General features: G+C 37.1%; 1 protein-coding gene across 1 annotated transcript; it reads left to right on the top strand.

Annotated features, from left to right (window-relative positions):
• Window positions 1-245,648: 245,648 nt before the first annotated feature.
• SEMA3E (semaphorin 3E) lies at window positions 245,649-495,243 on the top strand. Its single transcript, XM_056118137.1, has 17 exons — window positions 245,649-246,075; window positions 374,740-374,900; window positions 388,684-388,743; window positions 392,447-392,566; window positions 436,269-436,362; window positions 445,972-446,091; window positions 447,903-448,045; window positions 452,946-453,060; window positions 453,729-453,798; window positions 458,101-458,245; window positions 460,182-460,404; window positions 465,100-465,191; window positions 467,896-467,937; window positions 470,033-470,199; window positions 477,381-477,448; window positions 479,080-479,219; window positions 494,078-495,243. Exons 1-17 carry the CDS (start codon window positions 245,961-245,963, stop codon window positions 494,528-494,530), a joined length of 2,328 nt encoding a protein of 775 aa, XP_055974112.1. The 5' UTR covers window positions 245,649-245,960; the 3' UTR covers window positions 494,531-495,243.
• Window positions 495,244-576,716: the final 81,473 nt, after the last annotated feature.

Below are 576,716 nucleotides of genomic sequence, written 5' to 3'. Positions count from 1 at the left end.
CTCTGTGCTCAGATGATCTGATTTTAGCGGGGATCAGGAGATTATATGGTGTTAGAGGGATGAAATCTGGTTTGGCCATTTACAAGAAAAACACCCCACTCACTGTACTCTTGCTCTAGCCCCTATTTGTTAGTTTTTATTTTCTTTTGAATCATGGCAACAGTACTGTGGGGCTTCAGAAGCAGCTAGTGACTCCAGGTTGACATTCGTGGAGATTGCTGGGTGACTTTAAATAATTTAGTACCTTTCTAATAATCATTAATGTGGCATTATCAAGTTATATTTCTATAGGCTTCTTTAGTTTCTTGTTTGGAACTCAAAATTGAAAACTGGGCTTTCTTCACATTTGAGAGATACTATTGCCAAAACACAACTTTTATTAACAAAAAATTATGAATAGAAAGCAAATGAATTTAACTAACAGCGCTGGGCATCCCAATTGCAGCAAGAAGTCTGGTAAGAGTTTGAAGGTTTTCCATGGATGTGAGAGACATTTTTCAGCAAAGCAGTCACCTTAAAAGTCTTTTCTCCAGTTATAATAACAAAGATCAGAACATTTGCAAAAGACAATTTAAGAGTAGATTACAGTGGGTACTGTAACTCTTGGCCAATTATACAGATTCTTAGGAGACCAGAGTATCTGCAACAGTCACATTCAACAAATACTAAGTGACTAATATGTATAGACAGCTGGAGAGGTCATCCCTTGGTGCAGGGATGACCAAGGCAGAGTTGTTATCACTTCTTCACCTACATCATTTTTTGCTATTTTTCACCCATCCTCCTTTCTTTTCTCACTCAAACTATAAGGTCTAGAGGAGACTAATATTGAAGAAGAAATACAAATATTGAGAAACAATGAACGAAGGCTGTCTGGTATGTTTGGTTAATGAAAGGGAAATCTAAACATTTTTTTTTTTCAGTTCGAGGGCTGCTAATTTGTGAGACTTCTTTGAGTAATGGGAGAAAGTTCTGAGCAGCACTCAGGGTTTCTGGGAATCACATAAAGGGATCAAACCAGAGTTGAGTACACGCTTTTCTCTTTCCTTGGCCCTTTAAGTCAATTTTTAACTAATTTGGGAGACTTCAAAAAAATAATAATTTAAAATCTATGACCACAGATGTAGCTAAATTGACTGGAGCACATGCTTTGTACAGAGGTGAACTAAGTTTGACACCTATAACTTCATGGTCCATTGAGCCACCATAGAGCACTGAACCAAGAGTATCCTTAAGCACTACCAGCTATGAACGTAAAACAAAAGACTAAACTGTATCCCAAACAATCAAAATCAACATCTCTGAGATATTGGCATGACTCATGCCTGGGCCCCAATGATTTTTACTTTTGAAGGAGTGAAGTTTGGGGATTTACCCAGTGGTACTTATATGTGGGGTTGATGATTAAACCAGGGATAGCAGGGTGCGAGGCAAAAGGCTTAACACCTGTACTGTCTGCAGGCTTGCAGTTTTCCATTATTTTAAAAACTGCCAGATGGTTGGTGTGTATTCAACATTAAAAACTGCTGTAGTAGTTTAGTTTTGTCCTTTGGTCTCCTAGAAATGTTCCTGAATTGGTATATGATTCAGAATATTCATACACTTGTGTATTTGTATGTCTGTATAGATGCATTTGTATATGTAAATGGTGCTGTTATTTTTAAAAGTAGGATTATCTAATGTACATATACATTTGGGGGTGGGGATTGTTTTCATAAACATATCCAGACTCTTCTGCAGAACATAGCAGTTTAGTGTAATTAAAAAATCATGTTTGATGTCACTGCAGAGAGAAATCTACTTAAAGCTATATAAATATAAAAACAAATAAACCCAGACACACAACATTACAGGGACTGGAAAGAAAGCTTAAATGCTAAAGCATTTGCATCGTATGTGCAAAATCTTGAATTTGATTCCAGCACTAGGGCGCCATTGGAGTGACCTTATTGACCCCAAGTACTACTGACTCTCAGCACCAAACTGCCAAGCATCAGTGGAGTACCTGAGCCCTTCTGCACCACCGAGTATGGCCCCTATAAAAATTTTAATTCCAACAAAATATATAATTTGAGGGCTTGAGGCCACACTCAGCTGTGTCAGGGTTTGTTCTTGTCTCTGTCCTCAGTAATCAATCCTGTTGGTGCTCCAGGAACTATAAGAGTTGTCTTGATTGAACACAGGACAGTTCAGTGAAAGGAATGCAACTTACCTACTGCACTGTCTCTCTGCCCATAATTTTATTTATTTATTTATTTATTAATGGGCTGGAGAGATAGCACAGTGGTAGGGCATTTGCCTTGCACGCAGCCAACATGGCCGACCCAAGTTCGATTCCTCCGCCCCTCTTGGAGAGCCCGGCAAGCTACTGAGAGTATCTTGCCCGCACGGCAGAGCCTGGCAAGCTACCCATGACGTATTCAATATGCCAAACACAGTAACAACAAGTCTCATGAAGGAGACGTTACTGGGCCCACTCGAGGAAATTGATGAACAATGGGAGGACCGTGACTGGCATTTATTTATAATTATTTTGTTGAAAGTGTAGTATGGAAGTTTCCTAGAAGTATTGTTGCATTACTGTACATTCTTGTCTCCAGATCTGTAAATTATTGTTTAATATATTTGTTTCAGTATTGGGTATGTGTATATCTAGAATTGTCATGCCATCTTGAATTGGTTTCTCACTCTTCCCGTAATTACCTTCTTAAGTTTCTTGTAGTCTGGAGCGATAGCACAGCAGGTGGGGCATTTGCCTTGCACGTGGCCGACACTGGCTGACCCCGGTCTGATTTCTCTGCCCCTATTGGAGAGCCTGGCAAGCTACCAAAAGTATCATGTCTGCATGGCAAAACCTGGCAAGCTACCCATGACAAGTTTGTTGTGCCAAAAACAGTAACAAGTCTCACAATAGAGACGTTACTGGTGCCTGCTCAAGAAAATTGATGAACAATGAGAGGACAGTACTACAGTGCTATTTGTAATTATTTATATAATTTTCATAAAAGTAGTTCATCATAGTTAATTACAGATAATATTCAAACACCAGTTCCACCTCAGAGCACCTTCCCACCACAATAAAAGGGAAGTGTATGAAGGTTGTTATATTTCATTCTGGAGCCAGTCAAGCCCGTAGATAAGAGAATACAAGCAAATATGTTCAAACCAAACAAATGTGTGCTATTTTTGATAAGTAAGTGAGATAGAGTGTAATAGGTCCACGGCCACAAATGCGGCTGTGCTCCAGGACGTTTTCTCTCTTATAGGAGCTTTATAGTCTTGGCTGTTGATGAGGTTATATGGTGCCTGGGGCAGTTTGTGGGTGTGACTGCCAAGCTACTGGAAAATTGGAGATCTGGGGGGGAGGAGGCCCAATCGTGATCAAGCAGGCTTGGAGATATCAGTCACGGGTTACCACAAATCTGGGTTTTTCTGCCAGTCCCCTTTTGGGTGTGGTTCGTCCCCTCTTGGGTGAGCTCATCTGAGCGTGATCTGGCCATAATTTTAAAAGATTTTAATTACCACATTAGTTTATGATTCACAATATAATTATTATCCTTTCATCAAATCCATAATTATATTTACTACCCTCACTTATTTACCTAGTTTTTTTTAAATATAACCTTCCAAAATTTAAACTTAATCTTTATGGATCTATTTTGTTAATGTAGTTGTCAGTTGCCCATTCAACAATTAGTTGCTAAAGTTACTTTTTCTCATCAAGCAAACTTGTTCACTAGCACTCTTATTAATTAATATTTTATATCTGTGGTTTAATAGATGGGAATAGGGAATTACTATCACCAACCTTTGACAACCACAACTATGTGAATATTTACGTCGTCTACAGGGTGGAGCAATTTATTAACAACAGTAACAACAAAACCAGTCCTCAAATTTCTCTATTTCTCATGTTCTGCCAGCTTCCAGCATAATTTTTCATCATTTTCTCTCAAATTTCAGAGGTGACTACAAACCAACCAGTGGAGAAAAACAATCTTCAGTAGTTTAAAGTAAATTTAGACTCAAAACATTAATTTAGTGGACCACACAATTCACTTATATCCTCTGCCCTTAGGAAAATGTATGTTACTCAGTGTGAAATTGAGAACCCAAATCAAAAATAAATATCTCTGTATAAATAAATTATGTGACACCAGTAATTAAGAATCTTGAATATAAGAACATGGTCTAGTATATGAACAGATCTGCAGATAGACAATTTTAAACCCTTTCATGGTGCAAAGAAAACCTTTAAGGTTTGTTTGTTTCTTAACCACTCTTCTTGTGATTCCTTAGGATTCCAGTTGGGGTTTGTGAGACTGTATGAGATTATCAGATCTGGATTTATTGCACTAATTATTCTCCTGAAAGTAGCCAGTAATAATTTGTTCTTTTTAAAATTATTTTCAAAACTGATTCCACCATAGTTTCTATTGCTTTTTTTGTTTGTATTTATTTTTGTAAGAGCAAAATGGGACTATTGTATTGGTAACATGTTGGATGCATGACAAATATTCATTTTAATAGTGTATAAACTTGAGTAAGCCATACTGGGGTTTGTTGCTAAAACTCAAAGTCTGTTGCTCTTGGCTTCTTGGTCTTTTTACATCTGTGTGGTATAAAGAGCCTTCCACTAGGCTGATTTTGTTGCTGCTATTAGTGCCAGATATAGCAAAGCTAAGACATGTTGCTTTGAATTATGTCCTAGCTGTTTTTGTTAGTCTTGTCATTTCCCTTCTCCATTTAGGTTCATTTAACTATAGAATTTCTGGGGCTATCTTAAAAATGTATTCTGTATTATATGTAATCATAAATTCCCTACAGAAAACTGTGTACAATTGTTATTGCTTCTTTGGTTGTGACAGAGGTTTTTTTCTGGGAATAAGAATATTGTGTTTTGTGAGTTTGTTTGGTAAACAATTTCTGAAATTTAATTATGCATGGATTAGCTGATAAAACCTAGAGAGCGCTACAATGTTTGAGTCACATACCGCCGAATCATAACAAAAACATGATGTCTTACTCATGGGTCTTCTCTGATCTTCCATCATTAGTTGAGCATTGTGGGTTATTTGTAGACTCCATGGACCAGCACTTCTCAATTCTACCATGTGTACACATATAGAGAATCCTGACATTTTGACTTTGACGGCACAGAGAAGCACTTGAGATTCTCATTTTTCAATGCTCCCCAGTGTTGCCAGTGCTGCCTCTTCAAAGACAAGGCTATGAACAGAAAAGTACCAGATACTGGGGCTCACACTTGGAGGTGCTCAGGGTTTACACCTGGTGTAACTGGGGACTGTATGTGGCTCAGGTGATTGAAACCCAGTTGGCCAGATACAAAACAAGTGTCTTAACTGTTTTACTCTCTCTCCAACCCTGAAATAAAATTGGGTTTTAGTTCCTCTATTAATTCTAACTAGTAATAAAGCTATAAGCCACAAACTACCAGGTAGTATGGAACAATCTCAACAGGGTAAGTAAGAGACTAATTACTAATTAAATTCTTTAATATCTACTTTCCATCTAAACCTTAGAGGAAGCTCATCAAATCAAGTACTCCTGATAATTGGGCTCTTAAAATAGAAACAACCTGGGAATACAGTGTTCTGCCAGGAAACACCTTTTTTTTTCCCTCAGCTGTCTCCTCAATTCAAAGTAGAATACTCTCAGAGACTCCAGAAGCATTCTGGTGCCATGAGACCACCCACAGAAAACTGCAGAAAAATGCCCTTCCCTCTTCTAACCCTCATGCTTCAGGGGAGCAGGTCAGCCCCTGTTGAGGCAGAATTCCCAGCACAGCTACTCCTACCATGCCTAAAAGATATTGTTTTGTCTTGATTTGTTTTCTGGGGCCATACCTGATGGTGCTCAGGTGTTTATCCTGCCTCTGTGCTCAGGTATCATTCTTGGCAGTGCTCAGGGGACCATATGTAGTGTTGAAGACTAAAAGCAAGTACCTTACTCACTATCATCTGTCTCCCTACAACAGACTTTTAATCTGGCCAGAGTTAGAAGAGTGGTTAAGACATATGTCCTGCATGCTGTTCATCTCCAGTACTACATCACCAGGAGTGACCCCTGAGCACTGTCACATATGGACACCCACACCAAAATGAACTAAAATAAAAATTTAACCATCTTATAGAAGGCCTTCAGTTTTCTTCACCTTATACCTAATGTAGAGAATTTAACATGTGTACTATTTATTCTCTAGATATCCTGTGATATTCTTATGCTAATTTGGTAGTGAACGCCTTTACATATAAATCTTGATTTTCTTATTTTTCTTATTTTCTTATTTTTTTAAACTTATTTATTGAATCACTGTGAAAACAGTTACAAAGATTTCGTGTTTGAGGCTTGGTCATACAATGATCAAACACCCATCCCTTCACCAAGAGCAATCCCTGAGGAATTAACACAGCCAGGTGTGTGGCCCAAAAGAAACATAACAACAACAAAAGCACAAACCAGTAAATATTGCCTTCATTTCATTCTTATAACATTAAGTGCTATTGATCTTTTAACTTTGTTAATTTAGGAATAATTGAGTTTTAAGACTTTTTTTGTCACTATAAATCAATATTTTATGTTTATTATCCAGGTGCATTTTCTCACTTAAAATTACCTTAAATATAGGTTCCATATATTTAAAAGTGTTTCTTTTTTTTTTTTTTTGCTTTTTGGGTCACACCTGGCGGTGCACTGGGGTTACTCCTGGCTCACGGGCTCAGGAGTTACTCCTGGCGGTGCTCAGGGGACCATATGGGATGCTGGGAATTGAACCTGGGTCGGCCGCATGCAAGGCAAATGCCCTACCCTATTTAAAGGAGCTATCGCTCCAGTCCCTATTTAAAAGTATTTCTATATTTTAACAATTAGCAATAATAATTAAAAACACAAGTCATACATTTAATTTCATTTTATTCTCACTAAGAATAAGCCACAGGGAAGATTTTCTATATTTTCCTTATTTCACAGTTGATGGCACAGAGGCTTGGAGAAGTGAAGATACTTGCTCAAAGCCCAAAGCCACACTAATATCGGACACAATCCTGAATGCAGGGCAGGACCTCACTCGCTACATAGACTTCCAGAAACACAAAACTCTTCCAGCTTTCCCCAGCCCTTGCACTATAATTTGATTTTTAAAAATTGATCTACATTTTCCTCCACCATTTTTGATTTTTGTTTTGGTATTGTCTTGTTTGGCTTTTTCTCCCTCAGTTATCACTTTTTAAAACATATGCTTTCAATTCCCTCCAAGAAAAGTCATAGTTCAGGGTGATGAAAAAGATAAGAGTAAATCTAACTTTAATTCTGTCTAGATGTTTCTAGTTTCAAGCCAGTTCTCACTTTAAATTCACGCGTTTTCTCTGGTGACATTGCTTATGACTTACTGATTACATTGGGTTGACACAGACGGCATAAGAGATGGATTGTATAACACAAAACCACCTTAAATTATTTTTTGCTTTATTCTTTTCTTTTAACCATGTTTTTAAACTCTCAGCAATACTTCCATGGATAGTAGCTCCCTGAACAAGTGGACTCACAGTACTTCCTCCTACTGTCTCTGTGTTAGAAAAGTGTCCACATTTGCTTATGTCTCCATCAGTGTAATCAAGGAAAGGTTGTCTTCTGGGGTCTCTGTACCTAAATAAAAAATGTACATTTGCATCATTTCTTAAAATTGTGTGACACATCTTAGACAATGATCTCATGTGCTGGGGGAAAAGGCAGGTGGGATGGAGGAGAGACCACTAAGCAAATGATGGTTGGAGGGATTACTCAGGATGGTAGATGCATGCTGAAAGTAGGCTATAGACCAATATAGTTTGATTGAAATTTTATCACAAAAATTTGTCAGTGTGTAACTGTATCACACAAAAAATAAATAAAACATGCTTCTTCATAACTATAAATAAATACATAAAATTCAGCAGAAAATAAAATAAAAATTGTGTGACAACACAGTACTGATTGGGTCAAGATCATACTGATAATTAGCATTAATTGTAACCTGTGTTTATCAGCAACTCCTAATTGGACCTCTCCATTTTCCCATTGAGCTCAGGCTTTTGATCATTTCCTTAAAATTCCTGTTACAAGACTGATCTCTAATAATCAACCTATTTATATGCAAAGCGCTAACTGAATTTGAGAGGTTTATTCATTTTATTTTAGTTTTATTCTGTCTTTTTATACATATCGATAGGGCATTTACCTTGCACACAGCCAGCCTGACCGAGCCAGGTTCGATTCCTTCACCCCTCTCTGACAGCCCGGCAAGCTACCGGAAGTATCTCGAACGCAAGGCAAAGCCTGGCAAGCTACCTGAGACATATTCAATATGCCAAACACAAGTAACAATTCTCACAATGGAGACATTACTACTCCCCCCTCCCAATTGCCCCTCCCCCCCCCCCCCCCCCCCCCCCCCCCGCCAAGCAAATCGATGATCAGGAGGACAGTGCTACAGTGTTACAGAGAGTAACAACAAGGAAATAAAAGACATAATGCTACTGATTCAGTAGTTTTTAAAATATTCTTTCAGGGAGAGATAGACAACATATAAAGTGCTTTCCTTGCACAAAGCAGACCTTGTTTGATCAGCAGTACCACATATGGTCCCTAAACAACTCTGGGAATGATCTGTAAGCACAGAGCCAGAAATAAGTCCTGAGCACTGCTGGATGTGCACCCCCAAAACAAACAAAAAATACATTCTTTCATCACCTTATATGTATATGTTTCAAAAATAAAATTCTCGTAATCTCCCAAATAACTACTGTTAAATTTTAAATATGAAGACATCACTTTGATTATTTTCAGTGGACTTGTTTTATTTTAGATGTACATACTAAAATCATGTTAAATGAATTATATATTCAAGTCACCTAAACATTAAATGGGAGTTTGAGTGGTTGTTATAGAGCGGCTAGGCATTGCTAAGTAGTAAAACTAGGACAAGGATCTATAAGGTTTTATTATACTGTTCTATATACTTCTGTACATTTTAAATCAGTCTGGATAAAAGAGTAAATATGTTTTATTTGATAAAATTTTAGCTAATGTGCCTATAGAGCTGGACACATTTTTCTAAAAAAAATCATTTGATTACGTTTGTCTTTTCATGAACTTTGGTAGCATCACTTTTTCTCCAGCTATAAATAAGCTAATTGAGTTCATCTGGCTCTGAGATCAAGCCCTTGTGTAATTCTTCCACTATGTCTTTCACCACGACTCCCACCAGTCTCTGAGTTGATTTATTTGCACATCCTGTGACATGCTTTTGATCTTTGGGGCTTTTTTTTTTTTGCTCATTTGAATCTGCTATTCCAACATCTAATGTCCATCATAAATTTTTTTTTAATCTATAGTTTCTTTTTGTGATTATTCCTTGTGTGTGGCTTGGTGTACATTTTGTGTCCATGAATCTTTAACTATCTCTCATATAACTTTTTCTCTTCTTTTACTTTCTCTTTCTTCTTTAAGAGCTTTTTCCCTCTTCCCTTAAGTAGTTAGAATTTTGCTTTTAATATTGTGAAAGGTGTTGCTTATTCTTCAATTGTTATTTTGTTTCCTTGTAGTCTTTTCTTATTGCAATACTTTGTTCAGATTTTTTACTCATTTTCTATTCAGTTTAGGTCTTTTATTATATTGAAAACAAAAATGATTTAAGGCTCTTTCAATTTTATCTAGTTAATCATCTTGTGATGATTATAAAATATTTTCCTCAATGTAACTTGAAGAATTTTAATTCTGGTCTACATTAAGATTTTGAAAAAGGTAGCCAAGATAGAATTTTTCATGAAGAAGTAAATTAAAGGGTGCTTTTGAAGACATCACTTTTAGGCACTGATGAGCTAGCATAGTGATCAGGACACATGCATGTATGGAACTTTGATGCTATCCCCTGCACTGCATGTTGCCTGTTAATACCACTGAGTATGGAATTGACAGTACCCATAATTATAGGGTCCATGCAGTTCTGCCTCTTCAGGGATCTAACATGGAGCAGTCAAGAATCTGTAGGAGTGGTCCCTCTCCCATTTAGGGCTGTTTTGGAGGCCAAACAAACAAAATAAATAAAAAAACTAAAAATCTCTCAAAGAGCACCACTTTTAAGATGTGTGGGGCAAATAGGATGAGAATGAATTGCAATGCACTTGCAAACACTTTGGTTGCAAAGCATCAGTGCACCATGGTTTAAGAGTAGTCTGTAGTTCTCAGAACAAATACTCTGCATGAGTTTTCACTCAGATAAACTAACTACTTGTATTTTCAAGCTATCTGTGAACAACTTTATCAGGATTGTGATTTTTACTAATTTTATGGAAAATCCTAAATGTTGAAGGTAAGTGATAATCTCAATTTCTACAGCCAATCTAAAATTCAATCAACTTCCTTTATATCAGTGTTTCTCAGTCATTTTCCAACCATGGCCCCTTCTGACTTTGCTTTCTTCCTGTGGTTTCCCCGATCCTACCAATAAAGCCCTTAATCTTGTGCTTGTGCCATGCAGCCCCCAACCCCTTACATGATTTTCAACTGTGGACTCCTTGCAATATTCTGGGGACCTAGAGGAATCCATGGGACCTACGGGTGAGAAATGTTGCTTTTGAGCCCCCAGATCCATATCTCTGGAGCTCTGTGACATACATATTAAGATGACTTAGACCTATGCTGCTCCTGAACAACTTGTCCTTAGCAGACCATGGCTACTGCATTTTTTTCATTTGTCACCAAAGTTGGTGGAAGAGTAACCAGAAAAATTTGCCTGGATCACTTCAGTGCTAAAATAAATGTCCTAGTCCACAGATAAGAGAGCTATGATGACGATCAGTTCCATTGGCCAGACTGCAGTTTCCTTTATTTGTGTGCTTTACTTTTGGCCCACAATGTGTGAAGTGATTTGGCAGCTACTATAACTTTAGGTTCAGTGGAACCATATCATGATGTCACTTTTGTATCTGGGTTATCATATCTTTATTCCCTTCCCCCATCATACATAGTTTCCAAGTTGATGGTCATTATTTAGAAAAGTAGGGGGTATATCATAGCCACATATATTCATGATCAAGTTGTAGGGTCTTTTCGAATATAAATTTGAGGCCCTTATTACAGTCAAATAGGTCAAATTCAGTGAACTGATTTATGTCTAAGAATACTGATTCTGAGACTATAGATTCTCTTGAGATGTCCCTAAAGTATCTCAGTACTAATTTTACTTAATTTTTGTCTAGTTACTAATATCCATCTTGATTTCCTTCTGTCTCATTCCTTAGCATGCTGGATTCTAGTCTTTTTTTTCTTTTCCTTTCATTTTCTTAGTAAAGAAAAATAATCCTATTGAAAGAAATTTTCTTAGAGAAGTATGAGGGTAGAGAAAAAAAAGAGATTTGTTCAGGAGAGAACATAAGCTCCTCCAGAGTGGAAAAAAATGTAGGGAATGACTTGCGGGAGAACCTTATACAATTTTTTCAAATACACTTGACCTTGAGTTTTCTGCAAACATAAAAGTAAATCTGAGAATCTGGTACAGAACTAGATCAATAGTACATGGGGTGAGGGCTAGAGGATATTACAGTGGGTAGAGCCATTGCCTTGCATTCTAATCCAAATTTTAGCCAAGGCACCCCATATAACCTCCTAAACCATACCAGAATACCAGGAATGATCACTGAGCCACCACAGCCCAGGAGTAAGCCCTGAATTCAGGCAGGTGTGACCCTCAAATCAAAACAAACAAATAAAAACGTTAATCTGGGTTAATCACAAGGAAAGGTTAGGGTTATTGATGATCCTTTCATATTTGTATGGCACCCTTAGATTCTCAGGTATCTTAGCCTTTTCTGGGAGGAAACGATGGGGCAACTGCATGCTTCTCTGCATGATGTTTTAGCATCTGCATCTTCAGGTTCTGCTTGTTTCATTACAAATTTCTGAGTCAGGATCTCAGGCTTCCACACCTTACTACTCATTCTGGAAATTTCTCTCACCCTTACTTCTAAATGACTGTTTGAAGCTTTCTTCACCTACTCTTTGGGTTCTGTCCATCCTAGCAGGGTAAATAGTGAAGATTGCACTTTCAGGTTTAATATTTTACCCTCTCATATCTGCACAGGTTAATTATAGCACTCACAGTTACCCCACCAGGAAAATAAAATTGATAATTCTTGAAAATGACCAATAGTTTCCATCGTTCAGAGAATGAAACTAGCATTTTATTTTCTATTCACCAAAGAACACTAATTTTAAAGCTAGATTCAGCCAGAAGACTTCAAAAATTATACTTTTAAAAGATGTTGCAAAATGGGAGACTGACACCCAGGAGTGGCTGAGATTAGTACCAGGAATTTTGCTCCATGACTTGGAGGCCAGCCACACATGCTAGGGAAAAAGGAAGCTCAGATAGAGAAGAGACCACCAAATAAAGGGTGTTGTAAGGATCCTCCCAGTGTGGAAGAAGCATGCTTCAAGTAGTCTATAGACCAAATATGATTGCCACTCAGTGCCTCTCTTGCAAAACACAGTACCCAAAAGAAGAGAGAGAGAACAAGAGGGAATGCCCTGCCACAGAGGTTGGGTGGGACAGGGGGGATGGGGGGTGGGAGGGATGCTGGGACCTGTGGAGGTGGAGGATGGGCACTGGTGGAGGGATGGGTACTTGATCATTGTATAACTGAAACCCAAGCACAAAAATTTATAAGTCTATAACTGTACCTCATGGTGTTTCACTAATAAAAAAAAGAGATGTTGCATTTCCCACAGCAGTCTGGTATTTGAAATAAAAATTTGTCAAAAATTAATGCTATCTAAGCAAAATTTATCTTAGTCTTTATGGAAAAATTTTTCATATCCACTGTATTATAGATGATATATATATTTCAATTAAGTAAGGGATAATGCAACAAATTGCACATAAACTAGATTTTAAGCTGTGACTGCAAATGAGAATGATACTTTATCTTCTATTTTAAAAGGCTGATCATTATCTCACATACTAAAGAAAAGCCATGAACAAAGACACCACAAGAAAAGAAAACTACAGGCAGATACCCCTGATGAACACGGATGTGAGGATTCTCAACAAAATACTAGCAAATAGAATTCAGTAACTCATCAAAAAGATAATACACGATGGCCAAGTGGGATTCATCCGAGGGATGCAAGGATGGTTTAACATTCAGAAATCAATCAACATAATCCATCATATCAACAAAAGAAAAGATAAAAACCATATGATCATATCAATAGATGCAGAGAAAGCATTTGACAAGATCCAGCTCCCATTTATGATGAAAACCCTAGCCAAAATGGGTATAGAGGGGACTTTCCTCAATATAGTTAAAGCCATCTACCACAAGCCTACAGCAAACACCATCCTCAATGTGGAAAAACTGAGAGCCTTCCCTTTAAGATCAGGGATGAGACAAGAATGCCCACTCTCTCCAATGCTGTTCAATGCTGTACTGGAAGTACTTGCAGTAGCAGTTAGGCAAGAAAAAGATGTTAAGGGCATTCAGGTAGGAAAGGAAGAAATCAAGCTCTCACTATTTGCAGATGATATACTATACTTATAAAATCCTAAAGCCTCTACCAAGAAACTCCTAGAAACAATAGACTTGTATAGTAAAGTTGCAGGCTATAAAATCAATATACAAAAGTTCATGACGTTCCTATATGCAAATAGTGAGAGAAAAGAAAGTGAACATAAAAAAAAAACAATCCCGTTAACAATTGTTCCCCAGAAAAACAAGTACCTAGGAATCACCTTACTAAGTACATAAAAGACCTGTACAAAGAAAACTACAAAACACTACTTCAGGAAATAAAAGAGGACACGAGAAAGTGGAAAGATATCCCTTACTCATGGATCAGGAGAATTAACATTGTCAAAATGGCAATACTTCCCAAATCACTTAATCACTTAATCCCTGTTATTCATCGATTTACTCGAGCGGGTGCCAGTAATGTCTCCATTCATCCCAGTTGTATGCTAGCGTAGCCCAATGGTATCTGTTCGTTCTAGGAACATGCAGAGCCTCAAACCGATCATTCAGGGTCTTGACGAAGAAGTCTGACCATCTTGTAGGTGGGCGTCCACGTGATCTTTTGATGTCCCATGGAATCCAATCAGTAATGGCTCTAGTCCAGCGGTTGTCTGTAAACCTCATTACGTGTCCAGCCCATCTGATTTTTGATGTCTTGGCAAATGAGACAGCGTCCCTGATTCTTGAGCGTTGACGAAGATCAGAACAACGGATTCTATCTCTCATTTGAGTGAATCGTGATATTCCAAGCATAGCTCTTTCGATTCCTCTTTGAGAGACCCAAATAGCGTTTTCATCCTGTTTTCGTAGGGTCCAGGTCTCTGAGGCATATGTTAATGCAGGAAGAACAGTGGAATCAAAGAGATGTGCTCGTAGCTGGAGGTTCTTTGTCCTTTTAGTTATTTCTTCAACGTTCTTGAAGGCATTCCAAGCCACCACTCTCTTCCTCCTGCACAACTCAGGTGCCAGGTCATTCATCATGTTGATTTCTTGACCTAGGTATATATAACTGTTGCATTCGGAGATGGTGGTTCCATTGAGAGCAAATGGAGCGTCAGGAACAAGGCTGTTTCTCATAAACATTGTCTTCGTAAGATTCAGCTGTAGTCCGACCTTTCCACATTCACGGTCAAAGTCGTTCAGCATTTGTGCAGCTTGGCTGATGTTTGGTGTTATTAGAACGATGTCATCAGAAAAGCAGAGGTGGTGTAGTTGCCGACCATCTATCTTCACTCCCATGCTTTCCCATTCCAGTCATCGCATGATGTTCTCGAGGGTGGCACTGAAGAGTTTTGGTGAAATGGTATCACCCTGCTGAACCCCTCTCTTGATATGGATGATTACTTCTTTGTAGAATGGTGAGATCTTGGTAGTGAATCCGCAATAGAGCTCATGAAGGATCCTGATGTATTGAGTTTGTACGCCCTGATTGGCTAGGGCTTCCATGACCGCTTCCATCTCAACAGAATCAAAGGCCTTCTTTAAATCAATGAACGTTAGACAGAGCGGCATCTTGAACTCCCGAGAAACCTCAATGAGCTTAGTAATCGTGTGGATATGGTCGATGGTACTGAATCCTTTTCGGAATCTGGCTTGTTCACATGGTTGTCCATCATCTAGTGTTCTGCTAATCCTATTCAGGATGACTCGAGTGAACAGTTTGTAGACGACAGACAATAGGCAGATTGGGCGATAGTTGCCAATGTCGTGGATGTCTCCCTTCTTGTATAGTAGTACAGTCCTGCTGGTTTTCCATTGGGATGGAACCTTGCATTCAGACAGGTAGCGTGTGAAGAGCCGAGCCAATGTATTGATGAGTACTGATGGTAAGTTTTTCAGGTGTTCAGGTCTGATCTTGTCTGGGCCAGGTGCTCTTTGTTTCTTTACTGACGAGATGGCATGTTGGATTTCGGAAGGGAGAACATTGGAAACGACATATCCATCATGTGGTATGTGGTATGTGGGCAAGTGGACGTGGATATTAAAGAGATCTGAGTAGAAGTCATGAATAATCTTCTCCATTGCCCTTCTGGAAGATGTGATAGATCTATCATGATGTCGGAGGGCAGTCATCTTGGTTTTGTAGGTGGTGAAGGACAAGCGGGCATTACGAATGCTTTTCCCAGCTTCTGCCTCATCTACCAGTACTGCTGCTCTCCTGTTTTTGAGGTCATCCTTGATGGCTTCTCTGCACTGTTTTGCCAGTTCGGATGTTCGCTTGTGGTTACCTGAGGCATATGCCAAGCCACGTTGGCGAATAAGTTCAAGAGTGTTCGAAGAAAGGTGGTTTTTTGTGATTATCTCTCTCTTGGCATTCCTCGCACAATCATGGAGGTGCTGAATCATTCGATCGTATTCCTCATCAATGTTGTCAATGACGGCATCTTCCCATGTTGCCGCAACAGAGCCAAAGAGCTCTCAGTTGGTGGTTGTTCTGGGAGTTCTCTTCTAAAACCTTGCATTCTTTTCTCCTCGTTCTGTGAGGTAAAATTTTGCATGAAGAAGACGGTGGTCTGATCCCATTTGGAATTTTGGGACAACAGCAACATTGGTTAGGCAAAACCACTGATTGAATATGATGTGGTCTATTTCATTGTGGAACTGTCCATCGGGAGACTACCATGTCCAACGTTTAGATTCAGCCTTTTGGAACTGTGAGTTGCCATGGAAGGTTTTGGTTGACATGATGAACTCAGACAGTCTGTCACTCTGTTTGTTCTATTCTAGGCCATGGGTCCCGATGTGGAGTTCATCGACTGATCTTCTTGGTCCTATCTTGGCATTAAAATCACCGACAATGATCTTGTAGAAGGTGTGATCTTCTTTATAGAACTTCTCCAGCTCCATGTAGAACTTCTCAGTTTCTCTTTCACCATAACTGGATGTTGGTGCATAGACAACAAAGATAGAAACTGCCGGTAGTGAGCCACATCTATTCAAGTGTAATTGTCCGATTCGGGTTGTTAGGAATTCGAATGAATCAATGCTCGTGGCTAAGTTTGTGTTGACAAGGATACCGACACTACCGACGCCTCTTTTATCACATGTTCCAAGGAACAGTTCTTCTCCAGTGTCGAAAACAGCATGATGTGATTGATGTCTTCTCGTTTCGGTCAGACCAATGATGTCGTACTTGATCTTTCGCGCTTGTACCATAAGGCCTTCAATGGATGCAGCAGATGCCAGCATACGAGCATTAAAAATACAGACAATCATTTTTGTTTTTCTTCGTTTTGGCAGCCTATTTCTGCCTTGGTATTTTATCAGCCTTTCTTTCCATATCCTTCTCGACTCTGCCATATTCAATGTTAGGGGAATGAGATCCATTTATTACTGGATTTGGCATATCAATTTGGTCTATTTGGCATAGACCACGGATAGCTTGCCAGGCTCTGCCGTGCGGGTGGGATATTTAAAGGTACCCTGAAAACTTAGAGAAAAGTAAATAAATAGTTGCGCGGCTGCAAATGCGGCCGCGCGCTCCCAGGAGCTTGTTGTGATAATCTCTGGATCCTGGCCATTGTTGGGGTTACACAGCAGTTGGAGGGTGTAACTGTCTAGCTACTGACAGGTCCAGTCCCAAACCGTGCAGGCTTGGAGATCTCAGCCCCGGGTCCCACACACCTGGGTTCCTCTGCCAGTTCTGTTATGCCTGAGGCTTATCCAAGTGTGTGGAGAGTGGCCTCAGTATGGTCTTGGCTGGGGCCTGGAGGTTTTCAGCTGTTGGACCCTGGCGAGGATAGTCAGGCACAGGGTAGGAGACTCTGCCTTGTGCTCTCCCGGGAGCTTGTTGTGATAATCTCTGGATCCTGGCCATTGTTGGGGTTACACGGCAGTTGGAGGGTGTAACTGTCTAGCTTTTTTTTTACTTTTTTTTTACTTCCCAAAACATTGTACAAATTCAATGTGATCCCTATAATGATACCCATGACATTCTTCAAAGAAATGGAGCAAACACTCCTGAAATTCATATGGAAAAATTAGCCCCCACAAATAGCTAAAGCAATTCTTGGGAAAAAGAAAATGGGAGGAATCAACCTCCCTAACTTCAAACTCTACTACAATGCAGTAATAATTAAAACAGCATGGCACTGGAACAAAGGCAGAACTGCAGACCAATGGAACAGGGTTGAATATACTGACATCTCCCCCTGAACATATGATCATCTAATCTTTGACAAGGTAGCAAAAAATGTGAAGTGGACCAAAGAAAGCCTCTTTAATAAATTGTGCTGGCAAAACTGGATGGTTACATGCAAAAAATGGGCTCAGATCTCTGCGTAATGCCATGTACAAAAGTAAGATCAAAATGCATTAAAGACCTCAACATCAGACCGTAATCCATAAGGTACACTGAAGACGAAGTTGGCAAAACCCTTCATGACATTGAAGCTAATGGTATCTTCAGAGATGTCATGCCACTGGCCAAGCAATTGAAAACAGAGATAGACAAATGGGACTATCTTAAACTTAAAAGCTTCTGAACCTCAAAAGAAACAGTGACAAAAATACAAAGTCTGCAGAATGGGAAAGGTTATTCACCCAATACATATCCAACAAGGGGTTGATATCAAGGATATACAAAGTACTGGTTGAACTCCACAAGAAGAAAACATCCATCCCCATCAAAAAATGGGGTGAGAAAATGAACAGTGACTTTCTCAAAGAAGAAATCCGAATGGCAAAAAGGCACATGAGAAAACGCTCTACATCATTAATCATCAGGGAGATGCAGATCAAAACAACAATGAGACATCATCTCACACCACAGAGACTGCCCACATCCAAAAGAACAAAAGCAACCGCTGTTGGCACGGTTGTGATGAGAAAGGGACCTTCCTTCATTGCTGGTGGGAATGCCAACTTATTCAGCCCTTTTGGAACACAGTATGGACGATTCTCAAAAATTAGAAACTGAGATCCCAATTGACCCAGCAATACCACTCCTGGGAATATATCCCAGAGAGGCAAAAAAAGTATAGTCGAAGTGATATCTGCACTTGTTTGTTCATTGCATCACTGTTTACAATAGCCAGAATCTGGATAAAACCTGAGTGCTCGAGAACAAATAACTGGTTAAAGAAACTTTGGTACATCTACACAATAGAGTACTATGTAGCTTTAGAAAAGATGAAGTCATGAAATTTACATACAAGTACTACATAGAAAGTATCATGCTAAGTGAAATGAGTTAGAAAGAGAGGGACAAACATAGAAATATTGCATTCATCTGGGGAACATAAAGTAACAAAATAGAAGACTAACACCCAAGAATAGCCTAGATAAGTACCAGGAGGTTTACTCCATGGCTTGGAGGTCAGTCGCACATGCTAGGGGTAAAGCCAGCTCAGATAAAGATGGGGCCACCAAATAAAGGGTGTTGGGAGGATCCTCCCAGGATGGGAGATCCATGCTGAAAGTAGACTACAGACCAAACACGTTTGCCACTCAATGCCTCTTTTGCAAACCACAGCACCCAAAGGGAGAGAGAGAACAAAAGGGAATGCCCTGCCACAGAGGCAGAGAGGGATGGGGGAGATGGGTGGTGGGAGGGATACTGGGATCCGTGATGGTGGAAAATGGGCACTGGTGGATAGATGGGTACTTGATCATTGTATAATTGAAACCCAAGCACAACAATTTGTAAGTCTACAACTGTACCTCATGGTGTTTCATTAATAAAATTTTTTTTAAAAGCCATAAGAAATATTTGTTAACTTATAGGTGATCTCAGGTAGAGTATCATTTATGCCAGGAGAGAAAACAAGAAATTGTTTAGTATAAATTCCTTATGTTAGCTGGAATCAATATATCAGAAACTAATATCAGAAAATAAGTCAGGTAGATAAATCTCTCTAGCATGAAACTAGACTGCTTGTCAAGGGTCTTCAATGGATGTTTTAAGGCTGTTTTATGCCTATACGCTCAGGACTCTTGGTAGTAAACTTCTTTATACTTTATTGGACTCAGTCATGGTTTCATTCCTAGTTTATTTTCAAATTTAAAGTCCTCTGTTCTGTAAGTGAAATGTATTAAGGAAAACAAAAATCTATAATAAGACAATTATTTCAAATAACTTTAAAAGAAGCAAGCAATTTTTGCCTTAATAAACTTAACCATCATTATACACAAAACAAATATTGCTTCATTATTGTTCTACTGCATTTCTACTTATTTTGGCAAAGATTCTAAAAATACCTGACTCAAACATAATGAAAGCATTTACTATGACTATGACATTGGTTATTTAGATATCAACTCTGAAAACCTCTGAGATTATAGTGCTTATTGGGTTTAATCAAAGTCTATAGATAAATATTCTGGAACAAAAATTCTACTCAAATTCTATCAGGCCATTCATGTATATTGTTATTTCTCCAAACATACTATAACTGAGATAAACTCAGTAACTTTAAAAAAATGAAAATTACTTGATTGTCTATTTTTAACACAGCAATCTATGACTCTATGCAGTTACAATTTAAGGAGAAAACATTTTTACATATTTATAATAAACTCTTAAAATTCATTCTAGCAAAAATAAGTAGCTCAGCTACGAAAAAGACTCACAGATATTAATTAGATGATTATTAAAATTACAAAATCAATTATTTCTCTACAATATTTCCATGCAATATTACAGAACTGAGTTTACCAAGGGATCGGGAATTGGGTAGAGTAGATGGGAGAGGACCTTGACACATTGCTGGAGGGTAGCTGATACTTCAGTGGAGGTTGTCTTATTGTAAAACTGCAAACAGGAAACTCTGTCATTGACAGTATTGTATTGTAAGTTACAGTGCCTCAATAAAAGCTGGGGGGAAATATCATGAACAAAATTCATCACTGAAGCCATCTGTGTCTGAACACTTTTTTGTGTGTGAGAAAATTTAATTAAAGTTTTCCATCAGTTTAAAAAGTAACAATAAAAGACATAATGATCTGTCCCTATTTCTAAAGGAAAGTCGATTTTAAAAAGAGAAAACAAAACTGTTTGATATTCCCGTTCATATATATATATATATATATACATATATATATTTAATGAATCACCATGAGATAGTTACAAAGCTTTCATGTTTCAGTCATACAATGATCAAACACCCATCCCTCCTCCAGTGTGCATTTTACACCAACAATGTCCCCAGTAGCCCTCCCACCACCCCCACCCCATCCTATCCTCTGCCCTTATGGCAGACAATTTTCTTCTTAACCTTTGTCTACTTTTGGGCATTATGGTTTCCAATACAGATACTGAGAAGCCATCATGTTTGATCCTTTATCTACTTTCTGTACACATCTCCCATCAAGAGTGATCCCTCCAACCATCATTGACTTGGTTAATCCCTTCTCCATCCCAGCTGCATTCTCCCCCAGCTCGTGAGGCCGGCTTCCACCATGAATGCTACCTTTTCTTTATAAGTATACTCCTCTCCCAAGTACATATTAATGAAGCCTATAAAGAATTTTATATTTTTCTAAATTAATATAGCTGAACTCCTTTTCAGTTTTCAACCAATTCTTAAAATTAGTCATATTTCAAAATCTAAATGTGAATTATGCTATATCACATAGAGTATATATAGTGTTCCTCTCACATCAGAGAAGACACATCCTAACATGCTGCTAATCATCCTTTCCTTCTGCTGAGTGCCCTAATGAATTACTGATTTTAGCCAAGATCCAATTGAAAAGTATGTTTAAAACACTTTCAGTCAGTAGTTCTAATCATCCTTCATTGTATTTTATAACTATATACCTATTTTTGCCACTATGCAGGGAGTATAATTGCTGCAAGGTCCTTCACACCAAGAACAATTCCTGCTATGTAAAGTTCTAAATAAACATTTGTCATATGTACAAAATATTGGACAGTTAATGATTCCACAGGACAATTTGAAAAAAGTAGCTATGTCAGAAATACAAAAGGGAGAAAAATCTTACTATTTACACTGGAAAATTGGTTGGCATTCAACTTCTGAAAACAAATTTGGGGAAAAAATAATATAAAGCAGATTCTCAGTTAATGGGAGCAAGATGGAAAATGCTATTGCCAAACCATATTTAGGAGTAATCAAGTTCTCTAAATTGAGCATAAGTCTGAAGCATGATCAGGTTAACAAAAAAGAATAGACCAGTGTTATTTTGACTGAATTGAAAACAGAGCGTTGGGAAAATTTCTATTTTTTTCTGCAAAGAATAGGGTAAATTTATTTCTTCCATTAAGTCAAATTTGTGCCAAACGTTAGCCAGTGCTTCAGATCTGTATCATAACCTCTGTCGTCATTGAGTTGATTTGTCCTTTGTTTTAATTTGGGACACTTGCTGTGTACAAGGGAAGTCACAATTAACAGAGGAAAAGAATAAATATAGTAAAATAGATGTTATAAAATTATCATTTTATAATGGTGAGTATTGGCACCTTTTGCAGACTACATAGGCATAAGAAAGGTACCACTAAAAAGGTGTGACCAAAGTCTAGCTTGGGTTTTTTTTTTTTTTGGTCACACCCAACTTGCAGGCTGACTCCTGACTCTGTGCTTAAGGATCACAACTAGGAAAGGAGTGCTGGGAACCTAGCCCTGGCCAACCACAAGCAAGGCAAGTACATTGCCTGCTATACTATGTCTCTGGAATTTCAAAGTCTGATTAAGAAAAAGCAATTTTTTTAATTGTGACTATGTTTTTTTGTTTGTTTCTTATGTTGTTGTTGCTGTTGTTGTTGTTGTTGTTGTTGTTGTTTGCTTTTTGGGTCACAACCAACATCCTCAGGATTTACTCCTGGCTCTGCACTAAGATGTTACTTCTGGTGCTGCTCAGGGGTCCATATGGGAAGCCAGAGAACAAACCAAGGTCAGTCTCATGCAAAGCATTACTCCTACTAGCTGCACTATCACTCCAATCCCTAAGTGACCAGGATTCAAATCTATTCATAGTTGAATCATTTTCCTATACCAATCACTGGTGTCAATTTTCTTCTACCAATGTTTCCAGTTGCACCCCCCAAACCCCAACCTCTTTCAAATTCTAGTTAAAAAAGAAACAAACTAATAACTGACTTGAAAGGGAAATAAAAGTAGGTGGAGTGGTCCAAGTACTGAAAAACATGCTGTAAACTCTGAGACAAAATAATAATGAAGTCTATAGAAGAAAAAAAATGGTGAAAAATTTTTGCAGAGGAACAATAAAATTAAAGTATGGTACATAAGGTTTGAAAATAGTGGCAAACTAAACCACAATATTCTAGGTGACTTTGGGATTTTAGAATTGTTCATACCTTCTCATCTACAAACTTCAGATTCTCCTAGTAGCTATCAAAAGCCATTCACTCTCCTTATGTACTATGGTTCAACTTCTCTCATACAGGGGGAAAATTTATCCTAACATCAAATATTCTCTCTCCTGATCGAACATAGCCTTTAAAGAATAGATATACTATTAAAATCTTATTTATAAAAAACTAAATATATTCTGCACCAGTCTTTCTACACTATAATCTTTACAGAAAATTAAACTTTGTCAGAACTCAGTTTAGAGTTGAAGGTACAGTTAAGGACACTGGTCTTGCATGCAATCAACCCCCTTTGGTTCCTGACACCACATGTGGTCACCAGTGTACCCTCAGCAATGATCCCTCAGCACAGAGCTGGTAGTAAGCCTGATCAATGATGACTGTGGTCCCAAACCAAACCAAAACAAAAACTTTATTTACATATGCTCACCAAATCATCTCCCAGCTGTGCTCACAATTTTGCTTCCTACTACACTAAAACTACTTTAACAAATTAAAAAGCGGTCATGATCATATATGCTGCACTTGATAGAATAAGCTTTCAGAAGCCTGTACTTCAGTTTTTAAATTCCTCAATTAGATCAGACATGAATCCAGCATCATAATCCTAGTTATACTGAATATATTTCCAACTTTTCAAGTTTTTGCATCAAAACCATTGCCATTTATTTAGTTTAATACAAAGGAAAGTGTTGGGATCTATAGCAGACAAATATCACATTTTAAAATAATTTCTAATACACCTTATCTGAATACTCCTCAATCTTTAAAACCATAGAGGTGAGTAAAAGTCTAAATATTTTCTAGCAAGTTTTCAACCTCCTAAAATTGACTTTTTTATAGTTTTCTTGTTATGTAATATACAACTTATTGTCTTAATGTCTCAAATAAACTGAGATACAAATTTATTTTTCTTTACCATAAAGCACAACGGGTAGGGCATTTGCCTTGCATGCGGCCAACCCAGATTCAATTCCTTCATCCCTCTCAGAGAGCCTGGAAAGCTACCACACAGCAGAGCCTGGCACGCTCCTCGTGACATATTCTATATGCCAAAAACAATAACAATAAGTCTCACAATGGAGATGTTACTGGGTCCACTCAAGCAAATTAATGAACAACAGGAGGACAGTGCTAAAGTGCTACAGTGCTACCATAATATTCCTTATGACTCTTCAGATGGCCCTTCTCATTTTATATCAGAATAGAGAATAAAAACAGTTTATAGCTCTCCCCTTCTAAGTGTGTTAGAGGACTCCTTTCTCTGTAATTATTAGATTATTAGGTAGACAGTAGATGGGGAACTGTCACTTTTTCTTTCCAATTAGTAGATTTCCAAACACAGGATCACAGAAAGCAACATACTTGCTCTGCTCCAAAGCTCTTCACCCAACTAGAGTAGAAACATATGGATGAGAAAATAAGAAAATGGATAGTTGTTCTGACAATCACATGAGAACCAATTCAGTCACATGCATAACTCCACAGAACTTAACTTGGGACTGACCTTTCTAACTAAGCACGAACCTGCTTTTTGTAGGAAAGCAAGACACCGGGATGTGTTCTAGGGGGAAAAGACTCTGCAAAGTAAGTTATAAAAGGCTAAAATAATTTAGAGTAGAATTGAGTTAAAGTGGTAAGCAAAAATGAGAATACTATGTTTTATACTGAAGAAAAAATGTGATTTAGTTCAATTATTTTCAGGAGTATTTCTCTTACTCACAAACTCCAATGTACTTTGCAATATGATTTATCCTTTCTCTGATACTAGAAATAAGTATATGTGAAAATACATAATAGATTTTACATATTACATACATCTTGCAAGAGCTCAACAATCCTAAATATTTTATGTGTTAGAAAATAGACCTTATTTTTAAAATATACCACTCTATACAGTCGAAATGACACCTGCACTTGTTTGTTCATTGCTGCACTGTTGACAATAGCCAAAATCTGGAAAAAAAACCGAGTGCCCGAGAACAGATGACTGGTTAAAGGAACTGTGGTACATTTAACACAATGGAGTACTATGTAGCTTTAGAAAAGATGAAGTCATGAAATTTACATACAAGTGGTACTGCATGGAAAGTATCATGCTAAGTGAAATGAGTCAGAAAGAAATGACAGACATAGAAAGATTAGACATAGAAAGATTGCATTCATCTGGGGACCATAAAGTAACAAAATAGGAGACTAATACCCAAGAATAGCCGAGATAAGTACCAGGAGGTTTACTCCATGGCTGGAGTTCAGCCGCACAGCTTGGAGGCAGCTCAGAAAGAGAAGGGAACACCAAACAAAGGGTGTTGGGAGGATCCTCCCAGGATGGGAAATGCATGCTTAAAGTAGACTATAGACTGAACATGGTTGTCATTCAGTGCTTCTTTTGCAAACCACAGCACCCTAAATGAGAGAGAGAGAACAAAAGGGAATGCCCTGCCACAGAGGCAGGGTGGGATAGGGGGAGGTGTGGGTGGGAGGGATACTGCGATGATTGGTGGTGGAACATGGGCACTGGTGGAGGGATGGGTACTCAATCATTGTATAACTGAAACCCAAGCACAAAAATTTGTAAGTCTACAGCTGTACCTCATGATGTTTCACTAAAAAAGATTTAAAAAAATATATATATATATACCACTTTAAATAAAATATATATACCACTCTTGGCACTCATATAAGGGAGATGATTAGAAAGCCTGCTATTATTACTAACATTTAAAAAACAGCAGAATTTTAACTATGTACAATGTTAACATCTCAAAATTATTAAAGAAATTGTTACATAAGAGTTCCTTAATATCCATTTATGACATTTCTTACCAATATGTATAGTTAAATAATACCATATTTTATTCTAAGCCTCTAGAATATTGTTTTTAAGGATAAGAACATGTTTCTGAATGAAGTTTAGATATGATGCACCAAATTTAGTTTAGATAGTTTTGATTAAGAATCTCCATTCCTTACAGAATTGTGTGGCTATCATTTTAATGTTTAAATTACTATTATTTTCAAAGTCCCAGTTTATAGGGCAGAGAGAGAGAGAGAGGAAGGGAGGAATGAGGGAGGGAGGGAGGGAGGGAGGAAGAGCCTGGGGGTCTGGAGTGCATGATTTGCATGCTCAGAACCGTGATTCTACATCTGACACTATATCGTATTCCAAGAACCAACAGGTGTAACACTAAAGACCTCTACTCGCTGCCAGGTGTGGTCTGTTGCAGTGCCTGAGCACCTCCAGAGTAGCCCTCAGGATTCTCAATACTGCAGGTCCCAAGAAGCACTATCTTATCAGGCCTGAACATTGACTTTCTCGACTGGTTGGCTGAGTTTCCCTGCGAGTGACACCCCCCAACTCTTGAGCACTGATTAAGAGGTCATTACATGTATATGCATCTGCAAACAGTTATTTTTCACTTTTTAATTTACTAATAGACTTAACTTACATATGTATATCTTAATTGCTTATTGTAACATCTTTAAGACAATAAAACATACATAGGTGGTTTTTATTTATATACTAATCATGTCCATATAATTGACTATCATTAATTTTATTGCTGTTTTTTGTTTGGGTCGCACCAGGTAGTAATCAGCGTCCAGTTGAAGGTCTACTCCAGAGTCCTGCTGTGGTCACTCCAGGCAGTGCTCAGGGGACTGAGTGGTGTTGGGTATGGAATTCAGGACTCCTGCAAATAAAGCACAAGCTCCAATCCTTGAGCTATCTCTCCAACCCCACCATTAACATTTGACATGCTGATGATTCCCTCTACTCATCATTGCATCTAACATATGGAATATATTTCTACTGCTGAACACTAGCTCTTTTACTGCAGTTCATCTTCTTTAAGTTAATTTAGAAAAGAAGTGAATGAAAAATTTGATGAAGCATGAGTCTGAGACTGTAAGAGATAAAAATGTTAATAAAGCAAAATAAAGGTCAGTGACTATTCTACAATGTATTGTGCTAATCTTTTGCAATTAATTTACGTCTTTATGAATTGAGCATGCCCTACTTTGATGACTGTCTTTTCTGGATTTTCTTCAATAACCTTAGCATTTATAAACACTGTAAAAAAACAGTGTAAACACTGTCCTCCCATTGTTCATCGATTTGCTCCAGCGGGCCCAGTAACGTCTCCATTTTGTGACTTTTTGTTACTGTGTTTGGCGTATTGCTAAGTCACAGGTAGCTTGCCAGGCTTTGCCTTGCAGGCGAGATACTCTCAGTAGCTTGCAGAGCTCTCTTAGAGGGGCGGAGGAATCCAACCCTGCTCGACCAGGCTGACTGAACACAAGGCAAATGCCCTGCCTGCTGTGCTATCACTCCAGTATTTGTAGACATGAAAATAAAATATGGTTTAAAAACAATGCATAACTGCTTACTAAGTATAAATAAAATTAAATCCTCTCTTCAGTTAAGTCAGTATCCAAAGTAAAATACTTTTCTTAGTTTTCAGATAATAAATTATAGCACTGTAGCACTGTAGCACTGCAGCACTGTCCTCCCTGTTCATTAATTTGCTCCAGTGGGCCCAGTAACTTCTCCATTGTGAGACTTGTTACTGTGTTGGCTTTGCTGTGCAGACAAGATACTCTCTGTAGCTTGCCGGGCTCTCCAAGAGGGGCAGAGGAATCGAATCCGGCTCTGCCGGGCCGGTCACACACTGGGCAAATGCCCTACCACTGTGCTATCGCTCCAAAATACTGATAAATAAACATATCACATATTCAGATATGATGAATGTATTTAAGGAAAGGAGGACACGAACTATATTACAATTGTATATTATCTGGTTGATACTAAGTAAAGGTAAAGGTAAAGGCCCTCCCGTTGTTCATCGATTTGCTCTACGGGGAGCTTGCCAGGCTCTGCCCTGCGGGCGAGATACTCTCTGTAGCTTGCCGGGCTCTCCGAGAGGGGCGGAGGAATCGAACTCGGGTCGGCCATGTTGGTTGATACTAGAGGAAATAAAATTAGCTTGAACTTTTTATGTCTTGAAATTTTTAGGGAACACTAGAGAGAAATTTTAAGTTTGGAGTTTCTTGCTGATACTTACCTTTAAATTTGTGTCTTTGTTTACTCTAAGCAAAATACAATCCAATTATAAAGAAAAAGGTTTAAATGGGCTATTAAATCTTTCCTTGAACTTCAAAGAACTCTTGATGTGAATATTTTCACAATTTAAATATGAATGAATAAAACCACGTGGGTTACATTTCCTTTAGGTTACATGTACATTTAGAAATTAAGGAAAAATACAAGCAGAACATGAATACTATGTTTCAGAATTCTCCACACCCAGCAGCTAATAATGCTATTATATGTCCACAATTTAAATTTTAGATAGATATGAAGAAGAAAAATACTTAATCATTAGGTTTTTAGAAACACTTTTAGAGAAGGTAACAAATATTTCAGTGTCACTGAAAATCAATAATTTTCTGATTATGCCCAGTAGTGGGCCATAAAATACCACTAAGCTTGATCCAATCAGTTTTCTTAGAGTTTACACAAATTCAAAGGCTTTGTGAGATAAGTTTATTCACTCAGGTTAAATGAAAAAATTTAGAGATAACCAAGCATTTACAGAATGCACAATGCACCACAAAGATGAATACCTGACTAAAAAAGGATGAGAGAAATGCCAGATCAAAATCTGCTATGGATAGGGCATGTAGAGATCTTTCTGTCACATCTGGAAGAGAAGTTAAATCTAATTGAAATTTACTGGGGAAAAAAAGTAGCTTATCAAGTTAGAGTTTGGAGAGGCATTTTAAGTACCTGATTCAGTCAATCAAATCAATTCTGTACACTTTTATTGAATCCAGACTATTGTATTATGCTACTAGCAAACATTTCCTAAAATGGTAATTACTGGAACTATGTTTTTAAACGACATTCACTGAAGCACTGAAATTTGGAAAGAAACCAATAATCAATTGGTTGGATTTTTTTTTGACTCAACTTATTTTAAGCTCTCCAAATTGAGATTAGAGACAGAAAATATGAAAGGTTTTTTAAATTGTCAGGAACCATATCCCCGGCAAACTCCATAAAGTGCAGCTAAAGTAAAATTGTGGTTAGCTATACTTACTTTATTTATGTTTGGCCACACTTGCCAGCCAGTGTTTTCTATTGGGTTTTTGATGAAGGTTTCCAGAATTGTTCCCAGTGAGTCTTCTCTTTCTCTCATCATAAACCACATTTAAAAGTATATTCTAAATAGTGATGACAGAATGCTTTGGGGGAAATCATTTCTTTATGGCCACTGTATTAATTCTTCTTTATAACTCTTTATTTAACTTTCCTTTTTATTTTTTATTGTTGTTATTCTTATTCAACTTTTGATTCAAAGTGCAATACCTTAGTTGTTATAGAGCCAGGAGTAAGCCCTGTGCATAGCCGGGTATGACCCTCCAAAAAAAATGAGATACCCTACCCAGAAGAGTTACAATTTTGTTTTTTTTTTGGTTTAGTTTGGGTCCACAACAGGTGATGCTCAGGTGTTACTCCTGTTCAGCACTCAGAAATTACTCCTGGCAGAGTTCAGGGACCAAATGGGATTCCAGGGATCAAACGTAGTTTGGCTATGTGCAAGATAAACACTGTACTACAGCCCCACACAGTTACAAATTTGAAGGTACTGAGGCCCCAGTCACAACCTGAAGTTACTGGGTTCCCCCATATCTGTCTTTTAGGAAGCCAGAGTAAACTAGCATTTATCAAATTAATCTTCCCCCCTTTTCTTTCAGTAAAGTGTAGATAAATAATTAGAAGTCTTTCTTTAAGCACATCAAACATACTTGTTACTAGAGCTAAAATATATTAAAATAATGCTCTTCACCATGATGTTTCTCAAAAATAGCATTCATATAAAAAACATTAATTGATGAAGTATGCTGTATGAAAATGCTTCATAAAGTTTATGTTTCTGTTACTTTAGTATGTATCAACTCAGAAATATTTCTTTGTTCTTTTGGAAGTACTGAAGTTGTTACATTAAACAGAACCTATTCATATGCACGTAATAACATTTAATAATGAAAGGAGAAAAATTAGGAAATTAACATAGAAAATCCATTAATTTTATTACTTATTTTGCATATATGTAAATGTTTTAATTTATATATACCATATTATATAACTACACAATTATACTAGATAAATAATCAATAGTAATTGACGCATAAGCAAAAAAAAATCTGTTACCAGATTAGTTTAGCAGGTAAAAAATATGTTATAATGTTTAAATACTCAAAATAACTTACAAATAAAAAATGTTAATAGAATGTAACCATGAAATTGTTATCAAACCTGAAGTAGAATTAAACACAAATTTTTATTTAAATGTACTGAGAAAGTAAATAAACTGTTACTGGAAATAGAGTAGCCATATGAGAACAGTAACTTTTTACTTTAATATTCATAATACAGAAAATGTTGGTGCGTAGACAACGAAGATAGAAACTGCAGGCAGTGAGCCACATCTATTCAAATGCAAACGTCCGATTCAGGTTGTTAGGCATTCGAATGAATCAATGCTCTTGGCCAAGTTTGTGTTGACAAGGACACTGACGCCTCCAACACCTCTTTTATCGCATGTTCCAAGGAACAATTCTTCTCCAGTGTCGAAAACGGCATGGTGAGATTCGTGCCTTCTTGTCTCGGTCAGACCAATGATGTCGTACTTGATCATTCGCGCTTGTACCATCAGGTCCTCGATGGATGCATCTGATGCTAGCGTACGTGCATTGAAAGTACAGACGATCATTTTTGTCTTCCTTCGTTGTGGCAGCCTAGGTCGGCCTTGAGATTTTATTGGCCTCTCCTTTCTCATCCTTCTCAATGCTGCCATGTCAGTGAAGCCTCAGGGTCAGGTGAATGAGACCAGTTGTAGTTACTGGTTTTGGCATATCGAATACACAACGGATAGCTTGCCAGGCTCTTCCGTGCGGGTGGAATATTCTCGGTAGCTTGCCAGTCTTTCCGAGAGGGATAGAGGCTTTTGGGGAGACCTCTAATCACCCTAGTAGGTGTTACCATATTTGAACCCTATCAAATACGGTACGACAATTCCGGAAGATGGGTATTAGTGTCTTACGATGTGTCACGCGGGTCCGGAAAGCGTCCTGAAGTGTGGCGACGGCTGGGTAGTGGAAGTAGTGTCTACACACCAACATCTCATTATGATGAAAGAGAAATCGAGAAGTTCTACATGGAGCTAGAGAAGTTCTATAAAGAAGACCACACCTTCTACAAGATCATTGTGGGTGATCTTAATGCCAAGATAGGACCGAGAAGATCAGCTGAAGAACTGCACATCGGGACCCATGGCCTAGAATGGAATGAACAGGGTGAGAGACTGTCTGAGTTCATCATGTCGACCAAGACCATTCATGGTAACTCACAGGTCCAGAAGGCAGAATCTAAGCAATGGACATGGGAGTCTCCGGTGGACGACTCCACAGCGAAACAGACCACATCATATTCAATCGACGGTTTTGCCTGACCGATGTCACTGTTGTCCCAAAATTTTGAATGGGATCGGACCACCGTCTCCTTCGTGCAAAATTCTACTTCACAGAGCGGGGAGAAAGGGCTGCAAAGTTCAAAAAGAGAACTCCCAGAATGACCACCAACTGGGAACTCATTGGTACTATTGCGGCAACATGGGAAGATGCCATTGTTGACAACATTGACGAGGAATACGATCGACTGGTTCAGCACCTCCATAAATGTGCGAGGAACGCCAAGAGAGAGATAGCCACAAAAAATTGCCTATCTTGGAAAACTCTTGAGCTAATTCGCCAGTGTGGTTTGGCGCATGCCTCAGGCAACCGCAAGCTAACGTCCGAGCTCCTCGCAAAGCAGTGCAGAGATGCGATCAAGGAAGACCTCAAAGAGAGAAGAGCAGAAGTACTGGTAGATGCGGCAGAAGCTGGGAAAAGTATTCGTAACGCCCGCCTGTCCTCCGCCAACTACAAGACCAAGATGACTGCCCTCCGACGTCCTGATGGATCCATCACATCCTCCAGAACGGCAATGGAGAAGATTATCCATGACTTCTACTCAAATCTCTTCGATAGCCATGTCCACTTGCCGACATACCAAATTCCACAGGATGGATATGTCGTTCCCAAAGTTCTCCCTTCCGAAATCCGACACGCCATTTCGTCGGTAAAGAAACAAACAGCACCCGGCCCAGACAAGGTTATACCTGAACACCTGAAGAACCCGCCGTCAGTACTCATCAATACACTGGCTCGGCTCTTCACACGCGACCTGTCTGAATGCAAGGTTCCGTCCCACTGGAAAACCAGCAGGACCGTACTACTGTTCAAGAAGGGAGACATCCATGACATTGGCAACTATCGCCCGATCTGCCTATTGTCTGTCATCTACAAGTTGTTCACTCGAGTCATCCTAAATAGGATTGGCAGAACACTAGATGAAGGACAACCATGCGAGCAAGCCGGGTTCCGCAAAGGATTCAGCACCATCGACCATATCCACACGGTAACCAAGCTCATTGAGGTTTCTCGGGAGTTCAAGATGCCGCTCTGCTTAACGTTCATTGATTTAAAGAAGGCCTTTGATTCTGTTGAGACGGAAGCGGTCATTGAAGCCCTAGTCAATCAGGGCATTCAAGCCCAATACATCAGGATCCTCCGTAAGCTGTATTGCGGATTCACTACCAGGATCTCACCATTCTACAAAGAAGTGATCGTTGATGTCAAGAGAGGGGTGCGGCAGGGTGATACCATTTCACCGAAACTCTTCAGTGCCACCCTCGAGAACATCATGCGAGGACTGGAATGGGAAGGAATGGGAGTGAAGATAGATGGTCAGCAACTACACCACCTCCGCTTTGCTGATGACATTGTTTTAATAACACCAAACATCAGCCAAGCGGCACAAATGCTGGCCGACTTTGACCGTGAGTGTGGAAAGGTAGGACTACAGCTAAATCTTACGAAGACAATGTTTATGAGAAACAGCCTCGTTCCTGACGCCCCATTTGCTCTCAACGGAACAACCATCTCTGAATGCAACAACTATGTGTACCTAGGTCGAGAGGTCAACATGACAAATGACCTGGCACCCGAGCTGCGCAGGAGGAAGAGAGAAGCTTGGAACGCCTTCAAGAACGTCAAAGAAATAGCTAAGAGGACGAAGAACCTCCGGCTCCGGGCACATCTCTTTGATTCCACTGTGCTTCCTGCATTAACTTATGCCTCAGAGACCTGGGCCCTATGCAAACAAGATGAGAACGCTATTCAGGTCTCCCAAAGAAGAATAGAAAAAGCTATGCTTGGAATATCACGTTTCACTCAAATGAGAGAAAGAATCCGGAGTTCTGACATCCGTCGACGATCAAGAATCAGGGACGCTGTCTCATTTGCCAAGGTGTCGAAAATCAGATGGGCTGGTCATGTAATGAGATTTAAAGACGACCGCTGGACTAGAGCTGTTATGGACTGGATTTCACAGGATGTCAAAAGACCGCGTGCCCGCCCACCTACCAGATGGTCAGACTTCTTCGTCAAGATCATGAACGATCAGTTTGAGGCCCTTCATGTTCCCGGAGCAAACAGATGCCATTGGGCTACACTAGCACGCGACAGGGACAAATGGAGACGTTACTGGCACCCGCTCGAGCAAATCGACGACTAATGGGAAGTTAAGTGATTAAGTGATTAAGTGAATACAGAAAATACAATAAATAATAGTTAAAGTACATATATGTAAAAAAATTTAAAAAGACCTAGAAGAAAAATTTATAATTATTTACATGGTAAGATCACAAACTCAAAATCTAAAATTCATTAAACAAAAGAATATATATGTATGTATTCCCATGTCAATAAAAAGTCTAGAGATAGGGTTGGGTGGTAACACACAAGCCTGCGTATCAATTGCCTAAATCCCATAGCTAGCACTATCCCTAGAACTCCCTAGCACTGTTTGAAAGTGAATGTGTCGGTTGTGTCTGTGTATGTGTGTATATGTGTAAAGTGTCACAGAAGTAACAAAGAGAAATAAGCAGATACAGAATTATTAAAACATTCTTGGAGAAGAAATGCTATAATCAATAGTTACTTAATAACACACTTTGGTGAAAAGTCCATAGCAAATTATATGTGTATATTTATATATATAGCAAATTATATCTATATATGTGCGTATACATACACACCCATATATACTCTCATCCATTATGGTAGAAATACAAGCCCTAAGAACAATACGATAATTGCTATACAAATTGCAAGCACATATAAAGTTGGCCAATATTTCATTCTACAAATTTATTCACAGATCCTTGAAGTCAATATGTTTAAATTTAAATTAGATGATTATCATTGTTATTATAATATGTTTAAATTTAAATTAGATGATTATTATTGCAAATTTTTAAAATCATTTTAATATTGTTTGGCAGGTAATCAAATGAGTTACAGTAAGTTTAAAAAGTATAAAACTATTTTGGTTATTGCCTTTATAAAGCTATAAAAATTGATTTACAAATATATGAAATATTTATATGTATAATAACTATATATCTTTTCATACACTTTAAATTTTTATCATGTTAATGTACTATCAATTTAAACAATTAATTTTTTCAAATTAAATGAGTTTTATCATAACAGTACCCACATAGAACCAATGATTAGAGTTGTTCTTTCTATTCATTCCAGAAGTAGTGAGTTATTAAATTTATTCAACTATTTACTATGATAAAAGATCAAATTTAAATTATATTCTAATACTATATTTTATTATTTAGAAAGAAAAATTTAAATTCTGCCACTTAACAGTACTGGGCTGGAGCAATAGCACAGCAGTAGGGCGTTTGCCTTGCATGCAGCCAACATGGCCGACCCGAGTTCGAATCCTCCGCCCCTCTCGGAGAGCCCGGCAAGCTACCGAGAGTATCTTGCCCGCACGGCAGAGCCCAGCAAGCTCCCCGTGACGTATTCGATATGCCAGACACAGTAACAACAAAGTCTCCAATGGAGACGTTACTGGACCTGCTCAAGCAAATCGACGAACAAAGGGAGGGCCTTTACCTTTACCTTTTAACAGTACTGAAGAAGATCTAGTCACTATTCTACATAGCTAATCAAACTGAGTTATCTCTCATCGCTATATTATACCCACCAGCTTGTGTTTTTTTCCCTAATAGATCCTATCTTCTAGGATTTGAGCTAGAAATATAAGATACTTGCTTTACCAACTATGTGTACCTAAAGAAAGGGCATGAGAACTGGCACAGACAACCAGAATTCAAGATTTTGATTTGATATTTAATTTTCCCTTTCAAATATAGTAGAAATTCACAGAAATAATTCATTGCATAATTTGCAATAGTCAGTTGAATGATAAGGAAATTCATTAAAGATGTTTTGTTTCAGATTTTATTTTATATAAAAGAGGGAATCTCAATTACTTCTAGTTGAAGGCCAAAAGTGGATATACGTGAGAGTAGCAGAATGAGAAAGGATTGAAAAAGGGAGCATTACCCTTTACTATAGGTGGCATTGTTTTGCTTCCAGCAACCATTCCTTACTTGAGTGGTTTGAGAACAGCTGGTTTTAATTTTACCATCAAATATAATTTATGGGCACAAAATGGTAATATAATTTAGAGATGCATGCGGAATTCAGGAAAATAGCTTCTCAGTGAACAATGATAACACAGAGTTTTAGTCCCTTTCTTATCTTTGTTGATTTTATCTGTTTAGATGTCAGCACCTCTTTGTTACTTGTATGGAATGGTGATCATTCAGAACAGAATCAAATTATCAGTCATTCCTAAGATATCTAGTATCCAGAAGTTTACTTCTAAAAATCCAATTCATGTATAAATCTATGAAAACCCTACAAAATTACCACTATATTGCTAATTCAATAATTTTATCTTCCAAGCAAAGTTCTTTTTAGCCTTTTGGTCATATATTTTATAAAATAATCCCAAAAATGCCTTTTTCCTAAATTAAATTATATTGCCACAACTGACAGATTTTGTTTATTTTATGTGAACATAAATTACTTGTAGATTTTACAAAGAGGAATGTAAGCAAAAATTTCTATTAATAATGACACTGAACCATTTCTGTTCGATCAAAAAGCCAACAAAAACTATTAATTAGACAATAAATAGAAATTTTGTAGGAATTCATCTTTGACCAAATCATACTTTTTAATACATTCATTCCCAGGCTTACAACACTATGGAATTGGAAAAAGATTTTTACAAATTTGCTAAGTTAGAATAAAATTACATTTATTTCTAGTAGAAATAACACTTAAGAAGTTACAAGATCCCACAAATATCCTAATATTTTAGTTTAGAATTTAAAAGAATAAAAGTCAAAAACTTTAGTCATGAAAATTTAGCCTGGAAATTTTATCTACGAAAGTAAAACACGAAAGTGTTTTACTCTGCTTTTAGTAATCATACATATCTTTCTCTTTTTATTACATAGTTTCATTATTATGAGATCTGTAGTGTGTCTTCTTGAGAACTCATAATGAACAGAAAATTTTGTAGATTCTCTACATCTTAAGAGAGTTCAGTTGCTTATTTTCTCCTGATGAAAGGCATGCTATTACAGAAGAGGAGGAGAGCTTATAAACAAACCAATGTTCTTTTAGAGAAGAAATTTTATATAAGAGGAGAAATTTTTTAAAACTCTCAAGTGAGGCCAGAGACATAGTACATGGTTAAGGCTCTTGCTTTACTTGTTGCTGACCCCACTTTGATGCCCCGCACTGCATATGGTTCCTCCCTGCAATGCCAGGGGTGATTACTAAATCCAGAGTCAGGAGTAATTCCTAAGATCTGCCAAGTATGGTTTAAATCATGTTTCTGCCCCTTGTACCAACTCCAACATCACAACAACCACAAAGATAAATTACAAGCTCAACATCCAAAGCATTAAAGAAAAATAAAAATGAATGATTTTTTTGAATATGAGTGGAACCATCAATAATCCTAAATGAAGCTTTTCCCAAATCCTCCCTAAGCATATCTTACTTACTAGTTGTCTATAGCAATGATACCTTACTTGTTCTTATGCTCTTTCACCTCAACTTTTTTTTGCAGAGACTTCTACCAAATTTTCCTTCCTTTCCTCTCACACCTCCTTTTAGTTGCTTTTATTTCCTAGCAAGAAACAGTGGCTTAGCTAAATGTTTTGTTTTTGACACTATTAATTAGTCATTGCTCTGGAATCATGTATATTTTTGTGTACTATTAAGATTTGTACTCAAACACTCATTCCATAATTTTCTGTTTAATATCACTTCCCTCTTCCCAATGCCTTAATAAATTTAAAAGTGATTCGAGAGGATGGAATGATAGTACATTGGGTATGGTGCTTGCCTTGTACTCAACTGACCCAGGTTCCACCCCTAATACTCCAACTGGTCCCCAAAGTGGACCAGGAGTGATTCCTTATTGTGTAGTCAGGAGTAAGCTTTGAGAATCACTGGGTGTGCCCCCCCAAAAAAAAACAAACAAAAAATAAAATATTTCTCTTAACTGACACATTCATCATTGCTGTTTGCGTTCTCCAATATCAACTCAATTTTGCTTGTTGCAATACATAATGATGCCCCTATGATGGTGAGCCTCACAAAACCAATGTGTAAAGATGCATTATTACTGAATTTTTTATTCCTGACTATTGTCATTTGTTTAATCCCTTTGTTGATAATTTATGATTAACATGGTGTCTTAGCTCCATACTGTACTTCTGCACATCCTTTTTTTTTCTTTTTTGCTTTTGGGTGACAACTGGCAATGCACAGGGATTATTCCTGGTTTATGCACTCAGTAATTACTCCTGACGGTGCTCTGGGGACCAAATGGGATGCTGGGAATTGAAATCGGGTAGGCTGCGTGCAAAGTAAATACCCTACTCACTGTGCTATATCACTCCAGCCCCATACTGCGCATCTTTTACCATCATTTTATTCCAATTGTCTAGCAAATTAAAATTTCTACTCCTGCAAACATGTACTGGTTTTATAATCTTAATGAATGATACATTTACTTTTTTTTTACAAAATTTCTTCATGTTATTATATTTCCTCTTACCTGGAACTTAACATTTCTTCTTGTCCCATTCTTAAACACAATTATAAGAATAAAGAATATCTCATCAGAGGCTGGAGAGAAAGTAGAGCAAGTAGGGCACTTGCCTGGCATATGGCCTACCTGTGTTCAATTTCCAGCACCCAAATGGCTTCTTGAGGTCTGCTAGGATTAATTCCTGAGTACAGAGTCAAGAACAACCCCAAGCATCTCCAGGTGTCACCTTAAAACAAACAAACAAACCAAATAGCTCATCATATTTCAACCATTTCCTATTTACTAATGCCACTATACAGTCTTTTAAAAATTCCTACTTGAACTTACTTACCCAAACTCTCTATAATTTTAAGAGATTAACATAGGTAAAGAATATTTGTTTCCACAGTCAGGGTATTTGAGGTTACCCTTGACTGTGCCTGGGAATCTCTCTCTCAGCTCTCCTCAGGGAATCAAGCAGAGCTGGAAATGAAACCTGGGGCTCCCGTATAAAGCACGTGATGCAGCCTATTGAGTTATCTCCCAGTAATATTATTATTTTTCAGCATATTATTATATATGCTCGAGCGGGCCCAGTAACGTCTCCATATTTATGTTTTAAAATGTAAATATTCCATAATATACCTAATTTATGCCAATATCAGTCTTCAAAAGCATTTAAGTATTTTCACTCATTTTGTAATACTCCAAGATATCTCTAAAAGTCATCTCTTTGTGGAATGTTTTTCACCTTCATATACAAAGCAGTAGTGTGTGTATGACTTCAGAGAACCTTAAGAGAATAAAGCTTTGTTTCAATTAACCACAGGAACAATTGGCTCCCTCAATTTCAACTGGTGTTTTTCTTTTTAAAATCACTCATCTACTCCTATTAGAAACATTAGGAAAGTATGCTATTCACTCTCCTTGGGGTCTACATTTCCAAGTAAATCTTTAAGCTTTCATTGGTGCATAGAATCACCAGAAAGAAATGTCCTGTATTTATACAACAGTAAAAATATTTGATTAGATAATTTTAAGTGAACTGGTACAGAGCCACATTTAATTATGGTATTTGTGTCACATGGATTGGGTAATACTGCTAATGACTACAATTATTTTTAGTTCTTTTACATCATTAGCGCTAATGCACTTGAATGGTGCATGTGTCAGCATAGAGAGTAGTTTAAATGAGTATCGTTTTATGATAAAATTACTTAGTGTAAGTGAGTTTCCTTTTCCAAATAACTTTCAGTACTAAGGGGTAAGGAACTCATTAGTGGTCATGGAACATTCATTGTCAGACAGTTTCCATTTCCATGAGGTAGAAAAAGGCATCATGGGTAATGGTAGGTAGGAAGCTGGAGAATGATGTCTTAAAACCCATGGGACCATAGCAGGGAAGGTGCACAAAAATAATCAGAACTTCGTTAAAAATTGATTTTTGTACCAAAAATGCAGCCTTCTGAAATGCTCTCTAAGCTCTCTAGTGTTTAGATTCCCTTCTACACACTCACCATTAAATCTATAGATCAGATACATCCTGAGAGATTGCAATTAATGCTTCTCATGTGATTCTTTTATCTTCTTTTCTATAAAATGTTGTCTTTCTGAAATACTTAATAATATTAACACAGAACTTAGAAAATAAATATCACAACTTCCCTTTTGTCTTTCTATCTTTCCACACTTCTTCCCATTTACCATGTCCCTTTCTTTACCATTGTGTTTCTTAAACCTAAGGTGCATATTTGTTAATAGGTTTAGATAACCGCTAATTGATTTCATTAAGATACACATTTGTTACACACAAGGTATATTTAAAGGTACTTTTTTGCAAATGACAAAAGACAAAATTTAGCACTCTGAATGATCACTCAGACCCCAATATTCTTATTTTGATTGTCCGATTCTAGTTATTGATCCTACTCCTGACATTGATCCTTTTCCCACGCTTCTTCAACTCCTTTTTATGTGCATTAAGCAATCAGATTCATCTTATACCTGTACTTAAGCTTACTTGCTTTGCATAAGCTTGTGGTTTGTCACAAGTTATTTGCTTTGACATTATAGATCCTCATTTGGCAGTTGTTAGGAATTAATGACTATTTTTATTCCTCCTATGCCACAATATTAGTTTACTATGATAAATGCTTTTATTTAGTTTCTAATGATAAAATTACTGATAAACTGCAGTTTCCATGTTGAAGTATAAAATCATCACATTTTTAAACCAAGCACATTAAGTTTGTAATTTTCTACCTGATATTAATGAAGACAATGTAACTTCAAGAAACCCAGAAAAAAAGAACAAAATGTTGATGCTCTACCCCAATTTATTCTCCCTGTAATTCAATCTAATGTTGAAAACACCACTCATATAACACCTAACATATTCTCATCAAATCCAACAAGAGTGGAATTGTTTTCATCACTGTTGGTTGAAATGCCTTTGTTCAGCCTTACTACATGTCTATATTAAGACTTTGTTTTGTTCTTTTCATTTATTCATCAATCAGCTTGTTGTGAAAATATCAGACTTTCCAAAACTGAAGTTATTCACACTTATTACAGCTACACAAATACAAAGAAATTTATAGTTCTTCCAAGTAACTAACTTACTCATGAAATCTTTACTTTTGTGAATATAAATCATACCTTATATTAAAAATAAAGAGACTAGAGAGAGAATCCCAGCCCCGGCAGCCGATATCCACTACCCAACCACCGCAGTTCTCCAGGCCCCTTTCTGGACACTCAGGTCGAGCCTCACGCATGAATGAAGTCCCATGGAAACCAGATAATGCAGAACTTTATGACCTTGGACTCTGAACTCAGCAGGTCCCTGAAACAGAGATCCTCTGCCTGCTTCCCCCAGGCTCTGGTGACTCAGGGATCACACCCATAAGCCACACCCTGCTGTCACCATATAATCTCCTCATTGGCCACCCTCCAGAACTCAGGATGCTCCTCCCATACGGGAGTATAAAAAGAAGCTCCCAGAACCATGCCACCAGACTCCATACCAGGCTGTGAGGCAGATGAGAGCCCTCCCCGCCTCAAGGGACCCAGCCCCAGGCAGTCGACCTCCACTACCCAACCACCGCCAAGCTTCAGGCCGATTTCCAGAATGTGTGGCCACTTTGTGGCTGTGTGACACATTGTAAGACGCTTCCTACCCATTTTCCACTACTACTACACTATATCTGATGGGGTTCAGACAGTAGGCAACAAATCATAGAGAAAAATATATAAATATATGCTTCTCAGAGAGCCTGGCAAGCTACCAAGAGTATCCCACCTGCGCGAGCAGAGCCTGGCATGCTCCCTGTGGCATATTCAATATGCTAAATACAGTAACAACAACAGGTCTCATTCCCCTGACCCTGAAAGAGCCTCCAATCGTTGGGAAAGACAAGTAAGGAGAGGCCACTAAAATCTCAGGACTGGGAGGAATAGAGACGTTACTGGTGCCCACTCAGGTAATTCGACGACCAACAGGATGACAGTAACAGTGACAGTGACAGAGAGATAGTATAGTGTTTGGTGCTAGTTCTGCATGCAACTGACTCTAGTTTGATCCCTGGCAACACATATGTCCCCCTGATCACTGCTGGGAATGATCCCTGAGCATAGAGTCAGGAGTAACCCCTTGAACACTGCCAGGTGCGGGCACCAAACAAAAAAAAGTAAAAAATTAAGAAAAATTGTCATACCAAAGTTTTTTTTACCACAAATGAGGCATAAATTAAAATTACTTACAGCAGATGTCATGATTCAACATAACACAAAAATGAGTAATACATTTAAAATTGTTTTAAATGTATTGAGAGGTAATATATTAGACATGAAATTTGTACATTTTCTGGAAGACAAAGACAATGAGGTAAGATTTATATATATTATATTATTTTAATATATAATTATAATATATAATATAATATGTATTATTATATTATATATTATTATATTATTTATATATATAAATCTATATAACATCTATGGAAAACAATCCCTAGCACAGCTATAATATGAACAAACTCAAATGGTCATATCAATATTGATTTAAAATAAGAATGATCAGAGTAAAAGTTTATCAAGGCACTGCTGTGTCAGTGGTTAGATATAAGACGGTCTTTAAAATTGGACTGTGGGACAAAAGCAATAGTACAGCAGGTAAGGTGTTGCCTTGCATGCGGCTGACACAGGTTTGATCCCAGCATCCCATATGGTACCCTGAGCCCTACCAGTAGTAATTCCTAAGCGCAGAGCCAGGAGTAACCCCTGAGCATCACTGGGTGTGGCCAAAAACAGAAAGGAAGAAAGGAAGAAAGAAAGAAAGGAAGGAAGGAAGGAAGGAAGGAAGGAAGGAAGGAAAGAAGGAAGGAAGGAAGGAAGAAAGATCCTAAACTTGGACTGTGTTTTGTGATCAACTAAATTGAATAGTAAGTTATTATATTATTAAATATAGTAATGCCACTCCAGATAGATTAAAATCTCATATATGAAAGAAAAAATAGAAAAACATTTGTAAGAACAGACAGAAATAATTTTATATGGCCTTAAGTAGAATTGGATTATGCAAACAAAACAAAAAATATTTAATCCTAAAAGTTAGGATTAATAAATTGTGTATTTGAATTAAGAACCCTTCCTGAAAAGATACGGGAGGTCAAAGATAGTACAGCTAGTAAGGCATTGGACTTGTGTGTGTGATATATGGGTTCAATAACCAGCAATGCATGTGATCCTCAGAGCACAACTAGGACTGATCCCTTAGTGAAGAGCCAGAAGTGGGGGCTGGAGGGATAGAACAACGGGTAGCCGCAGCCGACCTAGGTTCAATTCCCAGCATCCCATATGGTCCCTTGAGCACCGCCAGGAGTAATTCCTGAGTTCAGAGCCAGGAGTAGCCCCTGTGCATCACGCGGTATGACCCAAAAATCAAGAAAAGGTAATTAAAAAATAAATTTAAAAAAAGAGCCAGAAGTGATCCCTGAGTAGAGAATTGGGATTAAGTCCTGAGCACCACCTGATATGGTCCAAATAAAAATCCAAAACAAAAATAAACCACATAATAATAACTTTAAAAACCCAAAGCTAGGAAACTTATGACTGTCCTGAAAGAACCCATACCAATCACTAGACAAGTATGCAAAATTTATGAAGAGGCAGGATGTTGATAATAGGGAAGACTACTTATATGTGGGTGGGAATATAAGGGGTTTTACTCTTTGCACCATCTGCCCAGTTTTTGTAAGCCTAAAAGTTTTCTAAATGCTGTATAACAAAACAGAAAGAGGAAATAAATGAACAGACACTTCTCTGAGGAAGACTGATGAATGGCCAATAGGCACATGACAAAGTGCTCATTATCACTTACCATCAGGGAATTCCACATAGAGATAAAAGGTAAAGGTAAAGGTAAAGGCCCTCCCGTTGATCGTCGATTTGCTCAAGCCGGCCCAGTAACGTCTCCATTGGAGACTTTGTTGTTACTGTGTTTGGCATATCGAATACTCTCGGTAGCTTGCCGGGCTCTCCGAGAGGGGCGGAGGAATCGAACTCGGGTCGGCCATGTTGGCCGCTTGTAAGGCGAACGCCCTACCCGCTGTGCTATCGCTCCATAGCAATGAGATATTATTAGACAGCAGTGAGAATGCACATGTCAAAAAAAACTGAGAACATCTTGGCAGGAATGTGGTAAAAAAAGTATCTCTCATTCACCACTGATGGTATTATTATCAGGTTCAACCTTTGTGAAAAACAGTATGGAGATTCTCACAAAAGTAAGCATAGAGGTTTCATATGATCTAGCAACTACACTTCTTGGTATTTACCCTCAGGACACAAAAACATTTATTCTAAAGGACATATGCACACCATTATTCATTGCAGATCTTTGCTGGGATATGGAACCAACTTAGGTGTTCAACAACAGATGAATGGATAAGGAAGGTGTGGTATATACTTAAACATAATGAAATACTATGTAGTTGCAGGGAAGGATGAAATCATTCAATTCCCTGCAATTTGATTGAAACTGGACAATATCATGTTTAAATGAAATGAAGTGAGAAAAAAAGAGAGAGACCAATACCAGATGGTCTCACTTATCTGTGGTGTATAGAATAATAAGATGGGGGTATGCAAAGTATCAAAGGGGGAACTATTTAGATCAGCCTGGCCCATAGACTATGAACTGGAAAAGAATAAAGAAAAAAAGAAATTGATAGAGTAAAATAAAAAGAAGCAGATGGGAAGTAATGGGAACATAGGGCAAAGGCCTAAGATACATTGAATGTATAAATGTGCTAAATTAGACACTGTGATTCTAGTTTATCTTTCATAGATTTGTGTATAAGACCTGTGCAGTTTTACTCTTCATCATTTCATATACTGAAAACTAGAGAATTTGACCAACTTTTGAGAAACATAAACTTTGAAAGTAGTGATCACTCTCATGCTAGCACTGCCATGGCCAGTTCTTCTAGGAAAAAATGAGTTATGTACCTTATCTGCCTCATTTCAGTCATATACCATGTTTTCCCTCAATAAGCCTAGATGTGTTGTAGGCTCTATTCAATACATTTTATAATAATCACTCAAATTTACTAAAGATTAATTTCTTGGCATTTCCATGTCAATCATTAAACAATGCCTGTGTGCACTGAAAATTAAAAACTTTTGAGCTAACTGAAGTTTTTCTTACCTTGAGCTAAGCCAACTGAGGTATGACTTTCTACAATTCCACTCTATGTGTATCACCATGCTAAGAAATGTTATCAAGAACCTGAAATACTTATTATAATCTATTAAAGGTAATTGAACATGATGTAAAGCTGAACTGAACAGGTTTCCTCCAGAGCATTTACAATTTATTTATTTATACCTTTTTTGTAATTGCTATTGTTTTGGGCCATACCCGGTGACAAGTAGGGCTTACTCCTGGCTCTGGCCTCAGGGATAACTGCTAGAGTGGATTGGAGGATCAAATGTAGTGCCAGGGATCCAACCTGGGCCTGCTTCATGCAAGGTCAGTGCTTTACCTGCTGTACCATTGCTCTGACCAGCTGTTTTACCACTTGTAACTGATACTCTGCAACTTACAATAGTGTTAATTTTACTTATCATGCTTATATCATTCTAACAGCACAGGTTTTTTTTTAAGTTAAGTCAGCAAGGGAAAAATCTATTTTTATAACCAGCCATAAACTATGAATAAACATTTCCTTTGAACAATAACAAGCATACTGTTCACACATAAAAGCAAAGGTGACTCCCCTATTCTTAACCTTGAATTACTCCTTTCAGAACTTTTAATTGCCATGCAAATCCCTGCTGCTGAGTATGCAGAAATTGTATTAATAATATGCAAGTATTTTTCTACAGAAGTTCTATCTGACACAGAGTATAGAGAATCTTGCTTCAATAGGATGATCCAGCCTCTCTTCTCATTCCTGGTCATATGGGCATATATTGTTTAAACTGTAAATAAGGAACTATTTGGCCTGTATTTCAAATTTGGCCTGTAGCCTAATATGAAACTATTATACTTGCATATTTACATAATTCTCCCCTGTCAACCAAATCAGAAATAGGTGTTCAAACAAATGTCAAGACTACAGCAAATATAACAATTTTATTTAATATAAACTTATTAAGACCAATTAATTTATAACTTGGCATATGATAGGCATAGAAAACACAAACATGAACAGAAATTTATTATTGTGAATATTTTAGAAATGGTTAACATTGTGAACAAGACAAAATTAATTAAAAAGAAAGAATTAGCAACCTTGTACCCATATTATAAAATTTTTGAAAAGTAATACTCTTAAATGGCTTATAATTCCCATATACTTTTATTGTGAAAAGAGAGACTTGCTTTCTATATTTGTCCCAATTTTTGTAATAGCTCTTAGATTCATGTCCAAAAGATGATTTTTTATTTTTCTCCCTACAGAGTTAGGTACAATTGTCAGATCCATGTAAATTTTAACATTACAACCAAACACATATACTTCTATAAATTGCTTTAACGCCAGATTGTGGTCACCTCCATTTTATCCTTTTTTCTTTCTTCTCCAAATTCTCCTCTCCAAAAACACACTACAGCCTTCAGATATTAGGAACATTAAAGTGAATTTCTAAAAGGTGCCCTGGGGGCATTTTTGAACTGGAAACTAAAAAGCAAAAAAAACAAAAACACAAAAATTGGCAACCAGTAGACCTTGGAAAAGATACTTAGGTGAGAGCTAAAACAAGGAAGACATTGACTGACCTGTTCTGTCTTTACCAGAAGCCAGAAAGCACAGAGTGGTTCAATTATTTGCTCAAGTCACATAGTCATTTAATTGGCATAGTAGGAATAAACCCAAATTGCCAGCTCTAGGCTTCTTCAGCTTAGCATTGAGCTGTAAGACTCATATAACTGCCATGCAATGACCAGAGTTTCCACTGATTTGGTCTCAAGTCATCCATGCTTTAATAATTACATTTTATCTCTCAATCAAGTTAAAGTAAATTTTGCGATAGCACAGCGGGTAGGGTGCTTGCCTTGCACGTGTCAGACATGGCCGACCAGAGTTCGATTCCTCCGCTCCTCTTGGAGAGCCTGGCAAGCTACTGAGAGTATCTCCTCTGCATGGCAAAGCATGGCAAGCTACCCATGACTTATCCAATATGCCAAACACAGTGACAATTCTCACAATGTTACTGGACCCACTCAAGCAAATTGATGAACAATGGGAGGACAATGACAGTGACAGTGAGAGACAAGTCACATAGCTCTTCATGGGTTACTCTTCTCACAGTGTTTTACGGGACATCATAAGTGACATATGGAACAAGTTATTTATTGGAGAGATGTTGTTGAGTATTTTTTTCTCTATTTCTCTGTTCCTAACATAAAGAGCCATATGAGTCATTTCTCTCAGGCTTAATGCCAGGAAGAGTGTGAATAATTTGCACAGTTTTTTTTTCCTTTAGGACAATGTGAGTCAGATGAGTAAACCATGTTTTCTAAGTGGATGCCAGGAAAATCTACAACTCTAAAAACAATGTAACCACAACACCCTAAGCAGCCACTAAAGTAAAATAATCACCAAGCTTTCTTTCTCTCTTTTATTCCCTTGTTCTTGAAATTTCATTTTGCCTAAAATTTCACACACACACACACACACACACACACACACACACACACACACACACAGTACCTCAAAAACAATTATGAGATGTAATAGGATATCGTATATATTTTTTAAATAATACAAAAATTATCATGATTTGCAGCCACCTCATTATCCCTTTCACTGTCATCTAACACAGTATGACAGTAAAAGAAACAGAAGTGACTGGAGAGAAAGTACAATGTGGATAAGGTGTTTGCCTAGCATGTGCCCACACAGCCAGAGACCACATAGGCTTTTCTGACCTCCTCTAGGAATGATCCTTGGGCAGAAGACAAGAGTAAGCCCTGAGCACTGCCAGATGTGACTCCAAAAACAAACAAACAAAAAAAACCAGAAAGGAAGCTTAAAAATAAATGATAAATTATAAATATGCCCTAAACAGTTCTTCAAGCTTTATTATTTGCTTTGATCTACTTTTGGCTAAAAGATAACAAACTCTGTGTCTGTATTTTTCTAATCTATTTTATTCCATAATTTTAATACTTTATAAAATTATAAGAACATTTTTAGTAAATTTATATTTAGATATTTAACCACAATTTTACATTTTATTGAGGAAAATTGGTTTGTAAGACTGCATCCCTTGTATAATATTTTTGAGCATCATAATTATTTCTATAAGACACAGTTAAGATCTGAAATTTGTTTTTTATTTATTAATTAATCAGATAAATCTAAACAGGGACAAAGTGACTACATTTCCAAAGAGTGAGTAAATGAAAATTTGTGGGTGGGTATGGAATTACACTTGTATGTATTATGCTCCAAGGCACAGAAGTTTCTGAGCTTTGTAAATGTTATGTCAGCCTAGCAACACCTCTAATCTACTTAAATTCAAGAATTAATATCTATTTTGACTAAAAAATGTGGTAGATATATTTCTATATCTACCACATTTTTTAGAAATAGAAAACAAAGGAATAGACAGCATCAAATGATGACAAAGACTTGTCCTTCAACTACAAAACTCAGATTACCTAGTAGTGGGAGAGGGGTAACGGGAATGAAGAGATGGACTAGAGGTAATATGGAGACAGTGGTAGAAGGTCTTGCGCACTTTGGTACTGATGGGGTGTAATAGCTTTGTACATTAATATGCTATTCATGTATTAATTAACACTGTTTTCCAATAATCACATGATAAAGGCCCTCCCGTTGATCGTCGATTTGCTCGAGCGGGCCCAGTAACGTCTCCATTGGAGACTTTGTTGTTACTGTGTTTGGCATATCGAATACTCTCGGTAGCTTGCCAGGCTCTCCAAGAGGGGCAGAGGAATCGAACTCGGGTCGGCCATGTTGGCCAGTTGTAAGGCGAACGCCCTACCCGCTGATAAAGTTCTCATCATCACTATAAGAAAAAATAAAATCATCTTATAACCAGTGAGAATGGTACATATTTAAAAAATAATAATTGGGAACGATCTTGGCTAGGGGAAATGAAATGAAACAGGGACTCTTATCCACAGCTGATGGGAGTGTGGTCTGGTTCAACCTCTGTGTTAAATAGAACGGAGATTTCTTAGAAAAGTAAGAGTAAGAGCTTGAATATAGAACAGCATAAAGTCTTACACGTGGCTGACTTAGGTTTGATCCCTGGTGCCAAATAGGGACCCCATGCACTGCCAGCTCTGATCTCTGAGTACGAAGCCACAAGTAAGCTCTGAGCATCACCAGGTGTGATCTAAAAACCAAATAAAAGGAGGAAGGAACAGATGAATGGAGAGAGTGAGGGAGGAACAAAGAAGGAAGGAAAGAGGAAGGAAGGAAGAATGGGATGGAAGAAGGGAGGAAGGGAGGAAGGAAGGAAGAAATGGAGGGAGGGAGGGAGGGAGGGAGGGAGGCAAGCATATGACCCAGCAATTCTACTTCTTGATATCTACCCTCAAGACACAAAAATATTGATTCAAAAGAATATTGCACACCATTAGTCATTGTAGCTCTTTGCTAGGATATGGAATCAACCTAGGTGTCCAACAACAGATGAGTGGATAAGAAAGGTGTGATATATATGTATATAATATATATACATATATATATATACAATGGAATACTATGTAATTGCAGGGAAGAATGAAATCATACAATTCCCTGAAATTTGGATGGAACTGGACGATATCATATAAGCTAAGTAAAGTCAGAAGAAGAAAGACAAATACCAACGATCTCACTTATCTGTGATATATAGAACAACAGTATGAGGATATACTAAGTATCAAAGGGGGCATACCCAGATTACTCTTGTCTCTCGAATATAAAACTGAGAAAGATAGGGAAGGAAAGAAATTGAGAGAGGAAATAAAAGGCAAATGTAAGGTAACTGGGGTAGGGGACGGGGCTTCAGATATAATGGTAAAGTAGATGTATGGTATATTGTTTTGTCTGTACCATAGAACCAACAAAACTGAAATCATAAGAACTAAACTGCAACAATCAAACTTAAAATGTTCCTGTCAGGGAAGCAGGCTGGGAGTGGAAGGGAACCTGATGACAATTGTTGAGGGAAGTTCACGCTGATAGTGGGAAGTTCACATGGGAAGTTCACACTAGTTTTTGAATATTTTATGCCTGAAATCAACAAGGAATTACTTTGTAAATCATGATGCCTTAGTTAAAATTTAATTAACTAAAATCAAACAGGTTAACATTATTATAGCCATGTTACTAAAATAAAGTAAAGTAATTTACATGCCTCATGCATCAAAGAACCCGCAGAGGAACCCAGGCATGCAGGTCCTGGAGCTGAGATCTCCAAGCCTGCTCAGATCGAAACTGATCCTCCACCTAGATCCTCCATCTTCCAGTAGGTAGGCGTCACACCCACCAACTGCCCCCAGCACTGTGTAATCGCATGAACAGCCAAGACCCAGAGATTATAAAACCCAGCTCCCAGAAGCATCTTATCATCTAGTTCTTACTCTGGAGAACACAGCAGGCTACCAAAAGTATCCTGCCTGCACAGCAGAGTCTGGCAAACTCCCCATGGTGTACTTAATATGCCAAAACCTAGTAACAATAATGGATCTCATTCTCCTGACCCTGAAAGAGCCTTGAATATGGCACTTTCTAACATCTCAGGGCTAGGACAAAGGAGATGTTACTGGTGCCTGCTTGAGGAAATCGATGAACAACAGGATGACTGTGATACCATGACACTGTGAATTTTTAAATTTTTTTTCTAATAAAGTGTTGAAGACATTTATTAGAGTAGCATATTTTTAACTAGAACTGATAGGACTAGATGATATATTTCCTTTGAGCCTGTACATATTAGGACTTTTAATGTAATCCTTAAAAAACCAGAAAGAAACCAAGGATTAAAAACTACCTACCTTATAGGAAGAATGAATTTAGCTAGTTGTTAACAAAAGAATTTTAGTCATAGGATATAAGATAATTTCAGTTTTTTAAGAATAATTTATCACGGTCCTCCTGTTGTTCATCGATTTGCAAGAGTGGGCCCAGTAACGTCTCCATCGTGAGACTTGTTACTATGTTTGGCATATTGAATACGTCATGGGGAGCTTGCCAGGCTCTGCTGTGCAGCGTCACAGAAGACATATCCATCTAGAGAAGTTCAAGAGATTTTAAGTTTTGTTATATTAAGAAAAGTGGTTTGGGGGTAAGGAGATAGTAAAGAGGTTAGGACACATGCCAAGCATGCTGTGGACCCAAGCTTAATTCCTGGCACCACTTTGTTTCACAAGCATCACCAGGCACAGCCCTGGAGACCTTCAAGCACCTCGTAGGTATCAGGTAATCCCTGAATCTTGGAGTTCACTAGCAATATTTCCTCTTTTTTGCATTAACCATTGTCTGATAGATTGACAAATGCAGGTGGGAACGTTGGGTCTCCTGACCATTGTTTGTGAGTACTCCCAAATAAATAATAAAAAAAAGTAAAGTAATGTCTGTTTACTTACCAAGATAAAATAATTTTCTTTTGTTTTTATGTTTATAAATTTGATTTTGAATGTAGTTAAAGGACTACTTGTGTATGTGTGTTTAACTTTAGAAAGAAAATTTTTCAGAAGACAAATATAAATGGGTTTTTATGACTAATAAATCATTAAAGGCAGAATCCTTAAGTTTTTAGACAACCAACATGGTAGAGAGCTTTTAATATGAAATAAAATAATACATTTTATTCTTTTCCTCAGAATTTTATATTTCCACGTATTAATTTAAGACTTTTCTAAGACTGCTGCATTTTTAGTATTCACATTTAAGCATAAAATGGTGATAGGAAACTAAACTTGATTGAAAGTAGAAAGAACTACTTTATAATAAATTACAGTTCTTCTGTAGAATGGATTGTTACAGATGAATTTTTGAGGTATTTTTCTATTGGTAAAATATACACATTTTTCTATTCAACAGCTGACATTTGTAAATGCACCATTTTGAATCAATTCTTAATGCCTGCACACAGAGAAAATAATTCTCCTCGATTAAATATATAATTTGATAAAATGACAATGATCTGATTTAGGTATTTTTTTGTTGTTGTTGCTTTTTAAGGATTAACAGTTTTGAGGTCAATACAGGTACTTTTTGATACATTGCTTTTATAAAATGACACCTTAAAAGAAAATTGATCATACTCAACCCATAAAAAGTTGTCCAAAACAGTTTCTTCCTAAGTCTAAATATATAGGAAAGTCATACAAAATATAAATTTTAATGACAAGTTTTTGAAGAAAATAAGTCTATAGACTATCAATAGTCTAAAGTAACCTCAATAATATGTTTATCTATCTTCAGCTGTTGAAAGGTAGATTGTACAAAAATGCAATCCCAAAAGTCAGCATTAAAATGATAGTTTTCACATAAAGTTATCATGTAATCATCATCTTAATTTTTCGACTTCCTGTTAAGAAAACATGAAACATGGATTTCCCATCATCTAAAACTAACATTTTTTGTAAATAACATCTAATCATGATAGCAGCTTTCTAAGTTGTAATGTAAAATAATGTTTGGAAAATTGAAAATAAAAGTTGCCAAAATATGTTTAATATTCATCTTTACTGATTTAGTTTTTGTAGGCCTAGGACTTAACACATTCATGGGGAAAAGGGTAAAACATTAATGATAGTAGTTATTCAATATTTATTTAGAACTATGTGCTAGGCACTATTAAGGGACTTAAAATATTCAAGTTAACATAGCATTCAAGGAGCTTGCCTACTTTAAGAAAATTTCCTAATTTACCTTGTTTTGTGTTTATTTACTATTTTTATAAATTTTTCCCCAATAGTTACATAGTTTATTTTTAAGTATTTAGTCTAGATTCCCAGCATCCCATACGGTCCCCTGACCACCGTCAGGAGTGTTTCCTGAAGGCAGAGCCAAGAGTAACCCCTGAGCATCGCTGGATGTGACAAAAAAAAAGGCAAAAAGGGGAGAAAAAAGAAATACAAAGATAAAGGAGCCTGTTATTGAGAACTCTAACACTTTAGATTTGGATGGATTTGCTAACAATTAGGATTGAAACTCCTTCAATAGACATGACAAATTGCATTTAGAACATACTAAATGCAAGATATCTTTTTGATCCATAAATGATTTGTCATAGTGGAATTTATATAAATCTATTATTCAGTGATGATTTGGGTTATGACTTTATTTTGGAGTTTAACATTATACAGATAATATTAAAACCTGGATAAGATCATTGAAACATCAAATATAGCTAGAAATATTAAGATGAACTGAGACTTGAGATGTTAAAATTAAAAGTTAAAGTAGAAATTCAGTAAAGACTGTAAAGAAAGTGTTGCCTTGGAAGTAAAAGAAGAGTGTGTGTAAAAGACAGAAAATAGCAAATTATTTCAAAATACATTTTCAGCTATGCTGAGAAGAAGGGAATAACTGGGTCAGAGAGATTGTACAGTGGGTAGGATATTTGCCTTGCACTTGACTGCCCTAGGTTCAGTCCCTGACATCCCATATGGTATCCTGAACACTATTATGAGTGATTCATGAGCATCACCAGGTGTGTCCAAAAACCAATAAATAAATAAATTAATAGTAAGAAAGAAAATGACCATTGAGCTTATCAAATTAGATGTAATAGAAAAAATTTTCAAGGCAAGTAGAAGTGAAGGTTTTATTAATGTATGTTTAGAATGAATTGGAAAGAATGTAATATAGTTTAAGTGGTAGAGTACTTGTTATGTGTATGAATTCATGGGTTCTATTCTAGGTATTGTATGAATTCTAAACACGGACAAGTTAGGTCTCTCCCATCTCCTCTCCTACAATAACAGCAATAATGAAAGTACTGATTTATAAAAGATTGGACAGTCATTGTGTTACCAATTGTAGAGAGCGCACACCAGTAACAGGGTAAATAGGGTTAAAAGAAGGGGCTTCTAAATCAAGTAACAGTAGCTTGTGTATGTGGTGTTGAAAACAATCCAATAGAAAGAGGTTACTGGTAATGTAAAAAATAAGGAAGAGAATAATTGGAAAGAAGTCATTGCTCAGAGGACAGGAGATAGGATCTGTGTTCTTAAGGAGCAATTGACTTTGGAGAGCTGGTGCAATACTCTTCCATAATAATGGATTGTTACAGAGATCTTACAAAATAAGCATGATGGTGAAGGTAATTAAGGTAGTGTAAATATGGAAGTTCTATTTTGAGTGCTTCATTTTCTTCAGTGAGGAAATTAATTGTGAGTTTTGGTTAAGAGCAAGAAGGGAAGATAATTTGGTGGTTAACGATTTCAGAAGAAGGGAGAAGTTAATGATGCGATATATGTGTTGTGCAGAGGGCTGAAACACAGGCTTTGCATGTGGAAGCCAGAGACTCCGTTCTAGTACCACATGACTCCCCAACCACTTCTGGAAGCCACCTTAAGGACAGAAATGGGAGTAGATCCCCAGGCACCACTGAATATGACTCCAAATACAAAATAAAATTTAAAAAGAGTTTGTGATGTATATTAACATTTCCAGGCTGAAGCGATAGCACAGTGGGTAGGGCATTTGCCTTGCACGTGGTCAATTCCTCCTTTCCTCTGGGGAGCACCAAGCTACCAAGAGTATCCTGCCTGCATGGCAGAGCCTGGCAAGCTCCCCGTGGCGTATTCAATATGCCAAAAACAGTAACAACAAGTCTCACTTCATGTTTCTGGAGCTAACAGATGCCATTGGGCTACACTAGCACGTGACAGTGACAAATGGAGACTTACTGGTGCCCACTTGAGCAAATCGATGAACAACGAGAAGACAGTGCTACAGTGCATTAACATTTCTAGACCATACTGAGAGCTATAGGATATAAGGACATTTATTGAAAAATTCCACAGGACTTTGAGTTTTCTCTAGTCATTATCTGCAACAGTGCAGTTATAAAATGAGGCAGGGTAATATTCCCCATAACTCTAATTTTACTATGAAGAATTCTGTTTAAGGAAGTTTATGGACAAAGGATTGCTTAAACTGTGTAAAAACAATCTCATAGAGTAAAAGACAAACAGAAGACATTGGGATCTAGTATAATATCTCTTAATATGTGGTCTCAGGAGCTGGAAGGATAGTTCAGTAGTGGTGGGGTACTTGCCTTATAAGTGGTCAAGCCAGGTTTGATCACTGGTTCCTCGTAATCCCTTAGCACAGAGTTAGGCATAAACCCTGAGCATCACCATATGTGGTCCAAAAACAAAAACAAACAAAAAATTTAATGAGGGTTAAATATCTCTGAAGCTTCTCAAAGACTCTTCCAGTTAATCCAAAATATTTTCACAGTAAGACTCAAATGTTACTTACCTTTTCCAGTCTCATTCTCTCTTTAATCTACAATAGGATTATTGAGACTAATGATCTATGAAAGCAAAGAAGGTTTAATTCAGAAACATGAGATTCATGTCCCTTAAACTAGATAATAAAAATTTTATTTCTAAATTTACTTTTTTGGAAAAATATAATGTTTCAATGTGAAAATGGTTAATATACTATTTTATATTTACATAATGACTCCATTATTGCCTTTTTTCACTTTGCACTTTATCGATTATTTTGTACTTATTTTATTTCATCTACTTGATAGCACAGCGGGTAGGGCGTTCGCCTTACAAGCGGCCAACATGGCCGACCCGAGTTCGATTCCTCCACCCCTCTCGGAGAGCCCGGCAAGCTACCGAGAGTATTCGATATGCCAGACACAGTAACAACAAAGTCTCCAATGGAGACGTTACTGGGCCCGCTCGAGCAAATCGACGATCAACGGGAGGGCCTTTACCTTACCTTTACCTATCATGAAAATGTGCTTTATTTTTATAATTGATATTTAAAATCATATTGGATTCAAGTATACAAATGATGATTAATAATTTTATATATTTTTGTGTATTTTATGGAAATATTTTTAAATGATCAACACAATAATTCTAGTTAGAATTCATATTATTCATAGTCAAAAAGTTAATATTCTATGAGCTTTGCTTCTTTAGAAGATTTTAAATATTTAAAACAATGAAGACACAGTGTAAGGGTTTAAGCACTTCACTTGTCTTGAATGCAGTGAACTCTGATTCAATACCTGGAACAGTAAATTGTCCCTTGAGCACTGCCATGAGTGATTCTAGAGAATGGAGCCTGGAGTAAGTCTTGAGTATTGTGAGATGTGGCCCCCAAACAAACTAATGAATAAATAAATATTCAAATAGTATTCTCGACTATAGTACCATGATATCCATGTCTTAGTTATTTTATAACTGTTTGGGAGATTCTTTTGTTTTGTTGAGCCACTCAAACAGTGAACAGTTAGCTTGGTAGTCACTTTAACTGAAACTTGGCCTCATTGGATCAGACAGACTGACAGTGCAGCTAGGGCTGGTGGTTCTTAGATCCACAAGAGTCACCCCAGGGGTGCATAGAAGCTACTAGGTTTTCTGTTATTGAATTGTATGTGATAATATGTATTTAAACCGTTAACCCATTATCACATGGATGATTTGAAAGTGTTTACTTACATTGAATATTCTGGTGTTTGTTTTGACGAGAATTTCCTGAACTGTGAATACTTTCAGTTTAACATAATGATGCTTGCTTATGCTTGCTTTTGTTGACTTTGCTTTTGGAAGACAGATGTGAAAAATCATTATAACTTATGCCACGGAGTTTACTATCAATATTTTCTTCTATGAGTTAGACAGATGCAGGTTTTTTTATGAATGTATTTGATCCACAAGTTGATTTTTGATCCAATTTAAGTCTTTTGTAAGTGGCTGGACAGTATTTCTAATATCATTTGCTCAAGAGACTATTCTTTTGTCACTATATATTCCTGACCCCCAGGTTGCAAATTAATAAAAAATATTATATTTGGACTCTGTTATGTTCCATTGATCTATGAATCTGTTTTAATGCAAAAGTTGTAGCTTGATTACAAAAGTTTTATAGTTTAGTTTAAATCAGAAAACAAATGCCTCCTACTTTTTCAATATAGTAATTTGAGAAAGTAAAATTGATATTAAAATTCGTATTTATTTGGATAATGTGTCTACTTAATAAATACTTTAATTGTTTCAGAGTAGCAATACTGAAAAAAATGGATATAGCCTAAATACATAAAACATTTTATACCCTCAGTAGTTTGTAGAGTGTACAATGTTTTACTGACACTAGAAAATTTGAGAACTGATGTATTAGAGCAATGGATAAGGTAAAAAAATATTGAAGTTCTAGTATAATAAAAGGAATAAAGAAAAAAAGTAGGAAATAAAAAAGTAGAATGCATGAAATTGACATTATGGAGTCATTTAAGCTATTGAATGCAAGTTTATAGCAATGCTACTTAAGCAAAACTAAACAAAACAATATTTTGTGACGATAGAAATATTCTGTATCCAGATTGTTCAATATAATGGTCATAGTCACACATAGCTATTGAATACCTGAAGCATGTCACAAATAAGGGATAGAATTTTAATTTTATTTAATTAATTAAATTTAAATATAAATAACCACATTCCTATTACACAGTATTCAGTAGTATCACTATAGTATTGTACAGCTGAGATTAGCTTGAGTAGAAGCTTATTAGTGAATTAAGCAAAGTGAGATGCCAGAATGTACACTTGTGGCTGTTCTTTGAACATTAAATCACTTAAAATGTATTATCAAAATAACAAATATCAATGGGGCCAGAGCAATAGTACAGTGGTTAGCATGTTTGCCTTGTCTTGCACACTACCAACCCAGATTGGATAGCTAGCATCCTATATAGTCCTTCGAGGCACTGCCAGGAGTAATTTCTAAGTGCAGAGTCTGGAGTAAGTCCTGTGCATTGGCAGGTGTGGCCAAAAACCCAAACAAAAATAAATGACTAATATTAATAGAACTCTATTATGTACCAGACTGATATTATCCACAAATTCATTCATTTACTCAGCACAAGATTTAATTACTATTATTTTCCACACATTATAGACAAGATTGTAGGGGCAAATGACTATCAGGTAGTATATTATGCAATATAACAAATGATTAATGAATGACTAATTCTAAATTCAAAACTTATCTGTCTACTCTCTTAAAATATTATGCTGTTTTTATTTGAGGGTGCAGATCTTTTAAATTTGTGCTTTAAATATCCCAACGGACCAGGGAGATAGTGTAGCTGTAAGGTTCTTGCCTTGCATAAACCTGACCCAGCTGGATTCTATATCCAACACCACATATAGTTTCCTGAGCACTGCCAAGAGTGATCCCTGAGGACAGAGACAGGAGTAATCCCTGAGTATTGCCAGGTGTGGCCCAGAAACCAAAAAATAAAATGAAGATTAAAGAGTAGATATTCCAGAATGCTGACACTAGATACACTATGCTAAATGTTAAAACAGGAATCCTGTTAAAAGGGCTCATGATACAATTCAAGCAAGACTTTACCAGTAGAAAACACATCATTTAAATAATTTATAGGTATTGTCTGGAAAATGTTTAGAAGTTTTTGAACCTATTCCCTGAAGGATATTCATATCTAAAATTTAGTTTCAATGTAATGTATCACCTTACTGAGTTTCCATTTTTTAATTCAGTTAATTAGTCTGTTGGCAATTTCAAGAGTGCTGATAACTATGAACCAGGTGTTTTGATGATAACATGGAAACACTAAATAGAATTTTTATAGGGTACACTTAAATATCTGTAGGGGCCAGAGCAGGGTAACATTTCTTTGTCAGAACAGGAGTGAATGCCACATTAGCATTACCAAATTCTTTATCAATACTGATAATGATAGTTTTAGATTCAGTAAGTATTTAGTTTGCAAACACATTTAAGTTACCAATAAGGTGCAGACAAGATTTAAACAATGCTGGCAACAGAATAAAAGAATAGCATAGTTAGACCAATATTTATACTTCTTCTAGAATATATATATATATTTCCATTTATATATATGGGGGTGGTAGAGGGGCAGAATATAGTCAATATGTTTGTTCCTAGGCAATTGATGTTTTGATTTACTATTTTAAGTTGAATAGACTTTTTGATCTTTATCTCTTTTAGTTCAGTGTTTTCATATGAAAATGCAACATATTTCTGAATATTGATTTTGTAACTTGCTATTTTGCTATACCCGTTTATTGTTTCTTATTATTGTGATTGTTTGATATTGTTTATTGTATTGTTTTAGTGAAGTTTCTAGGGTCTTCTATGTATAGTAGCACTGCCATCCCATTGTTCATCCTGTTCTTTACTCAAGCGGGCACCAGTAACATCTTCATTGTGAGACTTGTTGTTATTGTTTTTATCATATCAAATATGCCACAGGGAGCTTGCCAGGCTCTGCCCTGGGGGCGGGATACTCTTGGTAGCTTGCCTTGCTCTCTGAGAGAGATAGAGGAACCAAACCTGGGTCGGCCTTGTGCAAAGCAAACGCCCTACCGATGTGCTATCACTCCACCTTGTATCATGTCACAATAGTTCTTTTACAGTTTAGATCCTTTTTATAATTTGTTTTTTTATTGATGTGGTGAAGATCTTAAAGACAATTGTGGAAATTTCTATGGAAATTGTGTTGTATTTATAAATTACTTTGAGAAGACGTTCATTTTAACAATGTTGTTTCTTTTGATCCTTGGGCAAAAAATGCATTTTCACTTTATCACCTCTTTTTCTCCCCCTTCAAAAATGACACTTGTGTCTGGATGGTGGGGTGGTGAAAGGACTTATTAGCCCACTCCTTCCCTATGAGATCTCAGCATGATGTTCAACATGAAGTCATAGCAGGCAAGGGTGTTGTTGGGGTCTGAACCAGCTGGCTAGTGGACAGACTTAATGGCCCACCTCTCTGTTTAAGACAAATTTAAATCATCCCATGTATCCTGTTTATGGTTACAGCAATTTCAATTCCAGATAATCAAATCTAAGCTCTGACTATTAATTTGCCAGCCTTTCTAAATCTGGAATTGGCAACTTGATGGATGATCTCAGTTCTCTGCTACAGATATCAGATTTCAGTTGTACATAGTTATAGTGCACCCCCACCTGTACCTCTGACAAATCTGACCCATAGAATGGTGTGAGAGGCAGTCAGCACTGAACAGAAGGAGGGAGGGATAACTATTTCTTAACACACACGGTTAATTCATATCCAACTAAATTTGTTACTTCTTTTGAAAAACTCTTTTTGAAAATTATATTGCGTTGCTTAAAATCATAATGGTTTCCATTGATCATGCAGCTTTCTAAGTTGTGACATTCTGGGTGGAATTCCCTTAACTGTATTTTTATGTTTAAGTATGTGTACAGTTACAATACAAATAGTGGCACTCATGTTAATCAATCATGAAGAGGTTTATTAAGATTATTTTTAAATTTATTAATTCACATTTCAGTCTGCTAAAGTTTCTGTCTCATAAAATTAGTTGGGTTCTCCACAGAAAGCTAAGCTGTGATTGTAACACTATCTTGTCATAGTAGTTCAAAATCAAAGAGTTGTAGATATGCTATTGTTAATATATCCACTATCCACTCACCTCAATTTAAGGACACATCTTTCTATTTACTAGAATTTGTGTGTGTTGGTGATCTTCAAGATCATATTGCAATCCAGTAAAAGAAGAAGATGTTCTGACTTAAAACACTTCTCCATGACCTAAAGTCTGTAGACTCTACTTTAAAAATTAATAAACATGACAACTTTTAGAATTACAGCATATTTTATCTTAGTTTTATCTTATAAGTGCTTCCTATTATTGAACGAGTCACCAGTTTAGATGTTTGCAAAATGATAAGTGGTGCAAATTATTTTCAAAGAGTTAAATAGAAAAGTCTATATTTTGTGTATTATAATTTTTGTATATTTTCTATGTTTTTTATAATTACTTTTTAAAATTTTTTTATTAGTGAAATACCACAAGGTACAGTTATAGACTTACAAATTTTTGTGCTTGGGTTTCAGTTATACAATGATCAAGTATCTATCCCTCCACCAGTGCCCATGCTCCACCACCACGGGTCCCAACATCCCTCCCACCCCCATCCCCCCTATCCCACCCTGTCTCTGTGGCAAGACACTTCATTTTGTTCTCTCTCTCTCCTTTTGGGTTCTGTGGTTTGCAAGAGAGGCATTGAGTGGCAATCATGTTTGGTCTATAGTCTACTTTCAGCATGCTTCTCCCATTCTGGGAGGATCCTCCCAACACCCTTTATTTGGTGCTCCCTTCTCTATCTGAGCTTCCTTTTCCCCTAGCACCTGTGGCTGGCCTCCAAGTCATGGAGCAAAATTCCTGGTACTAATCTTGGCCATTCTTGGGTGTTAGTCTCCTATTTTGTTGCTTTATGTTCCCCAGATGAATGCAATCTTTCTATGTCTATCCCTTTCTTTCCGAGTCATTTCGCTTAACATGATACTTTCCCTGTAGTACCACTTGTATGTAAATTTGTACTCTTCTTTATTTCCTAGTAGTAAAAAAAAGAAAAAGGTCATCTTCATGTTGAAATATTCCCGATACTAGTTAAATAACTTATTTTCTAGGTACTTAGGTGTTTTCTACATATACCACACATGTAGTCTAAATTCCTGCATGAAGTTTTATTAACTTGATATTTGTTTTGACATTATATTACTTTTATAGCAAACTGTATACATTTAACGTCTTTAAAATGTCACTTTTAATACTTTATTTTCCTGTCAAGAAGCTGTATTTACTTAATAAAATGTGCTTAAGGTATCAAACATCTGTGTAGAGCATTGTTAAGCCAACATGACAGAACATAAGGTACATACTATGTCACTCTTTTAATTTTAAGAACATGTGGTTTTGGGGGTCCAGAAGTTTGTTTAAAGTCCTATCCAACAAATACATCACACCTCGAATTCATCACAAGCATTCATGTGTACTGAGGTGATCTTGACAGCTTTGTTGTTTAAGATGAGTGGCAAGAAAGTATCTGAATTTGCCCCCTTGGCTTTAAAAAGTGCTCAGTGTGTTACCACAGAAATAGTACAGAAGGTAAGTCGCTTGGCTTGCTTGCAGCTGGTCCTCATTCAATGCACAGCTCCTCACATGGTCTCCTGAGCACAATCAGGAATGTCCCCTGAGCTCAAAGTAAAACTTAAATCCCCCAAGCATGGACATATGGGTCCCAAAACAAAAACAAAAAGCAAACAAAATGTGTCCAGAGCAAGTATGAGATTTGACCTCCTCTGCAGCAGCTGCCACGGAGATCCTGATTCTGCCCTAAAAGTGAGGATTTAATTTCTGAGAATTTTGTTTTATAATAATAAACATAAAGAAATTACATATTGTACTAAAAGAAAATTCCTAATAAAATATTCTATGTTCTTCTTTGTCTAATATTTGTTGTCAACTTCGCCAAACAATAGTATCAAACTGCCAAGTTGTGTGATGATGTTGCCTCATGAATACCACAATCTGAAAACAACATTAACTCAGATCAATGCAAACATCAGTGTATAAATGGCCAATGCTTTATATTAGTGAAGCAACCGATTGCAATTTGAGCGATAGCACAGCGGGTAGGGCGTTCGCCTTACACGCGGCCAACATGGCCGACCCGAGTTCGATTCCTCCGCCCCTCTCGGAGAGCCCGGCAAGCTACCGAGAGTATTCGATATGCCAGACACAGTAACAACAAAGTCTCCAATGGAGACGTTACTGGGCCCGCTCGAGCAAATCGACGATCAACGGGAGGGCCTTTACCTTTACCTTTACCTTCAACAAGAAGAAAGGAAAACAAAAATAGAAACAATATATTACAAACTATGTCAGAAGAAAAGTTCAGATAAATTGAGAGAACACTGAAGAAAATTCTAGGCTTCACAGAATAGACAGAATAGAAGTAACATCAGGAACATCTGCTCTTATTGTAATTGTATTTTTATGCCCCAGTTCTCCTGAGTAGCTTAATTTACAATTATTGCTGAATCCCCAGAGCATGCTTCTCCTCACCATCCAACTCTGGCTTTATGGGGATCAGGTAGACTAATTCTCATCTGAGATTTAAGTGGATTTCAGAACCAAGGAAGAATGAGTTATTCCTCCGAACTCCTCATTTTGTTTCTCTACATTTAGATATGATATTTCCCAATATTGATTTAAAGTCAGAGATCAATAATTATGAACATTCCTTTTTACTTCCATCATTGTGTTACTTTGTATGTAATAAGCATACTTTATTGGAAAAAGCAGTTCAAATAAAACAACATTGTATTTCATTCTCCACTTAATCACAATTTCTCGAATGGTTTATTTATTATTAGCTGTATTATTAATTCACTACTCCAACGTAATATAACTTGAAATACATTTCATATTTTATATCATGTGAATATTTATGTTAGTGTATTAACAGTGTACTACTAATATTGTTATATTGTATTAGGAAATATTTATTTAATATGTTTTAAGAAATGTTAAAACGGCTAGAGAGAGAGAGTACAAGTAAAGTTCTTGTCTGGTATGCAGCTGACCCAAGTTCAATCTCCTGCACCCCAAATAGTCTCCCAAACTCAGCCAGGAGATCAATGAGGACAGAGACAGAAAAAAGGTGTGGTTCAAAGCAAAAAACAAACAAAAAAGCAGTAACAAAAGAAATGTTACTCAATAAATGCCCAGTAGAGTGCTCAGTAACTTAAAGCCCTTGCCTGGCAAATATGAGACCACCCCCTGTCTGCTGATGCCTGGCATGTGAATAAGGAAAAAAACAAAAGAGAAACATTGAAACATAGCATTTATTATTCAATAAAAATATCAACTAATAAAACATGCTATGTATTTGTTATATAATTGTATTAATTACAATTAGTATTAAATATATCCTTTATTTAAACTACATTTAATTTTAACACAGCAATAGTGTTGCATTAAAAGTCTCATTGTGTAATTTGCTATGTGCTAACCCTGGGTTAAGCACAACACAGCACCTAATTCAATTCTTAAAACAATCTCTGATTTTTTATTCCCATATTACAGAGAAGAAAATTGAGGCTATTTTTCTTGTCTGGTGAGCAAAGTGACCAGAATTCAAACCAAAGTGTACCTAATTCTAAAATGACAACTGAACCCATCTCTGCTGTACCTACTTACTTTTCATCCTTTGAGGAAATATCAATTATTGTACAAATTTGCATTTAAAGTGATTCTTTTTTAGATTTCCAAATGAAACCATACAATGTGTTGACTTACATATAAAGTTCCCATCTATGGCATCACCAAAATAATCACAATTATTTTAGAGGACACATGCATATTTTTTTGTGCACAAGTTATGACATGTTAGCAATAATGAAAATGCTTCCAACATCTCAATTCACCAAGGAGAAAAACAGACAGATGATAACATGACTTGTCATAATTTTCTTCTTAAATTCCAAATTTTAGTAGATATTATGTAGGAAAATCAAGCTAATTAAAATGAAAAAAATCAGTTGATTATTTCAATGCCCAACTGACAGCACTGACGATCTGTTACCAAATGTCACTCTCCTGCTTAGAATTTCTGAAATTATTATATTTAATGGAAGAAGATGTGGAAAATATGTAACAGGTGCTGCCAACTCTGTCCAATATTAATGCTCAGTTTTACATTCAGGTAAACATTGAAGAATCAAAGTCTACAGAGGTTCAGTCCAGTTCTTCTGTTGAAAAAATGAAGTTCATGGGTAAAACCTGGAGGTGGATTAACTAGCACAGAGGGAGTACATTGCATTGAACACCTTGTAACTGCTCCTTCTGCCAATCAGTATGTCACCAGCAATGTTAACCGGCTATAATTAGTGAGTAAATGATGTCCCAAATTATTTAAATGCTTTTCAAAGAAACTAGAATTTTTTTACAATGTTCTGCAAACACTGAAAATATTTTTCTTCTTTATTCTTTTCTATTCATATAATTAGATAAAGAGCCACATTTTTTTAAAGAACAAGGAAAAAAACATTCCCAAAGAATTACTTTCTAAATTTGTATTTATTTTTCCTAGATAGGTCTCTAATTTCTTATATCCTTTTGTTCCGTTGCAAATATAGAGGCCTGCCGTATTCTGCCTTGTCTGAATGGAGGCATTATATTTTTAATTTATTTCCTAGGTCTTTAAAAAAAATACCTCAAAATAATTCCAGCCAAATATCCCCTTGAGTGCCAAGAAACCATGAGTATAAATATCTAATTCATGTAATTAGCTCTTAGGCAGAATTCTTTCAAGAAATGACATGCAAGTTTTTTATAAAAGGGATTAAGTAATTTAAATGCTAAATCCATAATATAGTAGTTAAGGTTTCCCAACTTTTAAAAGTGTTATGTATTTAAATTTAATTTAAACTGAAAATGAAATTTCCCTTTATGTAACTATATAAAAAAATAATATCCACAAGGACACTAGAGAAAGATTTCTTTATTTTACTATTGAAAGACACTGTTCACTTAACTTGTAACAATGAAACATCTGTTTTTTAGCCACAATTGATAATCTGCTGGCAGAAGAGAAAATAATAAGAAAGGGGAAGAAAGGCAAGAAATTCGACACATTCTTTCCACTCTGCAAAATTTGTTGTTGTCGATCTTTCTATTTAAGTTGCCAAACAAAAAAAATACTTTATAACTGTAGCACTGTCCTCCCATCGTTCATCGATTTGTTCCATCGGGCACCAGTAACAAATCCGTTGTAAGATTTGTTGTTACTGTTTTGGGGCATATTGAATACCCCACAGGGAGCTTGCCAAGCTCTGCTGTGCTGGTGAGATACTCTTGGTAGCTTGCCAGGCTCTCCAAGAGTGGCGGAGGAATCAAACCTAGGTTGGCTGCGTGCAAGGCAAACGCCCTACCCGCTGTGCTATCGCTCCAGCCCACTTTATAACTAAATTTTTCTAAGAATAAAAAAATTCCTCCATGTTCTTATAGTATGTGAATCAAATATATAATTAGTATAATATCTAGTAAAAAGGAAAAGAGAATTTATCAGCTTACCTGACAACTGTTAAATTTCTATATCAAATTAAGATGCTGGATTTTTTTTTTAAGTCTTATACTAGCCCGCCCCCCAGCGCCATTTTACAGCATACAGTAACAAAGAAGAAAACCGGCTGGGGGGACCCACAGTTCCCGGAGAATGCTCCAGGTCCCAAACAGAGCCGATATCACCGGGAGGTCCCAGATGGGGTAGGTGGTGCATCCCGCCTTCTCCAGGTGGAACACTGATGACCATGAGCCTGCAAGCGGGCACCAGGACATTCTTTCCAAACCACGCAGCCGCTTACACGGCTGCGTGACATCTCCTTATATACAAAGTGATCAATGGAAAGTAAATCATCCAACATTTCTCCCTGAAAATCAGACTTAACTCTTTTGCAAACCACAACACCCAAAAGGAGAGAGAGAACAGAGGGGAATGCCCTGTTACAGAGGCAGAGTGGGATGGGGGGGATGGGGAGTGGGAGGAATACTGGGATCCGTGGTGGTGGGAAATGGGCACTGGTGGAGGAATGGGTCACGGTCACGGTCCTCCTGTTGTTCATCGATTTGCTCCAGCAGGCCCAGTAACGTCTCCATTGGAGACTTTTTCGTTACTGTATTTGGCATACGAATACATCACGGGTAGCTTGCCAGGCTCTGCCATGCGGGCAAGATACTCTCGGTAGCTTGCCAGGCTCTCCGAGAGGGTCGGAGGAATCGAACTCGGGTCGGCCATGTTGGCTGCGTGCAAGGCAAACGCCCTACCGCTGTGGAATGGGTATTCGTTATAAATAAATAAATAAATAAATATTCTCAAAAAATCTTATAGTAATATTGTCATTCTGAGATGAATCAAATGTCTCTGCATAGAGGTAATAGTGTGTGAAATTATCAATGAGATAGGCTATAATTTCATATGTAGCAACTGGTAGGACAAAATACAGGAATTATAAGATACTTCTTATCTACAATCCAAATTTTTGCAATAATCTTAGTCTGTATTTCTTTTTAGGATAAAGGTTAGCAATAGTCACTGCACTATGATGATGAGTAGGACCCAGAGGTCTCCAATGCATGAAAAAACTGTTTTCAATCCCTACACTGGATACTTCCAGAGTCCTTAAGAATATTGGACAAAGATATACTACAGAAGTTAAAACACTTACCTTATATCCAACTAACCCTGGTTTGCTCCCCAGTACCACTTATGGTCCCCATGAGTTATTCTTCTGAGTCAGGAGTACACTTTGACCAACTGCTGGGTATGGACCCCCGAAATAAATAAATTAGAATAACCTTTATAGGTAATGGCTAAAAAATAAATTAAAGCATAAAAATTAGCACTTTTTTAGTTGTAGTTGCACAGCTAGTTAGTAATGCATAGAATTGAGATGTTCTTTCTGTTGGCTTGTCAACAAAAAAATATTCTGCCAGATTTTCACTCTCTTTAAATTTAAGGATAAATTAAGAGTTTTAACTGATGTGAAATCTTATATCCAGACATGCATGGTTTACTGTTTTAAAAGGTTTTTTCAGTTAGGTTCATAGAGGTATTCTGCAAAATTAGAAAATGAAAAACTTGATGGAAAGTTGATTGCACATAGCTAGTTCTTTTCCATCTCTGAATACCTAAACATGCAAGTTATAAAAAAAGCATATATACATAGTAATATGAAGTCTATCAAACCACAAAATAAGGGAGAAACAAGATTAAACAGACCTAGAAAAGCCAAGAATTTGGCCTTGAAAGTAGGTCTTTGAAATGGAAAACATTCTTTATAGTTGATATTTTCATGTAGACTTGGCTGGTATATTAGTAAAATATATGAAAATAAATGATGCATAGGATACTCTACACAAAGCCATCTGGTAATAAAGTAATAGAAAAAAATTCTAAATATGCTACATTTCATTTTCTTTCACAAATACAGTTCTTAGGGTCTCCTTTTATGTACAAAAATTCTTTAGCAGAAAGGCAAACTTGTTAGTAAAATAGGAAGGACCACAATTTTGCCTGCCTCCTGAGTGGATTTCAGTAGAGAGAAATTAAATTCAATAGCAAGTAAATCAATAGCAAGTAAGTCAAGTCTTGAAATTGCTAGCTCAAATTTCACTTTTTGTTAACTATAATTTAAGAGAAAGTTAATAGAGTTCATAAGAACTGAACACAGGATTTATTCAATTAAACTAAACCTCTAAATGATTCTGAATGATGATGCTTAATTTTAAGGTATATGGTTCAAATAATATCTGATGAGGATAGATGGAGAGCAGAGAAATTTCTAATTTCACAATGAAATTTATTTTTTGAACCACTAGATGGCTAACAAGCATAGACATGTAGATCTGTGTTTGTTTTTCTTATATTGTATTTTAATGAACCTTTCAGTTTATCTCTGGAATAAAATTTGTATAAACAAAAGTAAAAAAGAAGGTGAAAAATGAACATTCTCTTTTAAAAATTTAATTTGTGTACTTTCAGTTGAAAAGAAAAGAAAATATGAACTGTTACTTTTTGTTGTCAATAAGTGTTTTATTTATCTATTTTTACAAAAACTAATCATTTCCAAAGTACTTGAACTAAAACCAGAAAATAAATAATCACGTTTCTGGTGACACAAGAAGGAAATGAATGATTCCTAATTCCAAACATGACTTTAATGTAAATTTTATTAAATTACATATATTTCTATACCAATTTTTTCCGGTTTTGCAAAGAACATATTAATTTTACCAATTACCACTTAAAAAGATAATTTTGTCACTTCAAGTAAAAAGTGTTTTAATATGAATCTTGAGAATTCTGCATAAACTTAACGAACAGTCTTTATGACATATAGCAGTTTCTCTTCATAAGAGTATTATTACTTTATAATAATATAATAATATATGCATTAATATTACAATGACTTATCAGAAAAGGGGTGTAACTGAAATGGAGTGATTTAGTAATTTAAAATGAAATTGACCATTTGTTTAAGAGGATTTCAAATAATAGAAACTTGTGAGACATAGAACGATTAAAGCTTAATTGTGCCAACTCCCCCAAATTAACAGATGACTTTGATAGCATACTCCTGGAGTTACATCAATATCAAAATGGAATTAAATCAGCCTACATAGAAGCTGAATTAAATTAGTTTGAGATTCTTCCGTTTCCTGCAGTGCCCCATGTGTTCCCTGAAGTCTTCTCCAGATTTTGACAGCTGCACCTGAGATCCAGAGAAGCAATACTCCCTTCCCAAGGAGGCACTGCCACAAGGAATTTATAGTCTCCAAGACTCATCTTAGTTCTTATCATCCCCCGTAAGCACTGCCAATTGAATTGGATATTCTTATATTCTTATAAGTGTTTATCTCAATAAATCATACAGTGCTTGTATTTAATTGACTTTTTCATAAGTGAAACTTCTTCACTCAGGTGGAATTCAGCATGTTAAGATCTGAACCGCCTATTGCATATGCCCTTATACTTTCCCCAAAACTTTTGGGACAAATTATTTATTTTGGAATGCAAGATCTGGATGTGTGAATAATTTAAATGGTACATATGTCATATCTTATGTCACATTTTTCTGGAGTCTGAGGCTATAATTCAGAATTAAACTCATTAAAATGTCTGCGGTAAAAATATAATATTCATCATTTAAGATCATATGCCTAGAAAGGCTCCTCAGTAGCTGAGTTCTCATTAAATATTGCATCATTTCTCCAAAGAAAGTATTTACTGTAAACAAATGTCAGATATTGGAGTAGCATTTTAAGACATTATGTCAGAATATGCATTGTTTCCAAATAAGAAGAAATGTTTTCTAGTTGAATATTCTATATAAATGTTTGAACATGAATTGTCATATCTAGCCTCCAAGAAAATTCCCAATTGTCTCTGTTCTGAAATCCATATCCTTTCAGTGCTATTTTGTATTTCAAAGCATTGGTTTGATGAGCAATAAGTTATCTGAAGGCATGATCCATGTGGTGAGGGAGTAAGGAAGACTCCTAGGCCAGTAGTTTTCTTTTCTAATTTTTTTTTAATATTTGGTCAGCTTTTATTCTATTGGTATCATATGGTATCAATTTTTTGAAGCGAATAATTTTCTTTTTTTAATTTATTTATTTTATAAAGCAGTTCACAATATTTAATTACATTTAATATTCAAACACCAATCCTACCACCATTATACCTTCCCACCACCATATTTAGGGTGGGAATCCCGAATCCCAATCCCTGCCCCAAAGCAGAACTGAAATAATATATATTTCCCTCTAAGGTTGACTGCCTCCTACTTTGAATCCCATCAAATATGGTGCGGTACTCTTGGAGTATGGGTAGGGTGTGTCCTGTGAAGTGTCACAATTGTGGCCGTGTGGTCCAGGAAAAGGTTCACTTGTGGGTAAGTCTGGGCCAGAGCATGTGGAGAACAGCTGTGAACAAGATGTTAGTAGTGTTCTAGAAATTTTCAGCTGCTGGGGCTGGTCCTTTGGGGCAGGGAGAGGTCTCACCCACCTTACTCTGGGGCACCCTGAGTAAAATAGCCTTAGGCCATTAGTTTTCAATGGCTGGTCCAAAGAAACTTTCTTCTAGTCTAGAAAAAGATATTGCTGCTTAACTCATAGTGCTTTCCAACAATAGGTCCACAAATTAGTTCACAAAATATAAAAATGTTTGGAAACGTATGCTCTAGGCAACAGCTGGAGAGCCCATGAGAGTCTAATTTCAAATGTCTGTAAAAAATGAGGCCTACCCATAAACCATATTGAGTTTCAAAATTGATCCTTCAGCTTTAAGGAGTGTCATAGGATGACTACCACTCAGGAGGCATCTTGACCACAATTTCTTGAGAGATTCTGAAGTATGTCCTAGTACAATTTATTCAGTTTATTTTATTTTTAACATAGTAAGGGCCTAAGATGAGTTTGAGTTGTAGCTCCAGCAATCTAGCACCACTGGGCCCAGCCATACTATGCTGCTGCCATAGCACTAAATTGTCAGCATGGTGGGGAGAGTGCCCTGGTCCAGGAACACTGCTTGAAAGTCCTTCCCCCCACCAAAAAAATTATATATATATATTATAATTATATATATAATATAATAATATATATATATATTGATTCTGTTGAAACTGAAGGATCATGTATTCTGTTGAGACTCAAGCAGTCATTGAAACCCTAGCCAAACAGGGCGTTCAAACTCAGTACAACCAGATCCTATGTTAACTGGATTCACCACCAGGATCTTACCACTCTACAAGGAAGTGATCATTGATGGAAAGAGAGGGGTTCAGCAAGGCAATACCATTTCACTGAAACTCTTTGGTGCCACCCTCGAGAACATCATGACTGCAATAGGAAGAAATAGGAGTGAAGATAGATGGCTGGCAACTACATCACCTCCGCTTTGCTGTTGACATCATTCTAATAACACCAAACATCAGTCAAGTGGCATGAATGCTGGCCGACTTCGACCATGAGTGTGGAAAGGTCAGACTACAGCTGAGTGTCACTAAGACAATGTTCATGAGAAACTACCTAGTCCCTGAATGTTCCATTTGCTCTCAACAGAATGAACATCTTCAAATGCAGAAGTTATGTGCACCTAGGTCGAGAACTCAACATGACAAATGACCTGGCACCTGAGCTGCTCAGGAAGAAGAGAGCAGTATGGAATACATTTAAGAGTGTCAAAGAAGTTGTTAAGAGGATGAAGAACCTCTGACTCCAGGCACATATTTTCGACTCCACTGTTCTTCCTGCACTAACATACGCCTCAGAGACCTGAGTCCTACGAAAACAGAATGAGAACCGTATTCAGGTTTCCCAAAGAGGAATCAAAAGAGCTATGCTTGGAGTATCAGATTTTACTTGAGTGAGAGAAAGAATCCAGAGTTCCGATGACCTCCGTTGCCGGTCAAGAATAGGGATGCAGCCTCGTTTCCCAAGGCATCAGAAATCAGATGGGCTGGACACGTAATGGGATTTGAAGACTGGACTAGAGCCATTACCGACTGGATTCCACAGAATGTCAAAAGAACGCCTAGCCGTCCACCTATGAGATGGTCAGATTTCTTCATCAAAACCCTAAATGAATGGTTTGAGGCTCTTTGTGTACCTGGATCAAGCAGACACCTCTGGGCTACACTAGCATGCGACAGGGATGAATGGAGACATTGCTCAAGCAAATCGATGAGCAACAGGATGACAAGTGATACAAGTGATAGATATAATGTAAGTGATGTAATTCTGATTCTTAAGGAACTTCTTTTTCTCTCACTTTGTTTCCTTTCTTCTGGTCAGTTGAATTGGAGGCCAGCTGTTCAGGAAAACCACCTAACTAAACATTTATTTCTTCTTATTTGTTTATAAAATGGTATTTTCATGATCATTATTTAGTGAGAACCCACTATCTACTAGGCTTTTTCCAGACATTTTCTCCTTTGTTCCACAAGAACCCTTTGTATAGCTATTATCATCCAGACTTGCTGAGGTTTAAGGGGTTGTTCACAATAGCTAATAAAATTTAAACTCAACTGAGTCTAGATTCAAGTTTCTTGTACACATCTCTTTATTTTACCTTATTTTTATATTTATTACTGATATATTGAGTTTTCTTAACAAAACTGAGACTGTGAATCAGATCTTGAATTTTCCAATAATAGTATGTCCATACTTTAGAGCTGGAGAGTAGCTGCCTCATGGAAAGATGAATCTCCACGTATCTCAGTGACAGATCAAAAGGTGACCAAGATCAAGAAACATCCTGTGATTTTACCAAAGTTTAAAAAAATATAAGAGTTTGTAGAAATATAGCACATATTTTTCCCTAATGGTTTCTAAAGACAGGCTTGGAAATTTTCTTCCTTTCTACTTGAAAAGGTGCAGAGGTGTCTCTCATATTCAGTATCCCTTCAATTTACCTTCAATTTAGGAAAAATGATAATATGGTTGAGGTCAGCAAATGAGTCTATGAACTGATTAGTTATGAGCTCTGAATTTTGATTAGCCCATCTACAAAATGGAGCAAGTAATACTTGCATTCAAAGTTATTTTGAGAATTTAATGGGAATTAAAATAAGAGTGTACACAAATATTAAAACAACAGGAAACATAATGAAATTCAAAATTCTTTAAAATAAGAAACTTAAAAAATTATTTGATGATAATTAAAAATTATTTGATAAACAATTGAAACTAAATTAGTTAATGACAGAACAGTTGTATGCATTTTTTTAAAAAAGACCCAGGCAGTAGCTTGAAGACAATGATAGCAAGAACTTTTGTTCATATGTCAGGATAGAGACAGTAGTTGCTAATAGGCTAGAGAAGAAAAGGGTGTTCTTAGATCTAATATAGCATGCCAATTTATTATTTAGAGCAAGTAGACTGATTTCCACTTTCTGCTCACTACAGAGTGGGATTGCCAGCACCCTACTTGCCTTTGTGTTAATAAAATTGTACACAGATAAATTTTCTGAGCAGAGTCTACAGCTGGATCTTTGAAATAGCTTGTTTTAGCTTAAGCATGCTGTCTTTAAATTGTTCCATGACAAAAATAAGAGTAGTATAAACAAATACATTTTTATATAATAAAGCTTTTATCCTTGAAGCGTCAAAAGATTAATATTTACTGATAATGATAGATGTGATCTCTTCTCTGATACCTCGTATGATAAATATTATAGAAATTGACAAGAATTGACTATACAATATTAATTCATGGTTGAATAGGAATCCTACATCCAAATTTGGGGTGTGTGGTTTGTAGAAGGGGAGAGCAAAGACAAACTCCATAAGACATTGCAGATACACCCTTGGGTGGAAAAGCTCATTGCAAAGTAATGAGCTCAAGTACTTACTTAAGTTTATTTTGAACAGTGCATTGTTCAGTGACTATAGTCTACTTGTTCCAAGAAGGGGGTACAATTAAAATCTGTTAAAATTTGGGTGAATAGATAAAAATGACCCAAATCGGAGAATAGTTAAATAATAAAATACTTAAACTTTCTTCTATCCTCTCCCTCAAAATAAAAAATAATATAAAACTGCAAATAATTAGAAATGTGTTTCTTCTACTCCTCAATTGGCTCTTTTTTTCAAATCTAATAATAGGGGAAATAAATGCAAATTAATATGTAAGACTGTGCACAGAACTGATACTATATTTGAGAAAAAATGATGAGGTATGCTTTTTAAGACTTATTTTTAAACAAGGAATACTAAATTCTGTTATATTAAGAAACCTAACCAAGGTTACACAGTAACAAAAAAACTCAGGTTGATTTGACTCGAACTCCATTTTTTAGTCTATTTACACTTCCAAATATCTGGATGCTTGAAAATTTTTGATGGATATCAAAATATAATTTTCAAAAAACCAATGAAAAATCAGCTTATTCATCATTAAGATAAAAAAAATTGAAATATATTTTCTTAGTATATAGCACAGCGGTAGGGCGTTCGCCTTACAAGCGGCCAACATGGCCGACCCGAGTTCGATTCCTCCGCCCCTCTCGGAGAGCCCGGCAATCTACCGAGAGTATTCGATATGCCAGACACAGTAACAACAAAGTCTCCAATGGAGACGTTACTGGGCCCGCTCGAGCAAATCGACGATCAACGAGAGGGCCTTTATTATTATTTATTTTTATTAGTATATCACCAAAATGTCACAATGGAATTAAATACTTAAAAATTACAATTTACTTATCTTAATTTTTATACAATGGAAAGGTATAGAGCTAATGATTTAAGGTACTTTTTCATGTTCACGTATTTTAAAACATAGACATTCTCAACTCACAGGAGTGGCAATTTTTATTAAAGATTTATATGCAAAGTTGGACTAATCTTATCCTTTAAGGTACTAAAAATGATTAATCAACTAAATGATCTGACTTCTAGTAAAACATCTGGCATAATATAAATAAAACTAAAATTGGAAGTACTTTCACTGTTGCCAGCTTTGATAAATCATTCTGAGATATGAAGATAAACTCTTCTCTATTCTAAATACAGAATTTAGCAAAAATATCTTCTTGCCATATATTTCTAGATTAACATTACTATATTACTGTTTATGGATATTTTCTGCAAATGAAATATATGCTTCAACAAATTGTAGACCTACTCTCCTGCATACATATGCTTATTAATCACCTAAACAAAATAACCATAAATCTGTCATTGTCACTGTCCTGTCACTGTCCTCCTGTTGTTCACTGATTTGCTCAAGCGGGCCCAGTAACATTGTGAGACGTGTGTGTTTGGCATATTGAATAAGTCACGGGTAGATTGCCAGGCTTTGTCATGTAGGTGAGATACTCTCGGTAGCTTGCCAGGCTCTCCAAGAGGGATGGAGGAATTGAACTCAAGTCGGCTCAGTTGGCCACATGCAAGGCAAACGCCCTACCTGCTTTGCTATTGCTCTAGCCCAATCATAAATAACAAAAATAAATATACACATGACCACATTATTGTGTAATAAGCATATTGTCTTTCTTTATTTATTTTGGGGCTTCTGAAACAATGCTCAAGAGGCTCAGGGTCTTTTCTGGCAATACTTACCACCCAGACCAGACGGTTCAGAGTTTTAATGCTCTTGTTTGGTGATGTGATGACATTCAGACCTAACATTGCTGAGTTCCACAAGGGTCATATCAATTAGTCCTCAGTACCTTAGAAGCCACACAATGCAAGAAACGAGCTTGAGTCTTCATATATAAAGTATGTGTTCTACACCCAGCTCAATGTGTTCTACACCCAGCTCAACTACCTTATTTACTTCTATTTGGTGGGAAGACTTGCAAGTAGTACCGAGAGGATTCAGGAACCACTTCCTGTGATCCTGAGAAAACTGTGCCAGTGGTTCAATATGAGGATATTAGGATGTGATGCTGCTAGAACTTTATTAAGGATCACCAGGGCTACCCTCATTTTGTTCTGGAGCCTCCAGAACTAAACCTGATTATGCTTGGGAGCCATATGGTACTAGGGACCAGATTTAGGTTGTACACATACTTTATGTGCCACCTAACCTCTGCTCTATCTCCCAACCTCCTTACTTTCTATTTTAATAGATGTTATGTGATACTTTAAAAGAAGATTTTGCCAAAAACTATTGTTATGAGCATTATGTTTTTAACAAATTAAAAACTGAAGTGGTGAAACTTGTTTTATTTGTACATTTTATAGGAACAATTAAGTTTTACTTTCAGACAATAAATATCTGACACAAGTACATTTTTATCAAAGTCAAAAAATATTTTCAGAAAAAACTATATTTAAAATGGCAACTAAGAATTATTCAAATCGTATGCCATTCAATCTGTTAAAAATAATAGCATTGTTATAATAAAAGCATATTACAGTCTCACCAGGTTGGGCAAGATCAGAACAATATTTATTCACACCTACTTCAAAATAAGAAATAAGTTTCTTTTTATAGAATAGAGCATCTTTATGTTTTCATTTTATTTATTTGTTTATTTTGCTTTGGGGGGTCACACACGATGATGCACAGGGATTACTCCTGGCTCACGCACTCAGGAATTACACCTGGAGGTGCTCAGGGTACCATATGGGATTCTGGGAATCGAACCCATCGTTATGTTTTTAAAAATAACATATTCGAGGGGCTTGAGTGATAGCACAGTGGGTAGGGCATTTGCCTTGCACACAGTTGACCCGGGTTCGATGCCCAGCATCCCAAGCACCGCCAGGAGTGATTCTTTTTTTTTTTTTCCCTTTATTTTATTTTATTTTTTTTAAAGTTGTAGATTTACAATTTTTTGTGCTTTGGTTTCAATTATACAATGATCAGATACCCATCCCTCCACCAGTGCCCATTTTCCACCACCATGGATAATATCCCTCCCACCCCCATCCCCCCATCCCCCCGTCTCTGTGGCAGGGCAATCCCCTGTGTTCTCTCTCTCCTTTTGGGTGTTGTGGTCTGCAAAAGAGGCATTGAGTGGCAAACATGTTCAGTCCATAGTCTACTTTCGACATGCATCTCCCCTCCTGGGAGGATCCTCCAAACATCCTTTATTTGGTGCTCCCTTCTCTATCTGAATAGCCCTTTCCTCTAGGATACCCGGCTGGCCTCTAAGTTATGGAGTAATCCTCCTGGTGCTGATCTCAGCTATTCTTGGGTATTAATCTCATACTTTGTTACTTTATATCCCCCAGATGAATGCAATCTTTCTATGTCTATCCCTCTCTTTCTGACTCATTTCGCTTAGCATGATACTTTCCATATTGTACCACTTGTATGTAAATTTCATGACTTCATCTTTTCTAAGAGCTACATAGTACTCCATTGTGTAGATGTACCAAAGTTTCTTTAACCAGTCATCTGTTCTTGGGCATTCAGGTTTCTTCCAGTTTCTGGCTATTGTAAAGAGGGCTGCAATGAACAAACAAGTGCAGATGTCACTTCGACTATACATTTTTGCCTCTCTGGGATATATTCCCAGATGTGGTATTGCTGGGTCAAATGGGAGCTCAATTTCTAATTTTTTGAGAATCGTCCATACTGTTTTCCAGAAGGGCTGAACCAGTCGGCATTCCCACCAACAGTGAAGGAGTGTCCCTTTCTCGCCACAACCACGCCAGCATCGGTTGCTTTTGTTCTTTTGAATGTGGGCCAGTCTCTGAGGTGTGAGATGGTATCTCATTGTGGGACTATCTTAAACTAAGAAGCTTCTGCACCTCCAAAGAAACAGTGACCAAAATACAAAGACAGTCTACAGAATGGGAAAGGATATTCACCGAATACACATCTGACAAGGGGTTGATATCCAGGATATACAAAATACTGGTTAAACTCCACAAGAAGAAAACATCCAACCCCATCCAAAAATGGGGCAATGAAATGAACAGAAACTTTCTCAAAGAAGAAATCCGAATGGCAAAAAAGCACATGAGAAAATGCTCTACATCATTAATCATCAGGGAGATGCAGGAGTGATTCTTGAGTGCAGAGCCAGAAGTAACTCCTGAGCATTTCCTGGTGTGTCCAAGAAAGGAAAAAAAACAAATTTGAGACAGTTATTTTAAGTTTTATGTCAATTTATAAGGGCAAAATAATCCAATAATTTATTGAATTATTACAGGATGTAATTATTATGGGTTGTAATCACAGAGCTGAAAACCTGTTAATCAGAAAATATAATGTAGCATATTGCATGTATATATATATATATGCATGCATATCACTTCTCACTGAATACTACTAATAATTTCAGGATTACACAATACTTATATAATAAAGAAAAAAGATACACTGTTTCTTAAGATGTTAATAATAGTGACATATTAAAATATTGACTACATGAGAATAAAGCACTAGCACTATGCTCCCGTTGTCCATTGATTTGCTCGAGTGGGCCCAGTGACGTCTCCATTGTGAAACTAGTTGTTACTGTGTTTGGCATATCGAATATGTCATGGGTAGCTTGCCAGGCTTTGTAGTGAGGGCAAGATACTCTCAGTAACTTGCTGGGCTCTCAGAGAAGGGTGGAGGAATCAAACTTGGATCCGTCTGGTGAGCTGTGCAAGGCAAACGCCTTACACACTGTGCTATTGCTCCAGCCCATGAGAATAAAGACACCCAAAATACATTGATTAAAAAAGAGAGAGATAATTCTATTTATAAGTTTAAAACATTGTCTGTCACTTTACCTAGATTTGCACTGTAGCACTGTCCTCCCGTTGCTCATCGATTTGCTAGAGCGGGTCCAGTAATGCCTCCATTGGGAATATGTCATGGGTACCTTGCCAGGCTTGCTGTGCGGACGAAATACTCTCCGTAGCTGGCCAAGCTCTCTGAGAGGGGCAGAGGAATCAAACCTGGCTCGGCCGGGTGACCGTGCACAAGGCAAACACCCTACTGCTGTGTTATCGCTCCAACCTAGATTTGACCAGTGAAATATGCAGGCTACATCTACAATCTGTTAGATACCATTGCTAGATAAAGTAAAGTAAAGGCCTTCCCGTTGATCATCGATTTGCTCGAGCGGGCCCAGTAACGTCTCCATTGGAGACTTTTGTTGTTACTGTGTCTGGCATATCGAATACTCTTGGTAGCTTGCTGGGCTCTCCGAGAGGGGCGGAGGAATCGAACTCGGGTCGGCCATGTTGGCTGCATGCAAGGCAGATGCCCTACCCGCTGTGCTATTGCTCCAGCCCACCATTGCTAGATATACCCTTTAAATACATTAAGGTGCCTTCCCATCTAACTTCCAGTTCTACTAACTCCGTTGATAACCTAAATTCGGTCTTTAGAGTCTAAATATTTTATTACATTGGATATTATCTATTTCCTTTCTTCCTTATGTAACATATTTGAATTAGTTCATCTGAAAAAATATAGCAAAGAAAAACCACAGACATTACTTTTGAAAAAATCAATCAATGCAAGAAAATTTAGTTATCATAGTAGTGAACAGTGATTTTGAAATCAAAATAAGAGTCCCTTAAGGAATTTATTCCTTATTCATTACTTCTAAACTATGTAACTGAAGTGGTAACATTGGAACTATACAACAATAATGAAACATCCAAAAAGAATTGCATTTTTTTCATAAAATAAACATAGATTTTATGTATTTTTTATGTCTTCAATAACATATATCACAAACCATTTGGAAATAACAATATAAAAATTTAGATTGTGCTTTTATAAATCAGGTATAATATAAATCTTTGATGTCTTACTATAATTTATATTAATTTTGTGCTTTTAAAAATGTAAGTTTGCTACTGAATTTGCCATTTTGAAATATAATGAGCTTATAAAGAAATATAGAAAAAAATCTGGAAACTGGGGAAAGAGAAAATGGTAATGAGTAGTTACTGCTAGAATGTAAAAAAAAGTATTATTTAAAGAGAAATGAAAGTGGAAATTAAACTATTAAAAATAAAAATATATCTCAAATGTTTTCAAATCTAATATTTCTTTTGAATATTTCAATTTACAGCGGTAGGACGTTTGCCTTGCACGCAGCCAACATGGCCAACCGAAGTTCGATTCCTCCGCCCCTCTCAGAGAGCCCCACAAGCTACCGAGAGTATCTTGCCCGCACAGCAGAGCCTGGCAATCTACCCATGATGTATTCGATATGCCAAACACAGTAACAACAAAGTCTCCAATGGAGACGTTACTGGGCCCGCTCGAGCAAATCGATGAACAACAGGAGGACAGTGACTGACTGAATATAAAATTATTTGAACAAAAGATACAGTATAAAACAAACCTGATATAGTTTGTTTATCTAACTTTGTTTCATATTTTGCACAATAAATGTTTAATACTAAATATGAATATTTTATTAGTTAAATTCCCAGTGACAATACTGCAAGAGTAATAGACTTGAATTGCAGAAACAATGTTTTAATTATTTGAATGTGTCATAAATATTTTAATGTATAAAGTAATTTGGGTATACTGCATGATCCAAATGATACATGATAACTAAATATAATGTTTATAACAGTCAAAGAAATATGTTCAAGAAATGTCAAACAATGTAATTAATTTTGATGGAAAAATATAGAAATATCACCTTTAATCGCAAACACACATTTTATCTTATTAGAATTTTCTTTAGCTCATTGTTTGTTACTTGTACTTAAATAATTTATGTCTTCAAGCTATCAAAATATGCATTGATTAAATTATGTTATCAACTTGGTTTGAATGCATTTGGACAATTTATTTATTCCCCTTTTAGCTACATTACTGATCTGGTACTTTTAAACATATTCTCCGATAATAATGCATCTCAATACAGCTTTACTGAGAATAACTTTATGGATATTTGAGTAAATGTGACTTTTTATTCAGTTTTTTTCCTCAGAGCTCCCAAATCAAATAATAGTTCTTTTTCAACAGAACATGGGCCAGAGAGAAAGTATAGGGATTAAGGTCTTTATTTTTCATGCTTGTTAACCAAGTTCAACTCACAGCACAGCATACAGTCATCTGAGAACTGCCAGTTATGAGGCCTAAGCACAAATCCAGGAGTAAATCCTGAGCAATGCCAGGTGTGACCACCCCCACAAAAAAGACTAAAAATAATTAAAGTTCTCAATTCGGTCTATATCTTTCTTCTTTAATCCTTTTAGAGTCCCCAAAATGAAAAGCAAAGAATCTACTTTGTGAGGCCCGCACCCTCAAATGTGTTCAGTCCTCAGTACCATATAGCTTTCTAAGCAGGATTTAATTCAGAGGCCAAAGAGTATCACAGATGTGACCCCTGAGCCTCTCTAACACTGCTCGGTGGCCCTGGTGTTCCCAGGCACAGTAGGGCCTGAACAGTGCCACAGCATCTTCAGACTCCTGCACTATATGGCCTGTTAGTCAAAGATCACTGGGAATTGCCTCCAGGGGCCCTGAGGACCACTAAGACTCTCCCCCCTACATTACTGAAAAAATGAATATGCATAATATATAAGCTTCACTTATCACTTAATATATAAGCAAATGAAGAAAAATATTACTTAATGAGCACCTATGCAGCCTGTTAGCCATTTAAGTAAAGTGACATTTTCCTAAAGGAAGAAGTTGCTCTGAGGAACCAAAACAACATGATTAAGACAACGTGCTCTTAACCAGATCCTGCCTTCATGCAGAACCATCACTTCTTATTGCCTTTCACTAGACATCAGTTCCTTTTTTGTCTCTGCGAAATAAGTTTAAATTCAGTTTATAACCCTTCATTTATTCCTTTAACGTTTAACTTTAGCTGGATAGGCAGTTTTAATTAATTATGAATAAAATTGTTCATTTTAGATATTCTCATTATAAGAGAAATGCAAGGTATCTGTTGTTTTTATATTTTACCTTTTAGTAACTATAGATCAAGGAGAATTTTTTTTTCTCTGGAGCATTCTCTCTCTCTTCTACCATCACTCAGGTTTTCTTCCAGTTCTTTTATCTCTCAGTCCACCAAAAAGATTATCTTCAATTCAGTTTTCTGTAATTGTAGAAATGTCAACAAAGATCATTTTAAATTGAAGACAACTGAATCTTTGCCATCCTCCTACTTACTTTGTTAATATTTTCTACATTTTCTCTTTCATATCTCAACTTACTTTCCATATTGTCCCCTTTTTCTTCTAACTATATTTCAGATCCTACAATAGCTACACTTTTCAGTTACTGAAATATTGATCTGTTCTCCATTATTCATTTGGAATCGTTCACACTTTATCTTATAATTCTATTTCCCAAATTACAAAAATATTTTGTCTTGAAATGTATGATGCAATTGATATACTTTTTAGTCTTTTACTGACCATAAAAGCAAATGACAATGAGAGTGTTGTCACAACTAAACTCACATTAAATGATATAATTCGAACTCCTTTGGGAATCGTATTTTTCCAAAATTACATAAAAATCATACCACAGCTTTATTATTTTAAAATGTCTCTTTCTAGGTTGCCAGAATTAGAGTTTAATAATAGAGTCCTAAATAGCACTGATTTGCATTGGTAACCCCCTCCAGAGATCAGCTTTTGCCACTACAAATCAATCAAAAATCAAGTTAAGCCTCTTGACATAATTGGAAGTTTCAAAGTGATCTTGAAGAGCACAATTTTCTGTTACATGTGTCAAAACTAGATGGGGGAAAAATACCACAGGAACAGAAAGGTCAAGGGCTAATCCACTCCAAAGTCATTAAGGATCATATTTAAATTGCTTTGGAAACTTCAAGGTTTTTAAAGCTATCATCAAATTTCCCACCAGAGCAAGTTACTACTGACATGACAGCTGCTCTGTAATGGAAAGAAAAGTGTGTTGTTGGATTTTTATCCTGTCACACTAAAAATGATCTTTGGTTTTCAATTTTTTTTTGTAATGTGCGTATCTGTATTACATAAATTGAACTAAATTTCAAAGCACAAATGTATTGTCATTTGTGCTAAATGAACCAATTTCAAATGGTATCTTTTAAGGCTGTATTTGCAAACTAATTGCAGCACTCCGCACGGTTATCACATTAAATGTTGAAGACAAGACGTTCCTCATTTATCTTGAGTGTGTCATCACTATTGAAGACCTGGAGCATAAAGCTATTATCTAGCAAATTAAGTCTGCAACATGAGTATATTTTTAATAAATCAAACTGATAGATCTCTTTTTTAAATTTCAGTTTGGCACTGTACATCTATTTTATTATAATGCATTAAATAATAAAACTTGCTAAAGACAATAATCAAGAGAGTGACACACACACACATGCATGCATATACATAACTGTAAATAAGTTGAAGCACATAAAGTGTTTAAACACATACAAATTGACTTATCCTTAATATATAATAAGGATTGCATTCAAATTTAATGCAAAATTTCATTATAGCAAATGGGCTGGTGTGATAGCATAGCAGGTAGGGCGTTTGCCTTGCATGCGGCCGATCCGGGTTCGATTCCTCCGCCCCTCTGAAAGAGTCCTGCAAGCACTGAGAGTTTTCCGCCTACATGGCAAAGCCTGGCAAACTATCTGTGACGTATTCAATATGCCCAAAACAGTAACAACAAGTGTTACAATTTGTTGTGAGATGTTACTGGCACCCGCTTGAGCAAATTGATGAACAACGGGAGGACAGTGCTACAATGCTACAGATATTAAAATTAACAATATCTGGAGGCTGGAGATATAGTACAATGGCAGGAAACTTACCTTGCACCCTGCAGACCCAAGTTTGATGTCAAGCACTCCAATCACCACCAGGAGTGATCTTTATGTACAGAGCCAAGGGAGCCTTGAGTATCACAGGGTGTGATACCAAAACAAAATTAAATAAAAATAAAATTAATAATATCTGAAAATAAATATGCAGCTTTGAAAAATAGATCCAATAATTGAAGACTACATTTTATCCATAAGATAAACACTTTAAAGCAACTGATAATAGTAATATTATTCACAATAGCCAAAATACAGAAATAATCTAAAGGACCCTCAACACATGAATGGCTAAAGGGATGGAGCATGTGCATCACTACATAATAGAGATAAATTCTAAAAAATATATTATTAGGAAAGTAATAATGATAAATTCATTAGCAGTTATGTGGATCTTTTCTTAAGAAAAGCAAATAAAGTTCTCAGCATCCATATTATGTAGCTACTACATTTTTTTAAGACTTTGCTTAGATCTACTGACAGTAGATCTTTTTTTAAAAAAAAAAGTTACATGATGTCATTTAGAAGAGAATAAAAGCAAATTGAAGAGCAGTGTTATTAGCTATTTTTTAATCACATGGTCACTTTTTCTTTATCTATTTTATGCTTTATTTTATTCAGTTATTGAATAATATTGACTTAAAAGTCTTAGTGGCACCTGACTACACCATGCCCACCACCAAAGCAATAGTTCTCACAAACATCATTCATTGCATCTTTAACCCACTCCCTTTTCAAACTCTTTGATTACCTCAATTCTTCAGCCTGTGGTTAGTTTTTAACTGGACTTCATGTGTGAACTTGTTTTATTATTTTCTTTTTATACCACATGTGAATGATATCCAGTTCTTGTCTTTCTTCTTCTATTTTATTTGGCATGAGATACTCCAGTTCCATTTATGTTATAGCAAAAAATATGGTTTTATCTATACCTGGGTAATTTCTGAGCAATATACAATGTAATATGTCATATAAAAGCTACATCTTCTTTATCCACTCATTTGTCAGTAGAAACTTCGGATGATTTCTATATCCTGGCAATTATAAATAGTGCTGCAATGAAACTATGTGTACATATTATTTCTCAGAATATTTTATTGGTGTTCTTTTGTATACATTTATGAATGGAATTGCTGGATTTCAGGGGAGATCTAAGTTTTTTGGTATGCCATTTCCATAGTTTTCTACTGGAGCTATCCTACTTAAATATCTGACAACAGCGTATGAGTATATCTATTTTTTTCTCCAAACATTTTCAACCTTTGTTTTCTCTGATTTTATGGTATAGATCATCCTCACAGGTGTGAGGTGATATCATCAATGAGATGAGATATCATCTCATTCCACTATTTATTTATTTTTTCATTCCCCTGACAATGTGATGATAAGCATATTTTCCATGTGGTTGTCTGTCATCAGTATCTTTACATTGGTAATATACTGTTCTGATCTTCTCCTCATTTGGTGATGATGGGGTGGGATATATGGGGCCACACCCAGTGGTGCCTGGGGCTTACTCGTTGCTCTGTGTTCAGGGGAAACTCCTGGTGGTGCTCAGTGGCCTATATGTGGTGCCAGGGATTAAACTTGGGTCAGTTTCATTCAAAGAAAATGTCTTAACCACCATACTATCTCTTATTCCCCTCTCCCCACATTTTAATTGAAGTATTTAATGTTTTTAAATTATTTTGTTTTAAAATTTATCTTAGTTTTTTTTTATTAAATGCACCCTTTGAATGCTTTTTCCCACTTAGTAGGGAGGGGTTTTTTGATAATTATTTCTTTCATTGCAGATATTTTATATACTCCCATTTATTTTTTTTTACTTTTGTTTTCCTTAATAATGGTTTTGAACTCCCCCACATATGCTTAAAATGAATGTTATGAAATGGTTTGCCTATATTTTCTTCACTGTGTTTTATAATTTCAGATACAATAATGCAGTATCATCCATGTGGAGTTGAATTTGGTGCATAGTGTTGACTAGTGGTATAATTTAATTCTTTTGCATGTTGTTTTCTAGTTTTCCCATACCATTTGTTTAAGAGACTTTCCTTTCTCCACTTTATACTCTTGTCAATTTTATCATAAATTAACTGCCCATTTATGTGAGGATTTCTTATGGATTCTCAGTTCCAATCTTTTGTTCTTTGCTTTTATTCCAATACACCTTTGTTTTGATTATTATAGCTTTGGAGTATAGCTTAAAGTAAGAAACTATGATGCCTCTCATATTTTTTCCTTAGAACTGCTTTGGATAACTATATTATTTTGTAGTTCTATATAAATTTTCACTGTCACTGTCACTGTCCTCCCATTGTTCATCGATTTGCTCGAGTGGGCCCAGTAACATCTCCATTGGAGACTTTGTTGTTACTGTGTTTGGCATATTGAATACATCATGAGTAGCTTGCCAGGCTCAGCCGTGCGGGCGAGATACTCTCGGTAGCTTGCCAGGCTCTCCAAGAGGGGCGGAGGAATCGAACTTGGGTCTGCCATGTTGGCTGCGTGCAAGGCAAATGCCCTACCGCTGTGCTATTGCTCCAGCCCATATAAACTTTAGGGAACTTTTTTTTTTTCTATTTCCTACTGGATGTCTTTGAAAAACATTGGTATGTGTGGGGGCCAGAAAGGGTCATACAAGGTGTTGCTCAGAAACTAACTCTGGTTCTGTAATCAGGATGAACCCTGGCTATGCTTGAGATTGATCTTGGGTTGGCCTAATGCAAGGTAAGTACCTTATGTCTTGTATTGGAATGTTATTAAAATTTTGATAGGGATTACAATTAGTGCTCCTAATGCTTTGGATGAGCTGGTCATTTTTTTGTGTGTGTTTTTTTTTTAGATTTTTTTTTTTGAGTCAAACCAGTGGTTCTCAGGGCTTAGTCCTAGCTTTGAGCTCAGGGATCACTCCTGGAAGGGACCATATATAGTGCCAAGGATTGAACCTTGGTCAGTAGCATCCACGGCACATATCCTCCTATTGTACTATAGTTTGGGTGGTCATTTTTAACATACTTATCATCCTTGTGTCATTTTAATTTCAATAATTATAGAGCTTCTGATATACAAATTTTTCATTAGTTTTGCTGTTTCCTAGATATGTACTTTTGTACAATTAGTAGATAGTATTTTTTCTTGAGTTCTTTCTCTCGTATTATGTTGTTTGCATATAAAAGTAGAATGTATTTTTGTAAGCTGATATTAAGCCTGGACTGTAGCGATAGCACAGTGGTAGGGCATTTGCCTTGCACGCAGGTGGCCCATCCAAGCCAGGTTTGATTCCTCTGCCCCTCTCGGAGAGCCCGGCAAGCTACCGAGAGTATCTCACCCGCACGGCAGAGTCTGGCAAGCTACTCGTGATGTATTCAATATGCCAAACACAGTAACAACAAGTCTCACGATGGAGATATCATTGGGCCCGCTAGAGCAAATCAATGAATAATGGGAGGACCCTGACCGTGATATTTAGCCTGCTACTTTACAGTATTTGCCTTTTGTTTAGGAGATCTTTGTGTTAGTGTGATCTTTTGGGTTTTGCATATATTTTACTCTAGCATCTGTAAATAGTAAATTTTTTAGTTTTTAGGCCCAAAATTGTACTGACATTTTTTCCTTCAAATTATATTTTAGTTTGTGTAGTGTGATGCTGTTTTATAAGAACAAGCTTGGGAACAGTTTATTATGGTATGTAGAGTTATAATTTAAAGCCAAATTTATACTACCTAAGTTTTATTTTAATTCAAATCAAATTTTAAAATATCTAAACATATGGTTTGGTTTAATACTGTATTGCTGTCATGTATTTTGTATTTAATGCTTTAAACTGTATAAACAGAAATTATTCAATTTGAGCATACTGAATAGAAAAAGAAAAGCTGAAATACTGATGTTTGTATTGGCAACAGTGACTGAGTGCTATATATGTAATTATAGCTACTCTACTAACACACAGAAAAATACATATACTTCTCTTTACAAATATGTTTGATCAAAGGTAAACAGTACAGTAGAGACAAGATACAGCCAATTTGTCAACAAACTAATTTTTTTCCTCTTAAGTTCTTAGATCCTTACTTACCTTAAAAGAAATCATCTTGAATTAGGTAGAATATAAATCATGAATCATACATTTATATGACAAATAGTACAAATCATTATATCATCTTTCCAGTAATCTTATTAATATGACATATTCTAATGTGCATATTATGAATATTTTACATATAAACTGATATTATGATTCTTAAATACAAGATTATAATTTAATAATCATTAAATAGGATACATCTGTAGCCAGTCATAGTAACTGAATTTACCAAGGATTTTCATTATTAAATTTTTGGTATGGAGACTGGAAAAAGAGGACAGGAGTTAAGGCATGTGCTTTACATGCTGCCAATCATAGTTCAATTCCAAGCACCACAGAGTCCTCCAAGCATCACTGAGGGCAGTCTTGGATGTCCCCAGAACTACAGGGTGTGACTCTGGAAGTTCCCAAGTATGTCCAGAGTGACTCTGGTAATCCCCTGGTACTACAGGGCTTGAGCAGCATGCATCCTGGGGCTCTTGCATCAAATTGCAGATGTTGTTAGACAAGAATTGCCTCAGAGCACCTCTGTGCCACACTCAATTTTTACATATTGACACATTAATCCTTAATGTGACTTTGCATATGAATGTTTGAAATGGTAATTAAAGTTAATAGAGCTCATAAGAGTATATTGTTAACCAATGTGACTTGTATCTTTACTGGGGGGGGGGGGTCAAGGATCTGTGTACTCACCAAGAAAATATCCTTTCAAGTAATGTGTTAAGATGGGTTTTTTGTAAGACAAGGAGGAAGGTCTTCAGAGAAGCCAAAATTGCCACTATCTTGATCTTAGAGTTCTAATATCCAGTAACATCAGCAATTTTACTTGTATTATTTAAATTATCTAATTTGGGTATTGGTTATAAAAGCCTTAGGGTTCATATAATTTGCTAAGCCTTCCTTATGTGTATATATATGATATATACATAAACATGTATGCCATGTATACATATATAATTAAGTTCTATCTAAAGCAAGTATACATTTTATATTATGTACGTTATGTCTATATATATAAAAGTACATACTCTATGATAATCAGGTGTAAATCTATCCTCTTAACCCTTGCCACTGAAAGAATGAAAAGAGTATTTGAAACCAGAACTCAAAGTTTAATCTGTGAATGAATCAAACATAATGAAATTTTTTTACTTACCTCTTACTTTCTTCATTTTCCTCCAATTCTTTCATCCACATCTGGTGTGAATGGAAAGAATATCTGTTACAAATGATTGAAGATTTATGTTCCTAGAAAAGTTAAAATGTGTTCCAGGAAGCCAACTCGTTTAACCAGCTGTTCCTGGGTTATATTTTATTACTAGGATTAGACTGTGATGATACAAAACCATTAAATATGTCCCTAGACCTCCAAGGAAAGTAGGAACTTGCTTAAACCTACATGAATCAACCACACTAATTAGGAATTAAATTGCTTTGAAAATCTGCTTGGATAATCTCATTGGAGATATTAAGGAAGAAAAAATTGTGCGGCAGGATATAATTTGTGAAGGGGACAAATGACTGGTCATTTTTAATAGGGAAATATTTCTAGAAAGCAGTAAGCTTTTCTTAAGTAAGAGAACCAGCTAAAATGAATCTTAGTTTGAAAAATTAAGGGCATAGAAATACATGTCTTTGACTCAGGTAAGTTCAGTAGGAGTGAGATCACTTCTAAGCAGGGAAAAATGGAACTTGGAAGATAAAATAAAAAGATATTATGTTCTTTGTGATCCTTGGTAGGATAGCAGTACATGCACAGATATACAAAATATTTATGTCATTACACTTTTATGAGTTAAAATTTGGTGGCAACTACAGTAACATTTTCCATTGCCAACAAATGTTCCTTAAGGGAGTGATTTATTTTAGATTTAAAATACATATAATTTTTTATTGAAACACTTGATTTTTAAAAGCTATTTATAGTTAAATCTTAGACATAAAATATTTCAGCACCAATCTTACCATCAGTGTCAACTTCTCTCTACTGATGTCCTCATGTTGTCTCTCAAACCCCTCCCACCTCTACCTCTCCAGCTGTCCTCTTAGCAGGCACCTTTCTAAATTTGCTGTCAAAGTTTGGATCTCTTGAGTACAGTGTTGTTGATCCCATGGTTTAGATATTTTGCTTTATCATTCCTTAACACTACCTTTGTACCTTAACCCATTGATCTTCTCCCGTCATTTCTCACTTCTCTATTCTCTCCTTTCCCTTCTCTCTTTCTTTCCTTCTCCTCCCTATACTCTGGAGCCAAGTTGATCTTAGCATCCCCCCCGCTGAAAATATCACATTTCCCCATCCAGCATTTCTAAATACCACATATAGGTGATGTCATCCTATGATTTTCCTTCATATTACAGTTTTCTTCATGTTACTGTATTTAACATGATGTCTTACAGTTCCAACCATGTTGTAGTGAACTGCATGATTCCATTATTCCTTATAGCTGTGTACTATTGCATTATGTATATATACCACGTTACATGTACACTTATCTGTCACTGACCATGAAGGCCGATTAAAAGTCTTAGCTATTGTACTAAGTGCTGCAATAAACAATGTTGTGTTTATGTTCTTTTGAATGAATGTTTTTCTGATATACATAAAGCTAAGAAACACTGCAGCAGTAGGTAAATATAGTTTGCATATGAAGAGATCAAAAGATATCTGGACCTATCTGCACCTGGGTTCACAATAAGGAAACATGACTAATATACCATGTGTTTATAATTCATCAACATCTTATTATGAGGGTCACAAAAGTACTCCAAAAATGAGAGAAAGGGATGTAGAGGGGGAGAGAGAGAGAGAAAGACAGAGAAAGACAGAGACAGAGAGACAGAGACAGAAAGACAAACAGAGAGAACATGGAAAATATGTTGTTCTATTTAAACAGTTGAACATGATTGGAGAATAGTTCACAATTCTTAAAGAGATTCTGCTCTTTAAGTTACAATGTCACAAGACACACTTAAAATTCTACATTCCTATCTTTAAAGAATCTCATTTTAAAGTTACAGCCATCGACCTAGACAGGTTCTACAGATTAAATTAAACTTGTTTTCTATACTCATTTTGTTAAAATATCCACCCTATTTTATTTTTGGGCCACATCAAGTTATACTCAGGGATTATTCCTAACACTGTGCTCAGAAATCACTTCTATCAAGGCTCATGGGACAATAGTTGGTGTGAGGATAAGACTCTAGTTGACAATGATCAGAGGAAGCACCTGACTTGCTATAGTATCTCTCTGGCCTCATGTTACAACCTGTTATGCTTTCTCTCTATTCACACTCTCAGGTCATGATCTTCCATCACTAAAATTGTAGATCACGGTCACAGTCCTCCCGACCATCAATTTGCTCAAGCGGGCCCAGTAACATCTCCATCATGAGACTTGTTGTTACTGTTTGGCATATCGAATACGTCACGGGTAGCTTGCTAGGCTCTGCCGTGCGGGCGAGATACTCTCGGTAGCTTGCCAGGCTCTTCGAGAGGGGTGGAGGAATCGAACTCGGGTTGGCCATATTGGCTGCTTATAAGGCAAACGCCCTACCGCTGTGCTATCACTCCAGCCCAAAATTGTAGATCAGATGGGACATTTCAAAGAACTTCATTTCAAATTCAATCTTCTTTACTTTGTATCCTTATATCATTTTTTCTGCCATTATTATAAAAATTATATCTATGTTCAGACATAAAGTCAAATCCCTTTTCTCTACATCAACATTATTCCCTTCTATCTATGAAGACGGGTTTAAATTTCTCTTCTCTATCTCCAATGTCCCAATATTTCTTCTTTGGCTGGTTCTACCATGTCAACACTATTACCATAATAGCACAAGCATATCAAAATAATATTATCTCTAACTTCTTGTTTTTTAACATGTTACATATTAATAAAATTCAAATTTTATCTATATATTTAGATTATTCCCTTGATATACAAGCCCTTATGATTTCAATTTTTCATTTTAGTATTAAATTGGATGCTTAAACCTATGCAAAAAATACTCAATTATTTTCTTAAAAATATTATTTCTCAAGCATGACAAGGGAATACAAAGTCCGAAAGGTAGGTGCAAGCTACCCTAGATTACAGAAACAAAAAGGTAGGGAAGGAATGAAGAGATAGTAAATTGGTTAGGGTACTTGTCTTGTATGCATCCAACCTGATTTCTGTTCTCATCACCACATATGATCCTCTGAGCCTCACCAAGAGAGTCAGTTTGGGTGTGGCTCTCAAGCAATAAATAAATACTTAAAATATTCCTATTTAGGAGGCAGATTGGGGGGATAGTAATGGAGTTGGAAGGAACCTAGGGACACTGGATTGAAGTTATTACTGGTGGAGGGACTGGTGTTGGGAAATTGTATGCCTTGCCTAAAATTCTATTTGGAACATATTTGTAAACCACAGTGCTTAAATTTTTTTGATTATAAGTTTATTGTGGACAAGAGTGGCCTATTTTATAGGGGAAGAGAGTAGTTTTACATATTGTGTACCTAATAAAATTCTTCAAGACTTAGAAAAAAATATTATTTCTCCTATAGACCTTTAAATTTCATAAATAGCATATCTATACTTCTATTTATTCAAGGATACACAGAATTTATAAATATTCTCTGATTCTGCTCTTTAAGTTACAATGTCACAAGACACACTTAAAATTCTACATTCCTATTTTTAAAATACATATTAAAACATAACCATTTTTCACTAACTCAGGTGCCACTTAATCAAAAGCAAAATCATCTACCCTTTGGATTGCTTCAATGGTCTCTAAAATATTATTTCTTTTACAATCCCTCCATTCTACCCCATGACCATCAACTATAATCTCAACATTGCCAAAAATAGCATGTTAAAATATAATTCCAGTTATATGAGTCTTCTCCAAAATGTTTCAGTCTTTAATTAGAGTATAAGACTAAATTTTACCAATGTTACATTCCCTGTCTATTTTTCCTCTGATTTCATTTGTTCTTGCCTTGGTCACTTGCCTATTCCATATCAGCTCAGTTCACTCTTCTTTAGCAGTCACATCTTTGTGCTTATAATAAGACTCCTCCACCTAGAGATATAAGAAATTGTTTAAAGAATTTAAAGTTTGCCTTTTTGGTGATAATTACCTAATTGCTCCAAGACATGACTCAACTATTTCTGATGATTCTGTTAGCTCACTCTCTGAGCACATCCTTCCTAAATAACATGGGTTAATGAGCTTCTGAGTTGGTGGACATTTTAGATACAAGGATGATGTGCTGAATATAGATACAAGGATGATGTGCTGAATATAGATACAAGGATGATGTGCTGAAAGAGGGATGGAAAGCTCAACATCCCTTATCCCATCCCTTCTTCTATACATCTCTTCTATTTAACTATTCCAGAATTCTAGCCTTTATACCAAACTTGCCGTTTGGGGGAAAGTGCCTTGCTAAGCTCTATTAGCTACTGCAAAAATTCCTGCACATCTAGGAAAGCATCATGGCCATCCCAGTTTTCAGTCAGTAGATCAGAAGTAGAGAGAGCTCTGGACTTGGAACTCTTTTCTGAAATGGCAATAATTAATTAAATGGAATTTTTAAGAGGTCTGCAATAAATTTGAATAATTAACATCAGAAGTAAACTGAATGGTTAGACAGCCACTATTATTTAGAAAACTGGGTAACTGTTTTTGACACTTGAAAATATTGCCAATTGTGAAAGCATTATCAAAGAAAGTGTCATTGGAAATACACTTTAGGACTAATCTTTCTATACTCTTTTTCTATTTTATCAATTATAGAGTAATACTTTTGGAACTTTATTTTGAAATTCCCCAGTTATATGAAAATATTTTTGAGTGAGTAGATGTTGACTAGATTTAGAAACTACCCAGATGACAGCTATCACATCCTCTTTAAGCAATTTATTTTAACAAGATTAACATTTCCATTTCTTTAATCTATGTCTCTGTATTATGGTTATCCACCTCCACTATCCCCTCTGGAACTATGCCAGTTGGACCTAGATTTAATCTATAACTTAACATAATGGTTCAGACATGTCTAACAAGAACCTGCCTTATAACAGATCCTCAACAAATTACATTGAATGAATGAATGTTATCTGATTTAATCCTAACAGCAATTTTCTGAAGTACACAATACTACCCCATTTTATAGATGAGAAACAAGGCATATTCAATCTTGCTAAATTCTTTAGTTAGTGATTAGAAAAAAAAATTAGCCCCCATATCCAACTTCTTCTGAAACTTAGATGACTTCTGAGGCTAAATCATACTCTTTTTATGGTTAAGTCACTCCTAATCTTTGAACCAGTATAGCTGCCCTCTTGAACTAGTAGTATGGTAATATATGTATATATGTAATTTTATATAATATAATATATAATTTTAATATATTATATATAATTTTTTAAGAGAAAGGTCTCCTGGAAAGTAGAAGAGAAAGGAAAAGAAATTCTTCAGCCAAAGAGGAACTTAAGTACAGGATTAAATTATAACTTCTATTCCCCTTGCATTTTCCCAATGACATAGAGCTCGCATAATACCACAATTATTGCAAAACTTCTAGGCTGTGCATAGGAATAATCTGAAAGAAGTATGGTATGATGTGAAATCACCACCATGTTTAGGAGTAGAAAATCATTATTAGAAGGAAATAGACCTCAAAAATGTTATGTTAAAAAATGAAAATCAATGGTTCAGGGAGATAGTTTAATGTTGGAAATGTTGGAGATCATGTTCTACAAAGCAAAACTAGGAACTACAAAGCACCAAACCAGGAGTAGCCCAAAATTAAGGTGTTATCCAAAACTAAGAAGAGGTGGGGGAGAGTATCAAGTAACACATGTTAAGAAAAAACAAAACAAAACAAACATAAACTGCCTCATAATTTTTAAAAGCATTCATTACCCAACCTGAATTTCTTAAAATTGAGCTTACCCAACAAAACTAAAGTTGAATGTAAACAACAAACCATTATCTACGTTATATAGTAAAAAGGATAGATATGTGTTGCTTTCCCTGCATGATCATAACAATGTTTCAACAAAATAAATAAAAAGGTAAGATAGTAAAAGGAAAATTATTCTCAGCTCTTTAATAATCATATGTAAAGGATTTTGGGAAGTTAAAATAAAATCCAATGCCAAAAATTTATAGAAAAGAAATTAACATAACAAAATAATTCAGAAAGACTATTTTTAATCATAGAGTTTAAAATCCCCAATTACTCACGTGATAGGAAAATTTTCAAGAGAAACACAACACTAAACAGAAGCATAGTTAATATTAAGTGTATTTGATACAAAAAATCATTCTTTTGCTCTAGGGTCAATAATTTAAAATCCTTATTGGGCCATGGAGGCTAATCCTACTAGAAATAGTCTAGAGACTCTGTGCAGAGTAGTAAAGAGGAGATGAAGAAGTAGCAGCAGCAACTTCTAGCAAGGAAATTCTGAAACTTAATATTTAGGCAGTCTCTTAGGAAATAAATCCCAACCATCAGAGGCATTTTTTATTGGGATATTTTATATCTTCTTATATGAATAATAGCACAGGTGTGCCTCAGAATATAAAAACTGAAGAAAATAAATTAATGCTCAAAAGAAGATGAAAGAATTCCATTTGGGTTATTTTTCTGTTAAATAGTGGGGTAAGAAACACTTAAGAACTGGAAGCCTAAGGGATATTGAATAAGGAAATATTAATAAAAAGGAATGTGATTTTAATTGTAAAGTAGAACTTGTATTTCATGAACATACATTTCTTTAATATAATATGTATTTAGTCTGAACAGCAAACAAAAAGAATATATTTGACTTTTTAAAAATTTAGTTCTGTTGGTCTTAAATATTCTTTAAGTTTAAAAACTAATATTTAACAACTTTTTATGGACATAAAATCTTTTCCTTTAATGTTTTGATAAAGGCAAACTTTATTTATTTCCAAGTTAAGAAATAAAGTAGTCCCTTCAAACTACTAATCATATTAGGATTGATCCTAATGTTGTTTATCTAAGAAAAGATGAAAGCCTGGTCACCCCAGGCATTTGACATTGTCGACAGACTTTTCACCACTCTAACTAATTTATGGCTGTACAGTGGAAGCTGAAAAATACTCAGGTGGCTGTTGGTAGACATCCCAATGATTTACTAGCAACATCTGCCATCTGACTACATAGGTTCCTTTCAGTAGTCAGCCTCTCATAAAATGGCATTCCTCCTGAGTTCCTTCTCTTGTGCAAGTCAAAATTAATTGACACTACCCCTCAGATTGATATTGAAAGAGTCTCTCAAGTGAGTTGTTATAAAGTGATTCAATTTTCTGAATCAATCAGGAGAGTGATTTTCTTAAAGGTGGATGTATTTTTTTAAATGATAAAAGAAGAAATTACAAAGATAATTTCAGGACTCTTAGGATTTCTTATCTTATTTTAAAATCCTTTTGTGTGGGTTTTTTTTTTTTTTTGCTTTCTGGTTCACACTTGGTGATGCTTAGGGGTTACTCCTAGCTCTGCACTCAGGAATCACTCCTGGCAGAGCTCGGGGGACCATATGGGATGCTGGGAATTGAACCCAGGTCGGCTGCGTGCAAGGCAAACGCCTACCTGCTGTGCTATCTCTCCAACCCCGTGTGTGTGTGTGTGTGTGTGTGTTTAAAGTAAACTTCTTAAATGAGTTTTGTGAGTATAACCTTGAAGCTCTGATATATTTGTGTGTGTCTGAGAAAGAGATGATTTTAGGGACTGAATATAGTTACTCTTTTAATTCCTATAGGGAAAGTAAGAAAGGCAAATGTGAATACCTGTTCATGGATGAAACTTAGAAAGGCAATAGTAGCCTAATAAATGAAAAAGAACTAAACTTCTTTTATTATCAAAAGATTAAAATAATAATTACAAAATTAAAAATAAATATTGTAACAAATAATTTATACTAAATACAATTAGTTCCCAAAACATTTAAGACCAACAGTGTAGTTTATAAGATAAAATCAGGTTCCAACTTTACATTAAAATGAAGTGTGTATCCCCTTCCAATTAACTACTGACTAAATGGAATGGACCTTACCAAGTTATCTTAAGTATGCCCAACTGCTGTAAAATTTAATGAGCTTTATAGTTGAGTTCATTTTTTGAGTATAAAACCAACTCCGTGTACATCCTCCAATGACCTGACTCTTACAGAGAGAGAATCAAATTATTGCTTTGAACCAAAGCAATAATTTGAACCAAACTTGAAACTTCTCTTTAAGAAAACCTATCTGTAGCACTGTAGCACTGTCCTCCCGTTGTTCATCGATTTGCTCCAGCGGGCCCAGTAACGTCTTCATTGTGAGACTTTGTTGTTACTGTGTTTGGCATATTGAATACATCACAGGTAGCTTGCCAGCCTTTGCCTTGTAGGTGATATACTCTCTGTAGTTTGCCGGGCTCTATGAGAGGGGAGGAGGAATCGAACTTGGGTCAGCCAGGTCTGATGCATGCAAAGCAAATGCCCTACCCACTGTGCTATCGCTTCAGCCTATCACTGAAAGGCAAATTCTATGTCTGCTAACTTAAAGCATATCTACACAGGTGACCAGAAAAAAGCAAAAACTAATCACTTATTTTACAGCCGACTCATTAGCATGCAAAAAAATGGAAGACATGTTTATACTATGACTATTTTTATCTTGTTCTCTTAAAATCTCTGCCTTCCCTAAGCCAGGAAAAGCTCTTCTTCTGTAAGCTGATTTTATTTTTTTAGATTTTTGTCTAACATATTTGATTTGTCTTTCAGATTGACAACTCTGAAAACCTGTAAACCACTGTGTGGGCCCCACTTAATAGGAAGTTAGCATGAAAAGTCATAGTAAGTTAGCATGAAAAGTCACTCCCTTACATTGTCAAGATCTGTATGCCCTTTCCTTACCAGAAGTAACAGAAGACAAACCTTAACCCACGTACTCCTTACAAAAGGAAAAAAAAATCTTAAAATAAATCTTTAATAAAAATATCTTTAAAAAAAGATTTAAGGGATGAATTTTCTAGGGGGAATGTTACAGGCAGATAGATGGGGTGGGTGGGGAGAGGGGAGATGTTGTTAATGGGTTTGGGGAAATAATTAAACTGAGAAATTGCCCAGCCCTGAAGCAGTTCAAAGGCATGAGGAACAAACTATTTTGATAGGCAAATCCTGAGTTCTTTGGAGATGAAATAGAGACTCTACTCAGAGAAGGGGAAGGGTGAGTCAGAAAAGGAGGAGCTATAGCAGATTCTAAAGAGCAAGATAAGAGATTGTACAGGGGGTGGGACCCTTGCCTTGCATGTGGGTAACCCGAGTTCAATCCCCCACATTCCATATAGTTCCCTGAGCCCCGCTGAAGAAATTCCTGAGTGCAGTAGGGAGTGACCTTGAGCACTACAAAGTGTGACCCAAAAACAAAGAATATGAAAAGGCCCTTAAGAATACAAGCTTTTCTCTATGATAACACCCAGGTTAAATTTTATGTGTGCAAAGAATTCTAGACCATTTGGAGAAATTACATCTAACCTCCCAGAAGTTGTTCTCTATATTCCCTCTCCTCTGGTAAATTCTATGTTCTCAATGAACATGTATATCTCTCTCTTTTCTCACATCTCTGTATATTTCTTTCCATAGAACTGTTTAGTTCACTAAAAATAAATTTAAAAAAAATTAGAAAGGGTGTGCTTCTAAAAGTTGTGTCTGCTAAAATACATGCTTCTGGTATTCAATAATTTTTCAAGGACAAATTTCAGCCTCAGGGACAGCACAATAAAATGAAAAGACATTTAAGCTTCCTAGAAGAAATAGCGTTTTATTATTTTGAAGTTACAGCAAACTGCATGGCTCAAGGTAAAAGTACAGAAGGGAAATACATACAGCTCAACTATAAACTTTCCCATTGTACTTAATTTTCATCACAAGATATGCTCTAGGCTTTAGAATGTCCCCTGATTCTGATGCAGGCAGGTAGGTTAGGGAATGAAATTTCTGGAAGTAATAAGGCCTCTAAAGTCCTAAGTCTGACCCATTTTGAGAATACAGAAAGCAGTACCTGATAAGACCTTCTCCTGAGTAGACTGGACCTCTCACTACAGAAAAGGCCTGAAGGAAATTACTGGAGAATCCTCAACTCCTTTCTTTAATCTGATTAACCCTCATCTTGCCCAGACCAGAGAAGGCTGGACCCATCCTCCAAGAGAAGATCCAGTAGGACCAAAGGGCAAGAAAAGGAGTTTCAAAGACCACACACAATTCTACCCATTTAGCAAATACTCTATCTAGCTAGAAAACCCCAGGAAAAACTCTATAGAAGCCCCCTTGAACAAAAGGAGTGAACACAAATGCTGCCTGAGTCTATGTGCTGCTTGTACCCTTGTGGCTGAGCACATGTGGCATCCAAGCACATGCGTCACCTGCAATTTCCCTCTTGAGATGTGTACTTTCAGGCTTTCATGTCTAATGCTGTGATGTGTGTAGAGTCTCTCTCCGTCTTTGGAGAAGCACATGTTCTCTCTTGAGCACGTTACTTCTCCACTCTCTCTCACTTTCTCTTTCTCTTCCTACTTCCCTTCAAAACCTCTAAGTTAAGACAGTTTTACTTCACAGCTTGTCTACTCTTGAAATTCTTTTGGTGGAAGCAAGACAAGAACCCAGTAACCCTGGGTCCTGGATGGCAGAGGTGGATGGGAGAGAAAATGGTCACTTTTCTCATCTCCCCTGCACATAGGCCATCTATGGTGTCCACCCACATCAATTCAATGTCCCCTGTTTCTCTTCCACCAGCCTCCAACACCCCACTCCCCACCCACAGCCTCCCTCTATGGAAGGCACTTTCCTTCTTCCTCTCTCCTTTTCCCTTTGTGCATTATCTACAGAGAAATTTAAACCAATAATAAAATTCTTGTATCCCATTGCCCCTACACACACACACAAACACACACACACACACACACACACACACACACACACACACACACACACACCAGAATTAATGAGTTTATTAGCACTGTAGCACTATCCTCCCATTGTTCATCGATTTGCTCGAACGGGCCCAGTAACATCTCTATTGTGAGACTTGTTGTTACTGTGATTGGCATACGAATACCTCACGGGTAGCTTGCCAGGCTCTGAAGTGCCGGCGAGATACTCTCGGTAGCTTGTCGGGCTCTCCGAGAGGGGCGGAGGAATTGATTCCCAGTTGGCCGGGGCCGGCCGCATACAAAGCAAACTCCCTTATCTCTGTGCTATTGCTCCAGTCCAATGTTTTATTATTTTTTTTATTTGCTATTTATTATTTTCAGTCTTTGGGCCACATGGGGTGATGCTCAGGGGATACTCCCAGTAGGGCTAAGGGGACCAAACAGGGGGTGCTAGGGATAGAGCCCTGGCAAATGTGTCCCCGCCATGCTACGGCTCTGGGCTTCCTGCCCCCATTCTGGATCGAGGTTTTGTGATCAGTCTCTCAATCCTTGGCTTCTCATGCACACGTCCACATTTGCACACAAACCTTTTTGAAGTCTGAGGGGCAACAGCACACAGAAGTGACCTCTTGAGAGTGACCTTGGAGCACAGTGGGCAGAAGCGAGGGAGCAGAGACCTTCCAGATGTAGGCAGATGAGTTTATTAACTTACTAAATTTTATACTTGTTAATACCAATCTGATATTTTCTACTTCCAAAATAATCTAAAACATTTCTTTGTGAGTTAACAATTTCTAGGACAAATGTATCTCTGTGGAGCTTTTTGAAGATAGTTTGAATTTTCTTTTTGTATTACTTTTTTAATTTGCTGAATTATGCAGGTTAGAGGCAGGGAAAGGATATTATCCCAAAAGGAGAGAACAGTTAGCAAATTTAGTCAAAAATGAGAAAGCTTTTCTCATTAAAATCATGCTAATCTGCATTGCATTAAAAACTACACTCCTTCAGCTATATGAATTTATGTTCTAGAGGTTCAGTATGGAGCCAAGGTCGAGACTTTGCACACAAAACTAGCTATCAGGTGTCAAAGTCCTGGAAAGAAGATTGAATTCAATTTACAGGAAGGAGTAATGAAGCACCTATTAAGATCTCCATATCTCATATGATGATTCTACTCCAAAGAGAGTCATGAGCATAATTTGATGTGTATAGGAGAAATCTATCTTGGCTCATAATTTCCTCTGTTTACTATTAGCTATTTACGAATAGGTAAGCATGTGTGAGATAAGAAAGAATAAAACAAAACACCTAAGCATTTTGTTTGTTTTTCATATAATTAACTGTATAAAATGGATCAGAGAGCAGTGATACACATCCCTGGTGCTTGGAGAAGTGATGGAATATTGCAATGATGACACTGAGGTGATGGTTTGCAGGGTAAGCACGGTTGGTGAGGACAGCTGCTGCCTCTGATGCCAATATCACCACAGGCAGCTAGACAGGTGGAATGACAATTGGTGCATGTGCTAGTGCTTATAAACAAAAAGGAGAGACAAAATCAAAAGGAAAAAAGACTCTACACAATGAACAGAAAATGCTATGTAAAAAAAATCAAGCAATATTACCACTTAACACAATGATTTTATTGCCTTTTAAGGATTTTAGTTATTTCTTGCTACTACTTTCCCATCTTTGCAAGATTTTATTCAAAAGTTAAATCTATCCCCAAATAAGGAAAACAGAATATAAATTTTAAAACTTTCAGATTGCAATTCAAAATAATTCAGTATGAAATGCCCTTGTTCTTCTGAAATTACGTTGTTTACTTAAATTTATTCAGTATTTTATAGGTTTCTCTTTAAAAGAGGATAAAATAATGGAAGAATGGACAAATGTTTTTTTCATTTTCTCTGACAAAAGTTACTATTTTCAGGATCATTTTCCTATGAGAGCCTTTAATTATTCTGGCCTGCTCAGAAGGAGTCTCTGAAAACATTCTTTAAGCACTAGCTGTGATATTATATATATTTATTGTCACAGTAAATATGCAACTAATTTAGAATCCTAAAATCTTTCCAGTTTTATTTATACATAGCTTTATACACTACATGGATTTATTTCAATATAATTTGAATATATTATATTTGGTAAAAATTTTAAATTAAAGAAGTAGCAAAATGAGTATATATGTATATGCATATATATATTTTAATGTTTAAGACATAGAATTAAAAAATCAAGTGTCACTTTCCCCAAATGATAACATTTTGACTTGAAAATAAATCTAACTTTTATTACACATGTTAAAAATGTTTATAGCCTGTTACAAATATTTATAAAATTAAGTTCAGTACTTAGCAAATAATAAAAACTCTCTAAATGAAATGTCTTTAACTCTTTTTTGTATTAGTGTCAAAATAAACCACTTAAATGTAACCTCACTCAGCTGTCAGTTCAATTTATAAAATGGTAGTTTATAAAACTATGCTTATAAAATGAAATGATTTTAAATGACATTTAAAGTTGATCACACAATGAAAACAATATAGTTCTATGTGTGTGTGGATATGTGTGTATGTCTATGTATCTGGAGAATACACTGAGGCTTTTAACATGTGTCTTCTGTCAAACATAATGTAAAAATCCCCCAAATATTTGGTTCCCAAGTTAGAGCTAATCCAAGTTACTACATTGCTGTGCAGGTTTTCTTCTTTGTTAAATACTTCCTGACTAAAGGGGTGAATAGAAGGGGCTTATTCTAATTCTCTTACAGAATGAAAGACCTAAAATAGGGAACATCTCAACTGTAAACTTGCAAGATCCAAAAAGTAAGTTAAATAAAGACAAATACTCATTAAGACACCTCTGTCCCCCAAGGAAAGTATTATATGATACAGGGACATAATTATTAATTTAGTATGTTATTCTAAAAAAGGGGAATTAGGTATTAAAATAAGTATTATACAAAGAATAACAAATGATAACACTTTGAATTTAGGCTATTTACAGGATTACCAATAAGGAGCTCTGATATCTGTTGCATTTACATTAATTTTAAATTTGACCCCCAGCTTCTTCTTTTTCCTTTTTGTCCATTTTTTTTCATTTTATTTTCAGTCAAATGGATTCAAATATCATTTTATTTTATAAAATAGTGAAAAAGACATTAAAAGATTGATGAAGAACTGAAAACATGTATATTATTGTGATAAGTATAGCCATGTTTTTTATAGTCTTATTAGTGTGATTTGTTGAACTAAAATTTTGATGCTTGGAGATGGAGTGGTAGTACAGCGGGTAGGGCATTTGCCTTGCATGCAGCAGACCCAGTTACGATTCCTAGCATCCCATATGGTCCCCTGAGCACCGCCAGGAGTAATTCCTGAGTGCAGAACTAGGGTAGCCCCGGTGTATCATCACTTGTGACCACAAAAGCAAAATAAAACAAAAAGATTTTGATGCTGATTGTTTCACATGTTCAACTTATAGATGGAAACAACTTTACATATAATAATAACTTTAAACTCCGTTTTTTTCAGATCTAATGTTTTAAAACACACATTTTGTGTTAAAAGATTTTTCAATATGGTCTGCAGTTACATACTCTATGAATTTTAAAAAATCTCTTTCTTTTCAGAGTGCACATATACACTTTATTAGAACATAAATTTTAAGTGATAAATGCTACGTAAATATGAAGTTATATATAAATGACATAATAGTTCATGTAAACTTGCTTTTAAATACTCAAGAAAAAAAGCTGACAGTTCTTAACAAAAAATACATATTTGTTGAGTTTGTCTTATGACATATACAAAAACATAAAGGTCACTTCAAATTTCCATTAAACAAAAATTATTTAGTTTAATTATTAATTATTTAGTTTAATTAGGGCATTTGCCTTGCATGTGGTCGACCCAACCCAGCCAACCCGAGTTCGATTCCTCTGCCCCTCTTGGAGAGCCCGGCAAGCTACTGAGAATATATCGCCCGCACGGCAAAGCCTGGCATGCTCCCCGTGACGTACTCGATATGCCAAACACAGTAACAACAAGTCTCACAATGTTACTGGGCCCACTCGAGCAAATCGATGAACAACGGGAGGACAGTATTACAGTGCTACAGCTAAATAATATTGGTTTTAATTGGAGAATTTGAGATTCTGATGCGTTTGTATTGTACATACAGAATATTTTTTTCTCAACTACATATGAATACATTCTTTTCTCCATTTCCATATATAATCAGGAAAGTTAAATAGCCTAGATTATGAGAATATTGTTGTTACTGTGTTTGGCATATTGAATACGTCACGGGAGCTTGCCAGGCTCTGCTGTGCAGGCGAGATACTCTCGGTAGCTTGCCAGGCTCTCTGAGAGGGGCGGAGGAATCGAACTTGAGTCGGCCATGTTGGCTGAGTGCAAGGCAAACGCCCTACCATTGTGCTATTGCTCCAGCCCGAGAATATTGTTATTTTTACAAATTACGCAATTTAGTATACTTGATTTTTGTGATAATCTAATTGAAATAGATGAAAATAAAATATATACCTGAAGTACAGCACTGCACTGTAGCACTGTCCTCCCATTGTTCATCGATTTGCTCAATCGGGTCCATTAATGTCTCCATTTTGAGACTTGCTGTTACTGTGTTTGGCACATTGAATACGTCACAGGTAGCTTGCCAGGCTTTGCCAGGTGGGCGAGATACTCTCGGTAGCTTGCTGGACTCTCAGAGAGGGGTGGAGGAATAGAACCTGGCTCGGCTGAGCTGGCTGCGTGCAAGGCAAATGCCCTACCTACTGTGCTATCGCTCCAGCCCACCTGAAGTATAATATTCCTATTTTTGTTGAGTTACAATTAAAATATCTTTACTGTTAAGTATTATGTGTAGCAATATATATTTAGAATCAATGAAATATTATATTAAGAGCAAAGGAGAAGATACTTTCTTTAAGGAGATAGTTTTAGTTAATACTTTGATGAAAAAAAAGTATAAATATTAGGCAGTGTGTTATCTTACAAATCTTAACAAACTTAAATGTTTAATAGTGCTATTTTAAGGATAACATCTTATATAACTATTGGATGATATTGTCTGTATACTTACATTCCTTAGATCCCATAAGTTTATTTACTACATAATGTATGTTTGGGCTGGAGCGATAGCACAGCAGGTAGGGTGTTTGCCTTACATGCAACCTATTGGCCGACCCGAGTTTGATTCCTCTGCCCCTCTCGGAGAGCCTGGCAAGCTACCGAGAGTATCCTACCCACACGGGAAAGCCTAGCTGTAAAGTCTTATCACGCCGAAGGTTGTGTGTTCATGGGCTCACTGAATGGCTCTTTCTCACGGCCTATGTTGGGTGCTCTTGAGTCCTGTGTGTGGCCTGGATCAGGACGGCTGTTCTTTCTCTCAAGCTTGAGTCCCTCTCACTCTGACTCTCTTCCTCCCGAGTTTACAGTCTTAGTTTATATAGCAGTCACATAAGGCGGTGACATAAAGGTGGGTTGAATATTGACAAATCAACAAAGAGAGGTAAGACCACTCCTCCAGAAGATTAACTCAAGGATAAAATCTCATCTACAGAGATTACTCCAGATTACTAGGAGATCCGCTCAAGGTTAGGATCCCAACAAGGGTGTGTTCTTCCTTCAGTTAGTAATCTACTTAAATAGTTGTAATAAATCTACTTCTAATATTTCTAGCAATGTCATTCTGTATAAGCACAGTAAGAGATATAAATTTAGTTTGGTTCTTCCTGAAAACATCTCACTATACATTCCGCAGTCCTCAGGCCAGGTTAATCTTCCTAGTTCCAGCAGGGTCCTAGTCTCGTCGTTACTTACTTTTAGATCATGACAGATTGCAAAAACACTTGCAATAATTTTATGTTTCCTTTTAATTTTTTCATTGCTTCTTTTGCTGTGAAGTTTTAGTTTGATGTCTCATTTGTTAATTTTTTTTTTTTTTTAGTTTTTACTTTGGGCCTCATTTTCTAAAGTTTCATTGCCAAGATTAATATAGATAAATTTTTCCCCAGTGTTTTCTTCTACGAGTTTTATAGTACCAAAACTTGTTTTAGTATTTGATTCATTCTGAGTTATTTTATTAAACTAATATAAAATAGGTGGTTCAGTTTCATTGTTTTGCTTGTGTTTTCCCCAGTTTTTCCAGAGCTATTTCTGTTGATTGGACTGTCCTTTCAGAAACTAGAATCATGATCAAAATCATCCTGTTGTTCATGAATTGCCTCGAGCAGACACCAGTAACATTTTCTTCTTCCTTACCCTGAGATTTTAAAAGAGCAATATTCAATGCTTTTTCAGGGCTAGGAGAATGAGACCTATCATTGTTACTGGTATTTGACATATTGAGTATGACACGGGAAGTTTGCCAGACTCTGCTGTGTGGGCAGGATACTTTTGATAGCCTGCCGGGTTCTCCAAAGTAAAGACGAGATAATAAGATGTCGCGTGGCCGCAAATGTGGCTTCAAGCTTCCGGGAGCTGGGTTTTATAGTCTCTGGGTCTTGGCCATTGATGGGACCACCTGGCGCCGGCTGCAGCTGGTGGGTGTCACACCTATCTACTGGAAGATGGGGGATCTTGGTGGAGAAGGCCCAGTCCCGATCTAAGCAGGCTTGGAGATCTCAGCCCCGGGACCCGCGTGCCTCTGTCAGTTCCTTCATGCATGAGGCTTGTCCGCACATGTGGAGAGTGGTCTCAGAATGGCTGTGGCTGGTTCTGGAGGTCTTCGGGCTCTGCTCAGGGCAGGGAGGGAAACTCAACCCGCCCCCCTCCAAGGGACCCTGGTGAGGACAGCCAGGCGTGGGTGCAGGAGACTCTGAGAAACTACATTTTTTTAAATTTGCTTTAGGGTTTGAATATTTTTTTTTCAATTTCACTGAAAGTGGATAAGCCATAATCACACAATATTCCTGCTCTTCACAACTTAAATTATCACTAAATGTTATCAAAATAATATGTAAATAGTCTTAGAAATGTAGCATAAAATTTCAGTAGTCCTTAAATGAACAACCTGTCTTAAGATACATCAAAGTAAGATTTTCCTAAGGACTGGTAATCAGAGTCCTGAAGAAGCACATTTTATCAGAGTTATCCCTGATTGTTAAAAGAAATGCAATCTAAATGCCTACAAAAGGAGAAAAATTATATGTTACTGATTTTTTTTTTTTTTAGTAATTAGAAGGTGTGGCAGCTCACTATTGTATTTGGAGGCCCCGGGCCATTCCCAGTGGTGCTCAGCCTGGAAGTGCTGGAGCCAACAGGCAGTACTGGGGAAGGGGGTGACAATCAGAGATAGGGGTCAAATCCAGGACCTCATATACACAAAGCATGTGCTGTTCCATTTGAGCCACACTCCAGACCCCTTGGTGATATTTTTTTAATTCACAATATCTAGAACAAAGAGCAAGCACAGTTTTATTATGAAATAATTAAGAAAAGATATTGTGGCAGTTAACGAGGCCATTGTAATTCCACTTAAAGGTATTCATAAGTCACTGTTTCAATGTTTTATAAGCCAGAGAATTATTTGATATAATGTACATGGGCTGGAGCAATAGCAGAGTGGGTAGGGCATTCGATTTTTCCGTCCCTCTCGGAGATCCCGGCAAGCTACGGAGAGTATCCCACCCGCACGGCAGAGCCTGGCAAGCTACCTGTGATGTATTTGATATATCACAAAACAGTCTCACAACAACAGCAAGTCTCACAATGGAGACGTTACTGGTGCCCACTTGAGCAAATCGATGAATAATAATCGATGAGATGACAATGCTACAGTGTAATATATATATATATGTATGTGTGTGTTTATATATATATATCAAGTAATTTTAGTGTGAGAACAAAATGAACTTATTAGAGATAGAGTAAGGGAACCATTTAGGCACAACTATAATAAATTAGGACAGGTTACCACATTGAGAGAAAATTATTTTGGTGTTTACCTCAAGTCTAAGGAAATAGAATTAGATAAATAATTGATAGGTTGGTAGATGTTTTCTAAGAATATGTTAAAAATAGTTATAATATATATAGACACTGAAGAAATGAGATCAGAAGAGAAAATTTTAAAATGCTCAGATAAAATAATGCTGTATTAGATACGAATGTAATATTTGAATATCTTCAGTTGGCAGTAGAATGCATAATCTGAAACTCAGGAGAGAAAACTATACCAGAGAGATGGTCATTTGAGAGGAACATTCCAGAGACATGTGTTAAAGCCCCCAAAGTATGTAAGATTGAACAGGAAGAATATCAAAGGAAGAGAAAAGAGTAAGACAAAAACTGTGAGGTTATATGCTATGGAAGGGCTGACTACAAGAAGAAACACCAAGGAAAAAAACAAAGTAAAACAAAATAAGGTGGCAAGGAAGCTGTTCAGCTCTTGGGGGTGCATGCCTTTCATGCACTGGGAGTCATGTTTGAATCTTTCCATCACATGTTCACCCGCCCTCTGCTTGGGCATAACATTGTGAACAATCAAGCCTTGTTGAGTAAGTACCACAGGGAGTGCCCCTAATGTCCAAAGTATTGCTTGGAATCTCCCTTTCACAAATAAAAGAAAAGCAACGGAAATCGAAAAGCCACAGGGTGTGGTAGAAATTCAAGAAAGTGTCAGTTTGATGAAGAAAATAATGGCAAATATCATAATGTTGACAAGGTAACTTTTTTTCATGAAAGAATTATTTTTTTACTCTTTGAACTGTAATTTTTATTTTCTAAGGTTAGAAAATATTACACCAATAGTTTTTTATTAAAAATTAAGTTTTATTGGTTTATTGTTGACAATATGAAAAAACATTCACATAGTACAGTTTCAAGTCTAGAAAGTGCAAGTACCACCACTGAAATTTTAGTGCCATCACACTATCAGAATGACCCATGAGGCCCTGCGCAAAGAGTTTCTACCTTGCAATCAGCAAAGATAAGTCATCAGCTAGATCTCCACTGCAGCCCACACATGATAACAGGGGCCTGGCAGTTACTCTCTTGAGACCCTTCCTGTGCCCAGCAGAATGTGTGATTTCTGGTACCCAATCAGATAGCATCAGTGGACCCCACTGAGCACAACAGCTAAGCATATGTGAGACCCCAATCATATCAATGACCACAAATAAAAGAAAGGAGAAAAAATATCTCATCAATCACTTCCTCCCATAACTCACATTTACCACAGAGAATAATCTTTGTTAAGTTATACTTCATACTCAATTTGGTGTTACGACAAATTTCATGTCATGGCACACATTACAATGATAATATTGATCTATCTCTTTTGATGAAAGAAGTAGGGTATAGAAAAACTGGACAGAAAAGAAATTGTTTTGTGCAGGTTTTGTATGCAAGAGACCTGGAACTCTCAAGCATGGATCTGTCAGCACTACTCAAATGATTCGAAATACTGAGGCAGGAGTAGCCCCTGAGCATCATAGGAAGTGTTTTAAGAACCAAGCACACACATATACACACAATTTTGCTTCCTTGCTTGTCACCAAGAATTCAAATTAAAGACACATCCTATCCTTCACTGTAGTGCCAAGTCTATTCACATGCTTTTCCTTGGGTGAGAGACATTTCCATAGGTCTAATAGAAAAAGGGCAGATATGCCTGTGGAATCCCAGGCATACCTAAAATGCACCCCTGTTTTTTCTCTCTTTGTTCTGTTAGTGGGGGAGGAACTCTCTACTATGGGGCCACACACATGAAGTCAGCACTAGACAGATAAGATTGATAAGATAATCTATTCATCATGTGTGGGCAGACAGAATCACCAGCTTGCAGAGCCTCATGAAAGTTGCACCAAGGACTGTGGGAAGCATGCTCTGCAGTATTAAGAAAGTAGGGAGCCTTGATTGATGGCTTTGTAAACTTCCTTGAATTGAAAGGGATTATCTGAAAGCAGATAATCTGAGATAAGTAGAAACTGCACCTGATCTCTGTAATAAGAGAATCTTTATCATTAAGTTTCAGCAGGTTTTCTTGAATTTTTTTCCACTTGCGACCCATTTTCACCTGAGAAATATAACACAGATGAACACTGACAGAATACCTTAGGCTCATTACATTATTGATTTTAAAATAACTTTTAGTTCTTGCGCATTCAAAAACATTTTTTTAAAATTTTTATTAGTGAAACACCCTGAGGTACAGTTGTAGACTTACAAATTTTTGTGCTTGGGTTTCAATTATACAATGATCAAATACCCATCCCTCCACCAGTGCCCATTTTCCACCACCACAGGTCCCAGTATCCCTCCCATTCACCATCCCCCCATCCCACCCTTCCTCTGCAGCAGGGCATTCCCCCCTGTTCTCTCTCTCCTTTTGGGTGTTGTGGTTTGAAAAAGAGGCATTGAGTGTTCAGAAACTTTTAACTGTTGAAAAGTGTCCGTGACTCTCACGTTCAATTAATCACCCTGTGTGGGGTCAAGATCCACATTTTAAGAAGTGAAACCCACATTTAGGGGCTAGGCCATACCCACAGAAACAAAAAATGGACAGAAAACTGTGGCTAGTCTATTTACAAACCTCTCAGTTTTCACCAGATCACTAGTTCACGTAATATTGGATCTTTGCCTTACAAATTATGCTGTATACCTAGAGAAACCCAGAGAAGAAATTTAAGCTATATGGATGTTGCTATGGCTACTGATATTATAATGTTACTATATGATCAAGACATTATGTGCATTATTAATGTAAAAAAACTGACAGATGGAGAGATGGAACAATGGAGAGATTAAACTACAATAACTTCAACCACTCCTTTAGAAAGACATTGATAAACAAACATAAAAAAATGAAAGCTTAGTTGCATCAAGAGATCCTGCCTAAATTAAATTTAACAAGCAGTTTGGTAATATGTTTCTGAATAATGGTATAAATCTAGGCACTATATTGTACCATTCTGGACTTCTCATCCATGGTCCCAGAAACTTTTCCAAATTTTGGTGAAAATGACCTTGGGCTTTTTCTCGGAGAAGTCCTCCCCTCCCTATACATGGAAGCAAATTGGCTACTCTCTGGACCTTACCACTAGTCCACTAGTAAACCAATCTCATGTTCTCCCAAACTCATCTTGACAGTTTCTCTGTTTCTTTCATTGACTGGCAGTATATATATACACATATACGTGTATATGTGTACATATATGTATTTATATACATGTATACATACATATAGTATATGTAGTATATACAGTGTGCATACACATACATAAAGGTTAGCAATTTTGAAACTATCATAAATAGTAGAGTATGAGTACTCAGTTGCTGAATATTTGAATTTTGAACTTATAAAAGTTTTTCTTACTACTGCTTTTTAACCTCATGTAAAAAAATCCCAATGATAAAACATACAAACCCCACAGAACACACACACACACACACACACACACACACACACACACACACACACACACAAGAAGCCTTGATCACTTGATCACTTGACATCCCATTGCTTAATCGAATTGATTGAGCAGGCACCAGTAACATCTCCTTTCGTCCCTGTTGCGTGCTAGTGTACTCCAATGGCATCTGCTCGTTCTAGGAACAAGAAGAGCCTCACACCGATTTTTCCAAGTCTTGACAAAGAAGTCTGGCCATCTCGTAGGTGGGCGGCCACAGGATCTTTTGACATCCCGTGAAATCTAGTCAGTAATGGCTCTAGTCCAGCGGTCATCTCTAAATCTCATTACATGTCCAGCCCATCTGATTTTCGATGCCCTGCCAAATGAGACAGTGTTCCTGATTCTCAATCATCTATGGAGGTCGGAACTCCAGATTCTTTCTCTCACTTAAGTGAAGCGTGATACTCCAAGCATAGCTCTTTCAATTCCTCTTTGGGAGACCCAAATGGCATTCTCATCATGTTTTTGTGGGCCCAGGTCTCTAGGCGTATGTTAATGCAGGAAGAACAGTGAAATAGAGGAGATGTGCCCAAAGCCAGAGGTTCTTCGTCCTCTTAGCTATTTCTTCAATGCTCTTGAAGGCTTTCCAAGCCACTCTCTTCCTCCTGTGCAACTAAGGTGCCAGGTCATTTGTCATGTTGACTTTTCGGCCTAGGTACACATAACTGTTGCATTCGGAGATGTTCGTTGCATTGAGAGCGAATGGAAATACAAGTAAATACAGGAAGCCTGAAACTCACTTATTTTTTTCCATGTTTTTGGTTGTGCTCTCTGGGTTTAGTTATGGTTCTAGAAATGCTAAATGGTGAGACTGAAAAAATTATTGTCTAAAGACAGAAGGATAGTTTAAAGGCTTCTTATGCAAAAATAAATAAATAAATAAATAAATAAATAAAGACAATTGTCATTCAGTCCTCACTCTCAAAAGATTAAGCTTGCGTTTAGGTGAGTACTTAAGAGATCTATTTTTGAATTAAGTTGCTTTCATTTAATATGTGTCAAACTAAGCATAATCTTTGAGTCTTTGTCCTAGATATAAATTTTGACACCCTGTATATTAACAACATCTTTTAAAATTCTAAAATATTTGACCTTGTTTACTACTGAATCATTTCCAAGATTTTTACTCAAGTGACTCTGTAGATGGCTGTGCTGTTCTCAGAGCTGGTGTTCATAAAAGGGCCAGAAAGCTGAATGCTGAGGATTATTTGGTGGAAAGTTAAGATGATGATAAGGAATTCAGTTCTGGACATATTGACGTGAATTTCTGTGAGACACCAAGAAAAGATCAAGTCCACAGTTCAGCAAAAGAAAAGTCAAACTTGGTGCAAATGTTTGAAACCACCTGAAAGAATGAGATACTTCAGGAGAATCTGGGAAGAGAAGAGAGCCTAAGCTCCAAGAATATGAAAAGTTAAATTTTCCTGAGTCTGTACTATGAAGACAGAATATTCTGTTGGGGCCCCGAGAAATAATTCTGTGACTTAGAATATGTACCTTAAATTTTTAAAGTCACGAATATAGGGACAGAAGAGATAATACAGTGGCAGTAAAGATACGTTTTGCAAATTGCTGGACCTGTTCTGTACCAAGCATTGTGCATGGTTCCCCTGAGCACCACCTTGATTGATCCCTTTGCACAGAGCCAATAGTAAGCATAGCTAAGTGTGGCCAACAAAAGAGACATGGACAGACAGACAGAAATAGAGAGAGACAGAGAGAAACAGAGAGAGTCAGAGGGAGAGATTGTGTGTATTTGATTTCCACTGCCATGGATTGCTCTGAGTTCAAGTATTATACATCAACTGTATAAAGTTGTAGCACTGCTATCTTTAATTCCCAGACCACAAGCAATTTCTGACTATATTAGAGCAAAGGAGAATAATTTTTAGTGAGCAATGCAAAAAAAAAAAGATATGTGAACACCATCACTAGGAAGTACAGCTCCTGATACTCAGGTGTGTGAATACCACAACAACCCCCAGCAAGTGCTTCAACCAGAATACATGCAAAAAATATAATTAAAAGAATATATAGACTTAGTGCTTACTCTTGGTGAACCCTATCGCTGAGAACATGAACACTAAAACAGATTGTCACTTGCCAAGAAAACACCACAATTAAAGGACTAAGTATCATATCCAGGTGTGTGTGAGATCTTGGCCCTCACAACAACATCAACAATAACAAAGGTATTGGAGCACAGCGGTAGGGTGTTTGCCTTGCACGCAGCCAACATGGCCGACCTGAGTTCGATTCCTCCGCCCCTCCCGGAGAGCCCGGCAAGCTACCGAGAGTATCTCGCCCGCATGGCAGAGCCTGGCAAGCTCCCCGTGATGTATTCGATATGCCAAACACAGTAACAACAAAATCTCCAATGGAGACGTTACTCGGCCCGCTCGAGCATATCAATGAACAACGGGAGGGCCTTTACCTTTACCTTGTTTTTGCATTGGGGCCACACCAGTGGTACTCAGGGTTTACTTCTGACTCTGAGCTTAAGGGTCACTTCTGGTGTGGCTCGGGGAACCATATGTAGTATTGGGAACTTTATGTGGCATCAGGAGTCAAACCCAAGTTCTCAGCATGCAAGGCAAGTGCCCTACCCACTAAACTATGAAGCTAGCACTAAAAATAAATGATTTTTTTTAGGCGGAGGAATGGTACTAATTTTTTTCCCAAGCAATACACTGTCACTTTTGTATTTTAATGCTTTGTCTCTGTCACCACATGCCTGGATTTTTATCAAAGGAAATATTTTATTTTATTTTATGTTCCAGTAAGTGCCAAAATAAGTTTTCAACCTCTCCTCGGGGTTTGTTTCTAGCTACATGAAACAAAAATCCTCAGTCATATCTCTACATTTATATTAGATATTAGTGACAGTGATAATTTATTTCCAAAGAATTCATTTTAAAAAATAGCATTCAGCACTGACACGGAGACTGTGTCTGTCTCTCGGATACATATGACTATCTTAAATGGTCTTATCCTAAACTAATTCATTAATATTACATGGGAAGCATAGCTTTTAATTATATATGTAAAATATCTTTGGGGAAATATGTTCTATCTTAGAGACCTGAAATCTTTCTCTGCGAATTAGAATATTAAAGTAACATTTTTAACATTTTTCCCTGCTTCACATGTGGGAGATTGCACAGAATTTCTAACATAATGAGTTTCTCAAATTCAGTTTATAATGTACGGTGGGAATTTATTGATAGTCCCAAATGACTCATTGAAAAAGGAAACAAGCAATAGTGCCACTATGTGCTTTGTTTTGCCCATGTTAACAAAACATTACAAGAGTAGATTAAAAAAAGCAATCCTTTATATAGGTGAGTAATTACCCACTTGAATCCCTAAAGTTCAGTCATTGTAACATGAACTATAAAACTATAAGATTTCTACCAACAGCCTTAAATGAGTCAATAAAAGGTCATGTTTATATACGTTAACAACGCTTGGAAGAAAAATATTAACACTGACTTTCAGGCCATGCCTATACTAGCCCAGTGAAAGCATTTTCACTCCAAAATTCACTGTTTCCGACATTAGTATTCTAAATGTGCAGCAGACGTGAACACTGAAAACACTTTCAATACATTTTGATTTAATAGTAACAGAAGCTAGTGTTAAAAAGATCACTGGTATGGAAGGGCTTGTTTAATAACATGCTGTGTACTGAAATTCTATCCATAGATGCAGAAAACCTTAAAGTATCTAACTATTTTGTTATTCCAGCACTGCTATGTCATATCTGGCAAAGGATATTATGCAAAAGTGGACGTTTCTTACTATTTTTATCCATTCTTAGCAGACATATAGTACATTTTGTAGTTGAATTTACAAAATCACAACATATTTGCTGGTGTAAATTATGGGTGTTTATGTGCAGACCAGTTTATCAGCCAGTCAGAATTCTTGTTTCTTACAGAAGAATCTAGAACATTGAATATATTACGAGATCTATTAAAACTGATTTAAAAGCTTTTATAGCCTCAGAATATACTTAACAGTCATTTGCCCTATAAAATGATGTAATGGAGAAGGTCACATTTCATTAAGACCTAAGAGTTATAGAAGTCAGAAGCTAAAACATAAAAGAAAAACAAAGCTCTCTACTTTAAAACATAAAAATAAAAGTTCTGTAATTTTATTTTGAAAACAGTGTAATATAAATCAGCACAAAATGTATTTTCTTATACCTAAGTAAGTAGGTCTTTTCCTTTATTTTTTTAAATGGTAGTAAATAACATATATAAAGTTATATGTTAATGTCATAATTTAAAATGACCTCAGAACTCTATAGTTTATAATGGTTATATTTTAGCATAACATTCCCCTCTGAGATTTGAGTCAAAAATTAAAATCACAGTTTTAAATTTAAGCAGAGAGTACACTTGTGCTACATTTTCCAGAATAGGGGGATGAAAATCATCAATAAATAGTAGTTAACACATCTTGATTCTTGACATAAGGACAAGAAAACTGGAGAGACTGTTGTGATGATATCTTAATTAAAATTGCTAGTTTGGTGAAAATGAAATGTTTTAGGACAGATTGTACCAAAGTATTTCATAATTATAAATATAACACAATTTTTAGAAGTTCCTAAACTTATTATTTGATCTTCTACATTCTTTCCTGGCAAAAGATTAAGCTCGGGAAATGATACAGAGGAAGGTGTTTGCCTCCTTTGCATACATAAAACTTTAATTCAGTTCAGTCTCCTGCTCCACCTTTGGTCCCCCAACTGACCTACCCCAGGAGTGATCCCTGAGGAAAACTGGGTACCCTCCCCTCTCCAAAAAAGTAAGATTAAATGGCACCTAATAATCAAAATGGTATATTGTTTTAGTGAATGGCTAAATATTCATTAAACCCACTCCCTCTTGACTGGAGTGAAGAAAAAATTGTATTTTCAAGTTTTCTTGAAATTAATTTAAGATTGCACGAACAGTCATTTCTAAGGTTAAGTGGGAGAAAATAATACCAGTTCTAGACCTGACTGTTAATATCTCTTCTGAAAGTGTTCTGTAGCTCTCTCGACATTCAACAACGATCTGCTTCATATGTTTAAGACAGTGGTAACATAAAAAGAAAATATCCTTTACCTCAAATCAACAGGAATAGAAAAGTTACTAGAGGAACCCAGGGAAACTAAAACACCTTTGAAAATACATCACTAGCAAACTATGAACCGTATTACTAGAACCATTTCCTCAATTATCACTTTTCCAATCAATCTACATAACTTCTCCATTTTAAAACATTTTCATGCAATAACTATAGCAAGTTCACGAATATGATTGCATTGTTGCTTTGTCTATGAAGTTTTCATAAATTTTACCTCAATATGGCATCATCTTTAAATTATTAACACAGTCTATAAGGCATCCAACTGTTTTGTTGCAAACTGTTCCACTATTTTATATTGTCTAAATTACCATTTAGTTTTATCTCTTGGTTAGAAAAAAAATGATTTTTCTCTTAAGATTTCATGTTCTAATTTTTTTTATCTATGACTTGGAGATAGAGCCAGAAGGCTTGAAAGTGTTTTGTTTTCCTCTATTTTCTCATAGCACATGTTATAATCTCTCATGAAAAGTACTTTATGTATAGAGAATATACATTTTGCTATATTTGGTTGTGAATATCACCTCCGAAAGTCTGATTTACCTTTTTATTGTTATTTTTGGCATAATTTAGTGAACATATGAGTCACATCTATATAACTAATAAATAAAACAAATTAAAGGTACCAATAGAAAAGTTAAGCATGTATGCGAGTCTATACAATTATTTGACAAAATTCAGTTTTAGTTGAACATACATGAGAAATTTTCTCTATGATGTACTTTTTTCTTTATATTTTATTTCCTCTTCCTTATTGTCAAACTTTTCACCTACAATTCTGTGTTGTATAAAGTGTCTACTTGTATTTTGTTATGTTCTTATACTTTAAGACAATATTAGCCATATTTATCAAAATTTGAGAAGTTTCCCCTCTGAATGATAAAAAGGAAGTTATATAATCCTGCTACAAACATAACTGGAACCTATATTTTAGCACAGACTATTTGTAGAACAAAAGTGAATTGTTAACCTAAACTGCATGCAAAAATCAGTTTTCATTAATTTCATAGAAGATATTGGTTTAATATTTTGAAGCTAACATGATTCTATTTTTATCTTACTAAAAATTGGTTCCCAATTAAAATTTTAACGGTTTTATTAAACTGTAAAAATTAATTTCTAATTCTGCCATTAATGCAATGAGATTAAATCAAATCATTTATAAATTTGTGCTTTGCAGTCAAATGATATCTGTCAGACATCATTGAGAAACAAATTTTAAACAAGCTCATTTTCTAACTTAGAATTGAATTTCAGAATGAATTGTCATTCTTCAGAAATCAAATATTATTTTATGCTAACATCTGACAGTATCAAAGGGACTTTCCTTGACATTTTATAATGCCACTCAGTATTTATAGCTGTGACAGTTGAAATCAAGTTTTCTTCACATTCCTTTTAATTTATATAAACCTTAAGATATTTTTCTTCCAAAGAATATTTAAAAGCTTTCTATGAGGAAGCAACAAAGACAAACTGTGAATTCAATTTGATATGAAATGCTCACAGAAAATAAAGAACTATAATGTAGCATCATTTACAAACAAAATAATTTACAAAAATATCATTTACAAAACAAAACAAAAAATATGCCTGGATATTCCAAATTAGTGATAAAGTAGCAAAACAAATCAATGCATTAGACTTTCCAAATGAGTAATAATTATTTTTAAATTCTGCATACTTTGAGTAAGTATATAATCATAAAGAATTGTGTGTATATACATATATACATATATGTTTATATATGGACATAGATAAGTTAGATGCTAATTTCAAATTTTGCTTTGTTTTATTTGCTTTACAGGCCACACCCATGTGCTCAGGGCTTAATCCTGGCTCTGTGCACAGGGTTCATTCCTGGGAGGGCTTGGGGAACAAGTGAGGAGCAGAAGTTGAACATGGGTATGTGTCAGGCAAATGCCCTCCCATTGTACTATTTCTCCAGGGCTCCAATTTTAACAACTTAAACAAAAACATTTAAAAATTTTATGAGTCAGTTTTAAGTAAGAGAAATTGTGTACAGGAGGGCAAACCTAGTGAGAACTGAGTAGTCTCAGGAAATATAGCAGGAATCTCTTAAATGCTGAATAGTCATCAGGTAATATTCTGGCTAACAGAGAGACAAAACCCTCCCATAATATATATGGGAAAAGGAAAGACTTTTTCTAGCATGAGGAATGTATAGTGCTGATCTTTTGTTTTGGTCTTTACATTTCTCACAAGACTCAGTACCAGCCATGGCAAACTCTTCTTTTCCTATCTTCCCCTTCCTTAGTATAATCAGACTTCACTAGTTCCTCTGGATGTTATATATTCCCTGTCCTTATACCTCTGATTCATTTTTGTTTTTCATTTTCCCAATTCCACTTCCTTAATGCTAGATTCTCTATCTACAGCATGGTGTAGATTGTCCTACAAATCCTCCTCCAAAAAAGGATCTCTGCCCAATTGCTTCCACTTCAGGAACCACAATACCATTCTTTCTAAGACACAAATCTCATGCTGTTATGTACTCAAACATTATGCTTTTCAGCATAGGATTGTTCCTATGTGATTTTCTTTATATCTAACCACCACAATATTTCCCCAAAATATCTAAATACACAAAAAGAGTTAAGGCTTCTCTCCATCCAAAATGCTACGTGAAATCTTTGTGTCTTTGATAGTATTGCCACGCCTAGAAAGCCTTCCCCCTCATTTCTTCACTAAAAACTTCAAATATTACCATACCTACCAAACCTCATGTTGTGGAGTTTTTGCCTCTTTTCTCAGTGATCTAACATGCATTCTAAGCAATATTACTCTAACATTAGCAAATTGCATTAAAATTTTATGAGAATACATCTGCCATGGGTTGCTGATGGTTTTTAAGAGCGAACCTCTATGTCTTTTTTATTAAAAGATGTAATTACACATCTAGGGTAGTAAGGGGGGAGGGTACTGGGAAGATTGGTGGAGGAGAATGGGCATTGGTGGTGGGATGGATACTTGAACATTGTTTGACTGAAAAGCAATCATGAAAGTCTGTAAGTCTGTAAATATATCTCATGGTAATTCATAAAAATTTTTAAAAAATAAAATTAAAAAAAGAGGAAAAAAGATGCAATTATACAAAATGCTTAACAAAATATGAGAGAATTTTAAGGGTTTAATAAATTTCCAGCCTCTTTCAAGTGTTCCAACTATTTCAAGTGATTGGGGTGAAAGCTGTTGTGCAGTATTTTAGTCCTCTAATAGTCCCAGCAATTCTAGGCAGGTGGTGTAGCTCCACAGCAGAACACTCACTTTGCATGTGTGAAGACCTCTGTGGGATCCCCAGGGCTGGACCTCAGTCCTGCAAATAAGTAAATAAACAAGTAAACTACCAATTCTGTGATGCCATTCCTGAGACAGCGTGGTTCTTCATCTGGAAGGAGGATCAAAATAGTAACATTGGTTGAGAACCACTGTTCTGAATTTAAAGCATCTTAAAGTCAAAGACATACACTTACTATTTTACACCTTTATAAATAAGGATAGTTTTGCTTGCATTAAAAAAAAGCTATCTTAAATTTTTCTCTGGACCTGACTTGGAAATTTGAATTGAAATGTGATTTAATTTTTTTATTTGAAACTGTATTGTATACAACTGAATAAGTTCACAGTTTTGTTTGTTTTTAAAGATATCAGTTAGTTAATAGGAAAGAGCTTCAATTGGTGTTCTGTAACAATGGCATAACATGTAAGAGTATAATGAACAATGAATTGAAGATACGGTTTTAATCATGGAGAGAACTAACTTGGATCTAGTTTGCTCTGTATGGGTGGTAGTTTAGGGAAACACTTGTGGTAAAGGCTGAGTCATTTGTAGCAACCTGCTACTTAGAGATAACATCTAAAAAAATAACTCAACTTCACCTGGTTGTTCAAAATATGTATATATACCATGCCCTATAATTACACCTAAACATGATGATTATTGCTTAAATCAATGTTCAGAGGAAAAAGAAAATTCTCAAAACTACTTTTGTTTCAGGTTAATATAACCTAGTCCCCTAAATTGGTTTGCATAATTTTAGCAATTTTTACTAATTCATTGCATTTTAAAATTGGTATAGAGATGACTTGACATTCTAGGAACAAAGAAAATTTCTTTTCTGTTTCAAGAAACCACTATACCACAGTAATCTTAGGCTCGTTATTTTCTTTATGGGGAAGTAATGCTATCAGGCCACACAGAAAGTGCTCTGAGGCTAACCCTGGTTCTGTGTCTAGGGGCCACTACTGGGAATGCTTGGGGGACAACATGCCTGCCACAGTTCAAATCAGGATCAGTTAAATGTAAGGCAAAAAGCCTTATCCCTATACTAGGAGGCTGGAGCGATAGCAAAGAGGGTAGGGCATCAAGTCCCTGACCCAGACTTACACATTTTAGTGAAAAATTAAATGAAAAGAAACTTGACTTTCTAGAAGGTAAAGTTCACATCATTTCATTTCAAAAACAATTTTCTCATGAAATTTATAATTTTTCATTTTAAATATATGCAAAAACAATGCATCATTTACATTTTTTAATTTGATTTTGATCTTATGTTTTTCAGTTTCTCTATGGTCAAAATGTCAATCTGAATTTAATTGCCTTTTTCAACATGAAATAACTGTTGTGGTAATATTTACATAATATTATAGGCTTGATCTAGTGCTTTGATAATAGTTATTAATGCACTTTGAATGTCTTTTAATACATTGAAAAAATGACTGATGGTTTGAACTTAATATATAAATAACAATAAAATAAATGGAAATTACATAATACAAGTAGCACTGTAGCACTGTCCTCCCATTGTTCATTGATTTGCTCGAGCAGGCCCAGTGATGTCTCCAGTGTGAGACTTGTTGTTACTGTTTTTGGCATACCGAATATGTCACGGGTAGCTTGCAGTCTTTGCCGTGCAGATGAGATACTCTTGGTAGCTTGCTGGGCTCTCCGAGATGGGTGGAGGAATTGAACCCGGGTCAGCTGCGTGCAAGGCAAATGCCCTACCCTCTTTGCTATCGCTCCAGCCCAGAATACAAGTATTTCATTAAATTTTAATTTCAGTGTTTTGGGGCAAGACCATTGATTATATTTTAATATAACCTCATAAATTTGTAAAAGAGTGAATTATACTATTCATATGCTCTCCTCAGAATAAAGAAATCTACTAATAATATACTTCCTTTACAATGTATTTTCTAAATTTTCAAGGTTAACTTTTGTCAAAGTTTATTTTGAGCTCTAGACTAATAATATTAGCATTTTTAGCATAATAAAATGAAGATTATTTTAGAAAACATATTAAGAAACATTAATATAGTTGGCAATATTCAACCAAGTGTTAATTATATTCAAATGTCTTTATATAACCTTTTCAAAAGTAAATAATAGGTATTATAGTAACTTAATTTTTATACCTTTTTAATATTCTTTCAATGTTATATATTTATTTATTTTGGTTTAGGGGGACACAGTCTCTTGCGTTCAGGAATAAGATTTTGGGCCCATATGAAGTGCTGGGGATCAATTTGGGTGGACCTTGTACAAGTTAAGTAACTAAACCTGCTGTACTACTACTCTTATCCCTGCAATTCCCCTTTCAAAGTTTGATTATTTCATGGAAGATTGCTGGAATTTGTAGTCTTGATTTTCGGGGTTGGGGAGGGTGGGAATTATAGTTGTTTTTGGATCACATCTAGCATTTTCAGGGCCTGCTCCCAGACCAGTGTTTGGGGGGGGGTCCCTTCTGGTGGTGCTCTGAGGACAATGATATTCTACTATGAACCTGAGCCTCCTTCTTGCAAAACCTCCTCAGCCAACTGAGCCAACTCTCTAATACTAATGCAATTAATTTCTAGAGAAATTGTCATTTTAATATAAGTTGACCAGTGTATGAGAGTGCCCATTTCTTCAGATCTTCTTCCAATAAGGATAGAACAACATTTTAAAACATTGCTTATCTAGACAAAAATAAATAATTAAAAATAATAAAAAATAAAACACTGCTAGTTTAATACATTAAAGTAACAATGTTTCATTAATTTACAATAATTTTAAGAGTGAATGCCATCTTCCACTTATCTTTTTATTTTTTCTCACAGATTTTTGTTTTTTTCTTATAGTTTTTCTCCTTAGGTATATATTAAATGGTACACTTGTTTTTGCTATGTTTTGTTTTTTATTAGTGAGACATCATGAGGTACAGTTATAGACTTACAAATTTTTGTGCTTGGGTTTCAATTATACAATGATCAAATACCCATCCCTCTACCAGTACCCATTTTGCACCACCACGGATCCCAGGATCCCTCCAACCCCCCATTCCCCCATCACAGCCTGCCTCTGTGGCAGGGCATTCCCTTTTGTTCTCTCTCTCTTATTGGGTGTTGTGGTTTGCAAAAGAGGCAATGGATGACAATCATGTTTGGTCTATAGTCTACTTTCAGCATGCTTCTCCTATCCTGGGATGATCCTCCCCACACCTTTATTTGGTGTTCCCTTCTCTATCTGAGCTCCCTTTTCGTCTAGCATGTGTGGTTGGCCTCCAAGCCACGGAGTAAAATTCCTGGTACTAATCTCGGCCATTCTTGGGTGTTAGTCTCCTATTTTGTTACTTTATGTTCCCCAGATGAATGCAATCTTTCTATGTCTATCCCCTTCTTTCTGAGTCATTTCGCTTAGCATGATACTTTCCATGTAGTACCACTTGTATGTAAATTTCATGACTTCATCATTTCTAACAGCTACATAGTACTCCATTGTGTAAATGTACCAAAGTTTCTTTAACGAGTCATCTGTTCTCGGGCACTCAGGTTTTTTCCAGATTCTGGCTGTAAAGAGTGCTGCAATGAACAAACAATTGCAGATGTCACTTCGACTATACTTTTTTGCCTCTCTGGGATATATTCCCAGGAGTGGTATTGCTGGGTCAAATGGGAGCTCAATTTCTAATTTTTTGAGAATTGTCCATACTGTTTTCCAAAAGGGCTGAACCAATCAGCATTCCCATTAAATGGTACACATTTAATGACTATCTCCTGTCTTCTAATTCAACATTAAGGTATCACTTAATCACTTCACTTAATCACTTAATCCCCGTTATTCATCGATTTATTCGAGCGGGTGCCAGTAACGTCTCCATTCATCCCGGTTGCGTGCTAGCGTAGCCCAATGGTATCTGTTCATTTTAGGAACATGTAGAGCCTCAAACCGATCATTTAGGGTCTTGACGAAGAAGTCTGACCATCTTATAGGTGGGCGTCCACGTGATCTTTTGATGTCTCGTGGAATCCAATCAGTAATGGCTCTAGTCCAGCGGTTGTCTGTAAACCTCATTACATGTCCAGCCCATCTGATTTTTGATGTCTTGGCAAATGAGACAGCGTCCCTGATTCTTGAGCGTTGATGAAGATCAGAACTCCGGATTCTATCTCTCATTTGAGTGAATCGTGATATTCCAAGCATAGTTCTTTCGATTCCTCTTTGAGAGACCCGAATAGTGTTCTCATCCTGTTTTCGTAGGGTCCCGGTCTCTGAGGCATATGTTAATGCAGGAAGAATAGTGGAATCAAAGAGATGTGCTCGTAGCTGGAGGTTCTTTGTCCTTTTAGTTATTTCTTCAATGCTCTTGAAGGCATTCCAAGCCGCTCTCTTCCTCCTGCGTAACTCAGGTGCCAGGTCATTCATCATGTTGATTTCTCGACCTAAGTATATATAACTGTTGTATTCGGAGATGGTGGTTCCGTTGAGAGCGAATGGAGCGTCAGGAACAAGGCTGTTTCTCATAAACATTGTCTTCGTAAGATTCAGCTGTAGTCCGACCTTTCCACACTCACGGTCAAAGTCCGCAAGCATTTGTGCCCCTTGGCTGATGTTTGGTGTTATTAGAACGATGTCATCAGCAAAGCGGAGGTGGTATAGTTGCCGACCATCTATCTTCACTCCCATGTTTTCCCATTCTAGTCGTCGCATGATGTTCTCGAGGGTGGCACTGAAGAGTTTTGGTGAAATGGTATCACCCTGCCGAACCCCTCTCTTGATATGGATGATTACTTCTTTGTAGAATGGTGAGATCTTGGTAGTGAATCCGCAATAGAGCTCACGAAGGATCCTGATGTATTGAGTTTGTACGCCCTGATTGGCTAGGGCTTCCATGACCGCTTCCGTCTCAACAGAATCAAAGGCCTTCTTTAAATCAATGAACGTTAGACAGAGCGGCATCTTGAACTCCCGAGATACCTCAATGAGCTTGGTTATTGTGTGGATATGGTCGATGGTACTGAATCCTTTTCGGAATCCAGCTTGTTCACATGGTTGTCCTTCATCTAGTGTTCTGCTAATCCTATTCAGGATGACTCGAGTGAATAGTTTGTAGATGACAGACAATAGGCAGATTGGGCGATAGTTGCCAATGTCGTGGATGTCTCCTTTCTTGTATAGTAGTACAGTCTTGCTGGTTTTCCATTGGGATGGAACCTTGCATTCAGACAGGTAGCGTGTGAAGAGTCGAGCTAATGTATTGATGAGTACTGATGGTAAGTTCTTCAGGTGTTCAGGTCTGATCTTGTCTGGGCCAGGTGCTTTTTGTTTCTTTACCGACGAGATGGCATGTTGGATTTCGGAAGGGAGAACATTGGGAACGACATATCCATCATGTGGTATGTGGTATGTGGGCAAGTGGATGTGGCTATTAAAGAGATCTGAGTAGAATTCATGAATAATCTTCTCCATTGCCCTTCTGGAAGATGTGATAGATCCATCATGATGTCGGAGGGCAGTCATCTTGGTTTTGTAGTTGGTGAAGGACAGGCGGGCATTACGAATGTTTTTTCCAGCTTCTGCTGCATCTACCAGTACTGCTGCTCTCCTGTTTTTGAGGTCATCCTTGATGGCTTTTCTGCACTGTTTTGCCAGTTCGGACGTTTGCTTGTGGTTGCCTGAGGCACGTGCCACGCCACGTTGGCGAATAAGTTCAAGAGTGTTCGAAGAAAGACAGTTTTTTGTGGTTATCTCTCTCTTGGCATTCCTTGCACAATCATGGAGGTGCTGAATCATTCGATCGTATTCCTCATCAATGTTGTCAATGACGGCATCTTCCCATGTTGCTGCAACAGAGCCAAAGAGTTCCCAGTTGGTGGTTGTTCTGGGAGTCTTCTTCTTAAACCTTGCATTGTTTTCTCCTCGTTCTGTGAGGTAGAATTTTGCACGAAGAAGACGGTGGTCTGATCCCGTTTGGAATTTTGGGACAACAGCAACATCGGTTAGGCAAAACCGCCGATTGAATATGATGTGGTCTATTTCATTGTGGAACCGTCCATCGGGAGACTCCCATGTCCAATGTTTAGATTCAGCCTTTTGGAATTGTGAGTTACCATGGAAGGTTTTGGTTGACATGATGAACTCAGACAGTCTGTCACCTTGTTGGTTCCATTCCAGGCCATGGGTTCCGATGTGGAGTTCATCGACTGATCTTCTTGGTCCTATCTTGGCATTAAAATCACCGACAATGATCTTGTAGAAGGTGTGATCTTCTTTAAGGTATACACAATAAAAAATGCAACAGAGTTCACAAGCATCCCTTTACATAGAAGTAGGTAGATTCCAAGGTGCTGATATGTTTCTTTTATCAGAGTAATTGTATAATTTACAAAGGACCTAAACCCAAGTCCTCTTATTGCCAAGTTCCCATACATATAGCATTATCTATGAAACCTCAGGCATGCCTCTGCAAAGAAATTAAGAGGCTTAAGGGAGCTACTTTGATCCGCTGATACTTTTAAAATCCTAGTTCTGTTACAAATTAAAGTGAAGAAAATTCCAGCTAAATTGTCCATGTCCATAAGCATAATTGAGCTAGTCCTACAAAGAACTCTCTCTCACTTTCTAGCAACAGAACTCCTGATACATTCAGTGGCTCAGAAGAATAATACAACATAAATGCTAGGTATGATGAATCAGAAAACTTGTTTCTGAGTTGGTAGTTATTGCAGGAAGCCCACATTGCTCTATCGGAGCAAATTTGCACCAAGTTTATAGTTAACTCTTAGGAAGTCTTTCTTTGGAGAGAGTCAAAAAATAGATGTATCCTTTACATTTCCAACCATCCTATTCCTACCTTGCTTGTCTGAAAACAAAGCCTAACTATAGGAAAACAGAGCTGAGAAATAGTAAGGGGTAAATTATTTAAAATCAGTATGTATTCCTTAATCTTCACAAATCACACAATCACAAATCATCCTGTTAATCGTCGATTGCCTCGAGCAGGCCCCAGTAACGTCTCCTTCATCCTAGCCCTGAGATTATATTCAAGGCTCTTTAGGAGAATGAGACCCATCATTGTTACTGGTATTTGGCACATTGGATACGCCACGGGGAGTTTGCCAGACTCTGCCATGAGGACAGCCTACACTCAGTAGCCTGCCAGTTTGTCCAAAGTAGGAATGAGATAAGATGTCATAATAGGATTCCTTAATCTTGATATATTTTAATACCATCATTTTAAAATTATATTGTACTATCTCATATTTTGAATATATTAGAAATTTAAGTGATTGAATTATTTAGAAAAGACCAGTTAATGGTTCATGATTGTTTTTTCCACCTTGAGGTATTTACAGGAACGATTCCAACTTCAGGGAATGTCAGTGAACTGTATGCAGCTATCATCATCAGGGCTGTTTCAACTATAGGGAATTATTTTGACATAATTATTCTTCTTCCATGTTGTTAATATCCAGTGACTTATCAATACCTGCCTGAATATGAACATAGCACACAAATTTATAACATTATCCCAATTGGTACAACTCTAATGTATTAGTGTCTCCTGAGCTCCTACATTTTAGCAATGGCACATTGGTGGATGACCAATCTCTTCCACTGTCCACAGAACAGTCATATCATCAATCTTTCCCTTCCAACGTGATTCAGATAAAGTCCTAGTAAGCATTTAATTAGCTAAACTCTATTTCTTAGTCTTCCATTGAAAGAACTAACTCAAGATAGTCTTTGAATATCCTGTACTACTTTTCTGCAACAATGCATACAATAGAAGGGAAAAACTAGAGAGTAAAAACATCTAGAATTTAATGTTTTCAGAATAGAAATCCTGATCAAAGTTTAAAACTACAATTTTTAAGAGAGTGAGAAAAAGTCTAAATACTATGGTAAAATTACTTTAAAAGGTTTAACTTTATCTATTGTTGCATTTTATTTAATTATTCAATAGTAATTAGCCTCATATTTGACTATATTTTGGGAACAAGTCTGGCATTAATGAGTGATTTCTACATTGTCTTGTGAGCAAGCACGTCAGTATAATACTTGCAAAATCTTTATAAACATGCCACTAATCATATCAGAGTACTGACACTGTTTTGCCTTGGGGTTGTTCTTATAAATTTTTGGAGTAATAATGACTTATAATATTATATGAATGACATAAATACCTTTATAATCAGCAAGTGAACATACCACATTTCATTTGCCATCAGTATTCTGGTTTCCATCTATATTGTACCTTATTTACTTAACTTCCTGTACTCTTCCATCCTGTTAAGCACCATTTTGTTCCTATATCCTAAAATTTTATTTTTGTTGGCCTCTGCTCATATATTTATTTTATTTATCTAACATGCATGATTGAAATCATATGGAGTTTGTCTGATCCCATATGACTATTTTATTAAGCATAATACTCTCTAGGCTTACCCATAAGCTGTAAATGACAATATTCCATTTTATCCCCAGAGTTTAATAGTATTCCATTGTGTATATACACCACATCTTCTTTACTCATGCATTTGTCAATTAGAACTTTGGTTGTTTCCAATTATGGTAAATTTGAAGAATATTCATGACTACAATGAACATGGGATATATATGTTCCTATATATAAAAAACTTTAAATTAGCATTTTGATGATCTTTAGATAAATGACTGAAACATATTGATTAAAAAATAAGAATGACTGTGTGTTGTTCCTTCTATTATGAATGAAAGATTGCATTCATCTGGGGGATATAAAGTAACAAAGTATGAGATTAATACCCAAGAATAGCTGAGATCAGCACCAGGAGGATTACTCCATAACTTAGAGGCCAGCCGGGTATCCTAGAGGAAAGGGCTGTTCAGATAGAGAAGGGAGCACCAAATAAAGGATGTTTGGAGGATCCTCCCAGGAGGGGAGATGCATGTTGAAAGTAGACTATGGACTGAACATGTTTGCCACTCAATGCCTCTTTTGCAGACCACAACACCCAAAAGGAGAGAGAGAACACAGGGGATTGCCCTGCCACAGAGACAGGGGGGATGGGGGGATGGGGGTGGGAGGGATATTATCCATGGTGGTGGAAAATGGGCACTGGTGGAGGGATGGGTATCTGATCATTGTATAATTGAAACCAAAGCACAAAAAATTGTAAATCTACAACTTTAAAAAAAATAAAATAAAATAAAGGGAAAAAAAAAAGAAAAAAAAAACTATTTGATTAAGTGCAAAGCCTCTCCTAAACTATCCTTTCTTCTTTCATGCAAACAGAAACAGAATTGGTTGGAAAAGGAAACACTCAAATCTAAGTTTCTATTGGCAATAGCAATGGGGATTGTTACCTAAAAGTACTGGTTTCCCTATCACTCATGTCCTGAAATCCTCTCAAATATATAAGCAGTTATTATTATATGGTCCCAAATTACCATCCCAGCATAGTCCCAACAGATGAAAGTTAATCATATACAGTATACTAAAAAGAAGTTAAATTTTAGTCCAATTCTAATAAGCATATTGAAAGAAGGCTGAAAGAAAGAAGAAGGAAGAGTACAGGGTCTGTGATTGGACAGAATAAATATACCAATCACAGGACAATGTTAAGATAATGCATAGTTTATTGGATGAATGAGTAAGTAAATGAATGAGTGAACCAACAAAGGAACCAACAAACAAAGAAGAGTAAAAAAAAAAAAAAATAAGAATGAGTTGTTTTATTCTAAAAGGAAAAAAGGCAACAGTAGACATGGGGATATTGGTGTTGAATGATTTTTTTTGATCTTCTAGACATTGAGTTGTATATTTATGTCACATACTCCTACCCCAGTAAATAAAAAGTTAAACTTAATTGCATAAGGTTGAACATTTAGCAAAATAGAACTCAGCTTTTAACCCCTGAAATATGAGTTCAGATAATCCTATTTTGCAGATAAAATGATTTTGTGCTTAAGAATCATCTTAACCCAATTGACTGATACATAAAACAGTGACTTTGGAGAATTTAGGAGAGTTAACTTAAATCCGTAAGTTAGCATTATGGATTAAGGATTGTATCTGTGTCTTAAGTTATTGATATTAATTTGAAACAAGGAGGACAGTTGGGGGAATATTTAAACTTATTGTGTGTGTGTGTGTGTGTGTGTGTGTGTGTGTGTGTGAGAATGTCTGTGAGTATGTGAGTGTGTGTATGTGTGTGTTTCTGGTTTTTTGCAGAAAATAGAAGGGTGATCAAGATCATTGAAATAAAATAATGCAATTCAAACATTCTCCTCTAAATTATTTATTCATTTTAACATTCATAATTAATTAAAAGCAAATGGTTCTGCATGAACAGAAACAGTACCAACATTAGCATATCATAATCTTGGTATGTTACCAAGTTAATATAAAAAGCAAAATTGAGTAGCTTTTTAGAGTTTAAAGCTATACAATTAAAACCATAGTTTCCACTGGGGGGTAACGTACATTTATTCATGCTACCTCTGACTTTTTATTTTAAGTTAATAAATGTATTTGGGATAAATTCTGGCATAAGGACATATATATACACATATATATTTAGATATTAACTGAGAGGACATCTGCTTTCTTCTATTATCATTGCTAATTTTGTTCATTAACATGGAAGAGAGGCAATTGCCTCTACTTATCCTTTAATGCTTTTATGAGAGAAAATAAAATGAAAGCCCTTCTCACAGAACAACCCTGTATAGAATGTCAAGTAATGGCGTATTTATAATTTATTGCTCTAATTATTCTTGTATATACTATCAACAACAATTGTTCAAAACTTTTGCCATATTTTCAAACTGTGTGGGCAAGTACTAATGGGGAGTTGAATTTTTTTTCACCATAATAATGAGTTTATGTATCTAGCAAAATACACAAAGCAAGTAGATAATGAACCTATCACAAGTCTGTGTTTAAATTTATAAAATACATAATTAAATGGTAATTATTAGGTATTCTAATGAATTAATTTTCAATAACCTTGGTTATCTCTCCCCTATTTCTCATTACATATTTTCTTTATTTTTGGAGGGGTTTGGTTGGTCTACAGCCCGCATTGCTCAGAGGCAAGTTCTGGTTCTGAGTTAAGGAGTGAGTCCTGGAGATGCTTAGGGAACCATATGATTTAAAGGACTAAACCAGTAGTGGCTGCATGCAAGCAAGCAAGCACCTTATCATTCAGTACTATCTCTCCAGCACCCCCATTGCAAATAGTTCGATAGACTCTTTTTTTTTTTTATTATTAGTGAAACACCATGAGTTACAGTTGTAGACACAAATTTTTGTGCTTGGGTTTCTGTTGTACAATGATCGAGTACCCATCCCTCCACCAGTGCCCATTTTCCACCACCACTGATTCCAGTACCCCTCCCACCCCCCTCATAGCCCCATCCCACCCTGCCTCTATGGCATGGCACTCCCTTCTGTTTTCTTTCTCGTTTTGGGTGCTGTGGCCTGCAAAAGAGGCATCGAGTGGCAACATGTTTGGTCTAGAGTCTAGTCTCAGCATGCTTCTCCCATCCTGAGGGGATCCTCCCAATATCCCCCATTTGGTGCTCCCTTCTACATCTGGACTGCCTTTACCCCTAGAGTGTGAAGCTAGCCTCCAAACCATGGAGTAAACCTCCTGGTATTTATCTCGGCTATTCTTGGGTGTTAGTCTCCTATTTTGTTACTTTATGTTCCCCAGATGAATGCAATCTTTCTATGTCAATCCCTCTCTTTCTGACTCATTTCGCTTAGCATGATACTTTCCATGTAGTACCACTTGTATGTAAATTTCATGACTTCATCCTTTCTGACAGATACATAGTATTCCATTGTGTAGATGTACCAAAGTTTCTTTAACCAGTCATCTGTTCTCAGGCACTCAGGTTTTTCCAGATTCTAGCTATTGTAAACAGTGCTGCAATGAACAGACAACTGCAGATGTCACTTCGACTATACTTTTTTGCCTCTCCTGGATATATTCCCAGGAGTGGTATTGCTGGGTCAAATGGGAGCTCAATTTCTAGTTTTTTGAGAGTCGTCCATACTGTTTTCTAGAAGGGCTGAACTAGTCGACATTCCCACCAGCAGTGAAGGAGGGTCCTTTTCTCCCCACAACCGCGCCAGCACTGGTTGCTTTTGTTCTTTTGGATGTGGGCCAGTCTCTGTGGAGTGAAATGATATCTCATTGTAGTTTTGATCTGCATCTCCCTGATGATTAATGATGTAGAGCATTTTCTCATGTGTCTTTTAGTCATTTGGATTTCATCTTTGAGGAAGTTTCTGTTCATTTCGTCGCCCCATTTTCTGATAGGGTTGGATGTTTTCTTCTACAGGTATTTCCAAAATAGCATTGCAAGTATTCTGATAGACATTTCTGGGTAATGTTGCTCATTTACTGCTTCAAAGATAAAAAGTGATTAATTGGAATGTAACAAGTAAAAACTGTAATTATAAACATCAGAATCTAATTACTGAGCCAACTATGGAGAATATAGAAACTTCTTTGGATGCCTCTAGATGGTTTTATTATTGCTATAAATGACCACAGTATTAAATGCTTCATTAGTGTTTCATTGAAATGCCAGGCTGGATATATGGCAAATATGTTTCTAATTTAAAAAAATTGCATAATCTTCCACTCTTACAAATGTTCAAGTTAGAAACCATAAATGATTTTATTTTGTTTTCTTTAAACTAAAAAAATCCTTTTCTTTTTTTTCTTTTTATGATTATTGTATAATTTTGGAAACTTCAATCAAAATAATAACCACTTCACTTATGAAACCAATTGTATGATTTCTATTAATACACTATTTCCAAAATACATATAAAAGGTTTTTAATACAAAGACTGAAAAGATAGAATAATACAATGTTTGGTAAAAAGCTGTTTGGTAATACAATGTTTGGTAATACAATTTTTGGATGACAGCTGTACATAAAAATTATGTAAATAATACTTAGCAGACTTATTTTGTAGAGGTCTTTGTTTAAATAACTATGAGGTTAATATTAAAATGTTGCTGAATATTTTATTTCCCCTTGTTTCCTAATGAAGACTCATTATAAAAGGTCAGATTTTCTCTTCCATGATTTCCATAGTTTCTAAAATAGTCATCTGGAAATATCTTCAAACACTTACTTCCAATTTTAAGTTCTTGGGAATGAAAATATAAATTGGTTCAAAAGCATATTCATTTTTATCTACTATAAATTAAATCATTACTCACTTTTATAATTTAAAGTCTGCATAACTTCACACCTCAGGAATCTTTTATATGCATGCTATATAATAATATGATATTCAAACACCCTGTATATTTTTTCATTTTCACTCAGTGCTTTAATTTTCTATTTACCCATTAACTATAAAAATCACTAAATGCTATTTTCCACTTGTTATAACTGGAATTTAATCCACACTTATGTTTTCTAAACATGTTTTAAAAACAAGACACATATTAAAAATGTAACTAATTATGTATAAGTTAAGAAAAATCTATTATTTTTAAAAGTGTGCAACTCATTTACTTTCAAAAATGGGGGAACTAATTTTTCTAGAATTACACATACTATACATACTGATTCTGAAAATTTGGTTGAAATTTATTTTACGTGTATTTCAGTAAAAAGTATGGAAAACAATGAACTTTAAAAACACAATAACATCTATAAGAATTTAACAATCATGTTCCAATCTCTTAACTGCCATTTTTTTAATCACAAAAAGGAGGGATAATGATAAAACTTCAATGTACCATGTTTTTAACTTTTTTATTGAATCACTGTGAGATATACCCTTACAAAGCTGTTCATAATTGTATTTCAGTCATAAATATTCCAACACCCATCCTGCTACCAGTATACATTTCCCAACACCAGTGACCTGGTTCCCTCTCATTGTCCCCCCAACCCCCACCCTCTGCCTGCCTCTATGGCAAGCACTTTTCTTCTCTCTCTCTCTCTCTCTCTCTCTCTCTCTCTCTCTCTCTCTCTCTCTCTCTCCCTCTCTCTCTCTCTCTCCCTCTCCCTCTCCCTCTCCCCCTTTCCTTTTGGGCATTGTGATTTGCAATATTGATACTTAAAGGTCATCAAGAATATTATTTATTTTTGACTCTCAGATCTTGTCCGGTGTGATCATTCCTAGCTATTATTGTCATTCTCTCTTACCTACATTCAGCTCCACACACACTTGTGGTTAGTAGTAGGCCATTTTTTTAAAATAAACTTTTTATTCTAGTTTAGGTAACGTGCTTACAATACCATTAACATTTATGATTATAATGTACCTTCACCACCACAAAATACCCAAGACTCTCCACAATTTGGTCAATTCTAGCTTATTTTATCTAGTTTATTATCAATTCTAGTTTATTCCTATCAAAGTGGCAGGAAGTTACTACACTACTAGGTAACCTCAATATCATGGTTATTCAATAGCTATATGATTGTTTTGCTTCTCTATATGCTGGTTTCTTTTATGTTATACTCTTCAGCTCCATGCAATTTGCAGGAATCTCTAAGAACTATTGAGTATTCCATTGTGTATGTGTACCACAAATTCTTTATCCATTCATCAGTCATTGGACATTTGGATTGTTTCCAACTCAATAATAAAAAATAACCCATGCTAAAAATATGCATTCATATACATATATACATATACATATATGTATGTTTATATTGGTATATATATGTTACAGCTGGAGCAATAGCACAGTGGTAGTGCGTTTGCCTTGCATGCAGCCAACATGGCCGAACCGAGTTTGATTCCCCTCTCAGAGAGCCCGGAAAGCTACTGAGAGTATCTCGCCCGCACGGCAGAGCCTGGCAAGCTACCCGTGATGTATTCGATATGCCAAACACAGTAACAACAAAGTCTCCAATGGAGACATTACTGGACCCGCTCGAGCAAATCGATGAACAAAGGGAGGACAGTAATACAGTGATATATGTAACAGAGAGAGAGAACTAACAGATACCACATCAAAGACATAGGTGGCCAACAGCCATATGAATGGGGGAAAGGTACTCATTTTCACTTACTATTAGAGGAAGTAACATCAAAACAAAAGTGAGAATAACCTATAAAAAAATTCAGAAATGAATGCTGGCAAGAAGGTAGATAAAAGAAAAAGAAATCTTCATTCACTATTATAAAAAATTTAAACTATTCCAGTCTCTATGAAAAACAGCATAGAGATTTGTCAAAAATAGTACTGTCATGTGATCCAGAAACTTCATTCTTAGTTATCTATCCAAAACATATAAAAACAATAATTTTAAAATATATTTATAGGTCAAACAGATAGTACATGGGTCAGGCACTTGTCAGCCTGCAGGGAATGCTATTTTAATCTCTAGCACCACATATGATTCCCAGCATCATCAGAAGATATCCTTGTGCACAAAGCTAGAAATTAGCCAGGGCAGCCCCAATAAATAAATAAAATTCATTTAAACAAGTACAGTGCAAATCATTGCAAAACAATTTTTAATAAACTAATATCTGGAAACAAGCCAAGTGCCCAATAAACATGACTGATACGAAAATGTGTTATATTCACAAAATGGAACACAACTGAGACATAAGTAAAAATGAAATAGAGTCCAAGAAGGCACCTAGTGGGTCATGGAAAGATATTAATACTTTAGTTGTAGTTACAATGTAATAACATGTGTTGTGTTTTGTTTTTGCTGAGAGTGAAGAGCACATCTGTGGTGATTGGGGTTACTTCTAGTGCATACTCAACTGTTGCTCCCAGCAATGTTCAGGAGTCATATGGCGCCAGAATCAAACTTGGACTTCCTACATGCAAAGCATGCATTCATCCCATTGAGTTATCTCTGTGAACCATAGTATGTGACTTGAAGAGGCATATAATTATAGCCCCAAAGTATATACAGCTGTGTAAACCAATTTTTCTTTAATACAAATAATATATAAATGTAAATAAGTAAATAATTTTAACAAAAATAGTGGGTAGGGTGCTTACCTTGCATGTAGCTGACCCAGGTCCCATCCTAAGCATCAAATGTGGTCCCCCAGAAACACCAGGAGTGATCCCTGAGCACAGGAGTAAGACCTGACCACTCCAGTGGCCTAAAAAAAACTACAAACCACAATAAAAAACCATAAGCAACAGCGTAGTATAAAATAGGAGATATAATTCGCATACAACAAAGAGTATATTATTTTTTAAAAGATGTACTTAACTGCATATATCAATTGTTTGCAAAAATACTAAGATGCAATATCATGTTCCTTACAGAGCTTTAGATCTTTGTGGAGTTCTATTGTAAGAACACAGACATTTAAAAAAAAAGAATACAGACATTTTGTAAATAGTCTTCAATCTACTTTTATGTTCCATAGTAGATAATGGTGTTCAAGATTTTCTGTCCTAGGCCATCATTCTCCAGAGGCCACTGGACAGTCAGGTTTGGGCCCACAGTGATCAGACAGGTGGGGCCTCACTGAACGGGTGTGGAGCCAGCCCTCCCTCCCCCACCCCGTCCCAATGAAACCCCGAGTTGCCGCCCACAAACGTCCTCTCTGGCTCCTGATCAGCTGCTTAACGGCCATGATCCCAGAGACTCAGAAACAAATCTTGGAACCCAGTGGCTTTTGGCAGAAATGCATCCGAACCGCAGAGTAGGTTACTGTTTCCAGGCCACCCGAGGGGGGATAGGGAGCTGTCCATCCACCTGCTCCTCCTATGCGGCTCGGTGGCCACCATCTGCAAGAGGCCACTGGACAGTCAGGATTGAGGCCTCAGTGACAAGATACATGGGGCCTCACAGGATGGAAGTGGATCTGACCCTTTCCTCCCCATTCCAACGAAACCCCAAATTGTCACCAACCAACAGCCTCTCTGGCTCCTGATCAAGCTGCTTAACGGCCATGATACCAGAGTTTCAGAAACAAATCTCAGAACCCAATGACTTTTGGCATAAATGTTTCCCGACTCTGCACAAGGTTACTGTCGCCAGGCCACCCCAGGAGAAAAAGGGTGTTGTCCCTCTGCCTGCTCCCCCTAGGCAGGTCAGTGGCCACCATCCTCCAGAGGCCATTGGACAGTCAGGTTTGAGCCCTCAGTGACGAGACATGTGGGGCCTCATGGGATGGGGATGGGGTTGGAGCTGGCCCTTTCCTCCCCTTCCTAACGAGACCCCAAGTTGCCGCCCACAAATGGCCTTTCTGGCTCCTGATAAAGCTGCTTAACGGCCATGATCCCAGAGACTCAGGAACAAATTTCGGAACCCAGAGGTTTTGGCTGAAATCCCTCCAGATTTGATTTTAAAATTTCGGAATTTCAACATCACACAGCCACTACTGCAGCCATGCGACATCATATGTTATTCAAAACCAGCAATAGAAAACAACTTGTCTACTATTGTCAGCAGGTCTGAGTGTTGGGGTAAAATCCCAAATAATAAGGGTGGGTCTGGTGTCAAAATATTGAATATAATCAATGTAGAGAGAGAATAATGTGGAAATAATCTGCCCCACACGTAGGGAGAGGGTGTGGGATGTGGGTATACTGGGGTTTTTGGTGGTGGAGAATGGGCACTAGTGAAGGTATGGGTATTTCATTGTATGACCGAGACTTAAACCCGAAAGTTTTGTAACTGCTCTCATGGTGATTCAATAAATAAAATTATAAAAAATGGGGAAAAAAAGTAAGGTGGAGTTCATGCCCAATTTAATCAGCCTAATCAGTGGCTGAATAAATAGCAATACTCCTACATTTCCTGCCCTAAAAATAAGCCACTAAATTGCTCAGAAATATAGCTTATATGGGATTGTTCTGTTTGGTTTTATTTTGTTCTCAAAAAAAAAAAAAAGAAGAAGAAGAAGAAAGGAGGCCTGTATGACTTGGTGAGACTCAGAGATGATGATTTTGGAAACTAGACTTACTTCTGAAACAAAAGCCTGACATCATTCACCAGGTCAAATTCCACAACACAAGAAGCATTTAAAGAAGAGAGAACTCTAATTATATGCATGCGATCTTGGTTTCAAAACTATGGTTAGGCTGTCTGCTGGAAAATCTGACTCCAAAATATGAGAGTGGAAAAAAGGTGGGGAGCCAGTGCATTTGATCATTTATATTGAGAACTCCAGTCATTCTCCCTCCTTCTTCTCCTCCATCTCCTATGCATTTGCATTAAGCAACAATGCCTATATTAGTCATTATTTATGTATCACAAGCATTTCATTTTTTTAAATTTTTGGGACACACCTGGCAATGCACAGGGGTTACTTCTGGCTCTGCACTCAGGATTTACTCCTGGCGGTGCTCGGGGACCATATGGGCTGCTGGGAATCAAACCTGGGTCAGCCACATGCAAGGCAAACACGCTATGCACTGTGCTATCGCTCCAACTCCGCACTTCACTTTTAAATAAAAATTCATCTTTTAAAATTTTACAAACCCACTTTGAGCAATAATTTTTGGTAGTTTTTTTTTTTTGTTCTTGTTTTGTGCTTTTTGGGCCCACACCCAGAGATGCACAGGAGTTACTCCTGGTTTATGCACTCTGGAATTACTCCTGGCTATGCTCGGGGGACCATATGAGATGCTGGGAATCGAACCCGGGTCAGACCGCGTGCAAGGTAAACGCCCTACCCGCTGCACTATCACTCCAGCCCTGAGCAATAATCTTTGGAATAAAATTTTGTAGTTAATAATAACTACTAGAAATTCAAATGTAAATTAATAAAGCATTTTATTTTTAAAATAATAACTGTATTTATTATTTTCTGGAAACATCTGCTATTTTAATACAATTTTATAATCTATTTTTTAAATTAAATTAATACTACAATGCATTCTAATCTCATATAAATATGAAGTAGATATATTTAAAGCCATGCATAGTGTATAGATTAGTACACTGTGTCAACTTTGTACCATACAAAAAATCATGTCATTATGTTATAAGGAACTAGCTAAGTAAATTATGTTATGAAAAAAGGAAGAATGTTGCTATATGTATAAAACTTGTTTCATGAAAGCAAAAGGCCTAATTCATCAAACTTTTTTACCTACATTAGACCTTTATAGGAATAAACTCTTTGTACAACTAATTGGACATACAGTGCTGAATCAGACATCCAATATTGTTGAAGACTAAGAGAAATTATTTCTATCCCTTTAACTATCATAACAGACTCTTCTGAAGAAAATTGACTTTATATATGAGACTTTTTACTTTAGTTACAAAACCCAGGCATTTTCTAAAGATCAGGAAAAGGAAATTGAATTCTTTGCAAGTAATTTGGAAGCAAGATCTGATATCTTTTTAGATCTTCAAATCACAGAAAAGTCCAATTAGAGATTTATGATAAAGTCCTGTCCATTATAGGAGGCTTCAGTATCATATTTAATTGAAAATCAGGTAAAATCTACAACTAGATTATCCACCATTTTTACACCCCATATACAAGAAAAAAGTTTTTACAGTTATCGCACCATGACTTAAAAATTGCTTATTTCTGATACATCTAATATTTAATTTTTATATATCAATATTTACAGATAATTTTTACTTCACAAGATAAAATGGAAAACATCATTTTACATTGCCAGATTTTATATTTAAATGTGAAATTGCCATATTACATTATATTTATATACAAGAACACACACACACATACACACCAATAAGTAATTGTCATTTTATGCATTCCTCCGATAAATTCTGCTTCCTTGAATTCCAATTATATTTATTTGTAAGCTTATATATTATTAATTCAAATAAGGTTTTGAATCAAGTCTATTCTAAACTCTCCTTTTAAGTATCTAAGAATATCTAAGTAATATAAAGCAAAAAAATGCATTCAAGACATTTATCACACAAATAAATAATACCAATTTTTTTACTAATAGTATCGAATGAGAAAGTACCTATGTTGATATAAAAAACATTTTATACAAATGGATTAAAATATTAATGCAATTTATGAGTGTTGTTCTATTTTGAAAAACTAAAAAATGTTAATAAAATTTGCCAACAAAAAAATCCCAGGAAAAATATAAAATTATATGCTTATTAGACAAGAAATTATTTTATAGCAGTAGTTTGTTTCAGACAAATAAATAAAAATGTTTTCAATTTATTAAAACAAAAGCCAAATAACATAAAATAACATAAAATAAAATTTTAAAGTATTATTTTTGAAAGAGATACTTTTTACCAGATGAAGAGCTGTAAAAAAAATCATTCAAAAATAAAATATAATTTTATATAAAAATTGGAAATCTTGCGGATATGGTGCTGCCAGCAGGTCAATCTGTACCTGTGAGGAGGGTGCATCAGCAGCCTAATGGTGCCTTCAAACTTTCAGATACCCCAAAATTGCTGCTGTAATTTTGGCCAGACCCCAAAAACTTGGGGCAAAGTTTACCAAGAAAGTAAACGGCCAAAAGTTAGGTATGTGGGAGACACACCCACAAACCACCTCTGGCTCAACTATATACTTGAAGGCAAGGCCTCTCTGGTTCCTGATCCAACTGCTTAACAGCTATGATCCTAGAGACTCAGAAACAAAAATCTTGGAACCCAGTGGCTTTCAGAAGAGATGTGTCCGGTCCCCACAATAGGTTACTGACACTGAACCAACCCAGGGGGGGAAGGGTGCTATCCTTCCAATTGCTCCCCCTAGGCAGCTCGGTGGCCACCATCCTCCAGAGGTCATTGGACTGTCAGGATTGGGCCCGCAGTGATGAGACACGTGGGGCTTCATGGGATGGGGGTGGAGCCGGCCCTTTCCTCCCCACCCCAATGAGACCCAGAGTCATCGCCCACGAAGAGCCTCTCTGGCTCCTGATCAAGCTGCTTAACGGCCATGATCCCAGAGACTCAGGAACAAATCTGGAACCCAGTAGATTTTGGCAGAAATCCCTCCAGATTTGTTAAAATTTCGGAATTCCAAAATTGTGCAGCAACTACTGCAGCCACGTGAAATCATATTTTATTCATAACCAGCAACTTAAAAACTTAAAACTTAAAACTTAACTTCCCATTAGTCGTCGATTTGCTCAAGCAGGTGCCAGTAGCGTCTCCATTTGTCCCTGCCGCGTGCTAGTGTAGCCCAATGGCATCTGTTCGCTCTGGGAACATGAAGAGCCTCAAACCGATCATTCATGATCTTGATGAAGAAGTCTGACCATCTGGTAGGTGGGCAGCCACGTGGTCTTTTGACATCCCGTGGAATCCAGTCGGTAATAGCTCTAGTCCAGCGGTCGTCTTTAAATCTCATTACGTGACCAGTCCATCTGATTTTTGACACCTTGACAAATGAGACAGCGTCCCTGATTCTTGATTGTCGACGGATGTCGGAACTCCGGATTTTTTCTCTCATTTGAGTGAAACGTGAAATTCCAAGCATAGCTCTTTCTATTCTTCTTTGGGAGACCTGAATAGCGCTCTCATCCTGTTTGCATAGGGCCCAGGTCTCTGAGGCATATGTTAATGCAGGAAGAACAGTGGAACCAAAGAGATGTGCCCGGAGCCTACTGTTGCCTTTTTAGCAGATCTGAGTGTTGGGGTAGAATCCCAAATAATAATGGTGGTGCTGGTGTTGAAATATTGAATGTAATTAAAGCAGAGAGAGAATGATGTGGAAATCATCTAGGTAGGGGGAGGGTGTGGGATTGGGGTCATACTGGGGTTTTTGTTGATGAAAAATGGGCACTGGTGAAGGGACGAGTGTTTCATTGTATGACCAAGACTTAAACCCGAAAGTTTTGCAACTGGTCTCATGGTGATTCAAAAGTAAAATTATAAAAAAGGGAAAAAAAAGTAAGGTGGAGTTCATGCCCAAGTCAATCAGTCTAATCAATGACTGAATAAATAACAACATTCCTATGTCAAAAAAATTTCGGAATCTTTTATTTTGATCTATTTCTCCTCTCCCAAATTCCCCAGCAAGAAATTTATTTTATGATTTCACCATTAGTGTATGCCCTTTCTATAAATTGAATTTTCCATTGATTTTAAAACTTTTGGTTGAAACGGAAAGCCAAAACACAAATATGAATTATAAACTCCACTTGCTTACTTGCTTTCTAAGCATAAAACACAGGAAGCACCATTTTTCAAAAACAGAAAGTCGGGGTTTATTTTAAATAAAATGACTCATTCTTCCCTGCTGTCTTTCTCCACTTAAACACATTGGATTGCTCACTAAGCTAGATCAAAGTTGGATTTTAAAAGCTTACCACATAGTATTGTCAATGTATTGTACTGATACTATGAATGCCAAAAAATAAATGGGAAACTTCCTTCTTGCCACACACATGCAAAAATACACACCCTGTGCAATAATGTCACCTGTCTATACACATTAATTTTATTTGCAAATGGCACCAATGTTATTTTTCTTGGAACTAAATAAAACATATGCACTTATTACTATGTTGAAACTCAAACATCAAGTCACTTTTACATGGAGATTCCACTATAATGAACTTAGATTGCCTTTTTTTTAAAAAAAACATTGAATTGTGACTTTGAAACAAACAAAAGAAAAAAATGAGTTTAGACATTCCACATGTCAGACATGAAACGCAGAAAAGTAAATCATAAATATTTTTCTTGTCTAGTTTTAGGTAACTATACCTATAAATATAAATTATGTTGAATATTTGGTTTTGGGGGGGTTGTCCATACACCACATTACTCGATATGTACACTTGGTTCTGTGTTCAGGAATCACTTTTGGGAGATGAAGGACCATACGCAGTGCTGGGTTGGCTCCTTGCAAGACAAACATCATACCAGGGATACTATCACTTCAGCCCCCAATGTTGAATTTTTGAAGGCTACCATAATCCAGCTGTAGAAATGTAAAATTTATGTGACAAAGAATCAAATTTTGAAGATACTTATCCCTAAATATACTTAGACTCTAAAATAAGAGAATATTTAATAGTAACTCAAATATTTACCTCTAACTCTTCAAACTTGAAAACTGTTATAGCATAAAATCTGTGTTTTAGTTCTCGAATAAAAATTTTAATGGAGACTCCCTTTACATAATCTTAATATTGACAGGCAGAAAGATAGTATCTGTGGGAAGATCATGAGGAGTGGCGGCCATAGTTAGGTTGACTTGCTACCATAAATAAAAGTTTCTTATCTGGTTTCTAGCATGCACTGAAGCAACTTTAAGGAATTTCATGCTAAAACTTTGCTTCTATTCTTAGACTTTAAAAAAATTATCCCATCAAATGAGTGTGATCATTCTTCTCTCTTTCTCTCTACCTCTGACTTATTCATTCAACATGATACAGTACTCTCCATTTCCATCCAAAAGTCGATAGAACTGAGGATCAGAAAGACTGTTCCATGGTAGAAAGCTTGCCACAAGTATGGAGGTAGGAGGAGGGGAATTGGGGAGAAGTGCAATTAGGACAGAGACGAGACCACTATGACAATGACTGTTGGAAATGATTGTTTTGAACAAAAACTGGATGCTGAAAGGAGATAAAGTAATTTGCACGGCACCTAAGGATAGTAAATTAATGGGACAGGAAGATTCCTCCATAGGTGGAAGTCTGCCTCCTGAGCAAAGGGGAGAAGGCAGCTGGAATAGAGAAAAGATCACTAAGAAAAAGATGACTGGAGGAATTGGTCAGGATGGGAAGATGTGTGCAAAGAGTAGATAAAGGACCAAACATGATAACCTCTCAGGGTCTGTATTGAAAACCATAATGCCCAAAATTAGAGAGAGATTCTGGGGAATATTGTCTGCCATGGAGGCAGGAGGAGGGTGGGAAAAGGGGAAAACCAGGGATATAGGTGGTGGGGAATGTGCACTGGTGGAGGGATGGGTGTTTGATCATTGTGTGATTGTAACCCAAACATGAAAGCTTGTAACTATCTCACAGTGATTCAATAAAATTTTTTTAAAAAAAGTGATGTTCATGATACCCTTTTGGCAATGGCATACCCTTTCTGTTACAGTGTTTTAAAGGATAAAGTGGGGGGGGGGGAGAGAAAGAGAGGGAGAGAGAGGGGGAGGTAGAAAGAGTGTGTGTGTGTGTGTGTGTGAGAGAGAGAGAGAGAGAGAAAGAGTAAAAGTGCCATAGTAGCTGTCTGGGGGAAGGATGGGGAGTGTTGAACTAGGAATGTCGGCAACAGAAAATATACACTGGTGAAGTATGAATGTTGGAACATTATATGACTGAAACTTTGAATAACTTTGTAACTATCTCATGGTGATTCAGTAAATAAAAATATTAAAATTTTGAAATTGCTTCTAAATAGATATGTAGATGAATTATAAAAATACCTCTAGGGACCTATGATGTGACTCAATAGTACAGCATGTGCCTTGCATGTGTGAAGTGCATCCTTGGCAACCCATGTGACCTCTGAGCACCAGCAGGTGTGCTCATACCCTAAAAATATAATTTTACTACAAAATTTTAAAATATATAAAGTAAATAAAATAACTCTATCTATATATATGCATACTGTATCATTATTAACACATGTAAAATCCATCTTTTTTAACTAAATTGCTAAAATTTATTAACGATAAAACAAGTAAGGAGTTTACTAAAACTTTAATTACAAAGGCAAAGGTTGAACTATGTTAAGTATACTCAAAAATAGAATAATCTTCAGACAACTTACCATTAACTGATGTTGTGCTAACAATTTATTTGTTTTCAAGAGGCTATTATTTTTACCAAGGCTAACATTTATTTCACTCAAAACCACACAGAACACACATTTCTAAGTCTCTTCTATGTAGAGTATTAAACACCTGGTAGTCATCCTTTCTTGAAAAAAATCCACTTTCTTACCAAGAAAAACCAATACACAAAACTATCTCCAATTTTGTGGGTAGCTGATAGTTATTCAATCGTGTTGAAAATAATAATACAATTAATTTTCTTCACTTACTTTTCATTTCTTGATCCTTTCCTTTCAATTCAGACTACTGCTCTTAAAATAACTGATAAACAAATCTTTTTCTTTTTAGCTTCTTTCTTTCCTTTCCTTTTGTTGACGTAATAAAAGCTAGCTTTTTTTGGCAGCAGTGGGCTCAGGTAAACTGAGAAAGCCTGAGCACTGAATGTGGACCAAAAAACAAAAAACTACTTATGGAACTTATAAGAAAAGCTCCATATACATTTTTATAAAAAGATTAAAAGACATTAAGGCTTGTGGGTTTTTTGTTTATTCTTTTATATTTTTAAATATCTAATAGTTGTTTTTAATGGATATTAATATGAAAGAGACTTGAGTTAGAAAGAAATAGAGGTCAACACATTAGCCCCATATTGCCTAGCTAGATATTTTTTTGTAAGATCTGTGTTTTATTTTATACAGTATTGTCTTGCTTTCTATAAATCCTGGCAAAATCTTATTTCTGTGACATACCTGTTTCTGTGCCATTCGTATTGCCTGTACAATTATTTTATATTTTTTTCAGAATTATGTTTGCCAACTCATTCCACATAAACCATATTATTAATTTTATGAAGCACTATTTTTATTTAATAAACCAGGCAATAAAAATTTTTGAGACAAAATCTATTTATAGAATCATTTCACAAATGAAGTTAAAGGTATTTTTAACACAACATAGTAATACTGACAACGTTTTATCAAACACTTGCAATATTATCTTACCAGACTGATTACAGCTTTTTGAAAAGTATCATTTATGTACTTATCATTTTGAGGAATCATTGGACTAATTGATAGGTTTCCTAGGAAGGCCCAGCATATATTCTTTTTTTTTCTTCTTGAGTCACAACCAGCGATGCACAGGGGTCACTCCTGGATCATGCACTCAGGAATAACTCCTGGCAGTGCTTGGGGGACTATATAGGATGCTGGGAATTGAACCCTGGTCAGCCGCATGAAAGGCAAAAGCCCTACCCTCTGTACTATCTTTCCAGCTCCATATATCTATTTTTTTTATTATTGAATCACCGTGAGAACAGTTACAGTTCAGGTTTAAGTCTCGGTTATACAATGACCAAACGCCTATTCCTTCACCAGTGCACATGTTCCACCACCAAGAAGCCCAGTAAACCCCCATCCCATCCCTCCCCCTTGCCTGTGTGGCAGATGACTTCCACTTTACTCTCTCTCTACTTTGTTACAATGAATTTTTCGACAGAAGACCCACCATTATTATTTGGAATTTTTCCCAAACAATCAGGCATGCTAAAAAATGCATCATTTGCCACGCCACTGGCCGAACAAGTAAAAACAGAGATAGATAAATGGGACTATCTTAAACTAAGAAACTTCTGCACCTCCAAAGAAACAGTGACCAAAACACAAAGACAGTCTACAGAATGGGAAAGGATATTCACCAAATACACATCTGACAAGGGGTTGATATCAAGGATATACAAAGTACTGGTTGAACTCCACAAGAAGAAAACATCCAACCCCATCCAAAAATGGGGCAATGAAATGAACAGAAACTTTCTCAAAGAAGAAATCCGAATGGCAAAAAAGCACATGAGAAAATGCTCTATATCATTAATCATCAGGGAGATGCAGATCAAAACCACAATGAGATACCATTTCACACCTCAGAGACTGGCCTACATTCAAAAGAACAAAAGCAACCAATGCTGGCGCTGATGTGGCGAGAAAGGAAACTCCTTCACTGTTGGTGGGAATGCCAACTAGTTCAGCCGTTTTGGAAAACAGTATGGACGTTTCTCAAAAAATTAGAAATTGAGCTCCCATTTGACCCAGCGATACCACTCCTGGGAATATATCCCAGAGAAGCAAAAATGTGTAGTCAAAGTGACATCTGCACTTGTTTTTTCATTGCAGCACTCTTTACAATAGCCAGAAACTCGAAGAAACCTGAGTGCCCAAGAACAGATGACTGGTTAAAGAAACTTTGGTACATCTACACAATGGAGTACTATGTAGCTCTTAGAAAAGATGAAGTCATGAAATTTACATACAAGTGGTACAATATGGAAAGTATCATGCTAAGTGAAATGAGTCAGAAAGAGAGGGATAGATATAGAAAGATTGCATTCATCTGGGGGATATAAAGCAACAAAATATGAGATTAATACCCAAGAATAGCTGAGATCAACACCAGGAGGATTACTCCATAGCTTAGAGGCCAGCCGGGTATTCTAGGGGAAAGGGTAGTTCAGATAGAGAAGGGAACACCAAATAAAGGGTGTTTGGAGGATCCTCCCAGGAGGGGAAATGCGTGTTGAAAGTAGACTATGGACTGAACATGTTTGCCACTCAATGCCTCTTTTGCAGACCACAACACCCAAAAGGAGAGAGAGAACAGAAGGGAATGCCCTGCCACAGAGATAGGGTGGGAGGGGGGGTTGGGGGGGATATTATCCATGGTGGTGGAAAATGGGCACTGGTGGAGGGATGGGTATTTGATCATTGTATGACCGAAACCCAAGCACAAAGATTTGTAAATCTACAACTGTACCTCATGGTGCTTCACTAATAAAAAAAATGCATCATTAGATAATTTATTTTCTATTGCTGATAATGAAGAGCACATGATGTTGGGAGGCGACTGTTGCACAATTTTGGAATTTGGATTTCTGGTATTTTAGTAATTAAGTCCGAAGGGATTTATGCCAAAAGCCACTGGGTTTCGAGATTGGTTTGTGTGCCTCTGGGATCATGACCATTCAGGAGCCAGAGGAACTGGTCATGGGCAGCAACTCGGGATCTTGTCAGGGCAGGGAGAGGGACCAGTCCCACCCCCCATCCCGAGAGGCCCCATGCATCTCGTCACTGCAAGCTTGTATCTCTCTGTCCAATAGGCTCTGAAAGATGAAGGTCACCATGCTGCTGCCGAGGGGGAAAGGCAGAAGGGACAACACACTTTCCCACCTGGGGTAGTGCAAGAGCCCCATATTATCTATCTTAACACAATATCTGAAACTTGTACTCATGATATTTTGACTGAAAAACTGAATTATCAAAAAAATATTTACCCCCCAAAAGAAAAAAAATCATCTCTTTTCCATGGTTGAGAGTATTTGAAAATGCTTTTGAATGTTGAGGGCTGGTTAGTGAAAAAAAACAGAAATGATCATTTTGTCTTTTGTACTGTTTGCAAAGTTTTTCACTTTACTTAAGTAAAGCCAGTCATCTTGCTTGATAACCCCAATCCCTGCTGTCTTTAATTAGAAGTCGACTTCTTGATGCAAAGTAGCAGAAACTAGTCAGCCACCTACAGCATAACCTGCCTACACACTGAGCCTCCCCTTGTGAGCTTCCATTTCCTACTCTCTGAAAAAGACTTTGCACTGAATGATTTTAATGCTTTTCCACTCTGGACTGCTGGGTTATAGTGATCCAACATAATCCTCTAAGACTGTGGTTTTAGAATCATCTTTCCCATTTTAGCCTCAAGGGATCACACTTTTTGTGTGCTTGAAAATTGTTACTAAATTAATCTTTCAATGTATATGAGCAGCCTGAATAATCTCATGTCTCTTTTTTTTAATCCCTCACTTTATCTTAACTACAGAGCATAAATTAATTTAAGAAATTATGAATAATACAGTGGAAGATGAGTATTGATAATTCCTATATTTCATACATTCTAGAGCTCATTGTACAATTTGGATAAAAGAGAGTAAAAAATAACTATTAAAATCAGTATTATACATTGAAAAGACAAAGACATGGCTATGAAAATAAGTTTTAAGGTCAATTTTAAGGTCAATTTTTAAATATTGCTTTAGAGATCAGAGTGATGGCTCAAAAGTAAGCCTGGGGTTTGGTCCTCAGGAATGCATGCTCCCCATCCTATCACCAGAACTGGAGGTGTTACCCTCCAACAAATAAATAAATAACTAAACCCGACATTACTGTGCAAGTACATAGTTCCATCATTTATTTTGAAAATGCCCAATTAGCGCAACTGTAATGTTTTGTCATTTTTCTTGAGAAAAATAGCAAATCCTAAATACAAATTCTAAAATAAATTCTGAAATAATCTTATGGACATTTTCAACAACATAAAGAGAAAGAGAACAATTTAGGAACAAAATTTATCTTTGTGTACTCTTATGATATCTCCCATATGATCTATAATAATTGAAGAAATATGATTTATGTATTCCTTGATTGCTATATATTGTCCCTGGAACTCAACAGCATGCTTTTAAAGCATGGAGATAATTAATCCAACTAAAACTCATTTAGAAATACCAGCAACCTCAGAGAACAATAGCAATTTAATTGGGATAAAGAGATGGTTTGCAGATGAACAGCTCTGGGCTTTGTCATATCTCAAATCTGTGGAGGCAGAACATTCATATTAATGAGTCCAAAATAGATCAAAAATTCCTTAGAATACATATTTCTCTGGGGCTGTTTCCTTGACTGATAGTGAGTCTCCTGTTTGTTTATGCAAACAGAATCACTTGAAGGTGCTGAATTCCTCTCTACTGTCTATTCCCTCAGGCTCCCTACCTAGATCAAAGGACAACACCCAGGTTAAAATGAACCAAACTATTTCAAAACAGAGAAAAGGGTAGCACTGTAACATTATTGCCAATCAACAAGTACCTTCACTCCTAACACTGAATATTCTCCCAAGGAACATTCTCACACATTGCGGTATCTAACACAATACATGGGACCAATATGTTTTGTTAGTCATTTCTTTTGTGAGATGTTCTCTTCCATATATACAGGTAGAAGGAAATCTAAAACTATCCACATTAGCTTCCATTGCAAAATGTGTAAAACACAAACAATATTAATTTGTTTTCTGCTGCAAAAATGCACAGGGCACTCCTAGTTTGGGGTTGTTCTGGATTTATCAGTAGAAAGAGGAGTCAGCAAAAAGCCCATTTATTGCACTATCCTTCTTTGTATCTATTTGTCCTGAAAAGTCAAAACTGGAAAAGCTGCCAGAGTTTATGATGGGACATTACTGCCCATGTACTAATAAAAAGTGAAAAGGCAATGGTAGTTGTGAAAATGTCAAGAAATGATGAGCATGGCTTTGTTAACAAAAATTCACGCAGGTGTGTTGCTTTGGGCAAAGGAAGGAGGAGTCTTTGCCATTTTCCTAAAAAGAGAAACATGGCTTGAATATAGAGAAGACAGATTTTTATGAAAACAGGTGTTATCTCTGATGTCACTTCTCGGAAATTTTTCTTGCTCTGGGATTACCAAAAATTTCTTGGACCCAGATCATCAAAAGTGAGAGTTTTACATGCCTCAGCAATCAGAAAATAATAGCATGAGCATTTGGCACAGCTAAAGTATCCAAACATTTGGCATGTTTCTTAAAGACTTGATATTCCTTAACATTTCTCTGTATAAGCAAGAGAGATCACTGAGTTTATTCTTTGCGTGAAAGAAGACTGGGTTTGTCCTCTGCACTACATGGTTCCCCAGAGCATGACCAGGGAAACATGTTCCCAGTCCATTAAACTCTCCTAAGTTCTTATAAATATCAGTGCTCCCAATTGCCATTTTGTGACTTTCTATTAGTCCATAAACTCAGTAACAACTGGTAGTCAAAAAATATATAATGAATGCAAACTCAAATAGTATCTTATATTACAAATATTTTTTATATTTTAAACTAATGATTTGAACAGGGAGAAAAAAGCAAAAATCTAAGTGTAAATAAATTTTCTTAAAGAGAACACTAACATATCTACCATCAAGTCCAAAAAATCAAAAATTATAATAATTAGAACAAGATTTTATATGCCTATTGCATTATGGTTTGTATATTTGAAACGTATTTAAAACTTCTTTCCCAATTATACTAAAAATATTTCAATATTTTTCTAAATGTTGTAAGGTTTTATTTCACATATGTGATTTTTATTTTCATGGATTACCATCTCAGTTTATGTAGAATTTGAAGTAATGATTTAATTTTTTTCCAGTTATTTGAAGTAATGATTTAACTTTTTTGACTATGAGTAGCAATTAAATTATTTGGGGGGTGGGGGAGAGTTTGGGGGCCACACCCAGTTATGCTCAAGGTTTATTCCTGGCTCTGGGCTCAGGGGTCACTCCTGGCAGGAATTTTGGGACCGTATGGGATACTAGAGATAGACCTAGGCCAGCTTTGTGCAAGGCAAGTAGCTTAACCGTGCACTATCTCTCCGGTCCCTAGATCACTACTTTCTGTTATGGAATAAGAAAGCTTTAACTCAGAGCTAGAAAAAAACTTCAGGACTAAGAAGCAAAGGAATCCCCATCATCACCTCTAGTCTCAGGAACTAACACTTGCATGGGTAATAAAACAGAAGTCCTTTGCCAAAACAGTTAGGGTGGGAGATGGCTGCACAAAGACTGGTTTCATTTTAGTTTTCTGTTCTCACCCAGCAGTGCCTGGCAGGGAGCCTAGATCAATAATACTCTCTCAGGAAGCTTGAGGTAGAGTAAAGTCAAATTCTTGGGGTTTAACTGTTCAAAGGGCTTCACTTCTAGGTTAGGTGTGAATGCTTCTCTTGGCTTCTTCAGAAAAGGTGGAGCTAAGAGAAATAAGCAAGCCCTTCTGGCAGCTTTTAGCTACTGTTTTCACAGTGAGAGCTGCAGAAACTCAGGGCCCTCAATTGCCAAACTTTACAAACACAAAAATCCAGAGTTTGCTGGAGAGCTACTCTTCCAGGCCTTTGAGGAGACCTTATGACAAAGAATGTGAGCCAAGAACTAATGCTCCCAGAAAACAAATTAGGAAGTTTCGGTCCCCAAGGAGAGAGCTGTGGGGTTCAGAGTTACAGTTAAACACCTTTTCTTGGAGGGGTTTGTGAGGTGAGCTAAACTGAGTTACCTGAGCAATGAAACAGAGATCCAACAGCAGCAGGAGAAATGTTCTGAGCATGTTACTCTAGGGCCTTTTCCCTCAGGATTAAAATAAGCCCATGCCACTTTAGACTACTCTGAGCCTCCAAGGGCTCAAAAATCAAGATGATAATAGATTTGATTGGGGTAGAAAATTGAACCCTAAGGGAGGAAATGAAACTCTGTGACTGACAGTGCAGGCTTGGCTAATGGAAAAGATGCAACAGCTCTGTTACCAGACCAGATCATTTCCCTTCACTTCCTTCGCATAATCATAAACTGACATTCTGTAGAATGGGTTTAAACCCAGAGAAACTCTTCTTAGGTCTAAGACATGTCAAAAAAGTATGACAGCAACCTCAAAGTTCTCATCACTTTCAATAAACTTTCTACAGGCTTTTTCCAGGATCTATTCCACTTTCTTGGAGCACTGCATTTAGAAAACTTGCTATTGTAAATCATTTGTCCTTTGAAACTTCAGCTATTTTGGTGATAAGACTAGAGCAAAACTTCCAGGCATAAACCACTGTGCATCTCTCCCCACCCCCACCCCATCAAAAGGTAAAACATTTTATCAACCTGTTTGCAGCTTTACACTGCAAGAACGTCTTTCTTAAGAATCTGGTTTCTTTCTTGAGAAACCATCTCCTTGATGTATAATCAACCATGGACTTGAATCTTCCTCAGACCCAGTTTGACTCTTATGCACCACTTTGGTCATATCTTCAACAATCTAAGATGAACTGAAACAGGGAAGGAACTCTTAAGATAAAATCGTGGACAAAACCATGGTATAGAGTCCTAGCCACTAAACCCTGGACAGAAAGACTAATTAAACAGGGTACTTAAGGCAAAAAACCTGAACTGGAACCAAAAGAAATTTACCCGTAACCTCTAGAAACAAGTAAAGACTCAGCCAGGTCCTGGGCACCAGACTAGTATTTTTTCATGCTCCGAATGCCTTTGGAAGTTTGCTTTGGAAAGCTTGTCGTTATTATTTTTTTTCAAATCAGAGCTTTTCAAAATATTTCAAAAATTTTGAGAACGATTTTGTTTTTTAAATGAACTCTGAATTGAGCACACAACACCCTGCCTCTCAGAGCTTAGACAAATGCTACAAGGTATAATACTAAATGGCAGGTAAATTTAGAAAGAAAGATGGTAGAATGAGATCATTAACAAAAGAAAAAGATTATGCCTATTAAAGCAGGATGTCTCCTTTCTTGGAAAGAAGGATGTCTTAATCTACAGATTACCTTCAAAATTCTGTCAGGGAATTCCAGATTAAGGAATTTAAGATTACACTTGGGAAGAGGATCAAATTGCAATCAGAAGGAAGACACTATTTGGGGACTTTATTAAACATTTAATTTAATTTTATCAACTTCTCACTAGATCAACTATAAAGCATTTGATTTTGTCACTGTCACTGTCCCTGTCCTCCTGTTGTTCATCAATTTGCTCTAGCGGGCCCAGTAATGTCTCCATTGAGAGACTTGTTGTTACTGTGTTTGTCATATTGAATACATTACGGGTAGCTTGCCAGGCTTTGCCATGCAGCGAGGTACTCTCAGTAGCTTGCCAGGCTCTCTGAGAGGGGCAGAGGAATCGAACCCGGGTTGCCCGAGTCGGCCACATGCAAGGCAAATGCCCTATCGTGCTGTGTTATTGCTTGAGTCCAAAGTATTTGATTTTAAATAATAAAAATACCAACATAATATGTTAAAATTATAATATTTAAAAATGATACCTGAAAAATTTTGAAATCACTGACCTAATTTGTCATATACTTACAGAAATAAATGCATTTTCGGGTGTATGGTGCCACCAGCAGGTCAATCTGTACCTGTGAGTGGAGTGCATCAGCAGCCTGATGGCGCCTTCAGACTTCCAGATACCCCAAAATTGCTGCTGTGATTTTGGCCAGACCCCAAAACCTTGGGGCAAAGTTTACCAAGAAAGTAAGCGGCCAAAAGTTAGGTATGTGGGAGACACACCCACAAACCACCTCTGGCTCAGCTATATAATTGGAGGCAAGGCCTCTCTGGTTCCTGATCGGACTGCTTAATGGCCATGATCCCAGAGACTCAGAAACAAATCTCTGAATCCAGTGACTTTTGGCAGAAATGCTTCCAGACCACGAGTATGTTACTGTCGCTGGGCCACCCCAGGGGGGAAAGGGTGTTGTCCGTCTGCCTGCTCCCCCTAGGCAGCTTGGTGGCCGCCATCCTCCAGAGGCCATTGGACAGTCAAGATTGGGCGCGCAGTGACAAGATATGTGGAACCTCATGGGATGGGGGTGGAGCCAGCCCTTTCCTCCTCATTCTAATGAGACCCAGAGTTGCCACCCACAAATGGCCTCTCTGGCTATTGGTCAAGCTGCTTAACGGCCATGATCTGAGAGACTCAGGAACAAATCTCGGAATCCCACAGCTTTTGGCAGAAATGCATCCAGTCCCTGCAGTACGTTACCAGCACTGGGCCACCCCAGGTGGGAATAGGTTTCGTGCCTTGGCCTATTTCCCCTGGTGGCCTGGTGGTCGCCATCCTTCAGAGGCCACAGGACAGTCAGGTTTGGGCCCACAGTGACAAGACACGCGGGGCCTCATGGATGGAGGTGTAGCCAGCCCTTTCCTTTCTGTCCAACAAGACCCGAAGTCGCTGCCCACGAACGTCCTCTCTGGCTCCTGATCAAGCTGCTTAACAACCATGATTCCAGAGACTCAGGAACAAATCTAGGAACACAGCAGGTTTTGGCAGAAATCCTTCTAGATCTGATTGTTAAAATTTCTGAATTCCAATATCTCTTGGCCACTACTGCGGCAGCATGACATCATATGTTATTTATAACCAGCAATAGAAAACAAATTGTCTACTGTTGCCTTTTCGGCAGAACTGAGTGTTGGGGTAAAACTGAGTGTTGGGGTAAAAGTAATGTGGAGTTCATGCCCAATTCAATCAGCCTAATCAGTGGCTGAATAAATAGCAGTACTCCTTCATTAATAAATAAATAAATAATAAATACATTTTCATTTATTATTCATTGCAAAGATAAAAATTTTCTTATGTGAATGAAACATTATTTTCCTTTCATTCACTAGGACAAAGTATGTAAATTTTCTATTGTCTCACATTTTAGTCACTTTAATAAGAAAAAAAGCTCCTATTTAATATTTTGCAAAGTAACCATCCTTAGATTTTATAAACATTTGAAAAGTTAAAGCAAAAATTTATTTTTATAGATGTTACTAAATGTAGTACACATAACCAAGAGATCACTCCACAAAGAACTTTCAAAAATTCTTTTCTATAACCCAGAAGAATAAAATCATAGTGTCCTGAACACAAATGAGCAATAAATTTAATTTTAACTGTGACTTTGATATATACACTCAGAGAAATGATTTCTAGAATGTCTCTCTGTGTTGTACCTGTTGGAGGTAAAGAAGACAGAAGTGAAAGAAAAAGAACACCTCATTAGTTAAGAATTACCTTTAGACTTTTACACTTTAGATTTACACTTTGGAGTTTTCTTTCATACCTGAATTGTGTATACCTTTGAGTCATGGAGACTCACTGGAAAAGAGATATATTTAAGTATTTCCATAAGAATAAAAATTCTTGTTAAGACCTTTTAGTACTTTGAAGAGAAAAAATGTCTTTCTTACATGTAAGCACAATTAAAAGTAGAAAACTATTTTTAAAAAGTCACAGATGCATAGAACTGATTGACTTTATTAATGCAATTCATAAACCAGACCATATACCATCTAGCAAGATAAAATGACTATAAAGAGTAGTATGAATTGGCAGATTTAAGGCCCATGATGTAACTGAGAAGTGTGCTCTAGCTTTGCACATGTGAGGCATGGGTTCCATGAAGACAACAGAGGAAAGGAAGGAATAGGAAGAGGAAGAGAAAGAGAAGGAAGAGGTGGAGGAAAAGAAGGAGAAAAATGGAGAAGCAGCATTATTTTAAAATGATGTTCAATCCCCAGCATCACTTTTGGTCTCCCAAACCCCTCCAGGAATGATCTCTAAGCACAGAACCAGTTTTGAGAGCAAAAAAAAAAAAAAAAAAAGAAAAACAAAAAAAACAAAAAAAAACCCAGTATTATGCACTAAATTCTATGTGAATTTTATATTAATCTGCATATCCTAAAATGAACAATCTATCTTTAAAAAGAAAAAACAAAAATAAACCACTATAGATTTATAAGAAATTAACTATGATTTAATACTTGCTATTCTACTTTATTCTTTCTGTTTGTTTTGTTTTGTTTGAGAGTAATGCTTAGATGCTCAGGGGTTACTTCTGGCTCTACATTCAGAATTTACTATTGGCAGTGCTTGCGAGAACTTTCGGGTGCTTAAGATCAAGCCCGGGTTTTCAGCATTCTAGGCAAGCACCCTGCCCACTGTACTATCACTCCAGTCCCACTTTATCTCAGTTTTATAAAGTGTTATTTAACTTTTATCAAAGTTAGAAAATTTTGGCAAATCAAGCAATCTAGTTAGCATTGATACTGCAATGTAGCACTGTCCACCTCTTGTTCATCGATTTGCTAGAGCAGGCACCAGTAAGTCTCAACAATTTGTGAGACTTGTTATTGTTTTAGACATATAGAATATGTCACAGGTAGCTTGCCAGGCTTTGCCGTGCAGGCAAAATACTTTTGGTAGCTTGCTGAGCTCTCCGAGAGGGGCGGAGGAATCGAGCTTTTTTTTTTTTTTTTTTGCTTTTTGGGTCACACCGGGCAATTCACAGGGGTTATTCCTGGCTCTGCACTCAGGAATTACTCATGGCGGTGCTCAGGGGACCATATGGGATGCTGGTAATAGAACTCAGATGGACCGCGTGCAAGCCAAATGCCCTACCCACTGTGCTATTGTTCCAGCCCCAGAATTGAGCATTTAATCTATAAAAAAAAATTACAACTAATAGTTGTTTTGAAATATGCCAGGTAATTCATGAAAAAGTTTTCAAGCAGTTAGCCCAAACTATGATTTAAGTATTTTTTTTCTAAATTACAAATTAATTAAATATAAAACATTAGTTTTGATAGAACATGTCTCAAAAATATTTTTACAATATTTTAATGTCAGAAAAAGATGATGGTTATACAACTCTAAACTAAAAACACTGAACCTTATACACTAAAGTGGATTTCAGAGTATGTGAATCTCAGTCATTTAAATTTTTCTTATATCTGATTTATAATAGCTATTTTCCTCTATGCTATTTTCCATGTTTTAAAGTATTCAGTTTCTCACTTTGTGAATATCTTTATTGAGAGATAATATAAAATTTCATGATCGTTATATTCATATTCATTTCCCATACTAAAGATATCTTATTGTAGAACTTAATTTTTTCATTTTTAGTGTATACCATAATAATGTTTGCTGTACAAATTAACTTTATATTAGGTAGATAAGAATAGAAAACATACATTTTCATTTAATAACTCTAAAATGGAAGTGCACAGTTACCGTATATATTACCAAAAAACTAATGCAAATATTGAACATTTGGATAGATGTCAAGTCATATGACTATAATCTTACATATCCCACACGAACTAACTCAAAAGTTTTAACATGCTCCTTGCTTCAATCTTATTCCAAAATACGAGGATCGGAGTGATGGTACAGTGAGGAGGGCAGTTGCCTTGCACTTGTCCTATCCGGGTTCAATCTCCAGCATCTCACCTGGTCACTCCATGCACAATCAGAAGTAATTCTTGATTACAGAGCCATGAGAAACCCCTGAGCATTGCCAGGTGTGATCCAAAAAGGCAAAAACAAAACAAAATATGAGATCAATTTTCTATACAATGCCTACAAAGAAAATCTAGGGCAGGGATAGGGGTCAAGAGTCATTACCTCAATCAAATTTACCAACTTTGTTTTTGTTTCTTTAGGAGAAAGCATACACAATCATGTAGCACTGTATGTAACATTGTATTCCCATTGTTCATCGATTTGCTTGAGCGGGCACCAGTAACATCCCCATTGTGAGATTTGTTGTTACTAATTTTGGTATATCAAATACACCACGGGGAGCTTGCCAGGCTCTGCCATGCAGGCAAGAAACTCTCAGTAGCTTGCCAAGCTCTCCGAGAGGGACAGAGGAATCAAACCTGTGTCTGCCATGAGCAAGGCAAACGACCTACCCACTGTGCTATCGCTCTAGCCCCCATCCATAATCATAGTAATAATTTTTTCATATTAAGGTAAGGTAAAGGTAAAGGCCCTCCCGTTGATCATCGATTTGCTCGAGCAGGCCCAGTAACGTCTCCATTGGAGACTTTGTTGTTACCGTGTCTGGCATATCGAATACGTCACGGGGAGCTTGCCAGGCTCTGCCGTGCGGGCGAGATACTCTCGGTAGCTTGCTGGGCTCTCCGAGAGGGGCGAAGGAATCGAACTCGGGTCGGCCATCTTGGCCGCTTGTAAGGCAAACGCCCTACCGCTGTGCTATCGCTCCAGCCCCTTATTCAGAATAGATAGCAACATAAACCTGAAATTTGAAATCAGAGGGGAAAACATAAGAATCTAGAGAATAAAAGACATAGGGTTATATTCCACTATTAGGCTATTTAATTTGAAGAATAATTTTATTTTATTTTACCACCTTGTTAAATGTTAATTTAAAAGTATATTTGATATGAGGATTGTCTCTGTCACTGTCCTCCTATTGTTCATCAATTTGCTCGAGCAGGCCCAGTAACGTCTCCATTTTGAGACTTGTCGTTACTGTGTTTGGCACATTGAATACGTCGCAGGTAGCTTGCCAGGCTTTGCCACGCGAGCAAGATACTCTAAGTAGATTGCCAGGCTCTGTGAGAGGGGCGGAGGAATCGAACCCGGCTTGGCCAGGCTGGCTGTGTGCACGGCAAACACTTTGTTATCGCTCCAGTGATATTCATGATAGCATATTTTCCTGAATTATACCAATAAAATAAGATGTGTCACTCTTTTGAAAGAAAATTAATTTAATTTTAAATTCAGTTATTTTAAGAAATAATTTAAGGAGTCTCCTGCCCCTGTGCCTGGCTATCCACACCGGGTCCCTTTGGAGGAGAACAGGTTGAGTTTCCCTCTCTGCCCTGAGCAGAGCCCCGGCAGCTGAAGACCTCCGGGACCCAGATAAAGCCATGCTAAGACCACACTCCACACACTTGGACGAGCCTCACGCATGAAGGAACCAGCAGAGGAACCCAGGTGTTTGGGACCCAGGACTGAGATCTCCAAGCCTGCTCAGATTGGGCCTGGGCCTCCTCCACCCAGATCCCCCAACTTTCAATAGCTAGACAGTTACACCCACCAACTGCCACGTAAACCCTTCAACGGCCAGAATCCAGAGACTATACAACCAAGCTCCCAGGAGCTCCTATTCTCTAATTCTCGCTCTCAGATAACCCAGCAGACTACTGAGAGTATCGTGTCCGCATATATGCCTGACTGGGAACACCTATAAAAGGTGAATAGAGGCTGCCTCAAAAGCCTCCATCCCTCTTGGAGAGCCTGACAAGCTACCGAGAGTATCCCGCCCACATGGCAGAGCCTGGCAATTTCCCCATGGCGAACTCGATATGCCAAAAACAGTAACAATGATGGTCCTCATTCCCCTGATCCTGAAAGAGCCCCCAATATGTCATTGGGCTACACTAGCACGTGACAGGGACAAATGGAGACTTACTGGGCCCACTCGAGCAAATTGATAAACAATGAGGTGATAGTGATAGTGATAAGAAATCATTATTTATAAAGACTACAATTTCAAAAATTCCCAAAAGTTGTTAATTCCAGTTGGCAGATTTCTTTTATTTTTTTATTTTTATTAGTGAAACACCATGAGGTACACTTGTAGACTTACAAATTTTTGTGCTTGGGTTTCGATTATACAATGATAAAATACCCATCCCTCCACCAGTGCCATTTTTCCACCACCACGGATCCCAGTATCCCTCCCAACCCCATCCCCCCAATCCCACCCTGCCTCTGTGGCAGGGCATTCACTTTTGTTCTCTCTCCTTTTATTTGGTGCTCCCTTCTCTATCTGAGCTGCCCTTTCCCCTAGAATGCCCGGCTGGCCTCTAAGCCATGGAGTAATTCCACTGGTACTGATCTCAGCTATTCTAAGGTATTAATTTCCTTTTTTTGTTACTTTATGTCCCCCAGATGAATGCAATCCTTTTATATCTATTCCTCTCTTTCTGACTCATTTCGCTTAGTATGATACTTTCCATGTAGTACCACTTGTATGTAAATTTCATGACTTCGTCATTTCTAACAGCTACATAGTACTCCATTGTGTAGATGTACCAAAGATTCTTTAACCAGTGATCTGTTTGGGGGCACTCAGGTTTTTTCCAGATTCTGGCTATTGTAAAGAGTGCTGCAATGAACAAACAAGTGCAGATGTCACGTCAACTATACTTTTTTGCCTCTCTGGGATATATTCCCAGGAGTGGTATTGCTGGGTCAAATGGGAGCTCAATTTCTAATTTTTTGAGAATCGTCCATACTGTTTTCCAGAAGGGCTGAACCAGTCGGCATTCTCACCAGCAGTGAAGGAGTGTCCCTTTCTCACCACATCCACACCAGCATCAGTTGCTTTTGTTCTTTTGGATGTGGGCCAGTCTCTGAGGTGTGAGATGGTATCTCATTGTGGTTTTGATCTGCATCTCCCTGATAATTAATGATGTAGAGCATTTTCTCATGTGCCTTTTTGCCATTCGGGTTTCTTCTTTGAGAAAGTTTCTGTTCATTTCATTGCCCCATTTTTTTATGGGGTTGGATGTTTTCTTCTTGTGGAGTTCAACCAGTACTTTATATATCCTTGATATCAACCCCTTTTCAGATGTATATTCAGCGAATATCCTTTCCCATTCTGTAGACTGTCTTTGTGTTTTGGTCACTGTTTCTTTTGAGGTGCAGAAGCTTCTTAGTTTAAGATAGTCCCATTTATCTATCTCTGTTTTCACTTGCTCATCCAGTGGCGTGACATCTTTGAAGATACCATTAGCTTCAATGTCATGGAAGGTTTTGCCAACTTTGTCTTCAATGTACTTATGGATTCCGGTCTGATGTTGAGGTCTTTGATCCATTTTGATCTTACTTTTGTACATGGTGTTAAGCAGAGCTCTGAGCACATTTTTTTTGCATGTAGCCATCCAAGTTTGCCAGCACAATTTGCAAAATAGGCTTTCCTTACTCCACTTCACATTTCTTGCTCCCTTATCAAAGATTAGATGATCATATAATTGAGGGGAGATGTCAGTATATTCAACCCTGTTCCATTTGGTCTGCAGCTCTGCCTTTGTTCCAGTACCATGCTGTTTTAATTATTACTGATTTGTAGTAGAGTTTGAAATTAGGGAGGTTGATTCCTCCCATTTTCTTTTTCCCAAGAATTGCTTTAGCTCTTCGTGGGGGCTTATTGTTCTATATGAATTTCAGGAGTGTTTGCTCCATTTCTTTGAAGAATGTCATTAGCATCCTTATAGGGATTGCATTAAATTTGTACAATGCTTTGGGGAGTATAGCCATTTTGACAATGTTAATTCTCCCCACCCATGAGCAGGGGATATCTTTCCATTTTCTCATGTCCTCTTTCATTTCTTGAAGTAGCGCTTTATAGATTTTTTGTACAGGTCCTTTACTTCCTTAGTTAAGCTGATTCCTATGTACTTAATTTTCTGGGGCACAATTGTGAATGGGATTGCTTTTTTCATGTTGCTTTCTTCTCTCTCACTATTTGCATATAAGAAAACCATGGACTTTTGGGTATTGATTTTATAGCCTTCCACTTTACTATACAAGTCTATTGTTTCTAGGAGTTTCTTGGTGGAGGTTATAGGGTTCTCTAAGTATAGTATCATATTATCTGTGAATAGTGACAGCTTGATTTCTTCCTTTCCTACCTGAATGCCCTTAATATCTTTTTTCTTGCCTAATCGCTATTGCAAGTACTTCCAGTACTATATTGAACAGCAGTGGAGAGAGTGGGCATCCTTGTCTTGATCTTAGAGGAAAGGTTCTCAGTTTTTCCCCATTGAGGATGATGCTTGCTGTAGGCTTGTGGTAGATGGCTTTAACTATGTTGAGGAAAGTCCCCTCTATACCCATTTTGGCTAGGGTTTTCATCAGAAAGGGGTGCTAGATCTTGACAAATGCTTTCTCTGCACCTATTGATATGATCATATGCTTTTTATCTTTTCTTTTGTTGATATGATGGATTATGCTGATTGATTTCAGAATGTTAAACCATCCTTGCATCTCTGGGATGAATCCTACCTAGTCATGGTATATGATCTTTTTGATGAGTTGTTGGATTCTATTTGCTTGTAGTTTGTTGAGGATCTTTGCATCTGTGTTAATCAGGGATATCGGCCTGTCATTCTCTTTCTTTGTGGTATCTCTGTCTGCTTTTGGTATCAGGGTGATATTTGCTTTGTAAAAACTGTTCAGAAATGTTTCTGATATTTCAATTTCGTGGAAAAGCTTAAAGAGGTTTGGGAGTAAGTCCTCTTTAAAGATTTGGAAGAATTCACTTGTGAATCCATCTGGGCCGAGACTTTTGTGCTTGGGGAGACTTTTTAATACCATTTCAATTTCCTTGATGGTGATAGGTCTGTTCAGGTATTCCAGGTCTTCTTGGTTCAGCCTTGGAAGTCTGTAGGAGTCTAGGAACTTATCCATTTCCTCGAGGTTTTCATGTTCCGTGGCATAAAGCTTCTCTAAGTACTCCCTGAGGATCCTTTGAATTTCTGTAGTTTCTGTTGTAATGACCCCCTTTTCATTTCTGATTCGGTTTATTAGGGTTTTCTCTTTCCCTTTCTTTGTGAGTTTTGCTAAAGGCTTATCGATCTTGTTAATTTTCTCGAAGAACCAGCTCTTGGTTTCATTGATCTTTCAGATTATTTTATGGGTTTTCATCTCGTTAATCTCTGCTCTGAGTTTTATTATTTCCTTTCTCCTGTTCGGGTTGTGCTCCTTTTGTTGGTCCTTCTCCAAGCTCTTAAGCTGTGAGGTTAGTTCATTTATGTGGGCTCACTCCTCCTTCCTGAGGAATGCTTGTAGAGCTATAAACCTTCCTCTTAACACAGCTTTTGCTGTGTCCCATAAGTTTTGGTAACCTGTGTTCTCATTTTCATTTGTTTCTAGGAATCTTTAGCTTTCCTCTTTGATTTCCTTTCTAAGCCACTCATTTTTCCATAGTGCACTGTTTAATTTCCAGATGTTTGATTTAGTTTTCTGGTTTTGTGTGTGATTTACTTCTAATTTCAGTGAATTATGGTCTGAGAAGATTGTTGATACAATCTCTATCTTCTTAATTTTATGGAGGTATGTTTTGTGACTCAGCATGTGGTCTATCTTGGAGAATATTCCATGTACACTTGAGAAGAATGTGCTTTCAGCTTTTTGAGGATGAAGTGTCATGTATATATCTACTAAGTCCCTTTCTTACATTGTTTCTCTCAGATGAAGTATGTCCTTGCTAAGCTTGAGACTGGTTGATCTATCAAAAGTGATAAAGTGGTGTTGAATCTCCCTCTAGTATTGTGTTGCTATTCATGTCTTTCTCCAAATCTATGAGTAGTTTGAAGTACTTTGCTGGTTCCTCATTCGGTACATATACATTTAGTATTGTAAGTTCTTCTTGTTGTACAGATCCTTTGATCAATAAGAAATGGCCTTCACTGTCTTTTGTGACCTTCTTCACTTTGAAATCAATGTGGTCTGATATTAGGATGGTTATCCCAGCTTTTTTATGGGAGCTGCTTGCCTATAGGATTGTTTTCCAGCCTTTGACTCTGAGTCTGTGTTTACTTTGACCATGTGTTTCTTGCAGGCAGCAGAATGTTGGGTTCAATTTTCTAATCCATCCTGCCACTCTGTGTCTTTTAATTGGTGCGTTCAGCCCATTTACATTGAGAGAGATTATTGTTATGGGGTTTTGTCCCATTTTTCTGTTGAAATTTGGTGCATTTTAGGGGCCTGTCTTGTCTCAAATAGCCCATTTAGTTATTCTTGTAACCCTGGTTTTGAGTCTATGAAGTTCCTGAGCTGTTGTTTGTCTGTGAAACTGTGTGTTGTTCCTTCTGTTATGAGTGAGAGTCTCGCTGGGTAAAATATTTTTGGTGAGACATTTATTTCATTGAGTTTTTTTACTATATTCCACCACTGTTTTTGGGCCCTCAGGGTTTCATCAGACAAATCAGCTGTGAATTTTGAGGATGCTCCTTTGTAGGAAATTTCTTTCTTTGATCTTGCTGCTTTCAGAATTTTGTCTTTATCTTAGGTTTTGGTCATATTGATCAGGATGTGTCTTGGGGTATTTTTATTCAGATTTGTTCTAGCTGGTATCCTTCGGGCCTCCTGAATGTGGTCACAAGTTTCCTTCAGCTCTGGAAATGTTGTGGCAATGATGTCTTTGACAGTTTCTTCTTCATCAAGGTTTTCTTCCTGCCCCTCTGGGACTCCAATAATTCTTATGTTACCCCTCTTGGCTTCATCGCGATCTTCTCTTGCCATCTGTTCCCAAATTGTGAGTTTCTTTTCCATTTTCTGCTCCTCTCTGGAGAGTCTCTGAACTTCATCTTCGAGCTCACTGATTCTCTTCTCAGCAATTGTTACTCTGCTGCTGAGGCCTTCGACTGAGTTTTTAAATTTGCCTACCAGGTTTTTCAGGTCTGACATTTCTGCTTGCATTTTCCTCATTTCTGCCTTCAAATCCTCTTGTCTTTTATTGGCATTGCTTTCCATTGGTTTTGTTTTGTTTTGTTTTGTTTTTAGCTCCCTAAGCATCCTAAGTAGCTCCCTCCTGAATTCCTTGTCAGAGAGGTTGTCAAACACTACAGTACTGTTGGTGTCTTCTGGGCTAGCCTTTTCAATATGAACATTTGGTGGGCTTCTGTGTTGCTTTGCCATTGTGACCAGTGTGGTTTAGACCTTCACGTTCACTGTTACTATTCTGCTTGATATGCAGAATGAATTGAGATAGGCTTAACGAATTATTGCCTAATGTGTTTCTAGTGGTTGAGCTAACCTAGAGAAGGTTCCGTCTAAGAGGGTAACTTATGGTTCCTATGGGATACGTAGTGGGAGAATAATTTCTAGGGGATGAAGCTAGCTGCGCATGCCCAGAAAGAGTCCCTGGCGCTGGGTGCTGGGTGGTACCTGTTTGAATGAGGAGAGAATGCCTGGAGCCATTCAGCTTTGTTTCTGCGAGATGTGTCTCAGTTCCCGTCCCGCACAGATCAAAGGTGAAAACCAGTTGTTCTAGGGGATTAAACTAGCTGCGCATGCCCAGAAAGAGTCCCTGGCGCTGGGTGCCAGGCAGAACCTGTTTGAATGAGGCAGATTTCTATATCTTTTTTTTTTATTTGCCTAAATACCAGCCTCTTTTCCAGTTGAAATCCAGTAATTTGTTAAATTAAAAAAATACAAATTGAAGCCCAGTGTAATGTAGCTAAAAAACAGAAGAAACAGTTATGCAAATCTTTATTACACAAATTATATTATCTCACAGCTCAACAGCAGTAGGGTGTTTGCCCTGCACGCAGCCAGCCTGGCCAAGTCAGGTTCGATTCCTCCACCCCTCTTGGAGAGCCTGGCAAGCTACTGACAGTATTCAATATGCCAAACACAGTTACAAGAAGTCTCACAATGGAGATGTTACTGGGATCGCTGAAGCAAATTGATAAACAATGGGAGGTCAGTGACAGTGACACAGCTCAAAATATCATATGAAACTTAATTATATGCACTAAAATATTTCCTTCATATATGACTGTGATTTATAGTCTATCTTTATATATATATATAGAACTATTCTATAACCATAGTGTTTTTATAGTATCACTGTCACTGTCACTGTTACTGTCCTCCCGTTGTTCATCGATTTGCTCAAGCGGGAACCAATAACGTCTCACAACAAATTGTGAGACTTACTGTTACTGTTTTTGGCATATTGAATACGTCATGGGTAGCTTGCCATGCTTTCCCATGGGGGCAAGATACTCTCCAGTAGCTTCCCTGGCTCTCCAAGAGGTGCAGAGGAATCGAACCTGGATCGGTCGTGTGCAAGGCAGACTCCCTACCCACTGTGCTATTTCTCCAGCCCTTATAGATTATAGTGTATAATATGTAGCATATGTTATGACCATGGTGAAAAACTCAGACTTATCCCAAAATTCCCAGCTCAAATGAAAAAAATGTATTTTGCTAGAACTAAAGATAAAAATCAAAAAAAAAAAATCTCAGCCAAAAAAAAAAGTCCACGTATCAGCTACTTGACATTGACATCATTATATATCTTTCAATATGGTTACAACATTTAAACTGAAGCAACATAGAAAATCAAAAGTTTCTCCGTCACACTCCATTTTCACTCCCAGCTCTGTGCTCAGGGATCATTCTTATTATGCTCCAGAGACCATATTTGATACCTAAGATCCAACTGGAGATGGCAGCATGCAAAGCAAATGCCTCAACACTTGCACTATCAGTTCAGGTCTTGCATTAATAATCGTGTAAAAAAAATCACTGTTTTTCTAAAATGTCTACAACCATTTTATTCATCAGTATTAAAACAATAAAGAAAATACTGAAACTCTTCTATATAATCAATGTATATACCATATTCAGTGTCATCATTTAAAATGCCACCTTCAATTGTTTTCAATAAAAAATGCAATACATATTTATATCACCTTTTTTCATTTTACCAATAAAAAGAAATTCTCAACAACACTGCTTGACAGGGCGTCTTATGACGGAATCATTGGCAAGTGCTAACTGGCTAAAGAAAAGATGGTTTGCAATAAACACTTTTCTCCATAGAGAAAGTGTTGGGCTGCAAAAATCCAAATACTTTGAACTTTATTGGTTGTTCAACAAATAAGCTTTTCATGCTAACAAATGCTTATCTCCATGTCTGCCTTAAACCAAATTATTAGTGACTGAGTCTGTGGTTTCACTGGCTTACTTTCATGACAGTTTTATTATTTATACCAGAAATAAAAAGATAGCCTGAACAATTCAATACTTTAAGCAGTTAAAGTTTTTGTTTGGACAATTATTATTTCTCTCACTGAACTGCAAAAGACCCCAGGTACAATTTTATATTTATTACACAATAAAAAAATGCACCTTGTGTTGAATTACAAGGCTCTAAATTCATTGCAAGTTTCTGTCATGTTATAAACCAAAAGGCTGAAACTCAGAATCTTGAAAATCCTGATATGAAAGGTAAAACTTATATTACTTCAATATGCTCTATAATCTTTATTATTTGTTTCTTAAAGGACACACATCCCACAACTATGTCAAAATTTGTGAATTACAATTTTTCAGGAAAATTTTAACATATCACTTAACAATCACAAATAGCCAACTCAAAACCTCATTCCAGTAGAGATTAGCTATTCCTTTGCCCTGGAAATAAGGAAAATCATATTAAAATTTATAGTATCAGTAAAAACAACTATTAAAATGCACATATAATTTAGAGCAATTTAATCAGGATCTACCATTTGTAAAATGGTAGACAATCATAATGGCAATAAACCTAAAGTTACTCCTGGCAATAAGAATGTCTCTGTTCAAAGCTATAAATTCCCCTGTATATTAGGGGGTATTTTACAGGCAATAGCTTTTTATTTAAATATATATATATATATGTATATTGCTATCATTTCCTATTAAATGGAGCTCAGTTTAAACTTAGCTATGTAAGTTGATTCTGTGAATATAATTTTTTACCAGTGACAGAGAATCTTTGGGTATGAGAGCTCTTATTGATGAAAAATAAAATCCAAGGAAGCAATGGAAATATAACACATTAATATTCAGAGTTAGACTGGAGTGATAGCACAGCGGTAGGGCATTTGCCTTACAAGCGGCCAACATGGCCGACCCAAGTTCGATTCCTCCGCCCCTCTCAGAGAGCCCGGCAAGCTACCGAGAGTACTTGATATGCCAAACACAGTAACAACAAAGTCTCCAATGGAGACGTTACTGGGCCTGCTCGAGCAAATCGACGATCAACGGGAGGGCCTTTACCTTTACCTTTTAATATTCACATTAGTTTGAATCCTTCCCCAAAGCTTCCATGACTTTGCATACTATTTTAAGAACAGAGAAACTATAAATAGAAGGTTCAAGAAATATTTTCAAACAAATTTCAGTATAAGATCTCTAGAAGCTTAACACAAAAGTAGTTAGAGTTGTAGCCTCCTGACTGATGAATAATGCAGTGTGGCTCTGGCATATGGATAGCACAGCACAGGAATATTACAGCACATATTACAGCATGGGTGACCTCAGTCTCTCCATTAGCACCCAGTATGAAGAGGTAGCACAATGTTGGAACAAGGGCAACAATGGGAGGCTGGCACTACAATGAAAACCACACCCATGAGTACTTGCCCCTGTGGCTCATAAATAGATATCAATGGCACAGTTGATAAAGACCGAGTATTAGGTATGCCTGTATAATATGACCTGACAGAAGAGATCCTAGGTGACAAAAGTTTTCCTTGACTCAGACAAGAAAGAACATTAGAGGAAAATGTGTCTATTTCTTATCATAAAGGACACATAATAAAAACTACAATATTTGAGTAATTATGATGTGTCAGTGTAGCTTTAGCAATTGTAACAAAAGTGCCACTCTGTCAGAGGATATTGTTAATGAGAGAATCTGTGGAAGGGGGCACCCAGGGGGCATGTCAAATTATGTACAGGAGTGCTCTATACATATATATATATGTATATATATGAACTCATCTTCTGTTTGCTCTTATTTTATTTTTTGTTGTATGTTTGGTTGGTGGTGGGTACATTCCCCAGGGGTGATCAGGATACTGTGTGGTACTGGGATCTAACCTTGGAGGCTATACAAGCATGAGTTCCACGAGTTCCATAGTTCATGACTTGTTCTTTATTTTGGCAAGTAGAGCACCCCAAGAGTATTTGAGGACTGCTACTGGCTTTATACTCAGGTTACTGGGGGAACATGTAGTTCTGAAGATCAAGCCCAGGGATCCTGCATGCAAAACATGCTCTAGCCCATTAAGTTTTCTTCTTGGTCTTTATTTGGTCTCCAACAGAATCATTTTGGTGTAATGACTAATAAAATAGCCATGGTTAAAGTTGCTGTCTTTTCTCATTTAATACCACAGAACAAACTTCTTATCCTAAATGAAACAGTAAATACCTTAACTATATGAGCCTTGGAATCCTTTCATTTGTGTTATTGTGTACCAGTAAATACTCAAAGTACACATAAGATGATTATCACTGTATTTGGTTTCAATTTGTTAAAATCAGTTTCAGTAAAGACACATAATCTGTATAGTGCACATTACAAAGTTGTTATGAATTTTATAATATTTTCTGAAGTACTAACAAACACAATATAAACATGTAATATTTTCCACATAAATAGGATTCTAACATGTCTTTTATGTTATGATCATCTTTCATGTTTCTTTAATTTATGCTTCCTTCCCTATTCATCTAAAGCTTTCTATAATCTATATAATACCTCACATAAATATCTTTGTGCTTGTATCTTTATTTTTTATTTATTTTTTTGGGGGGGGTCACACGTGGCAATGCACAGTGTTTACTCCTGGCTCCAGCACTCAGGAATTACTCCTGGCAGTGCTCGGGGGACAATATGGAGTCCTGGGAATCGAACATGGGTCTGTCACGTGCAAGGCAAATGCCCTACCAGCTATGCTATTGCTTCAGCCCCATGCCTGTATCTTTAAATACCATTGCTGAAGTTCAGGGATATAGCCCAGAGGATGAGCTCTTGCATTGCTTGTATGAATGAGGGCCAAGCTCAATCTCTAGTACCACAAACATAAATAAATACAGAAATAAATACCATTGCTGATATATTATGAAGTGATACCCAAAATTTACCTAATGCTTTTAATTTATTTAGTTAAATTTTAAAATAAATGATAGTAGATTAATAATATACAGCTAGATACATTTATCTATAAATACAATAATCTTTTCTGATGGGATTTGGGGAGCCATATGAATGTTACACATTAAATTAGTGCTCCCTCACCCCAGGATCTCCCTCAAGTACCACCTCTGTGACCCACTTGATCATTTTTTGAATAATAATTTACTCTTATTTTTTATATTTCTGCACCTTCCTCTGTGACAAGTATACAGTCTGAATATCTTCTTCCCAATTATCAGTGAATTTGAGGGTGTTTTTTATGTTTATCAATTCTTCTGGTTGACCTTTATTTTTTTATAGTTCCTGCTTGTAATCTTCACCCATTTTCCTCATCAGTTGTAAGGATCTTTATATAATATCAATGATATTCAGATGAGAGTGGACGAATGTCCATAATGTATTGTTTACTGAAAATAAACAAGCTTACAGAAAGATATGTAGTATGATCACATATTAGTGTTTAAATCCAGAAAACAACATTATGCACATACATGCCTTATACTGAACAAGGAAAAAGGGCTGAAAGTATATCACAGCAGGTTTTTCACATTGGTTGCATCTGGGGTGTGAACGTGAAGGGTATGTAGGAGAGATCATTATCTTGCATATATACATTTTTATTTTATATTGTACCACTTATATCAAAAAGCAGATTGCTATTTCTGCCATTTAAACAACTACGAAAATTTCACAATAAATAAAAATTAATGAAAGTGATTTTTTTGTTGTTTATTTGGGATGAATTGTATTTTACAGAGATATAATTCTAAAGAAGAAAACTTTTAGGGCATGAAAAAAATTACCAGAAATTTTAAATATTTTCAGAGACTCTAAAAATATAATGAAATTTAGAGAAGGACCTTGCATGTAACTGATAATCTTAATAGTTAATGCTTTTAAAAAATATTTTCAAGCAAGATCTATCATTTAATATGAAATGTAAGAGCTACAATATACAGACCATTTAACTTTATTTTGCTTTAAGTAATTTTTTAAAATCTAGGAAGCATACCCTTGATTAAAGAACACAATCATATATTTTTAAGTTTTAAAGTTATAGGTTAAAAGAATAAATAACTTTCTCACAGAGTTGTTATAAGAAAAGGGATTTTCAACTATGAATTGTGGCACTAAAATACTAAACATAAGAAAACCAGACTTCAAACTATAAATGTAAAGCTGGAACATCTTGGTATAAGGAGAGATCTTACCTTTACATAAATTAAGTTAAAATATCCTGCTTGTAAACTGGAAATTATGTGAAATGTGAACTGAACATGGTGCAGGCACATTGCTTATTGGTTCAATTTGAAAGGTCAAACTATGCCCTCCTGCCAGCCTCCCTGCTGGGGAAGCCAAATTCTGACACTGACCTCCTTTGACGCTCCTTTGAGAGCACACAGTTGTTACAAAAAAAATTATTATCTGGCATATCATTAACTTCGTAGTTCAAATTTTTTGAGAACATTAACTATCCAGTCACCCAGCAGCACGCATAAAGGCTATGGAACTGGGATGAGTTGATTTCTCATTACTTGAGGACTGGAAAGAATGTAGAGGAACTTGTACTGACCTGAAGGGTTGAGTACGCGGGAAGCTGCAAGACATGAACTTTAGAGAAAAAGGCAGTGGTCACCCGTGACTTGACCCGGAATTACCTGAATCTCCCCTCTTTGTCTGTCCTGTGCTTGATCAGTCTTCATGTCGTTTCTCAGAAACAAATCATTCCATGTCTATGTTCCCTGGAATTCTCCTTACCATCTTCTCCTATTTAACTCGTCAAGCAATAATCTCTTTGATGAATATAGTGTTCTGTTGGTGGTAGATGAACAGCAGTTCTTGTGTATTAAATTCATGCAAGGATATAAATACAAGCAAAACGTAGTTTTTGTTTAACCTTTTAATTACAAGTCTACTATTTATATCAAATTATATTTTTAAGAATGTTTCAAGTATTTTATTTAGATAAATATCTAGATATAAAATATAAATACTATAAAAGTATAAATGTGTATTATATTTACTGAAATATATGCAATTTTCTAATCTATTGTGAAGTAAAAATCCCATTAAACTCAAAGTAGAAAATCTGACAATAAATAGATAATACAGAAAAAGAGAAGATAATAATACAAAAGAAGTATGTCCCAGAGCTGATACAGCAATTAGGGCACATGTCTGGCATAAAAACTGATGTAGTTTGATTTCTGGCACAACATGGGTCCCAAGAATCACTGGGTGCAGCCCTGGTGGCTCACAATACTCTTGAGTGTGAGGTCCCCTGAAGGGACCCACCACTGTAGGAGGGGAACATGTACCCACAGCCCTACCGTGTCTGAGCATTAGACTCTTGCATTAATCACTGGTCCCACAGGCCAAGAAATATTGGAAGGCTCCTGAGTCTGCTAAATACCACTTGGGAGGCTCCTTGAAAAAATGAAATCAACAAATCTGACTCAAAGATGAATAATGAAAAATAATTAAAATATTTGTAGGTCTTTTAGACCAACTAAATGAATAAAAATAAAGACAAAAACAATAGAATGCAAGTTGGGCTCTTGCCTTACACGTGGCTGATTTGGGTCAGATCCCTGGTACCACACCCCCAATCCTGCCAGGAATGATCCCTGAACACAAAATTAGGAGTAATCCCTGAACACTAAAACCAACAAAATTAAAAGTAAATGAGTTCAAATATAATATCAAAATTGTAATGAATTCTTCTGGCATATCCTTAAAAAAGAATATTATGCTATGATTATATAAAATAAAGTAGAAAAATAAACACCAATTCTCAATTGTCAGATGAAAAACTAAAACATAGTTATTATAAATATTTTGTTGATTTTAAAATGTTTGCATTTATCCCCTATAGAATTTTTAATATAGATAAATCTATTATCACATTTGCAATCATTTTTACAATTTCTAAGAATAGCAATACTTGGGTTTTCATGTTATATTTTGTTTATTTGTTTGCCGCATGGGCTGGAGCGATAGCACAGCGGGTAAGGCATTTGCCTTGCACGCAGCCAACCTGGCCGACCCGAGTTCAATTCCTCTGCCCTTCTCGGAGAGCCTGGCAAGTACCGAGTGTATCTCACCCGCACGGCAAAGCCTGGCAAGCTACCCATGACTTATTCGATATGCCAAACACAGTAACAACAAAGTCTCACAGTGGAGACGTTACTAGGCCCACTCAAGAAAATCGATGAACAATGGGAGGACAGTGACAGTGACAGTTTGCCATACTTTGGAGTTGCTTGGGGACTATCTCTGGCTCAGTAATCCGGAGTGACCCCTGACCATACTTAGGGGATCATTTGTGAAAACAAATGTTTCTTTATGTCTGTAAAAGTCAAAAAAAGCATCATTAAGTATACCATAATTAGTATACTTCCATTAGTAATAGAATAAATACATACTGCTTTTGAAAAGCAAGAATTAGAAAAGAATTTCTCTAAGGAGGGAAATTGAAGGCTTAGTGACCAAGAATGGAAGATTTATATAGATGTTGTATAACATGTATTTTTAAAAACTAGTTACAGGTGTTTATTCATTAAAATTAATTTCAGATTTTAAATTTTTAAAAATTTTGATGTTATTTTTTAAAATCTTGTACTCCATTTCCAAATTGTTTTTAATGCCATGGATACTTATTTAAAAAGCAAATAATTGTGCTCAAGTTATATGTTCTATATACCTATCATAGAATAATGAATCAAAACTGGATTAGAGAACTAAGTTGACAGACAACATGAGAGTAGGTGAGATACGGTTAGTGCTTGATCCTTGGTTTGAAATTCTATGAATATATCCATCCCCAGATGCTGGATTTTGGTCAGGGATTTAACTAGAAAAAATGGCCCCAACATTGGACATTGATGGTTTTATAGGAAGTTTGCCAAGTGAAAGACCATATATTTTTGAGAATCACCTTTCCTGTCCCTGAGGATTTGTCCTTGACAGGCATATTGTTATTATTAGATCCTCTTGCTGGCCACCATTGCCTACACCATAAATAAACCTCTGATCCAAACTGTACCAGATGTTCTCCCCAAGGGATTAGAAATTTGGACTTCATCAGTCTAGATGGGTGTAACTTGAACCGAGAGAAATAAATTTAGGAATTGTGGTCTGTCGTGTTTGTTATCTAGAGATCAAGTAAGTCAGTCTGTGAAGATAGAAAAAAAATGATATTCAGAGAGAAGCAGAGATAATAAATTGAAAGTAAGTACTTCTGGGCTATTGATTAATTTTCACTTCGGCTTCCAGGCCTAGAAGTCCTCCATTTTTGTGAGAAAATGTAGATTTTTTTTTTCAATAGATTGACCTTTGGGCTCAGCAGTAAAGAATTTAAGTTAAAAAGAGAGAGAGATTATTAAGAAAAGATAGTAGTCTGAGGATGTAGTACAGCGGCAGGTCACATACTTCTTTTGAATGAGGCCCTGGGTTTGATGCCCAGGATGAAAAGAAAGGAATTAATCACCAAAACTCCAGGGAACCCTGAGCAGAGCCAAGACTTACCTTTGAGATGAAGCCAGGAATGGCCTTGAGTACAGTAAGTATAGAACCAACCCTTTCAAACAAAAAGGATAGGGGAAAAAAGCACAGAAAACATTTGAGTGATGCAGGAATATATATCTAATGACACTCAATGGCTCAAAAATGTGTTTGGCACCTTATTTATTTGTATAAAATTTTTGCTTTTTATTTATTTACTTTTATTATTTTTGTAGGAGTACTGCTATTTATTCAGCCACTGAATTTTTGCTTTTTATATTATTAACTGCAAATTTGGAGTCTCCTATATAAGCACATAATATAAAATAATAAAACATATATTTGCATTTAGAGAAACAAAAATGAGTTATTTAATGTGCAACTGTTTAATATATCTTAACCTCAAACATCAATGGGTGGGAAAAATAATCGATGGAAAGAAATGCCAAGTTCAAGTGACAAATTCTTATTCCTGTTTCTTACATAAAACTGTAAATTATCTTTTGGATGAGTGCAAACTATAAACTTTATAGTTGTTTTTGTTCTTGTCGTTATTTTCTAAAGTATTTTTTCACAGAAGATATATTTGTAATTAGAAAAGTTAAAAAAATGAAGAGTAGTAAAACTTAATACTCTGGATTTTAAATGTAAATGAAAAACACATTTAAATTTGAGATTAGTATATATATATATATATGTATATATATATATACATATATATATACACTAAATTCCAAAGAAAAAACTTGGTTCTTAACTGATATGCATGTATTAGAATTTTAAATTTAAAATGATTCAGAAGCAAAACCAAATTAAAAATATTAAAGTAAAGCAAAGATTAAATACTTCTACATGAAAATATTAAAATAAAAATTTTCAGGTCCAAATTATATAAGGTTAATTAAATATTTTGAGAATACTATTAACTCTCATATAATTTACATTATCATTTTTTGTAGACTTTTGCCAAAGAATGAAAATCTTCTAGCTTATTATATTCATCTGACACTTTCTCTAATATTTATACCTGGGTTGAACTTTATGCATGTCAATATTCAGCATCTCTTCCTGTTTTCAGGCAGAAGACTTTACTAATATATATAATTTTTTTCCAGATGTAATCACTCAAACCCTTGCTATAAGGCAATCAGACTTCAGTATATAGAGTTTCATTCTAGATAGTACAGTTTCACATTAGCACATTGCATTGGAAAAAAATGAAGATGACATTTCGAATTCTTCAGCCAAGTTATTTATGTTTTACATATATAATTCCACACATAATTTTTAGTGATGTTTAAGAAGTATTAAATGTATCAACTAAACAGCAGTTCTAAATAGGAACATTTTATTGATTTGAGCAAAGCAAGTGGACACTTTCACTTTTTAATTTTCTGTCTCAAAAGGTATATAATATTATTCTAATAAAAAATAATGCTATTATATTACTATTGAATGATACTAATGGAAGTTCACTTTTCTGTAGTAAATTTATTGAAAGTTTTATATTTTATATGTTGGCATGATTCTATGTATCATACATACTTATAAATATTTTTGGGAATATAGTTACAGGATTCTTTATCCTAAAAATGTTGTATAGGGCTATATATCATTTAGGAAACACCATTTCAAGTGTAATGGGAAACACTAAATAAAAAAATAACATTACATAATATGTTCAGAAAACACTTCAGTGTGCCCTCCCACCCAGGAAGGAAAGAGTGTCTGTCTCTTCCGCCACTTTCCCGCTCCCCCTGGCAGCATGGTGGCCGCCAATTCAGAGCTTACTGGGAAGCCAGGTATGAGCCAGCAGTGACATGGCAACTGCGGCCTCATGGGATGGGGGGCAGAACTGGCACGTCCTTCTTGTTCTGCCAAGACCACAAGTTGCCCCCCATGAGCGACATCATATGGTCTTCATAACCAGCAATAGAAAACAACTTATTTCATAATGCCTTTTCAGCAGGTTTGAATGTTGGGGGAGAAATTCCAAATAATAATGGTGCATCTTTTGTCTAAATAATGAATGTAATCAAAGGAGAGAGAGAGTTAAGTGGGAATCATCTGCCTCACAAGCACAATGGATGGGTGGCATGGGGGGTATATTGGGGTTCTTGGTGGTGGAAAATATGCACTGGTGAAGGGATGGGTGTTTGATCATTGTATGACTGAAACATAAACCTGAAAGCTTTGTAATTATTTTCACAGTGATTCAATAAATAAATTAAAAAAAAAAACACTTCAGCTACACAATTGAGTTGCTTGTTTCAATTTTTTAAAATCATAATACTAAATTGCTTTTTTTTAGGAAAAACCATTTTGCTTGAATAAATAAATCTAAATTTGAAAAAAAAAAGTGATTTTTTTTTTTGGCTAGTGACCCTTTAAAATAAGTAAGTAAATAAATAAATAAAGTCACATAGAGTAAGTGAACTTTTGCCTATTTCTTTCCTTTCTACAAATCCTTTGTATCAATTCCTTTCTCTTACAGCTGACCTTCTTAGTTAGATTCTCTGCTTTATTGATGATCTGACCTTCTGAATGGGTAGAGTGCTAATGTGCAATAAATATTCATGGAAGTTAATTCAGTGTACCCAAAATAGATTTTCCAGACCTACTTTATTTGATAAAGTTACAGCAATATACAAAATAATTTTTAATAGCATTAGGTCAAAGCAATAGTACAGTGAGTAGGCATTTTCCTTGTATATGGGGTTCAATTCCAGGAAGCCCATATAACCTTTGGAGTCTGACAGCAGTGTTGCTTGAGTTCAGAGTAGGAGCAATCTCTTAGCAAAGTCAGTTGTGTCCCAAAGTAAAAATAAATAAATAAATAAACAATAAAGTACCAATTTTTACATCCGACCATATTGCTACTACCACTACTTATGTCTAACCCCTTGCCAAAAGTCAACAACTATCTTCACTCTCTTTGGTAAAAACAAAGATTTTAATTAAATATTTCACTTCTCAATTGAAATAAATGTGTATACATTTAGAAAAATATTCCAAGTTAAGAATATAATTTTGAGAAATTTTCATTAGCTTTTAGTTGTCCAATATAAAGCAATTTACCATAAATTTAGCTTCCACTTTCTACATTACTACTCAAAAAATAACTTACTTTAAGTATTAGGAAAGACAAGGTGGCAAACACATATTGCTCATAATAATCATTTTCCGTCCCGCACGCCCCACCGAGGTCGCCAGCCGCCCCCCACGAGCGGCTCTCCAGCACGGCCATGGCCCCGGAGGCACAAGGACTTAGCACAGAGAACCAGCCGCTTGGAGCAGAAAAGCAAATGGACTTGTGTTGATCCGCGCCACCAAGCCTGCCCAGAGGGGGAAGGGCGTTGACCGGCCCGCCCGCTCCTCTCTGGAAAGAAAGATGGCGGCCGCACGGGAGCCTTGTGGAAAGCGGGTTTGAGCCGGGCTCGGGGAAGCGGCGGGGACCTCATGGGAAGGGGGGCTTTGTGGGCCGTCCCCCACGCCCCACCGAGGTCGCCAGCTGCCCCCCACGAGCGGCTCTCCGGCACGGCCACGGCCCCGGAGGCACAAGGACTTAGCACAGAGAACCAGCCGCTTGGAGCAGAAAAGCAAATGGACTTGTGTTGATCCGCGCCACCAAGCCTGCCCAGAGGGGGAAGGGCGTTGACCGGCCCGCCTGCTCCTCTCTGGAAAGAAAGATGGCGGCCGCACGGGAGCCTTGTGGAAAGCGGGTTTGAGCCGGGCTCGGGAAGCGGCGGGGACCTCATGGGAAGGGGGGCTTTGTGGGCCGTCCCCCACGCCCCACCGAGGTCGCCAGCTGCCCCCCACGAGCGGCTCTCCGGCACGGCCATGGCCCCGGAGGCACAAGGACTTAGCACAGAGAACCAGCCGCTTGGAGCAGAAAAGCAAATGGACTTGTGTTGATCCGCGCCACCAAGCCTGCCCAGAGGGGGAAGGGCGTTGACCGGCCCGCCCGCTCCTCTCTGGAAAGAAAGATGGCGGCCGCACGGGAGCCTTGTGGAAAGCGGGTTTGAGCCGGGCTCGGGGAAGCGGCGGGGACCTCATGGGAAGGGGGGCTTTGTGGGCCGTCCCCCACGCCCCACCGAGGTCGCCAGCTGCCCCCCACGAGCGGCTCTCCGGCACGGCCATGGCCCCGGAGGCACAAGGACTTAGCACAGAGAACCAGCCGCTTGGAGCAGAAAAGCAAATGGACTTGTGTTGATCCGCGCCACCAAGCCTGCCCAGAGGGGGAAGGGCGTTGACCGGCCCGCCCGCTCCTCTCTGGAAAGAAAGATGGCGGCCGCACGGGAGCCTTGTGGAAAGCGGGTTTGAGCCGGGCTCGGGGAAGCGGCGGGGACCTCATGGGAAGGGGGGCTTTGTGGGCCGTCCCCCACGCCCCACCGAGGTCGCCAGCCGCCCCCCACGAGCGGCTCTCCGGCACGGCCACGGCCCCGGAGGCACAAGGACTCAGTACAGAGAACCAGCCGCTTGGAGCAGAAAAGCAAATGGACTTGTGTTGATCCGCGCCACCAAGCCTGCCCAGAGGGGGAAGGGCGTTGACCGGCCCGCCCGCTCCTCTCTGGAAAGAAAGATGGCGGCCGCACGGGAGCCTTGTGGAAAGCGGGTTTGAGCCGGGCTCGGGGAAGCAGCGGGGACCTCATGGGAAGGGGGGCTTTGTGGGCCGTCCCCCACGCCCCACCGAGGTCGCCAGCTGCCCCCCACGAGCGGCTCTCCGGCACGGCCATGGCCCCGGAGGCACAAGGACTTAGCACAGAGAACCAGCCGCTTGGAGCAGAAAAGCAAATGGACTTGTGTTGATCCGCGCCACCAAGCCTGCCCAGAGGGGGAAGGGCGTTGACCGGCCCGCCCGCTCCTCTCTGGAAAGAAAGATGGCGGCCGCACGGGAGCCTTGTGGAAAGCGGGTTTGAGCCGGGCTCGGGGAAGCGGCGGGGACCTCATGGGAAGGGGGGCTTTGTGGGCCGTCCCCCACGCCCCACCGAGGTCGCCAGCTGCCCCCCACGAGCGGCTCTCCGGCACGGCCATGGCCCCGGAGGCACAAGGACTTAGCACAGAGAACCAGCCGCTTGGAGCAGAAAAGCAAATGGACTTGTGTTGATCCGCGCCACCAAGCCTGCCCAGAGGGGGAAGGGCGTTGACCGGCCCGCCCGCTCCTCTCTGGAAAGAAAGATGGCGGCCGCACGGGAGCCTTGTGGAAAGCGGGTTTGAGCCGGGCTCGGGGAAGCGGCGGGGACCTCATGGGAAGGGGGGCTTTGTGGGCCGTCCCCCACGCCCCACCGAGGTCGCCAGCCGCCCCCCACGAGCGGCTCTCCGGCACGGCCACGGCCCCGGAGGCACAAGGACTCAGTACAGAGAACCAGCCGCTTGGAGCAGAAAAGCAAATGGACTTGTGTTGATCCGCGCCACCAAGCCTGCCCAGAGGGGGAAGGGCGTTGACCGGCCCGCCCGCTCCTCTCTGGAAAGAAAGATGGCGGCCGCACGGGAGCCTTGTGGAAAGCGGGTTTGAGCCGGGCTCGGGGAAGCGGCGGGGACCTCATGGGAAGGGGGGCTTTGTGGGCCGTCCCCCACGCCCCACTGAGGTCGCCAGCTGCCCCCCACGAGCGGCTCTCCGGCACGGCCATGGCCCCGGAGGCACAAGGACTTAGCACAGAGAACCAGCCACTTGGAGCAGAAAAGCAAATGGACTTGTGTTGATCCGCGCCACCAAGCCTGCCCAGAGGGGGAAGGGCGTTGACCGGCCCGCCCGCTCCTCTCTGGAAAGAAAGATGGCGGCCGCACGGGAGCCTTGTGGAAAGCGGGTTTGAGCCGGGCTCGGGGAAGCGGCGGGGACCTCATGGGAAGGGGGGCTTTGTGGGCCGTCCCCCACGCCCCACCGAGGTCGCCAGCCGCCCCCCACGAGCGGCTCTCCGGCACGGCCACGGCCCCGGAGGCACAAGGACTCAGCACAGAGAACCAGCCGCTTGGAGCAGAAAAGCAAATGGACTTGTGTTGATCCGCGCCACCAAGCCTGCCCAGAGGGGGAAGGGCGTTGACCGGCCCGCCCGCTCCTCTCTGGAAAGAAAGATGGCGGCCGCACGGGAGCCTTGTGGAAAGCGGGTTTGAGCCGGGCTCGGGGAAGCGGCGGGGACCTCATGGGAAGGGGGGCTTTGTGGGCCGTCCCCCACGCCCCACCGAGGTCGCCAGCTGCCCCCCACGAGCGGCTCTCCGGCACGGCCACGGCCCCGGAGGCACAAGGACTCAGCACAGAGAACCAGCCGCTTGGAGCAGAAAAGCAAATGGACTTGTGTTGATCCGCGCCACCAAGCCTGCCCAGAGGGGGAAGGGCGTTGACCGGCCCGCCCGCTCCTCTCAGGAAAGAAAGATGGCGGCCGCACGGGAGCCTTGTGGAAAGCGGGTTTGAGCCGGGCTCGGGGAAGGGGCGGGGACCTCATGGGAAGGGGGGCTTTGTGGGCCGTCCCCCACGCCCCACCGAGGTCGCCAGCTGCCCCCCACGAGCGGCTCTCCGGCACGGCCATGGCCCCGGAGGCACAAGGACTTAGCACAGAGAACCAGCCGCTTGGAGCAGAAAAGCAAATGGACTTGTGTTGATCCGCGCCACCAAGCCTGCCCAGAGGGGGAAGGGCGTTGACCGGCCCGCCCGCTCCTCTCTGGAAAGAAAGATGGCGGCCGCACGGGAGCCTTGTGGAAAGCGGGTTTGAGCCGGGCTCGGGGAAGCGGCGGGGACCTCATGGGAAGGGGGGCTTTGTGGGCCGTCCCCCACGCCCCACCGAGGTCGCCAGCCGCCCCCCACGAGCGGCTCTCCGGCACGGCCACGGCCCCGGAGGCACAAGGACTCAGCACAGAGAACCAGCCGCTTGGAGCAGAAAAGCAAATGGACTTGTGTTGATCCGCGCCACCAAGCCTGCCCAGAGGGGGAAGGGCGTTGACCGGCCCGCCCGCTCCTCTCTGGAAAGAAAGATGGCGGCCGCACGGGAGCCTTGTGGAAAGCGGGTTTGAGCCGGGCTCGGGGAAGCGGCGGGGACCTCATGGGAAGGGGGGCTTTGTGGGCCGTCCCCCACGCCCCACCGAGGTCGCCAGCCGCCCCCCACGAGCGGCTCTCCGGCACGGCCACGGCCCCGGAGGCACAAGGACTCAGCACAGAGAACCAGCCGCTTGGAGCAGAAAAGCAAATGGACTTGTGTTGATCCGCGCCACCAAGCCTGCCCAGAGGGGGAAGGGCGTTGACCGGCCCGCCCGCTCCTCTCTGGAAAGAAAGATGGCGGCCGCACGGGAGCCTTGTGGAAAGCGGGTTTGAGCCGGGCTCGGGGAAGCGGCGGGGACCTCATGGGAAGGGGGGCTTTGTGGGCCGTCCCCCACGCCCCACCGAGGTCGCCAGCCGCCCCCCACGAGCGGCTCTCCGGCACGGCCACGGCCCCGGAGGCACAAGGACTCAGCACAGAGAACCAGCCGCTTGGAGCAGAAAAGCAAATGGACTTGTGTTGATCCGCGCCACCAAGCCTGCCCAGAGGGGGAAGGGCGTTGACCGGCCCGCCCGCTCCTCTCTGGAAAGAAAGATGGCGGCCGCACGGGAGCCTTGTGGAAAGCGGGTTTGAGCCGGGCTCGGGGAAGCGGCGGGGACCTCATGGGAAGGGGGGCTTTGTGGGCCGTCCCCCACGCCCCACCGAGGTCGCCAGCCGCCCCCCACGAGCGGCTCTCCGGCACGGCCACGGCCCCGGAGGCACAAGGACTCAGCACAGAGAACCAGCCGCTTGGAGCAGAAAAGCAAATGGACTTGTGTTGATCCGCGCCACCAAGCCTGCCCAGAGGGGGAAGGGCGTTGACCGGCCCGCCCGCTCCTCTCTGGAAAGAAAGATGGCGGCCGCACGGGAGCCTTGTGGAAAGCGGGTTTGAGCCGGGCTCGGGGAAGCGGCGGGGACCTCATGGGAAGGGGGGCTTTGTGGGCCGTCCCCCACGCCCCACCGAGGTCGCCAGCCGCCCCCCACGAGCGGCTCTCCGGCACGGCCACGGCCCCGGAGGCACAAGGACTCAGCACAGAGAACCAGCCGCTTGGAGCAGAAAAGCAAATGGACTTGTGTTGATCCGCGCCACCAAGCCTGCCCAGAGGGGGAAGGGCGTTGACCGGCCCGCCCGCTCCTCTCTGGAAAGAAAGATGGCGGCCGCACGGGAGCCTTGTGGAAAGCGGGTTTGAGCCGGGCTCGGGGAAGCGGCGGGGACCTCATGGGAAGGGGGGCTTTGTGGGCCGTCCCCCACGCCCCACCGAGGTCGCCAGCCGCCCCCCACGAGCGGCTCTCCGGCACGGCCACGGCCCCGGAGGCACAAGGACTCAGCACAGAGAACCAGCCGCTTGGAGCAGAAAAGCAAATGGACTTGTGTTGATCCGCGCCACCAAGCCTGCCCAGAGGGGGAAGGGCGTTGACCGGCCCGCCCGCTCCTCTCTGGAAAGAAAGATGGCGGCCGCACGGGAGCCTTGTGGAAAGCGGGTTTGAGCCGGGCTCGGGGAAGCGGCGGGGACCTCATGGGAAGGGGGGCTTTGTGGGCCGTCCCCCACGCCCCACCGAGGTCGCCAGCCGCCCCCCACGAGCGGCTCTCCGGCACGGCCACGGCCCCGGAGGCACAAGGACTCAGCACAGAGAACCAGCCGCTTGGAGCAGAAAAGCAAATGGACTTGTGTTGATCCGCGCCACCAAGCCTGCCCAGAGGGGGAAGGGCGTTGACCGGCCCGCCCGCTCCTCTCTGGAAAGAAAGATGGCGGCCGCACGGGAGCCTTGTGGAAAGCGGGTTTGAGCCGGGCTCGGGGAAGCGGCGGGGACCTCATGGGAAGGGGGGCTTTGTGGGCCGTCCCCCACGCCCCACCGAGGTCGCCAGCCGCCCCCCACGAGCGGCTCTCCGGCACGGCCACGGCCCCGGAGGCACAAGGACTCAGCACAGAGAACCAGCCGCTTGGAGCAGAAAAGCAAATGGACTTGTGTTGATCCGCGCCACCAAGCCTGCCCAGAGGGGGAAGGGCGTTGACCGGCCCGCCCGCTCCTCTCTGGAAAGAAAGATGGCGGCCGCACGGGAGCCTTGTGGAAAGCGGGTTTGAGCCGGGCTCGGGGAAGCGGCGGGGACCTCATGGGAAGGGGGGCTTTGTGGGCCGTCCCCCACGCCCCACCGAGGTCGCCAGCTGCCCCCCACGAGCGGCTCTCCGGCACGGCCACGGCCCCGGAGGCACAAGGACTCAGCACAGAGAACCAGCCGCTTGGAGCAGAAAAGCAAATGGACTTGTGTTGATCCGCGCCACCAAGCCTGCCCAGAGGGGGAAGGGCGTTGACCGGCCCGCCCGCTCCTCTCAGGAAAGAAAGATGGCGGCCGCACGGGAGCCTTGTGGAAAGCGGGTTTGAGCCGGGCTCGGGGAAGGGGCGGGGACCTCATGGGAAGGGGGGCTTTGTGGGCCGTCCCCCACGCCCCACCGAGGTCGCCAGCTGCCCCCCACGAGCGGCTCTCCGGCACGGCCATGGCCCCGGAGGCACAAGGACTTAGCACAGAGAACCAGCCGCTTGGAGCAGAAAAGCAAATGGACTTGTGTTGATCCGCGCCACCAAGCCTGCCCAGAGGGGGAAGGGCGTTGACCGGCCCGCCCGCTCCTCTCTGGAAAGAAAGATGGCGGCCGCACGGGAGCCTTGTGGAAAGCGGGTTTGAGCCGGGCTCGGGGAAGCGGCGGGGACCTCATGGGAAGGGGGGCTTTGTGGGCCGTCCCCCACGCCCCACCGAGGTCGCCAGCCGCCCCCCACGAGCGGCTCTCCGGCACGGCCACGGCCCCGGAGGCACAAGGACTCAGCACAGAGAACCAGCCGCTTGGAGCAGAAAAGCAAATGGACTTGTGTTGATCCGCGCCACCAAGCCTGCCCAGAGGGGGAAGGGCGTTGACCGGCCCGCCCGCTCCTCTCTGGAAAGAAAGATGGCGGCCGCACGGGAGCCTTGTGGAAAGCGGGTTTGAGCCGGGCTCGGGGAAGCGGCGGGGACCTCATGGGAAGGGGGGCTTTGTGGGCCGTCCCCCACGCCCCACCGAGGTCGCCAGCCGCCCCCCACGAGCGGCTCTCCGGCACGGCCACGGCCCCGGAGGCACAAGGACTCAGCACAGAGAACCAGCCGCTTGGAGCAGAAAAGCAAATGGACTTGTGTTGATCCGCGCCACCAAGCCTGCCCAGAGGGGGAAGGGCGTTGACCGGCCCGCCCGCTCCTCTCTGGAAAGAAAGATGGCGGCCGCACGGGAGCCTTGTGGAAAGCGGGTTTGAGCCGGGCTCGGGGAAGCGGCGGGGACCTCATGGGAAGGGGGGCTTTGTGGGCCGTCCCCCACGCCCCACCGAGGTCGCCAGCCGCCCCCCACGAGCGGCTCTCCGGCACGGCCACGGCCCCGGAGGCACAAGGACTCAGCACAGAGAACCAGCCGCTTGGAGCAGAAAAGCAAATGGACTTGTGTTGATCCGCGCCACCAAGCCTGCCCAGAGGGGGAAGGGCGTTGACCGGCCCGCCCGCTCCTCTCTGGAAAGAAAGATGGCGGCCGCACGGGAGCCTTGTGGAAAGCGGGTTTGAGCCGGGCTCGGGGAAGCGGCGGGGACCTCATGGGAAGGGGGGCTTTGTGGGCCGTCCCCCACGCCCCACCGAGGTCGCCAGCCGCCCCCCACGAGCGGCTCTCCGGCACGGCCACGGCCCCGGAGGCACAAGGACTCAGCACAGAGAACCAGCCGCTTGGAGCAGAAAAGCAAATGGACTTGTGTTGATCCGCGCCACCAAGCCTGCCCAGAGGGGGAAGGGCGTTGACCGGCCCGCCCGCTCCTCTCTGGAAAGAAAGATGGCGGCCGCACGGGAGCCTTGTGGAAAGCGGGTTTGAGCCGGGCTCGGGGAAGCGGCGGGGACCTCATGGGAAGGGGGGCTTTGTGGGCCGTCCCCCACGCCCCACCGAGGTCGCCAGCCGCCCCCCACGAGCGGCTCTCCGGCACGGCCACGGCCCCGGAGGCACAAGGACTCAGCACAGAGAACCAGCCGCTTGGAGCAGAAAAGCAAATGGACTTGTGTTGATCCGCGCCACCAAGCCTGCCCAGAGGGGGAAGGGCGTTGACCGGCCCGCCCGCTCCTCTCTGGAAAGAAAGATGGCGGCCGCACGGGAGCCTTGTGGAAAGCGGGTTTGAGCCGGGCTCGGGGAAGCGGCGGGGACCTCATGGGAAGGGGGGCTTTGTGGGCCGTCCCCCACGCCCCACCGAGGTCGCCAGCCGCCCCCCACGAGCGGCTCTCCGGCACGGCCACGGCCCCGGAGGCACAAGGACTCAGCACAGAGAACCAGCCGCTTGGAGCAGAAAAGCAAATGGACTTGTGTTGATCCGCGCCACCAAGCCTGCCCAGAGGGGGAAGGGCGTTGACCGGCCCGCCCGCTCCTCTCTGGAAAGAAAGATGGCGGCCGCACGGGAGCCTTGTGGAAAGCGGGTTTGAGCCGGGCTCGGGGAAGCGGCGGGGACCTCATGGGAAGGGGGGCTTTGTGGGCCGTCCCCCACGCCCCACCGAGGTCGCCAGCCGCCCCCCACGAGCGGCTCTCCGGCACGGCCACGGCCCCGGAGGCACAAGGACTCAGCACAGAGAACCAGCCGCTTGGAGCAGAAAAGCAAATGGACTTGTGTTGATCCGCGCCACCAAGCCTGCCCAGAGGGGGAAGGGCGTTGACCGGCCCGCCCGCTCCTCTCTGGAAAGAAAGATGGCGGCCGCACGGGAGCCTTGTGGAAAGCGGGTTTGAGCCGGGCTCGGGGAAGCGGCGGGGACCTCATGGGAAGGGGGGCTTTGTGGGCCGTCCCCCACGCCCCACCGAGGTCGCCAGCCGCCCCCCACGAGCGGCTCTCCGGCACGGCCACGGCCCCGGAGGCACAAGGACTCAGCACAGAGAACCAGCCGCTTGGAGCAGAAAAGCAAATGGACTTGTGTTGATCCGCGCCACCAAGCCTGCCCAGAGGGGGAAGGGCGTTGACCGGCCCGCCCGCTCCTCTCTGGAAAGAAAGATGGCGGCCGCACGGGAGCCTTGTGGAAAGCGGGTTTGAGCCGGGCTCGGGGAAGCGGCGGGGACCTCATGGGAAGGGGGGCTTTGTGGGCCGTCCCCCACGCCCCACCGAGGTCGCCAGCTGCCCCCCACGAGCGGCTCTCCGGCACGGCCACGACTCCAGGGCACAGAAATCAATCTCTTAACTAGCTAACTTTTAATAGAAATTCTTCCAGGGTCAATAAGTAAAACAGCAGAAATTCAAAACCGCGCGGCCGCTATCGCGGCCGCGCGACATCATTTTATTCTTAAACCAAGTTGTAGAAAGCAAATCATTTCACAACGCTGTTTCAGCATGTCTGATTGGGGGGGGGGGGTGGGTCGTAAACTCTAAACAATAATTGTGCATCTTCTATCGAAATAATCTATCTAGTCAAAGTAGATAGAGTATTAACTAGAACTCATCTGCCTCATAAGAATTGGGAGGGGTGGGAGGTGGGGGTCTATTGGGGTTCGGGGTTAAAAATGAGTATTGGTAAAGGGAAATGTGTTCAGTATCTACATGACTGAGACCTAAACCCGAAAGCTCTGTAACTTTTCCGACAGTGATTCAATAAATAAAGAAATTATTAAAAAAAAAAATCATTTTCATTTGAAAGCTCAAAATTTTTCCTTGGCAACAAAATGTGTCAGTTGTTTTTCTTGAGATGAGAGACTCAGTTTTTTCATTTGTGAGAAAATGTCTGCCAAATACCCAGTGTATGAATACCAGTAATTTGTCAGTCCTTTTTAAAAAATGGTATTCCATTAAAATAAAAAACACAAATGCCTTTCCTAAAGACAACTATTTTATCTCAATCTGCAGCAGATATGCCTTATGTATCATACGGAGCATAAAGGAGAACATACACTAGAGGGCTAAGATTTAAAACTCAATAGTTTTGTTGTTTTTTTTCTGAACTATCTTTAATGAGACAGACTTACTTTTTTTAACCAAATGTGCTAGTTGGTGATTTTTCTATTGTTTGGTCCCAATATCCTAATTGTTCTAAGACATCAACAATTTTACTCTGTGTTGATTTTGTACCTTTCGAAGTCATGTCAACACAGCAAATAAGGGAAACAAGATGTAATAACAAAAATAGTCAATATTTGGGCCAGAGAGATAGTACAGCGGGTGTTTGCCTTCCATGCAGTTAACCCAAGTATGACTCCTGATATCACATATTGTCACCAGAGAACTGCCATAAATAAATTCCTGAGTACAAAGCCAGGAATAACCCCTGAGCATCCATTGGTGTGGTCCCCAAACAAAAGCAAACACAAACATCAAGCAAACAAACAAACAAACAAAAAAACAGTTAATATTTTTACAACACACCTGAAATGTTCCTGGAGACTTCCTAAAGCATAGAACATTAAGAACTGTATAGGTAATGCACTTGCCCTGCACGTGGCTGATTTGGGTTCAATCCCCAGCACTCTGTATGGTCCCTTAAACATGACCAGAATTGATCTCTGAGCTCAAAGCCAATAGTAAGCCATGAGTACTGCTGGGTGTGTGACCCAAACATAGCCCTCCCCACGCCCCTTGCAAAAGAAGAACTAGAAAGGCCCAGAAGACAGAAAGTAGTAATATACTAGGAAGATGGAATAGGAACAATAGGTGGTATTCAGGTGCTTGGCATGCATTTAAAGTGAAAACTGAAAGTCTGATTGTTTAATTTTTCTTTATCCTTATTCAAACATGAATATCACATATTGCCTTGGATTAGACTAAAGTTTAATTAAACCAAGAATGAAGCTTGATTGAATAAATACATAGAAGGGAGAAGAAAGAAAATTAATTGTGCCCTATTTCCAGATTTTGGTTTTTGTAAATAGTGCTACAAAAAATACAGGAGTACAAATGTATTTACTAAAGAAAGTTTGGGGAACTTTGGGTAAATACCAAGAAATGGAGTTGCTGGATCATACAGGAGATAAATTCTTAGTGTTTTAGAAGTGTCCATATTGTTTTCCCAAAATGCTCAAGTCAATCAAGTCAACATTCCTAACAGTAAATGTGGGTCCTTTTCCCTATCTATTCCAACACTGGTTGTTTTTAAGATTTTGAGATGTATGCCAGTCTTGCTTGTATGAGATAATATTACATTATTGTTTTGATTTGTATTTCCCTGATAATGATTAATGACAAACATTTTTTCATAATTTTTTTAACTCCCTGTTCTATTCCTTGAGGAAGTTCTTGACTATCTTTTTCCTTCATCTTTTGAGTGGCTGAGGACAGATAACTGGATAAAGACTGAGATATATTACTATTCAGATGTAACAAAAGACAAAATTATGCCCTTTGTGCCTCTGTAGATGGGTCTGGAAAGTATCATGGTGAGCCAGAAGGAGAGGGACAGACACAGACTGGTCTCTCTCATATGTGATATATAAAGTAACATAATAAAGAAACAACAGATACTCAAATATAACAGAAACTAAGAACTGGTTTTTAACAGGAAGCATATATCTGTAGTGGCGGTGAGGGTATAAGATGGGGGAATGACACTGGGACATGGAGGGAAGCTCACATTGTGGAAGAGAGTATAGTATTGGAATTGTTTGCATGAAACTCTGCCATCCTCAATATTGCAAATTATGGTGCCTAGAATAATAATTTTTAATAAATAAAAAAGTTTCAGAAAAACAAATAAGAAAATGAAGCATGTATGCCAAGGAATGATAAGGGTAACTGAACTTTAAGAAAAAAATAGTAAAGACATTATGGAGTATGAAATAATAAAGATATTAAGTTAATGAAAGCCATGTCTGCATAGGGTCAAAGAATCATTATATTTCATTCTATTTTAGAACTAGAAAGTTTTAGGTGATACTTGGAACATGAACTCTTTGAAAATGAGATTATAAATAATTTCAGTGAAAGTCTAAGGTGTAGCCAAAGCAATGAGTAGGTGTGCAGCAGAAGGGTCCAACAAATAAAATTGTGGATGTTAGAAACTCAAAGAGTATCTACCCATCAATGGATGAAAACTATACAAACATGAACTTTGGAGCTTCAGAGTTTGTGCTCAGATCAAGGAGATTTTGAATTATACAATTTGCTTAATTATTCTTTCTTTCAATCCCTCATATGTAAAATGAAAACTATGATCACAATTATTTAATTCACCATATTTGTGGAAGAGAGAACTTCAGTAAACTAAGAGCTAATATCTTTGTAAATAAAAAGAGTATGACCCAGGGGCTGCAACAAGGATGAAAGATAGCTTACACTGGGGTTGGAGCAATAGTCCAGCGGGTAGGGCATTTGCCTTGCTTGCAGCCGATTCGGGTTGGACTCCCAGCATCCCATATGATCTCCCAAGCACCACCAGGAATGAATCCTGAATGCAAAGCCAGGAGTAACCCCTGAGCATCGCCTAGTTGACTCCCCCCACAAAAAAAAAAATGCCAAAAAAAGAAAATAAAGATAGCTTACACATATGGGGTTGAAAAAAAGAGGGTGGTTATATGATTTGGAAATGACAATAAAGAACAGTTAGAATTAACAAGGGCCAACCAGTACGAGAAATACTTTTGAGCACAGTTAAATGAAGTGATTGTCCTCAAGAAAGAGGCACATTTAATCTTTCAAATTCTTCTTTATATAGTGGCATTGGTGGTATAGTGGTGAGCATAGCTGCCTTCCAAAATCTTCTTTATATATTAGTAGTGCTTTATGTGTTATCCAATCGCAATAAAACTCTGAAACTAAAAGTAACTCCTTCCAAGTTTCTATGCAAATCACTGTATAGCCTGAGGTTCATCGCTAAACAGTCTTCCATTCTTTTAAATTTTCTCTTCTTATTTTAATCCTCACCATTAGCATTTGATTCAGGTCTGTGTTTGGCTATGGATAATCAAGCAGATGCATTCCATTTCAGCCTATACATTTCAAAGGGAAACACATTTCAATCTGATTTGTAGATTTCCCCTCCCCCAAAAAAGATAATAATGTTATATCATTTGCAGAAGAAATCTCTGGTCTGATATTTAGGGTCTTCCTTCTAATTTCTAGTTTGAATGTCCTTTGAGTTTAACTCTCTATTTTAAGTTACAGAATGTCTTCACTGTCTTATTTTAAAAGAGGTTGAACATCAGCAAAATGCGGCAGGGGATACAGCATTTATTTTACTTTCTGCCAACCCTAGACCGATCCCTGGCACCTGACACCACAAGTGAAGCACATGAACAGTTGGCCTTCATTCAATTAGCCTTGAGGCTCTTAATCACTGAGGGGTAGACACCCTCCAGCCCTAACACCACCCAATATAAAAAGAAAAATAATTTGTCTTCTATGCTTCTCAACTTCCCATTGTCTTCTAGAGCTATGCCTTGTTCAGTTAGGTTTTTAGATCTTCGGTTTAAATTTTGTATAACTATCAAAAAAGGAGTAGGAGCATTGAGCCTCTGGTGGACCACATGTTTGCTTTAAGTGTGAGAAGACAGTGAGAGAGAACTTCAAAGCAGACTGAGAGCTAATACACTATTTTGATTTTCACAGCATTCTTCTTTTCCTGAAAACTGTTTCACCCTAATTAAAGCATATGGTAATCGGTCAGAAAATGAAGCTATTGCTTTTAAATCATAACAATGTAAAGAGTATATTTCTGGTAAAGTTCAACCTGCGACATGAAGCTTCCCTTCCCTTCAAATATTATAGCAGTATTCCCTCCCAAGCAAAGAAGTATGGGTTGGCTAATGAAGATAATTGGATCAGATTTGTTCAGAAGTGACTTAATGTCTGAATTGACGGTCTATATAACCTCAATGAACTCTAAGTCTTTTCTTATTGTTGTTGGTGGTAGTGTTTTTGAGACACACTTAGCTGTGTCCAGGCCTTACTACTGGCTCTATGCTCAGAGATCACTCCTGGCAGTACTCAGAGATAGACTTATTCCAGTTGGATGCAAGGCAAGTGCCTACTCTGTATACTTTCTCCCTGACCCCTGAATCTCTGTTATTGTTAAAGTTAATAATATTGAGGAAGAGAGAAGGGCTACTATGCTGTTGATCCACGTACAAAGTTAAATACTAGAGTGCTCTATCATCTCCAAGAATACTCCAATAAGTAAGGGTCAGGTAACTTGGGTTCAATGTATGTCATTACTGGTCCAGAGATTTTTTTTTCTCCTTGATTTCTCCTACTACCACCTGAAAGCAAGGGAAGTACTAAAGAAGGAGGCTGTATCTGCCCATTTAGTTCCGGTGATATGAAGAAGTACCTCTTAACAACTGTGCTCTCTCCTCTCCTGGCGTGTACAAATAACAGTGTGGGCCAAATCCAACATTCATCCTCCTTTAGCTGAAATTTTGAGGGCTTTAACATTTCTCTACTTGTTAAGAAATATTTCATGAAAATCTGCCTTTCTGAGAAAAATAACTCAAAATGCATGCCATTTCTTATTCAACTAAGAAAACCAATATTTGAAAAAATGATATTTTAGTTTTATAATCAATAGAGTTATCATTCCATAAGTCTGATATTCATTCCTCTACAATTAGAAGGAATTTCTAAGAAGGAAATTCTTCACGTCAAGTACCTTCAAAGGCATTCCATTAAGCATGAGAAAGGGGTACAGAAACAGTCCATAATACAGTATTCAGATGGCATACGTTTAAATGTATTATAATCTAAGATTTAAAAATCTAAGATTTAAAAATCTTAGATTTTTAAATCTAAGTTCAAAAACTCTTAGAAGAGGTTCATAATCACAGGAACTATGTGACTGAAGCCAAATTTATTAACCAGTACACAACCTCCAAAATTTACTCACATCTGTCACTGTCACTGTCCTCCCTTTGTTCATCGATTTGCTTGAGTGGGTCCAGTAATGTCTCTATTTTTTTTTTGAGACTTATTACTGGGTTTGTCATATTGAATACCTCACGGGTAGCTTGCCAGGCTTTGCTGTGTGGGTGAGATACTCTCGGTAACCAGCCGAGCTCTCCGAGAGGGGAGGAGGAATCGAACCAGGCTCCACCTGGATGGCTGCACCCAAGGCAAATGCCCTACAGCTGTGCTATTGCTCGTTTATTCACAACTACACTAACTATATTATAATCTTTGTTTATAACAATGTTATTAGGTGTCCTCTCTTCTAGGACTTTGCCAACCAATTCTAAGATGTTTTATAACTCATAAATTGAAAAGTTGTGGAGACAGACTAAGGAGTATGAAAATATTTAGCAAAGAAAATTAAGAGAAAGGGGAGGGGAGGATAATAAACCTTATTGTGTATAATGAACTAAATCCCCTCACTTTTCTTCAGAAGACTGAATATATAGTGGACTTTTTTTGCATTGTTTCCTTAGGTTTCTGAATTTATTTTTACACTAGCCTATAGGAAAACTAGAATATATTTTTCCTGTTTTGATCAGATTTTCTGTTCAACACATTGCATTGACTATAAGAAAAATCATTTGTAGTCTCCTGACTATACTATGACAGAATGTACTGCAACCATGGTGCCAAATATTTAATAAACGTGAACAGGGTACCACAATAATTTCTCAAAGTCAACTGCTGACCATTTGAGTATTCAAGGGAAATACAGTGTTTTTTGTTGCATAGCACGTGAACTTCTACTATAATTTATTTTGACTTAAGCCACATAATAGGCCAATTTTTTGGACCAATTACTCCTTTTGGTCTAAGGTTGATGTTAAAAAATGAGACACTAAGTGCCAAGGACATGGTGTCCAGAAAGTGAGAAACTAATGTTTCTAGATCCCATAGTGAATAGCAATAGAATGAGTCATCAAAGTTGAGGTTTATAACAGATTTCTCTAGAGCAAGATAGTGTTTATTTAAGACTTCTATATCAACTCTTCATAGTAGCATATATAAAGAAGCACACATATACCTACAGATATATATGTATATATATATGTGCATATATATTTAAAAGCTTTATTTAGATTAGTTTTGTTCTTCATCTCAAACATTTTAATATATGACATATTTCTTTTGTTCACTCAAAAATTTTTAATATTTACAATTGTAGTGCTGGAAGGGTAATGTAGTACCAGGAATTGAATTCAGAATTTCATACATGCTCGGCATGAGTTCTGACACTTGAGCTATCTTCCTGTCTCCTCAGGATCAGTTTTTATAGAAGGATCAGTTACATGAGTTAGGAATTTAGGGTAAGATTGATTTCTGAACTAATGAGTTTTATAAAAATTTCAGTAATAATCTGTTGATATTATATTAGCTTATAAATATTTTATTTTATATTACCTTTAAGCATTGCATTGGATAGCATTTCATAACTCACCTACCAACTTGCACTCTAGTATGAAAGGTGTAGGAATTCAAATAACAAATGTTTCACATAACTTATTTCTGTTTGGATGATATGAATATTGGATTTCTGACCTTGGAATTCTGTTTGGATGATATGAATATCTAAGAATTTCAGGCAACCAAATTATTTGTTTTAATGAAAAGGAATTGGAGTTATTTTCCATCATAACTAAAAATTTTACCCTCTGAGCCACATTTATACTTAACACAAAATACCCCACTTCTCATCTCTCTTAGTTTTTAATGGTTCTTCAAAACGTTTATTTTAGGTAGAGAGCTTTCTTAAATATTTCTGGAACTAACCATTTAAGCAAAGAGTATACATAACACACTTTGGAATGAATATTACAGACATAGAATCTTAGTTACAAGTGGACAAGCACAAAGTAAGAGGTGACCTTTTCTTTTCTTTCCCTTTTAATGCAAACTAAAGCTGAGAAGTAAACTAAAAGGAGATAAAGAATAATCAAGATAAAAAGATCAAAATGGCTTACTTAGGTCAATTGTAAAAGCCTTTTTCTAATATACTTGCTCCATAACTTTGAGCAGGCCTGATTAGATTTAATCCCTGTGTGAATCCTATCTAAGGTTATTGTATAATTGAAAACTCAGAATCTTCAGGATGAACTACATCTTTTTAGAGTATCTTCTTTTGGTTAAAAAAATAAAGGGGTTTTGTTTTGTTTCTATTTAGCATAGATTAAAAAGTTGAGAAAATTGTGTTGATTATTTGAAAGCTTTTCAAACTTTAAAGTTTATGGCATTTATTTTAATTTTAGTTGACTTGAACTAAATTTTGCTTTTTAGCAGCTGCTTTGCCAAATAACATCAGGAAATGTATGTATTACACAATTGTGATTCCATTTTTCTCAACTACTCAAAGGGGAAAAATAACCCATGTATTTGACAGAAGTGATATAGGATCACTAAAATATTATCCATAGTAGATAATGAAAGCATTTAACTGAATGTGCATATTCTGTAAAATAAAAGCACACTTTTATTTAGTAGCATGCTAAAAGTACATTAAAGATGTATTGATTATTAATAATGCTGAGATAAGTTTGAGGCCTCCTAGAAAAAAAGGTTTTGTATGTGACCAGATAGTGAGCAAAAAACTCTATATCAATGGATGAATAAGAGTGGCTAGATAATTTACACTGTTTGGAAAATTCAGAAATTGTCATTCAGAAAAAGTAGTAAATTATTCTAACTCACACATGCTAGATTTGGTGGGAAATAGGGTAAGGAAAATATGAAACTAAACCTTCTGGTTTTATAATGCGCAAGTATGAGACCAAACAAGCATGATAAAAGTGCAAGAATTAAACCATCTTTATTCATTTGATATAAATGATCAGTTCAGATTGAGATGAATTTATGTTGCTCAGCAAACTCAGTTAAATAAAATATAATGATTTAAGAGAAGTAATGAGCTACTGAATAAAAAGCTAGAGATTTTATTTCAGTCCTTCACTGACTCACTTTCAACTTTGGACTCACTATCAAATAATCCCTAAGCTTCATGCTCTTCATCATTGCCTATCTTTTTTTTTTTTCTGAAGCCATGAAATTGCACTTAGACACAAAGCGTGATATTTGGTAAAAAGATCATCTTAATATAGTAGTTTCATTAATTTATAACCAAGCAACTCTCTAGGTTAGAGCTTGTCAAAATTAAAAAATATTGAGTTGTGCTCTGTATATAACTTTAGACTACTGAAATTCTTTAGGATCATATACACACACCAAAAGGGAGACTCCAACTCACATGGACTTAGACCAAACACCAGGGCTCTTTACTGTCACTCAGTCAAAGTAGAAGACCTGTGTATGCATGTCAGCTAATCACCTGAGAGTTGTCCAGGACCTGGTAATTATAGCTTAGACTATTCTTCACTAAAATCATTTTTTAAGTGAGAAATCTACTGTTACTTTCAGAATACATATTTTTTTCAAATATACATTTAATGTTAAAAGATAGATTCATAGAAAAAACACTGCATGAAAATGTAACAAAATATGACTAGCTTAAACTGTAACTAATCATGATTTTTTATGTATGTTACAAAATGTTCTGTGATTTTACTTAAATAAAGCATTAGAGAACACACATTAGCTTTGATATAAAAATTCTCTATCTTAGAAAAATATTCAGAGATCATACATGTATAATGCAAGTATGTGATAAACAATAGCAGAAAAAAGCAATTAAAATATTTATTGGTAAATTATGTTGCCAAATATTATTAATACAAAACACGCATTAACATTAGGTGATTTCTTAAGTGAATCATGATGTACACACAAAATGCACATACAATAAAATATGCAGCCATTAAAATTAGAGAAACAAATATAATCACTGAGAATACACATAATATAGTATAAGACTACAAAAGGTAATCAAAATAGCTTGATTAATGCCAGTTTTATTTATGTGGTCTGGAGCGATAGCACAGCGGGTAGGGCATTTGCCTTGCACATGGCAGACCCAGGTTCGGTTCCTCCAGTCCTCCCAAAGAGCCAGGCAAGCTACCGAGAGTATCCCGCCCACACAATAGAACCTGGCAAGCTCCCAGTAGCTTATTCAATATGCCAAAAACAGTAACAACAAGTCTCACAATAACTGGTGCCCACTCGAGGAAATTGATGAACAACAGGAGGACAGTGCTACGGTGCTATTATAATTACATATAATTACATAAAAACATGAGAACTTTGTACTTTTCCATAAGAACAACTTATTGTTTTTTCTTGGGACGATAAGTATATAGATTTTCTTTATTTTTAAATAATTATTTTTTTAATTAAGCATAAATCATTTTATACTCAGATAAAAACTAAAATAAATAAAAACTAAATAACAATTCATTTAAAATAATAAAATAAATAAAAACTAAAATAACAATTTGTGAACCATGTATTGCTTATAATATTTAAAACTGACTTCTATTCATAATTTTTATAATAAAGAACTTAAAATAATTGGATCGTAAATATTTCATCCAACTTTAATATTTAAAGAAAGTAAAGTTCAGCAGTTAAAATTATCTTTCCGTTTTCTCGTGTCCTCTTTTATTTCCTGAAGTAATGTTTTGTAGTTTTCTTTGTACAGGTCCTTTACTTCCTTAGGTAAGCTGATTCCTAGGTACCTGATTTTCTGGGGAGTAATTGTGAACAGAATTATTTTTTCATGTCACTTTCTTCTCTCTCACTATTTGGCTATAGGAAAGCCATGGATTTTGGGGTATTGATTTTATAGCCTGCAACTTTACTATACAAGTCTATTGTTTCTAGGAGTTTCTTGGTAGAGGTCTTAGGGTTCTCTCGGCTCTTTTGGAAAACAGTATGGACGATTCTCCAAAAATTAGAAATTGAGCTCCCATTTGACCCAGCAATACCACTCCTGGGAATACATCCCAGAGAGGCAAAAAAGTGTAGTCAAAGTGACATCTGCATTTGTTTGTTCATTGCAGCACTCTTTACAATAGCCAGAATCTGGAAAAACCTGAGTGCCAGAGAACAGATGACTGGTTAAAAAAACTTTGGTACATTTACACAATGGAGTACTATGTAGCTGTTAGAAAAGACAAAGTCATGAAATTTACATACAAGTGGTACTACATGGAAAGTATCATGTTAAGTGAAATGAGTCAGAAAGAGAGGGACAGGCATAGAAAGATTGCATTAATCTGGGGAACATAAAGTAACAAAATAGGAGACTAACACCCAAGAATAGACAGATAAGTACCAGGAGGTTTACTCCATGCCTTGGAAGCCTGCTGCACACGCTAGGGGAAAAGGCAGCTCAGATAGAGAAGGGAGCACCAAATAAAGGGTGTTGGGAGGATCCTCCCAGGACGGGAGATGCATGCTGAAAGTAGACTATAGACCAAACATGATAGCCATTCAATGCTTCTTTTGCAAACCACAGCACCCAAAAGAGAAAACATAAGAGAACAAAAGGGAATGCCCTGCCACAGAGGCAGGGTGGGATAGGGGGGATGTAGTGTGGGAGGGATACTGGGATCAGTGGTGGTGGAGAATGGGCACTGATGGAGGGATGGGTACTTGATCATTGTAAAACTGAAACCCAAGCACAAAAATTTGTAAGTCTATAACTGTACCTCATGGTGTTTCACTAATAAAAAATTAAAAAATAAATAAGTAAATAAAAAATATCTTTCAAGTTATATAGATTTTTATTTAGTATCCCATGCATGCCAAACCTATGATTTTATGATGCTTTAAACTTTGCTTTCCTCATTCCAAACAATTAGGTAAATGTTATGCATGCTTAAATTATTTAAGATTTTAAGATTGCATCATGAATTTCTGTAGCACCATAATGAGTCAAGGTTCCTGCCAGATCCATAGATGGGATTTTAGATAGCACCTTTCAACCTACTCCCTATTCGTCAATTTGTTATTCATTTGGTTTCAATTTTCAAATATGTGTTGAAATAATGCCAGGATAATGTGATCTCTGAGGTTACAATAGTGCAGTCATCACTTTGATTTATGATAGACCCTGGCCCCTCTCTGTGTGAGTTCTGAATGCCTTCCCCTTGCTGAGGTCTTCAAACTGGTAAAGAGCTCCCTGTGGTTTCACAGCCTAAGGTAAAGTGCAGCATCCACATTCCAGCCATTCCTCCCCAGGAAAGGGGCTTGTCAGGCCTTCCGTATTGAGCACAGCTGCTGAAACCACCACGGAGATTCCCACAGCCCTAGACCTTATCAGTCCAGAAGCTCTCCCCAGGATCCCACCCAGATCTCACCTCTGCACCTGCTCTCCCTCCACACTCCCTCACCCCTCACACCCCACGCCCACATTCCCTTCAGTGAATGAATCAGATAAAAAATTTTTTTAAAAAAGGACCAAATTTGTGATCAAATATTTACTCAAACAAGAATCCAGGCTAACTTTTCTTATTTTTTCAGTTATTTATATCAAACTTCCACAAATCTGAAGTTGAAAAAATACTAAATCACAGTTAGAGCAAAACCTGTTATTTACTATTATCTTAAAGAAGGCCTTGAAATTCTACAGAGATATCTACTAACTCGGAGAGACCCGGCAAGCTAACGAGAGTATCCTGCCCACACCGCAGAGCCTGGCAAGCTCCCTGTGACGTATTTGATATGCCAAAAACAGTAACAAGTCTCACAATGGAGACATTACTGGTGCCTGCTCGAGCAAATCGATGAACAACGGGAGGACAGAGCAGTGCTATATCTACTAACTCACACAAAGATGAAAGCACAGAAAGTTTTAAGTAACTTGGTAGCTAAACTCAATCTAATTTTCTCTAAGAGAAATATATATATGTAAAAAAAAAAGCTATTATTAGTCCCACCAAATCTATTTAAAGAGTGACAACATAACACAGCTTAAAAATCTATTGGTTCTGAAAAAATATATAAAACTTTTTAAGGAAATATGATTCTTAATTTTTTTCATTGACAAAATAATAAATGCAAGAATATCCAAGTGTAACTAGTCCATTATTCTTGATGACCCCAACATGTCTATAAAGTAATGTGTGAAATAATTTTTTAAAGCCCCTAAATCTTCAAAAATTTTCACGAAATATGAAGTAACTTGCTAAAATCACCATCTTGGCTTTATGTTTCCTTTACTTTGGGCCGGAGCGATAGCACAGCGGTAGGGCGTTCGTCTTACACGCGGCCAACATGGCCGACCCGAGTTCGAGTCCTCCGCCCCTCTCGGAGAGCCCGGCAAGCTACCGAGAGTATTTGATATGCCAGACACAGTAACAATAAAGTCTCCAATGGAGACGTTACTGGGCCCGCTCGAGCAAATCAACGATCAACGGGAGGGCCTTTACCTTTACCTTTACCTTACTTTTGGTTTACTACTTACTAAAAATGATAGCTAGGAAATGAATATTCTTGATGACCTTCCTTAAAAATAAAATGATTTGCAAAATAATCTCTTACTCAGGAACAAGTTCTACCTCTTCATAGACAGCATTTCCTATCAGTCTCTACTGCTAATTTAAGATCCCAAGAAAGGGACTGAAGTGATAGTACAGCAAGGAGAGCATTTGTCTTGCATGCAGTTGACCCAGCTTTGATCCCTAACATCCCATATGGTCCCTGAGCACTTGCAGGAGTTACCCTAAGTGCAGAGTCAAGAATAAATCCACAGTTAGGTATAGACACTCCCCACCTACACACCACCCAAAAAGAACCATAGAAGACTGCATTTTAAGCTGATGGTTTTTCTAATGGGAACCATGAAAACAACTCATAATTGAAATATTTCTTTCCTTGTTTTAGGACCACACATGGTGATGCTCAGAGTTTACACCTGGCTCTGTGCTCATGAATTAATCCTGTTGGGGCTCTGAAACTATATGGGGTGCCAGTGATTGAATCTAGGTAGGCCACATGAAAAGCAATTAAACTGCCACTATACTATCTCTCTGACCCCATAATTGATAGATTTTATTTCTGTCTTTTAACTGCATACAATGTTTGTCGGTGTTTGCAAATAATCAAACCCCCAGGTTACAAGATACTCATAAAATTGTTGAGCGATATAATAACAATTACAAAAAATATAGAGAGCCATTATCTGATTTAATTTTACAAGAGCAAACATTAAATTGCAAGTCTGCTTTTTTATACAAATAGTATAACTCATTTTGTAATATCTTTACACATTTGTTATTGAACCCATGTTCCTCAACTAAATGTTCATTGCTTGAAGTTCAATGTTCAAGAGACTAAAATTGATGCTAGAAAAATATGTTTATTCAGGGGTTAACCAGCTGAGAAGATGATGAAGCTGTGTTCCTAGAAAACCATCTTCTCTGCATAGTCAGTGATGCGGGAAGGACCTGGTCAGGACCATGACCCTTAGGTGCCAACCTGAAATTCTGAATCATTTGACCAGCACAGGAATTAATACTCGCATGAGTCAGAGAAACAAAGAATAGACAAATAATTTAAGTAGGAATATTTAAAGTCAGAGAACACAATGTAAGGTTTGCTCTGACCCAAATGCCTAGGGGCTGATGAAATAGTGACATTCCCAGAACCAAAGATCACAATCCCCCCACCTTCAGTGCTAAAGACCAGACTTATGGTCTCTCTGGTACCAGGAAGCCGCCTGATTGCATTCCAAGTTTCTTTATATCCAGCCCCTACAGATAACAGAAGGGCAGACCAAGTGCACTGGTCCCACCAGTCTCTGTACCCTTTTACCTCCCAAGACAACTTACAATCCCACTTAGCGTCTCCCAGGGTGTAGCTCTACCCCAGCCTCACCAGAGGTAGGATAGTTCCGCCCAGAAGTTTACCCCGGTAAACTCTCCTGTTTCTTCACTGACCTTGTCTCTGTCCCTCTGTCTGTGCCAGATGAGGTCAGCAACCTATCACAAACTGTTGTCAAAATGCTGAGACTGGAACAATCAGACAACTGAGTTACCTTGCATATGAACAACCCTAGGGTTCCTGAGCCCTCCAAGAGGGGTATGTGGCCCCCCAAAAAAATTTTTAAAAAAAGAATATAAAACAAAAATGAAGCATTCTATAAAGAGTAGTCCCAATTCTATACCAATTTCTAGTTAATATAGGGAAAGAAATAAAAATTAGTTAGAGATGGAATATTCAGGTTTCTCATGGAAGGAGAAAAACTCTGGGATGGAGATTCCAGGAGTGAATTTACCAGCCAGATTCTGACCATACCTGGTCATTTTCATGTATTGTCATGACAATTATAAACTGCCATGATGCTAATAGGTGGTGGCTGTGGTTTTACTATGCAAATGCATTATAGTAAGATGGAAGTTTTCATTGGTAACCTGGTCCTTTCATTGATAACCTGGTTCTTTATCCCTTGGCATCAACCAATATACACATCTTGTATTTCATCATTTTCATCTTTTGTCATATAATATCTACAATATATTAACTCATGGCAAAGCATGTGATTCATACATATAACAGCTATAATTTTAGACAAGTGGTGACCTCTGTGTAAGAGAATGTTCTTTTACCAAGATGCAACTAACTTTATAACGTGGGTGATTTTTACATCATACATTACACTGGCTATATTCCTGAGTTAACAATAAACAGTTTTTATAGGATGACTAAGCAGGAAAGTGAACTTTTAGAAACAAGAGTGGAAGTTTACAGCCAGAGCAATCAATACATTCTCTTACAAACTGATCCTGAGAGTTACACTTCCTTTGTATTTGCAAACAAATATTTCTGATTAAAGTTTCTCCTCTCTTATCCTTTAGGATTAGATGAGAGACACATTCTCATCTATTTTCAAATTTCTAAGCCTGAACACATTTTCTATTTCTAATGTTAAATACAATGCTTAATTTATCTTGTCCTGTTTCATATTGTATGTTAATAAGCAAACCAAAGATTAAATATACTTTTTTCTTTTCAGTGGCAGAAATGACAGAGCACAATTTTATACATAATTTTCTATTAAGTAGTAAATGTTTTTAAGGGAACAGGCCAAGGCACAAAACCTATTCCTACCTGGGGTAGCCCAGCACCGGTAGCCTACTGCAGGGACTAGGCTCATTTCTGCCAAAAGCCATTGTGTTTTGAGGTTTGTGCCTTGGCCTGTTGCCCCTGGTGACCCGGTGGCCATCATCCTCCAGAGGCCACTGGACATTCAGGTTTGGGCCCGCAGGGATGAGACACGTGGGGCCTCATAGGATGGGGTTGGAGCCGGCCCTTTCCTCCCCGTCCCAATGAGACCCTGAGCTGCCACCCACGAATGGCCTCTCTGGCTCCTGATCAAGCTGCTCAATGGCCATGATCCCAGAGACTGAGAAACAAATCTTGAAACCCAGTGGCATTTGGCAGAAATGCATGTGGGCCATGCAGTAAGTTACTGTCACTGGGCCACCCCAGGGAGGAAAGGGCGGTGTCCCTCTGCCTGCTCCCCCTTCACGGCCTGATGATCGCCATTGGACAAGCTGCTTAATGGCCATGATCCCAGAGACTCAGGAACAGATCTCTGAACCTAGCAGGTTTTGGCAGGAAATCTCTCCAGATTTAATTGTTAAAATTTCAGAAATTGCGCAGCCACTACTGCAACTGTGCGACATCATATATTAGTACAGCGGGTAGGGCGTCTGCCTTGCATGCAACCAACATGGCCCACCCGAGTTCGATTCCTCCGCCCCTCTCAGAGAGCCCGGCAAACTACCGAGAGTATTCGATATGCCAGACACAGTAACAACAAAGTCTCCAATGGAGACGTTACTGGGCCCGCTCGAGCAAATCGATGATCAACGGGAGGGCCTTTACTTTACATGACCAGCAATAGAAAACAAATTGACTACTGTTGCCTTTTCGACAGATCTGAGTGTTGGGGTAAAATCCCAAATAATAATGGTGGGTGTGGTGTCAAAATGTTGAATGTGATCAAAGTATAGAGAGAGTGATTTGGAAATCATCTGCCCCACAGGTAGGGGGAGGGTGTAGGATGGGGGTATACTGGGGGTTTTTTTGGTAGAAAATGGGCACTGGTGAAGGCACGGGTGTTTCATTGTATGACCTAGACTTAAAACCGAAAGCTTTGTAACTGCTTTCATGGTGATTCAATAAATAAAATCATAAAAAACGGGGGGGGGGGGGAAGTAAGGTGGAGTTCATGCAAAATTCAATCAGCCTAATCAGTGGCTGAATAAATAGCAGTACTCATACATTAAAAAAAAAAGACTATGATAAAAGTACAGAATGTCTTTTCTATAGTGATAACTTTATGGTTGAAGTTGAAGGGAAAAGGTACCAAATATAGTCATGATTTTATATCTGACTTACACTTGGAGTAACCAGTTAGATAGATAATGGAAATTAAGTGGCAGATATAATGTTCACAGGCAGAGAGCTAAAGGGCCTGGATAATGTATTTTGAGAAAGAAATTGTCTAGAACTTAAACCAGCCCAAAAGCATGAAATTCATTCTGGCACAGGCCCTAACCTGAAAAACCACTGAGATGCAGAATTCTGAGACAAGATTAGATCCCTCTAAGAAGAGATTCCAGGAAAGTGTGGACAAAAGTTGCAATAAAAACTCTAGAATGAACCATAAAAAGATAAAACATCTCCCAGGAAAAAGCCCCATTAACTCCTACTTGTGTAAAGAATTTGAAACAAAGGCAGTTACAGAAAATAATCAGATATTAACCTTTCCCAAAAAGCTACTCTGGAACCCCCCACTCCTTGCACCCTGCTTTGGGGAAGCAGTGATCTGTCTCTTTTGAGCAAGTGTCCTGCTCTCTTTATCTCCCCCAATTTCTCAAGTAAAACTGGTCTCCTGAAATTCTCTCCTGTGAGGGCAAGGGAGTTTCCTGGAAAACCCACGTAGAATTTAGGACTGATGCTCCTTTCCCACAAACACCAGTTCCTTGCTTCAGCCTGAATTCCATGGCTCCTGGGAAATCCAGTGGCAGAAATCATCTCTCACCCTGGCTGTGAGAAAAAGTGTGATTCACATGCAGACTGAGGACACACTTTTGAGTCTGGGAGTAAGACCCAGATTGTAAGATCTGTAAGACCTGTACCCTGATCCCATAATGTCTGCGCTGTGCAGGGGCTTGCAACATATTTTTACCACATCAAGTCCTAGATTTCCCCAAACTGGGGAAAGTATAAGCAATATTTTGTAAGTGGCAAAGTTCTCCTTTTTTTTTTCCAAATACCCACCGTACTCTTTTGGAGAAAAGTTTAAAAGCTTAAGAGTTTTCATGAAAATCCATGTCTATTCATCCGTAGTCTGAATGTCATTTTCTGAAATGGTTATGTTTGCAAATAAAGATGAATTGCTTGAATAAAAATTAAAACCGGGTTTTGACTTCCTTCTTGAAATCTTTTCTCTTCTCTGGGATCTTGTATGCATTACCTTTTTGCTTTATAGTTTCCTTATCCCTCTTGAACCCTTCCTCCTCTGCCTGAAAGCTAAATGCTCTTCTAAATTATTTCTTCAGCCAACTTCTCTTCTTATAGAATCTCAACTGAGTCATCCATCCTCATGGCTTGGCTCCAATCTCAAGTTCTAAGGAGAATCCAGAGACTGATCATTGCCCAACAATACCTTCTAGTCTGTAACTTCTTGATTTACTGTTATACATCCCATGATACTCCTTATATCTGTGCTACACAATTTATGCTTACCTTAGATTCAACCAATTCCAAATTTTAGGCATCATTTGCACTTTAATTTGTGTTTTCTCATATTTTGACACTGACAAGCATGCTACAATCAGGCAAGAAAATGACCTGTATGTGACTCAATTCAAAATACTGACCAAAAAGGGACTGATTTTAATTTTATGTATAAGCAGCAGTACGGCATTTGCCTTGTGCACAGCCAACCCGGCCAAGCCGGGTTTGATTCCTCCACCCATCTCGGAGAGCCTGGCAAGCTACCGAGAGTATTCAGTATGCCAAACACAGTAACAAGAAGTCTCACAATGGAGACGTTACTGGGCCCGCTCAAGCAAATTGATGAACAATGGGAGGACAGTGTTTGTTTGTTGGACAGCGTATAAGCATTTTTAGATATTTATGATTACTCTCCTTTCCTCAGTCACTATTGCCACTTTCCTCAAAACCTTGCTATTGCGTTTTCATTTTATTCAAGAATAACAGTAACCTTTTAATAGCAAATTTCCTTTTTTCAAAGGTATCCTTTTCAAATTGTGATTCATATAGAATTCCAGCTAAAACATATGGCACCTCTGTTTTAAATCATCATAATCCTTCCATTACATAAAAGATAGCACTATAGCACTGTCCTCCCATAGTGCATCGATTTGCTCTAGCGGGCCCAGTAATGTCTCCATTGTGAGACTTGTTGTTACTGTATTTGGCATATTGAATACGTCATGCGTAGGTTGCCAGGCTTTGTGTGCGGGCAAGATACTCTTGGTAGCTTGCTGGGCTCTCTGAGAGGGGTGGAGGAATTGAACTCGGTTGGCCGGGTTAGCTGCGTGCAAGGCAAACACCTACCTGCTGTGGTATCGCTCCAGCCCACATAAAGGACAATACTAAAAATTTTTGGACCACCATCCAAGGCCTCTCTAATCTTTCCTATATCTGCACCTTGGCCTCCCCCATTCTCCTTCCACTGTTAGCCATACCTGGCTTCTTTGTTCTTCCTGTTCTACAACCCAGATTTGCATCTGCCTTTCATCTTCTATAAAATGCTTACTTGTCTTTCAAGTTCAAAAAAGGTCTTGTTTTCCTTTAGAGAATTTCTCTAATCCATCCCCCACTTTCATTCCTAGCAGGGATTAATACTTTAATCAATAAAATTTAATGTTTTCTGTCATTTTATTAAAATAAACATCAACACTTTCTGACTTTGAAAGCATGTTTTAACACCACAAATCCTGAATTTTTGTCTTTTACCTTGCTTTAGCTAGTACACAAAGTGTATTAATAATAATGTTGAGTGAGACATTTTAAAATGGCCTGTCTCAGGCATCTGATCAGCCTGGCACATCATATTTAAGACACATGTGAGTAACAACTAATTTCTTATTATTCACTCACTCTTTTCCAAGGTATTTAATATTCTTGCCTTGGATTCTTCATCCATAAATTGAATAAGATAATATAATATATTTAGTTTTGGGGGATAGTAATATGAGTTAGGGTTGAAGTGTCTGTCTTGCATATGTAAGATTCTGAGTTTGAGTCTCTGCATGACAAATATATCACTTGATCACTTGACTTCCCGTTAATTGTCTATTTGCTTGAGCGGGCACCAGTAACATCTCCATTTGTCCCTGTCGCGTGCTAGTGTAGCCCAATGGCGTCTGTTTGCTCTAGGAACACAAAAAGCCCCAAACCAATCGCTCATGATCTTGATGAAAAAGTCTGACCAACTGGTAGGTGGGCGACCGCGCAGTCTTTTGACATTCCATGGAATCCAGTCGGTAACAGCTCAAGTCCAGCGGTCATCTTTAAATCTCATTACGTGACCAGCCCATCTAATTTTTGACACCTTGGCAAACGAGACAGTGTCCCTGATTCTTGATCGTCAACGGAGGTCAGAACTCTGGATTCTTTCTCTCATTTGAGTGAAAGTGATACTCCAAGCATAGCTCTTTCAATTGCTCTTTGGGAGACCCGAATAGTGTTCTCATCCTGTTTGTGTAGGGCCCAGGTCTCTGAGGCTTATGTTAATGCAGGAAGAACAGTGGAGTCAAAGAGATGTGCCCGGAGCCGGAGGTTCTTTGTCCTCTTAGTTATTTCTTCAACGCTCTTGAAGGCATTCCAAGCCGCTCTCTTCCTCCCGCGCAGCTCAGGTGCCAGGTCATTTGTCATGTTGACTTTTCGACCTAGGTACACATAGCTGTTGCATTCGGAGATGGTCGTTCCATTGAGAGCGAATGGGGCATCAGAAATGAGGCTGTTTCTCATAAACATTGTCTTCGTAAGATTCAGCTGTAGTCTGACCTTTCCACACTCACTGTCAAAGTCGGCCAGCATTTGTGCCGCTTCGCTAATGTTTGGTGTTATTAAAACAATGTCATCAGCAAAGCAAAGGTGGTGTAGTTGCCGACCATCTATCTTCACTCCCATTCCTTCCCATTCCAGTCGTCGCATGATGTTCTCGAGGGTGGCACTAAAGAGTTTCGGTGAAATGGTATCACCCTGCCAAACCCCTCTCTTGGCATCAATGATTACTTCTTTGTAGAATGGTGAGATCCTAGTAGTGAATCCACAATACAGCTCATGGAGGATCTTGATGTATTGGGCTTGAATGCCCTGATTGACTAGGGCTTCAATGACCTCTTCCGTCTCAACAGAATCAAAGGCCTTCTTTAAATCAATGAACGTTAAACAGAGCGGCATCTTGAACTCCCGAGAAACCTCAATGAGCTTGGTTATTGTGTGGATATGGTCGATGGTGCTGAATCCTTTGCGAAACCCTGCTTGCTCGCATGGTTGTCCTTCATCTAGTGTTCTTCCAATCCTATTCAGGATGACTCGAGTGAACAACTTGTAGATGACAGACAATAGGCAGATCGGGCGATAGTTGCCAATGTCATGGATGTCTCCCTTCTTGTACAGTAGTACAGTTCTGTTGGTTTTCCACTGGGATGGAACCTTGCATTCAGACAGGTAGCGTGTGAAGAGCCAAGCCAGCGTATTGATGAGTACTGACTGCAGGTTCTTCAGGTATTCAGGTCTGACCTTGTCTGGGCCGGGTGCTGTTCGTTTTTTTACCAATGAAATGGCGTGTTGGATATCAGAAGGGAGAACATTGGGAATGACATATCCATCCTGTGGAATTTGGTATGTCGGCAAGAGGACATGGCTATCGAAGAGATTTGAGTACAAGTCATGGATAATCTTCTCCATTGCCATTCTGGAAGATGTGATAGATCCATCAGGACATTGGAGGGCAGTCATCTTGGTCTTCTAGTTGGCGAAGGACAGGCGGGCATTACGAATACTTTTCCTGGCTTCTGCCACATCTACCAGCACTTCTGCTCTTCTCTCTTTGAGATCTTCCTTGATCACAGCCCTGCTTTGTGAGCTCGGACGGTCACTTGCGGTTGTCTGAGGCATGCCCCAAACCACGTTGGCGAATAAGCTCAAGAGTTTTCGAAGACAGGCATTTTTTTGTGGCTATCTCTCTCTTGGCGTTCCTCGCACAATCATGGAGGTGCTGAACCAGTCGATTGTATTCCTCGTCAATGTTGTCAACAATGGCATCTTCCCATGTTGCCGCAATAGTGCCAAAGAGCTCCCAGTTGGTAGTTGTTCTAGGAGTTCTCTTTTTAAACTTTGCAGCCCTTTCTCCCCGCTCTGTGAAGTAGAATTTTGCACGAAGGAGACGGTGATCTGATCTCGTTTGGAATTTTGGGACAACAGCGACATCAGCCAGGCAAAACTGTCGATTGAATATAATGTGGTCTATTTCGTTGTGGAATCGTCCACTGGGAGACTCCCATGTCCAAAGTTTAGATTCGGCCTTCTGGAATTGTGAGTTACCATGGATGATCTTGATCGACAGGATGAACTCAGACAGACTCTCACCCTGTTCGTTCACATCGGGACCCTAGGCCATGGGGTCCAATGTGAAGTTCTCAGGCTGATCTCCTTTCTGTCTTGGCATTAAAATCACCCACAATGAACTTGTAGAACGTGTGATCTTCTTTATAGAACTTCTCCAGCTCCATGTAGAACTTCTCAATTTCTCCTTCATCATAATTAGATGTTGGTGCGTAGGCAATGAAGATAGAAACTGCAGGCAGTGAGCCACGTCTATTCAAATGTAAACATCCGATTCCGGTTGTTAGGCATTCGAATGAATCTATGCTCTTGGCCAAGTTTGTGTTGACAAGGACACCGATGCCTCCGACACCTCTTTTATCGCATGTTCTGAGGACATATATATAAATAAATAAAAGATAGTATGGTTTGTTAATACATAGATACTGTTTATAACACCCTGGCCTATAAATATTGTTTTTAATAATATTAGAAGTGTATGTGCAGGGCCTGACTGAGAGTTTGAACCTTGGCACTGCTCTAGTTCTGGTGCCATCTTGATGTCAATGACATTGTGATTCCCAGTGTCACAAAGAATAGTGAGATGGCTGGTTACACTATAAAAAAGTGCATGTAAACAAGTGCATACAATTAAAGCATGCAGGCTACAGTGAACCTCGTAATCAAGTGTATAAGCACCAAAACTGTGTGTGTGTGTGTGTGTGCGTGTGTGTGTGTGTGTGTCTGCTCATGGCAACAACAACCAATGATACAGTTGATTTACAGAGTAAATGCATGGACATATGTATATATGTAGGCTAGTTTATCTATAAGGAACAAATAAGCCTTATTTTTAGGAATTGTCCCACACAATTTTAAGAATTGTACTTTGAACTTGCACACCCTCTGCAGGAAGATGCACAGCATCTCACTTGCACAAGGAGATGAATGGTAGCTCTCTCCCTTGCTGGAACGGGGGAGCTCATGAGCCCTGGAGCCGAGAGCCTAGCAGGCAGGGGGAGCCAGGGCCTCTCAGATCCCATGGACTCAGCCCACCTTGGCCTCAGGAAGTGAGTAAACTGTTATTTCACCAAAGCTTGACATTCTGATTAAGACCTTTATGTTCATTAGAAAAACAGACTTCCTTTATTTTTAAAATTGATTAAGTGAAGCTTGAGAGATAGTGCCATGTTAGGGTGCATTGTATCTGGCCAACCCGTGTTCAATCCCCAATATCCCATTTGGTCTCCTGAGCCCCACAGTGGGGATCCCTGATGCAGAGTCAGGAGTAAGGCCTGAGCACTGCCAAGTGTGGCTCCAAAACAGAGCAAACAATGAAAAGATATCTTCATTGAATACTACCCTTTGATATCTCTGAGTAGCAATTCTTCTGTAAGTGGAGGAGTTGGACTATTACTGTCAACCACTGACACTTTATGGCAGGATACTTTTTAGGTCTTCTACGATAGCACAGCGGTAGGGCGTTAGTCTTGTGCGCAGCCGGCCCAGGTGAGCCGGATTCAATTCCTCTGCCCCTCTCGGAGAGCCTGGCAAGCTACTGAGAGTGTCTCGCCTACATGGCAAAGCCTGGAAGCTACCCGTGACATATTCGATATGCCAAACACAGTAACAACAATTCTCACAATGGAGATGGTACTGGGCCTGCTTGAGCAAATTGATGAACAATGGGAGGACAGTCCCACATGAAGATATATAGACTTGTTTAAAAACCGTATATAAATGTTTCCTTCACTAAACTAAGATTTGTTTTTATTAAATCACTTAGTTTTATTATTATTTTTGTAATTCTTGGGTCACACCCAGCAATTCTCAGGGTTTATTCTCTGTTCATTGCTCAGGGGTGCGTAGGACCTGGCAACGCTTATGATAGGAGCTACCCAAAGATCAAACAGGGTCCCCTACATGCAAAGCATGCACTCCAGTCCATTGAGCTCTCTTTCCAGCCCTTGGAATGTCTTTTAAATGACAATAGGGGCCTAGGAGATAGTATAAGAATTTAGATGTGTGCCTCACATATGCGACACCTAGGTTCAATCCCAGGGACCACATTGTACTAAAACATTGATGTAACCCAGATCTCAGGGCCCAAGCAGTGCTGTATGTCTGGCCAAGCACTGAACTATTTGTCTGCTGACTGAAAATCACCATGAGTGAATCATAGGTCCTATAAGCACAACTTAGAATCCCTCAAAAACAGTAAAAGAGAAATAAAGATAATATAATGAAATAAAAATTTTGAATATAATGAAATCATAGAAATAATATTATATGTTAGTGTTTTAAGCACCATTTAACTCTCCATTTATAATTAATTTAAAATCATACATAGTAAAACCAATATAAAACAGAACAGATAATGTATTAATACATACTAGTTAATAATATAAATATAAAATGAAATAATGAAGTTTAATGTTAAAAATAAATTGTATTAACGAGAATATGAAAACTTTGGATATGGCTGAATGATGTAAATATGCCTTGCATACATATGTGTCTTGCTTTGATCCCTAGTGCTACACAAAAATCAAGTAAATAAATGTGTAAATAAAATTACAGGAGCCAGAGCGATAGTATAACAGGCAGTGTGCTTCCCTTGCATGCAGTCAACCTGGGTTTGATCCCCAGAACCCCATATGGTCTCCAAGCTTCTCCAGGAGTAATCCTGAATGAAGAGTCAGTAGTAATCTCTGAGAACTGATATGTGTGGTCCCATCCCCTCATTTCCCATACCCAAAATTACATATAACCTTTCTTTGAATGAATAGAATAATTGTTATTATTTTGGGGAGTAGAGATTTATAAGAGAAATACTGTTCAGATATCTGTGGATTCCTTGAGAGCAGGAAATAATTTTTGTTTTGTTTTGTTTTTGTGGGGCACATCTGGTGATGCTCTGGGTTTACTTTTGACTGTCCTCAGGAATTATTTCTGGTAGTGCTTCGTAGATTACATGTGATCTCAGGGATCAAACTCAGCTCAGCTGCATTCACAGCAAACACGCTACCAACTGTGTTATCACTCCAGCCCTCAGATAACAGTTTTTGTATCCCCACAGTTCTTGCAGTAACTGCCAAATAAGTTAATTCAATAAATAAATATTTTTCCCATCTTTGTTTTTTAGGTTATATAAATACACTAAAACCCATTTTTTAAATATTTGATAGCAAGATTTTTGTGGACTTACATTGCATTCCCGAGTCATAAAATTAAACTTGCATTTTGTTTTCTTCCTTAAAATCCATGGTGCTTGGGGGCTATGACCAGTGGTACTCAGGGAACCATGCCATGTCAAAGACTAATTGATATTGGCAGCATCCAAGGCAAACACCTGAAACCCTGTGCTGTATCTCCAGCCTTAAGATTGATGATGTATTTCAATCAAAAACATTTTGACCAGTGTCAGTGTGCAGTTAATCGTTGAAGTGGAAAAGTTGTCTTTCTTTCCTTCTTTTAACTATTACTGCTGATAGATGCAAAGTGCAACACATTGTGTCCAGGTCACTGAACCTGGGCCTGCCTCCTTAGACTGACTTCCTTAAGATCTTATTATTTCCATGTTATCCAGCAAAGCACGCCTGATCAGTACATAGCCTTTCCATGTCTTTCTTTTCTGCTTCATGATTAAATAATGAAATGTTAAATGCTTCTGAGTCAATAGAATCAGTATTTGAAATCTCAAAAGTAACATACACAAATTATAACCGTGGTCTCTGCACACAATAAAAATAGGCAGAATGATATGTATTTCAAAACATTGGGAAGGTTATGTTTCAGAAAGATGAACTACCTGGTATCTGAAAAATGAGCATAAACAGCAACCAGACTCAATATATAATGACTTATGTTAGAAATGAGTAAAAGACTGAAAAGTTTCCACATTCTACTGAAAAATTTAAAATGTCAAAATTAATTTATAAGATTAAACTTCACTTTTATTTATTTTATTAGGGTGGCACACCTGGAAGTTTTTAAAGTTTACTCCTGGCTCTGTGCTCAGAAACTCAGAAATGACTCCTGGCAATGCTTAGAGGACCCTTTGTGGTGTCAGGTTTCAAAACCATGCTGGCTGCACGAAAGGCAAAAGCCTTAACCCCTGTACTATCCCTGCAGCCCCATAAATCTTACTTTTATAGGAAAAAATCTCCTAGAAAGAATGTGGTGGCTATAGTATAAGGAATATCAATTGCTCTTCAAACATGCTTTTATTGATTAAGGTTTTGAGGCAGTAGCACTGCACTGTCACTGTAGCACTGTCTTCCCATTGTTCATCAACTTGCTCAAGCGAGCCCAGTAACGTCTCCATTATGAGACTTATTGTTACTGTGTTTGGCATATGGAATACGTCAAGGGTAGCTTGTCAGGCTTTTCGCCGTGTGGGCAAGATACTCTTGGTAGCTTGCCAGGCTCTCTGAGAGGAGTGGAAGAACCAAACCCAGCCCAGCAGGGCCTGCCAAGGCAGAGGCCCTGCCGCTGTGTTATTGCTATTGTGCTATTGCACCAATATAGATTGTTCTTCAAACTTGTTTTTATTGATTAAGGTTCTGAGGCGGTAATAAATAAAATCACTTTGAAGGAGGAATTGAAAGAGAGTCCCCTGACCCATGGCCTGTTACCACATTGGTGCTGTAGTGGGGTTGTTTAGTATATACCTAAACCACAGAGCCAACACACTGTAAGCAGAAGACCCAAATTACAATGATTAAACTTGAAAATGTGCCTGTCAAAAAAGCAGGCTGGGAGGTAGGAAGGAGGCTGGGAACATAGGTGGATAGACTGGAGGGAGGTTCATATTAGTGGGGTCATTGGTATTGGAACATTGTTTGCCCAAACCTCTATTGAGGACAACTTAGTAAATCACAGTGATTTAATAAAAAAAAAAATTCTTCTCAAATAAAAATAAATAAAGAGGTTGAGTATTAGTTAATAATCTGAATGTGTGTTCCATCCATTTTTTAAAAGTAATGAATGAAAAAATGAATAAAGAAACTTAATTCCATAATCAGTAAATTTTGTTTCATTTTTATCTTTTTTAATGCAATAACTTATGGAACAGAAGATGTATTTTGACAACTAATGTGGAACAATCTATTTTAATCTAAGAATTTCCAAATATCTCCCAAAGAGATTCACTTTTTTATTTTTATTTGGGGGCCCACATCAACCTTTACTCAGGTATGACTCCTGACTCTGCACTCAGGTATCATACCTGGGAGTTTTCAGGGGACCATACGAAGTGCCAGGTAACAAGCACAGGTGAGCTATAAGCAAAGAAATCACCTTGCCTGCTATACTATCTCTCTGCACACCCCTCCCCTGTCACTGTCAATGTTCTCCTGTTGTTCATCGATTTGCTTGAGTGGGCCCAGTAACGTCTCCATTTTGAGACGTTGTTATTGTGTTTGGCATATTGAATACATCATGGGTAGCTTGCCAGGCTTTGTGCGGGCGAGATACTCTCGGTAGCTTGCTGGGCTCTCTGAGAGGGGCAGAGGAATCAAACCCGGCTTGGCCGGGCTGGCTGCTCGCAAGGGAAACACCCTACCACTGTGCTATCGCTCCAGCAAGATATAAAATTTTTCTTAATTATTCTCACATTAAATGTTAAGACTTTAATATTTAGATTATAAAAAAAAGTTGGTCTGTAGTCATTTTAAAGTATATCAGTTATCTAATGCTAATATGGAAATAGCGTATATGAGGGTATGAGGACATGACCTTGACTAGGGCACCGACTAAAGCAAGTTCTACTAAGCCTGTGACTTAAGAAGCTGTAGTTTACATTGATTAAATTAATCACTATCTGGTACTGATTGTATCAATCCTCCAGCTTTCCTAAATCCTAGAGTAGGCACTTGATCTTACCATTCAATAAGTTCCCACACAGCCCACCTTTATTGTACAAGTACTTGCTAATATCCGTTAACTTAATTATATTATTTGGTCAGTTGTAATAGGGACCATAGTCATAGTAGAGGGCTTAAGGCACTTGCTTTCTATGCAAGTGACCCATCAAGGGTCACTCTGAGCACAGAGCCAGGAATATCCAATGAGTTTCCCTAGATGTGGCCCCCCCAAATCATTGTAATCATTTTCTGCATTCTTCAACCTCTTCTTTTTCTATTATTATATATTTAACTTGGGCCAGAGCGATAGCATAGCGATTAGGGCGTTTGCCTTGCATGCAGCTGACCCAGGTTCAATTTCTCCGCTCTTCTTGGAGAGCTCAACAAGCTACTGAGAGTATTCTGCCCACAGGGCAAAGCCTGGAAAGCTACCCATGGTATATTTGATATGCCAAAAACAGTAACAAGTCTCACAGTGGTGATGTTACTGCTGCTGTGCACTCGAGCAAATTGATGAACAATGGAAGGACAGTGCTAAGTGCTATATATTTAACTTCCTTGACAAAATGAGAAAATCTGCTGCATGGATCACTTTCCATATCTTGGCTGACATTCAGATGTTCAGGTCAGACTCAGATATATATCTACCTAACTGATAAACAAACTTTGTTCATTTCACCTACAAAATCAAGGTACAGAATGTATAAAATTCATACTATTTCTGCCACGTATAATACTATGTCTCTGATTCAAACAAACATTACCTTGTTCCTGAATTCTAGTTAGCTGTTTCCTAATACATCTTTCAAGTTGATCTTCCGCCAACTAGCTCCTTATTGGCTAGTCTATTTACAATACAAAAATCAGAGTTCTCCTTTAAAAAGAAAATCAGATACTGTTCTACCTTTGCCCAAAACAACAACAAAAACAATGGTTTTATTCTCCTCAGAGAAGTAGTATCCATTTTCTGCTTCATTCTGTCAGATCTCATCTCTCATTCTTACTCTGCTACAGTGCACTGTCTGCTTGCAAGTGGTAGGTCATGCTTTCGGTAACCCATGGTGCCTCAGGTCCTTTGAATTTGTTTCTTTGGCCTGAAATGTTATTTCTCCTGGAGGTTAGGTTAAACAGAATGTGTAGACAATACATACTAAAACTTATACTAATACTAATTGTGGTCTGGTCTAACTCCCAGGTCTTATCAGGTCTTAGTTGCTGTAGCCACAGGTAGGTCCTGACAGGCTTAGGTCGGGGGTGGTTTAACTACTCCCCTGGAATTTCATTGCCGTCGAGTGCCCTTCCTTAATCTACCTGACTACATTAGTTAACTTTTCTTAAATTTTAAAATTATTTCCTCACCCTCTTCAATTTCTTATTTTTAACCTTCTAGAAGATCATTAATCACCATAGCATTTACATCTTCATAATCTATTATCCTTTCCTGATTCTCCCTCCCCCCATGACGGTGGTTACTCTCATGGAAATAAAATATTCCTTTATATTATTTATAGCTTTTCCCTCTTTAAAAAAGAGTGAAAGCTCCAGTAGTTTCTCTTTTTTTAATGTTTTATTTGCTATTTAATTAATAGCCTGAAATGGTGTTTGAATACAGTGTCTTTTTAATTTTTATTTATTTACTTTTTTGCCTTTGGGGTTATACCCAGTGATGCTCAGGGTTTACTCCTGGGTCTGCACTCAGAAATTACTCCTAGAGATGTGTTGGGAACCGTATGGGATGCTAGAAATCAAACCCCAGTCAACCGCGTGCAAGGCAAATGCCCTACTCACTGTACTATCACTCTGGCCCTTAAATACAGTTTCTATTCTAGTGCTTGCTGTGTGGATTGGGGCTCTTCTACAATAAAAAGGCGTGTTTTTTTTTCTGTCTAAGAGACCACAAATTTTCAAAGAAGTAAACCTGAAACCATCTAATCGGACATATGTACAAATCAGAATTCAAGAACACAGCTGATCTGGGTCTATGAAAGGCTCCACTAGAATATTGCAAATGCTCTGTAAGAAACTTGAAGATATAAATTATCCAAGATCATGTCAACATAAACTATTAAGGATGCACAAATAAGCAAGTCCATGATGCCAACTCCCAGTTCCCCAAGAAATTAACAGAGTTAAGACAGCAGATAAGAGAAAAAGAATGAATGCCCTGTTTGTTCTCTTGAACATATAGGAAATGCCTGAATAAAAGATGCATTGTCTAATTCCCTCTGCTTTATAGAATCCCTAAAGATATTCAGTTATACACAGTATTTAAATCTCAATATTAAGACTCAAACTTTGGAAAATGCAGTGCAATCTGAACGCTGAATCCAAAACTCTTCCTAGACTCAAGCACTCAGTTTGACTCTTTAATTTACTAAAATTTAAGTTTTTCTTAAGTTAATGAAGTAGGTGGGCTCCCAAAGGTGGCTTAGGTGAGGCAGAGAGGAGAGAAATTGCCACTTTATTCTGCCAATTCTGCCACCTGCGGACCATTTAGGAAGGCTCTTTGCAGAAAAGGAAAGTCAATTCTAGGCCTTACTCAGCCCTTTCAGGTCTTTGTCTTTCCCATTAAAAAAAAAATTTCAGGAGTAGAGAAGCAGTGACAAACAGATTTTATTCTGAGGTTTTGAGGAAGGGAAGGAAGGAGAGACAGAGAATGCTCAAAATGCCTTTGGCTTCTCCAAAGGCAGAAAGAGCCCAGTACACATCTCAAGAGGGATGATGCTGGTGACACATGTGCTCAGGCACCACATGTACTTGGTCATGTGGGCACAAACAGCACCGCTCAAGTTGTTTTTATAGGATTTTTCCCCAGCTGCCCCATGTGGGGCTTTCTGGCTAGGTAAGAGTCTGTTGCTAGGGTGGTTGCTTAAGGGGGGGACAGAGTTGGGAAGGTCCTCTTTGAATACTCCTTTTCTTGTCCTTTGTTCCTGCTGGAGCTTTTCTCCAAGGGTGAGTCCAGGATTTTCTGGTGTGTTTTAGCTCCAAGTAAAGGTCTATCAGGAGTTAGTTGCTGTAGCCAAGGTGGGTCCTGACAGGTTTAGGACTAGGTGTTTTAACTATTACCCAGTAATCCTATTGCCATAGGGAAAGGGGTGTCCTTCCCTAATCTACCTAACTATATCAGTTAACATTTCTTAAAGTTTAAATATTTTACAGAAAAGAAAGTACAATTGATTTTGTGTGTGTGTGTGTGTGTGTGTGTGTGTGTGTGTGTGTGTGTGCTGGGGATTGAACTCAGGACTCTGTGTGTGTGTGTGTGTGTGTGTGTGTGTGTGTGTGTGTGTACTGTGGATTGAACTCAGGACTCTATATGTGTGTGTGTGTGTGTGTGTGTATATATATTATATATATATATGAAACATGCTTACTGTTTCTTTGCCACAACCCAGACCAACAACTGATTTTAACTATCAGAACCTCTAAGAGCTTGAACTCTGAAATCAAGGATCTTGTGTTTATTTTTTTATCTACCAATTATCAACTACACTATCATCAGAATAAGCACTGTAATTGTTAGCTATTGCTTTTCATGAAGATGGATTATATGAGTAAGTAAGTGGTGCATGATGCTGTATCCACCATATATTGAATCTTTTTAGATTTACTTATGGGTATGTTAGATGCTTAGTTCTGTTGCTTTAGAAGACTCCCAAAACAATGGCTTCCTCCAGACTTTCAGACTAAAAGAAGGTATGGGCAGGTTAAGGGTCTCTCTCTTGAGTTGTGACATGACAAATATGACTTAGATATAATATAATTTTGGTGGAGCGATAGCACAGCAGGTAAGGCATTTGCCTTGCATGCGGTTGACATGGCTGACCCAGGTTTGATTCCTCTGCCCCTCTCAGAGAGCCCGGCAAGCTACTAAGAGTATCTCACCCACACGGCAAAGCCTGGCAAGCTCTCTGTGATATATTCAATATGCCAAAACAGTAACAAGTTTCACAATTTGTTGTGAGACGTTACTGGTGCCCGCTCGAGCAAATCGATGAACAATGGGAAGACAGTGCTATAATATAATTTACTATGCAGTTATTTACTCAATATATTTATTGAAAATATAAAGCAGAATCCATAAATGATAATGAAAAAGATGAAGACCCATAAGAGAAACAGAGGAGCTAGAAATATTCTCTGAAACCCAAACCAGACAAACATAGAACACAAGGATAGGTCCTGGCAGGGAATCCCAGGCTTTAGGATTCCCTAAAACCCCATGATTTGCATTTCCCAACTGAGTATGAATCTCTGACTCAGACTGAATCACTGTTGCTTACCAAATCCAGCTGTTTCTATTTCCAAAGCTTTATGAATTTCCTTGGTCTCCAGGTTGTCAAAGGTAGTCATTTACAGTGCTTTTAAAATTATTGAAGTGACTTATGCCTTAGAAAGACAAAAAATAATTCTGTCCTGTTTTAGATTTATGAATCAAGTTAGAAGCCTGATCCTAAATTACAAAATGGGAAAAAAAATTGTTCCAACTCACCATTTATAAACCACTCTTACAGTGGGATTATTTTTGATGTATGGGTATATTCTAGCATGGAGGAAAAGTAGCTAACTACCAAGAGAATGGTAATTTAAAAAAAAAGTCCTTGGTCACAATTTAGGACTGGAAAGGGGGAATTTAAATCCTCCCAATTCTAACAGATATATGTTATTGCTACTTAGTGTGTTTATGTGGAAATCAATTTATTCAGGGAGAATATATATTATTAATGTTCCAGAGAAGATTTTTTAAGGCAATATGTAGTATTCAAAGTTAAAAGTGTTAGAGATGAGTGAGATCAGACTCTGGCTTGTTTCCCAGAAAATAAAATCTTCTATAAAGGAAGGCATTATAATTAGTTTCGTATGCTACCCCTTTAGGTATCTAATATTTAGTAGAAATTTAAACAAATCTTCAAAGAAGAATCTACATTAAAATAGAATGGAGTAAGTCCGAAAACCAATAGTAGGTAAATGATTTTTCTCTGTCTAAGAATTTTGGGGGCCAGAGAAATAGTACAGTGGATAGGGCACATGACTTGCAGTGACTAGTCAGAGTGTGGTCCCTGGTACCCCATGGTGTGAGCAACACCAGGAGTGATCATTGAGCTCAGAGTCAAGAACAAGCCCTGAGCCCAGTTGGGTGTGGCTCAAAAACAAAAACAAAAACAAAAACAATGACTTTAAAATACCCAGAATTTTAGGTGCATGTAACTTAAAATTTTCATAGAATTCATGGAAATAAATCGTAAAATAACAGATAAATGTATAGAGTTAGAATAAAGAAAAATGGGCGTATTATACATCCTTACAGATAACAAAAAAAAAATCCTCTTATGATTTAAAGGCTAGACCAGATTAAGAAAATGCTATACATTGTACTGGGCACCAACATGTGCTTGGCAGTTTTTAAGTGAATAAATTCATACTGTCTGTAGCACTGTAGCACTGTCCTCCTGTTGTTCATCGATTTGCTTGCATGGGCCCAGTAGCGTCTCCATTGTGAGACTTGTTATTACTGTGTTTGGCATATAAACCCGGCTGACCCATTCAATTCCTCTGCCCCCTCCTGAAGAGCCAGCAAGATACCAAGAGTATCTCCACCATCACGGCAAACCTGGCAAGCTACCCGTGATATATTCGTTATGCCAAACACAGTAAATTCATATAAATGAAAGAAAAAGAAGAAAGTTATTCCTTAACCAATCTTTGGAATGAGTTATGCAACAAAGATAAAGGTTTTTTTAAAAAAAAGATCAAATTAATTGCATTGGCAAATTAATATTTATGTTCTCCAAGTAATATGAAATAACTTATTTGTTTTAAGGAAACATGTTCAATTTCTTCTTTTTTCCCTTTCTTTCCTCGCTCCACATTCCAATGGAAAAAATATCAAAACATGAAAAGGTATCTGAAAGAGAAAAAAATTTCTTCCATCTTTATCATAAAAAAGTGATGTCCAAGCACTAGACTGGTCTGTATTAAGTGGACATTCTTATGCTTTTACAATTATTTGAAAAGGACACATAATTTAACTGAGAGAAGCTTCTGGCTATATTTTGAAAATCTACTTTTAAATTTATTATCATTTTAGTAATCATTAGCATTGTTTATTCTGGCCATTTACTCTGTAGCAGAGATTCTTAATACTATATTTTGTTGTTATATAACTTTCTGGGGACATTTGAAATTTGTGGATATTATTTTGGTTTTCAACAGGATTGACGGGCATTTCCAGCTTTCACTTGGTGACAGCTAGGGACAGCAGCCACACTGCAATTCAAGAGAAGTTTGTTACAAAGAAAATTTTTTCTCATACATTTTAAATACCTACCTTAATATATATTAATATTTTAAGCTATAGTCATATAACTGAAATCAACCAGCTGACCCTGGAATCATATTAATTTAACATAAATACATACAAGTACACCAAACCAAAAGTTTTGGGCAACATTTAAATATACCAGATTTCAAAAAGAATGGATTTAGCCTGTAAGTGTAAGTTTATTTGTATTTGTTTGCTTTTTGTTATCAGGGTTTAATAACCAGAGCACTATGGGGATTCCATTACATGCCAAACTGGAGGTTTAGATAGAATGGGACTTATTTCCTGATCTTGTGCTTTTGAGCACCCTTCCTTTTAAGAATAAAACAAGACATCTTGACACAAGTGAAAAGAGTGTTTTCTCCCCGAAGTTTAGAGAAGAGCTGTGGTAAATGGGCACCATAGGCCTCCTTTGCTAGGTTTTGCTGTGTTATAAGGACAAAAGGACCTCCCAAGAAGAGGTAATCACAATGCATCCTTACCATACCAGCCTAAGGGGAAAGGAAGCAATTTAGAAAAGGGAGATAGAATCCAAACAGAGAGCACTCCACATAGCAAAGCTTGTAACTCCTTATATCCTCCCTGGGAAAGCTCTTCCAACACAAAGACCTACTTTGTCCTTCCATCTGGAGAGAGAAAGAGGCTTACAGCTAGGACTATGATGTATAGATAATATATAAGAACTATTTTCTTTGTGATTAAAAGAATAGGTCATGATAATTTCCTCAAAAAGGGGAAAGAATGGAGTAATTATGGTCTAATAATTATTATAGACTTTGTTTTCACATTTCTTGGTAGCATGTTAGTCTTGAAAATGTTCATTTTTGCACCCAGCAACATTTAATCATTTTATTGCTACATAAATTACTATATTTGTAAACACATTCTCTTGGCATATCTGAACATTGCACATTTTATATATGCTAGAACATTTAAAAGTTTAGTTTTTATAAAAGTCAACTTCGTTTTAGTGTTTCATATTTTTTTATTAAACTTTTTTCTCTATCCCTATTACACAGAACAGGTGATACAGTGGAAGTAGAGCACCAGATAAACTAGATAATCTAGTGTTAATCTAATACATCATTTTAATCTCACTCAGAAAGGTATCTAATCAAGAATAAACAAGGAGGGCTGGGACTGGGGGAAAAAAGGCAGGTAAAAGGAATTCCCCCTCCCCCCCCCCCCACACACACACGCACACACACCCAGACAATTAAGAAGAGGATAAGAAAAAACTACCCAGGAAGAAGAAAGCTCTCTCTCCAGCTCTCGCCTTTATTCTTGCTTTCTGCTCTTCTCACCTATGCGAAGACAAAGAACAGAACTAAGTTAAACTCCTACACCCAGATATACTACAGGACCAAACAAGGCTCTTAATGCCCAGACAGTAACATGATACAGAGAATACAAGGATCACTTTTGAGCACATGGCCATGGTCAGAAACCAAGAAAAAAATGGGACGACAGGGAACAGGTTGGGTACAGTCCTTAGAGAGGTCTTGTGACAGGTTACAAAGCAGCAAGCTCCAGCATTAAACCTCAGTGATAAGGTTCTGTTCAGGTAGACAGAACCTAGCCAGAACAAGAACATATAATCTGAAGGTGAGAATATTGTAGGGCAGGATCAGGTCATCATCATACACTGGAGGCAACTAGAACATGGCAATCCAAGCCAAATAGAGAGATTCTAGAGGAGTGAAGTTATCCACAAAGAACCTGGACACATCTATTTGAACTGTATAATAAGCTTTAATTTCTTAAACATATGAGTTTTATATGCACATCTTTCATACAACTCTCATGTACTCCACTTGAGTGTTTAATGCATGGATTAAAACATTTGCCTTGCAAGTGATCCACCCTTGCTCAATCCCCAGAAATGCATACAGTTCCCTGAGTAAAAGTAGGAGTGAACCCTGAGTACAGACAGAGCCAGGAGTATACTCAATGCTAAGTTTGGCAACAAAAGCTAAAGATAAAATTTTAAATAAAATAAAATAAAAAATGTATCGGTATTGAGAATTACTGATTTTCTGCAAAAGGGTAATCTAAGAGATAGCACACACATCCCATCCCTGAAAAATGCCCCCAAAATAAAGTAACTTTTTTGTAATCTTATTTTTGATACTTATAACTAGTAAGGAGAGCCCAGCAAGCTACCCAGAGTATCCTGCCTGCACCACAAATCCTGGCAAGCTCCCCGTGGCATATTCGATATGCCAAAAACAGTAACAACGAGTCCCACAATGGAGACCTTACTGGTGCCCGCTCAAGCAAATTGATGAACAATGGGACAACAGTGCTACAGTGCTACTTATAACTAGTGCCAATATATTATTACACATAAGTGATAATCCAGGGCTTACTTTTTGGAGTGTAGTTCAGAGAGCAAAGAACATTGACATCAACTGGAACTTATTTGAAGTGTAAAGTTCAGATCCTAACATCAAAATCCACATTTTATGTTCCTCTTTGTAATTCGTACACAAAGTCTGAGAAGCCAAGATCTTGACCCAGGGTGAGAAAACTTCTGGTCAACAATCAAGATTTTAGTTTTTGAGAGCTATGGAAGCTGTGATGTAACTACCCAACTCCAGTTGTAGAACAGAAACAGGATCAATAATATATGAACAAATATGTTATGGCTCTGTTCCAATATGTTCCAATAATATTTTATTTATGAACAAAAGCATTTGCATTTAATTTAGGTTTCACATCTTATAGATATTGTTTTTTGAGGGTTTTTTCAGAGCCAGGATCCAACCCAGGGGTTCACACATGCCAGACATGTGCTTCACCATTGAGCCACAACCCTACCCCAAAGTCTTAACTCTCTGGGAACATTTAGATTTAGCCTAAGGGCTATAATTTGATGACTCTCAAAAGCGGCATAATAATAATAACCTGGAAGGTAACTTTTTATGCAGAAGAAATGGAATATTTTAGGAGGCAAAATAAAATTGCAAAAAGAATAAATTTCATTTCAAATAGTTGTGAATTGCTTTAGATATTACTTTTATAATAGAAGGCAAAATCATGAAAGGAAAATAACCCTTATTACCTATAATATATACTTATAGAATGCATTAAAATTCTAAAGGAGGAATATTAAATTGCATAAATAATTGAACTCAGAGAATAAACTCTATTTTCACTCAGAATAAATTATTTCCCTTAGGGTTTTGTCAAAATTTCAGTTTAGCAAAATAGTTTTATATACATGCAAACATTACCATATAGCACGAACATTTGCATTTCTAAATGTTTCCTTCTAAAACTATTCCTTAAGATTGTTAAATGTTATTTGATGGGCTTTCTCTAGCTTGCTGTGTTTGTGGTTCCGCCTCTGGCCATGCCAAAAATAAAATTAAAATTGTAAAAAGTTCTATAAAAAAAAACACTGCTACCTGCTCTTCTAACATCAAAGGTGTGCCACACCCTTGGGCCATGTTGAGAGAGAGGAGTAGAAAACACTGCATATCTGACTGAAAGCTAAGAGAGTGAGTAATAGTTGCTAAGTTTAGTTTGTTAAACCTTTAAAAAGGATTGGTTGTTGCACACATAATTGTAGAGTTCAGACATGGTTAAAGGCATCAGTTGAAGAATTCTTCCTGAGTTTTGGTATTTGGCTATACGAAAAGAAGTTACCAGAAGAACCACGCTATGGCATACTTGAATTTTAGTCCACTAGATAGTGAAAGTGCCAAAAATATACTTTTTTTTATAGAATTAATAAATTTTAAACATTTATTTTAATCTAGCAAGCCATAAGTATTTCTTCAACTCTTCAAGTTCACTAAATATCTTAAGAAACAAAGTGTGTTGGGGCTAGAGCAATAGCACAGCGGGTAGGGCATTTGCCTTGCACGCGGCTGACCTGGGTTTGATTCCCAACATCACATAAGTTCCCCCCCCGAGCACCGCCAGAAGTGATTCCTGAGTGCAAAGCCAGGAGTAACCCCTGAGCATCGCCTGGTGTGACTGAAAAAGAAAAAGAAAAGTATAAAAAAAATTTTTAAAAAAGGTGCATATGCTGCCCGAGCCCATATGCTGCTTGTGCCCACGTGGCCAAGCACATGTGGGCTGAGCACATGTATCGCCCGCATCTCCCCTTTTGAGATGTGTACTTTCATGGTTTTGTGTCCAATGTTAGGATGTATGTAGGGGCTCTCTCCGCCCTCGGAGAAGACCGTGTTCTCTCTTGATTATGTTACTCTCTCACTCTCTTCCTCTCTAAAACCTCCAAATAAAATCTGTTTATTTCAAAAAAAAAATTTAAAAAAAAAGAAAGAGGGGCTGCAATGATAGCACAGCAGGTAGGGCGCTAAAGAAAAAAACAAAAACAAAATAAAACAAAAAAGAAACAAAGTGTGTATGTGTATGCATAAAAGTGTGTAATTTCCTTCCTTCCTTCCTTCCTTCCTTCCTTCCTTCCTTCCTTCCTTCCTTCCTTCTTTCTTTCTTTCTTTTTTTAATTGAATTTTAGTGAGGCCAGAAAGATAGTACAGTAAGGTGTTTACCTTGGAGGAGGCTGAGGAGGGTTTTATCTCCAGTCACCAGTTGTGGTGTCCCTGAGCCCTCTAGGAGGGATCACTGAGGTATCAGAAACAGCCTACTGTGGCCAACACACACACACACACACACACACACACACACACACACACACACACACACTTGAATTTTTAAGGTCCAGAAAGATAAACAAAGTGGGTAAAGCTCTTGACTCACATGTGGCCGACAGGGTTTGAATCCTGGCACCAGGTATAGTCCACTGAATACCACAAAAACTGAACTTTGAAACAGAAACAGAATCCCGGGCACACCCAGCCAGTTTTGTCCCCAAACAAGAACAGTCTCAGTATCAGCAGTACAGAAAAGGGAAGTAAATGTAGGAGAGATCTTAGGAAAGGAAGAAAGTCTAAAGGTGAACAATCTCAAGTTCCTGAAGAGATACAGCAGGGATTTCAAAAGGTAAAGTAAAAGTAAAGGCCCTCCCGTTGATCGTAGATTTGCTTGAGCGGGTCCAGTAACGTCTCCATTAGAGACTTTGTTGTTACAAAAGGTAGTTTATGGCAAATTAGGTCCCTGCTTTGGAATACCTTGAAGCACAAGAAATTTGTTGTTGTTGTTGATTTTAGTAGTTTTGCAGAAAGTAGGGACATCAAGATAATGAGCTTTTGGGAAATAAAGAAACAGGGAAAATAGCTACCCTGAAGTAGCCCAAAGGCATGAGTGCTTTTGAGATGCAAATCCTGAGCTGCCTGGAGATAAAGAAACTGGGGATGCAGAGAAGTCCAGACCAAGACTATTTGGAGAAACTGTATATAACCTTCTCCCAAATACCATTCTCTCCTTTTTTTTCCACTCTAGATGAGTCTTTGTTCTTGAACTCCTCTCTCTCTTTTTCTCTGCTCACATCTCTTTAAATTCCTTTTTATAAAAATACTATTTTGCTTCACTATTCTGCCTCCTCCTGAAATTCATTTCTGGATGGGAAGATGATGAACCTGAAATACCTCTCCCAAAGGTTAGGACTGACTTTTCCTTTCCTGAAAAGAGCAATCCCTCATTGAGTTCATGGCTCCCTGAGAACTCTAGTGGCAGGGATCAGTTCCTAGCTGAACAGAGCAAATGGGTTCCAAGGAGAATACTGACAGCTATCTTGTAGGGTAGCACTCCTGAAAGATTTTACCACTCATGCATGGGACCTACTCCAGGCCTTTGCCTCTGGGGTGGATAGGAATGTAGGGTGGGTAGGTGGGTCAAGCATAGAGATAGAAACTGTTTTCTCAAAGGTATCTCTCTTGCTTTGCACTTAACCAAGTCACCAGCAAGAGTAGGAGATTAGCAAAACGGTGAAGATTTATTATATTCAAGACATAATAAAATTATAAGAGGTCCAGAGAAATTGTATAACCAGTATAGCACATGCCTTGCCTGGCACATGCACACATTTAACAAGGATCTGATTGTTGGTGTTGCAGAAATGATCCTAGGGCAGAAACAGAAGTAAGCCCTGAGCACTATTGGAGAAGGAAGGAAAAAGGAAGGAGGGAGGGAGGGAGGGAGGAAGATTCCAGTGTCCATAAAAGCTAGTTTTCTAACAAAGTCATATCTGCTTGTTTTTATATTACCTGCAATGTTTTTGCACTTCTAGGACCGAGTTGAGTAGATGCTGGGGATGCAAAACCTTAAATATTTGTTACCTGGGTCCAGAGGTTTAAGAATGGAAGAAAATTAAGTCTAGATAGATTTTGCCCAGATGTTATAGAATTAATAACTGAGGAAATATAGAAATTTTGTAGTATAATTTTGCAGGCTGTAAACATCAAATTAAAATTTAGGAAGAAGCTAGTAATTGGTGATTAGAAGTTTAAGGAAATGGATAAGCCAAATATTTGAATACTGAAATAATTTGGAATGACATGAGATAAGTACCATAGTCTTTGATGAAAGATTCAAAGGCAAAAGAAATTGTGGGCATCATCAAACAGAATTTTTAAAAAGAAAAATAGATGATTACCTTTGAGGATGGATATTGAATATGATCTTTCCGATGACTTCTATCTCAGCCTCTATAAACCAGAGTGGTTATAAATCTACATTGTCCTGTGGGATGGAAGAAGAGACCTTTGAAGCTTGTTCTAAAGAAAAATGAGGGACTTGGATACTAGTCAAACAAATTTTTGAAGTTCATTTTTAGACAATTTTCTTTTATATATCAGGAGGACATGTTATTGCCAAATATTATTTTAAAAATTATATTATTATTGTTTACCTTGTACCAATATTATTATTTTAGACTTGCAGTTCTTATCTTATGTATATTTAGAAAAAAGTCTGATGATATTTCACTGTATCACTGTCCTCCCATTGTTCATCTATTTGCTCGAGCAGGCACCAGTAACGTCTCCATTGTGGGACTTGTTACCATTTTGGGCATATTGAATATGCCACGGGGAGCTTGCCAGGCCCTGCTGTGTGGGCAAGATACTCTTGGTAGCTTTCCGGGCTCTCGGAGAGGGATGCAGGAACTGAACCCGGGTAAGCCATGTGCAAGTCAAACACCCTACCAGCTGTGCTATCGCTTCACCCTACGGAGTAGAATTTAATCTATAACTATACTCATCTTGAATTATTATATTCTAAAAATAATAAGTTTCAAATTTTGTGTAATATTTATTATTTAAGCTACTTGATATATAATTCACACATATAATTTCAGATATGCATTTAGATCAAGTATGATACATGTATAAGTACACTTTATCTGATATACTGAAAACCTTTGTATGCAAAATGACATAAAACAAAAGGAGTAATTACTGTGAGAGCAAAACTAATGCCAAGACAAGCTGCAGCTAACATTAAGTCTCAACTAGGCTTCAGTTTCTGTTTCCTCGGAGCAGGACATGCAGTTTCTGGTAAACTCCCAGTTGAGTAATTTGACAAGATAAGGAATTGGGCAGTTGGGTCTAGCCAGTCATGAAGGGTGACTGTACCCTCCTTAGAAACTGTTACTAACCATTGCCTAATTGCTGACCACCACTGTAACAGGGCCAATGCTAAAAATAGACCAGTATATAAATTGCCTCTTAATTCTGAATCCTATATAAACTGCTTGTGATTTGGAGTTGGGGTCCTTGTCAAGACCCCACTCTGTTGAATAAGACTTGGACCCTAGCTCGGGCTAGTGCTGAATTAGACTAGTAATAAAGTTCCTTTGCTTTTGCATTATCTTGTGTGGACTGGGTTTCTCTGCAATTGAGAATTGGAAACTAGGAACAACATTCCCACTAATTGATATGAAAAACATTTTGAAAATACCCAGACACAGGACTGAGGCTTAGCATTAGAGCATGTACCATGCATGTGTGAGGTTCAGGGTACAACCCCTGATACCAATACACAGAAAAAGAAAAATGTATAAAATTAAGAAATAGTGCCAAATAATGTAAAATTTTAAAAAAATAAATATATTAAAAGTAAGAGTAATAAAATAAATAGCATGGGCTGGAGCGATAGCACAACGGGTAGGGCATTTGCCTTGCACGTGGCCGACCCGGGTTTGATTCCTCCACCCATCTTAGAGAGCCCAGCAAGTTACAGAGAGTATCCCTCCTACACAGCAGAACCTGGCAAGCTCCCCGTGGTGTATTCAATATGCCAATAACAGTAATAACAAGTCTCACAATAGAAACGTTACTGGTGCCTGCTTGAGCAAATCAATGAACAACAGGAGGACAGTGCTACAGTGCTACTAAGTGGTTCAGGGTGAGGAAATTTGGTGATGCTACTCTTGCTGCTCTGAGTACACATCACATGTTCTCTACTAAGAATTGCTGCTAAAACAAACAAATGAACAAAAATCACTGATTGTTAAATTTACTTTTTTTCCTTTTGCTATGAAAGAACCGGGATGTGGGTCAAGTGGTAGATCAGATTCGAGGCCCTGGGTTTGGTATCTGACATTGTAACTCTCCCATGCAACCACCCATGCCCAGCACTATGCGACATGGCCCTGAGGTTCCTGAGAACCAGCAGGAGTATAGTCAGGCAAGACCCTCCCCAAGCTTATCACTTTTCCTAGGAGATGTTCATATCCACAACAATGCCTGAATGGAAGAACACGAAGACACAGGAACCAAGTTTTAAGTATTGAACAATCAATAACCCTTTTAGAAATGTTCTTTCCAGGAAGTACCTGAAAATTTCCCTCCAAATTCCTGAAAGCACTTAAAAAATACTCTCCAAGTCTCTCCCACCCAAAGTGAAAATCCTCTTTAATTTCTTTCTCTTAGTGATAATAGGTACTAATGTAGACCTTTTATAAAAGTTAGTGGCATAACACAACTTTCAAACACTATGTTATGAACCCTCAATCTTCTGGAGTGATAGCACAGAGGTAGGGCGTTTGCCTTGCACGCAGCCAACATGGCCGACCGGAGTTCGATTCCTCCGCCCCTCTCGGAGAGCCCGGCAAACTACCGAGAGTATCTCGCCCGCACGGCAGAGCCTGGCAAACTCCCCGTGACGTATTCGATATGCCAGACACAGTAACAACAAAGTCTCCAATGGAGACGTTACTGGACCCGCTCGAGCAAATAGATGAACAACAGGAGGGCCTTTACCTTTACCTTTACCTTTATGTTATGAACAGTGGGAGAACAAGAACAGTGGGTGATGCCTGTTTTTGCAATTTATTTTTGAAGGGGGCAGGGTGTTGGGACACATCCTAAGGTTCTCAGAGACTTAAGAGTCCTTGGTTTGTGTTCAAGGTTCACTCCTGTGTAGAACTCAAGTACCATGTGTAGTTCTGGGGATAGAAGTGGGTGAGGGTGGATTGCATGTAAGGCAAGTTCCTTAATCTCAGTATTATCTCTACAGCACTCAGTACTGTACTGTAGTTAGAAAACTGGATATATCCATTACTCCCCAGCTGTTTCTTTATATTCAGTCTGAATTTTTTTATGAATAGAGCAATCTAATTTTAATGGTGTATTTGATATATTTTACTTTATTAATTTTTTTTATTCTTCAGTAAAGAGTAGATGAGTTCATTGAGATGAATATATTGATAAACGTATATACCCAGTCAATAAAAATCATTATTCCTAAATGTAAGTAATTAATATTTCTTTTTAAAAAGTCCCATTAAGGGGCCCTAAAGAGACTTCAACAGGCTCAGTAATTGTTTTGTTTGCAGAAGCCAGAGCACTATCAGGAGCAATTCCTGAACATGAATTCCTAATATGTCAAAATTTACAAGGAAACAAATCCCTAAAAGAAAAAGTTTAATAGAAGGTAGAGCTTTTATTAAATGCTTTACTGTGCAGATTCAGTAGTTCAACATAATGTTTTTTAAAAGATTCCTATCCTCTTTTAAACCTGACCTTGTCAAAAATGTGCTAAAAGACTAACCTGATATTGATTGTGCTATTAACTATCTTTCATTCTGGGAGACTAGATTGTCTTTCTGCAAAGGTCATTCACTCATTCCATTAGTGGCATAAGAGAGGTATTGGGTTGCCTAGTACCTACACCTTTACCACTTTTCCCAGGAGATGCTCCATATCCACAGCAATGCCTGAATAGGAAGAACATGAAGAAAGACACAGGAACCAAGTTATTTAAGTATTGAAAAATCAATAATTCTTTTAAAATTGCTATTTCCAGAAATGCCTGAAAAATGACTGCTCTTAGGCAGAAATAATATTTAGCCCATTGTTCAAATGGCAAACATTTTTAGCAACATATTTATAGACTATGCAAAGTTTTTGTGAATCCCCAAACTGAAATATAATTCATTTACATGCTTAATATGCTAATGTTAATATAAACATCATCTCAAACATTTTAGACCTGTATATTAAAATATTGACTATAATTACATGATCTTCAAAATACTAATTGTATTTAAGCTTAATAGAACTCTCTATTATAGATGCTAGAAAATAATGCTTAGAAAAAAATCAGTATTTTGATGAGGGGCACCTAGCCACATAAACTTGAAATAGGATTTAGAACTTGCCTTTTATTCTAAATATTGTTTTGAAAAAATTTTACATAAAACCATCATGATAAATATGTATAAATGGTTGAAATATAAGAAACTCGTATATATCATCATCAATTTTAATTTATATTCTTGGTAATATTTATAGTTATTAAAATATCTATCTTTTAATATTTTTGTAATATGTCTTCCCAACTTTTTGATATATATAAAAATTAGAAATTATTATGATGTATAACGGATTTCTGTGGAATGAACTTTATAGGCAAAGGAGAAAGCAAGTGCAAAGTCATTCGAAAAGAAATGTGAGGAGAAGAACATACAGAATGATCTCTGATATGTGGATACAAAGAAACAAAATCATGGAAAAATAAATGATCCAAGTACAGCAGAATCTTAGCATTGGTCTGCAGAACCAAGTTTACCAGTGTCAAGAGCATAATGTTGATAGGGGGAGTGTGAAACAATGGTGGAGGGAGGTGGGCAATCTGGGAAGGGTGTGGTGTCAGAATAGTATAGCAAAGAACTCTGTTATAAGCAGTATCAGAAGTATCTATAGACTAGAGAAATAGTATAAGGGTAAGGTACTTGCATTGAATGTAACCAACCCCCATTTAAGCCCTGGCACCTTGCATATGGTCCACAAAGTCATGCCAGGAGTGGTCACGGAGCAGCTCCTGTGGGCCCCTCCACCAAAAATAAGTTAATGTGGGTCTCCAAAAAATAAGATCAGGGGTGCGAAAATGGTACAACATGTAAAGTGTTTTCCTTGCAATTGGTTGACCTGGGTTTGATCCCTGGCTCCCCCTGTGGTCCTCCAAGGCCCCAGAGGAGTGACGCCTTAGTGCAGAGCTATGTAGCACTATCTTATATGACTAAAAACAACGACAACAAGGAGTAGAAGAAAGAAAACAAGTTCCTTAAAACACCCGCAAGTATAAGGTGATGAGTTCGATCCCTGCAGAGTTCATTCTTAGCAGAAATGTTGTTTGAGACTAGCACCTCTACTTCCTGTGATCACTGGTGCTGCAAGCTATTTCCAGCCATGCAGCAACCACAGTTATAGTTATTTATGTGAGTCCCACAACAAAGCTTTGCTACACCCAGCGAGTACCACTTAAAGGTGTGAACACTTTGAACAAGAAGTGTAATCCATTGAGGCACCTATGTTAGCACAACAACTCCATGTCTGTGGATGTGTTGACACACCTTAGAATGTATGTGAGTGCAGAATGTAAATAGTTCAAGCACCTGAGCAAGCACAATTAAAGTAGCACAACACTAAGGGATACAAAAGCTGAATAAGTTCCTCATAAGCCAAACAGCTAAAAGGATGTGATCCCTGTTCACCTCAATAATAATAGCAACAAAAAAGCAATACAGAGAAGTGGAGAAGCATTCAATTGCTTTGGAGCATAAGAACCCTGGTGAAAAGGAACATAGATATTTCCATTTATTAAATTTATAGATGAATTTATTGAAAAAATAGATTTATAGATTATGGCGACAATGGACAGGTAAGAAACTAAAAAATATTTTTTTAACATACTAAAATAGTGATGTTTATTTGTAAAAAAAACTCCAAGGGCAGCCAGGGAGTGGCTCTGACGGCTCTTTCCCTGGCCACCCAGGTTCTGGGGGTCCAGGCCGCTCCCCCAGTGGGGGTGGCTTGAGCCCTGGGGCAGACGGCGGAGGAGATGAGGGCCAAGCGGGTTGATTGATCAGATGCTGTTTATTCCAGTCTCATCCCTGTTCACTCTTGTCTCTCTCTCTACTTCTCTCCTGGACACCAATCTAGAACCCCTTTTTCCTGGCTCTGGCTCTGGATCTTGATCTCGATCCCCTAGCCCACTCTTATAGTCTAGTTAAATCCCAAAACCATGAGGAACTGGGCTTACACATAGGTGTGGTTATAATCTATAGGGTTAAAGTTCTTTCTAGGACAGATTCTCTTTCAGCAGGATGACCCACCCAAGGGTGGAATCCCGTGGGTGTGTTTCTCTTCTCCTTGTCCAACAAACATATAAGCATTCATAATATTAATCATTTTGTATGGACACAGTAAGAGATGCATTAAGCTCGTAGAATTGCTCTCCTGGGGTATCCCCATCTCAGACTACAGTGCTCAGACCAGATTAGTCTTTCCTATCCCTAGCACGGTCCTAGTCTTGTTGTTACTTTTGGATCATGACAGCATTTATCCAAGATCAAACTCTTAACTTATAGTTAAGAATTGTGGCACTTTGGCCAGGCCCATTTTGATGCCATGGTAGCACATAGCTTACCACTTGCCCTGGTTCCATCTAGTCCCTCGTTGGGACCCTACTTTTGGAGGTGCTAGGAAGTGAGGACAACTGAGGCTTAAGTTGAGAAAGCAGATGCCTGGGAGTGAATCATATTTGAAGCCAAGTATATCCCAAGTTACAAAAGCATAATATTGTCTTCTTTTGTCTATACAAAAGGACAGTGCTTTAAAATAAACTATTCAAAAGACATAAGGAGAGGAGAAAGGCAATACTAACTTACAATACAAGTTCAGTGTCCTAGAAAGATCTGACCTTACAAATTAACAGAAACTGGTTAGGGGAATAAGCTGATTAACTGTTTGGGGAAGAGAGCACAGAGAAGTGGTTACAGATAAACAAAAGAATGGGAGTGACTCAGGAGCACATTGATGGGCGTGACCTGATAAACCTAAGCTCCTTGTGGCAAGGAAGAAAGGACAAAGCAATGTTATCCTACATTTATTAAATGTCAAAGTGGAAATATTTAGTGAACAACTGGAATAAAAATATGTGTTTAAGGTAGGGTTGCTTGGTTTATTTATGTAAATTTGGTATCTAAAGCGAAACTCTTATGAAAAGCTATGATTTTAGATGAGATTTCCGGAGGATGTAATACATGAGAGTTTTATAGAATTAGGACCTTTAGGAAATAATTATGGATTAGTTACAGGGAGCTAGTTAGTGTCTATAAACCTTTTGTCTGCGTGTTAGATGATGGAATTTGAAATAGCAAACTGGGCAAGCAGTCAGAAAAGAAGGATGTAAAGTGGGAGACAAATAACAAGCTGGAATCCACACGTATGAACTTGAACCCAATCAGAACAGACTGAAACCTGTGTCAACAGTTGTTGCATCTGACCTTGATGATGTGGGTGTCCAGCAGAAGCCAGGGCTCTGAGTCATGGAATTAAACACACATATCTGGCACAGGAAACAGAAAAGCTAAGGAGGTTCCAAGGAACTTAGGATAGTTATAGTAGTAATTAAAAAAAAGAAAAGTGTATGGTATTTTAAATGACTATTGTTTCTCTTCCAGTTTCCAAATTTCTTAAATTTCCCTTTGGCTCAATCTAACTGGAAATAAACCAGAAGGGGAAGTTTGGGAAACGTAACTCGGATGCATCAAAAATGGACACATTGCAAGTGCAGCATAAGTCAGATTTATCACAGGGGAATTAACGTATAAATCTAAATCCTGTGCCACCCTAAATATCTAGATGTCAGAAGTATGGGGACACTTTCTGGAAATCCTCAAATGTACAAGGCAGCATCTTCTCTGTTAGTATATTGTAGGTAACAAAGAGGATGTGAGGGTTGGAACATGGACACTGAGTTTGGGGCCACCTATTGAAGATGGATAATCACTGAGAAAGTGCTCATGTTAGTCATTTACTAATTTTGTTAGGTGACTAACCTCCCATAGAAGCCCTTGAGCTACTCCTACACTGTGTGAAGTCAAATTTGTCACATTTAAATCATTGTAGATGAGTTAGATACACTGTTGTGGTACAGGAACCACCTGTAGCCAAACCAAATTAAAACTGATGTATAGGAAAATATTAGGGAAAAAACAAAGAAAGTTTTAGACATTTTACTTTTTTTTTTTATAATTTATTTATTTATTGAATCACTGTGGGAAAAGTTACAGAGCTTTTGGGTTTAGGTCTCAGTCATGTAGACACCAAACACATTTCCCTTTACCAATACTCATTTTTAACCCCGAACCCCAATAGACCCCCACCTCCCACCCCTCCCAATTCTTGTGAGGCAGATGAGTTCTAGTTAATACTCTATCTACTTTGACTAGATAATTTCGATAGAAGATGCACAATTATTGTTTAGAGTTTACGACCCACCCCCCACAATCAGACATGCTGAAACAGCGTTCTGAAATGATTTGCTTTCTACAACTTGGTTTAAGAATAAAATGATGTCGCGCGGCCGCTATTGCGGTTTTGAATTTCTGCTATTTTACTTATTGACCCTGGAAGAATTTCTATTAAAAGTTAGCTAGTTAAGAGATTGGTTTCTGTGCCCTGGAGTCGTGGCCGTGCCGGAGAGCCGCTCGTGGGGGGCAGCTGGCGACCTCGGTGGGGCGTGGGGGACGGCCCACAAAGCCCCGCTTCCCATGAGGTCCCTGCCGCTCCCGCCAGCCCCGGCTCAAACCTGCTTTCCACAAGGCTCCCGTGCGGCCGCCATCTTTCTTTCCAGAGAGGAGCGGGCGAAAGTTTTAGACATTTTAAAGGGATATTACTATAAGTTCAAGTTCAGAAATAGGTCTCAGGCTAGAGGAAATGCTTAGGGGAAAGTGTTCTATCTTTTTTTTTTTTTAATTTTTTGCTTATTCTGGGCTCAAAATTAGGAACTCAGACACTGCAGAACTACATTCTTATCTTTGGAATTTTTGTGTGTGTGAGAAGCAAGATAGTTTTATTGAATCTTATTTAGAATGATTTAAGGGAAGAGAAAGAGAAAAGTACATGTTTGAGAGAGAACACAGGTTTTTCCAAAGTGGAAATAATCAAGCACCGAAACAGAGAGACAAGCAAGTGAGATACCCTTTCAAGGGAGAACATGGACTTAAAGAGTAAGCCAATGGGCTGGAGCAATAGCACAGTGGGTAGGGCATTTGCCTTCCACGCAGCCAACCTGGGTTCAATTCCCAGCATTCCATATGGTCCCCTGAGCACCAGCAGGAGTAATTCCTGAGTAGAGAGCCAAGACTGATCCCTGCTGGGTGTGACCCAAAAAAGAAAAAAAAAAAAGAGTGGGAAACATCACTGAATTTTTTCATAAAGTTGGGATTATCTTATAGAAACAGATAAATTTAAAGCAAGAAATTATAAACTGAATGAGAATAATAGAAATTCTAGAAGAAATAGTTTGTGTACTTTATTCAAATTGGGAAAATATATTTTAATTATTTATGTTCCATTTGGGTATTAATGCTGCAGTAGTTTAAATAGATAGTAAACACGGGACAGAAAGAGCTGAAAAGACTGAAGTGCATGTTTGCGAATAGGACACCCAGATTGAATTCTCAGCACCCAGTGGTACCCTGAGTATCAATGGGAACAACCTACATTCCTGAGTATATATTTGACAATATTCCTGAGTATTTTTGGGTGTAGTCTGAAAACTAAAAACTAAACAAAAAACTGTAGGAAATAGTATATTGGAGGAATTAAATCAAACTGGCATAATTGTTAATCAGTTAATCAGAAATAGATAAAATTTCAAGGTTTTAATGTTATAAATTTTATTAAAAATTATTGATAGACTATTTACATTGTTTAATATATATGACTCAGAATAATCTTTAATTTTACCTTCATTTGCTACACATATGTTTTTTCTAATATTTAAATCCCAGATAAAGTTAATATTTTTTACTATAGGTACATAGAGAACCAATTCATTTTTCACAGTAAGTAAGCTATTAAAATTTACTTAAAGTGTACAGTTTTATCAAAATTTCACTTTTGTAACTTCCTTTACAATAGCAAGTCCTCAGCCTTCACTAAATAATTCATTAATATTCTCCTACAATTAATTTTAGTTATAGCTTTGGGAACATGGAGTAATTTATTCTTGGGAACTTGCTAATCTTATAGATATGCCTGACACAAATTGAAACCCTGGCCAAGATATTTTTTTCTTTAGGTATCTAGGTGGAATATTTTGTTCTATTTTGTGTTGTTTTAAAAAGCAACTGGACTGAGGTTGGAGTTTGGAGTAGTTGATATTTTCGCTTAATCTTCTAGATTATTCAATATTTTTATGAACATAACTAAACAAAGGGCACAAAAAGCATTTACATCACTGTCCCTTGTAGCAGTGACACTAGAGATGCTATAAGATACACAATAGTTGAAATCAATAATTGTAATAATTGTATTTAGATTTCTCTAAAGTAATACATTTGAAGTTTGTCAGTTTTAAATCAAAACATTTCACAAGAGATATATTTGTACTTATAACAAATTTATGGTCATATCTTTAAATTTAAAGTCTTTTGTTAAGAAACATTTCATAAGCAGAAGCCTTAATTTTTTAAAAATGTTTAATACTTCATAAAAAACACAGAAGTTCTTTTCCCTTAATTTAGAAAAATCTACTCTATCAGGGTCTATGCTCCAAATTTAAAGGGTCTTATTATCATTGGAAATAGCATCTTCATTTTATAACAAACAAATCATGAGCATAAATAGGTTTGTGATGTGGTTTCATTTACAACTGGAACATGTAGTTCCATTTTTCACCTCCACATGGTGCTAGTGTAATGTACTGGACTGATAACATGCCACAACCAGCTAGTAATGCAAAATAATACTCATATTGTCCATCCAAATGATCCCAGTAAATAAAAAGGCACTATACCTGAAATTCTGTCTTTTGTAAAATCTGGTTTATACCCAATAGTAGTTGTGCCAAATCACTTGTGAGAGTTATAGATAGGCCAAAACAGGCAACATGAAAGCTTGAATTAATTTTCATGTTTCATCTTTGGGATCTGACCCAAAATAGGCTAGTGTCACATTCCTTTTTCTTTTTTTATGTGTTATTTTCTCCTTTATGGATGCTTATTTGGAATGGTGTTAAGGAAAGGAAATCCTTGGGGAAAAGTAGCTTCGTAAGAAAGTTGCCAGGATTTTTCTTTAGTCATTGTGATTTCTTTGAACTCTAAAATAACTTTCATAGCCAAAATATGATTTACTTTGAATATTCTGATTTTATGTAAGATTCTTCAGAAATTTAAAGGTAGTGTTTGTTTCCATTTATTTTAATGCAAAACAGGTATACTCATTGAGTTTATGGCATCCTTATGTGATATATAGAATTTTATGTTCATCTGCCAACAGTATAACTGTTGAAGATAATATAAAATATTAAGATATTTGTCTTTTTTGCTTAGTCTCTTGCCATCTAGTAGCTAATTGCATTGACTCTATGTAAATTCTTACATATATTTTTAAATGAGACACACTTGTTTTCTCAACTTCACCATTAACACGTTCACCATTCATCATCTGTAAATCAAGAGTGGTAAATCAAGAGCAAACAGCTAAAGAAACGAGCCAAATAACAGAAAGAAATTAACTTTTTCTCTAAATATTTTAAGTCAAATAGAGTGCCTTGTAACTATCACACACTCAATAAATATTTATCAAATAACTCAGTTCTTACCACCTGGTTTGGCTTACAAAGTAGTAGTCAAACAATGGGGATTAGAGAGAAAATGAAAAAGTACAAAAGAGTTGGAATAAGGAAGTGAAAAACTGGGGAAAATATATTGAATTATTGCTTGTTTTCCTTCCTCCGTTTTAAATTCTCTCTTTTTATAAAAAAAAATAAACCAGAAGTGGGCTTTGGGAGAATTGGATCACTTCTTGCCTAGGAAGACAAAAGAAAAATAATGGTTTTATATTTTAGAACAAGATTAAGGAAGTATGTGTATGATAGCTTCTTTTCTGCAGTTTATAGCATTTATTATTGGCTTCATACTGAGTCTATTTTTTACGTATACTGAATATAATATAATATGTTTAGATATATTAGTGGTAATATTGTTTGAATGCATTGAAATCTTTTGGAAAAAATAATATAAACATCAGAAACTATTTGTAAGTGATTTATTGTCTTTAAATCCTTTCTTGGAAAATTCTTTTTCTTTAACCATAATTAAAAATGTGTGTTTTGTCTGAGTGTATACACACATACATAAACACATTTTCACAAATAAGAACAGCAATGCTTATCAGGCAATTTTTCTTAAAATGTCTATATTTTTGCACAACCCCTCTACATTTACATATGAAAAGAATTATGAATACAAAAATATTTAATTTGGTTACCTTAAAAATTGTTCTTTAATAATTTTATCCACAGTATTTTGCTTGTGTTGTACCTATTACTAAGCTGACAAGGTTCTATTCAGGCCTAATAGCCCGCAATGATCAATATCTCGTTAACTAAACACATTACTAAATTTTGTGCAGCTGAACTCTCGATGATCTAAAATGGAATTGACCAGTTACTTTACCATATGATGCAACCCAGGATTGAAGGCTTTATTTGGTGAATTAAATCATGGAGGCTGATTGCTAATTGACAAAACAATTCTTAGAAGGTTTTATTTAAAGCTATAATAGTTTATTATTAAAATTTATTCATGATCATTTCTGGTAGTGTTATAATTTAGAAGTGACATTTAAAAGTTTTATCTAAATAGTATTGTTGGAACAAAGGCCCTGGAGTCTTCGGTTTAAAATGGTTGTGTAGATTAATGGTGCTTCATCTGGGGCAAGTTATCTATGTTCCTGATTCTTCCTCTATGAAATAGCAATAAAAATAGTATTAGTTGCAGGTTTGAGCAATAGTACACTGGGTAGATTGTTTGCCTTCCATGTTGCCAACCAAGGGGTCCATCCTTGGCATCCCATACGATCCTCAAAGCACTTCCAAGAGTAATTTCAGAGTGCAAAGCCGGGAGTAACTCCTGAGCATAGCCAGGTGTTCCACCGCTACTAACACACAAAAATCATATATGTTGCAAAGGACTATTAAATTGGATTATGTAAGAATGTGCCTTGCATATCATATAGGATGCAGGAAAGAATAAATTAGTAGTAATCATTATTTTTGTTCTCCTAAACCACAATTTAAAGCACAATGATAGGTGTTAAGGGTTCTATCTATGTTTATAAACAATTCACCAGTGATGGCACAAATTAACAGACGAATATATTAAAGGAAACTCTGAAACCAATAAATTACACATCTCTTGAAAGCTTCTGTTCCTTTTTTGTTGTTTTTGCTTTGCCTTGCTCAGGAGTTTCCCTGGGTGGTGATGCTCAGGTGATCATATGATCGTGTGATAAACATAGGACTCCCACATAGAAAGCTTGCACTCCAACCCTTTGGATCACAAACTGGTCCTCTGTTATATTTTCCAAAGCAGCTGATTGGAACTCTTGTCTGTTCTTAGGAATTCTCCATTACTCATCAAGACGAAGAAAGGAAAAGTTTAACTTTAATACCATAAAAGGATATCTGACATTAATAACACACATAATAATTTTATTTTGCTATAGAAAGGGTGTAAGAAACATCAGAGCTCTGTGAGTAGTACATTCAAGATGACAACTGACTCAAAATACTTGTTTCTCTTTCTTGCCAAAGACCTAAAAAAAAAAGGGAATATGGGAGTCGAAGAGATGGTATAGAAGGTAGGCACTTGCCTGGCACACAACCCAACTGGGTTCCATCCTAAGTCCCCCAAGCATGGCAGGAGTCATTCCTGAGTATAGAGAACATTGCTGGTTGTGGCCCGAAACCAAAAATAAAAGTAAAAGTAAAAAATGGGGATAAACCTAGTATAAGTCAGAAATAAAGGGCTGAAGAGATAGTACAGTGACATAAGGCACTTGGCCTTCAACTCAGTTGATCTTGGTTCAGTCCTCGAGACTATCATGTGTGGTACCTGAGCACAGAACTAGGAGTAAGTCAGAAATAAAGGGGCTGGAGTGGTAGTACAGTGAGTTAAGACACTGGCTTTGAGTTCAGCTGACCCTGACTCAATCTCAAGCACTATCATGAGTGATCACTGAGCACAGAGCTACATGTTCAGATCCCTGAGCACTGGCTGTGTGTTTCTCACCCCAAATAAAACAAGTCAGAAACAATTTCAGAATCTGAAATTCCATAAAGCTTAGATTTGCTCATATTCTAAGTTTTTCCCGCTTTTAGAATAGCTGGCCAAATTGGAAAGACAAAAATGCCAATTCATTGAATTGTTGACTATCTAAATGATGATAACAATAGGCTTCAACCAAACCTTTCTTGGCAGAAAATTAGATTGGATCCTGGCTGGTACTAATTGAGTGTCCTTGGACCACTCTCGGTAACACACAGATCAGAAATAATTCGGTCCTGTGTTTTCTGTCACCTTCTTGAATCATGGAATGTGGGAAATAGTTAATCCAAACTTCTGGAACCTTTATGGATCCAGTAAGTTAAGGCATCTGAATTGACTGACCAATAAAAGTGTCAACAATCTTGACCTGTAAAACCCAGTATTAGCTAGGGTGGTGCTGGTGGCAATCGCAGGCCATTACTGGCGGAATATTTGAGATGTTGCAGATAGCAGGACTAGCAGGAGTAGAAAGAGGATTAGTGAACCTGAAATACCTTGGCTGCACTGTAAAAGTTTATCTCTAATTCTGAAAAGAATCTTCATTTTGCTATTGGATACTTTGTTTTTATGTGTATATGTTTTAAAATAATTTTAATCATAATGTTCTTGATTAAAATCATGTTCTTAATTTTAATCATGTGTTCTTTACCTATAAATAGTCCTTATGACATAATTTTTGTGTACAGTGTTCAATTGGAAAAACTTACAGCATATCCTATCACCCTTTCTAAATTGAGGTAGGGAATCACTTTTTTGCTTACATCATTTCCAATTATCTACACTTCTCACAATGACTAATAAAGTGTTAGTCATTATTGCCAAAACAAGATTTAATGTCAGCTAGGTAAGGTGGATTATAATATTAAAAACTTTCCTGGAGCAATAGCATGGAGGGTAGGGCTTTTGCCTTGCATGCAGCCAAACTGGGTTCGATTCCCAGCATCCCATATGGTCCCCTGAGCACCGCCAGGGGTAATTCCTGAGTGCAGAGCCTGGAGTAACTCCTGTGCATCGCTGGGTGTGACCCAAAAAGAAAAGAAAAAACAAAAAAAAACAAAAAAACCCCCCAAAACAACTTTCCATGCAGGATGTTTGTTCAAGAGCATGTTTCCCAAAGCACCATAGCTAAAGTGTGTAAGGCAGTCAGAAGAGGCAGCCATGCTATGATTAATAAATAAATAAATAAATAAATAAATAAGTTAAGTAACCTCTAGCCTATGGCCTAGGGTGGCCTATGTAATTCCTGGCATGCAGAGCCAGAATAATATTCAACATCACAGCCTTGAGTCTTTTTACAGTGCTACTGCCAGGTTGGCTAAAAATTAACAGTGGGGCCCCTCTATCTCCTGAGCACCATTTCAGAATCCCCCTCATCTGCAATGAAACTATCAATCAATTAAGCGATTAACATGATTAGTTCTTGCTCTGGATTTGGGAATAAGTACAGCTGTCTCCAGTTTGGAGATTCATTATTCTGAGATAATCCCATATATGGCTCTACATATGCCACTTCAATGTAAGGTTTTCTTTCTTTTTCAGAAAGACCTTGAGAAAAATGGAATAACTGCCTCAGCCCAGGTATGGCATTTTGTTCCTATTTGTTTGCCAAGAATTAGTGAAATGATGTGAATAGTTCCAAAGGCCTGGGAAGTACGTCTCCCACTTTTCTGGGTAGGAAGGAAACTAACAGATAATCTTGAGGTCACCACTAATTTGTCTCCAAATGAGATAATTTTAAGTGACACAGAGATAAACTTGAACATCTTCTGCTTCTTTTCATATATATGTGAATTATGTAAGCAGTATTTCAAGGATTTGTGATAGGAGTTTTATGTTATGTAAATTTGTTAAGTTTTAATCACAGAAATTATACTATTATCATAACAATGGTGAGAGTTGCAAACCAATGTTGAATGCTGGAGTAAATATAACCCTAAAATGACCACTCTACACTCATATTGTTTGTATAACCTCAGAAAATTAGGAATATGGGGTGGGGCTAAAGAATTTGCCTTTTATCAAGTACTCCATGAGGTTCAGCAACAGATAATATAAATTTACATTCTGGGAGAGACTGTTTTAGAGGATTATTACTCTTCCACTCTTAAAACTGGAGAACCTGGGACGGAGTTTGGAACTAATGGTGAATATTCAATTCCTACCCCCCTCCCCATACCTCATCCAGATATACACCTCTCCCTTTTTTTCTTCTGTTCTTTTTTTTTTCCTACTCTTACTACTACATTGGGATACCACTAGCAACAAAAAGATAAGATTTGGTAATGAAACATAAGATCTATCAGTCTTTTTGCATAGTTTTCCATGTTTCTTATTTGGACTGGCTATTGAGCTCCTCTTAAATAAAAAATAAATTGATATCGACAGAGATTGTGCTATTTTTATAGCCCTTCAGTTGGCTAAAGTTCTTTATTTTTCTTCATTCACTCTTTTCAAAAAATTATTTTATTTGGGGATTTTGTTTGGGAGCCTTACTTGGTAGTGCTCAGGACTTTCTTTTGGGTCTGTTTACAGGGGATACTACTGGCAAGTACTACAGGCCCACATGTAGGGCTCAGGATTGACATACAGTGGGCTGTGTGCAAGGCAAGTGCCTTAACTAATCCAGTCTTGTCTAGTCTTCATTCACACAGAGCTCAGTTTAATTTTTTCCCCCTTTCTCAAACTTGCCAAGAAATCTCTCCCAAGTAGAGTGACTTTGGTGTTCTGATTATCCAAATTATTATTATTTTGTGTATGATTATTAATAGAAGACTTATTGTCAAAATATGCCCAGTTTGGATGAAAATTATTCTAATTCTATTCAAAAGAGCGTACATGTTTTATTTTATGACCTAAGTGACTGATTTGGTCCTAGAGATTCTTCATTACGCTGCTAGGGGCTAAAGTTTCCTGGTGTAGCTAAAACATTCTGTATTAGTATTTTATAGACATTTGAGTGGGGTTGATATTAGGTTTTCTATTGGATAGAGAGAAATGTAGGAGAACAAATAGAAGAGTAAGAGGGAATAAACAAAGCAACTGCATAGGAGAATGAAGGATAAACCAATATATATTTTGAAGAACCCAAAGGAATTCATTATATAGCCATGAACTGTAAAATACCCTATCCTAACATGAAGCTAGCATGTAAAAATGAAGATGAATCATGTTATGTAGCTTGTATTATTAACTGCATTCATGGCATTTATTCCCCACCCAGAGTGATTGTTATGATTTTTTAAAAACAATCTTAACAAGATAGTTATAATGTTTTACATTTCAGATCTATGATGGAATTCAAACTGGTACTACATAACTATTTAGAATTAAAGTTGTAGGAGAGAAACTATATATTTGTAATAAAATTTGTAGGTAGCACATTTACTTTTTCCAGAATCCTAGCATCTGATAGCACATATAATACCTTACCACTTAGTTACTTCAGTTCTGAAAGAAAGTAAAAGAGGATTCCAAAGGTATATCACGTTTAGAGCAAGCATTAGGTCTGTAGCTCATCAGGCTGACTTTTAAAATATGCAAGTGCTAGAAAGACCACCCCAGGTTAAAAGTCTCTAAATACTTCAATGTTGCTTACTGTTAAATAATGTTTAGAGTGTGTTATCTCTTGTAGGCTTTGGAAATCTAATTATTTATAATGTCTAGTGACATTTACATTTTGTTAAATATGCCTTGCTCGTAATATCTTGCTTAGGAAAATGTCTGGCTCTACATTTGCTTACATATAAAATGCAAAATATCAGGGCAGCCTGTGTTATCTTTTTGTTGTCATTACACGACTTTAGAAACGTAATTCTTTAGAAGAGTACTTAATTATTATTCTTTAAAATGAGAGTTATCATAGTTGAAATCATTTGTTTAGCTTTAACTTGCACCTATCAAGTTAGATATCTATTGAAGTGGATTGGCACTCTAAAATAATACCATTCATTTCCATGCCAACAGCTACAGTGTTTGCTTTAGTTTTTGAGATTGATTGAAAGGAGACTGTAAAGTTGATCTATTGTGTTAGCTTATTTACACAAACACAGGGACTTGGAAAATAAACTTTGTAAGTGCATAGCAGTCGGATTCTAAAATATTTCACATCCTGAGTTTTTCAATACCTGTTTTACTGGAATCTGTTGTGTCGAGAATCTCAACTTTGCCACAGTTATCTTAGCTAGGAGAAAATGACTTCATGCTTTAAGTCTTCTTAAAATTTAGGTAAGATGTATGCTTTGCTTTTACTAAAAAATGAAAAAAAAACTTGCTTTAATCAAAGAATTTGCCTTAGCAAAATAATTTTTTAGTTCCAAAGAGTCTACCAAACCCCCACAGAGGATATTAGTTAAAAGGACATTTCTAAATCGCATCCAGCACGAAAAGGTGACACGTCCCAAACAAAACCCCTCAGAGGCATGCAAACGTGATCACAAATGGATGTCGTAAAGGGATGAGGATGAACAAGTCATTGAAAATAAACTGGTACTTGGTTAAGGGCTTAATCTGAAGTATTAAAAAAAAAAAAAAAAGACCTTCCCAGCGTGAGAGACATCCTCTGGGGCTGCAGATTCTGAAGTGATCAGCCTCTGAGCGCCCCTGCTCCGGCTGACCGCCCCCTCTTTCTCAGGGCTGCGGGGCTGGGCGCTGAGTGACGCGGGGGCCGGGTCCAGGGGGAGGGCGGTGCGCGCGGGCACGTGGACCACAAACACTTCCTAGAAACAGCGAGTCGGCGCTCAACCCTGCCTGAACTTTCCCTGTAAACACGGCGCGCTGACAGAGCGGCATCCCCGCTGGGTGGATCCCGCCACTCGGAGCGGGAATGGCACTTCTTGTTTTTAATTAGCGAGGTGAAAGGTGAGTGAAAAGGAGCAGCTCGGCAAGTCGGCGCAGGAGGCTTGACTTTTCGGAGGCTTCAGGGAGCCCGAAGAGCAGAGCAGAGCGCCAACGGGGTGGAAGGCAGTTGCATGGTGCTCCGGCTGGGGTTTGGGATTGTGATTTTTTTTTTCCCTCCCCCTTTGAATGAACCTCTTCCAAGAGTGACTTTAAAAAGAGAGACAGAGAGAAAGAAAAAGAAAAAAAAATCAGTTTTTTCCCGAACCTAGAGGTGGACTTGGAGAAACAAGCCTCAGGCGGGGCATGACTGTGAAGACGCACGCCTTGGAATGTCCCCTGGCTCCCGGATTCTAGACAACTGTCCGCAGGCAAAAGAGGTCTTCCGTAGCCCGCGACAGCCTGACACATGGCACTTTGGGACTGTGCTCTCTGATGACAGCGCGTTCGGTTTCTGACAAAGCCTCTCTCGAGCACGCTGTCTCCGGAGGGGAGTCCTGAGGCCAAGTCAAAGCCGCCTGAAAGTGAGGCTCTGCCGCGGGCTGGCACCGGGGGCTCCGCTCGGCAGCATGGCATCGGCTGGGCACCTCGTGCCCTTGCTCCTGTGCGTCGCGCTCCTGCAGCTCTGGACCGCGGGACACACGGCGGATACCACTCACCCTCGCTTAAGACTGTCACACAAAGGTAGGTCGCCCAGGAGATCCTTTTGCGTGTACGTTAACAGGATAAAAAGAAAAGATGAAAGTCACGGAACATGGATCTGTGATCTTCACAGACCCTTCAAACACATCTGGAGAAAAATGTCTTGCAGAACGGACCTGAGATTCTGAGTACCTGTGATGAACAGGTTATATTTACCACACCTGAAAATAGTGCACGACTGTATGCCAACTTGGAGCTGTTGTTTTTGTACACAGCAGCTGTGCGCTTGCAAATGCTAGGTTTTTATCAATGAGAAGTTCACTCAGGGCACACACAGAAGAGGGTGGGAAGCAGGTTGTAAAAAGCCCTGAGGGAATGAATTCATCAAGTTAGCAAGGGCTATTGACACATCAATCTATGCGTTGTGATGGGAGATGAGCAGGTTGAGGAAGGGCTTTAGAAATTGAGGTGCAATTGGTCTTGTGCTTTGTTGTGTTCATTGATGGGAGTGAGAGGAGAAAATTTCTAAGGAAGAAAATGAAAAAATAAATCACGTGATTGAAATGACTAATGACATATAAATTCACTTCTAATTGAGTTAATTAAAATTCTTTAGTGCAATGCAGAACACATTCATTTTTATCAGCAGTTCTAATAAATTGTATTGATTGAAGGAATTAGATACCATTCACTAATATCTATTTACAGGGACAACCCTGTAAATTCATGTGCTTTACTGAAGACCTATCTCTTGGAGAGTGGTTAAATATTTTATTCTGCAAGTATGTCTTTTAAAGCACCATTTAGTCATAAATAAATGATTAAAATATAGCTTTTGCAGCAGGATCAGTAGAGTCGGTCATAAATAAGCTAGTTATTCCTGTAAACAACAAACAAAACATTTGGGAAAAAAGGTGATTTTGCTGACTTCAAAGAAATTTGGAATAAACCTTCAGGAAAGATAAAAACCTCATGAGACATATGAGAAAACATGAAAATTGCATAAGAATTATTGCAATAGTGCAAGTTTTTAAATTGGGCCCCACTATGTAAAGAAAAAGCTTGTATATTTAAAGTATAGGTGTATTATTTCACAAGGGGAAACAAAAGGGAAGCCTCACTTTTATATGGCACAGTTAGTCTTATTGTCTTTTTTATTGGATAGTCATCATTTGATTTTGACTGTAGAAACGTCTCATTTTCTACAGAACAGGCAAAATCTATGAATGTTTTCTTAGTTTAAATAAATTGACTCTAGCATTAGCCAGTAATGTAACGTGAATGTAAGAAACAATTTGACAATGTAAAGCATCTAATATACACTACCTAGCGTTTGCATAAGACATTTAAGAAGATATCTCTCTGTTGTATCTAAGTGTGCATTGCATAGTGTTATAACAAAATATATCAAAATGTAAAAAATGTGATATAATAGAGCATGAAAAAATAATGAAATCATAAAAGTACTATAGTAAATGAATTGTTTCTATGATCTAGCTAGAGGGTTAACTGCCAGATTTGGCAAACTGACATTCTGCTGTGCCTGGTATTAACCTTTTAATCCCTCATTATTAGGTTACTTTCTTTTCAGTTTTGGTATATGTTCAAAGATGTTTCATTGTACTATTTCACCGGGGAGCATCTAATTTGGTTAGATTTTATCAAACCTCGAATGCAACTAACTGTGTTATCAGGTTCATCTTAACTGTCTCCTAATCAGAGGAACTGCAACTGATTTATGGTTATGATAAATTATGGAGTAGAATACTGGTATCTATGGGTACACCAGAATGAAAAATATCTTATTTTCTAGATTTTCTTAACTTTCAGTTTCAATGGGACTATCTAAAAACTTGTAACATATACTTTCATACAAAGACAATGAAGAATTATCTTAAACCTGAAGAGTTCTCATGTGAACGTGGGCGGGGGAGAGAGTACAGTGAGTTGATTGCTTGCCTTCTATGTGGTGACACCAGTTTGATTCTCAGCACTGCATATGGTATTCCAAGCACCATGAGGAGTGACTCCTGAGCAGAGATTAAGCCCCTTAGCAACATCAGCTCGATTCTCAGCACTGCATATGGCAACCCAGACACCATTAGGAGTGACCTCTAAGCAGCGATTAAGCCCCTGAGCCACACCAGTTTGATTTTCAGCACTGCATATGGTAACCCAAGCACCATTAGGAGTGACTCCTGAGCAGAGACTAAGCCTGGTATGATCCAAAAGCAAAGTTTTAAAAAAGTGTGCAATTTCGTTAGTAAAGTCAGACAAGACATGAACATCTGAGAGGTGTCCTGAAATGGAAAATGCCTAATACTCCACAGTTATATCATTAAAGTAATATTCTGTGCTATCAATAAAGCTTAGACTGCCATTGACCTCTCTATACTCTGTAGTTCAGTGGTACTTCAGCTTTTACAGGTACTAAAAATCTAGGGGTAGGACATATTTCAGAGTTTGTTATCTTTGAAATTTTAAGATGAAATGGTCTTAACATATTTTGTTATCTGATATCAGTAATGGTATTAGTAATTTTCAGTAGTGAGTGAATTTGATTACTCATATTACAAATGAGTACATGACTGTTCAAAACAAAAGGTACTAGATTAAAGTAATGCAGCGGATCTGTACTGCAGCTTGATCCCCAGCAGAGGAATTCAGTTGGATCTGTGAAGATGAGTTCATTCAGGAATTTATTTTGTGGGAGGGGTGTGGTACATGGGATAAAAATAAACATTAAAATCAATAGCGATGACAAGACCCCTTTAACTTTCAAGATGGCATTTGACACCACAAGACTTGTCTTCTCTTATTTATTTATTTATTTATTTATTTATTGGGGGGGGTCACACCTGGCAATGCACAGAGGTTACTCCTGGCTCTGCACTCAGGAATTACCCCTGGTGGTGCTCAGGGGACCATATGGGATGCCAGGAATCAAACCCCAATAGCCACTTGCAAATGCAAACGCCCTACCCACTGTGCTATAGCCCCAAGACTTGTCTTCTCTTAAAGAAAGGAAGAACGTTTCAGAGTAATCTACAAAGCTTTAGTTAAATTTTATAAAAACATGTAAAAAATTTTTCAGAAAAAGATGTCTTAAGACTGTGCTTTGTTTTCTCCTTGTTTCTTCATTCAGGCATGTTCTGAAACAATTTGAAGTGAAGAAGCCATTAGGACTATAAGGGAGAAAAGGAAGAGGGGAGTAAAAAAGGTAGAAAGTTGGTATCATCACAGAGCTTCTTCTACATTGTTTCACACTGCCTTCCAGTATTATTCAATAGAATAGTATTCAGTTCTCTTCTCTTCTTTTTGAGTATTAATGCCATTCAAATATTAAGCAGTTACATTAACCTCGAGGTAAAAAAGGTAAAGGCCCTCCCGTTGATCGTCGATTTGCTCGAGCGGGCCCAGTAACGTCTCCATTGGAGACTTTGTTGTTACTGTGTCTGGCATATCAAATACTCTCGGTAGCTTGCCGGGCTCTCCGAGAGGGGCGGAGGAATCGAACTCGGGTCGGCCATGTTGGCTACGTGCAAGGCAAACACCCTACCCACTGTGCTATCGCTCCAGCCATATATGCCCAAAGTCTCCAATGGAGACGTTACTGGGCCCGCTCGAGCAAATCGATGATCAATGGGAGGGCCTTTACTTTACATTAACCTAGGATGAGCCTAATGGATCAAAAGATAATTATGCTTTTTAAGGCAATGCATATATTTTAAGTGTTTTTTATAGATACACAGTATATTTTATTAAAACATAACAAAGATCAAAGTGTCATGATATTTGTCCACTCTGAAATGTATTGATATTGGATTTTGGGCCTACCCAGCTTGCTTGGGGGCTATTCCCAAGTTACTGCCTAAGAACTGTGTGGTGGTGGAATCAATCCTAGGGTTCCCACATCCAAAATATGTACTCCAGCCTTTTGACCTATCTTCCAAGACCCAATATTTTTTTATTCAAGATTGAATATGAGGGGTGGAGAGATAGTACAGGAAGCAAGGCACTTGTCTTGCTTGTGTCTGAACCTGGTTCTATCCCTAGCATTACATATGTTCCCCCAGCAGCTTTAAGCACATAGCTAGAAGGGGTCTCTGAGCAATACTGGACGTGTCCCAAGCCCTATTTTTTTCTCCAAATAAAAAAATATACTTAGGTTGTGAGTGACTCCATAGGAAAAATATATAGCACTGTATGAATTATGGCCAATATTGTAGCTACTGTCCTGAAGAGAGTAATATTGGTCTGATTAGTAAAAAACATGATATTTTACACCAACGTTTTTCTTGAAAATAGTTGTGATATGCATAACAAATATGAAGTAAAGAGAGAATGGAGGGCATGGAGTTCTGGTGGATCAGTGACATACTTCTATTAATGTCTATTCTTTGCTTATCTTTTACCATCCTACATTAAAGAGGTTACAGGGAAGGCAAATATGACTTTCTTGATAATGGAACTACAAGAAGAAAACCACAAGTGGACAAGGCCTCTCGTCAGAAGAAATCCCACTGCATGTGGAAGCCCCACAAATTTAATAAATGGATCTTGGCAGTTGAATAGGTATTCAAAGTTTTAATAAGTAAAGGCATGAGTGCAGAAACCAATAAATATGGCTGCTTAAGTAGAAATGTTCTCCCAGGACAGTTTGTGAGGAGACAGCTAAATAAAGCCATAGATATGACAGAAGATCAGTCCTAAAATATGTTGACAGTATATATGTAGATTTGAGTTGAATATATACCCATACATAGAGAAAATAGGATAGTGTTAATTACTCAAACTGTTTTTGAATACTATAACCAGTTACAGATTCAGAGAGCTCGGAATTTGAAGGCAAAGGTCTCTGTTCTAATTTGCTGTCTTCTATATAATAATGGGAGTTGTCCCTGACTCACTTTTCTTTATTTGAAAATATAGTATTAACTCTTTTCCTGTATATTTTACTGTGTTGTGAGAGAATTATATAAAACATCAATGAAAGCATTTTATAATCTAAAAAAGGTTATTAATGTTTCTTAAAGATTGATGCATTTGAGCAGATTCAACAAAAAAAACTATCTAAAAGCACTTTATAATCTAAAAATTATGATGAACATTTCTTAAAGACTAATACTAATTGAGCAGCTTATTAGAAAGCGTGTCCTTGGAAATGACATAACTTTCAATATCAGTAAGTATACTGCAGGATTATCAAAAAATGTTCGGAAGACTAATATCCATGGCCAGGGAAAAAAGGGGCTAGGAAGACTGGTCACATAGTGTGTGTGTGAGGCTGAGTGTAGATAAGATATAGAAGAGACCAGTATGACAATAATAACAGGGAATGATCACACTGGACAAGATCCGAGTGTTAAAAGTAGGTGAAGAGATACTCTTGATAACATTTCAGTGTCAATATTGCAAACCATGAATGGGCAAAAGGACCGGGGCGAGGGGGAAAGGAGGGGGGAGAGAGAGAGGGATATATATATATATATATATATATATATATATATAGAGAGAGAGAGAGAGAGAGAGAGAGAGAGAGAGAATGCCTACCACAGAGACAGACAGGGAGTGAGGAGTGGGAGGGGCGGTAATGGGAAGGAACTGGGGACACTGGTGCTGGTAAATGTGCACTGCTGGAAGGATGGGTAGTGGAATATTGTATGACTGAAATCTAACCAGAAACAGCTTTGTAAGGGTCTGTCTCGCAGTGATTCAATAAAAAAGTAAAAATTTATGTTGGAATTTGGTGGAATATAAGGTTTATCCTGATATATAATTCCTCCAAATTTTACCTTCCATACCTTTGACTTATAATTGTAATAAACTGAGAGATGATTGCATCGTTTGCCCATTTTCTAAAATCTGTGGATAATATTATGCCTACATAATCAAGAATATGGTTGTTTATACATGTTCTCCTTATACCACATGGTTTATATATTCCCCCTTGCATGAAAATAATTGAAATGAGATTCAAGAAGGACACAATGATCAGCAAAAGTTCTAAATAATTAGAACTTACTTTTATGTCTTAAAAGGAGGCTGTAGTATTTCTTTTATACCCATAGCAAATAAAAAAAAAGATGCAGGAACTGAGCCAGTTTTTCCTAACCCAGATCATAGTTTTACTTCCTCAATGTAACTAGGCATTATCAATAGTGACATTAGTCACACATCCCATGTGGTTAATAAATAAAAACTGGTCATAAGGCATGATTCATAAGGAAAGTAGTTAAATAGAACTCAGGAGTAAACACTGACCTTCATGCCCAGATCTCCTACAGGGAGAGTCAGTGAAAACTAAGTGGTGGTTTTAAAACGAAGCGTGTATTTAAAAAAAAAACAGTGGGTCAAATAAAGGAAATTACAATAGGTTTTATTGAATTTATGCAGAATATGCTTTCTGTGTATGAAGTCTGTGTAAAGATATTAGAAAGCATTGTTGTTTGTATTTTTATATTTGTTAAGACAACTATCACTTGTGTATCCCAGAGGTACATCTGGATATACAAAAGCCCCTGAGTAGGTCTATGAATTATTTAGTTCTTAGTTGGATACTGGGAATTGCAGTGGGAACATAATTATAGTTTAATACAGAAATATGGTGTAAGGCCTGGAGAGAGAGCTCAACAGGTTGAGAGTGTGCATTGCAGGCAAGAGACCTATATTTGATTCTCAGTACTGCATGGTCTTTAGCAACCCCCAAGAATAGCCCCAGGTATAGCTCTCTTGCACTGGCAAGTATGTCTAGACTATGAGGAGGTCAGATTAGAAAAAACCTTACATAGAATTGTAAGTGAACTAGGCCAAATATGGAGTGAAAAAAAAAGTTTGATGACATCAAACCACTTCTTAAAATTTTTAAGGCCAGTATTCTATGTGCAGTGTAGAAAGAACCAATACTTATTATTGGTTCTTCACTTGTTAATATAATGCAGAGGTCATGTAACAATGAAATATTCTTTCAAATATTTGTGACTGAACTATTATTTTGCTGTCTGTGTCAGGTTTTTCATTTGGCTTAGGATATTGCATAGGTAGAACCTTTCTTTCTGTCTGTGATGAAAGCACTTGGTGGCCTCAGTTCTGTGACCACATAATAAAGCACCAGGTCATCAAATTGGCCATTGCTGGTGATATTATTAACAGTCTACTGAGTAGGTTTTATTTTATCAAAGATATCTACTGAAATCATTGTTGAGCATTCTTAGTGGGAGAGCAGGCAAAGATTTACTCCTTTATCTTTTTATGTAAAACCCTTCTGTGGTTTAGTAGAGGAATTTAGTCTACGGGAATTCAGAAATGGCACTTATCATGCATGCATGCCCCTTCATACATAGTCACCACAATGTTAAAATGGCCTTGTAAATTCAATCTTGGAGAGTTTAAACAATACCTAACTGAAAATTTTCCATTTAAAACGCTTCCTGAAAGATATAGAATGAAGATTTAAATTATTCATTTTAGTACACAGGTTAGAATGTCATTAGTGCAACATCTGACACTTTGGAATATTACATAAATTATACAAGGGATTATGATTTTTTAATGGTAATTTCTTTTCTGCAATTTTGGCTTTAGGAAGTTTTGGAAACATAAGGGAAACTAATTCTTGAGCTTAGGGACAATACTCATGCTTTGAATGATAAGGACAAAACTGAATATAATATATACTGGATTTTCTTGAACTGTGAATGAAAAAGCATGTATTGTTGCCACAATCAAACCAAGATTTGAGTCTATAATTTTGAGAGAACATTTTTTTGTCAAAGAATAGTAATTTTAAAAACAGAAATTAATGTGGAATTGACAAGTTGACTTTATGTGCAGCTGGTGGTGGTGAAAGCAGTTGACTATTCAGGTTTTCAGCCTAACTTAAGTTCAAATGCCTAAATTCAGGATATTTCCACATATAGTTTATAGTCTTGATAATTTGACTCTATAACTGATATAGAGAAGGAACAGAGAAATTCAAAACTTGCTCTTTCTTGGGACTTAAAAATATATTTCCGTTTCTGTCACTGCTAGCTAAACAGTTAGCCATGCACTCTGTTAAATGACTTACCTTGTAATTTTGGCATGTGCAAACACACATACACACAAAATACAGACTGTGGTGATACTAAACTCTGTTGTGTTCTGATTTCAATGGTCTAAAATTGATTGTACTTTGGATGAGGCATACCTAAGTCTCACCTTGCTTCTTGGTTGTATCACCTGAGCAAGGAAATTATCTTTTCTGACTTTCAAATTTCTCATCTTAAAAATGAGATAATAAGTAACTTGCAGAAATCTAAGAGAATTGCATGGTATAATGCAAGTCAGTGGAAACAGGTATTATGCCTTTATGACACTTTCCACAGGACACTCAATGAATGAGTACAGGTTAAGAGAGAATCAGTCTACATTAGGTTCCTTTCTTTCTAAAAGCAATTATGAGTTATTCATTAACTTACCACTTAAAATAAGAGAAGATCTTTAATCACAAGTTTTTTACTTGGAAGCAAAGACTGTATTTTCTGCTCTTATTTGAATAGATGGCTACTTGGTGTTTGTTAGTTACTATGGAATTATGTTGTTAATTTAAGGAAAGCAGGAACTTTATCTGATGGCACCTTGGAGACAACAGACCAAAGCCATTAAATAAACAAAAGGTTCTAAACAAAGTAATGGTAAGACACAGCTTTGTAAAACACAATAGAATTAACATTACTGAGGCCAGACTACACTGTCAAAAGTTAAACTAAACAGAGTTCTATCAGCTGCTATCAATCTAGCTATTTGTTTTGAAAGTGAAGGAAAGCCCTCATTCTTCCTTCAGCATGAATAGGTAAGATATCAGATTGAGGTGCTTAGTAGGTGTTCAATAAACGCTGATTGAATGGCTATTTAGTGAAACAGAATATTTCCAAACAAACTTTTTAAGGGCTAGGGAATAAAGATGAGGAGAACCAAGGAATCCTGAACATATATGGCTGCTTTGGTAAAACACAATTAAAGAGAAATGCCTGGACTCTTTCAGTCCATTCCCACTTATTCCTTTCAGTGCCACACTTATTGTGAAGCAGTTGCCCCTCCCCCCTCCCCCCATCATGCTCTGGACATACCAGCCATTTACTCTTACTCTATAACGAATGTGCTTCTTTTGTCAAACTCTCTTTTTGATGTACCTGTTATTCCTGAGGGAATCATCACAGCCCTTCTTCCCCCTGCTCCCCTACTGTCACTTCATTTTTTGTCTTTCTGTGATGTTCACCATTCTTTCACTGCTCTTTCACCCTGTTTGTTTTTCAGTTAGATATTTTGTTTTTTCCCCACTGAAACTGGAGTGAAACATTTCATTTCTTTTTTTTCCCCTGATTATTTTGGAGGATAGGTTTAAATCAATGAATTTAAAAAAAAAAGAGTTGAGCTTTAAATTTAAAAAAAGTGATTCAGTTATACAAATTTGGCCTTATAGTTTATTGAAGTTCAAAACTTTGGAAATAACAGAATATTAAGCAGACTGCTAGCCACTTGATCAACTTGACCTTTTTGTGTATTAGGAATCTGATGCAGCATGAATATTGGGTCAGAAATTTGGAGGGGAAGGAATTAAGATACCGAACAGAAGGGAACAGCACCCTCAGCCAATCCACTCTAGCTAAACCAGTATATCTTATGGTGTTTTTAACATAAAGACATAGATTTCTATGCAGCTCTTAGGTGCTGTCTCTGAGTTTCAAGTTTTAACTTATCAAAACAAGACGATGAGGGGACTATGATATGATAGGAGGGATATTGAGGATAAGGCACAGTGCTGATTTTAGTACTGGACTCGAGTGCACTAAATAAACAGCAGCTAAGAAGACAGGAATTTAAAAAGGAGAACATAAAGGTCATCGGGAGGCACAGACCCTTTTCCTCCTGAAATAGTCTCCTCAGAAAATGGTGAGGATTGACTTTAATTTCAAAGCTCCAGTGCTCCGTGAAACCAGAGCCCAAGCGACTATGTACGAACTGTTTTGCACGAAGCTGTTCTTGCTTCTGTTCTGCCCTTGAATCAGAAAGTTTGTTATGAACCATGTGATTTCTTAATATTCATTCCAATTCTGGAAAAATGGACACTTTTCTTCTCACTAGATCTCCCAGTGTGTAAATTTCTCCAAAATACTTAAGAAATTTTATTTGAGGACACCGTGTCCTAGCGGAAGGAATATGAACTCATACTTTTAAAGTCCAAGGTATGATTTTTAACTGTATAATATTGAGATGCACAATATTGAGGATGAATAATATCTTCTCATTTGTGTAATTGTCTTTATAATTTATGATATTTGACAAAGAATTTTATTTGGTTTATTTAGTTTTAATAATACACGCTGGTGAACAAAACCTTTAAGGTTTACTTAATTTTTTTAGAGGCAGTGTTGACTCACTTCAGAGAAAATTTGGTTTAGTTTTATTGCAGGTAAAATGTTCTTTCTGTGTACGCACTGCTCCTTTTCTGAATCATTGGGAAAGAAAAGATAGACACTGGGGTTTAACCAATATTTTCAAAGTGAATTACGCTGGCAGCATCAGCATCCCCTGGAAGGAACTGTAGTCAATGATCCTGAGACTCAGGAATCTGTTTTAACAAGCCCTGAAAGTAATCTTTTTGCACACTCCAACATCAGAGGAACTCTATGGTTTGACTAGGATGCTGATATAAAGAAGTCTTACTTCTTTCTATTTTACCATTTTTCACCTCTTAAGATTTATCACCCACTGTTCAAATAATATGTCTTTAAAAAAAAATTGTGGTTGCTTTGGGACCACACCTGGCAATCCTCTGAGATTATTTCTAATTCTACACTCAGAGATCACTACTGGGTAGGATCAGAGGATCATATGAGGTGCCCAGGATTGAACCAGGCCGGCCAAGTACAAGAAAAAAAACCCTTACCTGTTGTTTTGTCTCTCTGGTCCCTGAAAAATTTGTTTTGATTCAGAAAAACAATTCCGTAAGTTCATAAGTATTGACCTATTAAGACATATCTATCTTTCATTTTTTCTATTAGATTATTTTTGTAAGATATGTATCACAATTACATATGAAAATTTATATCATCATTGCTAATAATCTAACATTTAGGTTAATTTTTAAATTATTTTTTAAGTCACTTTTAGCTGTTCTCAGAGCTCTGTGGTCAAGGATCACTCCTGGCTGTGCTCAGGGGATGTTATGCAGTCCTGGGAATTGAACCGTGATCAGCTGGGTACAAGGAAAGAAACTTGACATATATCTAGAGCACTATAATTGTTTTTGATGATATAAATTCAGTGGTATTCAGATAAGGAAACATCTAATCTTGGTCACTTATGAAAAGCATTTTTGTGAAATTATGGAATTCCATCATCTCTCAATAGATTTTCCTGGACTAATGAAATTAGTTTCACTTTATCCTGTTATTATATGACCTATTTTTCTCTCCAGGGACTCAAAGGTGTCTATATCCTTAAAGGAATGTTTGCTAATTCAGTCATTTTTATGACTGTTTGTTGAGCTGCTTTAAAACTTTGCATACAGAAAGAAAACTTTGTACACAGGTGTTTGGGATTTGAGAATAAAAAGAATTTCCTGAATGTGAATGTGGTATCTAAGGTGGGATTTCCAACAGTAATGTTCTTTCCTAATATATTATCACTGTTTTGTTCTTTCATAATATACTAAGAAAATCTGAATCAAATAAAAATTTTTTACTTTATATATTAATATTGATTTGATAACTATGGCAAATATACTATCCTAATGTTAGTTGTTAATAATAATAACCTAGGTGTATTGGAATTGTACCATCTTCACAATTTATATGAATTAAAAATAAAATGGTTCTAAAGAAGTTTATTAAAATATATATGCACCCACAAGAAGCATAGGTTAAAGCATAGGTTATACTAAAGGTTAAAACAAGCACTTTTGCAACATGGTGCCGGAGTTTAGAAAAAAAAAAAAGGAGTTCAATCTTTTAGGTAACTAGGAGTGTAGGCAAGAAATAATAAGCAAATTATCTTATCCTATATCCTGCCACGATTTCTGCCATCTTCCTAAAGTAATCCCAGGGTAGGTAATATCCTGTATCCTCCTTGAAACACAGTTCTCCTTGGGTTATGAGTTAACTTTAACTGAATTCTCTTGTGTTCATAGCTTGACTACTCATGATAGTGACCAAATGCTGTTTTTATTCATGTAGATTTAATTGTACACATTTCTATATGACTTTAGGAAATTCTCATTTTCTTTGCATGAGTAATATATACTTAATGAAAATTCATAACTAGATATTGAAAGTTTTGAAGGTAAGTTTATGCATTTTATTGTTTGATTCCTTAGAATCAAATGAACTTTAAATACTTAATATATTTATTATTAAAAATAATATTTATATTTATTGGTGTTAAAGTAGCACTGTCCTCCCCATTTTTTATCGATTTGCTTGAGCGGGCACCAGTAACGTCTCCATTGTGAGACCTGTTAAATTTAATTATGGTTAGGCATATTAGTATTGATAATGTTCTTCTACTTTTGTTTGTTGCTACATGTACATATAAGATCATAGGAAATGAGTTGTTGGGGCTTTGGGGTTCATCCAGGAATCTTTCTGCTCTTGCTTCAAAACATTAAGCCCTTGTTTTTTTTCAGGTTTTTTATTATGAAACCTATAAAGAAAAATCCAGAAGTACTTGGGAATTATTCAGAAAAAGGTGTACATCATGGAAAGATAGAACTTGGCAGTTAGTGGTTTGAATTCATGTGGGCTGCTGTGATTGGTGTCATGTTTCAGAGATCTTTTCTTCTCATTTACTCCACTAGTGGTCTCCCAATGTCCACTGTAGCATCCATTGTATTTCTAGAGTGAAGAAATACAGAAAAGTGGAGATTAAAAAAAACTAGTGTGGAAAACAGTGACAAACAGAACAAAGGCAGGATTCTGCAAGTGTACCAACTTACTCATGTAAATGAGGAGTGTCCTGCCCAAAAGCAATATTTCCTTTCCCCTTTTATTAATTTACCCTTATCTGAAGGTTGTTTTAAGAATAATTTGAATATGTTCGTTTTAATTTATCATTTTAAAACCATAATTGAAGATGAAATATAGGGAGATCATAAAATAATGGTTATACAGTGTCTAATCATGTTGATGTACACACGGTTTTCTATTTTTTTCTAACCAACATTCATTGAAAAAAATGCAAGGATAAATTTATCTTTTAAAACCTTATTATGTCTATCGGTGCTATAGAAATATTATTTTCATGTACGACTTAATTTATCATAAATTAATATATTTTGAAATGTTGTACCCTTGTATTTTTCTTTTTTTTTTTTTTAGCACCATGCCAACTAATCTAATAGATTTAAGATAAAAAGTAATTACAGGCTGGAGAGATAGTACAGGGTTAAGAAGAATGCATCATGTGTGCTCAACCAGAGTTTCATTCCGCCTTGCTGAATTCTGGGCCCCTAGCACAGAACCCCTTGACCTGGTCAGATAAGAATTACTGACTGTGGATCCTGGGTTTTCTGAGCACTGCTTCAGAGGACCCTGCCAGCTACACCTCATCAAAAATATACAAAGGGAATTAATGGACATATATAGAAATCCCCAAAGCAAAGATAAACAGAAAAGCAAACAATTTGAATTGTCCTTTACTACTATAGGAATAAATGAAGATGGAAAGTATTTGATTATTTTACTTTTAGGGAATAAAATTAGGTTGTCATAACATATAGAAAATAGTATTTAAGTCATACTGACCAAAGCAAAATAATATATTTTTAAATAATATTAGGGTAGATACTGGAAAATAGAAATGATTTCTTTAAAAAATGACACTGGCTGGAAATACAGTACAGCTTGTAGAGTGTGTGTATTGGATGTGGCTGGCCGGGGTTTGATCCCAACACCACATATGGTTCCCCAAGCTAGTCAGGAATCATCCTTAAACACAGAGCCAGGAGGAAGCCCTAAACAGTCAGATGTGACCCCCAAAACAGAAATAAATAAATAAAATTAAATAAAAATAACATTATAATTTTCAGTAGAACTGATACAGCTTAAGTTTCTTCATCCAAAACTTCCCAAAAAGAAAAAGAAATTTCAAACTGGTTATCACAATGCATAAATGTTACACATATTTCAGGATCAGATGAATGGTATCTGACAGATAGCTTATAATTGCTTAGATTGGGTACTAGGATATTGAGCTTGCTGGCAACTTTAATGGTCTGCATAAACTTGAGTTAACATATGGTGCATTCTTAGAATAGTCACACCACCCTTTTTTAAAATTTAAATTAGAAGGAAAAAATTCTTTTTCATAGTCAAATGTTTTAATTTTAGTTGCTGGTTTACTCAATTATCTGTAGACTTGCACCTTTCTTTTAATAAGGGAGTACAATATATATATTTTTCATCTGTGAGGAAATGAGAAAAGTGAGGAAGGAAGACAGGGCTATGTAGTACTGGAATGGATACGAGGAACCATCTCAAGTATCAGTTTTATTATGGTATTGTTACTATTAAAAAAGTTAAAATATTTTGACCAGTATATTCATACTTTTTTCCATATTCATGCATTTTGAGTTCTTACCAGTTCTGCCAAGTAAAATTCCCTTATAATAATATTTGGATAATTATAGGAAAAATAGTAAATCAATCATGTTTACAATTAAAATAATGTAAGTGTACCTTTGTCATGTTTCTTAGAAATAAAACAAAAGTTATAGACTTGGCACTGCTTTTATTATATATATATATTTTTTTGGCACTGCTTATAGATATATATATATATATTTTTTGGCCAAGTGTTTTTTACTTCAGAATGTATATACCCAAACTGATGTCTGATGCCCAAACATTTTAGAATAGTGCAGGAAATTTAGGGATCATGAGGGATGAATGTAAAATAAAAGACTTTTAGAATTTTCTACAGGTAGATATGTTCTGGAAAATATGATTATAAGGCATCTATATTTTTATAGTAGTGCATATATATGTATACAGCAATACACTGAATTAGATTGGAAAGCTGTTGGTTTGCTAATATATCTACTGATAGAACAGATACTGGTATTATTTTATTTTTGAAAGTCCAGAATACTGGTAGGATGAGGCCACTATATAAAACTGTCTTTGGTAAGTTTACCTACAGGTGGAATAAAAGCCCAGCACTGGGGCCTTCTCTGCAGGAGCACTTTGTGTATGATGAGATGTAGGATGCTTTGTTGCTGATTGCAGCATTTCACTTCCGTGGCTCTTCCAGTCAGGTTCCAAGTTTCTAGTCATTGTGCTAGCCACTGAAATTTCTTTGTCTTCACTGACTATTTTTTTCCGCTTAACAAATAGGCCCAGCTGCTACTGCAGCCGGTTGCCCATACTCCCCCATACTGTTCTTGCTGAGGATGGCAGCCAGAGTAAAGAATAACAGCTGGGATTGGCTTACTTTGGCATCTAAATAATTTTGGGTGGGTCCATTCCTAACCTTTTTATTTTATTTTATTTTAAAATCTTTCCTTCTGCTGAACTTAAAACAAAAGTAGGCAAATGATGCTTTCCTGAAATATTCTCCTCATCTGACTGTAGCTCAGTTCTACCTGACTGCTCAAAATAAACAATTTGTTCATTTTGCCCGTTGTTATTTTTTCCAGTTTTAAGCCCCATGTGGGAAACAAATGTAGCACTAACAAATTAGTGTCCCTCTGGACACTTTACTTACTCATGGAGTGAAATAAATAGTAAATAGCACCTAACTTGTTTATTGTAATGAAGATTACATGAAAGAATGTTGGAATGCATTTCAAATAGGCCTGGCACGTCGTAAATGCTAAGTGTTTGATAAAAAGTCAAACAGGTAGAGAGAAACTGAGCATGGAATAGAGGAAGGAGGAAGAGTGAGAAAAGGAAAAGAAGAAGGGGAATTAATTAAAGGGATAAAGGAGGGAGAAGGAATAATTGATGAAATGGGGGAAAACCAGTAATTGCATTTATACAACCAAGACCAACATTGTGACTTAGAAATTAAAAAAGTTTATTCCAACATCCTCATAAGCAGTAATTAGAAGACTGGAAACTAGGAAAGCTTGGGGAATTTTGCCAAATCCAAAAATTTTATTTAAGATAGGAATTTTACTGATTTAAGCATTTCTGATGAACCATCCAGATGGGTGTTCTGAAGTGTTAAAATGTTCGTTTTGAATTTGTACAAGCTAAATTATGGAGAACTAACTACCTGATAAGGAAATCCTTGTTAATGTTCCAGTGAGAACGTATTCGTATATCTAAGCCCAAATCTGATTTACAGATCTTCTACCATTTACTGTTAATCTTCTAAAGTCATAAGGTCACAAGTCACAGGAGATCCAAATGTTTAGAGATAGTTATCATGCCCTTTTGTCAGGGTGAGCATTCCTCATACTCTGGTTCTCCTACTGTTCTGTCAGAGTTTTGCTTATGCTCAGCCTTGTTCATGTGTTTCTGAAAATGAAGCACTATTATCTGCCCACAGAGAGAGGTGTTGGCTTTGTTGAGAATGATGCTATTAATCAGAGAATTTTACTTATTAAAACCACCTGAGTTGACAGTGGCTTATTTGGCAAATAGACCAACCTATTGGTTTCTGTTGAAATTGCTGTCAACTTGTCTAAAGGTTTTTCACAGAGCTAAGCCAGCTCTGTTCTTTATTCCAATGTGAGGTTTATTTGTTGAAGCTAAGGAAAATCTTCTTCTATTTTCCAATCTGAAATGTGGATTATAAGTATAACAACCTGTGAGTGCTCTGGAAAAGGGTATGAGTTCTACAGTGAGACTTTCTTAATTTTAAGGACAATTCCTATTCTGGTATGTTCTTAACATTGGTTTCCACATTTGTTGTCTTTAGGACACTAGTTAGTTAGAAGTGATAAGACTTGTATTCTAAGTAGAAATTCCTTCAAAGCATTTTTATAATTTAAAATACGTACCTCACAGACTCTTTTTAAAATATCAATATTTAGAAGAAGTTTGACACATATTTAAAACAAATTTAAAGTTAGAGTTCATAAAATATATATTTTTGGTTTACAGGGAACATGTAGAGAAATGCTTTTGCTGATTTAAAAAATATTAGAAGATAACTTAGATAATTATAGTAAATAAAAGATTACTTGAAATTATTATGAAGAAATAAAACAAAATCTTTTCAGTTGAAATAAGCAGTTTTTACCTAATATTACAATTTTTACTTTGAAAGAATCTGAACTGGTCACCACATCCAAATGGAAGAATTAAGATATCATTATGGTTATGATTTCTTAATTTTTAACTTTAATTTGCTATAATTTTGTCAATCTTCCAGTTTTTTAGGTATTTGTAGAAGTCCATGCATATAGGTTTTTCGAATAATTTTTATTAATTCATTGCAAATCACACAGCAAACTTTAGAAAAGTCTAGAACAATTTTTCATAGGACTTTATGTTTAATATAATGCGTCATTAAAATTATATTGTCACAAATGTATTTCTATTTTTGTTATCTCTTTATAATAAGATTAATTAAATGCATAGTTCATTTTATCATCGAATGAACTGCATATACTTTTGGAAATTTTGAATGTAGAAAACAGAATGACTAACAATAGCAAAATATGACCTAAGATATAACTATTTCACATATGTGTGCATGCAGCAGGGTCTTTTTCTTTCTTTCTATCCTTCTTTCCTTCCTTCCTTCCTTCCTTCCTTCCTTCCTTCCTTCCTTCCTTCCTTCCTTTCTTTCTTTCTTTCTTTCTTTCTTTCTTTCTCACAGTTTAGGTCCTCAGAGTGTACTCGCAGATCTGTACTCAGGGATCAGGTGGACTCGAGACCATTTGGGTTGCTGGGGATTGAACCTGTGTTCAGTTCATGTGCTATGAAGTAATGTATTCACTGCACTTTCTCTCTGGCCTTGTAGCAGGTCTTTGTGATATCATTAATTTTTTATTTCACTTTTTGGGCCACACCTGGTAGTATCTGGGGCCTAGTTCTGGATCCATGCTCAAAGGTCATGCTCAGTTGTTCTCAAGAAAACTTGCGATGCAAGAAATCTAAGACAGACCTCCTGCATGCAAAGTATTACTATTGATCTATTTCTCCAGCCTCCTATAACATTTCTTAGAACATTAACTAAAATGTTTAACATTTTTTGCTCTGGGGACTGGAGAGATAGTATAGTGGATTGGCACATGCCTTGCCACTGGCCTGGGTTCAATATCTGGCATCCTATCTGGTCCCCAGAGCTTTACCACTAATGATCCCTGAGCACAGACCATAACATAAACCCTGAACACTGCTAGCTATGGCTCCAAACCATTTTTTCCTCTGTAATAAACAGTATGTCTTTATTATCTCATAAGATACCACACTATAGACTCACTACCATAATAAAATTTAATTTGTAAGATTTTTGTAGTTGTTATCAGTAAGTTAAACTCTTTGATACTTTAAAAATATTTGTTTGACTGCATTTACTGTGTATGTACTGAATACCAAAATGCCATTTGTAGGGGAGTAAATAAAATAACAAATGTATTTATGACTTTTCTATCCATCTATATGTGTATAATTGTAATCTTCCAAAATAATAATATCATATCCTAATTTTCAATACATGCAACTCTTTTCTGTTTCATTCAGCAGACAATTGTAGATAAACAAATAGTTGCTTAGTTCATGCATATTCCATACATTGAATGGGACATACTTATACTCAAAATATTTATATGTGTTGATATGAAAATCTAAATTTAATTTGGGGACTAAGTTTTTTTTTTTTGCACAGTTTAGGTCCTCAGGGTGTACACCCAGATCTGTACTCAGGGATCACTCATGGTGGACTCAGGGAAGTATGAGTATGAGTCATCTGTATTTTAGAATATTCACATGTATGTGAAATTATATTGTCTATAGAAAGTTTCATTATAAATTTAACACATAGTGTTGAATGTGTTAAACACATATAAGAACAAACATAAGAAAAACTAATTTAAATTAAAAAAATAGGCAAAATTAATAAAAATAAAACAGAGAAACTAAACTCTAAGACATGCAAGTCTTGTTACATACTGTATTACTATAGAAAAAGAAAAGAAGTGTCAAGTTGAGAAAGTCATGTTTGTTTTGTTTGGTTTTGGGGCCACACACAGTGATTTTCAGAATTTACTCCTGGGTCTGTGATCAAAGATCACTCCTGGTGATGCTGAGGTGGGGCTGGGGGAACATTTGACATATCCAGGATCAAACCTGGCTTACTCCTGTACTATCTCTGTGACCCGAGAAGGTCATCTATTTTTATGAAAAAAAAATTATGAAAAAAATAAGGTTTTGAAGGGGACCTGAATAATAAGTACAGCAGGTAGGGTGCTTTATTGAACCCAGGTAGGCTGACCTGTTTTCATTCCTGGTGTGACATATGGTTTCCAGATCACTGCCAGGAGTGATACTGGAATACAAAGCCAGAAGTTAGTCCTGAGCACTGCTGGATGTGGTCCTAAAAAACAAAAGACAAAAAGTTTTGAAGCACTTGATAGGAATATATGTATATATATACTTATAGATACATGTGTGTATGTATTATTTACCCTCCAACAGCAGCTGTTTTCCCAACTTCAGTTGAAATAGTTCATATTTAACAGTTAAAATCATGATTCACACTAAGCACTCAGAAATGTTATTTCATCACTTCCCTATTTTCTTTGACTTTTTTCTTTCCTTTTATTTTATTATTTTATTTTAAATTTTTTAAAATTTATTTATTGAATCACCATGAGAACAGTCACAAAGCCTTTCAGTTCAAGTTTCGGTCGGTCATACAATGATTGAACACCCGTCCCTTCACCAGTGCACATTTTCCACCACCAAGAACCCCAGTATACCCCCCCACCCATCTCCCTCCTGTGTGGCAGATTGCTACTCTCTCTCTCTCTCTCTCTCTCTCTCTCTCTCTCTGTTGATCACATTCAATATTATGACAGAAGACCCAACATTGTTATTTGGAATTTTCCCCAACATTGAGACCTGCCACAAGGATATCATTCGATAATTTGTCTTCTATTGCTGATATGAAGAGCATATGATGTCATGTGGCCTCAGTAGTAGCCACGTGAATTTGGATTTCTGATATTTTAGTAATAAACCTAGAAGGATTACTGCCAGATTATTACCTGGGTTCTGAGATGGGTATGTGTGCCTCTGGGTTCATGGTCGGTCAGAAGAAGGAGGAGGATTTTGAGCTTGTACTAGCTCTTCTTAAAATAGCTTCCTCAAACTCTATATATTCAGTACTTAATTGGCTAATACACGTTATTTCTATGACACTCAAAATGGTTTTATTATTGTAGTCTTCTCTCTGTTTTCTATCTACATACATTAACCTACATGACCCCGTCACAAGCATGCAGACAATCCATGATGTTGCTTTTCTTACCAATCTCTTCCATCATCCAAACTACATGCATTGAGTGAGGTGCTCATTAAGTCCAGTGAGATTCACCTTCTTATTTCTTAAAATCGATTTCTATCTCTCTAGACTGTTAATGTTGTCTGTTCATATACTTTATTGCAATGGTCTCCTGACCAATATCTAACTTGTAATCCAATCTACTCTTCATGCTGTAAACAAAGTGGTCATTGAAAATGCAAATATTGGACCTAAGAGAAAGACAGTGAGGCTGATTCTGGTTTGATTCCCATCATGTGTCCTGACACCACCAGGAGTAATCCCTTGAGCACAGAACTGGGAGTATACTCTGAACTTTGTTGGGTGTGTCTCAACACCCTCCACCTCTCAAAAAGAAATGTTACTTACTTCATTCCCATAAATGAATAGGATATTTCAGGCAGAATTTATCCTTCTTAGTATGGTACAATAGATTTTTATAATCTGAATCTTCTTTCATTTTCCTTTTCTGATTTATATGTAACTCTTTTGCATTCCAGCTTCCAGTGATAATGAACTCCATGACAGTATTTTCTGATGTGGGAGTCTATAGAGCTGTGCATAGTCTTCCTGCCTTGAATGTCTCTTCCTGTTATGTACATCCTCCCTACTCATGTTGCTTATTGTTTGTTCATTTTTTTAGAACTCATATATATATGTGCATATATATGTCTTTGCCTATCTTCTTTAATGTCTTTGAAACTCCATATATAATTTCTAACAATTATCATGCTATGCTGCATTAGTTTAAGTTCACGTATGGTTTTTTGTGTGTATAAGGAAGGCACACCCAGTGATGATCAGGGGTTACTCCTGGTTCTGCACTCAGGAATCAATCCTGGCAGTACTTGGAGGATCATCTGGGACTCTAGGGATTGAACCCAGTTGGTTGCATGCAAAAAAATGTCTCCATCCCCTATTAAGTTCACTAGGATAGATTTACTGGGACTATGGAAAATACTTTCATTCATTAATATATCACAAGCGTTTATTATAATACCAAGCAAAGAGTAATAACTCAACGAATACAGGATAAATGCTAATACATGGATCAACTGTTCTTTTCTGTCTTCATTCTATACAAGAAACATATTGCAAAAGCTATAATTCAATGGCAAAAAAGAATTTTTCATTATCCTAGAAAAGCCCTAAATAGCCTGTTAACAGATAACTCAATAATTATTCACAAACATGTTATCTATTTTTAGGATAATATAATATTTTATTGCTGTGACAGAATACATTTTAAAATCTGCTCTTCTTTGAATGAATTCCAGATCAGCATCTTTTTTTAAGGTCTCGAATATGAAGCAGTCTTTTAAAAAGCCCATCAAACAGTGACTCCATCTGATTTACAATTTCCTCCTTCATAAAATCACTTAGAAAAGAGTGTACTCACATTTTAAATTCTAATAAAGGAAGCAGAAGCTTTCTATTCTCTATGAGATGGCTATGGAAAAATATTTGATGAGGTTAGTTTCATCCCTTTCAGTTAATTTCCTTGGGCATTTATTATTAGCTTTATATAGGAAACAGAAATTGGTTATTCTCAAAGGTGGAGTATATGTAATACTGTTGCAAATATTATATAAAACATAGCGTGTTAAAACATATAATCATGAATAAAAATTGTTAGCTATAGAGTTATTTAAAATTATTCTTTAGTTTGCATTTTGTAATTTATTTTCAAAATAAATTTTAACATTAGAATCTAACAAATATTTTTAACACAAAGAAAAATAGTCAAATATTTGAAGAACGTTTTTTAGCTGAAGTGAGATCTCATTTGGGTCTTGAAGAATAAGTTCAGTTTTATTAAAGGAAGGGAAAGGATGAGAGTGTCATAGGTTGAGGCAAAACAATAAATGATGATATGGAAGTTGTAGTGGAAATGTAAAGTAAGTAAAGTAAAGGCCCTCCCTTTGATCATCGATTTGCTCGAGCGGGCCCAGTAACGTCTCCATTGGAGACTTTGTTGTTACTGTGTTTGGCATATCGAATACGTCACGGGAAGCTTGCCAGGCTCTGCCGTGCAGGCGAGATACTCTCGGTAGCTTGCCAGGCTCTCCAAGAGGGGCAGAGGAATCGAACTCGGGTCGGCCATGTTGGCTGCATGCAAGGCAAATGCCCTACCGCTGTGCTATCGCTCCAGCCCAGTGGAAATGTAGGACAATTTTTTTTTTTGGCTTTTTGGGTCAGACCCGGCTGTGCATAGGGGTTACTCCTGGCTCTGCACTCAGGAATTACTCCTGATGGTACTCAGGTGACCATAAGGGATGATGGCATTTGAACCTGGGTTGGTCACATACAAGGCAAATGCCCTACCCACTGTGCTATCGCTCCAGCCTCAATCTAGGACAAGTTTGAAAACAATCAGGGATCTCCCATTGGAAAATGCAATGAATCCACTTTCTAGCCTCTTTTCTAAAATTGATATTATCAAAGTCAAGCAAATTATAATTTTTATAAAAATAAAATCAATTATTTTCTATTTTGGTAAAGTAATCTATCTTACAACTACTATCTCTAATGTGAGATATGCAGGTAACTAGATCTAGGATTACTTATGTAAAAGTAGAATGTGCAAGGAGGTAAATTTTTTATATGTAAAAGAGGCCATAAGATGAATAGAATTGCTCTAACTAGATCAAGTTTTGTAATAAACCATTTATTTATGTATTATACACTATGACTACTATCGCTATTAGAAATATTTTACAATATATTTATATATTTGCTTGAGTGGGCCCAGTAACGTCTCCATTGGAGACTTTGTTGTTACTGTGTTTGGCATATCGAATACTCTCGGTAGCTTGCCGGGCTCCCCGAGAGGGGCGGAGGAATAGAATGTGCATGTATTAAGAGAGTTGACTCACAAATAATTTACAGAGTTATTACTCCAAACTAAATGTGATGATTGAAATCACAAAAAACATAACCCTAATAGGTGATTTAGCTCATGTCTAATCTCTTTAAACGCATACATTTAGCCTCCCATAATGCAGGTACTTATTGAAGACTTTTTTTCTTAATCATGCTAATCCATTTTACTAAATTTAGGCAGGATTGTATAAAATCTCTCCTGATGAAAAATTCCATTTAATATGTAAAGCTTTGCTATTTAGCAAGAGAAAGGTTCCACAACAGCTCTTAGTATTTAGTGAAGTTAATATTTAGAAAGCTTACTGAAAACAAATTCCTTGTTGTATGGTAGGTAACTTACTCCTTGACTGTATTCATTTGAAACCATTTTCTTTAGTATTGTATGGTTCACCAAGTAATAGAGTTACTTTTTAGTTGCTGTAACATCACAACTTTCTGCCTTCAGATGAGAAAGTGTGGTTGTTCAGCTTCTTATTAAATTGTGAAAAAAGTGATCACTGTCACTGTCTCTGTCCTCCCGTTGTTCATCTATTTGCTCGAGCGGGCCCAGTAACATTATGAGACTTGTTACTGTGTTTGGCATATCGAATACATCACGGGTAGCTTGCCAGGCTTTGCCCTGCGGGCGAGATAACTCTTGGTAGCTAGCCTGGCTCTCCAAGAGGGGCGGAGGAACCAAACTCCAGTCCGCTGTGTTGGCTGCGTGCACGGCAAACACCCTACCCACTGTACTATTGCTCCAGCAGGATGGAAATGTATAATGTGTAGTTTATTAATGTTATTTCATTTATCTTAAATATATATATTATGTATTTATTAACTTCTACATCACCTTTTATAAAAATTAGAGCTCAAAGAGCCAGAGAGATACATAGTATAGTAGGTATGGTACTTGCCTTGCATGCATCTGACCTTTGTTTATATTGGCTGTTAAGCAGGAAATTTTGATGCAGTCTTATGAGAACTGAATGCTATCTGTAATACAAACTAAAAATATTAAACTCATATTTTAAAATGTTTGGAGGAATCTAATCATAAGGATATCAGTTATGGTAATTTGACTTTACATAAAGAGACATAAGTTATATAAGCTGCTTAAGAACCTCTTGGAACAGTGCTAGACCCAGAGAAAATGTACACTTGTTATTAGCTTTTGATTGATTATGATGAAGATAGAATAGTATGATATTGTCCAAATATATCAAATGTCTTACTCATTTTTATCTTCTGCATAGAATATAGTGCTTATTTTACTCATAAATATTTAATACATGTGTGTATAATATGTGTTTACTGATTCAACCAATTTAAACCATCTATTTAAGAACAATGACTAGAAAGTTAAAGATTTCTGTTGTGAAGACTCACAGGCACTCTTTGATCTTTAATTTTTAACTTGGGTGCATTATAGGATTTCACATACTTCTCTTGGAACTTAGCTGACTGTAAGGTTTTTTTGGCCTTATTTTTTGAAATAAGGTCAGAACTGACAAATACCAGTTCTGTGTGGGAACTGTGATATTTGAGGCCCTGAGTGTGATTTGTAACACTTATTTTTCCTGCCTCAACAGTTATAGCTACACTTGCCAAGATGGAGCCTCTGTTACCCTGAGTTCCAGATTTCCTTGCTAAGGAGGGTCCTATTTGAAGACCTGCCCTAGATATGTAAACTGGGCTACAAATAAACATCTGTTGTTTAAAGGCACAACATTTCCAGAGGTTTTTGATTGATTGTTTTGTCGTATAACCTGCTTTCATTTGACTGACAATTGGCAATACATTTATTTGCAAAGAAAACATTTTCCCTACTAGACATGATTAGGCAAAGTTTTTCTTTGCATACAAATAGATTACCTTCAGGTGTCACTTGGCATAACTGATTGTACCATGCCAACTTTCACTACACCAAATGTGGCAAATTTCTTTCCTTACAAGGAAGAAACACAGCATCTGTTGTATTTGAACAGGAAAAGTGTTCCTGGCTGGCTGTCCATAGTGCTGAATTGGGAATAAAATCTGGCTGGCTGTTTACTGAATTTTAGCACTTTAGAGGAATGTGAGGAGCTAGAATTACCTATATTATTGTACCTTATACTGCATTTTCTTTCACTTAATTCTACAGAAAGCATAAATGAAATGACATAACGTCTAACAGGTATAATTGTTCATTGACTCAGGTCTTTCATAGACAAATTAAAACAACTGTCTCAGTAACAGCACAGAAGACTAAAGGGTGGAGAAAATAACCCTCACTTCCTTTTTTCTTACTCTGATTAAATTCAGAGTATTTATTGAATTCTTATTTCCCTAAATATAAAACTATATATATAAATTTTATATTTTACTACTATAAAAGATGCAATTAGAAGAAATTTTTAATTTTTTAATTCACAATCACAATCACAACCATCCTGTTATTCGTCGACTGCCTCGAGCAGGCCCCAGTAACGTCTCTTCGTCCTAGCCCTGAGATTTTTTTTTTTAAAGTGCCATATTCAAGGCTCTTTCAGAGTTAGGAGAATGAGACCCTTTATTGTTACTGGTATTTGGCATATTGGGTACACCACGGGGAGTTTGCCAGACTCTGCCATGTGGGCAGGCTACATTCGGTAGCCTGCCAGTTTGTTTAAAGTAGAAATGAGATGATAAGATGTCGTGCGGCTGCGAATGCATGCGCGCTACACTGACTGGCTCAGCGTGTGCCTACCCTACAACGGCAGGCGCGGGTAACCCTCAACCCCACTGAAAATAATCTTTTATACCCCTCTGAGCACTCTTCTTTGTAGGGTTGGAGTGACAGTATAGTGGGTAGGGTGCTTGCTTTGCACATGGCTGACCTGAGTTTAATCCCCAGCACCCTATATTGTTCCCCGAGTCTCTCAGAAGTGATCCCTGAGCACAGAGGAAGGAGTAAGCCTTGAGCACTGCCGGTGTGGTTCCCCCACAACAAAATGAACAGTGTGGCACTGGAGAGAGTACAGCAGGTAGAGTGCTGCCTTGCAGTCAACCCAGATTCCATCTCCTGCACCATGTATGGTCCCCAAGCCTTGACAGGAGAGAACCAGAAGTAAGACTTGAGCACCAGCAGGTATGGCTCCCCCAAAAAATATCTGAGAGGGACTGGAGAGATAGTATAGGGGAAAAAGGTGCTTAGCCCGCACACAGTCACACTCAGCCTGACCCGTGGCATGGCATATGGTTTCCCAAATACAGAGCAAGGAGAAGTCCTTAAGTGCTGCATAGAATGCAAAGAGGCATACATAGGCATACCAATAGACCCCTCCATTATATAGTAAGGCTGGGGTGGAGAGACGGCTTTGAGGACCGAGCACATGCTGGGCCCTCGGACTACCTGGGTTTGATCACTGGCACTGCCGGCACAATCCCTGCAGCCTCCTCAAGCACCATCGGGTGTGAACTCAAAGGAAAACAAAACCAAACAACTCAGAAGTACATATAATACAATGTTTCTTATTTGTAAATCGAAATGTGATAGTTTCCAATAGTACTGAAGTCATTTTATAAAATTATTAGGATTCCTCTACCATGAGCTGTCCTTTGCACCCAGTTTCTTTCTTTCTTTTTTAGGGGGGGTGGGGCACATCCAGTGGTGCTTAGGATTTACTCCTGATAGTGCTTGGGGGGGCCATACGGGGCACTGGGGATCAAACCCGGATCCCCCACATGCAAGACAAGTGCCTTATCCACTATACTCTCAGGCTTCTCTCTCTCTCTCTCTATCTCTGTTTGTCTCTCTAAAATATGTTTCCACCTCTTAACTACTGTAAATAGCTCTGGGATAAACACGAATGCACATATAACTATTTTTTTTTCCTGAGTGGTGGAATTGTGAGTGAAAAAAAAATCATGTATACGCTTTTAATTTCTGTAATTTTTAGAAAAGAAATGGGTTATTTTTCACAAGTCTTGATTAGTAGCAAATATTGGGAAAATACAATAAAACTGAAATTTTTCGGAACAAGTGATAAATGATAATCTTATTCTCTAAAGGAACAGATATTTAAGAAATTGGGAGGCTAGAGTGAGCCAGGAGTAGGCCTCAAGCACAGCTGGGTGTGGCTCCAAAACAAAATAGCAACAACAACAACAACAACAACAACAACAAAAGTACCAGGAATCCAACCAGTACCAACGCACAGGACAAGTGCTTTGAACCCTCTCTCAGGCTTGTCCATCTGGTACAGGGTTGAGGAGCTTGCTTTATGTGTGGCTGGCCCCAGCTTGGCCCTGTATTACACAGTCCACTGATCAGTGCCACAGTCATGATTTTATTTTGGAATCTCATCTGTGTTTTATTCCTTCTCATTTACCCCAATGTTCAAAAGTCTATCTTCATGGGAGTAAAAGTGAGGACAAGCAGGCATGTATATTATACAGCTTAATAGCAGTTCAGTTAGTATTCATTTAAGTATTTTCTCTGCTGTATCAATCTACTTCCAACTTTAATTTTTAATATAGAATTAATATTAAGTTTTACCAGCTTTGAAATTTTTTGATTTCTTGTGGTGAGACATTTTTTTTACATGGCATTTTCCAGGCCTTGAGGCTACAATTTGTCTAAGAATGGGTGATACACAATCTTCCCTCCCCCACTCTCAGGCTGCTGGAGTGACCCATGGCAGGGCTGTAGCAATCTCAGGTGCAGTTGGGGTGCTTTCTGTTTGCTTAAGGAGAATGCTTTATGGCAAAACTCATGTCTTGCATGCATGAAACCTGGATTTGATCCCTGGCACTGCAGAACAAAACAAAGCAACCAGGCAAAGGTAGATTTGGGTGTGTGGGACTGAGACATTGAAAATCTTTTCAGAGAAGGGCATGGTAGACCAAAAAGTTTGGAAACCTTGACTCATAGTCATTGTCAAGGTCATGATTGCTGCATCTGGACTGTTTGCTACTTGTTACATGCTTATTAACCACATTGAGTAAGGTATGTGAATATATTTACACGTAGATTTTCGTGTATATGTGGAACACATAAACATTTATATGTATGTATATATACATATATATGTATGTGCGTATGTATAATTTTTTAATAAACTTCTCAAAAGTGATGCTTTTTAAATCTCTAATGGTAATAAAACTAAGATGAGAGATACAGTTTTAATGACTAATAAGAGAAATATGTGAAAAGGTATTTTGCTATTTAAGCTTTACAATGCCTGTCCTCAAGCCTTTTGAGCTCTCTTTCTCTGACCCAACGTAACCCTCTTTCCATCCTTTTGAGAACTCTCTGGCACAACATCACTTTATTTTTGGAAGGTGGGAGATTGGGCCACAACTGGCAGTGCACAGGAGTTATTCCTGACTCTGCTCAGGAGTGAACACTAGCCATGCTCAGGAGACCATACATGGTGTTAGTATTTGAACCAGTGTAGTGGCCACTGCAGCCCCATGCAAAGTAAGTGCCTTACCTCCTAGTACCTCCTATTACATTTCTTTGGCCCTTTCAACATGACCATCTGGGGAGTATTATTTAAAAATTTTCCTAAATACTTTTTAGAACAGTTCAATGTGTGTATATTATATACACTGTAAAGTTTAAACTTTCACAACAGCTAGTAATCTGTCAGACATTTTTGCTCTACTCTTTCAAAATTCAGAAACATCTCAGATAGCTCTGATTTCACTTGCTGATAGTAACCCATTGACACTTTTTTTAAAAAAATTGAATCACCGTGTGATATAGTTACAAAACTTTCATGTTTGAGTTTCGGTCATATAATGATTGAACACCCATCCCTCCACCAGTGCACACCCTCCACCACCAATGTGCCTAGCATCCTCTCCTCTACTTTTGGGCATCATGGCCTACAACACAGATAGAAAGAGGCCATCACATTTGCTCCTTCATCTACTCTCAGCACACATCTCCCATTCTGAACGATTCCTCCATCATTGACTTAGGATCCCTTCTCTATTCCAGCTGCCTTCTCCCCCAGTTCATGAGACAGACTTCCAAAGAGAATGCTGCACATTGTACTTTGATCAATTTTTTTTTCACTTAACTTTCTCAAATAATAAACTTCAGGATTTTCCCAGTTTAAGTGTGCTCATTATCATTTACAGGCCATCTGAAAACTTGATGAATATTATAATTTCTCTAGAGAAGTGAAAAAATTTGCATTATTTTTAAATTGTTGCACCCAAACTCAAGAAATTATTCATGCATTTTCTATAACAAATATCACGAATATTCATGGACTTCAAATACAGTGCTTTTAGACTCCCAGTAAAAAAAAGTAGTTATAACAGAATGTGACTTGCCATCTTAATATGTACTAGAAAGGAGATGAGAAATGTTTATGAGAAAATAAAGTAGGAAAAAGCAAAACACATAATGTTCTGTGTACAGTGATTGTAGTGATATAAAAAGTCATATGCTTTGGAGACAGTTTTGCTTGTTTGTTTGCTTTGGGGCCACATCCAACTGTGTTCAAGGTCTGCACCCAGTTCTGTGTTTGAGGTTTGCTTTTGTTGGGGCTTGGGTTACTATGCAATACCAAGGATTGTACTTGGAATTTCTGCATGCAAAGGATTTTTTCAGCCCTTTGGTTTCCCTAAGGTTTCATGGAGACAATTTAAAAAGTCATTAAAACAGAATAGTTTTATAAAGATAGTTAATTGTCATATTTTCTAATAAATTGTTTTAATGCTATGTAGTTGTATATTAAAAAGCAATATAGTAATATGAGGAATCCATAAAAATGAGAACTTATAACCTGAACAAATGCAATCATCCTTTACATGTTTATTGAACACTCTTCTTTCATTTTCATTCTCTTGAATTAAATGAAAATAATCTTTTAAAGTTCTAATCTGTTTGTTGCACCTCTCTGATACTCCTCAGTCATAGTTGCTCTTAAAATAGAAATCATGAATATATCCTTCAAAGCACTTATTAATAAGCTGGTATGTGCCAATGTCCCTACCTCTCCTCCTCCCACCCCCATCCCCCTCCAGTTTACCAATCTTCCCATTAAAGCCTACCCCTCCTTGCCTCTCTTCCTTGAAAATTGACTACATATTGGTTCCCTTGTTCTGCCTTTTCTTCAACTCTTACTGATTCTTTTAATTTTAAGGTAAACATAACAACTTCATTCCTTCAGAAAGTATTCTATTGATCTTCCAGTTAAGAGCTACAACCTCCACACTTCATAGACTTTTTATAGAATGAACGATTAAAAACCTACAATCTAGTTCAGGTTTTATAATGTATTGAAAATAATAAAAACATGTGTCTTATACTGCACCTATAGAATTTGAACAAATCATAGCAGTTGCTTAATTTAATCAGCATTTAACTCAAGATTAACACATAGAAAGGTCTCTTCAGGACTACAGTAATGAAATTACAGGGTTAATATATGCTGCATTATTTATTTTATTGCATTGAAGTTATAGTTGATATACATTATGTATATATATATATGTGATTTAAATTTTTTGTTTCTTATAGTCTGTTTCTTGGGATTTTAATCTCATAACACTCAGAGAGTCCTTTTCTAATATTCATAGAAAGCCACTTAAATGTTTAAAATCAGTGTGTGGATCTTTACTTTTTAAAGTATTGCCTAAGTACTTACTGTCTGAGGTCATTTTTCTTTGGGGGGGGGGTTCAAAAGAAAACATAAATCAACTCAGTGGGAGTTAATCTCAGACTCATTTTAGTGGTTGGAATAGCACTTCCGAGTACTTTTTTAGAAGTTCAACCTTCCTGAACTATTTCCAGTTTCACCAACTAGAAAGCCTTAGTAAAATCTGACATAGCATCCTTCCTGTGGACTTAACATTTAAAGAATGGGAGTACTTATCACATCCTGTATTATGCTTCACATGGTTTAAATACAACACAGAGATCATGAAATATGCTATATTTAGTTTTAACTTCAAATATTTCTTGGAAACATCATTTTAGCAGATCCTATTCTTTTATCTATTATTGGTCACAATATAATATGAAAGTAACAGAGACATACAATATTTTTAAGATGATTTTATAAAAAATATGATGAAATTTCTTAAGAAAGGATGTGCTATTAAAATAGTAAGTTAGGAATATATTAAATGTCTTTTGTAGATCAGGCTAACCATTTAGAACAATTTTGTTTTCTTCTGTATATCAACATTTTCGATCTTTGTATTACATATGCAAGCTTTCATTTTTCTCATCGGTATTGCTCTATGAAGCTACTGAATTGCTGAGTATATATGCAGTATTCACTGTTTACCAAAATTCAATTGAATTGTGCATTTTGATATAATATTTAAGGATGTAAAATTTTTATTGATTATTTCTAATTTTAAATTTGAATTTCCTTATGCAATTAAGATTTTTATATACAAATAGGGTCACACACATGAACAATAATAAGAAAAATACCTATTTAAAATATAATATCTCCCAAATCACATCATTTCTATGTAAGTTAAGTCTTAGAATCCGATCAGGTAGTTTTCACAATTTCACTTTTCACAAATAGTAGACTACTTGATCTTATGGTCTTGGCTCCTTTGTCATGATTAGATGTCTATAATGTATGATTATATTATTACACTTCTAAATATCATTTTCAAGTAAAACTTGTACTAATTAGAAAAATGGATTTTGTTATAAATTATATTATAAAATTTATTTTAAAATAATTTAAGGAATGTCTCATTAACTACAGCCCTATAATGTAACCAAGCCTCAAGGAAAGAGATTTAGGTTTGAAAACATATAATAAACTAAGATAGAAGATTCTCTCTGCTTTATCTTTGCTTTTACTTGAGTATCTATAACTTGCCACATAATATTTTTCTTCTCTCTCTGTATGTAAAGTGGTTATTTTGAAGATTCAGGAGAGCAGTCAACATTAATGGCTGTTTATCAGTCCAAATTCTCAGGAAGGAAAATTTGACAAGAACTTTTATTCGATATATAGATCTAAAGAATTCTACCTAGAGATTTTAAGTTCTTTTTGAACATATTTCAGGGAAGAGTACTCAGAGAAAAGGATTTTGTAGTGTTCATTCTTTCTAAGAATGAGATAGCGTAATTTATGCAAATGCACACAGCAAATAAATGGCAAAATGGAATTCCAAACTAGATTTTTTTTCTGAGTTAAAAACCCAAAATGACATGGCATTAGAGATAGTACAGAGGGTAAGGCACTTATGTTTGTTGTATGTGGTGCCTGCCTGGGTTCAATCCCCAGCATCCCATATGGTCCCCCAAGCATGGCAAGGAGTGATTTCTGAGTCCAGAGTCAGGACTAACCCCTGATATGGTTGTGGCCAACAAAAGAAAACAAACAAAAAAAGCAAAAGCTTTCCTTTAATTATGTTTACAATTAAATTTCCTACTCGTTATGGATAACGAATTATTATAAACTTGTATCTTTAAACAACACAAATGCCCTGTTTTGCGACTCTGGAAGTCAGAAAAACTAATTCAGTTGGAAGGGCTATGTTCTTTATAGGGACTCTAGAGGATAATCCATTTACTTGAGTTTTCCAGCTTGTATGAGCCACCTATCTTTCTTGGCCTGTACATTTCTTTTTATTATTTAGTCCTTTGCTATTTTCTTCATTTCTAACATGAAATTCATGACTTAAATCTGAATTTCAGTTGTCATATAAGGTGAAATACAACAGTCTGATAAAAGAATATTTCACAGTTAAAAATTTCTAAGTCCTTACTTTTTCATATAATTCATTCTTTGTGATGTGTTTTGAACCAAAGTTTTAATTTTGATAGTTTGTAGAAATATCAGGATATTTAATTTTGAATGATTTTTATGAAGTAAGGCCTAGCAAAATCCATACATTTTATTGACATAGGAAATAGTGTGTTATTTAGCTGGTAGGAAATAATGGATCGAAGACTGAGAGAGGAAAAGTAGATGGGGAACCATATTTCAGAAGTTTTCAAATGAGTCAGTTATGTGTATTATGTTATTGTTAGACAATTATTATTTCTCAAAATAGTCTTTTGCAAGTACATTATGTTTTAGTAGAAGCTTATGTGGAAAATATCCATTAAGCTTGCTATTCTTTAAGAGTACAAGAAATAGTTCACAGACTAATAAGATATACAATTCTTCTTGTAAAACAGGATGGAAACACTAGAGTATTTTTGAATAAGGTTATATTTATTATATTTCATTTAATAATTCTACACATCAGTTTAGCAGTAGTGCATGATCTTCTGACTGTGACTATTTGTCTTTAAGTAACTTTTATGTAGTAAATAGTGAGTTGGTCCCATATATCCAAGTTCTATTGTATTCATATTATAACTTTTCATATTTATGTTAAGAAACATCAATTTCAGAGTTTCCTAGGACCAACTATAAAAGTAGTTAATAACTACAAATAACCTTGGAGCAAAGGTAGGTTACTTGAATTTAAACTCAGTATAAGTGAGCCATTTGACATCCATTAGATTAAAATGATTAAATTTCTTTTCTCCCCTGTCTCATATTCACATTGAAAGTTTTGTACTTTTCCTTAACCACAAGCACTTTACTCTCTAAAAGGGAAAAACAGTAATCCCATAACTTTTTAATGAAAGGAGCATTGTGTTATGTGTAACTTAATGTTTCCTCTAGTTTTACTATTTTAGAAAGGACTAGAAGTGGAAAATATTAGACACTAGTAACTTACAATGACATCATTCTGTATTCAATTGAAATGTGTCTTTAATACTTCACTAAGGCTTTTAAACGAAAAGTGTTTTATTTTATTTTTTTGTCTTAATATTGGAAATTTATAGTTTTACTAATTGACATTAGTTTTGTAAGTATGCTAAAGATAAGTCTAATATCTAATCAAATATAATTCACAAATTTTTGACTTCAGACTTTTTCCTACTTACTGTATTTACTAGAATTCCCGTAGAATTTAATGATATTCATTTATTTAGTGTTTATTAAATATAACATTTTTAGAATTACAGTTTAAGGGAAATAACTGTCTTAGGCATATAATGCTCACACTTTATTTTCCCCTAAGGAGAAAACTCATATACAGTTAAATATGTAGATTATTGGTAGTAATAATGGTGATAATGACTCTTAAAAATGCTGCAGAAGCATTGAAGGTTATCTTACATGTTTCCTGGAAGTAAATTACTCTGTAGTTAAGCTTTAGTTATTTGTGACTACTGAGTATTTGGTCCCTTTAAGAGAACATTGGAATTCACCCAGTCACATTAAGCTGTACAAATGCTCAGTGCAACAAACTGCAATCTTTATTATTGCAGCACATTTCCAAAGAGAGGACTGTAGCCTGTATAATAGCTTCTACTCACCATTGATTTTTATATATAAACACTGATTTCGTTATCTATATGGTCTAACAAAGAATAGATAAGTAAAACCCAAGATCACTTTATTAAAGCCAGAGAATTCAATACTTTGTATCATTTCAGTGCTTTACCTTACTCACTCATTTAGTAAATTGACCAATAGAATAGAATAGAATAGAATAGAATAGAATAGAATGCATCATTCATCCTGGTGGAATTCTTTCTATCTTTTAAAAGATGTCCCTAACAATTGCATGATGATATTGTGAAAAAATTGAAGTATTCAGAAGAGACTGGAGAAATTCTTGATCACTGCATTTTTAAAAAAATTTTATTGAATCACCGTGAAAAAGTTACAAGCGTTCATGTTTGGGTTACAATCACATAATGATCAAACACCCTTCCCTTCACCAGTTCACATTCCCCACCACCAATCTCCCCAGTTTACCCCTCCTCCCCACCTCCCCTCCACGTCCATGGCAGACAATATTTCTGATAGTCTCTATTTTGGGGCATTATGGTTTGCAATACAGACACTGAGAGGTAATCATGTTTGGTCCATTATCTACTTTCGGCACACATCTCCCATCCTGACTGATTCCTCCAGCCATCATTTTCTTAGTGATCCCGTCTCTATTCCATCTGCCTTCTCCCCTTTGCTTATGAGGCAGGCTTCCAGCTATGGGACAATCCTCCTGGCCCTTGTATCTACTGTACGTGGGTGTCAGCCTCATGTTATGTTATTCTGTGGCACTGTAGCATTGTCCTCCTGTTGTTCATCAATTTGCTCGTACGGACCCAGTAACGTCTCCATTGTGAGATTTGTTGTTACTGTGTTTGGCATTGAATACATCACGGGTAGCTTGCCAGGCTTTGCCGTGTGGGCGAGATACTCTCAGTAGCTTGCTGGGCTCTCTGAGAGGGGTGGATGAATTGAACCCGGCTCTCTTGGGCCAGCTGCGTGCAAGGCAAATGCCCTACCTCTGTGCTATCGCTCCACCCTTCTATACTCCACAAATGAGTGCAGTTCTTCTATGTCTGTCCCTCTCTTTCTGACTCATTTCACTTAGCATGATACTATCCATGTCTGTCCACTTATAGGCAAATTTCACAACTTTATCTTTCCTAACAGCTGCACAGTATTCCATTGTGTAGATGTACCAAAGTTTCTTTAGCCAGTCATCTGTTCTAGGGCACTTGGGTTGTTTCCAGATTTTGGCTATTGTGAACAGTGCTGCAATGAACTTATAAGTACAGATGTCATTTCTACTGTGCTTTTTTGCATCCTCGGGATATATTACCAGAAGTGGTGATGTGGGGTCATATGGAAGCTCAATTTCTAGTTTTTGAAGGAATGTCCATATTGTTTTCCAGAAAAGCTGGTCCAGTTCAGCATTCCCACCAACAGTGAAAGAGCGTTCCTTTTCCCTCATATCCACGCCAGTACTGGTTGCTTTTGTTCTTTTGAATGTGTGCCAGTCTCTGTGGTGTGAGATGATATCTCATTGTTTTGATTTGCATCTCCCTGATCACTAGCAATGTGGAGCAGTTTTTTATGTGCCTTTTGGCCATTTGTATTTCTTTTTTGAGGAAACTGCTGTTCATTTATTCTCCCCATATTTTGATGGGATTGGAGGTTTTTTTCTTGTACAATTCTACTTGTATATCCTGGATATTAATCCCTTATTAGATGGGTATTGGGTAAATATTCTTTCCCATTCTGTGGGCTCTTTCTGTATTTTGGTCACTGTTTCTTTTGAAGTGCAGAAGCTTCTTAGTTTGATGTAGTCCCATTGGTTTATGTTTGCTTCCACTTGCATGGTCAGTGCTGTTTTATCCTTAAAGATGCTTTTAGCATCAATGTCATGGAGGGTTCTGCCTACATTTTCCTCTATGTACCTTATGGATTCATGTCTGATATTGAGGTCTTTAATCCACTTTGATCTGATTTTTGTGCCTGGCATTAGACAGAGGTCAGAGTTCTTTTTTTTGCAGGTAGCTTAGATCACTGCATTTAATTTTGGCATAATCTGCTATCTGGATGTTATACCCTAACACATGCCACTGCAGGTGGATCAGTTTCAGCAATCTTCCAGTTTTCTCAGCTTTGGTGGAGCCAAGTATCATAAAAATATTTGAGAAATTATGTAGATCCTTTTAAAAACCAAAATTTTATGTTAATATGAAACTTTATAACAGTGAAAAGTGAGTTGTGATTTTTCCATATGTCTTTTACCTCTAACTTTCCAGAACTGCACCACCAAATATACCTGCCCATTCTTTTAACCTAAAATATTTTATCACTTGTCTCATGTACGTATATTTTAATTTTTATGATTTGTACATCAGATCCCTTTGTATTACTTTGTACATAGCATATTTTAATAGTCAATTTTAATGTTGGTGACAATACTGTTCTGAGAAACAGTGCATATTCCTTTTATTTTTCATATTTTACTGATAGAAATCTCTTTTTTTTTTTTGGATTACACCAAACAGTGCTCAGAGGCTACTCCTGTTTTTTTGCTTGGAGGTTATTTCCTACAGTGCTTCAGGACTATAGAGTGCTTGGTTTGGGCTCATCAGTGCTGAAGGTTACCAAAGCCATCTTGGGGGTCTCAGCATGAAAAGCATGTGTTTAAGCCCTTTAAGTTATTTCCCCAGCTTTAGTTAAACTCTTTGTTGTTAATTTTGGCCACACCCAACAGTGCTCAAGTCTTACTTATTGGTTACAACAGTACCAGTGTAGCACCATAAAAACTTACTATGGGATAGATTGGCTGACTACAATGACTAGTGATCTGGGTGTCACCAGATTTGTCAAATCATAAACTTTGTAATGATGCACTGAGATGTGATGATTTTTTGTGATATCCTCTTAATAATACATCACTTCAGTTTGAGAAAATAACAGAAAAATCCACATTGAGCCACCTTGTGCAAAGTAACTCTTTATAGATGTCAAGGTCATGAAAAACAAGAAATGAGTGAAAAAATAGCACATGTGAACAAAATCAACAAAGATTATAAGCTGAAAAGAAATGAGTAGTTAAATACAATTTGTGATTCTGAATTACATCTTAAAACCAACCAACCCCAAAGCAGTGGAAAAATTGATAAAATTTGAATAATAAATTTGAATATATATTGTGCTGGTGGTACTTTATCAAAATTTTTTATTAAAGTATGGTTGACATACAAATTTATACTGGTTTTGGGTGTAATCTTTACTTAATATTGATATATATTGTTGACTGAACATAATAAGTCTTGTTATCATAAATAAACATATAAAGTTAACTTTTAAAAATTAGTCTTATCAATTTTTAAATAATGTTACATGATTGATGGTTGTCACCATGTTTTATATATCATGAAATCAATTTTTTATCTAGATGTTTATAAGTTTGTTCTTCTTGATGCACACCATATGTATTTGCATGTATGTACTGTGTCATTTTCCAGTCTTCTATTAATGGATGCTCTTAGACTGTTTCTACATCTGGCAGTTTGTTAGTTTTGATAATTGTCCCACAGTCATATTTATTTATCTGTTTATTTTATTTACTTATTTTTTGAGAATTAAAATAATATATATTTTTTTCATTTTTTTAAAAAGATTTTTTGTTGAATCACCGTGAGAAAGACCCTTACAAAGTTGTTCATGGTTAGGTTTCAGTCATACAGTGTTCCAACACCCATCCCTCTACCAGTGTACATTTCTCAGGACCAATGTCCCCAGTTTCCCTCCCATCATCCCAGCCCCCAACCCCCAGCCTGCCTTGACAGGCACTTCCTCCTCTCCCTTTTGGGCATCCACATTCATATTTATATATTAGCAAAAAATCAGGTAAAAGGTTTATGTGATCTCTCTGTATTGCGTATTCTACTCTTCTTTAAATTCAAAATTATCCCAAAAAGAAATTTAAAAAGTTTTTTTTAAGGAAAATAGAAATCATTTTATAGAATAGTGAAGAATTTCTTTGATGCACATTCATGTTTAGTTGCTTCGGATTACAAGTTTCAGATAAGTGAAGTTATTGTCCTAAATTGCTTATTTAACCAGAGAAGTATTGCAAGTAAGAGGGTACTCAAACTAGATGCTGTACAGTCATGACTTGTTTCATGTAATTTAGATTCCCCCTAGCTTTCCTTCTTCAATTATTATATTTTCCTTGGACTGAGAGATAGTTAACACAAGTTTTGAGCTAGTCACTAGTTTACAGAATGAGAGTCCTGCTATTACAGCCATGGTTTTTATAAGTGCAAAGGATTCTGTTTCCTAGATGTTCCCAGGAAATCCTTTCTGATCTAAATGGAATAAATCAGACAGAAGAAAGACTACTTGATATTCATTTCCTTCTAGAGAAAATTGGAAAGTTTGCACTCATAACCTCTTCAGCCCTATTATTACTTCAGCAATCTGCTGAGACCCAGTAGGTTAACTTATTAGTCTTTTAAATTCCGTCACTGATTAGTCTGATCCGTTTCCACTTGTATCAATCAGCATCCTTGGAAATGGTTCCTTTGTTTATATATATTTGGCACACTTCCCATTCCTAATTTGATCACCTGCACCTGGAAAAACTGGTAATTTCATTTGAAGATTCAGGTGCCCTCATTAGAGAACAAAGAATTACATAAGCTTCCTGCTGGCTAACAAATTTAAATTGTTCTCACATAAGCTCTTCACCTTCTTAGATGCAAAACACTGTATGAAAAGCAAAACAAAAGAATGTCTTTTGACACAGAGGGAAAAATATTCCATGTTCTCTAGAGAGAGAGAAAACCTTTAATGTGAGTAAACAGGCAGAGTTTTCTATTTTGGCACCTTCCAGTAAATGGAAAAACTGCAGCCACTGATGACACAAGTGAGTATTAATAAGAAAGGCCATGTCTGGTTTGTGCACCTCCAGACACAGATATAGCAAATGTGAGGTAACTTGTTTTCCACTTACATTTTTGCATTCAAAAATAATTTAAGAAATAATTGTCTAACTCATGAAACTATTCTCTAATTTTGTTATATATTTCTGTAGTATATGTTTCTATTCATAGTGTCACAATATTTTAAAACATGGATAGTTGCTTCTATACTGAGAATCATTCATATATGTAGCACTGTAGCACTGTCCTCCCATTTTTCATAGATTTACTCGAGCGGACACCAGTAACGTCTCCATTGTGAGACATTGTTACTGCTTTTGGCATATCAAATACACCATGGGGAGCTTGCTAGGCTCTGCCATGAGGGTGGGATACTCTCAGTTACTTGCCGGGCTTTCTGAGAGGGATGGTGGAATCGAACCCTGGTCGGCCGCATGCAAGGCAAACGCCCTACCCGCTGTGCTATATCTACATATATATTTCTAAACTTTTTTTTTTAAACCATGTATTCACAAAGTAGCTAACTCACATCTTTGTTTTGGCCAATGTAGCTAGAAAGCAAATTAATTCCAACAAATGAATTATGTCATGTTATGACAAAGTATAGAAATGTAATAATAATAAATTATTAATCTTTAGAAGCAAAATAACTGCATGGAAATTTAATACAGGGGTTGAATCTCTTTATACATAATTATTATATAATTAATAGATGTTTTATATTATCTACATACAAATTTGCAAGACTAGAAATCACAGTTTTCTCACCAATTTAAAATATTAAATGATTGCATTTCTTCATCTCTTTTGTTCACTGTCACTGTCCTTCCATTATTCATGGATTCGCTTGGGCGGGCCCAGTAACATTGTGAGACTTGTTACTGTGTTTGGCATATCGAATACGTCACGGGTAGCTTGTCAGGCTTTGCCGTGCGGGCGAGATTCTCTCGGTAGCTTGCTAGGCTCTCTGAGAGGGAGGGAAGAATAGAACTCGGGTCGGCCATGTTGGCTGTGTGCAGAGCAAACGCCCTATCTGCTGTGCTATCACTCCAACCCCTCTTTTGTTCACTGCACTTACTTCACCTAGAATCACGTGATAAATATTCCTATAGTGGGTACCTTCTACAGAGATACTTTCAATCCCATCAAATACCTACCTGTAGCACTGTCCTCCTGTTGTTCATCGATTTGCTCAAGCGATCACCAGTAATATCTCCATTGTGAGACTTGTTACTGCATTTGGCATATCGAGTATGCCACGAGGAGCTTGCCAGGCTCTGCCGTGCGGGCGGGATACTCTCGGTAGTTTGCTGAGCTCTCTGAGAGGGATAGAGGAATAGAGCCCAGGTTGACTGTGTGCAAGGCAAATGCCCTATCTGCTGTGCTATCACCTACTATGTAATATATCTTCCTTGATATCACTTGAATCTATCACTTTCCTCTCCCCACTCACTCTGTCTCTTTATATTTAATCTTCAGGTCTCTCTGCTAAGTATCTCTGTGATGTTGGAAAAGTTTGAGACCTTTTAACTTATTCCAGCTAATATATATCCACCGAGATGAGATATAAATCAAGGTAAATTTGGATGTTATTTTGAAATTATATGAAGTAATCAAAATACTAAAAACATAGACTCAATACTGGCAATGTGGAAATAATGATTATCCCCAACATTCACATTAGCCTAAACCTAGCTATATGTAAACATATATAGACTTTATCTTCACTTAGCATTGAATATTAATCTCATGCCAAACACAGTAACAACAAGTCTCACAATGTTACTGAGCCTGGTCGAGCAAATCAAATCATCGGGAGGACAGTGCTACAGTGCTAGTGTTAGAAAATTATTATAAATTCCAGTTTCATCCTTTAGCTTACAATTATATTTTTAAAATTAAAAACACTCCCAAATACAAATTTTCTAAAGTTTATGGCAAAGATTCTTTCCATTGTGCTCATTATAAATTTTGTGAAAATGTGCAATAACGTAGTAATGTCACAGTGTTTATAAGTATCAGTGAATATTTCTATCTCCACAATTAAAGTAGAAAATTGTAGTCATCAAGCAATACTATATTTTACTTTGTATGATTGTATCTACAAGACAGACTTAATATTATATCCTTCCAAATATTGATTTAAAATTACATAGAATAAATTGATGGCTATCAACAAATTAATAAAATATTCATCAAATTCCTGTTTACTTTTATCATAATCATGTTATTAGATAGAACTCTTATTTATCATGTTATTAGGTAGAACTCTTATTTAATCATGTTATTAGGTAGATCTCTTATTTAACTCTTAAGGTAAGCAACTCAGACAGTCTATATCATTAAAATAACAAAACAGCTTTGAAACACAAACCGTACCAATTTTGTGTATTTTCAAAAGTTTAAAAATATTTATTTTAGGGACCAGAGGATACTACAATGATTAGGATGTGTGATTGGCATACTAGGCCCAGAGTAGGTTTCTAGCACGACATGGTCACTTTGCCCTGACCATCACTGGATGTAGACCATGAGCATGGCAAGGTGTGGCTTCCCAGCACAGCAGGACTAAGCAACATTGCATCTTCAGGCCCCTCCTTTGCATTGAGCCTTGGATCTGGTTGGTCCAAATCCCTGGTGTGGCCCCAGTGCCTCCTGAGCAGTGCTTGGGAAGCACCCCATATTCATTTTAGTTTAAATCATATGAAATTGTCAATACTTGCCTACTAAAATAGCCATTTTTATGTCATTCATTTTCTGACTTGATATTTTATTAAATATACTTAAACAGTTTCTCTGTTGAATAGAAACATTGAAAAGAAATATTGAAAGGTTATTTGAATTTGCCTTTAACAAGTGATAGATAAACCTTTTGTTAATGTTGGTTTACATATCATAATTTCTTATTGGTAGATAAGTATTATAATATATACACTTAAATATTTTGCCCCTTCTTAAAACATTTTATATGGAACACTAGAAAAATTTAATAACATGTAGACTATAGCTATATAACAGAAAAAAATCACATTATAAAAATATGCAATTATAAACTGCAGCTGACTACAGCCCCAAGATATTCCATAATCCAATAAAGACTCATAAGCATGCAGAAAATTTTAAATAAGCAATTCTTGTGCTGTTTACATTTTGCTTATATGAATTGTGTCAATTCTCTTTATAGTGACAAAAAATCCCTAAACATTTATCTATATTTGGAGTTACTCTTTCTTTGTAAATAACTTAAAAATGAAATTATAATGTGTGGATGATATGTAGAAATGAAATGACAAAATTTCCTGAAGGACTGGTAGTTTATACTATCACTTGATTAATTAAAACGTTTCTATTTAAAGTCTTTGAAACATATTGTGTTTGCTGTTTGCATCACTCGAGATATTTTAATCTCAGGTAGCAGAAAACACAACTAACAGTGGTTTAGGGATAAGAAAGTTGCTATTTTATGGGGCTGGAGAGAGTACAGTAAGTAAGGTGCTTTTCTTCCATGTGCTGATACAGGTTCAATCTGTGGTATCCCATATGCCCCCCTAAGCACTTCCAGGAGTGATTCCTTCGTGTAGGGCTGGCAGTAATCCATGAGCATTGTTGGATGCGCCCCTCCCCCACAAATTACTATTTCAGATCCAAAGAAGACATCAACTATGATATGGTATGATATCAAAGACCATTTAATCAGTTAATTCTCAGTATATAACTTTATATTTTTAGAATGAGTTCTTTTGGTGTCCCAACATAGCTGTTTTTATTATATTCTCACAAATATATAAAGTAAGGTAACAGAGGAAAAGAAATATCATTTTTTCTCCTCAAGAGATTATTATGAGAAAGAAAATTTCTTCTTCCACTCATTTTTTGGATAAAATTACATCATACACCTTTGACAAAGTCAGCCATGACTATATATTGTAGTTTTCTCAACTATATATTGTAGAAAACTACAATAGGAAAGAAACACTATTTCTTTCCTCAGACTTCTCACAAAATTATTTTGTTTATATACCTATATTGTTTCTTCAGAAGGACTTTTTACCTGTCCAGGATTATCTCAATTTCTCCTAATTATATAATACATATAAATAATGTATAGTGTGTATATAATGTATATAAAACTATATTTATGAGATAAAAATTGCTCTTTGTAAAGAGACTTAACTTGAGTTTTATCAAATTTTCTTGAATCTCCGTATGATCCCACAATCCCACTTCTGGGAATACATCCCGAGGATGCAAAAAAGCACAGTATAAATGACATCTGTACTTATATGTTCTTTGCACCACTGTTCACAATAGCCAAAATCTGGAAACAACCCAAGTTCCCTAGAACAGATGACTGGTTAAAGAAACTTTGGTACATCTACACAGTAGAATACTAATCAGCTTTTAGGAGAGAGGAAGTCATGAACTTTGAATGGATAGACATGGAAAGTATCAAGCTAAGTTTAATGAGTCAGAAAGAGAGGGACAGACATAGAAGGACTGCACTCATTTGTGGAGTATAAAACAACATAACATGAGGTTGACACCTAAGGATAGTAGAAACACGGGACAGGAAGATTGCTCCAAAACTGGAAGCCTGCCTCTTAAGCAAGGGGAGAAGGCAGATGGAATGAAGAAGGGACTAAGAAAATGATAGGTTGAGGAACCAGTTGGGATGGGAGATGTGTGCTGAAAGTAGATAAAGGACCAAACATGATAACCTCTCAGTGTCTGTATTGCAAACCATAATGCCCAAAAGGAGAGAGAGAGAGAGAGAGAGAGAGAGAGAGAGAGAGAGAGAGAGAGAGAGAGAGAGAGAGAGAGAGAGAGAGAGAATAGGGAAGATCATCTGCCATGGAGGCAGGGGGAGGGTGGGAAGGGGGATATACCGGGGATATTGGTGGTGGAAAATGTGCACTCGTGGAGGGATGGGTGTTTGATCATTGTGAGATTGTAATCCAAACATGAAAGCTTGTAACTATCTCACAGTAATTCAATTAAAAAAATTATAAAAAAAATTTAAAAAAATTTTTTCTTGAATCTTACCACATCAAGAGACTAGTCTTCATAGGAGTCTGCTTAGATCTCATGTGACCTAAAGTTTTAACTGATTGTCCTTTTGATACAACTACACCAATGCTATAAAATAAAAATGTAATGTGAGCTACGACTATAACTTTACTTCTTTTGTGAGCTACATTTTATTATTATTTTTTAATCGAATCACTATGAGATACAGTTACAAAGCTTTTGTCTTTGGGTTTCAGTTATGCAATGTTCCAATACCAATCCCTCCACCAGTGTACATGTCCCACCACCAATATCCTCTGTATCCCTCCTCCACACTCCCATGCCCCCAGCCTGCCTCTATAGCAGACAGTTTTCTTCTTTTCTCCTCTCTCTTTCTCTCTCTCTTCCTCTCTCTCTCTCTTTCTTCCTCTCTCTCCTCCCCTCCCCCTCCTTCTCCCCTTTTGGGGATTATGGTTTGCAATATAGATACTGAGTGGCCATCATGTTTGGTCCTTTATCTATTTTTAGCACACATCTCCCATCCAGAGCAATCCCTTCCAACAATGATTATTATAATGGTTCCTTCTCTTTCCCAACTGCCCAAGGTACATTTTCACATAACAATATTTAACCAAAAACTTAAATGCTACAAAAAATTTATTTTTTGTTCTTTTGGGTCAGACCCAGCTGTCTTCAGGGCTTAGTCCCAGCTCTGCAGTCAGGGATAACTCCTAATGTGCTAGGGAGACCAACTGGGGTGCTGTGGATTGAACCCATATAGGCCATGTGCAAGGCAGCTCTCTTACCTGATATAATATCCCTCCAACTCAAATGCTAGTAAAATTTTAAACTAAGTGTACTCACATAAATATGTAGTTATTATAGTTATTAGTACAATCAATATAAATTTATATATTTATTATATAAGTGAAATTGGTATGTATTTTGTTCTTACAGTACATCTCAATTTATATTTCCTACATTAAAAGTGTTCAACAGCCATATATGGTTTGTATCTACTGGATATTAGAGATCGTAAATGCTGTTCTTAAAGTGACGCAACAGCTTTAGCTGGGTTTAAAAATAGTTCAGTGTTAATTCCCATAAATTCCAAACTTTTGTATTTTTTATCCAATGATGAATTACTAAATACCTGCTTTCCTCCTAGTCCAGTATTAAGTAACATATGCTTATTCTGAGTTTTAATGTAGAAAATAATTGATGTAATCTTTAATTTTTAAGTAGTTTATTAAAAAAGTATTTAAAAGTAGATTACTAACACATTCTCACTGAAAAAATTAACGGAAGGTTTATAAATTGAAAAGTGAATGTTCTCTCATTGTCCAAATTTCCTATTTTGTTCCCTATAGTTATTTAAATTTTACAATATATTTTTAGATATTGTTTTCTGTATCAAAGAGATGCTTAGAAGAGGGTATTAAATGTCTGAATTTTTCATACTTTATTTTTATTAGCATGACATTTGATTATTGGGCAAATGTGAAATATAATTTAGAACATTCAGAAATAAGATTTAATCATTTAAAACCATTAAGATAGAGGAAAAGGGTCAAAAATCTTTAAACCTAAGCTATTAACAAACACATTTGTAATTATGTGTGACCTTTATCACTTACCTCACTAGTTTGGAGTTCTAATAGGTGACACTAATTTCATATTCACATTAAATGCAAGAGAATTAATAGTAACAAGATGCCCCCTTTTCTTGAATTTTCACCCAAAGAACAAATATGTGACTGCTTTTAAATGGATTTTTGTGGGGGGAGATGGTTGGTCACTTCTGAGCTAGCTACTGTTAACTACCCACATTTAGAGTAAAGAAAGCCAAGACATACTTAAATAAGTTGCTAACCATCCTTGGAGTAGTGAAAAAATTATCTGAACGCAAGAAGTCTATTATTTCAAGAGCTTAAGCTATTAGCTATCACCACTGCCTCAACTCACCAAGCTATATTTAAAAGACAAAACAAAGTTCATTTTTAGGAAATGTCAATTCTCTTTAAGAGCATAATTATAAAAACTTATGTGGTGGCTTTTATATGGAATGCTTTCATTTCCATAGTTTTTTTCCTGTGGTTTTCAAGGAATAAAGAGAAATCTATTTTCCACATGCTATATGAAAAGAGCTGGCATACCATATCACCTTGTTCTAATCTAATAAGTCATTTACCTTTCCCATATTTGTCATAAATATGCCTGCTGATTAAACTGAAAACTAAGTTTAATTTTCATCAGATACTTTCAATAATACATAATATATTTCTTACAAGCCTCAAAAAGCTTAAAATCCTATTAACCTAAAAGAGTTGACAATCCTATGAAAATGGATATGGATCCATATCTCTATATACAAACACTTAAAAAAAGTCCGATATAAGATTTATTGTATATCTGTAATGTTGAAATTTGTGTCAAGTGCTGATATTCTCCAAAAAAAGGTCTTTTAGTTTATATTTGGCAAACTTTAGAAAATAATAAAACAGAAACAGAATTTTAAGAACGTCATGATATTCTGTTCTCAAACACATATCCATCCTAACCTCTATTTTATCACCTTCAGGGAACAAATTGAAGAGAGAAAAAAAAAAAGCTATTCCTGCAAGATTGGTCTTGCAGCTTCTTTTGGTAAAAGAAATAAGGAAACTGTGTATTTGTTATTTACTTTCTTTACTCTGTCTTCATGAATTCTGTGTCCCCTTAAGTTGAATATAGCAATTTCAGGGCTCAAGGAAACCTGGAGTCTGTATTTATAATGTTGACTATAGAGATTATTTCCTTCTCTGGAGGATGGTGGGTAATGACAGAGTGCACATAAGGAAGCGGAAACCTGTAGATTTTTATTATAATGTTTGGAAGGAGGAGAAGTTTACTTAAAACAACTTCTATTATAGTCTCTTCTTTGGCTTGTTCTTGGTTTTCAAAGACGGGATCTTACTGATTAAAATAGCATTCAAATCTCTTTGGATCCTTTAAAGTGATATAAACATGAAAGATTGTATATCAACTTGAAAGCACCTTCAAGTATTTCCAAATTTGATATTATTATTCTTTTGGCAGTCCTAAACTCATTTGATATTTGGAAGAAAAACTATGTACATTCTTTATAGAAAATGATGCATTTTACTCTAAGTGTAATATTTGCTTAATTGGCAAGGTCTACTCTCAGGTAGACCTTAAGAGCCTCAGGTCTACCCTCCCCTGAAAGGTCCGCAAATATTAGATTCATGTCATCTAATCTGGCATAATGCCATTATTTTATAGAAGATAAAAGTGATATAAGGTGAAGACATGGAATGTATGTTTAAATTTTCTAGTGTGAATTTATCTCTGTTCATAGATGCATGTCCTGTCATGTAGTTGTCTTCTGAGCTAGATATAAACTGAACTAAAATAATCTATCCTGACTTCATTTTCATGTGCTATTTTCTTTGTGTGTCTCTTTTAAGAGGATATTCGTTGGTTAGTGTGATTTTATAGTGCAAAGTTTGCTTAGAGTCTAAGTAGCCAACATGGGTTTGATCCCTGGCAGCGTATATGGTCCCCCTGCATCCACCAGGAGTGATTCCTGAGTTCAGAGCCAGAAGTGAGCCCTGAGTACCACTGGGCATGCCCCCCCAAGAAATGAAAGCAAAAAAAAAGAGGACATTTGTCATTGGATTTAAGATAGCCTACACTGATCTTATCTCAAGATCCTTAGTTACATTTGCAAATATACTTTGATCTATTTGTTCAAAGTATTCTGGTCTTTTCTGCAGTCACTGGTTCTGGGTTAATGTATATTTTGGGGTAGACACCATTCAACCTATCCTAGTTATCATTATTGAGCATTTGTTAGACACATGATATTTGTTTTGATTTTACCAAAATTCTATAAAATAGGTAATAGAATACCCATTAATGAAGAAGGATTGAGATCTCCAAAATTTAATAAGTCAAGAATTTATATAACTTAACCAGTGTTTTACTAGTTTGGCCAGTTTTCTCACTGCTCAGGAATTAGTATGCAGGGTTCAACTACCCACAGTAAAGCAAAAAGAAAAAAAAAAGAATTCTAAAAGCTCATATGAATATTATAAATTATAAAAATGAAAATTATATTAACTCCAATAATGAAGATACAAAATAGGAGTACAAATAGTGAATATGTATGTGTGTATATATGTATGTATATATATTTATTTATGTAATGTACACACACATAGTCTCTTATACATATACATACTTATTGTGTATATCCAGAGGATGTACTCAGTTACTTAATAAACTTTTGATGTCTTGGTCTTTTAAAAGAGTGAGGCTATTAAAAGCCTAATGTGATATATTTTCATTATTTAAAAACTCATATGCAAATGTGTGTAGTCTACCTTAATGGACATTAAACTATTCACTTATTAGACATAAATATAGTACCAGATAATTGATCTATGCACTCAGATTATATACATATTCTTTTTTGAAAAAGAGAATTATATAATTATTTGTTTTTTAAAGAGAAAATACAAAAGCTAATTCTGTCCTCAAGCAATTTGATGGGAGAGATGAATAAAGAAAGGAGACATATATGTAATTGCTAATTTTAGAAAGTGCTATTAAAATCATGGGAGGCTTTGTTGGATAATATAGAGGGAGTCCTTCTTTAGATGTGATGGTCAGGGATACCTCTCTGAGTGGGCACTGTTACTGAGGTGTAAGCAAGAAAAGGAATTACCCATGAGAAAAGCAAAAGAAGCAGTTTGCAGACTGAGGGAACATCATCAAGTCAGCTATGATAAGAGAATGCTTAACATCTTCAAAGAACTAAAAACAATGATTAGTATGGGAGTGTCACATACCAGGGACTAGGCAGGGGCAGAAGATGTAAACTCCTATATAATAAATAAGAGAATTTTCCCTGATCATAGTAGGGCACTTATCACTTAATCATCACTTAACTTCCCGTTAGTCGTCGATGTGCTCGAGCGGGCGCCAGTAACATCTCCATTTGTCCCTGTCGCGTGCTAGTGTAGCCCAGTGGCATCTGTTCGCTCTGGGAACATGAAGGGCCTCAAACCGATCGTTCATGATCTTGACGAAGAAGTCTGACCATCTGGAAGGTGGGCGGCCGCGCGGTCTTTTGACATCCCGTGGAATCCAGTCGGTAACAGCTCTAGTCCAGCGGTCGTCTTTAAATCTCATTACATGACCAGCCCATCTGATTTTCAACACCTTGGCAAATGAGACAGCGTCCCTGATTCTTGATCGTCAACGGAGGTCAGAACTCTGGATTCTTTCTCTCATTTGAGTGAAACGTGATATTCCAAGCATAGCTCTTTCTATTCTTCTTTGGGAGACCTGAATAGCGTTCTCATCTTGTTTGCGTAGGGCCCAGGTCTGTGAGGCATATGTTAATGCAGGAAGAACAGTGGAATCAAAGAGATGTGCCCGGAGCCGGAAGTTCTTCGTCCTCTTAGCTATTTCTTCGACGTTCTTGAAGGCGTTCCAAGCTGCTCTCTTCCTCCTGCGCAGCTCGGGTGCCAGGTCATTTGTCATGTTGACCTCTCGACCTAGGTACACATAGCTGTTGCATTCGGAGATGGTCGTTCCATTGAGAGCAAATGGGGCGTCAGGAACAAGGCTGTTTCTCATAAACATTGTCTTTATAAGATTCAGCTGTAGTCCTACGTTTCCACACTCACGGTCAAAGTCGGCCAGCATTTGTGCCGCTTGGCTGATGTTTGGTGTTATTAAAACAATGTCATCAGCAAAGCGGAGGTGGTGTAGTTGCCGACCATCTATCTTCACTCCCATTCCTTCCCATTCCAGTCGTCGCATGATGTTCTCGAGGGTGGCACTGAAGAGTTTCGGTGAAATGGTATCACCCTGCCGCACCCCTCTCTTGACATCAACGATCACTTCTTTGTAGAATGGTGAGATCCTGGTAGTGAATCCGCAATACAGCTCACGGAGGATCCTGATGTATTGGGCTTGAATGCCCTGATTGGCTAGGGCTTCAATGACCGCTTCCGTCTCAACAGAATCAAAGGCCTTCTTTAAATCAATGAACGTTAAACAGAGCGGCATCTTGAACTCCCCCAGAAACCTCAATGAGCTTGGTTATTGTGTGGATATGGTCGATGGTGCTGAATCCTTTGCGGAACCCTGCTTGCTCGCATGGTTGTCCTTCATCTAGTGTTCTGCCAATCCTCTTTAGGATGGCTCGAGTGAACAACTTGTAGATGACAGACAATAGGAAGATCGGGCGATAGTTGCCAATGTCATGGATGTCTCCCTTCTTGAACAGTAGTACGTCCTGCTGGTTTTCCATTGGGACGGAACCTTGCATTCAGACAGGTAGCGAGTGAAGAGCCGAGCCAGTGTATTGATGAGTACTGACGGCAGGTTCTTCAGGTGTTCAGGTCTGACTTTGTATGGGCCAGGTGCTGTTTGTTTCTTTACTGATGAAATGGCGTGTCGGATTTCAGAAGGGAGAACGTTGGGAACGACATATCCATCCTGTGGAATTTGGTATGTCGGCAAGTGGACATGGCTATCGAAGAGATTTGAGTAGAAGTCATGGATAATCTTCTCCATTGCCATTCTGGAGGATGTGATGGATCCATCAGGACGTCGGAGGGCAGTCATCTTGTTCTTATAGTTGGCGAAGGACAGGCAGGCCTTACGAATACTTTTCCAGGCTTCTGCCGCATCTACCAGTACTTCTGCTCTTCTCTCTTTGAGGTCTTCCTTGATCGCATCTCTGCACTGCTTTGCGAGCTCAGACGTTAGGTTGCGGTTGCCTGAGGCATGCGCCAAACCACGTTGGCGAATTAGCTCAAGAGTTTTCGAAGATAGGCGATTTTTTGTGGCTATCTCTCTCTTGACGTTCCTCACACATTCATGGAGGTGCTGAACCAGTCGATCGTATTCCTCCTCAATGTTGTCAACAATGGCATATTCCCATGTTGCCTCAATAGTACCAAAGAGTTCCCAGTTGGTGGTCATTCTGGGAGTTCTCTTTTTGAACTTTGCAGCCCTTTCTCCCCGCTCTGTGAAGTAGAATTTTGCACGAAGGAGACGGTGGTCCGATCCCATTCGAAATTTTGGGACAACAGCGACATCAGTCAGGCAAAACCGTCGATTGAATATGATGTGGTCTATTTCGTTGTGGAATCATCCACCGGGAGCCTCCCATGTCCATTGTTTAGATTCTGCTTTCTGGAACTGTGAGTTACCATGAATGGTCTTGGTCGACATGATGAACTCAGATAGTCTCTCACCCTGTTCGTTCTATTCTAGGCCATGGGTCCTGATGTGAAGTTCTTCAGCTGATCTTCTTGGTCCTATCTTGGCATTAAAATCACCCACAATGATCTTGTAGAAGGTGTGGTCTTTTTTATAGAACTTCTCTAGCTCCATGTAGAACTTCTCGATTTCTCTTTCATCATAATGAGATGTTGGTGCGTAGACAACGAAGATAGAAACTGCAGGCAGTGAGTCACATCTATTCAAATGTAAACGTCCGATTCGGGTTGTTAGGCATTCGAATGAATCAATATAAGTCTTAAGCAGAGAGGAGATATAACTTCCTTCTTTGGGGAAGATCGTTTTTATATTAAAAAGAACAGGGATTAGAAGATGACAAGAGTGGATAAGGGACCAATGAAGTGACTTTGGAAAGTAAAAATTGTCTAAGTTTAGGCTATATTAAAATTAAACTTGCCTCTGATATATATATATATAAAGAAATCATTATTTTTAAAATATCTCCATCTAATAAGTTGTAGCCATATAATGAGTTTCTGTCTAATCAGTTATATGTTCACAGAAATTTAAATTACAATTATATATGTGCATACTTGCATATATCCATGTAAGATAGAGTAGACCTATATTCTATATGTTGTATAAAAGAGAAAAAATTCATATAAAGTTACATTTGAACTTATATTAAAACTTTGGTACATTTACACAATGGAATACTATGCAGCTGTTAGAAAAGATGAAGTCATGAAATTTGTATACAAGTGGTTCTACATGCAAAGTATCATGCTAAGTGAAATGAGTCAGAAAGAGAGGAACAGACATAGAGAGTCTGCACTCATCTGGGGAATATAAAGTAACGGGAGGGGAGATGGACACCCAAGAATAGTTGAGATAAGTACCAGGAGATCTGCTGCACAGCTTGGAAGCTGGTAGCAGATGCTGGGGGGAAAAGCAGCTCAGATATAGAAGGGAACACCAAGTAAATGGTGTTTGGAGGACATGCTCAAGATGTCAGATGCATTCTGAAAGCGGACTATAGACTGAACACGATGGCCACTCAATACCTCTATTGCAAACCACAACATCCTAAAAAAAAGAGTGAGCAAAAGGGAATGCCCTGCCACAGAGGTGGGGCAGGATGGGGGGATGGGAGTCATAGGGTTGGGGGGTGGGAGGGATACTGGTTTCATGGTGGTGGAGAATGGGCACTGCTGAAGGGATGGGTACTCGATCATTGTATAAGTGAAACCCAAGCATGAAAGTTTGTAAGTCTACAACTGTACCTCATGGTGTTTCACTAATAAAAAAAAACTTTTAAAAATTTATATTAATCTTTTAATCATAGAGATTAGCAGTATTACTATATTAAAAAAACCTATCTAAGATTAATTTAATATTCCTGGATGATGGTTATCAATTACCTGATCTGTACTGTTATACCACTGTGTTCTCCCAACCACTGATCCCAGTGATTTTACTTTTCCAGCTTGAATCTTGATAAAGGTATGACATTGTACAGTGCTGATTGATTGCTGGTTGTCATCAGAACCTCAACTGAAAAGAGATATTATTTTATTGTTCATATTTATTTAGACTCAGCCTGAAACATGAAATTATAAATTTGTATCTTAGAAAAATTGATAAATTTGGTTTATAGTTCTATTTTTCATTATGGGTACATATATAGAATCATGATTGTTTGAGGGTGTTGTTTTGGGCCACATCCGGAAGTGCTCAGGGGCTCCTTATGGCTCTGTTTGGGGCATCACTCCTGGCAGTGCTCAGGGGACAATGTGGTGTGAGGAACATGAACCCCAGCCTCTCGCATACAAAAGTATGTGCTCAGGCCTTTTATCTAGCTGTCTGGCCTGATGATTTTACTTATTTTTGCTATGGAAATTATATATTTACTCTCATATATGAGAAAAATACTTACATTTGTGACTGTAATAGGAAGCAGTGTTCTTTCCATGACTTAGCAGTTAAGAGTTAGTATAGTGTTATGACATCATATTAGACTGGTTTTAAACGTTTTAGTTCTATTTCTAAAATGTGTAGTAGTTCTATTTATTCTCACAGCACAGAAATAATAATTTAGCATTTGGCAGTTAATAGTGTAAATAGTGTAAATTTTGCACTGGTGTAAAATGGTGAAAGAATTTTATGCTGTTTACTGAGAGTCTCCCATTTATTAACCTTGATTGACAGGATAGGCAAAACTTCTTGTAAATAAAATAAAAACATTATCCAATTTATTTCTATGTATACATTCTGTATAGACAGTTACCATGAAGATTTAATACATCTTTAAAATTTTTCTGACTTTTGAGGCCATAGAGAGATAATGCCGCATAAGACACTTGGCTTGTATGAGGTCAAACGTGAAATTTCATATGGTCCCCTGAGGTCTGCCAGGAGTTATCCCTGAGTGCAGATCTAGGAGTGGCCCCTGAGCATCACTGGGTATGGCCCAAAACAAAACAAAAAAAAAGTTGTTCTGAATTTAGAAGTATTTAGTTATTATTTATATAATAGTATAATCAAGTTTACTTGAAAAAATATATATCTAATAGATTTTACAGATATGTATATTCCAGTAGACATTTCTTTGATAATACTAAAACACTATAACTTTAAATTATTTAATAGACTTGTATTTACATGTGATCAAGTATTGAGGACAGTTAATGGAAAGCTCATTAAAATAATTAGGAAGTGTGTAGAATAAAGGTAGATTGAAACATTGGATTATAGGCACAGAACAGTGGTTCTCAACGTTGATTTGCTGCAAGACATTCTGAAAACTCTAGTGCTTAGTATCCCCACTCCAAGATTCAGATGAAGTAGGGTAGGCCCCAAGCCTTTGCATTTTCAGTAAATTATGAAATATTACTCTGACTTGCTGATTCAAGATGGGAAGAATATGCCTGGATAAAAGTAAGACCTTTGAGCATAAATACCATTAAAAGAATAAAATAAATAGTGGTGGTAGTGACAGAGGAAAAGAAATGGCAAAAGAGAATTAAAAAAATGTCCTAATGATTTGGTTTATTGCATACTTTTTCTACAGCCCAAAGAAAAAATTTTCCTAAGCACAGTCAGGCTACCTTTAAATGGTCATATCTTGGTGCAAGTGATAATCATGACACTGTGGTTCATGAGGACTGGGACAGTGTGTCTTGTCTGTCACTGTCATTGGAGTTTACTCAGTCCATGGCCTGACTGAAGTTCAAAATCAGACTATTCGCATTCATAAATGTGATAGACACAGAATACCTGTTTACAGGAGATACTGGAGCTAGGAATTATATGAGTTCTACCTCAATTGGGAGACAGTGGAAACCATGAATTAATAAGCAAATCAGTCTGTAGTTCATTAAGTTATAAATCATTATTGAGTACAACATGCTTCTTTCAGATTATTTTCCTGTGTCACAAAAATTACTTTTTTTATTTTTAAAAATTATTTTCCAATATCTATAGACTAACTCTTATATTCCTACAACTTTTTTAGGTAGAATTTTACTCATCAAAATCTCATACTAGGACCTGAAGGCTTATTTCCCAGGAATAAGAACTATTTCACAAAGTCTCCAAAGAATACTTTTGTTTTGTAGGCTGAAACCAGCTTCTTTTTTTTTTTTTTTTTATGAAAGGTAGACTGGAGTCTCTAGGGAAGATCCTTCAGATTAGGTCCTGTTTTAACTGTCAAAGACAGTTTCAAGAAACAGTTTGGATAGACTACACCTTTCTAAAATAGGTGCAGTCTATTTCATTTCATTTGCTCACTGTAAAAGGAAATTCCAGGAAGCTTTTTCTGTTTGTCAGACCAGTAACTCTGGGTATGTGCCTGGGATTATGAATTCTCTTGCCAGAATCAGGTGGTAAAATATGCAATCCGTGACTCTCAATTGCATGGTACAAATAAAGTATGTAGTTAATGTACAGAAAAGTCAAATCCTTTGCAATTTAAAAAAAACCTTCCAAAATCTCAAAAAATAACCAAATATGCAGAGAAATCATGCTCCAAGTTAAAGTTTTCAACTTTAATTTATGATTAAGAAAATTGATTTTAAATTGTTCTTTTAAAACTTGCTCAAGTGCCTGTCATAGAGGCAGGCTGTGGAGAGTGGAGTGGGGTGGTGGGAAGGATATGGGACATATTGGAGGTAGGAAATATACACTGGTGGAGGGATGAGTGTTGGAACATAGTATGGCTGAAACCTGGTCATGAAAGCTTTGTAACTCTATCTCACAGTGATTTAATAAAAGCAAACACCCCCCCCCAACCAAACAACAACAACAACAACAACTTGTTTTTCAACTTTCAGGGTTCTATAGAGATAGTTCAGTGGTTAAGGTGCTTAGCTTGCATACAGCTCACCTAGGTTCGATCCCTTTCCCCTGGTAGTCCCCTGAGCCTTGCCAGGAATGATTCCTTGGCCCAAAGCACTCATAAGCACTGAGTAGTAAGCCAGGAGTAGCCCCAACACCAAAATAAAAACAAAATAATCTTTTTCAAATAATGCTTTTGAAAAAAGTTTCCCAAATATGCAGACTTTTCTCCTAATTGAAATACTGATTGTCAGATTGATGACTTTTATGAATATTTTAATGTTATTAGAGTTATATTTTCCAAACTGTATTCATAAACTTGTGATAAGAGCAATGGATTACAAGTTTCCTTCTCACTAGACAATATTAAATTTATGTATATCTTTCAACAAACTTCTAAAACTAAAGTCTATTAGAAATGGATCCTAAGATATAAATTACTACTATGATTTCCCATTTATTTAATCTAAATATCTATTTTGAAAAATTTTATTTTAAAATCAGTAATATGTACAGGAGCAAGAGGGTATCTAAAAATATAGATTTTGTTAGCATAGTGATGAAGTACTTTACCCAAATGAATAGATTAACTTTTAAAATCAGTTTGTCATTGTTCAGCTACAGGTGAGATTGACACACTGTTCCGGAGTGAATTAAAAATGTTATCAGCTAGTTACTGTGAGCACTCATAAGTAATAGGGTACTTTTGCAAAGGGAAAAGTTAAAAAAGCAGTTTAATTTGAAACATCAATTGATTCTTTAAGGGCCACAGTGTTAGAATGAAATTGCCTGCCAGAGGAAAGAATATGATCAAATATTTGAATGAAGACAAAATAAAAAAACAGGAAAATGAAAATTAAAGAATCTGCTTGCAAGAATCTGAAAATCATTCCATGAAATTATTTCAAAAGCTCAACTTGAAAGTAGGCAGCCAAAATTCAGAGAATCAGAGGAGAATCCCATAGGAAATATTATCTTTTATAAAATGTAGAGGAATAAATAATTATTTCTTTGAATAAACTCCTGAGTTATTTTGCAGAGATTAAATATTTCAATTTATCCTGAATTTTTACTGGCACATTTGTATAGGTGAGAAATACACTTCCTCCTCATTATTCATTTATTTTTTTGAATCTCTGAAAAGAATTATACTTTATCACTACTATTAATGAATAGAATTAAAGAACACTAACAATCATATTGTACATAATTATTCTGCTATGATTTCTAAATTGGGCTGGAGTGATAGCACAGCGGGTAGGGCGTTTGCCTTGCACGCGGCTGACCTGGTTGGCCCAGAATCGATTTCTCCGCCCCTCTTGGAGAGCCCGGCAAGCTACCGAGAGTATCTTGCCCACAGGGCAAAGCCTGGCAAGCTCCCCGTGATGTATTCGATATGCCAAACACAGTCTCACAATGGAGACGTTACTGGGCCTGCTGGAGCAAATCGAAGAACAAGGGAAGGACAGTGCTACAGGGCAGTGCAGATTTCTAAATTAGAAAATGTCAATAAGTTAAATAAATTATAGTTTATTATAAAGTAACATTTTTAGTTCATTATAAAAAGTTTGTTATAAAAATTATACATACTAATAAGTTAGTTGGAGTAAATAATTATATAGCACGGTGGGTAGGTGTTTGCCTTGCACTCAGAAGACGCAGGTTCAATTCCTCCACCCCTCTTCTCGAAGAGCCCAGCAAAGTACTGAGAGTATCCCACCTGCACAGCAGAGCCTGGCAAGCTCCCTGTGAGGTATTTGATATGCCAAAAAACAGTAACAACAAGTCTCACAATGGAGACATTTACTGGTGCCCACTCGAGCAAATCGATGAAAAATGGGAGGACAGAACAGTCCTAAGGAATATATTAAGGATAGCCAAATTTGAAAACACATTTAAATTAATTTGTATTTTTGTATTGAGATATGGTGTCCTTATTGAAAATTTGTTGTAATGACAAGACATATTACTAGTTATTCCAAATAACACTAGGGCATTTTACTCTCCCATTTTTGGACTACTAAAATAGAAGTATTGTTATCTCATTTTATTGGGAATTATCATTATAGTGTTGATTCTCAACCACATTTATATTGTGAGGTATTAAAATTCAGTTCAATTCTGAAATAGAATCTTAATTTAAGAAATACATCTGGAATACATATCTGCTAATATTGGTAGCTCTATAATTTTTCCTGCTTTATAATTTGGCAATTGCACATTATGAAAAGTAGATAGATAAATGTATGTTTTTATAACTTTATTTTCCTCTCCAAATACTACACTTTACATTTGAAAGGGAAATTGCCTAGGAAAGGTTTTTTAAATCACCCAATGTTTGTCTTTTGAAATCAAATATAAGTTGCATAGAAGACCACAGAAAATTATTCAGTAATATCTTGGTGATGGTGTCTACAAATTTAAACAATATGAGAAATGTGTTGTTTCAAAAAAAAATCAAAGCTAGCTATTTTTTCATATACATTTTAACTGGAATGTTAGTCATGGTGGAATGGGTAATTTTTGACGATATATTTTCCAGAACTGTCAAACTAGCTAGATATATACATATACAGAGATATGTTATAAAGAATCAACTCATTTTAATATTCTGAATATTCTAAATATCTGTGTTTAGTAAACTGAAAATCCAAGAGTGTAGTTCCAGTCAGAAAACTATCAGACTTAAGAACCCAAGAGTCACTTTTTCATTTTTTAGTCTAAAGACATGTAAAGACAATCCCAGTTCAGTGAGGCAGATTGAGTCTCTCTCTCATTCATCATTTTAAATTCTTTTCAAGGTCGTTACTTAGTTAGATGAGGCCCAGTTTGATCCAAGTAGAAGGACAGTTGATTCATGTGTTAATCTTTTGCACAAGTATCTTCACAGGCAAAACCAGAATCAGAATACTATCTGGCCATATGTCTCAGTACCTATGATCCAGTCAAGTTGACATATAAAATTAACCATTTTTTTGTTTTGTAACATCTTTGCAGTTCTTATTTTTCAAAATTTGTTATGTCTTATATATCATTAAGGTGGGGCAACATAATGTTTTGATACATGTCTATTAAAAATATTAACATGGTAAATTTACTTAACATCTGTCATCTCACACAATTGCTTCTTTCCCTTCAAATGAGAACTTGGTTTACTCTTGTGTGATTTTCAAATATATAGTGCAGCATTATTCAATATAGTTATTAAATGACTAGAACAGAATTGTTTTACATCTGGTCAATAGGTTTTGACCATCTTAACTTATTTTATCCATTAGTCCCTATTTCCCCCTTCCCCTATGTCTGCAAACACATATCTCTATTATCTGTTCTGTTTCTGTAAGTGTTTTATAAATGTGTTATTTCATAGAAATGTGATACTATTATCTCATTTGTTTTAACTGAAGCAAAATAGTCTTTTTTTAGGGGTTATGTGAAGATGGCATGGAGTGAGAGAAAGTGAGAGGGAGAGAGATTCAAGAAAGGGTTTCAGGAGAAAACTCGTTTATCTGTATGATGTGAAAAATGAGGCGACTACCCTAAGTTCTTTGTTGTTTGAAATCCATTTAGATGAGAGAAAGAAGAAAGGGGGAAAAGTAATAGGATTAATGACAAAACATCTTTCTTTTCCCATTTTTCTCCCCCTTTTGTTTTTGTGCCACAGCCCCCAATGATCAGGGCTTACTACTGTGTGCTTAGAGATCATTCCAAGTGATGCTGGGTGACCATATATGGTGCCAGGAATCCAACCTGGTTTAGCCGCTTATAAGTGCCTTACCCACTATATTATTTCTCCATACTATATTGATAAAATTTTCATGCAGAAAGTGAATTAACATTAGTTATATGTTTATTTCTGTATCTTATATCAGGACAAGATTTTTTTTTAATAAAGGTAAAAGGTAAAGGTAAAGGCCCTCCCGTTGATCATTGATTTGCTCAAGCGGGCCCAGTAACGTCTCCATTGGAGACTTTGTTGTTACTGTGTCTGGCATATCGAATACTCTCGGTAGCTTGCCGGGCTCTCCGAGAGGGGCGGAGGAATCGATTTTTTTTAATATAAATCTGTTTTTGGTTCACAACAAATGACAATAGGAAAAATTGCACTTGCTTAACAGAATGAATGCTGCATCTATTTTTCAGGGAACAGTGTTTACTCCACTTACATGTAAATTCTTTCTGTTGAATTGTCTCTAAAAGAAAACCAAGCCGTTAAAAGTCATATTTATAAGAAAAAAAGTGGATGCTCTGGAATTATGCATTAAGCAAAATTCATGAAAGATTTTTTTCTTTTACCTGAAGTGACAAGATAAATGTTAATACATTAGGAAACAGCTTAATAAGCTTGTAGATTATTTTTTTCAAGCTCCAATAGAAGTTTTTTTTTTTTTTAATTTATTTATTGAATCACTGTGGGAAAGGTTACAAAGCTTTCAGGTTTAGGTCTCAGTCATGCAAATATCAAACACATTTCCCTTTACCAATACTTATTTTTTACCATGAAGAACCCCAATAAAACCCCACCCCCCACCCCTCCCAGTCCCTATGAGGCAGATGAATTCTAGTTAACACTCTATCTGCTTTGATTAGATTCATTGTTTCAATAAAAGATTCACCACTATTATTTAGAGTTTACCCCCCCCCCCCCCCCAAATCAGACATGCTGAAAAAGCATTGTGAAGTGATTTGCTTTCTACAGCTGGTTTCAAGAATTAAATGTTGGTTTTGGATTTCTGCTATTTTACCTATTGACCCTGGAAGTATTTCTACTGAAAGTCAGATAGTTAAGAAATTGGTTTCTGTGCTCTGGAGTCGTGGCCGTGCTGGAGAGCCGCTCGTGGGGGGCAACTGGTGGCCTCGGTAGGGCGTGAAGGGCGGACCGAAACGCCCCCCTTCCCATGAGGTTTTAGTAGCCCCCACACCCCCGGCTCATACCTGCTGTCCACAAGGCTCCCATACGGCCGCCATCTTTCTTTCCAGAGAGGAGAGGGCAAATGGGGCAACATCCTTTCCCCTCCGGCAGACTTGATGGCCTGGATTAATGCATAGTCCGTTCACTTTTCTGCTCCAAGCTGCCGGGTTCTGCATTAAGTCCTTGTGCTTCTGGGGCCGTGGCTGTGCTGGAGAGCCGCTCGCGGGGGGCAACCGGTGACCTCAGTAGGGCGTGAAGGACGGACCGGAACGCCCCCCTTCCCATGAGGTTTTAGTTGCCCCCACACCCCCGGCTCATACCTGCTGTCCACAAGGCTCCCATGTGGCCGCCATCTTTCTTTCCAGAGAGGAGAGGGCGAATGGGGCAACACCCTTTCCCCTCCGGGCAGACATGATGGCCTGGATTAACGCATAGTCCTTTCACTTTTCTGCTCCAAGCTGCCGGGTTCTGCATTAAGTCCTTGTGCTTCTGGGGCCGTGGCTGTGCTGGAGAGCCGCTCGCGGGGGGCAACTGGTGACCTCGGTAGGGCGTGAAGGACGGACTGGAACGCCCCCCTTCCCTTGAGGTTTTAGTCGCCCCCACACCCCCGGCTCATACCTGCTGTCCACAAGGCTCCCATGTGGCCGCCATCTTTCTTTCCAGATGGAGGAGGGTGGAAGGGAGCAACACCCTTTCCCCTCCGGCAGACTTGATGGCCTGGATTAACGCATAGTCCATTCACTTTTCTGTTCCAAGCTGCTGGGTTCTGCATTAAGTCCTTGTGCTTCTGGGGCTGTGGCTGTGCTGGAGAGCCGCTCGTGGGGGGCAACTGGTGGCCTCGGTAGGGCGTGAAGGACGGACTGGAACGCCCCCTTCCCATGAGGTTTTAGTTGTCCCCACACCCCCAGCTCATACCTGCTGTCCACAAGGCTCCCATGCGGCCGCCATCCTTCTTTCCAGAGAAGAGAGGTCGAATGGGGCAATACACTTTCCCCTCCGGGCAGACATGATGGCCTGGATTAACGCATAGTCCGTTCACTTTTCTGCTCCAAGCTGCTGGGTTCTGCATTAAGTCCCTGTGTTTCTGGGGCTGTGGCCGTGCTCCAAACTTAACTCTGATTTTCAGGGAGAAAGGTTGGGTGGTTTACTTCCCATTGATCACTTTGTATATAGAGAGATGGTTTTGAGAAAAAGTCCTAGTTCCCACATACTCAAGCTGTGCTTGTAAAGGCTTCTGGTCACCGGGGTTCCATCTGGGGGAGGCGGGATGCGGCACCTACCCCATCTGGGACTTCCCGGTGATCTCGGCTCTTTTTGGAACCTGTTTATTTTTTCTCCGGGATCTGTGGTTCCCGCCCTCCATGTGGCCCTTCTCTTCGGCTGTATGTTGTAAAGATGGCGCTGGGGGGCGGGCTGTGGGCGTGACTTCCGGAATCAGAGGTTACCTGGGAGCTGTAGTCCTGGCAGATTTGAGAAAAAGTCCTAGTTCCCGCATACTCGAGCTGTGCTTGTAGAGGCTTCTGGTCACCAGGGTTCTATCTGGGGGAGGCGGGATGTGGTACATACCCCATCTGGGACTTCCTGGTGATCTTGGCTCTTTTTGGAACCTGTTTTTTTTTTCTCCGGGATCTGTGGTTCCCGCCCTCCATGTGGCCCTTCTCTTCGGCTGTATCCAATAGAAGTTTTTAAACCTCAGGGTCCCATCCAGGAGGTGCTCAGGGCTTATTCCTGGATCTGTTCTCAGGGATCACATCTAGTGGTGCTTGGGTGACCATATGCAATGCTAGGGATCAAATCTGGCTTGACTGTGTGCAAGGCAAGCACCCCACACCTGTATTATATCTCTATTTCTCCTGCCAATAGTTTTCTTTACTCTTCAGTTTTCTCAAAGTCTAGAAAGGTCGACAAAATTGACTCAGCAAGAAACTATCTTGTTAACATGTGTGACCCTAATCTGGAGAAGTGTGGCTGCTGCTTTATCTGTGGAAATTTAGTTCCACTTTTTTCTGTGGGGATTTACCTTCTGTTTCTTATTATATTAATTTGGCATTATGATTGAATTCTTATAAGAATTTCCACACACATTTTTTTAAATTATCACCGTGAGGTACAATAACAGACTTGCAAACTTTTGTGGTTATGTTTCAGTCATACAATGATCAAGTACCCAGCCCTCCACCAGTGCCCATTCTCCATCACCAAATGATCCCAGTATTCCTCCCACCACCCCCACCCCATCCCCCCACCCAACACACCTATGTTTTAGACCATGTGGGATGCTAGGGATTGAATCCGGGTTGGCTGCATGTAAGGCAAGTGCCCAGCCCACTGTGCTCTCTCTCTCTCTCTCTCCTTGTGTGAAGTTGCTTTAGAAATGGAAATGGTAGGTCATAGGAAATATCAATATATATAGGTAGTAATACACTTACTAATTTATAGTTCTGCTATCATAAGTTTGAGTATCTATTTATATAGCCATCAACATTTAGTAATACCTGAATTGTTTATTTCTTTCCAGTATGATAGTTCTAAAATAAATCATGTGGCTTTAATTCTACTGTTATTTTGTTACCAAGGTCTGATTTTTATAAAGATGCACTTAAGTTCTCTGAGGTAAAAAAGAATATGTATATTATCTTTAGTAAATTCCCAGTAAAATTTCATGTCTTTCTTGGCACTGGAGCAATACTACAGCAGGTAGGTCATTTGCGTTACATGCAGCTGACCCAGATTTGATCCCCAGCATCCCATATGGTCCCCCGTGCACTGCCAGAATTCCTGAGTGCAGAGCCAGGAGTAATCCCTGAGCATTGCTGGGTGTGATTCAAAAAGCAAAAATAAATTAATTTAAAAAATTCAAGTATTTCTTAATTGGGATGTTTATGTTTTTCTTGTTGATTCATATGTCTTTGTTTTGTTGTTATGTTTCATGGACCATCTAGTGGTGTGCAGAGATCGCATCTGACTGTGCTTAAGGGGCTATATGTGGTCCCAGAGATTGAAGTAGTGTCAGCTATGTGCAAGGCAAAAACCTCTGTATTGTCTCTCAAGCACTAAATTTGTATGTATTTGTATATTTTCCAGTTCTCTTGTACACTCTCAGTCTTTTGTTGTTGTTTGTTTGTTTTTGTTCTGGGGATACACGAAGCAGTGCTCAGGATTTACTGCTGGCTTTGTACTGAAGGAGCATTTCTGTCAGTTTTGGGAAACCGTATGCGGTGCGGGGATCAAACCTGGGCCAACCCCTTGCAGAGCAAATGGCTTACTTTACTATCTCTCCAACCCCTACTGTCAAAAATATAATTGCCCGAGCAAATAGACTTTTCTATTACTTAATTTCTCAGAAGTACCTAATAATAAAATTAATCCTGTGATGGCTAGATAATAATGTTAAGAACTAGATTTTATTATGAAAGAGTTAATCTCAGTTGTATGTCGCGATGTATGTCACAAAGAGTAAAATGTTGAATATAACCAAAATATGAAAACATCTTTTAAAATGTCATTTTTTTTTTTGCTTTTTGGGTCACACCCAGCGATGCTCAGGGGTTACTCCTGGCTCATGCACTCAGGAATTATTCCTGGCGGTGCTCGGGGGACCATAAGGGATGCTGGGAATCGAACCTGAATCGGCCATGTTGGCTGCATGTAAGGCAAATGCCCTACCCACTGTGCTATTGCTCCAGCCCCTAAAATGTCATTTTTTGATGAGTATATTATCAGATAGTAACTTCTTATAATTCTAATGTACTACTACGTTCACCTTTTAAAATAGATATCTTACAGGTATCTATTTGTAAAGAATTAATAATTTTTTTAAAGTGTGTAACAACTCAATTTTCTCCAATTTGGAAAGCATATATATATATACATATACATATACATATATACATATACATGTATATATACACATACACATGCACACACACACATACACACACATATATACATATACACACAGAAATTCAGAATTTAATACAATAGCCATTCTTAATATGATGACATTGATTATGATAATAGGTTAATAATGGACACTTATATTTATTAACATAATAAATATAATTAAAATCAACCAAAATATTAACTGTTCTATGCAATTGTGGCTGTAGTAACCATTTCTCTAAGTAATAAGTAATAGGTTTCCTTATATTTATCAATATATATTGAAGAAAAGTTTGGATAAATGATAGCTATTCAATTTCTTACTTCTGGATTTTTCTTTAACATATTTTCTGTGGATTGACTTGTATAACCTCAAGCAGTGTAAATAAAACTGTCATCTTAACTTTTCAAAAATAATAGACTAGAGTAAATTCATTGCAGAGTACTGGGAGTATGTTCTGACATGCCAGAGAAAATACTGAGGATGATTGAACTTACCTACATTAAACTATAAAAGTTCCTGGTTTTGAAAATTGAAACTCCTAAATATGTTTATTTAACATTCATTGCTAAGGTGATATTGGTAGGGCAAAGGAATAAAGAACAAAAGAGAACTGAACTTGACTCCACAACAATAATATCTAGAAGAATGAGAAATCTCTCAAGTTGGTGCCATAAAATGCAAATCGTGCAGCTTGTAAGGCATTTGTAATCTAGTAGGAGATGTAATAAAAAGTATATAAGCTTATCTTAATACTGTATTCTCTCTAATGGTGATATGGGTGGAAGTCTCCTATGGCTATTCAAAAAATGATTTAGAGTCAGGGATAATTCCATGAAAATTGATTAGGGTAAAATATTTTAATTTTTAATAAGAATGGAATAGCTATAAAGCAAAAAATTAATAAGAAATTAATCGTTTTAGAACTGTGTATCAAAGAAAATAGTGACAAATGTCAAAACTAAGAAAAGAATTTGGCTCGGAAAATAGTTTATGGGTTAAGACAGTTGGCTTATATTCACCGAACCCAGGTTCAATCCCTGGCATTAACTGCATGGCCTCTAAGGCATCTCTGAGAAGCACCAATGGGACACTGGTATCCATGGCATGCCACACAGGCCCTAACAGCATTACATGTGTGGACCATAGCACTGAACCCTTAGTGCCCCCTTCAAAAATAAAAGTATAATTGGATTTTTTTGTCAGACTAATAAGCGGTGGAATGAGAACAATATCTCATTTCCATCTGATAAGTATTAGAGTTACACTTAGTTGTATCCTAAGAGTTTGTAATAGTGCTTGAACATTTTAGATATAACAAGAATAGTGCTTGCTTATGGAGTAAGTTTATTAAAACCATGGCTTATTAAAACTATCACAAATAATAGATATTTACTAGTATAAGTTGTTGCAAGATATTGATTAAAATGACTCCATATAACTTAAAAATGAGTAAATGATAAGGAAAAATATAAATTTCCCATTATGTTTTTCTTTTTGTTGGGCAAGGAAATATAATTTAAAATGATAGTGGTTTTTGTTCTGTATTCTTTTGGTTTTGGGCCATTACTTGCCTGTGCTTAGGCCTTCTTCCTGGCTCTATGCTTAGGGATCACTCATGACAGTGCTCAGAGGACCAAATGTGGTGCTGGGAATTAAATCTGAGTCAGCTGAAGGCAAGGTAAATGACTTAACCCTGTAATATCTGTTTGGCCACATTCCATTTCCAAACTTTTAAGTTTCCAGAAGAAATGTAGGTTTTTAAGTTTATTTATTTGTTTACTTATTAAAGGCATATATGCTATTAGGCTGAAAGATATTGCCAGAGAAAGGTAAGTGCTCTTTCTGGCTGTTGTCTGAAACCTAAACTGTAATGAAAATTAAATATGTAGGTAAAAAGAGTCTTTAGGTATGAAGGGCCAGGGTATTGAGGCATCCTGGGAACAAAAATGTTGTGCAGTATACTTAGAACCCTTTTAGTTGCTTAGTCACCAGGATTTACCAAACACCAGATGCACAAGAATCTGTTAAGGGACAGTTAGTAACCACAAACAACTTAGAGGCAATGACTGTGGAGTAGAGATGAGAATTTGTTTACCAAGTATTCTATCTGTGTATGAAAGACTTCATAGACTGTCTTTACAGGGAATGTCTCAATAGTACTTCATATTGAAACTCATTGTGGGTCTGGGGAGATAGATCAAAGGACAAGTACACTGCATGGTCCCGGGAAACTGCCAGGGATCATCCTTGTATGCTGAGTCGAAAGTAGCCCCTACCACTGCCAGATGCACCTCTCCTATCCAACCCTCACCAAATACACAATAAACTAAAACTAATTTTCCTGAGACCTGAGGCTTGGTGTTATACATAATTTTATTTAGGCAAATAAAGCAGGCTTTTGTACATGACTGAAATATAATACTCTTAATGTCTATAAAATACAAATCACTAGAAAGGCACAAATCACAGATTTTATTCTTCAGCTCATTTCTGGCTTACAGTAAAAAACTTCATGTAGGGGCTGGAATGATAGCACAGCGGGTAGGGTATTTGCCTTGCACGAGGCCAACCCGGGTTCGAATCCCAACATTCCCTTATGGTCCCCTGAGCACCACCAGGAGTAATTCCTGAGTGCAGAGCCAGGAATAACCTCTGAGCATCACTGGGAGTGACCCAAAAACTGTAGCACTGCACTGTCCTCCCGTTGTTCATCAATTTGCTCAAGCAGGCCCAGTAATGTTTCCATTATGAGACTTGTTGTTACTGTGTTTGGCATTTCAAATACATCACGGGTAGCTTGCCAGGCTTTGCCATGGGGGCGAGATACTCTTGGTAGCTTCCCGGTATCTCTGACAAGAACAGAGAACTCGAACTCGGGTTGGCAGTGTCAGGCACATACAAGGCAAATGCTCTACTGCTGTGCTATCGCTCCAGCTCCAGACCAAAAACAAAACAAAACAAACAAGAAAAGAAAACTTGATGTAGAGGTTTAAGTTGGTGTAAACTCTTGTGATTAAATTTTTTTTAAATTATCTGCAGAATAACAGCATCAGTAAAGCTGTGAAATTATCTGAGTTCTCAGTTTCTCTAGGAGCTCTTTTCAAAGGTATGAAAATGGAGAATGGAAAGACCTTGGGATACACATTGAGCTTTAAGAGAGGAACAGGAGATTAATCTTGGGATAAAGGTTGGAAAGAAAGGACACTAAACTGGTTCAGGAGCCAAACCATGGACTTACTATGGCCAAGCTATGGAAGAAGATACCCTATGGTGGGTTGCAAAGTTCACAAAGTTCTGCATCTGGAAGCCATATTAAGACAGGGAAATTCTACCAATTCTTCATTCTTGAGTGCATTTTATTTTCTGTTGAAAGATTGATGATAACTTGAGCATCAGAGTAGGCGAATTTTTCATGTATCTGCTGTAGTAAGCCTACTGGCAACTGGCCTCACCTGGCAACAAAAGCAGAATATACCCTCTGAATCACAGTCAGAGGAAGAAAATTTGCCATGGTCTATGTTTGCATTAGACAAACCTACTAACCACTACCTCTTAGCAGCAACCAAGGGATTTTGGCAAGCAGCCAGTTTTCTAAGGTTAAACACAAATATATAAATATGACTTAATAAGAGCTTAATAATACCATACATTCTTCATTTTGGGAGTATTTATAACAAAGTATGTCTGACCACAGCAAATCAGTCAACTCAACCTATCATGGATTAACTTCCTTATTAAGACACACCATGTAAAAAAATTGCAGTTGATGTATTGGTATTTGTACAGAAAGTATGGAAATTCTGTTAAAATTTTAGCAACATTTTATTTCAAACTGGAGCAAAAGAAGGGTAGATCAATGATCTTGCTGGTGGCACCTGATGAATTTATTTTGAAATGTCAGCTATTATGTGGTGCTTACCTATGAATAATGTGTCGTTTCTGTAGGCTGATTTCTGATTCTACCTAAATGCTAACTAATAACAACTTAAAATATGACTGACATTAAAATAACTTTCACAAGTTATTCAAGTCTTACAAGTTCTTTTACAAATTAAAATAATTAATATGACTTGATCACTTGACTTTCCGTTAATCGTTGATTTGCTCGAGCGGGCTCCAGTAACATCTCCATTTGTGCCTGTCACGTGCTAGTGTAGCCCAGTGGCATCTGTTCGTTCTAGGAAGACAAAGAGCCTCAAACCAATCGTTCATGATCTTGATGAAGAAGTCTGACCATCTGGTAGGTGGGTGGCCACACGGTCTTTTGACATCCTGTGGAATCCAGTCAGTAACGGCTCTAGTCCAGCGGTCGTCTCTAAATCTCATTACGTGACCAGCCCATCTGATTTTTGACACCTTGGCAAATGGGACAGCGTCCCAGATTCTTGATCGTCGACGGAGGTCGAAACTCCAGATTCTTTCTCTCATTTGAATGAAATGTGATACTCCACAAGCATAACTGTTTCAATTCTTCTTTGGGAGACTCGAAGAGCATTCTCATCCTGTTTGCGTAGGGCCCAGGTCTCTGAGGCTTATGTTAATGCAGGAAGAACAGTGGAATCAAAGAGATGTGCCTGGAGCCAGAGGTTCTTCGTCCTCTTAGCTATTTCTTCAACGTTCTTGAAGGCGTTCCAAGCCGCTCTCTTCCTCCTGCGCAGCTCAGGTGCCAGGTCATTTGTCATGTTGACTTCTCGACCTAGATACACATAACTGTTGTATTTGGAGATGGTCGTTCCATTGAGAGCGAATGGAGCGTCAGGGACTAGGCTGTTTCTCATAAACATTGTCTTTGTAAGATTCAGCTGTAGTCCTACCTTTCCACACTCATGGTTGAAGTCGGCCAGTATTTGTGCCGCTTGGCTAATGTTTGGTGTTATTAAAACAATGTCATCAGCAAAGCGGAGGTGGTGTAGTTGCCGACCATCTATCTTCACTCCCATTCCTTCCCATTCCAGTCGTCGCATGATGTTCTTGAGGGTGGCACTGAAGAGTTTCAGTGAAATGGTATCACCTTTCTGAACCCCTCTCTTGACATCAATGGTTACTTCTTTGTAGAATGGTGAGATCCTGGTAGTGAATCTGTAATACAGCTCACGGAGGATCCTGATGTATTGAGTTTGAATGCCCCGATTGGCTAGGGCTTCAATGACTGCTTCCATCTCAACAGAATCAAAGGCCTTCTTTAAATCAATGAATGTTAGACAGAGCAGTATCTTGAACTTCCGAGAAACTTCAATGAGCTTGGTTATCGTGTGGATATGGTCGATGGTGCTGAATCCTTTTCAGAACCTGGCTTGCTCGCATGGTTGTCCTTCATCTAGTATTCTGCCAATCCTATTCAGGATGACTCGAGTGAACAGCTTGTAGATGACAAACAATAGGCAGATCGGGCGATAGTTGCCAATGTCGTGGATGTCTCCCTTCTTGTACAGTAGTACAGTCCTGCTGGTTTTCCAAAATAATTAATATAGTGAATAAATTTTATAAATTTGTAAAATTGCTAGAATTTACTTATTTATAATCAAAATAATATTTATCAGAATATATTTAGGACCCTAATTTGATATTCTAAGAAGAAAGCTTAGTTCAAGATAATATTTGATAGTTTTTTGTTTTGTTTTTGTTTTGTGTCACACCTGGAGGTGCTGAGGATGAGCTTCTGGTTCTGTGCTCAGGGATCACTCCTCGCAGTGCTTAGGAACCTATGTAGAATCTAACATTCTGGCCCTAACATTTGGTAGTTTTTTAAACCTAACATAGACTATGGCAGAGGTTTGAAATTTTAGGAAAGATTTTATTATTTAGCTAACTTGAAGCCTTTTTTTGTTTGTTTCTGATAGTTTTCATTCTTGTCTCATCATCAGGAATTGTCTACTTTCATTTTATTAAAAATCAATTTAAATTTATTTTCATGCAAAGTTTGCTTAAACAACTTTAGTAAGATCATTATTCCTATCATCAGTTTTTTGAATGAGGGTCAGTAACATTCACTTCAACAGTATACGATTTTCCATTTCAAAAAATGCTTTATTTGGGGTGTTCAAGAGATGGTGGGTCCATTTTAGGGTGATACTCTTGACAACAAACTGTGTGGTTCAGTACTGAAGCTGTCAGTATGGACCATTGATACCGGGGACCACCAGGATCACGTTGGCAGTGCTTATGGCCATCTGGGCTGCATCCAGCAGTGTTTGGGAACCAAAAGGTTCTGGGGACGTAGCTTGAACCTTGCACATGTAAGGTATGCAGTCCTATATTTGAGTTGCTTCTCTTGCTTCTACTTTGTTTTATTTATTTTTGTTTCGGCTTTTGAACTATACTCAGAAGTACTCAGGGGTCACTGCCAGCCATGCTCAGGGAACTGTTTGTGAAAAATGCACTCTCTCTCTCTCTCTCTCCTCTCTCTTTCTCTTTCTTTCTCTGGCCACTTCCCCTTGATTTTTAATACAAATCTGCTATGTATTTATTTCTAAGTTACTATTTATGCATATATAATTAGAATGCACTGTTTGTCTATCACTACCTCATTCTTCGGAATATGCAAATTAATATACAAAGTTATTAATTTGGGGTTAAACTTTGTATTAATATACAAAATTTAACCCCAGATGAAATCAAAAGGAGCTAAAGGAAAGAAAGAAAAGCATATAGGACTTGCATTGAACAAAATGCAAGAGTAATTTGTTGGTCTTTTTTGTTTTGATCATCTTTCTCAGTTCTCTCTGTCATATTATTATATATTATACTCCTACTGCTGAAAATAGTACTACTAAATGATTTTTCTCTCCTCATAGAAGAAGATATCCTTACTAGCTGGAGGCTTGTAGAACACACCACTTGCTTTAGTTTGAGTATTGCTACCCTTCTGTTCATTTTCTTTCTATGTTGTCATTTTCTGTCATGCTTTGTTTCTCTTAAATAGTTTTAACCCAGAATGACTGAAAACACATTTTTTTTCAAAGAAGAATATTATAATGAATATAAGAAAATTCATTCATTTACTTATTTTAGGGTGGGCACTCCCTGAAGGGCTCAGGGCTTACTCCTGGATCTACATTAAAGTATTCTTCCTGCTGAGACCCAGAGGGCATGCCAGGGATTGAACATGGGTCAGCTGCATGCTAGATAAATGCCTTTATCTGCTTTACAGTCATTCCCACCCCTAAAACAAGTTTAATGATTTTTTTAAAGTTTAAGGAAAATCAGTATGTATTTGAAGTTTAGTAGAAGATATTTTTATTCTGAAGGGCATGATAAAGATCAGTGAACCCTGTGGGTGCTAATGCTTGGATGATTAGGACTGGGAATTAGGTATATCAGTGGCATCAAGACTGTATTTTGACTTCATGCACTCTAAAGGAAAAAGGAAGCATATATGCCTCTTAACAAATGAGCACAGTACTCCAAATGAACTTTTCTCCCTGCAGATCTTTTTCAGTTCTGACTCCTATTTCAGAATATTTCTAACACTGAATGGCATGTACAAGTGTACAATATAATCACATCTTTAAATTTTCATCTTGTAAGCAACAAAGAAGTTGGACTTAGAAACATCAGAAGATTCTGAATTTTTTATTAGCGCCTATATGCTGTTAGTCTTCTTGTTTTCTTAGGTTTTTGTTTATTTGGGGGATCATCTCTGTAGGTGTCAGGTGACACTTCTGGCTGAATATCAAGGATAGTTCTCTCTGTAGTACTCAGGAAACTATGCATTACATGCAATAGAGTCTGGTGCGTATGCAAAGCATATGCTCTCATCTTTTGCACCATATCCCTAGCTATCGTTAATAATCTTTGTAATTTTCGAGTCTTAGCAGTACTTAGGGGGTACTGCAACTCCCAGTGATACTTGATATGTCATGTGATATCAGAGATAGATCCCTGGGCTCCCACATCCATAGCACGTCCAAGGAGAGCATCCACAACTCTTCATTGTCTTTTAAAGCATTAGTATGCTTGTTAACTATCAGATAAAGTATCTATTTTGAGAATTCTCTTAGCAAGAACCTAATTTTTTCTGTGAATTAGAAAATAAGTGAGACATTAGAATATATCCTTTAAAAATCATCTGTTAATGTGGACCCTTTAAGTCCTCCAAGTTTTAAAAAACATTACTAATCCAATGGGCTACATAAGAGTGAAGGAAAGATTCCCATATGATTGTACAGTGGTTGGGATGCTTGCCTTGCATGCTCAACAGGAGTGATCCCTGAGTGCAGAGGCAGGTAAGCTCTGAGCAATGCCAGGTGTGACCCCACAATCTAAAAGTTAATTAACTAATTAAAGAAAACATGAAAAGAAAGACTCTCACATGATGGGAATATAAATGGCAGAAACTATAGCATGAGCCCCATTGGCTTTATTGTTAAGAGTTACCCGTTAGGTTTAGTCTCTGTCGTGGTGTTTTTATGCAATACTATTTTCTTTGTTTGGGCAGCATGTTCTTGGGAAACCATGTTAAGCTGAAGATTCAGTTTTCTTATGAGTAAAAAAAATGAAAGAACGTAATTAGTGTTTATGATACTGAAATGTTGTAATGATTATATAAAATAATGCCTGTAAAGTACTTAGGACAGAATACACATGTAGGCACTTAGTGTCTGGCATTTATTTTCTGTCTAGGATTCTGAAAACAGTACTATAGTAAGTTTAACCCTCATCAATGAAGCTTTCAGGTCTCCTAGGGGAGGACTGTATTATCTTGAAATCATCCTGGTAAATAGTCATCAACTTGTGACTTAGATCTGATTATTATTTATATGTGTAGTGGCTCAAATGAAGTACTAATACCACTTCTAAATAATGTTATCATTTGATATTATAGATTCTGGATTTGCTCAAAGTATTGTACTTCTCATTATCCATAATTAGGGTTTTAAACAAATGACTATATAAGAAAGGAAAAAATATAAAGAATTTATAGGGTCTACTTAAACATATTGTAGCCAACCTATTATTAAAGGCCTGTAAAGTGCAAGCATCATATTTTTGGCAATTTTTCAGGCACCAATTTCCAAAATATCTTACAAAGTTGTGGGAAATAATTGGTACATTTAATACATTTTTAAATGTCTGTATTATAAAAGAAATTTACTTTATGAAAGAGAAAAGAGAAAGCGAGAAATAGAACTTTAGGGAAGAAGGCTTAATTGAAAGCATAATGATTAATGAATGATTGACTGAGCATTTAATAGTTAAAGTACCCTGTTTAAAATGTTTAAAACTAGAGTGATTTAAGCATCATTGAGATAATGAAGTTTCCTCATAGCTTAGCAAAATGGGTGTATGTTCACAATTCTGAAGTCAACATTGTTAAAGTGCATCATTTTATAGGTATGTGGGACAAGTTCAGGGAAATAAGTTATTCATGGGCTTAGTAGAGAGCCATGTTTAACCAATTTCCCCACCTTTTTCCATTTATGTCATCTTCTGTCAGAAAAAAATTGTTTTATTGTTTTTGTTACAATAGAACTGTCTTAGCTTGTTGACTCCCCAAAAGCATTTTTACACACATATATCACCTTGAGTTTCAAAAGTTATTAAATCACTAACTTCCCATTACAAAAGAGCTTGTTAAAAGGATGATATGAGTTGGAACTTTACCATATTGAGTAACTCCAAACACAAACTTGAGTTTATATGAGTCTAGACACATATGTAGGCTCCATGGAATCACAGAAGAATTATTTTAGTGCTTGTAACCCCTAACATATTTGGCTGATTATCTTGCCTGTGAAACAAAGAAAGCTCTATTTAGTTTTTTGATATCTTTTCTGTTGGAATAATACATTCAGTATATCAGGGTATCCCTGTAAATGTACTGTGATATTCAAGGGTAAAATGTTGTGAGTTTTAATTTTAATTTTATTTTAAATTTGGGGGTTATCTTGGCAAAATCACATTACATTTGACCATTTCTCCAAACTCACAATCAATTCATTTATGTATTTTATTTGTGCAAGACTATCAATAAGAATAACTGTCACTCAACACTGGCAATTAGTATGGTATGGTTTCTATGCTTTTTTAAAAAATTAAGATAATATTTGCTTACATTACAGTGTATGTTTTAGCATACAGTTTCATATCATTTTAAAACATTTCACCATAAATTACAATGAGAGTGCCAATCTCCCTCCACCATGGTGAAATGATTTTTCTCCCCCTAAACTCTCTGGTAAACTCCATTCTGAAGAGTGCAAAGATTTGTTTTAGTTTGTCACATTTTGTTTCCTTATATTGCTCTATAGCCAACATAACAGTAAGTTCATTCAATATTTGTCTGTCTCTTAATTTATTTCATTTAGCATGACTCCTACCATTTCCATCCATGTTTTTTGCAAAGTGCAGGATTTCATCTCTTTTTGTGTCTGGGTTGTGTTCCATTGTGAATATATGCCATGTCTTTTTTATCCATTCATCTGTCACTGGGCACTTTGGCTATTTCTAGATGTTGGCTATTTTGAGTTATGATGCAATAGATGTATATACATACATATGCATATACACACATATATTCTAGTCTAATAATTAGACATAACTGGGAAAAACAGGAACATATTTACATAGGAAACAAAGATACATTATTTAATATTGTCTCCTTTAATATTCTGTACATATAAAAAGCATCCCTCTTTTAAACTTATATGTTACCTAAAGTAATTATTCAGAACTCTCCATTATTTATATAATTGAAGTATGTATTTGTAATTCAATAGCAGTAAAAGGATTTGGGCATCTAATTGTATACCAGTTAAAGGGGCTTTGAGACAGAAATATGTTTGAAAATAGATAAATTACCACCTAAATCCTGCCCTTTGGGAATTAACAGTCTAGAAAGAGAGACAGGCATTTAAGTTGATTATAAGACTAAGAAACTATAATGAAAAGGTAAGGACACTATCTGTGACAGATATAAAAATCTTGTATCTTCTGTCTGCTTTCAAGGGGGAATTATTAAATGCTATTTCAGGTTTTACCTTTGAAATGTCTAATTTTTTTGATGGATGTTATTTTGGTCACTCAAATATTCAAACATTAAAGCTTTATAACTTTTCTATTATATATGACAATTCTCTATAAGTCTGTTATTTCATATACAGACTTAGTTTGTTTTCTTTGTATAGGTCTTTTACTTCCTTAGTTTAGCTGATTCCTAGGTACTTGATTTTCTGGGGCACAATTGTGAACGGGATTGTTTTTTTCATGTCACTTTCTTCTCTCACTATTTGCGTATAGGAAAGCCATGGACTCTTGGGTATTGATTTTATAGTATGCAACTTTACTATGCAATCTATTGTTTCTAGAGTTTCTTGGTAGAAGTTCTAGGGTTCTCTAAGTTATAGTATCATATCATCTGCAAATAGTGAGAACCTGATTTCTTCCTTTCCTACCTAAATGCCCTTAATATCTTTTTCTTGCCTAACCTCTATTACAAGCACTTCCAGTACTATGTTGAACAGCAGTGGAGAGAGTGGGCATCCTTGTCTCATCCCTGATCTTAGAGGGAAGGCTCTCAGTTTTTCCCCATTGAGGATGATGCTTGCTGTAGGCTTGTGGTAGATGGCTTTAACTATATTGAGGAAAGTCCCCTCTATACCCATTTTGGTGAGGGTTTTCATCATAAATAGGTGCTGGATCTTGTCAAATGTTTTCTCTCCATCTATTTATATGATCATATGGTTTTTATCTTTTCTTTTGTGGATATGATAGATTATGTTGATTGATTTCCGAATGTTAAACTATACTTGCATCCCCTGGATGAATCCTACTTGGTCATGGTGTATGATCTTTTTGATGAGTTGTTGAATTCTATTTGTTAGTATTTTGTTGAGAATCTTCACATCTGTGTTAATCAGGGATATCGGCCTGTAGATATCTTTTCTTGTGGTGTCTTTGTTTCCTTTTGGTACTAGAGAGATATGGACTTCATAGAAACTGTTTGGGAAAGTTTCTGTTTCTTCAATTTCCTGAAAAAGCTTGAGAAGAACTGGCAATAGGTCCTCTTAAAATGTTTGGAAAAATTTGCTAGTGAATCTATCTGGACCTGGGATTTTGTTTTTGGGGAGAATTTTGATTACAGTTTCAATTTCCTTGATGTTGATAGGACTATTCAGGTACTCTAGATCTTCTTGATTCAGCCTTGGGAGATTATAGGAATCCAGGAATTTATCCATTTTTTCTAGGTTCTCTTGTTTTGTGGCATACAGACTTTCAAAGTAGTCTCTGATGATCTTTTGAATTTCTTTGATTTCTGTTGTGATATTTCCCTTCTCATTTCTGATATGGTTTATTAGCATTCTCTTTCTTTGTGAGTCTTGCTAGTGGTTTATCTATCTTGTTTATTTTCTCGAAGAACCAGCTCTTGGTTTCATTGATTTTTTTGGATTGTTTTTGGGCTTCAATATTGTTGATTTCTGTTCTAAGTTTTATGATCTCTTTCCTTCTGCCTTATTTGGGCTCTTTTTTTTTGGTCCTTTTCTAAGATCTTGAGATTTGAAGTAAAGTTGTTTATGTGGGCCCTTTCTTCCTTCCTGAGAAATGCTTGCAGAACTATAAATTTTCCCCTTAACATGGCTTTAGCGGCATCTCATAGGTTCTTGTAGCTAGTGTTCTCATTCTCATTTGTTTCCAGGTCATCTTTTGATTTTGTCCTTGATTTTCTTCCTGACCCACTCGTTGTTCAACATTAAGTTGTTTATTTTCAAGGTGTTTGATTTGGTTTTCCATTTCTGTGTGTGATTCACGTCTATCTTCAGTGCATGGTGGTCTGAAAAGATTGTTGATGCTATTTCTATATTCCTGATTCTATTGAGGTATGTTTTGTGGCCTAGCACATGGTCTATTTTGGAAAATGTTCCATGTGCACTAGAGAACAATGTATATTCTTTCTTCTTGGAGTATAAAGCCCTGTATAAGTCTATAAGCCCTCTCTCCTCTATTTCTTCCTTCAAAGCCAGTGTTTCCTTGCTGAGTTTTGTTCTTGTTGATCTATCCAGAGGTGATAAGGCGATGTTGAAGTCTTCGGCTATTATTGTGTTGTTAGCAATGTCCTCCTTAAAATCAATTAGAATTTGTTTTAAATATTTAGCTGTTCCCTCATTAGGTGCATATGCATTTAAGAGTGTGATTTCTTCCTGTTGTATGTATCCGTTGATAAATACAAAAAGGCCTTCGCTGTCCCTTCTAATCTTTTTCAACCTGACATTTGTGTTGTCAGATACTAGTATGCCCCCACGCCCTCAACTTTTTTGAGGGAGCTGATTGCTTGCAGGATTTTTTTTCATCCTTTAACTTTGAGTTTGTGTTTGCTCTGGCTGTTTAGATGAGTTTCTTGTAGGTAGCAGAATGTTGGGTTCTCTCTCTGAATCCAATTTGCCACTCTGTGTCTCTTAATTTGTGAATTTAGACCATTGACCTTGAGAAAGATTATTGTTATGGGGTTTTGTGTCATCTTTATCTAAGGGTTTTTTGTGCTTGTAGGGGTTTGCCTTGTCTTATAGTAGACCCATTAACCCTTCTTTTAGGTTTGATTTTTGAGTCTATGATGTTTTTGAGCTTCTGTTTATCCACAATATAGTGTATGTATCATTCCTTCGAGTTTGAGTGAATGTTTAACCAGATAGAATATTCTTGGTGAAGCGTTTATTTCAGTGAGTTTTTTCACTATATCCCGCCATTGCTTTGGGGCTTGAAAGGTTTCCTCTGATAAGTCTGCTGTGACTCTAAGGGGTGCTCCTTTGTATGTGATTTCCTTCTTTGGCCTTGCTGCTTGTAGTATTGTGTCTCTATCCCCGGCATCCATCATTCTAACTATGATATGTCTTGGAGTGTTTTTGTTAGGGTCTCTTAGCTGGCACCCTTCTGGCTCCTTGAATCTGAATGGCTGCATTGTCTAGCTCTGCTTTTTAGCTTTTTAGCAATGATTGTTTAACTGTGGCTTTTTCATTGGTATTGTTTCCCTGATCTTTGGTACTCCAATGATTCTAATGTTTTTCCTCTTGGAATCATCTTGTAGGAATCTGATTTGCTCTAGAGTTATTTTGAGGTCTCTTGCCATTGTTTGTTGTTGCCAGTAGGCTTCGTGCAGCTGATCTTCCAGCTCACTGATTCTGTCTTCAGCTGTAGCCTTTCTACTGTTGAGAGCACAGACTGAGTTTTTTATTTCAACTACCGAATATTTTATTCGTCACATTTCTGTGCATAGCTTTCCAATTTCTACTCTCATTTCTTCCTGTATCTTCTCGACTGTTTCCTCTCATGTCCTCCTTTAATGTACTGGATATCTGTCTCACATTTTCATTGAATTTATTGAACATCTTCATTACTTCATATCTGATTTCTTTCTCAGAGAGGTTCCTTAGGTCAGTAGCACCTACTGAGGCTTCTGGACTGTTTTCATCATCCTCCCCTTGTGGTGGGGATTTGTGTTGTTTTTTTCATGTTGGTGTGGAGGTATGGAGACTGACATGTTACACGAGATTGCTGGGGATGGGTAAACTACCTGCATGAGTGTCCACAGGCCCAAATTAGGCCACACCCACCCCTACACAGGCCACACCCACTTCTGAAGAGGCCACACCCCCTACGGGTACTTGGTGTTTGTGGGGGGTACAACCTGGGGTAGGAAGAAGACCAGGCACAGCATTGGGGATGATCAGGAAGAGTCTCAGTAATGGTGAGCATCCTAGGGTCATAGAGGATGCCTGGTGCATGTACGTGGGAAAAGCCAAGTCCCGGGTTCGAATAATGATTGAACTGGGGGATGAAGAAGACTGGGCACATCACTGGGGACAAACAGGAAGAGGCTCAGTGATGGTGAGCTTCCCAGGGTCCTAGAGGATGCCTGGTGCGTGTAGGCGGGAAAAGACAAGTCCGGGTTTTGAGTAATGACTGACCTGTGGGAGGAAGAAGACTGGGCACAATGTTGGGGACAAACAAGAAGAGAATCAGTGATGGTGAGCTTCCCAGAGTCCTAGAGGATGCCTGGGATGTGTACACGGGGAAAGCCAAGTCCCAGGTTCTAGCTGGCTCTTATTTAAAGGGAAAATTAATTTGTATAAATTTATATACTTATACCCATTTGATATATGTACATATATTAAATACATGTGTCTTTAAATATATTACAGTATGCATGTATATTAGCTATTGTGTGCAAACAATATTGTTAACATATATGTGTAAAACTGACTATCTTGTGAAAAATTATTCTGTGTCAAATATTTTATTATATTTTGAAAAATTTTATTCAAGGCATTATGGTTTACAATATTTGTTTTGCTTTGCTTTTGGGTCACACCTAGCATTGCTCAGGGCTTACTGTTGCCTTTGTGCTTAGGGATCATTTCTGGCAGACTTGGGGGAACATATAAGATATGGGTATCAAACCTGTGTTGACTGTGTGCAAGGTAAGCACACTAATCACTGTACTCTATCTCCACCCCCATAGTACTGTTATTGATAGTGTTTTTTTTTTTAATGTAGGAGTACTGCTATTTATTCAGCCACTGATTAGCTGATTAAATTAGGTGGGCATGAACTCCACCTTACTTTTTTTTCATAATTTTATTTATTTATTTTTTTCTTCTTATATTTATTTATTGAATCACTGTGGGAAAAGTTACTAAGCTTTCAGGTTTAAGTCTCAGCCATATAATGATCAAACACCTCTCCCTTCAAAAATACTCATTTTTCACCACCAAGAACCCCAATATACGCCCCCTCCCACCCCTCCCAATGCCTGTGAGGCAGATGATTTTCACTTAACTCTTCTCTAGATTAATTAAATTCATTATTTCAATAAAAGATGCACCATTATTGTTTAGAATTCCCCCCCCCCCAACATTCAGAATTGCTGAAAAGGCATTGTGAAATACTTTGTTTTCTATAGCTAGTTATGAGAATCATATAATGCCGTGCGGCCGCAATAGGAGCCACGTGATTTTGGATCTCTGCAAAGAGCCAGATAATTACGAGATAGGTTTCTGTGTGTCTGATGTTATGGCTATGCTGGAGAACTGTTCGTGGGGGGGGCGACTCGTGACCTCGGTAGGGCATGAAGGACCAGCCGGTACCTCCTCCCCTTCCCATGAGACTGCAGTTGCCCTGTCACTGCCAGCTCATACCTGGCTTCCCTATAAGCTCTGAGGTGGTGGCCACCTTACTGCTGGGGGCGGGGGGGGGGGGGAGGCAGAAGGGAGCAACACCCTTTACCTCCTGAGGAGGCATGGCACTGTAGTTTAACACATGGTCCATTCACTTTTCTGCCGCAAGCTGCTGGACTCTGGACTAAGTCTTTTTGCCTCTGTAGCTATGGGTGTGCTAGAGAGCCGCTCATGGTAGGCAACTTGTGACCTCGGTAGGGCGTGAAGGACGAGCCAGTACCTTCCCCCTTCCCATGAGCCTGCAGTTGCTCTGTCACTGCTGGCTCATATCTGGTTTTCCAATAAGCTCAGAGGCGGTGGCCACCTTGTTGCTGGTGGGAAAAAGGTGAAAGGGAGCAACACCCTTTCCCTACCGGGGATGCATGGCGCATTAGTTTAATGCATGGTCTATTCACTTTTCTGCTGCAAGCTGCTTGACTCTGGATTAAGTCCTTTTGCCTCTAGGGCCATGGCCATACCGGAGAGCCGCTCGTGGGGGGCAACTTGTGACCTCGGTAGGGCATGAAGGACGAGCCAGTACCGCCCCTCTTCCCATGAGACTGCAGTTGCCCCGTCACTGCCAGCTCATACCTGGCTTTCCAATAAGCTCTGAGGCGGTGGCAACTTTGTATGCGGTCCAGATGCATTTCTGCCAAAAGCCACTGGGTTTCGAGATTTATTTCTGAGTCTCTGGGATCATGGTCATTAATCAGCTTGATCAGGAGCCAGAGAGGCCGTTTTGTAGGTAGCAATTCGGGGTCTCGCTGGGATGGGGAGGAAAGGGCTGGTTCCACCCCCAACTGGTAAGGCCCCGCATGTCTCGTCACTGCAGTCCCAAACCTGACTGTCTAGTGGCCTCTGAAGGATGGCAGTCACCAGGCCGCCAAGGGGAACAGGCAAGACACAAAAGCTATTCCCACCTGGAGTGGCCCAGCACCAGTAACCTCCTGCAGGAATGAACGCATTTCTGCCAAAAGCCTTTGGGTTCCAAGATTCGTCTCTGAGTCTCTGGTATCATGGCCGTTAAGCAGTTTGATCAGCAACTAGAGAGGCCATGTCTCCAATTATATAACTGAGCCAGAGGTGGTTTGTGGGTATGTCTCCCACATACCTAACTTTTGGTCGTTTACTTTTTTGGTAAACTTTGCCCCAAGTTTTTCGGGTCTGGCTAAAGGCACAGCAGCAATTTGGGGGTATCTGAAAGTTTGACAGTGCCATATTGATAGTGTTTTATGCATACAACATTTCAACATCACATCAGTCACCAAAGTATCTGCTTCCTTCTCTTATTGTCCCTGGATCCCCTCCTATCCACTCTCCTCACCCACTCCTATAGAAAAGTCACTTCTTTAAATTAATTCTGAGGTTCTATTGCCTTTGACCATTTCCTATTCCCTTATGTTTCTGTCTATTCCACATATAAATAGATAATTATATGTATATGCCCCTTTCCTTTTGACTGACTATTCAGTATGATACTCTCCAATTCTATCCCTGAGTGGCAAATTGCATGATTTCCTGTTTTCTTATAATCGTGTAATGTTTCATAGTGCACCAGTTTCTTTCTCTAATCACTTCTTTGTTGATACTTCTATTGTTTCCAGATTTTGATTTCTGTGAATAATGTTACAATACAGAAGTGCAAATATCTATTTAAAATTGTGCCTGGGCCTTGGGGTAGATGCAATGGGGCAGAATTTCTGGGTTATCAGGAAACTTTTTTTTTAAGAAGTGCTTATATTATTTTTCAGATCAGTTGAACTCACCATCAGTAGATAAAGCTTCTTTTCTAAAAAAAATTTTTAACCACATCCTAGCCAATATTGCATTTTTGTTCTTTTTGGTGAGTGCCAGTCTCAGTGGTATGAAGTGAGATCTCATTGTTTTGATTTGGATTTCCCTGTTGTTAACTGATAAAGAGCATTTTTTTCACATACCCATCGGTCATTTGTATGTCTTCTTAAAGGAAGTGCCTATTTATCTCTTCTCTCATTTTTTGGATAGGGTTGTTTATTTTGTTATTCTGTTTTAAAAGGGTTTCATATATCTCTAAAATTATCCCTTCATCAAGTGACAGGAAAGCAAATATTTTCTCTTAGTGTGTTTTCATTTTTTTCTAAAACTAAAATCATTTATTTTGTGGTATAGGAGCTTCTTAATTTGAGGTCATTCCATGTTTATATGCTTGTTTCCCTTTGTTTATCAAGTGGCAATGACTTAAAATATTTTAAATTTGTTTTAATACTTTTTAAGCATAACATAAGATTTTAGAACTATCAACCTTTTTATTTTTATCTATTGTAGCTATAGACATCCCTTGATTGACCTTGGAAAATAATCTACCAAAAATGAAGTCATATTCTCAAATTTTCTTTCCAAGTACACTTTATCAGAAGATAAGAGTAAACAACTCAGTCTTTATCACAGGAGAAAAGGAATAGGAATCTTTGGTGATTAGGAGGGGACATCTCCAAACATTATTTGTGTAGCTAACCTAAAAATTGTCAGATAGTTCTAAGGGAGTATAGGTAAAGAAGATAAACATTATTCTAGGGAACACAGAGAGAGTACAATGGGAAAAGTGCTTACCCTTGTTCATGGCAGGTTTAATCAGCAGCACTGCATATGTTTCATTGGGAACCTCCAGGAGTGATCCTTGAACATCGATCCAAGTGTAAGCCCTGAGAAGTATTAGTGTCAAGTGTGGCTCAAACTGCAAAAAAAAATTAACTCCCCTTAAGAGGAAATGGCTAAACTGAGAAAGTTCTAAGATTTGTAGTAAGAAGAACACTGAAAACCAAAAAAAAAAAAAACCAAAAAAACAAAACACAGTTACTTCACAGGAGAAAAATTTATAAAAATCATTATAGACATTTTGAAGGTTACAAAATCATTATATACTATGGCATCCAAATGTTAAGTATTCCATATTTCGAGTAGTAATAAAATAGAATTATATGATAGCTATTAATTTAATGTAAGTTCAATTTCAGCGTACTGGAAGAATGAGAAAAGAATCTACATATCTGTATGAGAAGGTTTGCTGTGATAGTATAAGGGACAAACATTTAAATAATTTAATTTGTCCAAAGAAGATGCAAACATAGCTAATAAACACCTGGATGATGATGATGATGATGATGATGATGATGATGATGATGATGATATCATAAGTCTTTAGGGAAGTGCAATTTAAAACTACAATAAGATACCATTATTTTACACTCTAGAAAGGCTAGAAATGAAATGTCAAATAAGTTTTGACAGTTAAGGACATGGAGAAATCAGAACTCTTGCACACTGCTAGTAGGAATATAAAATGATGCAGCTGCTTTAGAAAACAGCTGACAGGTTTTGAATGATTAAACATAGTTACCATATGACCCAGCAATTCTTGTAGGTATATATTCAGAAAAATAAAAACATATGTCCACAGAAATAAAAACACATGTCCACACAGGAACTTGTACACAGATGTTTATTAGTAACATTATTCATAGTATTTAAAAGGTGGGGCCTTTTGACTATTTCCTAGTGTCATTGACAAACTTGCAGGCTATCAAATGTAGCCTGCCCACAGGGTCTGGCAAACTCCCCGTGGCGTACCAAATATGCCAAGTACCAGTAACAATGATGGGTCTTATTCTCCTAAAGAGCCTTGAATATAATCTCAGGGCTAGGATGAAAGAGACGTTACTGGGGCCTGCTCGAGGCAATCGACGAATCGATGAATTGACGGGTGATCATGACAAATGGATAGAATGAAGTCTGTGTGAACAGGAGAATGACATATTTACACAAGCACGACTTAGGTGAACCTTGCAAAAAAGGTTCAAGTGAAAAACATCAGTCATGAAAGTCTACAAATTATGTGATTTCATTCACTAGAAAGTAGTGAAGTAGTCAATTTCATTCCTGGGAAATTGATAGAAATAGTAAGTAGGTTAGTGATTTCTTAGGGCTGATAAAGGAGGTTGTGGCAGAAGGCTGATAAGAACATAGATTTCTTTTTTTCAAGATGTTGCAAATGTTCTAAAAGTGACTCTATTAATGATTCACACTCATAAATATACTAAAAACTATTTAATTATGCACCCTAAATGAGTGAATTCTGTGGTATGTGACTTATACCTCAATTATGTTGATTTTTAAAAGAAAAGTAGGGAGAACAATTTTATATTGTTTAGATATTTGTTGGTAAACATTGAAGTTTAATCATGAAAGTGCTTGTATTTTGGGCCAGGTTCTTCAGTGTAGGCATTTCTGTCATTGGGGTTGTATGAAGCTGTCCCCATGATCGTAGAAGGTTTCAAAACATCCTGGCCATGGTGCACAAAATGCCAAAGTAAACAACTCTCTCTTTTACCCATATTGTGATAACCAAAGTGATACTTGACTTTGGTAAATGATGACTCAAGGCGACTGGTTTTCCTTAAAGAACTGCTGCTCTGAAAGGGCTAGAATAATAGAACAACAGGTTAGACACTTGCTTTGCATGCAGTTGACCTGGTTTCAATCCTCAGCATCTCATATGGTCCCCTGAACCCACCAGGAGAGATTCTTGATTGCAAAACCAGCAGTTAGCCCTGAGCACCACCAGCTGTAAATGCCTCCCCGCTCACCAAATTAAAAAAAAAATGAAGATTTGAAATGATACTGGGAACTGAGATATGGAGAAGTATGGTTATTTTTCATATCATATACTGAATAATTCTTTGACTTTTAAAATTGAACGTGGACTGTAGTAATAAGATACCAGATAAACTAATGAATAGAAATTTGGTTCTCATGGTTCTGGAGGCTGGATAGTTCAACATCATTGTTTTGGTAGTCTTTGAGGAGCCCTCTTCTGGTTGACTTGTGTGTAATTTCATGCCGTTAAAAGGGAGTTCTCTCTTTATCTACAATATCCCAATCCTATTGAACTAGGATATAATGATTTTATAAAATCATTTAACCTTAATTACTACCCCCAAACTTTCATCTCCAAATGCAGTTTCATTGATATATAAGATTTCAATTTATGGACTGGGGAGATAAGTGTAGTTAATCCATAGAAATGCATAGCTTTGAATAAAATACAAACTAAATTGTCAGTATTTTAAATGAAGCCCTATGATTTAATTACCACATTGTAATCATTTTCTAGGTCACCATTGAAGTCATTATCACTGTGTAAATTACCGATGATACTAGGAATTCTGTTTTTTTTCATAGTTTTTAAAAAAAATTCTTTTTTTTTTTGGTTTTACATGTCTATATTCACTTAGCAATGATCATCTCAACTTATTATAAAGTTTATATGTGGATTTTTTTTTTTGCTTTTTTGGGGCCATGCACAGGATTTACTCCTGGTACTGTCCTCAGGAATTACTCAGGCAATGCTCAGAGGACCATATGGGATACTAGCAATCGAACCCAGGTCGGCCACATGCAAGGCAAACTCCCTACCTGCTGTGCTATCACTCCAGCCCCATATGTGGATGTTTTTAATCTATCTGGATATGTGTTGTTATTAAAACATTGGGGATATAGCATAGTCAGATTTCTTCAATAACTTGCTTCAGTTGTTTTTGTTGTGCTGTAGGTAGACATGTACATAATCTCTACCACAGCTTTTAAATTATTTTAAGAAAAAATTATCATTTAAGTGAAATATTAACATATTTTTCCTCAAGCACTTTCGTGTCAAGCATGAATCATATAGGCAATTATAGAAATTTTATAAAGTTTTATAAATTATACAAAGCCCTAACGTACTATATTAGTAACAGGTACTATTTTTATTTGGACTAAATGTTCTTCTGGCTAGCTGAAATCATCCTATATAGTGATTATGTCTGCGTATGTTCAGGTATTTAATCAGAGATTCAGTTTTAAGTTTGTATTTAGTCAATTTATTTAAAATAATTAAATCCTCTTAGAGGGATCAAAGCTTATTTAGATTTTTAGCAAATAATTCATCTTAGTTTTACTATGTACATTCATCAATATAAAAGAGAAACAACAGAGTAGGTACTTTTGAAAGAATTATCCCATTTATCAAGCTGACATTTGGCTGCTTCACAAAAAAAGCAGATTCCATCATTGGTATATATAAAGGCAAATTCATATCAAATCATGCACTTGGGGATATTTGATTAATGAGACCCTGCTTGGTTTTATTAATCTTTCTGCATTCTTCTCATCTCACTTCTGACATGTAACCATTCTTTTTGGAAAGTACTATTATTTTCTTTATGTACATATTGTATAATACTGAGTTAATCATAATTTAGGCTGAATTTTTAAGTCTTTTTATAAACCACCTATAGGACCTTTATTTCTAAATTAAATATATTTATCTATTCTGATATATGTGAATACCTTTTAATTATTTTTAACCTCTTTTAATAAAGCCAAACTGGAAAATAAACTAAAACTTTATTTTTTCCAAACATTTATTTATTTATTAAAGTTTTATTAGTAAACATCATGAGGTACAGTTGTAGACATACAAATTTTTGTGCTTGGGTTTCAGTTATACAATGATAGAGTAACCATCCCTCCACCAGTGCCCATTCTGCACCTCCAATGCTCACAGTATCCCACCCACCTCCCCATCCCCCCATCCCACCCCACCCCTGTGGCAGGGCATTCCCTTTTGTTTTCTCTCTCCTTTTGTGTGCTGTGGTTTGCAAAAAAGGTATTGAGTGGCAATCTTGTTTGGTCTATAGTCCACTTTCAGCATGCATCTCATCCTGAGAGGATCCTCCCAACACCCTTTATTTGGTGCTCCCTCTATCTGAGCTGCCTTTCCCCCCAGCATGTGCAGCTGGCCTCCAATAAAGTAAAACTTTAAAATAATTAATTGAGATCTTTGCCTCCAACGTATTTTTCTTATACCTTTTGAATTATGAGCATATTAATTTTATGTCATTTATAAATACAGATTTATTTATTCAGAAGTATAAATTATATAAGTTATAACTATTACATTAGAAAAATATGACTCTAGTAATCATTCTCAAGATCAATAGCAGGTTTTCAAATATAGTCTTTGGAGCAATGTGAATAGAATTTGAATTGCCATTAAGAACTTCATGACTGCAAGAATTTAAATTGCCATTGCCATTGAGAACTCTTATGACTGCAGTGATTACTTAGAGCACAACATGTTTGATAGATAAAATGTACAAATGTTTACCATGTCAGCTTAATGCATGAATCAAGTATAAGTAAGTAAGTAAGTAAAGGCCCTCCCGTTGATCATCGATTTACTCGAGCGGGCCCAGTAACGTCTCCATTGGAGACTTTGTTGTTACTGTGTCTGGCATATCGAATACTCTCGGTAGCTATTGTCTGCTTAAAATTTTTAAAAAGATCTATTTCTTTTTAATAACTAGAGCATTTGACCAGCTTATAGAGTTGCTGCCTGCTTTGTCACAATCACATCGGTTTTAAGAAGGAACATGATTAACTTCAACACCATGCCTTGTTAGAGAACAGGAGAACTTCACATTGAACTGGAGTCGGAATGGTAACTGAAAAGAATCCAGAGTTATGAAGCTCTGTGATGAGAGTAAGGTTGATTTTTTTTCTGTGAACTGGAAATAGATTCTGAATTCCAAAAGTTCCATAGTCAACATAAGCCAAAGACTAAGGGCACGATATGTAGATTCACAAGAAACCATAATAATCATTCTCAAGGTCAATAGTAGGTTTTCGAACATAGTCTTTGGAGCAATGTGAATAGAATTTGAATTGCCATTAAGAACTTCATGACTGCAAGAATTTAAATTGCCATAGCCTTTGAGAACTCTATGACTGCAGTGACTTACTCTCATCACAGGGTTTTATAACTCTGGATTCTTTTCAGTTACTATTCCGACTCCAGTTCAATGTGAAGTTCTCCTGTTCTCTAACAAGGCATGGTGTTGAAGTTAATCATGTTCCTTCTTAAAACTGATGTGATTGTGACAAAGCAGGCAGCAACTCTATAAGTTGGTCAAATGCTCTAGTTAGGACCATACAATATCAATGATGACCTATTTTTAGGGTTCTAGAACCTGGAGATTTATATCAAAAAAAGAATTATCACTCCTAAATGGGATTGGTTCATTATTGTTTCTGGGAAAAATAAAGTCCCTCAGTTGGAAAACAAAACCATTTAAAACTTGCATCCTGGCTTCTTTTCTAACTCCATTGCTTCTTACTCTCAATCTATTCCTCAGGCAAAAAGGCTTATTTAAACAAGAAGTAGACAGATTTTCTCCATAGTCAGATAAGAAATAGTTTAGATTTTTGGACCATACAGTATCTATGTATCTGTCACAATTCTCAAGTCTGTTGCTATTACAGGAAAACAGTGACAAATATGTTAGGAAGTGAATATGGTTGTTTGCCTTTTAAAAGTTATTTACAAAAACAGGGACTGCAGAGAGAGTTCAGTGGGTGGATGCTTGCCTTACATTCATTCACCAAGATCTCTGAACATTGTTATGAGTGAGCGCTGAGCATAGAACTAGGCATAAATACTGAGCACTTCTGGGTATGATCCGAACATCAACAACATTTAAAAAATAAAATAAAATGTTATAAAACAGATGGCACTTCTTATTTGACCTTTCATAGTTTTCTGACTCCTGTTTTAGATCAGTAAATACACAAGCTAAATTGTAGCTGCGTAAGAAAGTACAAAAAATCAAAGCCATATTCAACTTTTGTTTATAACTATAAATCCCACAAGTATTATTTATTATAAAAGTGAACCTGGTCCTCCTTTGTACATATTGATAGGATATTTTATAGTGAATACAGCTAGTCTGTTCTAAGCATCAAATCAATATTCCTTCACCTGTTAACGGTGTGTGTAGATGGGGATGAGGTGTGATGGCTGATAAATTATCTGTGGAGATGAAGAAGTAGATATCCTTGAAAACAACATGAAAATATAACCCAGACCTTTAAAATCTTCATACACTGAAGTTATAGGCAAATACATTCATATCAGTCATTGACATGGAGACTTCAGTGACATAACCAAGCATGATAAAAATTATAAGTGCTAACTTTTACTGGACACTAGGGCTGGGGTGACAGCACAGTGGGTAGGGCATTTGCCTTGCATGCAGCCGACTGGGGTTCGATTCGTCTGCCCCTCTCAGAGAGCCCGGCAAGTTTTCAAGAGTATCCCACCTGCATGGCAAATCTTGGCAAGCTACTTGTGTTGTATTTGATATGCCAAAAACAGTAACAACAAGCTCACAATGGAGATGTTACCGCTGCCCGCTCAAGCAAGTCGATGAACAACAGGAGGACAGTGCTACAGTGCTATAAGCACCCAAGACTCTGAACATTTTTGGATTCACAATGATAGGATCAACTCCCAGTAGAGTAGAATAAGGGTGCCTTTTATCACCTTCTTGGACCCTTAATTTATATTTTGCCAGTTCTAGCTAATCGAGTATTTTCAGATGGATCAGAAGATTACATAAATGTGGACCATATCACCCATATGGACTCTCAAAACCATAAATGTCCATATAGGTGAACTGTTCTTTTCCCAGAAGCATTAGAGTTTCAAATAGATTACATTGTGGTACAAGAAACTATATCATTTTCAGTGCCTGTCTGTTAATAGCATCAAGATTCCTTGTCCCAGTTGCAGTATACTTGTCACTAAAGACCTCCATGACAACCTTAGATTTTATAAATGTATGTATAGAAAAAAGTTTTTGTGATAAGAGTTCTAGATGTCAAAACTGTCGACCCATGTCATGGTGAAGAGATTTCACTTAAAACTCAAGCCAGATGCACCTAATTGCAGAATTATTTTACTGGGGTATTTTCGCATTATGACAATATAAGCATACGATTTTTCTAGTAGTAAAGTGGGAGGAGGATATGAACAATTTGGTAGGGCTTAGAAGAATGACATGTGGTCAGGTAGCACTTGGATGCTGGGTTGCTGACAGCAGGATTTTGTAAGGAGGAGGAGAGTTTCTCTTTGGCAGAACATCCCCAGAAGATTTCATCAAAGCCTGGTGATAAGTTTTGAGGAAAGGATTGTGGATTTAATAAAAATTCTCAAATTGGACCAATTTAGCACCTAAATTTATACCACATTTTAGAGACATATTTTCAACACCACCTTTTCATTTTTATTGAGGGAGGACATCTCAGTACAGCAAGTTTTTTCTCTCCTTGCACTTCCTATGTATGTTTATCAGTGTCTTTTGAAGATGAAAGCTGTGCTGTTTTAATTGGTAACTTAAGTGAGGCTTTCTCAGTTACCCCTGTACATATATCTTTTGGGACTATTACAATATTAATATTTGTAAAAATAACTTACCACGTATGTTCCAGTTGGAGAATTTTTTTAATAGTCTTGCTTTTGTCATTAAACAGTAAAATTATTTTTCTGGGTTAATTCAATAGAAAAAAAACAAATAATGGGCCTGAGAGATAGTAAGGTAGGTTGAGCAATTGCCTTGAATGTGGCTGACCTGGGTTTGATCTCTCACACCCCACATTGTTCTCCACCCCATAGCACTCCTGTCAGTAGTGATCCTTGAGCACAGAGACAGCCAGGAGTAAGCTCTGAGCACTGCTGGTTGTGACCCAGAAACAAAAAAGATAATTATAAATTAATAGAACTATTTTTACAAGTAACAATACCATATTCTTCTAAAGCTCAAGAGAATTACCTTAAAGTCCTTTAGAATGTAGGTTTTGAAGCTTACCTATTCATAAAAATCACCTGGCAATACTTGTCCTTCAATGATTTTGAATCATAGCCTCAAGAGACTGATTTCATTTGTTCAATAACTAGCACTGTATATATTTTTTAATTTTGGAATAGAATAAATCAGAAAACATAAGATTGCTTTATATATTGATTTTACATTCATATGCATACTGTAAGCTTGAAAACTATCCTATTTTACCCATAATGGATAAGTGCTTAAAATGGGAGCCAGATTGTTTTCCCATGCAATGTATTACATAAAGTTATACTTGAATCACCAGTGATGCTTAGGTAAAGAGGAGAAACTTTAGTAAGAAGCTCTTCTAGAAACACTATTCTGGATATCAGCAAGGAGAATGAATTTTTTTTCAGCAAGAGAGAAAAGGACCATACATTCAGCTGTGCTTAGACATATGACTTATCAGATATCTCACTACTTTTCTACTTTTTCTGTCTTAATTATTCAAATTTCAATAAAGTAGAAAACAAAAGCCAAAGAAGTTTTATATTAAAACAAGTTTCGTTAGGATGGAATAACCCTGACTAAGTCACAGCAAGAATGTGAAAACCCTCATATGGCTGTTGTCACAAAATACCAATCTTTGTGGCATGTAATTGTTTCTCCTCTCTTCTCTTGTTTTATTACTTTGCTTATTTCTTTGTTGTTGCTTTTCCACTTGTAACACAAGCTAAGTTGCAGTGAAAAAAGGTAGATCCACTTTAAGAGAAATACTGGAATTGTAAGTACTGGAACTTCCAGTTAGTATCCTAAGGAAATGCAGCTGTGTCATACATAGGTTGAGGTTCATAGAGAAGAGAGAAAAGAAACAGGAGGAAACAGTTATGGAATGTTTATTGGTACAGATAGGATATTTATTTGGGAAGATAGTAGAGTCCTAGAGAGTTTTAGACGATGAATGAAAAAAACATGAGAAAATGAATTAACTTATGTTCAGGGTTTAGTGTTTATCGTCTTGAAAGATATCGAGCAGAAACTTTCATGAATATCCTTTACATACAGATCTCATGGATCTTTATTAATAGAGAAAGCAAAATGGACAAAAGATGACTGACACTTCACATTTGTTTATTTTACTTTTTATTTTCAGATGGTAATTTTATCTACTTGTATATTAAAACTGGAAAAGACTCAAAATTTCATGAAATCATCTGCCTCTCTTGTTTTATTTTCTTACAAAATAGATATTGAGAGTTTGAGAGAGAATAATTTATTAACATGAAAATTTATTTTTTGAATTACTGAATGAACTATAAAACGTACACATTTTAGATACAAAATATTTACATAATAGTTTAGTTTTCATTTTAAAAGTTATAAGTGAAAAATTTGTGTATTAGTTTATACAAATTTGTGTATTAGATTAATTTGACTTTAAGACATAAGATTGACACTTATGAAAATATTTTAATATAAATATTTGCATTCCATTATCCCACATGGACATCCTCAGGTGATGGGACATTTGGCTCTCAATTTTCAAACCAACTCATGAGAAAAGTGCTTTTTAAGTTCTCACAACTCTTGACATTTTTTTAGATAAAATTCTGTAAATGTTAAAAATATGAGGAACATGTTTCAATGCAAAATTTAAGAAAATATTTGAGAATTTAGTATTTTTATTTTATCATACTTTATTTTTCTTGTTTCATTTCTTTTGAATTTTAGAATATAAATTGGAACTAGGAACCCATTTTCATGTTCTAGAGAACAGGATATAATTAACATACAGAGATACTATTTAGGAAACCCATATTCAAATGCTTTTATTCTCCATAACTAAATAGTTTCACATTGATGTAATGTCTCTCTCTTCATGAGAGCAGACGTTGTCAAGACTATTTCAACCAACAAGCACATACAAACAGTGACTTGTTTAAAAACAACAAAACTAAGATTTAGGAATTTTCTCAAGTTGTTTCTTGTTTGACTTTCTTATTTTGATTGAAAAATAATAGTCACTGCTGTAAGGAGAAAAAGAATTTTATTTTCAGAATCAAGGTGAAGTAGACACTCAAAAGTCTCATTGGTTTTTCCTCACTCTATTCAAGGTAAGTTTCATTTTATAGGTAGTTATGATGATATCACAGTCATGTAACAAAATACCTATGTGAGAGGCAGGTATATGGTAATATGGCATCTGTGCATGAATGGAAATGCATTGTTTACTTTTAAGACATTGTTTGCTCTCTGGAAAGATGCAATCAGTTTGTGAGAAATGAAAGAACTGAGAGATAAAATTGTTCCTTAAGGTTTCTTTATCTTCTGTGTGAATATGGGAGTCTGGTTTCTAGTAAAAGAAGCATGGGGAGAGAGAACTTTAGTAATGGCAAGGGACAAAAAAATCCAGAGGGTTTCTACATAGCATTATTTTCCATGGGCTTATTTATTTATTGATTTATTTTTAAAATTTTGATTTAAAATTTTATTTTTATAAAGTTTTTCCCAATAATATATTACATTCAACATTCCAACACCAATCCCATCACTACTACACCTTCCAACCACCATTATTTCAAATTTTTTGCAACCAACATACAAGCCTGCCCCCAAGGAAGGCCCTACGTAATTTACTTTGTATAGCTTGTTATGAATAACTCTCTAAAAATTATCAATAAAGGTTTTCTTAGAATAAAGTGTGTGAAGATTGTTGTATCTCACCCTGGAGCCATTAAGCCTTTGTATAAGGGATTACTAACATGTTGTTATAGTTTAAACCTTGTGTGCTAATATTTTTTTAATTGAGATTTGTGATCTTTTATTTTACATTCCATCTAATGTGTTACACTACTTTTGGTACATCAGTGGTATAGAATATGAGACACCTGTACTATATACCAGAAATTCTAAACTTTAAATAAGGTGATAGATATAGCTTCAGTTAAATTTTTGACTGGATGGTGACTTTGGGGTCTGGAGGCATCTCTGCAGCTTATTGATTTCTTCTGAGTTTTATTTGTGAGTCTCCAGATCATGGCCAGTTAATGAACATACAGGTCTCCAGAGTTTGTGACATTTGTGGTCATGACTCTTAAGCTCTCAGAAGAGCATGGGAGGTGGGAGGTTGTCCATCCCAGAATCCATGACTCCCTGGAGATTTTGGCCACAGAACTACATATCTGAGTTTTTCAACAGATTCATTCATAGATGAGGCTCATCCAGGCTTGTGGAGTCCAGCCAAGAGCATGGTGGAGATTGAGTTATGGAAGTTCTTGGCTGGTGGGTCTCTGTTTGGGTGGGTGGAGGACTCACCCACCCCACTCTAGTGAGCTCTGATAAAACTCAGCCTGGTGTAGGGTCTGGAGGCATCTCTGCAGCTTGTTGATCTCTCCTGAGATTTATTTGTGAGTCTCTTCCATGGGTTTATTATGGCTGACTCAAAAAAAATAATTAAGAACAGTTCAGTTAACTTAGCTTTTTCTTGCCCTCCAGTTACTCTTTTTTCCTTCATACTTACTTAGTAAAAGTATTTATATTGGAACAAGACCACTGATAAATTTTAGTGGAATAATGAACAGATATATGGAAAATGTATAAGAGAAGTTGATTCTCAGAAATGTATCTTGAAGTGTATGTAAAATCTGAATTACGTTTTTATTCTTACTAATTTTACAAACATTTATTTGAGAACCAGTTTGTTTTTTGTTCATTTGTTTTGTCTCTGGGCCACACTTGTCAGTGCTTAGGGCTTACTTCTGGTTCAGTCTTCAAGAATCACTCCCTGTAGACTTGGAGGACCATATATGGTGCTGGTGATCAAATCTGGGTTTGTCACAGGTAAGGCAAATGCCCTTCTTGTAGTAGTATCTCTCTGAGAAAGAATTTAAAATAATCTCTCTGCCTTTACCTTTCATAAACTTTCACCAAGAATAGAACAATGGATGGTTATGTATACTTAGTGAGCATGCAGTGGCTGCCTTCCCCATTGTAAAACTCCATATAGGAAATACAAAGTGAATAAGCATTCTATCTCCCCACCAGAGGATTGGCATACATTTAATCAATTTAATTAAAACTAGAGCTGGGAAATGGGAAGAGAGAACAACGATGAATGGATTAATCATCATGAACTGGCACTGAGAATCTAAGGTATTGAACGACTTTGAAAGTCTGGCCTAATAGCAGCAAGCCCAATATTTAAAAATGTCTACTCTATTCCACAGTGGTAGCAAAGCAGTTCATATTTTGAAAAAATTTTCTGGCAGTCTTTATGTAACTCCCTATCACACTAGTACTTTCAAATCATCAAACAGAAGGTGTGAGATTCATCTCCCTTATCTTATTGCTGGTGCCTGGCATTCAATAGAAATAATTGTGCGTATGGAACATCTTACATCATTAATTCTTCCCGTTTTGCCCATCCTGTTTACCTTGATTTTATGTTCTAAGAAAACTGTGCTATCAGACCTGCTCTGTTGTTTTCCTTTTAAGCAAAGGATATCATCTTTTCATTAGAGAGCAGTTCTCAAATTCATGTTGTTTTAGAAAAATTGTCAATCATGAAATCCAAAATTCACTTTGTTTTTAGTACAATATTCAGGTACTACTCTTGATCTTAGCCAAAAGTCCGAGATTACTTTGGACAATCTGTCAGGCTACCAAATATAACCTGTCCACATGGCAGAGTCTGGCAAACTCCCCGTGGTGTACCCAATATGCCAAATACCAGTAACAATGATGGGTCTCATTCACCTAACCCTGAAAGAGACTTGAATATGGCACTTTTTAAAATCTCAGAGCTAGGGCGAATGAGATGTTACTGGTGCCTGCTCGAGGCAATCGACGAACAACAGGATGATCATGATCGTGATTGGATTGTGACCATGTTCAATAATATTACTCTATACATCTGAATATAAAGGTAGATTTAAAGGGTGGGCAGAGATAACATAATTAAACTTTTAATCTACAATTCTTTAAAATATTGGTAGAAGGATATCTTTCCCTAGGCATGTTTTACAAGGTGAATGGAATCAGCGTAAATTGCTGACAGCTATGCTATTCTCCACTATATTAGACCTGACTACAGAAAGAAAAAGGGAAAAAGTGTGTGCGTGTGTGTGTGTGTGTGTGTGTGTGTGCAGATGTGCAGATATATATATATATATATAAATATATATAAATAGAGAGAGGGAGATCTGTATGTTTATATATATATATATACATATATATATATGTCACGGTCACGGTCTTCCCATTGTTCATTGATTTGCTCGAGCGGGCCCAGTAACATCTCTATCATGAGACTTGTTGTTACTGTGTTTGGCATATTGAATACATTGCCGTGATGGCGAGATACTCTTGGTAGCTTGCCGGGCTAACTCGGGTTGGTCATGTTGGCTGTGTGTAAGGCAAACGCCCTACCCGCTGTGCTATCACTCCAGCCCCATATATATATATATGTATAATTAACATGAGATGTGTGGGAGGGGAGAGAAAAAGTGAGAAAGAGAAGGGGAGAGAGACAGTGAAAGTGAGAGACAGAGACAGACAGAAATAGAGACAGGACAGAGTTAGAGAACTAGTATCTATACCTGGTTTTGATCCCTGAAATAGATTATTTTGATTCTAAGAAATGCACATTAATTCTATGAATCTTTTTTTATTTTTTTTGTTTTTTTTGTTTTGATTTTTGTTTTTGAGCCATACTGTAAAGTACACTGGGATCAACCATGACAGGGCTTGGGGGACATATGTGGTGCCAGGGATCAAATATTTGTTGATCCCGTGAAGACAAGTTTCATAGAACTGAAATTTTAATCACTGAAAGAATATAAGTATTTGATTTTGCTTTAATTTTTTTTGTTATTTTTGTTCTAAGGCGTCCATGGAACAAAAATAACAAAATTTTATTCAACTTAGCTTTTCCCTGACAAAATTTCAGTAAGAATAGAGCCTAGACCTGTGAGCTAGGATTCAATAGTGAAATTGTCTGATCTCCTAGAATAGTCACCTAGCTAACTATAACTCAGTATAAGATTAAATACCCTTTGTACATTATAGACTACTTGTGTTATCAAAGTGTTTGTGACTTTTTAAAAGGCAGGATGTACTTTCCTCAAGAGAAACTCAATCTGTGTGCCATATGCTCACTTATTATTTTATATAACATTTGATAGTTCAGTTATTCATGGCTTACCTAGAGTATATGAAGATAGCTAATTAACTCTTTGATACCTGTTTAATGTTTTTTTGAATTAGTTGCTCTTAGTAGGAAAGCAGTCATGCGCAAACAGAGGTAGATATATTTACACACTTGGAGTGCAGTGTTTGGCCATATACTATCAGGAATGAATATGCACTGCTCTGTATTAGAAGAGAAATGGCCTTTCTACCCTTTTATCATGAATGCAGTTTTTTTGTCATTTGAAGAGCTTCTTCTTCTGGCAGTTATAAAATTCCTTAGTTACTATTGAAACACTTATGCTACATTCCAGTGATTACTATGTGAATGACTTAAAATGCTTCACCTAAATGATAATCCTTAGTGAGGGTTGAATACTTGAATTCTCTTCTAATCTCAGACCTTGTCTGGCTGATTATTGTAAAGACATAACACTTGCATTATCTAAAAAGTGTGTACTTCTCCACTCGAGCATATTTTTCACATATTTAAAGATTTTACAGTATGGTTAGGCCTGAAAGACACTCAAAAGACTAGTAAATCACTGAAAACTCACTTGATTTTTATTATATCTTTTTTTTTCTTAGACTACTTTCTTCTGAAAATGTATTTCTTTTAAATATTCTTAAAATAACATAAAGGTTATCATGTCTAGTGAATTATATTTATGGGTCATACTTTGTAAATAGAATTTGTAAGAAAGTATTAAAATAAAGATTTGGGTCCTCTAGACTTTTTAATGAAGTCTTGGGTTTTACCTACATAATTCTCTTTTTCCCTGTATTTATTAAAGAAAAAGTTCTTTAATATTAAAAATGTCAATAAACTGATGTGACAATGATAGAATTTAGCAAGATTCCTATTTCAAAAAGTGCTCTTGACAATATAGTTGTAGCTAACAGTTTGTTACTTCAGTATTTCTGTGTCTAAGTCTTTGGGAACTTACAGCTAGTCAAACCATTGTTTCCAACAAAGTTTCTATTCAGTCCTAATGGAATTGGTAATGTATGGTATTATTAATCTAACTTGAAAAAAAATAAAAGTTTTAGATTTCAGATTAAAAATTGAGGGCCACATTTGACTGTTTTTAGGGGTTACTTTTAGTGGTGTTTTGGGGACCATAGAGGTATAAGAGGTAGAATGAGGTCATTATATTTGAGGAAAGAATCTCAATCATTATACAATCTCACCTGCCCTACTTGTGGTTTTTGACACTTAGGATTTGTGTGTGTGTGCATTTTGTTGGGGGAGGGTTGAGAATTGAACCCAAGACCTCACTCATGAGAGGGATTTTGTCTACCATGAAATCATGATATTTTTCTCTAGATTCTAATCTTTAGTTTTTTTGTTTGTTTCTTCGGTGCTTATTGTTTAATATTTATTTGATTTCCCTGTAAGAATACTTAATAGTTGCTTTGCTGAATATTAGTTTCTATAATAAATATTAGAGCATATTTTACTTTATATTCATAAATTTTTAAACCTGCTTAGATGTTTATCTTAACAAAGAGAACATCATGGTAAGCATCATGATAAAATATAGGTAGCACTGTAGCACTGTCCACCCGTTGTTCATCGATTTGCTCGAGCAGGAACCAGTAATGTCTCACAACAGATTGTGAGACTTCTTGTTAGCACAGCGGGTAGGGCATTTGCCTTGCACACAGCCGATCTGGGTTCAATTCCACTGCCCCTCTTGGAGAGCCTGCAAGCTACCAAGAGTATCTTGCCCACACGGCAGAGCCTGGCAGGCTCCCCAGGGTGTATTCAATATGCAAAAAAAAAAATAGGTAAGTATATAAATGCATAATATCAGTAACTGATATGGCATAGAATTTTCATCATATGTATAACTAGGTATTTTGAGTTGATTTTGCTTTAAAATGCCTGTCACATTGCAATTTATTATTTTACTTTTTAGTACATACATCTTTAGTTACTTTATCAGAAATTTATAGATATAATTATCTGTTAAATGTTTTTATAGTGATTCACTAATATGTACTTCATTACTCCTTTAAAAGTCCTATTGACCAAAAGTTAAAAATTAAATGCAGGGGCTGGAGCCATAGTACTGAGGGTAAGGCGTTTGCCTTGCACACAGCCAACCTAGGTTTGATTCCCAACATCCCATATGGTTCCCCAACCACAGTCAGGAGTAATTCCTGAGTGTAGAGCCATGAGTAACACCTGAGCATCTCTGGGTGTTACCCAAAAAGCAAAAAAAAAAAAAATTAAATGCATTAATATCATGCAAATATTGATAACATATAGGGTTTCAAGAGCACAAATCAAATATTGATGATATATATATATATTCTGAAGAGAATTTGTGATGAGAATGCACTCTCAGCACATGAAACCATTGAAATTATTATTTTTTATATCCAACTAAGATTGAATATTCTAAATTTCAAGGAAAAATTATAGTTAAATGTCTCTTACACTATGTTACTTTTAACATTTGAATGTTTAGGTACAAATATTTAGGTACATTACTTTCAAGACCCTTGTGCTAAAATGTAATTGAAATGTTAATTTTAATAGTTAAATTTGAGGGGTGGATATTAAAAGAAATAGGGATCTACCATATCTCTCATGACTTAAGGGCTTAAAGACTAATGGGTTCTAGCAGTTTCAATTATCATGTCTTTCTACCCTCATCTTTGTCTACACCACTTCAAAAGAAGTGTACAATGAACCATCCTTGAAAGTTGGTTATAAGGGGTGTTTTAATTTTCTTTAATGTCTTCATAAAATAATACAACAGTGTTATTAACAATAGAAATTAATTTTTACATAGCCTTTAAAGCTGAAAATCCAAAATCAATGTATTGGGATAGCTAGGCCCACTCTCAAGTAACCAAGAATTCTTGCTTCTATGTAGCCTCTAAGGTCACTGGCAATTATTGTGATTTCTTCTCACTCCATTGGCTTCCACCACTGTGACATGACCTTCTTCCCCATGTCCTTAAATCATAATTATTCTCCTTTTAAAAGTCATTGGATGAGTCTTCCTAACAAATATAACCTCATCATAAATTGTTTATATTTGTAAAGATCTTGTTTATGCATAGGTCACACTCGCATGTATAAAATGGAGCACTTAAACATATCTTTTTTGTTATTGTAGTTGTGGGTGGTTATAGTTAACCTACACTAGAAATGCGGAGGTAGCCAGAATTGGTCCACTGATAAGGTATAAGAGACTACCCTCTACTCTGCTATGCATTAATTCCTATTGGTTCATTTTAAAAATAATTTAAAGATAGTTAATAAAATATAAGAATTTATGTTCTTTTATGGTTTCCTAACATAAATATAAAGGAATTCAAGAGCACAAATCTGTCTGTGTGTGGGGGGATATGAGCATAGAGAACAATAGTAACTTAATTAGTAACTTAATTTTGAAAACTAGATAGCACAAGTATAATTGACTTTAAAGAATCAGGAGAGCCAAATCCAAAGGCCTAGAGGCACAAATTAAGGAACAACGTGATTTTTGCTATAGAATTACTCAAAGCTTCAGGAATTGGTAGCATTAAATACTTAAGGAAGTGAGGCTAAAAATTTGGTGGAAGTTTGCTTAATCACTACTTAGATGTACTCCCTTCCCCACCTCAATCCAACCTAACCCTGCTACTTCCTCTCCTTTGTATCCAGGAAAGTGGAGAGAGTTAAATGATGAGTATTTGCAATGAAAAAGTAGAGAAACCTGAAGAAAAATTAAATATAAAATATTGAGATCAGGGGCCAGAGTGATAGTATAGAGGGTAGGGCACTTTCCTTACCCATGGCCAACTTGGGTTCAATTTCCAGCATTCCATATGGTTTCATGAACACCACCTGCCAGGTGTAGCCCAAAAGCCTACATATATATATACATATATCATATATATCACATATATGCCAGTATTGATGGAGTATTTAGGTTAAGCAAGCAGACAATAGCAAAGAAAAATCTTACTTTTAGCATTTTCTTATTTTCAGCTTCTAAGTACGACTATCACACTAAACTTCAGTTATAAACGTGAATTCTGAAAATGCAAAGTCTAGAAGATATGCCTACTGTCAATATCTGTATCACATTCTACTGATAGAGTAAGGGGTCAGATTTTAGAAAGTGAGCAGTTATGGTTAAAAAGCATGTTGACAGTCATAGATAGAAATCAGAGAAATGGGAATATATCTCAGTTCAATTAGAATGTACTGCACTTGTGTTTGTGAAAAACCTGGTAATAAATAGAGAAGGACAAAAATAAGCATCTCTCCAATCTCATTCATGTGCAAATCAGACAAACTCACATCTAGAGAGAAACAATACTTTGCAATCTGATTAGAATTGTCATCTGACCCCCACCCCACAGAAGCACGATAGTTATATAACTCTACACCTGTTACTCTTCTACCTAAATCCCACCCCAATATGAATTGTCACCTAATTCACCCTCAGGCTATAGTTAAAAAGTACTCTTATATTTGACCTACTCCTACTCTCTGGCTTGTTCTTTACCTTAAATAAACTTGCTTTGTACAAAGTGAGTGGTGTGTTTGTGTGTGTGTGTGTGTGTGTGTGTGTATCTGTCTGTCTGTCATTCTGTCTGCCTGTCTCTGTGTGTGTGTAAGATAGATAGATAGATAGATAGATAGATAGAATCATTTTTTTTTACCAACATAAGAAGTGAAGAATTCTTATTTTTCCATTTTCCATCGGGTTCATATTGTGACAATACTGTTCCAGGAAACTATAATTAAAAAACTGCTCAGCTTTCTTCTAAGGTTTAGGATATTGGTAGTCCTCCAGGGCCACAGTGGAATTACCTTTTGAAAGGAATATGACCAATCTAGACCAACATACTGATGGAGGGCTTCACAAAGTAAAAAAATGGATATGGGTGTTCTATGTAGCAAATTCTTAAGTTAATAAAGTTTATCTTGTCTTAGATATTTCATTTTCAAGCCCCATCAGTATGAGCATGTGACCCTAGACTTTTGGAGAGTTAAGTGTGCTTCTATGATGGAAAAAGTAACTTTTATGTAAGGAAGTTCCTGTGTGAAGAAAATCATAAAAGGTTCAGTGAAGATGTCATAGTATTTTGAGGAATTCATTCCAGATTGTGAGGTCCTTGCACAATGGGTGGAAACAAATTTATATCAATGCAACACATTATATGTTTGAACACTGGAGGTGGTGTCTATGAAAAGTACATAAAAGTCTAGGGAAAATAAACAGGTTACAGACTTCTCTAGGATTAGAATTGCTTTGTTCTTCATGGTTTCAACCCTAAACTCCAGAAGACAATGGAAAATGCCTTCAATTTTCAGTGAGATAATTTTCAATATGGAATTTCATATTTAGCAAAAGTATCACTTAGGGGGGTTAAGAGAAATACATTTTAGAAGGCTCATTCTTTATATATTAGGACTAATACATCATTTCTTTGAAAACCATTAGGGGATGTGATGTTTAAAACAGGAGTACTAAACCTTGAGCAAGTTAAGTCCAAAACAAGAGTTTCAGATGAGAAAGGAATGAAAGGAATCTCCAGTATAAAAAATGTGATAGATTGGCTCACAGAGAGCATGTACCAAGACAATACAATGATTATGAAGCAACTGAGGTCAAAAGAGATTTCCTTAAGGAGACAAATCTAATACATGATCAGATACATTGTAACATGAAACATAGGATATAGATTAATTGCTACAAAGTCTGGTGTTAAACTTGTGAAATGTCAGGGAAAGTAATAGAGAATATTAAATCTGATGATCAAAAGAAAACTAGAAAGAGAAAATGTATCTCTACTCTGTCTAAATTTTCTTAGAACTAAACTTTAACAAACAATTACCATATTTTAATAACATAAAAAAGTACAATTTTATGCTATGGACAATGATTGAATAAATTCACAAACCATACCACCTGCCTCTAAGAATGTGTTGTAGCTCCAGCTCAGATTGTATTCCCTGCATTCTTTGAAGTGCTGTCTTAGTGAGTAATGAAGCAACTTAGACTATCTTTTTACTTTGACAAATACTCACGGAAAAATCAGAAATCCTTGGGTTTGTGGAGGTGCAAGTCCAGGTTACATAAAGATCACTTGACCTTTAATTTCATTTGTCTGTAGAATATTTGAGAATATTCTTTTCATTAATGTATTTCAGTAGACTGACAGAATATTATTGCATTAGGGATTAAAAAGGTGTCCAAATTGGTAATGCTTCTTTATTATGGGGTGGAGGGTGAGATGTTAAATTTTTTCAGAAAAAGAAACCCACTAGAGGTTGCATTGTATCCCACTTGGATTCATATATGGAAATCATCATCTCTGATATAATTTTATTCAAATTTTATTGAGATGTTATTAAAGGTTAAATAAGGAGATAAGGTTGCACCCTGATAGGAGTAGTATTCTTATAAATAGAGACCACAAAGAATTCGTTGGTGTGCTCTATCTTTGGGTACTGTGAGGAAAAAGTGAGAAAATGGCTAACTCTAAGTTAAGAAAAGAGCCCTCATTAATAATTGTACAGACCTTGATTTTAGTCTTTCTGACCTTTAAAACTGAAAAAAAAATTTCTGTTTTTAAAATCATTTACTAATTGATGGGCTGGAGTCATAGCCCAGCAGGTAGGCCGTTTGCCTTGAATGCTGCTGACCCGGGTTCAATTCCTCCGCCCATCTCGGAGAGCCTGGCAAGCTACCCATAATGTATTCGATATGCCAAACACAATAACAACAAGTCTCACAACGGAGACGTTACTGGGCCCACTCAAGCAAATCGATGAATAGTGGGAGGACAATGCTACAGTGCTTACTAATTGATATTTCTATAGCAACTAAAGCAGATTATTATAGTACCACATGTATATCCCCTTACTCAAACATACTCAATTTTCTTCAGGAAAGCTTGAAATTGAAAATTCTAGAAGACATTTCTTTTTCCTTTCTACCACCATCTTTTCCCTAGCTCTTGAGCAGTGGCATTAATTTCTTAACCATTGTATAAGTAAGTTTTGCATATTCGCTATATATGTTCTATAAAATAGGAACAGAATTGCGCCGAAATTTACTCAGTTTTCCAGGTTAAACCTAAATGTTGCCTATCTGTCTCAGTAAAAATGTTCTTTTTGTTCTTACACAATTAAAACAGTCTCCTGACAAACTGGTCCCTTACACACTACAGGGAAAACTGTGTTTAAAAAGAAAAATATTTGCTAGAAAGAATTGCCATATGGATGCTTGTAAAACTTTCACTGAAAATTTGTGCATCTATACCCAGTATTTGAAAAATATGTTAGATTGTTCAGGTGACTTCCAGAATGGGAACCAAAGTATTCATTAACTGCAATGAAAACATTCTATATACAGGCATACTGCAGGGAGGGAGTTGGCCATGTGGCTGACATCTCTCTCACCCCTCAACCTAATGCCCTGTACACATAGCCCTAAACAGATCAAGGCAGGTTGCTATTGGGAACTAGCCAGGAAAACCTGGCAACACTCCAGTATATTCTCCAGGGAAGATACAAGTCTGTAACTGAGTAGTTGCAAAGAATTTGAATTTGCCAATTTTCTGTGATCAGCGGGTTCAGTTGGGCTTAAACTTACCGTTGAGTGGCTCTTTCAACTTACTCAATAATAAAATATATCCTACCTATTCCCTGACTAGTATTTGAATTGAAAATGATAAACTTACATCATTCTCGGACTGGAGCGATAGCACAGCAGTAGGGCGTTTGCCTTGCACACAGCCAGCCTGGCCAAGCCGGGTTCGATTCCTCCGCCCCTTTCAGAGAGCCCGGCAAGCTACTGAGAGTATCTCACCCATGCAGCAAGCCTGGCAAGCTACCCGTGACATAGTCAATATACCAAACAGAGTAACAAGTCTCAAAAAAAATTAGACGTTCCTGGGCCCGCTCGAGCAAATCAATGAACAATGGGAGGACAGTGACAGTGACAGTGACATCATTCTCCAAAATGAAGTAAGGGTTAACAATATAGTAATGTGAAGTATTGTCCATGATGATGTTTTCTCATTGCTGCAGAACTACTTATTATTTAATAAAAGAACTATGATTTACAAAATTAATGATAGTTGAGTTTTAGGCATAAAATATTTCAACATCAGTCCCACCACCAGTGTCAACGTCCCTCTACCAGTGTTCCCCTATTCCCACCCCACCCAAAATCCCACCCTAACCTGACCTATCAACTTGACAGTCACATTACAAAGTTCCAGTGGTCGGCGCTTATAGCCATCTATCAAAAACACAGACAAAACAAAACTGAAAACATTAGATCTAAGCTGCAACCAGAACTACTCTCAAACTTACTCTCCTTAATCCTCACAAGCCTATGTCTCAGTCGATTTTTCACTTATTCTGATTTTCCAGCCACCTTGTGGCATTGAAAACAAAACAGGAGATGTTTGGAGAAACTGAGTGAACTTTGGTGCTAGTTGATAAGGAGAGAGGAATGTAGAAAGAGAAAAAACTAACATGGATTTGATTGCCAAACAGTCTCTCCGAGGTTCTTTCTTTGGTGAAAGAGCTTGGTACTCAGTCTTGGTACTGAGACTGGAGCAGCTGTCTAGCCAGGCTCGTTCCTGAGATTTCATGTGCTCCTAATGAGTGCAATTTTCTAACAGTACTCTCATAGGCATAACTTGAAAGAATTGTAAATGACACTGAATAAAAATTTAAATGAATGCAAGCTCTCTAATGCAGGGTAGTTCTGGTGTTTGAGAGATCAGAAAATAGACTGAAAGAAAATAGCAGAGCTAACACAAATTAATGTCATGGCTGGTTTTATTTTAAGTCTCATTTAATGAGTGTACCTACTCATTCATCTTTCGTATATCTATTGATGTACTATGTGACAAACTTCTGAAGTGAGAGCCTAGCTAAGTGTTTAGGAAAATTGAACAGATCAAACATCAAACAAACTGGTCCTTGGCTTAGTTTTGAGACTGAAGAGGTTTTTCTTTTTCTTTCTTTCATTCCTTCATTTTTCTTTTTTTTTGACTTTGTTCAAGGTTTTTCTTATTTAGCTCTGCCTGGATTTTCTCTTGAACAAAATGATAACGAACAGAAAGGTACATATTCCCTGGGGTTGCTATGCAGACTAATTATATCTGGTAAGCTTCCAGTGCCATTGATATTGTTACTATTAATGCAAAGTTTGGTTCATGTAGGAATAAATAAAACAAAGCTTCCAAGATTCTCAATTTTTTTAAATATAAAGAAAATTGACGATTGAAACTCAAAAGGATAAGTGCTCTAGTATAAGATAGAATCAAGAGCTTTCGCACTCATGCAAGGGGTTATTGAGCCTAAGGAGAGTGGAATGATGGTAGGATTGGTTATGAGTCCTCAAAGACTTCTGAAGGATATAGGCTAAGCAGTAAGACTGCAGAAATTCAGAGACATGAGAAAACATGGTTCTCAGGACCAGAGAGATATTACTGCTGTTAAAGCACTTGCCTTGCATACTTCCAACCCAATTCAATCTCTGGCTCCCTATATATTACCTGGGCACTTCCAGGACTGATCCCTGAGTTCAGAGCCAGGAGTAAGCCCTGGACATAGTCAGGTGTGATCTACAAAAATGAAGAAAGAAATGTGATGCTGATAATGTAGAGGCAACCTGTGGAGCATGCAGAAGTATGAAGTTTGGGTGATAGAAAGGGCCAAGCCATGCTGAAAAAATAAGTAACATTTTGAAGGTTGTTAGACAAGACAAGTTCTAGAAGGGTTTCTGTAGGTCTAATGAAAAAAGATGTGTTTAAGTATGAAAGCCAAGATCAAATAGAAATTCATGAGATAAAAAGAGGAGAGGAGAAAATAGCTTCATTATGCCCTAGAGCAGCCGAATGGAAAAATGGCTAAGTCTGAGAGCTGTGAAGGAATAGAAAGGCAAAAAAGAGTTAGCAGAGGTGTCCTAATTTTGATGGCTAAGATTTCACCAAGAAAGGAAGAAATTAAATAGGTTAAGAAGCATTATCATTATCATTAACTGATATCATCTGCTATCCCTTTATCCTTACCTTGTTTTTTAATAAATATAGTAGTATAGTATTTGGTTACTTTTCTGCTTCATATAAATAATTCAATCCATGAAATAATTATATCAAGTCATTGTATGAATAAGGAAACTACATAAAATTAAAAGGAATTACCTTTCTAACATCAAAAAACAAGATGAGGGGCTAGAGCAATAGCATAGCGGGTAGGGCATTTGTCTTGCACGCGGTCGACCCAGGTTTGATTCCCAGCATCCCCCTGAGCACCACCAGGAGTAATTCCTGAGTGTAGAATCAGGAGTAACCCCTGAGCATCACTGGGTGTGACCCAAAAAATAAAAAGCAAAAAAAAAAACCCAAAAAACAAGATGAGATTAGACTTGGACCCAAGCCAGACTGAAACCAGTTTGTCTATCTGAAGATTTTCTAACATATGAACATTGTTTATGTCCTCTCACTTTTATACAGATTCTACTTTAAGTCACTGTTATTGGTGTTGCTGTAGCTATAGACTTCATTATATATTTTCCTTTCTTAACCAGATTTATATTAACTATAACTTATTTCTGGACTAATGAGCACATTTGGCAAAAACTGAATTATTAATTTATATTCCCCAAATCAAGCTGAACATAAAAGTGTTTTCTATGCATTTTCACTATATATGCCTCATGTTCATTTTGGAATGATCTCCATATAAGTATCTCTCAAATTAAGACTCATTTCCTTATTTACTAGCTGTAAATCCATCCCCATTTCAAATATGTCAAATCGTTTTCCTTTTGTGAAGAAAACCAAGGCCATTACTTACATTTTTAAAAAATTGTTATACTCTCTGAAGAGGTCTGAATCTTTTATTTATAACCATCCATACCTTTGTGTGCTTTTAATGGAAACAATACCTTTAGGGTTTCAAAAAATTTCCAGTGGAGATTAGCACTAGTACTTACTTTTGTCATCCAAAATTCTCAAATCATGCTTCTTACTATATATCTCCTTTACTGCCACTGTATAAGCTTATTCTCATTTATCTTAGATCTTCCTTAAAATATAGTTGTGATCTTTCCCTTCAAAACTGATGTAGCCTCAAATTCCAATAAAAACCTATACACTTTTAAAACCTATAAACTCTCATTTTCTATTGTATAATGAGTATATGTGATATGTTAATTAGCATCTGAGTTTTTATTTCTGAAAAAACTTTTGCTTACATGTTGAGTTTCTTTTTTCTCATCAACCTCTTCTTTGTCATCTGTTCTGCTTATGGTAATTTTGCTGTTGTAGGCTTTTATTATACATCTCCTTGGCCCTTTTCTTTGCTGCGTAGTTACATAAAGTAATAGTCAAGAAAAATATTCTACCTTCCTAGAAAAGAGGAGATGACATTAGTGAAACTGGTGGTACCCAGTGAATTATTTAACAATTGATATTTTTCTTTTACCCCTGTAATATCTTGAATGAAGCATAGTAAAGGCAAGACTCCTTGGAGCATAATGACCACTAAGTTCCAAATTAGAAACCATTTTTTATCTCCTAAACTTTTGGATATTAAAAGCTTGCCAAGTTTTCTCTATTAGGACACGATCTGAACGTGACAGTGTTTCATACTCTTCCTCTACCTCTACAAAGCCAACTTGTTATTTAGAGAATGGAGTGTGTAAGGACATAGAGCAAAGTCTTTCATGCTCTGTGTAGCATAAGACATCTGCAAAAACATGAGATTCTTTGGAGCATGGTTTGGAGCATCCACGCTGTTGCTGAAGCCTTTCCTTGTCAATGCAGATGTTTAATTTAAATGTATATGCTTATAGATCCTGAAATGACTAGAGTTGATATACTATATGAACACAAGTTTGTGTGTCATTTCTTTCATTTTAGTAGTCACAAGAGAACACTGAGTTTAAAAATCATATACCAGGAAGTTAAACATTCTATGGAACAGATGCATTATTCTGATAGCAGCACATTTCCCTTTATGTACCATATGCCAAATGTATTGCATATATGCATAAGATTTGTACATATGGAGTCCATGGTGGTGCAGCCTTATTTTTTTGCTAAAGCCTTACTTTCTTATTTTTGGAATAGTAAATACTGAATTATATTATTATATATAATATTGTAAAATATATTAATATTGTCATTTTGCTGTAAGATACTGTTATTACTGAGCTTGCAATCATCTATGAGTTTTGTGGTATAAATATAAACATTTTCAGGGTAAAAAAAATCATTCATTCATTACCACTGTTTAAATATACCATTGAAGTCCATGATGTTGAATATTAAAATAAAGCATCAGGATGTATTGACTTCAGTGGTTATAATAAATTAATTCTCTCTGTTCTAAGCATTTTTACAATTTGTAATTATCAAGTCTACATAATATTGACTTACCTTCTTCAGTTACTTAAGCAAATATTATCCCTCAGCAATGCCTGACATCAAATGGTTGAAATCCCCTTTGTGTCAAAATCTGCTAAGTATTGTTTATATTAGGAAACATTACAAATTTGCATTGTCTTCATTTGTAGTGAAAACTTACTTTCCCTCCAGAATTTACTCTTGTTATGAATTTCTTCCAAGCAGAATCAACGGTGAAAACATAGACCAAAATTTCTTAACATCTGTTTTGTATCTTTGTCAAGCAAAACTTAAATTATTATAATTTTCTAAATTCCTATGTAGAAGCAAATATTTTCTCTTTATAAATCCGAGGTCACTAACTTTGTAAAAATAATACTATACCTAGAAAATTTGGTTAGTGCATAAAATATGAAGGAATTAAAATTAAGTTTTAATCAAATAAAATTAATTTATGACTGATTCTGATATGTCATATAAATTTTTCAAATTAAAGATCTAATGGTCTACAAATAAAAGGTGTTGGGAAAATCCACCCAGGATGGGAGATGCATGCTGAAAATAGACTATAAACCGAAAAGGATTGCCACTCAATTTCTCTTTTGCAAACCAAGCACCCCAAAGGAGAGAGAGAACAAAAGGGAATGCCCTTGCCACAGAGGCAGGGTGGGATGGGGGAGTGGGGGGTGGGAGGGATACTGGGATTAGTGATGGTGGAGAATGGGCACTGGTGGAGGGTACTCGATCATTGTATAACTGAAACCTAAGCACAAAAATTTGTAAGTCTACAACTGTGTCTCATGGTGTTTCACTAATAAAATTTTTTTTAAAAAGATAAAAAAAATAAAGATCTAATGGTCTACATGAATTGTTAACACTAGTTATTTCATGTAAAGACTGTATTTGGATTTCAGCCGAAGAGAAGGACTACATGGAGAGCGGGATCCACAGATCCCGAAGGAAAAAAAAAAAAACAGGTTCCAAAAAGAGCCGAGATCATCGGGAAGTCCCAGATGGGGTAGGTACCGCATCCCGCCTCCCCCTGATGGAACCCCGGTGACCAGAAGCCTCTACAAGCACAGCTCGAGTATGTGGGAACTAGGACTTTTCCTCAAAACCGCACTGCCGCTTATGCGGGTGCACGATGTCTCTCTATATACAAAGTGATTCATGGGAAGTAAACCACCCAACGTTTCTCTCTGAAAATCATAGTTAAGTTTGGAGCACGGCCACAGCCCAGAAACACAAGGACTTAATGCATAACCCAGCAGCTTGGAGCAGAAAAGTGAACGGGCTATGCGTTAATCCAGGCCATCATGTCTGTCGGGAGGGGAAAGGGTGTTGCCCCATTCGCCCTCTCTTCTCTGGAAAGAAGGATGGCGGCCGCATGGGGGCCTTGTGGACAGCAGGTATGAGCCGGGGGTGTGGGGGCGACTAAAACCTCATGGGAAGGGGGGCGTTCCGGTCCGTCCTTCACGCCCTACCGAGGTCACCAGTTGCTCCCCACAAGTGGCTCTCCAGCACGGCCACAGCCCCAGAAACACAAGGATTTAATGCAGAACCCAGCAGCTTGGAGCAGAAAAGTGAACGGACTATGCGTTAATTCAGCCCATCAAGTCTGCTGGAGGGGAAAGGGTGTTGCCCCATTCGCCCTTTCCTCTCTTGAAAGAAAGATGGCGGCCACATGGGAGCCTTGTGGACAGCAGGCATGAGCCGGGAGTGTGGGGGCGACTAAAACCTCATGGGTAGGGGGGCGTTCCAGTCCGTCCTTCACGCCCTACCGAGGTCACCAGTTGCCCCCCACGAGCGGCTCTCCAGCACGGCCACAGCCCCAGAAGCACAAGGACTTAATGCAGAACCAAGCAGCTTGGAGCAGAAAAGTGAAAGGACTATGCGTTAATCCAGGCCATCAAGTCTACCAGAGGGGAAAGGGTGTTGCCCCATTCGCCGTCTCTCTTCTGGAAAGAAGGATGGCGGCCGCATGGGAGCCTTGTGGACAGCAGGTATGAGCCGGGGGTGTGGGGGCGACTAAAACCTCATGGGAAGGGGGGCATTTCGGTCCGCCCTTCACGCCCTACCGAGGCCACCAGTTGCCCCCCACTAGCGGCTCTCCAGCACGACCACGACTCCAGAGCACAGAAACCAATTTCTTAACTATCTGACTTTCAGTAGAAATACTTCCAGGTTCAATAAGTAAAATAGCAGAAATCCAAAACCAACATTTAATTCTTGAACCCAGCTGTAGAAAGCAAATCAATTCACAATGCTTTTTCAGCATGTCTGATTTGGGGAGGGGGTAAACTCTAAATAATAGTGGTGAATCTTTTATTGAAACAATGAATCTAATCAAAGCAGATAGAGTGTTAACTAGAATTCATCTGCCCCACAGGGACTGGGAGGGGTGGGGGGTGGGGTTTTATTGGGGTTCTTCATGGTAAAAAATAAGTATTGGTAAAGGTAAATGTGTTTGATATTTGCATGACTGAGACCTAAACCTGAAAGCTTTGTAACCTTTCCCACGGTGATTCAATAAATAAATAAATAAAAATAAAGACTGTATTTGGAAAAAATATATCAAAACTAATTTTTAATGTTCTGGGGACCTTGTCCATTTCTGAGATGAGCAGTCTATCCTAGATATATATGTGATAATTATTTCTGTAGTAACTTTAAATTTTAAAAGATAAGTTAATAACTTACAGATTAATATCCTTGGGCTTCTATAAGTATTTTGTGATGGGAAGGTGGTGTAATATTAGGAGTTAGTGGAACTCTTCCTTCTTCCAAGTAGTAGGAATGATCTATGAAGACATGATAGATTAAGGGAATCAGTACCCTTTTGTTGCTAGTTTGCTGGCTTATTGATACTACTATCTCTAATGCTGTTTGTTATGAAATGAGAACAAATGATGTTTAGTTCTCAAGTAATTTGTAACATTTACTTCGAATAAGGACTTTTCCATTTTCTCCCAAGAAAAGCCTTTTGTTGAGTTTCTTGAGTACTGCAAAAAGTAAAACACCTTCAGTGTGGGAGGGTGCTTGAGAGGCCTCTGCCCCCTGCCTGGATGGTGAGGAGGAAAGGAGATGGGTGAGGGGAATTGAGCACAGGTGGGGGTAACCCCTTGAAAGAATTGCTTCCACACTGTCCCTTCTGACCAAGGCTGTTGCTTACTTTAATTTAATCTTGTATTTGCCCTGGCAAGGACAAAGAGCATTTCAATTAGACAAGCTTCTGCTGGTACAAGTTATTGTTTCAAGGGAGAAGAAAACAATATGTGAGGAAAATTAATTTTCTTCTTTCTAAACTTACCATGCATATGTATATAAAGAAAGAAGCATGTACCTGCTAGGGGAAATATTCTAGTAAATATGATATTTGATAATGATTTAAGGTAAGTTGAAACTTTCCTTTTTCCACCTCTCTTGATTCTTTAAAATAATGATAAGTGTAGGTGAAAGCAGTATATTTTCATTAATTATTCACATTTTATTATGAAGTATTTTGTTAATTATAGTGTAATCTAACCTGACTTAATTCATTTACTTTGATCCTTAGAGTATACATATAATATTTCTCTCACTCTGCAGCATGTATTTTTCCTATTATAGAGAAAACATAATCTAGACCAAGAATTAACTATGATACCCTATGCAGCCAATAAACACTTAAAAGCTTTATATTTAAGGTATAGTATATGGGTATATAGAAAATAAAAGTTTTTATTATCTTAATTTTTTAGAAAGGTAGATTTAGCAAAAAATTATCAGTTAAATATGAAAAAATAATATCTATAAAATAGATATAAGAAGATCCTATATTGGAACCCATGGTGCATTTATACAAGTAATTTTGGAGAGTGCTTAATTAAGAGAGCATGCTATTGATCTAAAGCCTATTTATTTAGTTATTTATTTAAAAATATTATAAGTTGTGAAAGAGCAGCATAATTTCTAGTTTTCCAAAAGTATAGACTAAAGTTATCCAGCTTATATGATTTCTCTTGTAATATGATTGTAAATGTCTTTATATCTTAGTGTTTTAAAGATCCAATGATAGCTTTGTCTTTAATAAAATAGATATCCTGAATATAGTCTCTCAGACTTTTAAGTTCTGAGGCAAGTTAACCTTTACTATCAGTGATATAATTAAATTTATAACATTTTAACTGTCTGTGTAATCAAAATTGGACATTTAAATTTGTTACCATTTTGTTTTTAAAAAATTAATGTGTTTTATTTTTTTTTTTAATTTAAAACATCCATGGCACCTTCTTATTCTCCTGGGAACTCTGCTTAGACCTTTTGGAAGAGTTACTGGAAGGGGTAATTATGCTGTCGAGGGAATTTGTCAGAGAACAGAGCAGTGGGAGATTAAAGAAGATGTGATGGTTTTTAGGGGTCATAGCCTTGATTTTGAGCCAAGATTCACTATCACTTTTTTAATTGAGTCTGAAAACTAGAAAGCTGTGTTGTGGTAGCCACCTATTACCAAGGAGGACACATCTAACTAATTAGAAAGGAATGAACATGGGGCTTACCAACTTCAAAAAGAAAGAGCCAGAACAACCAAATATAAATGGCAGTTCATTAAGAAAAATACTTAAATGGAGACTTTTATATTATAATTGAGGTGTACCCTCCCTTTGATATTTTAAAAATATAAAATCCTCACTGTATTTCAAAGAATCAATAGGTGAGCTTCTAATTCAGCTTTAGTTTTTTATGTAAGAAACAAAAAAAACACCTTTTTCCTGCTGTTAATAGTGAGGCTTTGAATTCAGAACATGTTTGATATATGTTTATAATAATTAAAATTATATTGATAAGTATCAGTACATATTTAATCACTATATTATACCATAATTAAAATAAAAAAACATTTTATATTTTATAGACCTATCCATAACAAACTTATAACTCTTGTATAAAAAGATATTTAAAATGTCTGTACCTAATTTAGTGCACTTGCCTTCATTAAATACCTCTAATTTTTTTTCAGCAAGTTCCTGTGTTACTTTCTAGTATGGCAATAGTCATCCAGTTAGTGAGTTCCTAAATGTTTCAGTGCAAAAGTTTCATTTATAAGTAGTTTAACAATTTATGTACAGCTTCTTTACATACCAATGCAAGAGATCTTTAAATTATATAACCTTGTCCAAAAACTCTTTGTTGTTTTCTCTGGGAAGTGTGTTTGCTTTCTCACAAATGCAAATTTAAGGAAGGCATAAGGATAACTTTAGGAGTCCTAGAGATAACTATGACTTTGATGATCCTTTGAGTTCAATTGACCATGGGAAATACATGAGTATAAATGTCCTCCCTAACATATTTTTGAACAAAATTGCCTCTTTAGGCTTGAAAAAGTTCTTTGCATTTATCTTCCAATCAGTTATAATTATTGAATTTATTCCTTCTTTGTGGTAAAAAGAAATTGAAAAAAAATTGTAACCCTTGTCTCACACTGAGGTGACACTGACATTGAATGCACATTTCTCTTAAAATACTTTCCATGGACAGGAAAAATAGTACTAGGCTTACCTTGCATGTATTTGACCCTGGTTTGATCCTTGGCACCGCATGAGGTCCCTTGAGCACTGTTAAAAATAATCCTTGAGCTTAAAGCCAGGAGGAAGCCCTGAGCACAACTGTGTGTGGCCTCATTCCCCTCAGCTCCTCACTACCCCAAATAATTTCCATTTATTGCAACCAGTAGAAAAGACTGGCCTCTTTACTATTATTACCTTGAGAATAGAGATTAATTCCATCTTTAGTCTAACCTCTGTGGATAAGTGAAGATCTAATTGATGTCAAATCATTACTCATAAGATTTCACTAACACTAGGCAGGTATAATATCTAATATATTATAAAATTACTGTAATTTGATTTTTACTTCTTCTTGATCTTATCTACAAGGACAAGAGTGATCAGTTTTATTTTCCTTCTTCTATTGACCCAGGTTCGAACAATGACTAGATACGTTGGCAAATATCTAACCTATAACAGGACCACAAGTATATAGAATCTTGTGATTATACATGTATGTTATTTGTCTTTTATTTCATAGCTGAGAGTCAGCAGGATTGTTCACTAGCAGAGGTTCTTAATCTTTATGTCAAATTAGAATTACCTGTGGATAGTTTAAAAAGAAACCAGTGTCATGCCAAACACAACATATTCTCTTGGCAGGCCTCAGCCTTTTTTTTTTTTTTAGGAATTTCTAAGAGATTTCAGTGTGCAGCAAAGGAGGGGGTGGGTGGAACAGACATTGTTCTGTGAAAATATGAGTAGAATTAAAGTTAACATGAATAGAGTTACCTACAATAAACGTTGAATTTATGAGCAGAATGATACTTTTTTTGTAAGGTTGATAAGGTTCCTAAATAAAGTTTTAGTAAATTACTTAAACCTTTGTGATACTCTTCAGATACCCTGTGCAGACAATATTTATGCTACAGAACATGTCTAATTGTCTGCAGAAAAATAGGTTAAAAGTGAAGAAATTTCTTGCCTCTGGACTCCCCTATATTAGCAACAGAGAAAAGCCCTGTGCATGGTCTAGAAAGTTGGCCCACATAGGAAATTCTGTGAATTCTGTGTTGGTACCAATCATGAAATTAATTTCATTGCCAGAGACACTCCTAATTAAACATTTTTATCTCCTCAAAGCACCCCTCTTCTAGTTTTGTCTAATTGCTATGTTTATCTAGATCCTGTCCAAGTATTTAGAGAAAACTAAGTCATTACTTGATAAAGTGTAAGGTATAATACTTTCCATACGTTCAGAAATTTTAATGGCATCGATTGAATGCCAGAAATATCAAGGTTGCAAAGCTTTTCATGATGGAGTAACTGGAAGAGGATTAAGTAATTGTCCTCAAAGAGCCCTCTACATTACCTCTCTTCAAATCATATCACACAAGAAATCATGTTTATTAGATTATCCCTCTTTTAGAAAACATGTAGTTATTTTTGAAACTATATGTATGTCTATGTATGTATTTATGTATATATACATGCAAGTATATATATATATACACACACACTTGTATATGCACACACAACCTGTATATACATAAAAAGATAATATATGCATTTGCTCCTTGGCTTCAAATATGGTATGTCCTTAGTAATATGAGCAGAATTGTTAATGAGTTTTGGTAGAAATTAATTAATTAGTACTTTACTCTTGGGAATTTACTGATAATGCATTAAATATGCATATATACTTAATGAAGTGTGCTAATTTCCTTCCAACACTTAAAAATTTATTATAATAAAGCATCTAACAAGGTATCATGTCTACTATCTCTAACAATGAATATTAAAGACAAAAATGGGATAACTAAATTTTAAATATTATTGTAATAAAATGTTATCAAATTGTTTTCAAATTGTCATAGAATTTATAATATTAGTTTTCCTGCATTTTCAGAGGAAAATTACAGTGTCAATTATTTATAATTTTTGTATGCCCATGAATACTCTTACTATAAATATTTTAGCAGTTTGAATGCTATCTAATAATTTAAGGTTTTTCAAAAATTATTCATATTGCAAATCAGGGTGATCTCTTAGAACTGAAAATAATATATAAAATGATGGAGTTAATAGTTTTAAATAAGTATTGTGTTTGCTAATTCATTCGTTTTAGGTATATAAACTATAACCAAAATGCTATTTTTTATATTATTTACTGTTTCCATCAATCCTTGTATTCCTGCTTTCTTCTGTCATCAATACCCAACTAATTTAAAATTATTTACTTGCCTTTCTCTCTTTCAGATGGTTAGGAGAAAAAAAAATTCATTCTGCTTTAAGTGATAAATTCTAGAACTTGCCTTCATTCTTAGAACTACATCATCTTTTTTGAAGGGTGTCCACTAACCAGAGAGGTTTATGCATTTCCCTTTTCTCTGGCAAAGGTTATCTAATTTTGGTCATAGCATTGAAAGAATATTTATCTTCGATTTCCAGTATTACCCAGATAGGGGCAGTCACCTGACCAGAAGGATCCAAATGTATATAGAATCATATTTGACTTGATGTTACCCGGGTGCAAACATTTGTTCTGATAGATTAAGGGCCTGGGGAATAGGAAAGCTACATGCTAATATATTCGACTCTTGCTAGAGCTGAAAGGAACAGTATTTTTTTTTTCTGAAATTTAGTTGGTTCTCAGAGAAGATGATTGGCAGTTCCATCCTAGAATGCAGAATATGGGTCTGATCTTTAATTTCATAACCGAAATTAAATTTCATTATTTAAACTTGCTCTACTAATAAATTGCTTGTCTAGAGCAAATTTTACACTTTGCAGTTTTTCCCCTAGGTATCACAAAATGTGTTCTAATTTCTTCTATTGAAGTATATTTCTAGTTTTTTATGCTTTTTGTCCCTTTTCATCTATTTTCTTCTTTTCAGTATGAGGAAAAGTTCACATTTCCATAGTCACTTATTTCCTGAGTAATGAGATTTTTGTTTAGCTGACTGAAAATAACAAATTTTAATCATATCTTTTAATTATTTCTTATAATTTTAATATGGTCCAACCCAAATTTTTTAGTAATCGTTCTTATCCAGCTATGAGGTTAGGTTAGTTTTTATTTTGTCTGATGTTAGAATGCACAGAAAATGCATGCTTTAAGACTGTCAGAAGTCACAGGAAAATAAATAACTATAAGTGTTATTTTTGTATCCATAGTGATATGTTTCTTGTTCACTTTTACCTTTATAGGAGTCACTCCAGGAATTCCGAGGGCCCCATAGTGTTCAGGAGTCACAGAGCCAAAACTCTATAGTGTATTTTGCTTGTTTTGTTAATTTTTTGTAATATCCAACAGTGCTCAGGGATTACTCCTGGCTCTGTGCTTGGGAAATACTCCCACCACTGCTCAGGAGACCATGTGGTGCTGGGCGTCAAACCCAGGCCATCTGTACGCAGTACATACTCTCCAGCCCATTGAACTAGCTCTCCTACCCTTGAAAACCTTTTGGCACACAAGAATTACAGATAGAAAATATGTCTCCAGCATTAATTCTTACATATTTTGTTGTATAGCTAGAGCTGATTTTGCTATCATAAAGAATTTAAAAACTCATAAATTCTGGACAGCATCCTTTTGATATTTAGTTTATCTTTCAGCTTAAATCATCTCCAAATAGAGAGTATCTAGTTCCTGTATAGAAAACATAGAGTAGCTAGAAGTAAGCTACTAGCTAATACCTACTGAGTATTTCATCTACTCCTCTCAGCCTGCAAATGGCAAAGTTGATTCAATATAAATGGTAACATTCAGTGGCAAAGTTAGGCATAAAACACTGGTGTTTTGACTTGTTGTAAATTAATTTTGGGGCCATCCCTAGTACTGTTCCATGGCCTAGAGGCCACTCTAGCCTGGCCCTTCTATGCTCAGGTTGTCATGCAGAGCTGCTCTAACTGGCAGTGCTGTGGACTACCAGGGCCACACCCAGTGGTGCTCAGGGCCACCAGAATTAAACCTGGCTGACTGACCATGGAGTACTATACTCAGGTCCTCTTGTGCATGCAAGGTTTGTGCTCTAGCTCTATGAGCAATCTTCTTAGAGAGTAGATCTATTTTTGTTCATACGTTATTATCATATATATGTGCGTTATAGATATAAAACATTATATATATAACTTTTAACATATATATGTGTAATATATATGTTTATGACCATTAATATATGTTTTTAAATAATGTATGAACTATAAGAAATGTTTCTAGTTTGCTCCTAATTAATTTACCTGGTGAAATCCCGTGACTAATCTTAGTCTTTATATGATAAAATTATGCAAATACTTGTGGCTCAATATATAAAGTGATGTCATTGACATTTAAATGATGTGTGGAAATAAGAAATTTTTAAGTTTTTCTGAGAGCTACTGTTTCCTAATATCTAAGATGGGGAGCATCACACACCCCTAGTTTCAATAACTTGAAAGGTAAATGAAATTATGTAAGTCAAACACTTTGCCTGATACCTACCAACAAGAGACTTTTTAGTGACTCTGCTTTCTCAATTCATAAGTTTCAGGGAAAACACAGGTGGCCTTTTTAGATACTATTTGTCCTGTGGCAGGTTATAACAACAGAGTTTTCTGGGAGGTGAATCAGTGCTTATTGAGGATTTCCAGAAAAGGAAAACAGAGGAAGAATTTGTTAACAGCTTAGTCACTAAGGCAACATTTTGTGAAAGAAAATCAGCAGTGAACTGTGTATACAGCACTGGTTTGTCTCTTCTCTTCATATGTCTTAGTTGGCCTCATCTGAGGAGAACCCACTGACCCAGGGGGCCTATTACACAGTAAGAGACATCCGGTTCACATGGCAGCAGCTACGCTAATTGAGGCATGTAATTTAAGAGTAAATGAGATTTTAGTAATTGTCAAGCATTTCCAAGTCTATCAAAGATAGTAAATAACACATAATCTTTTTTTCTGCATGCTAATATGCATCTACTAGAGTCATTTTTGGTATTTTTTGCTATTGTATTATAGAAGAGGACATATGATTTCGACTTAATAGAATACCAAAAGATTATATATAATTGTCCTCATTTTTTTGGATTAGAAACTCAGTGATTATTCTATCAGTGTAAAAATTCTGAAAATATGGTGTTCATAGAGAAAACACCCAAATTACACAATAGTCATATCTTTCTGGCAATTTGTCAATGTTGAAATGACATTTTTAAAGTGAAAATGTTTATTGTAACAGATTATCAGATTGTAGGTTTCTGGACCTTGAGAAGTCACTTTTTCCCAATGTGAACATTTTATGGGATTAAATGAAATGAAAAGAGACATTTTTATTTTTGTGAAGATGAGACTCAGACTTTTATAAAAACATCGAGGGTGGAGATTTACAAAGGCTATGTTGCTGTAATTCCCTAATATCATGTCAGCTCATATGCCTTTGTAGAAATGGACAACTCTTTTTATAAAAACAACTTCCAAAGTAAATACTGGAAAACTCATAAAAAATTCCAGATTTGATAATAATAGCAAAAATATTGAAAGAATTTTTTTCTTCATGTTTCTTAATATTTTCTTAAGTACTTAATTTAGACTCCAAGGGTGGAAATTTGTATATTTCAGGGTTTAAATAAATAAAGGTTTATCATAATTAGAAAAAAAGGACAAATTTTCTCTTGCACACTGAAATGATTGTTGATTGAAAGAAGGATTAGGATGATCCAAAACTACTATTGATAGGAAAGTAAGGTTTTAAGTAAAATACACTCTTTGACAATAGTAATCATATGTTTAGATATTTTTAAGTTTTCTTTAAGCTAATATAATGGACCTTGAGGGAGCACTGTCCCTTTGACAGAGTATAGTTAAGAAACACCTGTTTTTATTAAAACTCTTTCAATGCCAGTCATATCAGGATGAAAGAAAGGAGAAAGAAGATACATTTGGGGCACACAATAGCTAGTATGACTCATAGGACTCTTACAACAACTCTACTTTGACTACTAATTTCACAGATGATGAAATTTGGGTTCAAAAAAGTTCATTTGTTTTATAATTCCCTACAGAATTTTAAATTTTTAAATTTTTATTTTTTATATTTTTTATTAGTGAATCACTGTGAGGTATAGTTACAAACTTTCGTGCTTGTGTTTCAGTCATACAATGATCGAGTACCCATCCCTTCTCTATTGCCCATTCTTCACCACCAATGATCCCAGTATCCCTCCTACCACCCCCACCCCACATCACCTCTGTGGCAGGACATTCTCTTTTGTTCTCTCTCCTTTTGGGTGTCCCTACAGAATTTTTATTAAGTAAATGACTAGCACAATTTTGATACTGTCTATATCAGAGTGATGGTTGAAAAAGTCTTTTTCTTCATGAACCTCTTTCCTGTCAGTGCTGAAGTTAAGCACCACTTATGCAATGTAGTCATTAAAAAATGATAACATAACCGAGGCTCCATAGGTGGGAGGTTTATGTTGGTGTTTCTCAACCTTTTCCTGATTTGGGCCCCTTTCAACATGGTTTGCTTCTTGTGGCCTCTCTATGCTACCAATGGTCTCTCTAGTCTCAGGCTGTGGTCCTATATTTATGTGATTTTTCATCTGTAGATCCCTTAAAATATTCTGGGAGCCCACAGGGGACCATAAGTCTCAGAAACTTTGCTTCAGAGATATAATAGATTTGAAACTTCTCAAAGAGTTCAGAAGAAGAAGTCAACTATGTCATTAGTTGACAAAGTTTAAAAGACCCAGACTTGGAGATCCTGGAAGGATAGAAAGTGGTGAGGTAAAGCAACTCACAGATGATGACAGACCTGGCAAGGTTTTTAGTATGACATCAGGGAACTAAGCAAAGGCTGATACACAGAAAAGAGAATCATGAGCTCCTATACTTTTCAAAATTTACATACTATAAAATTTGGGTCCTGTGTTTATAGTAGTGTTGACTCTTATGGATTTGATGTACATAATTACATATCTTAATTACTGAAATGTCCAAGACCCTTTCCCCATTTATTTATGTCATTATGAGTCTACCACCTCGTTCTCTCCTGACACCTTTTCCAATTCTTGTCTCCTCTATACCACAAATATGTGAGAACAACCAATGCTTGTTCTTATCCTTTTGACTTCCTTTAATATAATACCCTCCAGTTTCCTCCAGGTTTCAGAAAACTATTTGATTTCATCTTTAATTATGAAAACATAATTAACTTTGTCAGGGCTTAAATAATTGATTAAGAAAATAATGAAAACTTAAAGCCTAGGTCCCAGGAAGTCACTACATGAGAGGTGATCATGGAAGATGTGTGTATTTAAGAATGAAACTTCCTTCCCTTTAAATCTATTTTTTGTTTGGAAACTGAAAAAAAAGTACATTCTTCTCCTCAATTTAAACACAGACATGTGGAATTTAAATACACTTGACCAAGTGAAGAGAACTGTTTCTTTAGTATATCAATGTCAATGAGTTTTAAAACTGCTTTCCTTGCAGGTTAAAAGAAGAACCATGAGAGGAAATGACTAAATCCTCCATGTATATCTTCATTGACAGCTGATAATTAGCATGCAGCTTAGCAATAATAATTAGTTGTCTTTTGAGAAAATTTCCGGATAAACTCTGACTTGGTGCATCTCAGTTTAGTCTTGTTCTTTTGTCCACTCCCTCCCCCAAGTCATTCATGTTATTTTTAGAGAAGGAAGAAGTCAAAATGAGCTTCCTTCATTTAACCAAGTCAGCACTGTCCATTATTTGCACTGTTTTCTGCAGATTACCTGAGATTAGAGTTTCTTTTGTCCCCTTCTTCCTGTATATTTTCTGATTCTTTCATCTAGGCAGCTTGAAGGAAAAGCAAAGGGATAAAGAATTTAGCCACTGCTTGGTAAATATTCCAGACACACAAATTGTAATTTGAAGTTTAGATTATAACATGACTTAAAGTACTGGCTCTCAATCTAAAAAGAAGTAAAAAATGTATTGGAAGAGAGAAGTTTTTGTTGTCTATTTTACCTTTAGCATATACCACAAACTTCCAATGCATTTTGAAATTCTATAAAAAGTAAAAATACTTTATTTTCTCAAAAATACAACATATTTAACAAAATGTCACAAAGAAATAAGTTGAAGCAACAAAAAGTTCTGTTTGAATTCTTTATTAAATGCAAAGCAAAGTAATTTAAATTTTCTATTAACCTGCATTTTCCAGTTAATGAAATTGCTGTTAAATTATTTTGAATCAAGCCGTACCAATGATTGAATGTTGAAAAAGAAAAAGAAAACCTTCTATTTTATCTTTTTTATTTTAGGCTTTGCAAATATGCATTCAATTTTGGGGCATCTTAATAATCTTTTAATAGACTGAACATTTCTTATTTGCTTCCCTATAGATTATAAAATCATTGTTAACAAGGAAGAAACTTTCAATACGTTGAGCATTTGTTTTGCTGCTTGACCGGGGACCAGAATTGGGAGTGATTGTGTGAGTTCAAGCTGGGTTAGACCTCTCATCTCCACGCATGGTTAATAAGCAGATAGATCCTTTAGTTAACTTTATTGTTCATCTTTTGGCGCCAACGCTGACCAAATAGTAAGCTTAGCTATGCCTACATTTCAGAAAATCCTTTTCCATTCTAAAAGTGGAGATGTTTGTATTTGCTACTCCAGTTATATCACGCTGTTTAAATGAGGAAATGATTGCCCAAAACACTGTGTGATTAGTAACTGTCAGTATGTACTAATTAAATATTACTCCTACCTTGAGAGTCCAGACAGGGAGCATCAGTATCCATATAAATAAGGAAATGTGCCTTAAAAACACCAAAACATTTCCCCATTCTTTCTCTTTATGTGTGTGTGCATGTGTGTGTTTGTGTTTTGTTTGTTTTGTATTATGGAAGGTCTGGGGAGATAGTAACAGGGTTAAGGTGCACAGGGTTAAGGCGCTTGCCTTCACACTATAGATCTTGGCATCACAAGACTGCCAGAGGTCACTCCAGAGCATAGAGCTAGAATAGCCCCTGAATACCTGACGAGAGTGGTTCCCAACCTAAAAATAAATAAAAACAAAATTATATGAATAAAGTAATGCATGTTCACTGGAAAAAACTTGTTAATATTAAAAATATCTCGGTAGCTTGCCAGGCTCTTCAAGAGTGGCGGAGGAATCTCACCTGCACGGCAAAGCCTGGGAAGCTACCCTTGACGTATTCAAGATGCCAAACACAGTAACAAGAAGTCTCACAATGGAGACATTACTCGTCCCGCTCAAGAAAACCAATGAACAATGGGAGGACAGTGACAGTGAAAGATTAAAAATATCATGTTCTTATTTAGAAGAGAGTTAATAGCAATATTGTAAGCTTCACTTTTACTGGTTATTGCAGTTTTTCATATTACCCTTTCAAATGTTTTCATATTCATATTTTAGAATATTTAAATGATGTTGAATTCCTCTCAAATGAGATAATTTGTCTTTTGTATATTTTTAGTCTTTATAGTTTTTATTCTCCTCTCGGAGAGCCCGGCAAGCTACCGAGAGTATTCCATCTGCACAGCAAAGCCCGGCAAGCTCCCGGTGACGTATTCGATGTGCCAAAAACAGTAACAACAAGTCTCACAATGGAAACCCTACTGGTTCCCGCTCAAGCAAATAGATGAACAATGGGAGGGCAATGCTACAGTGCTATAATTTTTATTCGAATCCCTATATTTTTTCTATTTTAAAACTTTGCAATTTCACATTTTTTTCTTTTTGGGTTACACTTGGCAATGCTCAAGGGTTACTCTTGGCTCATGAACTCAGGAATTTCTCATGGCGGTGCGCAGGGGATCGTATGGGATGCTGGGAATCGAACGCAGGTCAGCCATGTCCAAGGCAAATGCCCTACACACTGTGCTATTGCTCCAGTCCCAGCAATTTCATATTTTATCAAATACTGTTTTTATCTTTCTTTTTTTGTTTGCAATGATTTTTTAAAATAAACCTTACTTCAATCTCTTAGAAGCTTCCTATCAGTGAGATAGATAATTGCCTCATTTCAACAGAGATCAGAAATGTTTGTATTCTCTCTGCAGAGTGTGGTTTATTCTCCAGTATAAATATATAGCCAGTTCTGTTACTATCAAGATATATGGCTCAAGTTCAACTAATGAAAACTTCACACTTTTATTTGACAATTTTTTTAAATATTTAACAAGAGCACATAGAATATCTATACATAGCTGATCAATAAATTTTGTCTATTGAGAATGCAGATTGCAACAAAATGTGTTACTCTAAACTTATTCATCAATACAGACTGGATAGATTTTGCTATTGGACTGCTTCATGTGATTGTTCTGACATCACATAGAGAAGAGACTGTTTACTAGATGGTCTCCCATGGTTAGCCTTGGATGAATAATTGATCCTAATGCAGCCCATCTTTAGGAAGCTAGCTATAGATGATTTGTGAGCATTGGTTGAAACATTTATATTCTTTTGCTTTGTAATTGAAGTGAAATTTAGAAACTGTTGTCTTATTGTGGTGGAATAAGAACAGAAATGTTATATGTGATCATAGGTAATGCAGATTTATTTGACCACAAACCGAGTAAAGAACAAACCTTTCAAAGCAATATAGTGAAGCAGTAGCATTAAGAGAGACAAGAAGCAAAGATACAGTATCTCCCAAGATACAAATTACCTTGTGCTTCTTTTGGTTTTCTAATTGCCATGAGACTTAGATTTATGTTATTTGGATTCAATTAATCTCTGTTCATTGTAATAATCTCTGTTCATTGTAATAATGTTCATTGTAATTTATAGGCATACTGACTAATGTATGCCTATAAAGTTGCTTTTAATATGAAGCTGATATGAATTCAGTTGGTTTGTATAGAAGGATGTAATTATAAACAGAAGTATAATATAGATAACTTAAGTCTACTGAGTGTCCACTATAGAGTTTTTTAGCAATTTCATTTTAAGAATGAAGATAAATTTCTCTTAATTATACTTGCCATGTTTCTGTGTAAGGGCTTATAAGAGAAAAGAAAAAATAAAATAAAATACATAAAAATATGTACATATGGGGCCAGAAAGATAGCACAATGGGTAAGGCATTTGACTTGCTTGCATCTGACCCAAGTTTGATCCTTGAAGCACCATTAAGAATGTTCCATGAATGTAGAGGCAGGAGTAAACTCTGAGCACAACTGGATGAGACCCTAAAAGAAACAAAAAATTTGTATACAAACATTTATTTTTTGCCCAAAGGGTTTAATGCATAAAAACCTGTCATTAACGGTACCATAAATCACAGTGCCATATGTACTCTCTCTTTCTCACACACATACAGAAATGTTAGTATTCTCTCTAACATTCATATATATGCATATATATATATTTCTGTTCCAAATCATATTCCATGATTTTCTTTCTATAATGTAGACTGCTAGGAAAGTAGCTCACTTGAAATTGAATATGAAGACCTATTAACTAGTGGAATTGAGGTGTAGATATATCTGAGAGCAGAAGCCTGTGGTTAATCACTGTATTCACATTTAAAATTATAAGATGTTAAATTATCTCACCTGATAAAATCATTCTAATGGTCTTATTTTCTGGTGTTTTTTTATCATCTTAATTCCCTAGTTGTATATTAATTTGTTCAATAGAACACTTTTAAATAAGTCACTGTAGATACTCCTGTGGAAGAAACAAGATTTAACTAAGATGAAAATAATTAATATTGAATCACATATCATGTGCAAACATTAAAATATTTATGACATTTTTATTCACAATTATTTTATCTATAGAAGGATTTTTATATACATGGTATGTGACTGTAAAAATTCTATATATTATATTTAACTTATATTAAATAAAATTAAATATATATTGTCATATATATTGCTGTCTGGATTCTGGTCATCAAATATCTCACAGTCTCTGTCAAATGTGTTGGCATTGATTTTTAGAAAATGAAATTATGTTGGAACTTATCAATATTATCCAAGGGGCCTCTCCAGACATTCTTAAGGATGCAGGGTTTTGTCTTGGGATGCAGTATTCTCTCCTATCATCATCAAAGACACTCACCAAACCAAATCTCTAAAGTTCCATTTGCAATAAAATACCATCAGCAAACAGATATACATAGAAGTTTGCCAAACCACTCAATTTGATTCCTGATATAGGGATGAATGCATGAAAATTACTCTCAACTACTATGGTAGAATATAGAATATAGATCGTTATCAGTTTTATTAGCCTTCCCCAGTTACCTCATTTTATCCACAGGTTACCTCATTTTACTAGCCACTCTAACCACACTTCGACAGTTCAATTTTGAATATAGCTTTCTGAAACAATTTTATATAAAAGCATTTTACCATTTGTGCTTTTCTGAAATTTAATGGAGTCACATTTACTATAAATTTGGAATCTTTGTTTATACATACAGAACAGTTAAATGACTTTCTTACATAGCAAGCACCCCGCTGTAAAGATTGAATATTATTTTTATATTTTAAAATGTAGGTTATTATCTAGCATATTAAGATTGAGATATTTTTGGCAGGGACCTTTCAAGTGGTACTCAGGACCCCCGAGGATGCCAATAATTCTCAACCAACTGGGCTGGTCATTCAAAGCAAGGTTCTAGTGGTCACCAGGACCATTCCAGGAGATGCTTTGAAGTCACTTAGTGGCAGGGATAAAAGAGCCTTGTGCATGCCAGCCAGGTGCTTACCCTTGAGCTATATCCAAACTTTAAGAGCTCTTTGTTTGTAATTAAACAATACATTTACTCTAGTGTTTAGTCTATATTTTCTATTGTATTTCAGAGCTCTTGGATCTAAACAGAACATCAGTCTTTCGTAGCCCATTTGGATTTCTTGATCTCCACACAATGTTGCTAGATGAATACCAAGAGAGACTCTTCGTGGGAGGCAAAGACCTTGTGTATTCCCTCAGCTTGGAACAAATCAGCAATGACTATAGAGAGGTATGGAAACATCCATCTATATTTCTGGAGGAACAGAAAAGTGGTGTAGGAATTATCTTCGTGCATGACTATTACTTGTTTTTTAAAATGTTGTTCCTGACCATTAGGATGAAAGAAAATATTCAGTAAATATAAAACCATTTTGGGAAAATTTATAATCATTGTGACTTTCCTATTACATCAATGATCTCTGTAGTTAATACTCATGTTTTCAACATTCCTCTCTCATGATGATGAGTGTTGCCACACCCAATAACCTAAGAATGAGGTTAGGGATATGATGAAGTACTAATAGTCCCTCTGGGCCTTATTACAATGAAACCCCAGCCTGAAGAAATATGGACATGTAATCTCAATATACCTAAGTCATTTCGTTGTGTTGTAATAACCCAAATTCAGGCTGTTGCTTCTTATACTTGGTTGTGTGAAGTATGATATTAAAAGAGGCAAGCATGCAGCATTTTTAGGAAAAGAAGGAAAATATGATAAGAAAAATAGTCCTTTTATGCTTATACAACACTAAATTGAGCTCAATGTTTTACAGATTTATATCAACCTTATACAGAATATGTAGAAATACTTAGACCATAGTATTTTTGTCATGCATACATACATATTATAATTTTTATCATACTCTATCAATAAATAAACACCATTTTTATAATTTATTTATATTTTTATCAAAACAATGAATGGTCATATTTTAAGTTATTTAAAACTATGATGAAAAATTAACAGCCATTTTTCTGCCAATGCCTACTTCCTACAGAAAATAATTTTAATCTCTTTTCTTATTTCCTCTGGCTCTTGCCTTCATGCTTTAAGATACTGTTCTGATCATCCTTGATATCACAGATTCTGGACAGTATTTTTTAAGGGAGATGAAGATTTCAGCACATTAGTTAATTATCTGTATTCTGCCTTCATCAGCAACTATTCCATCCTATGCAATACCAACCTTTTCAGTATAGATTTACCATGATTTTTTGTTAGTAATAACTGTTACTTCACAGTTAAGTAGTGACAGTTTATATGATAAATTTTGTTAAGCAATGACTGAAATTTTATTTGCATAATAATTATTTACATTATAAGAATTTGGAAAATTGAATATACCACATACCTCCTTATTTGTTTTCCTTTTCTTTCTATATTAAATTTCTCATTTTTCAGTTTAGTCTTTCACATCCTTTTTTTTAAATCATACTCTATCAGTATTCAACATATTTCTCAATATAGTAAGACACACTGATTTTGATCAGTTTCAATTTTTATGTTTTAAAAATACTCGTTTTGTATTTCTTTTCATTCTGAATTTAATTTCACCATTATCCTGAGTACTTTTAAGTAGCTACAAAAGTCGTATCTGTGGCTTTCTGAAATTTTATTGAAGTTCACCTTATATTTGCTTTTTAAAGAATGATCAAAAGTAAAAACTTGGACTTTCATATGTTTAAAAATAATATTCAAAATTCACAAATTCTAAAATGAAATAATTTTCTTTATTTTACTTATTTTATATTGTTGAGTGGAAATTATTTGTCTCAGAATTTGAAGATATTGCCCCATTGTTTTTAAACCTTATAGTAGCTCCTGAGACATTGTATTTCATTCAACTTTCAAAGATTGATTTATTTATTTATATCTTAGCCTCCCCAATCCTGACCATTTGCAATTTCTTCCCCTTAAATTTTCTTAACTTTCTCTTAGATTTGATCTTTTATTCATGTACTTTGAAGGAACAAAATGCACTTTTCACTAAGGATGACTTTTAACTTTATAAATTGTAACTTTAGAAATTGTAATTTATTTGGCCCACTTTTACGTTTTCTTCTAGTCTTTCTGCCAATCCTATCAGACTTTTCCCCTCATTAGTTGGATTTGCTGTTTACTTTGTTTTCTGTAAACTTTGATTATTTCTACTAATTCTAACCACATTCACTCCTCTTCTTTTTTTCAGAGGGACTGTATTACTACTTTCAAGTGCTTTTTCATAAATCAGTTTAATGATTTCCTTCACCTTATAGACTGGAGGAAAAGCTAAAATCTTACAGTGTTTCAAGAGCATGAAATCACTCATCACTTGTACATTTTGAGGTTTTTGTTGGTGTTGTTATCATTGTTATTGATTTTGGGCCATGACCAGGGATGCTCAGGGCTTATTTCTAGCTCTGCCCTTGGGGATCACTCCTGGTGGGGCTAGAGGAACCACATAGAGTGGCAGGGATTGATCCCAGTTAGTCTCGTTCAAGGCAACAACCCTGCCTGATTACTATCTCTCTAACCCCAAGTCTAATTTTTTATAGAACTGCCAAAATATTGCTTACACTTCTTTTTTTTTTTATGTAGGAGTACTGCTATTTATTCAGCCACTGATTAGGCTGATTGAATTTTGCATGAACTCACCTTACTTTTTTTTCCCCATTTTTAAAATAATTTTATTTATTGAATAACCATAAAAGCAGTTACAAAGCTTTCTGGTTTAAATCTTGGTCATAAAATGAAACACCCGTACCTTCACCAGTGCCCATTCTCCACCTCCAAAACCCCCAATATACCACCATCCCACACCCTCCTCCTACCTGTGGGGCAGATGATTTTTAAATCACTCTCTCTATACTTTGATCACGTTCAACATTTCGACACCACATCCTCCATTATTATTTGGGATTTTACCCCAACACTCAGATCTGTCAAAAAGGCAACAGTAGACGATTTGTTTTCTATTGCTGGTCATGAATAATATATGATGTCGCGTGGTTGCAGTAGTGGCTGAGCAATTTTGAAATTCTGAAATTTTGACAATTAAATCTGGAGAGATTTCCTGCCAAAATCTGCTAGGTTTCAAGATCTGTTCCTGCATCTCTGGGATCATAGCCATTAAGCAGCTTGCTCAGGAGCCAAAGACGCCATTCGTGGGTGGTGATTCGCGGTATCATTTGGGTGGGGAGGAAAGGGCCGGCTCCACCCCCATCCCATGAGACCCCGCATGTCTCGTCACTGGGGGCCCAAACCTGACTATCCAGTGGTCTCTGGCAGATGGTGGCCACCGAGCTGCCAAGGGGGAGCAGGCCAAGGTACAAAACCTATTCCCACCTGGGGTGGCCCAGAGCTGGTAACCTACTCCGTGGCCCAACGCATTTCTGTCAAAAGCCGTTGGGTTTCAAGATTTGTTTCTGAGTCTCTGGGATCATGGCCGTTAAGTAGCTTGATTAGGAGACAGAGAGGCCATTTGTGTGTGGTGACTCAGGGTCTTGTTGGGGCGAGGAGGAAAGGGCTGGCTCCACCCCCATCCCGAGAAGCCCCCTGTGTCTCGTCACTGAGGGCCCAAATCTCACTGTCCAATGGTCTCTGGAGGATGACGGCCACCAGACTGCCAGGAAGAGCAGGCCAAGGCACAAAACCTATTCCCACTTGGGGTGGCCCAGCACCAGTAACCTACTGCAGGGACCGGACACATTTCTGCCAAAAGCCATTGGGTTTTGAGATTTGTTTCTGAGTCTCTGGGATCATGGCCATTAAGCAGTTCAATCAGGAGCCAGAGAGGCCATGCCTCCAATTATATAGCTGAACCGGAGGTGGTTTGTGGGTGTGTTTCCCACATACCTAACTTTTGGCCGTTTACTTTCTTGGAAAACTTTGTCCCAAGGTTTTGGAGTCTGACCAAAGGCACAGCAGCAATTTTGGGGTATCTGGAAGTCTGAAGGTGCCATGAGGCTGCTGATGCACTCGCCTCACATGTATATCGACCTGCTGGCAGCACCATACCCTCTTGGTTACACTTCTTGACTTTTTATCAGTGTCTACTCAATATCTATTTGTACTTTTGTTTGTTTTGATTTTTGGGGCCCCATTAAGTGTTCTGCTCAAGAATTACTCATAGCTCTGCAATCAGATTACTCCTAGTCCCGTACTTCTGGCTTCCTGACTGGTTTAGGAGACTATGTGTGTGCAGGGATCGAACCTGGGTGGGCTGTATGCAAGTCAAGTGACTTGCCCACTGTACTTTTTCTCCAACTCCATATTCGTCCTTTTTGGTTGATTTTTACTATAATTGTAGCACTTGAAGAATGATAGAATGCAACACATAGCAGCCTCTGAGAAATACTGGGTGGAGCTCAAAAAAACAAAAAAAATGTATAAAGATCTAAATGAAATTATAAGAAAAAATATAAGAACTGGTTGTTCCTGAGAAAGATAGTTTTGATTTTGATTCATACAACTTGGTAATAGGGACAGAATGAACAGGGTGAAGTGCAGATATTTTACAGTGGTTTGAAATAGTGACTCATATTCTTGTACATAGGTGAGGTGGGGGCATGTGAGTGGGACAGAGTATAAAGGAAGAATCATCGATGGAAAAGCAGTTGAAAGCAGATCCTGGTGAAGATTTTCTGCTCCGTTGTTGAGGCTTAATCTGCCAGGCAATGAAAAAGTCAGCGGGGGATTCTGAGAAGATGTATAACATAATTAGACTTGTGTGATTACTTTAGCAGCAGCATGTGGATAAATGAAAGGGAGAGAAGATGAGAGCTATGAAAGCCTTAAATAGCAACTAGAGTTTAAAACAAGTCTTAGAGGTCAATGTTCTTTCCACTGTACCACACCATGGAGGTTGAGAGAACCAGGTGTCAAGTTCAGGTTTCCAAATTGGTCTTTATTGTGCCTTTCTGTCAGCTTTGTGTTTTGAGGTATTTCCCCTTGGTTCTCATTCTCTTCACATTGCTCCTCTTTATGAACGATGGTTAAAACTAGTGAAACAGCTCATTATTGATGGTGGAGGGGAAAAAACACTGGCTAGCTTGAGCAGGAACTTTTTTACCCTGTTTACATATGGAAAAGGCTGAGTCCCAGTTCAGATAAACCAGAGAGATTTAGTTCAATCACAGATAAAAGATCATTTTATCTGTATTCTGTCTATAGCTCTACTTAGTCTTCCTGAGAAACAAAATAAAACAAAATATTCTAGTTTTTCCGGCTCGAGAGAACGGGAACCTGGGATGGTCCCGACAGAGCGAGGGTTGTCCACCGTGTCAGACGACCCCGAAAAGCCCACTCCCTGTGCACCAAGCAGGAGAGCGGCAAGAACGGGATCGGGCCGGGGTCCGCACCCCTGAACGCCCCGCCCCACCGCGAGGTGGGGGAGAAGCGAGAGGCCCGCTGGCAGAACGAGAAGAGCGGTCCCATTCGCGTGGAATGTCCGTCCCTCGTCTGGCGCGGCTTAGGCCCGGCCCGGGAGGCCGACCCGAGTTCGATTCCTCTGCCCCTCTCGGAGAGCCCGGCAAGCTACCGAGAGTATTCGATATGCCAGACACAGTAACAACAAAGTCTCCAATGGAGACGTTACTGGGCCCGCTCGAGCAAATTCTAGTTTTTGCTCAAGCGGGCCCAGTAATGTCTCCATTGGAGACTTTGTTGTTACTGTGTCTGGCATATCGAATACTCTCGGTAGCTTGCTGGGCTCTCCGAGAGGGGCAGAGGAATCGAACTCGGGTCGGCCATGTTGGCTGCTTGTAAGGCGAATGCCCTACCCGCTGTGCTATCGCTCCACAGCAGTAGGGCGTTCGCCTTACAAAGCTGCCAAGATGGCCGACCCGAGTTCGATTCCTCCGCCCCTCCTGGAGAGCCCGGCAAGTTACCGAGAGTATCTTGCCCGCACGGCAGAGCCTGGCAAGCTCCCCGTGACGTATTCGATCTGCCAGACACAGTAACAACAAAGTCTCCAATGGAGACGTTACTGGGCCCAGCTCGAGCAAATCGACGATCAACGGGAGGGCCTTTAGAGCGAACAAATTCTAGTTATAGGAATGAAATATTTTTTTTCCGTTCCATGAAAAAATAAAATGGGGTATATTTATTTAGTTAAAGTATTTTGGGGGCCATTGACTATTCTACATTTCATGTTCCATATAGTCCATGTTTAATAATAAACTTTCAGTTTAACAAATGTTTGCTCAAACTTTCTCTTCAGTTTCCAAATCTCACCTTTTCTTGCCCGGCAATGATTCTCACTACTGTACTTTGAATAAATTTTAATTATTAAAGTCACACTGTGGCACTGTCCTCCCATTGTTCACCGATTTGCTCCAGCAGGCACCAGTAATGTCTCCACTGTGAGACTTGTTACTGTTTTTTGGCATATTGTATATGCCATGGGGAGCTTCCCAGGCTCTGACGTGTGGATGGGATACTCAGTAACTTGCCGGGCTCTCTGGAGAGGGACGGAGGAATCAAACCCAGGTTGGCTGCGTGTAAGGCAAATGCCCTACCCGCTATGCTACCACTCCAGCACAATCCTAGAGGCTAGGAAACAAAAAAGTGTACTATTATACTGATGGCCAATTTAAAAAATGACTCCGGATCACTGTATTAAAAAGCGAGAAAGGGCTGGAAAGATAGATCCATGGGCTGAGCATATGCATTGAATGCAGGAAGCATTTAATTTGATATCTGTATATATACATGTTAGATACTTTAAGATACTTTTGTTTATAAAATATATATACTTTTTCTTAACTATGTATGCATATATATATATATATATATATATATATATATACTTCACCTTTAAGTAATGAAATCAACTTCACTTCTAAACAGCAGAAGGCATTTCATATTTATGGTAAAAGTGAATGAATTTTATTCATTAAAAGAACATTCATCAGGCCAATATTATTCATATCGTTAGAAAAGTATTCTATTTCAAATGCTTTTTAACATTTAAAAATTAAACTGCTAAGTACTATTTTTCTGGACTCCCAATAGAGTCTCATGATTATACTGTGATTATAGATATGTATATTCATTGTTATAGTATAATATTCAGGTTTAGTGAGCAAAAGCAAGTGAACAAAAAAAAGGTCTAAAAACACTTCATGTACAAATTTGTCTATAGTTCAAAAGATTATAATTCTGGCATATTAACTACTTGAATAATGATAGTAATTATAATAAGATTAAAGGCATAAACATGAAAGATGTGTCAGGTTAAAGGCTACTATTTAGAAACCATTCAGGGTTTTTTTTGAATGTGCTATATTCAAATTAAATTTCTTGGCTAATGATATCTATAGGGTATAAGTAACATACTTTGGCATGACAGAGGAAACGTACATAAAAGGAAAACAGAAATAGAAAACATTTTTATAAGAATAATAGATTTAGAAAGAAAATATGAGCTAGTTATAATAGTGTCATAGTTTTTAAATATTCTCCATTTGGAGAGATAAATAAGCTGGACCATTTGACAAATGTAGTAAAAGGGAAATGTTTTTTTTTTAGACTTTTAAAAAAATATTTGCTCCCTAAATCTAAATGTTATATTATCTCATAACAATAAATCTGTAAATCCATAAACCTGGTATAATCATGAGACTCTGTTGGGAGTCCAGGAAAAAAAGTGCTTTGTGATTTAATTTTTTAAAAATTTTTCCTCTTTGAGATAAGCAAGAAGAATAAATGGCCTTCTAATGTTCCTAGTGATAATTAAATTATATTGTAAGAATCTTGTAATGAAATGATGTGTCTTTAACCTTTTACTTTTTGTAACTTTTTTATGTAGAAAATTTGAAAGTAGCATTAAACCCTGTGGTTTAACTGCCCTTGAAAATGTTTTGTGCAGAACACATGACTTAATTTTATGGGTTTTTTCTGGTGATAAGCTCTAGAACAGCATCAAAAGACATACCAACTGCCAAAATAAATGAAGAGTTCATTTTCCTTATTATCTTGGCAAATAATTATACATGATGATTTTAAAATAACTTTGCATTTCTAGTGAGATCTTTCTATATCATATTTTCTCACCTGAGTGAATATATCAGTGTGGTCTGAGACTATTAACCTTTGTTAATAAAACAAAACAAACCAACAATAATGAAACTATAGTAAACTTATAATTTGATTGTTTCTTTGGGAGAGTTCCCATATGTTGAACTCTACATTTTCAGTGTTCACAAATTAATCTTCTGCCTCTCTTCCCTCAATCTATCCAGAGTCATTTAGTTAAGATTGTTTTGGCTATCTCAGATCCTATCAGTCTGCCATGCCTTGTTATGCTAACGTCCTACAAGATTTTTACTCAAACTAAATATCTTTGCTCTTCTCATATCTTTCATAATGATTACAGAAGTTCCATTTCATAAGGCACAGCATTCAACCTTTACAGTCAACTTTCTAGTAGGTTGACTTTACAATGTGTAATAAAGGTATGCTGATTGGTTCAAATCAATCAGCAAACACTGAATAAACAATGACTGAGTTTAAGGCATTTTGCCAAGTAGGCATTGGTAGGGGTGTGGAAATAAGTTGTAGTCTTGCTTTGTGTAACTTTCTATGTCATAAGAGACTAAAAGTCAAGTACACAGTCACTACGGTCCTAAGTTAAAGTAGTAAGAATAACAGACAACAACAAATGAGAGAGAAGTACTTTTATGAAAAGATAGCAGTAATGGTTTTGCTGCAGATCTTAGATGAAAGAATGATTTTTGTCAAGGGATAGATAGTATAGCAGTTATGGTGCTTGCCTTGCGTAGGGCCAACCTGGTTCAATCCCCAGCATCTGTCAGGAGAAATTCCTGAATGCAGAGTCAGGAGTTACCTCTGAGCATATCTGGGTGTCCCCCACTCCCCACCTCACTCCCCACACAGAGAATAATTTTTTTCAGAGTAATTGATATAGGTTTGTTACTATAAATAATTCACATTCTGGCAACATTTTAAAAGCTTTTTATCATCCTAAACATCATATTGTATAGTACCTTTTTTTGTCAAGAACTGTGAAGGATGAAAGATTTTACCTCTCTTTTTTATAGGAACAGTGATTTTACTTAAAGGGATTTTACAAGAACGTTTATTTAAATACTGCCACAGTTTATAAATATTGAAGTTGATTTGAAACTACTGGATCTGACAAAAGAAGCTATTATTTAGAGCATAGTGGCAAATTGAAGTTTCCTGTCCCTTTAACATTTTGTTTCTCAAGTCCCACTGGGGTCAGACTGTAAATAGATGTGCTGTAGTGAATTACTCTCCCAAATAGTTTTATCGATTTGCTCAAGCAGGCCCAGTAACATCTCCATTTTGAGACTTGTTGTTACTGTGTTTGGCATATTGAATATGTCATGGGTAGCTTGCCAGACTTTGCCGTGTGGGTGAGATACTCTCAGTAGCTTGATGGACTCTCTGAGGGGACAGAGGAATCGAACCCGGCTCAGACGTATTCAGGTATTTCTGGAAATAATCATTAATAAACATTAGGGGTATGCAAGATATGTTCAGGTTGTTTTACTGACTTGAGTACTATTTCAGCATTGAAGATCTGGACTTAGTATACTTGCCTAAAAAAATGGATTATATTTTCTAGCACTTTGAAGTTGTAGAAACATGGTTTAAAAATCATCATTTTTATGATAAAAAATCAAAGTAAGTGGTACTGATATTCTAGAAATTTCCCTGCATCTAATGAATTATCTCATTCCTACTTTGGACAAACTTGCAGGCTTTCGAATGTAGCCTGCCCACAGGGCAGAGTCTGGCAAACTCCCCGTGGCCTACCAAATATGCCAAATACCAGTAACAATGATGGGTCTCATTCTCCTAAAGAGCCGTGAATATAATCTCAGGGCTAGGATGAAAGAGACGTTACTGGGGCCTGCTCGAGGCAATCGACGATTAACAGGATGATGAAATGAAATGAAATGAATGAATTAAATGTGTAATTTAATTTACACATTTCTCACTTATGTGTGGTGTACATAATAGCTGGATGAGTAAATGTGCTGTAGTAAAAGGGGAATGTCTAGATCGCCCTTCACTCCAGTTTTCATAGAGGAGAAGAATAGAGAAGGAATGAAATTAAGAGGGGGAAAGAAGAAAATGAGAAGTAATGGATGAACAGGCATCAGGGCTTCAAGTTATACTGGTGACATGGGTGAGTGGTATAGCCATGTATCCAAAACACAGACTTAACAAAACTGGAAACCTGATATCTAAGATGCAAACATTGAGACTTTGTGATGTGCCTGTCAAGTTAAAATGACAAGCACATTAAAGGGAATGAGACAGGGTATGGGGGGTAGAACAGGAACATAGGAACACTGGTGGGAGGAAATTGACATTGGTGGTGGGATTGGTGTTGAAAGAATCATGTGCCTAAAATGCACTATCAATAACTTTGTAAATACCAGTTTTTAATTAAAAAATGAAAAAAATTGAATGTGTTAAGAATTATTATTCTTAAAAATTGTTATGAATTAAAGAGGAAATTGCTTTAATTTATTCAAGTAGCAGGAATAAAATCCTTACCAACAATAGAGTCCTAAAATTAATTTGCATATATATTATATATGCCATGTTTCAGTTTCTGTACTCTATATTGGTGTTAATAACACTCCTTATGTTGATGCATTTATAAGATACCTTTCCTGAGTTACACATAACCTATTGATCTAATCATAACTATAATCAAGAACATTAATCCAAATGTTATATGGGTAATTATTTTGACTGTATCTTTAGTTTTTATATATATTCCCTCTTTTAACTTTGTCTTTTTATTTGTAAACACATGAAAAAATAAGCTTATGTGCCTTCATGTAAGAGTTTATATGCTGTACTATGAAAGTAAAACAATATCTTATGGTAAGTATTGAAAAATAAATTGGGGAGCATCACACTAATTCTTAGGAATGGTATTGCATACAGTTCAAGTAACAGAGTGCTTATACCTATGATAATAATTTGTCATATAAATATGATCATGGCTGTAGTGATGGCATAGCAGGTAGAGCGTTTGCCTTGCACGCAGCCGACATGGCAGACCCGAGTTCGATTCCTCTGCCCCTCTCAGAGAGCCCGGCAAGCTACCGGGAGTATCTCGCCTGCACGCCAAAGCCTGGCAAGCTCCCCGTGACGTATCTGATATGCAAAACAGTAACAAGTCTCAAAATGTTACTGGGCCCGCTTGAGCAAAATCAGTGAACAACGGGAGGATAATGACAGTGAAATATGATCATAATAAAATGCTACTGTTGTAACTTTTTAAAAATGTCTAATGTTATTAAAATATTGGGATATGGACTTGACTACATAATATGTTAAATTTAACTCTCTTGAATTAATAGATAATAGTAGAGTCAGGTAGAATGAGTCTGGTTTACAGGCATAGGCTGGCAATGAAGTTTAATGATAGTAAATAATTACTCTAGTTGTAGGAAACTGCATCTTTTTTCCCTAATCCAGAATCTGAGAACTCTTAAGCTTCAGGGTGTGTGTGCAGAGGGTTGGAGGAGGGAGTATTTATAGAAATAGTACTACCAACTACCATCTTGAAAGACCTAGGCTACTCTCCAGTGAAGTTTCCAAAGTGGTAACTTGAAAGTAGAAATTGATCATGGAGATGTGTAACTTAGTGTTACTCCCTCTGGCCAAAGAGATTGGAGAGTAAAGAGATAATATCTAATTACTAATCTGATACTGTTAACAGTATATTTTCCAAGATTTTTAGGAGAAGATGATTGATCCAGCAGATGTGCGGATAAACTATTACTATAGAGTTTAAGATTATGAGGCACAGGCAGCTTTTGGAACCTTTCTAGTTGCTTTGGTTACTCAAATGGATCACAGACCTTAGATCTACAGTCTTGTAGGGCTGAGCAAAGAAGTATGAGCTCTTAAAAAGAAGCACCCTAGCTATTATTATATTTGATTGATTTGCAATCAGGACTAAATTGAATCTTGAGCCTGGCAAGCTACTGAGAGTATCCTGCCCGCACGGCAAAGCCTGGAAAGCTATCCGTGACGTATTCGATATGCCAAACACAGTAACAAGTCTCACAATGTTACTGGATCCGCTGGAGCATATTGATGAACAATGGGAGGACAGTGACAGTGAGAATTATTGAAACCAAACTAATTTATATAAAAATTCATATAAAAATAATGAACAAGTGAGGGAATGAGGATATATATAGTACTGCAGGTAGAGTATTAACCTATTATATTCTAATGTACTACATTAACAGATTATATGCATATGGAGTAAATCTACTTCTATTATACATTAATGATATTTTTATCCACTCCTAAGATGACATATAAAAAATGTGCCAGTGTTTGATCTGGTAGAAATTTGGCGGAAGCCTTGATAACTGACAGTGGTGAAAAGATAAAGTGTAAGAGGCCTTACCCTAAATTTTACAAAGCAATTATTTATGTATGCATGCCATGTATGGGATCTTAAAAACTTTTATAAAAAAATAAGGGAAAAGCTTCATGTAAATTATTAAAATACCATTTAGAGAAATATTTAAATGTGCACTCTAGCCCTGTAGCACTGTCCTCCTGTTTTTCATTGATTTGCTCAAGCAGGCACCAATAATGTCTCCATTGTGAGACTTGTTGTTACTGTTTGGGGCATATCGAATATGCCATGGGGAGCTTGGCAGGCTCTGCTGTGCTGGCGGGATACTCTCAGTAGCTTGCTGGGTTCTCTGAGAGGGACAGAGGAATCGAACCCAGCTCTGCCGCATGCAAGGCTACCCGCTGTGCTATTTGCACTAAGAAACAACAATATATACATGACATAAGTACATGTAGACAAATAAGAACATTGAAATTGTGATGACTGTCTTTTGGATGGATAGCACAGGGGTGAGGGGGGAAATATATATTTTGAATACAAGAGAGGGACCTTTCTAGATCAATGATTGTAATGAGCCATGAGTTGAACAGTATAACTAATGTAAGCCTCTGCTGATGACTTTATAAAGCAACTGAAAGGAAAAAAAGCTAAAATAAAGTCTATTATCACATTCTGACACATATGATTAAATCTATTATTTTCACAAGAAAGAGAACAGCAATATGATAAAATAAAAGCAAGAGAGAAAATTCTTTCATTAAAAATATATACTTTATGTTGAAAAAATTATGGGCTTAGTAATTGATTGATTTCTCCCTTTGTTCTCAGCACAGTAAATTATTATTGAGGATTGTTTAATGCTGTATCTCTTTTCAGAGAAGAATTCAAACAGACTTGAAAGCATAATAAAAAAATTTCTGAAATTTGATAGGAAACTGGTGGAGGTAAACATTTTAAGAAATAAAGGCTTATGTGGCATATTAATAGGTGGTATATTTTAGATAAATACTTGATGTCATTTGTCCCATAATCCTTTCACAGGACAAATCTTTCCCCAATAGGAAATGTTGTATTACTGAATCCTCACTCACCAAGCTCTGTGCTGAGAGGTAAAAGTATAGGGGCTCCAGTTGGTGCCGGCAGTGGAAGAGCAGAGCTTCAGACTAGGAGGAATACTAGACAACAGATTATGTACAGGACAGAGGATTTTTAAGGCTGGGCAGTTTCTAAGGCTCTGAGGCTTGATGGGAGCCTTCAATGTCATTTTTGGTTAGTTTTGGATCACACCTGCCTCCTCAGGACTTAGTTCTGATTCAGGACTCAGGAATAACTCCTGGCAAGGCTCAGGAACCATATGGAGTGCCAGGAATTGAACCTAGCTTGGCCATATCCAAGGTAAATTCCTTATGTGCTGTACTACTTCTCTAACCCTCTTAGGGATTTTTAAAAAAGTAGTAAACCATGAAGTAGACCTCAAAAATAGTTGTCTTAATTAGGCAAGTAATGATATTAAAGAAGATAAAGTTTTGCTTTATCTTCCCCCCAAATTAAACAAAATGAAAATATTTAGAATTGAGGAAAAATGTTTTTTCATTGTAATTTTTTATGCATCATATTAAAGTATGTTATCTTTTATTTCAGATACACTGGCCTACCACAGCACTAAAAATTGAAGAATGCATAATGAAAGGAAAAGATGCAGTGAGTATTACTCCTTATAAATGAAACAACTTATGATTTATGTTCTTGGTTAATCACAAAGGACTAAAATTCCTTTATTTAAGCTTAAAAAGTACAGATGGAATTTAGCTCATAAAAATTTGTCTGTTTATATCCAGTATGTACATATATGCATGTAAATATTTAAATTGATTTTAATATAGACTCAAATACAGTTGATGTGATTTATTACATTTTAATCAAGTCAGATTTAGAAATTCTTTTTTTTTTCTTTTTGGGTCACACCCTGAAATGCACAGGGGTTACTCCTGGCTCTGCACTCAGGAATTAGTTCTGGTGGTGCTCAGGGGACAATATGGGATGCTGGGAATCAAACCCAGGTTTGACGTATGCAAGGCAAATGCCCTACCCACTGTACTATCACTCCAGCTCCAGATTTATAAATTCTTATTCTAACATTTATTTCTACATATTTGGGAAAAAAATAATTTAGGTAGTATTGTGTTTTGTTTTTTGTTGTGGACTACACCTGGCAATGCTCAGGGATTACTCCTGGCTCGAAACTCAGGAATTACTCCTGGTGGTGATTAGGATACTATATGGGCTGCTGGGATTGAACCCGGGTTGGCCACATGTAAAACAAAACTCTCCCTGCTGTACTATAACGTTGGCCCCCTCAGGTAGTTTTATGTTTTAATTTAAGAAAAATATAAGCACGTATCTTCCAAAATTTAATTTTGCCTCAATAAAATATTAATAAAGAAGCAAAATGGGGAAAACAAAAGATAGAAGGCGATATACATGTTTTCTGTATCCTGCAATGATTTCAAGGTCTCTCATATTTAGAGTCAATATTTTTTTTCTTTAATTTCCTTTCCTTTTCTTTTCTTTCCTTTTTTTCTTATACAATGCCCTGCACTGTCTGAGTAAATAAGTTTGTGTTGCAGGAACAGCTTTAACAAGGTTCCTCGCACACTTAAACATGAACGAAATGCTGCCACATGCCAGTTGTAGCTTGCTGACGATACCATACATGTCTCTTGAGTAGGAAATGCACATCTTTTTAAAATGTTTTTTTTTTTGCTTTTTTGGGTCACACCCAGTGATGCACAGGGGTTACTCTTGGTTCATGCACTCAGGAGTTAATCCTCGGGGGACCATATGGGATGCTGGGAATCAAACCCGGGTCGACTGCGTGCAAGACAAACGCCCTACCCGCTGTGCTATCACTCCAGCCCCGAAAAAAATTTTAATTGAATCATATGAGATATAGTTACAAAATTTTTGTGATAAGTTTCAGTCATAAAATGTTCCAACATCCATCCCTCTACCAGTGTATATTTTCCACCACCATTATCCCCAAATCCCTCCAGCAACAACCCCCCCCCCCACCTGCCTCTATGGTAGGCACTTCTCTCTCTCTCTCTCTCTCTCTCTCTCTCTCTCTCTCTCTCTCTTTCCTCTCTCTCTTTTTCCTCCCTCTCTTCTCTCTCTCTCTTTCCCTTCCTCACCTTCCCTCCCCCTCCCTCGACCCCTCCCACCGTTTTGGGCATTATAGTTTGCAGTACAGATACTGAAAGGCCATTAGGCCATTATGTTTGGTCCTTTTATCCACTCCTAACTCACATCTCTCATCCAGAGAGATCCTATCCAACCATCTTTGTCATTATGGTATTATGGTTCCTTCTTTATCCCAACTGCCCTCTCCCCCAGCCCTTGATACAGGCTTCCAACCACAGACTATTTGTCCTGGCCCTTGTTTGTACTGTCCTTGGGTGTTAGTCTCATACTATGTTTCTGTTTTTGTTTTTAATCTCACAAATGAGTGAAGTCATTCTATGTCTTTTCTTTTCCATCTTGTGAATGTTAGTTTCTCCTTGGCTATCAGGAAAAAAAATAATGCAGTACAAAGTTTAACATACATTATACCAATTCTTGATTTTCTGTAGCAACTGGGTCATAGCCAAGAAATGAGTCAAGACATTCTTGCTTCTTTAGTCCACAGCAAGATGTTGACTAATTGAACACACTCTTAGACTGTATCACATAAAGCCCATGGGAGCCAACGTGTGGTGTAATTGGCTCACCCTAGATGTGACAATTTCAGGACATAAAAAGCTGGTGCATATAGCAATGTGAGAAATAAACTATTTTTCCATGCTTAAGTGATTAAATTTCTTAACTACATTAGTCATGCACAGGATAAAATGCAACATGAGGGCAAAATTAAAGAAGTAAATATATATGTGTGTGTCTTAGATAATAAGTTTAGGAATGCATTACTACTTCTTACCAAGGAAACATTATACTTTGAATCATTAAAGGTGAGATGGTTATACTGGCCTTTTATTCTGATGATTTTATTGTATGAATTATATTTTATACTTTAGTCATTGATGTTACATGTGTTAATTATAATACTGTCACTGTTAAACTTAAAGGTCTGTACTTCCAAACCATTTGATAATTTGAATTTTGCATGCATTTTTATTAAGCTTTTTGGTTTCAATATACAAATAGAACTTCACATTTTTTCATTTTTTTGACAAACTAGAAATATGAAATTTGCCAACATGTTTGCTAGAATAAAATAATTAAGTTGCTTTGCCATAATTTAGAGCTCTTTTTTGATTTGGCATAATCAAAATAAAACTCAGGAAGTGATTAATATGTTAAAACTTTAGCTTAATTGATTTTTATATTACAAATGTGCCAAATATAGCATAGCAGTAGAATACAGCTGTGTAAAGCACATAATGTTTCAGGTACTGTTTGCTCAACAGAGGAATACAGAGATGGATAAAACAAAGATTCTGTCTTTTAAAAAGCATACAGTGAATATCAGCATAAGCACATGAGACACGTTTCGCCAAATGTGGCTTGCTCTTTTTTGGGGGGACGAATGTGAAGGAAGAGTTATCAGTACATAATTACAGATATTTTTATTGTTTTCTGTGGCTGTTTCTATGCTATAGTTTCAGAAGAAAATAGCTGCAACAGGGACTGAGTGATCTATCAAATACAAGAAGAAAATACTTTTACATTTTGGTCCTTTAGTAGAATATTAGAAACATTAGAAAATGTTTACTGATTTCTCCATTACAGTATTATAGTATTAGGTACAGTACCAGAATGTAGTTCAGTTGTAGAATACATGTCTTACATGATAAATAGATCTGATCTTGGTTCTACACACATACACACATTATTTTTGGTAGTTTCTATATGTTGACATGAACATTATCTATACAACTGTTTACTCTGAATTTATGACTTTGAAGATATAGCATAATTCTTAAACAACGAGCTCTATTATGTCAGAATTTTTTGTTTCCTTCTGGGTAATGAAGCTTTTCCTATTAACTGGCTCTCAGACTTTATGCTAAATCATTATTTTTCCTTGTATTTAACAATAATCATATTGGGAATAACTTAATTCCTTAGATAAATATATTGTTATGAAAGTCTATTTATTTTAATGTATTCTTGAAGAGTGCTTTTTTTCTGAGCCTCCATTGTGTACTAGAAATTGTAATCAGCACTGCCTGTTTCCCCAGTGTTTTCTGCTGGTTCTCCTCTTTTCATCTGTTTTTCTGGGTTCCTCTCATAAATGAAGATTCAATCATGAAAGTTATGGAATGAGAAAAAGTAAAAATCAAAATCATTCTAATTAGGTTATCACACAGTAACCATTTTTCTCTCCCCTTCCTCTGTCCTGATTTAGAGTGAATGTGCAAATTATGTTAGAGTCTTGCATCACTATAACAGGACTCACCTCCTGACCTGTGGTACTGGAGCTTTTGACCCACACTGTGCCTTTATCAGGGTTGGCTATCATTTGGAGGTAAGATGTTTTTATATATTGCTATCAATAAAATTAACATAATAATAGTCTGCTTGAAGATCATAGCATTTCCTTTGAATAGAGAAAAACTACTTGTGTGTGCTGATTCAGTTTTCTTGAGTCAGAAAAATAATCTCTGAAGTTTTAAAGTCTTTTCAGCTAGAAGATATATACATTGAACATACATATGAAAACACACATGTAAATTGATACAAAGAGAATTACTATATACAGTGGTGAAGATGTTGTGGAAAGTAATTGTGAGTAAGCTAAAGTTGTGTGTCTTCCCCAAGACTGTACAACTAGTGATGCAGTTTAAAGAAAGAAAATCTCAACTGAATGCAGCCACACATATATTTACTAACAGCCGTGCCTGAAGATCAGTTGTATAACCTGTCCTAACAAACCTTAATTATTTTAGGCACATTTTAAAACACTTATATCATAGTTTCACGTGGAAACATATTAAACTGTATTCTGATGTCAGAATCTGTAATATTAATTTTGGTCTGATGGTGAAATACTACAATTAGATGGAACGCAGATAAAACAGAGATTTAGGTATTTCTGTAATTAACTACATGCTTTCCTTTTATCTAAAAGCATAATTGACTCAAATATTTTTTTCACTACATACAAAAAATTCATATTTACTAGTGAAAATAATTTCTGATATTTTTTATACTAGTTAATATTCTGGTACAAATAAGGCACTGATATTTGAAATGCTTACTCCATTTGCCTCTACAGAAAGCTTCTGGTTGGATTACCTCAGTATTCTTATATGCAGAATTTTTTAATTATCATATTTTAATTATTAGTCATCCCTGGTTGTATATGAAAGTTAATTATTCACCATAGAGGTGCATTGTTATTAGCAAAATTACAACAAAATATAACTTTCCTTTATATACATGACATTAAATATTTTTCTCAAGTGATTATCTAAAGATAAAATTTGATTGAAAATATATTTTTGAAAAAAATTGGGGCATGTAATTAAGGAAGCATGTCCATATGATAATAAGGGCAGTGACATATTTAGTGAAAACTACTTGGATCTTTGATAAATTTTATCTGATGGAATGAGAATTTGTAAATTATTATAAGCAAGAAAATACATTCATTCAGAAACCTAAGAGGTAGATACCCAGGGACTCATTTTGCTGACATTAATCTGGTTGATAAGGGAACAACAGCTAATAATGTTGAGGCAAATTGGAGAAGAATTTTAATACCAGTAAGTTCATTATTATTTTTATAAACACCATGGAAACTTGAAAAAGTTTGAACAGGACTTGATTGAATAACAAGAGTAATATTTAGCATTTATTTAAGTAGAAAGCTGAAAGGCAGAAATTAAAGGATTTTGTTACAGAAGTCTTTGTAAGACCATGCAGCGGTGTTCTTATAATAGCAGAGAAAAACAATATGGAAATGATGTGAGAGACCGATCAGCAGGAGTGTTTATATAACTTAGTATTTTATTGGATGTTTTTGATAAAAAAGAATTTACAAAGCAGTTCAAATTTTATTTCTTCATAATTTGGAAGAATAACAATCTTTATTGTTATTCTTAATAGCAAGAGAGAGCTGAGGAGTTTTTTATAAGAACAGTAAAAATATTCAGAATTTTTGTTACAGCTCTTTTAATTTCCATTTAAAATTATTTTTAAAAATTGGGGCTGAAGTGATAGCACAGCAAGAAGGGCATTTGCCTTGCATGTGACCCAACCCGGGTTCAATTCCCAACATCCCATATGGTCCCTTGAGCATGGCCAGGAGCAATTCCTGAGTGCATGAATTAGGAGTAACACTGGGTGTGACCTAAAAAGAAAAAATAATAATAATAATAAAAATTATTTTAAAAATAGATCCTGGAGCAAAAGAGAAGGTAAGAATAAGTTGAATTAGTGAGTTCTAGAGTACTGTTCCTGAGGATTCTCAAATCTATCTCTCTCTGTCCACCTCTCTCTCTCTCTCTCTCTCTCTCTCTCTCTCTCTCTTCCCAACACATCCATGCTAGCCATTCCCTATCCCCTACTCCGTCCTCACTGTCCCCTTCCTTCTTCTCCCACTTATTTCTTCTTCCTTCATTCATTTTTCTTCTCTCAATTAATCAAGTAAGTTGAAAATGCCATTATTTAAATGACAGCAGATGTCTAGGGAGTATCAATGTAAACAGAGCTCAAACAGATGAAACTAGTGCAGACCAGGATAGTATAAATTCAGAAACTTATTCATAATTTATAAAAGGAAAAGAAACACGTTTAACAATGATAAGCCACGACATCAGTTCGTCAATTCTAGAAAAGAAATAATTTTTCTAAAGAAATAGAATAATTGGAATAGAAGAGATTAAGAAGTAGTTGAATGATGACAAAGGCAATAATAAGTAAAAACCATTTAAAGTTCAGAAATTGAGTCCTTTTTTTCTTTTGGAAGAGGACTTTGGAGACCTGGGAAAGATCTAAATGCCTTGAACTGCAGAATTACGTTGCTTTCATTATTTAGCAAATGAATTTTCTGTTAGAAAAGAGTGAATTTAGTATTTGTATTAGTTTTATATGTTGAAAAATAACTATTAAAAATCAACAAGCTTAAAACTTGTATCTTGTTTCACAGTTTCTGTGGGATTGGATGGTGTCCCGGTACTCTTTAGCTGGCCTCATAGTTCAGTCTCTGAAGGCTAAAATCAAATTTTACCTGGATTGTAACATCTTCAAGATCTTGTAGTTGGTGACAGATTTGCTTCCTTGAAGGTGTAGGACTCAAATTTGCATTTTGTTTTTTTTGCTTTTGCTTTGGGATTCAGGGTTTGCTCTTAATCTTTTTGGTTTTTGCTCTTGGCGCTCAAGATTAGCTCTTAATTCTGCACTCAGGGATGACTGCAAGCTGATCTTAGGGGCCCTATGTAATATTGGGCACTGAATCCAGGTTGGCCATGTGCAAGGCAAGCACCCTACCTGCTGTAGTATCTCTCTGGCCCCTAAACTTGCACTTATTTATGTATTTCCCAACCACCATTCTTTTTTCTTAGAAGACACCTGGAGTTCCTTGTCATTTGACCCATCCTCATACTTTTTCAATACCAGCAGAAAAAATTTTCAGTCTAGTTGACCAAAAGAAACTCATATAATATATCCTAATTTCGAGAATTACCATTTATCCCTCATATGAATACTATAATCTGAGTGGTTGACCACTATACGCATTGTGCCCACACATAGGTGATGAGTTTATATAGGACATTATTACATAGGAATAGGAAGTTTTAGATGTCACTAGCAATCTGCTGGCCATATTAGTTTTTGCATATTACTTAAGAAAGGATGATTATGTAGCGGTTTTAGTATGCATTTATTTATTTATTTATTTATTTTTGGTGGGGTATATTATGCTATGTCTGTATTCAGTACTCGGTCCTGGCTCTGTGTTCAGCAATAACTCCTGCTTGGGGAACTTTATTTGGTAACAGGTATCAAAGTTAAGTTGGTTGGCTTTATACAAGGCAAGAACCTTGACCTTTGTCTATCTCTCCCATTACAGTTATTTTAAATGGTGTTGGACAGGCAGAACAAATTCAAAAGTTTAGGTAGGGGCAAGCAGTTAAGTTATTATTCTCAGTATTTCATATGTGGTTATCTTTGTTTGTTTTAGTTCTAGTTTGGGGGCCATATATGACAGTGCTCAGAGTTTATGCCTGGCACTTTGCTCAGGGAACACAGCTGGCAGGCAGTAGTTGTCCATCTGCAAGGCAAGCACCTTAGCCTCTGTACTATCTCTCTGACCGCATGCTCCAGCTTATTGAATCACCTTTCAGACCCAAGCTGTCGATTAAAGTTGTATGACTGACATTGGTTTCTTGTTTCATACTACAGAAATCAATATAACCATTTGCTTAATATTCTTTGTATTTTTAACACAAGTACATATTTTTCTTTCACAGATTTTCTTATTATCAACTCTTCTAGCCACAACAGTTTCTAAAAAGATTTTCATATTTATTTTTTAGTGTTTTTTTTTAAAAAAAATTTGGTCCCAGTTTATTTCCATTTGTTTCATTTTGACTGTCTTCACAGTGTTAGAGCTGATCAGTTTTAAGTGAAATCCAGAGTGAGAATTAGTCATTCAAGTATGATAAATATATGGAAATTGTTATTATTTAACAATAATTATCAGTTTTTTGTAATATATTAAACTCATTTTAATATTACAAAAATATTCAGATTATAATTTAGGCAAAGATGTAGTGGTCACACATTTTGATGGTCTTTAATGTTCTGATGCATTTAAATGAAACTAGTACAGAGTTAAGTGTGACAGGGTCGTGGACACTGACTAGTAGTGGTTTGGTGCTGGAACACCCTGTGCCAGAAATTTTATTATGAACAGTGTTACAAATTATGGGGCCTAAATAAAAGCAAAAAATTAAGAGAAGTAAGGTAGGAAGGAAGGGAGGGAGGGAGGAAGGAATGGAGGAAGGAAGGAAGGGAGTAAGATACCATTAAATAAGCAAGCAATAAAGAAAAAGGGATCATATGCAGAAATATGTCATTATTTAAAAGATATAGAACACAATAGGAAAAGAAAACTAGCAGAGCCTGGCAAGCTCCTGTAGCATATTCGATATGCCAAAAACAGTAACAATGATGTGTCTCATTCCCTGAATGAGCCTTCAATGCAGCACCGTTGGGAAGGACGAGTAAGGAGAGGCTGCTAAAAATCTCAGGGCTAGGATGAATGCAGACGTTACTGCTGCCCGCTCGAGCAAATCGATGAATAATGGGATGACAGTGAGACAGTGAGACAGTGATTTAGGATTGATTCTTTAAAAATTAGTATTAGAAGATGATGTATTTGTTAGTGGTTTTTTATTCATTTATTTATTTGGGGGCACACACCCAACAGTGCATAGAAGATACTCTTAGTATTTGTGTTGCTTTGTTTTTTGTTTTGTTAGGGGGGGACAAAATTGTGTGCAGTGTTTGCACCTGGCTCTGTGCTCAGGGATCATTCTTGCTGGACTCCACACCAAACAGGGTGTCAGGGATCAAACTCAGGTCAGTGACAGGCAAGGCAAGCAACCTACCTACTGTACCATCTCTTCAGCCCATTTCCAGTATTTTAAAATAAATGTTGTATCTTGTACCCTAGGTGCTCATTTTCTGCATTGTTTTTATTCTACTTTATTGTGACCCAAACCTAAGTTTCATTGATAGTAAAGGCAATATCATGAACTCTAGGACCTTAAAAGCTGAGCTTGATACTTTCTTCGGGACTTTGCAGTTTGTTACTTTTGTGATGCCTAAAATCCCTGATGTTATTAAAGAATGTCTCAGGGTAGACAGATTATTCACTTTAGGCCTCTCTCTCCTGTCCATTTTAATAGTGAGAGCTGGCTACATGGTTTTATTGTGGGAAGGGAAAAAGGATTCCTTGTGCTCGATTTCATCTGAGAATGATTCAAAGAAAGCTGTTGGGAAAGCAGACTGCTAGACACACTTCACTTACTGTTCTCTTTTACACCATCTCTGTGTGAGGAATTTAGTCGGAGGTTTATCCTCCTGTGTCCTTGCTGGCTCAGGGAAAAGGTGAGGCAGTGTTTCTGAGCATCTTTCCTGTGCCTCTCTTGGGAATGGAGGGCCAGAAAAATGGTTATGCTGGTCATAGCTTTTACTAATTAAAAAAAGTATCAGGCCAAATTCCCAGGGAGCAGCAAACTCGGCTATGAAGCATATTTTTCCAGTATACAGAAAGTGTCAATGAAATAATAAAAATAAAAACTGGTGTTCTGGTCTAACTCTTCCAAAATACTCATAATAATCTGATATATTATTTTTGTAAACATGCGTGTATAATCAAAACCACTAGTATTCTACTTAAGTTTTTTTTAATATTTCAGTTGATTTTTTTCACACCAATATTTCAAGGATAGTTTATTTCTTTATAAGACACAATAAATTATATCTTATTGACCAAAAATGCTGTGAAGTATTTTATGCTAAGAATCAAATATTATGCATATAATCAGGCAGTTTATTTTTGTACTCTTAATCCTGAGACTTCAGTCAGAGAATGAGCATAGTGCTTGAACGGTTGGGTCCCCCAAGGGCAAATGAGCTGCTCATGGCTATAGCCCAGTAAGCATTCAGGCCCCTTTGGTTTGATTAGACACTAAAAAAACTGCCAGCCATATGCCTGATTCAGCTCACAGATGTACTTTGTTTGTCACAAACAGTGTTTCTTGTTTGTTTTCTCTAAGGCAGCTTACATTTGAAAACCAGTTGGTTTCACATAGTAAATTGTGATTCCCACAGAACTGAAATGAAAAGAATCAGTTGGTGCTAAGTAGTTACTACCCCATTCCTCCCATAGAAGCATGCTCTTAACAATGCTGCACAGGCCCCGTGACTTGCACAATGAACACTTGGACCCAGGGCCAGAGCCAGTTTCTTTCTCCATCTGATCCTGATAGGCACTTTGCACTTGTTGCTTAAGTATTAGAAAGATTATTAAAAAAAACTTCTTAAAACCCATTCGTTTAGGATCTTGTAAATAATTCGAAACTGTAGAATGAGTTAGGGAATTAATTAAGGAATGAATGGGTTTTGTTAATTCACAGATAAATGTAAAACTTAGAAATTTTAACAAGTTCACATTAAGAAATCAAAGAACAGTATTTATAAGATAGAATTTTGAAGTGCCCCTCCCCTTTTCTTTAATCATGTCAATTTGGCCAACTGTTTGAGATTTTTGATGATAACACAGTAACGTTTCTCAGTCCTAAGTATTTAGAACATAAATTTAGGTGCATAAAAGAGAGCAGAAACATACTTTAAATATACTTTTTTTTGCTTTACATATAAAATGTATTCAGAAAAGTATACAGGTGGCAAAAAATAGTGTAAGCATGATATATATATATATATATATATATATATATATATCTCCAAAATTTGAGCAAATACAAATAACCAACATCAAGCTCAAGAAGTAAGAAATCATCAGTACCCCAGTACTGTTATTCTGTCTTTTAAAACCTCTACTCCCCTGGACCTCAGTATTTTGATATTTATCTTCTGTGTAATACCATCAACGGCCAAGACTCAGAGACTATAAAACTAAGCTCACGGAAGAGAATAATGCAGTCTCCTGCCCCTGTGCCTGTCTGTCCTCACTTGGGCCCCTTGAAGGGGGGCAGGTTGAGTTTCCTTCCCCGCCCCGAGCAGAGCCCAGCAGCTGAAGACCTCCGGAACCATCCACAGCCATGCTTAAGACCACTCTCCCCATGCTCGGACAAGCCTCACTCATGAAGGAACCAACAGAGGAACCCAGGTATGCGGGACCCGGGGCTGAGATCTCCAAGGCTGCTCTGATATGAACTGGGTCTCCTCCACTCAGATCGTCCATGTTCCAGTAGCTAAGCGTTACACCCACCAACTGCCCCCAGCGCTGTGTAATCCCATCAACGGCCAAGACCCAGAGACTATAAAACCAAGCTCTTGGACCTATTATTGTCTAATTCTCACTCTCGGAGAACCTGGCAGGCGATCGAGAGTATCCTGCCCACATGGCAGTGTCTTGGCAAGCTCCCTGTGGCATATTCGATATGCCAAAACCCAGTAACAATGAAGGGTCTCATTTCCCTACCCTGAAAGAGCCTCCAATGTGGCATTTGCTAAAAATCTCAGGGCTAGGAAGAATGGAGACATTACTGATGCCTGCTCGAGGATATCGATGAACAACGGGATGACAGTGATACAGTGATCTTCATTTACCAGTTTACCATTTTCAGAATTTCATGTAAATGTTGAATTCATAGCATGTTTATGTGTATAATTTCTTTAGTTTTATGATGAAATTAATCTGTGGTGTATCTGCTGTAGTTAATGTCTTCTCATTTCTGTGTAGCATTTTTTCTAAAACCATGCTTCAGTAGTTTACCCTTACTCCTTTTGCTGATAATTTGTGTTTTTACAGCTGTTGAAATGTTATTTTTATTGTAAAAACATATTTTTATGTTTCTGTAACCATGTGTATATTTTCTCTTGATGCATTCTAACAGTGTGATTTACTGAATTAAGGAATATGCATTGTTCAGTTTTAGTAAATACTACTGAACTGTTTTTCAATTATTGTACCAATTCATGCCTTCATCAGTACATTCAAGATCCAGTTACTCCCAAATAATAATTTATTATGAAAGTTTGTTGGGTTTGTAGTGTTGTCTTCCTATTGATTACATTTTATTTTCTTCATGACTAATTAAACTGGGCATTTTTCATATATTCGTTGAGGGTCAGAACTTTTTAATTTATTAGTTTTAATTTTCCACTTGACTACTTAAGAACTGATGGTCATTTGTCAAATTAGTTTGTTGTTGGAGCTTATGAGGGACCAATGCAAAATACTAGAAGATGAAGAGATATTTGGGTAGAGTGTTTTCTTTACATATGGCTGACCCAGATTCAATCCGCATCATCCCAAATAATACCCTTAGGCTGCAGGAGTGATACCTGAGTGCAGAGCCAGGAGTAAATTCTGAGTACCTACAGGTATCCACCCTCCACTCCCGCAAAAAAAATATGTAAATATCAAATATACTTTGTTAAAAAGAAAAAATATATTGGGATAAAATATTTATAATTTTTGTGACCTATTTTCTGTGGAATTGATAATAAAATTAATACAAATGGGTAGTATTGGGACAAAGAGCAAATTAAATTATATATAAAAATACAGAATGGAAAGAGAAACAGGAAGGGGAAATATATGTTTATATATATTTTTATCCTGATTATGCTATGAATTTTCTTGGCAACCAGGGTCTTAAAACATAACAGGGTCTCCAAAACATAAAAGTAAAAATAAGTCGCTGCATCATAAAGTTCACATAAGGAGAAAAGAGTATCATGTTGAGGGCTTCAAATAAAACCGCCCTCTATATCTCTGGATTCTACAGATGTTGGGCATATCTTGACATTCACTGATAAGAGAAAAAGTAAAGAGAAGTGTATTAACACCACATGTATCTCTGTACACAGCAAAGGTAACTCACCCACATGTTTTAGACACCATTTTTGAATAACCTAATTAAAACAGAATTTTAGGAAGAAGAAAAGTATGAGCAGTTAGGAAGTTTATAAAAAGTGACATAATAAAACTATTTAACTCTGCCTTCTTCAGTGATTAGATCCTCCACAGGAGAAGGTCATACATATCTCTTTAGAGTTTGCTTTTATTCTTCCTTTTGAGATGATAAAAATGGCACTAATATGGTGGTGGTGGTGAGGTGGAATTTGTTCTCATCTGAAGAAAATAATAGCATTATGTTTTGGGTTCCACAATGCCTCCATTTTATTTTTTACTGTAATTTAACCAGATGTCTTACTGGGGCCTCAAAAATATTTTTTTCAAAGGGTCAGTTGTAGGAATTACACCTATAAAATTCTTTATGAATTATTTTGAATATAAAGTATAGTCATATATAAAATTACCCTATAATAAAGCATTCAAAAAGTAGTGGGGATTTTTTGTTTGCCTGCTTGTTTTTTTGTTGTTTTGTTTTGGGGAGATCACACCAAGAAGTGCTTTAATAAGCAGTAGGGCTTATTCCTGGCTCTATACTCTGGAATCACTCCTGGCCGGTTTTGGGAACCATATGGAGTGTCTGGCATTCAACTGGGTAGACCCTTATGCAAGGCAAGGGACCTGCTTACTGTACCATCTTTTCAGCCCCTACTACTCAAAACCTGGATATTTTTATTAACTTTTCCCTGTTTGAGCTTTATGATGTATTTATGCTTTACAGTATGTTAACAACATAATTGATTATATTCAGTGTAAATCTATTGCATTCAAAAAGCAAACTTTAAAGAAAGGGACAGACATAGAAAGACTGCATTCATCTGGGAAACATAAAGTAACAAAATAGGAGACTAACACCCTAGAATAGCCGAGATAAGTACCAGGAGGATTACTCCATGGCTTTGAGGACAGCTGCACACGCTAGGGGAAAAGGCAACTCAGATAGAGAAGGGAGCACCAAATAAAGGGTGTTGGGAGGTTCCTCTCAGGATGGGAAATGCGTGATGAGAGTAGACTATAGACCGAACAAGATTGCCACTCAGTGTCTCTTTTGCAAACCACAGCACTCAAAATGAGAACGATAACAAAAGGGAATGCCCTTCCACAGAGGTAGGGTGGGATGGGGGGATGGGGGGAGGGAGGGATACTGGGACTGGTGGTGGTGGAGAATGGGCACTGGTGGAGGGATGGATATTCGATCATTGTATAACTGAAACCCAAGAACAAACATTTGTAAGTCTACAACTGTACCTCATGGTGTTTCACTAATACAAATTTAAGAAGGAAAAAAAAAGCAAACTTTTTCCATCTAGACTTTTGTACCTAATGCCTGAAACTTAATATTTTCGAAATTTATTATTTTTCACGTTAAAATGTTATGGTTGTCATGTCCTTTCTATCCTTACTTGATGCTTATTTAATCGTGGTGGCTATTTTTATTTATTTAGTAGTTTTTGTTTAATTGAGTCCCCATGACATACATAGCTACAAAGCTGTTCATGATCAGGTTTCAGTCATACAATGATCCAGTAGAGCCACAATAAACATATAAGTGCAGATGATAGTCCTGCTGAGTGTTTTTGGTCCCCCAAAGAATATTCCCAGAAGTGGTATTGCAGGGTTGTATGGAAGCTCAGTTTCTTGCTTTTTGAGGAGTGCCTGTATTGTTCTCCAGAAAAGTTGAACTAGTTAGCATTCCCACCAACAATGAAGGAGAGTCCCTGCCTACCCACATCCACACCAGCACAGGGTGCTCTTGTTCTTTTTGATGTGTGCCAGTCTCTGTGGTGTGAGATGATGTCACCTCCCTGATGATTAGCGATGTAGATCATTTTTTTTCATGTGTCTTTTGGCCATTTGTATTTCTTGTTTGAGGAAGTTTCTGTTCATTTCCTCTCTGTGTTTTTTGATGGGATTGGGTATTTTTCTCTTGTAAAGTCCTACCAGTGCCTTATATATTTTGGATATTAACCTCTTACCATCTGGGTATTGGGTAAATATTTTTTGCCACTCTGTGGACTGTCTTTGTATCTTGGTCACTGTTTCTTTTGAGGTGCAGAAAGCCTGCTTTAGATAGAAAATGATTTCAAATTATTACAATTTTTCCAACTATTAATCTCTTATTATTCTTTAGATATTACTTTTATGGTTAACTGCTATTTCTAGATGACATTATAAGAAATTCACTTCATTTGTTAATGCTGCTATGAGCACAGTCTTTCCCTTTGATTCATCTAAGAACTAACACATTGATTTTTGGTTTTCATATTCTAATACCATTTTTCCGTGAAAACAATTCCATACTTCAAATAAATCAAGGACTTGGTTTCTAAATATTCTTTTGAAAGTATCTAGAGAAATATGTCCTTTAAGAAGTTAATGAAGTTCTCTGATATATATCCCTAGATATATTCACTGAAACTTAAGTATATAGAAAAAAATATGCTAGTTTAGTGGACTTCTAGTTATCATAATATTTTCACTAAGAATTTGAGTAACCTTAGTTTTTTAAATAATATGTGGTTCTTATAACTAACTTGAATTTTATTACTATATTCAAGTTAAATTAGTTATAAATTCAGTCACATGATATACTGCTAATTCATGGACTTGATATAGAACAGATGTACATAGAGTTAAATTTGGTAGCTTAATTAAAATATTGGCTTAATTAAAATGACTTGCTTATTCCAGTCTGGCAAATTGAATTTTGTCATGTTTTACTTTCTAAAGAGAAATTAAGGCATATTTTAAAAGTAAGTAAACTCTTAACTTTATGCATTTATTGTGTTAATTTTTGAATACTGTTGAATTTTCAATACAGTACTGTAAGATTTTTCTGGAACTGTTATGTTGAGCTTATACATAGGTAAAACAGTCAGGGAAGAAAAGATAGCAGAGAAATGGAAACAGTTGACAGATTTATAGGATTATTCTTATGCTTTTTTTTACTTTCATTTTCCTTCAAGAAAATAAAAACAGTAATATGAAACTTAAAAATAAGAACAATAATAACACTTTTATTATACTAGCTTTGAGGGAATATAATTTGGTAGGCCACTTTAGATATACTTTACTTTTTTATTTACAGCAGTTTTAACACTAATGTGTCTTGCCAGTGAATAGTGTTCATTGATGAGTATAATTGGAGAATATTGATGCTCCGGTATTTATATCAATCTTCTTAAAACTATTCAGTTATGCACTTGGGTAGATAAATAGATAAATATACTTCTTTATCCACCTTTTTTTTTGTCTCCTGCAATAGCCTTTTTTTCTTTTCTATTGGAAATGTTAAATGTGACTTTAGATATCTACTTATGGACCATGACTGAAATATCGTTCAGATTTAAGTAATCATCATTTTATAATATACATATTCATTATTATTTCTCTAACAAAACTAACCAGCTATAATTAGTTATTATAATTATATTTCTACAATCATATATTGAAATATATTTACCTCCTCACAAAGTTTTTCTCTCTAATCTCCCATTTAAGTTCTAAACTGAGATAAGACTTTAAAACTAAAATTACATATTGAAGTAATACTCTTTACCTAGCAATCTTATTGTAAGAATCATTTTATTCCAGTAAATATGTGACTGTAACTGCCATGATTACCATGGGCCAGATGTTTGTACTCATTCGCTTTGATGCTCTAAACTCCCCACATGGGACGAATTACAGCTCTCTTTTAACAAATGAGGGTGGTAGACAGAATTTAAGTTGCTTCTGAAGCTGCCCAGTAAGTAGATGAACTTGAACTTTATGATCCAAGGTCAGGTTCTTCCCATTCTGCTGTGCTGCTTTCTTAATTATCAATTAAGACATCTCATGAACTTACAATAGATCACATAAAGAGTTGAATAGTAGTTTTCATAATTGTCTGGACATCATCTTCCTTCTTTGAATCTATGTATTCCACTGCTCTGCTTCTCCACTCATTCATTTGTGGGGAAATCTCCCTACTAGTGCTTGGGAGAACTGGGAGTTACTTTTGGAATAGCTGAGCTGGCTCATGAGTGACAGTTCAGAGCTAAGTGGCCAGGTAGACAGTTCAGGCTACCTAGCCACACACTGCAGCAGTATGTGTGCTTCAATTTGTTGAGCTGTCTTATTCAGCCTGCTCTTTATTTGAAGTGCATCACCATCTGCAGCTGTCAAAAAACAACTTCCTATTTGCTCAATCACTTAATCCCTCTGATTTTAGTCTCTTCTTGGAATGGTGAAGGCCTCACTGTAGTAATAGTCACAAAATGCCCAACCTCCAAAAGGCAGCTCAGATAGAGAAGGGACCACCAAGTAAAAGTTGCTTTTTAGGGCCCACTCAGGATTGGTGATGCATGCTGAAAGTAGACTATAAACTGAAAATGATGGCCATGTAATACCTGCATTGCAAACCACAACATCCTAAAGGAGAGAGAAAGGGTAAAAAGGAAAGTGCCTGCCACAAAAGCAGGTGAGAGGTGGGATGGGTGGTGGTGGGAGGGATACTGGGATCATTGGTGATGGAGAATGGGCACTGGTGGAAGGATGGGTACTCAATCATTGTATGACTGAAACATAGGCACTAAAGTTTGTAAGTCTGTAAATGTACCTCATGGTGATTCATTAAAAAATAATAAATAATAAATAAATACAAAGAAAAATAAACTTCCCAAACTCTATGTTCTTTGTGAATCTTCTTTGATGATTTGACTATTATTCAGTTGAATCTTTAGTATTTTTTTTTCCATTTTATTCTCAGGTCACTATCATCAGGGATAGTGGTTGTTGTCACTCACAACCCACCCCTTCCGATGAATACACTAAAAATCGTCAATCAATTTTTTCTCAATTTTTCTGATTGTCTAAGTCACTATTATTCTGGGTAAGAGATTGGTTCAAAATACTGCAGGGAATAGAGTTTAGGCTTCACTGAATTTGTTCAATTCATTTTCAGGACTGCGTTCTTCTAACTACAAGCTCTGTGACTTCTGGTTAGTATTTTTTTTTTAATTTTTTTTAAAAAAAATTATTAGTGAAATACCATGAGGTATAGTTGAAGACTTACAAATTTTTGTGCTTGGGTTTCAGTTGTATATGATCATTGTATATGATCAAGTACCCATTCCTCCACCAGTGCCCATTCTCCACCCGCACTGATCCCAGCATCCCTCCCAACCCCCATACCACCAATCCCACCCTGCCTCTGTGGCAGGGCATTCCCTTTAGTTCTCGCTCTCCTTTTGGGTGCTGTGGATTGCAAAAGAGTCATTGAGTAGCGATCATGTTTGGTCTATAGTCTACTTTCAGCATGCATCTCCCATCCTGATAGGATCCTCCCAAAACCCTTTATTTGGTGCTCCTTTCTCTATCTAAGCTGCCTTTTCTCCTAGCAAATGCAGCTGGGCTTCAAGCCATGGAGTAAACCTCCTGGTAATTATCTCGGCTATTCTTGGGTATTATTCTCCTATTTTTTTACTTTATGTTACCTAGATGAATGCAATCTTTCTATGTCTGTCCCTCTCTTTCTGACTCATTTTGCTTAGCATGATACTTTCCATGCAGTACCACTTTTATGTAAATTTCATGACTTCATCTTTTCTAACAGCTGCATAGTACTCCATTGTGTACATGTACCAAAGTTTCTTTAACCAGTCATCTATTCTCGGGCACTCAGTTTTTTTCCAGATTCTGGCTATTGCAGAGTGCTGCAATGAACAAACATGTGCAGAGGTCATTTCGACTATATGTTTTTGCCTCTCCGAGATATATTCCCAAGAGTGGTATTGTTGGGTCAAATGGGAGCTCAATTTCTAATTTTTTGAGAATAGTCCATACTGTTTTCCAAAAGGGCTTAACCAGTCAGCATTCCCACCAGCAGTGAAGGAGAGTCCCTTTCTTTCCACATCCATGCCAGAACAGGTTGCTTTTGTTCTTTTAGATGTGGGCCAGTTTCTGTGGTGTTAGATGATATCTCAATGTTGTTTTGATCTGCATCTCCCTGATGATTAGTGATGTAGAGCATTTTCTCATGTGCCTTTTTGCCATTCAGATTTCTTCTTTGAGAAAATTTCTGTTCATTTCATCACTCCATAGGGTTGAATGTTTTCTTCTTGTGGAATTCAACCAGTGCTTTGTATATCCTTGATATTAACCCCTTATCAGATGGATATTCATTGAATGTACTTTCCCATTCTATAGATTGTATTATGGTCACTTTATCTTTTGAGGTGCAGAAGCTTCTTAATTTAAGACAGTCCCATTTGTTTATCTCTGTTTCCACTTGGTTGGTCGGTGGAGTGTCATCTTTGAAGAAACCGTTAGCATCAATATTATAGAGGGTTTTGCCTACTTTGTCTTCACTGTAGCTTATGGATTTTGGCCTGATGTTGAGTTCTTTAGTCCATTCTGATCTGATTTCCGTGCATCGTGTTAGGTCGAGGTCTAAGCCCTTTTTTTGCATGTAGTTGTCCATTTATGCTAGCACATTTGTTGAAGAGGCTTTCCTTGTTCCAATTCACATTTCTTGCTGCCTTATCTAACATTAGATTTTCATACATTTGGGGTTGTGTGTACAGATATTCCACCCCATGCCATTGGTCTGCAGCCCTGCCTTTGTTCCAGTACCATGCTGTTTTAATTATTACAGCTTTGCAGTAGAGTTTGAGGTTGGGGAGTGTAATGCCTCCCCATGTCTTTTCCCCAAGAATTACTTTAGCTGTTCATGGGTGTTTTTTGTTCCATATAAATTTCAGGAGTGCTTGATCTATTTCTTTGAAGAATTTCATGGGTATCCTTATAGGGATCGCATTGAATCAGTATAATGCTTTGGTGAATATTGCCGTTTTGATGATATTAATTCTTTCTATCCATGAGCAGGGGATATGTTTCCATTTCCTCATGTCCTCTTTTATTTCATGGCGTAGCATTTTGTAATTTTCATTGTAGAGGTACTTTACCTCTTTAGTTAGGCTGATTCTGAGGTATTTGATTTACTGGGGCACGATTGTGAATGGAATTTTTTTTCACGTCACTTTCTTCTGTCTCATTATTTGCATATAGTAAGGCCATGAATTTTTGGGCGTTAATTTTATAGCCTGCAACTTTACTGTATAAGCCTGCTGTTTCTAGGAGTTTCTTGGTAAAGGATTTAGGATTCTCAAGATATAGTATTCTATCATCTGCATATAGTGAGAGCTTTTTTTCTTCCTTTTCTATCTGGATGCCTTTAATATCTTTTTCTTGCCTAATCTCTATTGCGAGTACTTCCAGCACTATGTTAAACAGAAGTGGTGATAGTGGACATCCTTGTCTTGTCCCTGATCTTAGAGGAAAAGCCCTTAGTTTTTCCCCATTGAGGATAATGCTTACCATGGATATGTTGTAGTTGTTATTGACTATCGTGAAGAAAGTTCCTTCAAAACCCATTTTGGTGAGAGTTTTCATCATTATCAGGTGCTGGATCTTGTCAGAAGCTTTCTCTGCGTCTATTGATATAATCAAATGGTCTTTATCTTTACTTTTGTTGATATGATGGATTATGTTGATTGATTTCCAAATGTTAAACCATACTTGCATCCCCGGGATGAATCCCACTTGGTCATGGTGTATTATTTTTTTGATGAGTTGTTGGGTTCTATTTGCTAATATTTTGTTGAGGATCTTCACATTCGTGTTCATTAGAGATATAGGCCTGTAATTTTCTTTGTTAGTGGTGTCCTTGTTTGCTTTTGGTACTAGGGAGATATATGCCTCATAGAAACTTTTGGGAGAGTTCCTGTTTTTTTTCAATTGTCTGGAAAAATAAGTTGAGGATTACTGGCAACAGGTCTTCTTTAAATGTTTGGAAGAATTCACTAGTGAATCCATCTGGGCGTGAGCTTTTGTTTTGGGGAAGACTTTTAATTACAGTTTCAATTTCCTTGATATGAATATATCTATTCAGGTATTCTTTGCTCAGTCTTGGTAGATTGTTGGAATCCAGGAATTCATCCATTTTTTTTCTAGGTTCTCTTGTTTTATGGCATACAGACTCTCAAAGTAGTTTCTGATGATCTTTCAAATTTCATTGGTTTCTGTTGTGATGTGCACTTTTTCATTTCTGATTCGGTTTGTTAGGGTTTTCTCTTTCTCTTTCTTTGTGAGTCTTTCTAGTGGTTTATTGATCTTGGTTATTTTCTCAGAGAACCAGCTCTTGTTTTCATTGACCTTTTGGATTGTTTTTGGGTTTCCATTTTGTTAATTTCTGCTCTAAGTTTTATTATTTTCTTTTTTCAGCTGGGCTTGGGTTCCTTTTGTTGGTCTTTTTGTAAGATCTTGAGCTGTGAAGTCAAGTTCTCTATGTAGGCCCTTCTTTCTTCCTGAGGAATACTTGCAAGGCTGTAAATTTTCCTCTTAAAATTTCATGGCTTTAGCTGCATCCGATAGGTTCTTATAGCTAGTATTTTCATTCTCATTTGTTTCCAGGTCACCTTTTAATTTTGTCCTTGACTTCCTTCCTGACCCACTTATTGTTCAACATTGAGTTGTTTAATTTTCAGGTGTTTAATTTGGTTCCCTGTGTCTATGTGTGATTTGCTTCTATCTTGTGTGCATCATAGTCTGAAAAGATAGTTGATACAATACCTGTCTTCCTGGTTCTATTGAGGTATGTTTTGTGACCCAACACATGGTCTATTTTGGAAAAGAAGGTATGCACTGGAGAAGAATGTGTATTCTTTCTTTTTGGCATGTAAAGCCCTGTATAGGTCTATAAACCCTATCTCTTCTATTTCTTCCTTCAAAGATTATGTTTCCTTGCTGAGTTTTGTTCTTATTGATCTATCCAGAGGTCATAAGGTGATGTTGAAGTCTCTGGCTACTATTGTAGTAGTCTCTGGCTACTGTTGTGTTGCTAGCAATATCCTCCTTAAAATCTGTTAGCAGTTCTTTTAAATATTTAGCTATTCCCTCATTCGGTGCATGTACATTTAGGAGTGTGATTTCATACTGTTGTATATATCCCTTGAGGAATAGAAAATGGCCTTCGTTGTCCCTTCTAATCTTTTTCAACCTGATGTTTATGTCGCCGGATACTAATATGGCTACCCCATCTTTTTTGAGGGAGCTGTTTGCTTGCAGGATTGTTTTCCATCCATTAACTTTGAGTCTGTGTTTGCTCTGACTGTTTAGATGAGTTTCTTGTAGGCAGCAGAATGTTGGTTTCGTTTTCTGGATCCATTTACCACTTTGTGTCTCTTGATTGGTGCATTTAGACCATTGACATTGAGAGAGATTATTGTCATGGGGTTTTGTGCCACCTTTTTGTAAGGGTTTATGGTGCTTATGGGTGTTTTCCTTCTGGAATTACATGAGCCTTTTTAGTCCTTCTTTCAGGTTTGGTTTTCAGTCTATGAAGTTCCTGTGTTGTTGTTTATCTATAAAATGTTGTATAATTCCATCAAGTTTGAGTGAGAGTTTAGCTAGATAAACTATTTTTGGTGAGGGTTTATTTCATTGAGTTTTTTCACTATATTCCACGCGTTTTCTTCTGGCTCCGGTTAGTATTTAAAATTTTTAAATGTTAGTTTTTCATCTTTAAATGTCTCTTTTATAGACAAAAACTAATGATCAAAGATTTGAATTTCAGTTCAAATATGTTAAATTTGGACTATTTGAGATTTTATATGGAGAATACCTACCATTCATGTTATCTGTTTTGTTTTACTTTTTCATGTTAGGTCTCTAAAGTTTCTTTCATAGTTTCAACTATGTCATATGTCTTCCTGTTATGCAGCTAATAAAAGTCCTGAAATAAATATCAATAACATAACCCTTCACTTCTAAGTATTTGATACTACTTTTTTACTACCTCAACTGGACATCTCTGCAGTTATGACTATTACTGATATGATTTATTTTTTCTCTTCTTCCCCCTTTTCATATATCTCTTAAAAGTTTTTTTTTTTATTAAATTACAGTGAGATAGACCTTTACAAAACTGTTCAGGATTAGGTTTAAGTCATACAGTGTCCCAACACCCATCCCTCTACCAGTGTACATTTCCCAACACCAATGTCCCTATTTTTGCTCCATCACCACCCCCCCCTTCTCCCAGACTTCCCTCTATAGTAGGTTCTTTTCTTCTTCTTCTTGGGGCATTTTGGTTTGTAATATATCCCACTATATATTTTTAACACTCAGCTCCTGTTCAGAATGTTCATTTCCAACTATTGTTATGATATTGGCCCCATCTCTATCTTACCTACCCTCTCCCCCACATACACTTCTGGTAGATTACAAACATTGACCATTTCTTCTAGCCCCTGCTTTCCCTGGCCATGTATATTAGTCTTCTAGTATATAATTTTATATACCATAAATGAGTGCAGTCATTCTATATCTGTCCCTCTTCTTCTGATTCATTTCACTCAGCATATGCTCTTCATTTCCATCCACTTAGAGGCAAATTTCATGATTTCAGTTTTCCTAAGAGCTGCATAGTGTTCCATTTTGTAGATGTGCCATAATTTCTTTATCTATTCATGTGTTCTTTGGGCACTCGGGTTGTTTCCAGATTTTGGTTATTGTGAATAGTGCTTCAATGAAGATAAGAGTGCAAATGATGCCTCTGCCCGTGTTTTGGGACCCCCAGGTTATATTTCCAGAAGTGGTATTGCTGGGCCAAAAGTGAGCTCATTTTCTAGGTTTTTGAGAAATGTCCATTTTGTTTTCCAAAAAGGCTGGACCAGGTGACATTCCCACCAATAGTGTAGGAGAATTCCTTTCTCCTTGCATCTGCACCAGCACTGGTTGTTCTTGATATTTTATCTGCACCAGCACTGGTTGGTCTTGATATTTTGGATGTATGTCAGTCTCTGTTGTGTGAGATGATATCTCATTGTTGATTCAATTCTATTCTCCCTGATGATTAGTGATAAAGGGCATTTTGTATGTGTCTTTTTGTCATTCGAATTTCTTCTTTGTGGAAGCTTCTGTTCATTTCTTCTCCCCATTTTTTCTTGGGGTTGGATTTTTTTCTTTTAAGTTTTTACCAGTGCCTTGTATATCTTTGATATTAACTCCTTATCAGAAGAATATTGAATGAATAACCTTTTTCACTCCTGAAGCTGTCTTTATCTTGGTCAGTGTTTCTTTTGAGGTACAGAAGCTTCTTAGTTTTTTTTTGTTTGTTTGTTGGTTTGTTTTGCGTCACACCCGGTCTTGCACACAGGTTACTCCTGGCTCATGCACTCAAGAATTACTCCTGGCGGTGCTCGGGGGACCATATGGGATGCTGAGAATTGAACCTGGGTCAACTGCATACAGGGCAAATGCCCTACCTGCTATTCTATTGCTCCAGCCCCAGAAGTTTCTTCGTTTAGTGTAGTCTCATTTGTTTTCCTACATACTTGGTCAGTGGTATTTCATCTTTGAATATCCTTTAACTTCAATATCATGGAGGGTTTTCCTCCATTTTCTTCCATGTATTTTTTGGATTCAGGTCTGATGTTGAGGTCTTTAATCTATTTTGATTTGACTTTTGTGCATGGCATTAGTAGAAGTCTGAGTCCATTTTTTTTTCCTTTGGCATGTAGCTGTCCAGTTTTCCCAGCACCACTCCTTAACGAGTTTTTACTTGCACCATTTCACATTTATTTCTCCTTTATCAAAGATTAAATGACCATATATTTGAGGGTGTCTGTCAGAAAATTCAACCCTATTTCATCCCCTTGTCTTTTTCATTACTTTATTAAATATTCAAGCAATAATATCATGGGTATGGTGCTTTGAATGCCGTCAATTAATGTTCTTTCCACATTTTGTCCAGGCATCCCACATAGTCCCATCAGCCTGCCATGAGTGGTTCTTGAACTCAGAACCAGGAGTAAGCCCCAAGAACTATTGGGTTTTTCCTAAAAAAAAACAAATTTTCTTGAAATTTATACAAAAATGCAATCAATGAGATATCATAAAGTCATTTAGAAAATAAAAGAATGGTAAAGCAAACAAAAATGCTCTTTAACTCCTCTTTGTCTACAAGACTCTGATTTTGCTGACTCTAGCCTTTACTATACTTGTCCTAAAAATGGTCTGTGCAAGCCATATATTTCCTCTACTTCCTTTGCTCTTAAACCCAGAGTAAACTATCATTTTGCTGAAACTGCTTTTGTTATTCACAGTCTTCTAGTTCTTTTTCAACTCTACATCACATGCTGTTTCTCAGTTACGCTTGATAGTATTTTTAACTTTCTATAGATTTTTTAACTTTTCAGCTATTTTTTCTCATCATAGCCTTAAGATTTTGAACATTTTGCCTTCTTATCCTTTAAATTATGAGTGTTGCAATCCCATCATCCTGGGTATATGTTCATGTTTTCCTTGATATTTTTGTTAATTTATGTGAATTATCTATTTCCTAAGTCTCAGATCTTATTCTCAGTCTTGACTTTTCTTAATTGAATTACTGGGACAGTTATAAAGTGTTCATAGTTGGGTATCAGTCAAAGCCTTGACTTTTATCCAGAATTTTATAATACATTACTCTATTATAAAGATATAAAATGATTTTCTAGAGATTTTGACAGTTAACTGTTTCTTTAAAATAAAAACTTTGAAAAGTTAAATTGGCAAAGGAAACGCTCTGTGAGGAGTAGAGAGGTCTTACTTCATGACTCACTTTCTGTAACCTCAGATAACATTAATTGCATACTATCTCTCCTTGAGATTATGCAAGTAAACTTTTGCTTAATTCAGGTTACCAAAGCCTTGGTTGAGTAAGTCAAAGGAGACAGTATGTAGCTGTTTGCAGTTGCTGTGCTTTGACCTATGCCAGTTTATATACCTGTGATATTGTTTAAGTGTGAATCCCCTCATCACAGCTCCCTTTAATCCAAAAGTTGTTAAACTTTCTCAGTACAGGATACTAAGTGGCACTCAGAAGGAAAAGACAATCCCTCCTTGGGTTCGAATGTGACTCCGTCACCAGGCTTCTGGAGGAGAGAGCCTTTTCCTCCACTGCTTATTTTATGGTGGCTTTCATTAGTACAGTGTGCCTGCTGGGCATAGCATTTTCCAGCATGTGGCCCCAGTTGTTACTCCTCAGCCAGTGCTGTTTCTTTCCTGAACCATTTCAACCTACACCATCCCAGTGTGCTAGATCTGCGAAGATCTGTAGTTGTGCCTCTAACAAATCCCCCCTATTGTGCTCAAGCATAACATTTTTCTGTGTGTCCAAGGGAACTAGCTCTGACCTGTTTCTTGCGTGTCTCAGTTTCTCTATTGTCCGTTGGCTTGTGACCACAACTTCTTGCTTTCTAGCCCAATGGCATTCATTACTCCAATGAAATACCAGATTTGATATTCTCAGGGTCACCCAGTACTACTTGAAAGAACAATGTACTCCTCTTTAATTGTACGGCATTACTGGTCAACTGGACCTTGCCAGGAACAGTTTAGAAAGGGATGAGTGAGAACACTGCTTATATGAACTCTAGCAAGTACAACAAGAAAGAAACAAGTGAACAAACCCTGCTCTGGAAAAGGTTTTTTCCTGTAGGAATTTCTGTAGAACTTCTATACCTTTTTCCTCACTTGACTGAATCTATTTTCTCAATAAGTGGTTATAGAGAAAATATAAAATTTACCTAATCTCAGTAGTACACAAGAGAATGCAAAGCAAGGGACATGAAGGCACCAACGTTGTTATTTTAAAAATTGCCCACCTGGTTCAAGACAGAAATTTAGCCAGGTAGATTTGTGTTTTCTTGAGTGTTGTCTAATTAAAATCAGCATACTTGGAGTCAAAGAAAAGATTTTGCACCTAGAATTCCAAGTGGTGAACACTAAAAAGTATTATAAAATATGGAAATTAAGTATAATATCATTTGTTTTTCATCCAAATAAATTCTATATAGTACAGGGTATATAAAGGAAGATATGAAAATGAAAGGCACTCTAAGGATCGGGGGAAATAAAACCTCATCAGTGGTTTTCTCAAATTATAGGATCTTAAAAAGTCATTATTAAGGGCTTTTATAAATGTATATTCTGCATTTCCTCCATAATGATATATGAACCTAATAGCATCCATATTATTTTAGTCAATTATACTCACACAAGCCTTGATTTCTCTTCTGTAAGGAATTTAAATAATAGTGACACATTTAAAATATTTCTTTAACACTTCCCAAATTCTTATTCTCTTCCTCAGATTAAACCACCACCACCAGTTTGGGTTGTCTTGCAACCCTCTATCTTTTTGTTCTGGAAAGTACACACCTAAAATAATGACAGTGGTTTGGCGATTTTTGTAATTGTAGACCTCAACTACTCTGTTAGCTATGGAATTATGCAGAGCTGGGCAGCTCACTCTATTCTTCATGTCTCAGTGTTCTTTTTCACAAAATGAAGCTTTCAACAGTATTTCATGCATAGGGTGGTTATGAGGATTAAATTTCTGTAAGTGAAACACCTAGAATGTCACTTGAGGAATATCATGTAATTGTTAGTAGTTATTTTCACTACTGCAGTAACAGCTCTATTTTTTTATTATTTTTTTATTTGTTTCATAAGTGACAGTGTTCGGGGATTACTCCCAGCTCTGTGCTCAGGGATCAATCCTGGCAGGGCCTGGGGGACCATGTGTGGTGCTGGGGATGAAACCTAGGTCAGCCATGTGCAAGGAAGCACCTAACTGTGCTATCTCTCCAACCATTCTGGTCCTTAACTTCCAGGAGCATCAGTTACTGGCATCACACGTTCACTTATGTGGAATCTGAATTTCTAGACCTAGCAAACCGTTTTGCTCTTCTATATTCAATTTCTATTATTTGATAAGTATACAAATCAGTAAATCAGCGCATTTCTACTGTGACACTTATTGTGTTTCTTTGAATGTGTTTCTTTCATTTTATTCTGCTGTGAACATTTTCGCAGTTCAGATAATGCTTTTTCCTTTTCCCCCAGGTGAAAAACTTCCAAGTCTCACTGTCAGCCTAGCTTCCTCAGGTTGAATGAGTATCTCTAAAATTTCTTTGCAGTCTATTTCTCTTTATGTTTCTTAAGTGAAAATCTTTGTTATTTCTGACAGTCTCCACACTAGTTTCCTTAAAAATTTACATTTGCTTTTCAGTCTGGCTACATTCCTGCCTTTGGATTAATCTCCCTTAATGCTGTCTTTTTAATAAAGTCAGAATTTATCATTGCACATTGACCATAGGAGACCTAAATGGTTTGTCTCAGAGAGGGTTCATCAATGCCTGACTCTAATGTATATTCCCAGTCTCTTCCTCTCCCACTTACTAAATGTCCCCTATAAACTTTGGTTGAAATCACTCAGGGATTCTTGTTGCTGTCTCACCCATAAACTCAACAAAATCTATAATAAAATGCTGTGTTGTTTTATTTCCTTCTAAAATACCTTCTAGAAACTGGTTAAAACATGTCATCATTAGACTTTTCTGTAACTAAGTTTGAATTTGGATATGTTTCTTAGTATGTCTGAGCTTTATCTACTTTTTTGTAGATGAGGATAAAATTATCTAGCTCAAAACTGTTATTGTGTAACAGTAAAATATGCATTGCTTTTAGTACAATACAATGCCTTCAAAGATTCCTAATATAAGTCAAAATCAATGATTTTATTCTTTTTCTTTGGAAAAAGCATCCTAATATATTATTACTTCCTCCATGAGTCCTGACCACTCTTCCCCCAGGATTAGAATTAGGTTCCAAGTTACTGTTCTCATAACAAATAGCTTGTTATAATAAAGTACAGCTTGTACTTTATTATAACACATTTCACATTGATATATTCATTTTACTAATTATATTCTCCTAGCTAGAAACCAAAAGATACAGTTCCTGTTCTGTGATGTGTTTTGAGGATTATTGCATATTTAAATATCTGTCTTAAAGATTCATGATACACACTAAAGTAAAATTTAATTTGTAATCTTGGGTGTGTTGTTACTTGCTCTACAAAGTGCATTGTTATTATTTTGAAGTCCCTAGCACAGTGCTGTACATGGAATGTGAAGTGCAAAATAAACAGGAAAATGATTTAATTCTATTTCTGTTTATATTCTATCCTAAATTCTATTCTTATTTGTTCTGTTATATTCTATCTATAGGCATTAATTTCTAGAATAATGATAGATAGATAGATAGATAGATAGATAGATAGATAGATAGATAGATAGACACATACACACAGACACACACACACTCCATGTGTAATCACACCACTGCTTTCCTGTGTAACAGAAACTGAGAGCAGACTATAAAGAGAGGAATAGAATGGGGCCAGAGAATAACCTCCTCCCAGTGGGTAAGGCATTTGCCTTTCACTCAGCCAAGCCAAGTTCAATCCCAGCACCACATATGGTCTCTTGAACATTGCCAGGAGAGATACCCGAATGCAGAGCCAGGAGTAAGCCCTGAGCACAGCAAGATATGGAGTCCAAACAACAAAAACAAAAATCCCAAATAAGTAAAATTAAAGAGGTAGGAATGGAATGAAATGAATAAAGGCACATGAAATTGTGGCCAAAATTTTAAAAATCACAAAATGTTCATTATCAGCTTTGTACATAATATTCGTATATCACTGTCTAACTACATAATAGTACCACACATGTAGTGTCCTCACATGCATACTTCCTTTTTCTCTAAGAAACACCAGGGAGTCCTTAACCTAGTCTCTTCTGAGAGCCAGAAAAAGCTATCCATTAGCCCCGTTTCAAAAAAAAAAAAAAGATGTTGACACTATTAACTACAAGAGCTGTATGATTCCAGCCAGGACTGAGTGACAAATCAGCTGTTACAGAAAGCATCCTTTCCCTTGCAGCTGTCCAGTTCTTCCTAGGCAGATGGTGGATTTATTTTTCCTTTTACCAGCAATTCCTTTCTTTCTTCTCCACACAGGACTGTGATCCTTTGTGATCATGTATGACTCAGCAATAGGAACACTCTCAGAACTGAGGAGTTTTCAAATGTGTCCAAGTGAAAGGGGACAAGGATTCAGAAATGAGAAATTGCTCCAAAGGCTGTCTGCATACTAAAAAGGGGCTATGACTTCCTTCTTATGAAAAGTCGATATTCATAGTTTTATAAAAAGCATCTTTGTCCTCAAAAAAAGAATGTTAATCCTTACTTCTTTGTGTGTGGTCAGAATTACAGTCAGAATAGTCAAACCCAGAGAAAGTAGACATGGTATGCAGTGCAGGAGAAATACAGATATAAAAGCTAAGTTGAGTCACAGCATCCCTCTTTTTTCACCATGTAATAATTATTTAAATTGTTATTACTTCAGTTACATTTTGAAGCTGTACAAATTGTATGATAATGTTAAATTATTATAAAATATTTTACTATTGGTATATTCTATTCAATTTTTGCCTACTAAACATATACATGTTTAATTTTACTGCCTACTTGTGAATTATACATATAAAAATTTCATATATCATAAACTTGAACATGGCACTTCTCTAAAAATCTCAGGGCTAGGACGAAGGAGACATTACTGGGCTCTGCTCGAGGCAATCGACGAATAACAGGATGGTCGTGATCGTGATCATAAATTTATCTAAGAAAATAATATGATTTTGCAGTTGTTTGATATTATAGTATATGGAGACAATCAGAAGCCAAATACATTTGCACCAGGAAAAGCATTTAGTACCACATTTTTTCTACATAATTTACCATAAAATACCTAGAAATAATGGCCAGTTGATAATTGCTTAAAAATAGCCAATTATACTTCCAATCATTAAACTTTTGTGCATTTTGTTAAACTGTTTAATTAATGACTGCTAAATCAAATACTGCAAAAGTTTCGTTTCAGTCTTTCCACAAACTTACATTATTTATTTTATAATTTGTTTATGTAAAATGATTTTAATTAAGTAACATGGCTAATTTGTTATGGAATGCTGTTTCTGTCTCATGATGAATTGTAAATTTAAAGTCAGATTAACTGGGGAGTTCAGGAAAGGATTAAATAGACAAATATGAGGGATATTCTATCACTTTAATTCAACTTTTTTCATAATTCAACACAGATGATATAAAGTAAATGAACCAATTACAAGTCCAAGTTATAATTATAAGAAGCCTAGCTGTGCCCATCTTTCATAATTAAAATACCATTTTTTCTAAATCTTAGAACTTATGGCACTTTCTTTTGTGTCCTGTAGAATCCATCCTGAAAAACATTGTCAACATCCAGATGCTTTTATTGTGAGACTTATTTGGGCTAATTTTGATATTTTTTAGCTACTGTATTCATTGATGAATAAATTGTGCCATTTTTGCTAAGTAACTACCTCTTCATGTTGACCTTTAATAAACCTAATAATTTCGATAGCTTTCCTTGATTTCTAGAATAAAAATATTCCAGGTCCACTTTTCACATTTCTATAGACCATTTTTAAAATGTATTTTTGATTTTGGGACCACTCTCCACACACTTGGATGAGCTTCACGCATAAAAGAACTGGCAGAGGAACCCAGGTGTGTGGGACCCGGGGCTGAGATCTCCAAGCCTGCACGGTTTGGGACTGGACCTGCCAGTAACTAGACAGTTACACCCACCAACTGCCGTGTAACTCCAACAACGGCCAGGATCCAGAGATTATCACACTCAATTCCCGGGAGAGAACAAGGCAGAATCTCCTACCCTGTGCCTGACTGTCTGCACCAGGGCCCAAGAGCTGAAGACCTGCGAGCCCCAGCCAAGGCCATGCTGGGACCACTCTCCACACACTTGGATGAGCCTCACGCATAAAAGAACTGGCAGAGGAACCCAGGTGTGTGGGACCCGGGGCTGAGATCTCCAAGCCTGCACGGTTTGGGACTGGACCTGCCAGTAACTAGACAGTTACACCCACCAACTGCCGTGTAACTCCAACAATGGCCAGGATCCAGAGATTATCACACTCAGCCCACATCTTATCATCTCATTCCTACTTTAGACAAACTGGCAGGCTACCAAATGTAACCTGCCCACACGACAGAGTCTGGCAAACTCCCTATGGTTTACCCATTATGCCAAATACCAGTAACAATGATGGGTCTTATTCTCCTAACCCTGAAAAAGCCTTGAATATGGCACTTTTAAAAAAAAAAATCTCAGGGCTAGGACGAAGAAGACGTTACTGGCACCTACTTGAGGCAATCGACGAACAACAGGGTGGTCGTGATCGTGATCGTGATTTTTGATCTTTATTGATTTGTATGAATTGTTATAAAATCAATAAGATTTTTTGTGCTTAACTAAAAGCTTTTTCTATGCAAGCTTTTTTTAAGTTTAAAAGTCATAATTGGTCATTCTCTGTTTCTGAATTTTATTTTTTATTTAAATAAGCCTTTCCCACCTCAATGTTATATGCAGAAATTTTACTTCCTTTTCTAATATTTGCATGATTTTATATCTTACATATAAATTTTAAATCATCTAGAAATAGATTGAACCATAGAGCATGAGGTAGTAATCAAACTTTGTTTTTTCTCAGATGGCTTTCAAGTTGTCCAAACACCATTTACTGAATATCCATCATTTATTCATAGAATTTGAAACATTGTTTATGTTAATGTGAATTCTTACATCTCTTTGGTTTCTTATAACAAGAAAAAAATGTTTTAAAGTTAAGTGTAGAAAAACAAAAATAAAATAATTATTAATAAAATAAGGATTATATATCATTGGGTTTAATATGAATTATGTGGTTGCAAATTGTAGATTTTTTAAATGTTTTATTTTTGTACATGGTCATGTCATATATTCATTATTCTTGTAGTGTACCAATGGCCTGTGATCTTCACAACCATCCTAAGAGGTAGTAGTACAAGTAATATCCTTTTTACAGTGAAAAAATTAAAGCTAAACAAGGTTATTGAAAACAAGAAAATTTATATCAAAAAATTTTAATTTCCTCTTTCAAAATATGTTGATCCTTATTCCCATTTGTCTTCTCATTCCCTACTCTTTCCTCTTCATTCTTTGTATTTCTCCTGGTTTATTGGAATTTAATCAGACATTTATTTGTATTTTATTTTCATGATTGATTTTTCTCATTTATTCATGTTCATTTAATATATGAAGTATATATATATAGAGATATCTATGTTTATAAACATATTATATACATCAGAGAAATACCATGAATATAGTTCCTGATATTGGAAGGTGGGTGTTGGGCCACACCTGGCAGTAGACAAAGGCGACACCTGAGTCTATGCCCAGATTTCCTTCTGAATGGTATTTAGGGAATCATGTAGTACCAGTGATTGCATTTGGGCTTCCCACATGCAAAACATGCATTCAGACTCTTTTGTTATCTCTCTAGTCTATAATCCTTAACCTTAAGCAGTAATGTATATCACACAAAAATGAGCCACCAAGAAGTTCATATTAATGATGTTGCATTAATACCTTTCTTTCCACATTTAAATTTTTTCATATGCTATCAATATAATATTATTTTATAATTTTTATTTTTATTATAGTTTGGTAATATGGTTAGAATAATGTTAATATCTATGACTTTGATGCATAACGTCACTGCACCTTCACTACAACCAATGTTCAAGATTCTCCACCAGAGTTCGTATGACATTTTTAATCTGCCTCTTCTGTCCTTCAAATGCCTTGGATATATCAGTTTTGTGATCAAAGAACAAGAGTCTAACATGATTTGATTCTTTCTATATCTTTGTTTTGTTTACACATCACAGATAAAAGATTGTTCCATTTTTGTTTTTCACTCTCTGATTTATATCACTTACCATCATGCCCTACAGATCCATTTAAATTGCAGCAAACTTCAGCATTTAATTTTTACTTATCTCTATATAGTAATCCATTGTGTATATACCACATTGTTTCTATCCATTCATCAATTATTGGGCCTTTGACTATTGTGCTTAGCACTGTAATGAACTTGAGTTTGCAAAGAATTTTTGAATTATTATTTTGTGTTCTAAGAGTAGTCTACAGAATGACCTCAACTTGTTGACTACTTTAAAGTCAGATATTTAGGAACTGGAGGGATTATACAACAGCTGTGGTATTTGCCTTTCAAGCGGTCAGCCTGGGTTTGATCCCTGTCACTCGATCACCTGAGTCCAACAGAAGTGATCCTGAGCACAGTCAGGAGTAAGTCCTAAGCACAGCTGGCTTACTCCTGTACTTATCCCTTCCCCTCAGAGCCCCCCCAAAATACATTCATACATTAATTCAAGTATTGATATTTTGACTCTGAGTCAGTGTAGTATATTGAATACTTTATAATAAACACCTTATGTTATTTCACACATAAAATAATGTATACATTTATAAAGATAAAAGGAAATCTTAGGATGCAAATCTTAGGATATCTTAAGATGTTACTATACAAACTTGATTAATGAATTAATGATCAGAAGTGACATTTCTGATATCATACTGAAGATGAAGAGAAATAGGAGAAAATACTAGGTATTTCAAGATAATACATCTCAAGACTTACATTTATTTTGTTAACCATTCCCAATATTTACCAAAAAGCATATTTAAAAACTCTTAATAAATTATTTGAATTATATCTATGTATGTTTATGTGGTCTATTCTGTCTAGCCAACTTCTAGAAGTTGGAATATAGTGGTAATTGGCATCCAGAATGCAAAAGAAAATTATATTTTTCATGTTTATTTACTTAAGATATATAGAACACAGCATTTAACTTGATGACAAGAAGACAAAATTGTTATTACTAAAATAAAGATAAATAAGATAAATATTAATGTTTCTAATTATGTATTAGTACATTGAGAGCATATTGGAAAAATCCTAAATTAGCCTAAAATAAACTAATCCTAAAGTTTTATTTTGAGGTTGAATATTTTTGTTGCATTGAAAAATGTTTGATAAGTGTAAATGAGATAGGATACCCAAACAAAATAATCTAATCCTCTATAAACATATCAAGAATATCTTAGGATGCTCTTGTTGTAACTAGAGGAAATTTTGATCAACATAATTATTTTCTAGGTCCATTTGCAGGTTTTTATTGATAGTTGTATGCTAGACTCTAGAGAATTTCTGGTTCCAATTTATTCTACTATTTAGATAACTTTTCCAAAATCATTGTAGAATTTTACATTCCACATATATACATGAAAATAAATGGCATATTTTAAACCTTTTTGAAATTATGAAGTTTAGTATAAAAATAATTTTCCCAGAAATATTTAGACATATTTTTACCAAATAAATATTTTTTAAGCATTGAGACTACAAAACTTTTATACTTATTCCTTTAAAAGAAGTTGCTAAATTATTAGGAATACATGATTAAAAATTTGGTTCACTGATTTTATTGTAGATGGTTTAGTTGAGAGCTTGTTAGTAAGGGAGATGATAAAGAACTTGGGGCCTAGGGGCCAGAGCAATAGTACAAAGATAGTCACTTGCTTTGCATGAGGCCAACCCAAGTTCAATTCGTGACACCCTATATGGACCCCAGAGTACCACCAGGAGTAATTTCTGAGTGCAGAGCCAGGAGTAATCCCTGAGCATCATCGGGTGTGACCATAAAACACAACAAAATAAAAAAACATAATTTAGTACATGAAATTCTGGGTCAGTAATTCTGAAGTAAAAGTAGCATTGTACTAGTCAGGGTGTGTTTTCTGTAGGTGACTCACCAACTACACATTTAGAAATGTGTGATACAGTCAGATAGCATTTACCTTTGTCTTTTTTTTTTTTTTTTGGCTTTTTGGGTCACACCTGGTGATGCGATAGCACAGCGGGTAGGGCGTTCGCCTTACAAGCAGCCAACATGGCCGACCTGAGTTCGATTCCTCCGCCCCTCTCGGAGAGCCCGGCAAGCTACCGAGAGTATTCGATATGCCAGACACAGTAACAACAAAGTCTCCAATGGAGACGTTACTGGGCCCGCTCGAGCAAATCGACGATCAACGGGAGGGCTTTTACCTTTACCTTTTTACCTGGTGATGCACAGGGGTTACTCCTGGCTCTTAACTCAGGAGTTACTCCTGGCAGTGCTCAGGGAACCATATAAGATGCTGGGAATCAAACCCGGGTCGGCCGCGTGCAAGGCAAACTCCCTACCTGCTGTGCTATATCTCCAGCCTTCCCCTTGTCTTTTTAGTTCTAAGAAACCTTAAAATTAATTTCCATTCTTAACATCTTAAAGCCCTTCTGGAAGCAGCACCTCCCTTGGAGGCAAACAGTTCCGGCATCTCTAAGGTGTTACAGCTCTCGCACTCCCAGGTGCCAAGCAAACAGGTCCTCTGCTTGCTCCCAGCAGCCCGGCAGACCTCCATTACCTCCACTATCTCCACTACCCAGCCGCTGTCATGCTGCAGGACAGTTTCTGGACACTCAGGCCGAGACTCGCGCACGAGTGAAGCCCCACAGAACCAGTAAACAAAACTCTGTGACCTTGGACTCCAGGCTCAACAGACCTGGGAGCAGAGATCCTCTGCCTGCTCCCAGCAGCCCAGCAGACCTCCATTATCTCCACTACCTCCACTGCCCAACCACTGCCACATTCCAGGACACTTTCCAGACCGTGTGGCTGCTTTCTGGACTGCGCGGTGCATCATAAAACACTTTATACAAGATTACCGCATCATATTTGATGGAGATCAAATATGGTTTGAACCAAGGGAACACCTGCAAGGATGATTAAGGGCTGCACTAAAAGCCTGTATCCCTCTCAGAGAGCCTGGAAAGCTACCGAGAGTGTCCCGCCCGCACAATAGAGCCTGCCAAGCTATCCGTGGTATATTCGATATGCCAGAACCAGTAAAAACCAGTAAATACAATGGGTCTCATTCCCCTGAACCCTTAAAGAGCCACCAATACGGCAGCGTTAAGAAGGATAGGAAGGAGAGACTGATAAAATCTCAGGGCTGACTTAAGCTCCCACAACAAAGAAGGACAAAAATGACTGTCTGTACTTTCAATGCACATACTCTGGCATCAGATGCATCCATCAATGACCTGATGGTGCAAGCGCAAATAATCAAGTATGACATCATTGCTCTGACTGAGACAAGAAGGCATCAATCACATCATGCCGTTTTCGACACTGGGGAAGAACTGTTCATCAGAACATGCGACAAAAGTGGCGTTGGTGGTATCGGTGTCCTTGACAACACAAACTTGGCCATAAACATTGATTCATTTGAATGCCTAACAACCCAAATCTGATGATTACACTTGAATAGATATGGCTCATGGCTGGCAGTTTCTATCTTCATTGTCTATGCACCAACATCCAATTATGATGAAGGAGAAATTGAGAAGTTCTACATGGAGCTGGAGAAGTTCTATAAAGAAGACCACACCTTATACAAGATCATTGTAGGTGATTTTAATGCCAAGATCAGACTGAGAAGATCAGCTGAAGAATTCCACATCGGGACCCATGGCCTAGAATGGAAAGAACAGGGTGAGAGATTTTCTGAGTTCATCATGTCGACCAAGAACATCCATGGCAACTCACAATTCCGGAGGGCCGAATCTAAACGTTGGACCTGGGAGTCTCCCAGTGGACGGTTCCACAATGAAATTGACCACATCATATTCAATCGATGGTCTTGCCTAGTCGCTGTTGTCCCAAAATTCCAAACAGGATTGGACCACCGTCTCCTTCATGCAAAATTTTACTTAATGGAGTGGGGAGAAAGGGCTGCAAAGTTTAAGAAGAGAACTCCCAGAATGACCACCAACTGGGAGCTCTTTGGCACTATGCGGCAACATGGGAGGATGCCGTCATTGACAACATTGACGAGGAATACAATCGACTGTTTCAGCACTGCCATGATTGTACGAAGAATGCTGAGAGAGAGAGAGATAGCCACAAAAAGACGCATGTCTTCTAAAACTCTTGAACTCATTAGCCAGTGTGGCTTGGCACAAGCCTCAGGCAACTGCAAGCAAAAGTCTGAGCTCGCAAAGCAGTGCAGAGAAGCAATAAATGACCTCAAAGAGCAGCAGTGCTGGCAGATGCGACAGCAACTGGCAAAAGCATTCACAATGCTTGCCTGTCCTTCGCCAACTAAAAGACCATGATTACTGCCCTCCGACGTCCTGATGGATCTATCATATCTTCCAGAAGAGCAATGGAGAAGATTATCCATAATTTCTACTCAGATCTCTTTGATAGCCACGTCCACCTACCCACATACCAAATTCTGCAGGATGAATATGTCGTTCCCAAAGTTCTCCCTTCCGAAATTCGACACGTCATTTCATCAGTAAATAAGTGAACAGCACCCAGCCCAGACAAGGTCAAACCTAAACACCTGAAGAACCTGCCGTCAGTACTCATCAGTTCACTGGCTCGGCTCTTCACAAGCTACCAGTCTGAATGCAAGGTTCCGTCCCAATGGAAAACCAGCAGGACTGTACTACTGTACAAGAAGGGAAACATCCACGACATTGGCAGTTATTGCCCAATCTGCCTGTTGTCTGTTGTCTACAAGCTGTTCACTTAAGTCACCCTGAATAGGATTGGCAGAACATTAGATGAAGGGCAACCATGCGAGCAAGCTGGTTTCCGAAAAGGATTCAGCATCCACGACAATATTCACATGATAACCAAGCTCATTGAGGTTTCTCGGGAGTTCAAGATGCTGCTCTGTCTAACGTTCATTGATTTAAAGAAGGACTTTGATTCTGTTGAGATGGAAGCGGTCATCAAAGCCCTTGCCAATCAGGGCATTCAAACTCAATACACCAGATCCTCCATGAGCTGTATTTGGGATTCATTACCAGGATCTCACCATTCTACAAAGAAGTGATCATCCATGTCAAGAGAGGGGTTCAGCAGGGTGATACCATTTCATTGAAACTCTTCAGTGCCACCCTCAAGATCGTCATGGGACGACTGGAATTGGAAGGAATGGGAGTGAAGATAGACGGTCGGCAACTACACCACCTCTGCTTCACTGATGATATCGTTCTAACAACACTAAACATTAGCCAAGTGGCACAATTGCTGGCCAACTTGGACCATGAGTGTGGAAAGGTCGGACTACAGCTGAATCTCATGAAGACAATGTTTATGAGAAACGGTCTCGTTCTTGACATTCCAGTCACTCTCGATGGGATGAACATCTCTGAATGCAACAGTTATGTTACCTAGGTTGAGAAGCCAACATGACAAATGACCTGGCACCTGAGTTTAACAGGAGGATGAGAGCAGCTTGGAACGCCTTCAAGAGCGTCAAAGAAATAGCTACTAGGATGAAGAACCTCCTCCTCTGGACACATCTCTTCAATTCCACTGTTCTTCCTGCATTAATATACACCTCAGAGACCTAGGCCCTACGAAAGCAGGATGAGAACGCTATTCGGGTCTCCCAAAGAAGAATTGAAAGAGCTATGCTTGTAGTATCACGCTTCACTCAAATGAGAAAAAGAATCTGGAGTTCCGACCTCCATCGACGGTCAAGAATCAGGGATGCTGTCTTGTTTGCCAAGGCATCTAAAATCAGATGGGCTGGACACGTAATGAGATTTGGAGATGATCACTGGACTAGAGCCATTGCCGACTGTATTCCACGGGATGTCAAAAGATTTCGTGGTCGCCTACCTATGAAATGGTCAGACTTCTTCGTCAAGACCCTGAAGGATCAGTTTGAGGCCCTTAGTGTTCGTAGAACAATTAGATGCTATTGGGTACACTAGCATGTGACAGTGACGAATGGAGACATTGCTGGCGCCCACTCAAGCAAGTCGATGTGTAACAGGATGTCAAGTTATCAAGTGATTCTTAACATCCTTTTTTCAATAATAATAATAATTATGTTACCTTTTAATCAAAGTATTGCTATATCCATTCTGAGAGCAAACCTCTGAAGTAAGTACTAGACTAATGCCCTGTGACAGATTTTTCACCACAAAAATGACAATTTAGACTTAATTACACTTAGTCACTTAAGCTTTTTAAATACATCACTTATTTTTTATATATGTGCAATCATAAATAGTTAAAATGATAAATAATTATACTGATATTTTTGGTTTCTTTAGTTTTGTATTGTTTTGTTGTGGGAGTCACACCCAGTGCTCAGGATTTACTCCTGTTTTGTACTCAGGGGTCACTCCTGGGAGGGGACAGGGAGACATATTGAGTGCTGGGATCAAATCCAGGTTAGCTGCCTGTGAGGCCAGCACCCTACACACTATTCTATCTCTCCGACCCTCTATGATTATTATTTTCTAACAAAATGTTTTATATATTCTTAGAAAAATTTGATATCTTATGATTTTTTAAAAAAAATGTGATAGCACAGTGGTAGGGTGTTTGCCTTACAAGTGGCCAACATGGCCAACCTGAGTTTGATTCCTCCGCCCCTCTCGGAGATCCCGGCAAGCTACCGAGAGTATCTCGCCCGCACAGCAGAGCCTGGCAAGCTACCCGTGATGTATTCAATATGCCAAACACAGTAACTACAAGTCTCATGATGGAGACGTCACTGGGCCTGCTCAAACAAATCGATGAACAATAGGAGGACCGTGACCGTGGACCGTGATATATGTACAACACAAAAAACTTAATGGTCAGAAATGTATAGATGAAGAATAAATATTTTTATAAACCTCTCTAGTGCATACCAGCCCAATTCACGTACATAAATATTTTTAGGGTGATTTTTACAAAATTAAAATAAAATGATGTAAATTGAATTAATTGAAAGCATCATAATGTATGTAATCAATATATATGTATAGATTTTTATTTTGGAATTATATATTACATACAAGACAGTGACTACCCTGGCATGCTAATTTAGGTATAGAGCAAATTTTAAGAGTAGGATTTTTGGCAGAGACCACACCTGACAGTGCACAGGGGTAACTCAAGAATTACTCCTAGTGATGTTCAGGGCACCATATGGGGATCAAACATGGATTAGCTGTGTGCAAGGCAAGAGTCCTGTCCATTGTAATTTCTTTTTAGCCCCAATAGCAGTTAACTTTATTGTTGGGTTTTGGTTTTTGGGGGGGGTGGCACACCCAACAATGCTCAGGCCTTACTCTGACTCTGCACTCAGGAATTACTCCTGGTGGTGCTCAGCGGACCATATGGAATTCCAGGGATTGAACCCTGGTCAGGCCACATGCAAGACCCAGCTGCTGTATTATCAGCTGTACTATTTGCTGTCCTATCTGCTGTACTTATACACTGTTGTTCTGACCCAACAGTTAACTTTAAACTGTATTGTTTTTCCATTCAGATTACTGTAATAAAATGCCATTTATTTGACTAATTGACTAATAGATAATAGAAATTATCTCTGAGTTCTGCAGTCTGGGATGTCTTAGATCAGAGCACATTCGGTGATCTTGAGAGCCTAATTCTGTTTCATGGACATCTGACTGATAGTTGTAAATTTATGCGTCATGAGATGAGAAGTGTCTCTTGGGCTTCTTATGCAAAACACTAATTACATCTTTATGGCATCACTTCTAAAAACAGTCACAGTGAGGAGTAGTTGCTATATGAATTTTGGAAGCAACACACAAACATCCAAACTAAAGCAATTTTTTGTTTAATTTTAATCATTATAGCACATATTCTGTTTATATTCTTTATGCTTCACTTATTTACAGCTTTGCAACAAATCAGTCAGAGGTGATCGTGTAAAATAAGGACTTTTTAACTCATTCGATCTTTGGGTTAAGGCTTCAGACAGGATGAGTTGAAGATGCCTTGTTTCTTCCCCACAATGTGTAGAACCTCAGCTCTGATGACTGAAATTTTTTCAGTCTGGCACTGTTGAAGACTCCATCACTCATATGAATTTGAGCTATAATGCTGTGATAATATGACAGCTGGGCTCTGCTGACACCCAAAATCACAGACCCATATATTTTGTCTCCATGTGACTTGAGGTTCTCACATTATGGTGGCTAGATTCCAAGAAATATTAATAAGTAATGCACACACAACACTACTTGGTTTCTTTTTAGATAGCATCAGAAGCCTGATGGAACCACTTCTTCAACTACCAGCTCACTACAAGCCACTCTGAAGACCAGGCCAGGTTTAAGGGTAGGAATATTCATAATGGAGGAGCATTCTACCCACTTATACAGTGGAGCACTGGAGAGAGACACTTAGAATTTTGCTAGAAAACTACGACCAGCTGCTGTACATTTATTTATCAGATTTGAAATTTATTTAGGAAATTTATCAATTATATGGGCTGAAGCGATAGCACAGTGCGTAGGTTATTTGCCTTGCATGTGGTCAACCCAGGTTCGATTCCTCCAACCCTCTCGAAGAGCCTGGCAAGCTACCGAGAGTATCCCACCCAGACAGCAGAGCCTGGCAAGCTCTCCGTGGCATATTCGATATGCCAAACACAGTAACAACAAGTCTCACATGGAGACGTTACTAGGGCCTGCTTGAGCAAATCGATGAACAATAGGAGGACAGTGCTACAGTGCTACTAATTATATGTCTATTTTTTCTGACAAGATATTTTTATTGTGATTAAATTATTAAAATATAGTTATTTATTGGACTGGAATGATTATTTTGCCTTCAGATATCAGTTTAGCAAGATATCTATTTAAAAATCAAACATCTGTCACTTGAGTTCAATTTTGCTTTGATGTTTGTTATATGATTTAAAATGGGGGGGTTATTGGGGTTCTTCATGGTAAAAAATAAGTATTGGTAAAGGGAAATGTGTTTGATATTTGCATGACTGAGACCTAAACCTGAAAGCTTTGTAAACTTTCCCACAGTGATTCAATAAATAAATAAATTAATTAATTAAATAAAAAATAAAAATAAATAAATAAAATGGGGGGACTGGAAAGATAGTACAGTGGGTAAGGTGGTTTCCTTGCATGCCATCTCCCAGGTTCAAATCCAAGCACAGTATATATGGTCTCCTAACCTCTGTTAAGAGTTGTCCCTGACCACTGTCCCAGAAAAAACAAAAATTGGCAGAAAGATTATAAGCTATTCCAATATACTAAAGATAAAGCATGTGGACATATCATTTAAGAATAAAATAATAATGAAATATTTTCTTAAAATTTTTGTTATGGGTTGGAGCGATAGCACAGCGGTAGGGCGTTTGCCTTGCATGCAGCCAACATGGCCGCCCCTCTCGGAGAGCCCGGCAAGCTACCAAGAGTATTCGATATGCCAGACACAGTAACAACAAAGTCTCCAATGGAGACGTTACTGGGCCTGCTCGAGCAAATCGATGATCAACGGGAGGGCCTTTACTTTACTTTACTTATTATTATCATATAGTTATTCAAACTCTAAATTAATTTTTGATGCAAATTACCAAATAGACATTACATAAAGAATTAAAGTGCATATTATTCTTATTTTTTCTGGACATTAATATGTCAAAACAAATCTTTATTTGTCAGTATCCCTCATATAGATATGTGAGACTTGAATTATTTTCTTTTTCTCTAACCATTTAGAAATGTCTAGTAAAATAGTAATTGTTTCATTTGTAATGTAGTATTTAAAATGCTCTAGTTTCAGGGACACAGCAATAGTACAGTGGGTAGGGCATTTGCCTTGCACGTGGCCAACCCAGGTTGAATCCCCGGCATCCCATATGATTCCCCAAGCACCACTAGGAGTAATTCCTGAGTGTAAAGCCAGGAGTAACCCCTGAGCATTGCTGGGTGTGACCCCAAAAAAGGAAAAATAATATGTTACAGATTCTTTGAACATCTTTTAGGATATCTGGTGTACATTAAGAGCAAGATAGTATTAGTGTGAGAGACTTCTTAATGGACGAGTCTCATTTCACTTAATTGGCATTATATGATATGCAACGATTCGCACACATTTAAAATAACCTGCAATAGACTTGTAGCATGCTGAAGGGTCTACTCAAGGCCCAGGGAGAAAATCTTTTAGAAATATCTACCATTTTTACATTACAAACATTTCTTTAAAGACCACATGCATCTGCCCACATTGGTAAACTAAGTTCCTGTTCTCTCTTAAACACAGGAGTTCCTATTGAAAACTTTCTCCATTTCACACTAAAATTAAAAAGTGCAGCCCAGACTGTTAATACTAGTGATGTCTTGTAAATTTAAGCCACATTACTCAGGCAGAAATTCCAGCTGTTAAAACATAGATAATAGAAAGCCAATGTAAGTTGTGACCAACATTCTCCATAGGGTGAAACACCAACATTACACATTCCTTGAACCTTAAACAGGATTGCTTTGGGGTCATTGATAATGTCATTGTGCCACAAGTTTTCTGGTTGGTTTACTGGTGAATTCATTCCACTTCATGGAAGAAAATTACATTACTCGCATTTTAGTATTTTATTGGATTGTGCACTAAATTAAACACTGCATTTAAGACCACAGTGAACTTTCAAATTAATGTGTGAAACTTCATTCTTGAACTTAGAGTAATTTTGAAGTTAGCCTTATCTCTGCAAAGCAAAGCAATAAAAATTGTAATCTGCCTGCCTTACTTTATCTTAAAAGTACCATCTAACCGATGATGCATTTTATTTTTTTAAATTTTTTAAAGTGTATGGGTGGTGGTCATTAGTATCTTAAAATATAATTGAGTCCAAGTAAAACAAAATCAATATCCTTTATATGATTCAGAATGGGTTGAAAACAGAGTATAAAGGTACCCTTTATGACAGAAGGAACCCTCTATGTATAGTTATTTACCTTAAATCCAAAAGATTTTAGACTGATATCTGACAGACACTGTAAGTCAGCAGATTTTAAGCTGGAAGATGAGAGAAAATTCACGTTCCAAAAATAATTCTCTGAAATCAGCAAAGAATTAATGATTGAAATTGGGAAACTGTTTAAGAGACCAATGTTAAATTGGCAGAAGAATAAGTTCTTAGCAAAGCCAGCCAGGTGTGACTCCAAGACACCCCCCAAAATTTCTAAATCCCCAGTAACATAAAAAATATTACAATAGTCTTAAAATTTAATAATTATCATAATGTATAATCTAACTTCATATTTTATTCTATTACTATATTAGCTTACTCCTGGGCTATCAGTAAACCAATGTTAATGAAATAACTGTTTCTTCTTCTTTTTTTTAAAAATACTATTGGGCTAGATTTTTTTATTAGCTTTGTTAAGGAATAATTCACAAATGTATACAATATCTAAGTATAAATTGTGGCTCTTCAAGTCTATTTTCTCCTTTGATCATGTATCTCACCTGCTTGTCTCTGTATTTTTTTGCTTTTTCTCTGCATTCCTGCTCTGGAGAAGCTTATGTTCTTTCTTGAACAGATACTTCCTCATCCTTTCCCCTCACAACTTTCTAAGCAAGTCTCATTCAATAAAACAATCTTGTTTCACACACACAAAAAAGTATAAATTGTGATTCTTTGATGAACGTAAACATTGACACGTATTTTTAAATTAAAAAATTTGGTATGTGTATTTCTTTGCTATAAAAATAAGTTTTAGTATTTTATTAAAAATTTCTTTGCAAAGTCTAATTCATTTATATGTTAAACAGAATTGTGTGTTCAGAAATAACTAAAAATTCCAGGACGAGTCTCGGTTCTTCTAAATGGTTTTCAAGTGTTAGATTTGCAAGTAACATTTTCTGTTGAAGTTGAAAACACTGATAAGTCAAATATCTGGTACCTCAGACACACACTAAATTTGCAAATCAACAGTAGCTGAAGAAGCATAGGCTACACTTAGCCTTATGAAAGTTTTCAAATTTTCTAAAATTCTGACTTATTTCACTTCATAGAACTTGGCAATTCTTTTGATCTCATAATTTATTTAATTTTTAACCTGTTTCATTTGCTTTACAGGTTTTTTTAAAAACTTTATTTAAACACTGTGGTTTACAAAGTTGTTCATAATGCAGTTGGATTGTTACGGGTATTCAGTGTTCCAAAACCCATCACACCACCAGAGTGACCATTTTATTTTGACCAGGGAAGTTCAGTCATTGTCTCCATTTTCCCAACAGCCACCCAAGCCTGACCCATTGGTATAATATATAATCAATTTAACAAAATAGTTAAATTGCTTATTACAACTAAATGACTAATGAAATTACAAAAAAATATGTTAGTGAAAGAAAATTTCTAAAAATTGTTATATCACCATGGTGTCATTAAGTCCTTATCTGGAGGTTTAGTAAACTGTGTATTGCCTGTTGAGCCTTCTGTGTTATTTTTTTTAATGAGCTTAGTTGACTTCTGTGTTACTTTTCCACCTAATTTGGTGTGCTCCTATTGGGATGTCAGTATTGTGGAATTTGGGGATCTGTAGAGCAGAACCCATTGATGATTTTACATGGTCAGCTGTAGGATGTGGGTGTGGCTTTCAGGGCTTCCAGAAGTAGTGCTCTAATACAAATAGTGTTTTCCCCTGTAATTATTTATAATATTGATTTTTTTTGGTGTGGGGATACACCCAGTGAAGCTCAAAGATTTCTCCTGGCTCTGCACTCAGTAATTACTCCTAGAGATGCTCGGGAGGCTATGTGGGATGCAGGGGATCTAACCGAAGTCTGCTGCATGCAAGGAAACTCCCTACTTCCTGTACTATCTCTCTAACCCAATATTGATTTTTACTGGCACTTAGTTCCAAAAAATTTCATTTTACCTTGTTTGTTTATAATTTACTTGATTAGTAAAGAGTTTTAAAATATAAGAACATTCAGAAAAATTTCTGTGGTTATGTGATCATAACCGGATTCATTAAAGTGGGCATTTCTCATGAAAATTATTATTAGGTACAAAGAAAGACTGAAACATTTCTTTAAAAACATCATTGGTTTACATGTATTTAAGAATTTTATTTATATAGTAGTCATTAATTAAATTATTAAATGATCATAAGCAATGATGTAAAAATATAAATGACTAGAAATATGTCTTATGAATTATTAGAAATGTTTACCATTTTATTTATAAATTGGTAGCACTGCATTATAGCACTGTCCTCCCATTGTTCACGGATTTGCTCGAGCAGGCCCAGTAATGTCTCCATTTTGAGACTTGTTACTGTGTTTGGCATATTGAATATGTCACGGGTAACTTGCCAGGCGTTGTCATGCAGGCAAGATACTCTCGGTAGCTTGCTGGGCTCTCCAAGAGGGGCAGAGGAATCGAACCCGGCTCAGCTGGGCTGGCTGCGCGCAAGGCAAATGCCCTACTGCCGTGCTATCACTGTGCTATTCCAATGCACAGTGGTATAAATTAGTAAGAATTTATAATGGTCTGGGTGGAAAAGTGACCCATTTCTGTGTTCACTGAATTTTCTTTTTTGTGATATTTTTTGGACGAATTTTCATCATTTGAAATATGTGACACATTTCAGAATAATGATTTCCGCTGGATAAAATGATTAAAAACTGATGATTTTTTTAATCACATGCACACATTTTGGAAGGAGTGAGAAACTTATTTAGATCTGTAAATCCCATGAATTTATTTTTAAAGCTTGTTTCACTTCTAAATAACTTGATATTATTCACTGGTAGCTTATTTACAATACCTATACTATAAGTAATCCTGGTTTCATGTTTTATCTAGGCAATTAAATCCTTCTTAAAGTTAGCAGATCCATAATGGTCTTTCTGGTTTTTTTCTAAGGACCCCCTGTTTCACCTGGAGTCACACAGATCTGAGAGAGGAAGGGGCAGATGTCCTTTTGATCCCAGTTCTTCCTTCATCTCCACATTGATTGGTAATTATCCTTGTCACAGGCATCAGTTGTAGTCTATTGGTTTGAAACAGATTCTTTTGGAATTTCTTTCTATGTACTTCTTTGTGATATCACTTTATTGGTCCTGGGAGCAATGATATTGCATTTCAGGTCATGCTAACCGGAACCAGTTTGACTCTAAAATACAGTGCAGCTGTGATAAACTATGTGTATAACAGTCTGAAAACACAAATTGCCATTTATATTTTGTGTAATAATTGTATAAAAATTGTTCAATGAAAATTATTGTTCACAAAATGAAAATATATATGAAAAAATTAACACATCCTAATTATTCTTATACTTAGTCTGAAACTTTAGAAGAATTTTACTCTTCTCTTCTTGGACCCTGTATAATCCATAGAAGTTTTAGTTCATATATTAATAGCTACATCAGGGTGTTAGAATAATCTGTCTCAAATCTAGATTTCAATTTAGTTCAATCTAACTTTGATTAGGTAACTGGGAACCTTACTAGACACGATTTTAAAATGGAACACTTGTCAAATTCTTCTAGCTCTGTAGTGGTATAAAGAGAGATCAGTGAGTTAACCAGTATAAAACTGAAGAAAGCAATTCCTGACATAAAAGATAGCTATTATTGGGGCTGAAGCGATAGCACAGCAGGTAGGGCATTTGCCTTGCACACGGCCGACCCAGGTTGGATTCCCAGCATACCATATGGTCCACCGAGCACCCCCAGGAGTAATTCCTGAGTGCAGAGCCAGTAGTAACCCCTGTGCATTGTCAAGTGTGACACAAAAAGAAAAAAAAAGATAGCTACTGTTTAAACTCATCAGTATACTCAGTGTTGAGAGTTATGATACAGGAATGGCATATATATGCAAGTTTCATCTTTTACACTTAGAGTAATATACCTTCATTGGGTTATCCTTTTGAAGATGTAAATAGAAAGTGTAACATGTAGACTTCCTATTCTCAATAAATTACAAAAATTTACCACTCTCCTTTGATGATAAATCAACATATATAAATTTGGAATTAAAGTTAGTACAGATAATGTCTGTGCATTATAGAGATTATATTATTTCCTGGACTTTTTGCTTTTGAGCATATGTACAGCTGATTTTGAAGAGTTTTGCATTCAGTTTTCTAATTCCCATTTCTGTTCTGGTATTCAGATGAAATAAATAAAATTTTGTGTGTATAGCACCCAAAAGGAGAGAGAAAGAACAAAAGGGAATTCTCTGCCACAGAGACAAGGTGGGATGGGGGGATGAGGGTGGGAGGGATACTGGGACCCGTGGTGATGGAAAATGGGCACTGGTGGAGGGATGGGTACTTGATAATTGTATAACGAAACCAAAGCACAAAAGTTTGTAAGTCTATAACTGTACCTCATGGTGTTTCACTAAAAAAAAAAATTGTGTGTATATATATGTGTGTGTGTGTGTGTATTGGGGTATATTTACAGAGAAAAGTACTATGTTCTGTTAAATAAGAAAGGTTTTGTTTACTTTACCTTCAGCATTTAGAACAAATGTAGAGGAGAATTTGATAATTTGGTTTACTTTTTCAGGATCTGGAATAAAAAAAGATGGAATTTAATTTTCAAAAAAAATTTAAAGAAAAATATTGCTGTAAGAGAACCTAAATTTCTCTACTAATCCTTGTGTTTGTGTGCATGGGTGTGTATATGAGTGTATAGGTGGATAACATTTTAAATAGAATAGACATGTTTAAGTCGTTTTAGGAATCAAAGCTTAGAAATGGCACTTCTTGTAAAGAGCAGATTAATAAAACTCAGAAAAATCCTGGTAAAATAGCAGCACTTGAATTAAAATATATGATTGGTAAAAAGGTAAAGGTAAAGGCCCTCCCGTTGATCGTCGATTTGCTCGAGCGGGCCCAGTAACGTCTCCATTGGAGACTTTGTTGTTACTGTGTCTGGCATATCGAATACTCTCGGTAGCTTGCCGGGCTCTCCGAGAGGGGCGGAGGAATCGAACTCGGGTCGGCCATGTTGGCCGCTTGTAAGGCGAACGCCCTACCCACTGTGATATGATTGGTAGGTTTACTTAATTTCCCTGTAGTGTTTTTAGTGCTTATTGTAACTTCTTAGATTTAATATTTGATAATATCCAGAATAAATTTCTTCTCATATTTTTTACACAGACTACAAATATTGACTGAATGTAATACTTCCATTCCTAAACAAACAAAAATAAATTTTGGAAGTATTTATAAATATAAATGGTATTGAAAGATGAACATGTTTGCCACTCAAAGCCTCTTTTACAGACCACAACACTCAAAAGGAGAGAGAGAACACAAGGGATTTCCTTGCCACAGAGGCAGGGTGAGATGGGAGGGATGGGGGTGGGAGGGATATTATCCATGGTGGTGGAAAATGGGCACTGGTGCAGGGATGGGTATTTGATCATTGTATAATAGAAACTGAAGCACAAAAAATTGTAAATCTACAACTGTACCTCATGGTGTTTCACTAAAATTAAAAAATAAATAAATAAAAAATAAATAAAAATAAAAATTACATAGGAAACAATATTTTCAGAGTAAAATACTAAGTTTATTAGTAGAGAGCTAGCACTATTTTGAATCTTTTATTTAAATTGTTAAAAGTAATATCTTCAGTCTGCAGCTCACCATTCAGCCTCCTAGGTACTTGTTTATGAATGAAACTAGGAATTTAAAACTAAACTTTTAAAGAGGCGAAATATTACTGGAGGGATATTTCCAAGTGTGTTTCATTGAACTTCCAAATTGAATTACTCTAAAAATATTAAAGTGCTTGCCATCTGGGTGACTATTTTGCTTATTCAGAAGAGAAATCAAATCATAAGAGCCCTCCAAGCTAAACACAAAAGTTATAGAATAATCCCTCCAAAGAGAAGAAATGAAAATATAATTCTTCACATTCACCCACTAGCTTTCATCCCAAAAGTACCTTTGAGACATCATTGACTCACTGTGGATATGTGGCAGCCACTGGGATGGAAACCTGATAACCTATATGTGTAGCTATTCTTTAAAATAGAGGAAATAGAAATAATTCACTCAATTGAAAAAGCAACAGGAATTTGGGGTGGAAAAATGGAGCTACCTGAAGTGGAATTTGACAGGCTCAGTGTAGCTTACTCTGACAGGGTAAGAGTGCATTCATGTGGTAGTTTATGACCACATATGTGCTCTGCCAATGTGCTAGGACAAGGAGGTATTAAAAAAGAGAAAATGGTCATTTTTATAAGACTATTGCTTCTCCTTTGTTCCTATTATAGGTTACAACCTTTAATGTATTTTCACAGTAAGATGTAATTTCATGATTTAGAAATATTAAAAAACACAAAGTTGTAGCAATACTCACAAAACCAATGAGGGACCCCAAGGGGGGGTGGATCTTGCTTATAAATGTGAGAGAATGTCTTCCAATTACTTTGAATATAATTTTTATTTTTGTTAATTCAAATTTACTTAGTTTAAGATCACGTGGATTAAAAGTATACTGAAAATCTAAAGAATAAGAATTAAATGCAAGGGGAAAGGCAGTAAACATTTTTATTAAATTTGTAATGTGATTAGGAATAATCTGTCAGTAAGTTATGATTCTAAAAGAAAATAGGATTTAAAGAGTAATATAAACTCCTTATTTATATTAAGTATAATCATAAAACAATCAATTAAACCATATTTAATCAGTCTTGCTCTTGAAATGCCACTTTATTTTAACATAATACATCTTGACCAGCTTATGTGTTTCTATCTCACTTGTAATATTTCAACATGTCTATCTAAATGCCCTCCATATTTAAGCTGGCTTTAAGTAACTAATGAATGTAAGACATTACAGCTTAGTTTTATTTTTAATTTCAAATATTTTTTGGTTGGCAAACCACAATAAGCAGCTCCCAGAAGTTACTTGTGGCTCAAGGATCACTTACTGTCACTGGGGGACAATGTGGTCCCTGGGCTCAAGTCCAGGGTTTTTACGTGTAAAGCCTGAATTCTAACCCTATCTTTGTAAAAGTTTGTGAAAACAACAAATTATTTAATGAATTTCTATATTGTATGTCTGATCCTTAGTATATAACTTGCTATTTAATTATTACATTTTGTGACTGAACCAAGTCAATATTAATGAATTTTTCATCATGTTATTTTGACCAGAAAGGCAAAATTATACACTGGTGATTTTTATCATTTATTTTTGATGGAATATTGTAATTTTACTCTCCTTATTAAATTACCATCACTAACTTAAGATTTTGCCCTATCTTTCATCCTCTTAAATCTATTGTCATTTCTTTTAACATTTCTTTGTGTCACAAACTTGTATTACCTGTTCTAGGTGTAACTTAATGCTTACCTAAAATGCCTTAGGTATGCTAATGTACATGCTATCCATTACTAATATTTGAAAGAAAGTCACTTTGGTTTGTCATGTAATTTTTCACACTTTGAAAGTTTGTGCTTTATCTGGAGATCTTTTTTACTGTGCTTCCCAAATCAGCAATAAAAAGGAGAAATACTTGATTATCACATGAGGCATAGAAAACTAATGTGATATTTTTTCTTAATTTAGTAATTAAAATATGTATTTCTTAAATAGTAAGAACTCATACAGATTCACAGATCATTCAAAAATAAAGCTCTTGCTGGATTCCATAAAATAGGACTGTAAAATAGTTTAAATTCAACTTTAATTATGCATTAAACTTACAATTATTTGTAATGAGTAAGACTACTATAAATATTGCCAAAAGTCAAAGGAAAATTCTTATTACCTTTCATTATCAGTTTAGATTTTGAGGGTTGAAAGTAATGGGCGATAAAAAGGGCCATCCTTCATTGAATTAAAATAATAAATAACCTAGGATTCTTGAAGAGTAAAAGGTTAAGGCATCCTTTTATTCATATAAGTACTATATATATTTATCTTTATTTTAATAATTTTTGCCCCGGAGTGGTTTTATGAAGTCATTTTTTTCTTTATTTCATTTCATAGATTTTTATTTAAATATCTACCTGAACTATCTAATATGTTCATTTGTTAATTCAATGAACTATTCACTAATTGATTATTGATTATATTAAGTATACCACACATTGTTCACAATATAGGGGAACAATAAATTTATAAGACACTTTAAAAAAGGCTTCTTTCTAGTGGAGTTAATGAAATACACAGGGAGGCAATTAAGCTATAGTTGGATGATCAAAATAGACACGAAGACTATGATGGTACTCTGAAACATGACAATAATAAGTTTATTTACAGAAGGTTTATGGAGAGAAAGGACCATTGAATTAACCCAGTCACTAAAATTGATGGATATATAGAAGGTGGAACGGATGCACAAAATTTTAGGCAATCAGCAGTGGGAAAAAAATGGGTAAAGACTACATAAATTACTTGGAAATCTGTCTGAAACCATGCGGAGCTCAACAACATTGTCATGGTCCAAGAGAAGAGTTGGGACAAGGGTTTTAGTTTCTTAAGATTTCCAGTGCAGCTCTGTTTTCACAATTCTGTTATCTGTACATAGAGACTATTGTTGACCATGACAATGATAAGTTACATTCACCTGTTAAAATATCCTGCAGATGTGCTTTATTTCTTTAAATTATAGCCACATTGGCCATCTGAAATCACCATAAATCACTTAACATCAGAAGCTAATTCTATTAACAATGAAAATAATATAGAGCATTAAAATTAAGCTGATTATTTGTATTCATAATATTAAAACACATTGTTAACCAGATAAATATGCAACTAAGATAAAAACATGCATCAAATGACTTATTTCCTTAGGAATAGGAAATTAATAAGTTAAAAGGCTATAATTTTATGATTAAGCATTTTGTTATTTATAAGGAAAATATAATGTTATTATATATTATACATTATAGTGTTATTTATAATGAAAATTTCAATGAAAATAAGATTCATCCAGATATTATTTGTGTACACTGTCAAATAATAAAGTATCGAGTAACGTATTTTCTCCAGTTACACCAAATGATTATGACTTTAAATATTTAGAACAGAAATTATGTACTTTCTATAAATATGTAAAACAAAAAATGACATTGATGATTTCTGTTCATATAACCACTGTTAAGTACACTTTTGCCTAGAGCTTAATCTAATCTAATCTATTATTTTGAATTAATGGATATCTTTATATTTTATATACAAATAATTTGCTTAATATAATTTTTATATAGTACAATGAATCGATTTTATTCTTCACACTAATATGATAGAAGAAGAGTCTGTGCTGAGGAAAACATAATATTTCCAACAGAAACACATTTGATTAATTTCACATGGTTTATAGAACTTATGCCTGTATAACATACTTTGAAGTTTATTTCACACGGTTTTTATTGTGTTATTTGAACTGTTCACAGAGGATTTTCTTTTATATAAATACAAAAAGGGAAATTGGGTAATATCAGTAATATCTATCTCTTTGTGTTGATAACCAGCCTGACTATGGATTTATTTGTAATTATTGGGGTGCCACCTACTGGCTCTCAGGGGTACTTGTTCGGTAAATTTATGGCATTAAAGAAAACGAACTTTGGGGGAATGTTCCGAACATCCAACCTACCTTATGTTAGAAAAGTAAATTGTGTTAAATATAATTTTACAAAATTCTCTTTATATTTTATATGGAATATATAATAAAGTATTAAAATTTCAAAACAAAAATTAGAAAAACTCATTCTGGTTTTTAGTAGTTAATTAGTTCTTTTATGGACAAACTGATTCATTTATGTCATAGAATTGATCCCTGAGGACTCTCCATTCAGTCCAATCTTCATCTCCAAAAAAAAAAAGAGACAGACTTGATAAAAGGATTAAATTTAGACCTGTATATAATTTTTATTGATTAACCGATTGTTATTCTTCTACTTTAAATTTGTCTCTCTTCTCTCACTGTCCTTTCTTTTTCTTGCCTTTTACTAATCTTTTTTATATTGCATTATAAATACTATTTAAAAGTGAATTCATATGATAGTATTGTTTTATTGTCTGTTTTCTGTTAACAATCCATATGAATTTTTATGAGAAAAAATAAGGAAAGAAAAGAAGAGAAGTTTCATGTATTTGTCTTTTGTTTTTATTATTGTTTCTAAGGCACAGTGATTTGCAGAGTTGTTCAGAATAGTTTCAGAAGTACAGGTTTCAATGCTAATCCATCACTAGTTTCAACTACTCCACCTTTGCCCCTAAGTTTTCTCCTAATCCCCAGCCTGTCTTCTTAACAGCCATACAAGTTTAGATATTGTAATTTTGGTCTCCTAATTAGACTGTTATTGGCTTGTGGTTTAGATATATACAAATATATACAAATACACCACTTCTACACCACTGGTGTGCCTTATATCCCTGCCCCCTGCCCTGGTTACCTGCTCTCTGCCTTTCTTACTTCCCCTTGATTTCTTTCCTCATTTCAATAATCTTGTTAGCTGACGGATGGCTGGAGCGATAGCACAGCGGTAGGGCGTTTGCCTTGCACGCAGCCAGCATGGCCAATTCGAGTTCGATTCCTCCGCCCTTCTCGGAGAGCCCGGCAAGCTACCGAGAGTATCCCGCCCGCACGGCAGAGCCTGGCAAGCTCCCCGTGACGTATTCGATATGCCAGACACAGTAACAACAAAGTCTCCAATGGAGACGTTACTGGGCCCGCTCGAGCAAATCGATGATCAACGGGAGGGCCTTTACCTTTACCTTTACCTTATTTCAATAATCTAGGATCCAGGGTAATCTAGGCATCCCCTATTTGATACCTCACATTCCCTCCCTTATTCTGTTATTCTGCTGACCAAAGGTAATGAAAAATAGTTTCTTATAGCTTCATTTATAAAAACATTATTTTCTGTAACTTTTTTGTTCAATTTATATCTCATTTTTCTATTTCTAAATCTGGTCTTACGAAGCAATCATTTTCACTAATTGAAAAATTGAATCAGTTAACTCAAGTTGAAAAAAAGTTCTTTACAATGTGTTCTATTAAGAACTCAACGGTTTTCTCTAATTTTACAACTGTAATAAGTATTTACTAAAGTTTTTTAAAAATTACCTTACTCTTTAATATTGAAAGAATTTTTAATGTAAATGTAACATCTGTAAATATGATCTCAAGTTTTAAAATTCTGTTTACATTTTTAAAAGTTTTATGTAACTCTTAAAATTTAAATTTCAAAACTGCTTACTTCATTAAATGTATTCAATTGAAAATAATGAACTTTAAGTCTCTTAAATTTCAGAGCACATTTAAATACCATGTGTACACACACATATGCCTATACCTCAAATTTGGCAAAAACAATAGTGCATTCAGTATATCATCATCACTATATTTTTCTTAAAACTAACCAGAATTAATTGATACTAATTAGGAAAATTACTTTACCACCCGTAATTGAAGTTGCCTTTTCCATTGGTTTGCTGCTAACATTTGAATTTTGGCCAAAGAACTTTCTCCTTGGGCTAGCCCCTAGAGCAATATGTACTCAGGGAGTGCTGCCACCCCTGAAGAACACACTATTTCTGTATCATCCACAAAAAATGACTCCAGTTCCTTACTCTATGCTGCACAGGATCAGTTTTTCAGGAGTTCTAGTCATTTCCTCTATTACCTTTCGATATTTTAGCATTCTTTTTCTTTTTTTTTATAAACTGTTGTAATGTCTTTCTTTTGGACTTCAAAAACACATTACCATTTTTCAAGAGCCTGCATAGTTTAGTCATTTCTTGGTCTGACTTATGTCTGTAACCATCACCACATATTGCAACTTACTTTAGTGGCATTCTGATTACTGCCTGATTAAATTATGAAATTTTATATCATTCAAATCTAACGAAGCCACAAACTCACAAATTAAATGACGACTAATTGGATTACTTACAACTTCGTCAGACTTTGTGGTTCCCACATTCACAATACATTTAATGGGAACAGTTTCTTGTTATAAGAAGGATTAGGGATTGGAGTTATAGTACATTAGGTAGGGTACTTGCCTTGCATATGACTGATCTGGGTTCGATCCCCAGCACAGATAGCGTTCCCGAATTCCTCCAGGAGTGATGCACAGAGTTAGCACAGTGCCAGGAGTATGTCCTCGAACACGGCTTGAAATGGCCCCCAAACAAATAAAAAAAAGTTAAAAACACTGGGGTTGTCACATATATAATACTTATAACAATACAATAATAATAACAATGCCTTGATGCTTAGCATTAAGAAGAAACAACAAAATAAGATGAATCCAGGCTATTTGTTAATACTCAGATAGGTCTTAGTATATTCTATCTACTCTAAGTTTTTTTTTTTTAATGTTTAATTACCCTTGTGTGCTTTGCTTATTTGTATGTGAAGAAACTGGAATACAGAGAGATTAGGTAACTTACCCTGTGTTTACCAAGCTAGTGCATGTAAAGTCAGGATTGAAGTCCTAGTTATCTGACTATAACATATTTGCCCATAACAATAATGTTTCCTAAGGTCATAAGCACAGTAAATTTATAGTTATGGTGGATAGTTGTCTTCTAAATCAGAAACAACTACTGACTTATTTTGAACAATTTCCTCGAAGGTAGTGAATTGTTTACTGGGCTCTATAGTGACTACTGGAGCAGAGATGCTGCGATCTTCCGGAGCATGGGACGACTGGCGCATATTCGCACTGAGCATGACGATGAGCGCTTGTTGAAAGGTAAGATTGAGGGAAGAAAAGTATGAATCTTAGATACAAGTCTAGAACTCATAGAAAATTTCCCAATTGAATAAAAAGTATAACAGTAACATAATTTATAAATTCTGCAGATTCAGAATTTTTATTTCCATTTTGATTGCCTTATTATAAAGCTTACATTCATAAAAATTATTAAATATTAGGCTGGGGGTGACATTGATAATACAGTGCGTAGGGCACTTGCCTTGATAATACTAACCCAGGTTAAATCCCTGACACTCTTTATTGTTTTCTGAACTTGACGGGAATGATCCCTGAGCACAGAGCCAAGAGCAAACCCTGAGCTCCTCTTGGTGTGGCCCATAAAACAAAGTCACAAAAAGTTGGACTGGAGAAATAGCTCAATGGCTGAGCATACGTTTTACATGTTAGAGGCCAGACTTCAACCCTGGCATCACATAGTTCTCTGTGCCCTGCAAGGGGTTATCATCTCTGGGCATGCATGACTCCTCCTAAAAAAAATTGAGAATATTGTGACTGGGGTTGGGGTGAGGAGAGATAGGGAAGTAATTTGGACCACTTGCAGCTGTACTCAAAGCGTAATCCTGCCTCTGTGCGCAAGAATCATTTCTGGGGGTGCTTAAAGGATCACCTATCATGTTTGAGGGTCAAACCAGATTTTTGCCTTATGCAAGCCCAGTGTTGTAATACCTAAACTGTCTTTATGCACTGTAGCGCTGTCCCCCCATTTTTCATCGATTTGCTTGAACGGGCACCAGTAACATCTCCATTGTGAGACTTGTTAGTTTTTGCCATATCAAATACACCACAGGGAACTTGCCAGGCTCTGCCATGCAGGCAGGATACTCTCAGTAGCTTGCCAGGATCTCTGAGAGGGACGGAGGAATCGAAACCGGGTGGGCCACGTGCAAGGCAAACCCCCTACCTGCTGTGTCTTTATAGTCTCTAAAAATTATCTTAAAAGTAAATATTTATATAAATAAATATATATATGTATATAAGAGTAGAACTCTCATTTTGTCACAGATATTATATATATTTCTCTTATTAGCTATTATAATTTATTTTTGGATGAATTCATTATTTTCCTGTACTTGTTTCAATAAGATAACGTTGAACATTATAGACAAGTAAAATGATCAAAACCATAGTTATTGTTCACTGATATAGACTTCTGTAAGCAGTACTAAGAATATTGGTATACTGGCATATCTAGAGACAAAAGTCTTGGAAGTGAGCATTTTCATCATTTAGTCCTATTTATAAACCTTTAGCACACATAATGATTATTGGCAGCATGTTGTTGAAGTATTTGACATACCAAATCAATAAAAATCATTAAATAGCATTCCTTAAATTATAAATACGAAGAAGACTTCAAATAAATTTTGTACTTAAATTGGTCTTCTATGAACAAGACTGGTAGATAATTTATGAATTGTAAATTAGTATGTATTAATAAGCTATATATATAATCAGTGTGTAATGCCCTTATGAGTTTGTGAGAACAAATAAATGGTAATTGTTATCATAGTGACCCAAATATGTTCTCTGAATATATTTAAAGTCTAAAATAAATGTATAATACTGTTTTTGCTTTAAGTTCTTATTTTCTATTTATTTTTCTCCTACTACTTTAAAAACTGCTAACTTATAAAATAAATGGATATAGCTACATGATTTTAATGTTTAGTACAAAATTTAAAGTAAAGTGTTTCCTCACATGATTACTTAAACTTAAGAATATGTGATACCATATGATATATAATTATTATTGGAATGTAAATTTCATTCTATTTTTACTTTCATAGAACCAAAATTTGTGGGTTCATATATGATCCCTGACAATGAAGATAGAGATGACAACAAAGTGTATTTCTTTTTTACTGAGAAGGCTCTGGAGGCAGAAAACAATGCCCACGCAATTTACACCCGAGTTGGGCGACTTTGTGTGGTAAGGATTACAATTATTTACAGTGTATTTGCTTATATCATAATTTATTTATTGACATATCTTTGGAATTTTAGTAGGCTTTTTTAAAGTATTTATGGTATTGTTTTGGTTTCTAAGAGTGATTTTTACATAACTAATCCTTATACTCCATAATTGTGAAAGTTTTATCTTAAGTAGCTTTGCATTTTATATGACATTTTACTGTTTTCATAGCCATGCTGAAATAAAGTTTAAAATTAAACTGTATTTCTTGCCATGCAGAAGTTTAAAAAGTTTACTTTCCATTTAAAAAGTTTATATAATCAGATTGTTTCTTTAGTTTATAGTCTTAGTAATTTATAAAAGCATTTCAATATTCAGTAGGTCACTTTGTAGCAATAATGTCTGTAGATTAACAGATATTTAGGTAGGTTATTTGAAAACATACAGAACCACCGAAGTATATACTGAGAGAATTATGATAATGGTGAAAAGGTAAGTCATTTTTATTGAGGAATAAATCTCAGAAGATATGTATATAGTACATATATGTATATATTACTATGCATGTATGTATATGCACATATGTATGAATTGTATATATATAGTAAAAAGAAGGAGTGTATATATGCCTTTATATTTATTAGTTAAAGATGCTATTTCCCCCAATTATGATATATAGGGACCATTCCTTAAAAATATGACTAATAGTAAAGTTGTTCCCCTCCCTTCTACCCTTTAACCCTTCCCCTTTGTAAGCTCAATTATATGGGGCAACTGTCAGGGTCAGTCACATTGACTAAGTTTTTATTCCCTTACTATGTTTTTGTATACTTCACAAATGTGAGATCATTCTATATTTGTCCCTTAGCAAAATGCAAGATATGTTTTCTTATAGCTTAATAGTGCAAATATACCAATTTCTATATATGATCATCTGTTCTTGGATGTGTGGGTTGTTTCCAGATCTTGGCTACTAAGCAAATGTCTTTTCAAAATTCTGTTTTGAGATCTTGCAGTAAATAACAAAAAGTGGAATTTCTGGGTCATACAAAAGACCAATTATTAGTTTCTAACAAGTTTTACTACTGTTTTTCCATAGGCGTTCAACTAGATTACATTCCCACCAACAGTGGAAAAAGGGTTCCTTTTCCCACATACCCCTACCAGGCATATTTTTTTTTAATTTAATTTAATTTAATTTTTGTTTGTTTGTTTATATATATATTTTATTTCAATAAAAATAGTTCACAGTAGTATTACAGATAATATTCAAACACCAGTCCCACCACTGAACAACTTCCTACCACAATAAGAGGGAAATGTGTGAAGGTTGTTGTATTTTATCCTGGAGACATTTAAACCCGAATATAAGAGAATACGAGCAAGCATGTTAAAACCAAACAAATGTGTGCCACTTTTAAGTAAGTAAGTGAAATAGCAGTCCAGGAAATTCTGTGTCGCTCTCTTCCGGGAGCTTTATTTATAGTCTCTGGCTGGGTCTTGGTCATTGATGAGGTTACATGGCAGGTGGGATCAGGGCGAGGCACGGCAGTTTGTGGGTGTGACTGCCAAACTCCTAGAAAACTGGGGAGCTGGAGGGAGGAGTTCCTATCCAAGCAGGCTTGGAGATCTCAGTCACGGGTTCCCACATAACTGGATTTTTCTGCTGGTCCTCTCTAGAGTGAGGTTCATCTCCTCTGGGTGAGGCTTGTCTGAGCATGTGTAGAGTGCCTTTGAGCATAGCTGCAGTTGGATTCCGGAGTTTTTTGGCTGCCAGGGTTCTGCTTGGGGCAAGGAGGTAAACTCAACCTGCTCCCCTCCAAGGGGCCCAGGTGAAGACAGCCTGGCGCAGGGTCAGGACATTCTGCCCCAGGCATGGTTTTTTATACTCTTTTTGATGTATGGCAATCTCTCTGGTGCGAGCTGAAATTTCACTGTTATTTTGATTTGTAATTTCCTCGCACTGTAGCACTGTCCTCTCGTTGTTCATCAATTTGCTCGAGTGGGCCCAGTAAAGTCTCCGTTGTGAGACTTGTTGTTACTGCGTTTGGCATATGAATACGTCACGAGTAGCTTGCCACTCTCAGTAGCTTGCCGGACTCTCTGAGAGGGACGGAGGAATAGAACCCGGATTGGCCGGTGCAAGGCAAAAGACCTACCGCTGTGCTGTAATCTCCTAATAAGTGATAAAGAGAACTCTTTAAGTATGTCTATTGGCCATTTGTTGTTTTCTTTGAGGATGTGTCTGTTTAGAAACGGTCCCCATATTTTTAAGGGGTTGGTTGTTGTTTGATTTTATTAAGTTTGCAAGTCTATTATACATCTCCAAGATTATCCCTTTGCCAGATGTGAAGCAAGAAAACATATTCACCCAGTCAGCAAGTTGTCTTTTTATTCTAGTCATCATTTATTTTGATTTACAGAAGCTTCTTAATTTGATGTAACTCCATTTGTTTACATGCTTCTGTTGTCTTCACCAATGGCACTGAGTTATTGAAAATACTGATGGAGTCAATATTATTCAAGTTCTGTCTGTGTTTTACTTGATCTTTTTTTTTTATTTGGGTCTAACTTCAATGTCTTTAATTCACTAAGAAGTAACTTTTTTGTATGAGGTTAAAATAAGAACCCGGATTCTCTTTTTGGGGTGGAAGGCAGTGTTTCCTAACACTTTATATTGAAGTTTTCCTTGCTTTACTCTATGCATGCAATTCCTTCACTGACAATTAGCTGTTCTTATCAATACCTGAGGATCACGGTCAAGGTTCTCAATTCTTTTACATGGAGAGAGATGCTTTTCAGTACCATACAACTTTTATTGTTATAGTTTCATAACTATATGAATTTATTAATTTTTTGTGGGGAGGGTTTGGAGCCACACCCAGGAGTGCTCAGAGATTACTTCTGGCATGCTAAGGAGACTGTATGGGATGCAAGGGATTGACTTCTGGTTCATTGTGTAAAATACAATCACCCCGTGCTATGCTATTGCTTCAGCCCCCTTATAAGGTAATTTAAAGGTGGCAAGAGATGTCTCTCTCATCTTCCTTTTCCTTATGAATGCTTTGGCTGTTCAGGAGATTATTACTCTATATGAATTTCATCAACATTTGGGCCAGGTCTTTAAATAATTTGCATTGAAATTTTTATGGGATTATATTGCTTCCATATAGTACTTTGGATAAAATGATCATTTTTAACAATCTTCATCCTTCTAATCCATGTATAGGCAGTGTGTTTCCTGTCCTTATTATCTACAGTTTCTTTAAATATTTACAGTTTTCTTTTACTTTTTCACTTCTTTGTTAAGTTGACTCCTAGGTACTTGAATTTTGGGGGTGCAATTACAAATGAGATTTAAAAAAATTCTCTTTGACTTTATTCTTTGTGTTTAGAAATGCCATTAGTTTCAGTGTATTGATTTTATAGTCTCCCAACTCACTCTAAAGATTAACTGATAATAGGAGGGTTTTTTTGTTTTATTTTGTTTTGTTTTGTTTTAGTTAAGTTCTTAGGGCAGGGGTTGGGAAACATTTTTTCTGCCAAGGGCCATTTGAATATTTATAATATCATTTGTGGACCAAATAGTGAGTCAACATGGAGATTAAGTATTAGATAAAGGGCCAGACCACATGATTTTATAGCCGGTATTGCTCACAGATCAGGTATTCCTCATCCATGATTTTGAGTTTTCCGGGTATAATATTATGTCACTGTATCACTGTCTGGGCTGGAGCGATAGAACAGTGGTAGGGCGTTTGCCTTGCATGCAGTCAGCCCCACCAAGCCGTGTTCAATTTCTCCACCCCCCTCGAGAGCCTGGCAAGCTACCAAGAGTATCTCGTGCACAAGGCAAAGACTAGCAAGTTACCCGTGACGTATTCAATATGCCAAACACAGTAAAAACAAGTCTCAAAATGAAGATGTTACAGGGCCCACTAGAGCAAATCGATGAAAAAATAGAGGAGAGTGACAGTGATCACTGTCACCACCCTCCCATTGATCCTTGAATTATTCCAGCAGGCGCTAGTAACATCTCTATTTCTCCCAGCACTGAGATTTTAACAGCCTCTTCTTTTTCTTTTTCTCACAACATTTGGAGGCTCTTTCAGGGTCAGGGAAATGAGACCTGTTGTTGTTACTGTATTTGGCATATTGAATATACCACGGGGAGCTTTCCAGGCTCTGCCTGCGTGGGCGGGATACTCTCGGTAGCTTGCCGGGCTCTTCGAGAGGCATATATTTATATATTTCTTTCTATGATTCATTGCCTACTGTCTGAACCCCATCAGATATGGGTTAGTGGTTGTGGAAAATGGGTAGGAAGTGTCTTATAATGTGTCCTGAAAGTGGCCTGGAGCATAGTAGTGGAAGTCGGCTGCCGGGACTGGGTCCCTGGGGGTGGGGAGAGTTCTCACCCACCCCACAGCCTGGTACTGAGTTCCAGATGATATTATGTCATCCGCAAAAATGGTAGTTTGATTTCTAAAATCATTTCTTAAAATAATAACAATAGTTGCCATGACACAAAGGCCATTATTTAGGAGAGAATATTGGAAAGTCAGAATGTGAAAATTTAAAAAAATATTTTATAAATTTAGAAGTCTGATTAATTTTTATTGAGTACAATAGCTTACAATGCTATAAAATCAGTGTTATAGTTGCAGAATTACTACACCAATCTCTTCACCAGTGTTTCAAAAGTCTTTCGCCATTAACTCATAGACCATCTCTCCCACCCAAGCCTGCTCAGTTCCCAGTCATTATAATTTTAAATAGTAACATATAAGAATTATATTAAATTTACACATCAGACGAAAAGTCTAATTCTTCATTTTTATGTCTAATAGTACAAAATCTATTGCTGGTAAAAAAAAAACTATTAGTAATCTATTTACCTGTTCTTTATCTTTTACAGAATGATGTAGGTGGACAAAGAATACTGGTGAATAAGTGGAGCACTTTTCTAAAAGCGAGATTGGTTTGCTCTGTACCAGGAATGAATGGAATTGACACGTATTTTGATGAATTAGGTAAATATTATTGACAGTCACGGTCCTCCTGTTGTTCATCGATTTGCTTAAGCGGGCCCAGTAATGTCTCCATCGTAAGACTTGTTGTTACTGTGTTTGGCATATTGAATACGTCACGGGTAGCTTGCCAGACTTTGCCATACGGGCGAGATACTCTCGGTAGCTTGCCGGGCTCTCCGAGAGGGGGGAGGAATCGAACTCAGGTCAGCCATGTCGTCTGCGGGCAAGGCAAACGCCCTACCACTGCGCTATTGCTCCAGCCTAGGTAAATATTATTAAGAGAATAAAATTTTCCTCTTTGATCTATATTCTCTAGAAGCGTTGTAAGCTTCAGTACTTACAAAAGGAGTTGTCTAAAATACTTGATTTCTACTGAGTTAAAATGAGTTCCTATTCTTTTCATTTGGCCAGATTAACTTCCTTAGGGCCAAAGAATAATACAGTGTCAGAAAGAAGTCCCTGTCCTTAGTTTGTAGTTGTTGCCTTTGATTCTTTCCTTGAGGGTCAGCCAGAAACCACCCTATCCAGCCAAGTCTTAGTCATGGCTAGACTGAATATGGATTTTCATCTGAAATTCTCTAGTGGGCTCTAAGATAATTTATGTTGATATATTCTCTTGACCTGCAAAGAAATTTAAAATTACCAAGTATTGCAATTTTTTTCCCTAGAGGATGTTTTTTTGCTGCATACCAGAGATCATAAGAACCCAGTGATATTTGGACTCTTTAACACTACCAGGTGAGAAATGTATGCCATCATTATAGACATTAGAAAGCAAAAGATTTCACTTCTTCATTGTGTTATAACTTAGAAATATTTGGCTTCTTGGCCTTCTAACTTTCCATGTTTCATAAGTCACAAATTTATCTTCATTCTCCAGTATTTTCACTTGTACTTTCATTTTTAAAGTCATATTTTTTTAAACCCAGGTCTTTGTTCACTTTTATTTGAGATTTGCTCAGTGTCTTTCTGTGGTAAGTATGCTTGTCTCTTCTTCCTCTAAACTACAACAGAATTGTTTCTGAAACTATTTATAGCCAGGAAGCAGGTGATCAAATAAGAACTAAATAAACAGGTACGGAAACCTCCCCGCACTTCAGGCTGTCAAGTTTCACCACTGTTTCATTCTTTGCTCCAACTCTGGCTTGGTTCACAGGCCCTGGTTTGGTTTGCTGGGGCTAATGATAGATTAACCATGATGCCTCAGCAAATCCTTTGAAATTAGAAAAACTGGCAAGCATTCATTCTTTGGCCCCTCCTGTTGTGTTCTTGGGAGACTCACTGAGCTCTGCTCAGGCCGTTATTCTGCCCCTAAGGTCAGTAGTCCATGATTGGGGGGACTCAGGGAAACTTATGGGGTCCTGGGGTTGGATTAATGTCAGCTGTGTCCAAGGAAGCACCTTACCTGCTCCAGCATGTCTGCACTCTGTATATTCAGATTTCCGTTAGTTTTGTAAAAGCATTAAGGAAAACAATTTCAGGAAGTATCAAGTTAGCAGAACATCCTAGGCAAGTTTCTTTAATAGGGTGGATAGAGACGGTATACAGACTGTACTATGCATAGAAAGACATTTGCTGGTTCTTTGAGATGTACAGAGGCCCCTGAATTAAATGGTGGGAACACAAGAGATTCACCAACATCTGTCCCCATCTCAGTAGGCAATTCGACTTAACTGTGATTACTAGTAATAAAGGGAAGTCACATACCTGGGATCCACTTACCTCAATTCAGCAGTAGTAGTGGGTAGAAAAAGAAAGATCAAACTTTTGCTTGGAAGCAGTAAAATTCCAACAATTTATATTGACCAGAATGCTCAACACCATTGAGATCTCTCCAAAATGCCAAGCAAGGCCACAAAATGGCCAGTCTAGTTTACTGCCTGTTAGCTTCATGTATATCTCCATTCTAGGGTTGGTCTCCACCTGCTGCGTTTCATTTATTTAATTATATATTGTTGTTTATGGGCACAACTGGCAGTTCTTAATGCTTCACTCCTGGTGGTGCTGGGTCCCATTTGCGATGCCAGGGATGGAACTCAGGTCGACCAAGTTCACAGCATGCACTAATGCATTGTACTATCTCTCTGTGTTTTAATTTTTGTTCTTAAACTGCTACCTTGAGAGCTTGTTTCCATCCCAAACCTAAAACCCTGCCCTAAAGCTGAGCCAAAAAAATTAATTTTGTACTACTTATTATGAATAATGGGCTGGAACGATAGCACAGCGGCAGGGCATTTGCCTTGCACGCAGCCAATATGGCCGACCTGAGTTCGATTCCTCCACTCCTCCCGGAGAGCCCGGCAAGCTACTGAGAGTATCTTGCCCGCATGGCAGAGCCTGGCAAGCTCCCCATGAGGTATTCGATATGCCAAACACAGTAACAACAAAGTTTCCAATGGAGACGTTACTGGGCCTGCTTGAGCAAATCGATGAACAACGGGAGGACAGTGACAGTGACAGTGACATGCTATAAAATATAGGATGACTTATGAAATCATGGGCTGGAGCGATAGCACAGCGGGTAGGGCGTTCGCCTTACAAGCGGCCAACATGGCCGACCCGAGTTCGATTCCTCTGCCCCTCTCGGAGAGCCCGGCAAGCTACCGAGAGTATTCGATATGCCAGACACAGTAACAACAAAGTCTCCAATGGAGATGTTACTGGGCCCGCTCGAGCAAATCGACGATCAACGGGAGGGCCTTTACCTTTACCTTTATGAAATCATAGAGAATTTATCAGGTCAAATATTTAAGGCTCTTTATTAAAGGTGAGTCACCCACTCATCTTTGGAAGTTTTTTTTTGTAAGATTTCTAAGGTTCTAGGGGTTTTTTTGTTTTGTTTTTGTTTTTTGAGCTGGCACACCCTGCAATACTCAAGGCTTACTGCTGGCTTTGCACTCAGAATTTCTTCTGGTGGTGCTCAGGGGACCAGATGAGATGCCAGGGATCCAACCTAGATTGACCTCATACAAGGCAAGTCCCCTACCCATTGTACTATCTCCACAGCTCCTCTAAGGTTCTGTTTTTGATAAAATAATACCTTGACAGAATCCCAAGGTCCACTAGTTCCAGTCACTATGATTTTATTTTGCCACTTTTCTTGCTCGAAGTGGCTAAACAGTGGCTTTTTCATTCAATATATATTTATTAACTCTTCAATACTTGTAGTTTGCTTTCGCACATAAATTCTTATTGGGCTGGAGAGAGGATAGTGGGTAAGGCTTTTTCCAACCTAGGTTTGATCTCAGGCACAACAAGTGGTTTCCTGAGACTTCCAGGAGTGATACCTGAGTACAGAGCCTGGAGTCAACCCTGAACACAGCCAGATGTGGTCCCAAAATAAACAAAACAAAACAAAACAAAAAAACAGTAAAGACTTCTTGATTCCTTAATCACAAAGTTCTTGCTCACTCCTTTACTCTAGTTGTCTGCTTCTATATAGATTAATATTCAAAACATTTATGATTTATTTTCCATGTTTTCAATTTAAATGAACAGTCCAGGATTAGGGTTTATAATCTACTGTTTTTCTATTTTACATTTTCTTATACCCTAGATGAGATGATTGGAATGAGATGAAGACTATACCTCAAATACCTAAACAGTAATAAACTGAAATTATTTAGATCCTCTCAAATTATATCACCCTAAGTCTATTGCATAATATGTGTGCCTACCTTCTTTGCTTAGGGACCCCTACAAAGATTTTGTTTAGTTTTAAGCAAGGGATTTCTTTTGTTCCCTTTGCAAAAGAGAAATAAAATTCTTTAGACAAGTATCTTGCTACAATGAGACCCTTTGTTTAAGTAGAAATAATATAGGAAGTTATTCTATTATTCCTTGATCTAAGAGATGTAATAAATGTAGAATGTTATCAAAGTCCATCAAAAGTCCTAACTTTATTTTCTCTCATGCCATTGAAAAATACATATATTGTATAATAATCCCCAAGTTTATATGATAACTATAAACTATGAGATTATAGTTTTGCTATGGGTCAGTATGATCGGTTTCTAAGCTGCTTTTCTAAATGATAGTATAATGGATCTATCTGATATTTCAGAGACAAAGTCTATCTGATATTTCAGAGACGAAACATTTTCTACCATAGACTCAACTTTGTTCAATTTATATAAAATCTGAGAAAAGGCTTCCCAGCTGTTACCTGATGTGGTGGTTGATATTCATAGCTTGGTGATCAAAGGTTTACTGCCACTTTGTCAGGAGACATACTTACTTTTCTCACTATTGCAGGCATTTTCAATTGCTTCAAGGTGTGTAATAAAATGTGTGAATTGATGTTTCAAGACAGAAACATAACTGCTGTTCTACAGGTGTCTCAGAGTGTAGAACATTTTCTATTTGTAAAGTCCTTTGAATTTTGTAAAGCAATTCTACAGTATTATTTTAATTTTCACAATCAAGAGACTGGGAAGTATTAGTCTGTTATATCAAGCTAGTTTTCACAACATGGATAAATCTGTAAAATTAATTATTTAAAAGTATCATTTTGTATAACCTCATTAAAAATGTATAAATAAACTTTTCTGTAGTGAATTGACTACTGTTCTTATCCTTGATAAATAGAAAATTTTATAAATGAAATGATTTAAATTGTTGCTAAGTCTGGAGTGAAAGAGTTATTTTATAGTATGGTATTTCCACCAAATTAGTCAAATTTATTATAGTTATCTTTCCACTACTGTATAATTCCCATAGAAATGAATGCATGTTATACAGTTACATATGTACTTAAATAATATGTGGTACACACTTGTTGATGTGGGACCCCAGGCTGAATATGTTAACACACGACATGAGATTTAATAATAATAAAATTAATTAACAATTAATTTTATGTTTATCACAATGCAGTTTAATCAGTAGGCAAAGAAATGGGAAGTGTTAGAGTTTTGATGCTTGAAATGTTAAATAGTTTCTTACCTGATTGCTACACGTGTAGCTTGAAGGGTTTGACTAGATGAAATTTTTTCATCAGTTCCAGATTAGTAATTATCTATTTTTTATGTTTATTTTTAGTAATATATTTCGAGGCCATGCTATATGTGTCTATCATATGTCTAGCATACGAGCAGCTTTTAATGGACCATATGCTCACAAAGAAGGACCTGAGTACCACTGGTCACTCTATGAAGGAAAAGTCCCTTATCCAAGGCCTGGTTCTGTAAGTTGAAGCATTTGATAAAGTATTCTTATTATTGAGAGACTGTTTTAGTAAAATTATATGTATGGGGTATGGAATACAAACATTTAACTTGTCATGCCAGTCAGAGACTACACTTATAAGCAGCTGTTGAAACCTATCACTAGTCTGATTCTATAAGTACTTGGAAGTCAAGTAGAAACTGTTTTTGCAGAGCCAAAATCCAAAGTGGAAACAAACCTTACCTCCACTAACAAGTGTAAGGCTTTACCATTTCAATCATTCCCTCACAAGCTTAAAATTATTACTTTCAGTAAGACATAAAGTATATTTTATTTCACTCTATTGACTGAAATTATGCTTTAAATGAAGAAAACCCCCTCCTGTGGCTTTGCTGGAAATGCTTCATGAAACCACATGGTCTTAAAGGAGATTTGGAGGAAGTGACTGGTTACTGAACTGCTTCCAGGCTGGTCCAAAATGTTTCCAATTATATATCATGAAAGTACACTCAAGTGAAAAATTCATGCCAAATTAAGAATTATGGCCTGATTTTTAAAAAACAAATCATTTTAAAGCCCTTTTTGCAGAATTAGATTACTGAACTACTGTATTATACTTTAAAGTAGAAAATTTTTGTCAAGATAATCATCACAATCACTGATGTTTCTAGAGGAAAATATGCAAATACAGAGAGCATTTAATAAAAAGCATGAAACAGCATGGTACCTTGTTTAATAAAAAGCATGAAACAGCAAGATATTCCAAGAAGTAAAATAGGTACTGTTGAACGTTTATTTTTGAAATCAGTGACAACGTTAGACATTGGGAAGCAGATAATGGAAGGAGAAAATAAATTAGCATATTTTTTATTTTTCTCAATTTAATTCTTAATCCATATAAAATATAAAGCTTCACAGATTACAGAACAAAGTAATTTTGTAGCCTTGAAAATTAACTGATATAATTTTAATAAGTTTCTGTATAACAATAGTACAAGTCTGATTGAGCTACATGATTGGAAACATAACCAACCAGATTTTATAGTTTGAATTATAAGGGAAGTGTTTTGTGCGGTTGTGATCCTGAATTTGGGGATTGATAACACAAAAGAAGCATTGTTTACTATGAACAATATGTTAGTCTTCTAAATTTTATTTAGATTTTTTAAAAATTCCAAAAATGGGGGTAAATAATTAGAACATTTATGTTTTTAAATTTTCACCAATCCAGATTGTGTCAGTATTAAATATACTTCACTTTCTTAGGGTTTCACTACTTTCTGCATATTTGAAATAATTGAGTCTTTGAAATATACTGAATATTTTAAATAACTTAGTTTTCCTTGAAATATTTTTGACGGGTGACTCTCCAAGCAGTACTCATGAGGCCTTAGGGCTTCTGGGTGCTATACAGTGGATCAGATGATCCTTCTATGCTGCTTTGGCCTTTTGGTTCCCGGGACCATTAGAGCCACCATAGCAGTGCTTAAAAGAGTCTCTAGAACCATAGCCAGTGATGTTCAGGAGATTAGGTATTGAGTCTAGGTTTGAAGCATGCACCCTAGCCTCAGAAACTATCTTAGCAGACCTCTCATTTTGCAAGTTTTTACCACGGATTTCACATCTGTAATGAAGAATATATGGTTGTTTAATGTTTCTGAATGCCTATTTAGTAAAATGAACATATGTAATTTTCTAAGTCTCCTATTTGATTATAAGCTTTACCTTTAGATTTAGGACAGAGGATTTGAGCAACAGTACAGAGGGTAGTGTGTTTGCCTTGCACGAAGTCAAGCTGGGTCTGATTTTTGGCATCCCATAGGGTCCCACAAGCATCACCAGGAGTATTTCCTGAGGGAAAAACTAGTAGTAATCTCTGAGCATGTATGATCCAATAGGCCAAAACGAAAATAGATTTAGGCAAAATGTATTTGCCTTATCTTTCTTTATTTCAGTGTGCCAGCAAAGTAAATGGAGGGAGGTATGCAACCACTAAAGACTATCCTGATGATGCCATTCGATTTGCCAGAAGTCATCCACTTATGTACGAGCCCATAAAACCTGCCCATAAAAAACCAATACTCGTGAAAACAGATGGAAAATATAACCTGAAACAGATAGCAGTGGATCGAGTGGAAGCTGAGGATGGCCAATATGATGTCTTGTTTATTGGGACTGGTAAGAGATAAGAATGCATCCAGTTATTTTAAGTGAACCTTAAAATTAATCACAATCACAAATCATCCTGTTAGTCGTCGATTGCCTCGAGCAGGCCCCAGTAACGTCTCCTTCATCCTAGCGCTGAGATTATATTCAAGGCTCTTTAGGAGAATGAGACCCATCATTGTTACTGGTATTTGGCATATTGGGTACGCCAAAGGGAGTTTGCCAGACTCTGCCATGTGGGCAGGCTACATTTGGTAGCCTGCCAGTTTGTCCAAAGTAGGAATGAGATAATAAGATGTCATAATAAAATGTCGTGCGGCCGCAAATGCGGCCGCGCGGTTCAGAGATCTGGTTTTTATAGTCTCTGAGCCGCTGATGGGATTACACGGCGCCAGAGGGTCAGTTGGTGGGTGTGACCCCCGCCTACTGGAATTTGGAGGATCTGGGTGGAGGATGCTTGGCCCAAATCCGGGTAGGCTTGGAGATCTTGGCCCCGGAACCCGCGTGACTTTGTCCCTCTGCCAGTACCTTCATGTGTGCAGAGAGTGGTCTCAGCATGGTGGTGGCTGGTCCTGGAGGTCTTTGGCTGCCGGAGCCCTGGTCGGGGCGGGGAGGAAAGCTCAACCCGCTCCCCTCCAAGGGGTCCCGGCGAGCGAGGACAGTCAGGCGCGGGGGCAGAAGACTAATAACTAATTAATAACTTTATTAATATTTTTAAAGACACCAAAATCTTGTTATTAATCCATTATCCTTTTAACATATTTCTTATTCACTAAATTGTATAATTTGGACTCATTATATAACAGGACTTCATTCCTGATATTCTGTTAATGCAGTTTTTGTTCACTGCAAAAATGATTTTATCCAAGTAGGTTCCTTGAATTTTACATGAAAGATCTGCATATAAAACAATGACTTGGAAGTTACAGTCTACTGTACAGTATAAGTAGATCGTTCTAGACAACTCCCTGATGACACCTCTCTTGTTTACCCCAGTGCTTCCTCACACATTCTGCTCCTTTACAGTCCCAATCCATGTCCAACTCTCAGGTATTGTTCCTCATTTGCTCCCACTTAAGAGAACATTGAACAGGTCCTGTTCCTTCACTGTATTCAATCTAGTATACAGCTCCCTGGTCTGAAGTTGGAACCTTATAATTCGTGTCCCATGCTAGTATTTACTGCCCCATAGTTTGTCACTGGGCGTCTCAAGGTCTTAGTCCTGCTGCTCCCTGTCCTTTCTTCACTATCATCCACTTGATGCATGGATGAGAGTTTCCCACCTTGCCATTCACTTGGGTACAGGTGAGCAGGAAAGGGAAGCTGTCCTATGTACAGTTGCAAGCATGGGGTCAAAGATACAGTTACTTGGTGGAGCCCTCCTTTCCCTCTTACTGTGTCCCGCCCCTGCCAGTTTTGTCTGGCTACCTATTCAGTGGAAAAGATTTCAAAGAAACAATTAAATTAATTCAATTACCTGGCATCCCACCTTTCCCCTCTGTTTCCAATGTAACACTTTAAACAAATGAATAGGTGAACGAGAAAACTAAAAACAGTGCTGATTCTATATAGGATTTCTTGTAGAGAAACTAGGATGCCATGATTAGAAAGGCTCTGTTTATTGCCACTTTGGCCTGTAGTATCATGATTTTTCAACTTGGAACTATAGCTTTCTGAATCTTTCGCCATAATAATTCTTACCAGAACCTATCAGAATCAACTGTTTGAACCAAATAGATCAGTGTTAGCCAAGTAGAGATGAAAAACAACTTTTAGGAAAAAAAAACTATAATAATATTTGAATAAAACAACATAAAGTAAATATGGTAAAAAGTGAAAATTTTAATGTTTAGTATCATTAGATCTAACATATAGAAGAAAACTTGGATTCTTTGGTATCCAGGATAAGATGCAGCAAATCCTGTCAAGCACTTTAAAATTCCACAGTCATATAAAGTCTTTACAATTGTTTCTTTCTTCTTTTTTGTACATCATAGCAAGCAGTGCAGTTGCTATTTAGAACAAATAATATGTGATGAAAATTATTCATAGAATATATTGTTGTTTTTAAATTCTTTGGAAAATAAAATTCAAAATATGTCAGTAAGAATATTTTTCTGGACGATAGCACAGCAGGTAGGGCGTTTGTCTTGCACGCAGCTGACCCAGACTTGATTCCTCCCTCTTGGAGAGTCATGCAAGTTACCGAGAGTATCCTGCCCGCACTGCAGAGCCTGGCAAGCTACCTGTGACGTATTTGATATGCCAAAAACAGTAGCAACAAGTCTCACAACGGAGACATTATTGGTGCCCGCTCGAGGAAATTGATGAACAATGGGAGTACAATGCTACAGGGCAAGAATATTTTTAATATTTTCATACTATTCACTAAGACTATCAGAAAATTGTAGAAATATCGGGTATATATTATGCTAACATATAAATCATTTTTAAAGATACCATTATTTTGTTTTGTTTTGTTTTTAAATTTATTTATTTATTTATTGAATCGCTGTGGGAAAAGTTACAAAGCTTTCAGGTTTAGGTCTCGGTCATGCAAATATCAATCACATTTCCCTTTACCAATACTTATTTTTCACCATGAAGAACCCCAATAAACCCCCCCCCCAATGCCTGTGGGGCAGATGAATTCTAGTTAACACACCATCTACTTTGACTAGCTTCATTGTTTTGATAAAAGTTGCACCATTATTATTTAGACTTTACCCCCCCCCCCGCCCCAAATCAGCCATGCTGAAAAAGCATTGTGAAATGATTTGCTTTCTACAGCTGGGTTCAAGAATTAAATGATGTTGGTTTTGGATTTCTGCTATTTTACTTATTAACCCTGGAAGTATTTCTACCGAGAGTCAGATAATTAAGAGATTGGTTTCTGTGCTCTGGAGTCATTGCCGTGCCAGAGATCCGCTCGTGGGGGGCAACTGGTGACCTTGGTACAGCGTGAAGGACGGGCTGGAACACCCCCCATCCCATGAGGTTTCGGTCACGCCCCCACCCCCCGGCTCAGACCTGCTCTCCACAAGGCTCCCATGCGGCCACCATCTTTCTTTCTGAGATACCATTATTTTGAACCACAAAATTCAGGACAAAAGAATATATCTGGTGAATGTAAGCACAGCACTGTAAAACCCCACTATCCTTCAGGTTTAACAAACATATTTAATATGATACACATACCTTATTTCAAAATCAATTATGATCAATAATTTTAATTTCATCTTTGCTTTTTCTCTTGACATATTAATTCTTGGTTGTTTTATATGTACTAAGTTATTAAACCTATTTTAAATTTTATTCATATTGATTAGTATAGAACATAGGTGAAATTATTTTTGATCCAGTTTGATTAACACACCCACAAGATTTGATAACTTGGAAACAAACTGCTCAGATACTGTATAAAGTCTTAGATTAATGCCATTAAATGTTGCTTTTTAAAAGTTATTTCTAGCTGAAATTTATTGCTATAGGCAAATTATATGCTATTAATTTTCCACTGGATGGAACAAGCTCAGGATTAAATAGTTAATAAGGTAGAATTCTGAAATATAAATATAAATTTTGAAATTATTGTTAATTAGGAGTCTAAATGATAAGTATAGGAAGACATTGTGCTAGTCTCTAACAGTGTATCCTTGAATAATTTCTATTTGTAGTATATATGTTGCATGTAGTATATAAACTTATTAAAAATATTTATATATGTATATGCATACCTATATGTGTATTGTACATATATGATTATTTCCACAGCATCTTTTTGGGAAGTTTACTAAGTAAGTACATAGTTTCTTATTAGAAAAGTATTTTCAGATAAACATTTCTTTTATTGTATGTCACAGAAGAGGCCTGAATAATTTAGCAACTGTCATACTTCATTATTTCCAAAGACAATAAAATTTCAAGATATTTTAGTAGGGTTTTTTTGGTTCTCGGTATAAGGTAAAGGTAAAGGCCCTCCCGTTGATCGTCGATTTGCTCGAGCAGGCCCAGTAACGTCTCCATTGGAGACTTTGTTGTTACTGTGTCTGGCATATCGAATACTCTCGGTAGCTTGCCGGGCTCTCCGAGAGGGGTGGAGGAATCGAACTAGGGTCGGCCATGTTGGCCGCTTGTAAGGCGAACGCACTACCGCTGTGCTATTGCTCCAGCCCTTGCTGGGTTCTCGGTATATTTGGAATATATTTATATGTGATTTGATCTTATTTGTCTGCCAAGCACATTTTTAACTAAATAAAATTAAATTTTCAATAAGTGAAAATATAAATATATGTCATTGCACTGTTTTGGGCTGGAGTGATAGCACAGCAGGTAAGGCGTTTGCCTTGCACGCAGCCAACATGGCCGACCCAAGTTCAATTCCTCTGCCCCTCTCAGAGAGCCCAGCAAGCTACAGAGAGTATCTTGCCCACACAGCAAAGCCTGGCAAGCTACCCATCACGTATTCAATATGCCAAACACAGTAACAACAAAGACTCACACTGGAGATGTTACTGGGCCCTCTCGAGAAAATCGATGAACAACAGGAGGACAGTGACAGTGATTGTACTGTTTTAGCCTGCAGGTTTAAATATTTCATAAACTTTGTTTTGAAATCTTATTAAAATTCATAAACCCCATTTTTTCATTATTTGTAAAACATTGCAGCAAAGCTTCTCATTTACTTCTAACTTTGCTTTTATTCAGATAATGGTATTGTGCTAAAGGTAATCACAATTTACAACCAAGAAACAGAATCAATGGAAGAAGTTATCCTTGAAGAACTTCAAATTTTCAAGGTATTTTAGCAAAAAATGTAGGCAGGCACTGTTTGTATATTTCCAATATTTAAGGGTTGTATATCAGAAAGATATGTGAGTGAATGAGTAATGAATTTAGAGTGAATTAAAATTAGGAATGATTTAAAATTTTAATGCATATATTTTATTATTGATGATTATTCAGATATGTTGACTATATTGACAAACGAAAAATTAATCTCATTGTTGACACCATGATTACAAGGAAATAACAAATATCTAATATGAATTCCAGAATGGTCATTGTAAAATCACATACAATTGCACTATCAGTCCAGATTAAAATGTGATTTATTTCATATTGTGGATATTGAAGTGTAAAAATATACTGTATTTTCTTATATATATCAAAAATAAAAAGAACTTTACTAAAAATAGTAAGCCAAAATAAAAATGGGAATATCAGACAAAATAAAATAACTATAATTATACACAGAGTAAAGTCTCAATATTCATGAAAGTTTTGGTTTTTATGTGTAGGCTGGGTTAGGAAATACCATTGTTCTTAAGAAAAAAATAAAATTAGATTCCTGAGGATCTCAGTCACAGAATTTTTGTTATCTAATCTACTTGGCCGTATTTTATTAGTATTTCTAGGTAAAGGTAATTATATATTGTTTTTAATTGATATAACACTTGTCTTCGAAATACTATAATTCATACCTGAACAATGTTTATGAAACATTGTTATGTTTCTTTGATGGGAGGTGGGTTTTGCATCACATCCAACTCTGCTCAGGGTTTACTCCTAGGTACGTGCTTAGAGATGAATCTTAGCAGTCCTCAGGAACTGAATGCTGTGCGGTGCTGGCAATTGAACTTTGATCATTGGCATGCAAGGAAACTGTCTAAGCTCCTGTACTTGCTCTCCAGCACAGCGGGTAAGGCGTTTGCCTTGCACGCAGCCAACATGGCCGACCCGAGTTCAATTCCTCTGCCCCTCTCAGAGAGCCCAGCAAGCTACAGAGAGTATCTTGCCCGCACAGCAAAGCCTGGCAAGCTACCCGTGATGTATTCGATATGCCAAACATAGTAACAACAAAGTCTCACACTGGAGACGTTACTGGGCTCTCTCGAGAAAATCGATGAACAACAGGACAGTGACAGTGATTGTACTGTTTTAGCCTGCAGGTTTAAATATTTCATAAACTTTGTTTTGAAATCTTATTAAAATTCATAAACCCCAAAGTTGGCCAAGAATCACGAAAAAGAGAAAGGCTTCCAGTCCACCTGAACACTGTTTGAGGGATACCACCCCCAGATCATCTCACCTCTATATAATGTATTAAAAGAACAAATCAAGAAAATATATACTGTCCAGTAAAAATAAGACTTTAAACTACATAACTGAGGTTATCAAAGGGTTGGAGAGTAAGGTATCTGTAGGTTCCTATGAATTTTGCCCACTTGAAATTCATTTTGTCCGGGCAACTTTTACTAATTCTGAATTAAATAAGATATTCATTTTAAAATATTTTGTTTCAGGGGCTGGAGCAATAGCACAGAGGGCAGGGTGTTTGCCTTGCACGCGGCTGACCCGGGTTCGATTCCCAGCATTCTATGTGGTACTCCGAGCACCGCCAGGAGTAATTCCTGTGTGCATGAGCCAGGAGATATGGGATGCTGGGAATCGAACCCGGGTTGGCTGCGTGCAAGGCAAACGCCCTACCCGCTGTGCTATTGCTCCAGCCCCCATATGCTGTATTTTTAAGACGTAGGTTATAGGCACTGAAAGAGAGATATTAGCAATTAGGTGGGTGGATATGATGTGGTACCACTGAACTCCTAGAACTTAGACTTATGCTCTTATAAACCAGTATTGCATCAATAATAGAAAAGCACCAATGTAAGTGGTCTCTCAGGACTTTAATACATGTTTATTCAGTTGAAAATACAAGAAAATCTATTGCCCGAGTGAATAATTATATGCATCCATGTATGCACAAAAGGTTTTGTAATTTAAAATTTTTAAAAAGAAAAACTATTGATAGGATAATTTTTCCCTCAAATAATAATTATCCAAAGGGTAACCATCAACAGAGTTCATCTCATTTACTGCTTTTAAGCTTGCAGAATTGATCTGAGTTTCTGATGCTCCTTAGAGATACTCTAGCCATAATCACTATCCCTAGAATAACTCTTAGGCTTTCAGAACTACGCTAAAGATTGTTATTCCTTTTATGTAATTCTAAGACAATAAATGTATCCTGTTCAAAGCATCCCGAATTTATAGTGATTGATTGTGCTAATGCCAACAGAAAAGAGTTTTGTTTTGACTTGGACAAAACAGCTAAAGATCATATGATTAATTAGTAATGATACCTTCAAAGAAATGACTTCTTTATCCTTAATGGCTCAAGTTCCATATAAGAAGGAGCCCTTATTGGTTTTATCAAAAGGCTTTTCATCTTACAAAGTACAAGAAATATTTAAATTCATATAAAAATTACTTTCTGGAGAAAATGGTAAACAACGTAGATTGTCCATGGTTCTATACTATGACATTAGAAAGGATTCTTTTTATAAAGTCGTAATCTAATTGTATTTGAATATTTATTAAAATAAAAGCTATAGACTGCTTTACTAAGCCCCAGTCACATATATAATGGGATTTGTAAGCACATGAGGATATTTTCTTTTTTAAAAAAGAGATACTTATTAGAAATTTTGTTACTTTTTTCAGGATCCAGTTCCTGTTATTTCTATGGAGATTTCTTCAAAGAGAGTAAGTTCAGATGTTGTGTGTTTGCATGTAGGTTGTACATGGGAATATGATCAAAGAATACATAAAATATTGAATGCCAGTGCCTATTTATCAATAAATTGTGGTTTTTATTCTTTCAAAAATAGTGTTATACAAGTGATAGAGTTCAAGTTTCTATTTTTAGAAAATAGTGAGGGTAAATTTTCTTTTATAATTGTGATAGGACGTTATTCCCTATTACTATTTTCACTAATTTTTAAAATAAAAATAATGGTAATAACAATAATTCCAAAAGAATACACAGTGAAAATTGGCTTCTGTTTCACTTTACCAAAAGGCTTTTCATCTTGCAGAACACAATATTTAAATTCATATAAAAATTACTTTCTGTAGAAAATGGTACGCTACATAGATTATCCATGATTTTATACCACGTCATTAGAAAGGATTCTCTGTATAAAGCTATAATCTAATTGTATTTGAATATTTATTAAAATAAATTTATTATTTATCTTTATTTTATTACTTATTTAATTTTGGTGCGCTTTTTTTTTTTTTTTGCTTTTTTGGTCACACCCAGTGATGCACAGGGGTTACTCCTGGCTCTTACACTCAGGAATTACTCCTGGCAGTGTTGGGTGGACCATATAGGATGCTGGGAATTGAACCAGGATAGGCCGTGTGCAAAGCAAACGCTCTACCCCCTATGCTGTCATTCTATCCCCCATTGGTGCACATTTCTTCAGAAAGAGTTATTGTATTAAATATACTTTAAAATTTCCTTTTTGTGTCTAGGTGTGGGAATTTGTCCCCCTAACAAAAAGTCCCAAGGATAGGTTATGCCCTGAGATAAGAGAGTTTAGGTAATACAGTGCAAAGTTTTTTAAAAAATGCACTCAGAAAAAAAAAAAACTACAGGAAATAATAGAATGCATAACAGCTATCTGATGGTTGCAGAAATACATGGGGCAAGTATAGAATAAGTCTGTTCAAGGACTTTAAGATATAGTCAGGTAGTTCCCTAGGAGATGTGAAAGCTCAGTCTGGTTAGATTAGCATAGATAGGCAAATGTCTGTAAATAACTGTCCTTGTTCTTCTGATGATTGTATATTTAATATTATGAATATAAAAGGGCTGGAGGGATAGCACAGAGGGTAGGGCGTTTGCCTTGCACACAGCCAATGTGGCTGACCCAAGTTTGATTCCTCCACCCCTCTCAGAGAGCCCGACAAGCTACTGAGAGTATCTCACCCATACGGCAAAGCCTGGCAAGCTACCCGTGACGTATCTGATATGCCAAACAGTAACAAGTCTCAAAATGTTACTGGGCCCACTCAAGCAAATTGATGAACAACAGGAGGACAGTGACAGTGACAGTGAATATAAAAAGTCATGAGAATTCAGGCTCTCCATCCACTAGACTGTTAGGATCCTGATCTCATGCTTTTCTCTCTTATGTCTATCTTGTTTTGTAATCTTCTGGGCACCTTGCTTCAGACCCATTACCCTAGGAATGGTCCCTGCATCTTAGACAAATGAGAGCATGCAATGTTAATTATTTTGCTGCTTGTATTCTTTGCTTCACATGGTGTCTTAAAATTTATATATCATTACTTACACTATATATATATATACACGTGTGTATATTTGTTGTATATGTCATTTCAAAATGTTATATATCAGTATGCAAAGACCATTTACTTGTGTATTCTCATAATGAATGTGTCTATTCATCATTTGAAGCCCTCACACATGCAGGGCAATCACCCTGCCATCAAACAGCATCCCCCAACCCTTCTACAGATCTTTTAAAAAGGCGTGGAATGTTAGATAATTTTTACTACATAGCAATAAATATAGGAAGTCTTTGTGCTTCACTAATAAAAAAAAAGTCCATTTCTTAAGTTTTTGTTAAACTTACTCTAAAATATTTAGTGCCTCTACCTCAGAGTCTGTGAAGTATTTCAAATCTTAAGGAAAAAAACATCAATATTTCTTTATCTGTTTTTAGCAGCTGCAATAATTTATGAGACTATTCATAGAAGCAATAGTACATATGTGCTGAGGCTTCTGTCAGTTCTTGCTAGTGACCCATTTCTTCGTTCATTTCTTTAGCAACAACTGTATGTTGGCTCGGCTTCTGCTGTGGCTCAAGTCAGATTCCATCAATGTGACATGTATGGAAGTGCTTGTGCCGATTGCTGCCTGGCTAGAGATCCTTACTGCGCCTGGGATGGTATCTCCTGTTCTAGATATTACCCAACAGGAACACATGCAAAAAGGTGAGACAGTTCCTTATGGGAGATGTTCATTGTTAAGGAAAATGCAAACGCTCCTTTTTTCCCTCTTATCTTGTTCTATTTTATTGTGTACCCATTCTATGAAAATAGCCACATTATCTTTATATAAATAAATCATCACAGTCCATTTTGGCCACAACACAAGCTTTGAAAAATATTACTCTGATTTAAGCAAACATCATAGACATACTCAGTTTATAAGAGAAGCTCTTAAGCCTTGAACTTTTTCCTTAGAGTTACTTCCATAAATGTGTGAACACTGGAGTAGAATATGCTGCTGGGTTTTAATTTCTCCATCCAGTTTTGCATCAGCTCACGCCCCCTGAAACTTGCTGCAAGATATGAAACCAGTCTAGATAAACTTAAAGTGGTGAAATGGCATGCCACCACACATGAGGGATTCAAAGACTTAAAAGGAAAATAAATAAATAAATTCTAAAATACATCCTGCATTTGCCCCATGTCCTCTTAGCCAGCTGGTCTTCATTTATTTCATTTTGAAAGTGAACATTTTAACTCCTAAGCAGATGCATGACCTGTATAATTAATGAAATGTGTGATTTAATTCAACACAAGTGAAGGGTACTTAAGACCTCCCAGTTCCAATGTCTGTAAGCCAGCGAGGTCATTGTCACTTATTAGAGAAGTTAAATCCCAGGATTCACTGAAGGGAGGTCATGAGGTACAGAAAGTATTTTGAAGAATAAGGATATTTCTTTACTTAAGCATTGTGAAATTATTCATTCTTGGTCAAAACTATAGAAGAAAGTATTCTTAGTTTATACAATGAGAAATTGCTTTATTTCTCTTAAGAAAGTGACTGTAGCGAACTTAAAGTAGAAACATAGGGGCCAGAGAGATACTCAATAGGCTGAACAAGTGCTTTGCTTTCAGGAGTTCAGGTTCTATCTTTGGCATTATATGGTACCCCAACACAATCAGAAGTGAACTCTCCCCAATCAAGCAGCCAAGACTATCTCTCAAGCACCTCTAAGTGTAGTCCAAAAAGAAAAACAAACAATCCAGTGACAACTAAACACAGAAAACAAGTGGAAATAAGCACATGGATATGTTTAGTTTCTAACAGAAAAGCAAGTTTATTTATGTCAATTAATTTTACACTTTCCTTTTAGGTAACACTTAAATCTTTGAAAAATTTTATTTCAGAAAATTTTAACATAGATTTTTATATAATATGATTTTATTTTAAGAAAAATTTGGCTACTAATTAAAAACAGTTCATTTGAAAGCCACATTTATATTTTAATGATTATTTAAAGGAAGATTACAATAAATAGTGGTGTTGTGAAAGTGGACTTTCCTGAGTTGGTGGGTTCTTGAGAATTGTATGAAAGATCTGAAAACAAAACTAGAAAGATTGAAAATTAGTTTATTGTACAGAAAAGGTAGATAGTTCCAGGTTCCTCCCCAGAAGTCCAGGACACTCCTTTTCCCAGGAACGATGACCACATCCTGTTGCTGATGGTGCCGGGTCCCTTGAATCGCTTCCCTGTCCTGTCCCATGCTGTCTATTCACCTCCAGTGAAAAATGGCCTGGTTCTGTCCCTGTGAGGTTCTTATCCCTGTATGTTTCCCTGAATCTCTGGCCACAGCCGCCCTAACGGGCAAGATCCTTCTCTTCCCTACCGTTGGGGGCCTCTCATTAGTATCTATCATCTGGTCCCAGTTCTCCTACTCTCCAGCCACGCTCTCCTGCACATAGGTGATAGTCCTGTACTTAGTATATTGTCACTACCTGGGTTCAAGCCCTGCCTGTCCCTGAGCTATCCTGGCCATCTGAGCCATGCCTGTACCTGCCCGGGTCTGGCTTTGAGTGGCCCTCCTGTGTTGAGCCCGTATCTGCTTGCACCACTTTACCTTATGCAGCTAGAGGAGAGTCCAGAGTACATATGCTCAGAGAAGAATCAGAGCAAGCGAGAGAGAGCTAGCTAGCTGTGACTTGGGCCTTCCTTTTATATGTTACCACATTCCCCCCCTCATCCCTCTATACTGTTCTGCGTTCTGATTGCATACCTGTTCTATGGGCGGAGATTTATAGTGTCCTGAGGCACCACGCTTCAGCTCCAGCTATATCAATAACAAAATGTGTTTTAAACATTTATTGTAAGGAAACAAAAATGTTGCTTTAAGTGCAAAAAATTCCGTATCTTCTTACTATTATGTTTTAACAATGCAGATACTTACGCATTATCTAGCTAGCAAGATAGCTATTATTTTAGGGGGCTACAACCGAGGGTTTTAAGGGCTTCTGGCTCAGCACTCAGAGATCACTCTTGAAGGAACTCAGGCAATCATATGTAATGCTGAGGATTCAATCTAGATATTTTCTGACATAAAGCCAATATTCGGACTTAATGCTAAAATGTCCATTCATATTTTTCCTTAATTTTTTCTTAATTCTCCTGCTCCTGTTCTTACTCTAACTAAATTGTTTATCTGTAAGTCTTATCTATTTCATGTAAATTTTTAAATGCATCAGCTTAGAATTATTCATACTATAATGCTGTCAGTTGTTTTAATGTACCTATGAAACAGAAAAATAGATTTTTTTCAAGTTATTCACTTACACTTATATAGAATTTTAGGAACTGAGCTTTATTCATCTATATTTGTACTTGGATACTTCTATATTTATACTCTGTGGCCTTGTCACCACGTCCATAATAATTTTTTTAAAAACTCCTATGTGTGATACAAAGAAACATATAGTAAGGAAACAGCAAATGAGTTATGTCCTCAAGACTGAAGATTTTGTCCATAGAATTGAGCATTCATGGGAGGAAAGGTAACTGGTAGTGCCCTGTGCGATACCAATAAAGGAAAATGAGTATTCTTATGGTCAGTGTAGTGCTGGAACAATGTGTGCATGGAAAGTGTAATTAACAGTATTAGAAATCATGGTACTTAATAAAAATGTCTTAAAAATCTGGCAAATTAATTGATCTTATACAAATGTAGCACTGTAGCTACATCTCGTTGTTCACCGATTTGCTCAAGCAAGCACCAGTAACATCTTCATTGTGAGACTTGTTGTTACTGTTTTTGGCATATTGAATATGTCACACGGATAGCTTGCCAGGGTTTGCCATGCGGGCAGGATACTCTAGGTAGCTTGCCAAGCTCTCCAAGAGGGTTGGAGGAATCGAACCTGGGTCAACTGCGTGCAAGGCAAATGCCCTACCCACTGTGCTATACAAATGTATCTTGATATTTTAAAAATTATTACAAACAGAAACAGATTATTTATTTTAAAATATAATGATAGTTTTTTCATCATTTTCATTTCATTTCATTTTATCATCCTGTTATTCGTCGATTGCCTCGAGCAGGCCCCAGTAACGTCTCTTTCATCCTAGCCCTGAGATTATATTCAAGGATCTTTAGGAGAATGAAACCCATCATTGTTACTGGTATTTGGCATATTTGGTATGCCACGGGGAGTTTGCCAGACTCTGCCCTGTGGGCAGGCTATATTCGATAGCCTGCAAGTTTGTCCAAAGTAGGAATGAGATAATAACAAGTTAAACTATAGAAAAAATTAAACTATAGAAAAAATATATAGGCATGTAGATAAAATCATACACTCTGGTATAAAGCAGCATTTCCTAAACAGGTCAGATGGCTCCCTACTAGGGACCTTGGATATTACAAGGAAACAACAGGTTAAAAAAAAAAGTGCATAAACTGTGTGTGTTGGGGGAGGATGTCACAGCACAAGTCTAATTGCCACCCTTCGGATAGAAACAAGGTCAGAAACAATCGATAAAAGGCTGAGAGACACTGTTGTAGAGGCAAGAAGAACCTAAAGAGTAGAATTCTAATTAAGGATGATAGAAGTGCATTACAAAGCACTTACTGTGCATAAAGTATTAGGCAAAGTACAAAGCATATAATGAATTATTCAGTTTTCAAAATAATTTAAACTTAATTTGGGAAGTAGATTGGGCCACATCTGGTGGTGCTCAGGACTTACTTCTTTTTTTCTGTGTACTGAAAAGAGTTTTAGGGGACCATATGTGATACTGGGAATCTAACCTTGGCCTGCTGTATAGCTGCCAAGGCAAGCTCCTTAACAAACCTTGTTCTCTGTCTCTGTCTCTGTCTCTCTCTCTCTCTCTCACTCTCTCACTCTCATTTTCTCTCCCTCCTTTAAACTTAATTTTAAAGGTAGAGATTTATGGAGATTCCAGTCAAAAGCATAGAATGTTCAAGGAAAAGTATGCTGTTCCAGGATTTAAGACTTTTTAAGTGGCAGGATCTGAGAAATGTATTTTTACCAAAAAAAAAAAAATCAATGATTTTATTGTTATTAGCGACAACGAAATGCTTATGGGTTTTGCATCAAATGCAGTGAATGGAAGGGTTTGTATTAGGCCTGCAATAATGATGGTGAATTTTAACTCAGCGGTGTCTATGAGAAGTTATTTTTTGGCATATGATGCCTCTTATAAGATTATATAACCACAATCTTCGTGATGTATTTTTTTTTTAGTGATGTATTTTAAAGGGTAGACCAAAAGAGTTTAGAAAAGTTAATTGAGCAGGCAGATTATAGACAGGAAAGAGTAAAATGCTAGAGCCAGGAGCTATGCTCAAAAATGAATTAGTTAAGTTCAGTGACATGTAATTGAGATCTTTCAGTGGTGTCAGATTCTTTGAACCATCACTCACCCCAGGAGGAGAACTTTTTGGAAAAGGTCCAGAACATGAAGGGAAAGAGTTTGCTTTTATAGCAGATCATTTTTGCTTTAGACCTGACTAGAAGCAGAAATTGAAAACTACTCATTAAAATAAATACGTCTCTGTTCACAGAGTGAAAATGAGTCAACTGCAGAAAAACATTAATTCACCTTCCAACCCACTTGTTTATAATAGTCTTCCAAAATACACCATCATTTGTAGAGCTAGGAATTTTTCCCTCCCTCTGCTCTTACATTTTGTCTGTTTCCTGTTCTCTTTAGCAGATTCTAAAACACAAGTTATAACACAAAAATATATGACTTTGAGAATATAATAAAAGTTGCTTACCAGTTTTTAAATTCCTAATACATCCCTAAATACTGGAGTAAAAAGACAAGAAGTATTACAGTGGTATAAAATTAACTGAACTACTGAAATTTCGCAGAAGTATGCTATCTTTCTTTTAAGTCATATTTCTAATGACTTAAATTGTTTCCATGTTTAATATTTAAATTGCTTACTAGAATTACATTTTACATTATTCTTGTATCACCTGTATTATAAATGATATCATTTGTACAAATTGTAAGCTGCTTTCTATTTCATTGATTTGCCTGTTGCATTATTTACTATTACTCAGTCAATTTTGTAGTCTCTATTTTAAATCAATACTCAATGAAGTGAAAATTTACCCACAAGTTTTGTTTTCTTCTAGAGTACTATCATTTTCATACATGGTAATATAAGATAAACTTAGAAGCATAAATATTTCTCTTTTTTTGTGCTACTTTGATCTCAAGTTCTATTATTTGACTTGTTGAAATGATCCATGTGGCAGTTTTAATTTAATTTTGTAAAATCCCAAGTCTTTACAGTTTTCTAATCACAATCTTATTTTTTAAATCATGATTTATACAGTTTTAATCATAAAATTATCTGAAAATATTCAGCTGCCCTATGTCCAGTACAAGAAAATACTTAATAATTAAATAGTCTTGAATTATTAATTATTATCTAAGCTCATATAGAAGAGAGTATTTCATCTCATAAAATAATGTTTCATGTTCATGGTTCAGAGCCAATCAAGCCAGCATAGAATAACAAAAAGATACTAGAACAGATTTTAGATGCCAGAAATGTTTATTTCACAATGACAAACATAATTTAGAGGTAAAAAATATATTTGAGGGGCCAGAGAAAGACACAACGAGTAAGGCACTGCCTAACATGTGAAGGATACAGATCAGTATGGCACCTCCTATGGTTCCCAGAGCACTGCCAGGAATGAAACCTCAGCACTGATGCAAAAGTAAGCCTTGAGCATTTCCAGGTGTGCCTCCACAAGTATACACACACATATATACACACATATAGGTGTGCGTCTATATATATGTATATATATGACAGAGAAATCATAGAATATGATGAGAGTTATTGTCTTCTGATTTAAATCTGATTTCCTAATCCAAATTGTATTTTTACATAAAGGTTAAAATATCTTACTGTCATTTTGAAAGCTTATCCTTCAACTTTGGCCTGTTTTTAGCTCAGTTCTGAAAAATGTCATGTCTTATATAAGAAAGTGGCAATTTCTGCCTTTGTATAATATCCCTATCATATCTCTAATTAAATTTAAATGCATATCATGATTCTAAAATTCCAGTACTAATAATGATAAAATTAGTACTTCAGAGAGATAAATATAAATTTAAAATATAACATATTCTGAAATTTTTCCATGTATGAAGGACATTGCTTTTTCAGTTAATATCTAAATAGCATATAAAATAAAAAACATATACTTGAAGTGATTCTAATTATAATAGGTATATTCAGAAAAATAACATTTCACATGTGCCTCTATCTGCAAGATATTATATTAACTCTGTATAAAATATTAGCACCTGGATAAAGTCCTATCATTAGTAAATGCATATTGGAATAAAATAATTGGTTGAATATATTATTAATATTCTTTTTATTAAAAACTGTAGTTGGTCTAGTAGATGATGATAGAGGTATGCAAAATATTTAGATTCCAATATATTTTAAACATGTATTTTATGGTATATTAGAGTTTTGTTCAAATAAATTGTCTACTCAAATCTTACTGTCTTTTCTGTGCACAAGTCTCACCCTGACTTTCCTTTCAAACCACAAGGTGTCTTGTTGAAGTCCATTTTTTAGCATAATGTTAAAGAATTTTTTTAAATTATTGTTGTAGGATTTAGAGTAAAAACTTATGTGAACATTTAAAGAAGAGTTGATCTTGATCTTATCTATTAAGGATATTGAATGAAAGTATGAACAGCTATGGAACTTTAATTTTATACTTGTTCTGTATGACTGATTCATTTTTTCAGTAGCAGAGAGCCACTTGAATCTCTAATGCAGTTGGCAATATTTTAAAGTCTGGAAAATTGAAATCTTAACATCTCCTAAATGCATTTACTTTCTTTCAGGCGGTTCCGCAGACAAGATGTTCGGCATGGAAATGCAGCTCAGCAATGCTTTGGACAGCAGTTCGCTGGTAATCCATAGAAAATTGATTGCTCTGGGTAACATAGAGTGTACACTGAAGATAAATTGCAAGCCTCTTTTAAAGGGTCCTTGTTTTCTTTGTGGTTGATATTTACTACAATAATTTTACTGAAAGTATTTATTTCTTCTATACAGTTATACTTTTGTGGATTTGACATATCATTAGCCGTAATTAGGAAAGTATGCCACCACCAAACTTTACTGTTAAACCTCCAAGCAGGGTAATCCTAGAACTAGAGTTGGTGTATACTGACAGTGGGCGAAGTCACAATGACCTTGGTTCTTATTTCTCATCTCTGGGAAAATCTCATTGTTTTAGAAACTTATAGTATTTATTTTTAGTGATCCAGCTTGTGTCAAATCACCTACTAAGCTTCTGGACAGAATAAACTTTTTTTAATTTTAATTTTTATTTATTTATTTATTTATTAATTTTTATTAGTGAGAGACTATGAGGTACAGTTGTAGACTTACAAATTTTTGTGCTTGGGTTTCAATTACACAATGGTCAAATACCCATTAAAATGACCCTTTTACAGCAGTGGAAAAAGCTGAAGTTAGGGTCAGGGGTATTGATGTGATTTTTGAGCAAAACTGATAGGTGGTTAAAAAATAAAAAGAAAGTTCAGTTCTAGGAAATCAGGGGGGGCTCAAATGAAAAAGTAAAACACTATCCCGAGCTTTCACATCATGATGGTTTTAATGTACAGATGGTGACCAGTGCCACAATTTCATCAAGAAGTATAACTGTGGGTAGGAGCACGAGGATTGGGAGCTCAGTGGTGCTTATGTTTAGATCTAGAATTGTGGTCCAGTATCATTTTGGTAGTACCCAGACTTGAAGAGTTGGCATAAGACTTTGCCTCTAAGGTTACTGACTAGCTAAAACCAAAATCTTAATTTGGAAAGAACTGTGGGCAAGTTTTGAGCTGTGAAGGGCTCAGACCTGGAGAAAGGAAAAAATACATTTCCAGGATCTAGTAAGATTTGAGAACCAACAATAAACAAATTTGCTTTTATTCCTCAATTTAGTGATACATATTTGCCTGTAAGTTAAGTTGAATCCAAGTTCAAAGGAAGTCTTCCTAGACCAGAGTACAGAATTATAAGTTAAAAGCTCAGTTTTGGAAATCCTTAATTCAATTTCTTATTCTTGTGTTACTGTGTGGACCCAATGTCTTGAAAAGTGTGATATTCCTTTTAAAGGTATGTGCATGAATGTGGCACATCACCTAAACTCTGTTTCTCTGTATCCATGAAATTGGTCCAATGCCTTGTTTAAATGTTGGTTGTTTCCCTTTCCTTGTCTGCTTTAACAAATGGATGTTATCATTCATTTCACATGCATCTAACATTGATGTACCTTCTGGTTTTCTCAGTAGCCCCAATCTTTGGAATCAATCTACCCAGTAAATTCTTATAGCCCCTTAGCATGCTGTAATTTTTCAATGCTTACATTTTGGCATACGACTCTAAATAACATATTTAAATGGCCTTACCTAAAAGTAAACAATAAATACTGAAAGGTGTTTACTTTGTTGTAGAGAGTTAAATTTATATTTAATTTTATTTATCACTAAAATCAAAGTCTTAAGAATGATGTTAACATTCCTCTTGCAGGGGATGCTTTGGATAAGACAGAAGAGAGACTGGCCTATGGCATAGAGAACAACAGTACTTTGCTGGAATGTACTCCACGATCTTTACAAGCAAAAGTCATCTGGTTTGTTCAGAAAGGACGTGACACAAGAAAAGAGGAGGTAATTGTTGGCATTGATACCATGATATCTTGATATCTTGCATATAGTATGCGATTTGTAAATAGATGATTGTTTTGCATACTTTAGAATGATACTGTTTTACTAAGTATGCCTTATTTGTGGTGTTGGTTATTTGCACATAGAAATTTAAATACATAAACTCGTAGTTTCTTACACCTAAATTTATTTGTATATATGAGCATATGCATTCTCTCTCTCTATATATATGCATATATATCATATGGATCCTGAAAATTGAATTTTTTCAAAAGATTAATAATTATGATTTTGTTTTGTTTTATTTCGTTTTGGATGCCATATCAGGCAGCACTCAGCAGCTTCTCTTGGCTCACTACTCAGGGATTATTTCCTAGTGGAACTCTTGGGACTAAATCTGGTCCTCCGTCATGCAAAATATGTGTGTGCTCAAGTTTTTTGAACCATTCTGGATTAAGTTTTACGATTTGGTATTGTGCTATCAAAATAATTATCTTAAATTATCTACCCTAGGCTATGAAAAAATAGCAAACATGGACAAAATTTGCTCATGTGTATTAAGTAAATGGATAATATCATTTTAGAAAAGTTAAAACCAGCAACAGAATACATTTTTTTTTGCTAAAACTGTGACATATAGTATTTTAATTCAGTAGTTGACTATAAACAAAGGAGAACTGCAATATTTTTGTCCTTTAGAGCACCTTTAGTAGATATTTTATTTTTATAGCACTGTCCTGTCCTGTCCTCCCGTTGTTCATCGATTTGCTCGAGCGGGCCCCAGTAACGTCTCCATTGTGAGACTTGTTGTTACTGTTTTTGGCATATCAAATACACCGCAGGAAACTTTCCAAGCCCTGCCATGTGGACGGGATACTCTTGGTAGCTTGCCGGGCTCTCTGAGAGGGACAGAGGAAATCGAACCCGGGTCGGCTGCATGCAAGGCAAACGCTCTACCCACTGTGTTATTGCTCCATAATCATAAAAAAATAAAAGTGCATATTTTTATGGATAAAATTATATACTTCATTTAAAGCAACACCTAAATAATCTTTAAATACTTATCAGATAAATTAACTACAGACTGCATGAAGTTTAGGCTTTCATACAGGGCCTAACTAAGGACATGGCACATTTCAGATAGGCATATAAAGCCTTGGAGATGTTAATGTGAGCTTCAAAATCAATTGCACAAAAATGGAATATAAAGATAGAAGAAATTGGGCTATTTCAAAGGAAGAAAGTTCTTGGAAGATGTTTTTCAAGTGGTCCTTACTAAAGAGAAGATTGCATGTTAAATAAAGTAAGCAACTAAAGTGACCCACTTTAAGTAGAAAAACAATGGTAAATTTTATAAGTTAAATCCGTGTGATCTTCTCTTTATTTTGGCCTTGGAGATCAAACATTTGTTCATGGGAACTAAAACTTGCCTCTTTATACTCCTCTGACAATGACCATCAAGGCTTGTAGAACACTAAGCACCATTAATTTGCAGTCATGTCACAGCCTTTGTAAAACATTTAGACAATTACATATACATATCCCTCTCATTGAAGTGAAAATTTTGAGTTTGTAACATCTGCCTGAAGATTCAAACTCAGCTCTCAGAAGGTAACTGAAAAGCGTTTATTTAGGTGGATAAAACTATTGCTCAAATGAAATCTTAAAAAGTGCTACTTAACTAAAGAGCTGAAAATCATCTAGAATTATTTTATATGGTTCCAAGGAAGTGAATTACTAAAGTGCTTGTGAATATGCACTTTATAGTTTCCTACTTTCTTAAATATCCTACATTGAATAATCTCTACACATTTTACTAATTTCATAAACGTTCATTGAATTCTTACTTTGTAGTGACATCATGAGAAGCATTTCTCTTGCTTTGATGGTCTGATAATTGCGATGTTCATTTGTTACTGTGATATATTGAAGGGAAAGAGCACATAATTAAAGAGATCTAATAGAGTCGTCTCTTTTGTATGTGTTTGGTGCTAAGGATTGAACCCAGATTCTCACACATGAAAGATATGTGCTCTGTCACTGATTTATATCCCAGCCACTAGGAAGCTATTTTTTAATGTGAATCTACTGCACACAAAAACTATCATAGACTCCATCCCATATTATTCCTAGGTATCACAACTTCACACTACATGCAGTCTTCATCACTTTACAACTGATTATCACTTACAGTGACTTAAAGTTATGCTGTCTCATAATTAAAGTCAATGACAGACCTACTGCTTCAACTCAAATATTCCTAATGCCAGAGTTGCTTTATATTTATTCATTGCCTAGAACTTCACTTAGGAGTTTTATAAACTATACTACTTTATTATTAGAAATTATGTGTGAGGCAGTTGAAAGAATTTTTTTCTAACTTTTCTGGATAGTCAGTGTTATTTGAAAACTAAGTTTTCTGAAGAGTCAAAAGCAGTAGATTCAAATCAAGATCTTTAAATTCTTTCCTTCAAATCACAAACTTTCAGAGATCAGAATTTAAATATAATGTTGAATTATTTGGAACATGTAGAAAGTGGAAAATTTCTCAACAAAATTTTTAAATTTCATTTCTGAAAAAAGTCTCCTGGTATTTTTTGCATATGTATTTTTTGCATACATTTAATGGGAGAGATCAGAGTTTAGTGGCACATGGAGATATAGCTTTGGTAGCCAAAAAACTATTCTTCATTTTCCTTGTATAAGAAATCACCCAATAGTTTGAATAGTTCATACTCTAAACAGTGACATAATAAATATGTTTTATGATATATACATCACTGTATTTCCATTATAGAATTCTCTTTTAGGGTTCTTTTCTATGCCTGTTAACATAAAAAATGGACTCTGTCAAAATAAGTCCTATATTTTTTATGCCTATATACACAAGTCTCAAAATGGGGATGTTACTGGAGCTGCTCGAGCAAATCGATGAACAATGGGAGGACAGTGACAGTGACAGAGACACAAATATAGTACACTGAATACTATTTTCTTTAGATTTTTACAATATATATTATTCATTTCATTTTTTTTACTGAGTTCTTAATTTGTCTTGCTTTCATAGAAGTTATATTCTGGAGAACAGAAAAATGGTAATGATAAGATTAAATAAGAGTATTATTTGTGGTGTCAGGTAATGAAAAAGAGAAAAACAAAAGGGTAATTATTACTCATGGAGGAGTTGCATCTTTTCTGAGGTGATACCTAGCAGTGCTCAGGGCTTAATTCTAGCTTTGCGCTCAGGGATCATTCTTGGTAGTGTTCAGAGGTGATATGGAGCAAGGGATCAAATCCAATTGGCCATATGCAAGGCAAGCCTAGCTCTCCAGCCTCTAGGTTGTGATTTTAAAGGTGTGGAGGCATTTAAATTTACTTACTTCCTTAAATTAAAATAATTGTTCAGTGTGTGCAATTTTACGTATTATAAAAAAATATATAGTTTATTCAAATTTCTCAGATTAGTAAATAACTTCTTACTTTAATATGATACTCATTTAGAAAGATTCAAGTTTGTAATATGTGTTCTTTTTAAAATTATAAGTAGAACATTTCTTTGTATGTTATAAAGATATAAAATGGAAGTTGAGCCAGGGGTAACATCTGGTATTATACCTCTTTTGTAAATAATTTTTTATTTTAAAACTACTATTTCCATTCTTTTGCCAAAATGTTTCACTGGTCTTTTTTGCTAAAATCATGAAACCGAGTGTTTATAGCACAGTATATGTAACCAGCAAAATCCCAAATTCTCACCATATTATTTTTACAAGAAGTCCATTTAGCTCTGATTTAAAAGTTCAAAATGAAAACACGTGTCTGTGTTTAGTGTTAAAAATTACATTCTATTGGCAAAAAAGCACATGAGAAAATGCTCTACATCATTAATCATCAGGGAGATGCAGATCAAAACCACAATGAGATACCATCTCACACCTCAGAGACTGGCCCACATTCAAAAGAGCAAAAGCAACCGATGCTGGCGTGGATGTGGCGAGAAAGGGACACTCCTTCACTGTTGGTGGGAATGTCCACTGGTTCAGCCCTTCTGGAAAACAGTATGGACGATTCTCAAAAAATTAGAAATTGAGCTCCCATTTGACCCAGCAATACCACTCCTGGGAATATATCCCAGAGAGGCAAAAATGTATAGTCGAAGTGACATCTGCACTTGTTTGTTCATTGCAGCACTCTTTACAATAGCCAGAAACTGGAAGAAACCTGAATGCCCAAGAACAGATGACTGGTTAAAGAAACTTTGGTACATCTACACAATGGAGTACTATGTAGCTGTTAGAAAAGATGAAGTCATGAAATTTACAAACAAGTGGTACAATATGGAAAGTATCATGCTAAGCGAAATGAGTCAGAAAGAGAGGGATAGACATAGAAAGATTGCATTCATCTGGGGGATATAAAGTAACAAAGTATGAGATTAATACCCAAGAATAGCTGAGATCAGCACCAGGAGGATTACTCCATAACTTAGAGGCCAGCCGGGTATCCTAGAGGAAAGGGCAGCTCAGACAGAGAAGGGAACACCAAATAAAGGGTGTTTGGAGGATCCTACCAGGAGGGGAGATGCATGTCGAAAGTAGACTATGGACTGAACATGTTTGCCACTCAATGCCTCTTTTGCAGACCACAACACCCAAAAGGAGAGAGAACACAGGGGATTGCCTTGCCACAGAGGCAGGGGGGATGGGGGGATGGGGGTGGGGGGATATTATCCATGGTGGTGGAAAATGGGCACTGGTGGAGGGATGGGTATCTGATCATTGTATAATCGAAACCCAAGCACAAAAAATTGTAAATCTACAACTGTAAAAAAAAAAAGAAAGAAACAAAAAAAAAATTAAAAAATAAAAAATAAATTTAAAAAAATTACATTCTATGACTATCAGTTATCAGAAAAAACAAAAAATATAGATATTTTCTTGTAGGGCATTCTTTTGAACCTCATGCCTAAGGTTACTCTCTAATAAATTCTAAGTATATTCCATAGACGTTGTATTCAGTGTTCTAGGAAGAAGTGGAATATGTGTGTGTACATATATTCTATATACATAAATGCATGTGTATTTACATATTTCCCAGTGTGTAATAAACATATATTTGTGTAAATATATATGTAAATGCATATATATGCCCATATTTATGTATTCACAAATTTCCCAGTGAAGGAAATTTTGGGACAAACACAAGATGTATAAATTTCTTCACATCTTCACGTCTGTGATATAGAGCAGGCAAGTTAACATGATCCATGAGGTCAGTACCCGAATTCCATGGTCAATATGGAAGATTGATTTCCCCTTGATACCTTTTGGTCTTTCCATATGGGTACTCTATTTGAGGGGAAATATGTTTGTTTCTTAGAAATAAATCTTATTTAAAAATAGTTAAATATATATGAATATATAATACAGGGCTTAAATCATGTATATTTGTGCATGCTTATTACAGAAAGTGAATTCTCTAAGGGAAAAATATATGTGTATCTTAGAAATAAATCTCATTTAAAAATAACTATGTAGTCTTATATAATGGAATACGTAAATCATGGCACATTTATGCATGTTTATTGCAGAAAGTTCAAGAGAGAAAGTAAGTTGACATCAGAACTCCAAACTTTGCATTTCGTTTTACTCTCACTCGCTTTTGACTCTGTGCCAATTGTTACTTTTCAACTCTGTCTACAGACCACCTACAGAGTAAGAAAAATCCATCAAAGTCATTTAAATGCTGTTGAGAAATTTAAGAGACATGATTAACTAATCAATTAGCAGTTTCTTCTAGATATCTTAGTTTATTATATTCATGCTAAATTTGTTGTTTCAATTAAAATATAAATGTATTAATGATTCAATTCCTCATGGATATAGTATCTCATAAAAACAAAACAGAAAAGTGGAATACACTAATCATATACTTAAATGTTAGAATTAGATGAATTATGTCATCAAAACTAGAATTATAAATCTTTCATTTTACCATCTTGTTTGCTAAATTACCCTGTTTCCCTGATTTTAACCAGGTCTAAGCTATGACAGGAAATTTTAGGGATGAATGGCACATATAAATTTATGTTATTGTATTTATATACATATACCAAAATGTCAGGTTTTGTTCCTAATGAATATGCTTCACTTTTTTTTTTAAGTGCATGAACTTTTGCAAACACCTGTTTAGCCCTTTTGGCTTTTCTCTGTCTCTAAAAACATGCTCATCTTTTCTAAACTAAAAATTCTTTATGGTAAGTGTTCAGAATTTACATTTTTTTCAGTCCTCACATACACTCAAATGCCTAAGCTGGAGCACATAACAGTGTAAGACAAATCTTCTTTTTATTTGTAATGACAAAGACACTTAACTGTTAATAGAAAATATGATGCAACTTTCTGGCTATTGAATAGAACAGAAAGTACCGTTTTATTATATTTATTTATTTTTATTTTTGAGTCCACACCCAGTTGTTCCCAGGGGCTATTCCTAGCACTGTACTCAGGAACTGTCTGTAGACAGTGTTGAACTGGGGTCAACAGGATACAAGGCAAATGCTCTATCTCTATAGTGTGTACTATAGTTTTAGAAATAATTCCTATTACTTCTCTAGGAGAATATTGATCACCTTTGAAATTTAATTATGTCGTCCTAGATGTGTGACATCCTATATGGATCTGTTTTATCTCATTCAGTCCTCTTACTTCGACAACCAATCACGACCATCCTGTTATTCATAGATTGCCTCGAGCAGGCCCCAGTAACGACTCCTTCGTCCTAGCCCTGAGATTTTTTTAAAAAGTGCCATATTCAAGGCTCTGTCAGTGTTAGAAGAATGAGACCCATCATTGTTACTGGTATTTGGCATATTGGGTACGCCACGGGGAGTTTGCCAGACTCTGCCATGTGGGCAGGTTACATTCGGTAGCCTGCCAGTTTGTCCAAGTAGGAATGAGATAATAAGATGTCATAATAAGATGTCACATGGCCGCAAATGCGGTTCCAGGAGCTGGTTTTTATAGTCTCTGAGTCTTGGTTGTTGATGGGATTACACGGTGCCAGGGGGCCAGTTGGTGGGTGTGACCCCCGCCTACTGGAATTTGGAGGATCTGGGTGGAGGATGCTCAGCCCCGATCCGAGTAGGCTTGGAGATCTCAGCCCAGAGACCTGCTTGCCTTTGTTCCTCTGCCAGTACCTTCATGTGTGCGGAGAGTGGTCTCAGTATGGTGGTGGCTGGTTCTGGAGGTCTTCGGCTGCCGGAGCCCTGGTCGGGGCGGGGAGGGAAACTCAACCCACTCCACTCCAAGGGGCCTCGGCGAGGACAGCCAGGCGCAGGGGCAGGAGGCTCTGCACTGATCTCTTCCGGGAGCTGGGTTTTATAGTCTTGGCCGTTGATGGGATTACACTGCGCCAGGGGGCCAGTTGGTGGGTGTGACCTCCGCCTACTGGAATTTGGAGGATCTGGGTGGAGGATGCTCAACCCCCATCTGAGTAGGCTCCTCTTACTTAAGGCATCTTAAAATTAGTATGGTAGCAAGACATGTGACAAGAACAATATACCTTCAAAAACTATGAAATTCCTTCAATTCTTAGTTTCACTTGATCTAATATAATGGTTATAGTCTTAAAACTTTAAAGAATGCACATCTACATAAACATGAGCATAGAATTATATATATAGACCACGTTATTTTAGTCTCATTGAACTGCTTATGTTGAAGAGTGTTATCCTTACCCTATCCTATGATATGAAAGGTAAAGGTAAAGGCCCTCCCGTTGTTCATCGATTTGCTTGAGTGGGCCCAGTAACGTCTCCATTGGAGACTTTGTTGTTACTGTGTCTGGCATATCGAATACGTCACGAGGAGCTTGCCAGGCTCTGCCGTGCAGGCGAGATACTCTCAGTAGCTTGCCGGGCTCTCCGAGAGGGGCGGAGGAATCGAACTCGGGTCGGCCATGTTGGCTGCGTGCAAGGCAAATGCCCTACCGCTGTGCTATCGCTCCAGCGATGGGGGTTGAGCGATAGCACAGGCTGGAGCGATAGCACAGCGGTTGGACGTTTGCCTTGCACGCAGCCAACATGGCCGACCCGAGTTCGATTCCTCCGCCCCTCTCGGAGAGCCCGGCAAGCTACCACAAGTATCTCGCCCACACGGCAGAGCCTGGCAAGCTCCCCATGGTGTATTCGATATGCCAAACACAGTAACAACAAAGTCTCCAATGGAAACGTTACTGGGCCCACTCAAGCAAATCGACAATCCTATGATATAACCTTAAGAAATTGATACATGTGCTACTGTTGGGACAGTTGCTTCTTGTTTTATGAGAACATAGAAGAGATTTTCTCAGACCTTAGTGACAGTGAAAGATGTACTTTTATAAAGAATAAATTTAAATATCATTCATAGACTTTTATTTAATGTTTCTACAAAAATGCGATAGCACAGTGAGTAGGGTGTTTGCCTTACACGCAGCCAACATGGCCGACCCAAGTTCGATTCCTCCACCCCTCTCGGAGAGCCTGGCAAGCTACCGAGAGCATCTCGCCCTCATGGCAAAGCCTGGCAAGCTACCCGTGACGTATTCAATATGCCAAACACAGTAACAACAAGTCTCACAATTTGTTGTAAGACACTACTGCTGCCCACTCGAGCAAATCGATGAACAATGGAAGAATAGTGACAGTGACAGTAACAAAAATTTTAATAAGGTAACAGAGTTTATAATTATAATTATACTTATAATTCTACTGTGCCATGTCCAGCACCCAGGCACCAATATATTTTGGAAATATTGTATCGTAAGTTTTAGCACACTTTTTTCTTCCCTTTAGGCATTTAGTGGTGAATTTGAACTCCAGTTGTAGTGATTGTTGCCTCATCATGTGTGTCTCTGAGTTCAAATATTATGTTTATTTCTATCCTCTGTTCCCTTATTATCCTTTCATTTTCATCATCCTAATATTCTTATTGATTAAGTTTCTAATAAGGTTTTACCTATAGATTATAGCTTATTTATGAGAAATATTTTTAAAAATTTTATAATTATAGTGCAATAGAAATTGAACATGTCTTATAATCAAACTTACTTTATTTATTGGTCTCTGAACCACTAGGCAACTGGATTATTTGTGTGTTTTGCTACTTTTTTGTTTATTACTTTAGATAGATAATTTAGTTATTAACACTACATACTTTATGGTACAATGTCATAATCATAATACAAATCCCTCTTGTTGATTTTATTTTTCCAGGTACACCTTTTTCCATTTTCATCTTCACTGGCTCATATATGTTTACACTATAAACACAATACTACAATATATTGTATAAGCATAATACTACAATATATTGAATATATAGCATTTTCAGTATGCATGAGCTGTAAAATCAGTATAATGTATTATTGGTCTTAATGTTTTTTTATTAATTTATGTTATATCGTTAATGATGATATGTCTTAAAATAACCCCTTTACAACTGACTACAAATTTCTGCATTATTATCTATCAGCATCCTTCATAGCTAGAATTATTATCATGTTCCTTCTTAGAATTTCTTTACTGCCTACACTCTCTAAGTAGTTCTGTGGATGCACATTTTCCCACATTCTCACTAATATTTTTAATTTTCTAATGTTTGCCTTTATTGGGGATATATGGTATGTTATTTGTTTATTTTTTTAAGGGCCACACCCAGGGTCAGCTACTTGAAATTTGTTGCTTTCCCAGCTGTTTACTCACTGCAGCCCTCTTGTGAAAGTTTTTTTTTTTTTGGTTGGCTGATTTGGGACCACACCCTGCAGTGCTCCTGGTTTACTCCTGGCTTCAATCTCAGGGATCATTTCTGCCAGGTCTCTGGGGACCATATGGGGTGTTGGCAATCAAACCTTACTGGCTGTGTGCATAGCCAGCACCCTACCCCTCTACTATTTCTCTGCCCCCTCTTGAATACATTTTAAAGGTTACTAGCAAGATTCGGTATTAACCTACCAAATGTTTTCGTTTCTCCTCAGAATAGTATCTATAGCATCTTCCCATTTTTCACTTCTATTTCTCTTTTTTGTTAGCTTTCAAGAGTTCATTGCATTTTTTATGTTATTAATTGGTGATTGAATATAAATGCCTCATATTTTTTCAAAAAGGAGTTTTGATTATTCGTGATTTTGCAACATGATTTTGAGTTATTATTCATTGTGTTGTCCTTCTGACATATTGTACTAGAAATAAGATTTCAACATAAATGCAACCATATTTTTTCTTAGTAAATGCAACTTTATAATGTGGTGGGTTTCTTGATTTAAACATTTCACTATATCTATACAAGTCAGTTATCACTCTTGTATATCAGTTTTACAGTGAAAAATGTTTTTAATAAGAGAAAATGTTATGCTTACGTATTTATTATATTGTCTGTATGACAACCAATATTTCTTTTCGACCAAGGTAGGTCAGATAAACAAGTAAATATTAAAGCTGCTGGTCTTTATTTCTTGATTAAACTGATTTCATTCTTATATTCTGAATTAAACCAATTTAAGGCTTATGTCTTCCTCTGAAGTGTGTAGAACCATCTGGTTCATACACGTGAAAATCACTGCTTCTTTCTAACCAGCTAGCTACCAGATGTAAGGGGTCCTTTGTTCAATTATTTTTTATTTGACATTACAAAACATACTGAATCAATCTTTATTTCTAAGCTATAAAAACCATTTTCAGTAAGAGATTCTGGATTTTTGTAGTTTGCCTATATAATATTTGATAAAAAATGATGTATTATGTACCATCTTCCTGACCAAGGAAATCTGGCCTACAGACCTGGAAACCAGCTGTGTTTACAGCTGGTTGAAAACAATTCTGTAAAGGTACTCTTGTTAACTAAAATAGAAAGTTTAATTTGCAGGGATGGTTTGATCTGCATTGTTTAGAGGCATCCAGATTTATGTTTAAAGATATTTTATTCCTGGATTAATGATCGACTGTAACCAGGAGGGGGAAAACAAAATTCTGAGACAAGTACTATCTCTAGCGTGCATATGAACTATGTCAGACAATGCCCTTTGCTTTGTGTACACATACACAAAGCATTGTTTCTCAAACTTGGATTTCTAATTAAAAAAGAAATATCTATTTCTTACAGCCAGTCTTGAAATTGTTTTTAAAAGACTTCCAAGTCTGTGGTCAAGGTTTTGTGTTTATTTCTTGATTTTCCTTTTTTTTTATTTTAAGATACCATTTTTTATATGTTAGAAAGCAGGCTAAATGATTTTCATATTTTCTCATCTGTTATACACTCTCACAGGAGATATAGTAGAGGAGAGCAAAGAATGATATTCTGAGAAGGTTTATGTACATATCCTTTCCTGCTGAAGGCAAAGATACCGAATTGATTTATAAAGTAATGCCCTCTTTGATGAACGACTAAGTACTGCTAAAATCATGCTTGCTTTCTTCCTACTAAAATTATTATTGGACTGGGGCTGAAGAGATAGCACAGCGGGTAGGGCATTTGCCTTGCACGCGACCGACCCGGGTTCAATTCCCAGCATCCCATATGGTTCCCTGAGCACCACCAGGAGTAACTCCTGAGTGAAGAGCCAGGAGTAACCCCTTGCATTGCCAGGTGTGACCCCCCCCAAAAAAAAGAAAAAAAATTATTATTGGACATACACTCTTCAGTCTATCCCAGTGCCATGCATTCTGTACACTATGAGCAAATTATATGCTCTTATTTTTCACTAACTACTGAACATATTACTCATTTGGAATGTTTGAATAATTAAGAAATAGAGCATTATCCTCAATAAAAACTTACAGTACATGAAACTTGTATGGGAAAATAATTTGAAGAGGACCATAAATAGCAGCTTGCATGCTGTGAATGTAAGTGCTACTGAGTTACAAAAGAAAACAGAAGACCTTTCTTGATACACTAATGAAATAACTAAAAAATTAAATCTGGAAATAAGTATCTAAAAATGTATTGATGGACAGGAAAACAGAGCTCACTAAGAAAAAGGAAGAAAGGATAACATCAAAATGAGATCCAGACATATGAAATAAGATGGCAGTACAGAGGACAGAACACAAGGAATCATGGAAAGGACATGAGATTATGCAGGCTGCCCCTGCTACCTGCCCTTAAAATAAAGAATTTTATATGTCTACTTACATAACTGTCATTAAACTATTCATAAAATATTTGTAAGAATTAAATTAGAAATATGCCCTCTATGCTTATAGCTTTACTCAAATATCGGGGCAAGACAGATTAACAAATAAAGAATAATCTAATGCATTGTTTAAATATATAATATGATGATTATTTATTTTCTGAAATCAATACCTCCACACTGTAGCAGGGATATAGACTACTACATAGTCTATATGTGTATGCGTAAATATGTGTGTATGCATAAATACACACAAGTATATAGTATATGCATAGTCTATATGTGTATGTGCAAAACCTCTATAGCATTGTATGCCACTAAATCTTCCAAAACTCTTTTCAAATGACTTCAAGACTTTGTACATTGCTATAGTGGGATTGGTTGATATTCACTTGGCTGAAATATATCATTAACATATTAAATCCATATTCTTCTCAGCAGTCATAAAATATTAAAGCTCTGAATTTGGGATAAACAGATCCTAACCATGTAGTTGATCTTTCAAGATGATCCAAATACCATTTATTAATTTTTATTGATTTGCATTAAAATTAGTTCAATGAAATAAGAAATCCTTCTAGAAAATTATGTTCTCCAAAAATAACCTAGTTCACCAATCCCAGTCTGGGAAGTACTTTATTAAGTTTTGAAGAAATCAAACTTATAGAGGTAAGAGGTTATTAATTATGTCTTATCTGCTTGGGCAAGCAATAGATCTGAATAATTTCTCAGATAAGAGTGAAAAGTGGGGTCTGGAGCAATAGCACAGTGAATAGGGCTTTGCCTTGCACGTGGCTGACCCGGGTTAAATTCCCAGCATTCCATATTGTCCCCTGAGCACTGCCAGGAGTAATTCCTGAGTGTATGATCCAGGAGTAACCCCTCTGCATCGCCAGGTGTGACCCAAAAAAGAAAAAAAAATAGTGAAAAGTGAAGTGAAATTTCACTTTTAAATCTTGTTTAAATAATTGGAACAGAAGAAGGAAATTAATTGAAGAACAGTAATATATTTTCAGGAAATATCTGCTAATATCCATGAGTTAAGATTAACAGATAGAATGGTGAATGGGGGAGGATACTTATTGGGGTATCTATGTGGTATGTAGTCTCTAGCCAGATGTAAAAGCATCGCTCCTAAAGTTGCATCAAACTTGACAAAAAAAACAGGCACAAGAAATAATATTGAGGGGGGAGGTTTCATTTGGTATGCTTGAGAATTATCAATATTCATATATGAAAGCCTAATATTGTATCAGAAATCATGAAATAGGGACCAGATAGTACAGAAGTAAGGACACTTGCATTGCAAGTGGCCAACCCAGATTCGATCCTTGGCATCTCATATGGTGCCTCAACCATGACCAGGAGTGGCCACAGAGCCAGGAGTAAGCCCTGAGCACCATCAGATGTGGCCAAAATTTAAAAAAAAGAAAAAGAAAATGAAGGGAATAGTGTTTCTGATGGTCAACACTGAAGACATAAAGGATTAGCAGTTGACCACAGAAAGACCAGATGAATTATGTTGTAATTTTTCTGAAGTAGGCAAATTAGTAAAAGGGATGGGTACAGTTTATAAAGAAAGACATTGAATTCTAAGTGATAAATTTCAGTGTTTTGTAACTCAGTAGAAACACAAACTAATGAATTATCTATGTGTAAAATATATCATCTGAGGGAAACTGATTAAAACAGAAATATAGAAGCTGTCAAATGGATAAAAATAAAAAATGAGACAACAGGAGGATGAAGGATTTGTGCATTATAGGCAATGAAAAATGTTCAGAAGAAGTCCAGAATGGAACAAGAAGCCATGAAAATATAATATTAATCTCATGATTCACATATTAGAAAACAACAACAAAAAACCTTGTAAGAAGATAGAATCCATCTATGTCAACCGCAACTACAAATTTAAAAACAATTGAAACTAAATTTCAGAGCCCATAATTATTAGATGCATGATATGATCATAGCTGGTTTTTTTTTAAAAAAAAAGGTAAATTTATGGAGAAAACAATGACTTAGAGATTGCCTAAGCAATCTCTAAGCCATTGTGATGCCAAGAGGCCTGATGAAAATGAGACAAATGTCATACCATTCTGTAAAATGGCTGTGTTCTTTATTGGCTGTGTAGGGGTTACAGATTCATCCTTAGCAAAAGCTATCAATAGATAGCAGTTTTAATGTAGTAAATATGGTTCTAGTACTCCTCTGTGTCAAGTTTGAGAACTTTGAGTTGATGGGCGCAGCATTCGTTTATCAGATCTCCAGCTTATAATACCAGTGCCTTGAATGCTGCTGAATATTGTCCTTAAAACAAATTTTAAAATAAATCAACTTAACAATCTGCATTTCACTTTTACTTTAAATGCTAACTGAAGTGATGTATTTTCCTAAAGACTAATTGAAATTATGATAGGGTTGATTAGTTCACTTTGCTCTTCTTAACATTAATATGAAATTATCTCAAATCACTGATATGAAGCCATCTCAAAAGTAACTAACTTGCAGCAAACACACCTGTTTGAATGCCTTGGTATCTTTTTCTATATCTCTATTCACCTATGACATTCAGGATTTCACCCCATCATATTGAAAATAAAAACAAACTCAAGGAAGAGTCATATGCTGGTGTTCTTTCTTCTGATTAGTACTTCCGTTCCATTTTAATTCTCTTGTTCTTGCAGGTGAAGACAGATGACAGAGTGGTTAAGATGGACCTTGGTTTGCTCTTCCTAAGGGTACGGAAAATGGACGCTGGGATCTACTTCTGCCAAACAGTAGAGCATAGTTTTGTCCACACCATCCGTAAAATCACCCTGGAGGTCGTGGAAGAGGAGCGAGTGGAGGAAATGTTTAACAAAGACTACGAAGAGGATGGACCTCACAAGATGCCTTGTCCTGCCCAGAGCAGCATCCCACCGGGAGCAAAACCATGGTATAAGGAATTTCTGCAGCTTATTGGTTATAGCAACTTCCAAAGAGTAGAAGAATACTGTGAAAAAGTATGGTGCACAGATAAAAAGAGGAAAAAGCTTAAAATGTCACCTTCTAAGTGGAAGTACGCCAACCCCAAAGAAAAGAAGCTCCGAGCCAAGGCAGAGCACTATCGCCTGCCCAGACACACGCTGAGGGCCTGATGGGTGGAAACGTCTATTGGCTTCTGAAGGATTTGTATTTGGAAACAAAAAATCATCAAACTTATCTGCATTACTTAAAATATATTTCTGTAATACAGAAATGACTATAAATGTGTTATGATAAATTATTCTATATACTCATTTGACTGGCTAACTCATATAAAATTAATTTTTTAAACAAGTATTCTGCTCAATGATTTCCCATTAGATTCACGGAAAAATGTACATTGATGTCGTTTTTAGTACTTGGTTTATTTTCCATGGCAATTATTATTTTACCCTTGGATGAAAATATGATTTCAATGCTGTAGAAAATGTAAAGACTTAATCATTATAGGAAAAAAAAATTAAATGTTTTTATTTCTCAGAGTTTTGCCTTTCAACCATAATATAATTTATGTGGAATATCAGATATTTTGTCACTCCCATATTATCTCTATGTACTTTTACAGATACTGATTGGTGTTGTCTAAGCCTCTGAATTTTATGAAGCAGGTGTTTTTTAGTTTCTACAAACCATGAAAGAAGTGTGGTCAAATTGAGGCTTATGCCTTTCATAAAACATTTATTAAATTACATTCACAATATGTAATTATGGTTCATAATGAAAACACACACCCTTCAAATTTTTCTCCAGTGTGGTATCAATAAATTAAAGTAACTTCTCAGAAACATATATGAATGGCAAAACAAAACAGATGGTTAGCCTTAGAACTTTATTGAAAAGTCTTCTGCTGCCCTCTTGTGGTACAAAATATATAATTCATATATATATTTTTTTTTTTGGTAAAAATACAGTTGTTTAGTAAAGATATGAAAGTTTCTCCATAAATTCATCTAGTCCACTTTCTAAAAAAAAAAAATCACTGAAGTGAAATTTCTTTAGTTCCCGGTCATTGTTAGCTTGGAAACCTTTTTATGAATAATTATCTCATAGGTACAAAATGAAAATACTGTAGCTTAAAACAATATTTAGAACAAATTTAATGCTTTCTAAATACACTTCCTACAATAGAAAATTATTTCAAAAGTAATGTGTTGTTTGTTAATAAATTTTTAAAAAATGCCTCCTTTTCACATTTTTCTTTATTTTAACAAGTAGAAAAAGCATTTCACAGATGTGATTAACTAGCAAGTGTTCAGATGAATTTTGTATTTTCTCTTGTAAAACTATCAAAAATTCTTTTTGAGAATAGGTGTTTCTTGAAGTCTTTCTTCCTATCCCATTATATGATTAACTTTCCAAAATATGAAATTTAAAGAAGTTATAATTTTAAAAGAATAAAAAGAAGTAATACATAAAATAAATTTTGGATATTTATTTAAATATCAACTTTAAATTATTCTGTGTTTAAAGCTAACTTATCGGCTATATAATTTAAGAAGTTAAGTGTGAATAATTTATTGCAATTCATAAGTTTATAAATCTTTCAAAACACTTCAAAAGTTTGTTGGGTCAACCCCATAGCTCCAAAGTGTCTAAAAGATACAAACACTGAAAATTAATGTTTTGAGAGAGTCCTCTGGGTATTTGCCTAAGAATCCACTGGGGGCCATTGTGCTCACTCTTATTATCTAAAATCAGCAGAAATGGAATGAAATGTAACCATTTTACATAAATCTTGAATTGTAACTACTGAACACAATGTTGTTCATAAAGTTTATGTAAAATACTCCAAATAAACAGCTAAATCAAGAAAGTATGATTCATGAAAATATTCCTATAGTAACACTACAGGGAGAAGCGCTAGTCTATTCAGTGTTCAAATTTGCAAAAAGGTAAGACAAATATGGTATAAGAAGTTACATTTTTTAACCATGATATGCATTAATAATATACATAATGTACAATAAAAAATAGTAGTCATTATAACCATGACAGTATTCTCATTTGTGAAATAAAATATCTGATAATTGAAGTCTGAGAAAGTTAACTTTTCTGTCAAAAATCTTAAGCATTAAAAGAACCTATGAAAAGTTTTCTAAAATATGACGAGTATAAAATAGAAAAGAAATAGTACCCATATGATGCTAAAATTGCTTGTTGAAAAATAGATCAACCCTGAGTCTCCTGAGCACTCTTTGGGACTCCCTGGCCCCAAACCGAAGTGCTGATTTGAAAGGATACTGAAAAATTTAAAGACCAAAGCCAACAATTTAGGGAGAGTACTATGTTCTATGTATGTGTGTGTACACACATATATCTATATTACCATTTTTTCTTCCTCCACCTTTGTTCTTCCCCCACTCGCCATACATACATACGTACATACATACATACATACATACCATACATGCGGTATATGTGAATACTCACACATATACACTTGATCACTATGACATATTTTAAGGTAAATATGCATTGAAAACTCAAAATAATCATGAAAAAACAATCTAGGGTTTTTTTTTTTTAGTGTTTCTTGAAAACCTGAAACATCACACACACACACACACACACACACACACACACACACACACACACACACACCTTTTCCAGCCTTTACACTGCCTCAAAGTTCAAATTCAGCATCTCCTTTGAGACATACTTAAGCTTGCATCAGTTTTATCCCCTTTCTTGAACTCAGGATGGTTACATACTTTAGACATCTGTAAGATTTTAGTGGACTCAGACTTCTTCCCAACCTCCCCACTTTTTCAGACATTTGGTGAAAGAGAGAAATTATGTCCTCTTGGAACACACAGCTAGAAATCATACCATCTGTTTGTCTAACAGCAAAGTGCCATCTTTCTAGGATCAGTCTCCTGCCTTTTAACACCACTTCTATATTATTCTGTGTAAAAGATTATGACTAGAATAAGCTTTGAGGTAATGCATTGTATATTTTCTCTTTAGGCTCTACGTCAGCCTATGATCTAAAGATGCAGAATTGTTAACAAGGAGGATACCTTTGAAGCAGTTTTACTTTATGCTTAGTAAAATCTCTTCCATGGCTACCATTCTATATTACCTTTTAATTTTAGTATTTATTAATATTTCAATGCAGACTATTAATGTGGAGAAACAAGGATTAAAAGTAGAATTAATGACGAATAAGAGCTATAGAAAAAGGGGTGAATGGAAAGTCATTGCCTGTGTTGTAAGTGGAAATTCCATATATATCTACATATCTAACAATTTTTTTCTTTCCAAAATTAGCTAAATACTTAAGCTTATCATGTATTTAATATTTCGTATAGGGTATAGGGTTTTGTAAATCTTCATAGTGATTATGAACATTTGTAAAATTTGTAAAATAAATAATTTCAAGTGCTGATGTTAAGCAAGAAACAAATATAGCAGTTGTTGTTCTTAAAAATGAAATATTACATTCTTAGCCTGCCAGATTTACTTTAAATTATTTAACATTGCATTGGTATTTGAGCTCCTACGAGAAACTGTCACAGTTATGATAACAGTAAGGAGTTGATCTTTATCTTATGACAAAGTACTACATTGAATTAGTTTTTCAAAAGCAGTGCTCATTTTTAAGGCCAACAACTGTTGCATTTGAATCAGATATAAAAATTACATTTTCCACAAATGCTTTTGATCATTATTTAAGCATATGTGCTTATTTTATCTTATTTTTCTTAAGCAGATAGTATATTTTGGCTTTCATTATGAATTGGATGTGTCTGTTAGTGTACAGAGGCCTCAGTTATAAACTATACTACTAGACTGGGTATTCTTGTTTGTATTACTTCCTTTTATTTGCTTGCCTGGTTCCATCACTGCATGTGCCATATATTTTCTTTTTACTGATTAAAAGCCAGAGACTCATTATCATCTGGTAGCAAATTGAAAATACCATTAATGATGACTCTTTAATTGTCACATGGCTCTCCACTATCCACTAAGTAATTTCTACTGCTATGTAATTTCAATTTGATTCAAATAGGTGAAAATGAAATAAATATTTGTTAAACCCTTAAGTGATGAAAAAGGAGTGTTTTCTAAGTTATTGCCACTTGAATTTAAATTTCATAATTTGACAAGCCTAAATGTAAATATATAATACTAAATTAATATAGACTGCAAATCGCTTTCCAACTTTCTCAAAGAGCTAAAAGTCAATTCCTCTCATTACACTGCAAAAATTGGGTTTACTTACACACCATGTTTCTAGGACCAGCAGTCTTAATTTCATTTCAAAACTACATCATCCAGATAAGACTGATGTGAAAATTCTATTAAAATGGTTACATGCAGAATATTTGCAGTTTTTGTAAATTTCAGTTTCTCTTAATGGATCCAAATTTCTGTTTTCTGAATCATTTTTATAGGCTTCGATCTGGTCATTTAAATTAGATTTAGTGTAAAATGAATCTTTTAGAAGTTTTGTTTTCAGGCAACTTATATTTTGGTAAGTAATTCATGACCACATTTTATTTTGTTTTTATCGTTCTGTTTTTTTTTAATTTTTATTAGTGAAACACCATGAGGTACAGTTGTAGACTTACATATTTTTGTGCTTGGGTTTCAGTTATACAATGATCTTATCCAATGATCGAGTACCCATCCCTCCAACAAAGAACATTCTCCACCACCAATGATCCCATTATCCCTGCCCCCCATCCCACCCCCATCCAAACAGGCCTCTGTGGCAGGGCATTCCCTTTTGTTCTCTCTCACCTTTTGTGTGCTGTGGTTTGCAAAAGAGGCATTGAGTGGCAATCATGTTCAGTCTGACACCTCGCACGCAGTACCCTTTATTTGGTGCTCCCTTTTCTATATGAGCTGCCCTTTCCCCTAGCATGTGAGGCTGGCCTCCAAGTCATGGAGTAAACTTCCTGGCACTTATCTAGGATATTCTTGGGTGTCAGTCTCCTGTTTTGTTACTTTATATTCCCCAGGTGAATGCAATCTTTCTATGTCTGTCCCTCTCTTTCTGACTCATTTCACTGAGCGTGGTACTTTCAAGTAGTACCACTTATATGTAAATTTCATGATTTCATCTTTTCTAACAGCTACATAGTACTCCATTGTGTAGATGTACCAAAGTTTCTTTAACCAGTCATCTGTTCTCGGGCACTCAGGTTTTTCCAGATTCTGGCTGTTGTAAACAGTGCTGCAATAAACATAAAAGTGCAGATATCACTTAGACTTTATGTTTTTGCCTCTCTGGGATATATTCCCAGGAGTGGTTCTGCTGGTTCAAATAGGAGCTCAATTTCTAAATTTTTGAGAATAGTCCATACTGTTTTCCAAAAGGACTGAACCAGCCGGCATTCCCACCAGCAGTGGTCCCTTTCTCCCCACATCCGTGCCAACACCGGTTGTTTTTGTTCTTTTGGATGTGGGCCAGTCTCTGTAGTATGAGATGATATCTCATTGTTGTTTTTATCTATATCTCCCTGATGATTAAAGATGTAGAGCATTTTCTCATATGCCTTTTTGCCATTCAAATTCCTTCTTTGAGAATGTTTCTGTTCATTTTGTCGCTCCGTTTTTTTTGATGGATAGATGTTTTCTTCTTCTGGAGTTCAACCAGTACTTTGTATATTCTTGATATCAACCCCTTGTCAGATGGGTACTGGGCGAATATATTTTCCATTCTGTATATTGTCTTTGTAGTTTGGTCACTGTTTCTTTTGAGGTGCAGAAGCTTCTTAGTTTAAGATAGTCCAATTTATCTATCTCTGTTTTCACTTGCTTGGCCAGTGGCATGACATGTTTGAAGATACTGTTAGCTTCAATGTCATGGAGGGTTTTGCCAACCTTGTCTTCACTGTATCTTATGGATTCCGGTCTGATGTTGAGGTCTTTAATCCATTTTGATCTTACTTTTGTACATGGTGTTAGGCAGAGATCTGAGCCCATTTTTTGCATGTAGCAGTTAAGTTTTCGCAGAAAAATTTGTTGAAGAGGCTTTCCTTGCTCCAGTTCACATTTTGTGCTCTCTTGTCAAAGATTAGATGATTATATGTTTGGGGGAGATGTCAGTATATTCAACCTTGTTCCACTGGTCTGCTGCTCTGTCTTTGTTCCAGTACCATGCTGTTTTAATTATTACTGTTTTGTAGTAGAGTTTGAAGTTAGGGAGGTTGATTACTCCCATTTTTTTTCTAAGTATAACTTGAGCTATTCGTGGAAGCTTATAGTTTCATATGAGTTTCAGGAATGTTTGCTCCATTTCTTTAGAATGTCATGGGTATCGTTATAGGGATTGCACTGAATTTGTACAATGCTTTGGAGAGTATTGCCATTTTGACAATGTTAAGTCTCCCAATCCATGAGCAGGGGATATCTTTCCATTCCTCGTGTCCTCTTTTATTTCCTGAAGTAGCATTTTGTAGTTTTCTTTTTACAGGATTTTACGTCCTAGGTCAAGCTGATTCCTAGGTACTTGATTTTCTAGGTAAAATTGTGAATGGGATTTTTTTTTCATGTCACTTTCTTCTCTCTCATTATTTGCGTATAGTAAAGCCATGTACTTTTGGGTATTGATCTTATAGTCTGCAACTTTACTATACAAGTCTGTTGTTTCTTGGAGTTTCTTCGTAGAGGTTTTAGGGTACTCTAAGTATAGTATCATATCATCTTTGAATGGTGAGAGCTTGATTTCTTCCTTTCCTACCTGAAAGCCCTAATATATTTTTCGTGCCTCACCAGTATTGCAAGTACTTCCAGTACTATGTTGAACAGCAGTGTAGAGAGTGGGTATCCTTTGTCTCGTCCCTGATCTTAGAGGGAAAGCTCTCAAATTTTCTCCATTGAGGATGATGCTTACCTAAGCTTGTGGTAGATAGCTTTAACTATATTGAGGAAAGTCCCCTCTTTACCCATTTTGGCAAGGGTTTTGGACTTATCCTTTGGACAAGGATATAGGGACTTATAAAGGACTTCATAGAAACTGTTTGGGAGAGTTTCTTTTTCTTCAATTTCCTGGAAAAGCTTGAGAAGAACTGGCAATAGATCCTCTTAAAATGTTTGGAAAAATTCGCTAGTGAATCCATCTGGACCTGGGCTTTTGTTTTTGGGGAGACTTTTGATTACAGTTTCAATTTCTTTGATGTTAATAGGACTATTCAGGTACTCTATATGTTCTTGATTCAGCCTTGTGAGATTATAGGAATCTAGGAATTTATCCATTTCTTCTATGTTCTCTTGTTTCGTGGCATGCAGACTTTCAAAGTAGTTTCTGATGATCTTTTGAATTTATTTTGTTTCTGTTGTGATATCCCCCTTCTCATTTCTGATTCGGTTTATTAGGGTTCTCTACCTCTCTTTCTTTGTGAGTCTTGATAATGGTGTATCTATCTTTTTTATATCGAGGAACCAACTCTGGGTTCCATTGATCTTTCGGATTATTTTTTTTGGTTTCCATGTCATTGATTTCTGCTCTAAGTTTTATGATCTCTTTCCTTCTGCCTGATTTGGGCTTCTTTTGTTGATACTTTTCTAAGCTCTGAGCTGTTAAGTCAAGTTGTATATGTGGGACCTTTCTTCCTTTCTTAGAAATGCTTGTGGAGTTATAAATATTCCCCTTAACACAGCTATAGCTGCATCCCATTGATTCTGGTCGTTCATGTCTTCATTCTCATTTTTTTTCAGGTATCTTTTGATTTCATCCTTCACTTTCTTCTTGACCCACTCGTTGTTCAAGATTAAGTTGTTTAATTCCCAGGTATTTGATTTGGTTCTCCATGTCTGTGTGTGATTCACTTCTATTCTCAGTACATCATGGTCTGAAAAGATTGCTGATACTATTTCTGTCTTCCTGATTCTAGTGAGTTATGTTTTGTGGCCTAGCACATGGTCTATTTTGGAAAATGTTCCGTGTGCACCAGAGAAGAATGTTTATTCTTTCTTTTTGGGGTGTAAAGCCCTGTATACGTCTATAAGCCCTTTCTCTTTTATTTTTTCCTTCAAAGCCTATGTTTCCTTGCTAAGTTTTGTTCTTGTTGATCTATCCAGAGGTCATAAGGTGATGTTGAAGTCTACAGCTACTATTGTGTTGCTAGCAATGTCCTCCTTAAAATCTGTTAACAGTTGTTTTAAATATTTAGCTATTCCCTCATTTGGTGCGTATACTTTTAAGAGTGTGATTTCATCCTGTTGTATGTATCCCTTGATGAATAGAAAATGGCCTTTGCTGTCTCTTCTAATCTTTTTCAGTCTGAAATTTATGTTGTCAGATACTAGTATGGCCACTCCAGCTTTTTTGAGGGAGCTGTTTGCTTGCAGGATTGTTTTCCATCCTTTAACTTTGAGTCTGTGTTTGTTCTGACTGTTGAGAAGAGTTTCTTGTAGGCAGCAGACTGTTGGGTTCTGTCTCTGAATCCATTTTGCAACTCTTTGCCTCATAATTTGTGAATTTAGACCATTGAAGTTGAGAGAGATTATTGTTATGGGGTTTTGTGTCATCTTTCTGTAGGGGTCTATTGTGCTTGTAGGATTTGTCTTGTCTAATAGTAGCCCCTTTAGCCCTTCTTTTAGGTTTGGTTTTGAGTCTATGAAACTTCTGAGCTGCTGTTTTTCCACAGTATAGTGTAACATTCCTTCTAGTTTGAGTGAGAGTTTAGCCAGATAGAGTATTCTTGGTGAAGCATTTATTTCAGTGACTTTTTTTTTTTTACTATATTCCACCATTGCCTTCAGGCTTTGAGGGTTTCCTCTGGTAGGTCTGCTGTGAATCTAAGGGGTGCTCCTTAATATGTGATTTCCTTCTTTGACCTTGCTTCTTGCAGTATAGTGTCTCTATCTGCGGCACCCATCATTCTAACTATGATATGTCTTGGAGTGTTTTTGTTGGGGTCTCTTTTACCTGGCACCCTTCTGGCTCCTTGAAATTGAATCGCTGCATTGTCGAGCTCTGGGAATTTTTCCGCAATGATTTGTTTGACCATGGCTTTTTCATTGGGATTGTTTCCCTGACCTTCTGATACTCCAATGATTCTAACACTGTTCCTCTTGGAATCATCTCCTAGGACTATGATTTGCTCTAGAACTATTTTGAGGTCTCTTGCCATTGTTTGTTGTTGCCTGTTGTCTTCGTGCAGCTGATCTTCCAGCTAACTGATTCTGTCTTCAGCTCTGGCCATTCTACTGTTGAGGACACAGACTAAGTTTTTTATTTCATCTACTGAATCTTTTATTTGTGACATTTCTGTGCATAGCATTCCAATTCCTGCTCTCATTTCTTTCCACAATTTTTTGATTGTTTGTTTCATGTACTCCTTTAATTTACTGGATATCTGTCTCACTGTTTCATTGAATTCATTGAACATCTTCATTACTTCATATCTGAATTCTTTCTCAGAGAGGTCCCTTAGGAGAGTAGCATCTACTGAGGATTCTGGACTCTTTTCATCGTCCTCCCCTCGTAGTGAAGATTTGCATTGTTTCTTCATATTGGTGTGGAGGTATGGAGACTGTGATGTTACATGAGATTTCTAGGTATGGTTAAACTACCTGCGGCCGTATGAGCGATAGCCGGCCCAAAATTAGGCCATGTCCACTTCTACAGAGGCCACACCCACTTCTGAAGAGGTCACGCCCCCTACGGGTACCTGTTTGGGGGGGGGGGTTACAACCGTGGGGAGGAAGAAGACCAGGCACAGCGTTTGGGATGAACAGGAAGAGACTCAGTGATAATGTGCGTCCCAGGGTCCTGCCATTACCTATCAGATTGGTGCCCGTGTTCCCTCCCTCATGCATCTGTTGATAGCAGCAGCAAGCCAGAATGGGGAAGCAGCTCACGGCCACCAAACACACAAGGTGCACGTACACTCACACGCAGTATTATTGAACACACTCCAGCATCATATATGGTCCTCTGAGCACTACCAAGAGTTATTCCTGAATGCATAACCAGGAGTAAGCCATGAGCATTGTAGGGTATGGCCCCAAAACAAAATAAATTCTGAGTTCCACTTCTGCCTTTTTCTGACTCCAACAAAGAAGATTCTCTGCTTTGAAGTGTATAAAAGGTTTAATTGGTTCTACCCAGATAATGCAGGTAATCTCTCTGTTACAATTTATTAACATGAAAATTACATAATAAATACTTCATTATATCAGCAGAGTCTTCTTTTGCATGTAGGAGAATATTTGCATAGACTGAAAATTAGGTTGTGTGTATATTTTGGAATCTCAATCCATTCTTGTTCATCCCCTGACTCACAAAATGCGAATCATCTTTTCCAAATGAAAATTTTATTCTTCCAGTTCAATGTCCCCAAAGTTTTATATTACAGCATTTAATCAAGTATTCAAATCATTCCTGTAAGTTATGACTAATGCCCTCAGGCAACATTAAGTACACCATCCTGGGACATAATTCCTCAATGGCCCTGTGAAACTAAAGTTTTATCCATTACATGCTTCCACCATCCAGAAGTAGAACCAGGCATAGGGTAAGAGTTTTAAAATAGTCTGGTTAAGACTAGCAAGACTCACAAAGAAAGAGAGAGAGAACCCTAATAAACCGAATCAGAAATGAGAAGGGGGATATCACAACAGAAACCAAAGAAATTCAAAAGATCATCAAAGACTACTTTGAAAGTCTGTATGCCACGAAACAAAAGAACCCAGAAGAAATGGATAAATTCCTGCATTCCTATAATCTCCCAAGGCTGAATCAAGAACATCTAGAATACCTGAATAGACCTATTAACATCAAGGAAATTGAAAATATAATCAGAAGTCTTCCCCAAAACAAAAACCCAGGTCAGATGGATTTACTAGCAAATTTTTCCAAACATTTAAAGAGGACCTACTGCCAGTTCTTCTCAAGCTTTTCCAGGAAATTGAAGAAACAGAAACACTCCCAAACAGTTTCTATGAAGCTCATATCTCTCTAATACCAAGGGAAACAAAGACACCACAAGAAAACTACAGGTCAATATCCCTGATGATCACGGATTCGAAGATTCTCAACAAAATACTAGCACATAGAATTCAACAACTCATCAAAAAGATCATACCACTTGGTCATGGTGTCTGTATTCCAAGTCTGTATTCCACCCACATGCCAAAGCCTGACAAGATACCCGTGAAGTATGTATTCAATACGCCAAAAATAGTAACAAATCTCACAATGGAGATGTTACTGGTGCCCACTCAGGCAAATCGATGAACAACAGGAGTACAGTGCTACAGTGCATGATTGTTTTTCCTATAAGGGCTTTAAGAAGGTGAAATGCAAGCAGAATTTGTGAAAATAATACAAATATTTGCATTGGTAAGTACCTCCTATGCTAACCAGTAATATTTTCCAAATATTATCTAAACACTAAAAAATCGAAATAAAACCTCTTTGAGTTAGGTTTCTTTTTATTTACAGATAAGGAAACAAGCTTTTCTAGATCTTATGCACAAGAAAAGAGATTTAATAATATTTACAAGAAAGAAAACACTGACCTTCTCAGACCACCTGTTGGGATGAGTTTTCTTTTATGTAATTGTGTAAATAACTCATTACTATTTTAATTGTTTTTAGCTCTTACCTCCATTCTTTTTTATTTATTTCTAACTTTTTTATTGTTAATTTTTTAAAGAAATCACTGTGAGAGAGTTACAGACTTATAAATTTTCGTGCTTGCATTTCAGTCATACAGTGATCTAGTACCCACCACTCCACCAGTGCCCATTCTCCACCACCAATGTTCCCAGTATCCCTCCCGCCACCCTCACCCTCTTCACCCTCACCCAGCCTCTGTTGCAGGCTTAGTCCCTTCTACTCTCTCTCTCCTTTTGTATATTATGGTTTGAAATACAGGTACCAAGTGGCCATCATGTTTGACCCATAGTCTACTTTCAGCACACATCTCCCATTCCTAGTGAGCCCTCCAAGCATCATTTACTTAGTGGTCCCTTCTCTTTCTCAGCTGCCTTTTCCCGCAGCATGTGAGGCCTGCTTTCAAGCCATGGAGCAATCCTCCTGACTCTTATCTCTACTATCCTTGGTTCTTAGTCTCTTATTATGTTACTTTATATTCCACAAGTAAGTGCTATCATTATATGTCCCTTTCTTTTTGACTTATTTCACATAGCATGATAATCTCCATGTTGATCCACTTATATGCAAATTTCATGATTTCATCTTTTCTAACAGCTGCATAGTATTGCATTGTGTAGATGTACTAAAGTCTATAGCCAGTCATTTTTTCTCAGGCACTCGAGTTTCTTCCAGATCCTGGCTACTGTAAATAGTGCTGCAATAAACATACAAGTGCAGATATCACTTCTACTGTATTTCTTTGCATCTCCGGGATATATTCCCAGAGTGTTATTCCTGGGTCAAATGGGAGCTCAATTTCTAGTTTTTTGAGAAACATCCATCTTATTTTCCAAAAAGGCTGAACCAGTAGGCATTCTTGGAAATGCATTAAATGCTATAAATTTTCCACTTAACATTACTTTAGCTGTGTCATACAAGTTCTGGTAGCTCTTGTTATCATTCTCATTTGTTTCCAGGTATCTTTTGATTTCTTCCTTGATTTCCTCCCTGACCCACTTATTGTTCAACACTGAGTTGTTTAATTTCCAGCTGTTTGATTTGATTCTCCGCATCTGTGTGTGATTAACTTCTAGTGCATCATGGTCTTAAAAGATAGTTGATACAGTTTCTATCTTCCTAATTTTATTGAGGTTGTTTTTATGGCCCAGCATGTCAAACATCTTGGAAAATGTTTGTGTGCAATGAAAATATTTGTTTTGGGGGGATGGAAATCCATGTATATATGTATTAGCCCTCTCTCTTCCATTTCTTCATTCAGAGTCAGTATTTCCTTGCTGAGTTTTAATCTTGTTGATCTATCCAAATGTGATAAGGTGGCATTGAAGTCTTCAACTACTATTGTGTTGCTACCAGTATCCTCATTGAAGTCTATCAGCAGTTGTTTTAAGTATTTTGCTGGTCCCTCATTGGGTGTGTATTTATTTAGGAGAATGATTCTTCCTGCTGTACATATCCCTTGATTATTAAAAAAAAGGCCTTCACTGTCCCTTATAATTCTGAAATCTATGTTGTCGGATACTAGTATGGCCACCCCAACTTTTTGGAGGGAGTTGTTTGCTTGAAGGATTGTTTTCCATTCTATGACTTTGACTCTGTGTTTGCTCTGACTGTTCGTTCAGATGTGTTTTTATAGGCAGAAGAATGTTGGGTCCAATTCTTTAATCCATTTTGCCACTCTATGTCACTTCATTGGTGCTTTTCACTGGCATTGAAAGAGGTTATTGTCACGGGGTCTTGTGCCATCTTTCTGTGGAAGTTTGTTGTGCTTGCAGGGTTTTTTCTTGTCTTATAATAGACCCTTTAGTCTTTCTTTTAAGGTTGGTTTTGAGTCTATGAAGTTTCTGAGCTGCTGTTTATTCGTGAAATAGTGTATCATTTCTTAGAGTTTGAGTGAGAGTTTAGCCAGATAAAGTATTTTGTTTTTTTTCCTTTTTGGGTCACACCCGGCAATGCACAGGGGTTATTCCTGGCTCTGCACTCAGGAATCACTCCTGGAGGTTCTCAGGGGACCATATGGGATGCTGGGAATCGAACCCGGGTTGGCTACGTGCAGGGCAAACGCCCTACCTGCTGTACTAGCTCTCCAGCCTCCAGATAAAGTATTATTGGTGAGACATTCTTTTCATTGAGTTTTTTCACTATATCCACCGTATCTTCAGGCTCAGACAGTTTCTCTGATAAAACTACTGTAAATCTAAGGGGTGCTCCTTTGTATGTAAATTCTTTCTTTAACCTTGCTGCTTGCAGTACTGTATCTATATCTGTGGTGTTCTTCATTCTGATTATGATATGTCTTGAAGTTTTTGTTCGGGCCTTTTTTAGTTGGTAACCTTCAGGCTCCTTGGATCTGGATGCCTGGATTATCCAGTTCTGGGAACTTCTCAGCAATGATATCTTTAACTGTTCCTACTTCACTCTGTTTGCCTCCCTGGTCTTCTGGTACTCCAATGATTCTTATATTGTTCCTCTTGAGTTCATCCCCTAGGTCTCTGATTCACCCTAGAGCTATTTTGAAGTCTTTTTTCATTGTATGCTGTTCCCTGTATGCTTTCTGCTGCTCATCTTCAAGCTCACTGATTCTGTCTTTGGCTGTTGTCATTCTACTGTTGAGGGCACCCACTGAGTTCTTTTTATTGCATCTACCGAATTATTAGTAACACTTCTGTTTGTAATTTTCTAATTTCTTCTCTCATTTCTTCCTATATTTTATTGCCCGTCCATTCCACTGTTTCATGTCCTCCTTTAATTTGCTGGATGCCTGTTCCACTGTTCATTTGAGTTCATTGAACATCCTCAACATTTCATCTCTGAATTCTTTATCAGAGAGATTGTATTTGTGGGTATTCCTTGTTGAGGCTTCTGGGCTATTTCCTTCATCTACTCCTTATGGTGGGGATTTGCGCCATTTCTTCATGTTGCTGTTGTAGTTTGGAGATGGAACCCTCCAGTTCACTATCAGTGTCCCCCTCTCGTTGGAAAAAAGGATTCTGGATGAGCTTGGATGGTGGTCACCTTTTTCCACTGGTGCTCCTCTGTGACTTATGTGGGGCCTCTATTGCAGCTTCACAGGATGTGTCCTTTTATATTAGGCTTGTTCAGATTCTTGTGTTCACTGTTATTTTGGTAAGACTAGAATAGACCAGTGAACTATTGGCCTAATATGTTTGGGATAGCCAGGGCTGTCCTCCTCAGAATTAGGTAATGAAGATTGAAATGTGAGTTCAAAGCTCTAGGAAAGGGTAAAATAACTGGGATTCTGCCCCAGAGCTCATGCCCCATGCCACCGATGTACTTCTGGGGGAGTCAGTCATGTTGGTGCCTGAACAGGATTGAAGTCCCACTTCTGATGTCTTCTTAAAACTTGCAAGGGATCCCCTCCACCAGGTTCTCTGGGGGACACCTTGGCCAAGAGGGGGGAAGGTCTTGCAGTTCCCTGGGTTCCCTGGGTCAGTTCTCTGGGCATGCTACCTTTTTATTTATTTTTTTATACATTATATTCCTCACTATTTCCCTGTTCCAACTTTTATCTCATTCTTTTCCTCTCATTATATTACAATCAGCACTCTTTCTAAAGAACAAATTAGATCATGTCCTATCTGCAGCTATTTATAATCATTTATTGCTTTGGTAGCATTAATAAATCCCCAATTTTTAAAATATACTCTCTCAAGACTTAATTTCATCTAAATCACTTAAATCTTCATTCTCCTATGCTGTTTATCCAACTATTTTAATTTTTTAATTTAATTTTGTTTTATTGCCACTTTGGGTGTCATTTTTTGTTTTGCTTTGTTTTCATAATCGACTCTCCATGAGATACACAGTTAATTACAAAGCTGCTCATGGTTGGGTTTTAGTCATACCATGTTCCAACACCCATCCCTTTACCAGTATACATTTCCCACCATCAATGTCCACAGTCTTTTGTTTTACTTTATTGTTTGGTTTACAATAGTATAAATAATATTTTCTCATGGACATAATTCCAACACCACACCCATCATCAGTGTATACATTTCCATCTCCTAAGGACCTAAACCTACTACTCAATTGTGTCCATCAGTTCCCTCATTATGTTCCCTTTGGATCTTTGTTGCTACTTCACTGTCTTTATGTCCCATATATAGGGATGATCATTCATATCTGTACCTTTTATTCTGACTAACCACCTGCCATTTTTATTTCTTCTTTCTCTCGTCTTCTCATCTTACCTGATGGCAGGAATCTACCATCAAATTCCTACTGGAATTTCCTGGAATGTTTTCAGTACTCTTAAATTTTGCTGACCCCTGTCCCCCAAGATGAGTGGAGCAACATTATGATGTGATATTGCAGTTCTCATTAGTCTTTTTGTTAGATTTTAGCATTTTACGGTTGTTGATGTCTTATCATCCTTGTCTTTGGAATCTACTATCAATAACTAGTAAAGTGCACTAAATTAATACTTATGGCAAAAAGAAATGAGTCCATTCTGTCATTTTAACCATTTTAAAATTATATCTAAATTTTCAATAGTCTTTGTCTTTTATTAAAAGAATAGTTCATCTTGTCAGATTATGATATCCAAATATCTTTTCCCACTTAAAAGGATGCCTTTTTAATTTTGAAGATATTTCTTTTAACATGTACACCATATAAGGATCCCAAAGTGTCTCATAAAATAAAATTTAACACAAAATATTTTTAGGTATTTGAGTGGTACATTAGAGTAATATTCAAGTCAGGAAAAAAAAGTTAATTATAGGGGGTATAGTGCCGCCCGCAGGTCAATTTGTACCTGTGAGGCAAGTGCATCAGAAGCCTGATGGCACCGTCAGGATTTCAGATACCCCAAAATTGCTTCTATGCCTTTGGCCAGACCCCAAAAACTTGGGGCAAAGTTTACCAAGAAACTAAATGGCGAAAAGTTAGGTATGTGGGAGACACACCCACAAACCACCTCCAGATCAGCTATATAATTGGAGGCATGGCCTCTCTGGTTCCTAATCAAACAGCTTAATGGCCATGATCTCAGAAACACAGAAACGAATCTCTGAACCCAAAGGCTTTTGGCAGAAATATATCCAGTCCCTGCAGTAGGTTACAGGCGCTGGGCCACTCCAGGTGGCAATAGGTTTCGTGCCTTGGCCTGTTCCCCTTGGCGGCTGGACAGTTACATTTGGGGCTGCAGTGACGAGACACGCAGGGCCTCACCAGATGGGGGTGGAACCTGCCCTTTCCTCCCCATCCCACGAGATCCCGAGTCACTGCCTACAAACGGCCTCTCTGACTCCTGATCAAGCTGCTTAACGGCCATGATCCCAGAGACTCAGAAACAAATCTCGAAACCCAGCAGCTTTTGGAAGAAATGCATCTGGACCGCATACAAGGTGGCTGCCACCTCAGAGCTTCTTGGAAAGCCAGATATGAGCTGGTGGTGACAGGGCAACCGCAGTCCCATGGGAAGGGGGGTGGTACTGGCTCGTCCTTCATGCCCTACTGAGGTCACAAGTTGCCCCCCACAAGTGGCTCTCTGGCACGGCCATGGCTCCAGAGGCAAAAAGACTTAGTCCATAGCCCAGCAGCTTGCGGCAGAAAAGTGAATGGACCATGCCTTAAACTATGGTGCCATGCCTCCCCGGGAGGGAAAGAGTGTTGCTCCCTCCCACCTCCCCCTCCCCCCCACAGCAGCATAGTGGCTGCTGCCTCAGAGCTTATAAGAAAGCCAGGTATAAGCCGGCATTGATGGGGCAACTGCAGTCTCATGGGAAAGGGGGCGGTAACGGCTTGTCCTTAATGCCCTACCGAGGTCACAAATTGCCCTTCATGAGTGGCTCTCCAGCACAGCCATAACACTAGACGCACAGAAACCAATCTCATAATTATCTGGCTCTTTGCAGAAACCCAAAATTGCGAGGCAATTATTGAAGCCACGCAAGATTATATGATTCTCATAACCAGCTATAGAAAACAAAGAATTTCACAGTGCCTTTCACCAGTTCTGATTGTTGGAGGGGGGGATTCTAAACAATAATGTTGCATCTTTTGTCGAAATAATGAATGTAATCAATGCAGAGAATAATAGTTAAGTGGAAATTGTCTGCCTCACAGGCATTGGGAGGGGTGGGAGGGGGGTATATTCAGGTTTTTGGTGGTGAAAAATGAGTACTGGTGAAGGGAGAGGTGTTTGATCATTGTATAACTGAGACTTAAACCTGAAAGCTTAGTAACTTTTCCCACAATGATTCAATAAATAAATATGAGAAGAAAAAATAATTTTAAAAAAAGTTGATTATAGTAATATGTAATAAATCTCTTTGTCTATTATCTCTGTCAATCAAGGTGAAGGTAGAAAGTTTGTCCTGGAACAGATAGTGCACTGGATAGGGCATTATAAACCCTTGTTTGATTCCCAGAAATCCATATGGCCCTCCAAGCATGTCAGGAGCAATCTCTGAGCATAGAGCCATGAGTAAACCCTGAGCATAACTCAGTGTGGCCCAAAAACAAACAAACAAAACAAATGAACTAAAAAAAAAATTTCTGTCCTTGGTGCCCGGAGTGATAGCACGGCAGGTAGGGCATTTTTCTTTGCACACAGCTGACCCGTGTTCAATCACCAGCATACTATATGGTCCCCTGGGTACCACCAGGAGTTATTCCTGAGTACAGAGCCAGGAATAACCCCTAAGCATTGAGCATTGCCAATTATGACCCCCCCAAAAAAAATTCTGTCCTTTTGACTGAAAGAAAAGATTTATAAATGAAGGGATGACAGATAAAGGAATGATGAGTAGAAAATAAGTATTAATTAGGTAAGTGTACAAAAGATTAGCAATTTATTTAAATTAAGGAGATATATATTTCTCATATTATTAGAACTCAAAGAAAAGCAGCCTCAGCATTTTTAATTCCGTGGCATTACATCTATATTATCTCCAGTAATTTCCTTCATTTCCCCCCAAGTTACCTGCCTTATTCTCTGACAGGTGCTCTAGTTATCAATCATTTTACACATAGGATACTGGTCCAATTCAAGAGCCAATTGTCAGCTCATCCCTCACGTCCACAAAGACTCTGGAAAACTTAAGTACAAGAAACAGGTAAAATCCACTTCTGAAAATACAAGAAAGGTAAGTTCTAACTATAATTAAATAAAATTGTAAGAAAGAAAATTGTTGGGTAGAATAACTGCAGTTATATAAAGAGAACATCTGTTGGAGCAACAAACTGTTCTTTAAAAACTAAAATTTAAATCAAAGCAGTAAAATTCATCAGGGATAGACAATGAAAGCAAGACAATAAAAGCATTCATCTTCTTATATGGATAATTTAGAGAACTAAATTGAGAATTTATATTGTGGTCAAAAAATTATATTCACACAATGCAAAAATCTATTATTTTGTTTGTGAAGTCCACATGTTTAAAATTTGGCTACAATACTATAAGAGAAAATACTAATTGGTCAAGATCCCTATTAATGAATGAAAGTCCATTATACATAATTGAAACAAAAGGGGATAAACTGTTAACACAAACGAATACTTAAATGGGGGTATGGTGCCGCCAGCAGGTCATCTTATATCTGCGGGGTGAGTGCATCAGCAACCTGATGGTGCCTTTGGACTTCCTGATCCCCCCAAATTGCCACTGTGCCTTTGACCAGACCCCAACAACTTGGGGCCAAGTTTACCAAGAAATTAAATGGCCAAAAGTTAGGTATGTGGGAGGCACACCCACAAACCACCTCCAGCTCAGCTATACAAGCTCCTTTATTGGCCTTATTTCAGTGACCCATAAATCTCAAAAGAGATCAAAAGCCACAATTAAGGCTGGCGACACAGAGAGCTACAGGAACAATGGCCATGATCCAGAGACACACAAAAGAATCTCCAAACTGAGCAGTTTGCTACAGAAATGCCTCCAGACTTTAAGCCATGCTGACTTCACCAGGGTGTCTCAGATCGGAGGTAGGAGACGTCCTCCACCTGCCCCCTAAAAACCTTGGCAGTTTCCAATTTCCAGAACCCAATGAGAAGTGCAGGCATGTGGTTTCAGTGACAACAAACTCCAGGCCTTAAAGGATAGGAGATGGGTCAGTCCTTCTCATCTCCCCATCCCCCCTGGGACCCTGGAGGTCACACCCACAAACTGCTTCCAGCTGCCACTGAAATTCCTTCAAGGCCATGATCCAGAGACATACAAAAGAATCTCTGAACCAAGCAGCTCGCTACAGAGATTTCTCCAGACCCTAATTATCTAAAATTTTAGAATTCCAGAAGCACGTGGTCGCTCTTGAGGCTGCAGGACATCTTATGCTATTCATAACAAGCAATACAAAAGAAAGTATGGGGAAGATTGTCTGCCATAGAGGCAGGGAGAGGGGTAGGATAGGGGAGGGATACTGGAAACCTTGGTGATAGAAGATATATTCTGGTGGAGGGTTGGGTGATGGATCATTGCATGACTGAAACTCAAACAGGAAAGCTTTGTAACTTTATCTCACAGTGATTAAAAAATGATAATAATAAAATAAAATCAACATTTTGAATAAAAAAACTAATGTGGAGTTCACACCAAATTCAATCAGCTTGATCAATGGCTGAATAAATAGCAGTACTCCTTCATTTTTAAAGAAAGGAATACTTAGAGTTTACATTATATTAGATATAAAAAGTACATGTTTTTCAAATGTGCAGTTTTTAAGGAATAAATAATAAGTGGAGTCATATTTGTAGCACATTTAAAATGTCTCTATCTAGTAAGTTTTGTCACTGTTTATATATTATGGACTAAAATTTAAAACCCCAGATGTGCTTGAAAGGCAATCTGGCTTCAGTTTGTAGATTAGAATTCCAATTTTCACATTGATAGATTATTTAGAAAAGTTGAGGTTTTCTTTTCTGTTTCTAAATAAGTAAAATATATTGCAGGCACTAAATATACAAAAGCTATTGGACAATTATATTTTTTTATTTTGAAATCCTATTTGGGGGCAATGTGGGCTTTGGGAGCCATTCCTGGTGTTCTGAGAGTTTACTTCTGGCTCTGTGCTTAGTGATCACTCTTGGTGTGCTCATAAAGTATGCAGTGCTGGGAATCTAATCCACATTGATCTTTTACCTGGTAAGCACCTTATATGTTATACAATCCTTTCATACCCACAGAATACTTATCATTTTTAACATTATCTGATCCTTAAAATTATATTACAGTGAAAAATACATTTTCAGATATATCCTGAAGAAAATAAATCTCTTTCTGTAAATATAAAAATACTTTATTTTAAATTTAGTAAACTTTTTTATGAAAAGATAGATTATGTAACAAAAATAATATCTATTTAAACTGAGCAGGGTAGTGAGCATAGATATATTATCATGTTGGTAGTGGTTGCACAATAACTCCTAGTATTTCTTCATGAATTTTCAAACTTAGTTCTCCTTCCTTGTCCACTCCCATTCTCTGCAAGCTCATCTGTTTTCTGACCCTATAGATTAATTTGAATTTTATAGGACATTTCAGAATTGGAAATGTCAATATTTTATTTATTTGCTGAGTATCTTTTTGGGGAGTGGTGATTAAATGTGATTATTTGTGATGTTAGCTTGGGGGGGGGGAGCTTGTGGTACCAGGATTCTAAATGTGACCAGCCACATGAAAAAGAAAGTACCTTAACCCCTGTACTCTCTTCAGCCCCTTAAGAACATTTTTATTCATAATAATTGTTTTCATAATCTTCTATGTGGTTGAATATATCAAATTATTTACTTTGGGGAATCAATTAAAATTATTACTAAAGTAACATTGGTTTATGTAAATGTAAATGTTTATATATTTTAGCAGGATAAGGTTACCAGAGTGTGCCCATTCCTAAAGCACCAGTATAAAACCATCAAAGTCCATTTGACCTTATCAGCCCATTCTCCTCTGAACAGTATCTTCAGTTTGTAATCAGAGTCTGAATTTTATTTTTGCTAAAATTGTTGATTTTACTGTTCATCACTATCTTTTGTGTCTCACATATAAATGAGATCACCAGTATTTGTCTTTCTCCTTCTGACTTATTTTGCTTAGTATAACCCTCTTCAGTTCTGTCCAGGTTGTAGTCAAAGGTAAAATTTCATACATTTTAGCTAAATAGTGTTCATTATGCATATATACCAAAATTGTTTTTATTGATTCCTTTGTCATTCAACACTTGGGTTGTTTCCCGACCTTGAATATTGTAAATTGTGATGCAATCAATATAAATAGCCATGCGACTTTTTGAATTGATATTTTGTGTTATTTGCATAGATCCCTATTTGTGGAATTGCTGTATCATATGATAGTTCTACTTTTAATATCTTTAGAAATCTTTTTAATGTTCTTCATTGAGACATACCAGTTAATATTATCACAAATGTAATAATTTCATAAATCTTTTTTGATTGAGAGACAACCTATGTAAAGAATGAAGATTCTTTGCCAAAATTTATTTTTACTTGACATTTTTATATAGGCTTGTGAGCTGTGATACATTATTGACATTGCAAACAAAATGCATTCTTCTCTAACCAAGAATATGCTAGACTGATAGGTTATGACTCAGATTATAAGGAATGCCTAAATTCTTTTAAAAAAAAAGACCAAACCATGTACTTTACCGCTATATGCATGGACTAGAGAATATTGTGCTGAATGAAGTCAGCCAGAAGGAAAGGCTGGCTTCTCTTTTATATGCGATATAAAAAGAAGCATAGTAAGGAGATAGCAAATGGCCAAAACCATACAAATCTGCAAACTAGTTGAGAGAATTCAGCTTATCATTGGTTGCTGGGGGCTTAAGGAGTGAGAGCCCGGAGACAATGGTGAAGGGAAATGGACACCCTGGTGAGGGGTGGGTGTTGGAATGTTGTGTGTATGAAATCCTATCATTAACAGCATTGTAAATCATAGTGACTAAAATTAATTTTTTTCAATATTTAAAAAAGTGGCTGAAGGAATACATGTCCATTAAATTTATTCTGTATATAATAATAAAGGATGATTAAAAAAGAAGTCTAACTCAAATGAAGTAAGATACATTAAAAATAAAACATAAAATATTTGGGCTTCTTACAATGAATTCAGGGTGGACTTATTTTAAATTTGAAAAAAAAGTATCAACATAGAAATGTAGTTGTAAACGTTATGCTAATATGAAAAAAAACAGAAGATTGCTATACAAAAGTTAGATCTCAAATGAAAAAGTAAGAATTAAACAAGAAACAAAGAAAAACACCCAGAATATTTGGAAAAAAAGAGCAGTAATTTTTATATTGATAGTTTACTGAATATCAAATAATTTCACTGTATATCAAAGCAGAATCAAAATGAAGAGTGGAGGGTTTCTACTGGGAGAAACATATGTTTTCTGTTAAATATTTCTCTTTCTCTCTTTCTTTCCCCTCAAATTTTTTAAATAAAGAAAACTCGTTGCTTCACTAAAACAGAAAGTAGCCATATGGATTATGAAACAAAACCCACAATTTTGTTATTCATGCAAGAGCCACTTCAGTTCAATGATATGCACAGTCTAAATAAAGAGGTAGGAAACTGTCATACAACTGAACGACAAGCAAATAATTATTTATACTTAAATTATTTGTTATAATTATACTTACATCAGACTAATTACATTTTAAACTAAAAAAGGTAATGAGACAGGTCTGGAAATAATCTGATGATTAAAGAATCATCCATCCAGAGGACTTACCACTTCTTAATACACCTGCTTCAGATAGGGAAACATAAAAATATATCAAGTTACTACTAACAGATTGAAGAGTGATATCGACAGCAACACCATACTTGTAGGAAACTTTCATACTCACTCTCACTATTGGACAGGTCATCCAGACAGAAAATCAACAAGGAAAAAGCAGCCATAAATGAGAAGAGGGGAAAGACCTGGGCTTAATAGACATTTACAAAGCTCTCCACAATCCTAAAAGGTGATTGTATCAAATATGCATTTTTTCTCTAGTGCACATGCAACATTTTTGAGAAAAAAATGCTGAGAAGGAGCAAAATTATTGACATTTCACAATAGATGTGTCAGTAAATTCATAAAGATTGAAATCCCTTTTATCTGTCAGATCATAATGGAAAAACTGAAATCGATCATAAGAGGAAAACAGAAAAAGCTCAAACTTTTGGAGACTAAATAATGTATACTTAGCTATTGAGTCAGTGAAATACAAAATCAAATAAAAATGGAAACTTTTTTTTTCACTCTGGAGAAGACTGTTCTTTCCTCTTGAGTGCGCGCGCACACACACACACACACACACACACACAGACTTCCTCTGTCTTATATTTATGTAAGTAAATTTCTATGAAACCATTTTGCCTCACTAGAATAATGGAAACAATACATACAGTGGGCAGTGTACAAAATCAACATGCAAAATCTCTCGCATTTCTATATAAAAACAAGAAAAGGAAATGATAAAACATCCTATTTATAACTTCAAAAAAATCACATATAAAAATAAACATAATAAATGGGGTGAAAAATGTACATATCACAAATGTATGACTGAAAGACCTGTAAGATATAAAAAATGGAAAATATTTGATGTTTGTGGATTGGGAGTATCAGATTTGTTAAATGAACATCCTCTCAACTCATTATATAGATTCAATATAACAATCTATAATTTAACAAAATGATGTGAAATGTTTTATATATATATAGTAGTTTATACATAATGATGCTTGACTTATCAAGAAGTATCCTTTAAAAGCTAATATCTCTATAGAATTGGTTTGCTAGTACCAATGTGCCAACCATCTAAAATACCTGGGTTCACCTGAACAATTAAAGTTGGTAAGTTTAGGGGAATGAAATTAAGGAAAGAAATAAATGAACCTTCTGACTTTTTTTTTATTGCTTTTTGGGTCACACCTGGTGATGCACAGGGGTCACTCCTGGCTCTGAACTCAGAAAAATTCAGGCCCTAGTTGAGAGATTTAGGAGTGAAAGATGATTATGATTTTATGAAATAAAAATATGTAATATGCTTGCGTTACAATGCATAATTGTATTAATTATGCAATTTTTCTCTAAATTTTTTCATTCTAGGCAAATGAAAAACTTTATTTTATTTTATTTTTTTTATGTAGGAGTACGGCTATTTATGCAGCCACTGATTAGCTGATTGAATTGGGCATGAACGCCACCTGACTTTTTTTTTTCATAGTTTATTTATTTATTTATTTTTCTTCTTATATTTATTTACTGAATCACTGTGAAAAAAGTTACTAAGCTCTCAGGATTAAGTCTCAGTCATACAATGATCAAACACCTCTACCTTCACCAGTACTCATTTTTCACCACCAAGAACCCCAATATACCCCCCTTCCCATCCCTACCAATGCCTGTGAGGCAATTGATTTCCATTTAACTCTTCTCTGCATTGATTACATTCATTATTTTGACAAAAGATGCACCTTTATTGTTTAGAATTTCCCCCCAACAATCAGAATTGCTGAAAAGGCATTGTGAAATACTTTGTTTTCTACAGCTGGTTATCACTTAATCACTTAATCACTTAACTTCCCGTTAGTCCTCGAGTTACTCGAGCGGGTGCCAGTAACGTCTCCATTTGTCCCTGTCGCGTTCTAGTGTAGCCAAATGGCATCTGTTCACTCCTGGAACATGAAGAGCCTCAAACCGATTGTTCATGATCTTCACGAAGAAGTCTGACCATCTGGTAGGTGGGCAGCCACGCGGTCTTTAGACATCCCGTGGAATCCAGTCGGTAACAGCTCTAGTCCAGCGGTCGTCTTTAAATCTCATTACGTGACCAGCCCATCTGATTTTCGACACCTTGGCAAATGAGACAGCGTCCCTGATTCTTGATCGTCGACGGATGTCAGAACTCAGGATTCTTTCTCTCATTTGAGTGAAACGTGATATGCCAAGCATAGCTCTTTCTATTCTTCTTTGGGAGACCTGAATAGCGTTCTCATCTTGTTTGCGTAGGGCCCAGGTCTCTGAGGCATATCCTAGTGCAGGAAGAACAGTGGAATCAAAGAGATGTGCCCAGAGCCGGAGGTTCTTTGTCCTCTTAGCTATTTCTTCGACGTTCTTGAAGGCGTTCCAAGCTGCTCTCTTCCTCCTGCGCAGCTCGGGTGCCAGGTCATTTGTCATGTTGACTTCTCGACTAGGTACACATAGCTGTTGCATTCGGAGATGGTCGTCCCATTGAGAGTGAATGGGGCGTCAGGAACGAGGCTGTTTCTCACAAACATTGTCTTCGTAAGATTCAGCTGTAGTCCTAACTTTCCACTCTCATGGTCAAAGTCGGCCAGCATTTGTGCCGCTTGGCTGATGTTTGGTGTTATTAAAACAATGTCGTCAGCAAAGCGGAGGTGGTGTAGTTGCCGACCATCTATCTTCACTCCCATTCCTTCCCATTCCAGTCATCGCATGATGTTCTCGAGGGTGGCAATGAAGAGTTTCGGTGAAATGGTTTCACCCTGCTGCAACCCTCTCTTGACATCAGCGATCACTTCTTTGTAGAATGGTGAGATCCTGGTAGTGAATCCGCAATACAGCTCACAGAGGATCCTGATTTATTGGGCTTGAATGCCCTGATTGGCTAGGGCTTCAATGACCGCTTCCATCTCAACGGAATCAAAGCTGGTTATGAGAATCATATACTGTCGCGCAGCCATTATTGCTTTTGGATTTCTGCAAAGAGTCAGATAATTACAAGATTGGTTTCTTTATATCTGGAATTATGGCTGTGCCAGAGAGCCGCTCATGGGGGGCAACTCGTGACCTCGGTAGGGCATGAAGGATGAACTGGTACCGCCCCCCTTCCCATGAGACTGCAGTTGCCCTGTCACCGCTGGCTCATACCTGGCTTTCCAATAAGCTCTGAGGCGGCGGCCACCTTGCTGCCAGGGGGGAAAAAGGCAGAAGGGAGCAACACCCTTTCCCTCCCAGGGATTCATGGCGCCGTAGTTTAACACATGGTCCATTCACTTTTCTGCCGCAAGCTGCCAGGCTCTGGATTAAGTACTTTTGCCTCTGGAGCAATGGCCATGCCAGAGAGCTGCTTGTGGAGGGCGACTCGTGACCTCGGTAGGGCATGAAGGACAAGCCAGTACCGCCCCCTTTTCCCATGAGTCTGCAGTTGCCCCGTCACCACTGGCTCGTATCTGGCTTTCCAATAAGCTCTAAGGAGGCAGCCACCTTGTATGCAGTCCAGAAGCATTTCTGTAAAAAGCCACTGGGTTTCGAGATTTGTTTCTGAGTCTCTGGGATCATGGCCATTAATCAGCTTGATCAGGAGCCAGAGAGGCCGTTTGTAGGCAGCGACTCAGACCCTCGATGGGATGGGAAGGAAAGGGCCGGTTCCACGCCCATCTGGGGAGGCACTGCATGTCTTGTCACTGCAGTCCCAAACCTGACTGTCCAGTGACCTCTGGAGGATGGCAGTCACCGGGCCACCATGGGGAACAGGCACAAAACCTATTCCCACCTGGAGTGGCCCAGCCCCAGTAATCTTCTGCAGGAACATGAAGCATTTCTGCCAAAAGCCTTTGGGTTCTGAGCTTCGTTTCTGAGTCTCTGGGATCATGGCCATTAAGCAGTTCCATCAGGAACAAGAGAGGCCATGCCTCCAATTATATAGCTGATCTGGAGGTAGTTTGTGGGTATGTCTCCCACATACCTAACTTTTGGCTGTTTACTTTCTTGGTAAACTTTGCCCCAAGTTTTTGTGGTCTGGCCAAAGTTACAGGAGCAATTTTGGGGTATCTGAAAGTCTGACAGTGCCATCAGGCTGCTGATGCACTCACCTCACAGATACAGATTGACCTGCTTGCAGCACCATACCCCCCTTTTTAAAAAAATTTTATTAGTGAAACACCATGAGGTACAGTTGTAGACTTACAAATTTTTGAGCTTGGGTTTCGATTATATAATAATCAAATACCCATCCCTCCACCAGTGCCCATTTTCCACCACCTCTGATCCCAGTATCCCTCCTTCCCCCATCCCCCCTGATCCCATCCTGCCTCTGTGACAGGGCATTCCCTTTTGTTCTCTTTCTCCTTTGGGGTGTTGTGGTTTGTAAAAGAGGCATTCATGTTTGGTCTATAGTCTACTTTTGGCATGCTTCTCCCATCCTGAAAGGATCTTCCCAACACCGCAACGGAAAAACTTTGAATAATGCTATCTTATTACCAGCTTACTGCCTGTTTGTTTTTATTTATGACTTCCTGAGTTCTCAGATGCCAATGCTTTCATTACTACTTTGTCTTAAATCATAAAATGTAGAAGTCAGGTCACTAATGTTTATAACATTATATCCTTAGGAATAATATATTTTTTAGTTCTGAAATTAGTTTACAAAAGAATTCAATCTGTTTGTCACTTTGGGCTGGATTTTAATGTCACATCATAATAAATGTTATCCAAGATCTTAAAGATTAATTATATGCAAAATAATCTTAGCGACAGTATAGTCTACAATATCGTCTTCTAAAATTTGAAATGTGTATTTGGTCATCGTGTTTTTGTTAACCAAACAGTAGACTAATGTCAAGTGTAAAATAATTTCTAAAATTTGAGCCTAAATGGAGTTTTACTATGTCATTTTTATTCTATCAGGAATTATATTGCAGATACATTCTTAAATGCAATCTGAAAATTAGCTGGAGTTTATTTTAAAATGTGAGAGTGTCTCATTTCTTCACCCAATTATTTTAGTTTAAACATGACACCCTTGGAATACTGTGAATTTATTTATTCTTCTCTTTCACGTCTATATGTAGACTAGCAGTCAAAGCATTTCTAAACAGGAGACTTTAAAACTGTGTTCCTTTTATCACATCTTGTGATATTATTCAACATAGCTGTAAAATACTACAGAATTTTTTTTCAGAGAAACTATACATAAAAGAGTGAGTCAGTTTACTAGAGATACCACTATTTTATATATAGCATGTATATCTATTTATCTTCTGTTATGTTTGAGACATGTGATAGATACTGTATTTGATTACAGTTTGAAATTCTCTTTATCATTCAAAGGATTATCTGCAGGCAACAGTTGCTCCAATTCAGCATTTTAAAATGAAGCTCCTACTTCATTTAATTATCTTATTCTAGATAAATAGGTAAATAAACTGAAGTAATTTGTTGAAAATTGTAAAATACCTGTCTTATTATCATATAAAAATCCTCTTCTTTAAGCATCTGTTCTTTGCATAGAATGAAGCCAAAACGTCTCATCATGACATTTAAGGCAACTGCGTGTGTTCTAAGTCATATACCAATTTGGAAAACTTACCAAGTATATTTAGTCTTCTTTTTTTTCTTTTTTAACTTTTTTACCTTGTATCTGCATCTCCTAGCATTTTATATTGTGAAGCTAAAGATATACTTACATTATAGAATTATGTATTTCATGTTTAGAAGAGCTCTGGTGTTTCTCTAATATCTTTATTAATATCTGGGACTCAGAATCTAGACATCAAGAAAAACACGTTAGCCCTTTGGATTAAAATGTTGTCTGATGAAATTATTGTGCCAGTTATTTTTAGGTAGGCCACAGTCTTTGGGTGACACTAATAGCCTCCCAGGTGACCAAGGGCTGTGGGGGCATGAATAATAAGGCTTATGTTATATTGTGTTGTTGCAAGTTCCAGTGTCTTCATATCCATACCAAGGCATAAAGTGTTTTAGAACTCCATAAATCTCCTACATAACTATTATGCCATTAAAGCATTTCATATTCTGTCAGGTCTAAATGACCCAACATTACTTCCAAGATCTCTAATGCCAAATTACTCTGGAATCTGGCTATGTCAGTTTGACATGCTTAGTCCTCTATTGTACTAATTTGTCAAATAGAGGACTGTGAAACTTGAGATTTTTACCTTAGTTGTAAGTTAACTGAGTTTAGGTAAGCTGCTACAGTTTTATAAGTTGGACAAGAACTACACACACATAACCCCATCATGAACAGCGTTGAAACAGTAGGTATCATGGTGACTCAATAAAAAAATAGTAATAATAATAAAAATGAATGTTCATTTTTGCACTCAACTGCTCTTACATTCTCCCTGCTGTCTGCAATCCTCCAAGTCTTTTTTTAATCTACAAATATATACCTTCTTTTTCTTTCTTTTTTTAATGTTAGGACTAAAGTTTTATTATTTTTTATAATTTTATTTTTTTATTGAATCACCGTGAGATACAGTTATGGATTTACAAACTTTCATGCTTACGTTTCAGTCATACGATAATCGAGTACCCATTTCTCCACCAGTGCCCATGCTCCACCACTAATGATTCCACTATAGCTCCCACCACCCCACCCCTACCCCACCCCACCTCTGTGGCAGGGCATTCCCTTTAGCTCTCTCTTCTTTTGGGTGTTGTGGTTTGCAATAGAGGTATTAGATGGTGTTCACATTCGATATATAGTCTACTTTCAGCACGCCTCTCCCATCCCGAGTGGGCTCTCCAAGAACCCTTTACTTGGTGGTCCTTTCTCTATCTGAGCTGCCTTTTTCCTCAACATGTGAGGCTGGCTTCCAAGCTGTCGAGCAATCCTCCTGGCTCTTATCTCTACTACTCTTGGGTGTTATTCTCCCATTCTGTTCCTTTATATTTCACAAATGAGTGCAATCTTTCTATGTCTGTCCCTCTCGTTCTGACTCATTTCACTTAACATGATACTTTCCATGTTGGTCCACTTACATGAAAATTTCATTACTTCATCTTTTCTAACAGCTGCATAGCATTGCATTGTGCAGATGTACCAAAGTTTCTTTAACCAATCATCTGTTCTTGGGCACTTATGTTTTTTCCAGATTCTGGCTATTGTAAACAGTGCCACAATGAACATACAAGTGCAGATGTCATTTTTACTATACTTTTTTGCCTCTCTGGGATATATAACCAGGAGTGGTATTGCTGGTTCAAATAGGAGCTCAATTTCTAATTTTTTGAGAATCATCCATACTGTTTTCTAAAAGGGCTGAACCAGTTGGCACTCCCACCTGCAGTGAAGGAGAGTCCCTTTCTCCCCACATCCGTGCCAAGACCGGTTGCTTTTGTTCTTTTTGATGTGTGCCAGTCTCTGTGGTGTGTGATGATATCTCATTATTGTTTCGTATATCTTCTTTTTCAGTAATGCTTTATGTTAAGATATATTGTAGTAGACAGATTTATACGGCCCATTCTGTGTAACAAGTTACCAGATGGAAGTTATGCAGTTAAGAGTGCTACAGAATTTTTGGAACTAATGTTTGTGAAATATACAGAGAAGAGAGCATTAGGGAAATAACTTGAAGAGTGTGCTACAGGCCCGACATCTATGAGGTTAGTGAGGCATAGAAGAAACATTTGGGAAGAATAATTTCACTGTAATATCAACCACTGAGGACATTACAAATAGGAAAGAGAACCAAACCCAAGTATCCATGTCATAGACAACCACTGAGTTGTTCATGTAGCACTGTAGCACTGTCCTCCCGTTGTTCATCGATTTTCTTGAGTGGGCCCAGTAACATCTCCATTGTGAGACTTGTTGTTACTGTGTTTGGCATATTGAATATGTCACGGGTAGTTTGCCAGGCTTTACCATGCATGCCAGATACTCTCAGTAGCTTGCCAGACTCTCCAAGAGGGGTGGAGGAATCGAATCTGGGTTGGCCAGGTGGGCCATGTGCAAGGCAAACGCCCTATCTGCTGCTTTCGCTCTAGCACTAAATGGGTTTATAATGTTATTGTTAATGTCACTAATGACACGTGATGTCATTTATTTCTTGGATCATTAAGCTTGGCAATATTTTCTTTTTCCTAAATCACATCACACTGAAGGCCATTGTAAAGATATAAGCTGTATGGATGCAATTTGAGTGGATATTGAGTTGTTCAAGTAGAAGTTATAAACTGGCATGCTGTGCAGCTTGTGTTTCTTTAAAGAGGGATCTCAGGAGAGCACTTTCTTTGTTGTTACAGGGACAAAAGGAACTCTGTCTTTTATCTTTTCATGGTGGCTTATTTTAAACTCTATATATAGGGCTAAAATAGCTAAAACTCTTATCTTTTTCTGCTTTGGTGCCACAATTGATGACTTGTACCAAGAAGTAAGTGATTGCAATCAGGCAATTAGAATATAATCTTTAGTATTCTCCTTTAACATTCCTATTACAAACATATTACTCTTTCTTAAAATGTTGAAACTTTATCTCTTTCAAAATTCTATTTAAGTCACTCTTGATAAAGATCTTTCAGAAGAAATCTCTAGCAATTCTGTATTATCATTATGATACAAATGTGAAAATAAATGTTTGATGATGTATTTAAAACCTGTTCATTTATCATTATCAAGATTGCCCTAACTTCACTAAGAAAATGCTAATAATGACTTTGACCTGAATGTCTAGATCAGCCTCAACTTTTTAAAAGATGCTAAAATATGGAAAAAATTATGTTAGCACCCGTGTCTCACTTTATACCTATAATTAATTACTTTCCCGAGAATAGAGAAGAGTCCTGTACATGATTTTGTTTTACCATTGCTTCTCCTGAATTCCATTCACCTACAATAATACCAAATATTGCTTAAGGAATAAGTAAGGCTTAATTTACATACACAGACACACAGACACACACATACACAACACACACTCACACGGGCAATCTGGAAAAAAATGGCTAATTTTTAATACTATGATATAATGTTTGAAAATACTAAGTATAAGGAAACTCAGAAAAGTTATTCTCTTATAGCAAATAAAAAGTGGTTTTAGAACAGTAATATTACCATCCAGTGTCAACTTTCCTCATCAACGTAAGCAGATAGACATGTTTTTAATAAGATATTCATCTTGGCACAAAACATCTTTTCTTTATTCCTATCAGAGTAATATATCTCTTTCCCTAGGCATTTTAATTAAAGGATAGTTAATATTCATCTGATTCCTAAAAGATAAAAGCTCCCCCCCGAATATTATCTATTTGTTCAGGTAAACTGTTTCATCAGGACTTGTCACATCAAAATTTATTTCAGAAAAAATTATACAAGGTCATCCTACTTTCCTGGGAGTTTTGGTAGATAAGGCCTTCCTCCTAGGGAAGGAGGTCACGTGAAGACAACTCACAGAATTTTATTAATGGCTTTAACTTACCATGGGTGAATCCCTACAGAAGCACTATCTCAACTGCCATGCCCTACAATCCTGAGAAAATTAACTCTATCACCCATTTTCCAGATGAGTACAGTAATTCAGCAATTGCCAGGCTTTTCCAATGTCACAGTAAGCCAGAGAGATAGAGTTCACAAGTGCAATTAAGACTCATTTACAGGACCAGAGTGTAGGGTACTTTGTACATGGCCAACACGGATTTACTCCCTGGAACCAATTTGGAATCCCAAACACTGCCAGGAGTGATCCCTAAGCAGAGTCAGAAGTAAGCCCTGAGCATTGCTGGGTATGTCACCAAACCAAATATTAAAGAAAACAAAAAAGACTAACAGTCAATTGCAATTTATTCTTATCTCTCAGTGTGGTATGATATAAACCTTACAGTTATTGGTTAATTTACATCTATTCTACTGCTATATGGCGATCAATAATTGATTTCCTAGCAAGGCAATAATGAAAGGTAATGCATTCATGGTATAATCAAATTTTGATAGATGACTCTAATACAAGTCACAATTAGCTTGAAAAGGCATTGAGACTAAGGTTCCGAGTGATAGTACAGGCAGTATGGTGGTTGTCTTACACCTGGCCAACCTAGGTTTGATCCGTGGCATCCCATATGGTCCACCCAGCACCACCAGGAGTAATTTCTGAGTGCAGTCAGCAGTAACCCCTGAGCATTGCCAGGTGTGACCCAAAACTACAAAAGAAAAAAATTGAGTCTAGTCTCTCACTTCATTATTGTTTTAAAAATTAGTTTTATATTTCTCAATAAAACTCAGGCCAAATCCAGTTTTAGAATAATTCTGAGCCTTTAAAACTTTTCTCTTTAAGTTTTAATTTTTTAATTTATTTTTATTTTATACTTATTTATTTATTATTTCAATTTTTTATTATTGGATCACTGTGAAATACAGTTACAAGCTTTCATGTTTGAGTTTTTTTTCTTTTTGGGTCACACCCAGCGATGCTCAGGAGTTACTCCTAGCTTTGCACTCAGGAATCACTCATGATAGTGCTCAGGGGACCATGTGGGATGCTGGGAATTGAACCTGGGTCGGCCACATGCAAGGCAAATGCTCTACCCGCTGTGCTATTGCTCCAGCCCCCTCATGTTTCAGTTTTAATCATACAATGATCAAACACCCATCCCTCCACCAATTCATATTCTCTACCACCAATATCCCAAATATGCACCCCCTTTCCAACCCTTCCCCTGCCTCCATGGCAGACAATTTCCCCCATACTCTCTCTCTACTTTGGGGTATTATGGTTTGCAATACAGATACTGAGAAGTTATCACGTTTGGTCCTTTATCTACTTTCAGCACACATCTCCCATCTCAAAAGATTCCTCCAACCACCATTGACTTAGTGATCCCTTCTTTATTCCAGCTGCCTTATCTGCCAGCTCATGAAACAGGCTTCCAACTATGGAGCAATATTCCTGGCCCTTATGTCTACTGTCCTTGGGTGTCCATCTCATATTATGTAATTTTATATTCCACAAGTGGGTGCAGTCCTTCTATGTCTGTCCCTCTCTTTGTGACTCATTTAATTTAGCATGATACACTCCATGTCCATCAAGTTATAAGCAAATTTCATGACTTCATCTCTCCTAACAGCTGCATAGTATTCCATAGTGTAGATGTCTCAGAGTTTCTTTAACCAGTGGCACTGGGTTGTTTCCAGATTCTAGCTATTGTGCACAGTGCTGCAATGAATAGATAGGTGCAGATGTCATTTCTACTGTGCTTTTTGCACCCTCTGGATATATTTCAAGAGGTGGGGTCATATGGAAGGTCAATTTCTAGCTTTGGAAGGAATGTCTCTATTGTTTTCCAGAAAGGTTAGACCAGTAGGCATTTCCCCACATCCACATCAGCACCAGTGTTGCTTTTGTTCTTTTGAATGTGTGCCAGTCTCTGTGGTGTGAGATGTATCTCGTTGTTTTGATTTGCATCTCCCTTATAATTAGTACTGTGGAGCATTTTTTCTTGTGTCTTTTTGCCTTTTGTATTTCTTTTTTTTGAGGAAGCTTCTGCTCATTTCTTCTCCCCATTTTTTGATGGGTTTGGAGGTTTTTTTTTCTTGTACAATTCTACTGTTGCCTTGTATATTCTGGATATTAATCCATTATCAGATGGTTATTGGATAAATATTCTTTCCCATTCTGTGGGCCCTCTCTGTGTTTTGGTCACTGTTTCTTTTGAAGAGCAGAATCTTCTTAATTTGATGTAGTCCCATTTGTTCTTTTTAAGTTTTTAAAAAGCTAATTCATCTACCTATTCTAAATATATTGCTATTTTTTCCATTTAGAGATCATTTATACTTAAAGTATAAAGAGAGTCTGGAATGACCTGAGCACAGGAATAAGAGCAACCCTCCTTTCAGTGTGACTTAATCAGTGTACCCGACCATGAATTTTTCCAGTGAGTAGGATCTGTAACAAGCTGCCTATTTTCCAAGTTATCATAATAGAAAGGGCATGAACCAGAAAATGGCTCCAGAGAGAGTGCTTCGTGACTGTCAGATAAGAGGAGTTGCTTTGCAGAAAGCATCTATGACTCAGCTCTGTGAAATTCACAAGCATCCTTCTAAAGACTAAGAGGTAGAATGAAAAATATGTTATTCTCTTAATGGAAGAGAATTCTGAGTACTGAATCCTGCCCTTTTACAGGTAGAATACTCATTGCTGATCTATGTAAAAATAGGTTGAGGTCCTCATTATTATTATATTTTATTGAAGTAGCATTGGTTAATAGTATTATATCGCCTTCAGATAAATATCTTTATAAATAAATAGCTGTGCATACTTCATTAGGAGTTCCAATAACTAAAAATCCTCAATTTTATGATACTGAGATTAGCACAATATATGATCCTGTAGATTTTTTGAGATACCAAACTTCTTTGACTTCACAAGTAGCTACTAACCATATGGGATTTTTCTCTCTTCTAAGTTAAGGAATTGGTTTGTATTTTCTCGTGAGACTAACCATATTGTTTCATAATATATGTTCCTCAAATATATAGTTGTGCTATGTCAATAACTTTTATGGTCTCTAGTGAATTATGATTCTCAAAGTTTCCTGTATCTTTTTGTCAGGAATATATAATAATTTACACTTAAATATAAGTATACTTATGGACTGATGAGGGAAAATAATTTCTTCCTTATTTTTAGTATTCTGAAGAATTTACCTCCTAGTTGTCCACTGCTATTCTTCTGCTCTCTGGCCTATTACTGATTACTACAATTAATATTTTTTTAAAAAAATTGATTCTGTTCATCATAAAGTAGCACTATAGCACACTGTAGCACTGTCTTCCTGTCGTTCATTGATTTGCTCGAGTGGGCCCAGTAACATTGTGGTACTTGTTGTTACTGTGTTTGGCATATCAGATATGTCATGGACAGCTTTCCAGGCTTTGCCGGTGGGCAAGATACTCTCGGTAGCTTGCCGGGCTCTCTGAGAGCAACAAGGAAACGAACAAGGGATGGCCACGTGCAAGGCAAATATCCTACCTGCTGCGCTTTGGCTCCAGTAATAAACTATTAATTAAAATTACATGTATAAACAGCATAATATAGATTATGTAAAATGTTTAAAGACTCATATTTAAATTCCTGTGGTACAATCCTTAGAGCAGAAGTATCTGGATGTATTTCTCAATATTTAGTAAAAATAATGTTAGAGATAGTCCATATCAACTCAAGGAACTCCAAAAAGAACATAAACAATATCTATAATAGATACATTTAATTAATTCATATTCTTATCTTTGTAATAACCCTCTAATGATTTAATTCTATTTTCTCAGGTATGAGAAAGTTGGTATATTATAATATAACTTGTAAACATCTGTGACCTAAACTTATGTCTTAAGACTTACATCTTATAACTTCAATTTTATCATCATTGTATCTAGTATCTCTCTCTCTCTTTTTTTTTTTTTGCTTTTTGGGTCACACCCACTCATGCACAAGGGTTACTCCTGGCTCTGCACCCAGGAATTATTCCTGGCGGGGCTCAAGGGACCATATGGGATGCTGGGAGTCGTACCTGGGTTGGCCATCTTCAAGGCAAACGCCCTACCCACTGTACTATCACTTCAGCCCCATGATTTTTAATACTGTATCTATGTGTGGGAAATATGGAAAAACATGGAATATGAGGGATATAGAAAAACATGAAAAAACTTATTTTCCTTTTTTTAAATTTATTTATGGACTCAAGACAGTCTCTCACCCTATTTGGTCCATTCTAGGACGTGGGTCCCAATGTGAAGTTCTTTGGCTGATCTTCTTGGTCCTATCTTGGCATTAAAATCACTGACAATGATCTTGTAGAAAGAAGGTGTGGTCTTCTTTATAGAACTTCTACAGCTCCATGTAGAACTTCTCAATTTCTTTTTCATCATAATTGGATGTTGGTGCATAGACAACAAAGATAGAAACTGCCGGCAGTGAGCCACATGTATTCAAGTGTAATCATCCAATTTGGGTTGTTAGACAATCGAATGAATCAATGATTTTGGCCAAGTTTGTGTTGACAAGGACACCGACACCACAGATACCTCTTTTGTTGCATGTTCCGAGGAATAGTTCTTCTCCAATGTGGAAAATGGCATGATGTGATTGATGCCTTCTTGTCTCGGTCAGACCAATGATGTCATACTTGATCTATCACGCTTATACCATCAGGTATGATGGGTCTCATTCTCCTAAAGAGCCTTGAATATAGCACTTTCTTAAAAATCTCAGGGCTAGGATGAAGGAGACATTACTGGGGTCTGCTCGAGGCAATCGACGAATAACAGAATGTTTGTGATTCATGATTCATGATACCATCAGGTTCTTGATGGATGCCTCAGATGCCAGCGTACGTGCATTGAAAGTACAGACAGTCATTTTTGTCTTTCTTCATTTTGGCAGCCTAGTTTGGCCTTGAGATTTTATCAGCCTCTCCTTTCTCATTGTTCTTAATGCTACCATATTGGTGGCTCTTTCAGGGTCAGGGGAATGAGACCCATTGTATTTACCGATTTTGGCATACTCAATGTGCCACGAATAGCTTGCCAGGCTCTGCCATGCAGGGGAGATACTCTCAGTAGCTTGACAGGCTCTCTGAGAGGGATAGAGGCTTTCCGGGCAACCTCTAATCGCCCTTGCAGGTGTTCCCATGGTTCAAACCATATTTGAACCCTATCAAATATAGTGTGGAAATCCTAGAAGATGGGTATTAAGTGTATTATGATGTGTCTTTTGTGTAGAATCCCTGGGTCCCCGGCAGTTGGTGGAAGCAGACAGGGAAGGGTATGGTGGGGCTCCTGATTTTAATCCCTTGGTCACCTAAGGTTGGTAGAAGCAGGTTGGTGGGTTCATGTCCACCAAGACCATCCATGGTAACTCACAGTTCCAGAAGGCTGAATCTAAACGTTGGACTTGGGGGTCTTCCTGTGGACGGTTCCACAATGAAATTGACCACATCATATTCAATTGACGGTTTTTGCTGACTGATGTCATTGTTGTCCCAAAATTCCAAACGGGATTGGACCACCATCTCCTTCATGCAAAATTCTACTTCACAGTGCAGGGAGAAAGGGCTGCAAAGTTTAAAAAGAGAACTCCCAGAATGACCACCAACTGGGAATTCTTTGGCACTATTGCGGCAACATGGGAAGATGCCGTTATTGATGAGGAATACGATCAACTGGTTCAGCACTTCCATGGTTGTGCGAGGATGCCAAGAGAGAAATAGAAAAAAAAAAAAGAAAGAAAGAAAGAAAGAAAGAAAGAAAGAAAGAAAGAAAGAAAGAAAGAAAAAAAGAATCTGTCTTCTAAAACCCTTGAGTTTATTTACCAACGTGGCTTCGTGCAAGCTTCGGGCAACCACAAGCGAACATCTGAGCTCACAAAGCAGTGCAGAGAAGCGATAAAAGAAGACCTCAAAGAGAGAAGAGCAGCAGTGCTGGGGCAGATGCGGTGGAAGACGGGAAAAGCATTTGCAACACCCGCCTGTCCTTCGCCAAGTAAAAGACCAAGAATACTGCCCTCTGATGTCCTGATGGATCTATCACACCTTCCAGAAGGAGATGAAGAAGATTATCCATGACTTCTACTTGGGTCTCTTTGATAGCTGTATCCACCTGTTCACATACAAAATTCCGCAAGATGGATATATCATTCCCAACGTTCTCCCTTCCAAAATCCGACATGCCATTTTGTCGGTAAAAAAGCAAACAGCAACAGGCCCAGACAAGGTCAGACCCGAACACGTGAAAAATCTGCTGTTGGTACTCATCAATACACTGGCTCGGCTCTTCACATGCTACTTGTCTGAATGCAAGGTTCTGTCCCAATGGAAAACCAGCAGGACTGTACTACTGTACAAGAAGGGAGACATCCACGACATTAACAACTATTCCTCAGTCTGCCTACTGTCTGTCATCTACAAGCTGTTCACTCGAGTCATCCTGAATAGGATTGGCAAAACACTAGATATAGGATAACCATGTGAGCAAGCCGGGTTTTGCAAAGGATTCAGCACAATCTACCATATCCACACAATAACCAAGCTCACTGAGGTTTCTCAGGAGTTAAAGATGCCACTCTGTCTAACATTCATTGATATAAAGAAGGCCTTTGATTCTGTTGAGATGGAAGCAGTCATCAAAGCCCTAGCCAAACAGGGTGTTCAAACTCAATACATCAGGATCCTCCAAGAGCTGTATTGCAGATTCACTACCAGGATCTCACCATTCTACAGGGAGGTGATCATTGATGTCAAGAGAGGGGTTCAGCTCGGTGATACCATTTCACAGAAAATCTTCAATGCCACCCTCAAAAACATCATGCAACTACTGGAATGGGAAGGAATGGGAATGAAGATAGACGATTGGCAACTACACCACCTTCATTTCACTGATGACATTGTTCTAATAACACCAAACATCAGCCAAGCGACACCAATACTGGTTGACTTCGACTGTGAGTGTGGAAAGGTCGGACTACAGCTGAATCCCACAAAGACAATGTTTATGAGAAACAGCCTCTTTCCTGATGCTTCATTCGCTCTCAATGGAACGACCATCTCCGAAAGCAACAGTTATGTGTACCTAGGTCGAGAAGTCAATATAATGAATGACCTGGCACCTGAGGTGTGCAGAAGGAAGAGAGCAGCTTGGAATGCATTCAAGAGCGTCGAAGAAATAGCTAAGAGGACGAAAAAACTCTGGCTCTGGGCACATCTCTTTGATTCCACAGTTCTTCCTACATTAACATATACCTCAGAAACCTGGGCCCTATGAAAACAGGATGAGAATGCTATTCAGGTCTCCCAAAGAGGAATCAAAAGAGCTATGCTTTGAGTATCATGCTTCACTCAAGTGAGAGAAGGAATCTGGAGTTCTGACCTTCGTCAATGGTCAAGAATCAGGGATGCTGTCTCATTTGTCAAGGCATCGAAAATTAGATGCACTGGACACATAATGAGATTTGGAGACAACTGCTGGACTACAGCCATTACCGACTGGATTCCACAGGACATCAAAAGATCACGTGGCCGCCCACCTACAAGATGGTCAGACTTCTTCATCAAGACCCTGAAACTTTTTAGGGCTATTCATGTTCCTAGAAGGATCAGATGCCATTGGGTTACACTAGCACGTGACAGGGATGAATGGAGATGTTACTGGTGCCTGCTCAAGAAAATAGATGAGTAACAGGATGTCAAGTGACCAAGTGAATTTATTTATTGAATCACCATGAGAACAATTACAAAGCTTTCAGCTTTAAGTCTCGGTCATAAATGATCAAACATCCATCCCTTCACCAGTGCATATTGTCCAAAAGAACCCCAATATACCCCATATACCACCCCTCCCCATGCCTCTGAGGCAGATGATTTCCACTTAACTCTCTCTCTACTTTGATTGAATTCATTGTTTCAACAAAAGATACACCATTATTATTTGGAATTTTCCCCCAACAATGAAACCTGCTGAAAAGATATCGTGAAATAATTTGTTTTCTATTGCTGGTTATGAAGACCATATGATGTTGCGTGGCTGCAATACCATAGTTCCAAGATTGGTTTTTATTCCCCTGGACCCATACCATGCGGGAGAGCCACTTGAGGTGGGCAAAATGTGGTCTTGGTGGGGCAAGAAGGACATGACATTTCTGCCCCCCTTCCCATGAGGCTGCAGTGGCCCTGTCACCACTGGCTCATACCTGGCTGTACAATAAGCTCTGAGGCGGCAGCCACCATGCTGCCGGGGGGATGGTGGAATAGACAGACACCCATTCCCTCCCAATAGGGCACAGCACCATAGCTTAATGCATAGTCTATTCACATTTCTGCCAGAAGCTGGTGGGTTCCCAATTAGGCCCATGTGCCTCTGGTGCCATGGCCATGCCGGAGACTGCTTGTGGGGCAATCCTTCTTTTCTTCAAGAAATAAAATTGGAGATTCCCACCTGAAGCCCAGTGGGGAAAGCGCCCGTCCATCTCCGAGGGACCCGACCACCAGTCCCTCGGCTCCTCCCCTCCAGGTGGGTCGGCGGCGTCCAGCTGGGAAGTGCTCCTGCCCCCCCAGCCGCGCCTCAGATTCCCGCCTGAAGCCCAGTGGGGAGACTGTAGACCACCCTTCCTCCATTCCAGGATCCTGGGTGGGTGTCGCCTGGGACAGGCTCGGAGCGTGGCCACCAGGAAAGGGACGTGGCCTCTTAAAAGTGGGCGTGGCCTTCTCCTTGGCAGGCGGCCGCTAACGCGGCCGCAGTTATATCACTCACATCAAGCACTCAGGACTCCCATCCCCAACTTGCTTCCTAATACCAACCAAACATTTCCCACCTCTTCTACTGCAATCCAACAACAACCCACTCGCCTACTCAAGTTCCCACAAAGACCTGTTTGAAAACAGCTGTATAAGTTCATTTCCAAATAGCACCTCCTCCAAAAGTTTCACTCAATGTCTGTTATAAAACAAAGAATAACGCCTGACTGAGAAGAACGTCAAACTCAGAAACGTAGAAGGGTGCCTACCATGGACAAAAACTTATCCATAATCCCTTCCCACTATAAGAGAGAATAGTATAATCTGTGCTGGACGAACAGAGGCCCATTGTTTGGCAACAAAACTGAATGGCTCCTGGCAGTCTCTCCTCATTCAACCAGGTACAGCCTGCTCCACGGCTTGAGACTCCCCAAGGGAATGCGCAGCTAGCTTGATCCCCTAGAATTGCCGGTTTTCTCCCTTGGCCTGTGCAGAACAGGAACTGAGGCAACATCAGATCCCGCGGCAACAAAGCTGAAGGGATCCGGGAACTCTCTCCTCACTCAACCAGAATAGTAACAGTGAACGTGAAGGACTAAAGCACACTGGTCACAATGGTAAAGCAACGCAAAAGCCCACCAAACTTTCTTATTGAAGAGGCAAGCCCAGAAGACACCAACAGTACTGTAGTATCAGACAATCTCTCTGACAAGGAATTCAGAAGGGAGCTAGTTAGGATGCTTAGGGAACTAAAAGAAACAATGGAAACCAATGCCAATAAAAGACAAGAGGATTTGAAGGCAGAAATGAGAAAAATGCAATCGGAAATGTCGGACCTGAAAACCCTGGTAGGCGAATTGAAAACCTCAGTGGAAGGCCTCAGAAGCAGAGTAACAGCTGCTGAGAACAGAATCAGTGAGCTTGAAGATGAAGTTCAGAGACTCGCCAGAAAAGAGCAGAAAATGGAAAAGAGACTCACAGTTCGGGAACAGATGGCAAGAGAAGATCGTGATGAAGCCAAGAGGGGTAACATAAGAATTATTGGAGTCCCAGAGGGACAGGAAGAAAACCCTGATGAAGAAGAAACTGTCAAAGACATCATTGCTACAACATTTCCAGAGCTGAAGAAAACTTGTGACCAAATTCAGGAGGCCCGGAGGGTACCAGCTAGAAGAAATCCGAACAAAAATACCCCAAGACACATCCTGATCAAAATGACCAAAACTTTAGACAGAGACAAAATTCTGAAAGCAGCAAGATCGAAAAAAGAAATCTCTTACAAAGGAGCACCCTTAAAATTCACAGCTGATTTTTCTGATGAAACCCTCAGGGCCCGAAAACAGTGGTGGGACATAGTGAGAAAACTCAATGAAATAAATGCCTCTCCAAAAATACTTTACCCAGCAAGACTCTCATTCATAATAGAAGGGACAACACACAGTTTCACGGACAAACAACAGCTCAGGAACTTCATAGACTCAAGACCATGGTTACAAGTACAACTAAATGGGCTACTTTAAGACAGGACAGGCCCCTCAAATACACCTAATTTCAACAGAACAATGGGACAAAATCCCATAACAGTAATCTCTCTCAATGTCAATGGGCTAAACGCACCAATTAAAAGACACAGAGTGGCTGGATGGATTAGAAAATTGAACCCAACATTCTGCTGCCTGCAAGAAACACACCTTAATAGTCAAAGCAAACACAGACTCAGAGTCAAAGGCTGGAAAACAATCCTACAGGCAAACAGCTCCCATAAAAAAGCTGGGGTAGCCACCTTAATATCAGACCACATCGATTTCAGAGTGAAGAAGGTCATAAGAGACAGTGAAGGCCATTTCTTAGTGATCAAAGGATCTGTACAACAGGAAGAACTTACAATAATAAATGTATATGCACCTAATGAGAGACCAGCAAAGTACTTAAAACAACTACTGATAGATTTGGAAAAAGACATCAATAGCAACACAATACTAGTGGGAGACTTCAACACCGCTTTGTCACCTCTGGATAGATCAACCAGACTCAAACTTAGTAAGGACATACTTAATCTGAGGGAAACAGTGGAAGAAAGGGACTTAGTAGATATATACAGGACACTTCATCCTCAAAAGGCTGAATACACATTCTTCTCAAGTGTACATTGAACATTCTCCAAGATAGACCACATGCTGAGCAACAAAACATATCTCCATAAAATTAAGAAGATAGAGATTGTATCAACAATCTTCTCAGACCACAATGCGCTTAAATTAGAAGTAAATCACACACAAAAACAGAAAACTAAATCAAACACCTGGAAATTAAACAGTTCGCTATTGAACAACGAGTGGCTTAGAATGGAAATCAAAGAGGAAATCAAAAGATTCCTAGAAACGAATGAAAATGAGGACACGAGTTACCAAAACTTATGGGACGCAGCAAAAGCTGTCTTAAGAGGAAAGTTTATAGCTCTACAAGCATTCCTCAGAAAGGAGGAGCGAGCCCACATAAATAAACTAACCTCACAGCTTAAGAGCTTGGAGAAGGACCAACAAAAGGAGCACAACCCGAACAGGAGGAAGGAAATAATAAAACTCAGAGCAGAGATTAACGAGATGGAAACCCAAAAAACAATCCGAAAGATCAATGAAACCAAGAGCTGGTTCTTTGAGAAAATTAACAAGATTGATAAGCCTCTAGCAAAACTCACAAAGAAGGGGAGAGAGAAAACCCTAATAAACCGAATCAGAAATGAAAAGGGGGTCATCACAACAGAAACTACAGAAATTCAAAGGATCCTCAGGGAGTACTTTGAGAAGCTTTATGCCACGGAACATCAAAACCTCGAGGAAATGGATAAATTTCTAGACTCCTACAGACTCCCAAGGCTGAACCAAGAAGACCTGGAATACCTGAACAGACCTATCACCATCAAGGAAATTGAAATGGTAATAAAAAGTCTCCCCAAGCACAAAAGCCCTGGCCCGGATGGATTCACTAGTGAATTCTTCCAAATCTTTAAAGAAGACTTACTCCCAATCCTCTTTAAGCTTTTCTACGAAATTGAAATATCAAAAACACTTCCAAATAGTTTCTATGAAGCAAATATCACACTGATACCAAAAGCAGACAGAGATACCACAAAGAAAGAGAATTACAGGCCGATATCCCTGATGAACACAGATGCAAAGATCCTCAACAAACTACTAGCAAATAGAATCCAACTACTCATCAAAAAGATCATACACCATGACCAAGTAGGATTCATCCCAGGGATGCAAGGATGGTTCAACATTCGGAAATCAATCAACATAATCCACCATATCAACAAAAGAAAAGATAAAAAGCATATGATCATATCAATAGATGCAGAGAAAGCATTTGACAAGGTCCAGCACCCCTTTATGATGAAAACCCTAGCCAAAATGGGTATAGAGGGGACTTTCCTCAACATAGTTAAAGCCATCTACCACAAGCCTACAGCAAGCATCATCCTCAATGGGGAAAAACTGAGAGCCTTCCCTCTAAGATCAGGGACGAGACAAGGATGCCCACTCTCTCCACTGCTGTTCAATATAGTACTGGAAGTACTTGCAATAGCGATTAGGCAAGAAAAAGATATTAAGGGCATTCAGGTAGGAAAGCAAGAAATCAAGCTCTCACTATTCGCAGATGATATGTTACTATACTTAGAGAACCCAATAACCTCCACCAAAAAACTCCTAGAAACAATAGACTCGTATAGTAAAGTTGCAGGCTATAAAATCAACACCCAAAAGTCCATGGCTTTCCTATACGCAAACAGTGAGAGAGAAGAAAGCAACATGAAAAAAACAATCCCGTTCAGAATTGTGCCCCAGAAAATCAAGTACCTAGGAATCAGCTTAACTAAGGAAGTAAAGGACCTGTACAAAGATAACTACAAAACGCTACTTCAGGAAATAAAAGAGGACATGAGGAAATGGAAAGATATCCCCTGCTCATGGGTCGGGAGACTTAACATTGTCAAAATGGCAATACTACCGAAAGCATTGTATAAATTCAATGCAATCCCTATAAGGATACCCATGACATTCTTCAAAGAAATGAAGCAAACACTCCTGAAATTTATATGGAACAATAAGCCCCCACGAATAGCTAAAGCAATTCTTGGGAAAAAGAAAATGGGAGGAATCAACCTCCCTAACTTCAAACTCTACTACAAAGCAGTAATAATTAAAACAGCGTGGTACTGGAACAAAAGCAGAACTGCAGACCAATGGAACAGGGTTGAATTCACTGACATCTCCCCTCAATCATATGATCATCTAATCTTTGATAAAGGTGCAAGAAATGTGAAGTGGAGTAAGGAAAGCCTCTTTAACAAATTGTGCTGGCATCACTGGACGGCTACATGCAAAAAAATGGGCTCAGAACTCTGCCTAACACCATGTACAAAAATAAGATCAAAATGGATTAAAGACCTCAACATCAGACCAGACACCATAAGGTACATTGAAGACAAAGTTGGCAAAACCCTCCATGACATTGAGGCTAATGGTACTTTCAAAGATGCCACGCCACTGGCCGAGCAAGTAAAAACAGAGATAGATAAATGGGACTATCTTAAACTAAGAAGCTTCTGCACCTCCAAAGAAACAGTGACCAAAATACAAAGACAGTCTACAGAATGGGAAAGGATATTCACCGAATACACATCTGACAAGAGGTTGATAACAAGGATATACAAAATACTGGTGGAACTCCACAAGAAGAAAACATCCAACCCCATCAAAAAATGGGGCAATGAAATGAACAGAAACTTTCTCAAAGAAGAAATCCGAATGGCAAAAAAGCACATGAGAAAATGCTCTACATCATTAATCATCAGGGAGATGCAGATCAAAACCACAATGAGATACCATCTCACACCTCAGAGACTGGCCCACATTCAAAAGAACAAAAGCAACCGATGCTGGCGTGGATGTGGCGAGAAAGGGACACTCCTTCACTGTTGGTGGGAATGTCGACTAGTTCAGCCCTTTTGGAAAACAGTATGGACGTTTCTCAAAAAATTAGAAATTGAGCTCCCATTTGACCCAGCGATACCACTCCTGGGAATATACCCCAGAGAGGCAAAAATGTGTAGTCAAGTGACATCTGCACTTGTTTGTTCATTGCAGCACTGTTTACAATATCCAGAAACTGGAAGAAACCTGAGTGCCCAAGAACAGATGACTGGTTAAAGAAACTCTGGTACATCTACACAATGGAGTACTACGTAGCTCTTAGAAAAGATGAAGTCATGAAATTTACATACAAGTGGTACAATATGGAAAGTATCATGCTAAGCGAAATGAGTCAGAAAGAGAGGGATAGACATAGAAAAATTGCATTCATCTGGGGGATATAAAGCAACAAAATATGAGATCAATACCTAAGAATAGCTGAGATCAACACCAGGAGGATTACTCCATAACTTAGAGGCCAGCCGGATATTCTAGGGGAAAGGGCAGTTCAGATAGAGAAGGGAACACCAAATGAAAGGTGTTTGGAGGATCCTCCCAGGAGGGGAAATGCATGTTGAAAGTAGACTATGGACTGAACATGATTGCCACTCAATGCCTCTTTTGCAGACCACAACACCCAAAAGGAGAGAGAGAACAAAGGGGAATGCCCTGCCACAGAGGCAGGGTGGGAGGGGGGGTGGGGGGAAATGGGCACTGGTGGAGGGATGGGTATTTGATCATTGTATGACCGAAACTCAGGCACAAAGATTTGTAAACCTACAACTGTACCTCATGGTGCTTCACTAATAAAAATAAATTAATTGATTAAAAAAAATAAAAAAAAATTAAAAAAAAGAAATAAAATTGGTTCACTGAGAAGTACTGATTAATGTTAACTCTCTCTTCCTATCTCCTCTTCAAGGTATTTAAAGAGCTTTCAAATAAAGCTGTGAGCATCCTCACTTGTTTGGAATGGGAATGAAGATCTCTTGACTGTTCTCCAAATCTTTGTATTAAGTGAGTCTCTACTCTGTGAGGGATTATGATAGTTTAGTGGTGGAGTTTCTAAAATGGTTCCTTGACTCTGAGTCTTTTATATAATTCATTTTTGCAATTGGATTGTACAAAAGTAGAGTACTTTGTTTACTCTATCAAAGTATACATAGTGCTTTTTATGCTGCTGAATTTTTCCAAAGTCAAGTACTAATAATAGAGCAGAATTCTAAAACAACAAAATTCTAAAGAATTTAAAAATATTTTCTAGTAAAGCTGCCAAGAAAGACACAAAACACTATACTAATGACATAGGCAGCTTGGGATCTCTTGCAATATTACTATTAAAGATAACCTAATCAGTCTGGTTCTTGTGGCAATTTCAGTGAGATTATGTTTGGTTGTCCACATTAGGCATCAAAGTCAAGGGAAAGGTAGTTTGATTTTTCCAGTGCTTGAAGGCCAAAGAGAGCACAGTGAATGAGAATGTGTATATAAAGTTTTATTTACTGTTCAAGAAAGGAGACATCCATGACATTGGCAACTATCACCCGATCTGCCTATTGTCTGTCATCTACAAGTTGTTCACGCGAGTCATCCTAAATAGGATTGGCAGAACACTAGATGAAGGACAACCATGCGAGCAAGCCGGGTTCCGCAAAGGATTCAGCACCATCGACCATATCCACACAATAACCAAGCACATTGAGGTTTCTCGGAAGTTCAAGATGCCGCTGTTTAACGTTCATTGATTTAAAGAAGGCCTTTGATTCTGTTGAGATGGAAGCGGTCATTGAAGCCCTAGCCAATCAGGGCATTCAAGCCCAATACATCAGGATCCTCCGTGATTCACTACCAGGATCTCACCATTCTACAAAGAAGTGATCGTTGATGTCAAGAGAGGGTTGCGGCAGGGTGATACCATTTCACCGAAACTCTTAAGTGCCACCCTCGAGAACATCATGCGACGACTGGAATGGGAAGGAATGGGAGTGAAGATAGATGGCCGGCAACTACACCACCTCCGCTTTGCTGATGACATTGTTTTAATAACACCAAACATCAGCCAAGCGGCACAAATGCTGGCCGACTTTGACCGTGAGTGTGGAAAGGTAGGACTACAGCTGAATCTTACGAAGACAATGTTTATGAGAAACAGCCTTGTTCCTGACGCCCCATTCGCTCTCAATGGAACGACCATCTCCGAATGCAACAGCTATGTGTACCTAGGTCGAGAGGTCAACATGACAAATGACCTGGCACCCGAGCTGCGCAGGAGGAAGAGAGCGGCTTGGAACGCCTTCAAGAACGTCGAAGAAATAGCTAAGAGGACGAAGAACCTCCGGCTCCGGGCACATCTCTTTGATTCCACTGTTCTTCCTGCATTAACATATGCCTCAGAGACCTGGGCCCTACGCAAACAAGATGAGAACGCTATTCAGGTCTCCCAAAGAAGAATAGAAAGAGCTATGCTTGGAATATCACGTTTCACTCAAATGAGAGAAAGAATCCGGAGTTCTGACATCCGTCGACGATCAAGGATCAGGGACGCTGTCTCATATGCCAAGGTGTCGAAAATCAGATGGGCTGGTCACGTAATGAGATTTAAAGACGACCGTTGGACTAGAGCTGTTACTGATTGGATTCCACGGGATGTCAAAAGACCGCGTGGCCGCCCACCTACCAGATGGTCAGACTTCTTCGTCAAGATCATGAACGATCGGTTTGAGGCCCCTCATGTTCCCGGAGCGAACAGATGCCATTGGGCTACACTAGCCCGCGACAGGGACAATTGGAGACGTTACTGGCGCCCGCTCGAGCAAATCGACGACTAACGGGAGTTAAGTGATTAAGTGATTAAGTGATTGAGGGGAGAGAGAGCACGTATGATAGAGACCAAGTTTTAACACTCAAAAGATTCTTTGGGGTTTTCACTTAAAGATACAGGTAACTTGTGACTGGAGTACAGTGGACAGGATCCTTGCCTTGCCTGTACTAACCAAGTCTTTGCATCCCAGATGGTCCCCCAAGTCCACCGGGAGTAATTCCTGAGTGCAGACCCAGGAGTCCGCCTGGGGATGACTCAAAAACAATGTAACAAAGAGGAAAAAAAGAAAGGAAAAAATACTAATAACTCTCTTGTAGATTTTGGTCTCTGTGATGTATATTTACAACTGAACTCCTTTCTTGGAATCTTTTTTTATATTCTTTGAATATTTTTAACTAGCTCTCTGTCCTCCAACAGTGACTACCAAGCATTTTCTCAATATCTGTCTCCTGACCACTTGCTCAGGAATATTCATTTGATTTACTTGTTTCTGTGCTGTTTCTGAGTTTTGTTGTTCTTGCCATTGGACGCATATGTAGCATCATGTCCATTCTCAAGGGAACCAACACACTAGCTTTGAAAAATTAAAATCACATACTTTTATTATAGGATATACCTATTTAAAATATTTAAGAATAAATTTGTACTTTAGATAAAACTCCCAGTCATGGTGACAAGGTTATTCATACTGAGATAGTAATACATCTCTCTCTCTCTCTCTCTCTCTCTCTCTCTCTCTCTCTCTCTCTCTCTCTCTCTGTGCATTGATTTATTGATTTATTATGAACTCATCTCACAGGGAAAGCAAATGTTAAAATAGGTGCCTGTTGAGATTGCTTTTTCTAGCACAGACATCAACTTTGATATTGAAAATCTGGTATTATAATAACCAAGGAAATTTTTACTCCTTTGGTCACCATCTCTCCAGGTATTTTCTTGTGCTTAGATCCCTTTGTGGTTATGTGATTCTGATGTTTCTAGTCTCAGAAATCATATGACCACAGACTGCAGAAGAGAGAAAGGATTTAGAGGCGTGCTGATCTCTCATAGTTCCTAGTCACAATGGTTAAATGTAGAAAATCATAATCTAAAACAAGAATAAATGTAAGCTATGCTGTTCATAAATCTGTAACTTGTTAGACTTAAACATATTGAGCACTTAAAGACATAAAAATGAATCTTACTCATTCCTAAATATTTTATCATTCCATAAACAATGAAAGATCATATTAAGCCATTTATTGCCTTCTCTCAGAAGCAAGTCAGTGTATATTGTAATCCTTGGATATATTATTGGATTGTTTACTTCTTATCAAACACAACTTTTAAAATTAGAATTAATTTGAGTTCTAAAGGCATTTTTTCTTGTTTTTATCTTGGTATACATTTTTATTTTTACCATATGAAATTATTTCTAGTAAAATACAATCAAACTTGAGGACTTAATATATTGGATATTTGCAATTGTAAAGACTTTTTATCTTTGCCAACTTTTTTTTATTTATCATCAAATAAAATACTATTTTACATCACTTAATCACTTAACTTCCGATTAGTCGTCGATTTGCTCGAGCGGGCGCCAGTAACGTCTCCATTTGTCCCTGTCGCGTGCTAGTGTAGCCCAATGGCATCTGTTCGCTCTGGGAACATGAAGGGCCTCAAACCGATCGTTCATGATCTTGACGAAGAAGTCTGACCATCTGGTAGGTGGGCAGCCACGCGGTCTTTAGACATCCCGTGGAATCCAGTCAATAACAGCTCTAGTCCAGCGGTCATCTTTAAATCTCATTACGTGACCAGCCCATCTGATTTTCGACACCTTGGCAAATAAGACAGCGTCCCTGATTCTTGATCGTCGACGGATGTCGGAACTCCAGATTTTTTCTCTCATTTGAGTGAAACGTGATATTCCAAGCATAGCTCTTTCTATTCTTCTTTGGGAGACCTGAATAGCGTTCTCATCCTGTTTGCGTAGGGCCCAGGTCTCTGAGGCATATGTTAATGCAGGAAGAACAGTGGAATCAAAGAGATGTGCCCAGAGCCGGAGGTTCTTCGTCCTCTTAGCTATTTCTTCGACGTTCCTGAAGGCGTTCCAAGCCGCTCTCTTCCTCCTGCGCAGCTCGGGTGCCAGGTCATTTGTCATGTTGACTTCTCGACCTAGGTACACATAGCTGTTGCATTCGGAGATGGTCGTTCCGTTGAGAGCGAATGGGGCATCAGGAACGAGGCTGTTTCTCATAAACATTGTCTTCATAAGATTCAGCTGTAGTCCTACCTTTCCACACTCATGGTCAAAGTCGGCCAGCATTTGTGCCGCTTAGCTGATGTTTGATGTTATTAAAACAATGTCATCAGCAAAGTGGAGGTGGTGTAATTGCCGACCATCTATCTTCACTCCCATTCCTTCCCATTCCAGTCGTCGCATGATGTTCTCGAGGGTGGCACTTAAGAGTTTCGGTGAAATGGTATCACCCTGCAGAACCCCTCTCTTGACATCAACGATCACTTCTTTGTAGAATGGTGAGATCCTGGTAGTGAAACCGCAATACAGCTCACAGAGGATCTTGATGTATTGGGCTTGAATACCCTGATTGGCTAGGGCTTCAATGACCGCTTCCGTCTCAACAGAATCAAAGGCCTTCTTTAAATCAATGAACGTTAAACAGAGCGGCATCTTTAACTCCCGAGAAACCTCAATGAGTTTGATTATTGTGTGTATATGGTTGATGGTGCCGAATCCTTTGCAGAACCCGGCTTGCTCACATGGTTGTCCTTCATCTAGTGTTCTGCCAATCCTATTTAGGATGACTCTAGTGAACAACTTGTAGATAACAGACAATAAGCAGATCAGGTGATAGTTGCCAATGTCATGGATGTCTCCCTTCTTGAACAGTAGTACTGTCCTGTTGGTTTTCCATTGGGACAGAACCTTGCATTCAGACAGGTAGCAAGTGAAGAGCTGAGCCAGTGTATTGATGAGTACTGATGGCAGGTTCTTCAGGTGTTCAGGTCTGACCTTGTCTGGGCCGGGTGCTGTTTGTTTCTTTACCCACAAAATGGAGTGTTGGGTTTCGGAGGGGAGAACGTTGGGAACGACATATCCATCCTGTGGAATTTGGTATGTCAGCAAGTGGACATGGCTATAGAAGAGATTTGAGTAGAAGTCATGGATAATCTTCTCCATTGCCGTTCTGGAGGATGTGATGGATCCATCAGGACGTCGGAGGGCAGTCATCTTGGTCTTGTAGTTGGCGAAGGACAGGGGGGCGTAACGAATACTTTTCCCAACTTCTGCTGCATCTACCAGTACTTCTGCTCTTCTCTCTTTGAGGTCTTCCTTGATCGCATCTCTGCACTGCTTTGCGAGCTCGGACGTTAGCTTGCGGTTGCCTGAGGCATGTGCCAAACCACGCTGGCGAATTAGCTCAAGAGTTTTCGAAGACAGGCATTTTTTTTGTGGCTATCTCTCTCTTGGCGTTCCTCACACGTTCATGGAGGTGCTAAACCAGTCTATCGTATTCCTCGTCAATGTTGTCAACAATGGCATCTTCCCATGTTGCCGCAATAGTGCCAAAGAGTTCCCAGTTGGTGGTCGTTCTGGGAGTTCTCTTCTTAAACTTTGCAGCCCTTTCTCCCCACTCTGTGAAGTAGAATTTTGCACGAAGGAGACGGTGGTCCGATCCCGTTCGAAATTTTGGGACAACAGCGACATCGGTCAGGCAAAACCATTGATTGAATATGATGTGGTCTATTTCGTTGTGGAATCGTCCACCAGGAGACTCCCATGTCACAACGTTTGGATTCTGCCTTCTGGAACTGTGAGTTACCATGGATGGTCTTGGTCGACATGATGAACTCAGTCTCTCACTATGTTCGTTCCATTCTAGGCCATGGGTCCCGATGTGAAGTTCTTCAGCTGATCTTCTCGGTCCTATCTTGGCATTAAAATTACCCACAATGATCTTGTAGAAGTTGTGGTCTTCTTTATAGAACTTCTCTAGCTCCATGTAGAACTTCTCGATTTCTCTTTCATCATAATGAGATGTTGGTGCGTAGACAACGAAGATAGAAACTGCAGGCAGTGAGCCACATCTATTCAAATGTAAACGTCCGATTCGGGTTGTTAGGCATTCGAATGAATCAATGCTCTTGGCCAAGTTTGTCTTGACAAGGACACCGAAGCCTCCAACACCTCTTTTATCGCATGTTCCGAGGAACAATTCTTCTCCAGTGTCGAAAATGGCATGGTGAGATTCGTGCCTTCTTGTCTCAGTCAGACCAATGATGTTGTACTTGATCATTCGCGCTTTTACCATCAGGTCCTCGATGGATGTATCTGATGCTAGCGTACGTGCATTGAAAGTATAGACGATCAATTTTGTCTTCCTTCGTTGTGGCAGCCTAGTTGGGCCTTGAGATTTTGTCGGCCTCTCCTTTCTCATCCTTCTCAGTGCTGCCATGTCGGTGAAGCCTTCAGGGTCAGGTGAATGAGACCAGTTGTAGTTACTGGTTTTGGCATATCAAATACACAACGGAATTAATGTGAATTGCAGGACACATTGATCATCGACACTTCGAACTATTTTACATGAAAATACTTAAAACTATTGTGCATTAATTTCTCATGAACAATATAATTCTTATACTCCTTTTCTTATTCTGTGCTATTTCTTATACTGTACTAAATTTCTTATCCTTCAAAAACCAATCATAAGCTGTTTCTGTTTGGTTTCCTGTTTGTTTTCAAATAATGTGAAGCTTCCAAGGAGGTCAAAGAATAGGAGCTCTGAGTCTGAAAGAATTTTTCCCCTTCCTTCTGCCCACCTTCAATGCGTTCCTGATGTTTATTCAACACCCACCAGTGGGCCTTATTCACCAGTCTACATTTTTCCTACTTTGGTGCTGGGGATTGGACCCAGGGCTTCACATATGTGAAGCATACACTTTATCAGTTTTACTAACCTCTGATTATTCTAGCTGCTCTTTTGATAATTCAGACCTAGAAATACAATCTGGTTTCAGTGGCCAGCTATAATTTCCTTTATTAATTTCTCACTAATCTCTGAAAAATTCCCTTATTTATTTCTAGCTAAAGAGTTTTGAGTATAAACTTTTGATCTTCTAACTTTCCCTTAATGTATTATTAGGAGTGAGTCCAGGAAACAAATCTTATAATTAGAATCTGATACACATTTGATTACATAGAGAATGAACATGTGGATAATTATCTTCCCAGGAGAGCTGGAACATGATTAATGCATAGAATGTAGTGAATATCAAAATTAATTAATCTGGGATCAGAGTGATCCTTTTAAACAGCAAGATGCTGCAAGATCAGAGATTGTAACATTTAGTTGTCCCCCGGCGCCCTGTAATCCCATCAACAGCCACGACCCAGAGACTATAAAACCCAGCTCCCAGAAGTGTGTGGCCGCATTCATGGCCACACGACATCTTATCTCATTCTTACTTTGGACAACCTGGCAGGCTACCAAATGTAACCTGCCCACACGCAGAGTCTGACAAATTCCCCGTCGCGTACCCAATATGCCAAATACTAGTAACAATGATGGGTTTCATTCTCCTAACCCTGAGAGAGCCTTGAATATGGCACTTTTTAAAATCTCAGGGCTAGGAAGAAGGAGACTTTACTGGGGCCTGCTCGAGGCAATCAATGAACAACAGGATGATCATGATCATAATCGTGATTTATAAATTTATATAGTGATCAGAATACGATCAACTAGAAATATCTAGATATCTGTCCTCTAAACTGGACAGGAAGGTAGAAAATGCCATTAAGAAATTGAACTTCTGACACCAGATAGAACAGAGGTAAGGCACTTATCTCACTTATGCTAGCTTCAGCTGTTACCCTGGTTCAGTTCCTGGCACTCTATATGACACCTAGTTCTATTCTGGGCACTCTCTGAGCTTATTCCTAAGAGTAAGCCCCCACAAATGGCTGGGGGTGGCCCTAACCCCCCAAAAAAGTTTAAAAAGGAGGAGAAAGAAGAAGAAGAAAGAAACTGCTCTTCTTAATGTCAGTGAACATATGACTATAGGGGACTATCAACTGCATATAGACCAGGAAACTTAAGACATGCCCCCTCACCAAGGCTCACCTGGGCTTTACTATTGATGAGGGAGGTTCACTTCTGTAAAGACTAGTACTGCATTGTAGCACTGTCCTCCCGTTTTTCATCGATTTGCTCGAGCAGGCACCAGTAATGTCTCCATTGTGAGACTTGTTACTGCTTTTGTCATACTGAATACGTCACAGGTAGCTTGCCAGGCTTTGTCATGTGGGCGCGATACACTCGTATCTTGCCAGGCCCTCTGAGAGGGGCGGAGGAATCGAACCCGGGTCGGCCCCGGTCGGCTGCATGCAAGGCAAATGCCCTACCCACTGTGTAAAGACTAATAATGAACTATTACCCAGTTGACTCACTGCTCTCTGAAGTTTGTTGAATTACCTTGGCCCATTTCCATTCATTTAACCTCATGTGGAGGTATAAATATATATATATATATATATATATATATATATATATATTCTGCATTCGTGTTTGCTTTCCTGACTAGAGTATTTTTGTCTGCCCTATTTTATAAATCCTCTGCAATGTTTCTCAGTCATCACCATGGTATTCTCCACAGCACATTCTCATACCAACGTTCTTAGTTTACATTGTAAGGCATGCAGCTATCCATCAGGAAATAAAGCATTGCTTATATCAGGAAATAAAGCATTGCTTATATACACATATACTTTTTAGAGGAATTATTAAACAGTTTTAAATTTTTAGATGAGGTAGAAGTTTTTACATCATTGAGGATAATAGTGAATTTTAAGATAAACATCTTAATAAGATATAGCAATATTGTTTCAACTTAATACCCCTGGTAAGTTAGGTGTAAAGAGGAGGAATCCTCCAGATGGAGAAAATGTGGGAGCAAACACTTGAAGAAGCATGAGTGTGCTTCAGAGTATAATTGAGTTGTCTAGACCATTCCTGAGAAAATTAAAGATGAGTGAAGAATGTGCTAGAATTTAAATAATACAGACTGTAATGTTATGTTAAGGGAAAAATTACCACCCAAGAGTTCAAGAGAGTTAGAAAACAAAATGAGTACAGGGAAATTTAGGTTTCTTACAATTTTATCTTAATTTCCATAAAAGAGACTGATAATGTTATACTTACCAAGCTGATGAGTTTATCATGCTGAGGAGTTTATTTCACGAAATACTTTTAGTAAAACTATGAGTTACTTTCATCTACTTACAAATTTTCAAAGTACTTTGAAAATTATTTTATCAAATACCATCATAAATTCTTGTTGCCAAATGTGCAGACATAGAAATTGTTACATTCACTTACATAAAATTGTACAATATTTAATTTTAGTCTTTCTGTAGTCCTTTTGATAATCTGTGAAAATATTTATTTTCTTCCCTCTATTATAAAATCCATAACAATATGAAACTGAATTATGTAATATCTGATATTTATTTTGTCTAAGAAAAATTATAAAATATGTAACCATATTGCTCATAACAACTAAATGTTAAAATATTGTTGCTGGCTCACCTCTTCAAATTTGGTGAAGAAAGATAATGAAGAGATTTCCTTCATCTCAGTTTTCATTATTGTGTATTCTGCAGGCAGTAATATAAAGTATTTTCCCCGGTCCTACACTTCCCTAAAATAGGTAGTTCTTATGGTTTGTATATTCCTTGATTTTGATGTTTCTAAGGTCTACCCTGGATTGTGTGAACCATTTATATCCACACTTTTCAGAGAGTCACCAGATTCTATAATTTAATAAAAGAAGATAACTACTGTATTTATGGGGGGTTGGAGAGAAAATTAGATGGAACCCTGGGTCAGTCCTACAAGTTCGTAGAATTGGAGCAGAGATAGAGTATAGAAAATTCACTGCTTGCTGGGGAATGAGAGGAGTTCAGTGGCAAGGGAAGGGCAGATAAGCAAGAACCTCCTTAATCTAAGTTATGAGGCTCAATGTATAGGGTGAATAAGGGCACTGAGCTGTCTTGATATGTATCTGTCTCTTACAAAATTTCACATGGTGAATTTATATTTTCTTGACTTAATATTTTCCTATGCAACCCAGATGAATTTTCATTCTTTAACCCACATAAATATGAAAAAGAAAAAAAAAGAATCTTTTTCATTACTATATCAGGGATTACACATATTTGATATTTTCTTGAATATCAAAGCATCTCATACTTAATATGTCAGGATTATACTTGCTTAAACTAATTTCAAGAAATAATTAATGCAGAAAATATTTTAGACCTTCTTATGTTAACAATTTAATAGTCTTGCAATGGTAAAAAATAAAAATTACAAAAACGTGAAAAATAACTCTATTCATAAAGTCATGATGCAAAAAGCCAATAGGCTGTTACATACTGCATAGATTATCTAGGTTCTGAAGAAGTAAATAGATTATGAAGAATATTTAAGATTCAGATGAAATACCCCCAAAAGACATCACTACAACATAAAGGGAAAAAAAGAGATAAACAGGATAAAAGCTAAAAGAACTCTATTTTATAATATATGGAGAACACAAAATTTACAGCTGTGTTTCTTAAATATGTCACTGAGTAATTTTAGAGATTCTGACTCTTTCTCACAGGAGATCTGAGACTCTGTATTTCTAACAAGCTCTCTAGAGTCGTGAATGTGCTCTTCTAATCACCAAAATTATAAAGGCCTAGATAACAGTGCTCTGATTATTTAGGACTACCAAAGGAGGGTATCTGTTATATTGATATAACAGACAACAAGCCCACATCTGCCAGAGGTTTGGGGCTGAAACAAACTGTCTAATACATTTTGTAATTTGCCTTGCACTGATGTGAATGATTTACATACACTATTTCATTACCCTTTAAGACAACTCTTTGAGTTACATTGGTGAAAAGATCTAAAACCTGACTTCCATAAGAACAAATGTAACAATGTAACACACACAGTGATATACAGAAGCTTACAATAAACTACTAGAAATTCTGCATAATTTAAGATGAACATTATCTTATTGCCAGAACTTGATCAATAAGATATAGTTCTGGAATCAGGTTCAATATTAAACCTTAGTTAAAACTATTATTGAAGCATTGAGGTCCTTTTAACAGTCTCACCCTCTCTCCTAGATGCCTACAGAGGTCTCTGGTCATTGGGCAGACATTTCTCCAAGTCTGTCTAACCCTGCAGGGCTGGGAATCTTTCAGAGCAAGGACATATCTGAATCAGAGAAGAGGATGTCCATTTTTAAGATTTTTTTAACACATCATAAAGGCAGATGGACTAACAAAAGCTTTGAGAAACTGGAGCTATGGAAATTATACAGCCTGAATTCTGGGGTGTGGGTGGAGTGGGTAGTAGGGAGAATACAAAGCCCTGTAGCTTTCTAGAGTAGAGTGACCCGAAACGCTTCACTCCAGAGAGGGGCAGAATACACTCAAGGAGCAGCGCACTAATGGAGACCTAGTCAAAATCCTTATAGTGTATTTTGAACTCCCAGACTTTTATCATTACAGTGAAATTATTCCACTTATATTAGCACTATAATACTGTCCTCCTGCTGTTCACCAATAATGTCTCCATTGTGAGACTTGTTGTTACTGTTTTTAGCATTCGAATATGCCACAGGGAGCTTCCCAGGCTCTGCCATGTGGGCAGGATACTCTCAGTGGCTTGCCAGGAGGGAAGGAGGAATCGAGCCTGGGTTGGCCGTGTGCAAGGCAAACGACCTACCCGCTGTGCTACTCTCCAATTATATATAAATATAAATTCCACTTACATTATTTTATCAGAACTGTTTACAATCTCAGAATTTCTTATTTGAAACTAATGCAAATCTGATTTGAGACATTAATCATATGAGTCTCTATAATTATTCCTACAAATCATCATATATTTTCTTAACTTTGGGGATGGTTTAAACTTTTATGTTAAACCATTTGAAAACTGCTACCAAGTCAGTTAAACATGATAAGAATTTTTATAAATGTTTGACAATGTGAGATTTGAGAGCAATTTGGCAACTCACACAAATCTGTAACAAATTCTGTGATGCACATTGATTACTCAGTGTGTATTTATTATATAATCACACCACATTTCTCCATTTCTTTTTAACATACTGGGCTATTTAATGAGGATTAAAGAACAATCAAGCACCTATTATACTTCCTAATTGTAGCATTATTTGGAATTCTATTTTATCAATACACATACAATTACTATATAAATCGATTTTTACTTAAACTATGAAAGAATTGATTTATTTTTTAATTGTGGAAAAGCTTAAGAAAAATTTAAACAAAGCCAGCACTTTGTTCTGTTAATATACTACATCTCCAAGTTCCTAGCCACAATAAAAAAAGGACAACATTTTTTATGCCACTCCCAAGGATGCTCAGGGCTTTCTTCTGGCTCTTTTCTCAGGAATCATTCCTGGTGAGCTCAGGGGACCATGTAGGGTGTGAGGATATCAAGCCCAAGACAGCATCATGCCAGGCAAGCACATTACCCAATGTGCTCTCTCTCTCTCTGGCCCAAAGGAAAAAAATTTGATTCCCACCATTGAAATCGAGTTGCATAGGTAGAATTCACAGACGTTAGACACATTTGAGCCTTTAAAAAAAACTTCATTTATCTGCTTCATTTATCACACAAGGGCTCTAGAGACTGACAGCTGTGATCAGCATCATATGCCAGTCACCCAGCTATGTGATCCAGGAAGTCACTACATATCTCACTGAGGGGGAGAATGTATTAACATATGAAAAATTCTTAGAATAGAATAGAAATATCTATTATTGTTATTCTTCCTATAAGTAAGAAATCATTAATGTTTCAATCTTTTTATATCCTTCACTTTTTATTCTAACACTTGAAGGTTGACTAAGGTGGATATAATACTCTAATTTTTTAAAATTTTTATTAGTGAAACACCATGAGGTATAGTTGTAGACTTAAAAATTTTTGTGCTTGGGTTTCAGTTATACAACGATCAAGTACCCATTCCTTCACCAGTGCCCGTTTTCCACCACCACGGGTCCCAGTATCCCTCCCACCCCCCAATCCCCATCCCACCCTACCTCTGTGTTCTTCTATGTAGCAGTAGAATAGTGCTAAAATATATTTTAAATCTTTTTCATATTTTGGTACAACCAAAAGTTTTTCAGGATTTACTATAATACTAAGAAACATTTAAAGGGTGGAGAAAATATACAGGAATCAAGGAGCTTTCCTTATATGTGACACACCCTATTTTATCCACTGTACTACATAGTATTCCCAAGTACTATCAGGTGAGCTTTGAAGGTCCCAGTGCACCATCATTTATCCTTAGGACCTCAGAATTACTTAGGAGACACCCCCAAGAAAGAATACTTTCTTAACAAAGCCATTTCATTCAACCTGCAATTATCCGTATTTTATTATTTTTTTATTAAAATCTTGTGACACACAAGGCATGTGGACAAGCACTAAGCTTAAAAATAAGCTGATTGTAGCATGGCAAATGTTGATATTATTATATTTCTAAGGGAGTACTACTGATAGTTTTGAAAGAAACACACTAAACATAGTGAGTCTTTTGTTTCGTTTTGTTTTGTTTTCAACTGAATCACTGAGACATACAGTTACAAAGTTGTTCGTGATTGAGTTTCAGTTATTCAGGGTTAACACCACAATGTGCCCAGTTTCTCTCTGCCAACACTCCCCACTGCCACTTCCAGCTCTGTCAGTCTGCCTCTATTACCCCTATTGTTCCCCTTCCCCCCTCTCCTTTTGATCAGTATGGTTTGCAATACAAATACTGAGAGGTTATCATGTTTGTTCCTTCATGTACTCGCAGTATACAGTTCTTATCCAGAATGATCATTTCCAACTATCTTTGTTATAGTGGACACTATTGCAGCTGCCTTCTCCCTAGCACTTGAGGCAAGCTTGCAACCATGGACCATTCCTCCTGGCTCTTGTTTATAATATCCAAGGCTCTAATATCCTTAGATATTAGTCTCATATTATGCTTTTTGAAAAATATATCCCACAAATGAGTGCAATCATTCTATGTCTGTCCCTTTCTTTCTGACTCATTTCACTCAGCATGATGCTCTCCATGTCCATCTATTGATAAGCAAATTTTATACATAACCAAGGCCACATTTCAGTGACTATCTTTTCTTAGTAATGGCTGCCTTTTATCAAAGATATCCCCAGTCTCTCAGAAATTCCCCACCTTCTTGACATAAATAAGTTACTGAGTTGCTAAATTGCTCCCATTTCTTGAGAGCATCCATTATAAAATTAGTCTTTCTCCCTCCTTTAAATATTCTAGCCCAAGTCTGGACCCTGTAAGAAACAATCTGATGTCCATTTCCTGTGATGTGTGTTATTTTATGCTGACAGTAAATCAATAAGCCATTTTTTAAGCCATAGGTTTCCCATGATTTTAGTCAAGGGATTTTAAATCATCCTAGAGCTCAAAAAATATTCTCTCTTTCTTTAATCTCATTTTCTATTAGAATTTTTTTCTGAATATGGCAATGGAAGAGATGGGGAACAGCAATGATTTTTAGGAGGCAGATTTTCTATATGTCATGTAACTAGAAAATATGTTAATAATTGTCTTAGATAGGTCTCAAGATAACAAGAGTCAAAATTGATTCAGTTATGAAGACTCATTATTACTCCAAATAGACACATAACTTAATTGAGGCTCATGGAATTTTAATAAGCTCATGTACCTCTAGATGTTACAGAGTTGAATTACAAGTTTATATTTCTCACTAAGATTTCCTTTAAAACTGAGAAAAATAGGAAGAATGAGTCCCATCATTTTCAAATGTTGGCATTAAAGCTGAACCTGATTCTCGTCACTTTTAGTTGGAAGCTGAGTGAGCTATATTTTGAAGTCCAGTGATTTATCTTCAATCAAGACTATAGAACTAGGACAAGAAAACTCAAAAGTGGCCACTCATGGTGATTGAGTGCAGACAGCTGATGAAAGAAACTAGCTGATCTAGCATATAACTTCTCATCTAACAGTCTAATTTATAAATATGATTTTACTAATATTGACTGTAGGCTAATTTTAAAATAATGTACCCTGAAAATATTTTTAAAACATTTTAAATATGAAAGAATGTAATACAAGAAAAGTAGCACATCATTAGTAGTATGTCTTTTTTTTACTGGGAATTTTTTTTTTATTAGTGAGACATCATGAGGTACAGTTGTAGACTTACAAACTTTCGTGCTTGGGTTTCTGTTATACAATGATCGAGTACCTATCCCTCCACCAGTGCCCATTCACTACCATCAATGATCCTAGTAGCCCTCCCACCCCCACACCCCATCCCCCCCCTCACCCCACCTATGTAGCAGGGCATTCCCTTTTGCTCACTCTTTCTTTCAGGGTTTGCAATAGAGGTATTGAGTGGCCATCATGTTCGATCTATAGTCTACTTTCAGCACGCATCTTGCATCCCAATCGAGTCCTCCAAACATCCTTTACTTGGTGTTCCCTTCTCTATCTGAGCTTCCTTTTCCCCCAGCATGTGCTGCCGGCTTTACTAGGAAATTTTTGAAGCTCCTCCAAAACATGGAGGAATGCCATTCCACATAAAGAAATATAATAAAGTTCAGAAAAACCAATAATTTAAATAAAATCAGAACTTAAAGCAATTCTTTAAGAAAACTAAAGAGATTTTAAATTTTTTAATTCCAATTTTGAATTAGAATATAACTGCTATATTAAATTTGTTGCTGTTGATTATCTTTCCCTATCTGCCAAGTACTTGGTTAAAATGTGCCACAAAATGTGCCACAACTTAATTCCATGCACATCAAATTTCTTTTTTGTGCTGTGATTTCTTCCAGGTGAGGGGGGTAGAACAATATCCTGTATAAATATATTAAATACGCATGTATTTTTTTGTATGGGATGCTGGGGATTGAACCCGGGTCAGCCATGTGCAAGGTAAACACCCTACCCGCTGTACTATCAGTCTGGTCCAAATATGCATGCATTTCTACTTGTGGCAAAGACTTAACTGTAAAGTCAAAATTCTATTTTAACATCCTCATGGCTTTCTAGTTAAAGCATTACCAACTATCAAGTGTTGGCTTAAGTTTCTCCTAAAAGAGTCCTTTTATGCCTGACAAATCTTCTCAAAAGAGGACTGCACTGTTACTCATTATGTCAGTACACTGTTTGCCTCAGATATGCTCTCAATATTTTCATGTGTTCATTTTGTTTCCATTTTGCCTTTTACCGTCAAGTTCCTGAGAACATGGTCTAAGTGTTATTTTTCACTCTAAAATTTTGCATTTGGCACATGTCTAGACCAGAAAGTTTATTTTGCCTTCATGTTGAATTTCAATAAAATTTTAGTCTTGACTCTGGCAGTATATTTTAGTTTGATAATACCGTGATGAATTTTAGAATAAATTTTAATTCTCTTGTGTTAAATCACAACTAGTGGTGGATGTAAGGAAGACAGGCAATGGCTGTAAAATATTTCAACAAACTCCATTTCTCTTTTAAACAGAGGATAGTGACTCCATTTTTATTAAAGAAATATGAATTCTTAAAACGTATTTGATTTACAGGCAAAAATGCTGTTGCCATTGTTCCTGCTACTGCTGTAGCCATTGATATTGTTGTTTGTTGAGTCTGCAGTGTTGGGCACTGGACTTAATGCCTTGGACCTTCATGGTATGTGCTCTATCATTTGAACCACATGCACATCTACAGCTTCTCCCCCCAGAAGTTAATTTAAAAGCTAAATAGCAAAGAATTGTAATTATAGTAGAGGTATATTATTTTTTATTTTACCCCATTCTCCTAACTTTTACTTATAGAACAATGTCAAGTTCAGGAAATTGACACGGGTACTATATGTTTTTTCCATGTAGGCCAATGAGACTAATACCACAACCAACATGTGATCCTTGACCAATCACCACAAAGAGCTCTTTTTCACTCCTTCTTTGTAGTAGTCATATCCACTGTTCTCTCTACTATCATCATTAATCTCTCACTACTACTAATCTGTTCTCCAGATTAATAATTTTGTTATTTTGAGAAATTTATACAAATTGAAACAAAAGCACATAACATTTTGGACAGGAGATTTTTATGTTCGTTATAATCATTTTGAGTTGGATTCAGATAGGAAGTTTATTGCTTTTCATACTAGTATATTCCCCCCTCATCCTCCCTTTTGAATATGGTATTGTTTACTTAGTCATCCATTCATAGAATACATCAGGGCTGTCTCCAATTTGTAGCTACTATAAATAAAACTGCTATGAACAGAAGTCAAAGTTTTTTTTGTATGGACATTTATCTTGTTTTTATATCAGCTATCCCTTATACAAATTATAAAAGCACAGACAATATCTACAACAACGGAAAGAACAGGTGAAAAAATAAAAGACAATGAAACACAAAAGAAAATTTATTCTTATGTAAACCTGGCTGAGATGGTCAAATAGTAGTGCTGGTATTTACCAAGAGCTGAATGTCAAGTTACAGTATACACACATTCAGCAAAGTTACTATGCCTTAGTTGTGGTGCTTGCACTGTGCTCTCAGAGGTCTTTGGGTGAGACAGGCATGTTCAGTTGTCACACTCACAATAGAGTTTCTGCAGTACTCACACACATACTTACAAGGGTTGCACTTCTAGGCCACAGAGCCTGAACATCTTTATTTCTGGTTGTGGTGTTAGTTAGGTGTTTCATTGTCTTTTATTTTTTCACCTGTTCCTTCCGTTGTTGCAGATGTTGTTTGTGCTTTTATAATTTGTATAAGGGATAGATTATATAAAAATTCTTTTGTGATTTTTACACACACTCACCATGCTTGGTGCAGTAAAGCCACAAGGCTGTGGGGTCTGTGGACACCAGAGTTATTAGGCTCACTGCAGAGCTCCAGAATTATGAGGAAAATATGTGACCATATGCTTACCTGGCATCATTCTAAGCCTCTAAGCTATTTCTTTCTGCATTCTTTTTCTTTTTAGTTTTCAATGTATTTATATTAATAAGGAAAAGTAGTACAAAATAGAATACTTGAGAATACATTTTGTTTTTTTAAGGAAAGAAACACTTGCCTGTGTTTTCACAATGGGAAGTTCGCCCCTATTGCTCTTTTGGGTGGGGTGGAGGTTTATTTTCCTTCAGATATTCTGTGCTTTAGATTTCTATTAATATTTCAAAATAGTAAGTAAAGTAAGTAAGTAAAGGCCCTCCTGTTGTTCATCAATTTGCTCGAGCGGGCCCAGTAACGTCTCCATTGGAGATTTTGTTGTTACTGTGTTTGGAATATCGAATACGTCACGGGTGGCTTGCCAGGCTCTGCCGTGTGGGCAAGAAACTCTCGGTAGCTTGCCGGGCTCTCCAAGAGGGGTGGAGGAATCAAACTCGGGTCGGCCATGTTGGCTGCGTGCAAGGCAAACGCCCTACCGCTGTGCTGTCGCTCCAGCCCTAATCAAAATAGTACTGATTATAATAAGTGCATTTTTGTGTTCTTAGTTTTCCTTATTATTATGAAGTAATTATTGCAAACATAAATGTGAAAAAAGATACACTAATATACATATAAACATTTAAAATAAAGCATAATAGTACGCCTCTCTTGCAAAACACAGTACCCAAAAGAAGAGAGAGAGAACAAAGGGGAATGCCTTACCACAGAGGCAGGGTGTGACAGGGGGGATGGGGGTGGGGGGGATGCTGGGACCCGTGATGGTGGAGGATGGGCACTGGTGGAGGGATGGGTACTTGATCATTGTATAACTGAAACCCAAGCACAAAAATTTATAAGTCTATAACTGTACCTCATGGTGTTTCACTAATTAAAAAAAAAAAATTAAAAAACTAAATAAAAAATTTAAAAAAATAAATACAAAACAGGGCCAGAAATAATATATATACTCTAACCACTGACTCTCCTTTAGGGTCACTGTCTTGCTCATGTAGGTATCTTTCAGAAGGTCTTGCTAACTAGTCTGCGGAAAAGAGATTAGTCAAATCTCCCATTGATTTTCTTCTTTATTTATTGTTACTTATGTGGATGGTAATATAGCTTTCTTCCTTCATCTGAATAGTTTTCAAAATACATCATTGAAAGCATCAAAACCTTTTCCTTTGAAAACTCTATAATATTGAAGAACTCATATTGAAGAAACTTAGTCTCAGACTATAGTTGAACATTATTAAATCAGTAGAATTTGAATTATGTGGTGAAGGATAAAATTGGACTTTTGGCAATAAGCATAAGATATATATGCTAATTTAAACTAGTGGCTTTCTGAAATATATACAAAACCTATACAATTTACAATCTGATGTTACTTCAATAGAAAATTAAATAGAGTGCATCCTTGAAAAATGGTTCTAATGAAAGAAATATAAAATAGTATAAAAATGACAAAAAAAACTTACCTTGAGCATTTGTCACAGTTTATTTATGGTGAGTGATTTGAATTAATCAGTGTTTTTATATGTAATTATTGAGATTAGTACAGTGCTCTTGAATTGTCAAATTAGATTCTTCTTGGTATGAGTTAGTTTCATTCTATCTGCTGCATCAGAAAGCTAATACTTCTGTCATGATTGTGCATTGTAAGACAAAATATTTTCTTTGTTCCATGTATTCTCTCTCTACTAAATATCTTAAAAGTTATACAGTTCAAAGTATATTCCAAATTCTAGGAAAATAATTGAATTTAGATTTATACATATCTACCTTTCTCTAATTTCATTACTCGGAAAAACTTCAGCTTATTCCAAGAATAACTGTCATTGATATGCTATTTATTTAGAGCTATTATATGCTATAATGTTTTTAATATAGACTCAAATAATCTTGCATAACTGGAAATACTTTAAAAAGGTATTATGAAGCTATCTATAGAAATAATGATTTTCTATCTATTATGATCTGCCTTCCATTCAGAAAACTTAACATGAGAAAAAGCTTCTCTTGGCAAAATGTGACAGGCATAAAAGAAAGACCATGATCTATAGGTAGAAGGACAACTTCCTAACAGACTTTTCTGTGAGACATAGACATACATTACAAAATTTGCAGTTCAAGTAATTGTGTTTTCATATGGCCCTTGGCCCAAAGATGACCTTAGAATATAGCCCTTCATGGGATATGTGTGCATAAAGTAGATAAAGGACCAAACATGATAACCTCTCAGAGTCTGTATTGCAAACCATAATGCCCAAAAATAGAGAGAGGTTATACGGAATCATGTCTACCATGGAGGCAGAGGGAGGGTGCAAAAGGTGGGGGGTTACTGGGGATATTGGTCGTGGGGAATGTGCACTGGTGAAGGGATGGGTGTTTGTTTGATCATTGTGTGATTGTAACCCAAACATGAAGCTTGTAACTATCTCATGGTGATTCAATAAAATTTAAAAACACACGCACATATACACACAAATAATATAGCCCTTCAAGAATGTTGACCCTGGTATAGTGATAGAGTAATTAGGAAAACAGATATCACTACAGTTGCTAAATTTGGTAAAAGCATAAAACAAACCAAAACAAGAAAGGTCATGCCACTAAGATGAAAATGAAAAATTAACAAATGGACTCTCACATGTGATCTTACAGAGTGATTTCAGCTGGGCTTTGATTCTGAAATTTTGAAAATATATATATACAAATATATATACACACATGTACATATATGTGTATATAGCACACTCATACAAGTACATGTATGCTCACAAATACAAACATTAATAAGACATAAACATGAATTTTGTTTTATGGTTTATTGAATCACCATGAGATACACACAGTTAGAATTCATGATCAGGTTTCAGTCACACAATGTTCTAACACCCATCCTGCCACAAGTTTACATTTCCCACCAATGTACCCAGTTTCCCTCTCCCTCCAATCCCAACCTATCTATATCACATGCACTTTTTTTCCTCCTCCTCCTCCTCCTTCTTTCCTCCTCCTTCTTCTTCTTCTTCTTCTTCTTCTTCTTCTTCTTCTTCTTCTTCTTCTTCTTCTTCTTCTTCTTCTTCTTCTTCTTCTTCTTCTTCTTCTTCTGTCTTTCTTTCTATTTCCTTTTGAGTATTATGGTTTGCAGTACTGATACTGAGAGATTATCATGTTTGTTCCTTTACCTACTTTAGCACACAGTTCTTTTTTTAATTATTTTTCCTTTTTGGGTCACACCCAGCAATGCTCAGGGGTTACTCCTGGCAGTGCTCAGGGGACCATATGGGATGTCGGGGATCAAACTCGGGTTGCCCGCGGCAAATGCCCTACCCGCTGTGCTATGGCTCCAGCCCCATAGCACACAGTTCTTATCCAGAGTGACCATTTCCAACTATCTTTGTCAGTGTTCACTTCTACATCCCAAGTGCCTTCTCCCCAGTCACTTGAAGTAATCTTCCATCATGGACAAAACTTCCTGGTCCTTATTTCTAATGTCCTTGGATTCAGTCTCATATTGTATTTTTTAATATATCCTTCAAATGAGTGCAGTCAATCTATATCTGTCCCTCTCCTTCTGATTCATTTCACTCAGCATAATAGTCTTCAGGTCCATCTATTTATAAGTGAAAATTTTTTACTTCATTTTTCTTAAGAGCTGCATAGTATTCCACTTTGTATATGTACCATAGTTTCTTGAACTACTCATGATTTTCTTGGGCACTTGGTTTGTTTCCAGATTCTGGCTATTATGAATAGTGCTGCACTAAACATAGAAGATCAGATGAACTTTCTACTGGGTTTTTGGGTCCCTGGAGTGGTATTGCTCCCAGAAGTGGTATTGATGGTTCTATGGAAGTTCAATTTCTAGCTTTTTGAGGAATGTCTGTATTTTTTTCCAAAATAGCTAAAACAGTTGGCATTCCCACCAGCAATAATGGAGAGTCTTTTTCTCCCTGCATCCACACCAACTCTGGTTGCTTTTGTTCTTTTTTATGTGGTATGAGATGATATCTCATTGTTGTTTTGATTTGCATCTCCATGATGTATAGCATTTTTTCATGTGTCTTTTGGACATTTGTATTTCTTATTTGAGGAAGTTTCTTATTTCTTCTCTTCATTCTTTGATAGGGTTGACTGATTTTTTTCTTGTAAATTTCTACCAGTGCCTTATATCTCTTTGATATTAACACTTTATCTGATAAATATTGGGTAAATATTTTTTCCCAAACTGTGGGCTACATTTGTGTCTTAACCAATGCAGTTTTTTTTTGAGGTTCAGAAGCTTCTTAGTTTAAAGTAGTTCCATTTGTTTCTCTTTGCTTCCACTTGCTTGGTCAGTGGTGTTCCATCTTTGAAGATCCTTTTAAGCTTCAATGTCATGGTGTGTTGGATAACATTGGGATGTCCTTGCTCCTCCCCCAGGGAGCTTAAGGTTTATTGAGCTACTCCCATAACAGTGCCCCTGAGGTACACCCAATTCCATCAAGTACTAATAATCTTATATTGCTTTTCTCTTTCCTTTATGTCATTTGCATGGTTTTTTAACAATGACCTTTTTGTATAGACACAGGAAGACAGTTCATGCTATCTTTGTAAAATTGGAGTCATTTAACTCCAAAATAATATTTATTCCTGGACAGCCATATTTACTTGACTTAAGCCTCACTTAACTTAATCACTTAACTTCCCGTTAGTCGTCGATTTGCTCGAGCGGGCGCCAGTAACGTCTCCAATTGTCCCTGTCGCGTGCTAGTGTAGCCCAATGGCATCTGTTCGCTCCGGGAACATGAAGGGCCTCAAACCGATCGTTCATGATCTTGACGAAGAAGTCTGACCATCTGGTAGGTGGGCGGCCACGCGGTCTCCTGACATCCCGTGGAATCCAATCAGTAACAGCTCTAGTCCAACGGTCATCTTTAAATCTCATTACGTGACCAGCCCATCTGATTTTCGACACCTTGGCAAATGAGACAGCGTCCCTGATCCTTGATCGTCGACGGATGTCAGAACTCCGGATTCGTTCTCTCATTTGAGTGAAACGTGATATTCCAAGCATAGCTCTTTCTATTCTTCTTTGGGAGACCTGGATGGCGTTCTCATCTTGTTTGCGTAGGGCCCAGGTCTCTGAGGCATATGTTAATGCAGGAAGAACAGTGGAATCAAAGAGATGTGCCCGGAGCCGAAGGTTCTTCGTCCTCTTAGCTATTTCTTCGACGTTCTTGAAGGCGTTCCAAGCCGCTCTCTTCCTCCTGCGCAGCTCGGGTGCCAGGTCATTTGTCATGTTGACCTCTCGACCTAGGTAGACATAGCTGTTGCATTCGGAGATGGTCGTTCCATTGAGAGCGAATGGGGCGTCAGGAACAAGACTGTTTCTCTTAAGCCTCAGTTGCCCTTAATTACTAGCACCCCAAAAGCAGGTCCTGATGAGAGACTACATGGACCCAGGGCAAGCTGTGAGTTATCTTGGCATTGAAATGGGTCAGGCCAAGTGCTATAATCCTTAACTATAAGTTTAGAGCATAGTCATGGACAAACTCTGCCGTGATCCAAAAAGAAGTAACTGAATAAGAACCCTGCTGTAGTTAGGAAAGACTAACTTGGCCTGAGGACTGTGGTCTAGAATATATATCTAGATGTCCCCAGGAGGAACCAACCATTAATCTTAATATATCTCTTACTGTGTTCATAAAAAATGACTATAAATATTATAAGAGGTAAGTTTGCTATGATTATTTGAATTGATTACTAATTGAGGAAAGGAGAAAGCAATTTACCCTAGATGGAATCCCACCCTTGAGCAGATTTCTTAGTAATCTGGAGTGTTGAACCCTAAAATGAGATTTTGTCCTTGAGATAATCTCCTAAAGGAGTGGCTTTTTCTCTGTGTGTTGTTATGATAATGTTCAACTCCTCCTTTGTGTAACTCCACCCTTCATGATTTCTATGTAACTATGCTGTAAGGGGCAAGAGGGGACTAGATGTTGAGGAATAGAAAATCGACAACTAGAAGGAGGGTGAGAACTGAGACTTTGGGACTTTGGGATTTTGAGGACTAGAAGAACCAGATGATGATGATGTCTTGAAGTAGAGGACTATGAGTCAATGACAAGGAGGAAGAGATAAAGAAAGAGAGGACTTTGAAGTTTACAAGGAGACTAAGATGATGGAACTGTGATGACTGAGACTATGACTATGACCAAAACTACTACTATGACTGTGCTATGAGGGAAGAGATCAGACTACACTGGGGAGGAGAGAGAAATAAACTGTCTACGGATCAGCCTGGGGTCTGGACCCAGTTTCTTCGTTCCCCTGGTTCATCGCTGTTGTCTGGCCAGGGGAGGCACTTTCAGCCACCAAACACTTGTCCCTCTCATGCCCAAACCTTTTTTCTTGGAAACTCACACTGGTGGATTCTTCAACATTTTCCTCTATGTACCTTATGGAGTCAGGTCAGATATTGAGTTCTTTAATCCATTTTGACCTGACTTTTGTGCCTGCATTAGAAAGAGGACTGAATAACTTTTCCATGTAGCTGTCCACTTTTCTCAGCACTACTTGTTAAAGAGGCTTTCTTTGTTCCATTTCATATTTCTTGCTTTTATCAAAGATTAGGTAATTAGATATTTGAGGTTCGGTGTCAGGATATTCAGCTCTGTTCCACTGATCTGCAGGTCTGTCCTTATTCCAATATCATGTTGTTTTATTTACTAACTTTTTAAGTACAGCTTGAAGTTGAGGAAGGTGATGCCTCCCACCTTATTTTTCTCAAGGATTACTTTAGGTTTTGGTGGGGGGGTTATTGTTTCATATGAATTCCCATGAGTGTTTGATCTATTTCTTCTGAAAATATCATAAGTATATCTATAGGGATGGCATTCAATCTGTATATTGCTTTGGAGAATACTGCCATTTTGACAATGGTAATCCTACCAATCCAAGAGGAGGGAATGTTTCCATTTTCTCCTATCCTCTTTTATTTTTTGAAGTAGTGATTGTAGTTTCCTTTTTATAGGTCCTTCACTCCTTGAGTTAAACTGATTCCTAGGTACTTGATTTTCTGAGGCATGATTGTGAACAGGGATGTTTTCCTAATATCTCTCTCTTCTCTTTCATTATTTGTATATAGGAAAACCATGGACTTTTTGTTGATTTTGTAACCTGCCACTCTTCTATACAAATCTATTCTTTCTAGAAGCTTTTGAGTAGATTCTTTGGAATTTTCTAAGTATAATGTCATGTTATCTGCAAATAGTGAACATTTGACTTCTTCCTTTCCTATCTGGATATCCTTGATATTTTTTCTTACCTAACTGCTTATGGCAAGTGCTTCCAGTATTTCCAGCACTATAGTAAATAGTAGTGGCACAAATGGAAAACCTTATCTTGTGCCTAATCTTAGTAGGTAAGTCTTTTATGTTTCCCAACTGAGAATAATGCTTGCTGCGGGCTTCTGATAGTTTTGACTGTTTTGAAAAATGTTCATTCAACTCCAATTTTGTTGAGAATTTTTATCATGGATGTGTGCTGTATTTTGGCAAATGCTTTCTCTGTAGCTATTGATATGATTATATGGTTTTATCTTTTATTTATATGCTGTATTATGTTGATCGGGCTGGAGCAATAGCACAGCAGGTAGGGTGTTTGCCTTAAACGTGGCCAACATGGCCAAACTGAGATTGATTCCTCTGCCCATTTTGGAGAACCTGGCAAGCTACCGAGAATATCTCGCCCACACGGCAAAGCCTGGCAAGCTACCTGTGACGTATTTGATATGCCAAACACAGTATCAAGTTTCACAATGTTACTTGAGCAAATCAATGAGCAATGGGAGGACAGTGACAGTGATTATGTTGATTGACTTATAAATGTTAAACCACCCTTGCTTCCCCAGAATGAATCCTACTCAGTCATTGTGTATGGTTTTTTTTGTTTGTTTGGTTTTTGTTTTTGATAAGTTGTTGGACTCTATTTGCTAGTGTTTTGTTGAAGATCTTTGCATCTGTGTTCATCAGGGCTATCAGTCTGGTGTTTTGTTTTTGTTTGTTTGTTTGGTTGCTGTTTTTTTTTTTTTTTTTGTGGTGTCTGTCTACTTTGGGTATCAGGGTGATATTTGCCTCATGGAAACTATTTGGAACTGTTTCCATTTCATCAATTTCTGGGGACAGCTTGAAAAGGATTGGCAATAGGTCCTCTTTACTGGTTTGAAAGAATTCAATAATACATCCATCTGGGGCTGGCCTTCTGTTTTGGGGAAGATTTTTGACTGCCACTTCAATTTTCTCAATGGTGACAGCTCTGTTCAGCTATTCCAAGTCATCTTGGTTCAGCCTTGGGAGGTTATAAGAATATATTAATTTATCCATTTCTTTAAGGTTCTCTTGTTTTATGACATACATATTCTCAAAGCAATCTCTGATGATAATATGAATTTCTGTAGTTTCCATTGTTATGTCCCCCACCCTGCATTTCAGATTTGGCTTATTAGGGTTCTGTGTGTGTGTGTGTGTGTGTGTGTGTGTGTGTGTGTTTCTTTGTGAATCTTGTTAATGGTTTATCAATCTCATTTATTTTTTCAAAGAACCGGCTCTTGGCTTCATTGATCTTTCAGATTTTTGGAGGGGATTCCAGCTCATTTATTTCAGCTTTAAGTTTTATTATTTCCTTCCTCTTCCCTGCTTTGGCCTCCTTTCCAAAGAAAGGAAGAAGTGGGCCATTTCTTCCTTTTATCAGAAAGGAAGAAAGACTATGACTTCAGAGCTACAAACTATGCATTCAGGGCTACAAACTTTTCTCTTGATAATGCTTTTGCTGTGTCCCACAAGTTCTGGTAGCTCATGTCATCATTCTCATTTGTTTCCAGGCATCTTTCAATTTACTCTTTGATTTCCTCTCTAACCCACTAATTGTTCAGTAGTGAGCTGTTTAATTCCCAGGAGTTTGATTTGATTCTCCAGTTCTGTGTGTGATTCAATTCTATATTTATTACATCATGATCTGAAAATATAGGTAAAGGTAAAGGTAAAGGCCCTCCCGTTGATCGTCAATTTGCTCGAGCAGGCCCAGTAACGTCTCCATTGGAGACTTTGTTGTTACTGTGTCTGGCATATGAATACTCTCGGTAGCTTGCCGGGCTCTCCGAGAGGGGTGGAGGAATCGAACTCGGGTCGGCCATGTTGGCCGCTTGTAAGGCGAACGCCCTACCTGCTGTGCTATCACTCCAGCCAGATCTGAAAATATAGTTCAACAATTTCTATCCTCTTAATTTTATGGATGTATGTTTTGTGGCCCAGCATGTGATCTATCTTGTAGAATGCCCATGTGCACTGGAGAAGAACGTGTATACAGATTTTGGGGGATGGCTTTTCTTCCATTTCTTTCCACAAATAAAGTATTTTATTTAGTGTGGTTAATCTATTAAGAGTTGACAAACCATTGTTGAAACTAACAACTACTATTGTGTTGCAATCAATGTCTTTCTTCAAATCTGTTAGCAGTTGTCAACTATTTTGCTGGCCCCTCATTAGGTGCACATAGACTTAGAAGTGTGAGTTCTATATAGAAGGAAATACAGATCCCTTGAAAATTGAGAAATGACCTTCATTGTTTCTTATAACCTTCTTTAGTCTGAAGTAGATGTGATTCAATACTAATATACCACTTCCCCCATTTTATGAAGGGGTTGTTTGCTTATAGAAGTATTTTCCAGCCTTTGACTTTAAGTCTGTGTTTGTTCTGACTGTTCAGATGTGTTTCTTGCAGAAAAAGAGTATTGGGTTCAATTTTCTAATCCATACTACCATATCATATTTGATATGCCAAAAATAGTAACAACAGGCCTCATTCTCCTGACCCTGAAAGGGCCCCCAATGTGCCATTTGGCTACACTAGCACATGACAGGGTCGAATGGAGTCATTACTGGGGCCCACTTGAGCAAATCAATGATCAATTGGATGACAAGTGACAAGTGACTACCATTCTGTGTCTCTAATTGGTGCATTTAGTTCATTGACATTGAGAGTGATTTTTGTTCTGGGGTTTTGTCCCATCTATCTGTAGGAGTTTGGTGTGAGTCAGGGGCTTGCCTTGTCATAAAGTAGTCCATTTAGTCCTTTTTCAACAATGGTTTAATCTATGAAGTTCCTGAGTTTTTTTTTATCTGTGAAGCCAAGTATTGTTCCTTCAAATATAAATGATAGTATATCTGGATAAATTATTCTTGGTGAGGTGTTTATTTCACTGAGTTTTTTTCATCATATTCTACCACTGGAAGGTTTTGTCTAATAAGTCCGCTCTAAGTCTTAAGGATGCTCCTTTGTAAGTAATATCCTTCTTTGATCTTGTCATTTTTAGTATTCTATCTCTATCTATCTATTCTATCTCAATGATTCTGTCCTCAGAAGCTGTTACTCTTGCTGTTGCCTTCCAGTGAGTTTTTCATTTCACCTACCAGGTTTTTCAGATCTGTCATTTCTGTTTGTATTTTCCTCATTTCTATTCTCATATCTTCTTGTATCAAATTGATAGTGTGTTCCATTGTTTCTTTGAACTCCTTATTCATCCTTAACAGCTCCATTCTAAACTCCTCATTAGAGAGTTTATATACCTCATTATTACCATTATTACTGGTTGGGTCATGTGGACCAGCATCTTCATCTCTAAGACTGATGATTTCTGTGTTGCTTTACCATTGTGACCTTTGCAGTTTGGATTTTTTTGCTTATGGTTGCTTTAGTTTTTTGGGGGGATATTGATTGGGATGGGGGCTAATTGGACTATTGACCTTATATGGTTGGTGTGGTCAAACTGCCCTAGTGAGTTCCAAATTAAAAGCTAATTTGTGGTTCTAATGGGATATGATGGGAAGATTAACTGGTGGCCAAAGCTAGAGAGACCACTGCCTGCAGCCTTCTAACCTTCAATGTGTGAATATTTGTACCTCTCAGTAGTGAATATTCACACCTCATCAGTAGTTTGGAGCCACTACCAGCTTGGTGCCTGTGCAGCCTTGAAAAGCTCGTGTCTTACTTCTTTCAGGCCTGGGGCCTACATAGCTTTCAGTGCACTCAGGAGACCAACTTTTGCTTGATTTTTATGAGTATATGTTGGTAGCTTTAACAAATCTGGTCAGGTTGGGAAAATGAGTTCCCTTCAATCTCAGTCTAGGATTCCCTAGAGATGCTTAAGGAAATACCTGAACCATATGGTTTTGGAAATAAGCAGAACCATAATTACAATTGTGATGACTCTGCAACAGCCCCCCTGAAACAGCAGCCACCCTTAAGCAATAGCCACCATTTTTCTTTTCCATAATCGTTCTCGTCCCCCTTTCTGATTGCAAGCCCACCCTTATGAGGCCCAGATACTGCTATCAGGCTTGTGACTAATTTCAAATATTCTGCAGACCACAGAGTCTGCTGGACTTTTTCCTCCCCAGTCATTGTTCTTGAGGACACTAAAGTGGTTATTTTTAGTTTAAAAATATCACAAATTTTACCTTGTAGCTTCAGATCATTCATTGCATGTATTTTCATAAGTATCATTTATTGCATGTATATTCATAAGTATCTCACAAAAGCAAAAGAAATAGTCAAAAGTAAAACTCAAATGGACTCCAGTTCTGTTCATTTTAAGACTTCTCTAACCATACAAGGGCGCATTCAGCTTATGAAGTCAGATTTACAGTAGAACTTAAAGCTCTATCAGTTTATCAATTGTATTATAAACGACAACCAGCACTAGATTTGGATGTGGAGAGTTAATGTAGATCAATTTGGGGGTATTTGGGAAGACTTTGTGCATTATTTTTAAATTGGGAACATGCTGATTGGCTATCCAGTAGAGAAGAAGGATTTAATGATAGAGAACAGAATACTCAGAGGAAGGTGAGAAAATTTTGTAGGAGGAAGAACTCATTTCTAGTCATGATAGAAGATAAATATAGGTTCAAATAGATTTGTAGACTTGGTAAAAGGAATAGGAGGCTATCTGAGCTAAGAAGACACTTTATTAAACAAAGAAAAATAAGCAGGTACAAATCAATATGATAATGTGGTACAAAGATAGGCCAGATCTGTCTGGTATGTGTGTGTGTGTCTATGTGTGTGTGTTTTGTGCATGTGTGTGTTTCATAAACAAACTCATATCCTTTTTTAAGTTAATATTCCTTGACAAAATTTTAAAACTCAACTTATATTTTTAAAGATGGATATAAATTTACTCTTCACAAGTACTTTTGTACTTGTGAAACTGTCCCACAGAAATGAAGAAGTGATTTCAACATTAGGAACCAAAAAACTTAACTAAAAGGAGGAACTTGTCAATGTTGAGAATCCTTATCTTATCCAAAAGGAAAATAGGTCAGAAACCTTAATCCAAAATCTTTATTTGCAGAAATATGGGAAGTGTGTCTTAGGGGATCAGCCTATGGGAGAATTTATTCCTCACTCTGCTGCCCAACAGTCTACAGCCTACCCTGCTTAGGTGGAATTCCGTGGGGGGTTTTTTCCCCATAAAAACTGTTCTTTGGGATTTTGCAGACAAAATGGTTGCATGAAGATTTGAAACTGAAATCTTCCAACCTCCTTGTTACCAATTAATCTCTACTTCAGTCCCTTGCTGTACATCTTGGTTGACTGCCCGTGGACCAAGTGGAATTGATCTTCAAATTCACAATTATAAAATTAGAGTGTATAAAGAGAAATGTTTAAATTCCCAGCCTGATATAAATGTTAAATTCTTTCTATGGTACCTAAGTTATCTTATATCTGTTTTACTAACACAAAAATAGCTTGTCTTTTCCACTATAGTATAACTCCAGTCAAGTGATATATTCAAAAGTTATTAGCTCAGAGAAGGCATGATAAATAGGAAGCAAATTTTGATAAGAAATCAGAATGAAGAAATTATTTATAAATTTTAATAATTCACTTTAAACCCATATGAAGAAAGAATTTTCATAAGCTTGAGTACTTATCTTGTAAAAACTATCAATAAGAAACTGGAAAGCAAGGGGTTTGGGCATGTATGTGCTTTGTATGTGGCCAACTCATTTGATATCCAGGTCCACTAAGCAAACTGAGTGGACCTTCAGGATGGCCCGGGTATTCCTCAATAGCACTACATCCTCCAAGCCCTTACACTGAACTGCCAGCCCAGTTGACCAAGAGCTACAGGGAGGGGCCCACTTTCCTGAGCATTGCTTAAGAGGAATCCCTAAACAAAAAAAGTGAGTGAGACTAAATTAAGTGGGATTGTTACCATCTAAAATATTAATGAAACTAAGTTTTATTTTCAAAGCTATTTTATTAGAGCACTGTGAATTATAAAGTTATTCATAGTTGGGTTTTTGACATATAAATGTTCCATCCCCAATTCCACCACCAGTGTCAACTTACCTCCACCAGTATTCCTACGTTCTTTCTCCTACATCTCCCCAACCCCCACACCCCAGCCCGCCATCTTGAGAAGTACCTTTAAAATCTGGTTGTTAAAGCTTGGGTTTTGTGATTTTAATGTTATTTAATATATGGTTGGATATTTAGCATTATCATTCCTTAATAACACCCATGTGCCTAAATTCCCTTCACCACTGCCCAGTTGCTTCTCATCTATCTCTTCTCCTTTCCCTTTCACTTTATTTTTTGGTGTACAATATAGATAAATGGTATTTTTGTTTTTCACACTCATTTTTATTTTCTCTTCATTTTTATTTTTCTAGGTATTTACTATTAAAACTTTATAATAAGCTGCTTGCTATTTATGTAGTTGTATTTAAAATCTACATTTTGGGGGCCAGAGAGAGAGAGAGAGAGAGAGAAAGTGTCTGTGTGTTGTGTATGTGTGTGTTACATAAACAGTCTCATATCCTTTTTAAAGTTAATATTCCTTGACACAATTTTAAAACTCAACTTATATTTTTTAAGATGGGTATAAATTTACTCTTGGCAATTTCCTTGCATGCAGTCATCCAGGGTTCAACCCCTGAGAACCACCAAGAATGATAAATGAGTGAAAAACCAGAAAGATGCCCTGAGCAGCACTAGATGTGGCCATAAAAACAATAAAATAAAATTTTCATGATTTCTTTCTCATGTGTAAAATTTGAAAAGCAAGTACAATGAGTAATATATGATATATTGAAAAGTTTTCATTGTAATGGTCTGGGAAGCTCTTACTTTTAAAGCCTAACTTTAAAACAAACCACAAAAAGGTACTACTCTACCATATGAAATCTGACAAGTGTCAAAGTGATCTACCCCAAAGCAGATCTTCTTTTCATAAACATATAACATAGATGAGCTTAATGTTAGTAGCAAATTTTAGTGAAGTAGTCATAATTACATGTTGTCTATATTTAAATTATCCCCATTATTTTTGAAAACATATATCAAGCATAGTATAGGTTGAATAAATTAAATGAATAGCATCTCAATTGATTATCTTACATTTAAAGTTTAAGTTAAACTTATATATAAGTTTGATATCTAAGTTACACGTTAATATTCACAGTGGTAAAAATTATCCCAAATTATAAGTCATTAGTCGAGCCCTTAATAGAATATCACTATTTTTTTCTCTTAGGAATTGAATCAATTTTTTTAAATGCTTTATATTACCTATTCTAGTCTACCTTGTCTCTTTCTGATAATAAATGATGAAAACTGTCACTATTATCAGTTCTTTCATGAAGGGGCTTATATAGTGTGCAAATAGCCACAAGGCAATCACAAACACATGCTAGATCTTAATTACCAATGCTTCTTCTTGTTCTTCATGTTCTATTATCCTGTTTTTCTCCCTTTCCTCCTTGATGAAAAACATTTCCATAACTAATTCTCATATTATCTGATTCTTTAGCACTTTTTTCTTTGAATTTAGCCTTTTTCCACTCCTATCTTCCACTCTCTACTACAAACACACACCCACACACACACTACAGTGAGACATTGGTACATGCATTAAGTAACCTTAAGAATTTAGAAATTTTTCCATTCTAATGTAAAGTAGTTCTTTAAAAACTTTAGGAGTATAAAGTCTCATGGAAGAATTACTATTTAAGGCAGCGTTTCATACCTCCTCTCAGAGCTTTTAATTTTATAGTTCTAGGTGAGGAATTAAAATTTTCAAAACTGTTCTCCCAAATGATCTGATAGATGCTCTGTAAGTTCTTTCCTACAAACGTTTCAACTGCATACCCAATTGATAATAAGGCAATTTTATTATAAAATAATAAATATTTGTGGTTAACAAACTAGATTTAACAGATATAATATTACTATTTTTTTTGCATTTTTAAATGGTTAGAGGCTAGAGAGATAGTTCAGTGGACTGAGAGCTTAATTTTTATGTGAGAGGCCTGGGTTCAGTCCCTTAAACCACCTGAAATGGGACCTAACTTCTGATCCAAGAGTAGTGTAGTCACCAAACACACCAGGGGATATCCTAAAAGCCAACAATAAAAACAACTTATTTTTTTAATTGAAGAAACTTTCCTTAACTGTGAAAAAAGTGAAGGGGGGGGAAACAGATTGCATACTATACTAGAAAATAAACATCATTCTTCAAATCTTTTAGTAAACAGTTATATTTTCCACCTATCAAGCCAAAAGTTTACATGCTATAGAAAATAGAGAAATAATAGCAGTGTTAGGGTGGGGTCAGATAAATAATATAGTGCACTGGGTGTTTATCTTGCATGCAGCCAGCCGGGCTATAATTCCAGTATCCTGTCAGGAGTGATCCCTGAGAACAGAGAGGCATACCCTCACAAAAAAACAACATCATCTACATAATTCTCTATGGCCTTTCAGAACATTAATATCAACTTTTTAAATTTAGATACAAGAACCTATTCTCTAATGCTATTTTACCAAATTCATGACGCAATATTGGAACTTAAAGGCAAAAGAAGAATCAAGGACCTTCTGGCTCTCACAAAACAAATTGTTATGTGTTCTCTGATGAATATGACTCATGAAAATTGTAGAACTATTATGCTATTTTATAGTGGGAAATATCATGCAGATAGAATTTGGATATCTGAAACAGAGTCTGGCTTAGATGATTTGATTAGTTATAAGAACCAGGCATATGAGCAATTATTTAAAAGTAGTCCAGATATGTGTTATCTATAATGTTTTACACATAATGGTAAGAAAGTGAAATTTCTTTCCTCTGACAAACTGCAGCATAACTTTCCCAAAACAATACAAATCTAGTTATATAGAACAAGAAAATGAGCCTTTTTTTTCTTCATTAGTAAATGCATATATTCTGAACTTCAAACTGCAGTCCAAGGAAAATAGGCCTAAGAGGCATAAGAGTGTGTCCACCAGATGACCTGGCTGGGGATTGCTTCACTTATCACTTAATCACTTAACTTCCCGTTAGTCGTCGATTTGCTCGAGCAGGCGCCAGTAACGTCTCCATTTGTCCCTGTCGCGTGCTAGTGTAGCCCAATGGCATCTCTTCGCTCCGGGAACATGGAGGGCCTCAAACCGATCCTTCATGATCTTCACAAAGAAGTCTGACCATCTGGTAGGTGGGCGGCCACGCGGTCTCTTGACATCCCGTGGAATCCAATCAGTAACAGCTCTAGTCCAACGGTCGTCTTTAAATCTCATTACGTGACCAGCCCATCTGATTTTCGACACCTTGGCATATGAGACAGCGTCCCTGATCCTTGATCGTCGACGGATGTCAGAACTCCGAATTCGTTCTCTCATTTGAGTGAAACGTGATATTCCAAGCATAGCTCTTTCTATTCTTCTTTGGGAGACCTGAATGGCATTCTCATCTTGTTTGCGTAGGGCCCAGGTCTCTGAGGCATATGTTAATGCAGGAAGAACAGTGGAATCAAAGAGATGTGCCCGGAGCCGGAGGTTCTTCGTCCTCTTAGCTATTTCTTCGACGTTCTTGAAGGC

The sequence above is a fragment of the Sorex fumeus genome, unplaced genomic scaffold, assembly GCF_029834395.1.
Source record: "Sorex fumeus unplaced genomic scaffold, SorFum_2.1 ptg000037l, whole genome shotgun sequence".
NCBI classification, from domain to species: domain Eukaryota; kingdom Metazoa; phylum Chordata; class Mammalia; order Eulipotyphla; family Soricidae; genus Sorex; species Sorex fumeus.
Note: the sequence above shows the minus strand (reverse complement) of the source record. Positions and strands in the feature narration are given on the sequence as shown.

What these genes read in the sequence shown, in the direction of transcription:
- SEMA3E (XM_056118137.1), top strand. Translation starts at nt 245,961, where the DNA reads ATGGCATCGGCTGGGCACCTCGTGCCCTTGCTCCTGTGCGTCGCGCTC. An exon ending in CACGTATTTTGATGAATTAG is followed by an intron (nt 453,061 to 453,728) that starts GTAAATATTATT and finishes TTTTTTCCCTAG; the next exon opens with AGGATGTTTTTTTGCTGCAT. An exon ending in CTTTGGACAGCAGTTCGCTG is followed by an intron (nt 477,449 to 479,079) that starts GTAATCCATAGA and finishes TTCCTCTTGCAG; the next exon opens with GGGATGCTTTGGATAAGACA.